General features: G+C 40.5%; 8 protein-coding genes across 15 annotated transcripts; 6 read left to right on the forward strand and 2 right to left on the reverse strand.

Moving 5' to 3' along the window:
• The first annotated feature begins 128,545 nt into the window (after positions 1-128,545).
• On the forward strand, positions 128,546-308,709 carry Grin3a (glutamate ionotropic receptor NMDA type subunit 3A). The gene is made up of 9 exons (XM_057791100.1): positions 128,546-129,832; positions 184,147-184,751; positions 208,862-209,909; positions 252,863-253,008; positions 257,381-257,496; positions 268,055-268,206; positions 300,046-300,210; positions 301,553-301,629; positions 305,222-308,709. Exons 1-9 carry the CDS (start codon positions 129,134-129,136, stop codon positions 305,559-305,561), a joined length of 3,348 nt encoding a protein of 1,115 aa, XP_057647083.1. The 5' UTR covers positions 128,546-129,133; the 3' UTR covers positions 305,562-308,709.
• On the forward strand, positions 290,307-290,819 carry Ppp3r2 (protein phosphatase 3 regulatory subunit B, beta). Its single transcript, XM_057791101.1, has one exon. The coding sequence runs from the start codon at positions 290,307-290,309 to the stop codon at positions 290,817-290,819; it is 513 nt and encodes a 170-aa protein (XP_057647084.1).
• Positions 308,710-310,764: 2,055 nt separating the features above from the next.
• Positions 310,765-334,961, reverse strand: Rnf20 (ring finger protein 20). 2 transcript variants are annotated; one of them, XM_057790564.1, is made up of 21 exons: positions 334,778-334,961; positions 334,467-334,619; positions 333,656-333,810; positions 330,264-330,431; positions 330,003-330,150; positions 329,541-329,723; positions 326,722-326,840; positions 324,134-324,280; positions 323,296-323,373; positions 323,011-323,130; positions 320,671-320,850; positions 319,712-319,847; positions 319,271-319,392; positions 318,785-319,152; positions 317,712-317,829; positions 316,490-316,639; positions 315,871-316,083; positions 315,094-315,219; positions 314,809-314,949; positions 314,111-314,212; positions 310,765-313,816 (listed from the first exon to the last, which is right to left on the reverse strand). In XM_057790564.1, the coding sequence occupies exons 3-21, from the start codon at positions 333,782-333,784 to the stop codon at positions 313,640-313,642; spliced, it is 2,925 nt and encodes a 974-aa protein (XP_057646547.1). In that variant the 5' UTR covers positions 333,785-333,810; positions 334,467-334,619; positions 334,778-334,961; the 3' UTR covers positions 310,765-313,639. The 2 variants fall into 2 exon arrangements, with proteins under 2 accessions (XP_057646547.1, XP_057646549.1); XM_057790566.1 differs by lacking the exons at positions 334,467-334,619; positions 334,778-334,961 and adding an exon at positions 334,306-334,459.
• A 20,115-nt stretch (positions 334,962-355,076) lies between these two features.
• Aldob (aldolase, fructose-bisphosphate B) lies at positions 355,077-413,304 on the forward strand. Of its 5 annotated transcripts, none has more exons than XM_057790788.1 (10): positions 355,588-355,639; positions 391,014-391,163; positions 405,394-405,515; positions 406,391-406,602; positions 407,345-407,399; positions 408,908-409,068; positions 410,120-410,203; positions 410,842-411,016; positions 411,401-411,600; positions 412,835-413,304. In XM_057790788.1, the coding sequence occupies exons 2-10, from the start codon at positions 391,039-391,041 to the stop codon at positions 412,928-412,930; spliced, it is 1,230 nt and encodes a 409-aa protein (XP_057646771.1). In that variant the 5' UTR covers positions 355,588-355,639; positions 391,014-391,038; the 3' UTR covers positions 412,931-413,304. The 5 variants fall into 5 exon arrangements, with proteins under 5 accessions (XP_057646772.1, XP_057646774.1, XP_057646771.1 ...); XM_057790787.1 differs by having other exon boundaries at positions 355,613-355,680; XM_057790789.1 differs by lacking the exons at positions 355,588-355,639; positions 391,014-391,163 and adding an exon at positions 355,077-355,210.
• On the forward strand, positions 355,084-369,018 carry Pgap4 (post-GPI attachment to proteins GalNAc transferase 4). 2 transcript variants are annotated; one of them, XM_057790793.1, is made up of 2 exons: positions 355,084-355,210; positions 367,155-369,018. In XM_057790793.1, exon 2 carries the CDS (start codon positions 367,211-367,213, stop codon positions 368,438-368,440), a length of 1,230 nt encoding a protein of 409 aa, XP_057646776.1. In that variant the 5' UTR covers positions 355,084-355,210; positions 367,155-367,210; the 3' UTR covers positions 368,441-369,018. The 2 variants fall into 2 exon arrangements, with proteins under 2 accessions (XP_057646776.1, XP_057646775.1); XM_057790792.1 differs by lacking the exon at positions 355,084-355,210 and adding an exon at positions 355,501-355,639.
• A 7,010-nt stretch (positions 413,305-420,314) lies between the features above and the next one.
• On the reverse strand, positions 420,315-429,523 carry Znf189 (zinc finger protein 189). Of its 2 annotated transcripts, none has more exons than XM_057791216.1 (3): positions 429,227-429,523; positions 428,398-428,479; positions 420,315-422,957 (listed from the first exon to the last, which is right to left on the reverse strand). In XM_057791216.1, the coding sequence occupies exons 1-3, from the start codon at positions 429,257-429,259 to the stop codon at positions 421,249-421,251; spliced, it is 1,824 nt and encodes a 607-aa protein (XP_057647199.1). In that variant the 5' UTR covers positions 429,260-429,523; the 3' UTR covers positions 420,315-421,248. The 2 variants fall into 2 exon arrangements, with proteins under 2 accessions (XP_057647199.1, XP_057647198.1); XM_057791215.1 differs by having other exon boundaries at positions 428,398-428,482.
• Positions 429,524-429,734: 211 nt separating this feature from the next.
• Mrpl50 (mitochondrial ribosomal protein L50) lies at positions 429,735-437,312 on the forward strand. Its single transcript, XM_057790235.1, has 2 exons — positions 429,735-429,839; positions 433,467-437,312. Exons 1-2 carry the CDS (start codon positions 429,748-429,750, stop codon positions 433,855-433,857), a joined length of 483 nt encoding a protein of 160 aa, XP_057646218.1. The 5' UTR covers positions 429,735-429,747; the 3' UTR covers positions 433,858-437,312.
• A 3,706-nt stretch (positions 437,313-441,018) lies between these two features.
• Positions 441,019-448,104, forward strand: LOC130888202 (bile acid-CoA:amino acid N-acyltransferase-like). Its single transcript, XM_057791123.1, has 4 exons — positions 441,019-441,067; positions 443,584-444,096; positions 445,956-446,158; positions 447,511-448,104. The coding sequence occupies exons 2-4, from the start codon at positions 443,634-443,636 to the stop codon at positions 448,102-448,104; spliced, it is 1,260 nt and encodes a 419-aa protein (XP_057647106.1). The 5' UTR covers positions 441,019-441,067; positions 443,584-443,633.
• The last annotated feature ends 12,709 nt before the right edge of the window (positions 448,105-460,813 follow it).

The following is a 460,813-nucleotide window of genomic DNA, read 5'->3' on the forward strand; positions in this document are numbered from 1 at the left end:
TCCTTGCCTTTGAAAAGCCAGAGCTCATTTGGCCACATTGATTTCATTTATTCAAGTCAAACTTTGTTGGGGGAAGGGTCGCTTGTTCTTCCCAGCCGCCCAGTCATGAAATAACCACTCAGAAAACCATATTATTTACAATACTGTTTGGCCAATAGCTTAAGCATATTTTTTGGCTAAACTCATATTCCAAACTAACCCATCTCTATTATTCTGTATATTGCCATGGCTTGCCAGCTAAAGTTCTAAGCAGCGTCTGTCTCCAGCAGTTCCGTGGTATCTCTCTGACTCCGCCCTTCCTTCTCCCAGCATACAGCCTAGCTTTCCCTGCCTACCTAACTTCTGCCTTGCTATAGGTCCAAAGCAATTTCTTTATTCATTAATGGTAATCACAGCACACAGAGGGGACTCTCACATCAATACATGACAAGTGCTGTTCCAGGGCTGGCATCTCAGATACAAAAAACAGATCACTAGAGAGTTACATCTCCAGTAGATATGACAAGCAAGGACACAGTCACAAAATAGTCTGCCACGACAAAGGAGGCACAATGCTCCAGGGATCATAGACAGGACACATACTATATTCAGCAGACCAGGGAAGGCTGCCTGGTGAGGTGATGCTGGAGCGGAAACTCAGAAAAGAAAAAGGGACTCCTTAGGAAATGACATTAAAAATACTCCGTGTGTGGAGGCAGCACCGGCACCACATAAGGACAGGGAAGCAGAAGACAGTGTGTCTCATTAGGGGACCTGCCAAGCTACTTGGTGTGGCTACCCAGTACATCATGTGCACTGCTCCATCCCTCATCCTCCCGAGGAGCTTTGATTTGAGCTTGATTTCCCACAGCTGCGAGCAAAGGTTTAAAAAGACAGGCAGAAATGAAGAGGGTCGTACGGAATGAGAAACCCGTGGGTGGATACTTTCAGGAGATGAAAGCGGAGAGATGTTATAATATTCTGTAAAAGAATATGGTTTTGCTCCTGAAGACATCAGGCTCCTCTTGGTTTCAAACAGCAGAATAATTGGCTATTGTTACTGGTCTCTTTCTTCTTTTTCTCGGATTTTTGAAAAAAATATTCTCTACCAATTAGTGAGTGGTGGAGAATGGTAAATAATACAGGAAGGTTCCAGCATTCATAAATGTCACATGAACAAGGCAGTCTGCCTAAAGAGTGCATTGTTCAAACTATAGAATAATTGGGAAAGAATATTATTGAATATTTTGGCTATGGCACACTATCTGTCTTTGTTCCTACTTCTACATAAATGAGGATTCTTTAAATTGTGCACATTGCATATTTATTTAGACCAAGGACAAATGGATAATATAAACTAGGTAAAATTATTCCAGCACAGGAAAGTACTCTCAATATAACAGAAAAAGAAAATACGTTCAGAAGATGATAAAGCAATGAATGCTCCATATATTGCTAAGATAAAATACCTTGGAAATCATGCTGTTTCAACCTGTGTTCTAAGGAGGGGATGAGGCTTGCATCCCGACAAATGTTCATGAAGGTCACTAGAACTTTTCCTGCCCACTATAATTGGGAGAAAATATTTAGATGGAAAAATGAGCAAATTAATTTTAAAATATATCAAATATAATAATTAGGGAAACTATGCCTGTGGCATGTAAAAAAATAATTTGAAATATTGTTTCTTTTATTCCTATAATACCTGTTCCTCTATTTTAGAAAAAAAAAAGTCTACCCTTTTCCCTTAATATGCTAGTCAACACATTTCTTTTCACATAGATTGAACGTGTATTATTTATTCTTCATGTGAAGATATAATTAGGTGTGCTCCCCTTCAGTTATCAAGTCCACAAGAGAGAGGTGGAGGATGGCATGGGGACCAACTAGAGGAAATGTGGAAGAAGGTAACTCTACCTACTAAAGCCCAATGGGATTATTGTAAACCCAAAGGTCAAGCACAGAATAGACAGTGTTACTAAGGGTTTGGAGGGACTGGTGCCAAGAGTTCTATAGACACTGGGGGACTTAGAAATCTGTCTTGCAAAGCTTTATATACAGAAGAAAAAGTGTGAAGACACACGGGCTGGATCCAGGAATAACTAGCCATTACTGGAGCTTAGGTAGCCAGAGGACCATTTTCAGCTCAGAACAATATCTGACATAAGATCATTTTTTGATGCAGACTGAGAGTCCAAAGCATCATTTCTGGGAAAAGGCAAAAATATAAAAGACAAACTCAGTATGTCTTTTAAAACATTGGCAGTAAAGTTCATCATATACAAGATTGCGTACTCACAAATTCTGGTACCTGTTATGCAAACCATTCACATTTCAGATCCATTGTCTCCATGCTTGATATGGAATTCATTCCCAGAAAATAATTAGGACAATCAAAGAACATAATGAAGCTTCTCATCCCTTCTCCATGAAAAATACATATATTCCAGTTACACCTATCTGACATTAATATAGGACATTAGATACAATAGTAAAGAATGCATGAAGAGAAGTGTTTTCATTAAAGCTTTCTAATGAGAAGGCAAGACTTCTCCTCATCCAATCAGAAAACTTATGTGGAAGCCCATTCTATGGGCAGTGAGGAAGACACATTCAAAGAGAATAAAGAGGCAGCTGCTGAACTCACATCCATACTTTGGGTGTGGCTTTAGTATCCTGAATGGGTCCACGTCTGATCTTGTAGGCATCACATACCCCATCTCTAATTGCTCCATCAGTGCTTCTCCCTTCAAAAAATAAGGTTTGCAGGTGGTTAGACTTAGTTTTAAAGATATTTAGATGTCATATTGACATACAATATTTTTAAGAAAAAATTATTTGAAAACTTCACTTGCACTTGACAGGGAAGGAGTTTGCTCCACAGAGAAGCATAGAGAAGAGAACTGGTGAGGCAGCATAAGGTCCTCATCTATTCTACTTTGCTTTCTGTTGCCATGATAGATGCCATAGTCAAGAGCATATTGGGAAGGAAAGTCCTTGTTTGACTTAGGCTACAGTCCATAAGAGAAGGAAGCCAAAACAGAAAGTCAAGAAGCAGTAACCATGGAGAACCTGTTGCCTGCTGACTTGCTACCAGGCTTATATTCAGTTACCTTCCTTATACAGCCCAGGCCCACCTGCTTAGAAACAGTACTGCTCTCACGGTAGGGGTTTCCTACATCAATTAGCAAACAAGAAAATCCTTCACAGTCATGACCATTGGTCAATCCAATGGAGACAATAGCCCAGTTAAGGTTCCTTCTGCTTATGTGTATCAAGTTGATACTGAAGCTATCCATTGCATCATCTGATTTCTGAGCTTGCTAGAGCTCTGTTTAGAGGAGTAATAAACCCGCCTATGTAACATTTTGTTCATAAAGGAAATTAGAGTAGAATCAGGCTCATTCATTCAAATGAGACACTTCCTCACATGGACAGCCGTTTTGTTCATCCTTGGAGTCAAAGAGAACCTTCTTCATCAGTGTTCATGAATTCGAACAAGTATGGCTCCTTGAGAATTGGAAATCTGAAGAACAGCTAACGTCAGTGCCCTAAGCAAGCTCAATGGGGCTGCCAGGGATGCCAGTGACAATATGTCTCTGACCCAAATGACCCAGAGAATGAAAGCTGAAGGCAAATGGCACACAGAACAGAGGACAGACAATGCATCGTTGGGAAGGTGACTTTACCTGCAAACACTACAGGCACAGCAAAGTCCCCTTCTGTAACTGTCAGAAATAATTTTTCCAGGAAGTAACCTTGTGTGCAAGAACTTCAATTTTGTTTCTGCTCAGTCCCTGGTGTCTGGCACTCCATTAGTGTTCCATAAACACTCGTGGAATAAGTTCCGGATGTCTTTAGAGGGACTAATTACCCACAACTCGGAGAGTACTTGAGCTTCTGCAATGTGATCATTAAAATATTTGTGCTACAACTTTGCAGAAGCAGATGAAATGGGTTGTTTCTGTTTTTTAGGCAGCTCAATTTAATTTTTGCTACTCTAGAGGAATGAAGATAAAGTCTGTGTGAGTGGGGGCTGGGCATCATTTCTGGTGTGGGCAATCCAGAGACCTGTAGAGGGCTTTTGATTCTTTGTTGTGGGGGTAGAGGCTGTTTCTTCCAACTTCTCAACCTCACTAATCAAATGAAGTGTGGCTTTGGGCAGTCTGAGATCTCTCCAAAGTTCCGTTTCTCTCTGTGAGATGCTTAAATACCAAGGCTCAGTAACTTTAGCAATGCCCAAAGCCTCCTTTGAATCAAAAACTCCTTACACGGCTCTATACTAAAGCTCTGATATTCTTCATCAGACAAGTCCTCAGTATAAGGTGCCTATTTAAAATGCAAATATATTGCCTTGAAGGGGTGACATATTAATCCATTACCAGCTATTAATACTATAACACAAATTACATTATCAGTCAGTCACTGAGCAGACTTTGCCTCAGGAAATGATGCATAGGACAGATTTTCTCAACTTTTTGCCTAGCTCAGATTATGATTTATTATAAAAACAAAAATAAATTTTAACAGCAACAACAAAAGCTAAAGAAAGCACTAAATCCCCACCCCATTATCCTATGACAATTAACTTCAATCTGATATTCATGTGGATACCTTTCAGTTTCTATCAAAGATTCAAATCAGTTTCAATTCCAATGTTTCCTCTTTGTTCTGAACAATAGTGGCTTATTCTTATTAATAACTTAGTACATACCAGGTTCCAACCCAGAAATCCTTCAAGAAGAGAAATTGTATCATTTTCACAGCAGCTAAAGAAGTAGGTATTGTTTTTAATCCTCATTTGACAGATATTGGAACTGAGATCTCAAGAAGTTAAATAGTTTGTCAAGCCAGAAAATATTTAATTCAAAACCAAGCATTTGGCTCTGACACCAATCTTCCAATCCCTGGAACATTCCATGTACCAGTCAGAAAAATGAGGCTTCCTTGGTTCATTAACGTGTTTTCAGTTCTACAGTGTATTGCAGTTTGAGCAGCTGGCTTGTGTCCTCTTAATTGAATACTATTAATGACAGACACACTCTCCTAGCTGACACAGTCTAACTTTGGTGTTGTTATGCTTGGTTTATAATGTTGATATTCAAGAAGACAGTTTATTCAAATCCACATCGTAAAGGATGAATGCATGTTATGAATCCAGATCTTCCGACTCCAAATTCAGCATGTTTGCTTACGTTTGTATCTCATTCTTGAGAAAATTTCTCCATATAGTTTAAATAAACCATATCATTCGAATACTGCTGTATTTGATAAAACATGCATGAATACTTTGTCCTATTCCTAGGTAATTCTCATAATTATCTCTACTCTGGCAGGCCAATAAAACCCTGGGACAATATAACATAATATACTTAAGCTCTCTGGTAAAATCCATTGTTTCCATTTAGTTTGCTGCTGTATGAATGTCAGAATAAAGAAATGAGTGCGGCATGATTCTTCTACTACAGTATTTATGAGTCAGAGTCATTCACATACAGAGCTCCATCCCCTTGCAAACAGCCCCAGGCACTGGCCAGCAGCCCTTCCATGGAAGCTGTACTTCTTTAGTAGCCTCCAGCAGAAGGACTGCGCTGCTCAATCTCTGAAAGACCACTCATTAGCTGGAACACATTATTCTGCTTTCTAGCAATGCTATCCTTGTGGCTCTTGAACCCCAAGGACTGAGCCCGAATCTCCAGAACAGTTGTCAAGGTTGGGCTTTCGGTTGTTGCCACCTGTCTAGGAATTGAAGTGTGATTACTCAATTGCCACTCCTGCGCACCTGCATTAATTGTGCCTCTCAATGGGCCTAATGAGTACAAATGCCTAGTAATTAGCTGGGCATATCTCTTGGTATTGTCTCCATGACAAATAAATTCCTATGATTCTCGACCTTGTCAGGTCTCTAGATATAAATCCCTTAACAGCAGAAGCCAGGCCTTTGTTGGGCCTTGGTGTGGCTCCTGTACCCAATTGATCTTCATTTAATTGATGACTTCATTTGTTGACGGGAAGGGTAGACTTTCTGCTTGTTAGTCAGTTAGAACGATCATTTTCACTACTATGAAAAATTGATGGATGTCTTGTATTTTGGGTTAAATTCCAGAAGTTAATTATTTATGCTGACCATAATGGATTATTGCATTACATTTTTCTTGGATGAAATATTTTTATTCTCAAAAGGTCACTTCAGGGGTAACAGGGAGTTAATGCAATTTGCTTCTGGTCACTCTAGTTCCACTACAGTAATAGGCTGGAGAAAAGACCAAAGTTGGAAATGTTTATTGTACACGCTTATCACCCTATTGAAGTGCACATATTTAGAAAGAATATAAAGCCCTCTTACCATCTTCTTTTGAAACAGATTATCAAGCATAAAAACATTTGGAGTTGGGCTTGCAAGATGGCTCAGTGAGAAGAGAAGCCTCCTGTCAGTCTGGCAACCTGAATTTTATCTTCAGGACCCATGCGGTCATACCATGGTATGGGAGTGTGTGTGTGTGTGTGTGTGTGTGTGTGTGTGTGTGTGTGTGTGTACACACTCACATACATATATGTGTAAAATAAGTGAATATACATAATAAAAGTATTTGCAATTAAGAACCAATGCTTGCATGAAGGTAGATTTCACCTAGCTGAACTATATCCAAGAATCCATCATGAGGTAAGAAATATGAGCTGCACCCTTAAGACATTATTTGGAGCCATTTATGTAATTTTTACTTGAAGCAGTCCCAATACTTGAAGACAAACTTTCAGTTTTCTTGTGTCAGAATTTTACTCTTTCCAACCGATATCTAAAAGTTTACTTTAACCAGCTGGGAGGTGAGAGGAAGAAATAAACTGTTGCAACCTTGAGAGATAAAAGGAATATTACTTAAATGTTTACAGTCAATAAAAAAGAGTTACAAGACACTAAAAATTACCGTTACATAATTTTTCTGAGCTATTCAGTTGTTATATTGAACAAAGTAACTGAATATAGATGCTATACTGTAGCCATAAAATTCTATTTTATAGAAAATAATAATACATGGAACAAACCAGACATTTGCTGTAATCTAACTATAAAATTCTATTTTATAGAAAAGAGAAATGAAATGTCGGACCCTGGAAATACTAACATCACTTGAGTTGTATCTCTTAAACACAAATACATGAAATTTTCTGCTTTTCTCCAGTTCCATGGTAGGATAGTCTTCCCTGAAAGGCCGTATAGACTTTAAATAGCTAACTGCTCATGCAGTGCAATGGTGTTCAGACTATGCTGTGTGTCTGTGAGTTACTTGTCATTTCCTGCAATAGAACAATCCCCAAACGCAGCTTCCCATCTCCTTCGACCAGAGTGTTGCCAGTCAACTTCAAAGACAGACTTCCCTCTGAAAGCTCCTTTAGGGGGCAAAGGAGTTTCGTAAAAATTAGTGCTATAGTTTCTTGAAAATATGATGGAGTAATAGAGTCAGGCACATTCTCTTGTTCATTTCCCTTGGCATTATGGGAAAAAAAACAAAAACAAAAACAAAGAACACAAACAAACAAACAAACAAAAAAAACACTTTACTGTAGTGATAACCTGAATCAAAAATCTGAAAGAGGGGGTAACATAGAACAAGAGAACAGTATGTGCGTGTTTAAATGATCCAAGATACTAAGAAATACAGTGGTAGAGATGCTAATAAAATGTTAATGAAATCAGAAAGAACATAAGCACAAGAATAGAGAAGAAAAAGCCAACATATACCTCCTCTTTAGGCTCTGGTTCAGATACTTAACATGGAAAATGTTATATTTCTCAACATTGATTTTAATTCATCACAACCCAGGGTGTTCATAGATCTTGTTCAACTGGGATTATAAACTAAAATAATAAAGTAAGAGGCTAAGCCAAGAAATGAGACTCAAAGGAGCATGGAGTGTAATATAGCACAAAGCTTCTCAAGGAACCCAAAGATTTCCTCTGTTTATTAGAGTGTTCGAATTACTAGTTCAACACATTATTCCTTCAACAACTATTTATTGAGGGTGTACAATGGGCCAAGCAATTCTAGCTCTGCTCTCTCATGATAAATGGCTCTGTTGTCTTCATTAGAGATGGAGAAAGCTATATAGCTAGAAACTTTGCACTTTCATCTCTTGTTTTTCTGGGTTACTATATTACTTTCTCATTTTCAATAGTATTTAAAACATATATTTTTCAGCATAGCTTCTTTGAATATATTATTTCCAAAACTAGTCTACAAACACATTAATATACGAACCCGTCTCCTTGGGAATATAGAGGAGCAGGTGTTCAATATGTGTTTGGTGAACAAAATGTTCAAAAGCCCTAAAGATAAAAACCACTAAAACTTTCATAAAACATTCTTTCCATTTTGAACTTTCACCTCTGCTCAAAACTATACTAGAACATGCTTAGAATTCTGTTTTTCTTTAGGAACTGTGACATATTTTATTTATTTTCACCAGAGGCCTAAGGGATGTGTAAAGACAAATGGTATTGACTCTAAATATACAATAGTTGGAGGACTAAAACCTATCCCTTATAGTACAAAAATTTAGGTCAAGACTATTCCTCTCATATTTCAGCTTTTTAAATTCCCATCATCTAATATGCAGCCAGTGTACTTGATCAGTCTCTGTCTCCATTAACTATCTAAGTTGATTATGCAAGAGTACAAAAAAAAAAAAACCCACTTGGCTCTTCACACTACTAGGTGTCTACTCAAATATCTGCTCAGATCATCAAATTTACATGGTGCTTTATGGGGGTAAAAATAACAACCAAGTAAACCTCACTAGCAAATATAATTGTTGAATGTAAAATTTGGTGAAATAATTAGCAATGTAGTGTTATGATAGAGAACAGGACAGGGGAGGAAGTTGTTAAAGGGAGATTTAGATCCTCATGTTATGTTTATAAGGAGAGAAGCAGGCACCCAAGTGAAAGGCCATGGGCATTCCTTATAGGTTCTCAAAGGAGTAAAATTCTGGGAAAGCAAGTAAAAAGTAGTATGACCAGAGCATAGTGAGAAAGCTAGGTGTTGGAACTCTAGGCAAAAGAAAGGGTCGTTCTATAGAAGGTTTTCAAAGCCAATATAGACGGCTTGGGTTTAGTTCTAAGTGCAGTGAATATATGCTGAAATGACTTTAAATAGGGAAATAGAAAGATCTGACTTTCAAAGTCATTCTGGATGCTACAGGAGAAAGACAGTATATGAAGCAGAGCGATGAGGTGGGGCTGAACATCCAGGAGACTATGGACTCCTTCCAAGCACTAAGTGATGTGAACAGAGTGTTGGCGATTTATGTAGAGGGTAGCAAAGTATTATTGTATTTAATTTAGGGGAAAAATGAATGACTTACTAATCAGTTGGAAGTAAAGGGATTGGAACAAAAGGTACAAGTTACTCCCTCTTTGGGTTTCTTCATAAAATAACTGGGAAACCATGTTCTTTTCTTATGGGAAAATGATTGTGAGTGGAACAAGATTTGGGAGACCAATGTTATTTCCGGTATCATGAACATCCAAATGAAAGTGTCAAATGAGCAGCTGGATGCTCAAAATAGGAAACCCAGGAAAAAGCAGGACTCAAAAAGGTAAATTGAAATTCACCAGTGTATAGATGTTTAAATCTCTAAGAGCACATGAGACCTGCTATAAAAACAAGCCTTTCAAGAAACAAATGAAAAGCCTATGACCAAACACTGAAGAACTCATACACCAGGAGGACTGTTAAGAGCAAATGCCAGCACTACAGACTGAAGAGAATATGTCAAATAGTCAGCCGAGACAAATGGCCAGATTAAAACAGTTTTATAGGAAGACGTTCAGAGCTGAGTGAGTGAGCAAAATCATAGAAGCACACACTGAACTTGCCAGCATGAACATTTTTGAGATCTTAATAAGAATAATCCCCAGAAATTGCTAGCAAAATGAGGCACATGGAATCAAGGCTGGCAAATGAACAGTTGACACATTGTGTTTGGAGAACACTTCAGCAAATTGTGTCTGTGGAAGAACCATCAATTCATTTGATTTATTTATTCATATTTGTGATCCAATTTATTAACCAACAATATTTAACAATATCGAAGCATCTTGATGACCCCTTCAACATACATAAGTTACAAAATATACTAGCCAATAGTGAAAAGGACTGATACAATAAAGAGAATTCCTGATTGCTAGCCAAACAATTGTTAAAAGAATAAATCTCCAAATAATGGTAATTTTTTGCTTTTTAAAGATGATTACAATTCATGTTTCTGCCTTTATTTAAAAGGCAGGACTATTTGTCTACCGGGGCAATTCTAATCAAATACAACTGCAATCTTGTCAGGAGACATTTCTTATTCAGCTCATCAACATACAGAAACTAGACAATTAGAGGTTGATTGGGGTCATTGAAGAATACTGGGAATTTTATTTTAAAATTTTATTCTCAATATGTTTAATTTAAGAAAAAAGCATCTTTAAATTATAAATCATAAGCATAAATTATAAAATGAGAAAAGTTGTGCTAACTTGAGGAAGCATGAAGTATGAGTCCCTTATGTGTTTCTATCAATCTATAAGCTAAAAATCATTTCTGCATATGAGTTTTTAATATAAGTCCCTGGCAAATCTATAACACAGAGCAAGATGAGTAAGACAACCAAGTCACGGGGCCAGAAAAAGAATGTGGGTTTGGTGATGAAACCCCACTTTCTTATATAATTATGTGATTTTCCTGGGGAAAAAAAATGGTGTACCCCTGGTCTCCTTATAAAAAATGCATCCACTCCAACTTCATGATGCTACATAGCTGTGAAAAGCTCCAATATCCAACATCCAAAGTCTCTTTTGAGAAGTCAAACATACACTTAACTGTGAGCTCTTGTAAAATCAAACATCAAGTTACATTCTTCCAGTGCACACAGAGTACACATTCCCATTCTAAATGTCAGGTTACAAAAGAAATACCAAACCAAAGCAAGACCAAATCCCATACGGCAAATATACATCCTATAACTACACATCTGGATTCTATGGGGTGAGTGTGTGTGTGTGTGTGTGTGTGTGTGTGTGTGTGTGTGTGTAATTAAAATAGTTTCCATGTGATTATTTTGGGTCAGGGAGCTGGAAAACAAGCATCCTCCACCTACAAGATATCTGAAAGAAAAAAGCTAAGGAAAGAAAGATTTCGTCTCACAGTTCCAGGGAATTTCAGTCTGACATGAGGAAGGCATGGTGTGAAAGAGACTCTGTCCCTGGAGGCAGGGATATAAGGTTGTCACTCTTTGTAACATGAACAGATAGGAAGTGGATAGTTCTGGTTAAGACCAGAAGGCAGTATAAGCCTTCAACTCTGCTCATAGTGACCATGTGTCAGGTAGGCTACAGTCCTTACAACTTACCTAAACAGTGTCTCCAGTCAGGAACTCAGTATTCAAATTCATGAACTTAAGGGGGCATTTAACATTCAAATCAGAAGAAACCCAACTCTCAAAGCACTATACTATGCTTCTTCCAATGCCATTCCTAACTCCAGAGTATAACAATAAAATTTACTATATTTCCAGAATCAAATACAACTTTCTTTTCAATGGAAATATCAATGCTGCTCTTTCTTCAAAGTCCTAGTAATAATATCTTCCTTATAATATATTGGCTATGTTTGGGTTATATGCCTGTCTGAAAATGAATTACTGTGGCTGAGAAGATGAAATATATCAATATGCTTAAGACAACTTGGACTCCACTAAGAATGAGGAAAAAGTGTTTTCTCAATGTAAAGAGGGGATCTTTCTCCTCAATGTAGGAGAAAAAAAACTTGAACAGCAAACATCAATCCAGTACCCTCATAGGTTTACTCTTCTACTTTTCAAATTGCTGAAAGAAAAACTCAAACTTGTATCCTCTTTTTTTTATATTCAAGCAAGACAAGGAAAAAAATAATCTAGCTCTGTTTGGTTCCAATATAACTATTTACCACCTGCAAAACAAACAGTAGAAAAAGTTGAAACCATCATGATGGATACATCAGTTGTCTATGCCAGAGGAAGAACAGGAGGCTGTGTTTTATTAAAACCACTTTGGAGTCTTGGAATACCTTTATCAATAGAAACAAATACTAGTCATTAGTTAATAACTGTTCAAATTTGAATACCCCTTAGCTAATAGGTTTGGGACTTGAAAGATTTTGGATCATTTTTAGATTTATGAATATTTACACAAACACAGTGAGCTTTCTTGGGACTGTTCACCAGCTCCAAACATGCAATTTATGTTCCATATACATATGGCTTTAAGATAACTATATAACAACATTTTAATCCATCCTGTATTTTTAATATAGCCCACAGCATGAAGTTGCATATGAATTTTCCACCTTTAATGTTGTGTTGATAGAAAGTTTGGGATTTAAAAATATTTGAGGTTTTTAGTATTTGTACTAAAGTTGCTTTGACATGTGCCATATTCTCTCAGTTAATAAAAAGAACTCTCGGCAACACTCATGAAGCATCCTTTGTGAGCCAGCTGTTTGTAACTTATTCTATCCATGAGATAATCTTCCTTAGTCCCTGATCCTCTTGCTCACTTCAGTGGGACTGAGGAAGAGAAGCTCCCACATGGGCATGTAACATTGAGCTGCTTATTTTTTGCTGCTGCTAGAATAAATCCTGAGGATTCCCTGTGGTGTTAAGTAATAAATAATCACTTTAAAATTAGACTCGGAGTTTATTTAGTGATAAAAAATGCTAAAAATTTTATTTCAAACATTTAAGGTCTAGAAATTCCCCTGAACGAATTAACCAAGTCCAGAGATAAGTTGAGCCTTTGTCTAGATCCTCCTGTGCAAATACAGCCTACCTATCTCAGGTCTCTGCCTTTTTCCTAAGCTCAGGCAAATGGGCTCTATCTTGACATAGGGGAGTCCCAAACAATTGGCTGAGATGAAAGGCATTAGTTCCCATCTACTATCTTTAGACTAAATCTCAGGAACACAGTAGTTGGTAACATATAGGTACCAATTAGAATAATTATAGGCTTTATCCCAATACCACATAAATTAACCCATTTTCGTGATCTACAATTTGGGACTATTATCATTTTTGAGACTTTAGCAAACCAAGATGTAGAAAAGTTCTAAGACCTTCCCAAGGTCACTCTGCTAGTAAATAACCAAGCTAGGATCCTAAGTGAGGATGTTTGTGTCTAGAGCTTACACTCATCCTGTTCCCATGCTCACCAAGAAAACAATGACTTCTCTATCTCGGGAGTGTTTGGAGTAGCCAAAAAATCAGGGTTTTCCTACACCCTAAGTTTTCTCCCAGGTTCCCTCCCATCTGCCTCCTGGTAGTTTTCCCTTATTAACCTGGGTTTCAGACTGCAGCCTGTACAAACTTTTTTTTTCTTTGTGTCTTCAGACAAACCCGATTCTTGCTGAGCCTAGTACTTGCCTTAGGGAGCCCTATTTAAATAAATGGATGAATCTTTCCAATATTCTTTAATTTTATACTTAGATTCCCTAAAGCTATCATCTGTTTGTCACATCTGCTAATTGTTGGAACAATTCTATGAAAATTTAGCGTGTTCGGTTACCCCAGGATTGGCTACTCATTTTTCTTTGTTCCTTTTATTCATATTTAATGTAATCAACTTCATACACATAAGTCAATCATTTGGAACTCATTTGTGATAAATCCTATCTTAGCAACTGATGTGAAACCCACTTCGATGGGCTTAATATTAAATGAAATGCGCAAGTTTCTAAGTTCAGAATAATTTCTAGTTTCAGAAATGACAGAGTACAACCCAAATACATCATTAGAGATTTAACTTCCTTTCATCTTCTCCTGGCTTTTTCGATGTTGATAACATCCCTAATATCCACAGGATGATCTTCATTTCCTTCAGTGGTAGTGCTTCAGTATAGTAAAATGACTTCAGAAGCTATAGATTTCACAGCCCCACACTGCTCCATCCAGAGACCTTGAGAAAGCAGCCTTCTCATGCAAGGGACGTGACTGCCTGGATACATGGTTTCTACTTGAAATATTGATCAGGTCACTGGAAGAGACTGTGTCCAATGACAATTGACTGAAGTCATTAAGCATCCATCATGGAACCAGGGGCAGGGGCAAAAACCTACTGCCCCCTCCCCTAAATCACAAGATGAAAATAAGACACGGACTTTTTCCAAATGAACTCCCTAAAAGGCAGAAAGTGAATCTAAATCGCAAGTCAATTGCAGTCACACTGGGTCAAAGCCACAGTATTGACTAACCCTTCTAAAACCTTGCATGAGTTGTAGCTGCCAAAGGAAGTAAAAACTAAAATCTCAACAGAGTGGTATGCTGCAAGTCTAAGGTGCTTTATCTAGGCCCATTGTTTTGGGAAAACCGGGGTTAAATTTTATTTTTCCTCATTTATTTTATATATTTTGACTCAGTAAAGTGACTTCTCATCTCATTAAGAGCAGTGAGATTTAAATGGCTCTACCTAAAGAAATTTTATGATGCATAAACAAGTTTGATACATGAAATGTTGACCTACATGTTTAGAATTAATCACCATGTGTAGGAATTTCTAACAAAAAACTAATTATAACTATTTTCTGACCTTTCCTTTCTACATAAGCAGTGGATTACCTATTCATTAGCATGCATGAACTGTGATCTTTTAGTCTTCCTACTAGTAAAGATAAATTTCCTAAATCCATGTTATTTCAAGTGGAATACAAGATAAATTATGTTTTCACTTTTATCTACTTCAAGGAAACAAAACTTTGTCAGACTATTATATTATTTATAACTTAAGATGAAAAGGAAAAAGCTTATGTGCATGGGGGATGATATCGGTGTGTGTGTGTGTGTATGTGTGTGTGTGTCTGTATAAAACATCGTTTTAACCAGAAAATTCTATCTCCAGAGGTTTTTGAACTAAATAATAAATGAACAGAACACAGTGACTTTTAGAATTTACCATTTCTGAGTTTTAACCCTTGAAGTGATATTGAAATTTTCAAATTAGTTTGAATAACTTTAGTTTTTGACAGATGTCAAAATGAAGTAAAAAATTTAATAATTATGTTTTATAAATGTATTTAGCATTATTTACACATTCTAATTAAATGCAATTGAATCATTCTCTTCCTAGTGTGTGTGTGTGTGTGTGTGTGTTGTTGGGGGAGAGCTTGCACTTACCACAGCTCACCTGTAGAGCTCAGAGAGGACACTTTGTAGAGTCAATTCTTTCCCTCCACCTTTATGTGATTTCCAGGAACTGATCTCAGGTTACCAGGTGTCTTCTGGTTTCTGTTGCTGAGAAGGGATGCTATGGGCACAAAAACTCTTAAAACAGAAAACATTTAACTGGGGCACCTTACAGTTTCAGAGGTTTAGTCCATTATTATCATGGTGAGACATGGCGGCATGCAGGCAGACATAGCCCTAGAGAAGGAGCTGAGAGTTCTGTATCTTGACCTGAAGACAATAGGAAGAGAATTGCGTTGTTGGGTGAAGCTTGGTCATAGGAAAATTCAAAGCCTACCCTGGCAGTGACTCTTCTTCCTAGAAGACTACACCTACTTCAACAAAGCTACACCTCCTAATAGTGTCATTCTCTTTTGGGGACCATTGTCTTTGAAACCCCAACACCAGGCTTACCTATCACATGCATCTATATGTGGTACCATCTTTGCAACTTAATAGCTATGTTTGAAAGAGTGTTTACAGGATGTGTAATCTCTGCACTGAAAATGCATTTTTTGAGCCCTGTCAAATATTCTAAGTATCCTGGCATAATTTTTTTTACGTTTGAGATATGCATACCCCAGCATCAGTGCAAATCCTTCCAATTCAGAGTATTCTCAACCTTTAGAGATCTGTTTGACAAGATCAGGCCGAGAATAAACTTATCAGGCAGAATTAGAATACCTGTAAGTAATTTTCAATATGGCAGGATTACTAAAGGGCTAACAGAAGCTTTGTTGGTTTTGTTTTTCCAGTTTGAGGGATGGAAAGCTAGAACAGGATGCCCCATAAAGTACATAAAAATAATCCATTTTTTGGATCATGGAAAATTGATTCAAAGTTTAGACGGAGAGTGGACTCCATAAATACGGCGACCATCAGAGGCAGAAGTCTTCCATAAGAACACAGGGAAAGTGTTGTTGGCCAGGGAATGTGAGTAACTCAGTGGTAGAGGTCTGCCTGGCATCAGGAAGGGACAGGAGAGAGGCAGGGCAACAAAAACACCCTGAGAAAGTTTCCCAGAATGACGATAAAGCAATGTATGGGTGCTTTCTTTGTACAATGTCAGCAAAGCCACATGAGTCTTGGTCATTACAGATTTTTATAGACTTTTCAAAGCCATTTTAAGAGCAAGTCTGTTACAACTTCTGTTCAGCCCTAGTGATCTTAGAGTAGCTGTGGCCCAGACTAATGGGCCATTCAATTGGTATAGCATTTAACTCATCTGCTAATGATAATTAGATATATTAATACTAATTTTCATAAATGTGGTGATTCCACAATATGTGCACAATGTAACCAATGAGAAGTGGAAAGCTACTAGAAACTTCCAACATCGTTGGTTAAAACAAAAGCACAGAATTGTGCTTCTAGTCAGAGCAGAATAACAGGATTCAACCTTTTTTTAAAAAACAGCCATATTACTGAACAAAATATATGAAATAACCGCTTTAAGGCATAAGGCTATGACAGGACTGTGTTTCTCAAAAGTGAGAAAGCACAGTTTCACGTTTGCCTTGGCTTTCTCCCAGGGAGTAGTTTCCCTGCCATGAAGCCTCAGCAAAGAGCAATAACCCAATTGATCAGAGAAAGAAGACATTGGACTTCAGGGTGCTGAGACAGCTGAGTTTCTTGAGTGAGACTCATAAAGAAGCAACATAAAGAAGCTGGCAGATTGTTTCCTCATGGGTCTTTGGAGGCTGCTAGGCTGCATTTGTGCATGGTAAAATTCTGAAAGACCTTGGAGAATCCAGTGACTCAGCAGTCAAGCTCGAAACTGAGGTGTGTGGTCCCTTGCAATACTGGGAGACTCAGACAGGGTAAAGACCTTGTCTGGAAGCGTGATAACTTACTTTGAAAACCCAGAAACATGATATAAGACAAAGTCTCAAACAATCAAGGAAATGTTTGTACCTGGCCTCCAACTACATGAGTATTAAACAAAAGGTTTCAAAGCAAAATATCAGAATATCTCAGGGACTTGGTAGAGCTCTGAGACAGAGATTCTTTAGAAGCTTGGAGTCTTTATGGGTCTGAAAGTCAGAGTTTAGCTATCAGATGGTAGTTTAAGATGGGGCTTCTAAAACAACGCATCTTGCTGCCTGAAGAACATGACAGATTATCAGAACAAACCTAGTTATCAAATCAGAATCCAGGTAAGACAATTTAGGTGGATGGGAGGGTGAGATGAAGGGCAACTGGGATAGTGCTGGAGACAGAATTCCTTTATTATTTCTCAATCCAATCAGATTTCACGCTAGGACTTATGGGCAGGACAGATACTGAAGTTTGGAAGCTAAATGGCCCCAATTATAAAGGTCTGGAGAGGAGGGAAGAGGGGAAGCCATGCAATCAATGAAAGGACAAAGGGTGAATGTAAGTCCAGGTCCAGAGAAAACAACAGAGCCATAACTTTACAGCTGACATCAGTGCAAAGATATGGGTAGAAAAAAACATGATACAAAGCCAGGGGTGCAGAGGCTGTGGGAACCTCTGATCACGGACAGCAGACTAGAACAAAGACAGCAACATGCCTCTGCAGGTGAGTCACCTTGGAGATTAGCCTGACTTTGGTCCCTTTGTTTTAAATGTACAGCCTGGTCCCTGGTTCATGTCATTCCCAGACCAGAGTAATAGTAACCATTATATGTTTCTCAAATCATGAACAAGGATGGATATAAAAGAATAGCCCTGCATTCCCAATGCCAATACATGGCGCTGACATTGTAGGTTGACATTATTAATACAGGTCATAGAAGCAATTAAGAATCAAAGGGAATAATTTTTTTTCGACACACAGAGTGGTCTACAAATGGACTGCCTCTAAATGCCTTTAAAGTCTTAGGAAATCAAGCCTTAGAAATCTTCTAAGCATTCCTTTGAACAGAAAGAGCTTTACCAGTAGCAATTATAACAGACTGGCCCCAACAACAAAGGAAAAGAGGGAGCCTGGGATGGTCACAAAGAGGCCTGTTCTGCAGGGCTCACTCCTCTATTCTCACAGATCCAGCATAGCTGTGTGCTTGTTTCTGAAGGACCAGAGAAATGAGCAGCAGAGTTATGAAAGAACAGCACACTCCGAGTGTGGGGATGCCGGGCTGTAATTCAAGCTCTGGGAAGACTGAGGCAGGAGGACTGTGAAATCAAAGCCAGTCGACTTAATGAATCCCTGTCCCAAAATGATGAGTAGGAAAGGAAGGCTAGGGATGTAGTTCAGTGGTGAAGAACAAGACACCAGGTTCAGTCTCCAGTACAACAAACAAAACAAATCAAACAATAAACCTAGTACTGTGCAGAATAGACGTAAGTCATGAACAACTAAAGGATGAAATGGTGGTATGCTTTAATAACAAAGCTAATCTGACAAGACTAAGATTTTCTTAACTGAATGCAAATTCAATGCTGATTTAACATTTATGCTTCCGGTTTTACCCACTTCCTGTTCCCATTGTCTGAACTAAACTTTTATACCCAGACATTTATTGCATTTTAATAATTTATATTATTAATCTTGTTAGAATTTGTTTTGAGATTTACATTTTGGTTATTATTGTAATCATTATATTAATTAGTTGAATTTTTCATTTGACTGGTCTTATGACTCATTATTAAAGCTTCTGTAATACAGATTTATGATTGCCAAAGGATTATTTCGCTTTACGAATTCAAGTCTTCACCAGAGCATATCTCTGAGTAACATAATTGAGGATGAAGCTTGTGTGATTCAGCCTATGATTAATGGATGTTATGGATTTTTGTTGACTTTGTACAAGAAAGGCAACATGCCTGCATGTGGGCCCTTCATTCATAATATTGGCACTGCCTCAACATGTCAAATACTGCTGCTAGCTTTGCCATCCGGTACTGGAGACATCATAGACTGACTGCATTTATTTTCTACACAAATAACCTCAGTTTTCTTACTTGAATGCTTTCAGAACATTTTATTTTCTCCTTTGAAATTCGGAGCCCTCAGCAGGGTACGTCTAAATATTGGCTTCATTTCATTAATGCTGCATGCTTCCCAGTGAGACCCTTCATTCTGCGAGCTCAACACTTTCTCCAGTGTGGAAAGTTTTCCACAGACACAGCTTTGATGGCTGATTCTTCCCCTATTTATTCTGATCTGCATTCATATAGCTGTGGTGTGGACACTCCTTATCTTTCATTTTTCATCTTCACTGTTCACCTCTTCTCATCTTAATCCTTCTGCTCTGTATCCTAGGCATCCTCCCTAAGTGTGCCTCACATCACTGACTTCCTTCGTTTCTATGGTGTCAGGGTTTCATCATTACAACTGTATCTTATAAAACATACGTAACATTATACAGACTAAGCAGGTTATATGTAGAAACATAGATGTATATCTAGAAAATATTTGCATGTAACTGTTTCAAAGTAAGCCACCAGAGAACACCACATAGGCACTCTTAAAGACACAAAGGAAATCTTTATTGCCACCAGAGGCTGCATGAGGTACTTATCCAAATAATGCAGACCTGAGCCTTACAGTCGTTTGTCTTTTACGCATAAGAACCACATTCTGGTTAACATACACATGCAATACACACACACACACACACACACACACTTCAGTTAGCAAAAGCAGAACTACAGAAACAACCAAATAAAAAAAGCAAGGCTAGTACATTTGGGGACCTTCCTGTAACTGTGAACTAGCTGGTTGATGGATGAGATGGATAAGGTCTTTGTTCCCATTTTGCCAAGTGTTTGGGAGCCTACATGCTGGGTTTTAAGGTCAGAATGATGCCGCTAACATCAGTTGTGCTAAGGTCTTGGGGTTTGTTCCTTTTTCTACTGGTTCTATGGCATAAGTAAAATCGTGGAGTCATCTTGTGGCAGGTGGTTATACCTTCCCCTAAGCACTAACAATTTAACTTTGCTTTACATAGTTAAGTAGGGAGGTGAGCAAGCAAGGTCCTATAGCAAGAGCTAGGAGCAAAAGGATTAATGGATTAGCCATGACCATAACATCAGTTAATGGGAAAAGAGGCCATGGTTTTGAAAAAGAACAAGGTGGGTTAGGTGGAAGGACTTGGAGAGAAGAAAGGGAAAGGAAAAATTATATAATTATGTCATAAACCTCAAAAATAAAATTTTTAAATACTTTTTGACAGTTTGACTTTTAACAGACTATCAATTATTGAATCTGCAGACTCTGGACTCGCTTGCTTAGTTATGCTGGCTCATATCCTCTGAATCGTAAGCCACATCTGACACATACCTCTTCACTCGAAGACCTACCTGCTTTACCAACTGCTCTCATATACAACCAAAAGCAGGCTTCATTTAGAGAAATCACTACGTCCCTTTGTTCCTCCCTACCTCAATTTCCTTCCTAATGACTCCTTGACCTATTCTCATTCAATCTCAGTCCCGCCCCAGCTTCATCACCTTGTTATTTTCTTGCTATATTTGTAATAGTTGAATTACTATATATTTAACTTCAGATATTGGGCCAGCATTTACCTGAGTGGGATTATTGGGTAGCAAAAGTTGGCGGAGCTGTCACAATTATACTTCATCATGCTTAAGCCTCTTGTTGGTTAAATATTGTGCTAGGCACAGGTGTCGAAGTGGTCAGTAAGTCTTGCTCCTCTTGGCCTTCTGTGGTCATTTACCATAGTGATTTAGTGTGAAGTTCACCCGGGTAGCTATTCAGGGTAATAAAGCATTGTCCTCTGGAAGCTTCACTAATTCCTACCTGCTTATGCGTGCTCCCATGCTGGGGACTGAAATGCAATCATTCTCCATCAGAAAACTGCACCTCCACTTGTGGTGAAGTAGTTTTTTTATGGATATAACAGAAAATAAATGAACATTCCTTGTAGGCAGATTTGTAGAGCAATTATCTTAAAATATTCCCTAAACACACTTCTAGATAACCAGTTGTTTCTGGATGTACTTGAACTATTGAACTCTGTAGTGTTGCTATATCCATGGTAAGTTGAACATGGGAATTTTCCCTTTGTGTAAAGAGTGGAACTCAGTATACTTAGAGTAGCAAGTCAGGATTTAACATACTCAAATAAATCACACACACACACACACACACACACTGCTCTAGATAGAACATTTTAAACTCTGTATTTAGCCTTCTCCTGTGTATCTGTATCTAAAGCCACCAGTCACTGGGAACTTGTCATATTTCATGACAAGGAGAGAATTCAAACGGTTGTTATGCAAAGGTAAAAACAGAAAGACATCATGTGCAACCTCATTTCGAAGTATTTTGTAAGTCAGTTGGTCATCCTTCAGTGATGAGATAAATGACCTGTGACACATTTGCAAGTGGGGAATTATGGAGTCTCTTCTATAACTATGTCTCAATGCCTTTCATTGCCATATTTTGCATCTTCAAAGACAATGCAACAGTTTAGATTTTAGGGTATTTTCATTTTCACCCAGCACTTAGTATGCACCCTTCGAAGACATTCTACAATTACAGTTTGATCTCATCCCAACCTCCAACAAAGTTTGACCAGTCAGTCCCCAGATTTGCAGACTTAGAACTGGTGAAAAGCTCTGTATAAGTAGAAACAAAGTCATGCATCTGACCACATGTCTAACAATGACCAAGAACCCATCATCTTTTCACATATCAGCCTGAGCCCTGGGAAGGAACCATGCTTGCCTATACCCTGGGACACCCCTGGCTACCAGAATCAGAGACAGAAAATTAACAAACTCAGTTAGCCCTAGATGACTACTCTGGTATGTCTACTAAGTATCTCCCTGTTTCATAGAAAATATTGGGTCTTGCCATTTGATTTTCAATGATGAGAAAGAAGAAGTGGTATTTAACAGTAGCACACAGGGGAACATGCTCACTCACTAAAAATATTTGGGAAGATAATCCATGTTTTCTTTCCACATTTTTATATGTTGGGTCATTTACAAGATGATAAATCACAAATTTAAAATCAAGAATTATTATAGCTTCATTTCTTTTCTTCATAAAACTTTTAAGAAAAAATGGTTTGATATGTGAGAGTTTAATTTTTGGTGATTTAGATTCAGGCAGTATGGTATAATAGCTTTTTTGTGATAAAACTGATTCAAGCATCTGGGTCTAAATGTTGTTAGAGCCTATCCAATAATTTAGTGACTTCATCAAACTTTCTGTTCTCAGGTTCCCCTTCCTATAGGAGAAAATGTTACCTACTATCCATTAGGGTTGTTAATTTTAATGAAAATGATGAAGCTACTTGTAGGAAGAAAAAATTTGAGGTGCACCCAGAAAGGATTCAGAGATTAGATCATATGCAAATTCCTGATTTGGAAATTTTGAAGATAAAATTTGGTTACTTGAATTAGTTTTCTGTATGCTTTGTAATGAATGAATAGTGTGTTCATTCACCTTCTGTGTATGTAGAGTATAAGTAAAGTATAATATTATTAAAGTATAATAATCTAAAGAAAATAACAAAACAATAACATTGCAATAGAAGTCTCAAAATATAAAGAAGATAACTTAAATGTCTTCTTCTTAATTTAACCATGGGATAAAGTGCAATTTAACAGTGGATATGCAAATCTGGGTAGCAAAAGAGGATTAAAAAAAATCATTGCTAGATAAGGTGAAAAGTTTTAGTAAATGCTCAAGTGGTAAGTGTTTCAAAATGAATGAAAAATAAAAATAAATAGCTCAGGGGATCATAAAGAAAAGGAGAGACCAGATGCTTGAGGCTTATTAGGTAAATAGAGATGCAGAATTTGTCAATTACATATTTACCTCTCTAGTTCATTTCTTCACTAATTCAAGTATGAATTTACATTATAACATTACATAAGAGACAAAAAAAAAAAAAACATTGTCTTCCACAGAATCCGTGTCATAATCTTCGGAACCAGTGAATGCGTGGCTTTACTTGGCAAAGGTTTTGCAGATGTGATTAACTTTAGCATTCTAACATGAAAGACTATCCTGGATTATTGCTGGACCATTGCAAGGGACCTTACATAAGAGGGAGGAGGGTAAACTCTGATGTGATGATGAAACAGGTTCACATGAAAAAAAAATCAATGTTTCCCTGCTCATTTGGAAGATGGGAGAAAGGGGTTGCTAGCCAAAGGACATAGGTAGCCTCTAAAAGATTGAAAGATAAGAAAACAGGTTCTCCCCAGAGTCTCGAGGAACTACACAGCTCTGTCTACACCTTCATTTCGGTCCAGTAATATCCATACTTTTGACCTCCAGGACTATAAGGTACAGAAATAGATGTGTTAAACTAGCACCTGTGTGGGGACTTGTTAAACAAATAATTTGTTATAACAAACTAACAAGCACACTGTGTTCTGCCACTCACTCATCCATGCCTGCCTCTGATTTATCTTCTTCACAGTAACAAATTGGCCTCCCTAAAAAAGTCATTTTTATAGTGACACTTATTCAAAACTTTCAGTGGTCCCCCAACACTCAAGTAAAGGTCTGTCCAGAGCTAGAAGCTATAGCTTTTTTATCTCTTTGAAGTTTTAAGTTTGAGGAACTCATCACACAGATCCTAATTCCAAGTAGATCAGGACTTCAGTTCACTGGTTTTGCTTCTATTTCTTCCTTGAAGTCTATTAACCCCTGTATGTCTATTTACAATAAAAATCCCAAAACAAGAGAGAGCTTTAAACTGTATTTTTGAAAATGAAAATGGGCAGGTTTGCATATTAAAAATATTCAATTGAACAGTATCTAAAAATAATCTGGGAAAGATGAGACAAACATAACAGAAGAATATTTCCACCTACTGATACTAATGACAAAAAATGGATGACACTAGGAAGTGAGCAAAATATTGAAAATGTCATTGGATGTGAAATTTCAGGAAAAAATGAATATTCAACTGAATAGCCTTCACTTAAATTAAAATGATCTGTAAAGTAGTAAATGTTAAAACATGGTAGTGCCAAGTGTATACACATACACATTCTCTAACAATGTCTTTAAATAATAAAAACCATTTACTCTACCAGGAAACCCACAGGCATGGAGGACAGATGCAGCCCTCACCTGGGGAAGGCAGAGATCCAGCTTGAGTCCACCTGGCAGCACAGGGACATATCCCCACAATAGTCATGCCATCCAAAGAGGCCTGAGCTACCACCTGGGTCCATGGCGGTGATGTCTGGGCTGGGTTTTGGGTCCATGACACTGCACCAGCTGGGTTTTGGGTGATGTCAATTGCTCCTGTTACCATGGAGGGACATACAGAGACCCACAGTCTGAGTCTACATCTGAGGCCTTGATAGTGTTTGAGGGTCATGTAGCCTTTAGGGCCATACAGATCTGGGACCCATGTTCTACCCCCTGGAGCCATAGTGACTTCTGGATTTAAACCGCAGTTAAAGGCTATGTCTGGGTCCACGGTCCGGTTGCAGCTTCAATTTGTGTTGATGTCCATGGTTCCTGTTATCACTAAAGACAACGAGGATAGAGCTGCACGGAGCTGGCTCTGCCCCTCACTGGCTGCAGCACTAGAGAGAACTGGCCCTCCCTCCATCACCATCAACTGCCACACTTGGAAGAGCAGACCCTGGACTTCACCTGGGCAGCAGAGTGGAACTGATCCCATTGGTAGGGGTGCGCGGGAGAGCCGGCCCAGAAGGCATAGGACTGGAAGAGTTGGCCTCACTATCTGCCTGTCTGAGCGGGGAAGAGATGTCCGCTTTGCCCCTCGATACCTGCTGAAAGCGGGAAAACTGATCCCTAGGCCACTAAAGTGGGAGAGCTGACCCTAACCTCCCCAGCTGCAGCGTTCACGAGAGCCATTCTGCACCTAGCCTGGCTAGCAGAATAGAGCTGACCCTGTTGGCAGAAGCAATCGTGGCCCGCTCCTCCTTTGCCATAACGGTGGAGTGGGTGAGGGAGAGATGCCCTCCCCCATTCCTGCCCCTTGCCACCTGTGGTGGGTGGGAGCGTTGATCTTGAGACCAGGAGAGTGGAAGAACTGGCCCTGACCCTCACCAGCTGCAGAACTTAGAACAGGCCCTGTACCTCACCTGAACAGCGTAGTGGAGTTGACCCTGTTGGTGAGGATGCAGAGGAGCCAGCGACATGAGAGCAGGAAAACTGACCCTGCCCGCCCCCTTGTCCATCGTGCAATGGCCCCCACTCCCCCACATACCCCTTGCCACTTGCAGCAGGCCTCAGGTTCACTGGCCTCGGGAGAATACGAGCAGGAGAACAGCAGGCCCTGCACCAACTAACTGCAGCACTCAAGAAAGCAGGCCCTGGACCTTGCTGGGGCAAAATAGCAGAGTTGGCCCTGGTGATGTGAGTGCAGGTGAGCCAGAGAACTGGCCCCACTCCTGACTGCCTAGTGCAGTGGGTGAGCTAGCAGGGACGATGCTGAAGAGCTCACTCTGATTGTGTCGATGAAGGAAAGCTGACAGACAGACCAACCTCTTACCACCCAGGACCAGAACTCAGGTGCTGTGAGTTGGCCCACCCCAACGTCCACTTCATCTCTGAACTACTGGAGCATGTGAAGGAGCCGGGCCTGCAGATCCAAAGGTACAGGATCTCCACAGCACAGGGCGCAACAGGATATTCAACAAGAGTCCCACTGAGGGCCTATTATCAATAGCGCAGCAGGAGCCAGAGGCCTTGAACCCGACCAATGATTCATTGCAATGAATATACACTTGAAAGTAAAGATTATGGACTATTGTGTGACTCACTATGCCTCACTACAGCTTCCATGCCAAGACTTTTTTTTTTTTAAGTTAGTTTGGTTGCTTTGGTTTTCTGTTTTGTTTTGTTTTGTTTTGTTTTTCTTTTGGGTTCTGTTATGTTTTGTGTGGAGGGGAGGTTGCAAGGGTAGAGGGAAGATATGAGGGGGCAGGGAGATGGGTGGAATTGGCATTAGAATATGAAACCCACAAAGAATCAATTTTAAAAATGTACAATATATTTGGTGCTACATATTAGAGTTGTTGGCTCCTATTTGATTAATCTGTCCCTAAAACTTCAGATAAATTTTTACAAAGTTCAAATCGTAGGAGTAAGAATGAATTAAATGAATTATGGAACATGTCTTTTGTGGAATGTATATAAATATTCTATAATTTTTAATGATTTTGTTAAACTAAATTTATTGTCATATATAAGACAATATCCAACATACATAAGTGTTGTGCATGGTGATCAAAACATAATGACATCATTGTTCCTACATTTCAGAAATGCTTTCTGAGCCCTTATTTATCTTGATTAAAAGTCACTTGTTAAATAGAACAAAGGACTTTAGAGGCAGCGGTCAGTCCAGAAAGGGAGCTGCACGGAACTGATTGTTCACAATTCCCTTCAAGGACGAGGTGATCAGAATGAAAGGAAGGGTCTCAAGGTCATGATCAGACCTCTAGGTCATGATCAGACCTCAAGGAGGAAGGCAGAAGATTAAACAGAAACCATGTAGTGAATGGCTGTCTAAGCACAGTGGAGCCTTACAGGAAAGGAGAGGCAAAGTCTGGAGAGAAAGCTTCATACAGTGATTAATGAGAAAGACAGATGTAGGAAAAGAGAGCCGAGAGACAGGGATGCCACGGGAGGCCAGAGGAGTCTCTTCAGAGAGCAGCCTTCAGGGTTCCTCCCTGAAGAAACCCCTGAGGAGAATCTCTCAAGCAGACACTCGTAAACAGGGGAGCAATCAGACATTTTGACCTTTTATGGGGACAGGCAGTTTTCACAGCATGTGATTTGGTTAAGTGTGGTATGCATAACAGCAAGCATGGAGAAGCCAGGCACTGGCCAGGACCATAAATCAGGGACAGTGTTAGACCACAGCACATGCAGCTTCTTAACTCTCTGTCTCAAAGCTGCAGGGACCTGTGGTCTGATAGAGGCTGTGGGGTCTGTTTTATAGGTGCAAGCCCCTGTTTTAACAACTGTATTTTCTGGAAGTCATTCTTTTTTAATTTCCCCCCAGTGCTGGGGACTGAACTCTGGCCATTAGACATGTTAGTCAACACTCTACCACTTAGTTCTATCTAAGCACTAAAACTGACCTCTGTTTTATTGGGGGAGAAAATTACCCACCTTACCTTAACTCTGATCTTCCCTTTTATTTATTTATTTAATTTAATTTTATTTTTTTTTTTGCTGTGTTTATTTATTTTGTTTCAAACAGACTCCCACAGTAGCAGTGTTTCCTCAAATCCCAAATTCTGCATGACAATCCTCAGGGATCTTTTACCCAGGAGAAGCCTTGCCCCCTTCAAATGCCCATGGTAAGCCCTTAGCATCAACTCTGATGTCAAGCAGGTTTTCATAGAGCAATCACAGTCCTGTCATACACGTCTCTCCCTCTAGCTTCACTAGCTACTCGGTGACTTAAAACCCCAACTTTGGAAGCTGCCCAGATGGGCATTACATCATAAGTTCCCCCAGAACTTTGTTGTGGATAATCCCCCTTCCTCTGCGTTGAGTGATTTCTGAGGTCACTTGCTGAAACTAAAGACCACCTCTATTGAAACCCCTGACCCATTGCTCGGCATTGCATATGTCTAGTGGTCAACTGGATCAGGGGGAAAGACAGAGCCTGTACGTTCATATTCAAGCTGTCCCCTTTTCAATCTTAACCTCCTGCTCAGCTCTGCATGTTGAACAACTGAGAAGTTTTGTCTGGAAATATCATAGAGGGATAACATGACTCTGACTTTTCTCACTGCTCTTCAAGGTTAAAGATTCCTGACAGCCACAGTTACTGGAAAACCAGACAATTAAGTGTAGAAAGAGGTGATACCTGAGGTCTGGAAGATCTCCACCTGCTCCTGGGAAATTACACAAATATTCTTCCCCTTTATTAGGCTATTTCTCTCCCTTGTCATTTCTCTCCTATGCCTATAACCTCTCAGTCCCCCTACAATTGAGAAGCTGATGTGTAAACACAGTTCCTTTTCTCTATTCTTTTGCTGTGAAATATAATCTTTGTCCCAGTCAACTATCCCTCATACACTGTTTATATGGATTGAGCTTCCAACTGAGATCTACCAACAGAACTAAAAACATGCTATTTTTTTCAGTTATTTATGAGCAAATTGAAAGCATGGGGACCTTGGGAGAGACTTGAAGTGGGGAGGGGAGAAGCAGGGAGGGGAGCAGAGAAAAATGTAGAGCTCAATAAAAATAAAAAACAAAGAAAAGGAGAAGGTCATATACACTCTCCATAGAACAATTTTACTCTATTGTAACATATTAATGTAATTTGTACAGGAGGTTATTATAGGGTTCAGTATAATTAGCACGCTTATACGAGGGCATGATGATAAAATCAGTGTAGTAAGGGCTGTTGAGATGGATCAGCTGGTAAGGACAATTGACTCTAATATTAATGACCTGATTGTGCTCCCTCAGACTTACATGGCAGAGGTAGAGAACTGACTTCTACTATTTGACCACCACACAAATACCATGGCACATGCTTACTCATGCACACACACGCACACACGTACACACAGACATACATGTGTGCACAAATAGAAATTAAAATTAAAAATTCAGTGAACTGAACTTCTGAATGTCCTCATGATTCTATCATATCTATGTGTGCTGCTTTTAACCTCTCCTAGCAACCTTGAAATATGTCAGATTGTTGGAGGCATCTCTATCCTACTGTGCCGTAGAAAAACAGAACTAATTTCTTCTCTCTAGCTGTGTTTAGTGCCTTTTGCATAATCTCTTTCCATTCCTCAACTCTCCTGCCTTCCCACAGTGGCCACTATTCTACTCCATTATTCTGTGAAACTAGATTTTAGTTTATACAAATTAATAAGGACATATTGTGTTTATATTCCTGAGTCTGGCTTATTTCCCTTAACATAATAACCTCCAATTTTGCCCAGGTTACTGCAAATACAAGAGTTCATTCCATTTATGAATTAATAATATCTCACTATGCATAAACACTCTTTTTTAACCATTCACCCATTGATGAAGAATCTTGATGATTCCATGCATTGTCTATTAAGAACAAGGCTGCACAAACATGAAAAGCAGATACTTATTTGATATAATGATTTTATTTCCTTTATATATGTACACAGTGGCAGGATTGCTGGGTCATATGGAAATTTTTATTTGATTTTATAGACTCTTCATGCTGCTTTATATAATATAGATGGTAATTTACGATGTCAAAAATGGTGTCTGAGACTTCCTGTTTCTCTGCAGGCTCACCAGGATTTGTTACTTGTATTTTTATTAACACCAACTCTAGCTGCCGTAGATGACATCTCATTCGTTCTTCCGTTTGCACTGTTCTGATGACTAGTGACAGTGAACGTATTTCATGTATTTCCTAGTCATGTACATGTCTTCTTTTGAGAAATGACTATTCAGACATTTTGAGAAATGCCTATACCATTCAGCTCATTTATTTTTCTCTTTGACAGCTTCATACATGTCTGTAATGAATTTTAGTTGTTTATATCATTTCCCATTATCCTCTCCATTCTGCCCCTTCTTCCCTGGACCCCTTTGCACCATAATAATTTGTCCTCCTATTTTCATGTTTTTCTGTGTGTATATGTGGCCCCCTGTGTCTAGTTAGAGTTGTGTGCATAAGCATAGGTGGAAAGCTATTTACTAGACCGTGCACAACATATCAGTGGCTACACCACTGAAGAGAGTGACAGCAGTCATTGGCTAGCAGCAATGCTTCTCTAGGAGGGCAGGACTTCATGAGTTGTTCTTCCAAGACAAAGCATCCAGGGTCCAGTATTGTAGAGAACTTGTGTGTCATCGTGTGCCTAGCTGTGGTGTGTTCATGTATGCAGCAGTCATACTATGTCCAGTAATGTCTTTGTGCGGCATACCATTTCATCTTCTGCTTCTTAAACTCTTTCTCCCACCATCTTGCATTTTATTCCCTGAGCTTTGACGGGGATGACACATCCTGTTTAGGACATACTCAACCACCATCACTTCTCGGCACTTTGTCAAGTTACAAGTCTGCACTAACTGCTCCACTGCAATAAGAAACCTAAGGATGGCTGACACCATCCGTAATCTATGGATATAAACATGTGTATTTAAAAAGTAGCTTGATGCCACATCTACTTAGCAAAACAATAGTAGAACTTCCTCTGCAGCCTGGAATGCCCATCCCTAATACTTATGATCTTCCCAGCCATAAACACTTTTTTATGCATAGTCTTTTATTGAATTATTGAGCTATACATTTTTCTTTCCTCCCCTCCCTTCCTCTCCCCTCTTCTTCAACCCTTTCCTATAGTCTTCATGTTCCAAAATTACTCAGGAGATCTTGTCTTTTTCTACTTCCCATGTAGATTAGATCCATGTATGTCTCTCTTAGGGTTCTCATTGTTGTCTAGGTTCTCTGGGATTGTGAGTTGTAGGCTGGTTTTCTTTGTTTTAGGACTAAAAGCCACTTATGAGTGAGCACATATGATATTTGTTTTTCTGGTTTTGGGTTACCTCACTCAATATGAGGTTTTCTAGATCCATCCATTTGCCTGCAAATCTCATGATGTTTGTTGTTGGTATGATGATGATGATGATGATGATGATGATGATGATGATAATGATGATGCTAATTAGTAATCCATTGTGTAAAGGTACCACATTTTTCTTATCTTTTCTTTGTTCGAGGGGCATTTAGGTTGTTTCCAGGTTCTGGCTATGATAAACAATGCTGCTGTGAACATAATTGAGCACATGTCCTTGTGATATGATTGAGAATCCTTTGAGTATATACCCAAAAGTGGTATTGCTGGAACTTGAGAAAGGTTGTTTCCTACTTTTCTGAGAAATCGCTATACTGATATCCAAAGGGGCTGTACCAATTTGCATTCCCACCAGCAATGTAGGAGTGTTCCCTTTGTCCCATATCCTCTCCAGCATAAGTTGTCGTCGGTGTTTTTGATGCTGCCATTCTAACAGGTGTAAGATGGAATCTCAGAGTTGTTTTGATTTGCATTTCTCTGATGACTAAGGATGTTGAGCATTTCCTTAAGTGTCTTTCAGCCATTTTAGATTCCTCTGTTGAGAGTTCTCTGTTTAGGTCTGTACTCCATTTTTTATTGGATTATTTGTTCTTTTCATGACCAATTTTTTGAGTTCTTTGTATATTTTGAAGATCAGTCCTTTGTCTGATGTGGGGTTAGTGAAGATCTTTTCCCATTCTGTAGGTTGCCATTTCATCTCGTTGACCATGTCCTTTGATTTACAGAAGCTTTTCAGTTTCAGGAGGTCCCAATTATTAATTGTTTCTCTCAGTGTCTGCGCTACTGGGGTTATATTTAGGAAGTGATCTCCTGGGCCAATGAGTTCAAGTGTACTTCCCACTTTCTCTTCTATGAGGTTCAGTGTGGTTGGCTTTATGTTGAGTCTTTGATCCATTCAGACTTGAGTTTGCTGATGTTATGATAGTTTACATAAGCAAACCCAAAAATTCTACCAAGGAACTTCTACAACTCATAAATACTTTCAGTAATGTAGCATGATACAAGATAAACTCAAAAATTCAGTAGCCCTCCTTTACACAGATGATAAATGGTCTGAGAAAAAAATTAAAGACACATCATCTTTCACAGTAGCCACAAATAGCATAAAATATCTTGGAGTAATGCTAACCAAACAAGTGGAAGACCTGTGGACAAGAACTTTAAATCTTTGAAGAAAGAAGTTAAAGAAGTCACCAGAAAATGGAAAGATCTCCATGCTCTTGGGTAGGTAGAATTAACAAAGAAAATCTTACCAAAAGCAATCCCAATCAAAATCCCAGCAAAATTCTTCACAGGCCTCAAAAGAACAGTACTAACTTCATACGGAAAATCAAAAAACCCAGAATAGCCAAAACAATCATGTACAAGAAAGAAACTTCTGGAGGTATCACAATCCCTGACCTTAAACTCTACTACAGAGTTACAGTACTGAAGACAGTTTAGTATTGCATAAAAACAGACACAGGAGGACCAATGGAACCAAATCAAAGACCCAGATATTAATCCACACATCTATGAACATCTGAATTTTGACAAAGAAGCAAAAACTATAAAATGGAAAAAAGAAAGCATATTAAATAAATGGTGCTGGCATAACTGGATATCAACATATAGAAGAATGAAAATAAATCCAGCCATAGACTCTTGACAACGTTTGTAATACCAGGTATAAGTTCTCTCTTCTGGAGTGGGCCTGAAATCTCATCACAAAGCAGTTGGTTAACCCCATTGCAACCATGCCATTATTGCATTTTATTGTATTTCATAACGTTTACAGTTAAAGTGAAAACACTGATGATTTTCTTCCAGGAACCTGCACAGCACCTTCTGGCACTGTGAAATCCAGCCAACAAAGAAAGTTTGTAGCTCAGTGCTGAAGTAATTTCTCTACATCCTGTAACTAAAGTATTTATTGTTTTCAAGTTCTTGCCATCAAGTTCTGATTGTAAGTCTACCTAAATTGAAGTACTTGTTTTACTGATATATATCTATATACCAATATATATATGAACTGGATACTTATATGTTGTCAGATGAATGCTTTGCAAATATTTTTGTCATTCTGTGGGCTGTCTCTTTAATTTTTTGACTTTTTTGTTGGCTCTGCAAAAATCTTAGTTTGTTATCATATTTATCTATTTTTACTTTTATTTTGCCTTTTCATAATGCACTTTTAGGATTCTATCCAAAATATTTCTGCCTACATCAATGTCTTAAATAGTTTTTCCTATGGTTTAATTTGTAATGTTACAGTTTCAGGTCTTGCATTTATGTATGTGACCTATTTTGAATTGAATTTTGTGTATGGTGAGCTATAGGGAACTAAGCTCATTCTTTTGCATATATAAACCCAGTTCATTAGCACCATTTCTGGTCATTAGTGTCATTTCTCCATATGTGTTATTGGGAGCACTATCTACCCTCATTTGGCTGCACAGAGACTAATGTCTAGATTGACTATGTTGTTTTGCTGAACTGTGTGTCAGTTTTATTGACCATGTTGCTTTAAGCCATGCCTTGAAGTCAGGTAATACTGTTTTTTACTGTTTTTCATCTCCTCCTGTATTTTTTGTTTGTTATTTTTTAATTGTTTTGGGTATTCCATATGAGGTATATTTAATTCCATGTGAATTTTATGATTATTTTTATATTTCTGTGAAGTAAATCATTGGTTTTAGGACCACAAACATAAAAGTTATAGATCAATTGATGTGTTGTATTTCACTTTAAGAATAATAATTTCTACAATACATGATAATAGAAATACTTATCACTTTTTCTAATAGTAAAATTTCTTCCATCAATAGTTATACTTTTCAGTGTAAGGCTACTTAATGCTCTCAGGTAAATTAATATTTAATTCAGTATTGTGAACAAAGTTTCTTGACTCATTTTTGGTTTTATATAAAATACTACTGTTTTGCAAGGTTTAGGTTCATCTACTTTGCTTAATTAATTTATCAATTCCAACAGCTTTTTTCAAATGTATATGGTGATTCACTGTATAAAATCATCTGCACATATGGATGGCTTGAATTCTTTCTTTCCAATTAGATATTCTTTATTTCCTTACTGTTTTAATAGTTGCTATGAAGATTTTAAAGTGTATTTGATAAGAATGATAAAACCGAACATCCTTGTCTTATTGTAGACCGTAGATGAAACATGTCATTTTTTCCTATTTTAGTGAGGTGCTGATTGCAGGTTTTTTATATAAAAGCTGGCAGAATTTTGAAATATGTCTTTCTACACCTAAATTGTTGAATATTTTTATCACAAAAAGATTTTGAATCTTACAAAGTATTGTTTTCTACATCTATTAAGATGATCATGTGACTGTGTTGTTCTCTGTTCTGTTGGTAAGGTGCATTGTGCCTATTGATTTTATACATTAAAGCATCCTTGTGCCTCTGAGAATAATTCCATTTGATTATGGTGTATGATGTTTCATACATTACTGAATTTTTGCTAGTATTTTATTTTTTAAAAAACCTTCTCTATTCAACATAGATGTTGTCCTGTAGTTTCTCTTGTTGTACTATAGTCTGGTTTTGACACCAGTAATAATGACCTCCTCCAGTATTAATAATGTCACGAAAGGTCATGATCTAATAAAATGACTTTCTTTTAGGAGGTCCTTATTACTGTTTTATTATTATGTTGGAATCTGACTCGATTTTTTTTGTCCAAGGCCATCAAGTATTAGAATTTTATTTGATAAGATATTGTTAAATTATTGTTAAAGTTTAATAACTATTACTGATATGTTAAGAAAAATATAAATTTAGCAATAATAAAAATGTATTTCAGATAAGTAGTAGTGGCATATGCCTATCATTCCATCACTTGGGAGACAGAAGCAAGTGGATCTCTGTGAGTTCAAGACCAGCCAAGTCTTTAGAATGAGATTCAGAATAGCCTGGACTACTCAAAACACCCTATCTCAAAATAACAAAAACAAAAACCAACAAAAAAGTATTTCAAATACCAATCAAAACTAAATAACTAATTCAAGGGTGTAAATTATAAGAATTTATTCATTGCCCCTAGGTTTTCAAATTTTAATTGAAATTGCTTGTAGTAGATTCTTATCACCATTTGTATTTCTGTAAATTCAGTTATAATGTCTCCAATTTAATCTTTAATTGTACTTATTTGAGCATTCTTTCATTTTTTATTAATCTAATTACAGAATTGTTAATTTTACTCATCTTTTCTAAGAAGTACCTAATTGTTTCATTGCTTTTGTTTGCTTTTGGTTTTGGTTTGGTTTTTGGTTTTTCAGGACAGAGTTTCTCTGGGTGTAGTCCTGGTTGTACTGAAACTCTCTCTTTGGCCTTGAAATCACATAGATCTGTCTGCCTCTGCTTCCTGGGTGCTGGAGTAATGGTGAGTGCCACTACTGTCTGTCTTACTTTCCTTTTTTACTTAGATTTTATTTCTTCTTTCATCTTTATTAGTTCTTTCCATCCACTAATGTAGGACTGGAATTGTTCCTGCCTTTTCTGAGAGAATGAGGTAAATCCTTAGGTTTGTTGTTTTAAACCCTTCAATTTTTAATATGAGCATTGATTACTATAAACTCCCCTACTTAATTCTGTTTTTTGTCCTATCCCACAGATTTTTAATATGTTGTGCTTTCTTTTTCATTTTGTCTCAAGAAATTCTGGCATTATATTTGAATTTTTCCAGTGACCTACTTGTTCAGAAGCATGTTGATCAATTTCTGAATATTGGATTATTTTTTCTTTGTTCTTCATGATTTGTTTATTTTTTTAATTGCCAAGTTTCACCAATTTTATTCCTTATAGTACTGAAGTTCTAGCCAAAACTTCTAGACAGAACAAGAAATAAACATCAAACTGGAAAATAAGCTGTCAGTTTCTCGTTGTTTTCAGGTGACATGATAGTATACACAGAAAACCTCAAATATTCTGCCAGAAAACTATGAGAATAAATGAATTCGGCAAACCTCCAACATGTACATGGGACAGGGGCTACTCATGAGACCCCACTCTTCACTGAGATGCTGCTGGTAGATTACAGATGTTAAAAGAAGGAAAGTTCATTTTCTAGTCAGTTCAGAATCAAAGTTTTCAATAGGCTTTGTTGTCTCATACCTAATAGAGTCACTCAATCTCTAATTGTTGAGCTTTGTAATATTTCTCCATAGACAGGAAGCAAGAATGTCCCACCATAAATCTCTCAGCCTCAAGGCTTGATCCTTCTCCTTTATCAGGCCACCAGATTAATCTTCCCTTGTCAGCATTTAAAAAAAAATCATAACTGACTGAATTTGGAAATCATTCACAATGGAACCTATCATATACTCCAAAGGATATAAGTACAAACTCTAAATTATGTGACAATTTCGCAAACCTTTTTGCATGTTGTCATTGAGCTAATTGATTAGCTCATGGGTTAGCCCTAGATTAAGTGAATATTCCTGGCCCAATACAAATGGTTGCCTTTCCTTTTCCAGGAACAAATGTTACAAAAGTGCCTGAAAATATCCTAAGAACTGTCCTATTACCAGTACATCCTATGAGAAGGTAGAGGACAAGTCATATATGTACCAGTTTCCTGATTGAGTATAAAGCCCATAAGCCCTACAACATCAATTACATAAACGTATTCATTTAGAGAATGGAAATTAGCTAATCCTGAACAGTCACTCTACATGAAAAGGCAAGGGTAAAATTAACCAAGATTTGGATCTTCTTAATTAAATATACCTTCAATGGGAAATAGAAAGCCTCAGCCTAATGAATTCTTAAGAATGTGATGTGGTGTAAGGCCTAAAACTAAAGTTCAGTACTATGTGGTGCCCTGATATCTGCCAAAATCAGAAAGGCCGTAAAGGATCAAAATGTCATGTTTGTTTTCAGTCCTAGCCCTACAGATAAGTTCTTCTAGCCAAACAACCCTCCTTATCAAAGGCACCAGGCCCAATTCCTGTATCCAAGAATGGAGTTTCAATTTCCTGCCAGCCTACAGAGTTATTCAAAGCCTATCACAGCCTCTCACAGGAACTAAGTGATGCTTCACTCTCTGGACATTACAAAGCCTTCCTCCTGCAGACTCTGGCTGTTTACTCTGAGTCCAACCTTTACGTTACCTTGCATGACATCTGAGGACAGCCTCTCTCAAGTTATGAGTATCGGTTGCTGCTGACTTTTGTTCTTTCAGTATCATATGCCTTATGTCCAGCAATCCAATAACCCTACGGGGAGCATCCCTCCTCACCAACAGAGTGACTAGGAAAAGATAAGAACACTTCAGTCAGGGGCCTTCTTGAAAAAAATATGACATACTTTAATGTCTGAATTGGTCCTGGCCACTTTTCCTTCCCACACTATATATCTTGTAAGAATATGATTTCTATTCATAAATCCTTTAGAAGTGAGTGTAACTATATCAATGGCTTCAGCTCAATAACTCTGTGTATACTTAGTCCCACTTCCAGTTTAGTTCTCTTACAAACACCAAACATGTTTAAGAATATCCAGAAGTTATCATCCCTTCCCCCTTCCATGCCAATCCTGAAAAACACACACTAAAGATTTTATTACTGCAATTGTGTCAAGTTCAGGTCGAGAAGCTCTGAGGGAGAAGGAGTGTTGTGTATATAATGTGTAGAAGACTGATGGAAGCAAGTTGCTTTGCATCTGTGGTTTCAAAACTTCATAAACTCAAACCTAAATATGTTTGGACAAAAACTGAAATGGGTATTCCATATATTTCTTTATTCTTTATGCATTTTATACCATCCTTAAGAAAACGTGAGGATTAATCATAGTGTTTAATGGTAGTGCTAATGTTATCTGCAACATTCAGGCTTTAGCTACCCCCTGAATGATGAGCTGGAGACTTCAGATGCTAGCCAATGGACCATATTGGTCTTCAATGTCCCTTGATTTCTAGTCCAACATGGAACTGTACCTAAGTGCTAAGCTAAGAAACATATTTCTATGGTGGATTACATTAATTCATTATAGAGGAAGATATCACTTTTCTTTCCTCTACATTCATCCTTCTTGGTATTTAAAACATAACATGATTTAGAGGGTTTTAGAAGTTATTTTGAGTCATTAACAGAATATCAATAATACCAGAATATCAAAAAAAAATGGGCTTGTATTATGAAGACCTAACCATCTAACAGGCCATTGTTCTTGCACTAGACTACCTATTTCCAGTCTCTTACCTGTTTGAGTGGTTGTCCCAAACCAAGAAACCATACTAAAAACATAACATACATACAAGCAACACTAAGAAAATTCAGCAAGTTGTAGTCATATATTCACGTGTGTATATAATATATATATAAACAAAATATATATTAAAACAAAAATACTTAAAGAAAAAGGAGGCCATGAATTTGAGTGGGATATAAGAGGGAATTAGAGGGGTTGGAAAGAAAAACAAAAGGAAAATTCTATAAGTATATTTTAATTAAATTAAAACAACAAGCAAGAAAATAGTGGACTAGCTTGCTGAAGCTACCTATTGTTATAACTGAACTTCAATCCAATGCTTAGTACTACTGTCCAACCAGTTTACAACAATACCCCTGGCCTTGCTGAAAGATGAAATCTCTCACATAAGCTACTAAAATAAACTCTACCTAATGATTTTGCATAAAGGAAGACATCGACATCAACAAAGACAGGAAAGCTGAGCCTGTGAAACTTGCTAATTCGGGTGTGGATAGCTCTTGATGTCTGCTAAGTAGATCAAAGGACTTGCAGCTACTATGGCAATGGCACTTCAGGCCAGCTACTCTTTCTGAGCAGCACAAGGGCAACATGGCAAGGAGATGGTAGCAGCAGTGGCACCAGTCATAACATAACATCATTGGCTGAGCTGCAAGCTTACCAGATATGATCACGGAAGAGGACAGCCAGCCAAACATGTCAATGCAAAGGTGCTAAGAACCTGTCTTTCTTTAGTTTAAAGAAGTCACTGGAGAGGCTTTCTGTCTGTAGCATTGGATCATAAATGTGGCAGGAGCAATGTACTCAGTTATCTTCATGATGCACAAAAGATCATGCTGCTGTCTTCTTAACAACTCATCCATTGATTTGAAATATGTTCTTTTGAAGAAATGGCTTGGTGGCTCAGCAATTAAGAGTACTTTCCGCCGGGCGGTGGTGGCGCACGCCTTTAATCCCAGCACTCGGGAGGCAGAGGCAGGCAGATCTCTGTGAGTTCGAGACCAGCCTGGTCTACAAGAGCTAGTTGCTAGTTCCAGGACAGGCTCCAAAACCACAGAGAAACCCTGTCTCGGGGAAAAAAAAAAAAAAAAAAGTACTTTCCACAGGACCCAAGTTCTGTTCCAAGAATCATTGCTAGGTGGCTCACAATAGCTTTTTTTTTTTTTTTTTTTTTTTTTTTTTTTTTTTTTTTTTTTTTTTTTTTTTTTTCTTTTATTTATTTTTTTATTCTTTTTTAATTAAAATTTCCACCTGCTCCCCGTTTCCCATTTCCCTCCCCTCCTCCCAAATATTGCCCCCTCCCCCCACTCCCCTCCCCCTATCCCCACTCCTCTTCTCCTCCCCCCACACCATTCCCCCTCCCTCTCGATACTGAAGAGCAGTCCAAATTCTCTGCCCTGCGGGAAGACGAAGGTCTTCTATCTACGTCCAGGAAGGTGAGCTTCTAAACAGGCTAAGCTCCCACAAAGCCAGTTCATGTATTAGGATTGAAACCTAGTGCCATTGTCCTTGGCTTCTCATCAGTCTTCATTGACCGTCATGCTCAGAGAGTCCGGAATCAACCCATGCTTATTCAGTCCCAGACCAGCTGGCCTTGGTGGGCTCCTAATAAATCAGTTCCACTGTCACAGTGGGTGGGTGCATCCCTCGTGGTCCTGATTTTTTGCTCTTGTTCTCCCTCCTTCTGCTCCTCATTTGGACCTTAAGAGCTCAGACCGTTGCTCCAAATTGAGAATCTGTCTCTACCTCGATCCATCGCCAGATGAAGGTTCTAAGGTGATATGCAAGAAATTCATCAGTATAGGATAGGGTCATTTCAGGTTCCCTCTCCTTAGTTGCCCAAGGTACCAGCTGGGGACATATTCCTGGACACCTGCGAACCCCTCTAGAGTCAAGTCTCTTGCCAGCCCTAAGATGGCTCCCTTAGATAGGATATATACTTCGCTGCTCCCGTATCCATCCTTCCTATATCCCAACCATCCCAATCCCCCGAGCTCCTCCCATCCTCCCCTTCTCATATTTCTCATCCCATTTCCCCTTTGCCCCATGCCACCTCACCCGCAAGTTCCCAGTTTTTGCCCTGCAATCTTGTCTACTTCCCCCTCTCCATGCGGATGACTATAGGATTTTCTTTGGGTTCACTTTCTTATTTAACTTCTATAGGATCACACATTATATGCTTAATGTCTTTTATTTATGGCTAAAAACCGATTATGAGTGAGTACATCCCATGTTCCTCTTTTTGGGTCTGGGATACCTCACTCAGGATAGTGTTTTCTATTTCCATCCATTTGCACGCAAAATTCGAGAAGTCATTGTTTTTTACTGCTGAGTAGTACTCTAATATGTATATATTCCACACTTTCTTTATCCATTCCTCCATTGAAGGGCATCTAGGTTGTTTCCAGGTTTTGGCTATTACAAACAATGCTGCTATGAACATAGTTGAACAGATACTTTTGTCATTTGATGTGGCATCTCTTGGGTATATTCCCAATAGTGGTATTACTGGATCTTGGGGTAGGTTGATCCCAAATTTCCTGAGAAATCGCCACACTGATTTCCAAAGTGGTTGCACAAGTTTGCATTCCCACCAGCAATGAATGAGTGTGCCTCGTTCTCCACAACCTCTCCAGCAAAGGCTATCATTGGTGTTCTTGATTTTAGCCATTCTGACAGGTGTAAGATGGTATCTCAAAGTTGTTTTAATTTGCATTTCCCTTATCGCTAAGGAGGTTGAGCATGACCTTAGGTGTCTTTTGGCCATTTGAATTTCTTCTGTTGAGAATTCTCTGTTCAGATCAGTGCCCCATTTTTTTATTGGGTTCATTAGCATTTTAAAGTTTAGTTTCTTGAGTTCTTTATATATTTTGGTGATCAGACCTTTGTCTGTTGCAGGGTTGGTGAAGATCTTCTCCCAGTCAGTGGGTTGCCTTTTTGTCTTAGTGACAGTGTCCTTTGCTTTACAGAAGCTACTCAGTTTCAGGAGGTCCCATTTATTCAATGTTGCCCTTTAACCCCAGCTCCTGGGCATCTGGTGATCACTTCTGGCACCTGCATAAACATGGTATACACTCACACAGACACACATAAACAAAATAATAAAATATTTTAATGTATTACATTGAATTAACAATTCATAGCCAGGCAGTGGTGGTACACACCTTTAATCCCAGCACTCAGGAGGCAGAGGCAGGAGGATCTCTGTGAGTTTGAGACTAGTCTACAAGAGCTAGTTCCAAGGCTACAGAGAAACTGTATCTTGAGAAAGCAAAATAATGATGATGATGATGATAATAATAACAATAATAATTTATACTACTGCTAGGCAAGGTAAGGTATGCTTATTTTCCCAGGACTTGGGAGGGAGAGAGAAAAATCAGGGATCCATGACCATTCTTGACTATATCCAAATAGAAGGACAACCCGAGCTATATCAAACACTGTATTTTTTTAAAAAAAGAAATTACAATAAAATAATTATTATTATTTATGGCAGCAGGAAAGCAACTGACTATAATATTTGTATTCTTACACACATATTATTATTATTCAGGGAATAAAATTATTTTTATTCATTCATTAATGAATTCACAAATTTATTGATTTATATCATTTCTACTGTTTTGTCTTTTTCCCTGTTAATCATACACAGATAGAAGCAAGTCTCAAGTAATAATTTAAGTTAAGAAAGGTTTCTTTTATTATTTTCTATTAAGAATATCAGGTTCTTAACTACATTCTACTTAAGCTTGCCTGTCAATAAAAAGAGCAGAGGTATAAGAAATTGGGAAAGCATCACAGTTTTAAAAAGAAGATATTCATGACAAAATGATACTTCAACACTAAACAAATTAAACTTATACAATAAGAAAAGATATATAAAAATTATAACTGAAACAAAATAAGCAAAAATTCTAAATCACAGGGCAACTTAAAAGAACCTTCAAGCCATTACCTTGTCAAAACAATCTAGAACAACAATCTAGTTGGATATCGGGACTCTCTAAGACCTGATAAGAGAATGCCTTTCCTTAAGTTCTATAGACTATTTCATTTCCATAATGATACCCTCATCCTCTTATTCCAAGTTTCAAAGCCTGAAAAATTTGGAAGTTGTTCAGCTTCTTGTACCAAAGACTTTAATAATAAATTACAGAGGATTCTCTGCTGCCTCCAATTGCTCTTTTGTCAAACTGAGTTAAATATAGAGCCTTTGTCAACTGCATCTTGCAAGATTTCTCTCTATCTCAATTATGATCTGCATAATTGTTATCCTATTACTGTGTAGTGCTTCTTAAACATCAACCCTTTGGTCTTGTGCCTCAGACTCTCTTGGAGAAATTGCTAAAATTCCAGATTTCCAAGCTAATAAAGCACTTCAATTATAAGCATAGTTAGCAAAACTTCAATATCCTAAATCAAAAACACATTCAGATTTGTGAAATGTATTTTTAAAAAAAATAATTTTGCTATCACTGGGAGCTGGAGTAATGACTCGTGCCTCTCCTGTCCAAATTGTGTGGAATCTTCCTTTTCATTGCATACTAAGTTGGTAATGAAAAACAGTTTAAAACTGTTTCCAGGTCTGGAGGAGTCCCTGTCCCTAGGCCTTTAATAAACATAAGTTTTTTGTAGCTTTTCCTTGGAACTTAGCTTCCAGATGGAAGTCATGCATGCTGTCAAACATGCTTATGTGAAAAGTGCGATAATCTGATCATAGAAGGAAAAGTTTCTCTCTTTAGTGTTTTTATCTCCTATCAGGATTTCAGCATGAGGTCACAATCATAAAAATCTTATGCCTAATTTTAATAAATAGATGCATTCTTTAGCATTCACATGACACATGAGACAGAATTATTTTTGATCCTTCTGAACAAAAGATCATCTCATAATTCCCATGGTTCCAACAATTTTGTGTTTCCTTGTGTATTTCAAAATCTTAGGTTTCTAACTTATGTTACCCTGGAAACATTCATGAGGTATTAACACAACTATAAAATAATCAAACTAAGGTGTTGGGGATTGATCTAGGGAAACAGATTCAAACATTCAGACAGAAATGTAAATTCAGGAATCCAATAAGTTCTACAAACTGAGAACCTTAAAACAGGAATTTAAGATCAGGAGAGAACAGGAAATGGATGAGCCTGTGTTCTTAGACAAAGCTGAATAGATGGAAGGATTCTCAGAGGTCAGGAAAGAACAGAACCCAGTAGCTTAAAGAATCTAAAGCAGTACTATCTACAAGAAGAAACAACACAGAAATCCTAATCCTAAGGCAACACACTATTTCCCTACTCCCCTTTTTATGATTTACATTTTTATTACTTCTCTTAATTTTGAGATGATAATATAATCACATTTCTCCTTTCCTTTTTCTCCTTCCAAGTCCTCCCATATACCACTTCCTACTCTCTTTCAAATTCATTGCCTCATTTCTGTTAATCGTTTTTACGTACATTTATATATACCTGTATACACATATATTCCTAAATACATAAACACAACCTGCTCAGTCTATATAATGCTACTAATACATATGTTTTCAGGGATGATCATTTGGTATTGGTAACTAATTGGTGTGCTTTTCCCTGTGGGAAATTTTTCTCCTACTCTCCCTTTTCCTCTGTTTTATGTAGTTCTTTGTGAAGAGTTGAAAGCTTGTGGGCTTCCCCTTGTCCACTTTAGTATTATTATTATTATTATTATTATTATTATTATTATTATTATCTGTCCTTGTTCAAATCATGTTTAGGTAGTCATATTAATGAGACTTCATAGATACAGTTTTAGACATTTGAGCAAGACACTCACAGCAAACTCCCCGATCCTTTGGCACCTACAACCTTGTACCCTCTTCTTCACAGTGTTTCATGAGCCTTAGGTAAACAAGTTGTTTTTTAGATATAACGATTAGGACTGGGCTTCACGGCTCTGAATTTTGATTAGTTGTTTGTTTTTGGTAATGGTTTTCATCTGTTGCAAAACAGAAGTTTCTTTGATGAGGGGTGAGGGCTACAACTATCTCTGGATATAAAGACAAAATAATGTAGCTAGGGATTATGTTTGTTTGTAAAATTGGCTAGGTTTCCAATGCCAGGTATAATTTCTTCTTGTTGAGTGAATCTTAAGTTCAAGTAGAGAAAAGCTGGTTACTTACAAGGTGTTCTTACCACTTAGATCACCACCCTTAGGGTTATGCCACACTGGCTGTCATTGTGGTTCATAGGCATGATACATAGGTTTATTGGCTTCTTCTGTTTCTGTAAAAGCTAGTCCTCATGGAGAATGCATTCAGGTCAGTTCTTACACAGGGTCCTCTGGATCCCCTGTCTGAAGAGAGTGGAATATTAGGGACTTGCCTTCCACCTCTGGAAAGAAGCCAGGAATATAGCCACAGCCGATAATGTTTGAGGAGTTTCTTGGGTATTCCTAACTAATAATTCAAAAGAGGGCTTCTTTGGACGGTTTTGTTATATGGTCCTTGGCTCTTGGAGAGAATGCTGTCAATGCTAATGAGAAATTTTCATTTAAACTTGTACGCGTATTTCTTCACTATTCTCTCCTTTAAAAATCCTGATGGAAAAAATGTGGCCTTGACACCAAGGTTATGTAATCACGAAGAGCACTAACAGAATGATGAGAGTCTAAAAAGATTCTGTGTGTCAAACTGGAGTACAGACAGAAGTGTGAAAATTTCTGAAAGCCTATAATCATTCCATAAAACTAGCAAGCAATTCATTCCTCTGTGTTTTATAATCCCTCGCTTGTACCTCACAAGTGTTCATGCTATGTTTGTTGTACAAAGGACCTGGGGAAATCTTTCTCCTTGAGTCTGTTAAGTACACTAATTTCCCATAAACTTTCAGAAATAACAATGCAGTGGATCAAACTCTGCCCTGTTGCTGTATAAGTAGAAACAACGGAACAGAACCCGTGGAAGCTCTTCTCCATACCACTCCTGAACTCCCTACCTGAATAACAAGATAAAGCAGTGAATGAGAAACATGGAGCAATTGGATCCACAATTAAAGATTTACAAAGAACCTTCTGCTGTGACCTTGAGCAAGTAATTTAACAACTCTTGGTCTTAGCAACATTGACTGTAAAATCAAGAGGACCACACTTGGCCAGAATATTTCCTGTGACCAAGCCCAAGTGAGCTAACAGACAAGAAAAATACTTAAGAATTACTAAAAACTGAAACAGATGTGGTGGGGGCAGGCCTGGAAAGTCATCTTTAAGGAGGCTGAAGCAGGTTAGAAAAAGAGTCTAGGAAAGGAGCATGTCATTCCTGGCTGAATGTTCTTTCGCACTCCAACAGAGAATGCTATATATACAACGTGCCCTTATGATAAACCTCTTCTGGGAACCAAAATGGACCAGAAGGATTTGTTGATTTTTGCACACCAATTCAAATTCAAAAATCCATGTTCTTACCTCTCAATTGCAAGTGATAATGAAAAATGTATTAAAGAATATAAAAAGAATTTCTAGCTGTGTCTTGATTATAACTGCCTTGGTCTACATACTACATGCATTCAATGCTTTCTCAAGCACGAATGTAGCTTGTGTGTAAAGAAGAATTATATTGGGAAATGACAGCTAAAATGTTCAAACTTTAGTCCTTTGAAAGCGGTACATATAAAATTATTGTCCACTAGAATATCTCAAATTGATAATAGTTGATGATACTGTGAACAAACCTATTCTGGGGATGCAGCTCAGTTACATCGCTGGGTGTTTTACATAAGCAAACATATGCAAGACCCAATATCAATCCTAAGCATTACGAATAGGTCAATAATCCAATGATGACATAGAAATATGTTCTGCTCTAAAAGTAGTGAAGAAAACCAGAAAAGGTCTCTGATTTTAACTAAATCAAGTTATAAAGATTCTGCAACCAACGCATTACAGGGGCACCATTGTAAGCAGAGACTGCTCATTTATTTCCCAGCCGCCCAGACCCAAATAATGACACAGAAACTATATTAATTGTAAAAATGTTTGGCCAATGGCTCAAGCATATTTCTATCTAACTCTTACATCCAAAGTTAACTTACTGTGTATCTGCATGAGGCTGTGGCTTACTGGTAAGTTTCCAAAGAGTCTGTCTCCTTCACCAGCTACATGTGGTCTCTCTGAATCTGCCTACTTTCTCTCAATATCTCTGTTAAGATTTCCTGCCTGGCTTTACTCTACTGACTCATTGGCCAAAATAGCTTCTTTAATAATCAATGGTAATAAACATATTCAGACCATACAGAGGGGAATCCCACATCACATCTTGTTCAATATTTCTCTCTCTTTTTTTTTATCATTTCAGGACACTGTAAGATCACATTCTCCTACAGAATCAAGTCCAAGCTGGCATAAGTTGAATTAACCACTGAAATATGAGCAGAAATACTGGAAACAGTGCTGCAATGGCTGGCCACATTCCACATGGCTTTGTGTGTGGATTAATGGGGCACAGATCCCAACTGGCCCTATTGAAAATGTGTTGTAAACATAAAGTCCTATTAGCCTGACCTGAATGAAGTGATACTGCCACTTTAAAAGAAAAAGAGAGTCAAACTGAAACTATAGAGTTTCTGCATAAGAACACTGTATTTCAGAAGCTATGAAGACATATTTGAAGACATGGACTATTTAAGTCCTCATTTATAAAGTGTTGCCATTAATATGACCAACAACTCTGTCCTTTAGACTCCTTTCTCCAAGTTTCAGAGATTTTTCAAAAATTAAAATCCAGTAGACCCAGTCGGTCTCAATTATTTGTATAAAACTATGAGAGTCAACAATATAGACACACTTACTGAGTTTTGGAGACCCTTCAGTGCACTCTGAAGCCACTTTGAGAGGAGAGCAAGTGAAATTTTAGCATATTTCCCTCCTAGACCATCTGCTGCTTATGACTCAACTTCATGGAGATTGGACTCCATTAGCAGTGAGGCCAAGATGTGGTTTCTGGATAAAAATCTCTCTATCTCAGTGGACTTCACTGAGAATGAACTTGGCATCATCTATACATGGCAGGTGGGCAGTACTACCAATTGAATAGGAAAATAAATACCATGCCATGAAACGTAGACTCTATAAGAATTACCAAGTGTTCTAAACTGAGAGTCTAAACCTTGATCACATTTTATTATTATGTTAATTTTATGTGAACATTCTTAGTAAGAATAAGAACATGTTTCTTAGATTTTTTTTAAATATTTATTTATTATGTATACAATATTCTGTGTGTGTATGCCTGCAGGCCAGAGAAGGCACCAGAACCCATTACAGATGGTTGTGAGCCACCATGTGGTTGCTGGGAATTGAACTCAGGACCTTTGGAAGAGCAGGCAATGCTCTTAACCTCTGAGCCATCTCTTTTCGAGACAGGGTTTCTCTGTGGTTTTGGAGCCTGTCCTGGAACTAGCTCTTGTAGACCAGGCTGGTCTCGAACTCACAGAGATCCGCCTGTCTCTGCCTCCCAAGTGCTGGGATTAAAGGTGTGCGCCACCACCGCCCGGCTATGTTTCTTAGAATATGTCAACAGTAGTCATGGTTTTCTGTCTTTATTTTGACGTTTTTAATGCTCTAATTCTTAGATCCATGCCAAATGTGTAAAGTGGGTTCTTCTTTTTTTATTCTCTCCATCGAAACAGAACTTTCATCCAGCTGTACTCTTGCATTGATAAGAAAGATCAAATAATTTTTCTCTTTTGAATTCAGCTTGCAGAAACTGAATCCTTATTGTAAAAGGAGCTGTGGATGCAGTTAAACCCTCTTCAGTGTAAGAGTAGGAAAAGAATATCCAGATGGCCATGCTGGAACTCCCTTCTCTCTTCTGGATCTACTCACGGATGGATTTCTGATCAGTCGAATGCAACTGGACTCCTTTCAAGGCATTAAATGTAATTAGCTGTTAATCGTAACTGCTAAAGGACTTTGCTGAATGGCTATCATGGCACCATATGGATAGCTCCTCATATGCTCTGGGGAGAACCTGCAATCCCCATTCACACAAGAGTATATGTCTTCCAGACATAACACTTGTCAAAATCATTGCATCCCATGGGAAACTCATCACAGATGGTTGAAATTAAAGACAGAAATGCTCTTTTTGTGGGTCAATCTTCAGCTTTATAGTGTTTGAGCCTCTTTGTAATGTTTGGGTTTTAGTGAGCATAAAAATGCTATGTTTTCATATATTTTAAACACATTTCTATCATAGAAGAAGCTGATTGCAAACAGCAGGAAATGACATATATTATCTGAAGCCAAAATGAAAGAGAACATATTGAAGTGACATTGGATGGCTGAAGGAGCAGTTTGGAAACACAGCAGATACCAAGCAAACTCTGCAGGGCTCCTCAGAACACAGCAAAGGAATGGCGTACACTTCCAAATTCCTTATTGCCATAACACAATACAAAATCCTATAGAATTCTTGTTGATCTCACTTATATCATGATTTGATTACCTCATTCTCCTGGGCAGAAGGGAAAGAGTTATCATGTCTCTGTTTTCTTGCTCTCCTATGTGATGCCACTGTCTTCAAGTAAGGGTTCCCCAAGTTAAGGTGAGGGTGTTACTTTGAAGCAGAGTTGAGATTTTGTAGCATAAAACTCTAAGAATTAACTATCTGACTTCACTGTAAATCGTTTGAAATATGGAACAAAAAATTGGAGCGAGAGCAACCACTGGAGGCCATTGCCACATTCAGAACAAAGCACCAATGTGAAGAGAGTAACGCTTGGAATATCTAGGAACAGGAAATACAAGGTCAACAAGCCTCTCTTCCTCCTTTAACCTCCTGAATTTTTTCTACTTACCCATGGCAATTGCGCAACAGTAAATGGGAGACGGGAAGTATAACTTTCTGGCTCCTGAACACAAGACTACGCAGCTGGGGCTGCGAAATAACCACTTCATACTAAATGAGCATAAGGGACACAGTGCCTGAAATATCGAGACTAGTTTTTAGACTAAGAAATCTAGAGGGTGAAGGCAAAGCAACAGGGCAGCACCTCTCAGCTTCTTTTTAGATTTCATGAATTTTAACTTCAATCTCAAAGACATTATCTGCCACTGACTTTCAAGCTGGTTTGCTAATAGAACAAGAAAAACCCTTTATAGATAACAACTCATTCCAAATCATCTCTCTAGCCGCCATAATTTCTGCTCCAGCTTAAAAAATGTTTTAAGAGCACAAATATTCCTTAAATTCCCATAGATAAGACTGCCCTGATCCTGCCCCTAGACTTAGGAACACTTTTAGAAGTAGCTTAGTCTCTAAAACATATACCTTACTTTATGAATCATAAAAAAAATTATCACATGCTGCAATGAATGCTGAACTCCAACAAGACATCCATGAAGTAGCCATCCTATTCTGTTTTCAGATATGTATATCAACCTGGTTGTTATTGTCATTGTTAATTTCGGAAAGCCTTTTCAGAATATTATTAGACAATACAGACAAAAACAAATGGCAGAATTTCTGTTGCTAGAGTTTAGGAGGTCAGATCGTGGGTTCTAAAAGCCTCAAATTGGGTTTAGCCACCCATCCCTAAATGCCAATTAAAGAGGCAATTAATAGTGAAAATTAGAAATAGATTTATTCAAAGTGGCCACGGTTAAAAGAAGCACAAACAGGTCCAGTAATGCCTCCTGTGTTTTGGGGAGCAGAGAGAGGACTGGCATGAGGTTTGGACTTAAAAAGGGGACAAAACATGTGCAGAATTAAATAGTCCTACTGGAGGTGTGGTTCTACCCATCACTGATCCTTTATTGCCTCAGCTCCAGATTGCTTTGCAGCACGATCCAGTAAATTCTCAGAATGGCATGAAATCTCATTCTTTGTGGCAAGTCCCCTCTGTGACTGACACCAGGATTTTTTTTCTTTTCCTCCCCTTAAAGTGTAATTCCTGACCAACCAGTGGTGGCGCACGCCTTTAATCCCAGCACTCAGGAGGCAGAGGCAGGAAGATCTCTGTGAGTTCAAGAGAGCCTTGTCTACAGAGCAAGTTCCAGGACAAGTTCCAAATTTACAGAGAAACCCTGTCTCAATATATATATATATATATATATATATATATATATATATATATATATATATATATATATACTCAATATACATATACACTCCTGAGAATTTTTCAGAAAGGAGCATGAGTGTCTCTTTCTAGAATATCTCCTCTTCTGCCTGGTGAGAATCTCTCCCTGTGAGTTTCATAAGGTTGTGCTCCTGCTCAACCCTGAGAAGAGTTTTGTCAATGAAGTAATGATGAATGGTTTTTGCCATATATAAACACAATGCTGAGTTTCAGTCAACACTGTGTGACCCTTCTAAAGTCTGTCTGACAGTGCCATCCTGTAGCCTTAAGCTGTCTTGTCTTTATGGGCTATCAGATTTGCTAAGAGATCCCCGGAAAGCTGAATCCTCAGCTCCTGCAGCTTAGTGGCTCATATTACAGAAAGCATTCTTTCCTTACTTTGAATCTACTAAAGCAATTCCCCCGCCCCGACTTTTAAAGCTAGCGCCTACTTGCTCAGCCAACCATGTCTGCAATGAAGGAGTAACGTGGACTGCTTAGAGCAAAACACTGGCCATAAGGAAGAAATTGGTTTCATTCTCTTTCAATTTGAGAGAAATGTCTTCCACACTTCCTCAACTATTGAGCAAGAAAAAGAAATCATTGTCTGAGTCAATAAATTAACATTAATAGTAATGACTGAAAGAACTAGGTTAGATATACTAAACCAAACAGGTTTAAAAATCAAAAATTTTGGACCAGAAGGATGGCTCAGTGGTTAAGAATACGTTATTGCTCTTGGCAGAAGCCTTGGGTTCGAGTCTCAGCACCCACATGATGGCTTACAGCTGTCTGTAACTCCAATTCTAGGGGATCACGTGCCCTTTTCTAACCTCCAAGGGAAACAAAGAAACACACAGGTGTTTCACATACATGCATAATACATACATACGTTCACAGAAAACACATATAAAATAAAATAATTAAAATTATAAAACTCAAAATTCTTGACATACTTAGGAAATGTCACAGTTAAATTTTTTAATTTAATAGTTTTATTTGAATATGAAGACATGGAGGTTTTTGTCCTTACCCCTTGATATTGTACAATCACTTCAATAAACAGAAATGGGACAGAAGTGACATTCAAAGCTGGAGATGTAGATCAACCAAAATGGCAGGTGTTGTGAAGAAAGCCAAGCCGCCCTGTGGAAATAGCATGGGAGAAAAACTGTCGTCCTGCTGCAAACCAGACAACAGGCAGCATGCATATCCAGTCAAGTGAGTGAGTGGTCTTAAATGGGATTCCCAGTGGAGCCTCATGGTTGACCTACAAAATTAGGAGCGATCAGAAACTGCCGTTTAGGGCATTACATTTTAGCAACAGGAACTGAGTATAAAAGGCTAGATCACCTCATACAAGATACTTAGAGAATTAGTCAAGCTCCCTACATGCCATTATTTTTTCATCCAGCACATACACGCATTTCCCTTCTTTGACTACTGTAATCTTTGAACAGGAAACACTGCATTGCGATAGAAAGTTCGAGGCACCGTTTCCTGTCATTCACTGTGGTATAAGCCTCTATGTCAGAAAGTGGACCAGTAAGCATTGCTCTCTATTTCCCTCTCATCCTTCCCCATTTCTGCCTTAGGATCTTCTGCATGCCTCTGTATTTTCCCTGCATTCCCACCTTGCTTCTATTTTTTATCTCAACAAATCCTGAGTGCAAACTGTGGCCTTATAAAGGGCAAATGAAAACGGAGATGAAATGTCAAACTACCAAAAATATTCCTACATGGCATTGCTTTTCTGAATCTCTGCTCACAACTCCAGGCCCATTTCTTCAGCCCCAGCAGTGAAACTCAACAAGTTAAAATTGCAGTCCATACCTCTTCCCTGACTTGCTTTTCTTTCTAACACTTACTGCGGATTTTGTGCTACATATCTACCTTCCTGTCTCTATCTTCTTTTCTGAGGACACAGGCACTCTGCTGTGTTCCCTAGCATATCATTGTCCCCTAAGGCAGAGTCTAGACCATGAAGGATAGCAAAATTGCTCACTAAGTTTTTGTTGGTAATTGAACCTTTGTATCTCATCCTCAGAACATATTTTCATGGCAACTGGGGGAGTATACTTCCAAATTCAAAGGACCCATTTCAAAAATTAAGTTATGGAGTATAGTTTACACTGAAATACACAATTAATTTTTTTTATTTATGTTGGCAGCATCCATTTTTTTATATTTCAGCATTGCAAAAATTCCATAAATTAATGCCAAATTATGTCAAATTTATCATTTTCTACAGTTATAGCTTTGAGCTATCCATATTATTACTAACTTTCTAAGGAAAATAATCTGGTTGGCTTGAAAATATGTTTGCATTTAAAGGATATAAGTAAACATGATCTGGTGAACTTTTTCCATACCTAGTTTTAAGCATTGGCTTTTTTCCCCTCTACATTACTTTTATTTTAATTTTTAGTAATCACTTATAAATTATAATAAAATCTAAACCATTTAAATAAAACAGATTCACAAGTTAGTATATGTGTATATGTGTTAGTGTATCAAATAAGTGTGTGTGTCTGTGTGTGTAAACAGTAAAATAAACATAAGACAATTTGGACAAGTCAATAGATGCAAGAAATAACTAAAATCAACATCTTGAGATGATTTTGTACCCTCAGTTGCTATAGCCCATTGATCCTATGGAACTCTAAAGCCGTATTTGTGCAGTAATTTACATTTCCAAAATATATTATGATGATCTCTAGAGGAACAATGAAGTATTTTGTCAGTTATCTAGCACTCTATAATAAAGCAATAAAAGTCCTGAAGGGTATAATGCAAGAATCACGCATATTTGCTCCTGTGTTGATACATAGGGTGCAACAGTTGTTGAGTTCAGCAGGGTTCTTCATAAATCTGAGCTCATAGGCAGATTACAGGGCACTTTTGTTTACCTTAACTGAGCTCTTTCATGTAGCTTTGGCCTGGGCTGGAAAACTGAATTTCTGCACTGTGTTCCATATGCTTCATCTCCTGGTCTGTGTGTTTTCTTAAGGAAGAGAGAAGAGTAAAGGAAACAGCAGGCACTTTTTCAAGTCCCAGATTCCCTCTGATTTGCTACTGTTTATTCCTTGGCCAACACTGGAGTTTCAGTGTGAGAGGAAAGACGCTGGTGATGGAGATCACATTCATTATGGTCCCTATGGCAACCAGTCTAACACAGGAATGGGCTGTTGTTTTCATTATTTTGAAGATAAAGAGACAAAACTTAAAGCTAACTTCCCTAAAGTGCATCTATTATGGGAATGAACCAGAAACTCTTCTGGTCAAAATGTATTTTTCTCTCTATTCATTTTTGATGATTTCTTTATATTCACAATGATTTCATCTACTATGATAACTCAGAAACCCTAAAAGCAAAAAACTGGAACCTCAATCAGATTACTTAACTTTTTCTACATTCGGTAAAGGTAAAACCAGGTGAAATATATCTCCATGTATAAATATGTCACAGTAACCCTAATGTTTTTCATTACTAATTTGCTTGGCAGCACACTGTATGTCTGACCAGAGAAACTGCCACATCCTTCCAAACAGAAGTCCTATGCATCCTTGAGTATGTGGTACAGCACTACACAAATACTAGATATACTGCTAGACTTATAAAACTAGAAAATGACACCAAGTTGACAAAGTTTCCTGCAGATCAGTGAGAATTAAAATAGCAATTAGAAATGACTTTGAAGAACATGACCTTGAACTTAAAAGACCTGTTTACATAGGAAAAAAAAAAAGCATGGTTTTGATGTGTCTCTAAGCTTAATGCCAGCTGATAACTATGGATATTTCCCTTTTGTTGATTTGCTTTAAACCATAAAACTCAGGGTTTAAAATCAACCGAGGTGAGCTGCCAAGAGTCTACCATGAATTAATTCTTTTATTCTGTGCATTAAGCAGCACAAATGCTGGGTTCAATGAGGTACTCACTTTTCCATTATAAAAATCGAACCAGGTTTTCTTTATTTGAATCTGAGAGATAGCTAGATTAATATCACCCTCCACACATCATAGCATTTCATTCAATAACCTTATTGTGCCTAGAAGTAAAGAATTAAAGAAATATGAAACTTTGTCAAATATTTGTATTTATGGTTAACTCAAGGGCACTTTTAACTGTCTCCAGTTCCCACCAAGACTAGAAGGAGGCAATATACTAACCACTACTACCACCACCACCACAACAACAACAATACTACTACTAATAATAATTTACTGTGAAAACCATAACTAAGCTGTGTTATTTTTAGTGTGCACTTTGTCCCATGATGAGACTTTTTGTAGGAAGGGTAATGGAAAAATTCCACAATACTAAAAGATACGGTCGGCAATTTCCTCATTTCAGTGGAAGCAATTTCTTTCTTTAATGTTTAATCTTCACTTGGAGAAGACTCAAAGCCAAGTCAATGTATGCTGCTATCTCTAAATCCGTGAAAAAGAGACTTTGTCTTTGGACATAAGACTCTTAAAGGATCCAATTCATAGCCAAGGCTAATCTCACCATTAAAACAACAATTAAGTGACTATAAATGTGAAGAATGCTTCTCGTCACTTATAAATAGATGGATTCCTGACACATATTGCAATGACATCTACAGAGAATGCTCCTTCCTTATGGCTTAGAATGACATTGGCTGAATTGTTGCAGATATGGATACACTGATGGATAGTGACAGATCAACCAAATTGCTACACAATGTTGATATAATAGTTGCCTTTAGCAATTTTTCAACAATAGGACAATGCACACACTAGAGTCAGCCTCAGTTAATGGCAATCGAAAACAAAAACATAATAATCAATAAAAAATATCCCTTCCAATGTGCAATTTGAAAATAAAAATCTGGTCCTCTCTACCATAATACCCACAAGAAATGCCCTGAGGATGTTGCCTCAGTGTGGAATTAATAAGATGAGAAAAATCATACATACAGCTGAAATGATGTCTTGAAGACCTTTTGTAAATTGTAAAAAAAAAAGGATATGGGAAATGGAAATTATAAAAGTATAGGGGAAATAAGATTTTCTATAAGGTGTTATTAAATATATAATGCAAAACTATTTCTTTTTTCTCTTTTTTTGGAGGGGGAATAGATGTTTATTTCCCTTATATGTAGGATGGTTCATAAACACAATACCAGAATTTCATCACTGTGTGGGACTGGAACATGCCTGGCCTCCTAGGGTAAGTGGATCTTGGCCTTAGTGTACACTGAGAAGGGAAAGGATGGCGATTTCACTCTCCTGCCCTTGATAGGGCCTGAAGGGACAGAGTCAGTTCCACCCCTTCCACCTCTCAGCCAGGAAATCACCTTGGTGACATATTTCATTCTAACCATTGAGGTAAGTGGTAAAGAAGTTGGTCTAGTCCTAACCATTACAAGGAGGTATAAAAAGTTCATGAAGATGCCGTGCGGATAAGACCACAAGATGCATACCCCCAGGCACTTCTTCCCATTCATCTTCCAGTTGCCCCCCAAGAAGTTCCTGGAAGGTTCCTTTCCATAGGGACTGACTTGCTGAAGGCAGTGTGTGATTGCAATTCACTGTCATGAGAACTGCATCATGGTAATGATGTTGAGGTTGACAGCCATGCTCAAACATGGCGGGAAAAAGATTACAACCAATGTGACTTAACAAAATGTTTTAAGAATTAAAGTCAAAGGAACTGGGTGTTTTATCCCTGAGTGTTACCAAGGACCCGGGAACATCGTGACAAACTCCCTGGCCCTGATTATCTTCCCAGTACCGTGAGTGATTGGATAACACTGTTGTCAATCTGCTGCCATTGAGATTCGCTGACCTTTTCTCTGTGAGATTTGGAAAACCATGAAGCCAGCCTTGTCACTAAATTGTCATCATTCACCGTGCATTAATTTTTCTCCTTTCTAATTCTCATATAACATTTAGTATCGGAGAATAACATCTACTATTTGACCCACAATGGGGTTCTAAGTCTCTGGTCTTCATTTTAACTGCTTAAAAAGAAGAGAAATAGACAAAGGTCATTTTGTGCTTCAAGTACTATGACAAAGTTATTGTGATTCTTTTATAAATTCATAGTTTTTATAAAGATCATTCACCCTTGCTAATAAGGAAATATTAAAATATTCTTAGCTGGTATTTTATTGCTGAAGATTATATAACCAAAGTTGTAACTTCATCAGTTGTTAATGAATGATACAGATTGGTTCGAGCCTAGTGGAATGAAATTTCATAGTCTGAGGAAGAGTGAGGAAAATGTCTAATGCTTCACTTTAGTGTGGGCCGTATAACTCAAGCAATTTGGTGCTACAGAAATAAGCGACTTCGAGTTGAAATCTCAATTATTGTGTCATATTTTTTAATGTGTTGAGAAGACAGAAATGAGATCAGCAGGAAAGTGAAAACCTGCCACTGTGCTTCACAGCTGTTAAAAGATAAATTAAAAAAAAAATACAATGCTTCCCACAGTTTTAGATGTACAAGCTTGAGAAATATTTTTTGGGTTTGTTTTACCATTATCTTCAAAATAGACATCACTGTCCTTGAAGACTAGCTCCAGAAGTAGGAAACAAGGGAGGATCAAGAATAAATCAGCACATGGAAAAGAATATCCACCATTGTCTCCATCGGAGGAAATGAAATGCCAGTTGTTCTGGGCAAGGAGGTAAAAAGTAGGCTAAGCTAAGCAACGGTGTATAAACGATGCAGTATGTGTACGTCATGGCTTGAAAGTGAACGAACGACCCCACTATGTTCATATATTTGAATGCTTTATTCCCAGTTGGTGAACTCTTTGGAAAGGATTGGGAGGTATGGCTAGTTCAAGAGGGTGTGGCCTTGTTTGAGGAGGTGTGACACAGGGGAGATTCTTTCAGATTTCAAAAGCCCAAGTCAGGCCCAGTCATGCTATCTTTGCACACAAGTTAAGCCCTCACCTGATAGCCCAGTCCCATGCCTGCCTGCCTGTCCCCATATTCCCCACCATGACAATCGCAGAGTGACCCTCTGAAACCATAAGTAAGCCACCAATTAGGTGCTTTCTTCTATAAGCTGCCTTGGTTATGGTGTCTCCACAGAACAGTAACTAAGACAGTATATGTTCAAGTTCTTAAGTTTTCATCTTCCAGTAGGTTTATTGGGATATAATTATATTGTAAGTCACGTGAAAATTTGTATACATAATCACATATGTAATAGACATGTGTGTACATATCTATTCGAGAACATTTCAAGGTAGTACCACAATTGAAAGTAATTTCCTATCAGTACCACAAATGTTGAAAAAGCAGTACCACATGGGACTATTTTCCACTAAGAAATCAATCACAGTAGCCAGATATGGTGATGCATGCCTGTAGTCTAAGGAAAAACACAGAAGCGGGAGAATCACAAATTTGATCACAATTTGGAAACTGAGTGTAATGGCTGTGACAAGGCAGCATTCTCTGAAAGAAGCCATGCAGTCAGCCTCGTGCTATGATTCCCTTGAGGATGAAATCACCAGAGCATCACAGCATAAACCAGACAGTCAACTAGTCTACATGTAGAGTAGAAAAATTAACTTCTACTCTTGTTTTTTTCAAACAAGAATTACTCTTTGATAAATCTTATACTCTGGTAAACTTCCATCCTTACTTTTGAAGACAGTCAAAAAGAATATTTGACTACTCTATAAGTATGGTATACAACCAACACCATTTTTATTCTTCGAAGTATAGTCTCCTTTAATTATATGTCTCTAATATGCTTTCTAAATATCTCCAGTTTTTAACAGCTGTGCAGCTTGTGCCCTGCGTAAACGAAGTGAGCCAAGGACAGAAAAATTAATCATGTCTTTCTACATATGGGAGGTAGGGTAGAAAGTATTCCTTCCATGACACATGTGTCAGATGACAAGTTGAAATGTGGGCCCATGGGATCCAACTCAGTCGTTAGCCTTGGCAGCAAGTGCCTTAACCATCTGAGCCATCTCACCAGTCCAACAGATCCCATTCTTTTGACTAATAATCAGGGTCCTACAATCATCTCTTGCCTTTAAAAGCTGCCAATTAGGAGTAAAGGGCCCATTTCCAATGGACCTCCAACCCTACAGTATCTAAGCAGCCTAGCACTACCGTTGGCTCTGTGCTTACCTCCTGCACTGATGAGCTGCTCTCCTCCTCCTTTCCTCCTCTACCTACCTCCAAAGTCCTCTTCTATTCTGAGACACACTCTGTGTTATCACTCATTCTCTTACTTGGCCCCTGTTGATCCATTTCCTCAGGTTCTTTGTTGATCATTACTTTCATATGTGCAAATCTCATTGTTTCTGCATCTGCCTTTCCAGCTACTTCCATGGTGACATGACAAATTAATGTTAGTTCTTATGAGAACAGGACTCCACCCTGCCTGCTCCGAAAGACAGCACATAGAGCAGGTGTAAGACTGCAGCCTACAGGCAGTAGCCAAGGCTAATGATGACAGGTACGAACAGCTGCTGTGTTCACACAGGTGTACATTCCTAAAATGCAACATTCCATCATGACCAATGGAAAACTGAGAATGCAACACCTCCAGAAATTTCTCAGAATAGTTGCAGAAAACCTTAAGAATGGAAGGCTAATATGTAAATGAAAGCTTTGGAGTAATATGATTTCCTTGGGGCCTGTTGTGACAATTAGCCATCATAAAGCAGAGGTTACTTTGGATCATAACTTTAGTTATTTAGATGAAGTAAGTAGAGCAATATCTATCAGTAGTTTTACGGAGATGGGGTGATTTGTACTCCATGTTAGAAGGACCTTACCTGGGATTCTTGGCATTTTCTCCATACTACCCTGAAAAGCATGTGTTCTGAGGGGTACAAGTGCGTGAAGGGGTAGTAGATTAATTGAAGCTGGGATTTCATGTTGCACTTTCCTGATTATCAACCATTATCAGAGGTTCCTTTTCAATGATATCACTGTTTAGGGACTCATCCACACTTATGTAAGTTATCCATTCTCCTGTAAATCCAAGAAACTTACTGGTTCACCAATTAGGCCTCAGGCAGAAGCTTAATTTTGATCTGTTGCCAGTACCCTACCCCAAGAAAACACAAACTGTATGACCTCATTGGGGAATCTAGTTTGATGCTTAGATTGATGCTACTCCGAGCATGTCATTTGTGGTTTTATATAATGATACAGTGATTTATACAGTAGAATCTTCTAAAAGACTGCGGTCAAAACCCTTACATACCCACCTCATGAAACACTGGTCAGTGAGAGAACCAGACCAAGTGTATAGAATCTGAACTGTTGAATTTATATTTGATATAATTTTAAAAGTTTAAAATATATAACATAGAGTTATAAAAACTAGTAGCCTAAGATAGAGATGGATTATTATTTATGCACAATCAGAGAAGGGCATTAGAAGTCTACAGAACAATAGTGAGCCATTGTCTGTCCTCTAGGGAGAAAGACTGTTTTCTGTGGTCTTAATTTAGGCTTACCTTAATTTAAGAGAGACACTCCCTAAAATTAAAATATATACATATACCTATGTTCGTTAGATGAGTTTTCTGATTAAATGTTATAAACTTCGTAAATTGCCTACAGGGAAAGAATATGCTGATCTGCTGATAGCAGTAATTTAGTCCTAGCTACGGTTATATTTCTCATTACAAGAGAGTAAATTGATATTCTAGTTTATATATCTCTTCATTCATTGAAATGAAGCGATTTCCCAGGGCCTAATTTTCTGAGATCTGATAGGACCACATTCTTAGCCCTGCAAGGATGAGGACCAGACTCTGAAATACACTGACTAAATTACTGGTTATGTCCCTAAGTGGTCATAGTAATCTATAGTCAAGATCCCCGGGGATAATTCCAGTACCACAAAACTAAAAGGAAAAGAAAACTTTGCTATCTAATTGTCACATGTTTGTTTTATTGATATTTTAGTCTATGTACTTACTGAAAAATAGTTATCATTTCAAGAATGAAGAGTCACATATAATTAATAAGCAATTAAAATATTCAAAAAAGACTAATGTGCGCCCTGAAAATTTTAGGATAAATGCCAAATATTTCCCAGATTGATTGAATGAAATAAGAAGGAACATGAAGCCAACAATTTTGCACCATATGCAAAATGTTTTCTGCTACTTAACCTGAACATCATTTTTACTTAATCAGAAGTTGTCTCAGCATGTAAGATCTTGCCGCACCACTATAGATGAAAGAGAAAGCACCCTAAATCAAAGGTAGCCACAGCATGACATTCTCAAAGTCTGCATCAAAGGAAAATTAAACACCTCAATTTTTAATTTAAAAAGCAAATGAGTTAGATAAAGAATTGATGAGAGCTACACTCAAAACCTTGTAGTTAGGGAAGTCACAGCTAAAGACTGAACATTCTCTGCAATTAGTACAATATTAAAGATCTAATTATTCACAGAGTCCCATCTAAAAGTGTGTCTATGTCCAGTTAGACCAGAACATCTTATGTTAAGTAGGTGGATAAGTAGATGTCCAGTTTTACAGTTTTCATATGCATAGACACAGCATATCATAGAGAGAAAAGTACAATCAGAGGCAAGTATTTTCCTTTTGCCTTGTTTCATTGGGGATATTATTATATTCTCAGATATGAAATTAAAAACATTGAGTCAAATGATCCAAGGTTCCTTCATTTTCTTTCTGTCCAGGATTTTCTAAGACCTCCCAAAGATGAAGTTTTAGACGGTTAGTTAAATAATAACTATAGGGTTCTCAAAACAAAATCCCCTTATTGGAAAATCATTGTATAACTGTCATCAGTAAGATTCTTAATTCATAATTTATCACCAAGTAATAGTCTCTGCTCAAATTCATCTTTCAATGGCTGGTAGGTTCTTTAGAATACAATAAACATTTAGGTTGTTTCCAGGTTCTGGCTATGACCAACAATGCTGTTATGAACATAGTTGAGCACATGTCCTTGTGGTACGATTCAGCATCCTTTGGATATATACCCAAAAGTGGTACTAATGGGTCTTGAGGAAGGCTGTTTCCTAATTTTCTGAGAAATCACCACAATGACAAAAATGTGGTACATTTACAAAATGGAGTACTACACAGCAGAAAAAAATAGCAATATCTTGAATGTTACAGGAAAATGGATGGAGCTAGAAAACATTGTTTTTAGTTAGATAACCCAGACACATAAAGACAATTATCACATGTACTCACTCATAGGTGATTTTTAAACATAAAGCAAAGAAAACCAGCCTACAAACCACAATCCCAGAGAACTTAGACAACAATGAGGACACTAAGAGAGACATACATACATAGATCTAATCAACATGAAAAGTGGAAAAAGACAAGATCTCCTGAGTAAATTGGGAGCTTGGGGACCTTGGGGGAGGGCTAAAGAGGGGAGGGAAGAGGCAGGGAGGAGAGCAGAATAGAGCTCAATAAAAAAAATCAATAAAAAATGTAAAAATAAAAAAAGATCTAAAGTAAAAAAAAGAATACAATCAACAGTGAAACAAGAAGCAAATTGTTTCAAAATATCTTCATGAAAATCCTAATTATCTCATGTAACTTGTGTGAAGCCTAGTTCTATCCAACATGCATATGACCACTTCCTATTTACACTGCTTTATTAAAATTGGAAGTTAAAGAGAAACAATGCTAACCATCTCTCAAATGTGTCCTGCAAAAATCAAAGATAGTCACAAATAATATCGTTTTAAATGTAGTCTTTAAAAGTAGTAGATACTTTCCCTTCCAAATCAAACAGTCAGTAAATATTCTACCATGACCTCTGTTTCTCAATAGCATTGTGTTAACAGTTAAATACATCACTGGACATTATCATTAAGCTTTATTTTATAACAAACTTTACTAACTGGATGTTTATATTTCAACATTATTAATAATGCCTGTGTGGAAAGTCTTGACCATGAATTCTGCAGCTGAGCCCTTAAAATGACCCAAGGATATATTCCTAAGGGAGAAATTACACAGTCAAAGTTACAAGAAGATTTTTAAGGCTCTTATAACAAGTAGTATTGCAAAACTTCCCTCTAGAATATCAATAATGTAAGCTTGCTTAAATTATATATCACCATTTTTTCAAGAATGGAAATTTGAAAGTTTATAACTGGTAAGTGTTTATATTTATTACACTTTGATAAGTGCTGGGGTTGAATATATTTTCCTGTTTTATTGACTAGTTTCATTTTTGTGAATTAGTTGCTCATATTCTTAGTTTATTTTCCTCTTAGAGTATTTGTCTTTCTTGTATTGATTCTTCACACTTGGTTTATGTTAAGGATACTAAACTCTCTTCCACAAAATGCTATAGGAGAATAATAAGGATGTATTTTATTGTTTGGTTATTTTTAGTAAAATGTCATTACTTACTTATATTTATATTACTTCCAAAAATTTCTCAATCATTCAAATAGTAATGAGTCCACTCATTTGAATGCTAAGAACCTGTCTCTTCAACAGGTGTGTTGGGAGTAACTGTCAATTCTCCCTTTATCCTTGCTAAGTCTTCTGGCTAACAGTACTTAGAATTTTCTTTTTCAATCACAAACAACAGTTACACACTCTATGGTCTGACTGCTTTCTTTGTTTTATTAACATATGGCCATCAAGCAAATAGCATAATTTTTAACTATTTTAACTTGACATCTACTTAAAGACATTTTTTTAAAGTTATTTTATGAGTCTTTAGTTATCCGTTGATTTTAATTCTGCCCAATACTTACTGACAATGCTTTCTCAAAATTCCCCACACATGTGTAGAGGTTGTTTAGGGAGATTACACAAATTTTATAGTTTCAAAATTTAGCTCATTTAGGTCAAATAATATGTTCTTACAATTCTTGTCTTGGAAAAGTTAAATGAAATTTTTGTAACTTAATACAGAACAATTTCCATAGAAACTGAAAATTTTATGGAAATCGAAATTGAAAATAAATTCTCTATGCTCACAAAGTTTGCTGTCTGTGGAACTATGGAGATGACTCAGCAAACAAACTGGTTGCTTAGTAATCATGAAGACCATGTAATAGTTGGGCAAAGCAACACATGCTGTGGACACTGAGACAAGAATATCCCTCGAGATTGCAGGTCAGCTAGGCTAGCCAAACTGGGGAGACCCAAATTCAGTTAGGACCCTGTGGGGAGCAAATGAAGAAGACACCACTCTTGACATCTGACCTACACCACACACACACACACACAGACACACTGATGTGCAGACACACATGAACCCGTACATACACAAAATGTTCATTGTTTATTAAATCAGTCCATGCATTTTCTTTAGTGTTTTTCAAATAAGTATATGCTTAAGTTATTTCCTTCCACAGGTGATTGTTAAAGTCTGCAAGGCACTAAGCTAGATGTAAGTGGAAGCTAAAATGGTCACATCTTCAAACACTAAAACGGGGAACTATTCATGATCATCGCAATAATTTGTGCTTTCTGATTCCATTTTGAACTTCATTGATTTTTCTCTTCATCTAATACCTCTAATTCGTTTTCAATGCCTTAATTACATGAGTGTGCATGTGTCTGTGTGTGGGGGTGTGCTCATGAGTACAGGTGCCCAGAGAGGCTAGAAGAAAGGGTCAGACCCTGGAGTTGGGGTTGCAGTCATTGGGAAGCTACCAGATGTGGGTGCTAGGACCTGAACTAGGGTCATGGGTAGAAGCAGTGTTTACTCTTAACCACAGAGATAAGAATAAGGTCAGAAATTCATATAGATAAAACAGAAAAAAAATAAAACAGTCATTTAGTCTTTATGTCCATTAAACAATACAATATTAACAGGAAAAAGCAAAAGTAACAACATAAAAACTTCAGTGGTAGGAGGGTAAACTTAAAACTTTCCCTGGAATGTGTGGGAGAACCAATTAAAATCATTCTAAGCTGGGGCAAATGACATGTCTCTTTCTGAAACCATTTGGGAAATATCAAAGCCTGTTACCTACAGTGGAAGTTCTAAGAAATGCACCCACCTTTTCTCTCAGTCGTCAGGCAGTTTGCCCTGTCTCCTGTTCAGCTTTAATCAGTCGTACACTGACTTTTTTCTCTCTAGTCATATTTGAACAAGATAATATTAGTGAAGTTCAGTTCTTGACACTAGGAAAGTTCGTATTCTTTGTAATTCATGAAAAATTTATTTTAAGACACTCTGAAGTGACAAATTCAAAATCACATGATGCTAAGATTCCTGTGTGTGAGAGCATGTATGTGAATGTGGGCATATCTGTGAAGGCACACTTATGATCAATAAACCTTCAGTTGCTTCTGTGTTCACTTATTGTGCTAGTCAGTTTTCCATTTTTTTTCTGATTCATGACTCAGAGGTTCAAATCCATGCTTCTTCATTCTCGTCATTTTGAGCAAATGATAACGCAACTCAATATAAAGGAAAGATGCAGCAGAAGTCTGTTTACCCTACCATGACCAAAAAATAGCAGGGGAAGGCACAGGGTCCCATCATACAAGGACAGACTCTCGATAACTTAACTCCCCCACTATACCACATACTAAAGACTATACCACCTCCTAAGAGCTCCAGAAGCTGGGGCCACACCATCAACATTACAGACTTTTGGAGAGCAATAAAAATCTCACCTGTAACAAACGGGCATCTATGTTTTAGCTACTGAACAAAATTATTGTGTTAGTCAAAATCCTTTTTATAAATAGTTAAAGGGGTAGAAATTTCAACTACCCCGATTTGACCATTATGCAGTGAATGTATTGAATTAACACACTTTCCCATAAGTTTTCACAATTTAAATATATCTGAGAAAAGACAGTAGTGAATGGAGAGTCAGAGAGGTGGCTATCAGACACAAATGGCTCCAGGAAATAAAGTAACTTCAGCAATGACTAAACATGAAATATGAGAAGAGGAAGTGTTAAAAAAAAATAATTTAAATCGCACCATTTACACAGTCAGATGAGAGGGCGAATTGTCTCTTTACTGCGGCGGCACACCCTGGAGAGCATCTGGGCTCTGCACTGTGTCCTGGGCTCTACTCTCCATACTCACGGCTACATTACTCCCAATAGTTTACGGAAAATTATTACAAACTTAGTGACTGAAACCAGTGCCCATTTATCTTCGTGAGTCCTTTGCAAACAGGGCTTCGGCAAGACAGGAGCTCACTTGAAGGGTTGACTATGAAGAACTCCCTCCAAACTTTTTCAGGTTATTAATAGAACTCATTTTCCTTTGACTAGGGAAGCTTCTTAGATGCTTTATTCAAAATTAGAAGGGAAGAAAGGTGAAAGAACAAGCCAATTAGTAGAGCCTTACACAGCAACATACTCACAGCTATGGCATTATATGCCTGCTGCCATATTCTGTGAGAAAGAGGCCAGTCATGTCATGGGCATCCTACAATGCTCAAGAGAGGATGGCTGTACATGCTCACAAACTGAATGCTCTACCTTAAGGACGTAGGATAAAAAAAAAAGCTGTGTTAATATTGTGAATGGATTATAATTATTAAAATAAATAGTGCTATAAACAGTTGACATAAGTAAGGAAAGTTAATTATTTAAAGCATGCCTTCTTTGTGTATGTGTGTGTGTTCACATGTGTATGTGAGAGTGTCTGTGTAGGTACACAAGGCACACGTGTGTGCATTAACCTAGAAGCCCGATCGTCAGGTGTCATTCATCACGTGTCATCTACCTTAACTTTGAAAACAGGATCTCTCACTTGCCGAAGGAGCACTAATTAGGACTAAGCTGGCTTGCCAGAGAGCCCCAAGAATTCTCCCCTCTCTGTCTTGCTAGTACCTCTGTCACAAGGGTACACCACCACAACCAGGTTTTAACCAGTTCTGGGGTTCAAACTCAAGCCCTCCTGTCTGAACAGCAGCTCTTTCTTGACCAAGCCATATTTTCAGCCCTAAATCATGTCTTCTTAATAAATATTAGTTATCACACATGTTTAATTGACAATTCTGACAAAATGTAATGGCAACCTTCAGGGCAGCTTCAGCAAACTGAAAGTGTTTGTAGCAACAACTCCGTGTTGTACCCATATTCGGCAATGAAGAACATGACTATCTTCATGACTGCATCATTTCATCTCCATTTGACTGACAAGTGGTAAATAAATTATCTGTGATGGGATGTTAAGCTGTAAATGGGCAAACTACTGAAAACTGCAGACTCCGCAAGCTCTTTATGAATGAGCTATTGTGGCTCCTAAAAGTTCTGTATCCAGCAAATATTTATTGTCCATTTACTCTGTGCCAGATGTTATTTAGTTAGTAAAGATACAAAGAGAATCCGGAGTCACTTTCAGATCTGCTTTTGTCTTTAAGTCTTCGTCTAAGAACTTAATTTCAATGCGCTCACACAGCCAAGGTCTAGTCTTAAAATCATACTCTCTTCTTGTTTTGTGGCTTAGCAAGATCTTCATAATTCTAACCAGTCATACATGCTGTTGTGTTTTTTTTTCATTTTGACAAATGATGGATTCATTTTAAAAATCACTGAGTTCAAATTCTTCATTTCTTTGAGTAATAAAATCAAACTATAGATAGGAACTATAAAAGTCATTTCAGTAACTCTTTAACAGTCTTGATATCCCTGACACAACATCATAGCTAACTGTAAGTTCAGTGAACATTAAACATCCTCCTTGATGTGCAACTCCCTCCCTTTTAGGACAGCCCATATTTTCCCACTTGTTAAACTCCCACAACAAACAAAATGTGATGGTACCTGTCCAGTATACAATAGAGAACAAAACATATGTGGTCCTTCCAGTCAAGGTGAGTCAGATTGAAACTTTTTTTTGTTTTGTTTTGTTTTTGTTTTTCGAGACAGGGTTTCTCTGTGGTTTTGGAGCCTGTCCTGGAACTAGCTCTGTAGACCAGGCTGGTCTCGAACTCACAGAGATCCACCTGCCTCTGCCTCCCAAGTGCTGGGATTAAAGGCGTGTGCCACCACCGCCCGGCTTGAAACTTTTTTTTATAAGCTCATAATTCTAAATGCTAATGAGTCTGCTACAGCAAATGATAGAGAAGAACAAAAGACTAACTAAAAAAAGGGGAGGAGATTCTTACAAAATGGCAGTGAAGTCAAATCCTGAGGGATGACAAGAATCCAACCATGTTTACCATGATGCTCCAGGCGACAGCATGCTTGAGGACATACAAGGGGGGTAATGTGTCTAGGGTAGAATGGACGAGTAGGGAAAAATCCCAGAACAAGACTAACGAGCCACTCTTGCTGTTCCCACCAGTCAGTAGTAATTCTCACTTTAGTCCAATAGGGAGAGACATAATCCTGCAGCTTTTGCTCTCCTAAGTTTGATTGTCCTTCCAGGACACCCGTTTAGCATCAGTCTAAACCTTTGACATTAAAAAAAAAAAAAAAAAAGTGGAAATTTAGCTTGAGTAAAGAAGGCCCTTGGAGCAAAGACAGCAATAATCACAAATTAGCTCCTCTCCAAAGACCAAATGTCCAACTAACAATTTTCCAATTCCCACTTCATTCTTTCATGTTATTGTCCTAGTTTTCCTTGAACATTATATTTAGACTTTAGAATTGCCAAGCTCTCTCTTAACTAAACCTCCACACCATCTTAGTCTGGCTTCTTTTAAGAGTACTACCTTGCCCTTGGTGCTCCAAATTCTCATTCTCAACTGGGATCTTCTTGCATTGACTCACTCACTGTACCATGGCAAATCATCTCCAGCCAGTGACCCTCTGCTGCCCTCTTTTGGCCATGATCAGTGTGAGTTACTGACAAGTAACTCAACCCTCCTGCTCCATTCATCTAGCTGACATGGAGGGAAGAAAATTCCACCTTAGTGCAGAACAACTCAGGCACAGAACAATTCCACAAACAGAGAGGAACAATATTTGCACTATATTCCAAATCACCCTGACATTTCAGTTTTTCAAAAAATACAAGTGTGTGCATACACATGCTCGTGTCTGTCTGTGTTACGGATGGAAACATTTCAGTTACAGTACCAATTATTGAAAAAGCATCAGCAGATAAGAAAAATGTATAGTGTTTAAGTAGTACAGCTCAGTCGTGGTTGTATCTACATAAATTTGCAACAATATATTTGAAAATGTGCTTTGATTGAGACATTCTATGATATTTGAGGGGATCACTTAGCTATGACTCAAAGGATAAAGAAAGCTTCAGACCTTGAGTTGTGCTAGGAAAATTGATAGGGGAAGTGTTAGATGGAGTGCAAATGCTGGCATATAGAACTCAACATCGCAAGATCATCCTGCAGAAAATGAGGCAACTTATGTATCTCATGCAATCAGTCCAAACGTAGGGCCTTGTATTATCACATATAGATTATACTGATATCTCAAAGAGCAGGATTCTTTTGGCCAAAGATAACACCCAAAAACCCACAGTAATTCCATCTATAAACAGGCTGAAGCCAAAGTTGAGTGGTAACTTTATCTCATTAAGCTCACAGCATCCAAGGAAAGTATTTCTGATTTGCTATTATTCCCTTTATTACCATCATGTTCTTTCCACTTTGCATACCTTCCCGTTGCTTCTACCCTTTTCCTTTCCACTGTTCCAGCCCCTCAGTTATAAAATTCTTCTCTATCCTTACTCTTTTAAGAAGGTGAAGTCCTTCATGAATATACTAAATCTAGCTGTCTATCGACTTGATTATATTCTTAGGTGAGTGCTTTTTCCCTGAGACCTACAAGCTCAAACTGGAAACAAGGATTTGTGTTTTACTCCTTATTCTTCAGTTTCTCTGCACATCAACTTCAAAGCAACCTCTTCAATTTTCCTTTTATATTTACCAATTATCTAATTCAGACCATCCTCATTCATTTCCAGATATAACCCCTCCAATGGACTCTTCATGTTGAACCTATAGTGACTGTCAAAACATACATCTGACCACATCACCTCCTTGATGTAAAAAAAAGTGACATTTTTAACACTTCTCATTATAAACTCAGCATAAAATTCTACCAAACCAATGAAATTTAAGATATTCTACCAACATGACTCTTCAGTAACTCCAAATGTATCTCCCATTCTCCTCAAGCTTGGGATTTATAGCCATGATAAGCCACTGTATGATACAATTCAAAAGCATAGTGACATATTGTTCTACCCACAGATCAGTGCATTGCTTAGCTCTCATTGGAGAAAGTTCTCCTGGCTGTAGATGTTAATTAACTCAGAGACCCACATCTAGACAATGTGCAGAGAGTGAGAGCCTTGGAGTCCTAAGCTCTAAATGAGATGTCTTTATTAAATTCCTCCCCTCACGGCCCAGGACCCTATGTGGAAGAGGAGGAAGAAAGACTGAAAGAGGCAAAGATGGTGGGCAACATCAAGGAAACAGAGTTTTCCAGACATAACAGGACTGATGCATATACAAAAATCATAGAGGCTGTAAAAACACAGAAGAGCTGCACAAATCTCAGCACAGTAAAGAGAGTGGACACACAGCGCCATCCGTAACCAAGAAGCTATTTGCAATTGATATCTGCTGCGAGAGGGAAAATCAGCTTTCAGCAATGGAGTGGCACTGCGTACAGCAACAACACTCCTGATCAGGCCCCATGTCCAGAAATAGATGACCAACACAAAACAGACTCCATGGTCCTTTTGTGTTCTTTTTGAAGGGCAGAGAAGTCTTTTGGTTTTATTTTTCTTGTTTGTTTAAGGGAGAAAGAACATGAAGTTGGGTAGGGGAAAGTTCGGGGAGTAGTTGGGGGAGAGGTAAGATTATTATCAAAATAAATTATCTGGATTTTTTTAATTAAAAACACAGGATGATGAAAACGAGGCTTTTAATACATGTAGCTAAGACTACAGGAAGTATTTAAGACCACAAAAAGTCTTCCTTATGTATCTGATACAGTCTGACAATATAGCAAGAATGTTTCCAAAATCTAAAACATGTCTTTGAACTCTAGCTGTGTGTGAAAGACAAAACGTCACATCTACATTCAATTTCAGTAGTGAACTCTTTAATTGTAGATGGGGCCACTGGAGAAAAGGGGGGAGAAAATCATTATTAACCAGGCAATCGTGGTTTCACCAGCCCCTCTTTAAATTATGGCAACACTTACACATGATTGGCCCAGAATTTAGGCTGCAATGAAGCATTTCTAATGGCTCAATTCCAAGGCTAATAGAGCCAAGCAACTCCTTGAGGATCTGTGTCCTCCCACTTATAAATCCCCAGATGCTGGAAAGTAACCATTGCTTAACAATATGCCAAGGACTCAGCAGATTCTATCAGCGGATTTCCAACCTGTGGGTTGCCACCCACACAGGAGTCGCATATTAGATACCCTGCATATCAGATATTTACATTATGATTCATAACAGTAGCAGAATTGCAGATATGAAGTAGCAATGAAATAGTTTTATGACTGGGGGTCACCACAACATAAGGAACTGTATTTAAAAGTTGCAACATTAAGAAGGTTAAGAACTGCCATAGAAGGATGAACCCCTGATGCCCAAATTTCCTATAACAATCTGATTTCAAATATTCTTTGTTAAATTATGAAAACCTTCCATAAATTAAAACTTTGACAAAATAGTAATGGAGAGAAGCAAGTGTAAGAGCAATTTTTAAAAAATGGTATGGGCCAGATCCAGAGAAAGGGAAAATTCAGAGGCCATGACATCAAGATATATCATACTCTAACATACCTTTCTATGTGAATAACCTTGAGTGTGTATAACATGTGACTCTCTAAGACAAAATCAATCAGGTTAGATACTACTCTTCAAGAAGGCCGCTTCCTGATGCTCACATCTGAGTACCAGAACTGAAACAAAGAGTCTAGATAGAAACTCCCTTATTGTTCGAAACTTGCTTTAACTTTGAGAGAATGTTGTTTAACTCTTTGGCTTAATGAAAAAAAAAACAATCAAAAAAACAAAAGAGTGAATGATTTACATTTTACAAATAAAGTCATAACAACTTGGGCTATTTTGACCACAGTAAGATGTCTTAAGAAACTGTCACGAATTCACACATTTAACACATACTGAATACCTTGCAATATGTTGAATATAACTTTAGGTGCCGGGGAATATAAATCTAATGAACAAAATACATGACTTTCTTTAAGAAATTTGTATTCCTATAATAGACAGGCAGCACCGATATGCTTGCAAATCAGTACCGTCTAATAATAAACGGCACGCTGAAGATTATTCTTTTCACAGGAAGTCTGCCTGGCTTCTAAGACGGCTGAGCAGGTTCTTCTGTCTACTTCTCGTTCTTCTTTCAAGTAGCACCTTGAAACGTAACCTAGTGATAAACAAAATGCAGTCTGGGACACAGTGGGTGAAAAGGCTGCAAAAGGCAGCTGGGTAGAGCCCATGCCACTATTATCAGCTATTTTTGGAAAGGTGGGAGAATTACCCAGATATCTGGCTCAAGCCAGAAGAAGCAGCTGGAGTAAACACGATAGACTGGCAGGACCTCTCACAGCTATGACGTCACATTTGTCTTCTGGTTAATTTATTAATCTGTCTTCTCCCTTAGTAATCTCCAAAGAAGTCAGAGTAATGTGGGCTTTGCTCTATTTTCCTCCCATGTTTTCGATTCCAGGGAGACCCACTTAGGTGTTGAATGTGAACAAATAAAGGAGATTAGAATGTATGCATGCCGTCCCCAGTTTACCAGGAAAACTCTTCCCCTGACTTGATATTTCCTGTTTCAGTCTATCCTAGTTTTGCTCTTCAATTCACCTGGCTGACTCTAGTCCTTGTGTCTTCCCCATTTCTGGTTCATGCCAGTGTGCAGCAGAATGTTTCCTTGCCTCAGGTTACCTATCACCAACTTCAGGAGGTCTTCGTCCTGGTTTGCTTCTCAATAGACTTAATTACAAGAGCATCTATAAACCTCCCAGGGCCGTCTAATAGACGGCATGCTACAGATTACTCTGTTCACAGGAAGTCTGCCTGGCTTCTTCTAATACGGGCTGACCAGGTTCGGCTGCCTAATTCTCAGTCTTTGGCTGACTGCCTGAGCTCTGCAGAACACCAGCATTGGGCACTGCTGTATGATAGACAGGGGGTTATCCCACTTCTATTTGGCAGGAAGAGGAGCTTCAAGTTTGGCTCTGAATTGAAAATGGATACATTGAGAAGAAACAAGGTCACCACTATTCTCCAGTGTAAAGAGCGATTAAACATTTTCTGTGCATGATTTAGCTCAGGAGTTTGGGTTCTTAACTCTTTAGATCCCAGGACCATATGTGATAATAAAGCTGTGATTTGTTGATAAATAAATCTCTGTGAATTTCACAATTGAGCAGCTATGGTTCCATTTTCATTGTTCATATCTGTGTAAAAGTATGTTTTAAGATAATTTATTGTTTCATATCCTAAATAAAATAAAATAAATAATAGAGAAGAGAAATCATTCAAGAGAGTAAATAAAAAATGCTTTTTATTTTATTTTATTGGTTTTTAGTTTTTTGCTTTTCAAGACAGGGTTTCTCTGAGTAGCCCTGACTGTCCTGGAACTTGTCTATAGACCAGGCTGGACTCAACTCGTGGAAATCTGCCTGCCTTTGCCTCCCGAGTGTTTATATTAAAGGTGTGTGCCTAGGTGAAAGAAATGCAGTTTTAAATAATATGACTATTGACTCAAAACATTTGAGGCTACAAAGTTATAATGGAAATAGTTTGGAGAATATCTGCCATCTTCAGAGACTAAACAATGAAGTAGAATCAGAATATGCCTGTTCATAACAGTCACAAAATAAATACACAATAGTTATATCACCATCCGTCCACCTTAATGCTGCACATAGCCACCATGGGCTAAATATAAAATAATATGAAAGTGAAGATAAGAGAATGTGACCTAACCTGACAGCTGTAAACTAAGAAGCACTGTATATATCAATGTGGCTACATAGAGATTCAGTGAAGAGAATATACTAGATATGTATGCAATTATCAAAATTAAGAGGCAATTCTATACTGCAACATCTACGTTTATCACCTAGACACGTTAAGAGCACTTTGAACACAGGCAGCCAGCCACCTTATGTGCCCATCTCAGTTCAATCACTTAATAAATTGTGTGACCATGTGAAACTTATCTCTCTGAGCCCTGATTTTTACTTAGTTAGCTAATGCCTAGGTGTGATCACGTGATCATTAATTCTTTATTACACTTACTATGGTGTCATGTTTGTGTGTGCATTCTGAGGAAACTAATAAATACACTTACCTTCATTAGAATGTGAAAATATTTCTGAAATTTGTTTGATATTAACACAGCTAAGACAGCTATTCAGTTTCTTTGTGAATATTATTACCTTGTTTCTAAAATTTCTAGCCTCTTATTTTTAAATTGTTTGTGTCATTAAGTTTAAAGTACATCATATTTGTACAGTATATTCTTGGTTGTTTTTTTAACCAATCTGCCAATTCCTGCCTTTAGTTGGCATTTAAAACATTCTTCTACTTAGCCTCATATTTACATATGCTATAATTTTTCTCCTACCTAAAGGATTTGTTTTTCTGTTCTTGGAATACAAAGATCCTTATTTCATAATTGATTTTCAAATACATATATACAAGGTTGGTGATTTTCTTCTCCCAGAACATGCATTATTCTGCTCTCGTCTTAAATGCAGCACTTCCAATAAGGAACTTGTGGCTGTCTTTCTGTCCATCAGTCAGCTCCATCCGTAATGCAACTTTTTCTCTGTTAGAGTCTTTTTCCTCTGACAGATCTTTATTGCTGGTTTTGAGATATTTGTTTATGATATGCTTTGTTGCATCGTGTGTGTGTGTGTGGGTGTGTGTGTTTGAACGTCATTGAATTTCTTGGACTCGTTGGTTTATATGATTCAGAAAGTGTTCAGTCATTATTTCTTCAAATGTTTTCCTGTTTTTCTCCTTTCAGAAACTCCAAACACTCACAGTAGATCACTTGAAATAATTATATAGCTCACCAAAGCCTTACTTAGTCATCATTATTATTGTGTATCAGTGTGTCTTTTCCCATTTCCTTGTTTTCAAATTCAGTAGCATTTTCATCTACAATGTCTAAAATGTCACTTCTCCTATCCAATGCACATTCATGATCAAAGGGACACCTCTGCTGAACTGGATTCTCTAGGCAACTCTCTCCTCTCTGGTACTCTGCCCTATGAACCTTGGAGTTACTATTCAACTTGAACATTTCGACTGAAAAAGAAGCTTTGTGTGTACAATGGGACTCCTCTCATCCTGATGTGAATATTCCCTCAGTAAATTAGGAATGTGCTAGGACTCGCCTCGACAATCTTACTTTTCTTCCAATGGATTCTAATGATGGAAGTGGGTCTTATATCTATCCGTTGCTTTCATTGGTTAATTAATAAAGAAACTGTTTGGCCTTTAATAGGACAGAAAATTAGGTAGGTGGAGTAAACAGAACAGAATGCTGGGAGAAAGAAGCCGAGTCAGGCAGTCGCCATGATTCTCCCATCCGACACACGCAGGTTAAGATCATTCCTGGTAAGCCAGCTCGTGGTGCTACACAGAATATTAGAAATGGGTTAGATCAATATGTAAGAGCTAGCCAATAAGAGATTAAAACTAATGGGTCAAACAGTGTTTAAAAGAATACAATTTCCGTGTAATTATTTCTGGTAAAGCTAGCCAGGTGGCGGGATGCAGCCCAGCCCGCTGTTCCTATTACAACATTCTAATACAATATCATGAAATCTATTCTTTGTGTATTATTTCCAGGGTTTTTTTTTTTGTGGATTTTTGAGACAGGGTTTCTCCGTAGCTTTTTTGGTTGCTGTCCTGGAACTAGCTCTTGTAGACCAGGCTGGCCTCAAACTCACAGAGATCTGCCTGCCTCTGCCTCCCGAGTGCTGGGATTAAAGGCATGCGCCACCACTGCCCAGCTATTTCCAGATTTTGTTATTGTCTTGTTTCATTATTTTAGAGAGAAAAGTCTCCCTTTATCCATCTTGATCAGAAGTCCAATATTGTGCAAAATCAAATAATGAACTGAAAAAAGGTACTTGGAAATAACACAATGACTTGAGTCTACTATTGTGATGAACAGTGAGGTCTGGGTTATTTATATCGTACTTTGAACAAATCTCCTCACTTTGTGAACTAAGTTTTCATAACTATAAGGAAAGTGTGTGGGGATGAAAATATTAACAGACAACAATAATTGAGTATAAGTGCTTTAAATTAATTGCCCAGTTAACTTCAGTTCAACACTATAAAGTATGATAATATTTGCATTTTTAGATGAGGAAATCTGAGGATCAGAGATATTAAATAAATTGTTCAAGGTTAAGTAGCTCCTAAGTGGTAGATAGAGAATGGAGCCAAGGTCATTCTACCTCTAAAGCCACATCTCTTAACCTTCATCCATCACTGCCAAACCACTCACTCTTTAGCCACTGTGAAAAACATCTCTGCCTGATAGAACTAAAAGGAATGGAATAAAACTGTGCTTTAGTGTTCTTGTGGGTTTTCCAGCTATGCTTCTCAGAAGCCCATGCCTACAAATGTGTATGAAGGTATTGTTTTTCACCTAGTGTTCTGGAGCTTGAGGTCCTACCAGAGGAGGAAAACAAGTTTAATAAGGGTGTTTACTCCCCTCAGAGTCACGCAGATTCAATGATCAGACTGTTAGCTTGTCTACGGGTAGGAAGGTGCCAGCTTTGTTACTGGCAACAAGAATGGTTTCCTGGAGGTTTTCACTTCATTGCAACTGAATGAGGCTAAGACAAAAGGACCAGTATCACAGCTGATATCACTGCACTAAGTAACTCACCAGATATTTCTCCATTTGATATTGCAACTATTGTCAAAATATCCCATCTCGTCCACAGGTATAACATAACAAAAATCTATGAAATTTTATGACTTCAGGCAGATTCGATTATATACAAATGAAAGATTTCTAAAGGTTATTTGAGTATAGTCACACAATATGTTATAAGATCATGCCAATTAGTTATTTTAACAAAAAATAGAGGCTAAACAGTGTCTCAGAATTATCCTGTCTTGTTGATTTAAAGAAACAATGAAATCACCCATGGTCATAAAACTTTTTCAAAGAATAAAGTTAAGTTCAAAACCCTTAGGCATTTTGTACTCTTCCCTTCCCCAAAATTATAAGCTTTCAATTTCATTTCAATTTCAATGATCGAACATAGAACCTGTCCTGAATTGTAACTAATTTCATACCTACTATTCTCTTTTTTTTTTTTTTTTTTTTTTTTTTCATTTTTTTTTTTATTATATATTTTTTTTTTATTCTTTTTTTAATTAAAATTTCCAACTGCTCCCCGTTTCCCATTTCCCTCCCCTCCTCCCACACATTGCCCCCTCCCCCCTCTCCCCTCCCCTAACCCCACTCCTCTTCTCCTCCCCCCAGTCCATTCCCCCTCCCTCTCGCTACTGAAGAGCAGTCCAAATTCCCTGCCCTACAGGAAGACCAAGGTCCTCCCACTTCCATCCAGAGCTCACCAAGGTCAGCTGGACTGCTACTGAAAAAAACATGGGATAAAACCGGACTCTCGGAATGTGGCGGACAATGAGAGCTGACGAGAGGCCAAGGAGAATGGCACAGGAACTTTCATCTGGCGATGGATCGAGAGAGAGACAGAGACCCAATTTGGATCAACCGTCTGAGCTCTTAAGGTCCAAATGAAGAGCAGAAGGAGGGAGAACATGAGCAAGGAAATCAGGACCACGAGGCGTGCACCCACCCACAGTGACAGTGGAACTGATCTATTGGGAGCTCTCCAAGGCCAGCTGGACTGGGACTGAATAAGCATGGGTTGAAACTGGACTCTCTGAACATGGCGGACAATGAAGGCTGATGAGAAGCCAAGGACAATGGCACTAGGTTTCGATCCTAATACATGAACTGGCTTTGTGGGAGCTTAGCCTGTTTTGATGCTCACCTTCCTACTATTCTCTTTTTGAGAACCCAGAAACACTTAGTGAGTTATGATAGTTATGATTAGCTTCCTTTCATGCTTAAGCAAAGAAATAAAGCTATTTAGATAAAGGGATACAAAAAATTTCTTCTTAAATTTTAGTGAAATATTTACATTATTTTAAAAACATTTTAAAGATATTATGTCATCATATACATTCTGGTTGCTAAGACTAATTTAATTTATTCTAGTTATTTTCCATGGCATTACTTTTAAAATGAACAAACATAATATAATAGCCCCAAAGCCAAGTACCTATGTGTAGTAGTTTAAATGTAATTGGCCCCCATAATCTCACAGGGAGTGGCACTATTAGGAGATATGACTTTGTCGGAGTGGAGATGGCCTTGTTAGAGGAAATTATCACTTTTGGAGGAGGCTTTGTTGTTTCCTATGCTCAGGATACCACTCTGTGCCTCAGTCAACTTCCTGTGGCCTACAAGATGTAGGACTCTGAGCTACCTCTACAGCACCATGTCTGCCTGCATGTCAATGCTCCGAAACTGTAAGCGAGCCAGGCCAATTAAATGTTTTCCTTATAAGATTTGTCATGGTTGTGGTGTCTCTTTACAGCAGTAAAAACCCTATGACACTGTGTTTAGGTCAAAATCTAGAGTCTTCTGCGAAAAGTGAGAGAATCGAGGATGCTTATGACTTAGTGGTAGTCATTTAAATTCATAACTATTAAGAAAGCCCAGGAAATGTTCAGGGTCAAAGACAAAGCTTTCATTGTTTGGGTCATCAGATTGAAATGAAGTTTATCACATAAACTGCAATGGGATCAAACAGAAGGTGATGGCATCATTGAACTCTTTCTGTTTGCTTTCTTTCAGTTCTTTTTCTATGTGTAGTTTCTGGAAAATTACTCTTCTTTAGGATTTATTTGCAGAAATATTTGACTGTATTACCTTTTCTTTTATGATATGCATTTCATGAACTATATCATTAAATATAGTCATGATGAAATATGATTGCTTGAGAATTTTCTCTCTCTTGATGCAATATCTTAATTTATTCTCGAGACTTGGACTAATTTGATCACCAATATTGACCCATCAGAACTAATTTTTTCTCATACAGAAATTGAAAAATAGTAGACCCATGATTGAACATAGAACCTGTTCTGAATTGTAATTAATTTCACACCTACTATTCTCTTTTTGAGAACCCAGAAACACTTAGTGGGAAAAAATTGAAAATGAAGAGATTTTAAGTTCTTTCTGCCTTCCTCAAGAATAATTATAATAATACTGATCTGGAGGATTTTCAGCGAATATAATACAAAATTTCAGTCAAGAAAATAGACTACAGAAAATTCAGTATAATATTATTTGGAGTCTGTGATGGATTAAGGCATAAAATTTGGAAATACCTTTAATTCCCATACTTATTTCAGCTTTTCTCTATTTAACAACCTTTAATTATTAGCAAGAAGACATCTAGAAGAATATCTGTATATGTTAAAAGGGGCTAAAAAATGCTCCTCTGCTAAGCAAACAGCCATCTCATTGTCAGGCTTCAAATCCTGACCTTGTGATTTAGCGTTTGTCTTTGGAAAACTTATATAATTCTTATAAGTCTTGGTTTCCTCAAGTATAGGAAAATGATAATAGTACTATCTTATGCAGCTATTGTAAGGATTAAATAAGAGAATATGTAATCGTCACTTTGTGCAAACAAAGAAGATAGAAATCTAATATTACTTGTATGTCAACTAAGCCAGATGTTAGTTATTAATCTCCTGAGCTTAATTCCTGATTCTTATATGCAGGGGCCTGAAGCTCCAAGTGGATAACAGATCCAAGAGTACATAGCTAGCATTTTGGGGAATAAGGATTCAGACCCAAGTCTTTTTGACTTGGAAGTTTTCTCCCTACTCCATTAAAGTATATTCTAAACATGGCAAACTACTTACGGATGTTAACTTGGTTTAATAAACAGTAATAGCCATTCTCAGGTTACTTGTGGAGATTTATAAAATATAGAACAAAAAAGACTATTTAAACAGTACTTGACACACAGAAAGCATCCACCATCATCTTCATTTTTGTTACAATGTTTCATTATATATTATGGAGTATGAAGGTCTGTCTTTCACATCTATATTAATCATTCTCTGCTAAGATTTCTTTTTAAAATATATCAAAGTTCATCTTTTGACCCACAGGATACACAAGTTAGAATTCTCATTCTATTTTTATGCCATGCACCATATCAGAAATAAAACAAAATTCGTGAGTTGATCTTAATATTTCATTTATTTTACCAAATATACCATGCTACATCAAACAATTCAAGTCTAAGGGGATGAGAGACTCAGACATTTTTCACTCTGACATGGAAGAGATTATCCTCTTTGCACTGAAGAGCAGTAAATGAAGAGATTTATGGATGCTTGAGTTGGTGAGAGTAAGTGAGGGGTGTGTGCTCACCCTAATGAGACTATCTATACCAAACCCCTAAGTCTCAGGGAACATCACCAAAGAGGGAATGGAAAGAGGTTGGGTCTCTAGAGTCACAGAACTTACAGAATGAATCTATGTATGTATGTATGTATGTATGTATGTAGATAGATGATAGATAGATAATAGATAGATGATAGATAGATAGATAGATAGATAGATAGATAGATAGATAGATAGATAGATAGATAGATAGATAGAAATTTATTGGAATGACTTATAGGCTGCAGTCCAACAATGACTATCTGTGATTATAAAGTCCAAGAATCTAGTCACTGCTAGTCCCATGAGACGGGTGTCTCAGCTATTCTTCTGTATATGCTGGAGTACCAAAGTACACCCCAGTGACAGTGAAAAGATGGATGTGTTGACAAGGTGAGGGCAAACAAGTGAAGAATGAATGAGAGACTCTTCCTTCTTTCGTTGTCCTTATATAGGCTTCCAGGAGAAGGTGTGGCCCAGATCTGGATTAAGGCCTGTGTCTTTCTGCTTCAAGATCCAGATCACAAGCATGACCTCCATTTCTGGATTGTAGTTCATTCCAGATATAGCCAAGTTGACAACCAAGAACAGCCATTAGAGAGTGTAAGATATGGAAGATAAGGAGAAGGTCTATGGAAATGATACATAATCATTGCAAATGTGATCTCAACATAGGCTTGTGATATATAAGACCCTTTTGGTCAATGACTCAACAACTTGAAAAACTTCCCTAGTGATGTGGGATTTCCCCCTCTGTATGCTATGAATATGTTTTATTACTATTGGTTATTAAAGAAGCTATTTTGGCCAATCGCTTAGTAGAGTAAAGCCAGGTAGGACATCTGAACACAGAGAAAGTAGGCAGAGTCAAAGAGACACCGTGTAGCTGCCAAAGGAGAAAGGCATCAGTCACCAGCCAGAACCTTACTGGTAGGTCACAGCCTCGTGGAAATACACAGATTAATAGAAATGGGTTAATTTAAGATATAAGAGTTAGCTAGAAATATGCCTAAGCTATTGGCCAAACAATGCTGTAATTAATATAATTTGTATTATTTTTCAGGTCTGAGCGGCCAGGAAATGAATGAGCAGTCTCTGCCTATACACTAGCACATGATAGTTTTATTTTGTGGCATAAGATGTTCAATCTAGGCATTGTTTCAACAATGTATGTTTATTCTATTTAAATTTATTTTATACATGTATATATTTTAGTACAGAAGTTCCCATATAGCTTTTTTAAAGGCCTTTGTTTGGTGTTAACTGTCCCTTCCTATATTCCTTTCTTCACTTTAACCTCTCATTCCCCTCCCCCACTAAATCCTTCTATTCTAATCTTTCCTTCATTTCTTTATAACATTTTTGTATCCATTGGTGCACAGGGCAATGCCAAGAACAGAGAATACATGTCCCAAATATCATTATCTATGTATTTGAGGTTCTGAATCTAATCAGTACTTCCTGATTCTGGTTGAACTTCAGAATTACATGGAAAACATTTTTAAATGCCAGTGTTTGAAAACAACCAGTCCTAAAATTTTAGACTATGTAACCTGGACTACGCTCTGGTCTGTGCTTGAACAAAAATTTACATACACACAGAGTTACACTTCCCTAGTTGATTCTAATGTACTGTGCATTGAGGGTTGTGGACCATTGCTTTAAATGAAGCTAACTTGTATACAAGGTGGCCAAATGGCTAAGGAAATGAACTGTTAAATAAAGCCAACTAGTTTAATAAAGAAATTGAAAAGATGACTGCAATTAGAAGAAATTCTCACTACACCTTTACCTTTAAAAAAAATAAAAGATTCCATTGTACCAAGAAAGGGTCTAACTATACCAAGAAAGGGCCTAACTTTTCCTAGAGATTCTATTATATTTCATTTTTATCATAATTTTCTAAAAACAATGTTCTGCCTAAATCAGACAGACTCAAAAAAAAATCAGAAAACTGAACCCCACCCTCATACAAAATATCTCACATCTGACAATCCCAGAGAAACATCCTTTACTCATAATCCAGTGAAGATCCACAGGTTAAGATTTAGGGGTTTTGCTGTTGTTTGTTTTAATCTTCTTATATGGATCTGTGATGTTCCTCAGCTTTCTGCAAAAGTCACCCCACCCTTGATTCTTGTAACATAGACCTACTGGTGAACTACCCACCCCCTGACCCATCCATGAAATGAACTTTTTCAACTAACTTTTCTCACAAGATCCTAAATCAAAGTGCACAGAAAGGTGTGGTCCTCATTAATCAACAGGAGCTCAGAAGTCCCCGAGTCTTGCCACAGCAGCAGAAGAACTTGTCAAGTTACCACTGTTACAGTTTAGTGGAAAAGCCAAAATGTAAGAGACAAGAAGTTTTTTAACTTTTCTAATTGGACTTTCTCCACACAAATTGACTTAGGAATCTCATTGGGCTAAGTGAGAGTAAAAACAACATCCCATAGGATATCATCCGGGGCACATTTGCAAATGGGTTAATGATGGAGAATGCCATGCAGTGATGGTGCAGGGTGTCCCACCCTTAATAACACTTTGTCATCAGCTGCTGGATATTCACTTTGGGCTAGATAAGAAAAGCTATTGTAAGATATTTGAGAAAACTTCCAGATACAATGGAAACTGCATTTACATATGTTTGTTTCAGACTTCACTTCCTTCTCATCCCATGTGCTTCTGCCAGGAAGCGAAAAACTCTCCCAACACAGAATTAAAACACTTTCTGGTTTTGTTTGTGTGTGTTTTAAGGCAAACATAAATAGGAGTCACATGTAGTGTTAGACATTTCAGGATTGTGTAGGTTTTGATGCAGCAAAGTTATCTCAGTAACACAAATTGAGGGGAAGCACAGTTTAAAATCATGGCTTTGTAGAATGAAATATTGATCACCACTGCCAAAAAGAGACCAAAGAGGGTTGGAGCAGGAAAAATAAAAACCCATGCTTCTGAATTACAAGGGTGATACCCTGCTCAGAGCAATGTTCTCTTGCCAGTCCCTAATGGGCAATCCTGGAAGATGTTGTTGCAAGATAGATGTCTTTGCAAGAAAGGCCAAATAGTCAACATTTTGAGTTTTTTGGTGGAGCACACTGCCTTTGTTGCGTCAACATATAATTCTACCAAAATGTCATCAAAACAGTCATAGACATGTCAGGAAATGAGCTGGATGCATTTTAGTAGAACTTTGAATGTGGTCAAGTAAAACATTATGAATGCTGAACTATGAATTCCACATAATTCTCACACTGCAAAATGTTATTATTCCTTGATTTTGTTGTTGTTGTTGTTGTTGTTACCTTTTAAAATGTTAAAATTTGTTAAAATATGCATGCATGGATACACACTTGTTCACACACAACTACATGCAAGCTTATACACACAAATATAAATGCTTAGACATGCACACCCAATCCACATATGCATCACACATATGCAAATACACAGACACACTAACACACACATGCCAACATATATGCACCCACATGTCCTCAAACATGCTCATATATGCACACACAAATGTAACTAGCAGTATTCAATTTCTGTGGGCCAATAAATAAAAGTCCAACAGTTCAACCTCAAAAAAAAAAAATAAAATAAAATGTTGAAATTCTCTTGGTTCACAGGCCACACAAAAAGGAGCTGTAAACTCAGTTTGGCCCATGGACCTGCTTTGCTACTCTCTGCCTAAAATTCTTTTTTATTATTGAATGTTTGGCAATTGGGCATTATAGAAATGCTAAGTATGTTCTGTACCTGAGGTGTTTTAAATGACAACTGCCTATCATAGTCTCGGGCAATTAAATACTTAGTCCCCTGTTGGTGGTACTCTTTGGGTAGGTTTAGGAGCTGTATTCTTGCAGCAGTAAGTATGCCATTGAATACTGATTTGAGAATTTAAAGACTGGTGTCATCTTTAGTTAATGCTCTTCACTTTGTCCTTGTGGTTCTAGATGTAATCTCTTGGCTTGCTATTACCAGCCCTTTCCCTGCCGTGGTGAATGTTATTGCTCTGGATCCTTAAGACCAAGTAAAATCTTTGTTCTGTATGTTGCCTTGGTCATAGCAATTGTCACAGCAATAGAAAAATTGTGCTACAGCCCGTAACACCAAAAAAAAAAAAATGTTTGCTAAAATTTAAAGGGGGTGGAACAGGATTCTTAACAATGTAACTACCCTATACAAAAACATGGGGAAAATGAAGAAAGTTGGGAATGAAGTGAAAAACTGAGTCATGGAAGTAAGAGGTATTAAAGACACTCAGAAACGCTGGAGAAAAGCAAGTGCTTGGATGTCTAGCACTTTAAAATAGGAAGGATTCTAACTACCATGCTTCAGAATTACACACAAGCTAGAAGTGTGAGTCAAATAATGCAAGGTCATAACAAGTGCTAGAGAAAACAGGAACAAAAAAAATGCAGGCCAAGACACTCAAGGCCTCTATATAAAGACACTCGCTTCTGGCCCAGGTTGTGTAGATATTAGTTTGGGAATAGGCTGCTTTGAGTCACAAATAGAGATAATATGAGGATTATAAAAGTTGCAAGATAATAACTGCAGTTTTCAAATTAGGTAATTGGCAGAGGCCAGTACAAGTCTTCCTGCATCTGTCGCATTCCCACACATAGATTTCCTAAAGATAGGTAAAAGGATAATAATTTTTCACAATAAAATAATTCACCAAATAAATTAAGGCATGTGAGCAAAAAAAGATACTTTCTACACATAATTATCAGATAATAAAAGATAAGTAGAGTTATTAGGATCAAAGAAAAGACAAGGAATTACACAGATAAATCAGTGCTAAGCCCTCAAAAATAACCAAGAAGTTACACACAAGCGTACACACATAGAGAGAGAAGAATTTTAAGAGGGCTAAAGACACGATTCTGTATTAAGAGCATGTACTGTTCTTGCAGAGTTTCCAAGATTGGTTTCCAGGACTCCCTTGCTCCTCATCTCAGTTCTCACCCCCTGTTCCTGATAAGTATCTCACGTCCACCAGTAACTCCAACTCCAGGTGGGGACTTGATATTTCGGGCCTCAATAGCCACCTGCTCACATGTGTGTGTAAACTCACAAATCCATATAATTAAAAATAAATAAATAAGCCTTCAGAGAAGTTAAACTAGCGTTTTTAGTAACTTAGCATTTCAGACTTGATGAACAGAGCAGCAGAGAGGCTGGGGAGGTGACTCTGTCAGGAAAGTGCTTGTTTTGCAAGCATGAGGAAGGTTTTGATCTCCAGAACTTAAACATACCAAAAAAAAAAAAAAAAAAAAAAAAAAACAGAAGCAAATAGACAAAATAGACCTGGTGGAACATACCTGTTATGCTGGTATCAAGAAGGCAGAAAGAGATGAACCCCTGGGGTGTGCTGGGCAGCCATCCCACCCTTTTTGGTAATCTTGAGAGACGCCCATCTCAAAAAATGAAAAAGGTTGCTGGCACCTGAAAAACACTTGAGAGTGTACTCTGGCCTTGACACAAGCAAGGTGAATGCCCCTTCTCACCCTTTCATAAGTAATAATGTAAAAAATGTTAATTAAATAAAATAATAGTATTTGTCTCTTTGTAACAGAATGTAAGCATATGAGAGACTCAAGGACCATTCACCAGCCTGTGTCTAGCATTTGTAACTGCACTAAGCCTGTGTTGGACCATATGAGATAACTCACGTCTTAACATTGTGGTGTTAAATTTTTTCACATAGCAAAGGTAGAATTTTCCATGTTTCTCCATAGTTCATTTCACTTATTTCATTCTCTCTTTTTTTGGAAACAAAACACTAAGGACTGTTATCACTACAGGGGGTATGGATGAGGAAGGAGAGTGAATTCATCTCCTGGAAGTCAAATATCACCATGAATTAAGTGGAGTACTATGAGCAAGATTGGTCCCCTTCTCCACTACTTATTTCAATCACTTATTTGTGTCAATCTGCACCCATATACACACATTTTATAATTTGGCCATTTATACAAAGCTGCATAATTGTTGTTAGTTTTCTTGGCCATTTGAAGTATTTTCTTCTTGCTCCTCAAAGTGAGATGAATGATTCTATACACACATACATACTTCCACACACACTCATACACAACCACAACTACAATTCATACACAGAAATTCTAATCCCCAATGTATCAGCAAGTGGTATAAATGGGAGGAGATTTAAAGAATTAGTTCTCTTATAAAACAGGTACTCAAGGACACCCTCATCATCTTCAATATTTGAGAGACCAGTGAGAAAATGACATCTGTAAACCAAGAAATAGGTCCTCCCAGACATGGGATATTCTGTCAGATTGGCTTTGAACTCTTGATTTCCAAAACTGTGAGGAATAAATTATTGTTTCTGCGCATTTTGGTCCTTTGTTGCCTCAGCAGCAACCATGTCATGTTGACTTTGCTTTATGTTTTTTCCAGCATCTTTCTACTATCTTGTACTTTTTTATGTTCTGGGGTCATGCTACAGTTTCCTGGGTTATCCCAAGAATTAGCTATACCTCCAACCATAGTAGTAAAGTTCATAATCTCTCTCAATAATTAGTAAGAATAAAATAATCAGTCAGTATATAGAAGATAAGAAAAATAAAACAAAAGAACTTGATCTAATGGACTTTTCTATAGAACATCACATTACAGCCTTAAGATATTCAAAAGCACAGAAGAAATATTTTCAAAATTTGGCCCACAACTGATGGATAAACAGCCTCTGAGGAATTCAGACAATTACATCCAATGTGGACCACATTTGCTAAATACAATTCGATAAATTAGAAAATTTGTCAAAAATGTGACTAGGCAATCAAATACAGTCATGGAAATTTAAAAACATTCCTCTAAATGACTCATAGTTCAAGAAAGAAATACTAATGAAAATCTCAAAGCATTTATTATAATTGAGCAATGATGATAATATGGCACATTACAACTTGTTGAATAACACTGAATTAGTATTTAGAAATATAGAGACTTAATCATTTTAATTAGGAGAAATACTGAAGGGTACTGATTTAAGCATACAAAGTAGGGTAGTGGAAAAATGGAATCAGGATAAAGTCCAGGAAAGCGGGTGGGAACAAAAGGATAAGATCGAAAATAATGAACTCACAACAAAATATGGAATGAAGAAAGCTTCAAATGAAAATAATGATTTGGGGTAAGAATGGTTGAAATAGAGAAACAAGATTCCTCAGAGAAAGTAGGAACCTATAAAAAGAAAACACACGGGCATACTAGGAAGAAGTTGGGTAATATACTATACTAATATTGTAGGAGAGACCAATTACTTTAAAAACAGATAAGATGAGCATTTCTATGTAACTTACAAAAGCTGATTTAGGATGAAAGAGAGCTTCCTAACATTGCTATAGTCAGTAAGAGATTGAGCCCGCTCAAACCTTTCACCCAACAAAACAAGATGCTCAGACAGCTCCTAACAAATATTCAGAGACTGGTGCACCATTCTTATGCTTCATGTCCAGAGGTCAGAAAACTCCCCAAATCACTTGAAGAGGTTAACCCGAAAACCTAATGAAGATACTATAAGGAAATAAAATAAAATAAAAATTTCGCCATGAACAAATACAGAAAAATAACTTTAAATAATAAGCTAAACCAGGGGCTAGAGAGATGGTTCCATGGTAAAGAGCACTGCTTGTTCTTCCAGAGGTCCTGAGTTCAATTCCCAGCAACCACAAGGTGGTTCACACCTTCTGTAATTAGATTTAGTGCCCTTTTCTGACCTGAAGGCCTACATGCAGACAGAACACTAAACATACTAATACTAATACTAATACGTTACACCAAAGAAAGGTTTTGAAACATTAATTAATCATTGCCTAATTGGTTTATCTCAGAATTACAGGCTGCCTTAAAGTCAGAAATCTGATATCACAATGTACCATGAATTGATTACACCAGGAAAAAAAATATGATCATCTCAGTAGATGAGAAAATTATTTTTATATTTTCATTGTTCTCTAATGATATCACAAAAAAACATGAGACAGGGCTAAAAGTAATTTATTAACTTTATCCAGCATTTTTATCAAGAAACTGCCAGAAACCTCTCTTAGTAATTGTCAAAATGTGGAATCATTGCCTGCACTGTGAAATAAGAAACCCAATTCTATGCGTTCCTTTATCTGAAGTTCTAAAGTGTAGAGTTGGGAGAAAGTAAAGGAAGGTCATCATGATGAGAAATGAATAACCTAAAAGGTTGGTAGCTTTGGATGCTGTAAGTGACTTCATATCAAACCAAGAAAGAACTGACAAACAAATTTTTAGAAAAACATAGATTTTAACAATGTTACTGAATATAAAATCAATACAGTAAGATCAATCACATTTCTGAACACCAGAAGCAGTTGGAAATATAGCTTTAAAAAAGCAACCATTTATTGTGGCCACAAAAATACAAGGTGTCTCGGAATCAATCTGACAAAGTATGTGTAGAAGCTATATAGATAGAACTATAAAACTTTGTTAAGAGCTATTAAAGGCAACCCAAACAAATGGGGTAATAAACCATGTTCTTGGATAAAAAGACTTGAAATCGTAAAAACGTCGATTCCCTCCAGTTGATCTATAGATTCAATGCACTTCCAATCGGATCAGTGGAATTTTTATTTTTCATGGGGTTTAGCCAGCTACTTCTAAAATTCATATGCCAGAACAAGGAGCCAAAATTACACAGGTGAAAAAACGGGACTAGAGAATTTGCTCAATGGGCCCCCAGCACTTCACTGTGAAGCACATGATAATACATCATATGATGATAAAGCATATGAGCTTTAGAAGAAACACAGAGATATCCCAGTAGAATAGAGAATCCCAACAGAGGCACATGAACGTGATGTGTAGCTCCTCAGCATTCCAAAACGCTAAAGGAAGGACGAGGGACTGAAAATATTACTAAAGCAACTGCTTACCCACACCAAAAGATGAGAGATTAATCTGCTACATAAAAATTATGTGGCATAAAAAGTCATACGTATGAAAATAACTCCTGAAGGACTAACCATAAATGTGAAGATAAAGGCATAATATTTCAAAAGCTATAGAAGAGTATTATGAATAAATGACAAGAAGGTGATACATGAAATAGTGAAAAGCACAAACCACAATGAAAAGACCGATAAACAGGACCGCATTAAAGTTAAATTTAAGAATTAGTGTCACTACAGTAGAAAATACATGTATCTTCATATGCACACATAAATAATAGGAAATAGCACACATATAGAGCAAAGGTCTTCAAATCATTGCAAAATCAATTAGTAGAAAAATATCAAATGTCATTTCTAAAAAAAACAGAAAGAAAGAATGAGAACCCAAAATATAAACATAAAAAAAAAAGTTCTACTTCATTGAGAATAAAGAGATGCAAGTTAAAAAAAAAAACACACACAATTTTAAACTTTATAGTTTATGTGATTTTGGACATGCATGACGGCACTCCAAGTTTTTGGGGGAACATCTTGCTGGTATAAAGAATTGATTGGAAGAGGGTGAAATCAATAAACTGAGATTAGCGTTACTATGAGCAAAGAGGAAAGAATGATAATGATCTTCACAATACTGGTGAGAGAAAAAGAAGGCCACTCCCATGGGCAACAGGAAAGAAGGAAGAACCTATTTTTGCCATCACCATTAGCCTAGAGAAATCGCAAGCATGGAGATTTAGTGCATATTTGTTTACTTTGATGACTGATAAAATGCAAGAAATGAAGTGCTCAAAGGAACTAATAATAATTATCTATTTATTTTTTATTTTGTTTCCTTTACGAACATAAGATATTTCTGCATATTGTGTTTGAAAACTCTCTGCCTGGAAGAACAGCAAGGGTGAACACTCTTCCATATGTCTGAGAGCTAATGAGGTAGAAATCATCCATATGTTTGTTTATAGCTTTATCTCTTTATGACTAATTTCTTTATGTCTTCTTCCAATTTCTTTGTCACCTTTTAAAATATCTTGTGGAATAGTCTGATAAAAATTCTTTGTCTTTCCTTTTATACAAATATTACAACAAATTTGTTGACTTTCATTTTGCTTAAATCTAGTAAGCGTTTAAAGCATTGATTTAGTTGAATCTTTGAGGACACCTACATCAAGATAAAGGTCCAGGTCTTTCTGAAGTAGAGTGCCATAGATCAAATGGCCTATTGAACATTTATTCTAGATGTTCTATGAGGACTCGAGGATAACACAACCAGAGACAAATCATTTCTCCCTCCTTTTTGTTCCTTTACACTCCTTCTTCTGTGGATAACACCTTTGCCTCAGTAGCAGAAGAGAAAGTAAACCCAGGGTAGATTCCTCCTGCTTTGTTACAAACATCTAGGAAATCACAGTTTAATTTCTTCTCTCTAACTGCCTTTCAAGACTTAGAAATAAAACAGCAATATTTATTGATCTCTAAGTCAATAAAATGTGCAAATAGCTTCAAAATCTTCTCATTGAATTCTTACAGAAAGTTCTGCTGTGGGTGGTATATCTTTCCAAGTCACAAATGAAAGAAAAATTGAGTGAGTCACTTCCTGTCCCCAAGGAGCAATTATTAACTCAGAGCCAGTAAGAGATCAATGAAAACACACCAGTGAGAGAAAGTGTGTGGGGAGGGGTGTCAGAGTGGACTGAGAGAGGCTTTAAACTAAGCAGCAGGTCTCCTTCTTGTAAGGTACCGGGAAGAAGCAGAGGTTGAGGATCAGTTCCTAAAATGCAGTGAAGCCCCAAGAAAGTTTAGAAAACTGAGTCAGGGCCAGCTCCCCCTGAAAAGCCTCCGCCATGGTATCCAGGCCATGCTCAGCCATTGGGCACAAATGTAGCCATGGGGGGGATATAATAGGGAATTTCAGATCACAGTAGCCGGGCCATAACACCCCTGAAGTCAAAGATTCAAGAATTAAAAATTTCATCACCTCCATAGAAAATGTACATAATTTGTCATGACATGAAAAATACGCACATGAAAAATATGAAGCTGTGGTTTAAATCCTCACAGTGTGACTCCAGAGATCACTCATGCGTATCTCCTCTGTCACCCTGCTCCAAAGGGTGAAACACGGATCTAAGTTACCTTCCCACTGGCAGCCCAGATCCCCCATCCGGACCACTACGTGGAAGGTAAATAACATTTTAAACAAATATGAATGCTGCTTTTCTCAAGCTGACACAATACCTTCCACACTCTTTCAGAATAGAATCTGAAGTCCTTAACATGGCATGCATTTTTTATCAAGACTATAACTTCCTTTGAATATTTTATGACACCTCTATTTCTCAGCTTTATAAAGGTATTTCTTTGCCCCGTCATTCTTCCCTTCTTTACTCAATAAGCAATTGTTCAGCATCAACAACATGTGCCTAATCTATCCTAATGAGAAAAAATTATCTTAACCTAGATGATGCCCCAATTTTTATTGTTCTTAAAGTATCTTCAGTGAAAGAATAAATAAAAAGTATTTTAATACATTCAGAAAAGAATAAAATGAATAAATCAAACAATCTTTGAGGAGTTCCAAGACTGAGAAGGTGGTCAGGGTAGGTCTGAAATATCAAACACTGAAAATATAAGGGAAGAATTTTCCTAGAAAAAAAGAAGGGTAGAAGAAAAAAATCATAATGAGGCTAGCAGATTGAAGGAACAGAAAAGCCTGTCTGAAAGGCACTGATCAGGAAATAAAATAAACCAGGATAGAGCTCCATTTTGTCATTGTGTATCCTAGAAAATATGTGAAGCAGAGTAACGACAGAGTCAGAGGCTGATGGTTCAAAGGAAGTACCTCTGATACCGGGTAAATCATGAATTCTAAGGAACAAACGAAGGAGCTGATTTTCAGGTTGCTAGGTATCGCATGTCTGCTCATACAGTCTTGTTATGTCCTCCACAAACACCTGCTCAGTCTTCAGAGCTATTTCTCACCACCCCGGACATTCTTCTCTCAGTTGTCCAAAGTCGGCCAGTGCTTCCTCTTCCGGAATCCATGAAATCAGAGGGGATCAGAGCAAACATCTGCAGCGAGCAAAAACCGATGCAGACTTCCGGGGCTTGTGTGGTTTTGCTCCATGTACTAGAAGACTCTCTCATCCCCACTGAACCCACTGCCACCCTCACTCAGCTAACCCTAGTTCCTCAAGGTCTAGGAGAATGAAAGGACCATTCGGCCTTTGGAAGGGATCATAAATATTTCTAAATAAAATTGATATGTTAGAATAAGTGTACCCTAAAACTTAGCACATACAAGTAGAAGACAATGAAAAACTCCGAAGTGGTGAGTAGGTTGCCCATGTACTAGCTGGTCCTGTCTCGCTGCTTGCATTTAGCACTGAACTGAGATGCTAATATCTACAAATGTAACTGAACCTTCCCACTATCCTGAGAAACAAGACTAGCACAATAGTCATTACCAAATTTATTTCTTTCAACTACATCATAATTAACATATTTATAAATGCATGCTTTCCAACTCTCAATTCAATCTTCGGCAAGAAGTGAAGTTCATTTCTGGTGGCTCTTTGTGGTAGAAATGTATTTTTCCCCTTGATTTTTCTAAACAACATTTTGTCCTGTCTCGTTTGTCCTCAGACTACACCCTTGTGGGTTCTTTCATCTAGTCCTGGTCCAGCCCTAATCCTTCTTACAGCCATCTCTATACCCAGATGCCAAATTACACACAAAAAGCAATTTCTGCCTGAAGTTTCATGATGGGAATCACAGTGGACTTACAAGAACCCATGTTGGGAAGTATTATGGAAACCCACACGACATCAAGCCCTTTCCTCCCAGCCTGCAGAATGTCTAAAAGCAAATCAACACATGGTGAGTACCTAAATGCCTACCTGCAAGCTTGTTTCTCTGGTGTTCAAGGGATTCTCCAACCCCTCTCCTCCCTAAGATCCAAGAGAAAAGCTGCACTGAAACTCATCCTAATTCAGGAATGCATGCCTGTCATTCACGCGAACTCCTCCTTCACGGCTTCCTAATGAATGAGCCATCGCTGGATTGCAGAATCCAATCAGTGTGACTTTTACTTGCCACCAACGAGGTCGTGCCTGCACAAAGCTCCCTACATAGGAAAAACAGCACAGACTTGCAGTGTCACTCGGAGCTGTCAAATCATAGATGAAAGGACTGAATTTTAGGAATTCGCAAAGCAGATGAGGAAAACGCTTTTAATGTGCTGTCAAGGTGTAGCTGTCCTTGAAGAAATGGCTTCCTGACAGCTGCCGGTACCTTCCTTCCTGCCAATGTTTAATTTCTCACAGAGAGTCGGGGCTTTAATTAGGTTCCTAGGGCAGCTAGCTCTGGATCTTTGACCTTATCAAGGATGCAGGGTTTTCAGAGTTCAGGATTAGCTAGGTTGCCTTTCATTACTGATAAAAAGTCTAGCCAGGAACACTCCAGGGTTCTGACTTCAGTGTCTGGGAAACCAAAGCTGCCTCTTCGTGCTATCTCCTGAAAGGCAGGCTTACACCAACAACCTGCCGTTGCCAAACTCTGCAAGGGAAAAGGAAGAAGGAAATTTGCAGGAGAGAGAAATCAGGTGCAGCCCATGCCAGAACATTCTCACATCTGAATCTATCTATCCCCATCATTGTGAAAGCCCCGCACTGTGGAAGGAGGCTTATATCTGGAAATAGGGCTGGCTTCAAATGGGTAAAATTCTGAATCAATACACCAGACACACACACACACACACACACACTACTGTAATTGAATGCTAATAATTACTCTCAATCTGCTTAAAAGTGTACGATTTCTCCAACAGGACAGATGTTGAATTTTAATAATAGAATTCCTTGGCATGTCAAGTGAGGCATGAAGCATCTGTTTCTGCAATGCCAACATCTGTTTCTTTGACATCTCTGCCTTCCCTTATGCTAGATCAAACTGTGACTGTGGTATCGAACCTGCTATGGGAAGAATTGTTCTTGGCATGTTGGACTTGACAGGGCCATCGGAAACAAAGCTGTCAGGATTAGACTCTTCTCTTATGTGGATAAAAACCTCAGCATCTCCCCAGGCTGCAACACTCCAACTTCCTATGGAAATCAACAAATGGGAGATTTCTCCAGAAAGGTGTGATGGCATTTACAAGTGACAGTGGCTTTGGAACGCTTTTTGAAGCATCGTTTAAAAAGCAGCAATTTAAGACTGTCATTAACAGCGTTATTCACTGTCTGCTACTCACAGAACACCAGGAAGATTCGCCCAAGAAGAGGAAATTTCTTCATAATAAGCATTTTAAAAGACATTCATAGAGACTAGAATCACAGAAAATGGAATATACTTAGGAAGAAAGAATAAAATATCATTAGATAACAATAATGACCTTGTATTGAAGGAAAACAAACACCGGGCTCAATAATAAGCACCTTCTCTCACATTTTTTTTTAATCCCTGTGTGTTTGTTTATTGCTCATCAACTATTATTAAAATGAAGTCTGTACCAGCAAGGCTAATGTGAGGGAAATAAAGGTTACTGAAACAAAACTTACTCCCTGAATGTAGAGTCTAATGGAGAAAAGATACATTCAGCACTTCAATACGCAAGTAAATATAGGACTTCTGATCCTGTTAAAGATTCTGAGAGAAAAAGCACAGCATTCTGAAGCCAAAGAAAGGGAACATGTGGTGGTTAATTCTGATGATCAACTTTATTAGATTGAAGAAATGCCCACAGGATGAGTTCAGGTGTCTGTGATGCTGTTTCCAGAGTTCTGACATGATGCATGGATTGCTCCTTTGATGACTTATGGGGAGGGAGAGAGGGGCAGAAGGGAGGTGGCAGGGGCATTTCACTGGAGGCCATTTCTTGCCTTGACTTTTTCTCTTTGTTGCCTATCTGCCATGAAATAAACACTTTGCAACAAATGTTCCTGAAGTTATGGTGTTCTTCCTAAGTACATGGTGCCAATGATCACAAACTAAACTCTCTGAAACTGTGAGCCAAATCAAAGCCTTCTTCCCTTAAATTAATTATGCCAGGTGTCAGTAATCTCCAGAGATAAAATGGAACAGGCTCAGTTTGTCCAGGTTCACTTTGGAAGGTAGGTCCCCAGTATGGTAATGACAAGAGTTGACAACCATTGAGAGGTGGTGGGACCTGACAGGTGGTCCTTAGTTCACTGCAGAGTTGCCCCAAATAGGATCAAGCAGTATTTATAGGACAAATGAGTTGTTTCTCAAAACAGTAAGGATTTTTCTCATTGTTTTCTATTTTTGTTTTCATTTTGTTTACAAAAATCTGGTCATAATGCTCGGGTCACATTTGGGCTTCTTTTGTGTCAATGTTAAATCCTATCATTGTGAGCATTTCCACCATGCTGTCATTTGCCCTGTATACCAGAGGAACACTTGCCATAGCCAGTGCTATGTCATCTGGACTTTTCTGCTTCCGAAGTCAGGAGGTTAAAATAAATCCTCTTTTCTTCATAAAATACCCATCTTCAGGGATTTTCTTATAAAAATATGAGTGGATTAATATAACATGGTTATAAATGAGGCCTTTTGAAATTTCTTAAGAAAGTTAAAAGTCATATACTCTAAAGTTCAGGTATTATTGCAATATTAAATCAATAATGATAATATTACTCTAAAACAAGATATAACAACAGAAATCTTTATCATATCATAATAAAAATGGTACTACCTGTGACTTTTGTCTCTATTTTCAATACTATTTCTCTTTTTTGTTCGTGTGTCACTTATGTTTATATATTTTCTCAACTAGATCACTCACTTGGCAAATATTTATTATTGAGCCAGGCACTGTGCTAGCAATTTGACTGACTAGAGTAGGAAATGGATGGTCTTTGGACTCGAGGGATGTATTGAAGAGCCAGAAAGACAGACAACCTAAATCCACACTCTTCCACAGTGAGGAGCGTAGCTAGCATGTACCTCCTCCCCACAGACGGCACCTGTTCGTGGAATTCAGTGACTACTTGCCATTGTTGTCATCACCCCTTCCGATACATGTCACAGTCCATCCATCCACTACAGGATAAATACATGTTCAATAATTCAGCTTTCTAAAACCTAGCCAGGAAAAAAAATATAATCCAGTCTGGAATTTAGAGGAAATATCTCAGAAAAGCCTTTATCGAGTAAGAAGCTATCACACCACAAAAAGTCGACGATTGAGACTGACATCTGTTTTCAGTGGATGGCCATTTTAGAAACATCAAACAGAAAGGCCACAGAAGTGGATAAACAAAACAGCTGCAAGGCTGAGTGGGTTCAAGACGCTCTGATACCACACACATGAGGAAAAACTTTTCTGTAACTGAGAGTAACTAGCGCATAGTAACCACTTCATAAATGTGACCAGACATTGTCATCGTTCCCTGCTCTGCACAACAAGTGTGACGCAAAGTGATGAATGAGTTGAGGCCTTTAGAGGCTTTCACATTAAAGAAAGACAGCTGCAAGAGGGGCAAGACGGCTCCATGGCTAGAGGCATGTGTCACCAAGCCTAAATGTCTGAGTTCCATCCCTAGGACTCACATGGTAGAGAGAGAATGGACTCCCACAAGTTACCTGCTGACCATGGCATCGCACGCACGTGCGTGCGCACACACACACACACACACACACGCACACAAAATAACTAAATAAATGAAAATAATTTAAATTTAAAAAGAAAGACACAACATAACCTAGGTACAAAGAGCAAATCCCTTGACACATTATAACGGAATCCGAGTTAAAATGAGACGTCTCCTAAAGGAGACCACAAAATCATTTTTATTCCCAAGGTTGCCTCTAAACTGATCCTGTAAATAAATGATGGGAACAATTAAGATAAAGGGGAGTGACCAAGCGTGTTGTATTTTATAAGAGCAATGTCTGTTGTTTGCTTTTGTTTTCAGGACCATAATGCAATGCAAGGCTGACCCTCGGCAGTCACAGCATTCCATCTTCTTTGAGTTGTTGCTGCTTCTTTTCATTATCTCTAGAGCACAAATAATATGTTGATTTTCGAGCTGTAAACGTTTTCTTTCTAATCAAGTTCTTGCCATTATGGAGCTAAGTTCAAGAGTTGTTATTACTAAAAATCTGTCTTAACAACACAAATCACTAGGGTTTCTAAGCACTTGACTTTGTCTAAATCATGTTAACGTGTGCGTCAAGAGACTTTAGTGTTAGGCCAATCTTATGAATCTAAATTGGAAAGAAAACAAAGTTCAATGATTGTAGTTTTAAAAAGAAAATCAAATGTTGTTCGTGCCCTGATTTGAAACACTGTGAGTTTTTTTTAAAAAATAATTAAATAGGTTGAAGATATTTTACACATAATTATTTTCAAATTACAGGTCCAAAATGTACAGAGACTGTCTTCATTGGATCTTTTGGCATCTGTCCTTATTTTCAGAAATTTATTTATAAAAATAAGCTTTTCTAGTTAAGGAAGAATTTATGAGAATAAACTTGTGCTTCTACTGAATGTGGTGGCTTAAAGAACATTTAGTGTAATTGCATAGTCAATTAAATAATTAGCCATAGGTTCCCTACCCAAGTTAATGGTAGATTGTCATTTACATTGACTTTCCAAAACATTCAAAGTATTTACCACTGTATTTCATAATGCCATATACTTGCCTAACATGGAGCTCGCAATAATCCTAAATCCTGGGATTACCTGATTCAATGTATCTTCATTCCTCTTGTTCCTGAACTACTTTATAACACCTTATTTTAAAAACATTCTTCATCTGGTGTGCTCCAGTAATGAGGAAATAACTTCAGGTGAAGGTCTGAATATATTTTTTTAAACAGAAGCCAGAATTTCCAAAGTTAATGTCTGGAAAAAGAAGACCCAGCAGTTTCAACTAGGTTCTCCTTAAATCCTACCCGGTCCTCTTGAGCTTTGTAACTGGCTTCCTATGGTCACCTTTGTCAACTCTTGATAAGTCCTCTCCTTATTTATAAAGACTCATGCTTGGGAGTGGAAGACAAGCCTTCTTCTCTTCAGGCTCTTTTGGAGTGTCAAACATTGTGATGATTTCAAACTTTTAAGTGCACATAATAAAGTCAAAGGTTATAGGCTGGCTCTTGTCTCTTACAGTCAAAGCACTTCCTGTGATTTTTGATCCAAGCACAGGAATAAGATGCAATCACCTTGCTTCTTTACTTCATAATACTAAGTCCCCAGAAACACAGGCACAGACTTCAGTGTTCAACCCTGGTATCACTAAAGCCTCGATCATTGTACTGAGGTAGAGGACAAAGAAAAGACTCCTTGATGAAAAGTTAATGGAACAGCAATAGATGGGTCTAGACAATGCCGAGGTAACGGGGGCCATGACAACACTTGACCTAGAAAGTATATACAGCCTTTATATCAGAAATGATAATTCACCATGGCCCACAGCCTTGCTTTGAATTACTGCTGCTATGTTCCATCACTCAGGTCTCTGGTATTGCCTTTACCTGTTCAGAGTTTCTTCCCAAAGAATATTCTTATGTAGCATCTCTAGGATCATGAACTATAGGTTCAATGTTCTTTGTTTATGGCTAGAATCCACTTATGAGTGAGTACATACCATATTACTCTTTTTAGGTCTGGGTTATCTCACTTAGTAAAGTGTTTTCTATTTCCATCCATTTGCATGCAAAATTCAAGATGTCATTGTTTTTTACCGCTGAGTAGAACTCTAAAGTATATATGTGCCACACCTTCTTTATCCATTCTTCTACTGAGGGGTACCTAGGTTGTTTCCAGGTTCTAGCTATTACAAATAGTGCTGCTATGAACATAGTTGAGCAAATGCTTTTGTAGTATGATTGGGCATCTCTTGAGTATATTCCAAGAATGGAATTGCTGGATCGTGAGATAGGTTGACTCCCAGTTTCCTGAGAAACTGCCACACTGATTTCCAAAGTGGTTGCACAAGTTTGCATTCCCACCAACAATGGATAAGTGTTCCCCTTACTCCACAACCTCTCCAGCATAGGCTATCATTGGTGTTTTTGATTTTAGCCATTCTGACAGATGTAAGAAACCCAAAGAAAAACATTAGTTATCCTCCTGGATATTGGAAGTTGACAAGATCACTGGGCAAAAGTTGGGAGCAGAGGGGTGGGGTTTATTGGGGGGAAGGGGAGATGGGGAGAGAGAAGGGAGAAGAGGAGGATTGGGGAGAGCTTGGGGGAATGGGATAATTGAAATGGAGGAAGGGTGGATATGGGAGCAGGGAAGAAGTTATCCTAACCAAAGGAGCCATTTTAGGGTTGGCTAGAGTCTTGGCTGTGGAGGGGTTCTCAGGTGTCCAACGGGACTTCCCTAACTGTCCATGGGCAGCAGAGGAGAGGGTGCCTGAAATGGCCTTCTCCCATAGACACACTGATGAATATCTTGCATATCATCATAAATCCTTCATCTGGCGATGGATAGAGATAGAGACAGAGATCCACATTGGAGCACTGGACTGAGCTCCCAAAGCCCAGATGTAAAGCAGAAGGAGGGAGAATATGAACAAGAAAGTCAGGACTGCGAGGGGTGCGTCCACCCATGGAGACAGTGGGAATGATCTAATGGGAGCTCACCAAGGCCAGCTGGACTGGGTCTGAACGAGCATGTGATCAAACCAGACTCTCTGAATGTGGCTGACAATTAGGGTGGACTGAGAAGCCAATGATAATGACACTGGAATTTGATTCTACTGCAGGTACTGGCTTTTTGGGTGACTGGTCTGTTTGGATGCACACCTTCCTAGACCTAGATGAAGGGGGGGCCTTGGACTTCCCACAAGGCAGGGCACTCTGACCTCTCTTAGGACTGGAGAGCGAGGGGGAGAGGGAGTGGAGGGAGTGGGAGGGAAAAGGGAGGATGGGAGGAGGTGGAACTGTTAAAAAAATTTTAAAAAATAAAATTTAAAAAATATTCTCATGTATAACCTAAGAAGCACATTCTGCATCTCAAGATTTGGTTACTGGAATCAGAACCAACATAAAGTACACTGATTTATTTGCATATGTTGGTCTCGGATACTTCTAAATTTCAGTTCACTAATAATCCCTTGTCCAAGTAGCCAAGGTGTCCCTAGTAGTTTTGTAGTATGTAGCTATTTATAAATAGCTTATAAGGCTTTCTGTTTCATCTGAAGATTGAGATTTTATTCTGAGGTCCCAAATGCAGTTGCATGGACAACTGGAATGTTTCATGAGTATTTAATTAGTAGTGGCACTTAGAACCATTAAAGAGATGATTGAAACATCCAAAGTCCAAGAACTAAGCAGATCTGACATTAAAGTGACAAGGTCAGAAGAAGAGCAAGGAGCCCACATTTACGTGTTGAAATCAGGCAATATTGGTCAAATGAATATATAGATGAGAGTTTGGGGGAGTGAATTGATGTAAGTTAATGATTGTTGCTATCTTTGTTTGAGTTCACCTTACCTTGAATTTGATATAAACACCAGGAAGCCCTTCCCACAATTTGTCTTTAGATATGAGACAGCATCTCCTATATGGATAGAAGACAAAAAAAGAATGGCTCCCTTCCATAATCTTCCTAAGAACACAAAGCAGAAACTAAAAGCAGAAAGTACTCTTTACAAAAAGAGATAATTGATTTCTTAATTTTACTCACAGAATAAGGCCATAAATGTACTTTATATGAATTTATAAAAACTTCAGACAATATCATCTCCCCAGTAAGCAGCTTCCCTGATTTATATGCACATAGCATAGATATCCATAATTGTATAGTGTCATGTTTCTTTACCAGTAAATTCATTCTTTTATTCTTCTAAGACTAGCACTTTCAAATTCTATCTTGGAGCTTTCAAATGTCAGAATCTTATTGTCTGCATTGCAGAGTACATGTACCATAAAACATATTGTAGATGTTGCTTTTTACAATATGCTTTCCATATTATTCTGCAAAAGAGTGGACTTTGAGAGTGGAAATGAGACTTTTAACACAAAAATCAGTTCAAGAGAAGGAAAGAAACAAATGTCCAGTACTGCTAATCAATGTTCCCACTTAGAGGTAAGCAGAGTTGGTGTCATCTATCATGGAGCTGATTTTATATTTAATATGACTAGAGAATTGGGAAGGTTGTATTGTTTGTATAATTGTTTAGAGCTGATTTCACACCTCTATAGCTCAATTATTTCATCTATAAAATGGAGACAAGATAACCTTCCTGATGGGGTTGTTTTGATTTATAATGCATTTGATGGTCTGATGAGTTTGGAATAGCACCCATTACAGTTAAATATAGAAGGTCCCATGGACTCCTGTTTTGAATGCTTTATCCCCACGTTGTGCTGCTATTTGGGGATGCTGTAGACACAATAAGACATAGGGCCTAGCTGGAGAACTGGGCAATTGAGGACAAGTAGTTGAAGTATAATCCCTGAGCCTCCTATCACACTCTTTGCTTCTGGTCCACAGGAGTGAACATCTCTTCTCTGACACATCTCTTGCTACCGTGATGTTCTTCCCATGCACAAAGAATAAAGCCATCATGGACCAAATTCTGTGGAACCATAAACCAATATTAATTTGTCCTCTCTTAAAGTTTCATGTCAGATACTTAGCCCATCAGCCAAGCACAGCATCAGCATCAAAGAAATGGGGCTGCTACTAAGACTTAACCCAGAACTCACAGTACTTAGACCTTTGGAACTAGTTCAATGGGGAATTTTGAGGAGTGTGGAGAAGCAAGCTAGAGAAGCCTTGGTGTGCTGTGATGCATCTCCGTGAGTTACTCCAGTGGAGCACTAAGACCAAATGCCACATGAAGTTGGACAGTGACTGACGGGACTAGGAGTGTTCAGATGTGCATGGGTACCGTTTTGGAAAGTGGATGAGAGGCTGTTCCTGTTACAATCTAGCAAAGAATTTGTCAACATTTTGAACATGTCCTGAAACTTTATGAAAGATTAAGTTTAATGATTGTCCACCCACTAGTTTAAGGGGAAATTTCAAGATAGTATAGCATTCAAGATATCATACAGTTGCTGCCACATTGATTTTAGCAGCATTTGTTATGAGAATCTGGAACAAAATGAACACCCAAATGATGTGAGAAGTGTGCAGGCTAGCCCAGGAAGAACAGACTGGAACCTGCCAAGAAGTACTACTTCATTCTTAAAGAACTTCCAGCCATCAAAAAAAAAAGGCAAGCACTTTGAGAAAAGCCTGGAGGGCATCTCAAGAATTCTACACACACCATCCATCACAGGCTACATGGTATAAAATTACAAAGTTATTTCAAAGACTTTCTTCTGAGAACAGAAACCATAGTCGGTTTGAACAAAGCTACCCAGGAGAGCGTTTTCCTGGGTTCAGTTGTCCAAGCACTCACAGGCCCCTACAACATAGTGTGATGGGACCCGGATATTGCTCCAGCTGGCAGCAGATATTATCTTGACGCATCTTGTGCTGCTTTCACAGGAATATAGGAACAAGAGTTACAGAATGGGAATGTTTACTCTCTGCCAATGTATGCTGGGTGTGTGTAACTTGTTTTTTAATTTTAACCAAGAGCTCACAGCTAAAAATTTGTCTCCTATGGGATTTTGAATTTGTACTTTTTAACAATGTTGGAATAAATAAGGTTTTATGAAGTCTTGAAAATGAACTAAATTTATTTTGCATAATAGTTAAGACCATAAGCCTTCAGGGAACAAGGGCAGAGTGTTAGAGTTGGATTACAAAGTCCCCATCCCTGGCACTTATTTTGGATGCATGACCCCCAGATGACAGTGTTATTTTGGAGAGTTCTGAAAATTGTAGAAGGTGTGCTCTAGCTTCAGGAATTGTCAAAGCAGTGAATAGCTGGGGAACATTATCCATGGCCCTGGTCTGTCATATTCTCTGCTTCCTGTCTATCAAGAATCAAAGACTATCCCGTGGTCTCCTGCAGATAATCTCAAAATATAAAAGGAAAAAAAGAAATAAATGAAATTTAAGGGTTGATGAGATGGCTCAGTGAGTTGCTGCTGTTCCTGACAACCTGAACTCAGTAATCACAATATGCATGGTAGGAAAATAACTTGCTCTGATAAGTTGTCCTGTGACCTCCAAACATATGTGGCTCATTGTGGCACACATGATTCACACAAACACACACAAACACACACACATTAAATTGAATTAAATATGTCTTTAAAAACAATGGAAGTTTTAAAAACTCAATTCTTTAGCAAATTTGAAATCTACATTATTTTTAACTTTGGTCACCTGCATTCAGTGAAATGCTGAAGCAGCCTCCAAATTCAACTGCCACTTTGTATTCTGTGATCAACATCTAATGTCACCTCACTCTTCCCTCCCCCTCACACCCACATGGGGTAACCATTGTTTCTGTGAGTGACTTATTTTTTGCACAAAAATATGGAGATGTAGATTAATGCTAATTGGTTTCATTAAATCCCCGTACAGTGTAATAAAAATCAAAACATCATATTTTGCTTCATAATTACAATTATCATTTTTCAGTTAAAATGTTTTAACTTTTTTAAAATAAAATAAAAAACAATTCAAAGATAGAAGAATAATTATTATATGTATCTAGATTCATGAACCTATCTGTGCATAAAAAAATACAGTACCAAGCAATGATAATGAACTTTATAAAATAACAAATATCGATGAAGTTATCTTGGTGCCACAAATCAGTGCTTTGTGGCTGTATTTATAGTCCTGGTTTACATTTAGACCAGTTAGCACCACAAAAGGGTATTAATGGTCTGGAGAGGTCATAATACATCCACGCCCAAATGCTGAGAATGCCTTGGAAGCAAGCATCTACTCAGCGTGAGGTGAAGAGCAAGAGGTCTCAGTCAAATGCCAGAAATTAAAGAATTCCATCTGAATGGGATCAGGCTGGAGAAAAGGAAGCAGAGCCATTGCAGTAATATTGCTAAAACAGCAAACTTTGCTTCTATTGATCAGGCATTTAGGAAGGCTCACATAAGCCTTCCCTAAGCCAAGTGAAGAAAGAATTGCCACAACCTACATGGGCGAGATGAAATCCTCTGCTACCTTGAATTTACATATTTTCCCTCTGAATAAAAGACGCAATATATAGCAAGCTCTGTTAAACTGGACTCTGGTGCTTCTGAGTGTGAGGTAAAACAATCCCACACCCGTTTGGAATTATTAGTAATAAAAGGGTTATTTATTTAAGGGGAAAAACGTACAGATCACTGTCCTAGACAACAGCCCTCGGTGCGACCAGGAACAGGGTCTAGCAGCTAGAAGCAGAAGCCAGAAGCAAGAAAGTGAGAGCACAGCTATCTGCTGCATTTTAAAGCAAAAAAGACCACGCCCACGTGGGCTGGTATCTTAAAGGCTATTGGCTGAAGGAGCAGAATGTGCTCCCACAGCAACACTTTTTCATCACACTGAAGTCTGGGCTCAGAGACATAGACCACTGTTACTAGATATCTAAGCTGTGGACAGCCTGCCAATATGTTTCTTCTATTCAAGGCAACTCTTCACTCTCCATTGATAACTTTAAGCATTATAATGATTTTAAAGATGTAGATAATAAGAAATGCTGGACACTATGAAGAAAAGCTGATATTGATGAAAACACAGGGGATTTCTTTCTTTCCCTTGGTGATAAAATTCAATGACTGTGAGGTCGATCTAAGTGAAAAAAAATCACAACAAAAGGGTTAATTTGTGTCCTTCTGTTGCTTGTAAGCTATGCTCTGTGTCTGTAGAAGGCTTCCTTGCCTTGCCTTTCAGTGTTGTCTTGCTGTTGAGGCTTACCATGTCTTCTGGATTTTCCCCTTGATCTGCTGTGACCACGCCGAGTACAACATATCTGTTTGTAACCACAGGGCTTTCCATGAGTTTAATTTTGAGCAGTAAGTACCTGCAATTATAAAATTGCACAGCAGCTTAAATTGTAACAGTATATTTTCCAGGAAGGAAAGGATCTAGGCAGTAATTTAGACCCGAGAGATCTGTGATAAGACAATAAACATCACAGACCAGTTACAATTCACTACACATCCTTTCTTACAGTTATAAAATGAACAACGGAGGAAAATTGAAGTACTGAGTGTTTGAAACTTTCCCATAGCTAACATTTGTGTAGTAGTTTGTTTTTTACTCTTTTGGCCTTTTGAGGGTCTGTCACCCAGCTCCAAATTAAATTACACACACACACACACACACAGGGGCTTATTATTACTCACAAATGCTTGACCTTAGCTTGGTTTGTTTCTAACCAGTTTTCCTTAACTTAAATTATCCCATCTACCTTTTGCCTCTGGGTTTTTTCCTTTTCTTACTTCTGTATATCTTACTTTCCCTCTTCATGGCTGGCTCTGTGACTGGGGGGGGGCTGCCCCCTAGCATCCTCCTTTCCCCATTCTCTTGTTCCTTCTTGATTTCTCCTATTTATTCTTTCTGCCTTCCAGCCCTGCCTATGCTTTCTCCTGCCTAACTACTGGCCATTCAGTTCTTTATTAGACCATCAGGTGTTTTAGACCTAAGCAAAATAACACAGCTTCACAGAGTTAAACAAATGCAACATAAAAAAATGCAACACATCTTTGCACCATTAAAATAAATGTAACACAGCATAAACACATGTAATACATCTTAAAATAATATTCTACATCACACTTGGAGTGCCCCTAAATGCTAAAAATTCAGAGTTTACTCCATAAGTCACTTCATTTAATCCTCATAATAACCCTACAAAATTATTATTTTCACATTACAAATGAATAGTTTGAGAGATTAAGTGTCTAAAGATACCAGTTTGTTTCTTATATTGAGTAAGGTTTCAAGCCCAGAATGATCTGTGATACTAAACTTAATGGATGTGTTAAATTAATATGTTATTAATATTTTTAAATGTTATACAATGTATTTTGTTAGTACATCTTCATCCCGGATCTACTCCCTCCCACCTCTTTACCTATTCAGCCCCCCCCTTTCTAAATCTATCACATCCGATATATGTTGCCCAACTACTCTTGAGTGTGGGAGTCTACCATGGGGTGTGGTTGACCTATCCCATCAGCTATCCAATGTCAGTAGCTCCTTAGCTAATAGTGCTCAATGAAGAAGGCAGAGAGGGGCCAGCAAGATTGCAAGAGCTGGAGGTGGTGGAAGACTTCCAGGGAGTGTTTTCCAGACACCACAGGGAAGTTGCACATATGAGGTCACCAGCATGCACAGGACCTGTGGACACTCAAGCCATAACAACTGTCTTATGTACTGTTATACATATGCTTTTCTAATATGTCGGTATAAAATGTTTTCCAACTGCATTACTTCCCTGCCTTTGTGAACTTCTAAGTTGGGCAAGGATTTTTCTTAACACCATTTATTGCTCAGTGAAATGCAGAACTGTTGAGTGTTGCAGGTATTTTCAGTTAATCTTCCTGATAGTATTATGACACTATCCACATTTTACACAGGACTAAAATAAGGCACAGAGAATTGAATTCCCCAATATCATACAGCTATTTATGAGGCAACATTGATTCAAACTCAAGTTTGCCTGGATCCAGCACCCATTCATATAAGGATAAAACCATACTTAGTCAGATCTCATTTGGAGGATATTTTAATGCTACAATATTTGAAAAACTGAATTTAATAAAAAAAATACCACTTAATCTCTCTTTCATCACAGATCAGGTGTCATACATGATTCTATCCTGCACTACATTGGAGCTCAATAAATTCAAGACCAGAGATCATTTCTCTAGGGTAGAAACGGATTTCTATTTCCCCAACATACTGAATAAGAGCCTATGTTTTTGAAAGATAGGTACCTTGAGTATAAGAATCACCCCCAGCTCAATCAAGTGTTCGTTTTATAAGAATTAAATGGAAACTGAAGTCAAATGACTGAATCTAATGGTTCTGGTTTCATGTTCTCTCTAAGGCTCACAGTTTGGGGATGAAATTCTGATATGGGATGTCCCATTATCATTGGCTAATAAAGAAGCTGAATTGGCCAATAGCCAAGCAAAATAGAGTCAAGCAGGAAATACAAGCAAGGAAAAGGAAGGCAGAGTCTGACAGATGACAGCAGAACCAGAAAAACAAGGTGTGAGATAACAAGCCACAAGCATCATGATAAAATAGAAAATAAGATAATGGGTTAATTTAAGTTATAATAGCCAGTTAATTATAAGCATGTGTTAACTAGCAAAACAATTTATCATTAATATTAAGCCTCAGAGTGGTTATTCAGGAGGGTGGAAGAGAAACCTCTAGTTACAGTTCTTTACCTGTATTGCCAATTTCAATTACTTAGAGCTCATATTATGTATTCCAACTTGCTATGGACTTCACATAGTAGAGTTTCCTTACCAGAACAGCAGTTTTAGCTGCAATAAATGGGGACTTAAGTATTAACTGAGACTTACACTCGCTTCACACAGATTCTCTTTCATTTTACGTAAAATGTTTCACTTTTTTTTATTTAATCAGAAACCAAGACATGTGAGGGCAATACTGTCCTGTTGACCAGTTTTGTATATAGTAGCTCAGATCAAAAGATTTTTATTAATAGAGAATGTAAAAACAGAAGCTGCAGAGATGGCTGAAAAATTAAGAGCACCCACTGCTTTTCTGGACAATTCAAATTGAGATATCTGCACGTATGTCAGGCAACTCACAACCAGTTGTTATTCCAGCTTCCGGGAACCCAGCACACTCTTGGCTACCAAGAGCACCTGTATAGAGGTATACAGGCATAAATAAATAAAAATAATTTTTAAATAATAGTATATGATATTTAACACAGAGAGTCCCAAGATGGTTAATGAGCAAAGAGTGAAGAGACCTTGGAGCACTCAGTCCTAAATGGAATGTCTTTACAAAGCCAGGGACTCAAAGAACAGGGATCTAGGCAGAAGAGGAAGCTGAAAGACTTTAAGAGGTGAAGATGGCACATGACTCCAAAGAGACAATGTCTTCCAGACATAAATAGGCTGATATACAAATGAACTCACAGACACCATGGCCAGGCCTGCACAAGTTCATACCAGACAAAAATCACAGCTATAAGAAGAGAAGGAGGAAGCTGTTTGCAGTCAGTATGTGCTGGGAAAGGAAAAGTAAAAAAAAAAAAAAAATGTTTTGTTTAATTCAGTGTCCCTGGGAACATCAACCATACTCCAGAAAAAGTCAATGTTCAGAAATAACTGACCAACACAAAACAAACTCCATGTTTGGTTTGTTTGTGTGTATGTGTGTGCACAATTTGTTTTCTTTTAAAATTTTTGCCTTTGGCTTTGTTTGTTTTTATATTCTGTATTTATGCTTGGTTTTAATTTATTTTTATTAATTTTTTATTCAATAATTTTGATATTTATTTCACCTTCCCTAACTCTTACCAGATCTTTCCCACCTAACTACCCACCCAAATTCATGTTCTTTCTCTTTCTCTGTCTCTCAAAAACAAAAACAAAAAAGCAAACAAATGAAAAACCAAATAAGCAAAAAATAGATTAATGTCCCTGCTTGCCTAATTTAGGTAGTCAAGTAGAGATCAACTCATCCCTATTTCCACTTTTTTGTTTAAAACAGAAAATACTCTCACATATTGCAGAGAACAATCCCTTCACTCACGCAGCCAGTTCAGTACCAATCTCTGATGAACACACGGACACACACATGTACACACACACACATACATTTAGAAAGAACATTTGGTCAAATGACTAGATACCTAATTATACAGTCAACTTACCACAGGAATTAGCCATCACACAGCTATCCAAGAGTATTAATGGCTGACTCTCTGAGAATATACTCTGACAAAAGTAATAACTTTACGCATGTAATGGAGGAAGGTCATTGGTTAATAAAGAAACTGCTTGGCCTGATAGGTTAAAACATAGGTGGGTGGAGTAAACAGAACAGAATGCTGGGAGGAAGAGGAAGTGAGGCAGATGCCATGCCACTCCTCTCCAGGGCAGACACTATGAAGCAAGCCGCCAGGTCAGACATGCTGAATCTTTCCCAGTAAGACTGGTGCTACACAGATTACTGAATATGGGTTAGGCAAGATGTGAGAATTAGCCATTAAGAGGCTAGAGGTAATGGGCTAAGCAGTGTTTAAAAGAATATAGTTTCCATGTAATTATTTCGGGGTATAAGCTAGCCAGGCGGCCGGGAGCCAGGCAGTAGGAGCACTGCCCACTGCTCCCTACTACACCCATGGTTTATATGTTTTTGATTGAGGCATCCATTCAGTGTTTGATAGGAAGATGGGGGAGTGGAATCAAAGGTTCTGTCTCTCTTTGCCTCAATTTGAGAGACTTCTGAAAGGCTACCTCTGCTCTGAAACTCCTGGAGAAAAGACTGTTAAGGCAACTGTTGGGTCTGCATGGTCTTTTCCTGTATCCCAACCCTACCTGGCTACCACCATCACCCCTGGGATCCCAGCACAGCAATGGCTGGGGCTCCCAGAACCTCCCTTCACACATCCAAACTCTCAAATGAAATTTTGTGTCTACAGAGCCCAGTCTATAAAAGATCAGGAAGCGCTGTACAGCTTCCTGAAACCATGATATGTTCTGTGCACTCACGGTTTCTCACAGAATTCTGTTCCAGATCTCTTACAGACAGACCAAGAAGAGTATAACTCTTCCAGGATAAACTCACACTGTTTGACATCATCATTCCTTGTCACATTTCCCAAACTCCTAAGTTGACTTCTCTACCCTCCAATTTTTGTGTTGGTTCAATTATAATATTTAATTGAAAGGTTGCTACTAAAGGTATATAGAACAATTTAACAATCGAAATATTAGTCTATCTACTATAATGAAATAAGAATATTAAAACATGCCACTATTATAGCCTTAGGGAAATCTAAAATTTCATCCAATTTTAAAAGACCTTATGTTTGTTGTTGTTGTTGTTTTAATTTTGTTGTCTAAATTGTAATATCACTATCATCCTCAAAGCAATCCTGATGAGACTGTATACAAAGATCAATCCCACATAAATAAATCAAAATTCAGTTTATTAACACAAAGTCAATGAATTTTGTAACTAAACTATACATTCAAAGGTCTTTAAAATTATTCCCTCATGAATTCTAACTAAGGCTACAGTTTTAAACCCTCTGGGCTGGTTGAGTTGAGCTTCTTTGATCCTTGCCTAGCAGTCTACGACCCATATATTAATAGTGTTAACCACGAGAAAAATGCATATTCCGCAATGTCTAAAAGTGAAAACATTGTGATTCGAGTTGTGCCTGGGATTTATGTGGGTCAGCCGATACTTTGGTGGGCAATAATATCTCACTGACCATCAATCAATTCTGACTGGAATATGAGCTTCTGTGTGATCATGCATTGATAGTACGTTGTAAAATAAAATAAAATAAAAAAAAAAACCCTGCTCAGTCACTCACATTTGTCCAGCCCTGTAATCAAATACTGAGCAAAACAGTTTAAGGGATACCAGATTTATTTTGGCTGCCTGTTCCAGGGTACTCAGTCCACCCTTAGTTGGCCCCGTGTGCTTGGGAAGACATGGTTGCTGAAGCACATTGAGAAGGTTCTTCACCTCACGGGAAACAAAGCAGAGAGGAAGAAGAGAATGAACCTGGAGCCTTTAGAGACCTGCCCTCAATGAAAACTTCCTCACACTAGACCCCATCATTAACTATGGGACAGGCTTTCAACATATGAGCCTGTGGGCGCTTTTCATATAGATACTATGACACCTGGATATTTTATCTGTATCTGAATACACATAATGGTAAAATTTTTACACTCATTTATTAGTTGTACACATGATATGATGAGCCATACTAACAAAGCACAGTCACAAAGGTAAGAAAAGAACACACACAAAACATTATTTCAAAATACAACCACATGACTTCTAACCAGGAAGTGTCCCTCAGTGAATTTCGTAAAGCTGTATAAATTTAAATTGGAGGCCTCTGGAATGTTTTACAGAAGGCTTCTCACACATGTTCTCTCTTCTTGTAAGAACAAACAGATAGTTCTCTGAAGAATGAGCTTACGTCTGGAGCAATGCCTCCTTCCACTGCCTGCTCTGAGAACAGGAACATTAGAGTCCTTCACACATCACTCAAGGTGTTCCATAATGAAATGAAACCTCCCTGGAGGCAGAGGTTCACTGCATCAGGTACTGGGTGTTCGGAAGGACAGGATTCTACCACGCCAGCCAACAGGGCACACTTCTCTTAACGCGGTCCAGCAAACCCAGCTGTGATGACAGCCCATTTGTACACAGAACCAAACAGAATCAGCAGTTTTAGTTTCATTGGCAGCTACTTTTATGATTCTGATGTCCCCCATTCCATCTTCTCAGTTAGGCTTTCCAGAGCTTCAAAAATGATCTTTCCATATTGTCTACAACTTGGCAAAGTAAGTAATTGAAAACACCTTGTGTTTCTGATGGTTCTTGTAGCTATGAGGATGCACAGACGCTTGCAGGAAGGAGTGTGCATCAGGAGCCTAAGGTTTTAGACTAACTACACTTTGGCTTCAGACTCAAATTCATATAATAATAAAAACAAATGGCTTTATTTTTTCAAAAATGTAAATCGCAGAAAAGGTGCAACTAGACATTATTCTAACTCACTAGCATGTAGGTAAATACAAATTATTCACAGGAAGAAGTGTTTCAAAGAGCCTATTCTGGTTTCCTTATTAGAAAACTGAAAAAAAAAAAAAAAAAAAAAAACACTAGCCAAAAGTCCTTGGAAGGAAAAGGTTTATTTGATGTACTGCTTGAGTTGACAGAAACTTGGAGGCAGGAACGGAAGCAGAGACCACAGAGGAAAGCTGCTTTCTGGCTTGGTCCCATAGCTTGTTCAGCCTGCTTTATTAAACAAACCTGGATCACCTGCACAGAGGTGGCACCACCCACAGTGGGCTAGCTCCTCCTTCATCAGTCATTAGTCATGAAAATGCCCCGACAGTCTTCCCTACAGGCCAATATGAGAAAGGCAAGTTCTCAACTGAAGACTGTTCTTTCCAGGTGACTCTAGATTATGTCAGGTTGACAGAAACTAATCAGTCCAGAACTGTAAGAATTTTTATGTATAAATAATGGAGAAATAAAGCCATCCAAGTACTGTTCTAACATTCATAACTTTTAATGAATCTGTTCATTGGTAAGTTTGTGGATGTATATAATGCATTCTGATAACTCCCAACCACTGGTTTCCAATCCACGCCTATCAATCCTTCTTCTCCCTGCAGGACCCATTCTTAAATGTGTTGTTCTGTTTTTGTTTCCAAGTGAGCTACTCAGTTTAACCAGGGCAATCTCTGTAACCCTGGGTTTGGAACTATCCTATGGACCCTGATGAGTTCAACAGTAAACACAGCTTAAGAGAAGGACTGCCCTTCCTCTAGAATCCATTAGTATCCAACAGGTCAATAAAAAAGAGTAAGGCCTCATAATCCCTTCCTTGATCCATGACTGAAAGTCCTGTGAAAGCAACTATGGCTGCTATGGGGTTATGATTGCTTATAGCTGTGCTTTGCCTAATTTAAATTGTCTTATATGTTTTAATGTAATTATCATCACTGGACAACATTCTGTCAATGCAAAATATAGCTCTCACCTCAAAGGGAATGAGTTGGTTTGTTCTAAAGTCAAACTCAAGTGATCAGGCCCTGGAAGCAGAATCAACTCACTGCAAAACATCATGTTCCAACATAGAAATAATTTTATGGATTTTTTTTAGTAACAGAAAAAATAAGGTAATAAATCAAAGGTTTTTTTCAAATACATTGGTAGAAGTATCGTGTTTACAGTGGGGTACAGTAAAGCAAGGGAATGTTCACTGTAGGTCTCAGAAACCATGAGAGACTATTCTTAGCTTTGGGTTTGCTGGAAGCTAGTGTTCTGTTAATTGAATACATTCCAGATAACTTTCCTTGATAGTCACAGAATCTTAGGTCAAGACATAGACGTGGGCAATGAGTGGTCATTACAGGGACTTAATGTAACAGTGTAAACGCTTCTCCATCTTGTCTCAGCAGAAGCCATCTTTGGTTTCTACTCCCTGACTTGATAAGTCTCAACCCTGTTCTAGAAACTGGGGGTCTAAATGACCCAGCTAACAGCATGTTCTTGGCTCTTATTTAACTGCTTGCTGGTTTTCCCTTGCAACTGCCAACCAGGATGGAGTTTTTCTGTGTTCTTTGTCCTTAAAAGTTTCCTGTAAAATATGCATTCGGGGTTGCTCTGTGAGAAGTGTCTCTCTCCAGGTAGTCTCTTTCCAGCTTAGTACACACTCTCAAGTCAAACTTTCATCATCCAAGTGGTCTCTGGGTTTTTATCCCATAACACTTAATATCACCTGAGATAATTTGGCTTTGGATCTGCTACATTCCAACATTCTACCACTCCGAAGTTCTCTTCGGTCAATCAGTCTTACAAAATCTTCAACACAAGTTTGACAAATATTCAGTGAAAATCATTTCATAATTTTCATCTTAAGTGATCCTGATTTTAACATACATATTTATCACAAGCTATAAAATGTCTTAATTATTTGTTAAATTCTACAAGGTCTTCAGGAGATATCAGCAAGAAGGGAAAAGATCAGAGAACAGAGGCGCACATGAATGACTTCAACCTGCTGGCCTTTTCAGACTACTGCTTTGTATTTCATCTGAGAATCTCCCTTATCAAATTAATAAATTGAGACAGATACACAATGTGTAATTTGTATATTTCTTTCCCCATTCAAACTACACAGAATAGGGTAAAATTGATTTATTGATTGACTAAATTTAGATTTATGGGTTGAAGAGATGGCGCAGCAGTAAAAAGCACTTGCTGTTCTTGCAAAGAAACCAAATTCAATTCCCAGTGCTCACACGGTGGCTCACAATTGCCTGTAACCATTTCCGAGGGATCTGATGGCTTCTCCTGGACTGCTCATACACCTGGCATGGATGTGATACACATATGTACATGCAAGCACAACAGTCCCACACAGAAAATAAAGCTAAATAAATCTATATCTTTTTTAAAAATTTCGGGTGTGAGGCAATAAGCAGAAAAGAAAAAGGTTGAAACAGATCATATAGAGATGCAAATTACAAAATCACGAAATCAATACAGAAAAATACAAACATACTCAACATACTTTCATTATAGAAATTTCCAAGTTGCATTGAGCTTCCCAGTAAAGACAATGAAAGGGATAATTAGGGCCAATTACAGTTCTCATTTCAATAAAGGAGGGATTTTCAGTTCTGAGGGGAAAGCTGTATTTTTCTGTAAATTCCTTCTAAAACTATTGTTTGGAGCAAATCTCATGCAAGGGTGAAATTAGATGGCTGAGAGAAATCTTTAACTCTATTTCCATAAATGACGTAGCCAATCTGATTGTAGCAACTCGACTAAAAGACAAGTGCCTGACACTAGCTATAATTCGTGATGTGACAATAAGTGACTGCAGTGGTGAGTTGTCTTGAGGGGCTTCAGTCTAATTGACAGAGATGATGAGTTGCCCTCTGCCCTCTCTGTACTCAGCTGAGACGCAGCAAAGCCCCAGAAGACTTTTGAGTCACATGACACCATTAGAATTGGTTCATGTTTAGCACATGCTGAGGGCTATGAAAGCCTCAGCCTTGCTTGGTCCTAGGCCTTGGTACAGTGGAAGTATGCAATTTTGTTTTTAATTCATAGAGAGTCACAGTTAAGAGCGTGCCTTGAATCCCAGGAGAGACGTTTTCAGTATATTAGGATTTATGCTCAGCTGTAAAAAACACTTGCTGCACTTGCAGAAGACCTAAATTCAGTACCCAGCACCCTACAGTGCCTCACAACTGCCTGTAACACCAATTCCAATGCATCTGGTGCCCTCTTCTGAACTTGTAAAGTTACTTTTTAATAGATATTTTGAACAGTCTTGGGAGTATTACAGACTATAAAGTGAGGTAAAGCTGAATGAATGAATTCTACACCATGAGGCAACATCGAGCTAGTTAATGGGTACTAGGAGCAAATTGTTGTTGTTTGCTTGTGAAATCTCTTCCGTGGACTCTTTGATCCCCAGCAAGTGGTGTTATTTGGGAAGGTTGTAGAGGTAGGGCCTCACTAAAGAAATCCCGTCCCTGGAGGTGACCTTGAGATTTTACAGCCAGGTCTACTTCCTCTTCACTCTCAGCTTCCTTACTGAGGAAGCATTGTGACCAGGTCTTGACTTGATTCCTCCCCTCTATGATGGAGTATACCCCTCAAACTGCGAATGAAAATGAAGCCTTCCTCCCTTGAGTTATTCTTTGACAGATATTTTGCCACAGATATGAAAAAGAGCAACTGGGAGATTCAGAAGTTGGACTTCTTTGTCTCCTACTGCATCACGGGTTTAGTGCTGACCTTTGACCCACTCTTGTCTCACAAACCCATGTGTTAACTTTCATTTCTAATTGTTTTTCAAAAGTTCTAGAAACACTTATCACCCTAGAGCAAAAAAAAATTATGTATTAATGTTCCTATGCTTTATGTAACATAAATTATATATTAATCTTTCTAGGATGTCTCACTGTTTGTGGCTCCATATCTGTCTGGTCACCATCATCAGCTTTTCAGTTGTCACAAAAGGACAGACAAAGACATTCATTTTGGAAAGACTGTCTGTAACTAACGGTCCTGATTCCAGAAGCTTCTGTCAGTGGATCTCTGTCAGTTGTTGGCAGGTGTTTTATTGTTTTGATAACAGACTTTCATCTTCTTGCAGATCAAGGGTTGAAGGTAGAAATGAGGACCAGGACTTGAAATCCTGGCTACATATATCCATATATCAGTTCTAGGATATGATACCTCTATTCTAACAACTATAAAACATGGAAAATGTAGCACATTCAGCTAGTACCTAGTTTTCTGGGGAGTAAAGAAGTGCCCACTCCCTGTTACACTTCTCTTTGCTATTATAAACAGATTCGAGGAGACATATGCCTCATATAGCATCCAAGAAAGATGATGTCCATTGTCTCCTTAAATGCAACATCAGATCCATTTTCCTACTTTCAAAGGCCCACACCATAAAACAGATATTAGAAATGCAGAGGAAGGCATCTGAGGTGAGAAACCCTGAAGGACAGTTAGTATGTATACCTGTGTGTGTTGAAAAACAATCAACAGCACGTAGATTATTTCCCTATGCAGTCTTTCTGTGGGACTCTGTTAGCCTAGAAAACACCAATCAATCTGGCTAAAATCACCTTAGAAAACATTCAGTCTTTGTAAAATCAAAATATCAAATGAAAAGAAAACGTAGGACACCTCACACTCGTTCCAAAGGAGCGCCACAGACCCAGCCTTCCAGAGATCACAAAAGCTTTCTCTTAGGAAAGAAATGCTTTGATGTCCATTTTTGCAGCTTTTTCTTCTTTCTAAAGTTCACAGTATAAAGCAATGCCAAGTAGAATTCTAGATATTAACACCAATTAAGCTGTTTGGAATTGAACATGGCCACTTAGATATAACAATTTCAACTTACGTTAATTTTTATTTTATGGTTGGAATGGGACCCGTGACTACTGAGTTTAAGTTATTTGGGCTTACATTTTTATACACATTCAATATTCATTAAGATATCACATTGGCGCAACTTTTCAAACCTCAAAGGTTTTCTGTTCATCAAATGAAGCAATATGTGTATATAACAAAATACCCAGGACTAAGCAACTATATAAAAAAGAAACCTGTCTAAAGTTCACAGTTCTAGATGTTGGCAGAAACGGCATCATTTCTCAAGTACTTATGGTGAATGGCATCATAATCACAGAAGCACTTGGGAGACTAGAGATAGCATTACCAAACAGGAAACCAACGACCAAGCAGAAGGAGTCAATCTTGCAACCTCCCACACCTCCCACACAGCCCTGCCACTGAAAGGTCCCATTGCTGCTTGTCAATGCCTCATGCACACAAAGTTCCTGACCCATGACTAAACTGAATGCTGGAAGAAAGAAGGTAGAGTCAGGAGAAGCCATGGAGGCACTGTAGAAGATAGATGCCTCCACCAGAGTCCACCAAAATTTTGCTGGTAGGCCACGACCTTGTGGTGATTCACAGAATAATAGAGATGGGTTAGTTTAGGATATAAGAGCTAGCTAAAAATACGCTTAAGCTATTGGCCAATTAGTATTGCAAATAATATAGTTTCTGTGTGATTATTTTGAACCCAGGCGATCAGGGAACAAACAAGCACCCTCCCCCCAACATGTTTCTTAGGGTTTCTATTACTGTAAAGAGACACCATGACCATGGCAACTCTTATAAAGGAAAACATTTAATTGGGGCGGCTTATATTTTCAGAGGTTTAGTCCATTATCATCAGGGTGCACTACATTTGCATGCAGGAAGTCATGGTGCTGGAAAAGCAACTGAGGGTCCTACATTTGACTCAAAGGTAGCAGGAAGTGGTCACCTCACCTTGAACATAGGAGCCCATCCCCATAAGGGCACACTTCTTCCAACAATGCCACAGCTACTCCAAAAGAGCCACACCTCCTAATGGGATTAGTGCCACCCCAAATGAACTAATGGGGGTCAATTACATTCCTAGTGCAGCAGTATCCTTCTGTCAACACTCCCTGCCCTCTCACTCCTTAGCAAATCCTATTCCATGCTATACATATGTAAATGGTAATGGGGCCAGCCACTGAAGCATGGAAAAGAAAACAATGGCAATACTCTCATAAAAGAACAACTGACTGTCCTCCCTCAGCAGCTATCACCAGTCACTAGCTCCTCAGAAAGGTCTAGAAAATGCCTTGCCTATTTATGCTAGAGTTTTAGCTGGCTTGATCTTGTATAGGTAACCATGGCTACTGAGTTCATAAAAACAACAGCTGTGTCATATCCAGAAGATAACATTTCCCCATCCTCCAGCTCTCACATTATTCCAGCCTCCTCTTCCATAATGTTCCATTATAGGCTGAAAAAAATTTAGTTATTTGTTATCAACATCAATGGAAAGATAATAGAAGGTTGACATCCGTGTGAGAGAAAGAGATTAATTACGTGAATACGCAAATAGCTGACAAGGATATTCTAGCAGAAGGAACTTTGTATAGCACATCTTATAATAGCCTATTAGACTGGGAACCATGGGAAAGGCCTCAAGTTTGAAATCATAGTATGAATTCAAACAGCTAAGAGTAGTGTCTAGACAGAGACCTCAGGTAGACTCCTCCGTTCCCACCCAGCTAAGGTGTACCAAGGGGAGAGTCTGAGAAGGAGGTTTTCATTTCTCCCTAAAAGACACAGACAAATGTGACTCACAGGGCCAATGACGTGAAGGAACTTGGAGGACTTAGACCTTAAGGCTTGAACAGAAGATGCAAATCAGCTTCAGAAGCTGTCAGTGGAGGTCACAAAAAAGGCATGTGCCCCCAAAGATTCCTTCTCTCTCTCTCATTCCAGGATAACTTACAAGGGCACAGCATGGAAAAGGAAAATGAGAGTGAAAGAATTCTACAACACTATGCTCAACTAATCAAAGTAGAGACTATAAAAGAGCCTATTCAAGATTTTACTATTAGTGAAAAATAGAAAATGGAAAAATTAATTCAATTTTAGTTACAGAGAAGCAAAATAACATTTCTACAATTCAGAAACCATGATATTTACTTGAGAAAACTTACATATTTTTATGGATGTGTATATATTAATATTCTATTTGGCCTCTGTCTTATCAGACTGTCATCCCATTTCCTGATTTCAAGCAGAAATTCTATTCTGTAACCTAACATTTTCCTATTGGTCCCCTATATTTAAATACATGTAAAAACTCGATTGCTATAGATGAGTTTTTTTTTTTCATTTCAAATACTCCTATACGTCTTTAATCTGCTTTGTTGAGGCAATAACACTTCCCAAAACTCATGAGATTTCATGTATTCATTAATTTATTTACTTATTTATTTAATTCTTGAGACAGAGTGTCACACTGTAGCTGAAGCTGATCTTAAACTCACTATGCAGTTTAGGCTGACCTCAAACAGCATTGCCCATGTTTCAACCGCTAGAGCTCGGGGACTACAGGTCTGACCCCCACACTTAGTTTCAGCTACGTATTTCTGCATTATATGCAAAGTGTCTGTCATGACTCTAACACAGAGTAAATTTGCTTTCTACAAGTGCATGTCAGCAGTTATTAAGTTATAAGCTTCCCAGCCCTTCTCTACTCAGGGTAGGACCTGTCTACAATAAATAAATAAATAAATAAATAAATAAATAAATAAATAAATAAAAGTCAGATTTGAGGTCATTATTCTCTTGCCAGTTTTCTTGTATCTGTTCTCTGAGGGCTCATGACAGAGAATCCAGAAGAAAGGTAACTGTAAAAATGTTAAAGCCACAGGCTGTGGCTGGGAAATCTTTAAACAGGAAACAGGCTTAAGATTTTTAGGACAATTCAGGAATAGAAAGGATATGGAAGCAGGTACAATGAATAAGAAAATGAATGAGGAAGATATTTAAAAATTTATCTTTATTGCTACTTTCTGAGACAAGAACAAGTGAAATATCTGTGACTTCAACAATGCTTTGAATTTATTTTAAACATAATTTTATTGATTCTGGGCATTGTATAAGTCCACAGGTTTGTTTGTGATACAATGCAATGAACAATTTTATTTCCTGGTGGTTTATGATTTCCATTACACTGAATTGTACAGAAATTAACCCAAACTACCTCACTTGTTTTGAAATATTTTCTCTAAAAGTGGACAGGACGCATCCCGTGAAAGGCTGTGCACAGCTTCATCCACAAGCATTGCTCGCTTTGTCCCGTAATACAGAATTGCAAACTCTTAGAAAGATATAATGCAAAATCAGTCTCTCTCTCTCTCTCTCTCTCTCTCTCTCTCTCTCTCTCTCTCTCTCTCTCTCTCTCCCTCTCCCTCTCCCTCTCCCTCTCCCTCTCCCTCTCCATACTGTTAACTACTTGGATCAGTTGAACTTGTCTGCTACAGTTGAAATTATACTTTTTAAAATTCTTTTTATGGTGATTGAAATGGCAAAAATTCTAAGAAGAGTTTCCATTGGGGAAAAAAGACAGAAGTTCTAAAAAGCCTATCTACTGCACGTACATTTCAAGTCCTTGTTTGCCTTACGTCCACTAAAATCCATTGATCCAAGCCTTGAGTTGGCTGGCTAAGTGTTGTGTAAGAATGTCCTCTAAAATTGAAATCTTCCTTCTCAAAAGGAAGCTCATTAAGACAAGATGTTAAAGGAGGGTGGGTTAAACCATCAAGGTGTTCTCAGAGGAGGTGAAAACATTCCATCCTGCAGGAAACGTTTAAAGCTCATGAAGAAAACAATGCAGAGTCCTCAAACAGTCCCTAAAATTGACCAGATATAATAGTCCCCACCCTCTCCAAGAATATTTAAGTAGTAAGGACTACTGAGAGACACTCTCAGACCGATCAAGCCATATGAAGGAGACAAAGACCTACCCTGATGCTTAGAAGATTCTCAGACACGCTGAGCCACCTGGAAGTGATAGCCCAGCCAAGCTTCCTGGAAGAGGCTCAGACCACCTGAGTTGCCTGAAAGAGATACTCTCCAGCCTGTCAAGCTGTCTGAAGGTTGGGTCGTGAGCTCTAGGTTTCCAGCTGTCCCTAAGCTATCACACATGCTGGGCTAGGCTTTGGGATGCAGCTGTCTTTGAGTTATTTCCACTCCTACAAAGAACCCCTCACCCTTGCTTCCATAAGTAACCACGATAAAACGCAGTCATTCATCAACTTGGATTTTGGAGGCATTCTTACTTTTGATCTGACATTGGTGTCACATCTCCTCAGAAAGAGTATCAACAGCACTAAATCCCAAGTCAAATGCTGTAGACACACCTACATCATAGCATAAAGCTATTTTACTACAGGGAAGAATGAAAAACCAGGACTCGTGATTTAATCTAACATACTGCTAAATTGCATTTTTATTATATTTGTTGTATCAGTCACTGTTCTGTTGCTGTAAAGAGACACCATGACCAAGGCACCATGTATAAAAGAAAGCATTCAGTTGAGGGCTTGTTTACAGTTTCAGAGGTTTAGTCCATTGCCGTCATGGTGGGAAGCTTGGTAGCATGCAGGCAGACACTGGAGTAGTAACTGAGAGTGCTACATTCTGATCTAGGCAGAGAAATAGAGAAACTCTGGGCTTGGTCTTGACTTTCAAAACCACAAAGCCAACCCCCAGTAACACACTTCCTTCAGCAAAGCTACACTCCCAAATCCTTTTAATCCTTTCAAATAGTACTACTCTCTGGTGATGAAGTATTCAAATATATGGGAACCATTCTTCTTCAAACCATCATACCTGTATTGAATTTTATATTTTTATGCATCAGTGCACATAAAGGGTTTCCTAATAAATTCATAGTGTAACTTATTATTATCATGATTTCCAGCCATGTGAAAAATATAGTCAAAATATATACTGGTTAATTTTATTTCTTTAAAACATAGGCCTTGCTATGAACACACACAAGCCATGATAACATTTCTAAATGAATGTTACAAATACACGGATTTGCCAGTCATTTAAGAACTGAATGCAAACGTCTGTAGCCATTATTCTTTGTCTGGTGTGCCACATACTTATCTACACTGCACCACTAATTTATATAACACCTTGTATCTATTCTTAGCTACCAACTTCTGGTATTAAGAGAATATGTTTTGATACTGGGAAAGATACCAGATTGGAGGAAAACACAATAGCAAATTTAAACCCTATGATGGAGAGGCTGATAAACCAGGAAAATCACAGCTTGGTTTTCAAAAACAGCAGGGAGTTAGTGAAGAGACTTAAAGAAGAAGATTGAATAGCTGGTAAAATAGAAAAGGAAGATTGCTTTGCCAGAGACCATTTTCCAGACTCCACAGAAACATGACAGTCTACCCATTAGAAGATGGAAGGCTTTCAAAAGAAACTTTACCAAGGCCAGAGGAATCTGCAAGTCTTCCATTTAAAACACACACACATGGGAATAGTTAAGGCAGAGATGACTATTTTAAACAAATCAATGGTGAATAAAAAAAGAAAAGAAAAGTTCAACCGTCATCTTAACAGCATTAACATCAGAACAAAGTTGAAGTCTTGCAGGTAAGAGAAAACGCATCAACCTGGGCGAGCCTCGCTCCTCCATTGGTGATAGAAGTAGCAATGTTGCCCGCATGTTTTCACTGCTATGAAAGAAGCATGCTTTTAGTTCAGTATCTGCTGTTGGCTATGGAATTCTAGTCTACCACTTCCTGACTGCCTCAGGCATCAGCTACTCATAACTAATTTAGAACTAAATACATTCGTATGTCTGCTCTCTTCTTTCCTTAGAGACAATGTGGCTGGGAGTGAGGGCAATCTGCAAAATAACCCTTCAAGCTCTTCTAAAGAAAGTTATCATTCTATTTCAGAACTCTACAATTACTGTTGTTTACATTCTTCCTCATGGAAATCAGTCTATTTAGACAGACACACATTCTTACTGGGTGATGATATTTTCCCATTGAGCTCTTGGTAGAGTTCCACGTGGCCAAAAGCAATTAGCTATTGACTACTATTACTGCAGTCTGGCTGTCTCCTCTCCACCGTGGGTACTGCAGTGATAGACCTGTTGTATGTGTGGTGAGGGCAGATTAAGTTTTAACCCCCAACGATAGCACCCTAAAATGAAAATGTGCAGTGCTGCAAACTCAGGAAGAATTCATTCACATTTTACAACAAGTTCTAGAAAACTAACCTTTATTTCAAAGAGTGTTTCAGCCCTCCGAAGACTAGACATACTGATGATTTCCTTCTGCCTGCGTCAATTGTAGCATCAGGAAAAGGCATGAGGGACAGCTCTACACAGCCAAACTGCATTCATCACAGGCAGCGAGCCTGATTTGCTAGTGCCTATTTGTGTAGTGTTGAGCAGTAAAGAAACTATTCCCAGTATCTCCTTACATTTCAAAAGTGTTCAAGCATTTTTTTGTCGTGTTCCGATAAACAATGGCTCTATAGTCGTATCTATCTCAGTATTCCAGCCAGATGAGGGTTCCACCATTAGCCTGTCTGAACCTTCTTATCACCGTCCATGTTGAAAGTGGAGATGTAATAAGCAGGGGATTAGAAGCAGGAGGCTCTAATCTGGGTTTGCAAGCAATTCTTAGCAATGACTCAGGTTCACCAACCCTCAGTCTCAGAGTATGGACAATAAGAATAATGGTGTGTTCGTGGAATGGGGATATCATGTATGTAAAACACTCAGCAGGCATGCCACTCGAGATTTCTAAAAATATATAAAACTACGAAGATTTCATAATTTTTGTATCATTTTCTGAAAGCCTTCCCTAAAGTCTCTTGCTAATGAAAGGAAATCAATTTTTCGTACTTGAAATGCTTCACAGGTGCAAAGAATGAGACCCACGAAGGTGAATTTCTTGGAGAAGAAGCCCCGAACTTTGGCTGCAATTAAAAACCTTGTGATACAAACTGAACCTAGGAAGTCCTTTAAAAATGTGGTACCATGTGATGGGCCAAGTGTTATTCCATAAGTCACTTGGATAAGCACTGAATTGGAGTGATCATTGCTGAGAGAGAGAGATCAGGAGAGACTGCCACATTAGCCTCCCGAAGCCACACTCGAGTCCCCTGTAGTGGGGTTTAGGAAAGGAACTGGAAAATCCAAACACTCAGCTAATAATCCTGGTATGTGTCAAAAATATCACCCTCTTCTAACAAATGATACTACACCCTCACCCCTGACAGCTAAAATGCGGGCCCTACAACATCGTCGCCCACAGGCAAAGCATTACTGGTCCCTCCTGATATACCAATAGGAAACAGTTTGGCTTCCTGTGGATAGACAACCATGTGTTCCTAGGAAGACATTTTCCTCCATGGTCTGCAGCACAAGGAAGATGCCTAGACATGATTTTTCAACTGTGCAAGATGAATTATTTCTGCTTCCCTTTCTTTACCTTAGGGTCCAATTTGCTTTTTCTCCTATTTCCAATCCCTCAGGCTGCTTGAAACTCCTTTAGCAAGATCCTACTTTGATCATCTATGGAATATTCCAGGCATGTAGAAGTCACTCAGACTGAAAACCTCTAAAATAATGATGATTTCACAATTCCTGAAATCTTCTGAAAATCTCCCCTAACATCTCTCCTATCCCTAATTCCTTTATAATGTATGATGAACTCTTTGCCTTCTCTTCCTATCCGCACATTCCTGATAAGATACCAGACTTATAATAACTGTGATATAAGGCTTATGTTAATGTATGGTGGGCTGATAGCCCCATAATCAAGAAAGTTACTTACATTTTAAATAAGAATAATTATTGTCAAGAATAGGACAGTGCTATAAGATATTAATGGGACAAGGTATTATATAGATTTTTTTTTTAATTGATAAAATAAGAAAAGAACAATTAAGATCTTGAGTGATGAGTCCTCTGGGTCTCTTTCTCTAAACTGATCTGATTTTTTTTTTCTGGATTCAGTCTTTTCTAAAATTCTGTTATTCTCTTCTCTACAGTATCTCCTTGTTGGCTGTTATTGTTGTTTGCTGGTTTTATGATGAAAGATTCCCACAAATAAACCTCAGTGATTGGCAATGGAGAGGCTGTGGTGGAAGAAGGCAGCGTAGGTGCTATACATTAGCAATGGATAGGCATAGGTTTTCATCCAGATAGTAAGACGTGATTGTTCTTTTTAGCTATGATACAGCCAAGATAAACTTAGGATGTTGAAGCCACGCTGCCTCTCACCCTCACGATATGATGACTTGAGCAGTATTTCTCATTTGATTCCCCATTCCTTGGCATGAACGAGGCAGCAAGAGCGTTTCCTCTCTCACATGTAACTGCCCCATCTGATCTGGCCTCTGCTCTTTCTTCTCAACCTAGCTACAAGAGAAACCAAGATTCCTATGAGCTTCACTCTCTTCCATGTCCTCATTGCCTGACTGCCCTGAGTTGCCATGGCCCTCTCTGCCTTGGTCAGTTGGCTCCAGATACTCCAGACTCGTTACTATTATTCAACTACTCCTGCCCCACTAAAAAGAAGCCTGCAAGTCAGTATTTTATAAAAGGTAGACCTATAATTGGAGGCGCATCACTTAAGATAAATGCCATTTATTTAAAACAAGGCCATCACAACCAAAACTATGTGTAGAAGAGACACCTTGAAATTTTTCAGTGCATAAGGGGTGAGGAAAGAATAGTTTAACAAATCATTACAATGTGCCAATATACCTCCCATTTCCGTGGAACTTTAGGCTTGCAGGAATTTGTGTGCTGCTGTTTCTACACAGACAACTGTCAAGAGCTGTCACCACAACCATCTTGAAGAGGAGGAAACTCCAGCTTTGGGATGCTACATGTCATACCCATAGGGAAATACCGCAGAGAAGAGATCCAATTCCAAATCTCCACAGCATCCTTCACTGGGACCTTTCCTGGGCTACATCCAGAACATCATAGCTCTCAGTACAGCCATTACTGGCACCAGAGAGCACAGATGTGCACAGAACACATTTTAAAACTGAGTATTTGGATTTGTTTTGTTTTGTTTGACTTTTGACATGGGTTCTTAGGTCAGTAGTTCTCATTCTGAATAAGATAATAAACAAAGCTCTGTCTTCTCTGGGTAAGCCAAATTTGAAATTTGACTTACTACCAACCCCACAGCTGAGAAGAATCTCCAATACCGAAGCTACATTGCCCCTCACAGAGTGATATTTGTTAATAACTCGGGATTTCTTAAAGTTAATTCCCTGATGTTATAAGGGGAATGATCGTATTAGCCAGATCAGATTGTTAGACTTAGCAAGATGGTTGTCTCTCAGGTGCATCACTGCAACTGCCTCGTATCTGAGATCCTGGTTTCTACTTTTGCCTACCTTCCATACACTACGAAAAGAGCATCTAGGGGAATTCTGTTACATTAGTCCTGGTCATCATTGAGTCATGTGATTGTCATCTGAGGTTGGGAGGTAAGGCAAGAGGATTGACTTAATTTGAGGCCAGCCTGGGCTACCTAAGAAGATGTTATCTCAAAAGAAAGCAAAAGTTAGTCCTGCCACTCTTTGGCTCAGTTTTTTGACTTCACACCTCTGAAGCCAAAGTTCCTAGCTGGTTGCTGTTCTCTGCCACCTTCTTGTAGCCTTTCTGCTCCTACCGCCCACCACTGTGGCTGATGTGAGTCATTTGGCTCTGGTCACTTGGGGCCCATCACTCTTAATTCAAATACTCCAGAAACACTGCTGCCTAAGGACCCTTTCCATTGCTGTTTCCTCCACTTGTGAATTCTTGTCACATACATCCACACAAATCACCCCCTTACCTCTCTCTATCTCTTTATTCAAAAGTTATTTTTGTAGGGTTCTCCCCTGGGTTTCCTGTCTAAAATCAATTCACCCACATCCCAACACTTCATTTTTATTCCTTTGGTATTTTTTTTAATCTCCTGAACACTAAACAACATGTCCTATGTGTAATTAATTGTGTACTTTATTTTCTATCTCTCCCACTAGCTCAGAAACTCCGTGCTAGCACTTTGTTGAAAAATTAACTATCTTAGTTTGAGAAGGGAGAGAAGAATTCATTTATCCTGAGGTTTAATCATCTAATCCCACGATGGCCTTATGGTCATGTCTGCATGATGAAAGAGTTTTGACAATGATGATCCTTTAGGTATAAAAAAGGAGAGAGGAGAAGAAGAAGAAGAAGAAGAAGAAGAAGAAGAAGAAGAAGAAGAAGAAGAAGAAGAAGAAGAAGAAGAAGAAGAAGAAGAAGAAGAAGAAGAAGAAGAAGAGAATAATGATGTCAGGGCTTCTCTGCAGTGACAAGAGGAGAGAACCAGGTGGCAAAAGGGAGACAGAGAAAAAGAACAGCCCAGAGCCTGGGGGAGGGGGAACTCATCAGTAACGTTTTTGTCACTGAGCCTAAGGATTTGAATTAAACCAACTAAAAAGAAAAAATATCAGGCACCGAATTGTGGCTTACACCTTTAATACCAATGCTAGGAAAGAGAGACAGGTGAATATGGGGACTCTCGATGGCCATCGACCTAGCCTAATCATTGAGTTCCTGATCTCAGTGAGAGGCTGTTCCAAAGGACAAACTAGACTGTTCCTGAGGGACAAAGCCAGAGGATGGCGTCTGAACTCTACCCGCATACACACACACACACATGAATGACTCATCACTGGAAGGAACTGGAAATACACAGAAGGAAACACAGAAGGAAGCACTCTTCTTCCCCTTTGCTCAGTATTCACGAGCTTCCACCGCGGCTCCTTCAGGAGCTGCCGAGGTATTAACCTCAGAAATTTGCTGATCATCTGTTCTTCTCTGAATAACCAGGTCAGCCAACCTCTCAGGGTCATGGTGAATTTGTGTGAGTGGTCTGATGCCAGAAGGGAATCCACCATAAATCTCACAGTCAGGCCAGGCTAACCTCCATCCACACCGACTCTCGTAGGAACCCCATCTGTACGGCCTGCCAATGTCATGTCCTAAGGATTGCTGCTCTGAGCCACAGTCATAAAGGACCAGATTCTTCAGGGTACCCATACTCCAACACAGACAAGTACATCTCCTAACTGCACAGAAGAGATCCTCATCTGTCTGCCATGCAAGGACTGTACATTCTAAAATGTATTTTATATCTCAAACACTAGAGTCCTCTGGAACAAAAGGGGATTGTTGACAGACCTCAGGTGGGGCAGGGCCTTTCTCTTCTGATTGAGCCCCTATTATGATTTTATTTCTCAATTACGGAGGCCCTTTTATTTCTGTAGCAACTAAGTCTTGCAAAACTTACTTTGTGCTGGAGGACAGTCTTTACATTGCAAGTTTCCCAAAATTTTTCATTTTTTTTCTAGAGTTTCATCATCCCAAAATTTAAAGCATGATAGAAGCTTTAGCTCAAGAATCCAAACAACTTTTTATAGCTAAAAACTTGATACATTTTTCAGAATTTAGCAGACCCAAATAACTGGGCAAGGGCAGGTCAAATAAATTGCCGAGGTCATGCTTCTTCAGAGGTAGTATTGGATTCAGAATTGTTGATCATCAATGCTGTTTGCCATGTAGTTATCTCTCTTACTGCCTTTGTAAATGATCCTGGAATGTAAAATAAAGTCAATTTACCATTTGGGGATCCTCTGCAAGTCTTCCCATAACCCGTTCATTGTCTTCTAATGTCAGATTATCCAACGGAGAGGAAGTTTAGGTAATAGACTCATTGAGATCTGTATTGCTGTACAAAAGAAATAACTCGTAAGAAACTACTACCTGGATACCCTCACTCTGTACGAATGACTGGTGAATGTGTTTCAGAATTTGAAAGTATTTTTTTTTATATTTTGTTTATTTCGTGTCCGGGAAAGGTGTGAGCAGGGGAACCATGGAAGGCATGTGCAGGTTGGAAAACAACTTGCGGGAGTCATTTCTCTCTTTCCACCATGTAGAACCTGGGGATCGAACTCCTATTCTCAGGCTTGGCTGCAAGCGCCTTTACCCCTGGCTCTGGTTCCGACTTTGATTTCCTCAATTGCTTTGAATTCACTCTATTTTTATAGAGAGAGAGAGAGAGAGAGAGAGAGAGAGAGAGAGAGAGAGAGAGAGAGAGAGAGAGAGGAGAGAGAGAATAATTCTTGTTTTAATACCCTGGAGTACAAAAAAGAAAAAGAAGAACCCCTTAACCCCTTAGAGAGGTGTCTCCAAGGGAAGCTCCTTAAAATCGGTGTCTTTAAGCCGGTCCCTGTGACCCACTGGGTTTCATTTAGGTTTCAGATCTCTCCGGAGTGACTCTGATTCAAAATTCTCCTGGGCTCGGTCTTTGCGCTCATCCGCCACAGGGAATTGTGCCAGCTACCAACTCGCTGCGTTTGAGGGGCGAGGACTTTGCAGGGGCGCGGGGCTGTGCGGCAGGAGAATCTCACCATCAGTGGGCGTTTAGCGCAGCCAAGCGACAGGCTGGCGCCAGGGCTTAGGCTACAGGGAGGCGCCGGTTGAGGCGGGGAGAACTTTGGCGCTCTGAGCAGAACCACCCTTCGCTGGCCAGTTGTGTCGCTCCTCCGAGGAAGCCGCGGAGGTGGCGCCTAGGAGAAAAGCCCGGCAGAGAAAGGAAGAGAGGAAGTAGAGAGGGAAGAGAGAAAATGAAGCAGGCGCTGGGGGAGCCCGAGATAGTGTGGCCGGCGGGGAAGAGAAGCAGGTTCGGCTGCTGCTTTCCTGCACTCCGGGCGTGAACGCCCTCTTCTCCGTCACCCCAGTAAATAAGGGGGTGTCGCCTGAACTGAACATCAAGAGAAAAGAAGCCAGCCAAGTGAGAGCGCGGATCCTCTGTCACTGCCGCCCCCTTGTAAAAACCCGGAGACTTATTGCGGGGCCAGACGCTGCGCCCCAGGCGCCCTGCAGATGGGGTGGGCAGGGACCCGGAGTCCAAGCCGCGAGTGACCCGCGCTGGTCCGCCGGCCTGCCGCGCGTGAGGAGGATGCTAGGCGGAGGAGCCCGAGAACCGCATCCGACACAGCCGGGCGTCCGTTAGGCTGCAACTTGGAATGCCTAGGGATCAGTCTGGCTCTTGCCACCGCTTCTCTGTGTCTAGGGGAGCTACGCACAGGACTTGAAGGCGGAGACCTCAGGCGGCGGAGACCTCCGGCGGCGGCTGCAGAGGGGTGAGCCGGGCGCAGGAGGGGGCGCGCTTTCTCCCTGCGGGTCTCAGTAATGAGGAGACTGAGTTTGTGGTGGCTGCTGAGCAGGGTCTGTCTGCTGCTGCCGCCGCCCTGCGCACTAGTGCTGGCCGGGGTGCCCAGCTCCTCCTCGCACCCGCAACCCTGCCAGATCCTCAAGCGCATCGGACACGCGGTGAGGGTGGGCGCGGTGCACTTGCAGCCCTGGACCACGGCCCCACGGTCAACCAACCGCGCTCAGGACAGCGGCAGGGCGGGTGCCCAGAGGGATGAGCCAGAGTCGGGGACGTGGCGGCCACCGGCGCCCTCGCAAGGCGCACGCTGGTTGGGGAGCGCCCTGCATGGCCGGGGTCCGCCTGGCTCCCGGAAGCTCGGGGAGGGCGCCGGGGTCGAGACCCTGTGGCCACGGGATGCCCTCCTGTTCGCTGTGGACAACCTGAACCGTGTGGAAGGACTACTACCCTACAACCTGTCTTTGGAAGTAGTGATGGCCATCGAGGCGGGCCTGGGCGATCTGCCACTTATGCCCTTCTCTTCCCCAAGCTCACCGTGGAGCAGTGACCCTTTCTCCTTTCTGCAAAGCGTCTGCCACACCGTAGTGGTACAAGGGGTTTCGGCGCTGCTGGCCTTCCCCCAGAGCCAGGGCGAGATGATGGAGCTAGACTTGGTCAGCTCTGTCCTGCACATCCCAGTGCTCAGCATAGTGCGCCACGAGTTTCCGCGGGAGAGTCAGGTGAGACGAGTCTGGCGCGTGGAGTGATGTGCGCTGCCGGGAGTCGGGACCAGAGTGGGGGGAAGAGAGTGGGTGAAGCAGGGGGCTTTTTAACTTTGATAACCTTTAGGGCTTGGACTATGTCCCTAGGTGGTAGGTTGGAGGACTTCAGTCGAAATAGAATAAAACGCAGACGGAAATAAAATGCCAAGTTAGAGGGGTCGTGGATGGAAGGAAGAATGTAGAGATAATATGAGCACAGGGCGGGGGGGGGGCGGTTGTTTGGGGAAGCTGAGAGAAATCTAATGGATTCCAGAAGCCAAAAGTTGAGGTTCAGAACCGTGGACAGCAGTCGAGGGTTCCAGACCAGAGTAAGGGATGGGGGTGGGGCCCCAGGCTGCCACTGTCTTAAACTCCCGCGAGGAAGTCAGAAAGCCTGTAACAAAAACAGCAGCTGTTGGCAATTCTCTACTTCCTCCAGAGGCGTGCCAGGGCTTTGTCGTGAGGAAAAGCACATCCCTTTGACTTCCTTTCAGTACATTTAAAAGTGCAGCTAGTAAAGAAGCCACGGGGCGAGAACAGGGGCTGGCAGTCTTGATACTGGAGACTACTGGAATTATTCAGAGCCTAAGAGAAGGTGGAGGGACCCGTCTGTGGATTCTTTGTCCCTATCTTCCTTCTATGTTGTGGGCTCAGCAGCTGGACATGTGATTGCTGTGTTAAGCCCAATCCTGCTGTCTTTATTTAAGGGTAAACAAGTGATGGTTTAGCTTTTTTTTTTAAATGGGTTTGAAAAAAATCTAAGCCTATATCCAACAAAGAAACTGTGGTCTTAAGTGTTGACAAGGAACAATGAAGATGTTTGATAGTCAAGGAGACAGGGTCTTTAGACCAACAGAGGCTCTCGGCATTTTGTAGACGGCTTTTATCATAGCAACTTGTGTCACCTTCTACAAGACATTTGAGGGACCAGTGAATGAAAATGGTCCCATTTTAAAGACCGAGAAACTGAGAAAAGTTCTGGGATTGGATGAACACTGGGCTAGTAGGAGTCTAGACACTGGCAGGTCTGTAATTCAGCATCATTTTTGCTCTGTCCTTTGATTGGCAAGATATTACTAATGTTCCTCAAATGTTTGGTGTACATGCAGAGATAAAGACTGAACTGAGCAAGGGAATGTACAATTGAAAAGTTTGATTAAAAAATCTTTGTCTAAAATATTCGAGGAATGCTAACATTTTCTTTTGTTAGGAAAGAAAATAAATCTTGGATTTTCAGTCTTTTTAAGAAGGACAAGAACAAACTCCTTTCAGTAGTTACCCAGGCAATTCCCCTTTAGTGACGAACTATGGAGATCTGACCTGCAGAATGCAGGCTAATGAACTGCTATCTGAACTATTTCTGCTACCTGAATCTGAATGGCTGTGAGCAGCAGAGGAGAAGGCCCGGGAAAGGGGCGTACAACATTGCCAGTGGCCAAAGTGTGAAAAACACAGAATTGCATTCCCAGGCCACACCATTATTAATACATATGCAGAAGCAGACCTAATGAAATGCAGGAGTCAGCAGGCTGGCTGCTCTTCACTGCTTCTTTATTACCTAATCCTTCAGAAGTTGCCAATAACAGTCACAGTCACCAAACTCCTTCCCATTTGCAGATTGTTTGGCAGGACTCTTAAGTAGCTAGAAATTTCTCCCCAAATTAGTGTCGTCTTAGTTGGAAGGGAAAGTGGGTTTCATGACGGATGCATGCAGCACAGCGCTCACTGAAATGAGACGGGGGAGGAGGGGTGACATGACATAAAGCAGTGTCTAGAATCAGTGAGCTTCCAAGTTTTAAGGCCACTCTGAGAATGAAGTCCTCCAGGGAGGCACTTACAACCTGGCTATAAAGTAAATACTCAGCCATGCGCATTTACTTCTGTGCCTTAAATCACTGTCCTCATGATGTTTCCATGGTACACATCCTGGAAGGCAAAGATTATTTGTGTGACTCAGACCTAGCTTGTCCCACTGAGGATTTTCCTTCCATCTCCCCTTGCTTTTTAAGTTCACACATATCTGACTTCCCTTATCTTACTTTCAATATATCACTTAAGTGTCGCTCTGCAATATTCTACATTTAAAATGTTCCTGCTCAGTGCCAAGTCACTGTAACGTGCAGTGTTGGGATAGGAGCACATTTTTGCTGTCAGCAAAAATAATAGCTGTTCTTCCTCTGGCTCCTCCTGGAAAGTGGGCCTTTCTCTAATATACTGATGTAATATTTTTAAAAGACCTTCTAGATATAAAAAGATGTCAAAGTCATTTCACACATTAAATAAAACCAGCTTAATTTAGGCATTGTCTTTGGAGCCTCCTGAACAATGACCTCATTTGTTGATTGTAGGAGGCCTGAATAAAGTATTCTAGAAGAAAGGAAACTTACCCACACAGCCAAGGAAAGCAAAAGTGTACCATGTGCTCCACAGAGTTCCCAACTGCTTCCAGCGCAGGAGCAGCAGCAGCTAGCCCTCTCACTTCTCCTTGGGTTGCTGATTTTTTTCCCATGGGAATATTTTATTTCATGAGTGATGGCTTTTTATAATATCATACCTGAAAGGAAGGAGATACCAATAAGATGGTCCAAACTCAAGTTTTATTTTAAAGTTCTACTGATTTGAAAACAGGATCACAGGTCTGTGAAGATGGCTGAGTGGCTAGGAGCACTGGCTGCTCTTATAGAGGACCCAGGTTAAATTCCCAGCACCCACATGGAGTCTCACAACCATCTGTAACTCCAGTCCCAGGGGTTCTGATGCCCTCTTCTGGCTTCTGCAGGTGCCAAGCATGCATGTGATACACAGACAAACATGCAAGCAAAACATTCATATACACTAAATACATAAAAAAGTTCAAATTTCACAAAAAAAATGTTAAAACAAAATACAACTTAAGTAGAGAACATTGGTCTTCAGCTAGGAAGGGACTATTTTCCTTCAAGGAAGAACCCTCCAGAAACGAGTCAGCTATCCACTTTGGAAAACATGCTTATTATCCTTATGTAATTAAAGATTAATACTTCACCATTATATTCAAACTCCTGCACAAGGCTGAGCAATTTTATTTAGAGGATCAGTTTGTTCTGAATTACATTGCCATAACACTCAAATCATGATGTTGCCACGAACCAAGTTCCATTCACATCTAAGTTGTTATGAGTTTTGAAAGTTTGGTCTTTCTTTCTTTGGGTATTTTTTCTTCTAGGGATTTTGCATAGCTTCTTCAGAGCTAACCTTTTTAGGTAGTGACACCTTTTAGGTAGTAACACCTTTTAGGTAGTGACAGATGCACATTCTTCGCTAAAATACATGTCTAATGTTAAAACACCACAGTAGTTTGCATTAGCCAGAACTAAGGGAGTAAGATAATTGACTTAGATCTAAGTAAATTAGCTTCAGATACTACTCTACTATGTCCAGCTGTGTATGTGTGCATAGACATGTGTACATGTATAAACACCCATGAACATTAAACACACACATGTATGTATGTGCAGGTGTATGTAGAGGTCCAAGGTATGTTTTCTCAGATACGACTAGCATCATTTATGTATGTATGTATGTATGTATATATATGTATCATTTATAAACATTTGAGCCAAAAGCCCTCACTGGCCTAGACCTCATCTAAAAGAAGCTAACCAATAAGTCCTAGGGAATCTGTATGTCTTCACTCTCCTATACTACCACACCTGGCTTTTCAAAACAGTAGTTCTGGGACCAAACTCCTTCATGATTGCAGACAAGCACTTTATAATGAAATTCTCTCACATCCCCTAATGTTTCTAACTCTCGTTGAGTGAACCAACTACCAGTTTGTCTCCTGAGTCATAGATGCTAATTACTTCGGTTATTTTATGTACACGTGAGTACTTTGGACGATCCATTTACTCTGACAATACTAAGCTAAGGATTTAAGGCTGCTTATTTTTGCTTTCATTTTGTTTTGGGTTTTTAGGATCTGCTAATACAGCAGTGCTTTTGCATGGCAGCAAGGACAAAACATGATTCATTGTTTAACAAGTGCCTCAGGAGGACCAGTAAAGGGCATCAATTTTTAAAAGACCAGCTCTAAGTTGCGTTGGTTTTCTTTGACTTGCTCATGACAAGCTGTGGGTCATGACCCCTTGGGCAAACCTCTATCTTCAAAACTTTTTACATGGCAAAAACAGTAGCAAATTCATAACAGTAGCAAAATTATAGTTATTAAGTAGGAACAAAAATAATTTTATGGTTGAGGGTCAGCACAACATGAGGAGCTGTGTTAAAAGGTCACAGCATTAGAATGATTGAGAACACTTGCTCTGTGTGAAGCACGACACTCGCTCTCTCCACACTCTCAGGAAGGTGTGTTTTCCTATGGTTCTTAACAAATGCCTGCTAGAAGCATCTAACCGTTGCCAAGATAAGAGACTTCACATTAAATGTCAAGTGATGCAAACTTTTTACCTAGTAGTGATCTTTTCTGATTCTTCATCAAAATCAGACACCTGGGATTAAATTGGAAGATGTTTTATTAATCTGATAAAATGCTTTCTTAATTCTATAACTGTTTTCTCTAAGTAGTGCAGAAGAGAGTAGCAGACCCCATTCACTGAGGAACTAGTTTGTCTTACTTTTCTTTGTTTTTACACCAACATCAGCTAGTCTATGAAGAATATATTTGGTCTTGATCTGATTTGACTATGGTATCTTAGACTTAATTTATGATTTAACCTACAGTTGAATACCAGTTTCAATAACTTGATGCTTGGTGCTTTGTATCTCTGCTGCTGAGGAGGCTGTTAGGTTTTGTTTCATGAATACTTCAGTCAAATCCCTACCACTTTAGAAAAAATGGCCAAAGCTATAATGACCAAAATATCTCTACTCCACCTCTGTCTCTTCTTGGTCATCATCATACTTGGCAATTCACTCTATCTCTGAGCATCTATTCTCATCAATCAAAAGTGTTTCTTAGCATTCTGATTTGTTTCATAAACCAAATAAGAAAATGAAAAGTACTATGGATAAGTCTATCGTGTTAGCCATATAACTCCCAGGGAAGAGTTGGTCAATGAATAGAGAAGAAGCAATAAATCTGCTGGGAGCCGTGGCCCACATAGGTGACTCTGCTACTTAGGAAGATGAGGACGAGGAGTGGGTTCAAAGCCAACCTAGACTACATGGTGAGACGATGTTTCAAAAAAAAATATATGTCTTCATCTTCTTACTTCATTAATCAAAATAAGTCCCCATTTCTCTCCACCCACTTTTTCATTTTTTAAGAACTAGCACACCTGGGAACCCACAGATCTGTTTCTATTCCAACGGCAATTTTACTTTTGCCACACCTAACAATATCTAGAACTCTAGACACTGCCATAGAGACTGCAATAGGAAATACACAAAATTTGTGAGACTCCTGGGCCCTTCACATCCACCACAAGTTGTTTTTTGTTGTTGTTGTTGTTGTTGCTTTGTTTTGCTTTGTTTTTGACAAATTTTTCACTCAGAGTCTATGGACACAAAGTATGCCCCACCCTCGTGTTGTGTGCAACTTGACTTATTTAACGTATTTTGTACAGAAAATGTTTCTTAATGAGGAACTCAGTGTGTTGGTTCAGGCTGGCACAGGTACCTCATTTCTTAATGGACTGATAACAATTTGCAAAGCAGCTATTCTGAGTGTCATTTCCCCAAGGAACTATGCAGGGTTCTCACAGCCTGATATTGCTCATTTTAGCAGCAACACTTGCTATAGAGATGAGAATTCCGCTTGTCTTTTCTCCTGCCTGTTCTAACTACTATCACACAGAGAGAAAAATATAGCACAAGAAATGTGTCCAAAAACTCAGCAAGGAAAATATTATTGTGTAGCATGTAGTGTGCATTGCTTTTCAAATGGATGCATGAATAACAAACTGATGGGAATCTTGAAAACGCCCAGTTGACCTTCTGATCCTTTCTTTATAGGATGGGAGGGCAGAGATTTAGCAGAAGAAAAGCCAACTAGGACAATTTTTGTCCTTTCCTTCAACTTCTCTCGTCTTCCATTGCTGCTGCTTTGTTTTGGTTTTAATTTGGTTTTTTGTTTTCTCTGTATGCAGGGCCCTTGAGCCTTGAGAAGAGCTTTTCAGGTTGTGTTGGACCTCCTGCATTGGGGAGGTATCTGACCTGGGCTGGCTTGACAGCAGAAGGAAAGCCTTTCTCTGATTGGGCAGGGTTGATTTGTGCTGAAGATGAGGCTTCGGGGTCTTAAAGTGAAGCGGGACAGCTCCCCTTGTCGATTAGGATTCTTTGCACACCTTTGTAACTTACTGAAACATTAACCTAAGAAAGATTTTATCATACGCCTTATCAGTGTCTGTGCTTTTCAAGGCTTTATCGTGAGTGCAGTGATATTATCCGCTTGAGTCCAGTAAGGTAGACAATAATGCATGAACATACAGAGATGTGGGTGTATCCATCTTCTAGGAAGTGAGAAGTTCTCAAGGAGAAGAATAAATGAGTAACTCCCTCTACAGTTAGCGTGATTGTTAGCCACCTCCAATGGAACAAACTGGAAATTGTCATGGTGTGTGTAACACCTGGGGGACCAGAGTGAAAAGCAGAGGTTTGTCTAATTCCAGCTTTGGCTGTTCAAAACATCTTAGCCATAACATTTTCAACCATAGGAATTTAGTAGAATCATGGCATGGATAACTGTGCAGTCATTCGAAATGAGAATATACTTATGGACATAAAGAAGTAGGAAAAAAATACTACAAAAGCATACACAAAATATGACATTTTTCTGAAAAAAATGTAGTCTGAAATTTCATTCATAAAAATGTTTATAGCATAAGGGGTCAACCCTAATCACATGCAAATAATAGCAACACAAATTGGACTGAACATGATATAATGTGAATGTGTTTTATATATATGAGCATGGATATCATCAGGGCCTATAGGAGGAGCTAGATGGGGTAGAAAGAAAGTAAATATAGTGTAATCAAATAAAAAATGCTCAAATAAAACCATTTTCACCAAGCAAAATACAGCCTTGTAAAGCTGAACATCCCCCACACCAAGATACAGCTGCAAACCAACTCCCACACATAGGGTTCAGGGACCATTGTGTAAGAAGACATGGAAAGACAGTAGGAACTAGAGGATAGGAAGTTTGCTGTGGGATCATGTTTCCTACGAATATCAGAAGCGACACCCATGAAGTCTCCCAGAAAACTACTTATCTATATATGAGTTAAATAAGAACAACCGTAGACATACTAAAGTATACAGGAAAGCCCAGGGGGTCTCAGTCATTCACAAAGAACTACAGGCATCTAAGGAATACTAAGAGCTAGAGAAATAGTCTCAACCAGGGAAGACAGCACCAATGGTTTTCCAATGCCAAATGATCATCCCTGAGTAGATACAAGTAACCCTATACAGACTGAATAGGCTGTGTTTATTTTATTAGAGATATATTTGTATATACATTTGTGTGTGTGTGTGTGTGTGTGTGTAACAATGACTAATGAAAAAAGAGGCCTTGATTTTAAAAGAGTGTAAGGAGGGTTATATGGAGGGTTTAGATAGAGAAAGAGGAAGGAGAAAAATATATGATTATGTTATAACCTCAAAAAATAAAAGAAATTTTTAAAAAAATGTAGAAATGTCAAAAGTAAAAGCATTCTTTAAAATATTAGCAGAAATTGTAAATACAGAGTAGAAGACCATATTTTCCTCCATACATGCACATATGCACACACAAATATGTATATATGTATATTAGTCATATATAATAGTGGTATATATATATATATAATGAAAAAAACATGGTTTTGAAAGAGAGTAAGCATCCATGTTTCTCAGTATTTCAATTGGAAGGATTAAAGGAAAAATAAATCACAGAGTGCATTTACATAAATCAAAAATCTTTCCTTTATCCTCATCCTTTCTTTATGGAGTATATAAGACAAATATTCTTGTCTTATAATGCAACAAGAAAAATAATAACATGTGGAGACAATGCAATGCAGTAAATAAGAGGCTACAGTTGAACGTGATGACTCATACCTGTACTCTCAGCACTGGGAGGCTGAGGCAGGAGAACTACTATTTGTGTGATGAGAGGAAAAGAGACTCGAGTTCGTAGCTGTGTTTGAATCTTAGCCTGACAACTTCCTGGACATATTATTTGCAAAACATGCCTGATCTCACCATGCTTCAATTTACTGAATCATAGGTTTTGATCTTTTCATAAGTTTATTGTGTGTGCTAACATCATGGATGCAAAAAGTAGTACCTAGAACATAGGATGTTCTGATGGTGATGACGGTGATGATGACGATACTGTTGAAGATGATGACGTCAGTGCTGCCGATGTTGATGCTGCTGATGACAATGATTGCACTTGCTACTATTCTTGATTTTTTTTTTCTACAGCAAACTGCTCCTTTGTACACTTTCAGCACGTTTGTAACTAGGCTTAGGACTTCCTCCTTTATCGAACCAAGACAGAGAAAAAAGAATAAATAAAGAAACCTGCTGTTTTAAAATCCTTCCAAGAGCTGTGGTCTCCTAAACCACACCAACAATTAAAGTGATGTAGTCATCAGTGAAGTGAACTGTGAGGTTTTGTTGCAGCTCATTGCTTCTTGATATGGCTCCAGGGTGGTTGGATTTCCGGAGCAGTTACAATGGTTAAAAGTTATATTGTGATGTTTCTAGTGAAGAATTCTCAAACCTGTCCTTATCTGCTACCCTGGCTTTTCACAGAAGACTTAGGAACAAAACACAGGGGACGTAGATGGGAAATGACACTTCATCAGCAAGTGTGTCAGTGCTCAGAAAAACATTTGGTTGAATGTGTGACTTGAACTTGGGATTTGTGGTACATTTCTTTTTCAGTGTATTTTTAATATTTGACACATGAATATAATGTGTTTTGATGAAACCTATCCCCGTTCTTTCCCTCCAATTCTTCTCCTACCCATACGATTTTCCTCCCAATGATGGCTCTCTCTCATTTTTCCTCCTTCTCTTCCTCCTTCTCCCCGCTGAATCCATTCAGTGATTGAATATTCCTATAATAGCATCTTCCAGCTCCCATCTGGGCTAATAAAGAAGGGTGTGTCAGAGAGGACAGATAAGTAGTGTGTGTCTGTGCAAGTGCTCAGTTACTATTATCTGCCAGGCTAAATAATGATCTCCCAAATATGTTCATGCCCAAATTCTCAGAACCTACAAAGATGTGACTAAGTGTCCATTGGAGGAAGGCAGAGGTCGCTTATTGGTTCCAGGCTGTCCATCTAGCTTAGACTCAAAATAATTACACAAAAACTGTATTAATTAAATTACTATTTAGCCCATTAGCTCTAGCTTCTTACTGGCTAACTCTTACATATTAATTTAACCCATTTCTATTAATCTGTGTATTGCCTCATGGCAGTGGCTTACCAGCAAAGTTTTAGCATGTCTGACCCTGGAGGCAGCTCCATTGCTTCTCCCTGCCTCTGCCCTTCTTCCTCCAGCATTTAGCTCAGTTTTTCCACCTACCAAACTTCTGCCCTGCTATAAGTTCAAAGCATTTTCTTTATTCATTAACCAATAAAAGCAACACGTGGACAGAAGGATTTCTCACACCAAGTATCACGAGGTGGAGAGGTTATGTTAGTATATCCACGTGGACTCAGTGTAATCACAGGTTCTGGGTGAGGGTGATGCTGGAAGAAGCCAGATTTTGGTAATGCAGTGATAAGAACAGATTGGTTTGGATTTCTGGAAGAGGCCATACAAGACATGGAGAGAAGAGACATAAGCCAAGGAATATGGGAAGCCAGTAGAAATGGCTAAGGGAAGGGAAGAGAGCCTTTATACAGCTGCCTTGTACTGTGCATGCTGCCCTGCACTGTGCATGCTGCCCTGCACTGTGCATGCTGCCCTGCACTGTGCATGCTGCCCTGCACTGTGCATGCTGCCCTGCACTCAGCTCAACTTCAGACCTATGAAACAGAAGAAGACCCAGACATGAAGTGTTCTCCTAAATCTTTAAGTTTCTGGCATTTGTTACAGTTACCATCAAAAATCAAATTCACATGCCCACCCAAACTTTCCCAAAAAGGAGAAAAAGAAAAGGTAGAAAGAAGTTTCCTGGCCTTCCTCACTGTGGGAAGGCAACTTTCCGTTCAATTTTGGAGCATTTTGGACCTGGAGGAAAAGTTGGAGAAATCAAGTGCAGGCTCGTCTTGTGCAACACAGTGGTTCTCTGCCAACCAACAACAAGAGTCAATTGATGCTTTCAGCTTTTTGTTAAGAGTGGTAAAAGTCGCCTCCACACAGCCTGAAGGTTCAGAAATTTTTTCTTTTCTCTAAAGCTTCACCAAGGTGACAATGACTTGCTGTGTTGGCTCATATCAGCTCACAGTCTAAGGGACAATAAGTAGTGTGCTGTTTGCAAAGGCTTCAGGATAAGAAGTACTAAAGATCTCTCTCTCTCTCCCTTCCCCCTCATGCTCTCCCTGTCTCTCTGTTAATATGTGTGTGTGCTGTCTCTGTCGATCAATGTTTCTATCTCTCTCCCTGTCTGTGTGTGAATCTGTGTGTGTGTGTGTGTAAAGTACAGACACATGTTGCCACAGCACACATATGAAAGTCAGAAGACAACCATGTGTGTCAGCCTTTGCCTTCCACATTGTGGGAAATATAATCTCTTTGTTTTTTACTGCCGTGTATGTCAGGCTAGCTGACTGGCAAGCTCTTGACCCCACTTTTCATATTGCCAAAAGAGCAATGGGGTCAGAAATGTGCAGTACCTCTGGGAAGGTGAACTCAGGTCCCCATGAGTGCCTGTCAAGTGCTTTACCCATTTAGCAACTCCACAGCTACACATGATGTAAATCCCTTTTGTTTTAGTTTAAGCTGAGCGTCTCAAGGCTGGGTGCATACAACTTTAAGGGACTTTTCTGTTTACAAAAGCAATGTCTGTGCATATCTGTCCACTCTTCCAGAGGTAACCCAGCTTGGCATCAGGGAATGAAGAAAGAACAGAGAAATACACAAAAAAAGCTGGGGTCAGGGAGGCTGTATTCATTCTGCTGAACCATAGTACCATAAGAAACAACCAAGGAAGCTCACCTTATTTATTCCTTACAACACAGGAGGAAGAGTTAGCTCATCCTGGTAGGAGGTCTTACTATGCGGCCAGCCTCAAACTGTAACTATCCCAGAGAATGTTGCAGTTGCTAGTTTTTGCACACTAATCATCGTCTGAAAACACTCATACTTGCACACACAAACAACTTTTGCACCCAGACCAATGGAAAGCTTTGCCACCCCTGTGGGCATCCCCTTTGGTATTTCTATGAATTTTATTTTTCTCAGGAAAGGAAGGTCCTACCTCTCATATCATTACTCAAATTGAGATTGGCATCAAAGAAAGGGATAAAAGAATGCTGGTTTTTTGTTTGGTTTGGTTTGGTTTTTCAAAAAATTTAGACAACATTGCTGCTGAGACTTAGTCATGCTAAGTTGATGGAATTCCCATATTATAAAGATGAGATGTTTCTGTGTATTTGGAATCCATTTTTGTGTTTTTCAGGGCTGTATGTGGCTGGTTCTGCACAATTCCAATCAATGCCTCCACCTGTGTATTTCCATGGCTCTGTCTGTATATTTCAGAGTTCTCCCCAGGAACAACTTAGAAATGGACTGTCAATACCATCTTCTCAGATAGGGCTGATCCTTAGCAGAATGTTCTTAACAATATTGCAGCACCAAGCTCTCCGATGACTGTATGCAACACACGGATTTTTTGTCGGTTTGGATTTTGTTTCTTTGTTGTTTTTTATAAAAGGCTCCAATTAGCATTCAGACAGAAACTGGATTAGTACACACAAAATTAAAAAATAACATTTGTTTCCATGAACAAATTTTTAAATTATTTTATTATTTTTTGTGCTTTACTGCTTGCCTATATGTATATATGTGCACAATGTGCTTAACTGGTACCTGCTGAAGTCAGGAAACGGGGCATTAGATTCCTTGGGATTAGAGTTACAGAAAGTTGCGAGCTGCCATATGGGTGCTAGAAATTGACCCCTGGTTCTCTCTGCAAGAGCAATAAGGGCTCCTAAATGTTGATCTAACTCTCCAGCCCCCAATGAACAAAAATTTTGGTATGTTTTTATTAAGTAGAATCATGGTCTGATTTAGCTAGTTCTAGAAAGTTCTATTCAAATCAGAGAGATAGCGTTAAACCATTTGCTTCTGGGAACTGTGGATTAATGGGGGCAAGCATGCACCTAGACTCTTATACGCAAAGGCTAATATACTGGTGTTATACAAAGGGTTAGATCTTGTCACACATTGAGTTCAACACATAAGGAAATCCTTTAAGTCAGGAGAGATGGCTCGGATGTTAAAGGGTAATCTCATAATCAAAAAATAAGAAATGCTTTCATGTGCCTAAAGAGAAATGATAAATCCATACCTGAACAACTCCAGCTTTCACCTGGTGGCAAGTGTAGAGCGCCATCTAGTGTTCTCTAAAACAGGGCTGTAAACCCAAGCATCCAGAGAATCCACAGGGTGTCAAAGGATGCCCAACTGCTGGTCCCTGGACTGTGAAGAGTGCATTAAAGGGACAGCTTCTCCTACTTTATACTATGAAGGTGCAAAGACCTCTGCTATTCTGTGAATGTCTCGATAGCGCAGCTAGAAACCACAAAGTAATATGTCTCTAGTGTCTGTCCACAGGGTTTGGGAAAAAAATAGGAAGACTTGCAGACTTTGAAAATGAATACTGGTAACATTTTAGTAACGGTATTTTCTACAACTTATTGAGTGGAACATGCCATTCATCTCACTCTCTCTTCTCTCCCAACCAAGACAACATCCTTGCAAATATTTCCGACAATTAGTAAAATGTCAGCTGTAAAATGAGAATCACCCACAGTCTACCAAAGATGTAGACGCATATATGTGCTGAACAATTGGGATCAAGCTGTGTTGTGAATGCCCTTTTCAGCTTCTCCACATACTGGAAACACCATCCCAAGTCACTAATATTTTCCTTGAATGGCTTATTTCGTGACTAGTTTGCCTCACCCCTGCTGTTGTAACTCGGTTTTCCATTAAAAAATAGATGACTGCAATTGATGGGACTTTACAAGGCCAATCGCCCTTCACATTTGTGCCGCTATGAAATACTTCATATTCCTGATGCTATGGAAGACTCCCTGCTCAAGTTCTATGACATCATTATGTTTTTTCTTCTTTTCCTCGTATTTCTCTATTGCTTGCTGACTATGCTTCTGTCTTTGACCCTTTCTAATAAAAGTGCTGCTACACTGTTCAGTATGATGCCATCTATTCAAATACAGATGTTAAATTTAATTAATCAAACTGATATACATTTTGGCAAAGATTGTTCACGCACACAAACCACTTCTCAAGAGACCAGAGGGCACAGATGGGTGCTGGCTGCTATATTGGACAGCTGACACGGAATAGCTCCATTTTCAGAGTGTGTTCCTTTGAGCAATGCCATCAAGAGGAAGACACAGAAGCAGACTAGGCATGGCCAGGTTGCACCAGTAGAGAATAACGTGGATTGTGCTCTCCTTTACCCTACTCTGGAGCGCCTTGATTTCATCTTATATCCCCTCCACCTGCCTCTCTGGATACCAGTTTTGTCCCCTACTTGCTGTAACCTGTTCATGGATGTGGCTGTCGGCCCAGGAAACTCTGGAGTCCATCCAACATGGTGGCTCTAGGGGGCTGGAGAGATGGCTCAGCAGTTAAGAGCACTGACTGCTCTTCCAGAGGACCAGGGTTCAATTCCCAGCACCCACATGGCAGCTCACAACTGTCTGAAAATACAGTTCCAGGGAATCTGACATCTTCACACCAATGCACATAAAATAAAGATAAACAATAAAATTAAAAAATACTATAAAAAACATGGCAGCTCTAACAAATTATCTGACGATATTTCTTGCATCTCTCAGTCCACATTCTCCAGCCCCTCTTGGAGTCTCAATCTGCACACAATTGTACTCTCCATCCCAAGTTACTGTGCACCTCCCACTCAGCAGTGGCCATATTCTTGAATGAAAAACTCAGTATAAGCCTTCCAAGCCAGCAGTGAAGCAACACTCCCCTCCAGTCTGAGAAGCCACATTCTAGCTGGGGCGACAGAAAAAAAAGGTACGTGACCAGATAATTACAGGACGTGATGCTATTAGGTAAAGACAAGCAGAAGAAAAGCAAAGCCGCATAAAGGATTGAGAGCTGCTGTTGTGATCAAGTGAGGGCTGTCTGAGGAGTGACGCCAGTGCAGAGACTGAAGTAGGGAGTGAGCCACACAACTTCGGGTGGGAATGCACTGCAATTCAGCTGAGCACAAGGTACAAAGACCCCAAGGCAGGCATGAGCACAGGAGTGTTAAATGAGAAAACAGATGGACTCTCTATTGAACCACCCACAATGCCGTCTATACATGGGGACAATCCATACAAGAAGCTGTAAATGCTGAAGCATTGGCCACATCTGGTGTACCACATGCTGTGACACCAGGAACTTCTGACTGGCATCTCAAATGTATCTCCAGTTCTTCCCCTAAGCTCAGAAGACTTAGCGATGCCCTAAGGTGTCCACCCTCATCTACATGGATTTTCATGTCCCATACTTCTCCCTCTACACCAAATTTTTCCTCACTGAATATTTTCTGTATCCCCATCCTTCCTTATTTTCACCCTTACTGACATTTTTAAACAGCTATTAAACCTCCAAGTTCCTTCTATCAGCCCATGCCCACACCTGCTGCTAGATAAACCATCCCAAAGCAACATTCATCGGTCCACCCACCCATGCATTCAGTACCTATTGTAGCTCAATGCGCCGAGTTTCGTACCACCCTTCTGCTTAAAAAAAAAAAAAACACCTTATTATGCAATAGTCTTTCTTCATGCTCTAACACTCCAGTGGAATGCAGCACGTGCCTTAAAAACAATCAGTCCCTACTAGAGTATTTCACATAATTTGAGTGCGGTGCACAGTCCGTCAGGGAATGTATTCAAGAATACGTGTTTTATGAGTACTTGTAGTTAAAAAGGCATTCCTTCCCCTGCTGGAATGCAAGGATTTTGACACATCTTTGCTAAAGCTGGAGGAAAGCAAGTCAATAATTGTGAGCAAATTTACAGACCTGCTCCGCAAGGCCTTCCAACAACTTGCATAATAAACCCTCTGTCATTCTGTTGAGAAATAGGTACTCAGAATGAACAAGATCTCTAGGAATTACAGTATGTTTATAAATTTAAATCAGCCCATGTAAGAAGAGGCCCTTTTTTATTATATATCTATATGGAAAGACAGCAATACACCCAAGCTGTCATAACCTGTCGATGAATTATGCTCAATTCGAGATTGATTTTGCCATTGAAACGGCATCATCCATGGCTTTTAAGACCTTAGGCAAGGCTGCCAAAGCCTGCTTGACCCATCAAGCAATAGAACAGTGCTCTTAACAGCCCTGGAGTTGCTAAACATCATCTGTAGCAGAGGCTTTCTCTCTGAGACCCAGAAGATAATGGAACAGGAATGAGAATCAAATATGTGGCTTAACACTCTAGATTAAAACCATACCAACCAGCAACCAACCAGTATTAATTTGACAATAAGAACATCCCAGTCTTTTTTTTCACCTCATGTAATGGACCAGAGTCTCTCTCTCTCTCTCTCTCTCTCTCTCTCTCTCTCTCTCTCTCTCTCTCTCTCTGTGTGTGTGTGTGGTGTGTGTGTGTGTGTGCATACGCATGTGTGTATTCATATATTCATGTACACAAGTGCACACACATTTGTCCTTGCCTGCATATGAATGCCAAAGTTTTATGATTGGTGTCTTCCTCAGTCATTCTCCACCTTATTATTTGAGACAAATCCACTGAGCTCACCAATTTGGCTAGACTGATTGGCAGCAAAACAGAGATTCTTCTATCTCTGTGCCCTCTCTGCCCCCAGCACCAGGCTGATGCATGCTACCACATCTGGCTTTGTTACATGAAAGATGGAGATCCAACTCAGTTCCTCATGCCCACACAGCACGCGTTCTTTCTCCTAAGTCATCTCCCCAGCTCTCAGAGTGTTTTTCTATGTTGTCAACAACAGCCAAAAACAAACAAAAAAGAGACTAGAAGAAAGAGAAGGCAGGTTTCATGCTTCCCTGACAGAACCTTGAAAATGTAGCAAGAATCTCTTGTAATCTCAAAGGAAAATCAGAACACTCAGCCACTCAGCCCTCAGCTGCCCATACAGACATAAGGAAAGGAAAATTGGAGTTAAGAAGCAAACATGATGAACAGATGACAGCCAAGACATAGGTTAGAAAAGCGAACATTTGGAAAATCAAATAATCAAGTTATGATTATCACAAAAATTCATTAGATCCATTCAAGACGGCACTAGCTTTTCATGGCACTCCATAGTAGGAAATGTTCGGACCCCATACTTTCCAATAATGCTGCCATTAACTCTTGCAGGGCAGGAGGGTACTTAAATACCTTTGCATTTCAAACTTTCAAATCACCTGATGATTTCCCTCTGAGCACAGCTCAGAAAACCATTCAGATGCCCTTTGATGAAGTGGGAAAAGAAGCAATACTACAGAAGATCATGAGCCAGTGTCTGTCTCCACTCATACAATTCTAGTGACTCCTAACAGGCTTCTCTGCTTCTTCTCTTGTTCCTTCCATTACCTGCCATCCAAGTTACTGAGAGCAGATCAAGAGCTCTCATAATCTTTTCCCAGTCCCTCTAACCTGACAGCAGTGTGTGCCCAGACTTTAAGCATTTGTGAACCGCCTTCATCATTTTCATTCTCTCTGCAGCATCAATTATTAATATATATTTAGTTAACCTTGTGCTTTTAACACATTTACTTAAGAAATGTTTTCATGGCATTAGTGGAAGAGATGAACCGCCTGTCGTAATAAACATTAACTACAAACACGCACACAATGAAAAGAAGATAATTCTCCCCAGATATCCCTGCCTGGTCTGAACTTGAGCTGCCTTTTCAAAGGGAATTTCCAGGTGCTGGAATAGTGTGAGGCATACTGACACCAAATGGAAGCTTTCTCCTTGGCTAAACAGCTGGGTTAAATGCTAATTGAAAAGGGATTAAGTTTCTCACTTTGTGATTCAGTGTTATTTAATGTCAGGTCCCTGAACAACAGCAAATCATCCCAGGAGCCGCCTACACTCTGTCAAACACTAACCTATAGGATGAATTCCAAGCAGCTCCGGGTCAAATTGGAGACCCTTTGGCGCCTCCTTCTTGCTCAACTCTCTGCTCATTTCTTCAACTCTCTCTTTGTTCTCCAGTGCTTTCTATAGGTGCTCCATGGCTCAGTGTTCTCTCAATGCTGGTGCATCATTTCCTATGCATCTGCTGAAACTCCTGTGCTTCTTTCCAACTTCTCACATGCCACCGCCTCTGTGCAGGGAGCCTGGCCCACCCTCTCTTTTCCTCAGTGAATCCCAATGTCACCCCTATGTGATGTATAAATTCTTTTCCTTTATGCTGCACACTAATGTAATAATTCTCTCTCCTTCACTATACTGAGCCTTGGCAAAGTTTGTGGCTCATGATACATGCTCCATGACTATTAATTGCGTAAGTCAGTGACCCTCTTCTAGTGCAAAAACCTGATGCAATAGTCATGGAAACTATCATGTCCCAACTGAACCTGTGAATATGTTCTGTATTACAAAAGAAGATTCTTGCTCCCTGTGGTGAACAGAGTTCAAGACCATAGGAAATGGATGCTCAGAAGTCAGAACAAAAGTAGGCTGCGGTCTTGGAAAAACTGATGTCAGAGAAAATAGTGAAGCTTTTCCTGTGGAATGTTTTGTGCTGCCTTCATTTTCTCCCACGTTACTTTTTAAACTTCCCTTAGACCATAAGTAATAGGGAAGTGGTGTTTTCTCATGACTTTTAGCCAGTGCTTTCCTGAACCCTCATTCCCTCCATTAAACCAAATTTGTGTAACCAATGATTCCTGGCCTTCAAATTAGAGAAAGTCAAGTGGATAAACAGCAAAAATTACTATAAATAACGATCAGTGGGAAGACAAAGGCTGGCACTCTGTTGTGACCTGCCATCTACTGTCAAGCAAACCAGACAAGAGTTCAAATTTGGCCTATATTAGCCAATGCCACTCCTAGCTTATCATCCTCCTGCTCGCTGCTTGTCTGTCACTATGTATGACACCTCTATAAGAGGTGACAATCTGTACGTGAACCGTGTTCAGATAACTTCAAATCCGGCCTCCTGTACTCAGCATATCCATACCCCCAGGTTAAAGCCCCAAAATCATCTACAACACAAACAGCTTCACAGGAGACTGTGTCCACAGGTGATTCGGTGTGTCACCCTTTGGACCGACATTATTCTAAGAGTCTAATCTACAGTGATTTACTGGAGGTGTCTGGAAATCAGTTGAAATGAAACCGCACGTGGTTATTTTTAACACATAGATTTTCTGTCTCGCTGGGTTCTACCGAGTGATATGCTATGACCTCACACCTGCATTTCTAAAATAAAAATTCCCCCAGGTGATTCATATATGCACAATAAAGTTTGAGAACTAATGGCCCAGGAAAGAGCTCTCACATTCAGATGTCTTTTAGGGGCCAAGACGGTCATGGAAATGTGAAAAACAGTTCCAAATCATACAGAAGGGAAGACTAAAAGTTTTAAGTAGCAGAAGAAAGCCTGACCTTTGTACATCAGGCCCCAGCACTCAGCTGGCAACCAGCTGATATTCATAAGGCCACATATTCTGACTTCTCGAGGAAAGACAGGCTGAATTTGTCTTCTTTTTCCACCCTTTATTGAAAATAGATTTATAATATATTCTGATTACGGTTTCCCCATCCTCTACCTTTTCCAGCTCCTCCCCACCTCCCCACTCATCTGGATCCACTCCCTTTCTGCCTTTCATTAGAAAATGGAAGGCTTCTAAGGGATAATAAAATATGATACAACGAAAGCACATTGGAATTAGACAAAACAAGCAAAGAGAAAGGGAAGAGCCCAAGAAAAGGCACAAGAAACAGAGACCTACTTGTTTGCACAGAATCACCTAAAAACACTAAGCTGGAAGCCATACTGTATATGCAGAGGACCTGGTATAGACCTATGCAGGCCCTATGCATACTGCTTCATTGTCTATGAGTTCAGATATGCTTCGACTGGGCTGATTTATGGAGCCTTGTTTACTTGGTGTCCTCTGTCCCCTCTGGCTCTTACACTCTTTCTGCTTCCTCTTCCATGGTGATCCCTAAACCCTGAGGGGAGTAAGCTGATGGAGACATCCCTTTAGAGACTGGGTGTTCCAAAGTCTCTCAATCTCTGCATAATGCCTAGCTGTGTATCTGTGCATTTGTTCTTATCTGTTGTGGGAGGAAGCTTCTCTGATTATGGCAGAGTAGGGACTGATCTATGAGTAAAAAGGAATGTCATTAGGAGCCATTTTATTGCTAAATTATTTAGAACAGTAGTACTTGGTTTTACCCAGATCCGTGAGCTATCTAGTCTCGGGTTCTTGGTCACCCAAGCAGTGTCGAGTATGGGTTCTGTCTCGTAGAGTGGGACTTAAGTCAAATCAGTTATTTGCAGGTTACTTCCACAAACTTTGAGCCACCATTGTACTGGCATATCTTGCAGGCAGAACATCATTATCAGGGACTTGTGGCAGAGTTGTTCTGCTTCTCTTTTGGTAGCATGTAGAGTATCTGTGCCAAAGATGCAAGAACGTAGGGGTGAAAGCTCTAGGTAGGCGCCGATTTTGCTTTTCCACGTTCATTGAGCTGTGTAGGTATTGTATTCAGCAATGGGGCCTTACTGTCATTTTGTGGAGAGTAACCTATAGTCTTCGCAACAGCCTGAGTTGTTAGAGGATACCCATGGAACACCTTTGGCCAACGGTCGATTATATGTAACCAAATCCTGGGACTAGATGCTTCATTTGATAACAACAGATGGTCAGATGGAGCTCTGTCTCCCCCATGATTCGGTGATTTCAGTTAGATCACCTTCATAGATGTATATATTTTAAGCTTCTACTGAATTAAGTTTCCATACTACTTCTCAAAATACACTTAACTTCAGGTGTCTCTCCCCATATTCTCTCCCTTGTCTCCCTCTTTCTACTCCCTCCCCACTTGATCCTGCTACTCCACCCCCATGCATTCATAACTTTCTATCTATTCTATTTCCCTTTCTAGGGAGATCTATCTGTGCCTCTTAGTCCCTTACTCTATACCTAACCTGTGTGGTTCTATGGATTGTAGCTTGGTTATCATTGACCCAACAGCAAATATCGACATATAAATGAATATATACCACATTTCTCTTTCTGGGATACCTCATTTAGGATGATTTTCATAGTTTCATAAATTTGCCTAAGAATTTCATGATTTCATTTTTTTAAATGGTTAAGCAACACTCCACATTTTCTTTATTCATTTTTCTGCTAAGGGATGTTTGGATTGTTTCCAATTTCTGACTATTATGAATAAAACAGCAATCAACTAGACTATCTCTGTGGTGGATGAAGCTTTCTTTGGGTATATCAGGCTGATGTTTTCAATTAAAAAAAACTCCTTAAATGTTGACAACATCCATATCTTTTTAAAATATACTTTTAAAGGTTACGTTTTCGTAGCATATGTTAATTATATATGATAATGGGCTTCATTATGTCATTTTCATATACGTGTATAACATATCACACTCTTTTACATACATATTTTCAAGATAGGGAGCAGGATAAAATATTGACTTTCAGGCATAACATGACCTTAGCACTCTTGAATTTACAGCAGTTACAATGGAATAAAGAGAGATGTTTTCTTCAAAGGTACAACAACCAGTAAGGTGAATAAGCCTATGTAAACCAACCCTAATAATATCAAATCACACACACACACACATACACACACAATGAAGTAGAATAGAAGAGGGCCTACTTGGGGACAGGAAGGGGATTAATGGGAGTTGAAGGAAAACATCTTTTTTTTTTAACAAACGTTAGATCTGCTGGACATTGTAGGCCACTAATTTAGCGTGTCTGGTCTACAAAATACCAAGACATGTGTAGCAGACAAGTATAATGCCTCACTGCCTACTCACATAGTAAGAGATAATATGGACATGCAGTCATTATAAATACTGTATCTTATGAAACAAGAAAGAGCTAGAAATAAATATTGGGAAGGAGAGGCAGACACCTTCCTTTGGAAGGGTACTAAAGGATACTGAATGAAGGTAGTCTACTCCAGCTATACCCACAACTGAATCTTAAAAATGTTACTAATGAAATAAATGAGTTGGTGTCTCATTGTATTTGAAGTATGATTGAATAGTTTTTATCAAGTGGATTAATGACACCATCAGACTTGTAGCATGGATTCAATATTTTTAATTTTAGGTACAGGTGTAGGAGTGTAACTCAGGGATACAGTGTTCGCCTAGCATGCATGACCCTTTTCTCAGTCCAGGACCACAATAAATAAATACATAAATATATACGTAAATAAATAAACTGAATATTTTATTTTCCCCTTTGTTGAGCCTTGCACTAAAACTCAACAGGCCCAACAGAAAAGCAAGTTCTTGACAAAAAACTGACAAACACTCTTGATTATCGCGGTGGTGTTTTGTTTTGAGAACAGTTAACATTTCTTGCATGAGATAATTCACATGACGGTTCTTCATACCCTTTGCAGAAAAGTAATTTCGGTCTACATGAATGTCCGTGGCCTTCATCACTGATTTTCTTTCCTCTACAGCTCAGTAATTTCAAATCCTGTACAAAGGATGTCTAGAAATCTGGCAGATAATTGTGAGGCCCCAGTGATCTGGGAAGGCACCTCAACTATGGCATATCTTGAACTAAGAAAACATTTGCTATAGAAACAACAGTGTTATAAAAGGTATAGAGGACTAACGAGGTAGCCTGGTAAGTTAAAGCCCTTGCCCCACAAGTATGAAGACCTGAGCAACCACGTAAAGCTGGGTGCGGCAGCACACACTGGAAATTACAGTGCTCCTATAGACATGGGGGAAGAGACAGAGGAATCTCCAGAAGCTCCCAAGCTGTCTAACCTGGTGTAGTGTCAGTGAACAAGAGAAAGACCCCATCTCAAACAAGGTGGAAGGTGAGGACCAACACCCAAGGCTTCTCTCTCTCTCTCTCTCTCTCTCTCTCACACACACACACACACACACACACACACACACACTTTTTAAATAAGTATTTAAATTTGGGTTCTGAAGAGATGACTCAACTGTTAAAAACACCGGATGCTCTTCCAGAGAACCCAGGTTAAATTCCCAGCCCCACCATGGTGGTTCACAACCATGTGACTTCAATTCCAGGGGATCCAACTTCATCTTCTGTCTTGTGCAAACACATGACATCTATATGCATAAAATAAAACTTAAAAGTTTTTAAAACTGAAATATATTTAAATTTTAACCAACTAATAATTTCACCACTGTAGCACACATTTCTTTCCCACTTTTGTCCTGTATGCATTTTTAATCTCTGCAAAGCCGCCATTTCCTACTGTACTTGACCTTATAATCTAGGGAGCTGTATTAGTTCTCTGTGAAGAATAGTCACTCAAATATTTGTCTCAGGAATGATGAATGAATGAATGAACTTCTGAAATTAAGTTGCTGAGTAAGTTTGCTTGTATTTTGCTCGTTCCATTGTATGATAAAACTGTTGTAAGTGCCCAGCAACTGCAAATAAATCACACGTATTTACGCATTTTGAAAATTGTTTTCTGGTTACAAAATCAGTAAAATGTGAAAGCTTAGGGGACAAGTTTTTAATCCCAAGATAAAAGAAAACCTTTCTTAGGTAGCTGAGTTTTTCTTACAGCATCTATTCTGTAGAACATCCTCAAGCATAGGCAATTTCTCTTCAGATACTTAGATAGATCTTCATTGTCTCATGTAGTTAGAAAAGCCCACTGTTACTACTAGTCTATTAACAGCCAGTATCCCCATCTATGGACCACGCCGGGAATGCTGTCTCTCAGTTCTTTGTTTTGTTTTGTTTTTTATCTTCTGAATGTGTTCAGCAATCATGGCCTTTGCTCAGAGCATTTTGTGCACTTTTGCAGATTAATTGTTTACTGTAACTTCCTGAAATGGGAAATAAATACTGGCTAATTGGAATATTTCCAAGGATGCTTTGCAAGATAAGGAGAGTCTATGAGTAGCATGTTTTCAGCATCCTTATGTGTCCCAGTGTGTCTTTGCTATTTTTCTTACAAATAAAAGACAGATTGACAGGGCATAAAATTCTTTTCCAAACAAACTCAGTCAGTCAGATAGTGCTTTCCTGTCATTGTGTATTTAATGCAGCAGAAATGAGAAGCCCTTGGTTTTCATATTTATCTTGTTGAAGGTTACCTTTTTAATTTTCTTTCTTCCTGGATGCTCAACAAACTTTTTTATTAAAAGACTTAGCCATAATCTGGGTGTAGTTGACTATTAAGAGTTTTGTCAAGAATAATATTTCTATCAAGTGGAGATTTTTAAGCCTCGATTTTTTTTCTTTAGCTATAACACTGATTTGTGCTTTAATTTCGGGTATTCCCCTGACTCTCAGTGCTTTCTTCCTACCACATATCAGTAAGCACATCCAACCCAGAATCATTTTGAAAGAGAAAAGAGGAAGGTTTTGATATAGTGACACCTTACAGGCATAGGAAAAGAAATTGGGTGCTAAGACAGACAGCCTCCCTCCCCTGCTTATCTTGATATTCATCATTGCTGATCCTTTTATTCTGTGTCCTGGAGAGTCTCTAGGTTTTGTCTTCTGTTTCTCTAGTCCTAGGTTTTGCAATGGTTTGCACACAGTTAACATCCCAAGCATGGTTTGAGATCTATTATTGGGTTTTTATCTTTTCTGAATCTTTCCTTCACCACTATTCCTTTTCAGTCTACCCCACTATTATTGCCTACTGCAGCAAGTGCCCTTGTAAATTTTTAATGTTTCATAAAAGTCAAATTAGCCTGTTTGCTTATAAATGCCAGGTTCTTCGGTTTTCTTTTGGTTTCTGAAAGAAGTTCTCTTCATAATGCAACCTCCCTTCTCCTTGATTTTTTTCCTGTATCATTTGCATATGTTGGTTTAGTATTTATAGGGGAGGGATGAAAAAAGGATTTTTTTTTTCTGGTAACAGTAAGAAGTCTATGCATGTCCTCTATTTGTCCATAAGTGGTTGCTAATTGCCTTATTGCGGATTCATTATGCACTGGTTGAATCCTCTTCTAAGAAGAACAGGTGGGCTCTAAGTTGCTACTCAGCATCAACTAAACCCAGCTACACTCATCAGAATTGTGCTGGGCCCTCAGATCCAGCTGACACCTGTGTTACTGATACTTCAAGCTGCTGTCCATGATCAGGAGTTCTAATCAACTTTGCACAGTACACACTTAGACCTTGTCCTAGGCCTCCTGGCTCAGGATTTAGAGGATTAAGTATGCAAAGCCATCTCTTAGATGTTTCTGACATGCCCTCTTGGCTGGAAATCATGGATCAGAATCAATAAAGTGCAATTTCTAAACACTGGTAACCAGCTTTGAATTTCATTCTCCTGGCAAGGTCTCTGTGACTGCTGCCTCCTGTCCTGATTTTCCTATTCTGGTTAGACCTCACATACGCATTCTTCCTGGAGATGACAGTTCTGTCTAGATTAAGGAATAAAGGGGCTAGGCAGAAAGCAGAAGTGATTTAAAAAAAAAAAAAGCATTGAAGGCTTCCTCATAAGATACAGGCAGTACAGTAAGTCCCCAGCTGAATGATGGAAGGGACAGAGATAGCGTCACCGAAGGCATTAAAAGCCAGATGAGTCAGGTTAGCTTGGCTTGAATCCCATCCTCCTCAGTTACCAACCAAGTGCAACACAGTGAGTCATTAACCCATCTATTCCTCAGCTTTCCTCAATTTTACCAATATTAGGGCCAATCTCTTCAAGTTTTAAGACATGGTAAGTGAAATGGTCAATAGAAAACACTGAGAGTTGCCTGTTTCGTATTGTAGTCAAGAACATTACCTGTTAATCACTTTTCAAAGATGATATCTGCTTTACAGTTTCTTTATTCTAACTCCACGAACTACTAGCTCAGGCAGCACCCTCCCAAGGTACCAATGAGTTGATCTCTCATGTCTCTCAACGACATGTTTTAGATTTGATATTTTAGTAGGCAGCTGAGGAAGCTAGGTCCTACCAGTAGCTTACATGCTGATAAATCTTCTTTTTTTATTTTATTTTTTTTATTCTTTTTTAATTAAAATTTCCACCTGCTCCCCGTTTCCCATTTCCCTCCCCTCCTCCCAAATATTTCCCCCTCCCCCCACTTCCCTCCCCCTATCCCCACTCCTCTTCTCCTCCCCCCACTCCATTCCCCCTCCCTCTCGATACTGAAGAGCAGTCCAAATTCCCTGCCCTGCGGGAAGACCAAGGTCCTTCTATCTACGTCCAGAAAGGTGAGCGTCCAAACAGGCTAAGCTCCCACAAAGCCAGTTCATGTATTAGGATCGAAACCTAGTGCCATTGTCCTTGGCTTCTCATCAGTCTTCATTGACCGCCATGCTCAGAGAGTCCGGAATCAACCCATGCTTATTCAGTCCCAGACCAGCTGGCCTTGGTGGGCTCCCAATAAATCAGTTCCACTGTCACAGTGGGTGGGTGCATCCCTCGTGGTCCTGATTTTTTGCTCATGTTCTCCCTCCTTCTGCTCCTCATTTGGACCTTAAGAGCTCAGACCGTTGCTCCAAATTGAGACTCTGTCTCTACCTCGATCCATCGCCAGATGAAGGTTCTAAGGTGATATGCAAGATATTCATCAGTATAGGATAGGGTCATTTCAGGTTCCCTCTCCTTAGTTGCCCAAGGTACCAGCTGGGGACATATTCCTGGACACCTGCGAACCCCTCAAGAGTCAAGTCTCTTGCCAACCCTAAGATGGTTCCCTTAGATAGGATATATACTTCGCTGCTCCCGTATCCATCCTTCCTATATCCCAACCATCCCAATCCCCCGGGCTCCTCCCATCTTCCCCTTCTCATATTTCTCATCCCATTTCCCCTTTGCCCCATGAGCAGCACAGACATTAAGGGCAACATTGAATAAATGGGACCTCCTGAAACTGAGTAGCTTCTGTAAAGCAAAGGACACTGTCACTAAGACAAAAAGGCAACCCACTGACTGGGAGAAGATCTTCACCAACCCTGCAACAGACAAAGGTCTGATCACCAAAATATATAAAGAACTCAAGAAACTAAACTTTAAAATGCTAATGAACCCAATAAAAAATGGGGCACTGATCTGAACAGAGAATTCTCAACAGAAGAAATTCAAATGGCCAAAAGACACCTAAGGTCATGCTCAACCTTCTTAGCGATAAAGGAAATGCAAATTAAAACAACTTTTAGATACCATCTTACACCTGTCAGAATGGCTAAAATCAAAAACACCAATGATAGCCTTTGCTGGAGAGGTTGTGGAGAAAGAGGCACACTCATTCATTGCTGGTGGGAATGCAAACTTGTGCAACCACTTTGGAAATCAGTGTGGCGATTTCTCAGGAAATTTGGGATCAACCTACCCCAAGATCCAGTAATACCACTATTGGGAATATACCCAAGAGATGCCACATCAAATGACAAAAGTATCTGTTCAACTATGTTCATAGCAGCATTGTTTGTAATAGCCAAAACCTGGAAACAACCTAGATGCCCTTCAATGGAGGAATGGATGAAGAAAGTGTGGAATATATACATATTAGAGTACTACTCAGCAGTAAAAAACAATGACTTCTCGAATTTTGCGTGCAAATGGATGGAAATAGAAAACACTATCCTGAGTGAGGTATCCCAGACCCAAAAAGAGGAACATGGTATGTACTCACTCATAATCGGTTTCTAGCCATAAATAAAAGACATTAAGCATATAATGTGTGATCCTATAGAAGTTAAATAAGAAAGTGAACCCAAAGAAAATCATATAGTCATCCGCATGGAGAGGGGGAAGTAGACATGATAAATCTTCTTAAACAGCTCCTATTTTCAGTTTTCAGCCAATTAGTGAAAACAATAGAGATTATCTAGTTTAGAGTTTTCCAAGTCACAGGAGGAATCCCCATGGAATTGAGCTCAATTTTTAGAGTGCGAACACCTCTACTCAGCTCTGCCCTACACTGGGTGATGGGTGATACTGACGTGACTGGATCTTCTGACACGAAGATGTGTTTGTATGTAATTGAGCCCTCTTTGCTTAAAATGACTTGCTTTTGCTTTTATGCTCAATAAAATGATCATTTCGCGATATTAGGTGTAGCACATTACACATTCACATAACTACTTAGAGATGTTAAGATCGTGTAGTTTCCAGTTCAACTGAAATCAGACAAACCAGGCTATAAAAATATATTAATGTGAATTATTTGCTTTGAGTATTTATTGTGTCTTTTAGGTTGACTGAAACCGTTTCAAATGACTTTGTGTCAGGAAATGCCCTGGTAGTTCATTAGCAAGGACCTTCCCCAGGGAAGGGATTTCTAGAAGTTGACTTCCCCTATCGCCCCCATCATAGAACAGCAGCCATCTGACTGTACAATTTGACATAAGCAGACCTGAGTTAGAGCATGAATCTGTAGGGCAGAGTGGGAACTGGAATGTGTGGTCTTACTACAACTCTCTAGACATGTAGAGATCTCTGCCTAGAAGAGCAATTTGTTGTTTTTAATATAGACTTTGGGCATCAATTTTCTGGCAAATCCCAACATCCTTTTATGTCTGCAAACAATTACCAATATTTGCATATACTTGGCATTCTCCCTACATCAGTAAACAGTGTTTAAAATTAATTTATATTCATGCTTGAGACAATAATAAAAAATTTGAGATAGAAAAAATTATTACAATACAAAATTTTATCATCTGTCATTTAAGTTATTTTGTTGTTATTTTGGAGACTTAAAGCCTTAATTTTCTCAGCACCATGGTATCCATTCACTTCCGCAATTATCATTTAGCTTTATAAATAAATACCTGTCCAGTTGTTAAAGCCTGGACTGACAGTGCCAGTATTTTAAACTTAATCTCTTTATATTTCCTTCTTTTAGACTCAAATTACTGGGAGAGATTTAGAGTTCTCCAAAACTAAGGATTTCCATACAAACCAATTTAGAAAACAATAAAGGAGATCAATTATATGTAGAGTAGGTTTGTGTTGGAGGTGTGTAAATTATACTTGTTGAAAGGCCCATTATGCTATTCTATTGATAGATCATAAAATGTCATTTCTGTTTTTCCTAGTATATTCTTCTATAACTGAAATAATAATGCAACTTGAAGTTAAGAGAATGTTTTACTCCCTGGGGGGTGGGGTCCTGTGGACTTGAATAATAATGTGAACTTTCCTGTTTCCAAAGAACCATTAGTCACAAAACCTCAAGCTATCAACTTCTGCCTCCATCCATTCTCTATTGCAATAACAAAACACTCAGACCTGGCTCGTTCACATAGAAAACAAGAGGGTTTTTGCCTCATGGTTTTGGAGGATGGGCAAGTCTAAGATGAGGCATACCCAGGTGCTTAGCTTCTCACAAGGTCTTGTACTGTATCAATTCACGGCAAGAAGTAAAGAGGGAAGCCAAAACCTACAGAAGAGACAGACATTGCTTTATTACAGCCTGCTCTTGCTATCATTAACAAAGTTCTTGGGAGAAACAGACGGTCATCTATTTATGAAGGCTCTAGCCAAGAGGACACCCCTTCTCCTAGGTTCTACCTTTCAACATGGCCACACCAGAGCCCAAGCCTCTCCATGTATGCTGATGGAAGTAAACCATATTCAAACCACCACTCCCTCCCAAAATTCCGAAGAGGTGACTTGGCCTGCGGTAGCCTATTTAACCAGTAAGATTTAAAAGGGACTTCACTGGCTTCAAGTCTAGTCCTGTCCTGAAATCACCACGGATTCTGAGCCTTTCCCTTTGAGAGCTTAGGAAGCAGCCAACTTCAGAACTCAGAGGACCTGTGACTTTGACCAAGATGCTCTTCCGCCCCAATGAAACAAAAGGTATTCTAGCAGACATCCCACGAGGCAGAGCTGCATTGTTTTAATAAATGCTTTAGCCTTTAAAGCTCCTTAAAATGTGAAGTGGGAAAGTAATTCATCTCGTTTCTTGCTGGAAAGGATGCTTTGAGTTCTCTGAGACTGTTTGACCTTTAAGAAATATTAACATATTTACTTTTAGCTTACCTTGCTCATGTCCAGACTCTGGAAGTGTTAAGAAACATACATTCCCAGGTGAAAAAAATCAATTTAAAAGAGAAAAATATAACGAATGGGAATACAGGTTATGGCCAAGAAATGTGAGCATGCTGCTAAGAGGGAGATTCCATTGCCAAAGGTCAGGGGAGCATCTCAAATTGCCTGTGTGTTATGAGCATTTCCTTTGCAAAGGTTTCTCAAAACATTCGCAACAGTTAAAAATTCAATCTTGAGCCTTCCACCATTATGTGAGATTCATAAAATGTGTTCTGTGACACATTCATACAGTAGAGATTTACTGCAAGATTTTATATGGAAGTTTGCAACGTTACTCCGAGGACTTTTAATAAACGTCTGGGACATGTTAATGTGGCCCTCATAAGGTGAGGGCTGGATGCTCATTCGTCTGGTATAAAAACGTCAGGTTCACCGTAGAAAAGCATAAGACAAAATCATTGCTCTGTTATTTATGAAGATTTTTGCTTTTAAACAGAAGGATGATGAATGTAATTCTATATATGTAAGTCAAAATATCCATTATTAGCTATAATATGGAGAAACACTTGCCCTGGTAGATATCATACACAGGTTTTCTAGGACTCATTAACATCCATGACTTCTAACTGATTTGGAGGCTGACATCACAAAACCCTGTATCCATTTCCTTCCAGAGATTCCCATTCCCACTGCAGCTGAGAAACGCCCCAAGTGCTCTTAGAGACAATGGGGAAAATGTGTTTAAATTGGCTTTATTTAAAAGACTATCACGAACAGCATCATATTGTGATATAATTATATTATAATCTCAAAAATAAAAGAAATAATAAAAAAATTTTAGGAAGCCACACTCACCAACACTGAAAAACATGTGGCCCAGGATAAAGGATTTTAAATCTCTGAAAACCATAAAATATAATCTGCTCTTGAATCTTAAACTGAGATGCATTAGTTACTCAGTGGTCCACTGGCAGCGCCACCAGTCTCTCGACGTGTGGCCTGAGGATCTTCAAGAATGGAAAAATCCTTCATTCTCAGCTAATTCATTCAACAGGCCTCTGACAAATGGCGGTGCTGTTTTCCCGATCCCATCATTTTCCTTGCACACATTCACCGTCTCTACACACTGCTCCCTGCAACTTTGACCTCCTAGAACTAATGTTTTCCCCATCTACTGATCAACACAGCGAATAGGATAAAATCCTGGCAGAGAGCTATCAAAGAGACGGGAGCTCCTTCCCACTCCCCTCCCCAGCAGACATAAGCTACATGAAGCCTTACAGAAAAGGGCCTCTTTGCAGAGGCTTCCAAGAGGGAATACAGTTGTCCCTTTATATCTGTGTTTCTGCATCTGTGAATTCAGCCAGCTGCAGACCAAAAAGAATTTGAAGAAAAAAAAAAGTGTCTTTACAGATCATGTACCAGCCTTAAAAATCCTTATTCCCTTAATAACACTGTATAATATGCATTTACGTAGCATTTACATGTACTAGGTATTGTAAGTAATCAAAACATCCTGAAAAGATACAGACTGATGCTTTCAGGTTACAAGCAAATATTTCACCATTTCATACATAGGATTTCAGAATCCATTAAAAGATTTTGGAACTAACAACATGAGACTCTGAAAGAAATCCCCCACAGAAACGGAAGGGCAACTATATTCCATGAAGCAAAACTTCACCACCTACAAATCCTAAATTCTAAGGATGCTTTATATATCTCTTTGGTTGATGGTGACAACAATTATCTGGATATTTTCTCAAAATTCTAGGCACATACACAGAGTCAGAACTATCTGTCATTTCTGAAAATACAAAAGCTAACACAAAACAGAAACCAAACTTAAAATATAGACAGAAATCTATTTCGAATACTTTTTTAAATAACAGGATTCTCATCGGTACACACGTCTTGCATCCAAGAGATGTCTGTTGGGAACATTGTAAAAGGCACAGGAAGATGGCATCACCAGGTCAATGCCACATTCTCTTGACTATGCCAAAGATAGTCAGAGTGAGGACAATAAAGCAGCCACAAAAAAAAAGAGTTGTCCAGTACGGGCATCAAAGAGCTTATTTTCAATTCCATCATTTAGCCTTATTAGACATACATAGCAATTGGTGATAATGAATTAAGGTGACTATTGTGTCTCCAGTTTGGTTCATTACACAATTACAATAGACAGGGAAGCAAGGGTATTTCTGCTGATGTAGCTACAAGCCTGGGGCTACTTATGGACTATTGTGTGTAATGCCATCCTCCAGAAGACAAAATATACTGCTGGGAAATTTCGCTCTGCATTTTTAACCTGCTAGATCCACATCTGACATTTCGCCATCAGTGTTGTTTACTCTCCTGGGAGACCCTGGCATCTTTTGCAAATCTTAGCTGCTGTTGAATAATTGCTATTGGGATGTTTCTTGTGTCTCATTTGATGCTTTAGTCTCACGACTTCATTAAAAGTCTGCGATTTTGTCTCTGAATTTGTGAGCTCCATCTGCAAGGGAGAGGAAAGGAAAGGAGATCAAGCTACTTGGACCTGGGAGGCTATAAAACTTAGTTATTTGGCAATACATTTCTCTCTCTCTCTCTCTCTCTCTCTCTCTCTCTCTCTCTCTCTCTCTCTCTCTCCCTTGTATGTGACAGTCTACATTTTTAGAAAAGCGCTGGGATGGAGAATGAAATCTATGTCCAAAAAACAAATTGAGGTTTCCTGCCCTATCTGGAAATTAAATGAGTTGTAACTTTGCAAGAATCTGTGGTAGCCTTCTCAGTCAGCACATCCCAATGCCAAGCCACATTCACAGGGAGGTGGTTTCAGAGGAGAGACATGACTTCCCTGAAATGGTTTCTCTCCTAAGTGTCACTGGTTTTAATGCAATCATGTCAGAGTTTTCGGTGCCCCAATTGCATGATCTGATTATGATGTCCTTAAACAATTTTAATTGCTTTCCAAATGGTGGCTTCTTCTACAAAGGGGCTAGAAGAGGTCAGGAAATAATCGGGGTTAATATTGTTCACAACTTAGCATTACTATCATAGGTATCAGAAATTCACATTCATGCTGAAGGCAGACCGTGGCCACCCACACAGTTGTTTACGGGCATCTAATCCATAGCCATTTGTTCTGACTTCACGTTGAGTTGAGCGACAGCGAAGACTGATGAAATAGCAGGTAGTGGAAAGGTCAGAACGATCCATTAATTACCAAGTTCTCAATGAGGAGCCTCTCCATATTTTTCAAAGAGGGTTTACGCAATATGAGATTGGACAGAGCAAAGCTAAGGAAATAAAGCTCAAATAAATTAAAGCAGCCCCAGATGTAACACCTAAGGAATGCTTCTCTGGTTTTTCAGACTCTGGCATGTGTGCCCTTTAAATCCTTACCACAAAGCCCAAGAACTTGTGGTGATAAGTTTACATGAAATAGTTCTTGCCGCTTATTTTTCCTGGTGTTTAGTAAAAATATATTGATTAAAAATATGGCTGTTAGAGTCAGAATTTCAATCTCATATTTATTTCTTCTCAATTGTGTGGCCTTAGCTGCTGCATCTGTGAAATGGAACTATTCCTGATTTCTCCATCATAGAGCTGGCGTGTGGCTAAATGAACGAACCATTGTAAAGAATATGAACCAGTGCCTGGCATACCATAAATCCTAATATACATCAGCTCTTGGTTTAATATTATCTAATTAGTGAATGTTTCCCTATGGAATCTGTGAAGTTAGGAGGCATGTCAATTTGCTGACTTACTTGCATATCACAATATATGTTACGATACTGAAATATGATATGATATGATACGATGCATAAACAATACATGATACGACACATAATATGATTTCAATAAATCTAAAATGTATCACTTAGAAACATAGTTACTCTGGAAGTAAACATGACCTCCAAGGTCAGAGAATTAAGCTGTATCTCTGTATATAACATGACAAAAGATACGGAAGGACTGGCTTCATTCTGCTCTGAAATTCAATGAGAGACTATTATAGAAAGCATGATTGGATCCACAGGAGACCCAATTTGCTGCAAAGAGCTATACCGTAGTGATGTTTTTTTCCAAAAATAATAATCACTAAAATGTCTCATATTTTTAAGACATTAGCCAAAGCAGCAAGCTGTTGCATATGATGGTAATGGTTTCTAACGCTCTGTAAATACAGTTGCTCGCCATTACTCTGCTCATTTAAAGAGGACCTTAGCCTTGTGTTGAAACAAGAGACAAAGATAGAAATAGAATCACAGCAGAAGTAAATGTTTAGACAGAGAGGTTAAGAGACCTAGAGAGAGATCCAATGCAAGATGGAGGTATAGGAATGGAGGCAGAGGGAATGCCAAGCAGAAGGGATGGACAGACTTCTATAAGCTGACCAAAAATAACTACTAGCAAACCCCCAAGTGATAATAACAGTGAACTCAGTTCTATTGAGATATTTTCTAAGAGATGCTTTTTTTCCCAATCTAGGCATGTTTGGGAAGTTTGCAAGAAAAGATAAGTGTTAATGGACGCTGAGTATCCACCAAATGCTTTGGGACATTGTTGGAGGCCCTGGGGAGACCTAAGGATCCACTGTTTGGAACATCTACAATCTTATATTTTATTAGCAAGAAATCATTTAGCAAACACATATAGAACAAAGGAAGATAACTTCAGTTAGCGGCCAGTGTTCTGAGGAAGTTAAAACTACAGCATATGAAGAACATATTAGGTTTGATGGTGAGTGGTCAAGAGGGAATCTACTCATCATATTAGGATGGACGGGTCTGAAATTTGGGAATATCAACCATGAAGCAGTCTGAGAGAAAAATTTCTCAGTAAGGAACTGTAATCAAAAAAAATACTAAAACAGAAGGAAGCTTGAGGCCCGTGGTTTTCAGACCAGTTCAGGGTGGAATGAGTGATGTTAGAGCAATTGCTGGGACCAGGTCACTGTAGACAAAGTTTTTCTGTGTGTGTGTGTGTGTGTGTGTGTGTGTGTGTGTGTGTGTGAAGCAAAGGTACCACCTTGTGTATGTGGGGCAAGCACTTTATCACTGATCTATCTCCAGTACAAACTTGAAAAGTAATATTTTACTCTAGCAGTGGTAGAGAAAGAGTGACTAGTCTATCGTCATCTTAGTCCGGGCGACAGATCATAAAGTCTTATTCTAGAGGCAATAAGATGAGACATAAACTCAAGATATATTTTGGAGTAGATGGAACTTATTGGTGAATTAGGGAGTAATATGATGAAAGGAAACTATAAAGCTGATTTCTAAATTTTTGGCTGAACTATTTGTGAACTTTCTCAGTTTCAGAAGGCTAATGACAACTCAATGGAGAGACCACAAAGGTAGAGACCTCAATGAGACAAAACAAAGGCAGAGAAATATTCAAGTTTTCAGCTGGAGGACAAAAAGATGTTTGTGTGTAAAATTTAGTCGGTCTGAGGTGTCAAAGACAGAGTCCTGTGTACACAGAATATCTAGAAAAATGACAGACTCGGGAGAATCAACTTGTCAGATAAGAAAACAAGGCCTTAGAATTAAGAGGACTGGAGGATGAAGGCACTGAAGGACTGGAAGATGGAAATGGCCTTTCTCAAGATTCAACCATTGGTTTCTTTCATAAAAGTTGTTTTATGATAAATCTGAAATTCTTATTGGCAAGAAAAATCTAATTTGTGGAAGTAGGAATTATATGTGCATCTAGATAAATCACAAAGGTATGCACTAAAAAATACAAGGAATGGAATATGGAAGAGTGGCCAAAGAGGTAAATAGATAGTATTTATAACACCTATAAGCTGAAGGGAGGTCCTAGGGAAGAAAGAAGCTGCGGAAGCAGACTACAGAGTGAAGCTGTGGAGGAGGCCACACAGGAATGAGTATGACAAAACCTTGCCATGCACTTTTGAAGGTGATTATGGACCCTAGTCATTTTGATCCTTAAATCTGAACTTTGCTCCCTTGTAAAACAATTAGCATCTTGTACATCTCCAGAAGATGCACCAAGAGGGAAATTAGACTAGTGAGAGCTAGGAGAAAGGATGATTTGCAGTATAGTTGTCCTTTGCTACCCTCTCCTCATCTTCATGCCAGGTATGAGTGTGACTCTAAATTCAACAGAAACCTAACTTCTGGAGAGTAATTAGTAATAGTGATAATAACATGCATATTATAACTTTTAAAATTTTGATGAAACTTCTGATAATTTCCTTTGTTCTCTCTCTCTCTCTCTCTCTCTCTCTCTCTCTCTCTCTCTCTCTCTCTGTGTGTGTGTGTGTGTGTGTGTGTGTCTGTGTGTGTGTGTGTGTTCTTATGCACATGCAGGTAGAAACAAGAGGTTGCCATTGGATGTATTCTACAATAGCTTTCATCTTAGTTTTGAGATAGGATCTCTCACCGAGTCTGGAGCTTGCTAATTCAGCCAGCCTGGACAGCATGTCCTAGCTATCTATCTCCTGTGTCCACTGCTCCTCCACAATTGGGATTACCATTTGTGCTGGCCTGTTTTGTAGAAGTGCTGGGAACCACACTTAGGTGCTCAGACTTCCATAGTGAAGTCTGAACTCTCTCTCCGAAGACAGTCTTCCTTCTCTTAATGTTGTCTTACTGTAATTCACATTTTTCTTTCTCTGGTACCTTGTTCTTCGCTGGTCACTGAAATTTCAAGGTCATGTCTCCAGTTCAAGTACACTGAACTTATTTAACAGATAAATAATTGAAAGGTTGACACAATATTGATACCTTTGTATACTGAGTCATGTCTTGAAAATATCAGTGCTGAGGATTTAAGCGAATTCAATTATGAATAATTTATAAGCATAATAAATATTTTTCCTGCAGCCTTCTTTAGTGCAAAGAAAATGACTGACACACATTGAGTTTGTGCAGATCATAACTCACTTGTATTTTTAATGAGTGTCTCAGACTCATGTGCACTTGAGCAATTCTGTCAATCTCCTGCATTCGGGTGCCACGTTTCTGATTGACAAGAGAGAAGATTTGTGTCATCCGAAGGATACAGTTTTATGGGAAAGCAGATAATAGTTGTTCTTGCTTCTTGAGAGAAATGGTATTAGTCCAACAGGAAGAAAAAATGACTCATAAAATCATCACCCTCATCAGCCAAAGTCACCCTCCTCAATCTAAATCTAAACTCCACGTCACCGCTTTCTCATTCATCCATTCAACCTATAAATTTTCACACCAAGTAATTGGTTTTCCAAACAGTGTTATTCATGAATTTCTTCTCAAACAAACAAACAAACAAACAAAAAAGCATCTCCAGTTCCAAATAGTTCCAAGAAATGCAGAGATGAGAAAACCAAATAGTGCAGATGCCCAAAACTGTGGGGGAACAGCAGATGAATGAGACAGATCGGGGGTGCTTAAATGGAGATGAGCAACCAGAACATAGGTTCACATACAAGGAAAGAGGTTGAGGGCAGCCTGCGAGCAATATTCTCTTCCCTTGAAAGTAAAGGAAACACCATGGGGCATCTAGAGAATTCTTGACTTTGGATACAAGCTTCCTAGGTGATTAAAAGCTAATAAATATTTACACAATTGGATAAAAAGGACAAAGAGATGCCACAGTTCTGTTTCAAAGGAACTAAGCCTGTAAGGGCTAAAATATGAAGCAATGGGTCTTCTGGGGAGTCTTGAATAATCTGTGAAGGGAGGCAAGAGATCCTGAGCACAGACATTACCCAGAACTCAAGCAAGAAATTATTTTTTAAAAGAATCACATCATGAAGTTAGCATTTGAGCTGCTGTATTGGTATATAAAGATTAGATGTGGGTCATCCTGCCCCTTTTCCTAGGCCCTTCCCGCTCTCCTTTCCTCCCCCAATCCCTGTTCTATCCTTCTCTTTCCCTCCCCCTTCTTGGAATAAATTTCTTTCAATGTCCTCAGTCTTGGTTTGTGACTGCACCCCCTGGACTGGTTTGGGAAACACAGTAATGATCTTAAGAGGTTCTTCACATTTTAAAGCCAAAAACTTTTGGCATAACGTGCAAGAATGTCATACAAAATCAGGCCAAGAGAGACTAAATAATGCTAAAACTGAATCTATAAACAGTAAGTGATTCCAGAGTCCTACAGTAGAGCATTTGCAAGTCTGTAACATGCATTGCATATTATTTATTAATCTTTTTTCATTAGATATATTAATATTTAATATTTCTGTTCTCACAAGATATGATGTGATTGTATATATTTGTCACCTTGGAGACAAAAATAATAAATTCATCATACAAAAAGGAGCTAAAGTATGCAAGTTGTGGCTGAGCCTGAATATTTTCTTCAAAATTCAGAAGGCAAAATTTAAACAGAAGTACACACACACATACACACACACACACACACTCACACACCTTTATATTTGGATATAAGGTCATATCCAAAGAAGACTATAATAGGTCTGACCACCTCAATGAAACATATTTTTAACCTTTATAATAAGAGAAAAATTGCTCTTCTACCTCTTAATTTGTGGCACTCTATATATTTGAAACAGATGAAGTTTTCCCTTTAAAAGCAAATGATAAAACTAAACAGTCTTTAGCTAAACAGCCTTTAAGCTTAGCACTTCCATTCCATCTGATTATATGGGACCTTGATTGCCCAACTGAGTTCACAAAGATACACTAAAGAATCTGTAAAGGAGACACTCCTGCCTTGTCATTGCATATTCTGAACAGATTCACATGGGCCTTCCTGAAAATACAACCCCCTGTTCACGAAGGACTTGTCATGCTGGCCCTGAAGTTGCCAGACTGCTAAAAGACCCTTTGAGTTTGATCACTAAACTGCCTCTGTGACCAGACTTTCAATTTGCCATTCTCAGTGCTCCTTACTGTGAACAAGGATTTGAGAAGTACAAAGAATTAATTGCATTAATGTTCTCCTAGCAATTCGAGTGAAATAAAATGTCATTACAGCAAAGATTAATCACAGTTAGTATATCACAAATTTCAAAATAAGATCTGAAACAGAAATGTATAGAGATTCTGTTTAAAGATATGCTAACCCCATTTCTAATGTTAGAGGGGTCAATTTTAGGCAACAAGTAATGAGCAGAAGCATATTAGTTTTTTTTTAATGCCCAATAAAATCTGTTGTGCAATTAAACTGAATTAATAATATTTAAATATATATTGATAATCTTAGAATAAATGAAAGGCATATTAAGGACTGGAGAGATGATTTATCATTTAAGAGCAATTGCTGCTCTCCAAAAGAACCCAAATTCGGTTTTCAGCATCCACATCACATGGGTCTAAACTGCCTGTAACTCCACCTCTGGGATTTTTGATGCCCTCTTCTGGACTCTGAGGGAACTGCATACTTGTGATGCACCTACAGACAAGCCTACCCACACACACATGCACATTGCACATGAACATAAATACAATTTATAAGATTCTTTAAAAACATTTATATTAAAACTAACTGAATCATATTCTAAATGTGTAAAACATACTTGTACCAATGTACAGAACTGTGTCAAATGATAGAACTGAGAAATAAAGTTTGTGTCAACCATAGTGGCCATTCCAGCAGGTGCTTAAAACATAAATAGTCAGCATTTAGCTGAGTGTTCATTTTTAGTGCAATGAGAAAATTAGCATGTGACATAAGCCATCTCTTAATAACAGTTCCAGGCTGCAGTGACAGAAAGTAATCAGATTTCAGTAGGAAATTTAACTTGCACATCCGACAGTCTAATTATCTGGTACACGTTTCAGTAGTTCCAGTTTTAAGAGAATATGTCTACATTTTTCACCAAGGATCGTGACAAACTATTGTCTATACCGGTAGTTTCATTTGATAAATTTTAATTCTCTAAAACAGACTGAGAAAGAAATCAGGGAAACAACACCCTTTATAATGGCCTCAAATAATATAAAAATATCTTGAGGTAACTGTAACCAAGCAAGTGGAAGAATTGTATAATGAAAACTTCAAGCCTTTGAAGAAAGAGATTAGAGAAGATATCAAGATTTCAGAAGATGGAAAGTTTTCCCATGCTCATAGACTCATAGGATTAACGTAGTCAAAATGACCATCCTACCAAAAGTCATCTGCAGACTTGATGGAATTCCCTTCAAAATTCCAACACAATTCTTTACAGACTTTGAAAGGATATTTTTCAGTTTTATATGGAAAAACACAAAACCCAGGATAGCTAAAACAATCCTGAACAACTGGATGTATCACCATCCCAGTTTCAAATTGTACTACAGAGCTACAGCAATTAAAAAAAAAAAAGAAAAGAAAAGAAAAAAAAACACATATGGTATTAGCATGAAAAGAGACAGGTTGATAAATTAAATCAAATCAAAGATCCAGACATAAATCCACACACCTATGAACTCTTGTTTTTTTATTATTATTATGAAGCCAGAAATATACACTGGGTAAAAGAAAGCATTTTCAACGATGTTGCTGGTCTAACCGGATATCTGCATGTAGAAGAATGATGATATGCCTATAATTATCACTTTGCACAAAACTCAAATCCAAGTGGACCAAAAACTTCAAAATAACATCAAACACACTGACCCTAATAGAAGAAAAAGTAAGGAATAGTCTTGAGTGCACTGGCATATGAATCAACTTTCTGAAGAGAACACTGATGGCACAGGCACCAAGATCAACAATGAATAAATAGAACCTCATGAAACTAAGAAGCTTCTGTAAGGCAAAGGACACCACCAATCACGCAAAGCATCAGCCTACAGAATGGGAAAATATTTTACCCACTCCACATCTGACAGGAGTCTAATATCCAAAATATATAAATAGCTCAATAAACTAGATATCAACAAATAAAACAATCCAGAAGAGAAACTGAGTACAGATATAAACAGAGAATTATCAATAGAGGAATCTCAAATGACTGAGAAACACTTTAAAAAAATGTTCAACATCCTTAATCATCAAGGGAAATACAAACCAAAACTGCTTTGTGATTCCATCAAAATCACATCTTATATCCCAGAAAACTGGGAATTGATCTACCTCAAGACCCAGCTATACTACTTTTGGGCATAATCCCAAAGGATGCTTCATCCTTCCACAAAGACATTTGCTTAGTTTTGTCATAACAACATTTTATTTATTTTATTTATTTTTATTTGTAATAACCAGGACCTGAAAACAACCTAGGTGTACCTCAACCAAAGAAGAGATTTTTTTAAAATGTGGTACATTTATACAATGAAGTATTTATTACTCTACTGTTAAAAAAAATGACATCTTGAAATTTGCAGGCAGAGAGATGCAACTAGAAAAAAAATAAACCTGAGTGAGGAAACCCAGACAGAGAAAGACAGTCATTTTTCACTTATAAGTAATAATTTTTACTTATAAGTGGATAGATAGTAGATGCTAAATAAATGATTATCAAACTATAATCCACAGATCCAGAGTGGTTAGTTAAAGAGGAGGGCTCTAGGGGTCACCTGGGTCTTCCTAGGGAGGCAAAACAGAATAGATTTTGCTGGTGGACTGGGGACTGATGGGGATGGGAGTAGGAGTTGGAGGGATAAGATGGTAGGGAAGAGGTGGAGGGAGAGAGTGCAGGGAGTGATGTCTGGAATTGGGGAGCATTTGGGGCAGTGCAGAAAACTATTGCAGTGGAAACTTCCTAGAATCTATGAGGCTGACCCTAGTAAGAACTCATAGTAGTGAAGGATAGAGTCTGAACTTGCTTGGCCATTTTTAGTAGCCACGCAAGGCTTCCAGTGGTGGGACTGTGTTGTATTTGGTTGAGCTGTTGGTCAAGCGGTTCCATGGAGATCCCTAATCCTGGGCTGATTGTTCTCTGACCCCATTGCTGAGGACAGCATTCACAGGACTCATTGAGTATAGAGAGATCAAGCTGATGCCTGCATGGAGCCCTCACATCTGTGTTCTAGGCTCTTTGGTCTAGAAAGGAGCTCTGCTGTAGGAGTCCCTGCAGTGGAATACAGAGAAGCAAACTCCACAGAGAGATAAGAACGAAAACTCAGTCCAGATTTACTTTGCCAGCCTGTATCAGACTTTGTTGAGACTAATGACAGGCAATTTGTTCCGAATGTATTTAAGTGCAATACAATTTGAAAAGAAAAAGTTTCCTGATATAATACAAACCCTGGTGCACAAGAAAGCATAATTACATTGTTACTCAACTCAGTGTACATGTCATTCCCTCCAAGGAGATGGGTTCTAGAGATAGGCTACCTGTAGTAGCTTAAGGGCCTAAGGGTCTGCCCTGGTGTCAGTCATCCAGATAGCATGGAGGTAATGCGGGTTACTAGCCACCTTTGGTTCCAGTTGTGGGTGTTTGGGACGGCCTCTGGCTATCAGGGTCATTTAGATTGCTAACCACCTCCGGTCTTGGTATTAAGAGCTTGATATGGCCTGGCTGAATGAATAACACAAATCACCAGATTATTATTAATCACTTTCAACTTTCTGGATGGAAGAACAGGTTTTTCATCTTTTCCACTGGAAAGATAACCCTGTGTGCTTAACATTTCTGGTTTCTCTGGAGATTGGTGGGTACAAGGACCTTCATGTTATTGCTCCAAACACTCTGAAGGCTATGTGAAGAGAACCCTGGACACCAAACCAGCCATAAAATCCATGACCGACAATCTGTTCTGCCTGCAAGAAGTGTTTGGGCAACGGTGGCACAAAAAGGTGCCAACAAATGTCTGGTTTAATTTGAGGCCCACTCCATGAGAGGAAGGCTGTGCCTAACAGTGCTCGGATGGCCAGGCATTGGAGACTGGATAGCCCAGAGACCTAACATAGAATATATTCAACTAGTCCCAGAAAATAAGAAAAAAGAAAAAGAAATGATTCCTAATGATGTTTTGCTATACTCATAGATCAGTGCCTTGTCCAATCATCGTCAGAGAAACTTCCTCTGGCAGTAAATGGGAGCTTGTGCAAGGACCCACAACCAGACGTTATGCAAAAAGAGACTCTAAATTGATGGTCTCTGTCGATTCCTTCCCTTTGGAGCTGGGGGAACCCAGTGGGAGTCAGAGGGGATGGAGCACACCGGGAGAACATGGTCCACTGGATCAACTAAGCAGAGCTCATATGGCTTCACAGAAACTGAAGAGGCAATCATGGGGCCACATGGGTCTGTACCAGGTCTGCTGTGTTTATATTATGACTGTAAGCTTGTTGGTCTTGTGGGACTCCTAACAATGAGAGTGAATGCATCTCTAACTCTTTTGCCCACTCTCAAGACTCTTTTCATCCTGTTGGGTTGCCTTGTCAGGACTTGATATGAGAACTTTTCCCTTGTTTTATTGTATCTTGTTTTGTTATATTTGGTTGTTGTCTCTTGATGGGGGAGTGATCTCTTTCTAATCTGTTGCTTTCATTGGTTAATTAATAAAAAAAAAACTGTCTGGGCCCATTTGATAGGCCAACCCTTAGGTGGGTGGAGTAAACAGAACAGAATGCTGGGAGAAAGAAGCCGAGTCAGTGAGTCGCCATGATTCTCCCACTCCAGACTGACACAGGTTAATATCTTTCCTGGTAAGCCAACTCGTGGTGCTACACAGAATATTAAAAATGGGTTAGATCAATATATAAGAGCTAGCCAATAAGGGGTTAAAACTAATGGGCCAGGCAGTGATTAAAAGAATACAATTTCTGTGTAATTATTTCGGGCATAAGCTAGCCATGCGGGTGGCCAGGTGCCGGGGACGCAGCCCGCCGCTCCTTCAACAGTCTCTTGGAGGCCTGTCCTTTTCTGAAGAGATAGGAAGAGGAAGTAGATCTAGGGAGAAGGGAGGTGGGAGGCATAGAAGAAGGGAAAACTATGGTCAGTAAGTATAATATGGGAGAGAGATATATTTTCAATAAAAAATTAATTATTTAATAAATTGTCTATTGACACATATAAATATGTGTATTTCTTCAAATACTGTTTAACCAAACCAGAAACCAAATCAGTCTTGAAGTAATATTTTCATTCCAGAAATTCTTAATAACAAATAATCCTGCCATCTGTGAAGTAAAAGTTTCAAAGTTGTCAGACAATGGGAAAAATTACACCCAGCTTTAATAACATACTGTGAAATGGCCTGCTGTGCCCCCAGTGGGATATTGGGTCTACTATCCCTTGTATCCAGGAAAGGGACTTTGTCCTCTGTTTTTATACTGTCTCCCACCTCATTACCACTTCTATTTATTTAACATAATGTGGTCCTGAATTACTTAGTGGACAACATTATTCTTTCTGGACAGTAGCCAAAATGGAAATCTGAAATTCCCTGACTCAAATTCCATCCTTGACCTTCACAGTGATAATAAGCCTGACCCATGCTTGCTACAGAATCCTCTTTGATATATTTGAGAAAAAAATGTCACATGCCAGTCGTGCCTTTTTTTTTTCTTTTTCTTTTTCTTTCTTTTTTTTTTTTTTTGCAAAGCATACTGACAGACATTGGAAGGGCTTGTTGAAGCTAGGCACCTTGAAAATCAAAAAGATACATGACACTGGTCAGGATAAAAGGAAATGCATTCTCTAAACCAGCCCCATTTGGTTTTGTAAACACAGAAGTCAAGTGGGGCACAAATAATCTGCACACATCCTCTTCCCACCACTGGTGGTGAAGTACAAACATGATGAGAAATTGAGAAAGGATTGATTATAGCAGTGTGAGAAAGTGTGTTAGCTGTTACTCTTGGTAAAGGTGAGGTTGATGGTCACCAAGCACTTACTGCAACTCAGCAAAAGGCCTCTTTAATTGTCGTTCTTCCTCCTTCCAACCTTCACCTTTCTTCTGACTCATCTTTCAATCCTTGATCCCTTCTGGATGACACAGCATTTCTCTAGTACTCAAGGCTGGTACAAATGGCAGATAGGAAAGCTGTGAAGTCATCTGCCTCATGATTAAAACTCAAAACTGTAGTCAGTATTCCCGTCACCCTACCCAAGACTCTGGGCTCTGTTTCTTGTTTACCGCCTAATTCCTAAACTATGCTTCAAAAATTTTTTTTCTGGTATTGATAATATCACCTACATTAAAATCCTAGTGGAAAAGATATTAATATCTTCTTTAATATTGATACTATTCACACTGTAGTTGCAGCAATTAGTACCTAACACCAGGAACAAAATAGATGCTGGACCATTCTAGCTGGGTCTTACACAGCAGCCCCTAGTGTAACACTGCTAACCTCACCAGCATCACTGCTGTCATTATACATTACAGGACCACTTACTTCAATGTATGATGTACTGATGCTTTGTATGAGTGATGTTATTTGATCCTTACAAACTTTGTAAGATGTCTGGGAAATTTGCACACTGTGTGAAGGTGTAGTGCTGTGATTGGTGCAATAAAAAGCTGAATGGCCAATAGCTAGGCAGGAGGTATAGGTGACATTTCCAGGCAGGGAGAGAGGAAGGAGGAGGTGAATTAGGTGGAAAGAGGCCATGGAGGTGGGGAATAAGTCAAATACACAAAATGGATGAGTGGTAAAAGCAACGTTGTAGAAAGTAGATGAAAAATATGGGTTAATTTAAGCTATAAGAGATAGTTAGGAACAAGTCTAAGTCATAGGTCAAGCTTTTATAATTAATAAGAAGTCTTCATGTCATTGGGAGCTGGCTGGTGGGACAGAAAGACTCATTACAGTAAAGTAGAAACTATTAATTTGATTCCACAAAGGGAAAATTAAACTCTAAGATTTAAGGATAGCCACAAAATTTCCCCTACACAACTGACCTAATTCAAAGTTCTGAATAATGCTAAATGAAGAATTATATTCTCTTCTTTTCCTTCCTGGAAACTATGGTGAATTCTGAACAAAAAAAAAAAAAAAACATGGTTTTGTTTTGGTTTTCAGATTAGTTTTTTTTTTTTTTTGCTTTCATATAAGTATACTACACTCATGAAGTGCCTGAGGAGTTCAGAGTCAGAAGAGAGCATCAGTTCCCCCAGAACTGAAGTTACAGATGATTGTGAGCTACCATGTAGTACTAGGAACTAAACCAAGGTCCTCAGCAAGAGCATGAAGGGGCCTTCACTGCTGAGCCATCTATCTAGATCCTCAACAGATTTTGAGCTTTGTTTTTTGCTAGTGTTCTTTGCCGATGGCTGACATCCTCATTTCCTCTATAATCTTTCTCTGTGGTGAGCCACCTTCTTTAAACTGTCTTCTCTCCCTAGACACCACAACTATTATGTTCTATAGGCACCGTCTTGACAAAAGCCTTCCCATGCCCAAGTATGAGGTCTACTTGTAGGCACATGGGGTCACTTCTAGATGAGGTATATATTACACGTATGGCCCTGAAAAATAAGGAACACAGAATAAGTCACAGCCAAAGGCTTTCCTGATTACCAAAGGTCAGGTAACAGAAAAAAAAACCATAATCCTCCAGCACAAAAAGGCAAAAGTGGGGTGGAATATAAATGAACAATTTTAGTATCAACAACTAGACTTAGAATCGCAAATTATATATGAAAGCTTGTGTGGTTGTCACAAACCAACTTGTTTTGTACAGCTTGAATGCTTTTGCTATTTCTTCTGCCCCCAAAATGCATCTCTCTGGCTATGGCCTAAAATATATTGGGTTTTCTTCTCAGCTTTTGTTGGTTGTCTTTGAAGGTAATTCTGCTATACATGACAACATTTCATCATAAGTAGACAACATGACTCCTAGTCTTTTCTAGTCCAAGAAGTTGACTCCATCCTGCAGCCCTGTCTTAGTTAGGGCTTTTATTGCTGTGAAAAGATTTCATGACCATGGCAACTCTTATATAAAGGAAAATATTTAATGGGGGCTGGCTTACAGTTCAGATGTTTAGTCCATTATCACATTGGCAGGAAGCATGGTGACATGCAGACAGACATGGTGCTGGAGAATGCACTGAGACTTCTACATCTTGACCCACAAGCAGCAGGATGTGAATGTCACACTAGACCTGGCTTGAGAATTTGAGACTTCAAAGCCCGCCACCTTTGTGATGCACTTCCTGCAACAAAGCCACACCTACTCCGAGGCCACACCTTCTAATAGTGCCACTACTTATTTACCTATAGGGACCGCTTTTACTCAAACTCCTATGATCCCCATCTTTCAGCCTTTCCCAACCCTTAGCAGCCACCTACTGTGAAACATCCCTCACTCAGCATTATTAAAAACCTGCAGCAGGCTGGGAAGTCCATAGTCCTATCCTTGAAACATTCATTATATACACTAAGTAACTGGTGTCTTATATTAAAAATTGTGAAGGATATAATATCCTAAGACCTTTGTTAATATCGTCATACTTCGCAGTTGAAATGTCCCTATAGACTATAAGTTTAAACACAAAACTCAAATATAAATGAAAATTTGAGGTAAGCTTTTTCAAATGTTCTTATGCTATCACACACACAAAGCCAGTTTCATTAATTATGTAACTGTCTTTTTTCTTTAAATTGTTGCCATATCTCCTCAAGAGTTGTTGCATTAGAAAGATGAGCGAAGAAAATGAATGAAGGCCATGTGCACCCTGAGAAGCAGATAGGACCCGCCAAGGACACAAAGAACCTCATTTTAAGGCATGCTATGACTCACCTTAAAAATTACTCCATCTGTGGGCTCTTAGAGTCACCTGCAGATGGTTGTAACTGTGAAGATTAAATTCACTAATGTTAAGGGTCTGCTTTCTGTGTTGTTTTTATCAACTGGAACGGGACAGAATATCAGTTAAAAGCACAGACTACCAATCCAACAAGCTGAGGTTTGGAGTTATTTGTGTCACCTTAAAAGAAATACTGACTCTTTCTGAATCTGACTTTATGATCTGTTAAAGGAGACTGATTGCCATAGTCACTGCATGGGGCTATTATGAGGATAAAGCAAGACACTCAGCATTGTAACATGAGGTCCTGCTTGTTGGGGTTTCTGTCCTGCCCAGTCCCCCAGCCATTTAGTCCTGAAGAAAATCACCCAGTCTAAATTAGATATAAACTGATTGGCCCATTAGTTCAAGCTTCATATTAGCTCTTGTAGCTTATATTAACTCATTATTCTTATCTATGTTAGCCACATGGCTCAGTACCTTTTTCAGCCAGGCAGGTCACATTCTGCTTCATATGTGGTCTGGGCAGGACTGGGAGGAATTGGCTTCCTCCTTCCTAGAATTCTCCTGTTCTCATTGGTTGACCCACCTATACTTCCTTCCTGGCCAATCAGTATTTATTTAGAGCATGATTGACAGAATACAAACAATTCTCCCACATCACAGCATAACATATTGGAGATAGCAGTAGTCATTATTTTTTTAAAAAAAAATTGTAATTATTATTGGATTCTGGTTTCAGGACAGAAACTGTGCCTTGTGTTTGCCTTACTTCTTAATGCTACTATAAAACAGAATTTATTTAAAAGCTTGGGCTAAAGAAATAAACTTTCATTTTCAGAACAAAAAAAAAAGCTTTCTGCATAATTGTGGTCTCTGAGGTGGGGGAGTATGAGTAAGAGAAAACCTGCTGGGGCCTCTTCAGTGAAGGAGAAGTAGTCACAGCATGGGAACCCTATTCTGAGCTTCTCCAGTGTGTCTTAGCAGCAGCAGACTCATGGAAGAGAGTAGATGTCCTCTCTGTGCAAATGCAAGGCAGCTCCAAGCTCACTGGAACCCTCCTAGCTTCAACCTCCTTATCCGGATCTGCTGGCCCAGGAAAACCCTGAAAGAATGGCATCGTTGCTTTAGTCTTTTCTGTTGGGGAATATCCTCAAGTCCTGGGTCAAACTTAATTATAGGCAATCATGGTTTTGAAAACTTGTATCAATCCAGAAAAGATTCAAATCTGTTTTTCCCAGAACAAAGATTTCTGTTTGGAACTCTAGAAGTTGGTTCCAAAATTCCTTATTTCATGACGGAGGATGGAACCTCTTACCTGAGAAAGAGTATGGGAAAGGGGAAACTATTGAGAACACCCATCTCCAAATAAACAGCCTCTCCGGTAGTGGTAGGTGCCTTTAATCCCAGCACTCAAGGGCAGAGGTTGGTGGATTCCTGAGAGTTCAAGGCCAACCTAGTCTACAGAGCAAGTTCCAAAGCTACACACAGAGAAACCCTGTCTCAAAAAAAAAAAAAAAATCAGTACTAAGATTGCTCTCTGCTCAAAATGTATCTTTGAGACTATCAGCATACTTTTGCTGGAGAGATGGTTCAGTGGTTAAGAGCACGGACTGCTCTTCCAGAGGGCCCTATTTCAATTCCCAGCACCCACAGGGCAGCTCACAGCTGTTTGTAACTCCAGTACCAGGGGACCTGACACCCATGTCAAAACATCAATGTACATAAAATAAAATAAGTTTAGAAACACACACACACACACACACACTTGTGAGATGAAGCCTTTATTTTCCTGTAAAATGTTTGGTATAATTGATTTCTGTAAAAGATGTCTTATTGCCAAGACCACTGTGTGCAAACAAACGAAATTTGGGAGACTCATAGCAATAAAATCATCACTTACAAGCACTTCCAGATCAAGGTCTACATTCTATAAGTAAATTTCCACTGGTACCACTTCCTAGGTACTCCTTCTGGGCCATACATGTTCCGTGCATTACCATGTTCCCACGTTTAATGTCATGAGATAGGAGATGGTACTGAGGTCATTTTGGAGATAGGAATCTATGACTCAGAGGTGTTAAATTGCGGGCAGGTGGCCGCATGACTTGTAATTGATAGAGACATAACTTCTACGTAGCTCACCCCAGCTTCTAAGCCCTAATACCACATAGCAGAAGAGAAGAGAAAAATTTAGATAGCTCAAGAGAGCAGTGACGCCACAAGCAAGGAGAGCTAGGGTGGGACCTAAGTGAGAACACTGTAGACACTACTAAAAGGATGCTACACAATCACACTAAAGGAATACAGCAGCATAATATACAGTCGTTGTTATTCCAGAGCAAGAAAGATAATAATATTGTTGGAGAACGATCAGCAGAAGCAGACCTTTAGCAAAATAAAGTCAATAACTAATTGCTTATGTTCTTACAGTAAACCATGTTATGCCCATGTCATGAGTCCCCCAAAGACCATCAGGAGTCCAAGTTTGTATGCAAAAAAGCAAATGACCTTTATTGCAAGCCCAAGCTGGGATCTCTGTCTGCTCCAACACAGTGGCTGGATCAGGGAGAGCACTGAGCTCAGCTGTGGAAGGGGTTTTAAGGAGTAATGGATGGGGGTGGGTAGGAGAATCTGGAGTCAGATGGGAGTTGAACTCTTGATTGGGTAGGAATGAGGCAATAGAAGTCTTTTCAAACAGGGATTGGTACTGGCGTTGCTGCAACCTATTCACAAGTTAATCAAGCTATTCTTTTTTTCAGATTTAATATAAATGTTTATTAAAATTATAGCAAAACTTTTTACAGAACTCGAAAGAACAATCCTTAACTTTATAAGAAAGAAATAAAAACTCAGGATAGCCTAAACAATTTTAAAAATCCTCTGAATGTATCACAGTCTTTGATTTTAAAACTTTTCTACAGAACCACAGTACTGAAATTAATCTACCTTAGATATAAATTTATATGCCTACAAACTAAAGATTTTTGACCAAGAAGCAAAATTTTAGAATGGAAAAGAAGCACATTTATCTCTCAAGCTATTCTTAATGTTCTGGGGCATCTAGTACTTTTGTTTGTCTCAATGCTGAATGGCCCCTCGCAGGGTATAGTCCATGACTTTTCCTGGTTATTGTAATGGTGAGGCCGAGCCTCAGTGTTGTTAGTTTGCAGCCTCTTCAGCCACTGTTTATGTTTACCCATATAGTTATCATCTGCTTTCAGATACATCTCTTTGCTCTTCTCAGATTCAATTAGAGAATGCCGTACAACACAGGTATCTGCATTCCTCCCACTTCTGCTGTCCTTTTCCTAGACTAGGCCTCCCTTCTTCCTAGCCCTGCCATACTGTATTGTTTGATTTATTGCTACCGCCAAGATTTATAATGATATGAAATGCCTATCTTTCCAGCTACTTAGATGTTTTCCCTCTCTTACCCAGTGCATGTGGAGAGAGCACTTCTCACAGTAGAAGGTCACAATTAAAAAATAAATAAAAAGGAGAAAAAGGTTAAAATTGCCTTTCTGGATTAAATGAGTGTTCAGTAAAGCATTCTGTGCTCTTGTTGACTAGGAGATGTTACTGATTTATTGGGAACACAAGCGCTTTTTCTATCACTGTTGCTGCAAATGTTCTTGGTATTTCACGTTCCTTCACTTTTTGTTTTAATAGATTATTTAATGCCAAAAATATCCTGAGAAATCGCCACACTGATTTCCAAAGTGGTTGCACAAGTTTGCATTCCCACCAGCAATGAATGAGTGTGCCTCTTTCTCCACAACCTCGCCAGCAAAGGCTATCATTGGTGTTTTTGATTTTAGCCATTCTGACAGGTGTAAGATGGTATCTCAAAGTTGTTTTAATTTGCATTTCCCTTATCACTAAGGAGGTTGAGCATGACCTTAAGTGTCTTTTGGCCATTTGAATTTCTTCTGTTGAGAATTCTCTGTTCAGATCAGTGCCCCATTTTTTTATTGGGTTCATTAGCATTTTAAAGTTTAGTTTCTTGAGTTCTTTATATATTTTGGTGATCAGACCTTTGTCTGTTGCAGGGTTGGTGAAGATCTTCTCCCAGTCAGAATAGATTATAGTATTCAGTTTAATGAATCCTGAATTCTCACATATTCACATAATTGGTCTATTTTTAATAATTTGATATTATTTTATGCTATTAGTAGATAGAAATTTATTTGTTTGCTTATTTGTTAGTTTGTTTGTCTGAGACAGGGTTTCTTTGTGTAATTTTGACCATCCTGGAACTCACTCTATAGACCAGACGGGCCTCAAATTTAGAGATTCACTTGCCTCTGCCTTCTGAGTGCTGGGATTAAAGAAGTGTGCCACCACTGCACAGCAAGAATTTATTTTTATAAAGCAAAATTAGGAATTTAAGTTGTACCATTTATCTAAATGTTTTGTTTTTCTCAACTCTTAATCTTGTATTTCTTTCCATTTTGCTTTATATTTCATGTATAATATAACTCAATATATTTAATTGCTGTTCTTTGTGTATGTTAACTTCTGTTCTATTTACTTCTTAACCCTTTTTAGAATTTCTGTTTGTAAACTATTCTTGCCTTACAAAAATTGAATTTCCAATGTTTTAATATAGGCTAAGGCAAGACCCTTCTATTGTCTTCTTTTTAAAATTTTCTCTATTTGGATTCAATATGTATTTTTAACTTTTTGCTAATGATTTTAACAAAATTTGTGAGACTAGAAGTTGTTAATCACTTGAATCTGTACAGGGTGTGTGTGTGGGTGTGTGTGTGCATGGGAGCATGTGTGTGCTCGTGCACATACAAGTGCATGATGGGGAAAGGATAGCATCACTTTGGCATCACAAGAAAAACTGAGATGCTACATGTGAAGCTACTAGATAAGTGTCATTAGATGCTTCTAAACTATCACTTAGTAAGTATTTATTTGAAGAATTACATCCCTTAAGACTGTGAAAGAATTAACTTCAACATCTGGAGTTCCTCAGTAGAACTGATTATAGGAACAAACCTGATTAAATGGATTAATTATTATCTGGTGGTGAAAAAAAGGGCCTCTTTAGTTAATTCCCATGTTGCTTCTCCTTGCCAAATTCTTTATGTCTCCATCTAGTGCTGAATAATAAATATGATCAGCTTATTTTATGCTCATTCTTGCTTTCATACAAACCTGTTCTTCAACGCTCCTCTAGTGAATTCCTCTGTGGGAAGTATTTGAACAAACCTTGGTTACAATTCAGGCAAAATGGTGGGTCTTGAAAGAGTGGTGGGCATGGTTTTCTCCCCAGTCTTTTGATTCTTAGTCCCTCAGATCATGATCAAAGTCCAGGAATTGGAGTGAGTGAAAGAATTATTCAGGTTGACATATACCATCTTTGGCTCAGTCTGCCAAAAGAGAGGTCAATGGGACAATTTCAGTCTATTGTCTGATATAAGCACTATGGTGCATGCAAGGCAATCTGTAGTGGAGACATGAACAACCTAAGATGTGCATTATTTTACAGCTATGAGAAATAATAAAATAAAAATGCATGTCACCACACCAAGAAATCAATAAGACAAATACATTGCAAATGCACATACTTATAAACAAATGAACAAAAACAATTCTAAAAAGCAAAAAACAAAAACAAAACAACAGCTAAACCACTTCTACAGCCAAAGAAATAGTTTATTCTGAGCCAAATATGGTTGATGATAAGCAGAGAACACAACAGCTAGTAATTCTACATGATGTGGGCCTGCCCCTTTCTGAGGAGTGGGGGGGGGTAGAAGGGAAGTGGGGGAAGGAATGAGGGAGAGGAGGGAAGGGAAACTGTGGTTGGTATGCTAAATAATGAAAATTTTAATTAAAAAAAATTAGACCAAAAAATCTAATTTATACATCAATAAATACATTCAACAAATACTTTCTCTGGGACACTAGATAGACAGGCTGTAGCAAAGCAAGGAAATCATTTCTACAAATTTCAGATGATATCACATTTTATGTTTTAGAACTGATTCAGCCTAGAGGCCTGCTAAGCTTAGAAGTTAACCTAATACTCATGAAACTGTCAGGTCAAAAACAGAAGTTAAGGTAAATGATGTTTTTGTTGTTGTTTTTTTTTAATTTTAGATAGCCTGATAATTATAGTTCTTAACCTACAAACTATTTTGTCTATAATCATATTGTTCTAGCCAGCCAAGGTCAGTCTACAGAATCTTTAATATAGATTCAGCTTCAGCAAATTTTGGTTAACAACAATCTAAAAGACCTTTTAGAAATATGGATGAAACACTTAGTTTGGGAAAATGAATGTAAATGCAAGCAGTCCTATTTATAGGTGAAAAGAAGGTTTGCATAAAAATGTTTGCCCTGGTTCAGGAAAAAACTAATTACCCAGTGTGGCTTGGTGTGTGTTGCAGAAAAAGGAAACTATCACAGACTAGGATTTTGGCAAATTCTCAGAAACAGTTCTATAGTTCCCAACTGGAAGATAGTTAATTCAATTTGATCGATACTTGTTTTGCAGCCAGCGTTTATAAAGCTTTGTTCTAAACTCAGAAAAGCATTGTTAAAGGGTAAATGTGTCAAGTGTCTTGCTGATGGGAAGAATAAATGATAAATTTATTAACGTTCCAAGGCTACCTTTCAACTATGTAATTTATAATTTGTCACTGCTGAATTAATAAACTCTTCCTTAATTGCACTGACAAATTCCATGAGTAGAGAAAATAATCATTTAAGTTTCACAAAATACATCCAGTGGCACATTTTTGAAAGCAAGAGTTCAAGATCAAGGCATATAGAAATGTAATCAGGTCTTAATATTGGACCCATACACTTAATCATGATGTGTGTACCCTAAAATATTTTGTATGTTTTAGAAGAGCCTTGCCCAAGGACCCAGAGACATATTCATCTTCTCTATTTTCTCATACAAGACTTGCACTGTAAAAGATGTGTATGATACTCATTTCATAGAAAGCAAGGCAATTTCTTTCAATTATTTCTTCTGAATGGATAATCGAACAAATGAGTTATTAAACATGGTATAAGAAATATGATGCATTAGGGGGACTAACTGTAAGGAAGAAAACCTCCATAAGAATCTATAACCGAATATGTGATTATTTCTCACATTTGCACTAAGAGCTATCTGCTCTCTGGTATTCTTGACAAAAATCATCAGGAAATTGGGGTAAAGAGTTGATTTTCATTAGACAACAAACAATGTTTTTTCTAATAGAATTTTATCCCAGGGGAAATATCACAGGGGAAAATAATGACTTTAGGCTCGCCGAAAAGCAAAAGTACCCTGTTATGGTCTTTGAGCAATACTTTCTAATTCTTCTTTTTCATTATCTTTAAATACAGAATCCCCTGCATCTACAACTGAGTTTAGAAAACTCATTAAGTTCTGATGCTGATGTCACTGTCTCAATCCTGGCCATGAACAACTGGTACAATTTTAGCTTGTTGCTATGCCAGGAAGACTGGAATATCACCGAGTTCCTCCTCCTTACCGAGAATAACTCCAAGTTCAACCTTGGATCTATCATCAACATCACTGCTAACCTGTCCTCCACCAAGGACCTCCTAAGTTTCCTGCAGGTCCAACTGGAGAGCATTAAGAACAGCACACCCACGATGGTAATGTTTGGCTGCGACATGGAGAGTGTCCGGCAGATTTTTGAAATTTCCAACCAGTTTGGTCTATCACCTCCTGAGCTCCACTGGGTTCTAGGAGACTCCCAGAATGTGGAGGAACTAAGGACAGAAGGCCTGCCTTTAGGGCTCATTGCTCATGGAAAAACAACACAGTCCATCTTTGAGTACTATGTTCAGGATGCCATGGAGTTGGTTGCAAGAGCTGTAGCCACAGCCACCATGATCCAGCCAGAACTTGCTCTCCTTCCCAGTACGATGAACTGCATGGATGTGAAAACCACAAATCTGACTTCTGGACAATATTTATCAAGGTAGGATGCAAAAACTGGATTACATTCTCACCCAAGGAACTTGTCTTGGATATAGGCCAATAGTTCTGAGATGGTCAATAGAAGAAGAATGGTATCTCATGATCTGTTATCTGTAATTTGATTCATAGTCTTTGCCCTATATTGTAGAGACAGCACTCACCTCTGGCTATCTCTTCTTTCACTATTGAGTTCTTGACAGATTATTTAAAAACTTTGAGCCTCAATGTTCTAACAAGTAAATTGGGATAACATGGGATAGCTTAATATAGTATACTAAATAGGCTGTGAACTTGTATGAAAATAATTAACCCATGTTCAACTCATAGTAGATAAAAGCAAGGTGGAATGTTTGTGATAGATGACAGAGAAAATAGAAGATACAAGATGTGTGGATGATAAGTAAATAGGTGATATGCAGAGAACAGATAGATAGATAGATAGATAGATAGATAGATAGATAGATAGATAGATAGATAGATAGATAGGATATATAAAAGTAAGAATTCCATAAGGATGTTTATTATTTTACACATAATTGCATGTGTGTATATTATAATTTGGTACCTTTATTGTTTAGTAGCTCACTTGATTCAGAAGATGGAATGGAAAATTCCATCTAAAATAAAAGATGATCTCTCGTATAGAAATAGCCTTAGAATTACTGAAGAAAGGGGAATGAATGTCCTTAATGATAATTTCAAGCTACTTTAATTTTATCTGGAAAAAAATGATCTATGGTTAGAGAGACAAGGTCAGAGAATGATGCTGTTTCAGAGGTGAATCGTCCCAGTAGACTGAGATATAGTTTAAGACAATACTCTTAAAGAAGTGGCATTTGAACGTACAAAATATAAGGAAATTTTATAGAAAACACTAATATTTAATAGAAGACCAGAATGTCATCATAATTTCACACATGATTGTGATAAGCTCTTATGATACACAAACAATCTGCTAACAGCCAAGTGTGACAGAAGCGAAGATAAAGCGCCGCCTAGTGTTGTTGACAAAGATGTAAAGTGGGTATTGGGCACACACCTCTAATTGCAGCATTTGGGAGGCAAAGCCAGGAGGGCCTTTGTGAGTTCAAAACCAGTCTGGGTTGCATAGTGAGTTCCAGGCCAGCAAGGAAACACAGCAGGACCTTGTTTCAAAAGAAAAATAATTAAAGTAATTCAAATTAAATTTTAAAAATCTATTAATGATAAAATTGGATATTATATCATCCTAACTTTCCCTTTTCCATGTAGCATTTTAATCTACATAAGATCAAGCTTGTTGGATATTTTACTTTGCAGCGTCTGCACAGAGTTAACCCGTTTGTACATAATACTGAGTTACACAACCCTAGTACATAACTGAGGTTCAAGGTTCTATTTAGGAAAAGAAAGCTTCTCCTTTCTCAACACCATGAACAGAGCTCCAATTTAAAATCCCGAACAGTGTTTCTTAGGAGGACAGTCATAGCGGTAGACAGGAGAAACCGCAGCTGAAAATCATATCGTGTCATCTAGCATCCACTTGTCTCATGTTAAATGAACAACCCAAGAAAAATATCTGTTTAGGTTTTAAAAACATTTAGAAAAAATGAGTAAGAGTATTTGTTGATTTGAGTTATATATACCCCAGGCATTTATTTTATCAACGTCGAATGATCCTTCTGGCTTTCCAAGGTTTAATTTACAGTAAAATCCCATTTCTTAGGCTGGCAAGGTTGCTCAATGGGGAAATCAAGACTAAGATTTGAGTTACATAGTAGAAGGAGAGAACTGGCTTCTGGATATTGTCTTTTGACCTCCATACTTGCACAGTATCACATATATACACTCTCTCTCTCTCTCTCTCTCACACACACACACACATACACAGACACACACTAAATATAATTTAAAAAATTTAAAATCTTCCTCCACAAGGATCCTATGGCACCTTTTATATTGAATTCTACAGCAGTCCTTAGCCTGCTCTACCCTGACTTGTCTGCTTTCTGAAGAGAATACATATTCCATTAGGTGCAAACACTATTTTTCAGCCTAGGACAAAGCCTAGCATCTAGCATGCTTAATAGATAGCTACTGAAATCTATTTAAGGAGAAAGGAAACTTTCTATCGTATTTGTGTCGTCCACTCTCATTCACTGTGAAGGGAATGGAGAGCTGGTGAGCAAAGACTTGCAAACTCGCAATTTGCCTAGCTACGTGCGCTCTTTCCTGTGATTTCTTTCACTTTTGTCTCTGTGGTGAAAGAGTCTATCCTTATGACTGTTTCCCCATATTTTATTCCACAAAGTTTGAAAGTTATAAGAGTGTAGGATTTGGCACCCAGGGGCAGTTCACAATGCATAGAGGTCAGCGACAATATTTTCATCCCCGTTGGGGAGGTATGAGAAATAAGCTCAAAGTACTTCAGAAAAATATGCCTAGGACTTTTTTTTTTTTTTAACTCCCAGAGGAATACAGTCAAAGAAAAAAAAATTCAAAGTGTCAGGACGGGGTCAGGGACAGTGAGCAAATCCCCGGAAGGTGTCTTTATAATGAATAACTTAAAGGTTGCCTTAATCCAGAAAACAGCTGCAGATTTTCCATCATCCTTATTTATTTTGTTTAACTCAGCCTTTTAGAAAGTTAGTTATTCTCAGTCCATAAGTCACATCTGCATACAGTAATTTTCTTAATTGTCCCTAAATTCTGTACGGCTGACCCCAATCCCTCGCTGCATAATAAAAGCCAGGGGGATAATGAGCTGTGACGAGATGGTGCCAGAGTTATGCAAGCTTTCATTTCTCACACAGCCATTTTCGGTTTGGGCTGACAAAATTGTTAACATTTTAAAATGTTAATGAAATCGCCCCAAACATGGCATTTCCAGCACAGGCTTTTAGAGTAGGAAAATAATTTCTTGTGGCAGACTACACAGACATAATTACAGGTATAAGGGATTTAATTCTTCTCAGTTGCCCATAGCCAGAGCAAATGTCCATCACGACTCAGTGTAGACAAAAGCGCTGGAGGACCAAGGTCATTATGTTATCTTTAACAATGTATTACAAAGTTGTTTTACTAAGTGTTAATTGTTTGGGGCAACTGTAGATGGTACATTATTTTGACAACGCCTCCATGAATGCACGTCTCTGCTTTTCTAACCTATCAATGACTATTTCTTCAACTAGACAGAAGTAGATATAATGAATACTTGAGTTTCTCATTTTAGAACTGACAGCATAATACATAAAGGGAAACTATAAAATTCTTGGATACGTGTTTTTTTTCCCCATGAGAGAAAAGGGTCTGCCCTTTAACTTTCAATCTTCTTATCTTGGGTATCCCATGCGCTGGGATCACAGGACTGGATCTCTATGCCTAGATGGATATGCACTTTTTCAAATACACAAAAAAATAAAATCATTAACATACTCATAGATTTGGTGGTATGTTTTAATAAATGAATAAAAGTTTTCATGTTTGATGTAGATGGAACTTTCTCTGGGCAGCCAACTAGCTCCCAAATAAAGACACAGAAACTTATCATTAATATGAATGCACCTCGCTAGCTTAGGCTTGCCCTATTAGCTCTCTTAATATAACCTGTTTCAATTCATCTACATTTTGCCTTGAGACTTTTTACCTTTCTTTCATTCTGCATGTCCTACTTTCTTGCTTCCCCAGAAATGTCTGGCTGGCTGGTCCCTGTCATCTTCCTGGCATCTCTTTTTTCTTCTTCTCTTGAGCCTAAATTTTTCCTCCCACTTTCTCTTCCTACCTGGAAGTCCAATCTATACTTTCTTCCTCACTATTGGCTAGTCAGTTTTTTATTAGACCATTCAGGTAGGTACCTTAGGCAGGCAAGGTAAAATAGCAACACATTTTTACATAGTTAAACAAATGCTCTGCAATATAAACAAATCCAACACATCTTTACATAATTAAGCAAATATTCCACAACATCAATGCAACACACCTTTACATAGCTAAACAAATGCAATACAACTTTGCATAGTTAAACAAATATTCTTCAACATTTCCTCTTTGTGTCTAAATAAAAGTTTTAGCTTTAACATAGTAAGACTACATACAATAAGAACAATTATCATGTAAGAATTAAATTTACAATATCCAGTCCACTTGGCAAATTCAGAGAAAATATTTCACTGTCTATCCTATAATGGTGGGTCCAAAGTTATATACCTGGTTCACTTTCTATCCAAACTTGTATTACCAACCCAAAAGTATCTTTTTAGACCTCAAAACATGTTCTTAAATGATTTAAGCATTTATGTTTCTTGGCCTTATAAACTTTACATCTCTTATGTAAGTTCCTTTTCTCAATTTGGTAACATGGCAAACTATAGCTACCTTGTTTTCAACTCCATCAGAGACCTAAGAAGAATATAATATTACCTAAGTAAACAGGAAATACAGAGCAAACAGCTTCCCAAACTATACACATGTGGCCATAGCAAAGATATATGGCTGCCTGGACAGTCACCCAAGGTTCCTCTAAAACTTTAAGGCATCCATCTTTGACCTACAAGCCTAGAATATCTGACAGACTCTGTGAAGCAAGATTTTTGAAGAACTATCCTAAGTTGTATTGACAAAGTTTGGCAGTTGCTTTCTTTTGTGTTCTACTTGTCCAGTTTGTATAATATGCTGTCAGCATCAAAGCAAAGGCAGTTTCTTGCCAAAATGGCTCACTTTGCCGCAGTGAAAGCAAAGGTTCTTCAATGCCCATTATCCTTTTATTAAGTAGATAGGTATTGCAAGGAGTAGACATGCCTCATTATCATAAAAAGCTTTAGGATAATTGTGAATGCCCAAAAATATGAACTTATTTATGTGTTGACCTGTTGTAGGAGGCCACTTGTTTTATTCCTGGCTGCGCAGACCCAAAAGAGTCACTATATTAATTAAATCACTGCTTGGCACATTAGCTCTAGCTTCTTATTGGCTAACTCTTACATCATAATTTAACACATTTCTATTAATCTGTGTATCACCACATGGCTGTGGCTTACTAGGTAAAGTTCCATCTGGCGTCTGTCTCTGGCAGGGCTACATGGCTTCTTCTTGACTCTGCTTTCTTTCTCCAAGCATTCAGTTTAGTTTTCCCTACCCAAGTCTGTTCAGCCCTGCTGTGCTATAGGCTCAAAGAAGTTTCTTTATTAACCAATAGTATTCACAACATACAGGGGAGGATCCCACAGTGCCTCCTTTTTTTCTGTTTAAATAAAAAGGAAGGTTTTTAACTTTAACATATCAAAATTACGTATACCAAAACAGGTGTCAAGTAAGAATTGCAGTTACAGCATTTATATCTACTTTATCTTTTATCATAACAAGGGAAAATATAATTATAACTATATATTCTCCATTAATCTGTGTCTCACCATGAGGCTGTGGCTTACTGGGTAAAGTTGCAAAATCTGTCCCCAGCAGGGCAACATGGCTTCTCCTGACTCCACCTTCTTTCTCCCAGCATTCATTTTAGTTTTCCCCACCTAGATAAGTTCTGCCTTGCTATAGGCCAAAGCAGTTTCTTTATTCATTAACCAATAAAAGTAACACATAGACAGAAGGACCTCCCACATCATTTCCCCTTTTCTATTTAAATAAAAAGGAAGGTTTAACATTCACATAGTAAAATTACATATAATAAAACAGGTATCAAACAATAATTACAGTTACAATATTTTTTAAAAATATTTATTTATTTATTATGTATACAATATTCTGTCTGTGTATGCCTGCAGGCCAGAAGAGGGCACCAGACCTCATTACAGATGGTTGTGAGCCACCATGTGGTTGCTGGGGATTGAACTCAGGACCCTTGGAAGAGCAGGCCATGCTCTTAACCTCTGAGCCATCTCTCCAGCCTCCAGTTACAATATTTTTATCTACTGTATCTTTTATCATAACTCAGGAAAACTATAACTATCACTATCTAGTCATCAGCTCTATCAAAGAATCCAGAAGGATATGATGCTACCTACGTAAACAGGAAGTATATTGTAATCAACTTCCAAAACTCTATAATTGACAGAGACATCTCACTGCCTATACAGTCACCCAAAGTTCTTCTGTACCATTGGGGCATCCATCTTCAGGCCCAGAGTATCCAGGAGACTTTGCTATGAAGCAGGCAATTTCAGAGGCAGTTCTGCCTATATTGGCAGTTTGTCAGTCACGTTTTTCTGTGTCCTGCAGAATATCTGGCAGACTCTTCCATGAAGTAGGAACCCATAAGGATTGTCCCACCTTTAGGCAAGTTCAGCAGTTATTTCTTTTTGGGTCCTGAATGTCCAGCTCATACATCATAGCATCAAGCAGACTAGGCAAGAGCAGTTTCTTGCCCTAATGGCTAGCAAACTTCATAAAAAGTTTCTTCAATATCCATCTTCCTCTTGAAGTAACTGTTGCTACCAGGAGCAGATATGTTTCACTGTCATGAAAAGTGAAATTTTTTAAGTTTTTGTTGTTATTGTTTGTTTGTTGTTTGTTTTTGCAGTACTGTCTCACTGTCATGAAAAGTTTTAGAATAATCGTGGAGGCCCAAAAATATGAGCTTATTTCCATGTTGGCCAAAAGTCAGAGAGTTGGAACTTACCTCTATTCCTTCAAGGTTATTGTGTTTCTACCTCAAACAAAGGTCCCACCTAGAGTTAGCTCAAAGAGTTCTGCTCTCTCAAGGTTATTTTCAACAGGTGTAGCTAATATCGAGACCTCATATTTCAGGAATAGAGAAGTAAATATGTTTCAAATTCAAACAAAGTCTGAGGATCTAACTAAGTTCCAGTTCCTTTGTGGAGATAACATTGGATTCCACCCAAGGAGTGGTTTGCCGACAGAATGTTTTGGTCTAGGGTGTAAGCAGTATCCTGTCTGCATGTCTGCCTGCAGGCCAGAAGAGGGCACCAGATCTCATTACAGATGGTTTTGAGCCACCATGTGGTTGCTGGGAATTGAACTCAGGACCATTGCAGGAGCAGGCAGTGCTCTTAACCACTGAGCCATCTCTCCAGCCCCCTAATAGTAATTCTTTAATCGTTGATTCTGCACATATTATTAAGAATTTATTATATGCCAGGCATGAAGAGATACTAGTAAATTCTAGGGGGAAATGCTAAAGGACATGCTACACACAAAAATATATCTCTTTAAATTGGTGATGGTCCCATGTCCATGTTTATTCCTGAACACTAGAAAATTAAAAAGACACTTGGGGTTTCATGATATTCATGATCTAATTCTAATTTTGGATATTTCTATCTATTAGCACTATTATGCAGTAGCATTTCAAGCTAATCAAAGGTATGTAAACTGTATAACCTTTAAATTTATTGTTAAACCACTTTACCTTACCCGCATTCTAGGGCACTTTCATGATTAATATAAATCTTCCTTAATTAGGACTTTATGACTTTGCAGTTTAGATTTTCAGTCATAGGCTATTTAAAATTAAGAGGCAAAAATTGCCAATGGTGAATAATCTCCTAAGTACCTACCCCCAGATGGCTAGTTAGCATGCAAGTTGCTACATGAACTTTAAGAGAAATACAGCTGCACTAAACATGGAAACCCCCTGCTAGATGCTACTGCTCGGCACCAACTCTCTAGTGCCCCCAGGAAAACACATTGCTTATGGGTGACCTTTTCTGTCTGGCTGTGACCCTCTTAGCTTAACTTTCTCTGCTGGAACACTTGGGTAGTTGATACTTACAGAAGAAGATACACGCTGTAGAGTTTTATATGTGTCTTTTAGGAGCCCTTGTCACTGTACCAGTTGACTGAACCCCTATGGTCATTCTTCTCCTTCTGGGTCACTTAAAGAATGACATAAATTGAGTCTAAAATCTATTGTTCTAAGTCATGAGGACCTCAGATAAAGAACACTGGAAAATGCACCTTACCTTGGGACCTTCTTTTGATGAATGCAGGAGGATTCAGGGTCCAGCAGGTTTTAACCTGGAGACTCTCTCCACATTAGGAGAGCTTCCAAGTTGTTGTTTGCCGGAAAGGGAATTGTATTCTTTGTTCACATTTTCACTTCATATGCTTCTATTATAAAATTTGGAGATAGACCAAAAACTCTGAATCTGTGGAGAACAATGTTACAGCTCTACTCTGAATTCTAGATCTCTCTCAGGACTGCTCTCGTCTCCACACTCTGTAACGTTACAGAGGGATGTCTGGCTGGACAGTATTCTGTAGTGTTCCATTTCCAGAACCATGCCTCAGCAATACAGGAAGAGAAATCAGCACCAGCACTAGTATTCACGACAGATCTAAAGAACCAGCATGAAAGTTAGGACAATACACAAAACAGCCAGGGATAGTCAACGGGTGGTCACAAACCACAATTATGAAGAACCAAAGTTCATAACAAATCCCAGGGAATAAAGAAAATGACCAGGATGTGAAACAAATCTCTTCTGTGTGGTACATGGGGAAAAACAAAACAAAACATATCAAAAAGGGTGCCTGCTTGCCCCTTACAGCACATCAAAGCAAGAAAAAGATAGTACCTTAGCCATGCGTCAGGTTTCTATCTGCAGCCTTCTCTTCCCACACACCAATAAAGCACTGCACAAAATGTATTGCATTATGACTCATATTTTTTAGTAATTTTCTCCTCCCTTGGCAAAATTCAAGAATGTCAGCAACTCTCCTTCCACTGTGAATTTTTACTTATAGCTGAATATTGCAAAGATTGGCCAAACACAAACTCAGAGGATTCATACATGTGTGTATATATTTATTGTTAAATCTATTTTGTCCATTTACTGATGGAAGTGTTTTTTAAAAACATGAACCTGTATGTTGTTTTAAAATACAACGATATCAATGATTATACTATATCAGCACCCGGTGCCCAGAGCATCAAAGCTTAGCAATTTCTAGCTCCTATTGAGTTCCTTATCATCAGAGAGCTTCCCTATTGAACTAATTTCTATTTTTGTATCTTATCCATTATTCAGAAGGAAACATATTAGAATCTTAATGTTTTGAACACTCTATAAACTAAAAATGCAAAAGCTTCCTGGCTGAGTGAGCCCATTCTTTTGGCAAAGCAGGGAATGCTTTAGGGTACTTGTCTGTTCTAAGATGTGTATTTAATGGCATTTGCCACACAGATATTATGGAGAGGCTCCTCTGGCCAAACACTGAAGTTTCCCAGGATTCAAAGCTGACTCCTTGTGACAGATGACTGTGGGTGTCTTCAGCTTGACAACCTGTGTGGTGACGCTGACCAGCAAAGGCAGGGTCATTCGTTCCTAATGGCAGTGCTTTGACACTACTGCTTTCTCCATGTAAAATATGTCGAGACCCATGCTTCCGGGGATCCTGCTGTCTAAGAAGTCAACGATGAGGTTAATCAACTGACACTTCAAGAATACTTACATTTCAAGCTATAAGAAGGACTAGGGATACAGAGTTCCTTTGCATAAAGGTTAATATGAATAACCTAGAAATAACATAGAGCTGATGTCTAACTTGGAGACTTGTCTCATAGATGGAGAACTAAAATCAAAGCAACATGCTCGGATAGGGTTGACAATAGGTGCGTTCAACAAAAGCGAAATGTGTTTTCAGGTTAGCTCTCTGAATAAAAATGTTTACACTCTTATTAACGTACAAGGAAGAAGATACAGGGGTCTACATCTGTAAAACAGGCCACAAATGCCAGCCAAGCAAGAAACAGACATGTGAATGGAGAAAGTCCTCCAGGTATGCAAGAGCAGGGTAAAATAATGAAAGAGAGCTTTAAGAAAAAAAAGGGGGGGAAATAAAGGTCATAAAGAGCTGGATTTCACAGAGTACTTGTATTCAGGGGACTGGAGAAGTAACAGGGAAGCAATAATAAACCAAGTAAAATGGTTCAGTAGGTAAAGGTACTTGCTAATAGGGGTGACAGACTCCATGTTCTTACTGTGATGCACCCAAAGTCCACATGCCAAATCTCATGCAAAACAAATAATATAAATGAAAAACACTTTTGATCAAAGAAGTAGTGGGTCTGAGGCTGAATAAAATCAGAGCAAGAATTAAATAATCAGGCTGAGTATGGAAGAATAAATAAATCTGACAAGTGAGCCCAAGAAATTTAACTTGAAATATGGTTAATAGTTCTAGTTATGGTTATGGTACTGGTACACTGAGAGTTAGCAAGGATGACACCAGTAAAAATAAATAGAGTTAAAGATTTCTAAGCAGTGCTAGGCATAGTGGAGTGTGCCTGTAAGTCCAGCATTTGGACTAGGAGGGGATTGGGAGTTCAAGGTCATCCTCAGCCACAGAGGGAATTCAAGGCTAGCTTGGGCTACAGAAAACCTTGCCTCCAGAAGAGAAGGAAAAGAAAGAAAGAGAGAGAGAGAGAGAGAGAGAGAGAGAGAGAGAGAGAGAGAGAGAGAGAGAAAGGGAGGAAGAAAGAGGGGAGAGGAAGGAAGGGAGGGAGGGAGGGAGGAAGGGAGGGAGGGAGGGAGGGAGGGAGGGAGGGAGGGAGGGAGGGAGGGAGGGAGGGAGGAAGGAAGGAAGGAAGGAAGGAAGGAAGGAAGGAAGAAAGAAAGAAAGAAAGAAAGAAAGAAAGAAAGAAAGAAAGAAAGAAAGAAAGAAAGGATACACTGTAACTGAGCAAAGACAAAAGGTCAAAATTAATCCTCACAGGCAAGATTATTAATAGAGCTTTATAGAGGAGGAACAGATCTCCCATTTATCAGAGGAAAAATATTAATTTAATGAGATGATCATGAGCGGGGAAAGCCAGCTCATTTGTCAAGGTGTGAGAGAATGAGGATGCGGATTTTGTTAATGAACTAAGGAATATCCCAAGGGGAAAATGAATGCTACGGTTTTGCAGAGAAGATAGATGTCCCCATGTATAGATATGATGAGTGGGCTACCATAGTGGCAGAGGGGGGGCAAAGAAAATAGAGCAACATGGAAGAAACAGAAAACAAGTGAGAACACTTGAAGAGTTCGTGAGCAAAGGAAGACCAGGGTGAAAGCAAGCAGTCGCCCCGTGAATAGCTGGGTAGGAAAGAAGACAGGCAAGGATGGCGAAGCTCGTAGGCAGCATGGTAAAAACTGGAAACAATTGGATGTGGACACAACTATTTTAAAGGCCAGAAAAAACCCACAAATTTCTCATACACATATTTTTAAAACTCCACATGCCAAATCAGACAAAATAATTATTTTTTGTTTTTGCTTTGAAAATTCATAAAATATTTTCTCATCGCAAATTCCCTCCCATATCCTCCCCACCTCCCCACCCTTCTAACTTCATGCCTTCTTTTCCTTTCTCTTTAAAAAATAAACAAGCACATTTAAAAAAAAAGAAAATGTAAAAACAAATGAATAAAACTGAAAAAACATAAGAAACACAGACCCAAAATAGACCATAAAAACACAAAATCAGAAGCCACAAAATACAAGCAAAAGATTGGACTCTGGGAAAGGGGAGGATCTCCCAAGAACGGCAAGATATAATACATAATTATGGAGATAAGGGACAGACTGGAGCAGAAGGATTGAGCAGGAAGTGGGAGAGAAGAGGGTGGTAAAGAAAAGAACACAGAAAGGGGCAGCTAATACTAAGGGCCTTATGGGGGATCATATAGAGACCCACTACAGTAGAAGCTTTTAAAAATACAGTCTATATTAAATAGATCTAAATAGAGTCACTAAATAACAGGGAAAACAATGCCCAAGAGGATATCTGCACCACCAAGTGAAAGTTCCAGGCTAGGAATGGCTTACATCTAATGGAACTGTTGACCATTGTTGATTCCTTGGGATCCCATGAAATCGCTAAACAATTCAGGCTATTGCCAATGTTATCTGTTGATTGCTTTTCACAAACTGTTGGTAAAGCCCTATGCTAAAATGTATATAAAAATATATATTCATTTATTTATAGTGCTATTTATTTATTTTAATATTAAATTATATTGATTCAATATTAAATATCTAATGTAATTTATAATAATGTTTAATATACATATAAAATATATATGAATATATATATATTTATCATTGAACTCAGAGAAGTTAAGCTAGCTTATAAATGGAGACTCAATTTAAAATTTTTAAGAAAATAGTATTATTTGTGGTAGGTGACACTTTAAAATTTAATTTTAGAAAATTTTACAGCAAGTTAAAATGTAAAATGAATAATGTGACTTATTCAGATAATGTGATTTATTCAGATAATGTGACTTATTCAGATAAATTACATTAGGTAAAATATGAATAATGAAACTCATTAAAAATTAAGATAAACACAGCAATTACCATCCCATAGAAAATGTATGCTGACTTTCTCTAATTTGTACCTGGAATGTTTACCTGCTTAAAATAGCCTATTAAATTAGGAAGCAGATTTTCATTTGTGAAAGTACAATAAACAAAAGCTCAAACCTTTTCAGTAATACAGCTATTAGCCATCTTGAAAGCAAAAGCTGAAACTACTAGAGTAGTTTGTATATGACCAAAGTAATAAGTACAGTTAGGCAGATGGATCTCAACGATCCAGTCCTAAAATTATGTAGAAAACGTGAGTGAAAAAAGAAATTTTACGATTAGTCAAAATTAGAAGACACAAGCCATGTCGTGTGATAAAGCAACAAGATGACGGAATCAAATAAATTCAAGGGCTTTTATTTACCTTTTTCTTACCGTTATTCATTTGTTCTGTGGCTTTGTTTGCAGTGTTGAGGACTGAGTTCAGCCTCCCATGCATGAGGAAAGCTCTGTATCTCCAGCCTGCAAAGAGTGGTTGTTTGGAGATGTATTCTCACCAAGTTCCTTAGCCTGGCCTAGCTTACTCTGTTGTCAGAGCAGGCCTTGAACTTGTGAACCTCCTTCCTGGGCCTCCTGAATGATGATGGAACTGTAGGCGTGGATGATCAGGCCCAGCCAAGCTTCTTTAAAATAAATAATTAAAATATGCAAAGCTCTTAAAGTCATACTTGCAAAACCCTAATTGGCAATTAGGAAGTAAGCATAACATACTAAAGTAGATTTTTCTTCTTAAAGAACAGAATGCAAGTAAATTCGGCACCATTAGAAATATCAAGAGGTAGTTCTTGTTAAAAAAAAAAATACAAAGTACTAAAATTGTGTAGTAGAAAATTTGAAGAAATCATAAGTGTAATCATATAGATGTGACCAAATTGCCTACCACCACACAGATATTGTACAAAATAGATCGTATCTCCAAAAATGTACCTCAGCTAGATGATTCATCTGGTCTTCCAAATCTTTAAAACATGGACAGTTCTATTGATACAAAGAAAAAAATTATAGGTGACCTGATGCAATTCCAAAGTGTACTTCTTCCATAAATTAAGGTTAGCTATTTTAAAAGTAGTTCCTCCTACTGCATATCAAATATTTGTTCTAAACACCGTGCCAAGAACCTTCTATACATTGTCACAATTAATTTGAGTGCTACGAACACCTTGAACAGTGCCACACACTTAAATGCCAGTAATGCATGAATAGGAAGACAAATAGGAAGATATGTGGCACACGTGCATGTGTGCCCACATGTGGGGATGGGATATGGTCCTGCCATGGCCCCCAAAACTTAGACCATTCTAGCCCCAGCTGACAGCTGTCTTTCAGGAATAGAAATCCATTATTAAGAGAAGCTCTCTTTCATTTTGTTCAAAACATTATGGCTATGTGATCCACTAACTTCCAGATGTTAAAAATATTCAATATACTGCCTAAAATCCCTATAAATTACAAAGCTGCAGTAACTATTTGCATAATTTTGATATAAAACCAATGAAATAATTTCTGGTGATACAGATCTATTCAATTTGACTGTATTAAAAAGCATACAGAAGGAAAGAACAGGATAATATTTTCTAACGTAAGTCATAAACTACACTAAATAAAAGTGCATCAATTAATATGCCAGCTAAAGTTTTATAAATATAAATAACAGAGAAAATAATTTAAGCACACATACAAAATGAGATGTTTGCGTGTATTGTTCATCAGATCTCCTAAGAAACAAGTGAAGAACATAGATCTCTTAAAATACAGTTAACAAGCTTTATTTTATAAGTGAAGCTAAAACTAATAAATATTTTCTTTTCCATTGAACATTTATAGAAATGAATTAAACATTTCTTCCACAAAAGAAAAACAACTCCCCTTTCTATAATACAAAAGAAAATAAACATACTATATTTGATGCCATATTTATATCTTAAATGTCTACTATAGAAAAAATTATGATCACAAATGTGCCTACACTAACATAAAATAAAAAAGGGAAAGACAGAAAAGCCTAGAAATTAAATAGAATTAACAAAATAAAAGCACGATCAATTGAGAAGAAATTAAGGAAGAACCTTAGCCTATGTAATATTTCATACAGCTCAATAAATAGCTATGAATTCCCAGAATAAAATCATTTGCCAAAGTTGACCCAGAAAGGGGGAAAGCTTAACTGAGAAGCTGGAAATGTCATTAAAGAATTACATACTTTTCTTCTGACTGGGGTTGAAAGCAGCAGGAATCTATGAATATAAACATAAATATTCATAGGACAGCTTGACATCATGACCATTTAGCAAAACAATACCACTGATTTCTGATCCAGGGACCATTATTTCCTTAACCATGGTTTTTGACCATGTTTGTATTACCAGGCATGAATTTCTTCCTATAGAACAAGCTTCAAAACCAATCCAGAGAGTGATTGGTTACCCCCACCCCATAAACAGTCCTGTCCCTATTACATAATCAGCACATCTTACCTGATAGGTAGTATTGTAGCATGCTGGGACCTCTTAGGAAGACTTAATCCCCTTCCTCTGCTGGCAGTCTGAGTAGCACTTTTGAGCTCTATGAAAACCAGCCAACAAAGAGAGTTTTCTGACCAGTTCTAGATTGATTTCTCAATATCCTGAAACCTTTGTGTGTGGTATCTCTGCAATAAGGCCTTACCATCTTGCTCGGTTGGACAGCCAAGAGTAATGATAATAGCCTATATTGTTTTGGATACTTCTGTGGCCTCCCTGACCATTAACTCATAGAGAGGCAATCCGTTCCTGGTACTAGGATTTTCATTTAATAACTCACGTTGTGTGGGAACAGCATTGTTTACTCAGGCAGGTTACTGTCCAAACTTTATTTTTTGTTACTGTTGATATATATGTTTAATTAGCTCACAAGCTAGTGGGGTTTCTTTTTATTTATTATTTATTTATTAAAGATTTCTGCCTCCTCCCTGCCTCCGCCTCCCCATGGGAATATACCCAAGAGATGCCCTATCATACAACAAAAGTATATGCTCAACTATGTTCATAGCAGCATTGTTTGTAATAGCTAGTGGACTTTCTTAAGGCCTCCCCATAAATCTTTCATTTGTTAATCCACTTGCTATTCCAACTTTCTCCCACTCTGTACCCCAACTCCATATAAACCTTTAGCTCCTAGTATTGCCCCTCTATTATTTCATACCATGTGTGTTCTACTATCTACTCTTATTTTATTTCTTACTTGGGTTTCAAGATCAGACTCCCATACAGCTTCCTCATACATAGTTCACTTTAGTTAGCCCTTCCCTTGCCCCCTCGTTTCCTATTCCCATCACTCTGCTACCTGCTTGAACCTTTCTGTTCTCAATATTCCCCCTCTCTATTTTTATTCTACCTATATTCTAATAACCCCCTCTGTCTAAATGCACAAAACTCCTTTCAAGTTCCCCGGGTTACACCTGCACCCCAGGTTAGATTCTTATTGCAGTGGAGATGAAATTTTCAAAAAACAAAAACAGAAAAAAATTGTAATTGGAAAAAAAGGCAGTCCCAGGTAGTTCAAACCGGAGTGCAAAATCTCAGGGGTAGAACACTGATCCACTAAAATTTATTTTCATCTTTTCTTAGGAAAGTTTTTCACTTTCTGTCTCTTAAAAATACCTTTCTACCTCATCCCAAAAATACAATAAAATTTCTCTCACTAAATTAGAAAAGGATCTAATTGGATCTCTGACTTATCTTTTTAGTTTTTAAAATTATTTTTAGATTTATTTATTTTATTTTGTGTACGAATATTTTTCCTGCATATGTGTCTGGGTACCATGTGCATGCTTGGTGCCTGTGGAAGGCAGAACTGTCATATACCCTGAAACCAGTCATGGCTGTGAGCTACCACGTGTGTTCTGGGAACTGAACTCAGGTCCTCTGCAAGAGCAGGGAATGCTCTTAAGCATGGAGTCATTTCTCCTACCCTCTATAATTTAGCTTTAAATTTATCCTAAATGCATTTATTTAGCCAGTCAGTAGACCTCACACAAACTTCCTGATGACATCTACCCAATGTCTTCTTGTCTCCCTGCTCCCCCCTTATAATCTCCCTGGCTTCAGTCTCTTGTCAAAGGAAAAAAATGTATCATTTCCCCACATGTGTCTTACGTGCAGCTGCAGCTCTTGTGTTCTTGAGAGTGTCATATGGGAAATTTCTTTGCATCTTTTCCTCTATCAACACATTTTCTGTTTCTGCTGAATCATTCAAATTAGCCTAAAGGCCAGTGTATCTACACCACCAAGATGTACATGCGCATGTGTGAAGGAGTTACACACTATATACACATGAAGAAAACACTCATGTAATGTTTCCTTTGATTTTCATTCCCCATCGCTATTCATTGCTCTTGTTTTCACAGTACAGCCCTCTGAGAAAGAATTATATCTCTCTTTGCCTTCAACACTGAGGTATTGTGCTGAAAACCATCACAGATTGTGGCGCACCGTGCCCATCTTCACTCGATGCCCCGCCATACCGTTCGCAAACCAGGCAAGGGGCTGGAGATTGAAACACACAAAGACTCACAGAGACAGCACAGACAGAGACACACCTCTAGTCACTGGTAAAAGAAGCCCCTTATTGAATAGCACCATGGAGGCTTATATACCCAACACAGTCAAATGAGCCAACAGGTGAAAACCTTATCCCCTGATCCTCAATCAAGACCAAGGCAACATGTGCTCAGGAAGCAGAGCTGTACACAGCTTTCAGTAGCTTAAATCAGAAGGCCAAGCAAAGGTCACTAGCAGGGGAGAGCAGCTGGAGGCCAGGACTCCAAAACGTCCCAACAACAGATACTCTACAGAGGTCACCAGCAAGCCACACACTTCTAAATCAACGGTTCCCTTTAAGCCCTTTTCAGTTTGTGAGAAGCATTTGAGACCCTTCATAATCTTTTCACTCAGTGTCAAGAGAGAAGCATATACCATTTTCCTATGTCTGTCTCCTTCTTCTCATTCCCCTTTCTGTGTCTTCCTTACCTGTGCTACCCCACCTATTTGAGTGCTCGCATGTTTCCCTTGGACAATATTCTACAATATTCACCATGATCTCATTGGCTCTTCTTAACAACCATGTATAGGCGCTTGATACCCAAATTTGTGTCTCCTGCATAGACTTTATTTATTAACTCCAGATGATCCAATTAGCTACTTTATATCTACATTTGGATGTTGATAAATTATCTCAAGCTTAAAATTCACAAAATTGAACTCCAGTAGAACTCCAGATTATTATATACCTTGTTCAGCCTTGATGTGGGGGATGAGAAAAGAGGAGGGAGGGGGAACTGGGCTTAGTGTGTAAAATAAAAAATAAATTTTAAATAAAGAAAACGTTAGAATTTTGAAATTGTTATATTAACATTAACATGATATCTTGGGGACAAATGAGAAAGGAAAGATTCTGTTTGAGTGCTGATACATTTGTGTGTCCAGTTGACAAGGGGTCAGCTGTGCTGACTTATTTTACGCCAACTTGACACAGCGAGAGTCATTTGGCAAAAAGGAGCCTTCATTGAAAAAAACGCCTGCCACCAGATTGGCCTATTGACAAGTTTGTGGGGTATTTATTTTGATTGGTGATTGATGTAGGATGTAAGAGGGCCCAGCTTACAGCAGGTAGTGAAACCCCTGGGCTGGTGGTTCTGAGCACTATAAGAAAGCAGTATGAGCAAGCCATAAAGACCCAAGCCATTAATCTGTAATCATTCTTGGCCTCTGCTTCAGTTCCTGCCTCCTGGTTCTTACCTTAAGTTCCTGTCCTGACTCCCTTAGATGATGGACCATGATATGGGATAAACCATTTCATCCACAAATTGCTTATGGTAACAATGCTGTACCGCAGCAATAGAAAATTTAATGAAAGCACCAACTTTCGAGTTGTCAAAGGCAACACTTTATTTAGCGACATCCTTGAGTCTCCTTTTTCTCAGAAACAATGTCTACATAATCAGAAAATCTGTCCATTCCAGCATAAGAACATATAGAGATCTAAGACTGCACCTACTACAGTTACCCCTCAGCCCACACCATCTTTTGTCTGTAGAATTTGGCTCCTAAATGCTATTGTTTCTGCTCTGGGCATTTTTTTTTTTGAAAAAAAAATTTTTTCTGCCTCCTCCCCGCCTCCCATTTCCCTCCCCCTCCTCCCGCCCCTGTCCCCCTCCCCCACCCCCCCACTCCTCTTCTCCTCCCTCTCCAGTCCCAGGAGCGGTCAGGGTTCCCTGCCCTGTGGAAAGTCCAAGGTCCTCCCCGCTCCATCCAGATCTAGGAAGTTGAACATCCAAACTGTCTAGGCTCCCACAAAGCCAGAACCTGAAGTAGGATCAACACCCCGTGCCATTGTCCTTGGCCTCTTGTCAGCTCTCATTGTCCGCCATGTTCAGAGAGTCCGGTTTTATCCCATGCTTTTTCCGTCACAGTCCAGCTGGCCTTGGTGAGCTCCCAATAGATCGGTCCGACTGTCTCAGTGTGTGGGTGCACCCCTCGTGGTCTTGACTTCGTTGTACATGTTCTCCCTCCTTCTGCTCCTCATTAGGACCTTGGGAGCTCAGTCCGGTGCTCCAGTGTGGGTCTCTGTTTCTATCTCCATCCATCGCTAGATGAAGGTTCTATGGTGATATGCAAGATATTCATCAGTATGGCTATAGGATAGGTTCAATTCAGGTTCCCTATCCTCAGGTGCCCAAGGAACTAACTGGGGACATTGCCCTGGGCATCTGGTAGCCACCCCAAGTTCAAGTCTCTTGCCAACCCTTAGGTGGTTCCCCTAACTAAGATATGAGTTTCCCTGCTCCCCTATCCAACCTTCCTATATCCCCAATCATCCCGTTTCCCCAAGTTCCCCTCATCCTCTCCTTCACACTTTTCTTTCTCCATCTCCCCTTACCCCCATCCCACCCTACCCCCAAGATTCCAATTTTTTGCCCAGCACTCTTGTCTACTTACCATGCTCTGGGCATTTTAATTATCATTTAGCAACATGGCAATCCTATCAGGACAGAAGGCAACTCATCGCACTTTTATGTTCAAACTACTCTAAGCTTTGTGAATCTCGCATAAAGACAAAATAAAGTCCTTGTAATGACCTGAAACAACTAATTTTTTGCAAAATAGATTTTCTCTGATTTCCTCTTCAACTACCTGCCCTCACACACCCGCATCAGTGATGCGGGACTTGATTTTTAATGAGCTGTCACCTTCTCAGAAAGAAGTCGTTGCCAATTTTACTTTCCCTTTTGCAACAAGTACTTTAAAGCATCCCACATCTTACTACTTTCCTGAAATGCTTGATTCTTTCTTTTTCTGTAGAGTCAAAGTACATAACTATTATGTCTCCTATGCACCAAGCATCTGAACTAGAACAGTGCCTCACCTATAGTGACTATTAGTGACTAAGTAAATGCTTGAACGACTGATGTATCATCTTTTAAAGCATATCTCTTCATTTGTTTAGTGAATAAGAATGTCTTTTACTTAACATATCAAGATTTTGTAGGCAAATATGGCTTCTAAAATAGAGCATAGATATATTAAACGCTGATCTGGTATATAATGTGAGCTGTCTCAAAGATAGTTTAGTGTAACTTTCAAAGTGCACACTTTCTTTATGTTGCCTTACAAATCAACACTTATTCCTTTTTCTTTTCTTTTTTTCCTTTTTGGTTTTCAAGACTGTTTCTCTGTTGTTTTTGGAGCCTGTCCTTGATCTAGTTCTTGTAGACGAGGCTGGCCTTGAACTCACTGAAATCTGCCCGTCTCTGCCTCCCAAGTGCTGTGATTAAAGGTGTGCACCACTACCACCTGACTTGAACTTCTTTCCTAAAAAAACAGATGTGCAAATCACAGAGCTAAACTATGTTCTTGCTTCTACAGTGAGATTCAAGAGACATGAATCTGTTTACCCAACAAAATCAAATACATTGTAATATTCTTCCACATGGTCTTGGGGTCATCGTCAATTCTTTCTTGTACACATTTTACTTGTTTCCAAGTCAATATAACTATCAAAGGCCTCTGGCTATGTCATTAAACTGCTCAGATGCCTCTGAGGCTCTTGTTTTATTATTAAAATAAAATTCAATCTTACAGAGCAGGTGTGTGAACCTCTGTATTCTACATACCACCTGTTTCCCTACATTAAATTTTAATGTTTTCTACTCCACATGCCAATCAGATTTTTGTGTTTACTACTCCCTCTTATATTTTCTACCTCTTTTGTTTGTAACACTTTTGAATCTGGAAGGTGTGAAGAGAGTGCTGATCGAGGTTGAAGCAGTTGATGAATAAACACAGAAAATCGTGATGCTGTTACTGCTTTGGATGCAAGCTCTCAATTCTATGGAACAACCTTAAGATTATGTTTGCCTGGTGTTTATAGACATAAGGTTCTCCAGGATTGTGATGCACTTCTAGTCAGCTACAAGTTTTCTCTATATGACCTCTGGTCGGACTGAGTTCTGTGTATTCTAACTATGGTTTATAAACTAAATGGAACCCTGTGCACTTGTCCTCTTAAAATCTTCTCTATGAAGATGAAAGATCTCTCACCTCTTTGCATCTGCTACTTATAGAAAAACAGAGGGGGGATAATAAGATTGGAGGAAAAGAAGGAAAAACCATCTTTCTTCACATAGAAATTTTGGTCATCTTCTTCATCCATCCAAAACACCACCCATATACCTGGCAAAGGAAAAGAATCACGTCTCTGCCAAACAACATCCCCTCAGTGGGCCTTTACTGAGGCCTCAGAGCTGACACAATATGTTTTCCACCATTTGTCTCTGGGCTTTCTTCTTACCACTGTGTCTCATGACTTGCACCCTTGTTTCTAGATTTTGTTCATGTGCCTCACCCTGATAACTGTGCCATTTCTCAGCTTCTCTTCCTGGAAAAGCATAATTTCTCCTTCCAGTTTCAACCCTGCTCTTATTCCTTCAAGATTCCTTCCTTGGTACCCTGGATCAGAAGATCCAAGGTTAGGGAACCCCTCGCAGATTATAGGACTTTGAATCACTCACTCATTTTCTTTCCCCTACATCTACTCCTTGAGCTTTTTAAGCCAATGAGGAGGCTTTCATCTCAGCAGCCATAAGTGCCAAGCACGGTGCCAGGTGTTCGTATTCATTCATCTTGCCAACAAAATGATTCCCCACTATCTTTTTCTTTCTTGTTCATCCAAGAAGAGTCCAGGACACGTACATAAGAGTTTGGCAGAATTCGATTTAAGCAAAAATGAGATTTCAGCCTTTTAATCTTTCAGGTAATAGGGTGAAAATCCAGACTCAGCTACCCTTTGTCATTCTTTCACAAAGAATACATGGGGAGGATGACCGTAACTGAAAGCTATTGATGAGATGGTTTTCATTTATCCTCACTATAAAATGAAAAAATAGACACAAATGATCTGTCATGAGTACGAATTCTCTAAGAGAACTTCTCCATGACAGTTTTGCAGTAAAATGTACACTGGTCTTTCTGGAGAACAGTGGTTGGAGATATTAGAATCCTGAGTGATTTGCGCTTTTTTTGACAAATGCCTTCTGCAGAGCCACTAGGCATTGTCCTTCAGCCATGGCCATGTTAAATGTTCACACTGATAATGAAGAATAGCTTTACCAGAATGTAGACACCATGCGATCTACGAAAGATTTCTACAGACTTCTAATGCCTTTGACTGAAAGGATTCACATACCTATTTAGTCAGAGAAATCTATCCTGGGTCCTTCCAGTTAAAACTCTATCACAATTAACCCCCAAATACTCTCAAACTAGTGAAAAGTTCTTTCTATTCTTTCTACAACTTTCATTTGATGTTTCTGTGATCACGAAATTGGCAAAATGAGCTTGCCCATTTACTGTCAGCCTTCTCATGCCCTGAGTTCAGCCACCAGGCCATGTGTGTGCACGTTTTAAGAAATCTAAAGGTAGATACCTCATTAGATGCACCAATATACTTGTTCTTCTTTTACGGCACCGAGGGAATTGTCAATTGATTAACTTATATATGATTTTAATGATTTGGGTCCCTGCTTCTCTGAAGTAGAAAACTGCTTTACAGTCTAAGATAGCTAAGACTTCATTACTTGCTGCGAAATAGAATTTATTTAAGTAACAGAGCCCACTGGGGCGCATTAACATGAGTGATTGCCATTACATGCAATCTACCACAACAAATCCTTCGTTGCCTTCTGTGACAGTAGCATCTTCAAATGTGATTCTCACTTATCACTAAGGAAAATTAGGACATATTTCACACTTTCCGATTTCTCTATATCCCCTCTGCAGCAGCACGACTTCTTAGCAGGATTTCTTTTGCCTTTGTAAATTATGGAATAATACATGTGACAGGCAATTCATGAATGTGTTTCTCTGGACAGCTAGACCTGTGTCACTGGGTTCCTCAAAACACCTACTATGAAACACCCACATTTTAATTTAATTCCTTTTCATTTCAACTATGCTGAAGTCACTGCTAAGGGTTTATGTTAAGGCGGGGTTTGATCTCCAGCCAATAACATTTCTACATTGGAAGGTATGTTGTATATTACATGCACTGTTTGAAAACCTTGTGATGCAACAAAGATTAGTTTACCTGTTTTTTTTTTCCCCCTAAGGATGAAATTAAATCTTTGAGTCAAGTAGCATGCCCAGGGTCACTACTGTTGGATAACTGGATGAAGATTTGATTGCAGCTCCATCTGACACCAAAGCCTGAGCTTTTATTCTGAAACAAGTATATGTGTTAGCTCTTATCTCTTCTTCCTGCTCAAGAAAAACAGATGCTGTGACCAAGCATTTTTCCTGTCTTGTCAGTGTCAAAATGGAAAGCGCTCAAGTTCACAGGGCGAGAAATCATGTAACATTTACTCATTTTCTTTGCTTTGACTTCTAGGAGGTTCTTGCTCTAGAGTCAGGGCCAGCTGTTTTTATCTAATGATGAGGGAGGGTAGCCTAAGGCTGTCCTGGGAACAGAAAGTTTATTTATCATCCTTTTCTTTGTTCTGTGCATAATAACCAGCATGCACCTCTGATTGGCCTCATGAGGAGAGAGATGCTAATTTTCTATTCTACAAGGAAAAACATTATACAAAAGATGGCTATTCCCTAATGTTATGAATGCAATTTTAAGCAATTAGGAAAGAAAATACATAATTATTAAAACTCATTTCTATACCAAAAATTTCATCAAACAGATTTCATCACAATCAAAAAAAAATTGTAAACAGTAGAACTGAATGCCGATGATGTCCAGAACCTCCATAAGTTGGAAACCTATGAAAATATATAATAGCAAGAGTGCTACTTTTAACAATCAACTGAAATATTTGTAGTAAAATCAGTTGTTAAGTACCTTCCAAAAATAGAGTCTGAAGGTGAGGTCTTATTTGTTCAATGAAATAGAGCACTTCCAGAAAGTCTTTATCATTCTTGAGAAAGCTTTAAAAGTAGACTCCCCAGAGAAGAGTACACCAATTAGTTTTCTAATATCAAATGGTCAGACCTGAAAACATACATAGGAATAACAGTATACAGAGTGAGCAAGTTATTATTCAGACAACAATTAATGAAAAAAAGGTTATGAATTTTAAAGAGAGTATAAAATAAGGTTTGGAGGGAAAAAAGGAAAGACGAAAGTGATGTAATTATATTAAAGTCTAAAAATTACAATAAATATTTTAATAGAACTTCTCTTTGTTAAGACAGAGAAGCAAGGATCAGCACTTGTTCTCGACTGTGGCATTGCCTTGCTTTCTTACTTTTTATCTTTGATCCTCTTTACCAGGTTTTTAGCCAACACCACTTTCAGAGGTCTCAGTGGTTCCATCAAAGTAAAAGGGTCTACCATCATCAGCTCGGAAAACAATTTTTTCATCTGGACTTTGCAGCATGACCCTATGGAAAAGCCAATGTGGACTCGCCTGGGCAGCTGGCAAGGGGGAAGGATTGTCATGGACTCTGGAATATGGCCAGAGCAGGCCCAGAGGCACAAAACCCACTACCAGCACCAAAATAAGCTACACTTGAGAGTGGTGACCTTGATTGAACACCCATTCGTCTTCACAAGAGAAGTAGATGATGAAGGCTTATGCCCTGCAGGACAACTCTGTCTAGACCCTATGACTAATGATTCTTCCATATTGGACAGCCTGTTTAGCAGCCTCCATAGCAGTAACGACACTGTGCCCATCGAATTCAAGAAGTGCTGCTATGGGTATTGCATTGATCTGCTGGAACAGCTAGCAGAGGACATGAACTTTGACTTTGACCTCTACATTGTAGGGGATGGAAAGTACGGAGCTTGGAAAAATGGTCATTGGACTGGGTTGGTTGGCGATCTCCTGAGTGGAACGGCCAACATGGCGGTCACTTCTTTCAGCATCAATACTGCACGAAGCCAGGTGATAGATTTCACCAGCCCTTTCTTCTCAACCAGTTTGGGAATCTTAGTGAGGACTCGAGACACGGCAGCTCCAATTGGAGCCTTCATGTGGCCACTGCACTGGACCATGTGGCTGGGGATTTTCGTAGCTCTGCATATCACTGCCATCTTTCTCACGTTGTATGAATGGAAGAGCCCCTTCGGTATGACCCCTAAGGGGCGGAATAGAAACAAAGTCTTCTCCTTCTCTTCTGCCTTGAATGTCTGCTATGCCCTTCTGTTTGGCAGAACAGCAGCCATCAAACCCCCCAAATGCTGGACTGGAAGATTTCTGATGAATCTTTGGGCCATTTTCTGTATGTTTTGCCTTTCCACATACACGGCGAACTTGGCTGCTGTCATGGTAGGTGAGAAGATCTATGAAGAGCTTTCTGGGATTCATGACCCTAAGGTAATTGTTTCCTTTGTTCCAGCTTTCCTTGCTGTGCCTTGATAACTCCATATGCTTCGTCTACTTCTGTGGTGTATCTGTCTTCTTCATCTGATTCAAGAATATTCTCTAAGTCAGTGGAGATAGGAAAGTAAGTGTAACCAAAGATGAGGACCTGAGCTTTATGTACAGAGCTCACATAAAAAGCTTAGAGGGGAGGGTTGACTTCTGCTTCGAATCCCAGGGCTGCAGAGGTGGAGACATGTAGATTTTTGGCCAGTGGATTCAGTGATGCAAGCTAGTGAGAGACCTGTATCTAAACACAAGACTACTGTCATCCTGAGCAGTAACCTTCAAGGTCGACGGCTTGCATCCACATGTATACACACACAGATGCACACACACACACACACACAGAAATTCACCTACATACATGTATACACTTGAATTGGCACACACAAATTTCTATGCCAATTGCATAGGTCAGTCAAAAGGTTTTACCTAGTTAAACTAAATAGATTATGATTGTTGTTGTTGTCATTTGTATTTATTTTTATTAAATGAAACAAAATAGGGAACATTATTTGTTATTTGGTATTTGTTTTAGAGATAACATTTCTTGTGCAAACATCTGTTAGTGTAGTTTTTCTTGGTTGTTTAACCATCTGACAGAATGGCTACTGGGGAGAAACTCTGCAGCACGACAATAATTCATAGAACTTTACCCACAGAAATCCTAACAACCTGATTAATTACTTTTGGGGGAAAATTAACAGAAATGAATAAGAATGATATTTTAAATAGCTAGCCATTTGTTTTATTGTTAAAATGCCCGAAGTAATGGAAAGAACTGTCAGGTTATCATAAGCACACTGAGGTCAACTGTGAGGAACCTCACGAGAATCTGAAGAAGGAATTCTACACTGAGGTAGAAAGATTGGATAAGGGTGGGGTGTCTTTACAGAATAAGGAAAACTGTATGTTCAGCCACCTTTGGTAAAGAAATGGCCCTTACAGTGTAATTAGAATGTCCACAGGCATTTAGAAAAAAGTTATCTTCGGTGCCTCAGACATTCAACTATGCGGGTAGAAGGAATTGGGAGGGGAAGACACACACAAATCAAGATGCAATGATTAATTATTTTCAACTTTACTGGACCTGGAATGATCTAGGGTGTGTGATTGTAGACAGGAACCACTGAGGAGGGAGGACCTACCCTGAATGTGGGGAGCACCATCCCATGGTCTGCAGACCGAAAATGAGTGCAAATGCAAAAACAGATGCCAGATGAGCATTAACATCCGTATCTCTCTGTCTCCTGACTGCAGGCATAAGAGCCCCTGCCTTCTATGCATGTCACCATGGCTTCTTGGCAATTGTCTGTACCACCTCAACATAAAACAAAATAATCTCTTCTTGAATTGATTTGCTCTTGTCAGATATGGGGCTATAGCACTAAGAAAGACAATTAGTACAGTAATACATGTGAAATGCTCAGGCAAGGTTAGCCGTATATATCTTCTCTCTGGATTAAAATGCGATCCCTTTCAATGGCTAAATAGACAGAGACTCCAGTCTAACTAATATGAACAGGGCCAGGGAAGCCCAAGAGTTTACTGAAGCCCTGATAGAGATACAAATCCTAAGCAGAGAGAATCCAAATATATGGGAAACAGCTGGTATAGATGGGAAACACTAAGAACACTCCATGATCAAAGCAAGCTGAGCTAAGTCATCTTTCAAATGGTGCAGCCATCATCATGACGTCCGACGTCATGTTCCAGTGTCATGTCAGCACTCTGGTTTCAAGGTACTGATCCATATGTTATATATATGAATAATTTTAATTCTTTTCATAAAATGTCAGAAAATTGGAAATCTACCTCAGCAACTGATGGGGTTTCCCAGAGGACTGGTGACATGACCAGAGAATTCTCATGAACAGTTGTAATGAAGACATGAGGTCTATGCCCCAACCAAAAGACCCTGAGAAATTCCACCTATAGGCAACTGCAAACATCCTAATGTATGAAATGAGTCCACAAGAAGGGATTGAGCTAAAAATGCTTCACTAACTAGGAAAAGAATTGTGTTGCTTCTTAATGAGCACTCAGAGCTTTGTGTTATGAGATGGAATCCAGCCGAATGCAAATAAGTCCTTAAGAATAAACAAATGCATCACCCCAAAGAGAGACTTTGGTGATGCGACAGCGTTCACACTCTAGAGCAATATCAGCATCTGCCGTTTATCATTTCCCCCAGGAGTCCTGTAGATCTCTTGAAGATTCGCTCTTGCTAGACTTAGGTAGACTTTGTGCAAGAATCTTAACGATATGACTTTGAAATTAAAAACTGCAGATGGAAACCATTCATCCCACTCCAGTGCAAATACAGTCTAATCCTTGCCTGTTGTGCAGATTCCAGAGGATTATCGTATGGAAAAGGATGAGCACAAAACTACCTCAAGCATCACTCGTCAGAAGTAGGTTGGCCAAAATTAAATCATGGATGCCATACATGAAAAACCTGAAGCTGTAGCTAGTCAGAAGATTAGGAAGAAAATCAGAAACAGCAGAATAACTTCTAAGAAAAAGAAATAGTTATGGTGCTAAGGAGTTGGTTCAGTTACTAAAGGGTTTGCTGTGCAAGCATGAGGACCTGAGTTCGAATCCCAACTACCCATTTTATTTTTTTTAATTTTTTATTGATTTTATTGAGATATACACTTTTCTCTGTCCCCCTCCGTGCCTCTCCCCTCCCCTTCAACCCTCTTCCATAGTCCCCACGCTCACAATTTACTCAGGAGATCTTGCCTTTTTCTACTTCCCATGTAGATTAGATCCATGTATGTCTCTCTTAGGGTCCTCATTGTTATCTAGGCTCTCTGGGATTGTGATTTGCAGGCAGGTTTTCTCTGCTTTATGTTTAAAAACCACTTATGAGTGAGTAATATTATAATTGTCTTTCTGGATCTGGGTTACCTAACTCAATATGATGTTTTCTAGATCCATCCATTTGCCTGCATATTTTAAGATGTCATTATTTTTTCTGCTGTGTAGTACTCCATTGAATAAATATACTACATTTCCTTACCCACTCTTCAGTCCAGGGGCATTTAGGCTGTTTCCAGGTTCTGGCTATGACAAACAATGCTGCTATGAATATAGTTGAGCACATGTCCTTGTGGCACAATTGAGTATGACAGAAGTTTTCAGATTTTATTCAAACACGTGGTATGATGTGGGTTATGTAATTATACACAGCGAAGTAAGATAAGAAAAATTTCAAGCTCCTTGGTCACTCAGTGTTCATTCGTAAGCGTAACATAGCTATACAAAAGCTCTAATGGTGTAAGAGACGCCCAAGAAAGAAGGTAGTAGGGAGAAAGTTACTGTTTGAAGAAAATCAGCAGTAATAAGACTGGATGTGATGGCGGATGAGATTTTTAGAGAGATGAGTGGAGGGAAAAGGAGAGGAGATTCCCTGTATCAGAGCTCACAAGACCCTGGCTGCCTTTCTGTAGATTGATTTCAAATGTTTAAAGTTGGTATTTTCTACAGTGCTTAGCTTCTAAGTGCTTATCACAGAGGACAATAAAGCCAGAAGGGTTAGAAATTGTGAGCTGGGGAGCATGTTCTGTGTGTCTGTCTGTCTGTATGTATGTATGTATGTATGTCAAAATATTTCTGCATGTGTGTTTTCTTCTGCGAAACCTAAATCCTACAGGCTGTAAGATGGCTCAGCACAGAAAGCTGACGGCCTTAGCTCCATCTCTGGGACTTTCACATCCTGATTTGCTTTCTGGTGTTCCAGTTGACACCATGACCAAAGGCTGCATGGAGAGGCAAGGGTTTATTTCATCTTTCACTTCCAGGTCACAGTCCATCATTAAGGGAAGTCAGGGCAGGAATTCGAACAAGAGCCGTTTAGAACAAAACCTGCTAACTGGCTTCTTCCTTGTGGCTCTTGCTTAGTTTTCCTATACAACCTAGGCCTACATTCCCAAGAGCACACTGCACACCAGGCACTGGACCACCCCCCCCCCCATATCAATCAGCAACCCAGAAAATGCTCCTCAGGCATGCTCATGGGCCAGTCTGGTGAAGGCAATTGTCCAGTTGAGATGCCTTCCATTCTGGCCTGTGTAAATGTGGCAGCTCATGCTCACTAGACACATATAAAGGCTGGAGAAATCAGAATCCACAAACTGTCCCTCCCCCATGCCATGCATGCACATACACTAATATCAAGTAAAATTTTAAAAAGAAAGTAGGTTTATGATGGGGTTTTTCAAATGTTTTTAAATTCAATTTTCATTGCTTTTAAGTTATTTTTAGTTGAGAATTTTGTACAGTATATTTTGATAACATTCATCTTCCCTCCTCCAATTCTTCCCAGAGTCGTTCTTTCCTCTCTTCCCACCCAACTTGATGCCCTTTCCCCATCAAGACCAATTTGTGCTCCCCAAGAGCACAGATTAGGTGTGTGGCCTTTCGCTGGAGCATGGTCAATTTATTGCGGGCTGCAGTTTTAGAAAAAAATAAAAATTGACTCTTCCTTTCCCAGAAGTTAAAGGATGGAACTGCATACTCACCTCCCCTCTCCATGCTGAGAATTTTCTGGCTTGGGCTTTTGCATAGGGCTTATGCATCCTGCCACTAGATATGACATCACTCACTACTGTGAGTTCACGTGTTCAGCTACCCTGTTGTGTCCTTGCAGTCACCTACTGCCTCTGGCACTTTGCACTTTTACTGCCCTCACTTCTGCAATGACCCCTGGGCCTTCGGAGAAGGTGGAATCAGTATATATATCCCACTGAGGGCTGGCCATCCTGCAGTCCCTTATTCTCTGCACTTTAGTCATTTGTAGACCTCTGTGTGGATCATCACTGACTGCAAATAGAATCTGTTTTGATGAGCATTGGTAAGTGCTGGAATCTATGGGTGTAATGATTGACCATTAGGTGCTGTTTTAACTATGCCATTCAGCAGAATACTAGCAGTAGGCTCTCTCCCTGGGTCTAAAATCTGTGTAGTCACAGGTTCTTGGCACAATGACGGTGCCAGGTACAGGTTTTATCTTAGGGAGCAAGACATTCAACCAGAAGGTAGTTGGTTGCTCCCACAGCATTTGTCCACTGTTGCAACAGTGGACATGTCTTGCCAATCCGGATGTTTGTATAGCTCATAGGAGCCACACCTGGATACGTGATGATTACGTTTCTCCTCCAGTAATGAGCGTAACACTTCCAGAACTACACAAGCTAGTCTGTAAAGATGAAGTTTACAGGTCGATACCAGTTTAACTTCTCCATGTTCCATGGCTCAAGTGTATGGTGTTTTCAGCAATAGGGATCTTCCCATCAAGTTCTGGGAAATGATGAAGAGCATTGGCAGTAGCGCAAAATGCTTGGGTCCTCACCATCCAACAACTCCAAAAGAAGTAACCCATTCACGTTATGAGCTTTTTATCTGTGAGTCTCTGGTGCCTAGTAGACGGATTATTGTCCCCTTGTACAATAACTGTTTTTCAGCTCTTTTTACATATACGTATAGGTATATTTTAGGATGTTTCTGTAGTAGGGTTTGTACATGACATTTTAAAAAGTATTTAGTGTTATTTATCCCTCCCAGTTTCCTCTTTTCACCAGCTTGATCCTTCTTTACCCCCAATGTATCACTTCCTGTTCTTATAATTCCATTTTAACACTTTATACTAATCTTCTTCCCTTAAAAGCCTCTCCCCAGGAGCCTTTAGAAATTTCCTGACATCCATGAATATTCCAAATAAAAAAACACATATCTGAAGATTCAAAACTAACATTCATAATGAGAGAAAACATGTGTCATTCATTGTTCTAGGACTGGGTTACCATACTACGTCTTCATTACACATTCACTTGTTGATGGACAGCTACATTTTACAGAATGGGAATCTTTCTTGTTTTTTTTAACCAGCTTTACATCAACAGAGGGTTAGTATCTATAACTTCTAAAAAATACATTAAGAAAACAATGGAATGTCAAAAGGTGGCACTGAATTAATCAGAAAGTTCTCAAAAGATGAAATACAAATAGCTAGAAAAAATCTTATGTATATTCAGTAACATAGACCTTCAGGGAAATACAGATTAAAATAACTAAGGTTTTTTTTTCTTGCCCCAGTTAGAATGACTAAATTTAAAAAAGAAAGAAAGAAAATGAAAAGATAGGTTTCTGTCCTGACCTGTCTTGTATCCCTGCCATCCACACAAAACACACAGAGGTTTATATTAATTATAAACTGGTTGGCCTATTAGCTTAGGCTTATTATTAACTAGCACTTACAACTTAAATTAACTCATAATTCTTATCTATGTTTAACCATTGGCTTGGAAGTAGAAGCAGCATAAATGCCCATCCAGTTTTATTTTTAAATTCACTTTGTAACACTTCAGTTCTAATACAGCAGAACTTATTCCTTTATTTATACAGAACCACAGATTTCCTCCAGTTTTTCATCTGCTTTTCTGCTATAGAGGAGAATCCCCAAAATCTGAGTTAGATGATGGAGGTGGGTCATCTTTCTGTTGTTTCATTGGTTAAGTAATAAAGAAACTGCCTAGGCCCATTTGATAGACCATCCCTTAGGTGGGTGGAGTAGACAGAACAGAATGCTGGGAGAAAGAAGCCGAGTCAGGGAGTCGCCATGATTCTCCCATTCCAGACAGACGCAGGTTAAGATCTTTCCTGGTAAGCCAGCTCGTGGTACTACACAGAATATTAGAAATGGGTTAGATCAATATGTAAGAGCTAGCCAATAAGAGGCTGGAACTAATGGGCCAGGCAGTGATTAAAAGAATACAGTTTCCGTGTAATTATTTTGGTTCATAAGCTAGCCATGCGGGCGGCTGGGTGCCAGAGACGCAGCCCTGCCGCTCATATTACAACAGTTAGAGGTGAATTGTTATGTGAAACATCCATCACACCCAGAGAACTTCCCCTCTGACTCACTGTCTCATTTCACTACATAGCTCTTCATCCCAGTAAAGAAAATGACTGTATTAGCCTCCTAAGCATACTAAATCTGACCAAGGGGTTCCAAACCCTTTGTTTAAAACTGCTTTTCTATTTAATATAATACATTAAAGCATAATACTGACATTTTCTTAGTTTTTATAGTTTGTATTTCAAGCCCAAATTTTTGTCTATAATCTCTCTCTCTCTCTCTCTCTCTCTCTGTGTGTGTGTGTGTGTGTGTGTGTGTGTGTGTGTGTGTGAGAGAGAGAGAGAGAGAGAGAGAGAGAGAGAGAGAGAGAGAGAGATACATGTGAACATGAGAGTGGGCTCACCCACACTTGGAAGTTGGAAGGCAGAGTTTAGCATCAGGTGCCTTCCTCTATTGCTCTCTATCTTGTTATTTGAAATATGGTCTCTGGCTCATCTTGGAGCATACCAATTGATAGCCCTGCTGACCAACAAGAGCCCAGGATCTGCCTTTCTCTATCAGCCCCACCAATCACAAAGTCACAGACATGTGCCTCTTTCCCAGATTTTAAATGATAGAGATCCAAACTCAAGTCTTCATGTTCACGTGTCCACGCTTTACTCACTCATCTCCCAGCACCTGGCATTTATTTTATATAATCTCTCTTGGTTTTGCTAAATATAAGTCTTAGAAATATAAAGTATACTTGAACAACAATGAAAAAGTAAAAAAATAAAAAACATTGACTTACTTATACAGAGTCAGCCTAAAAATTGAGTCTTAGTAGTGAAAGTGTCCATAATTCTGATGACAGACAACTAAGAGTGAATGAAACACCTACGTTTTTTCCTTGAATATAATTGTTTAGCACGCAAGATGTTCATTTACACAATTAATAAAGCTGCTAAGAATTAAGAGGGTAAACATTATATCACTGCTTTGGTGTTAAGATTCATTGGCATCAACCAACAATGTGAATCAGAAATAAAATTAAAAGGCTGTGTGAGACAGGCCAATTTACAATTGGTTGACTGTTGCAGCAGGTAATGGATGCTGGAAATCACCTGAATTCCCTGGCAGTGGTAGTCCTTACCTTACCTACATACAAGCAACCCCAAGAGAGATGGGCTAGCCTGCTGTGCAAAGAAGTTCAAGTGAATGGTTCTGTCTTTACCTGGTTTTTTCATAGTAATTTATGCCACACTTACAGGGATAAATGAGCTTCACACAGATTCTTAGCGCCCTTCCTGGAAGCAAGTTCCATGTTTCACAGTAGGAGTGCTCCTGAAATACGAGGCCATGGATGCAAGGCTTATGAGTGATATATTTAATAGAATATATGTGGATATTCTCCTAACACTAAATTGGCAATGTAGGCCATGCATAAAACATAACAGACAGAACTGAATACCTGAAGTCACTTCCTTGTAGCGCTAACACTGGATCATTTCATTGCTAACCATCATTGGTTTTTAGCAAAAGATGAGGGTATGGACCTTCTTAGAAAATTCTATCACTAGCATCTATCACTGTACTAAGATATAAGACAGGATGAGAAAATTACTTCACAAATACCCAAGTACAATGATGATAAAATAAAGCCCCACCTCCTGCCACAGAGCTGAATAAGCCCTGTTAAAGCACACAGGAGGACTCAAAATGAGCTATTTGCTGATTTTAATAGACTTTCTAGTATTTTTCTCTCAGCTTGTCACGTAAAATGCTGCCTGAAGCCTGAGTCTCTAACAAAAAGAAGAAAAAGGCAGCTCTGTAGAGCAGACAGGAGGTTACTTTCCTTGTTCAGGGGCACAATAGTTCTGCTTTAAAAAAATCCCAGTGAACAGCCACATAAACGTAAAAGATGAATTAGACCTTCCATGAGAGCAAGAGCAAATTTAGCCAGAAATGTTATTGCAAAGGAAACTGGCCCAGCCCGATAGAAAATGAGCGTCCCAAACTAATAAAACAATACCTTCTTGGTTTATCTTCATATAATAGCAAGATACTGGCCAATAAAATATATGAGTTCATATCATAAATGCGAGCTATGAAGAAAGAAGGATTACCACAACTCCAATAAAAGAAGACACTAAAAAGGGAGCTTGAGGAGGAATCAAAGAAAACTATACCAAATCGTTTCTTCCTACTTTAATTTAGCCTTCTATTTTAAGCACCTTGTTGTGTGGCTGGCAAATTGCTAATAAGCTGCACAGACACTGCCTTTGTAAATTGGATTTATTAAAAAAGAAAAAAAAACATTCATCTAAGGAACTGTGAATCATCAAATGGTTTAAACTGAATCATTGCTGTTACAACATGGCTGATGCCTTGTAGGATGAAGAGTCAGAAAAGACCCCAAAGGAGGTCAAACAGCTAGAGAGCAGTTGAGTGGGAGGGTTAGAGGAGAGCTCTTCCGGGTGATGGGGCAGTATATGCAGAAATGATGCTCTACTCTACTGAAGCCTGGGGATCCCTTACGAAGAGGAGTTGGTAGAAAGAGGCCATTAAGCATGAACCTCTGCATGTCATCCAGCCTCTAGCTCCTGCCAGTGCTCTTTGCTTCCTGTTCCTCCATGATATGAAGAGCACCACCTTCTTTTCCTGCCACCACAGACTGAACCTCTGTCACAGACTCCAGTGCCATGATTTCCCTGCTATAAAGAACTGAAATCTATCTGAAACCCTGAGCCAAAATAAATCTGTCTTTCCACATGTTGCTTCTTCTAAGTATTTTATCACAATGCTGTAAAAGTAACTAATACAGCCCGGCGGTGGTGGCGCACGCCTTTAATCCCAACACTCGGTAGGCAGAGGCAGGTGGATCTCTGTAAGTTCGAGGCCAGCCTGGTCTACAAGAGCTAGTTCCAGGACAGGAACCAAAAGCTACAGAGAAACCCTGTCTAGAAAAATAAAAAAAAAAGTAACTAATACAGTAATTATATATTAAACTATCATAATTTAACATTGATTAGTATACTATATAATCAAAGTATTAAGGATTTAACATATGTCTTAATCTTTAAAAGTGATTTCGGAACTTCCAACGTGTTGAAATCTTTAATAGTAGTAATAGCAATGATAAAAGATGTAATAGGAATAACAAGAATAGTGATAATAATAGCAACAAAAAAGAAAAACTAGTGTTCACTAATCATTCCTCATGTGTCAGGGACTGGGGGATCTGGACCTTTAGGGAAGGACCTCATGACTGAGTCTCACAAGTTCCGTGTTTCCCTAAGCTTCCAGAGTCTGATGAGCCCTCTCCTTCCCTCAGGAGGGAATTTTTCAATCCATACATAATAGCAAGGAAACATTTACTAACATTTTATTACTGCCTTAGTATTGTTCTATTGCTGTGAAAAGATACCTGGACCAAGGCAACATTTAATAAAGTAAGCATTTAATTAGGGTTTGCTTACAGTCCCTCATTATCATGGTAGGGATCATAGTGGCATGCAGGCAGGCACTGCAGCAGTTGCTGCGAGCTACATCCTGATCCACAAGCAGAGAGAGAAAAATTGGGCCTGGCATGGGCATCTGAACTCTCAACGTCCACCCTCGATGACACTTTCTCCAGCAAGGGTACAACTCCTAATTCTTGTCATCTTTTCAAATAGTTTCAAAGTTCAAGTTTCAATATCTCTTCTGTCTTCTGAGACTTATGGCAATCTCTTTACATGTAAATCCATGTAAAATCAAAGACATAAAGCAGATCACGATCTTCCAACATACAGTACACATCACCGTTACAAAAGGGAGGAAAGGGAGAAAAGTGAGGAAATATGAGACCAAAGGAAGACAGAAAAACAGCTGTACAAACTCAAATTCTGCATCTCCATATCTCATGCCAAAGTGCTCTTCAGATATCCAGCTTTGTTTTAATCTCCAACTCAGTTTTGTTGACTACAACAAACTTCTCTATCTTGGGTTGGTACCATGTGTGGTCTGCAGCTTCTTTTTTCTTTTCTTTTTCTTTTTCTTTTTGGCAGGTATCATCATGATGCTGATAAATACTAATAGTAATTATATTTCTTTTTATTATTTTTTATTATTATTTTTATTCTCTCTCACACACACAACGCATGCGCGTACGCGTGCGCACAAACTGCCAACATCAGCCAATAAAGGACAACATTCTCCCTTTGAGCCAAGTCCCAAGCAGAAGCTAAGAGGCAAGGTTTTGCCCAGCAGTATCAGATTTATAAAATCATGCTCTGACTCTACACATCCTTTCTGGCTTCATGCTGTTTCTTTTTTTTTTTTTTTCTTTTTTAGCTCACCCATTTTTAAGATGTAAGTTTATATTTTCTATGACCTTTAAATATCTTCAAGTCTGGCCAGGCGGTGGTGGCGCACGCCTTTAATCCCAGCACTTGGGAGGCAGAGGCAGGCGGATCTCTGGGAGTTCGAGGCCAGCCTGGTCTACAAGAGCTAGTTCCAGGACAGGCACCAAAGCTACAGAGAAACCCTGTCTCGAAAAACCAAAAAAAAAAAAAAAAAAAAACTTAAAAAAAAAAATCTTCAAGTCTTTTGGTGAATGAATCAAAGTATATATTATATACTATTAAAGTATATAAATGTTAATAATGACATCAATCTAGAAAACACAATTAACTAATGTACAATTTTTAAATGAAGTACTAATTAAAACAATAAGGTTATATTATACTTTAAAACCAAGAATTTTTATTAATCGATTTTGGTGAAATCAGTAGGACGTCTGTTTTGTAGTATTATTTAGAGAGTAGAGTTATTATGTATCTATAGATCAACTTGACCACTTGCTACTAAGAGTCTTAAAGTCCTTTCACTTTTGACCTCTATTTTATGGATCTGACAGAAGATAATTTAATGTGTGGATAGTAATTTGTTGTTAAAAGTCACTGCAGTGTCAGTCAAAACAGCAAATACTTGGAAGCCACATAAATATTTAATAGCAGTATAACTAATGAATTATAACGTTTCTGTGTGCTAATTAAACTAGTATAGATGGCTTTGGGGATGTTAAAAATGAAATGCAGTAAATGAAAATTCAGGCTACAAAGTTCTATAACAGTGCCGTATATAAAATTTCTAATTTTAACATACATATGTAAACAGAGAAGTGACTTGAAGTAGCCAGTAATTCATACAACACTGTGAATATATAATATCACAGCGCAGACTTTGGGCTACTGCCATTGTAGGAAACACTTATTGGGCTATTTCACCTCCATGCTTTCTGCAATATTCCAGTAGATACATGAAGTGAGAAAGTACTTAACCGAGCATGATAATAACTCAGACTGGGAAACAGTCTTTCTATGATGGCTACGTGTGAGCTGCTGCTGGCTGTAGCCTTAAAGTTCTATAGAGGATGATGACTTCTCCAATATACAGTCTTCCCACAGCAAAATATCCTCACATTAAACATACATAGATTATCCACAGAGAATTTGAGGAGCAAAATTTCATACTCATTTAGGTTATGCTTTACCTAGGATTTAGCACAACCTAAGATGGTCACATTATCTGTATGTCTGTTAATCATGCATCTGTCTAATTTTCCACTTTTTTATTATTATAACCTAGCATACTGTTAGGTGAACAGTAAATGCTCCATTAAAAATGACAGCATCGTCAATAAAGGTATTTTGCATTTTGCAGTGATCATTTTGAAATCAATGCTTTTAGTGTGGCTTTCTGAAATCAATCTCATACCAGAGGCTAGAAACAAAGAGCAAGGAAGGCTCACTAAAAAGGACACTGTAATATGATGCACAGGGCACAGTTCTATCGGAGGAGACATCTGAATGATGCTTATGTCAACCGCATATTGACTTCGTATTGTTTGGCAAGTTGCAGAACCTCTCATTGCTCAGGATTAGGGATCCTGGGTGGGAAATATCCAGTTGACATTATCACGTCATCCACACTCGATGATAAACTTTGTGGCAGTAGAAGCCAAATCTGTCTTAGGCAACTGTAACTCTGGGGCCCAGGCCAATGGTAATCAATCACTTAAATGTGTCAGTTTAAAAATAATAGCTATGACTGTGAGACCAGGCAAAGATGGTCACCAGAAATCCATAGGACAGAAGTTAAGAGAGTAAGCTGCAAAAGGCATCCAACAGAAGTCTGCAGTGTGTGAGTCTGGAGACTAGACATGAACAAACCATCAAAAAACAAAACAAACAAAACAACTAAGACAAACCTAAGACCATACTCTGCAAAGTGAAGTGAAGGGTCAGATGTAAGATCCTTAAGAAGGCCTCCTGATGGAACATGAGACAGATAATGCTTCCCCAGCTGAGTTGTTGAGTCCCTGGTAGGAGAGCTGGGTCTCAGGTATTTAGTGTTCCAGTGAAGATTAGGCCGACTGTGCAGGGCAACCAGTAGGAGCTAGAAGCCTTGGTGATTCCCTCCCATCCCCACAGGTTCTCAATCAAGGCCCTGTAGAAAATCCATCATGTCCTTGCTAATTCTGGTTGAGAGATGGAAACCAGAATGAAGGAGCGTGTCATTTATTGATTTGCTCACCTACTCCTAAAATAATTTTCAGGTGGCATCTTTACAGAATTTTTAATAACTACAGGTTTATTACTTTCAAATAGATACATTAATTCATACTAAATGCAGAAAAGTATTTTCAATTAGACACCCTGCTGAGCTTGCTTTAATGAATGTGTAAGATCATTTCCTCTGTTTGAATACAAACAGGGAGAGTGCCAACATTTTGAAAACCCTTCTCCTAAATTAGAGGGAAATTGGTTTATAACTTTGTTTGCATTATTAACCTACTTAGCAGACACTATGCACATAAATACTTTCTATATGAATCATGAATGTAGGAGCTCTGTAAATGTTCACATAACATATAATTAGAAAACTGCTATCAGCAGGCATGTATGTTGACTCTGCTCCTATAGTATATTACAGAGACATGACTTATAGCTCAGTGATAGGGCACTTCCCGTAATACTGCAAGAAAAAGAGAACTCCATGAATTCAAAGCCAGCCTGGTCTTCACAGCAAGTTCTAGGTCATCCAGGGCTATATAGCAAGACCTTGTCTCAAAAGAAAAAAAAATAGTTAAGATATTTAGAATTCAGGAAAAATAAGTTAATGGTCATTTGCCCTGTGACGAATCTTATTGTCCTCCTCAGTAAGTATCTAAATATATGAAGACATTGAAGGCAGGCAGTCTCCTAAAGGGGCTCTTTTAAACCAAAAATACATTTTTCAGCCCCACAAAAAAATAGCCAAACGTTGGATTTCTCTGATTTAACACATATTTGATCCTTAAACAGATCAGGAGCCAGTGTGATACTACCATTGGTGTATTCTGAAGCCACATCTTTTTCGAGACAGGCTTTCTCTGTAGCTTTTGGAGCCTATCCTGGAACTAGCTCTTGTAGACCAGGCTGGCCTTGAACTCACAAAGATCCACCTGTTTCTGCCTCCTGAGTGCTGGGATTAAAGGCGTGCACCACCATCGCCCAGCCAAAGCCACAATTTTAATTGAGTTCAACTCTATTGTGAGATCAGTTTGAGAAATGGGGACAGTTAGGGTTTATTGTTTCTTAACGGCAATAATCTACAACAAGATCACTCAGGCCTATTGCATATATATGCATAGTGCTGAACCATATTTTATCAGAACCCATTAATATTTTTTCAGAGTGAAGAAGTCCTCTCACCGCAGCACTTTATCAGAAGTTGCTCCCTAAAATAATGTCAAATGAAAGAAAATGTAGCCAAACAGCTGTTCCAGTTTGCTTTCTATTGCTGTAATAAAGCACTCTGAGAAGGAAAGTGTTTATTTGGGTTCCATTCCAAGATCATAACCCAACACTGAAGGAAGTCAGGACAGGAACTCAGTGCAGGAACCCAGAGGGAGGAAAAACAGGACAATGCTGCTTCCTGGCCCACTCACTGACCAGTGCTCAGCCAACTTTCTAACACAGGTCTAACTGCCTAGGGATGCTGCTGCCCACAGTGGCATCAAGACTATCTCCTATGGACATGGCCACATGCCCTGCTGATCAAGGCTCGGCATGTGGCCATGTCCATGGGAGATAGGGGCTCACTCTGCCCAGATGACTCTAGGCTGTGCCAAGTTAAATTTAAAAATTAAACAAGACAGTAACCAAAACAGAGAACATCAATGTTTCTTCCTTGAATTATAGTCCAAGTAGTGATTTTTTTGTTTTGTCATATATGATTCAAAGACAATATTTTAATGCAGTTGAATATGTTGAAAAATATGAATATAGTAACACAAATGTGTATCTTCTATAATTCATATACTACTAATAATAACCAGCCATTAACCTAAAGGTCAAAGATAATGACTATAGTGTCATAATGAGACTACAGATATATAATATTTGAGATAGGGACTAAAAATATCAATAATAATAATAATATTAGGTATCTATGTTCTAGTTACTATGTGATCTGATCTAAAGGAACATTTTTCATGCAAACTTTAGTGCATCCATCCAGTGAAGGAAACTGAGCTAAAAAAAATAAAACATGTAACTTGTACAAGGCCATACAACCAAAAAATGGCTGAATATTTTTGTGCAGCAATATCTGACTATGAATTATTTCTACTGAGTATTTAATTTACATACACAGTAAGACCGTCCTCCTCAACTTGATTTATTCCAGCCAGTCCATTACCCACCTCTGGGCTTAAGCTGGGGAAGCTGCTTGCTTGCACCACGAAGAACAATCAAGGGCAAATGCTGCTGATGCTGAGACAGTTGATTTTGTGCGCATGGGATGAAGAAGGCAGAAAGTCGGGCCCAGGGGGATTGGTTTCCATCTCCACCCATCACCATCACTCCGCAAACACCGTGTAAACCAGCTCAAATATTAGGCTTTTATTGAACTGCCACTCATATAAAGGGTGCTCAATACTGCAACACAAAGATAGCAAAAGCACCTTAAAATTCTCTTCCCACCCCAGACTCTAGGAATCCCCTTAACGGCCATTGCTTTGTATTAAGAACCATCCTCTCAGAAGGTCCCGACTTACACCGTACAAGTCTCAAGATAAGACAAATGGCCCCTGAAAGAGGTGAGAATTCTGTTGGTTTCCTATGCAGGTCATTAATTTAGGCTAGAGGGTTCCGCTTTTACTCTGAGAGTGAAAGACTGTGCTGCCGAACATTGTAATGAATTTTATGGGGACACAAACCAGTGGTTTTGTTGAAAGTGACCAAAGTAGAAGGCAGGCAGCACAGCTTCCTGCAAGCCTCAGCTCCCTGTCACTCTCTGGGTCTCGTGGCAGAGGCTTCTTTTCCCTCGTGTTCAGATGCTGCCCATCACCTTTTCTCCACTTCCCCCGCCCCCAGGCTCAGATTCTGTTCTTATTCATAAAGCTTTATATAGATCCTTTCTTCTCAGAAGTGTGTACCAAAGGATCAGCAGTTTCCTACCTCCAGGACCAAACGCAGTGTTGCAGACTCTCTGGTCCTAATCTAGATCTGTTGAAACAGAATGTGCGTTTTAAACAAGATGCCTGGGTATGTTGTTTAGACTACACCATAGCAGGAATGATGTTGTTGATCAGCTCCCACATGGTTGACCTGTGTTTCTGCTTGCTGCTGGCTTCGTTCCCATCCTTTACCCTTGAATCCATGACATGAGCTAGTACGAAGCTCTATCTTGCTACCTTTGAATTGGTTCTCTTTATAGCAAGCTCACTGCTCCAGCGACTTCAATTATGTGGTGCTGCTTAGCTCTAGCCATTCCCCAGCATGTGGGGCCTACCTTGTCAGCTACAATATTAGCTCAGCTTCTTGACATTGCGGACAATAGAGCCACGCAATTCTCCTTTTCATTGTTTGTGCAGAGCTCCCCAATCGCACTGCCCACCCAATCCAGTCTTCTTTCTGTGCCTAAAAGCTGGCCCATCTTCTAAAAGAACCTCAGAAAATAGCCCCTTTGTAAGCTGTTTTACTCTTGTCTTCTCCTTTGTAGAGACAGTAACTGGCTTCATCAGGTTTATTGTTGAACCATCATTAACCCTTTCTCGCCCTGTTTTTCCCAACATATACATCAGTTAACAAACCTCTCTTTCCAGCTATCCTGAAGAAATGAAAGTTACTACCCTACACTCCCTAATTTTACCATTAGCACCCTTTGACGCTGCTTCTTGTCTGTGGTTGAATGGAAAACAATGAAAAGCATTACGTATGAGAAATGCCACTTTCCACCTCAACCCAATGAGTTCCTTCTCATTCTTACGTGCTCTCGGTGAAAGGATGCTTTTGCTTCACTAATGATACCTATCATTAGAAACGACACAATCCATTGTGAAGCTCTTCATGGCTCCCTTCTCTCCAGGACCTCAGCTGATTAGCGACATCCTCGTGGGGCTGTAAATGTATTTAAAGTGGAGGAGACTGAGGTTCAGAGGAATCAAGTGATTTTTTTTTTCAAGGTTCAAGCTGATAATAGCATCGAGGTTTTCTAACTGCAGATCCATCACAATTTCCAGTACATTGTTCTGATTTCTTGTGAAATAATTTCCAAGAAAATATTAAGCAAACAACAGAATGGATGCCCACAGCTCCCAAAGCTTCTCTCGGCATTTAAAAAGCACTGTCTGAGGGAAACAATTACCATAACAAATAATAACTTTATAATATATTATAATTATGTAATCTGATTATTGCTCAGTGTATATCTAGTGTTGGTGAGTTACAGATTTTTAGGTGGTTTGAGTTTCAGGATGCCGATTGCTTTAAATCAAGTATGAATTCAAGCAGTCAGTATACCAAGAGCCAAACTGAAGCCCAAGAATGCAGAATGTATTTTGCTTTGTGTCATGTACCAATTGACTAATAGGCAGTGAGGGCTCTCAGGGTTATAATTTCTGCTCAAGGTTCTGGTAACTACATGAAATCTTTGAGTGGTTTATGATATCATAAGGTGAAATTATAGCTTCCCATGGGCAAAAGTTGTTGAAAGGCTTTCAGCCATTGAGTACCATAACTAGCATGTCCTCCATAGCAATTATAGAAAAAAAACTTTATTAAATGCCTAGTCATATTGAGTAATGACTTTAAACATAGAAATTATTTTTCAAAATGAGACTGGCAGGCAATTCATTCATTCATTCAGTCCATAAATATGTATAGGCTGCCAGATGTCTGGCTCTTAGATAAAGGCAAGAACAGACAAGTCAGATCTCTACTCCACTTTTCAAGAACCTCTTTTTTCGCAAAGGAATTTCAAATGAAATTTTATAACCAGATGATGAGTGCCCTGACCATCATTAGAATGCCCTTCCAAGTGTCTTGGCAGCATCTGACCTACAGGGGATGAGGGGTGAGAAGGCTTCTTGGTGGAAGTTAACACAGAACTGACCTGGAATGATGACTCTAAATCTTTTATTCCTGGAGGATTTCACGTTTGTATACAATGAACTATGATCACATTCATCCCTCATTCTCCCCCTTCACCTCTCCCTCAACATGTCTCCTTCCCAACTTCACATCCTTCTCTTTTCTTTGCTTTAAAAATGAAAACAATTAGCCAAGTCCAATAAATGTTATCCACGTGTGCATGAGTGTGGGGCCATCCACTGATGCATGGGCAACCTCCCAATGGCCACACTTACAAACAACGATGGGAATCTGAATCTTAAAGAAAACCAGAGATGCACATTCTTAGTCAGCAGGTAAAGAAATTAAAAAGAAATAGTGAAGAGACTATGGAGGAAGACACAAGTACAGCCTCCCTTCAGTTGATGAGAAGAGCTAGAGAGATATGGGAGAAAGAGGACTGGTAAAGAATGAGAACTATCATGTATAATAATGGAACCAAGGCAACTAAGATATGGGTAAACTGGCATAGGTAGGGCTCTTCTGTAATCTCAAAAAGAGAGGGAAGTGGAGGCAGGAGGATTATGAGTTGAAGGTCAGCTTGAAGTATGTTAAGTGACCCTGTTTTGAGAATCAAAGGAGGAAGAAAAGAGGGCAGAAATAAAAAGATAGAGAGAATCAAAATAAATGACTATGAACATTTCTCATTACATATACACATACAATACATGCACATATTCCAAGTGCATTATACATCTCAGGTTTGTCACATATGTGTATATTATATATGCATATCATAGATACATATTGGGCTATGTGACGAAACATGGAAACTACTTATAATATAGGTTATAATGTGTACATATTTTATGTGTTTGTGTGTGCGTACCAGACTTACATTTTCAGTGACAAAGGCCATTTGTGTGAAATGCCCCCTTTATGGTCTCACAGGAAAAGAATTGAAGATTCCAACTGTAGAGATAATAGTCAAAGACTAACTAGGGTGACAAAAATCAGATAAGATCATAAAATTCTGTGCTGAAGAGAACAACAGGTTGAGGATTCTCAAAGAGACTAAGAGGTTATTCAGTGTGCAACCCTCACCCGGGGGGGAGGGGGACAGTGGAATCCATTTCGGAGGAGAATACAAAGATGGTCACCAAATAGAAAAATCTCCGAGTGAGTAACCACACAAGTCATCTCTCAAGAAAAATTCAGCGCCATTTAAACAATCAAATTGTATTATTCCACTAGCGACAGCACAGTTTTCATTTTATCAACACTTCTTGCATTTCTCAGTTGAGTGACCTATATAAACTAACAGTATAGCTTTAACATTCTTGGATATAAATAAATCATCCACAGGCAAACACAGGAAATGAAAAAAAACAGACACAGGCAAGATTATGTTTCAGATCACAAAACTATGTCAATAGTAGGTGAAGGAGAATGCAAATTAAGAATATAAAACAATAGATCAAAGCCCTTACTTAAATATGTGCTTCGAGGATCGAAACAGAGATCCTCGCCTAAACCAAAAGTTGCTTTTAAGTATTTTCAATTGTCTCCCAAAAGTTGGCTTCGAATAAAAAAAGCAACATTTTCATTAAAGACCTCAGCAATATGCCATTTACAATAAACACATTTAACAGAGACCTCACTTATAAAAAGTTAAAAGCTTGATTATTATTATGTAAAAAAAGAAAATATTTTAAAGTGTACTTCCCAAATTCAAAATCTAAAATCAACCTAAATATTTATTTCCCCCTTTGAAAACCTGTGCCTTAAGCAAACATGACAATCAAGTCGTAAAAATACTAGACCACTTCAGCCATTGTTATTCTAAACAGCCTGACATAATTATAAAAAGAAAGTGCCTTGCCCCTGGTAATTGTAATCCTTTCAAAATATTAGTTGGGCATTGTCCCTTGGAGAAGCATTTGAGGGCCAGCTTTTATAGCCTTTCATTCTAGGAGCGTTTACGCATTAATATTTAGAGTGAAAATGAACAGCGTTTTCCAAAGACAATAATAAATGGAGATATTTGTACGAATGTTTCATTTTTTTTTTTAATATCACCTTGGGCTGAGTCAAGCCATGGAAAAATTTTAGCTCAAAGGAAAATTCTTCCTCCTTGCTCCACCCCCTACCAAGAAAAATCACAAGGGTGTGAAAAGAGAGGATTATAATGGAAATTGCCTTGCACCATTAACTGCAGTGTGCGTTCCCCTAAAAGCCATAATTCATGGCTGCTCTACAGCCCTTTCCTTTCAGCAATTATGTATATTAGAGGAAAGTTTGAATACATAAAAACTAAATGCTGATAGAAAGTCAAGCCTCATAAAAGACAAGTTTATTCCACCAGTTTTCCCTGAAGGCAGATATGAAAACTAACTAGCTTGTCCATCCCAAAGTGTCCCAGATCCAGAGATGTCCAAAATATTATGCAACTTCATCTGCAGGGCACTGTGCAGGACTTAATGTTCCCTGGGAACCCTGTTGATCCATCACTAAGGGATCAATGTTGATGGGGGGATGAGGACAGGACCCACTAGCTCTCCTGGGAACTCAGTATAGATTTTGCTCTTCTGTAGACACAGATCAGTATGCGGAATTCCTAAAGTCAAGTTCACTTTCTTTGCTTTTCTCCCTCTCTTTCTAAGAAGTTCATTGGGTTTTACAGAACATTCCTAAGGAGAACTACTCCGAGCCTTTCAGACCACATTTTCTATGTCCAGAGCAATACAGAACATCACACTTGTCAAATAATTGTTTCAGAGGTAGGGAAGACGGTGCAGTGGTTAAGAGCAGTTGCTGTTTCTCCAGAGGACCAGACTTCAGTTTGCAAAACCCACATAGGACATCTCAGAACCACCTGTAATTCCACCCTCAGCAGATCAAATGCTCTCTTCTGGTCTCCACAAATATGCACAACACACAAACACACACGCTTGCGCACGCACGCACATGCACATACACACCAAAACTTTTAAAAATTCTTAAAAAATAAAAATAAAGAAGCAATTACTTGGCTTAAGTTTAAAAATTAAAGAAAAAGAAGATCTTGAATTCCAGTTTGAAGCCAGAACTCCTGAGTTTAGATTGTGTCTCCACTGTATAACTAAACTTTGAGAGTCTAAAGAAATCATTTGAGCTCTGGGCCTTAGAATTACCTCCGCTCTATTTATTAAATCTAAATCCCCATTTCTTATAATCTCAGAGTGATAGCATCCAAATAAGTGAGGAATAATTTATTTTGAATATAGGAGCTAAAGGTTAAGTCCAGTTCTTTGTTGCTTTTTTTAACTAAGTTTCTATTTTATGTACATGGTGCTCTATCTACATGTACACCTGCGTTCCAGAAGAGAGAATCAGATCCCATTACCAATGGCTGTGAATCACCATGTGGTTGCTAGGAATTGAACTCAGGACCTCTGGAAGAGCAGCCAGTGCTCTTAACCCCTGAGCCATCTCTCCAGGCCCAGTCCAGTTCTTTGTTATGTTATGTCTTAAATACATCAAGATCAAGTGCATCCTTTACTTCTCTGGGAAGAATAAGGGCCAACATTCACAGCATTCAGGATTTATGCTTGGGCATTTATCTTCAGAAAAAAACTGACATTATCAGAATGCTCAGAAGAATTCTAGAGGTATTGTAGAGAAATGTGAAATTATAGACTTACATAACTCTCCAAAAAAGTGACATAAATTTTTGAATCTGAAAAATAAGACATACATACACAAGCATTCATACACACACACACACTCAAAATGAACTTTTTGTGTTCCTCATTATTAGATTAATCAAAATCAACCAAGATACTTTATGTGTGGAGTCTACAGGAGAGAGAAAATGCATAGTGAAGTTAAAAGTATGCTGTACAACTAGAAAGGAAAAGGTTTAGTTCTGAATAGCTGATAATACTTCAGTGTTAGTAGTATAGAGGTGAACAGAGAAACCACCCAATAAGTGTGTCTGTGTTCATTCTTTCTATCAAAACTGACTTTCCAGCAGCCTTGCTTTCATCTCATATCATTGTCCTGTGTGTGTGATCTATGTGTGTAATACATGTGTAAATATACATACATGTGTGCACTGAATTGTGTACCTGAACATATCACACAATCCTATCTAAGGTGACAAGTAAGAATTGTAAGAAATATGCTAGAAATTTTTCAAGAAAGCGTTCATTTATTTGCCCATAGTCTTTCTAATAATAAAATTCCAAAACAATAGTGAAGCCCTGTAATAAATTCTAAAAGACTTATGAGAAGCATATTTTATAGCAAATTACAATACAAATAAACAACTAACAGTACCACATTGCAGTTGCAAAAATTATGAATATGTTCCTGTCACCCATGAGAGGATCATATTCTTGACAGGATCAGAGAAAAATACAGAATCTAATTGCATCTTAAAGGAAGCTTAACATTTAGTTAGGGACCAAATAAAGAGTAAAATTCCTTTAGAAGGTTAACAGGGCCTGCAGATGCTAAAAGGCAAGGCAGTGAGAAAAGGTGAGCCCCGTGAGTAGCCGGCAGAGTTACTGAATCTTGGTTCCAGTTCTGAGTCCTTACTTGGAGTTATTACGCTGTATTGGTGACCCGTTTCTACAACAATTTACTATTGCAAACAACCCCAAAATACCAGGGACATACAACAGAAAGTATCTATGGGGTTCACAAGTTACCAGGTTCAGCTGACCCAGACCAGACAGAAAATTGGAGAGTCAGATGATTTTTGAATGATACCTGGTGGCTTCAGAGATTTGCTGAACTCAGGCTCTGCTGGTCTGCAGGTGTCATCCTCCAGTAGGCTAAGCCAGGAACATCCTTCTCATGGTGGTTACGGGGACTTTTCCACACGCAGAAAGGCACAGACATTTCCCCAAGACTATGCTGATGTCATGTCTGCTAACTTTCCAATGACTGAAAGGGCCCCACAGTGGCGTAGAGGGAGGACATCCATAGTGGCAGGCAAGAAAAATGCATCGAAAAGGAGGTAGAAGCCGATGCAGTGGTGGCGCGCAACTTTAATCCCAGCACTCAGGAGGCAGAGGCAGGAGGATCTCTGTGAGTTTGAGGCCAACCTGGGCTGAAAGAACTAGTTTCCAGGACAGGCTCCAAAGCCACAGAGAAACCCTGCCTTGGAAAACCATAAAAAGGAGGGAAGGATCTGGATCAGAGCCATTAATAAATCAATCCACCACAGCTGCATCATCTTCTGAATTTCCCTTTATTATACGTGGAGAATGGACTGATTCCTCCCTCTTGGATCGGGGTTGCTGTGAAAAAGCATGTGGAAGTTGTTTTTGAAGCTGAAAATTAATAGGCAACAAATTATTTTCATAGAAATGTAAGACCAGGGTGTCTTTGTGGTTTGTGCACCAACTAGTCACGTGTTCAAAGTTAAACTGCCATTTTGGCCTCCCAAGACTGTAAAGGCTAGTACATTTCCCAAGCATCAGTAAAACCTGACACTGAAACACAAAACCATCCCACACAGAATGGAGGATGAACACAGAGAGTGAGATAAACTCTGGAATCCTCCTGAATCCTGGATTGCACAACCATCTGAGAGGGAAAAGCATCCTTGTGACACACACTTCCATCTGAGCTACACTGTGGGGACAAACTCACATGATACCTGTGGCATTATGTAAATGCATGATGAATATACTTTGAAGTATTTTTATGAAGTAAAACTCACCTAAACAGTCCAGCGTGGTTCCACGGACTCAGGGCACTCTCTGTTTACATTTCACTCCTTGCTTGTCTGTATGTTCACACTTGACTGGCACACACATGACTCATGAACTCACTTCTAGTCCCAATGTTGTCTTGATCAAGTCTTTGCCTTTGAACAAGTCACTCAAACATGATTTAGGATGGTTTGTTCATCTGTAAGGTGTAACCTCAGTTTTAGTCAAATATTCCATGATTCTGGAAATAAATGATCTATTTATAAATGAACCAATTTTTTCCTCAAAATTATCAGAATAAAATAACAAAGGGTTGACTCAACTGAGAATTTGTTTGGCTCAACGGAGATTTCTTAGTTAATAACTAAGCAAATCTATAAAGACCAAATGTATTCATTGACTGTGACATATAAAAACCGATTACAAGATGTACAACTTGACATTTTGGTGTATTGTAGACACTGGGGCATAATGACCACAATTAACACATCTATAACCTCATATAATTAGCTTGAAAGTGCTTTTTAGGGTAAGCAGAGGATAACAGCACTTAAAATCTATTCTCAGGAAAACTTGCATATACCATGGAGTTATCAACTACAATTGCTATGTTGTACACTAAGCTCCCAAAATTATTCAACTTATCAACCACAGACTGTAACTTCTGATGCACAGTTCCTCACTCCCCAACCTAGCAGCTACCCTTACATACTAATTCCATCTATTTGTTATTGCTGGGTTTTTCCTTTTTAGATTTAATAGATGTGAATTCATACTGAATTTGTCTTTCCATGTCTGGATTACCTAATGCAGTATATTTTATGCTGAGCCAGGTTATTTCAAAAATGGCAGCATTTCCCTCCTTGATAGACTGTGTGTGTTCAGATAAATGTGTATATACACACATATATATTCATATATTTATATATGTATATATAATATTATATAATATATTATATGTATATGGTAGTATATAGAAATAGATTCCCTCCTTGGTAAAGTATTCCTTCCATAATAGGGTTAAATAATAACACACACACACACTCATGGGCACTATATTTTCTTTATCCGGCTATCTCTTACCATTTTCCAACAGAAAGTTGAGTTACTTATCATGTCTTAGGTTTAGGGAATAATGCTGAAATGAATTTTGAAATGCCATAATTCTTCAAGCTACTGATTTCAGTTCCTTTGGATATGTGCTCAGAAGTTTCTTGATTATGAGACACTTCTGTTTTACTTATGTTTTGAGTCATTTTGTTTGTCTGGTTGATGGTTTTAGGAAACTCAATAGCTAAACCATTGCTCAAGGTTTTCTTTGTCCTCCCCAACGTTTGCTCCTCGGCTTTTTTACAATGTATTCTACCAGGTATAAGCTAACACTTCCTTGTGGGATTGACATGTTGTACAAAGCAATCAGTGATTTTTGAGCACTTTTTCATAAACTTAATAACATTTTATGTATCTCTTTTGGAAAAGCATCTATTTGATGCCTTCCATCTTGTTGCTTTATTGGTTTGTTGTACAGAAACTCCTGAGTTTGATACAATCCCTAGTGTTAACTTTTGCTTTGTTTGCCCAACACTGAGAATTATATTCAAAAGTACATGGTCAAGATCAATGCCAAGAAGCTATTTCCCTGTGCTTTCTTCTATGAAATAATATAATTTCAGCTGACGTTTAAGTCCACAATCCATTTTAGTTGGGTTTTGTGCATGATATAAGATAAGGACCAAATTCCATTGTTGCATGTGAATGCCATTTTCTCCATTATTTGTTGAAGAGATTCTTCCTTCCCTGTTGTGTATTATTGGCATCTTTTTCAAAAACTAGTTAATCATATATGTATGGGTTTATTTCTAAATTCTTTGTTCAGTTCTATTGGTCTGCAAGTCTGTTTTTAATGACAATGCCATCCTGTTTTGATTGCTATAGATCTGTAGCATGTTTTTAAGTCAGGAAGATGATACCTCTAGTTTTTTTTTTGTTTTTTTGTTTTTGTTTTTGTTTTTTTTTTTGTCTTTCCCGACTACTTTAGCTATTTGTAAACTTTCTGTGTTCCAAAAGAATTCTTACTGAAAAATTTTGTTATTTTTAATGAACACTCATGCAATAGGTAATGATTTTTAAATGACTCAATAATTACCACTTTACAATTACTTTTTTATTATTTTTGTTTTTGGAGCTGGGAATGAATCCAGGACCTCATATGCACCCTATCCCTGAGCTGCGCTGTCATCCCCACAATCGCATTTTTAAATTAGTGAAAGACATTTAATTTATATAATTGTATAAATCAAATCACATCATGAGTCTGAGTCATCTTCCCATTTCTTCTCTCTCTCTACGCTATGACCATTTTCGTTCAAGTAACACTTACCAGCTCTCCTATTCCTCTCTGGCTGGGGAGAGATCTCACAGCTCTCCTGCTAGTCTAGTGTTCACTTAGCCTGTCTCTGCACAGAACTTAAGAACTCTTCATTTTACACTCTCAGTTTATGTGCAGAGAGGCTTCGTGCAAGCGCAAATGTTAAGTGTATACACGACAAGGCTCCCCTCCATGGTCCAACCTTAAGGAAATTGCTTACTCCTCATTCCCCTTCCCCAACTGCAAACATTATGAATCACTGCAACTTTTTATTATACATGAACATTTACTCAGACTTGCAGAAGCAGGGGAAAGCCAATGCCATTTAATTCAACTGGCTGCTGCCCTCTGATGCTTGACTCACAAAGCAAAATGCTACTTGTACGGCTCTTGTGATTCATTTAGCTGAGGCAAATGTGCTGAAGAGAAAAGCTAAGCAAACACTAGGCCAGTCATAAACTGCAAGGTAGCCTCCAGTGAAAACACTGGCAAGACCCTGACTGGCAGGCTGTTCTGAGGAGGAAGGGGAAAGAGGAGCAGGCGTTCCCTCCTAAATTCCTTCTTTCAGAGCAGATGCCTGAGTCTTTGAGAGTCCCTCCATCATAGTAATTCCACTGCTAACTCCATGGGCCGAGACTTTTCAGTCATGGAAAATGAAATTATGGGATTCAGTCTCTCACTCTAGGGGCTACCCTAGGAGAGGAATGGAGTACAAGCAAATCCATCTCTTCTAACCATTGCCCAGCATTTCGTCTTTCTGTCTGACTGAAGTTCGACTGAAGCAGCCTTGCTCCCAGGCTGATTTCCTAGGGTCTCTGCTGAGGGATTTGCTGAACTTCTATTGGTTATTTTACATCCAACCCACCTTGAATGAAGGCCAAATTGGACATGCTTTGATATTTAATTCTTCTGAGCTATATAATGAAATAAAAACCATAAGGATGTGGGTAGACTTGTGCCAAAAGACTTACATCATGAGACTCGGGGTAAATTTATAGCTGCTTCCATTCATTTGCATTTAATCAGCCCAGAATTGCTGACTCTAGGTTCAGCAAGGACCTCCCTGCCTGCTCAGGCCACAGGCTACAGTACACCGATGGTGACGGGCAATGACTCAAGCTTGAGTACCACAGCCCACAGGTCATTTTTCACCTTGAAATTTGGCTGTACTGTCAGCCACTTACGTAAACAAAAAGCTAGGGTTATTCTGGCACCTGAAGCTTAAAGACATCTCCCTGTGGGAGCTCTCTAACTTCAGAGCCTTGTCTCTGGGCCCACTTTACCTGACACACAACTCAATTCTTCCATTTACCCTAGAATCCCATGTTTAAAGGATTTATGACTCTCTAGTGATTGCGTTATGGTTATATTATCTTTGAAAATACCAAGTATGACATCATCTCATATGATAGTTGGGGCTTGGAACCAGCTTAAATGTGTGTGTATGGTCACTTGAGTATATGGGCCAAAGTGTCTGGAAAGTTATTTCACATCTCTGAGCTTCATTTTGGCCATCACTGAACTCACGTTATTCACAAAACTGAGCTGACAGGGTCATGTCAGGCTGAAGTGAGATTTTATTGGGCAGGGAGATAGAGTAAAGAAACTACAGACCTGATCACTCCAGATAAGCTCTCAGTGATATGGTGAAAAGGAAGGTTTTTATTGAGAGAGTGAGAGAGAGGGGCAGGGGGAAACAGAACCAGAATATCCAGAGGCATCCGGAAGAGTCCAGAGCAGAGAGAGAAAGAAGACTGAGCATGGTCAGCAGACTGGATACGGCCAGGATTCTCTGTGGGAGGAGGGGGATGGCAGTGATAGAGAAGAGAAAGCAGAGTGAGAATCGTGCAGAGGGGCGGGGTGTAAAGAAGAGTGGGTAACTGGGGAGAGGGAAGGGTCAGAAGACTGGAATGGGGGCCTTGAAACTTACAACAAGTACTTGTGATACTGAAGGGGCCTGGGGTCTAGCATGTGCTGATAGGCAACCACAGTTACATGTCCATGAAGAGCCATGTGTCCTTCTGCCTGTAATAATGGAAACGACTCCTTTTGGCAGATAGGAACCTGTCTCCCAAGCTCCTGAGGGACGCTGGCTTTCATCTAACCAGAAATCTTCCTATAGTACAGGTTGAGCTCATTTCTAGATATACGGACTGCCTTTTGGACAATTCCTTTGGGGAACTGGAGTTTCCTCTGAACCTGAGAGGGATAATAAGTGAAGGGCCAAGCACGCAATCAGCACAAGAAATGGTAGCTGCTAGTACCACCTGGTTGTTAGGGGCTGATTAAGATTCCACAGTGGGCCATTGGCTACAAGTGTATTGGCCAAACTCCTTTAATTAGCCAGTTTACAGATAATGTGGAATCAGCCTAAGTGTCGTCACTGGGTAGATGAGTGAGAATGTGTGACACTCAGGCTGACTCCACATGATGATTTCATTTTCTTTGGATATGTACTTGGTAGTGGGATTGTTTGATTACATGGTAGCTCTTAGTTCTTTGAGGAGGCTCCAAACTGTTTTCCATATTCAGTTTCATTTCTGTCAAAGTATAGACGGGTTCTCTTCATGCCACATTCTCTCCGGCACTTTTTACTCTTTTGCCTATTTGATATCAGCCATGCTAACAGCAGTGAAGTCATACCTCATTGTGATTTTTGACTTACACTTCCCTGATTATTAATGATATTGAATATTCTTCTTGTGCCTCTTGGCCATTTGTATGTCTCTTTTGATAAATGTCCTTTACAGTCTTTGTGATCATTTTAACAATAGCATTGATTTTCTGACTGTTTCGTTAATTCTTCCTATCAAATTTTATACATCAACCTCTTATGATGTATGGCTGCAAATGTTTCCTCCCCACCTGTAATTTCTCCTACTGTTGGTTCTTCCCTTCCTGTATTTAGTTTACCATAACCCCATCTTTGGTTTTACTGCTTTTTTTTTTTTTATTAAAGATTTCTGCCTTCTCCCCGCCACCCATTTCCCTCCCCCTCCCCCATCAAGTCCCCCTCCCTCATCATCCCTAAGAGTAATCCGGGTTTTACTGCTTTTGCCTGTACATTTTATTAATGTTTTTGTTTATTCCTGAACTTGTAGTTTAATTATAATGTTTCTCTCTTACTTTCCTCTCTCAAAATCCTCCTATTTGCCCCCCTCCCTTTTGTACTTCAAATGTATGGCCTCTCTTTTTATTGTTATTGGATATGTATATGTATGTGTATATATGTATATTCTCCTAAATATAATCTGTTAAGTACATATAATGTTGTTTGTGTGTGTGTTTTCAGGGCTGACAGGCACTGGATAACCAGTGGGTGTACTTTTCCCTGGAGAGGGCCTCAGCTCCTACACCCTGCTCAGCCGCCTATAGTTCTTTGTGTGGAACTGAGGATTGTGGGATTTTCCCCCTGCAGTTTGACATGTTTGTTGTTGTCCTCCCTGTTCAGCTCACTCAAGTTTGGGCAGTCATGTTGGTAAGGCTTTATGGGTGTAGCTTCTGATATTGCTAGGAGACACAGTCAAACAGCAGAGTTCCTGATCCTCTGGCTCTTACAACCCCCAAGCCGTCTTCCACAAGACTGTCTGAGCTTTAGATATAGGAGTATATTATAGATGTATCCCTTGGGACTAGGTTCTGCAGTTTGATTGGTTGTGGTTTTCTGTAGCGGCCACTGTCTGTTGCAAAGAGAAGTTTCCTTAATGAAAGGTGAAGACTACACAGATCTGTAGATATACGGGCAAATGTTTATAGATCGTTGTTAGAGTTTATGCTGGTTTAGTAAATTAGTGCCAGAAGGTTCTCCTCCAATAACCATGGCATCACTAGTACTGAGTAGTTATTTAGGTTTCCAGTATTAGACATGGTATCCCTCTTGTCAAGCACACCTTAAGTCCAGAGAGAAAGCTGTTACGTCCCAGAGGTCAAAGGGACTTACGCTTCAGAAAGAAAGCCCAGAGACTCCTGAACTGGAACTGACTTGAACACTCCCACCCTGAGGACTAGTTTTCTTGGGACCAGAAGATACACACAAGCTTCCAAAGGAGAAAAGCAATCAACAATCCTACCCAGCTGTGATGCCCACAAACCACAACAATGACCAGCATGGCACTATAACCCTATGGATGTGATAGTGGCACATATACCTTAGTGGTTGCCTGTACTTTGGAGGTTCTATGTTTAAGAATCATTGGGGCCGGAGATAGTTCGGCAGTTAAGAGTACTAACTTCTCTTCCAGAGGACTCATATTCAATTCCCAACACCCACATGGTATAACAACCACCTGTAACTCCAATCTTAGGGGCTCCAACACCCACTTCTGGCCTCTCTGAGTACTGCACGCATGTCATGCATAGTACAGTAAAGCAAATACTTGTACATGTAAAATATTTTTTAAAAAAAACAAATAAAAATCCTAAAAATATCATTAACTGAGTGAGTGTTAAATAGCATGTCCTCTATATTTTCTTGTAGTACACTCATAGTTTGAAGAGTTACATTTTTAAGTATTTCATCCATGTAGAGATAATTTTGTATGCAATGAAATACTAATCTAATTTCAGTCTTCTGCATATACATATACCCCGCCTCCCCAACCCCATTTATTAAGGAGATTGTCCTTTTCCCTATTGTGCATCCCTGGCACCTTTGTTGAAAACTGATTGGCTGTAATCCATGGATTTATTTCTGGGCTCTTTATTCTGTTCCTTTGGTCTATATGCCAGTTTTAAGTGCAGTTTGAGGGAGATTTTTTCAGTAAGACAATAGAAAGAGGCTCATTGGACTGAAAAAGATAGGCTGTGTCAGATGAACAGAAGAGGAGGTGTTGGAGCCAGGAACAGAGAAGAGGGAAAGCAGAGTGTCTTGCATGACAGAAGGGTGGCAAACAAAGAAGTGCAGAAGTACTGTAGCAGAATAGCAATGATTGCTCTGCAGAAATCCTGCAGCGCTCTGGCTTCTCTCTGAGGTGTCTAAACGCACATATGTAAGTTGGAGACCATGACAATATATGAGCTTCACTATTGCATTGCTATTAATGAAACAGAAAGGCACTAAGACCTCTAGAAGCTCTGTAAATGGGTCCCACTGTGGTATTCTGTAGTAGTTGCTCAGCAACTTTAATTCAGGAAATTATTCCTTAGAGGATGGAATAAAGACCAGAAATTTGTAGTCTCATAAACAGCAGATGAGGATATGTGGTTGTATAAAGAATGGTTATTTTATCAGCCATATTGACATGGGGAGATGACATAATATTGGAATCAGAGTCGGGGCTATTTTCTGGTTTCTTCTGCATTACTTGTATGTCATGAAGGAACTCACTTTTGATTTTCTCATTATGGGCCTAAATGTGCCTAGATGAAGAAGTAGTACAGTACAATGTGCAGACTGAGAGCCTCTGGAATCAGACGAAGTTTAAAATTTAAGCTTATTGAGTGACTTCTATTGGGAGTATTGTTTAGACTAAAACCTTGGTCTATCGTGTGAAAGCTGAAGATGATAACAGGTATTTTGTATTTACAGTTGCTGCTCTGTGCTTTCAATTACATAACCCACATTTAGGCATTATCAGTTTGCTTAATACACGTAGAGTGCTAAATCAGTAGACGGCACATGCATTGTCATCAATAAAAATAAGTAAACAGGTTAAATGATCTCTAACATGTCAGCTTCTCATCTTCCCATTAGCCTGGACTTCTTACTGTTACAGTTAAGAAACTTTAACATCTTCCTTCTAACTGATTTCTAGCTTTCACCCATATGTAAAGCAAGTAGAACAAATAAATAAATAAGTGTTAAGATGCCCAGTACAGCAATAGAAATGTGTGTGAAAACGTGTAGTGCAAGGATTAGGAAATTTGTTTCTAAGGATATAAGTGATGTGTTCAGTTCTACATGTCCTGCCAAGACTGTTGGGTATTGAACACATGTCTTTGAACATCACAGGACCCACGATGAATATCTTAGGAGGCTTGGAGGATCTATCTATCTTTTATGATCAGAACACTGGTACCATAAGGTTTCTTGTGTCTCATGAATGGATAATATGCACAGTTGCCTTTTGTAAGTAGCACACTCGAGATATTGCCGTTGCTGCTATATCTGTGATAAACATCTTATTTGAGCGTTCCAAGGGTATCAGCACTTTGTCTTGTTCTTGTAAGCTGCCACTAGTACTTGGCTGAAACTGATCATTATGTTTGTGGAGTGTGTACCTTATCTATAGCTTCTCCGAGGAATCTCTCTAAAAGAAACCATGTCCTAAAGAAAAATAGGAAATAATACACTGGCAATAATATGTACCAGAGATAAAGGAACAAGAGATGGATAGTGCAAGTTCTTGGGTTCCTGGGTTCATTTCCTTGATCTGATGTTTTCTGGATGTATGGCCTTGGTCAAACTGTTTAAGCATGCAATGCTTCAGATGCTAAGATGCTTCCTTCCTCTTTAAAATAGGGGCAATGACTATATGCATTATAAGGGTTAAACAAAGTGATGAATTTAAGATCTTGGATCATTGCTGGAATGAAATATCAAATAATCATTAGCTATTATTATTGTTAAAATAACAGAAATAATAAGTAACTCCAGCATATATGAGATAAAAGACATACGGCCAAAAGACTAAGGAACAGAGGGAAATCAAAAGAAAGATAAAATGAACAAATACCCAGCTTGTGTAAGGAGGTGTGTCACTGGCCTCTTCCCATAAACTCAGACCTGTGGTGGCTGTCCCCAACACACCTGCCCATGGGGTAGGATGCAAATTTTCCTGCCCTGTTGCTTCAGCTTCAAATTCTATAATTGTGCCGTAACTGGCCATAGGAAGAAACAAAGGACTGTAGTCATGGAGACCTTGACCTGGAAGATCAGTACCCACAATGAGAGTATGATCCCATCACACAAAGCCCACATACATTAGTAGTGCATAGAAGCCTGCCGTGGTTCATCACACCTATCTCTGCTCACTGCCCTGAAACTGTGGTTCTCTCTAAGTGGCTACTGAGATTTGGGAACAGACTGGAGGAAAGTTGGAAACATGTGAGTGAGAGAGTCAGACTTCACAGTGTCTCCTTGGAGGGGCAGATAGTAAAGATCTCAGGATTTATGGTCAGCAGGTCTACTTCATACCTTCTTGGCTCTAATGTCATAACACAGAAGCAGCTGTAGATGGTCTGTAAATGAATGGGCTTTCTGTGATGCAATAAACCTTTTTTTTTAATTGGATGATTTATGAAAACAGGTGGTAGACCAGATGTGGCCCCATGGGCCACAGTTTGCTCCCCTTTAGTCTAGTCATGGACCTGATGCAATAACTCAAGTTGTCAGAAGGACCTGAGCTAAGACTCATTAAAATTAAATGTGATGTCATGCCAAAGAATGTTGGTGTCTAGAGGTAAGTTGACCTAACCAAAGGGGCTTTGGACTGAAGGTGAAGGGAGAGACAGTGACAGATTACCTCTAAATGGAGAAAACAGCTTTTGTGAAGAAAATACAAACAATACATAAAAGAAAACGGGATAATAAGAAGCATTTGCATTTGCATTAGGAAAGCACTAAAAAGGGCTCAGAAACAATACTTTTTGCCTCATTTTTCTGTATTCTAGTTCAGACCATGTAGCAGGAATGAATATGCATCCTGATTTGTCAGAAACAGCCTTAGTGTGTTCCTGTACCTGCGTAATTATCACCAGGGCCCTGCTTAGTAGACAGCTGCCCTTCATTTGAAATGTATGTCATAAAACCAAAACCATAAAAAAACACATGATTTTAAAATTGTAGCACAAGCCGGGCGGTGGTGGCGCACGCCTTTAATCCCAGCACTTGGGAGGCAGAGGCAGGCAGATCTCTGTGAGTTCGAGACTAGCCTGCTATACAAGAGCTAGTTCCAGGACAGGCTCAAAAACCACAAAGAAACCCTGTCTCAAAAAACCAAAAAAAAAAAAAAATTGTAGCACAATTAGTTATGTGTCATTTCACTTTTCACAAAAAAAAAAAAAAAAACTTGAGCACTAATACACACGTAAACACAGACAGGCGCCTACATAAGGGCAAATATGAGCTCCAAATCAGAGCTGGAGTCAAATCCAGCCTTATTCCCTTGAGCAAGTCTTAGGTACTGTGCTAAATTTGCCTGCATCTCAACTACTCAGACACAATAATAAATCATGAAAATAGCAATCTCTGCCCCCTGTAGTCCATCAATGCCTGAGGCAGGTAAGAGCAGAAGAGTTGTCCCTGTCCCCCGTCAGCTACAGGTGTCAGGAGAACAGGCCCTGCATCTCACCTGAGCAGCACAATAGAGCCAAACTTGTTGGCAAAAGTATGGGTGAGTCAGCCCCAAAGTTGTAAGGGAGAGCTGCCCCCATTATTCACCTGTCTTGTGGCTACATGGATGGGGGTTAAATACCCCCACCCATCCACACCTGAGGCAGGTTGGAGAACTGGCCCTGCACCTCACCTAGGAAGCACAAAAGAGACAAACGGTGTGGGTGAACTAGCCCCAAAGTTGTGAGCACGGGAGAGTCATCTCCACTACTCATCTGTCATGTGGTGGTGTAGGTGGGGGAGAGATGTACCACCTTACCTATCACCCCTTACTGTCTATGACAAATGAGTGAGCTGGCCTTCTCCCTTGCCAGCTGCAGCACTCAGGGAGAGTAGACTGTACCTCACCTGGGTGGCACAGTAGAGATGACCCTATTTGTGGAGGTGGAGGTGAGCCTCCACAAGCTGTTCACAAGCTGTGAACATGAGAGAGCTGTCCCATTACTCATGTGGCATCATGGGTGGAGGAAAGATGCCCTCCCCAGCTTGCCCATCAATGCCTGAGGCAAGTGGAAGAGTTAGCTCTGAGGTCCTAGGAGTGGGAGAGCTGTTCCTGCCCCTCATCAGCTGCAGCAGTAGGGAGAGTGCCTCTACTCCTCACCTGGACATAGTACAGCTAGCCCTGAAAGTATAGGTTTAGGAGAACCAACCTTGAGGGCATGAAAGCAGGACAACTGGCCCAGCTCCTTGCTCATCTCTCTCCAAGGGGTAAGCTAGTCAAGGTAATGCTAGAGAGATCACCCTGATGGTGAACACAGGGGAGAGCTACCAGATTGACCAACCCAGTAACTACCCTGGCTCAGCCCAGCACAACATCCTTCCCATCTCTGAAATTCTGGAGCATGGGATGGGAGTGGTGTCTGTCCTGCGGATCCAGGGCTACAGGATCTCCAGGACAAAGAGCAGCAACAGAACGTCCAGGAAGAGTCCTAGCGAGGGTTCAGCATGGATGATGTGGCAGAGATCAGGAACTTTGGACCAGACCAATGATTCTTTATGATGAACACATACTCCCTGTGTCACGCTGCAGCTTCCATGATGAGATTTTCCTTTTCTCCATCTTTTTTTCCTTTTTTCTTTAAATTTTCTTTTTGTTTTTATTCTGAGTGGGGGAATGGATGGCCTCGGGAGGCATGATGTGAAAGACACAAAGAATAAATACAAAAAAGTTTAAAAGAAAATAAGGAGTCCTTAGGGGAAATTCTGAGGATGGGGTAGCTGGGTCATGTGCTGCTTCTATTTTACTCTACACTGATTGTACATGGCTGGAATAGCTTATATCACCACAAACACTGTCTACAGGAACCTTTCCCATCCTTGTTAGTATTTATTCTCTCTTGATGGTTGGGGTGAGATTAAAAAAAATTTGATTTTATTTGTAGTTCTCTGATGGCCAATGATGTTAGTAAAGTTTGCCAAGTACCAAAAACAAAAAGAAAAGAAAACAGTAATCTTGATACATATGTTGTTTTATTTCTGTCATTTTATATATAAATAGGATAATTGACCGGATGGGGATGCAAAGTCACACTTCATATGCAAAAGATATGACTAAAAGAGACTTCCTTGTCACTGAAGAAATTTAAACTAATACAACATCATTCTGTAGCGATGTTGGAAGTAAATTATTGCTCTTCCAAGACTTGTCTGTGAAGTTGTTGATAGAAAAAAATCACAGATTCTAATCTAAACCTAATGAATTGCATAAAAATCTTCATTTTTAAGAAACGGCAGTGGATACAATCTCTATAATGAGTTTAGGCATTTGTGGATAATAAAAGTATGTAGATCAGCTGGGTGGTGGTAGCACTCTGGAGGCAGAGGCAGGCAGAGTTCAAAGCCAACCTGGTTTACAAGAGCTAGTTCAAGGACAGGCTCCAAAGCTAAAGAGAAATCCTGTCTCAAAAAACCAACAAAAAAAATCATACCTAGTATCCCTCCTTTACATAGATAATAAATGGGCTGAGAAAGAAATCAGAGAAACATCATCCTTCACAGTAGCCACAAATAGCATAAAATATCTCATAATAAACCTAACCAAACAAGTGGAGGACTTGTATGACAAGAATTTTAAATCTTTGAAGAAAGAAAGTGAAGAAGACACCAGGAAGTGGAAATATCTCCCATGCTTTTGGGTAGATAGAATTAACATAGCAAAAATGGAAATCTTACCAAAAGCAATCTACAGATTCAATGCAATGCCCAGCAAAATTCATCACAGACCTTGAAAGAACAATACTCAACTTTATATGGAAAAACAAAAAACCCAGGATATCCCAAACAATGCTTTACAATAAAGGAATGTCTAGAGGCATCACCATTCCTGACTTCAAACTCTACTATAGAACTAAAGTAATGAAAACAGCCTGATATTGGCATAAAAGCAGACAGGAGGACCAGTGGAACCAAATCGAAGACCTGGATATTAATCCACACACGTTCAAACACACGATTTTTGACAAAGAAAAATCTTTTCAAATGGAAAAAAGAAAGCATATTTAACAAATGGTGCTGGCATAACTGAATATCAACATGTAGAAGAATGAAAATAGATTCATATCTATCACCATGCACAAAACTCACGTCCAAATGGATCAAAAACTTCAACATAAAGCCAGCCACACTGAACCTCATAGAAGAGAAAGTGGGAAGTACATTTGAATGCATTGGCAGAGGAGATCACTTCCTAGATATAACCCCAGTAGCACAGACACTGAGAGAAACAATTAATAAATGGGACCTCCTGAAATTGAAAAGCTTCTGTGAAGCAAAGGACACGGTCAACAAGACAAAACAGGAGCCTACAAAATGGGAAAAGATCTTTACCAAGCCCACATCAGACAGAGATTTGATCTCCAAAATATACAAAGAACTCAAGAAATGGGTCATCAAAAGAACAATAATGTAATAAAAAAAATATGTAGTACAGACCTAAACAGAGAACTCTGAACAGGAGAATATAAAGTGACTGAAAGACACTTAAGGAAATGCTCAACATCCTTAGTCATCAGAGAAATGTAAATCAAAACAACTCTGAGATTCCATCTTATACCTGTAAAAATGGCGAAGACCATAAACATCGATGACAACTTATGCTGGAGAGGTTGAGGGGTAAACACTCCTGCATTGCTGGTGGGAGTTCAAGTTGGTACAGACCCTTTGGATATCAGTATGCCAATTTCTCAGAAAATTAGAAAACAACCTTCCTCAAGACCCAGCAGTACCACTTTGGGGTATATATTCAAAGGATGGTTAGTCATATCACAAGGACATGTGCTCAGCTATGTTCATAGCAGCATTGTTGTCATAGCCAGAATCTGGAAACAACCTAAATGCCCCTCGACCAAAGAATGGATAAAGAAAATATGGTACATTTACACAATGGAGTACCACACAGTAGAGAAAATTAATTACATCTTGAAATTTGTGGGCAAATGAATGGAGCTAGAAAACATCATATTGAGTGAGGTAACCCAGTCCCAGAAAGACAATTATCTTATTAGTCACTCATAAGTGGTTTTTAAACAAAAAGCAAAGAAAAACCAGCCTACAAATCACAATCCCAGAGAACCTATACAACAATGAGGACCTTAAGAGAGATATACATAGATCTAATCTACATGGGAAGTAGTAAAAGACAAGATCTCCTGAGTAAATTGGGAACATGGGGACCATGGAGTGTTAAACGGGAGGAGAGAGGCAGGGAGGAAAGCAGAGGAAAATGTATAGCTCAGTAAAATCATAAAAAAGAGTGTTTGGATCATACAGAATCTCCTCTGAACCAATTCAATATTATAGAATCCTTCAAGTTTAAGTGTATAAAATAATGTCATATGGGAAGAGCTAGAAAATTTAGCAAACATCATTCATTTGGGAAAGTTAAAAATGGCCCTTTCCCCCAGAGTTGAAGGTGCTGTACCAAGCCCAGTGCTACCTCCCTTTCAGAATCTTAAGTACTGCTCTCAGGTGGGTGCACATAGACTGTAGGGACCACTCTTCATTGCGATTGCTTTTAAACTGAAGCCTCATACTCACCTTGGACACAGACGCTCATTCCCTGAGCCTATTCGCATTTGTTTTGAGACATTTCTCTCCTTCCTGGGAAATGTCTGCCTGGCGCTGGCTCTGTGTGCTGCAGGTAGAGTTTAGTATTCCATTAACACTGAACAACTCACACACAAATAGATAGTTTAACCTTAGATTATTTCCCCAAGGCCAGAAGAGGTTGGTACAATAGAAACAGAATTGGGTGAGCTGGTGGAGTATTTAGTGGAATCTTAAAAGAAATGTTTGTCTCTCTGGGCCTGCCTGGTGGTGGCTGGAATGCAGCTCAAATGCTGTACTCTTTGTAAATCTTTATCCTCTGTCCCTGACTCAAGTTTCCTCAATCCCTGGCTGTCTGAATTATGCACAGGACGGACTACACTGACCCACGGGGAGGCATCAATCGCTTCTTAGATCTCATTTATACCTCTATTATTCTATAGCTGCTGAGAAGCCCACTGTAATTTTCCATTAGAGTATCACACAGGAAAACAGGATGCCTTGTTTTGAAAGCATGAAGGCAACAATGAAAGGAAACGGATTTTAAAGAAAAGCAAATGACAAAAGTTTGAAACTTGTCATGCACAAAACCCGAGAGGATTCCCTGTTGATAACGATGCTTCTCTTATTATCCCTAAACCTTCCAACACCCCCTCTGTACCAAGCAGTGTGTTTTTAGATGATGGTGGTAATGACAACATTGACAGCAATTAATGTCTGTTAAAGACTCAAATCCATGAATAGGAAAGACTCCGGTTCTGCTCTCATGGGCATGGACATGTAGTAGGAAGTTGTAACAAACAGTTTTAACTATTATCAGAACTACTTTAAACTTTAGGTATACTAGGAGGTTCTTACAGCAGGCTTCCTTGAGGATGTGACATGCAGGAATAATCTAGACAAAGGAGGTATGGGAATAGGAGACGTCCTTCCATGCAAAGGGAAGCCTATGTTCAGGAGCTACCATAAAGCAGGAAGTCGATGGTTTTGAGTCAAAGAGAAAAGGGAAAGAGAAATTTTAAATTGAAGAAACTGCTGAAGCATCAATTGCTTGAGTGGGAAGATGAGTCTAGAAGCAAGAGTCTAGGAACAAACTTATGCTCAACCAGGTAGGCACTGGGCTTTACCCTAAGAGCGTGAGGAGTCACGGATGAGCATTAAGGGAGAGAGTAGCATGACAAGATTTGAGTTCTATGATGACCATGAGTGCTTTGGAAGGAGACAGAGATCATGGCTACTTGGACTAGAGAAGTGGATGTTACCGTGAAATCTAAGTTAGTCTGGCTAACTTAGATGTTATTAGCCAGACTAACTTAGATTTCACGGAAACATCCACATAAGTAATTTTCCATTTTCAAAACCTCAAATCTACTGCTTTTCCAGGGTCACATGAAGCCAATGTAAGTGCTGATGAGAAGTGGCAGTAGATAGGGAAAGAAAAAACTCCAAAGGCTCAACATAGAGAATCTTGATCTGGGCCTTAAAAAATGAACAGGTATAACATAGAGAAAAGGTTGATACACCTTTGCTCAAGTTGTGGGGCAGCAGAAGCTATTGTGAGGATTGGCCTGGGATTGCACACTCAAGAAAATACAAAGAAAAAGCTGCCAAGGAGCTGAGACAGTGTTTGCCTCATAAGCATGAGCACCTGAATTTAGATCCTCCAAGCAAGAAATCAAGAAGAGTGCCGAATATTTGCAGTGCCAGAACTGGGATACAAAGACCGGAGGATCTGTAGGGCTCACTGACGATTCAAATGAGTGTACTCAATGAGCTTCAGGCACAGTGAGAGATTATGTCTCGGAAGCTAAGATGAAGAGTGATTAAGGAAGACATTCAATGTTGACCTCTAGCCTCATGCACACCCTCACACACATACATGCACATGAACACACACACAGAGACGGGGGAGATGGGAGGGCTATTGGGTTGCTCCAGGTGAACTTTCAGTTGTTCACAGGAGCTGGAAGGCAGAGTGATGTGGTAAATAACAGCATCAGCCTTGAAATCAGACAGACCTGGGTTCTAACCCATCCCTGTCCATTCCCTCCGAGTTGTTTTATACTGGTTACTTCCCTGAGCTTCGGCACACTGGTCATCTAAATAAAGGAGAAATAGTGCTCCTGCCCACAGAGCCATGAGCAGTAAACAGTAAAAGCCTATGAAGGACTCAGTTCCGTGTAGGTACAGCATAAACCCTCAGTGGTAGTTGCTGCTCTTGTCTGTGCTTCATTAAGGTTATATTGACAGAAAATGTTAGAGCTTGTTCAGTGTGCGGGTTAACTATGGTGGACACAAGGGTCTGTCATCCTGTCATACTCAACAGCAGAGCATCCAAAGAAATAGTGTTAATAGCCAGGTGATGTAGAGTTCAGGTTACAGATATGACTTTGAGAGTTGTACATTATAGGGACTCAGCAAACCATGACTAAATAAATTATACTACTGAGAAATGATAGTATTTAAACAAATACAAACACAGGTAATTTGGGTCAAGCCCCATAAATGTTCTATTTCTGTGAGAGCACCTGTTTTATTAAATACATCTCACAAACAAAATTTATACATTGGGTAACATTGCATAAAAATGTGACATATAGGTTATTTAGCTGTTGTAATGATTAGATTTTTTAAGTATGGGTCAAAATTAACTCATCTCCAAATATATCAAATTTTCCTATAGTCAGCGAGTTCTTAGTGTGTGAGATATAAATACCTTAAAAGCCTGATTATTTTTCTTTAAAAAGAATTCTGTGTTGTTGTCTTCCATAGAAGACAATTTCAAAGCATTTTTTTCTTTTGGCTTTTTGAGAGAGGATTTCTCTGTAGCTTTGAAGCCTGTCCTAGAACTAGCTCTTGTAGACCCTGCTGGCCTCAAACTAACAGAGATTCACCTGCCTCTGCTTCCCGAGTGCTGGGATTAAAGACATGCGCCACCACCACCTGGCTCCAAATGCATATTTATATGCAGTGTTGTTTAAAATTTCAAGAGGTTTAGAAAGTCCACACAGTCCATTCATGACCCCATCTCCAGGACTTCAGATCATTATCAGTAAAGAAAATATGTCAATATGAAGCAGAACACAGACGCTGAAAGGTCTTACAGGAACAGTTGAGGAGAGGAACCACCTCTATACTACTGCTGACACAGGAACATGTTTATAATATGACACAATCCCAGCTCTTTCTTCTATTTGGCAGAATATATGTTTTATGTCCCACATCAGTGTGTCTCTGCAATTGACTGAGGAAGATGCCATGTCATGCTGTGCCATATCTTTATTTTCCTCAGTGAAGACTGTCTCAGCAGGGGGCTCGGTGCGCTGTCCCCTCCATGTGAGGTCTTGAATCCTGGAAACCTAGGACATTCCTGGTTCTACTCTGCTGTCCCTTCCTCCCTTGTGCCTGCCTCAGGCACTGTTCCATTTGACAAAATACACAGCAAGACTCAGCGCTGCACTCTGCAACTACTTAAAAAACAAAGAATAATGCACAGCAACACCAGAAGTAAGCTCAGTATATTTAACATGGAATACAGCGTCAGGATTAGTAACATGAAATCAAAGTATTCACAGCATTGGGCAAGGAATAGTCTCATCCCAGGATACCTTGAACTTACCTTTTGTACAGTTTTAACTACTGAATTTTAATCACAAAGATATGTTTTAGTATTTGATTCTCACTATGGTATTGTTTGCACATGCCTATTTGGGCATTGCCTCAAGAATTCTATCTATTAGGGAACCACCAAGATAACTAAAATAAAGGTGATTGCCACCAAGATGATGAATTGAGTTCAAGTCCCAGGACCCACCCAGTGAAAGGAAACTTGTGACTCCTACAAGTTGTCTCCTGATCGCCACGTGTACATCATGGCCAATGTGCTCCCCAACCACCCACTCATACACACACACACACACACAATGTAACTATAGTAACATTCTTGGAAAAAAAGAGGAAAAGGTACTAGGTTCTCAATATAGGGCAAAATAGCTGTTCTGTACACTCGGTTTGTCATTCCTATGTATTTCCTTCTGAGGGCAGAACAGGCTTGAGTACAACCAAGCATATGCCAATGTCTGTGTGTGCGCACTTTGTTTGCATGCTAGTGCCTTTAGATGTTTAAAATGGGCTCCATCATTGAATTCTAACTCATAATGGCAAATGGAAATGTTTTAGACAAGTAAGTTAATGAATGCAGCCTGTTAGAGCCCTTTCTTTCTCTCCCTGGTAGCTCCATCATCCTTCTCAAGGCTTCCGTTTTGGAACTGTCCGGGAAAGCAGTGCTGAGGACTACGTGCGGCAGAGCTTCCCAGAGATGCATGAGTACATGAGAAGGTACAACGTACCCGCCACCCCTGACGGAGTGCAGTATCTGAAGTGAGTGTCAGCCTCCTGGGGCCTAAAAGTTCCGATGAGAGAGAAATCATTGGGTTTTTTTTTTTTTTCAATATGGTAGACAAAAATCCCTAGTTCTGTGTTCAGAAATAATGCATTCAGGGTCTGTACAGGTGACTCCGTCAATAAAATGCTTGCTGTACAAGCATGAGGAACCGGATTTGGATCCCCAGCAACTGTGTAAGACTCAAGACACAAACACTCCCAGTGATGAGTGAGTAAAGCCAAGAGGATTCCAGGGTCCTGTTGGTCAGTTCATCTAGCCAAGTTAAGGAACTGCAGGTTCGGCGAGAGACCTTGTCTCCAAAGCTAAGGAAAGCATGATTGTTGAAGACAGCGCATGTCAGCTTCTTCCAGCCTATACAAGCAGACACACAAACCTACAAACACATACCACATAAGCACACAAAAACACAACCTACATTACCTAGACATAGATTACCAGTTACCTGCACAGCCTGTAGTTTGCGATACATTTGGTCAAGAGCTGGTAGGGTCATTAGTGGATGGCAAGGGAAGAAAATGTTGGCTTGAACAACAATGCTAAGATGATTAAACACACAGGAAATGTGGCCAAAGGATAAAGTGTCCCAAAGCCACCCTTCCCTTCAAAGTGGATCCCTGAGCCCGTGGAATGCCTCATTTTTTTGCCACAAGAAAATGGAAATTTATCTCGGAGATTTCCTGTGGGAAAGAAGTAAGATGGAAGGCAGTGACTCCTATGCCTGCATCCTTCCCATCAGAATTTATGAGAAGCAATCAAAGGCAATCATGTTGCCATGACAGATTATCAGAGCCTGTAATTCATTAGAGTCAAATGCCAAGCAGCGCAATGATGAGTCTGCTGGTCTGGTCTGCCTGCGAGAAGGGGCTGAACGGCTTTCAGCTTCTGCAAGAGAGGTGCTCTCTCTCCTACCTGATGGCATCCAACCTCCTAATAATCCCCACCTCAGTTTACCATTATCATCGGGAAACCAGTTTCTCCATCTTAATGTTAGAGCTTTCCCAGTGAATAGTAAGTCACCTCAACTCATTTTTCTAAAAGAAAAGATAGCAAAAAAAGAACAAAAAACAAAACAACAACAACAAACCAAACAAAAAACAACTTTCATATATAAGGGCTTTGTGTTCCTTGAGAGATCTAGTAAAAGCCCCTTTAGCAATTTTATGGATTTTTAAAACTAGAACTCAGAAAGGCAGAAAGCTGTGTGCTCTTAGGTTCACAGAATTATTTATGACGCTTAAGTGCTACAAAATGACACTTAATTTTCAAAAACATCAAAACATTAGAGTCCCTTTCTGACACACTTTAGAGCCCCATTGCCTCCCAGACTCTCTTCAGTTTTCTCTCCAGACAATTGCCCAGTTGTGAGAGAGAGGATGGGCTGTCAGACAGATAGCCAGGGCTCCCAGCTAGCTGTCAGCGGTTGGCAAACAGGACTCTACCAACCATGCGGCAGGATGAGGCGATACTTTCTGGAGTGCCCAGCAGCTTCCCTGCACTCAGAGCTTCTATTTCTCCCAGGGACTCTACCTGAGAAGGCCTTCATCTGATGCCCCATGTCACAAAGGTAGGACATTTCCTAAAGTGATAAGGCTAACAGGTGGCAGAATAAATACAAAAGCTAGGATTCTAGCTTCATGCTGTTTCAGAAACCATAATGAAAGAATCTTCGATGACTTAAGAATAATCCAAGGTCCAACTGCACCCATTTTGTAGTTGGTAGGAGGGAGCCAGACAGAAGTACAGAATCTTGAGCCCTGTCCCAATCCAAACTTCCCAGGTGACTCCTTGATTGACATGAAACAGGAAGACAGGCAGAGTTTACTGACAGTGTCTCCTCCCTTCTTTCTGGGTCTATCACCACCTTTGGCTTAGTCATTGCAGATGCTCTTAGGCAACACTCCAAGCAACCACAATTTTCATGCTATCTCACGCCCCCAGCATTCTAGCGTTCTGACCTACAACATTCAGGGTCATCTACGTAGGATGCTCATTTATTTTATTATGTTAGTGCATGACTGATTTTGTAGTATGTACAATGTAGTTTTCAATGAATGCCTTGAAGACATGATTCTACCACAGAATAAGTCAAAGGCTTTGCCAACCACAAAAATGATTTAGCCAGCCTAGAACTACTAATGACTGGATCATACCAGTTCACCTCCTCCCCAGTGACTCAGGTCCTCCGGAAGTCTGTGAGTTCACTGCTTCTGGCCTTTTTATGGCATAGAAATCAATCAAGGCCAACTAACCTCACTATGCAGTTCAAAACCATAAGTACTTATACAAGGATATCAGTGACGCAGGGCCTCAGGAATTACTGGTTTCAAAACGTGTGTATGAACCTCAAGGTTTTTTTTTTTTTTCCTATTTGCCCTAGTTTTAGCAGAGACGTTTATGGACTATTGGCATGTTACTATGAAGTCCTTTTCAAGGTGCATTCTCTTCCTGTGGCAATGAAATTTTGATTAAGGAAACATCTTCAGACTAGATCTTGACTTTATTACCTGGATTCAATTAAGATACCTCATCGACAACTCCTAGGAAATAATTCATGCTCCCCGATGAATTCATGAACTTCCTCTTGCTAGGGATCTGTGTAGTGTTTCCATTTTAGATGATGTTAAACATGTCAAAACTAAGTTATTGTAACTTAAGTAAAATAGTCCTGAAAAGAGAGATGCGTTCTTCAGTATCTGTTCCACTTCCCGGAAGAATGGGAAAACCATTCGGCGACAATGCATGCCAAAGATAGCCATGCATTATGTATTTGTGTTACAATTGCACAGCCTCACTCTAGTTTTAGGAGTGGAAAGACTGAGGCTACATTAAATAAAGAGGTGTTGTTTTGCAAAGCTGCTTAAACAATTCTAATGGTAGCAAAGTCTTTGGGAAACTATTTTAGGGGGAATGAGATAGTGAGAGGAAAGAGGGAAGAAGGAGAGAGAGGACATGATTAGTAAAGGGAAACTCTTAAGCAGATTGGGGAGAGAAAACAGCAAAGGGTAAGAGAAAGAGAATATGGTTAAACTATTACATGCATGAATAAAAATACCAGAATGAATGAAAGAGGCGGCTCAAGTCTGAACTCGACATATCACAAGATGGAGGCAAAAGTGAGGATGTTTGAAGTCAGCCTAGAATATGTGGTAAGACTGTCTGAAACAGAGAGGGAAGGGAGGAAAGTAAGGAAGAAATCAAGGGAGGTAAGAAGGTTAAGAGGGAGGGGGTAGGAGAGAGAGTGGAGGAAAGAAATTTTACAATGAAACCCATTATTCTTTATAGTTAATATACATTAATAAAAAGAGAATAAAAAGCTTAATTGTATAAATTCTATCCTTCAATGAAAGGGATTTTAGATGGCTAAAAACAAAGAAGTTGCCTAGCTGGCTTCCTTTCAAACTCTGCATTCCCTGAAAGGGTTGTCCAGCCTGTAACTAAACATAGTTTTCTGCTAGGCCATATCTACACCCATGTTCAAAACAACAGAGAATTCTCATGAAGACACCTAAGACATTTAATAGCAGCTTAAGCCGATTGTCAATTAACTAGTCCAAGCCTAGTGGACCTATCTTAAATTATTCTGAACTACCTATGAAGTGGTTAAAAAAAAAAAAAAAACAGGGCTCTCTGGAGACAGATTATTAAATTGAACCACTAAGATTTGTTGCATAAGCTTCACCTTCAATTTATTTGATGTTATGCCATGGACTTAAAGAGACCACAAATTTCTTTTCTCCAAGAACACTAGATTTTTTTCTAAGTATTTCTTTGGTATCTGTTCCCAAATATAAAATTATAGTCAATTTCTGAATAACAAAATGGTGATTGTGACAGGAAAAAAACAAGTTTCACATGTGATTCACAAGAATACTTGTCTCCAACACTTAACCAGGTGTGTGGCCCAAATCAAAACACTTCAGATTTCTGAGCCTCATCCCCATCCTCATTCCAGTCCTGATGAATAATGAAATGTATGTAGCACACTGAATGCAGAACTTACCGCAAATTACTTTGATAAATAGTAGAAATCAGCCTTCGCTGTGCGCCTTCCTGTGCAATTAAGAGTTACAGCTGTCTTTGATGTTGGCCTTAGTAGTCAGAAAAGAAGTTGGTAGATAAACCCATGGGGAAGAACTTCTGCACACTAGAAAGAATAGAAAGAATGCCTATACCCCTGGTACCTACTCTACAAGTGAATGAGATGCCAACAAGGGCCAGCAGCTGGCAAGTATGTGCTGCCCTTGGTATCCAAGTTTCTGTTCCCAAATCAAAGCCAACCGTCAGGCTACTCCTTCCTACCCAGTAATGAACCCCTTTTGTTCTTCTTCCCATTGGTTCTCACTATAGGAACGATCCAGAGAAACTAGATGCCTTCATCATGGACAAAGCCCTTCTGGATTATGAAGTGTCAATAGATGCCGACTGCAAGCTTCTGACTGTGGGGAAGCCATTTGCCATCGAAGGTATCAATCATTCTTAGTTCCCTTTTGCTGAGGATGTGCTGTTTGCTAAGCTAGCAAGTGCCAGAAGCGGAGAGTGATTCATTGTCCCTTGTTCTCATTTTTGACTCATAAGCATTCAGCTACTAAGTTTGTTGACAGTAAAGATTTGTTTTCCATCAACTCAACAAAATTTTACTTGCAAGACTGCTAGAGCAAAAAAAATAATAGTTTCCAAAACGACGATGTCAGTTCAGGTATCAGGGAGTGATAGTCACAAGGATTCAAACACTATTTGATGTGAACCTGTGTTTGTGTTTGTTTTGTTTTCTGTGATGGTAAGGACCAAGCCTTGGGCTTTATAGTTACTAGGCAACTACTGTACCACGGATCTGCATCTGTTCCAACCTCTATCTAATGAATATTTTTGATGAAGGGTCAAATACCATAATGAATCTAATTTTTTAAAAAAATAGAAATATGACAGGACTCTGCTTATCTTATATATACCCCAGACAATGTCAACCATGTATGGACTTACAGGTCCTGTTTGATGATGAATCTCATAGGCAGCTGAAGATAGCATTCTCTTCACATTTTAACGAGCCTTATCTGAGCTCTCCTGTGAGTTTGGACTTGAAACAATCTCATGGGGAAGCCGAAGTTGTATTTCTAGAAATCTGTGCTTGCTGTGATAATTAAAGCCTATGAAAAGAGTCCCAATGTTGATGAACTTGAGTCTACCCATTTTATGCACGAAAAGACCAAGAACTAATATTATATCATATTTTCATACTCATATAAATTAGATGACAATAGTGGAATTATGATCCAAATCTTGTATTACCTAACAAAAGCTATCTGCCAATCTGGAAATAAATAGAAAACACCAGATTCTGAGATTTAGTACCCTTTGGGAAAAAATAAATAAAACCTTTGTCTGAGACCCAGGACTGATTTTTTCCCCACTGGCAACAAGTTTTGCTTCTGAATATATCAACCCATCAATCAAACTTCAGAATCCAAAAGCATTGTCAGTATTTTCTCTTACTCTGAACAACACTTGATATGTGGCCTGCATAATTTGAACTAGCAAATTCCGTACCTCCCAGTTCCTGGTTTCCCCTCCCTGATGGTACAAGATGGTGCTCATACACACTTGTCAGAAAACATGTTGGCTTAAAACAATTTCACGGAGTACCAAAGTTTTGACTTCAGAAATCTGTGCTTCTTGTGTGTTGGATGTGATTTTTGTGTGTTTGAGGGGTTATAAGACTATAGTGGTTTCAATCTCACAACCGTGGTTGGTCTCTGTCTCCCCTGAACTTATCAATGGATTGTTTTCTTCAGTCTTTCTTTTTAATGAATGGGAATTAAACAGCTGCTGCCATTTTTTTCCAGCCTTTTCGTAGGAACTATAAGTCTCATCTCCAGGCAAGACGACAGCGATGAAACCCAGGATGTCAGGATGAGAGATAGTTGGTAGTAGCACTGTTCTGTTAAAACTAGATTATTAATATATATCATATATACATATAACATATATGTGTGTATATCATATATATGTGTATGTGTGCATAGTGTGGATATGAGAGGGAGGGAGAGAGAGAGAGAACTAGAAAACTCAGTAGCCCATTTAATGTAACAATGGAAAAAAATCCATTTTTGAAGCATCTGGGGACACAGGGAGACATTTTATTTATGTCCTAGATGTGTGGGGTAATTGAGGTTCCTTCTACCATTAGTGGTTGCTAACAACACATCATTTGTAGGGGACATAAGAATAAGGGGCTCTATTTTCTACCTTTGTCTCCAGGGAGCAAGCCCATCTTGTCAAAAAGTAGTGGTAAGATGGCTTGTTTGCCTCTGCTGGACCTCAGTGCCAGATGCCACACAATTAACTCCCCACTGGTTTCCTGTTTACACTTCCATCTGTGCTCCTGAGACTGTCTTGTAGTTCTGATCATTCTAGACACTGCTCTGTTCTCAAAGAGAACAAATACAAAATGAGACACTCAAAGAGCAAAAGGAGCAAAGATTTGAGAAGAGCAAGCATGACCGTCACTATTGGTCTCCTCTCTGAATGAACGAGATGTGTGATGGTCACTGTTATCAACTTGACAGTGCCTAGAATCACAGAGATGACCCTCTGGGCATACTTGTGAGGGATTATTTAGATTGGCTTAAGTGAGATTGAGAGACCCATCCTGACTGTACACAACACCTTTCCATGAGCTGGAGCCCAAGACTGCTCTAAGTTCCTGCTGCCTTGACTTTCCCACTATGTTGGACTAGAGCCTCAAACTGTGAGCCAAAACTAACCCTTCTTCCTTAAGTAGCTCTCTTGTCTGCTATTAAGTCACAACAACAGGAAAAATAACTAGTACAGAATGCAAATGAGAAAATTTAATAAATACTGCCCCCATGGATGAGTTCACAATCTATACTCAAAACATGTCAATCAGTTCTCCATCACTGTTACAGACTATTTCAAATGATTTTGGGGGCTCATGGTTCTAAGAGTTCAGGACATTATTGCTTGGTTGTTGTTCCTGGGCCTGAACATTATGGCAAAGAGAACATGGTCCAACAAACCTGCTCACTTTATGGTGACCAAAAAACAGAGATCAAGAGAGGAAAGAGCAGAGCAAGGTACAAAATCGTCCCTTCAAAGACTATGGACCATGGCCTACTTCCTTCAACACAGGAACAGAACTCAATCACTCAGTAACTCAGAACCTTCATGTTCCAAGTGCCTGCCCTCTGAACAAGGCTGCATTGAGAGCTAAACCTTCAACTCAAAAACTCTCTCCAGGAACATTTTAGGTTCAAACCATAGCACAAAACTTAAACAATACAAAGGGGTGCTATTTATAAGTTAAACACAAAGGTGGGGGAGACTAGTGAAGAAAGTCAAAGATCTGGGAGTATAGTTCAGTGGCGAGTGTCTGCTTATCATGCAGAAAGCCTCAAGGATAATCCCAGGCATTGCAAAGAGCAAAAAAGACCTAATAGTTTTTTTCTTCTGAATTTTTGAGACAGGGCTTATCTGTGTAGCCCTGGCTGTCCCGGAACTTGCTCTGTAAACCAGTTTGGTCTCAAACTCATAGAGATATGACTGTCTCTGCCTCCTGAGTGCCAGAATTTGCTTATCATGCAGAAAGCCTCAAGGATAATCCCAGGCATTACAAAGAGCAAAACAGACCTAATAGTTTTTTCTTCTGAATTTCTGAGACAGGGCTTATCTGTGTAGCCCTGGCTGTCCCGGAACTTGCTCTGTAAACCAGTTTGGTCTCAAACTCATAGAGATATGACTGTCTCTGCCTCCTGTGTGCCAGAATTAAAGGTGTGCACCACCACCACCCAGCAAACCTAATAATTTTTAGTGCTGTTTTCTGTTCCTGATTTTTTTTTTGAGTTTAGAGTCTTATATAACACAAGATAGCCTCAAATCTCATATGTAGGTAGTAGCTAGTCTTGAATTCTTGCTCTTCTTTCTTCACTTCCTTTCTGCTGAGAGTTCAGGCAATGCCATGTCTGGCTTTGTATTCTTTTTTTTTTTTTTCATTGTTAATCTCAAGGATCTCTTAGAGAAATGTTTCCAATGTTACCTTCATTTTTCATGAAACTTAAATCATTATGTCTTTCTTGGCAAAATATGGAGTTTTTGAATTTATAAAATATGAGAGTGATTGTTAGACTGTTCTGCATGCATATAAAAAAATCATTCCTGACCAACAATTGCCCAATTGCCACAGAGGAACATCATAGGTGCCTATCTACAGCAATCCATTGGATCTGGAGCAATACTAGTGTGTACTAATTGTTAAAATTAATGATGTATTTCCAATGATGTAACTCGGCAGTTTAAATTCAAACAAGTGCCTAGTTCACATGTTAGAGCAATGATGCAAATGCACACTGAAAGTTTGCACACACTTTCCCAAGTGTGTAAATCCTTTCAGGAACTTAGGTGGGAAAACAGGGTCTACTGATTCCTCCATGCTGATTATCCATCAGATCAATGCAGTACTGAGCACAGACTGAGGAGTGGGCCTGCTGTCTTCTAGACTCTAGAATCTAGAGGTGGTGGCCACACAGAATTCACAGGAAACCTAATCCTCACCGCAGTGGTGAAGTGAACAGACAGAGTGAGTTGGTAGCTCATGAGGAGTCTAACTGGAAGGAAACAGCAGTAGTACCCATGTAAAACGGGCCCACGGGAGCTCTTCAGCTCATGAAAACACAGCTAGATATGCCATCTACGAACCAGGAAGATCTTCACGAGACTCTGAATCTGCCCGTGAAGGCTCTTGGACTTCCCAGAACAAGGGTTATAAAAAAATAAATATCTTTTACTGTATGTGAGCTACCCTGTCTCCGAAATTTGCTGTTAGCTCAAGCAAGCTAAAATCATTAGTAAACACTCCCCAAACTCACCCTTCTGCTCTTAAGTTTCAAAGTGAGGCCTATGAGAGGCAGCTGTGCCACCTTGAGCTTGGAGCCCTTCCATGGGTCAATCTTCTTTGCTGCAAAAGAGCTCAGAGCCAGAGGATGTGGAGGAGGGCTGGGAAATGATGTCTTCTGGACATGCCATTGCTGTAGCACACATTCATTCACTGTAGCTAAGGTTTCCTGTACAAGATGGATTCAGTCAGCATTCAGTATGGCTAGGGAAGGAACTTTCAAAGCTCCGTTGCCTGTGGAAAAGCTCTTGGCAGTTGACTGCTACTAAAGTGGGGGAGAAAGTTATCTTCCTTTATGGGTGGGCCCACTGGCAGGTTACCTCTGCCCCAGTGGATGGCATCATACATGAACATACAGGCAACACTTTCTGAACTCTGAATTATTAGGAAAAGGAAAGTAGTGGCATGAAATGGGAGAGAGATGTGTTGGAGGTGGCCTGAAGGTGTTGGAAATGGGAATTAAGGGTGGATATGTCTAAGATATGCTACATACATGTATGAAATTTTCAAAGAATAAACAAAAATATGATTTTTTTTTCTAAAACAAATCTATTATCAGTTCAAGGACATGCAGGAAGTATTTGGTTAAATTAAGTGCTGTGCATCAGAGGCACAACGACATATTATGTTCTTGAGACTTAAAGGGAAAGTGTTAAGATAAATGAACACATGCCCCAGATTTATGCCTTGGCGTTAGCAGACAATAAAGGTCAAGCAGAGAGAAAGAGTAATGTAACTGCACAGCGATGATCTGTGACCTTTCAGCAAAGGCCGTTGCCTGTTTCTGAGCTGTTCTTCCACTGGCTTTCCAATAATTATTTAACGCAGTGCTTAGAGCACTGGCTCCGGAGTCTGGCCCTTGGATTAAAATAGAATTGCTGTCACTCACTGGCAAACATCTTCATTCGTCCTTTCAGCTCCTCATCTGCATAATGAAGACATGAAGTGAACACCTAGCATAAGGTTGTCATGAAAGTTAAGTAAAATAGTGCATATAAAGCGTGTGGAAACATGCCCACTAGACAAGATGTACTCAGTAAGTTATTAAGATTCAGGATATTCATTTAGTTGAGAACCATGCACCAAAAAAAATTCTCCCAAGATATCCTTCATGGATCTCAACTCCTCCAAGAAACTTCCCTTCCCAACTTGATATTCTGGAGGTAAGGAAACCCATTTTTAAGTACCTCTTTCAAATTGGAACTATGATAATATGCTTTCAACCATTATCTCGGAGTAACTAAACATGGTAAATTCAAGGGCATATGCAAAATCAAATGACTCTTGTACTTGGGTTTGTTTTTTTTTTTTTTTCAAATACCAGCTTTTCCGTCACACATTGGGAAAACTCTTTCTAGTGATGAGTTTCTAACTGTAAATTTGCTAGTCAAACTATATTTTTACCAGTCTTAACTGAGGAAAGCTGACTTATCCATGCGGGAAAGATCAGGATTCTATTTGGGAAACCATTCTCTTGGGCTATTAAGTTGTATCCACTTTCCAGGGTGCCTGATGCCTTCATCTTTAGGCTTGAAGAATTCCATTTTGCTTCATCCATCAACCACAAGTCAGTCAGACCTGTTGGTACTGAAAAACCAAGTTACTAATGATAATTTAGGCAACTCTAGCTAAGTCAAGTCAGCAATTTAAAAATAAAAACTCTTTGACTAGTGAACACAATCAACTTTGAAAAGCAACTGATAAAACAAAGTGATAGAAGTGAAACTTTCGAAATTTAACTTTTTATGTTTCTGAATAAAATGGATTTTTATGTGTAGTAGTAAATTCCCCTCTCATAGACAGATAATTTTTCCTATCCTTCCCTTGTTTTAATTAGTTAATAATTATTATTAATGCTAGAAATCATTGAAACATCAATGTCCAATATAGGAAAATAAAAAATTAAAAGGATGTCGACCTATTTTTAGCTGTCCATTGTGAATTAATCTAGGCATGATGGAGTAGAATGATTTAATATTCATTATTTTCTGTGTAGCTACTTTTTATAAATGTCTTTGTAACTTCAACATTGCTTTCCCTTGGGGACTCTTAGTGCTGCTGTCGTAGTACCAAAACTATATTCCTAGAATATGCAGGTTTAATCTTAAGCTGCAATCTCAAACTTTTTTAAGCTTTCTTATTTATTTTGGTCTCCTCTGCTTAACAAAGACAAGGCACTATCAAAAATCAGTCTAAGATGTTCTGTTTTCCTTCCCTTCAGAAGCAATTTCTCATCCCACAGAATGTCCTCGCTCTCTCCATTGTGTCCCGGTTGTTATATGCAATCTCTATTGAGTTTATGCCTCACCTATATTATGCAAGAAAAGCCATGCAACTGGCCACCATGCTGGGCAGCCGCTGTCTCTGCCTCCACTCCACATGCCACTCAACTGCTGTGTCTGATTTAACTCAGACGCCTCCATAACATTACCCACATCCTGTGGGACTTATGAACAATTAAATACAGTATTTTCCAAATAAGAAAACTATCCTGGTGTTACTACAGTCACGTGGGTTGAAATTATTAGCTTTATAGGGATCTTTATGAGAAATATTGTAATTAGTAAGGGCCCTTCCTAGTTAGTTTTCTGACATGCAATAGGGCTATTCTCTACAGAACTTATTTCTAAGTTTATAGACCAAATCTACCCATGGACAAGAGTTTTGACTAATGAAAACTTACTTTTGAAGACAAGGATTATTTTTCATCTCTAGGGTTGTGAACCGTAGGCTGGTTTTACTTTGCTTTATGTCTAAAAGCCACTTATGAGTGAGTAGATATGATATTTGTCTTTCTGAGTCTGGGTTACCTCACTCAGGATGGTCTTTTCTAGATCCATCCATTTACCTGCAAATTTTAAGATGTCATTATTTTTACAGTTGTATAGTACTTCACTGTGTAAATATGCAGTTTTTATGGACAATTTCTTTATCCATTCTTCAGTTGAGGGGCATCTAGGTTGATTTCAGGTTCTTGCTATTACAAATAATGCTGCTATGAACACAGTTAAACACATGTCCTTGTAGTATGATTGAGCATACTTTCAAAAGTGGTATTGTTGGGTCTTCAGGAAGGTTGTTTCATAATTTTCTGAGAAATTACCATACTGATTTTCAAAGTGGCTGTACAAGTTTGCATTCCCACCAGCAATGGAAGAATGTTCCCCTTACCCCACATCCTCTCCAGCATAAGCTGTCATCAGTGTTTTTGATTTTGGCCATTCTGACAGGTGTAAGATGGAACCTCAGAGTTGTTTTGATTTGTATTTCCTTGATGGCTAAGGACGTTGAGCATTTCCTTAAGTGTTTTTCAGCCATTTGAGATTCTTCTGTTGAGAGTTCTCTGTCTAGATCTGTACTCCATTTTTTTATTGGGTTATTTGTTCTTTTGATGTTAAGTTTCTTGGGTTCTTTGTATATTTTGGAGATGAGCCCTCTGTCTGATGTGATGAATGGTAGCCAGTCTGTAGGCTACCATTTTGTCTTGTTGACCTTGTCCTTTGTTTTACAGAAGCATCTCATTTTCAGAAAGTCCCATTTATTAATTGTTGTTCTCAGTGTTTGTGCTACTGGTGTTATATTTAGGAAGTGATCTCCTGTGCCAATGTGTTCAAGTATTCTTCCCACTTTCTCGTCTATGAGGTTCAGTGTGGTTGGTATTATATTGAGGTCTTTGATCCATTTGGACTTGAGTTTTGTGCATGGCAATAGATATGAATCTATTTATATTCTTCTATATATCAATATCCAGCTATGCCAACACCATTTGTTTAAATATGCTTCCTTTTTCCATTTTATAATTTTAGTTCTTTGTCAAAAATCAGGTATTTGTAGTTGTGTGAATTGATATCTGGGTCTTTGATTCTATCCCATTTGTCCTCCTGTCTGTTTTTATGCCAATACCAGGCTTGCTGCTTTCATTACTTTAGCTCTGTAATAGACTTTAAAGTCAGGAATGGTGATACCTCCAGAAGTTCCTTTATTGTACAGATTGTTTTGAGTATCCTGGGTTCTTTGTTTTTCCATATGAAGTTGAGTATTGTTCTTTCAAGGTCTGTGAAGAATTGTGCTGGGATTTTTATGGTAGATTGCTTTTGGTAAGATTTTTTTTTTTATTCTTTAAAAAAGCATAGTTACAACTACATAAAGTGTTACTTAATGAAAATGCCAGTGACTCATTCAAGTCCTATTTCCATCAGTCTGGCCTTTCAAATGAAAACCACCAGTCACAAGGAGGCCCTCTTAGTAACTGCTTGAATAGAAAGTCCACATTATATGCTTGACTTTGTCACCATTTTCATGATTCTGCATTCTGAAGAAACAAACAAAATTATCACAAAACAAACATACAATGCTTTAAAACTCAAAAACTGCTTGGTATTCCATATTTCTACTCCACACCACTGACCTTGTATTCTTCAAATGGGTTGTGTATCTGCATTAAAAAAAAAAACAAAAACAAAAGCTAATATCTTTGGAATTGAGTTGTAAAGTAAAATAATCAGAGCAGGTATTTGACTCATTAAGTATCTTGTAATCTTTGACAGCCTTTTAGTCTTTATCTGTGAAAAGGGAACTAACTGCATTTTTAATTTGTCTTCCTCAATCATCTTGAGGGCAAAAAGAAAAATCTTTCTTTTTGACTGTGAGAGCTAATAACCAAAACAAGATGTAGTTAATTAGCCTCTTTCAAATGGCTCCTCAAAGAGATTAGCAGTGTGTTAACAGTTAGGAAAGCCATGGAGCCAGGCAGTGTGAGAATACAGAGTCTAGGCTGCTTTATAAAACTCTGATAATACACCCATCTTTGTTCTTTTTGCCAATCCCCTCTCCTGCTTCCTTTGCTTTGCATAATCTGCCATCTTGAATCTCTAAGTTATCATAGCCTTGATTTTTTTCTAAATGTAATTTTGTCCTCCCATATGTATTCTTAAAACATTTATTAAATTATCATGATTATTTTTACATGAACAAAACAAATTCATGCTGCAGGTTTGGGGAGAATGGTATTTTCCTCAATAGTCTACATGTCTCTGTTATGAATATTCCAATCATGAAAGTATTACACAATTTATTTGCTCATGGTTTTATCAAAGAGCATTTGGGAGTCTTTCTAAGTTTTGTGGTTATGAACAGTATTCTTAACCACATCTCCTTGTGTACTTGTGGAGAAGTTGTTTAGAAATGTGCTTAGGTCTAAATATAAGTGTTTAACTATAATGAGATATTCCCAAATTGTTTTCCAAAGTCAATACATCAATATTGCATTCTTATTCTCCATATGTTCTTCAACATTTGGCATCACCAGTTTTTGAGAATTGAAGTTAGTTATTACTTCCTGTGGTATATTTTTTGTTCTTGTGGTATTATAGTTTGGATATGTAATGTCTCCTACCAGTTTTTATGTTAAGTACCTGGTTGCCAGTTGGTGGGCTTTGGAGAAGTGATTGACTCCTGAGAGTTCTGACCTAATCAATAGATAATCCCTTGATGGATTAATAATATGACAATATTGTTGAAAGGTGTATATATGATGGTTATATTTTATCCTCTCCTGCCCTTCTGTTCCCTGACTGTCAAAACAAACTCCTCTTCTATTTCTTCTCCATGTTAATGGATTGAAAACTCTGAAATCATGAACTGAAATAAACAACTTCTCCATCAATTATTTTTCTCTAGAACTATCTTCACAAACATAACTAGTGTGTACTTTCCTAATCTTCTAGGCACTTCTCAATCTAATCAAGCTGACAATTAAGATTAATCATCCCACGAAGTTTTATTGGGAAAGATGGCTAAGAAAGCCCAGACCTGGTAAAGATCTTAAAGACTGCTTCTAAAAACATGGGAAAGAGATGGGCAGAAGGTCATAAAATGTTTTACAAATATGTCTTACACTTATCTACTTTCCCCAGACTCAGACTCACTGCATCTTCTCAAAGATACAACTGACCCAAGGGTGATCATTTTTAAGTGTATCCTGAGCCCTTTAAGAAAAATGTAGTACAGACTCACCATGCCCCTGTTACCAGATCCTCTGGCAATATTACGCAAGAATGGTGGCCCCCCTCTCAGAAAAGTATGAGGACCTCATGTGAGATTGTATTTTCTTCTAGGATACGGCATTGGTCTCCCTCCCAACTCTCCACTGACGTCTAACATATCTGAGCTCATCAGTCAATACAAGTCTCACGGGTTTATGGATGTGCTACACGACAAGTGGTACAAGGTGGTTCCCTGCGGGAAAAGAAGTTTTGCTGTCACTGAGGTATGGCGAGAATGCTGCTGATGCTGATGCTTTGTATAGCTTTCCTTTGAAAACCATAAGGACTTCAAGTTAGTTGTGCCTCCTGACCAATAATGTACCAGGATACTCCATGACATGTAGAGCACCTGGATTTGCTTGAAAACTGCTCATTCCTACAGTAATGTTCAATGAGACATGCTTGTTTTCTATTTAAGTGTGATCTTATTCCAATGGCTAAAAATCAGAATTCTACTTCTGTTCCACAAACTATCCTAAAAAAAAAATCTGTCAATATAGAAGAAATATTTCTAAATGGTAGCAGGAATATTTGGGACTAATATGAATAGTGTTTGTTTTACCCATGAATTGCTGGGTCTGATGTAGATTTCACAACATCCCTTAAAAATCTCACTCAGAACATTGCTAAGTCCCCAGTGGTGAAAGGTGAGTAATAAGGCCTTTATTGGTTTAAAAATCTAGACACACCTTAACTAATAATTGTCAGATTATAGTGTGACAATTTTTCGAAACTGAAAACAACCAGTACTTCTTTTATAGTTAAGGAACTAATAGCAAGAGATACTATGTGACTGGGCCAAGGCACACAAATAGTCAAAATTTCTTCTTTCTGTTGAAATGCTATGTCTTTACAGCATAATTAAAAAGAAGTTTGCAAAATAAAGCACAATTCAGGTGATTAAAATAGGGGACTGAAAACTGTTACCAGTACCACAGTCCAAATACTCTAAAGAGAAGAGCCGAATAAACAAGTCCAAGGCCATCCTGACATTAAAGAGAGAAGAAGAAAACACAGCTCAAGCCAATAATTGTTCAAATAGCCTCTATTTGGCAATAATTCCCAACAGAGTGCATCTCTGCCTTCCTGCATGACATCTTCTCTTGAATACCCTGCAGGCATCTCAAATTTCACTTGTCACAGCCTCAGCCTTACTGCTCCCTCTTCACTCTGCTTTTCCTCCTGGGCTTTGCATCTTGGTGGTGGTACGCCTGTGCACCCGGTCATTCGTTCCACATATTAGCATGGATGCTTCCTACTGCTCATGTCCACCTTTTCCATCTAGCAACAAGCCATAGCTCCGAGAAAATAGCTCTCAAATACGCCCATCCATTGCCAGCTCTGGTGTCATCCCTCTGCCCGCGCTGTCATCCCTTACCTCGCTCACTAAAGATGCCTGCTAGCGGGTTTGCTTTGCACCTATCTCCCTTCAGTTGTCTTCCACACAGCAATTCATTCTTCTGTTTGACAGCCATGCTCTCTGGAACAAAATCTGAAATGCTGGCATGCCCTGCGGTGCCTGCCCTTGCTCTCTTCTCAGCCCTTCCCTGTGCCACTTTCTGGTTCATTTTTAAAGAAGATAAATCCATGGCTTCCCTGACTTGGATTCCCTAAACCTGCTGTTGCCTCTCCCCCCTCAAATGTTTTTCCCCATTGACATTTGCTCAGCTAATGCCTTCATATAACAAGATCCCAGCTAAGGGATTGCAGATGTACTTCAATGATAGGGTACCTGCCTAGCATGTCCAAGGCCTTTGATTTTATCCCAATGTTACAAAAAATAAATAAACAGAAGATCCAACCCACAGCTCTAACAACTCACAGAGAATAAACTCACAGCTAGCATCTCTCTTCTCCAACAGAGACTGACAAATATAAATCATACCTCCCTTTATTGTCTCGTGTATCTCGTATCATTGAACAGAGCTCAATCATTACTATGACTGCTTTAAATAAATATTCTGCTTTAAACATAATTATAATAAGAGGAATGTCTTATATTTTCAGTGCCTTCAAATAAAGTAGATACTTTATTAGGGGTCAAGTAAATAAACCATAGAAACTAAATTAGCATACCTGAAAAAGAAATAAGGGTCAGCAGGAACTCATAGAGAATATGGCAGCATGCACAGGACTAGCACAGGTTCGAGCCAGACGGGGTCCCAGTGCTGAGAGTGGTGAACAGAGACAAGCTCTCATCCTTAACCAAAAAGTTATCTCTAATCGATAACAGCTTGCAAAGAAAAAATATTTCTCTCCAAGTATTTTTTCCACTGGGTATATAAACCACACTTAAGGATAGGCCCCATGTGCAACATTAGATGATGGTGATGATGATGGTGATGATGATGATGAGAGAGAGAGAGCACTCAATAATATTTTTGTAGACATTTTTGTCTCCTAGTGCTTGTTTGGGTACTTTTTATCTTACTGGTCCTTTGCTTGTGTGTTACAGTTTCCACACCAAACCCCACACCTATGATCTTTTCTGGGAGCCATGATGAAAATAAATACAAGTTGAACTAAAGTCAAATATAAGAGTACATACCTGTAACACAGAGGTGGGGATGCTGAGGCAAGAAGCAAGTTCAAAACCAGTTTAGGCTATATAGCAAGACTTTGCCTGGGGTCAGGGGATAGAAGAGGTGAAAGCATTGGAAAACTTTATAATCAGAAAAACAAAGTCGTAGCCAGGTGGTGGTGGCGCACGCCTTTAATCCCAGCACTTGGGAGGCAGAGGCAGGTGAATCTCTGTGAGTTCGAGACCAGCCTGGTCTACAAGAGCTAGTTCCAGGACAGGCTCCAAAGCCACAGAGAAACCCTGTCTCGAAAAACCAAAAAAAAGAAAAAAAAAAGAAAAAGAAAAAGAAAAACAAAGTCTGACTTTAAAGTTTTAAAATAATTCTTTTCAAAACTGACAGTATCAGAGTTAACAGTGTTTTTGAAAGAAAAATCTATCTCTTGTCTGGGTAATTGATGGCATTTTATCTTTGTTAGTGAGTATTAATGTTGTTTTTCCTAAAGTAAATAAGCCTGGACTTTTATCAGTCAGCAAGTTCAGCCAAAAAGGAAAGAAAGTCAGTTGCTTATGTTGAGCTAAATAACAATCACTTGGAGTTCTCTGCAGAGTCTGTCGGCGACTTAAATCAAAATCTCCAAATGATTAAAATTTGACAGGAAGGCATTAGCCCTAAGGAAACTCTCAGCCATATTCACCAGCCAGCATTACTGAATAAATATCACATCCTGGCCACGTGTAAACATCCAGGCTACTGCCATTTCAGAGTGTCATCAGACAAACCAAGCCTGTTGCCACTTATGGCTTTGAGGACTTAGAACCTAGGCCCACTTGAGTACAATACTGAAGACTGAGCCAGATAAGTACTCAAAAATACCCTGCCAAATGTATTCTGCTGTGAATGCACCTAGCATAAAGCATGATGTATCTGAAACTATGTATGTCTGGGCTTGAATGCCGATTCCGTCAAGGATAGATGGTTAACTACTCTTGCGTCCCCGTGCGGGAAAGGGTGTGATAAAATGTGCCATTTCTTCCCTAAGAATAAAAGATCATTTGTGGAAGCATCTAGCAAAAAACCTGGTACAGTAACTAGTAAATAACAGAAATACTATTTCTTCTCCCTCTCGTTAGAGGGAACATCTGACTATTCATAGAAAAACATACAGAGAGGCCCACAACTAAATTTCTTCGTGGTTTGTTGCTAAAAAAAAATGTATCTGCCCGTGTCTAAAACAATCACTGGTGAGATAATGTGATCACCATAATGGATTAGGCCAATAAGAAATCTGGGACCAGTAATGATGCAAACTACCTTATAGAACATAGAAAAGGGTGAAGTGTGTTAAGGGGCCCACTTGTTTGTTCCCAAAATAACCACAGAGAAACTGTATTAATTGAATCGTTGCTTGGCCCATTAGCTCTAGCTTCTTGGCTATCTCTTACATCTGAATTTAACCCATTTCTAATAATCTGTGTATTGCCATGTAGTTGTGGCTTACCAGGTAAAGTTCCAGCGTCTTTCTCTGGTGGGGCTACATGGCTTCCTTTGACTCAGCCTTCTTTCTACCAGCATTCAGTTTAGTTTTCCCTGCCTAGTTAAGTTCTGCCCTGCTATTATAGGTCCAAAGCAATTTCTTTATTAATCAATGGTAATCACAGTATACAGAGGGGAATCCCACATCAGTGAAGACCTGAACAAGGGTCACCTTGAGACAGAGGAGGCAACAGAATGAATATATGATAGCCAACAGACTCCTCTTCATACATCCTGGAGATTCTGGAAAGTTACCAGCTATACTATGACTATATGATAGCCAACAGACTCCTCTGCATACATCCTGGAGATTCTGGAAAGTTACCATCTATACTATGAAATATTTTAAATTTTCCATCGGTACAGGCTCTGTCAAAGTGACCCCAGTGTCACTTAAAATCCTCCTGAAATACAAATGTCCAATATTCTGTATGGTGTAAATGGTAGAAAGCATCATCTGTAGAGGCATCCAAGATTTAAACCCCAGTTCTACCAACTGTGAAATACAGGGTCTGATCCTTCACCACTCTGAGACTCCTCTTCTGCAAACTGACCAAAAGTAATACATACTTAATAGAGTATAGTAAAACCAAGTCAATTGAGGCGTCTAAATTCTGAGCAGAGGTTAGAGAGAGGGCTCTGGAGTTAATATCGCTTGCTACTTTTCCAGGGGACCTGGGCTCAGTTCCAGGTACCCACATACTGTTTTATAACCAAACCATATAACTCCAATCCCAGGGAATCTTATGCTCTCTTCTGACCTCCAAAGACAGCAGACATACATTGTAATGTAATGTAATACACAGATATATGTGCAGGTAAACACTCAAAACATAAGGCAAATATATCTAAAAAGAAAATGAAAATGCTGAGAGTATTATCCAGACATAATAATAAAGGTTATGAGTTTTTACCATAAATTGTTCCATGAATATAGAGATTTATCAGGATTTTCAAATGAAGCCAAAGTAATAGTATATAAGAATACAGACTTCAAAAATAAGAATAAACATCTACACATAAATAGATGTAAAATACACCAACATTTCAATAAAAATATTTCAATTTTTTTCTATACTTCTTTGTTTACTTTGTTGCATGCATGAGTTTGCACGCATGGACCCTCATCATGTATGGCAGGGTATGTGTGTGTGTAGAGGTCAAAAACAACTTGCTAGGCCTGTTCTCTTGTTCCACCATACAGGTTCCAGTGATGGAACAGGTAGTCAGTCTTGACAACAGCACTTTTTACCTCTTGAGTCATCTCAACAGCCCTTAATCAAGACTCTTAACAAACCAGATTGGGAGAGAGATCTAGAAATCTTTGGTGTAGTCAGCTGGATGTGTTGGCGTAGAGGCCATTCTCAGATCAAACTGTGTTTGTTAAGACAACCTGGACTCACTTCCCAGACTGACTGAATTTGGAAAGTAGAAGGAAGTAGAAATAAAAAGAATGGAGAAAAGATGTGCCCTTAACCGAGTCTACAGACACAGAAGAGAAAGGTAATTCTGGTAACATCAGTATTTAGAGAGAAAGGGCAATGTCCATCAGCATGAATGGAACTATCATTCCTTCTAAGGCAGTGGTTCTCAACCTTCTAATACCGCAACCCTTTAATACAGTTCCTCATATTGTGGTGAACTCCAAACCATGAAATTATTTTCCTTGATACTTCATAACTGCAATTTTGCTACTGTTCTGAAGTGTAATTATCTGACATGCAGGATGTCTGATAATGCGACCCCTGTCGTTGACCTCCAAAGGGTTCGTGACCCGCAGGTTGACAACCCCTGTTCTAAGGGATGATGAAATACTATGAAATATCCTTGTTTATGCAATTACAAACAAAGCTATAAGATTTTCACCATATGCATTTAAATGGTAATGCATTCCACCCTTGGGAACAGACTGGCATATTTGTCTTGAAGATCCTGAAACAGGACCTGACGATCACCCTCCCATAACCTACAGATCCTGTGTAACCACAGCAAGCAGTCCTGTGTTCACTGGCTACACTGTATCTCCTCCGTAAAGGCTCCCTGTTTTCTTTATTCTATACACAGTTCTCCACCTCTTGGATTGGCTGTTCTGTTCTGTCTTGTAATGCTTTCCCAGAACACAAAATTCCGTAGAAGCAAAGTGGCTATTAGCACTTCTCCTGCCCATTCTTTTCATCAAATGCCCGGCACTGCAACAGTGGGCTTGTGCAGAGAAACAAGGATCTTAAGAAAGTCATTTCGTCCAGATCACTCAGCTCCGCCTCCCTTAGGTTCCTGTGAATCATAAATGAAAGGGTGGTTTTAATGCACAGGGCCTCTCCCTCCCCCTTCTCCCCCACCGTCACAGGAGAGGGGCAAAGGACACAGCATCACAGAAGTAGGCATGCTTTTGACTGCTCCTCTCCAGAAGGTGCTCTTGACCTTAGAAGAAAGCATTCCTCGGTTTGTTTCTGTCCTCACACTCTATTGTTCCACTCAGTGTCTGTTCGCACAGAGCAATTAAACACCCTCCTTCAATCTGAAAAATGTCTGAGTTTGGACGATGATTTATGTGCTCACCTGGTACGAAATCATGAAAGATACTTTCGCCCCTCCATTTCTGGCAGTTAACTATTCGCCTCAAGTGGGAACCTTAATCTAGTCACCTCCCATCTCTTCACAAACTGGAGCCATTGAGCTACAGTTTCTCTGGAAGATAAATTTATTTAAAAAAAAATCCAAGGTTTTATCTGCTCCCTAGAGTCACCCAGGATATTGTAAGTCTGGCTCTGCAGAGCAGACTCTGCCAGCTTCCAGAGAGGAATTTGAAATTGACCTCAGACGTGTCCCCACAGTCCTCATAGCCCAGCTGCGTCCTACCACAGCCGACTCGCCGCTGATCAGTTCTGCTGGGGAAAACATATGGCAGGGTATAAATTCCCTTCATCTTCCTTTGACTCAGCAGAAAAACCCAATGCCATTTTTTTAAGTCCCAGAGTGAATTTAAGAACTCCACAGCAACAGTCCTTTGAAACCTGTTTTGATGAACCAGGGAAGGGAGGCAGCTGATTACAGTTTAACAAGTTGCCCAAATTCAAATGTGTCAAGGCGTTACTCAGATGGATGACAAGGCCTCTCTTTGCAAGTGTCCTTGAAACAATGTTTTGAATAATTGCACCTTTTAACTAAAAGAGACTGAAAGGAAGAGGAAATTTTGGTCTTGGCAGAGAGCAGAAAGCATCCTCACAGGCAGAGGGAAGTTTTAAGATTAAAAGCTCCTTGAGATCATGTTGTTTGAAGAAGTCAGCACAACTCCAAGACTGGATAAAGAGATGCCACCATTACCATCCCCAGGCTGTAGGGAGAAAATGGGGAGAGCCATTCTCAGAATCAAGGCAAGTAATGGGATTGGGTTTTCTCAGAAATTGGTCATTTGGTTCGTGGCATTTGATATAAATTTGGTGGAGAGCTTGCCAACATGCCCAAATCCCTAGGTTCAGTCACCAGTACCACAAAGAAGGAAAAGAGAGAGGAGATGGTCATTTAGTAAGGGCTTAGCCACCCCCTTAGCCTCACTGTAAGAGAGCGAGGGAACAAATACCCTTTCTCCATCTCCCCCACTCTCAGATCTTTTACCTCTGTCTTGGGGTAAAAAGCCTATCTATGTGGTCACTTGAAGTCAATTCCAAAACATGAAGAAGATGAAGAAAAATATAAATCAGTTGGAAAGGAAAAGGACATCTAGCGCATCCCTTTGTGGTAGAAAAGAAAGGGATGGGCCAGTGAAGCATCCCTGACCTGGCCTTCTGAGCTCTGCTGCATAGACATTAGAAGGTCCAGCCTGTTGGGTAAAAGATGCAGCTATCCTTAGTCAGGATGGAGAGAGAAGTGGAAGCCAAGATCACTGGAGATCACCCTGGTTCTACTACCACAGTAAGGAGGTAGCTCCAAATGCTTGGGGAATCTACTTGATCTATCCAAAGCTTCAGGCTGTTGACTATCTTGTTGCTACATGGGCTTTTGGATTGAATATAAGGGTTGCTACTGAGAACTAAAGAAAAAAGCAGATAGTAATCAAGAAGTTCAGTGTTGTAGAGACAGTTCTATCCTGGGATTGGGGAAAATAAGTATATTTAAAAACATTGCAAAAGTAAATCATTAAGTTTCTCAGTGTATCTTTTTTAAGTCATTTATTTTTCTTTCATTACTTAAATTGTTCCCATAGGATGTACTTTGATCCTGATTGCACTGCTCTCACTTCCTCCCAGTTCCTCCCCACTGCCTGCCCCTCCAACTTCCTGTTATCCAGCAAAATATTCATCTGGAATCTCTGCATATTCCTGAACTGACCTCTTCCCGACCACTAGCCCTAACATAGCTTTTCATCCTCTCATTGGCTTGGCCTTCCCAAACCTTAAACACTGTCCCCTATGGTGTGGGTCTTCAAGGCAGGGATGAAGTGAGAGTCTGTCAAGCTCACTGTGAGGCAATCTTAAAAGCTGAGGTTTAAATGGCTCGTTCCTTAGGAGCATTGTATGGGGAGGTACAGAAGTCATAAGAAATGACCATGGTCAAAAAGGGCACAGTAAGATGTCACAAACGCAAATTATCTACCTCTCTGAGTGGCTTCCCTTTGAAAATGGAGATGCCATTTCGTGCTCCTGGCTTGGAAGGAGATAGAATACGTGAACTTCTCGACCCATGGGTGCTGAATACGGATGGCCCTTTTCAGATTTGTCTGGATTGTGCTGTGAGGCAGCTGTGTGACCTCTGCAGATCAGTTCACTTCTCCGCACAGGTTCCTTGTCTTAAATAAAAGATGTATGTAGCATAGCCGGCAGAGAACGTGGTGGTTTCCAATGAGAACTGTTAGAGGAATCCTGACCTAGCCAGCTGAAGATTGGGGAACACAGAACACAGAGAGGATACTGAAATGTCTAGCCTCAACTCTGTCTTTCCCATCATGAGCCAGACTGACTCCCCAAAGCCACCAAATTATGTACCTGTTTATGCCAACAACTGTTCAAATATTAGTATTTGCTCACTGAGAAACACAAAATTAAGGGCTAGTTTTCCTGTAGTAGATTCATTTTCCTTCTGTCAGTTTTTAGAGAAAGAAAAAGGAAGAGTTAGTCAATCAGAATATTATCCCGATGGGCTCCAGAGTTTGTACACTGGGTCTTCAGCCGGGGGCACTATATTGGAAAGTGATAAAGCCTTGAAGAGGTGGACACTTTCTGGAAGAAGCAAGCTCTTAGGAATAGGCCCTGGGGATGTTGTGCTCTGGCTTCACTTACAATCTGCCTCTACTTTCCAACCACAGATGCAGTGGGAATGGATGTCTCTGTCCCCTGCCTTCATGCCTTCTCCACCATAGCAGATTATATCCCTCCAACTGAGGCCAAACAAACCCTTTCTGCATTAAGTTGCTTCAGGTACTTAATGACAACAGTGAGAAAAGGAACCAGCACAGTCCACCACACTGTGGAAGTCAAAGGGGATCCCGCAAATCCCATCTAGAAGCTTCCATGCCAGCTTCCCATCAGTTAATCTTTAATATATTAACAACCCGAAAGCGGTGGTTAAGACAGTGGCAGGGGGTAGATTTCAGTGCAGCATTTTCTGCTCGTAACAGGGACGACACATCTCAGCACCTTTCTGTCCCCCTCATCTCTACCTCCTTCCATTTCAATTTTAAATATCTGTCTGCTGTTCAGCCTGCTGGAAGCTATAGTGAGGCAGAGAGTTAATGACTGTAGGTTGCTTTAAACTGAAAAGTCGTGCATGTAGGAAGCCATCTTGAAAGCTGAGCATGTCCCTTGGAATAGCCTAAGTAATCAAGTTTAATATTTAAGCCAAGCATAAGGTCGGGTAGAACCTAACCAGGTAGCACTTTCTAGAATCCCAAAGAAGCTCAAAGCTGTCCCTGTGCCCTTTCATATATGATGCTAACAGGGCACGAAGAAAGCAATCTGAGAAAGCCTCACCTCCATCGAGGTGGCTTCCAGAACAACCCAGAAATTCACTCACGCATCCACAAGTCTATCTTTCCATCAGCACACATGTGTAGAACCCAGGTATTTCAGGTTCTGTGGATGCAGCCAGTATAGAAATGAATATAGAGCTCACAGGCAAGGAGACAGAAAGAAAAGGGGGTGGGGAGAGACCATGAACAAATTCCCTGTTCTGCATGGTCACAGAGGCAGAGAAAGACAAGTGGAAACAGTGACAAAAGCAAGGTCATGACTCACAGACCAAGAAAGAATCAAAGCTGGTGTCTCAAAGGAGGTGATACCTACAGGGATAAAAACAAACAAACAAACAAAAACAAACAAACAAACAAAAAAAAAAAACTACCCAGGCAAGATGGAAGTGAGACATTGGAGGCAAAGTATACCTGCCCCTGAAAACAGTTCCCAATTGTGCATGCCTCAGGGATTCTAAAATTGCAGGGGCATTCTTTCCCCTATCCACGTGGTAGATACACACAGCTAAATTCACAAGCCAATTGTAGGCCTTTAATTTTTCCTATATTCTGCTTTGTGGAATCCTTATCACCTCCTCAAGGCAGGAACATTGTTCTAGGCTTCATATAGGGCACAGCCTGGTACAACGAAGAATTTAGTTCTAAAACAGACAGCAACAAGGACTCACAGCTCACCAATGTGTGCTTATGTAAGCCAGACAGCTTCTAAAATTTCAGACCAAGAAGCCACCAAGATTGTAAGGGGTAGCAGCATTTGTTGTTGGATAAACTGAGGGTTTTGGTGCCAGGTGTATAAAGACATGACTGCTCTAAGGTATGTTGAGGGGGAGGTTTTTATTGTAGACATGCAGGAGAATATAGCCAGAGCCATCTGAAAGAGTCCCAAGCAGAGAGAGAAAGCAATACACGGAACATGGCCAGTAGACTAAACTGGGCCTTAAGAGGAGAAATAGTATGGGGGGGGGGGGGTAGTAGGAAGAAGGGAGGGAGAGAAAAGGAGACAACCAAGAGAGAGAGAAATGGGGAGGCAAGAAAGAGGGGTCCAAGAGGGGAAGATAAAACAGAGCACATGGCTGAAATGACAGGGTTCTGTGGGATTGAGAAGCTGGGGGAGGGAGGGAAGCCCATGAGCTGGAGAGGTTTAAGATTGGGGCTGAGAAGAGCTCAGAAGAGCACTGGTAGTTGGGATACTGCAGGAGCCTGGAGGCCATCATGCACTTCGGTATGCTAATCAGAATCGCAGGAAGCCATTTGTCCCTAGTTCACTTTGGACCTGACAGCTGCCAAGCCTGATGAGCTGAGTTCCCTATGATGAAGGGAGAGAGCACACTAGCATGGGTTGTCCTGTGACCTCCACATGTATGCTCTGGCATGAGTGCATTCCACATACACACCCACAGAGAGATAAATGAATAAGTACAGTAGATTCTGTAAATGATTAAAACTTCAGATCTTTCCCTTCGAAGGCCTGCCTCAAAGTGGGAAGTCCGTTTAATGAAGCTGTCAGTGGAAATGTCTGGTAAATGAGTGTTCTTTCTCTTTCCCTGAGTAAGATCTATGTCCAAACCAAGCATGGTGGCACAGGCCTATAACCCCAGCAATCAGGAACTGAGTCAGGGGCACCATGAGATTGAAGCCAGTCTACACTACACAGAAAGAACCCATCTACAAGTTAAAAAATAAATAAATAAAAGAAGAAAGAAAGAAAAGAAAGACAGAAAAAAATAAAAGTAAAGCAAAGCAACGACAAATAAAAACTAAAAATAAAAATAAACATTACCAAATTATGGGGAAAGAAGAAAACAGCTTGGTAAATTAAAAAAAAAAAAAAAAAACTACCCCCATCAGGCTTTGCATTTGTCTCATCCTAACTCTTGGAATCATCTGCACCCACCTCCAAAACAGAGACACGTCTGTCACCAGCATCTTACAATTCCTGGCTGGCTAGTTATTACCTCCCTGTGGAACTGGAGACCTCCTGATGCAGGGAGAGAAATCCCTGATTCTGCACCTTCTCCCGGTCTGTATACTGACTGCTCTAGCTTTTGGAGCGTGGTGCTATTGTTTGCTTTCCTTTCTTCTGGCGCTGCATCTAGGTTTCCATGGAAAACATCATAAGGAAAGGGCTAGACAAACCATTAGGCAGCACTGAAATACATCCGGAGAAACAGTAACAACTACAGCCCACACTGCTCTGGGGGCAGGCCCGCAGCCGCTGCGCTGGGCTTTGCTTCCCCCTCACCCTGCCACATCAGCAGTCTGTTACTTTCTGGTTTGTGTAGTTTGAACCGTGTTACCAGGAAAGGCAACCCAGAAAGTGTCCCCTTCAACCGTGGTAACGAGCAAATAAACAGATCTTGTGGAATAAGGGTCTCCTCTTCAGCATTCCAGAGAGGCCCAGACATAAATCACACCCAAGACCACATACTGTTAGTCGTTCCTGCTTTTCTCCTAAATTCCTCGAACTAATGAATATTTATGAAACGTCATTTACTATGCAACGCGAAGGCCTGAACAGCGCTCGCACTGATTAGGGCTGTTGAGAGAGACAGGTTTCTTCCCATTTTCCCAGATTTCCGAGCCCTGAAGCCTAAGGGGCATCTCACAAATGAGGACTCCTCCCTCATCTACTTTCTGCACACCAAGTCCTGGCCTCCAGGCTCGGGAGAGTCCAGCTTGACGAAAACAAGAACTGGAGGTGGGAAGAGACTGCCATCTAGTGGCTCTGAATTCAGTGACGGGTTGCAGAATAGAAAAATGATGCTTTGCCTCTCAGAAAATAATGTTTTGCATGGACGAGTGGAAGAGTTGCTCAGCCCATTAGGTTCTTAGGACACTTCTTTCCCGTGTGAACAGCTAGAGTAGGTGGAATCTGCGGGACTTATTAGACAAGGAAGCGGCAATTTGAGGAGCCCCGGAGCCGAGCCCTTAAAGGGATGTCTGCCTGCAACATCTAAGCAAGAAGGTCATGATAAAACTGGAAGTTTCTCTCCCATCCACCAGTTCCAGAATAATCACTCTGAGACTTAATATTAATTACAAACTGTTTGACCGATGGCTCAGGCTTCTTACTGGATACCTCTACATATAAATTAAGCCATTTAATTGGTCTATACCACAAGGCTCATGGCTTGTCACCTCACATCTTGTTTTTCCAGCGGCTGCTGGCATCTCTCAGACTCTGCCTTCGTTTCCCTTTATCTTTGCTTGGATTTCCCACCTGACTCTACTCTGCCTGGCTATTGGCCAAATCAGCTTCTTTATTGACCAATGGTAATACAACATATTCACAGCATAAGAAGAGCTTCCCACACGACCAGGGCCTTCCCATTTAGAGCATCATCATTGCTTCCTGCCCCTATCCTTTCAGAAAACTGAACTCCAGGCCTTGAGTTTTCTCCAATGGGAAGCTGCCTTCCCGGGGCTCAACCACAGTGCCTCAGAAATGTGATCTGGTTTGTACATAGGACACAGTCAGTGCATGGAAAGGACCTTGATGTTCAGTCACACTATAGAAAGATGGGCCCCAAACACAATATGACTCGCATCCTTATTAGAAGACAGCTACCATGTGAAATGGCGACTCCTCGGGAGAATACCATATGATGAAGGTGTGATTGGGTTTAAGTGACTGCAAGCCAGACCAGTCAGCTTTCCATTACTATCACAACATAGCTGAGGTGACCATTTTGTTAAAGGAAAAACCTCACTTGAACTTACAGCTTGGGAGTTTTTAGTCCATCATAAGTTAGTCCTAATGCTTTGGAGTCTCTGGTATGGTGGCACATTATGATAGAAAACCGGTCTGTCTGCTTCACGCTGGGATACAAGTAGGATAGGGACTGCGATCTCACTGTCCCCTTTAAGAGCAAGACTGGCAGCGATAGTACAGAAGAGGCTGAACTGGCCATCTTCTGTAACTAGATTGGTACCTACCCTAATTGTCATCAGAGAGCCTTCATTCAGTAGCTAATGGAAACAGATGCAGAGACCCGGAGCCAAGCATGGAGCCGAGCTCTGGGAATCCTGTTGAAGAGAGAGAGGAAGAATTGTACAAGCCAGGAGGATCAGGGAACCCACAGAAACAACTAACCAGGGCTCATATCAGCTTACAGACTCTGGACGAATAGCTAACGATCCTGCATGGGACTGACCTAGGCCCTCTCCATATGTGTGACAATTGTGTAGCTTGATCTATTTGTAGGACTCGAAGCAGTGGGATCGGGGTCTGTCCCTAATGCTTGAACTGCCTCTTGGGAACCTGTTCCTCATACTTGGTTGATTCACCCAGCCTTAATACAAAGTAGGGGAGCTCAGTCCTGCTTCAACTTGATATGCCAAGCTCTGTTGGCACCCATGGGAGGCTTGCCCCTTTCTGAACAGAAACAGAGAAGGAGTAAGGAGTGGAAGAGGAATGGAGGGGAGAGGGTGGAGAACGGAAGAAGAGATAACCGCAGTTGGGATGTAAACTGAATGAAAAAATAATTAATAAAAATTCTTCATCAAAAAAAGAGCGAGATTGGGGTCTTACTACCCCCTTTAAGAGCTCAGTCCTCAATAAACAGAAAGCCTCCCACTGGGCCCTACTTCTGGAAGCTTCCACTGGGTCTCAGTAGTGGGGCCTCTAGAGTACAGTTCAGATTCCACTGAAAACCAAATAATGGCACTGAGAAAGGCCAAGTCACAGGAACAAGGGAAGGCAGAGAAGAATGGTCCTGCGGGTTTCTGAGGGGGCATGATCCTGCCACTTTCTTTATTTGGGATGGCAGGTCCCAGAATAAAAGGCAACTGCCCTGAAGGTACCTGGATGACATCTACAGCTGTGGCACTTGTCTACCTTGGGTCTAGAGGAACCGAGTATTTCTTCAAAAAAAAAAAAAAAAGCCTCTGTTTACTGCCAGAAAAAGAACGTTTCACTTCTTTGATGGCATCTTTCTTCTTATATTTTCTCTTTCAATTTATTACAACTCTCTTGGAGCAGATTCTAATTGGTCTTAATAATAGAAACCCAGAGTCAGATATTAGGGGATGAAAACTGAGAGATCGAAGAAGCAGAGCAGCCAGTCACTATTTCTTACCTCTACAAAATCCTCAGGCAAAACTGTCTCTACAAGTCCTCAGACTGAATGCTGTCTCTAAGAAATCTCAGGCTGAATTCTAAGCTTCTGCCTCCTCCTGCCTTATAGTCCTCCCTCTGCCCAGCCCAGCCATATCTCTTCCTGCCTCCACCTCCCTAGTGCTGGGATTAAAAGTGTGAGCTACCACCATTTGGCTCTGTTTCTCTTTAAGACTAATTCAATCTTGTGTAGCCCAGTGTGGCCTTGAACTCACAGAGGTACGTCTGCCTCTGTCTCCCAAGTCCTGAGATTAAAGGTGTGTGCCACTACTGTCTGGCCTCTGTGGCTAACTAGTGTAGCTAGCTCCACACTCTGATCTTCAGGCAGGCTTTATTTAAGAACAAACAAAATATTACCACATAGGAGTCCGTCATCAGAGGCAGGGATAGCCTCTGAAAGTCCACAGAACTTTGTATGTCAACATATGATTGGTGAGCCCATAAGAAATAACTGAATACACAATGCCTTTTCTCCAGAGCCTGGGGCATGGACAAGTCTCGTTCCACCTCACGTAATGTGACTGCTGTCCCTTGACTTCTCTGCTCTAGCCTCACAGCTCTTCTTTAGGTTGCTGCCGTCCTTTTTGTTCCCCTTGCTCTAATGTTTTTGCACAAGGGGTTTCTTCCATTTGGAATGCCTACCTCTTCCAAAACCTTCTAGTTAACCTCTTCTACTCCTGAGATTTCACTTCCTGTTGAATGAACGCTTGGATACCCCGTATCTCTCATTCATGCTACATAGCACAGAGGCTCCATTATATGTCAGAATGTGATTTTTTTGTTTTGTTTTGTTTTTCAAGACAGGGTTTCTCTGTGGCTTTGGACCCAGCTGGTCTCGAACTCACAGAGATCCGCCTGCCTCTGCCTCTCGAGTGCTGGGATTAAAGGCGTGCGCCACCATCACCCAGCTGTGATGATTTTCTTAATATCCATCTTCTGCGTCTACTCTTTAGGCAACTTTTCACCCAGTAGCTATGCAATAACTACTTGCATCCATAGAATTACATATATATTCACCTAGTTATTGGTATTCTAAACAGCCTATTAGAACATTAAGTTAAGTCTACAGCAGGCAAAAATTGCTGCTTCTGCCAATTCTGTCCTTGGCATTGAACCTGGTCTTCACATCCTATCTTAGTCTTAGAAATGAGTCTATGAGTTAGCAATCATTGTCTCATTTTTCCAAATGAATAGTGATTTGGATAATTAATTCACAGAATTGTTAAATATCAAAACTTTAATTTAAAACTATATGTGTCAAAACTCATATTAAAAACTATCCCAGAATGACAAAAGAAATACAAATACATTATGATCTCTAATCCTTTTGAATATACATGATAAACATAAAAGAATGAATAAACAATGTTATACAATGAATAAACAATGTTATACCCTTAAATCCATGCCCATTGAACTAGACTTCTCAGTGGCAGATCTCAGTTACTCCAGGGACTGTGCCACCCAGCCTCACCACAGGAAAGCCCACCATATAGGATATGTTCAGTAAAATCTGTTGAATGGACTTAAGCTTGAAGCAATGTTTCTGACCTTTAAATAAAATAAAAGGAATGTAGTCAGAGCAAGCAAATAAATAGGAAAATGGCGCAAGAGATGACTCAGTGGTTAGGAGCATGCCTGGTACTCCCGAGAACACAGGTTCATTCCCAGCATCTACACAGTAATAGAAAGAAAAGGAAAGAGAGAAAAAGAAGGAGGAGGAGGAAGAGGAGGATAAAGAAAAGGGAAGGAAGAAAGGAAGGAAGGAGAGGGAGGGCAGGAGGGAAAGGGAGAAAAAACTTTACAAAAAAGAAATAGGAAGGAGACAGGATAGACAAATATATCAAGTGCCCTTGGTGTGTCATAGCCGATTAGATGCGTTTTAAATAGTTTCACTTTGGGTGGTGTCGTCTATATATCAAAGCACCTGCAATAACCCTGTGGCTTCATTCTTTGCTTCCTGCTTTGCTGATGAGAACCTGATACTCAGAAACAGTGTGAGCTCAGGGCCTAGGCTACAACTTAAGCCGTTCTTCACACTGCACTGTGACTCACACCCAATACAGTTGTGTTGAGTGTGGCTCTGAGTAACACCATAGAAGCCCTTCCAGGAGAGGTTTGGGGTTCTGCCTGTGTCACCTTGCTCAGAAACCCACTCTCCTGACTGACAAGGAGAAGGGAGTGGAAGACAAACCACACATCCCACTGCTTCCAATTTTGTTGTCAGTTATTCGCGCATGCGACTGTTTTCTGGCTCTTAATCTGAAAGACATTGAGGGAAAAAATCAGACTGAGGGGAAATGCTGTGTGAAAACAGGTGTGCAGTCAGGCTTCGGGTTTCTTCCAAATCCATCAACCCTTTTCATTCACTGCAGTCCGCATACTCTGCAGTGATACACGGAGCAAGTAACACACGGTACTTTCCAAGGAAATGACTGCAAATAACGGATGGCTAGAGAAAACAGAAACAATGGCTGGGGTCCCCTTATGATGCCAAACTACAAGGCTGATGAAATGCAGAACAACAGCAGACACAACCTCACATTGACTGACTACTCCAACTTTCAAGATGGTGTCGAACTCTCTACAGTGCAGAGACTGAAAGGAATCTTTCTGTATGTTGGAGACATTTTAAATGAAGTAGCACCATCTCCCCAGTAGTGTCTGTCCAATCATTAGATCAGTAATTCTTGGGACGACTTTTCTCCTCATGAAAGATTTCTCTGTCTACTACCTAATCTACCCATCACAATCATCACGTGAGTAGGTGTGTTCATGCGTCCGGAGGTTCACATGGGTGCATGTGTGTATACTGTTCGAGATCAGAAGTCAACCTTGGGTGTCATTCCTCAAGCACCATCTACCTTGCTTTTCCAACACCGCATCTATTACTGGCCTGGAGCTCACCTAGAAGGTTAGGCTGGCGGTCAAGCAAGCCCCAGGAACACTCTTATCCTGCCTTCCTGGCTCTGGCATTATAAGCACATATCCATTTCTGCCTCCTGGTAACATACGTGGAGTCCAGGTTGCTGATGGCTCCTTTACAGCAGTAAACATCAAATAACTATCAAAAAAAAAAAAAACTGTAAGGAATCTGTGAATGCCTGGTGGCCATTACTGAGATCCAGAAGCCTGCAATGAGAAGTCTTCAGAGGCTGAACCGAAGCGCCAAAGGTGATAATGGCAAGTACTTAGAGCAGTGTGTGGCAGCAGAATGCAATCAACATCTTTTTTTTAATTAATTTATTTATTTATTTATTTATTTATTTATTATGTATACAATATTCTGTCTGTGTGTATGCCTGCAGGCCAGAAGAGGGCACCAGACCTCATTACAGATGGTTGTGAGCCACCATGTGGTTGCTGGGAATTGAACTCAGGACCTTTGGAAGAGCAGGCAATGCTCTTAACCGCTGAGCCATCTCTGCAGCTCCCTGCAATCAACATCTTAAAAGGCCATCTGTCCATCCTTCCATCCCTTTCTTTCTTTTCCTTCTTTTTTTCAACATGTTCTAGTTCACAGCCAGTTTTTAATGAAATACAATCATTTTTAACGAAATGAAACTGTCTTGGTTCTTTAGGTCTGTCATGCTTGGCAGAGGTTGTGAAAGGGTCAGGCCTGGCTGCCTGACGGATCAAAGAGCCACACCAAAGAAGTGGGTGATAAGAGCCAATTGTCAGCCGCTGTTAGTGACTGAAACTTGCTGCCTTCCATCTTGTTGTATTAGTGACATTTTCCTATGGCTGTAATAAAACGCCATGTCCAGTGCAAATTACAAAAGAATACGTCAGTTTGGGTTTATGCTTCCAGGTTAGAGTCCATGATGGTGGAGCAAAGACAAGGCAGGCTGCAGGAACAGCTGAAAGCTCACATCTTGATCCACAAGGAGACAGAGAGCACAATGGGAATGGCATGAGCCTTTCGAAACCTAAAGCTTGCCTCCAGTGACACCTCTTCCAACACCCCCTAATTAAACAGTTCCACCAACTGGGGACCTTTGGGAGTCATTACCACCCAGACCACCACACTTGCCCAGGTCCCTCGTGTCTCTCTCATCAGCTGCCTGGTTCTACAAGTAGACACAGTGGGTCATGTGACTGTCTGTCCCCTTTGTCCAAGTGAGAGATTGCAGGTGGTGCCAGGTAAAGCTGATGTCTTCCTCTGCCTTGCCTACATTTGAACCTCAGGGGATAGCCTTTAGCCTGGCTTCTACTTCCTTTCCATTAGAAGGCCTTCCCATTCTGTACCCCTCAATGTCAAGCACCCAACCTTGTGCTCCCCATCCCTGCTGAATACAGAAGAAAGCTTAGGTATATGTGTTCTGATAGACTGTCAGCTCCAGCTGTAGCACAACCCCCCCCCCAGTTCTCCCCTGCACCCACACACACTTATTAATCTTACTTGTGTGCCTTGGCCCCCAGCTCTATACTCCTTCACTAAGACCCCTTGGGCTTCATGTCTGCCTTTGGTGACGTGTAGCATAGGATTTGAGAGTAGGGCAGGTAGGGTGGCCATGGGTCTGGTCCCTTGACTGGGTCCTCAAGGAACCTTGTCTGAAATTCTCTGGTAGAGGTCTGTCCACTGAGGTGGGTTTATTTTCTCTGGGCCTAGCCTTCTTAGTAGCATGGAGTTCTCTTGATACCCTGGGGAAAGTTTGTGCTGCCCCCATACTGCTGCTAAAATCGGAAGTTGTTTTCATTGCAGTGCAGCAGGCTCCACCAGACGATTCACCTGGTTATCCACTAAAGCCTGCGGATGTGACTTAGTATCTGTGGTGGCTCTTTTCCAGCAAATGCTTGTCAAACATACATATACACAAACATGCCCTGGACTGCCAGACAGTCTGCCTTTAAGATGTTGACTATACTAGCACAGAACATAAAAATAAAAATAAAATTAGTTACAAATAGTGGCAATGATCATGTTGGCCAACTTCAGTACAAAGCCACATGAGCCTATACAGAGTATTATCAGCCCAACAGTTCTCTCTTCAGATAAGAAAGCTAACATCAGGCACCCTCAGGACTTGCCTATCTCCCACCCCCAATCTAGAAAAATTGAGGCACTCTAGAAAGGACAGAGAGCAGAGCGAGGGGGAGAGTGGCATTCAGAGACTGGCACTGATGTCAAGAATCTTACATTACAATTTAAGGTCATCTCTACCCACTCCCTTTTGAGATAGTCACACTATGTAGCCACAGTGAGTTAGAACTCCTGAGCCTCCTGCCTCAGTCTTCCCAGTGCAGAGATTACAGATACATGGAACCTTAACAGCGTGGTGATTCCCTTTAACATTGCAAGTTCAAAAAGGTTTTACAGAAACTATGCCTTGTTCATTTCTCTGGGTAACTGGAAAGCAAGCAAATAAGACAAAACATGTCTGCAGTAAAACAGCACAGCATGAGTTGTAAAGGGTATTTAAAATAAAAATAATAATAATAAAGCCAATGGAAGGACTCCAGAGACAGCTCAACCGTCAGTGCGTCAGTGCGTGTACTGCTCCTGCAGAGGACCTGAGCTTGATTCGCAGCACCACATCAACTGGCTCACCATTGCCCCTAACTCCAGCTCCAGGGAATCTGATGCCCTCCTCTCCCCTCCAGACACCTTCATTCATATGCACACACCTCCATACAGACATGCACTTATCAAAAACAAAAACAAGTCTTTAAAAAAAAAAACAATAAATTATTCCTTACTTTTCTATTCCTGAGATAAACATCACGACAAATGCAACTGGCAGAAGAAAGGGCTTACTTGGGGGCTTTTGCTTCCAGAGATGTATGAGTCCATCACCATCACCCTGGAGGCAGGTGTAGCAGCTGGAGCTGGAAGCTAAAAGCCAAGAGCCAAACAAAAAGCGAAGAGCAAACTAAAGATGGTGCAAGTCTCTTAAACCTGAAACCCTTCCCCAGGGATAGACTTCCTGAAGAAAGGCCACACCTCCTAGACCTCCTTAAACAATGCTACCAAGTAGGAACCAAATATTCAAATGCCAATGCCTGTGGTGGGGACATTCTTATTCAAACCACCGCAATTATCATCTTTTTACAGAGAATATTAAAATGGCCCAGTGGCTCACCGCACCAATTTCCCATGGACCTTCCAGCTAATCTTCCTTTGAACTAAAGAGCATAGACATGATATGCACTGGTTTTAGGGAGTGAGGGGATGCTTGCCTCCCTCAGTTTGGTTTAGCAGCCTGAAGTTCCCCCAAGTCCCTTTGAGCTAGATTGTTTTTGAACTACATGTATTTTTTTCAACGTTGAGAGAATTGGAGCGGCTACTCCAAAGGAAAGCGAGATTAATTCTGGCTGAAAGAACAAACCTAGCGGGATGGAAGGGGGAAGATGAGAAACGTAAGCTGCCACTCTCGGCACACACAGACCTTCCCTGAACACTCTCCAAAGGCTCCAACATGTTCTGTGGGACAGCCAGCCCTCGCACAGGCATGGAGACAAATCACAGGGCAACAGAGGCCTTGTTCTTGGGAACAGTGGGTTTTGTTTATTTTTTACTTTTTGAAAGTGCTCTGAATTAAGAAGTTTTTGTAATTCTCGAGAGTATTTGGTGTCTGTAAATCTGAATAAGAAATTCCTTTTCTTGGGAATCTTCTGAGCCTCAGTTCCTGACAGAGGTCCATGTCAGTCTGGCTGCCCCCAGGGAAAATTATGGGGAATTCACTTTATATCAATGCTTGGACCATCATTACACCAGGCCTGCAAAGGAAGCAGCAGTCTGATGCTACCCTTAGTCAGTGGTTTAACATATGTCTGATATGTCATATAATATCTGTCAAGCTAAGTAGTTTTTGCTGGGGATAACACAGTGAATTATCTAAATATTTCCCTAGCTCCCTTAGGGCTCACGTTTCTTAGGAAAGAGAGATGAAAGAGAAAATAATTTCCAGGAGAGATAGAAATTTTAGGAGAGACCTGCATTAGAAAGGAGGCTGGCCCAATGGCAGCTATCTCTCTCCTGGGTAGTCGTCCCAGTTCGTTCTTCCGGCCCCTCCAGCCTCTATCCCCCGCCCCCTTGATGTCCTCACCAAGTTTCACCTTCCCTCCCTGCTGCCCACCTCTGATTTCCGCGCATGCTCTCTCGCGAGCTGCACAGGCCAACGGCAGCACTCTCTGCCTTGCGGTCTCCTCCCTCCTCCTGGCTTTACCAGCCCTCCTGCCCCGGCCATGGGAAACGAGGCCAGCTATCATTCCGAGATGGGCAACAACTTCGACCACGATGAAATTAGAAGGCTGTGGAAAAGCTTCAGGAAGATGGACTTGGACAAATCGGGGTCCCTGAGCACAGAAGAGTTTATGTCGCTGCCTGAGCTGCAGCAGAACCCTCTGGTGGGTCGAGTGATCGACATCTTCGACACGGATGGCAACGGGGAAGTAGACTTCCACGAGTTCATCGTGGGCACCTCGCAGTTCAGCGTCAAGGGCGACGAAGAGCAGAAGCTAAGGTTCGCCTTCCAAATCTATGACATGGACAAAGATGGCTACATCTCCAACGGGGAACTCTTCCAGGTGCTGAAGATGATGGTGGGTAACAACCTCAAGGACTGGCAGCTGCAGCAGCTTGTGGACAAAACCATCTTGGTCCATGATCAGGACGGTGATGGCCGGATCTCCTTTCCGGAGTTCTGTGATGTGGTCAGAAATATGGAGATACACAAGAAGTTGGTCGTGTTTGTGTGAGTTTTGTGGGTTTTTTTTTTTTTTTCAATTGTCCGGTTTGGTTTGGTTTCTTAAAGGGCTCCACTAAACGTATTTAGCTTTCTTCTCTTTCAAGATCTCTTCAAGATATCTAGCTACTATCTCTCTGGTTAACCCGGAAGTGTTTCTCTCTGCCTCTACCATCCATGCAGTGTTAATAATTCAACTCTTGATGACTACAGACGAAGGGGGAGCAGGGAGGAAAAATTGGAAATTCAAATGATTCTCATAAGTGCTTTTTTTCTTTGTTTTAGAGAACACGGTCAAGAAAACTAAAAGCTTAAACGTAAGAAAATGTACATCTTTGCCTTTCTCCCTCATGGCTGTGTATATGGGAGAAGACTGCGTCTTTCATGGCGTGTTAGGAACTCTTTCCATTTACTTGTGGCATTCAGACTTTTGGCAAATTGTTAACTTCCTGTTGTAACCAGCAAAAAAATATATTTATCTTTGCTTAGCATCCTTTAGTCACTCTCTGGGCACAAACACTTCCCTAACAGGATGCACCTGACTCTCCACGATCATTCAGAAATCCCTGAGCATGTTTGAGGGCTAGGAGTCTGAATGGGAAGATTCCATCTCAGTGCTTCAGCCTGCCAGAAAGCAGTCTTGAGTTCACCAGAGAACAGCTAAGCCTGGACCAAATGGCCAGCCCACCAGTCTCAGAACAACAGATTTTCAACCTTGTAGGTTCAAAAAAAAGGAGGAATCTGGTCAGATAAGGCAACATCCTCCCCAGCAAGAGCCCTTTCATCCCACCTCACCCAGTTGAGGAGAATGAGACAGAGCCCATTTTCCTCCAGGGCAGAATCTACAGATTCAAGCTGAGGTGATCTTTCCCTGGATGCTGAAATGTTTTTGTTCTGTGTGAGGAGAAATGCAGAGATTGGCAAACATAATGAAAGCTGGCAACACTGGATTGGCTTGCTTTTGAGAATCTGATCTGGTTCCTGCCAGAGAATCAAAAGCTGTCGTGTCTCAGGAAGGTTTCCCGCACTGTCACATTCAACTCCGAGCTCCTCGTGCCCGAATACTTAGACTAGGATCCAAGGATGCGCTGACACTTGATTCTAGACAAGGTCCAATGGTCTGCACCTTTCTCCGCAATTCACATAGGTCCTGTTGGGGGCCTGAGTCAGCAATGGTAGATAGTACCTAGTGGAAAAGAACAAGCCCTGTTCTGTTTTGGAGTTGGTTTAACACTACTGTTTGTCCCCATAAATGTCACTAGCTCCCTGAAACCTCTTATATTATTGTCATTTCATAGAGTACAAGGTGTCCTTGGAAGGGCAGGTGTAGCCCGTACCCCAGCATCTGCCACTTCACAGATTGCTCCCTATAATGAGTTGCCTGATACTCAGAATACCGTAACAATGAAATAAATCTCACTGCACTTACTCAGTCGAGAGACACCCCTTAACCATTTTAGATTTACTGTTATGTTTTAAAGAAGTTGCCAATTAGTCTCAGGAGGTAGGGATCCACAGATTTCATGGCTGGCATACTGCAACACTTTTCCTATTATTCTTGGGAACCACAGGGTTAGGAATTGCTCACTCTATAACTCCTTTTCCATCATAAAATATATGTTTGGGTTGTGCAAATAATGCCATCCCTGTGGCATTGGAGTCAAACCCATTTCACAATAGTTAAGAGAGTTTGAGACCCAAACACCCCAAGGTATGGATTCAGTTAGAACAGTGTCACCCTGACCACTTATTAACTGGGTGAATAATAAAGACAAGTTAGCTTCTGGGTCTTTCCATCCACATTAACCCTGAAGGTTCAAAAAGATGAAACCTGTAAAGTGCTCACTCTGCTAACTTCCTTCCCTGGCTGTAAGATGGGTGTAGAAAAGAGACTGGGACTTTCGCATCCTCAAGTCTTGACACCTTGCCACAACCACTCTAAACCTAGCTGGACATCCATGTAATTTTGGCCCAGAAAGGAAATAATAGGAACAGATACCAAGGCCCTCCTCACCATGCATGTGCAGATCACACCACAGATTTCCCAACTTGAGGTCTAGAAAACACTTCAAAGAGAGCCTTTCATCCTAGCCTGACATATTTGACTTTGAGAGGAAATTTTAGTGAGAATATTGAGCATAACCCAAGCAGATCTTCTGATGACAGATGTTATCACTCTGGAAATGCACAATTTCAAATAGAAAAAAAATGAAATTATGACTGAGGATTTTATTCAGTTAACTGTTCATATTTAACAGTTTTTTTGGAGTAGCTGGATTAAGTTAGTTGTTCAACCATCTACATATCATAGCTGCCCAACGCTTTGTGGCAATAACCTCGAACTGACTGCTTGTTTCTGGTGTTAGAAGAGGAAAGGTCTGGCTAGATGTCTGGGGAAAAGGACCATATTTACCTCCAAGCAAGAATGTTCCTTCTCTCAGTTAACTGCCAATTTCTCCAAAACAGTTCCATGTATCTCGTAGGAGTGACAGTAACAGTTACTGTGGATGGGGTAATGAGCACCTAACTCTCATTACATCATCTGATCAGCACCAAGGTGGTGCCATCATCTCAGCCCGACGAATGACATGGGCAATCTAGTCCAAGGATACAAAGCTGGAAAAAGACTACATACAAAGACCAAGGTTCCTTTCTCCGGTATTAAATCCCTCTTGTTCTTATGGTTACTATGTTCATTTGTGTCAAATTATTCTTAATAATGTTATCAATGTAGGCTGGCCAATCCAGTTTTCACAAGAGGAGAGGCCAAGAACTAACAAACTAACTGCCTGTCAAGGAGCAAGAGAATCAGACCTCTTCAGGTTTATGCATTGCAAAGAAACAGACATATTTTTAAAAATGTATGTGTGTGTGTGTGTGTGCAAGTGTGTATATACATGCATGTGCAATTGTACAAGCACAGGTGTGCGCATATATGTGAGGACAAGAGGTCCACCCTGGGTGTTATTCCTCAGGAAACATCTACCTTATGTTTTAAGAGAGTATCTCACTGGGACCTGGGGTCACTACTGTGATTAGACTGGCTGGTCAGTGAGCTCCAAGACCCTGTCTCCATCTTCTCCATTCTGGGATTACAAGTGTGTACCGCCATGCCTGGCGATTTAACATGAGTTTCAAAAATTGAATTCAGGTCAATTACTAAAGTATCACCCCAGCTCCTGGGGACAGTTTTATTTTTATTTTTTTTTTTTTTGTTTTTTTTTGTTTTTCGAGACAGGGTTTCTCTGTAGCTTTGGAGCCTGTCCTGGAACTCCCTTTGTAGACCAGGCTGGCCTCGAACTCACAGAGATCCGCCTGCCTCTGCCTCCCGAGTGCTGGGATTAAAGGCGTGCGCCACCACCGCCCGGCGATAATGGAAGTTTTAAAACAAGGTTTTGCCATTGTTTTTTTAAAGCCCAACAATTGCCTGGCATGGTGGTGCATGCCTTTGATCCCAGCAGATAAAAAAACACACACAATCCAAGGATTTTAATTGAAATTGAAATTTATTAAAAGAATGTAGGCCATCCTACAATGGAAGTGACCTTCCAGGGTATAAGCCTCTGAAGTAGTGGGACAAATTGAAAGTCCTGAAGAAATCTTAACGCAGCGCTCTCATTCCTTAGCATAAAAAACTCAAGATGTTCGAGACCAGCCTGGTCTACAAGAGCTAGTTCCAGGACAGGCTCCAAAACCAAAAAAAAAAAAAAAAAAAACCTCAAGATGTACTGAAGGCAGGCTTTCCCCCAAATCACCACTGAGCACAAAACATTTTCCTCAGGGCAACCGAAACAACAGAAGAATTTAGGGTTGGCAAAATACGTGCAGTCAATTTCAAACTTCCATGGACTAAATACAATAATAATAATAATAATAATAATAATATATACTATAGTAAAATTTAAAGTGGAAAAACATAAAAGTCAATAGCTTTTTAAAGTCTCCTGTCTAAAATGCATAAAATATGGAAAATGCAAACATGATTTACAGAAAAGTCAGGAAAAATAAGCATGGAAAAATATCCAACCATCTAAAAAGCAGTAATTGCAATAATTAAATCAAACTGGACTAGGGGTGTGGCCAGTGGTAGTGTTTGTACAGCACACAGGTGGTGCTGGTTCTGATGTTAACACCAGAAAGAAAAAAAACCAAAACAGGAAAAACTAATTACACAGCAAGATTGGTGAAGCTATGCAGATCTGGAGCTTTGCAGCATCATGGACCTTTGGTGGCACTGAGATGGTTTCTGCCAGTTTTTAAGGGTCATTTCAGACACCAATCACCAAAATAGTTATAGCCGTTGACCTGGCAACCACACCCATGGCAGCGTTTACCGCAATGATACAAAAATGATCCGTTTCTGAAAGGGTTTTATTTTACTGCGGCAATATTTATCATATATAATGAAGTATAATCATAAAACAACTAACAGTTTGGGAGTAGTAAAGTATAATAAAAGAGGCAATAGATTTAATCTGTTGAAGTTAATAAATAGATTTTAGAAATTAATATTAAAGGTATGTTTTGGGGTTTTTTTTTGTTTTTTGTTTTTTGTTTTTTCAAGACAGGGTTTCTCTATGTAGCCCAGGCCATCCTGGAACTTGCTCTGTGGACCAGGCTGGTCTCAGACCGACAGATATCTGACTGCCTCTACCTCCTGATTGCTGGGATTAAAGGAAGGTGTGAACCAGCACTTCCTGGGGGAAAGTATTATTTTAGAAAAGACTTGTTTAAGAAAAAAAACACAGTGTGTACTTGCTTACCACTTAGAAAATATATGTGCCAATGTTCTTAGTTCAAATGAGAAAAGAGAATTTTAAAGTAATTGTATGGGACCAATCCTGGTAGCTCATACCTATAATTTCAACACTCAGGAGACTGAGGCAGAAGGATTTCCATGAGTTCACTGCCAGTTTGAACTACACAATGGGTTCCAAGCCAGCCTATGCTACAAAACTATTTCAAAAATAAAGTATTTGTTTTCTATTAAAAGGATATAGTAATCTCAAATCAAACTGCTTATAGCTCCTCAGATGGGGGTGGGGCCCCGTGTGTTCTTCACTTATCCATGACGGAATGTTGATGGGCTCGGTCTTATACAGGTTACCATCACTGCCGCGCCGTGTGCAGACACAGACTTTCATAGCACTCCTCTCCACTCTGGGGCCCTTACGTTGTTTTCCATTTCCCCCTTTGTTATGTTTTAAGAGGTCTGAGAGGGTGATAAAGATATCCCAGTTAGAGCTGAACACTCAGTGTTCTTAGCACATTGACCAATTTTGGTTCTGTATTAACCAGCACCTACTACAAGCAGAAACTTCCTTGACCAAAGCTGAAAATCAAAAATATAAATATTAAGATGACAGTTTATCAACATGACCACTTAGCAAAACAGCACCACTAGATGGCCCCTTATGATTTACAACAACTCAGTCACAGACTTTTGGCCAGGTTTACAGTACCAAACGTTATTCTTGTGCAGACAGCTTCAAGTCCACTTAGAAAACAGTTACTCCCATAATGGTCATGCCATTGTTGCACCAATGGGCACATCTTACCTAGCAGGTCAGTATTATAGCATTCAGGCTCTAGTCCTTCCTCTCTCTCAGTGGCCTGCATAGCACCTTCTAGAACTATCGAAGCTAGCCAGCAAGGAGTAAGCTTCCAGTTCAGCTTTGATTTGATTCCTCTATATCCTGAAACCAAAGTGTGTGGTGTATTTGACAATAAGGTCTTATCACCTAGTTCTGATGAGCAACCAAGAGCAATGGCAATAACCTGTATTTTCGGGGAGGACGTTATGGTTTCCCTTACCAACAACTCAAAGGGATGGATCCCACTCCTGACAATGGGGTTTTTATTTCCAAGCTTATCGCTTCTGATAACAGCATTATCCATGTAGGGTACCTCTATTCAAGGAAGTTTGCTTTTAATGTGTTCAGTGTATATTTGGGGATACCCGGATAGTCTGAGTAGGGAATTGAAGAATGAAGTCCTTAACTCTTGGTGGTCATTTGTATATCATTGGCATTTGAAGCCATAAATCTGGATGAAAAAAAAAATAAGAATAGCAAAGAATGGAAACCGTGCTATAAATTATAGTCAGAAAGATGAAGATTCACAATGGGGACTGAAGAGGAAGCAAGGGAGGGAAGTACCCCCAAAACTAAGTGAAAAAAAAATCAAAACAGATAACAAATAAGGTGACTCACAGTGACTGAAGCAGCTGGACTATAAACTGACTAGAGTGGGTCCCTGTCAGAATGAGGGGAGAACAACCGGGAACAGTGGATACCGACAACTCTAGAGAAGGAGAAGGATGAGCCAGGGTGCTCACTGTGTGCTGAAGAGAGCCTGTGCATGGGAAGGATTAATTAGTTGCATGGAAGCGCCATTAACATACAAGGTTCGAATGATGAGTGAAATATTTTCATCGCGTTCCTTGCTAGAGGCTTGGAAATTACTTATTTATCCAACCATTCGCCAGCTGTTCCAAGTCTCTTCATATAAACAAGATTCAAAGCAGAGTTTGGGCTCCAACAAAATCAGTGGTCTTGGTCTCTGCATTTCCTGGAAGCACCAATGGTCTGGGCAGACAGCACACATTTGGTGATTACAAGCATCTCTCTCTATCTGGATCAGTTTGTTCTTAGAAATGTGAGGACCTGTGTTTGCAAATGGTGGCAGCCTTTGCATTAATCTCATAGGAAAACACAAACTATATTCCCGCTTAATTCAAAAGAAGAATTGCATCTCTTAACTATCATGAAGATACTATTGGGCATCTATGCTTGTACATCCCTAACACACAATGTGTGGGTTGTGGTATCACAATCCACCAAGGACGGCTGCATGACCTGAAGCTTTAACATCAGCTATTTCTGTATTGCTTTATTTTTCATCTTGTGCACTAAAGATTGAACCCAGGGAGTTATATATGGTAAACAGGTGCTCTACCGCGGGGGTGCAGGTGTGAAACAAATGCATAGCATGTTTAAAAGAACATGACTGATCTCGTTTGCTTTTCATCGCTGTGACCAAAACCAAATTAGGGGAGAACAGGGTTTATTTCGTAGCACTGAGGGAAGTCCGAGCAGGAACTCACACAGGAGCAGAGGCAGAGAAAACACAGCGAAGTTGCTCATTGGTCTGTTCTCCATGGCTTGCTCAGCTCACTTTCTTACACAACCCACACGCCCAGCTGGAGCACCACGCATAGTCAATCATTAATTAAGAGAGGCCTCCATAGACTTGCCCACAGGCCAAGGTAGTGGAGGCAATTCCTCAATGGAGCTTCTGTCAAGTTCTTCTACTTTGTATCAGATTGACAAAAGCTAACAAGCACAATGGCCCCAAGAGAAAGGGGCTGAATTACAGTTTCAGCCTTAGGTCTTATCACTCAGACACAATGTTCCGGTTGACGCTCATAGGCAAACTATAGTGGGTTTTCAATTCCAGTGCTAGGGTTTTTTTTTAATAAAAAATTTGGCAGGTTGCTATAGAGAATGCATGGTGAGAAATCAGATACCAGAGGATTCCTGCAAGGGAGATTAACAAAAAGCACAGATGTCACCCTGTATCCGCAGCCTGGTTCCCCCACATATTGGTGTGTTAGATTTGGGGAGACATAATTAATCTCTAGGCACCTCAACTGTGAAATGGAGGTAATTAATACTTAAAAGGGTATTAAAGATCATCATATCAATATACACAAATAGGCACTAGCTTGCCTATTAAATCTAGTTTGAAAATGAATAAAAAGGACAGCCAAAGCTCCACAGTGAAACTCTGTCCCGAAAAACAAAAAAAAAGTAAGTAAATAAATAAAATAAATATACCGAGCTGGAAAGGTGGCTTTAGTAGTTAAGAAGAAGTGTTGTTCTTCCAGAGGACCCAGGTTCAAGTCCCAACAGCTATGTGGAAGTGAACAACTGTCTTTAACTCCATTCCAGGGGATCCAACACCCTCTTCTGGTTTCCATGGACACTTGCATGTGTCGTACAGGCATACATGCAGGCAAAACGCTCACATACATAAAATCACATAAGATCAAATAAAAAATCTTTTGTTAGCATAGTATTGTGTAGGTATAAAGGAAGTTTAAATAAAGAAATGCATAAGCTCAACACAGCTTATTAATTATTGGGATAATATGGGAAAAATGAGATTTTGCCCATGTGTTTAATGGAAAGGAGACCCAATGTGAATTACATTTTTTTCCTTATCTTGACAGTCCCTTATTTTAAAAGTATGGCTCATTTAGAGTTTCTGCTGAACATTTGATGACGTGAATGTTGAAATCCAACAGCAAGCCTCCCTGTTGGCTCTCTCTCTATCTATAGCAGTAATACATTGCACTAACTAATTATCAATGATAACAACACACCAGCCAAGATTTTAACATGTCACAAAAGAACTTTCCATGGCACGTATCCTCATAAAGCCGCAAAACTCCTCACAAAAAGCCAGCAAGCGAGGCTCCTTGTCCTTCTTCTCCACAGCTGTCCCATTTGGGGGCCTGGTGCAACCGTCAATACCTTACTGGTTTATTTTTACAACTATTAGATTAAGGCATTGAACTGCAGGGTCCCGACATTCCCTGCCAGATCAAACTTCTAGGATTATTCAGTTCATGAGCTTTTCTCCTTAAATCTATTCCTCCTCAGCTCCTGAAAGAGGTTCTCTCTTTCTTTTTTTATTTATTTAAGATTTCTGCCTCCTCCCCGCCACCGCCTCCCATTTCCCTTCCCCTCCCCCAATAAAGCCCCCCTCCCTCGTCAGCCCGAAGAGCAATCAGGGTTCCCTGCCCTGTGGGAAGTCCAAGGACCCCCCCCACCTCCATCCAGGTCTATTAAGGTGAGCATCCAAACTGCCTAGGCTCCCACCAAGCCAGTACGTGCAGTAGGATCAAAAACCCATTGTTCTTTCTTTCTGTGAACAGTGAACTGCTTCACATATCCAACTGTTATACTTCTTTATTTCTCCACCTCTAAGAAAGGGAATAGTCCAGACGCAAAGCCTCTGTACGACTCCAGGGAGGGACGCACAGGGAGGTCCATGTGTGACGACTGTGCTTAGCAGCAGCCTGAAGTCACTCGGGGTGTGTCCTTCGTGGGAGGGTAGAGTGGTGTTCACCCAGGGAGGAAAAGGTACCCAGCTAAAGTAAAACTGAATCCAAAAGAGCTGCCGGACTACCTGGCTGCAGGTATCATGACACGGCTTCTCCTGTCTTACCACAGACTTTGCAAATGGGCATCAAGCATTTCTCGGGCCTCTTCGTGCTGCTCTGCATCGGATTTGGTCTCTCCATCTTGACAACCATCGGTGAACACATAGTGTACAGACTGCTGCTACCACGAATCAAAAACAAATCTAAACTGCAATACTGGCTGCACACCAGTCAGGTGAGTTCTGCAGGAACCTTGTGCTGGTGCTCCTGTAAGTACGGATTCCCGGATTCCCGGAGAGGTAAAGACCCAGGGGAGTTTGTCAACTGAAAAATGTGAGAAACCAAGAGAGGTATGGTCAGGCACTCAGGGTCCTAATGCCCTTTATCCCACTAACCCACCTACCCATAAACTGAGGACTAGTGGTGTCTCTTCCTTTCCTGAAACACTAGCGCTGCCCACAGAAGACACAATGTAACTGCTTCAAACCCAGTTTCACTTAACAAAGATCATCTGAGAGACAATATGAAAAGTTCATTCCCCACAGATTCGTCTCAGATTCCTGAGAGCTAGCAAGAGTCTCAAGTTCCCATTTCCCTGATCTGTTTTTCCGTCAGCAGTTCTGAGGCTTGCTTGTGTGAGGCCATGTCTCACAGAAGTAAAGTCTTCTTTTATAAGGTAGACACCAACAGCTAATTTACAAAGATAATTAAAGACCATGTGGACACACACATCTGCACAACTCGGCCAGTGTGAAACAAGTATGTATATCCATGCTGCAGTCAGAACATGCAATCAGGATGGAGGGACCCCACCTCCCCAGTGTGGGGTCCCTTCTGCATTCTGCATCCTGGTACTCCATGACTTTTGCCTCACCTTTCCTCACCTCTTGAAGGTGAGGCTGAATGTGTTCTGATTTTGCCATTCGCCCATTCTGTTACTCATTACTCAATGCCTTGTTCTCTCTCTCTCTCTCTGTGTGTGTGTGTGTGTGTGTGTGTGTGTGTGTGTGTGTGTGTGTGTTTGGTCATTTCATTTTTGTGTCTGTTTTCTAGACAGATAATTTTCTCACAGTTGAACCCCATTCTTCGGAAATCGTTGGTCTCCTTGGAGCCTGCAGACAAGTGATCTTCTCTGTTGTATGCTAATACTGTTAAACTCCCAGGAGGCCCGCTTTCCTTCCTTGGATTGGTCGCTTTTGACTCAACTCTGACAACTGTGCAAGACTTTGTACCACACAGGAGTTGTCGGTTGTCACTTCTTTGTATAACATAGCCTTTTACCAACCAAAGCACTTCTCTTCCTTCTAGAAACGATAACCTGTAATTTAGAATCCTTGTTACCACATACCATTTCAGCATCCAGAGCACTTCTCCTCCTTCTAGAAATAACGAGCTATAACTTAGAATCCTTGTGACCTTGTGATGTGCTACCAAATGTTGGCCTAATTTCATGCATGCCTGAAATTTGGGTTAAAGAAGCCATGGTTTGTAGTCACCAGGTATGGTCTGTCAGGGATTTTTTTTTCCCCTGATACACACTTTCCAAATGATCTCTATGAATCTGTTTTTTCTACCAGAGATTGCACAGGGCATTAAACACATCATTTGTAGAAGAAAAGCAGCCACGTTTCAAGACAAAGCGTGTGGAAAAGAGGTAAGAGGTCAAAGCTAAAGCCCTTGGTAAAATAAGAGTTTAGACATGTGATCATGTGACGATACCCCATATTCAGGAAGTTACCTCTAAATAAGTATTCAGACCAAGTTGGAGAAATCTGTTGATAAACAAAATCAATATAAGTTATGGATTTTCAGCTATAATCAAACAAAACAGAAAATAAATCAATGCACATAGACATAGATATACAGTGAAATGCAACCTAGGCAAAATATCGGCAAGTTTAACAATGCAGGTAGGGACTACAGAGCCTGGCATCTGAGTACAGTCCCATCTTCAACATTTAACAATACATGTTATTGTGCCTCAGACTCCTCATCTGTGAAACAGGTGAAAAGGTATCCACTCCCTGGAGTTGTTATAAGCTATAAAGGAGATAGTAAGCTCAGTCCCGAAATCAAAGCAAATGTCAAATAAATACTAGCAAGCAGCATGTACCAAATGCATGGAACCCTTCATGCGTGGGTGCAACAGGCATTCATTTTTTCCCCAACCTGGAATGCCTTCTAGGTGTGTTTCAATTTCTCACCTCTACAGCACTCCTGGAAAAATGCAAAACATGCTACAGAGATGCCCTACTAAGTCCACTTTCCGACACTCTCATGACTCCTTAGATGAGGTGTTCACTAATAGGAAAAGAAATTAAATGCCTCAGAGGTCCACACCTTCACTACAGCCAGCCCATGGATGGCTGTGTCCTCATTCAAGGTGACTGAAGATGTCAGAAGCACTTAGGGTCCGCTACTTATTGGCCTCAGCTGCAGCTGCCCGGGGCTGCCCTCCTGGATCGCCCGCATTCCCCGGGACCTCAGAGAGGGCATTGGCTTTGAGAACTGGTGGCGCATCATTAGCTCAAAGCTGGGATTTCTGGGTAGTTTCAAATCTGACACTAGCACCTCTCATTTGTCCAGAAGGAAAATGGTATACAGCAGGATGCTCGTCTAGCTTGGCTCTCCTCTGTGACTCCTCTAGTCCCTGCGCTCTGGGTTGTATCTAACTTGTCAGAATCATTCACGGTCACAGAATCCCATCATCTGGCTGTCAGTATGGGAGCCCCTGACAGTGCAAGTCTGCTGGTGACATGCTACAGACTAGTCAGGTCACAGCTACTCTCTCCATCACCTTAGAGAGGCTTAAAAAACGGAGCAGACAACTCGACTCTTAGTGGTTCCCCACAGTCAGTCATTCTGTAGTACTAGAGTTAGGCTTCTTGACTTGGAAACAGCCTTTCTTTCCATTCTAGAAAGAAAATGCAAACGTCCATGCCATTTTAATGACATCCTGCTCTGTTCTCTGTATTTATTGCATGAATTGGGAGGGCCAGGTGAATGAAAGACTAACATCAGACTGGTGGCTTGGTGAAATCCTAGGTCATGGTATCGAGTCAAATTTTAATGCACGTTAATGGATATTTCAAGAGAGTTTTCATCTGTGATTCATGATTTACTTAATGGGAAAACTTAAAGGTCAGAAGGAAGCATCTGTCTAATCATATCATTTCTAATAGTCTAAGGTCAGGGAAGTGGCTGTAGGTAGAATTACTGTAGCACTTTACCCCGGACCACAACACAGGAAAAGTGAGCTCAAGGGCTTTCTAGAGCTTCAACAAGGTAAGGAATGAGCAGGAAGTTTGCAGTGCCTGTGTTAATGCCCTGGGCAAGTTTTAGTCAGCTTCTGCTGTGTGAGCAGTTACCCCAATACTTACTACCAACAGTGAATTTCTTACTCATCTATAGATCAACTGGCTCAAGCATATATTGGTAGCCAGGATGGGGAACTGGGGGAGGGAAAGAAGCAGCTAAGGGCTGTCTGATCAATTGTCCTTTGCCGGGCCAACTAGGAAGCCTGTGAACCTTCTCCATGTCTGCCACCCATCAACAGGTCAATGAGGATTCACACGGTATCTGCAGGGATTTGAGAGTGACAATGTGCAGGGTCCTTAGAAGTATAGTCTTGAAACCTCTCAACCTTCTTAGTACCCAAACCAAATAATGAGACCAGAGCCAAGGGGGTGGCTTTTGACTGTAGATTCCAGCACTTGGGAGATGGAGGCAAATGAATTACTATTGACTCAAGACTAATGTGAAGTATATAATGAGTTCCAGGCCAGCCTGGGCTACAGAGTGAGACCTTGCTTCAAACACAATCTTACAAGCTAGACCTCATAGACCAAGGAAAGGGGCCATAGAATGAAGGATTAAACCACCTTGGCAACCTACTTCTGAGCAAAGCAGCACAGAACCATCCTATTAAGTCTTTGTGTTTTGTTCTCAACTATGTAACTACCTCCAGAATTCATTTCCTCTCCCCTTGTCTTTCCAACTCCAGGGCCTCAGCTCTGACTCTCCCAGGCAATTAGGAGTTCAGGAATAAAGTTGACTCAGTTTTATGGGAACAAAACACAGGGTTTTAATAGGGGTTTCCTATTGTGCTGTACCACATGGTCATAATCTTCCTCCTCCTCCTCCAGAGTGAAAGGAATTGGCAGTCACACTGCTTTGCTTAGACTAAGCTATTCTTACAGCAAGATACTCTTCTCATTGCGCCCAGCTGTCAAGGCGTATTTAGAAACTTGCCCAGCTCCCTCCCATATCCATCCAGCATCCTACAGCCATGTGTCCATGATAGTGGCAAGTGATATATGTAAGCATGAAGGAACTGTAAATCCATTCAGGTCATGGCCACCTCAGCAAGGATCAAGGGTGTTCTTATTTCTGTTTGTTTTCAAGCATCAGACTTGTCATTCTCCATCTGCACAAAACCACCCCTGTAGTGAGAAACACTAATACACGCCTTTATTCTCCCCCAAAGCCCAGTACAGCCTAGAAGGGATAAAAGTCAGCCATAAAATAACAAACCAGGGCTCAGAGTACTCCATCTGAACAAAGATTTCTCACTTTTATTAATCTCTAAAGCCATAGGACATCTATCTCCAGGCAGTACTGCTTTCTGCTCTCTGAGCACTGCTTGAAGGTAGAGTATGAAAATGTACCCAGGTGTGGGAAAGATGGCTCCGCAAGTTGCAAGCAAGAGGACCTGGTTGAATCCCCATCACCCAAGTTAAAGCTCAACATGACTACATGTGCCTGTAACCCGAGCATTGGGGGATGGGACAGGCAGATTCTGAGATCTTGTTGGCTAGCCAGCCTAGCTAGAATGATAAGTTTGTGGACCCTGTCTAAAGCAATAATACAGTAAAAGGTGGTAGAGGGAAAGACAGGATATCTTGTTATGGCCTCAACATGTGTTTATCCTTGCAATGAACCTGTCCACCTACATATTCGTATCTCTCTCTAGCTCCCTCTCTCATGCAAGCATGTGCACGTACACACACACACACACACACAGAGATACTTTAAATAATTCATAAGACAATGCACCATTTCTCATTTCACCAGAAGACATCAATTGCTGTGTCAAAGTAACATAAGGCCTGGTGAGACTCAATTCAGTTCATGGCTTGGGTGACTTCATTTCTACAAACACAACTAGTTCTCTGTTGTTCACATAGGAGATGGAAAAGATGGGGTTGCGGGACAGAAAGGGACTCTGAATTGTCTCTGTTTCCTAGGTCCAACATGGGACCCCAGCAGCTCATGGTGTGGAATACTTCTAATCTGAGTCACGACAACCAACGGAAATACACCTTTAGTGACGAGGAAGGACAAAACCAGATGGGAACCCAGACCCACCAGGACATCCCTCTCCCTCCAAGGAGAAGAGAGCTCCCTGCCTCACTGACCACCAACGGGAAAGCAGACTCCCTCAATGTCGCTCGGAACTCGGTGATGCAGGAACTCTCCGAGTTGGAGAAGCAGATCCAAGTGATCCGCCAGGAGCTGCAGTTGGCTGTAAGCAGGAAAACAGAGCTGGAGGAGTACCAAAGGACAAACCGGACTTGCGAATCCTAGGCAGTACCACTGCTAGCGTTTTCTCAGCCCTTGGTTTTCGGAAGCCCTCAAGGCACTTTGTAAAGCTCTTTTGTATGGACTGACAACGGTGTGGGGTCTGGTAATGGGTTCTCGGCCTCACATGCCCCCCAGGTCTCCAGGGTAGGAATCTTTTCCATAGTAGGAACCTAGAGTTAGTCAGGGCTAAAGTCTGTACCCGGGATCGGTGAGCAGCCAGAGAACTCTGGCTCCTGTCAGCCTTTTCACCTGGTGCCACAGTAATCTTTCCGGTTTTTAGCCCTCTCTCTGAACTTCAACAAGAGATAAAAATTGTTGCGCATACCTGTGTCTTACTGGGTTGGTTTTTGATATTATTACAAAATAGAATTGCCCAGGTTTGCAGGTTTGATACAACTTCTCAATCTAGATTTGATTTACCTTCTGAAAAAGCAAGTTAGGAGCCAGGAAAACTGGGGCAGAGCAGATACATTAATTTAAAAAAAAAATTGAACAGAGCTCAGAATTACAAGCAAGGGATGACTGGCTAAGGTAGCACCACGTGCTCGAGCAGTTCTGGATCTCTGAGCCCATGACAGCTAACATTTAGTAGAAACATGTTGACACACCGCTCTGAAAGAGAAAGGGAAGCAGGGAGTGGGAGCAGGGGGCAGGCAGATGGGGAATTAACAATGCCCAAGGTGTGTTTAAAATAAAGCTCTGGGCCAGAAGGGCAATTTGGCTAAAGAATGTGTTGCACTATACTTCTAACGTAACTAAGCATCCCCACTATAGTGTGTGCCTTTTATAAAGGAGAGAGAAGCAGAGCAAGGCTATATCCTTAACAGGAACCTGTGCTACCCCCTAGTTAAAGCCTGTGACAGGGTCCGGGAGCCTTCACTCTTAAAGGAAATATTCTGCACACCACATGGGAAGCTGTTTTCAGATCAGTGGTCACCTCTCTTAGCCTGAGGAACTCCAGAAGCCACAAGGGGTTTGTGAACATCACAAAAGCCAAATACTGGAGTCTGCTCTGATTCAGCATCTCCCATCCTTACACTTTCTGGTCTCTTGTGAACTAAGGTCAGTTTGAGTCCAATTATCCTCCTGCCTCCATATAATGCCCTCACGAGTGGATATAATTAACCTAGCATCCCCTCTGCTTAGGCATCACTTTTTAGTCAGATGCTTGCTTGGCATGCAGAAAGCGAAGAACCATGAGATCTCTAGACTTCCTATCCGTTCCCAAATGGTAGCCAGGCAATCATCTAAGGCTCATCAGACTGCCAATTGCCAGGAGTTACGTTGGGAGGGTGTACGGGTGGGCCAGTGCCCCAGAACACAGTCCTAAAGCTCCTCTCAGAGAATCACTGCTCCGGAAGCGTGGCTACCTCTAGCACACGAGAAGGAAGAGCCTGTCTCTTTTTCTTTTACTTACTGATGGTTTCCACATTCCCATCTTAACACCAGGCTTCTATTTAGAAGTAGACTTTCCTGTTGGTCAGTGCTGCTTCATCGTCTCTGGACTTGCTTGCTCAGTTAAAGTCTACAATGAATGCACAATATTGTGCCAAAAAAGTGTTCAGATCCTTAAATGGGGCTTCCGTCATAAAACTTCTCCCACTTTGGGACACAATGCCTGTGCTCCACCAAGAGCTACATAGATCCCTAGATGAAGATAGTGCCCTATGTTGTAATCAGAACACACCTGAGCAATGAACTCAATGGCTAGGTAAACCCAGGAGTGCAAGGAAGCTCAGATATTCAAGAGGCAGGGGCGCTGTAAAAGCAGATGGTAGCCTCGAAGATTAAACATTCCAAATGAGGGGGAAATATGCCCGGAAACAGAAGAGGACAACATGCTTTACAATGCCCTCATTCCCTCCTGTACTCTCCCCCCAGCAGGCCTCAGCTGTTTGGCAGGTTCCATCCCTCAGCCATTCCCACCTGTTAATGCCCTGGGGCCACTGCTCTGAGCATCCCTGATACTTGCTCAGCCTGCAAGGCTGATGCACAGTGTACCTCAGTTCACATGACAACCATGCTCCTGTGGTACACAGACATTTGTGCAGAACTCATATTCTGACTGTATTTGAGAGGTTGGCTATGTAAGGGAACACAGAGGTGAATTCTTTTGTAAAGAATCCTTTTGTAATGCAACCAATTCTCCCTTAATGTATCTGTTTTGTAAGTTTGGATTTTTGTATATCTGCTTTCTCTTACGCTTCTCTACTGAGGCATTCTGAGTAGTGGTGATCGCATTGCAGAGCATCCTGCCTGCCCACAGAGCAGAGAACCAGTGCACTTGGCCAGGAACGTGGCCAGGATGCAACAAGGAGCAACAAGAGTAAAGGAGGCTTACTGCTGTCAGCACTGCTTAAAATGCTTTCGATGTCCTGGGTGAAGAAAACACATAATTGCTTGTGAAGCAGTTTTCATGATAAATAGCAAAATTTTTAATGGTAGTAATTTGAAGTGTTTTGCAATCTGTGAAACAGTGCTGTGTTTTGTACAAAGATTTCACGAAAGGGAGAGTCCTTCCAAACCTTCCTTCTGCTCTGCCTCCCTCAGTTCCCTCACCTACTCCTGGGGCTCACAGAGGAAAGCTTTCAGGGGCACGGCTGTTGGAATGAGCTGGGGGCTTCAGCCTTGCCTCCTGAACTCCCATGTCATGAGATCAGGAGATCCTCTTTTCCCATCCAGGCTCTTGAACTGGAAAACCTGGAATATGGTCAACTGCCCCACATTTCAAGGGGTTGTTGCCCATTCTCCAAGGTGGCCTGGCACACTAAGCATGACTGGCTATAAGCTGGTTTGTTTGACTAAGGGTTCCACAGTGCATCTGCCACAAGAGAGTGCTCCTCCAACAATGAAAACAAGTTAGAGCAGCTGGGACAGCCAAGGAGACAGCCACACAAACCTAAGAAGGTAGGGTCTGTAGTGTACCAGGATTTCCTATTATACATAAGATCTGCACAAACCCTATTCAGGAATGGCTGCTTCCCTTCCTGCTGAGAAATGGTACGTGGAGCCATGCAGACCAGAAATGCATCATTGGGATAACTCCTCTCTTTGGTGTTGGATCTGCTAGAGCCTTGGGGCATAGCTGAGCACCCCTTTGCGTGGACCAAGAAAGGAAAAGAAGCTACTTTACAGTTTCTTCTCCTCTCGTCTTTGGAAAGGCAACCCTGAAAATCCACTCAGTCTTCAGCAGAAATTGCTTTTCTAGTCATTAAAACCACTAAACCACCTGCATTGTTTTGTTCTGCCTTTCCCCCACCCCACTCTCCCACTCCTGTCAAACACATCCTATCTGGGAACTCCCACACTCTTTCATTTCGTTGCCAATCATTTTATGAAAATGAAGTGCTTCTAAGTATTTCCTAAGGTCTGTGAAGAGTATTTGCTCTGCGTCTTCATTACAGTGTGTGTGCAACCGCTCGGCTCCAAGAACTGAAATGCTGTCTTGTGAGCATGACGTCAACAGGCTGTTTTGCTCCAGCCACTTTTCTTGTACAACCATGGGGATGGACCAGATGTCCTCGGGTCTTTTCCATCTTCAGTTTCTATAACTGTGGAATAAATGTTCAGATAGAAACTTCACTTTTGGTCGTGTTGCTGGCATTTGGGCAAGATTCAAAGACTGTTAAGACACCAGTCCCTTTTCACAGGAGCCCCACTAATGCAAGACTTAGGTGACGTATGCATGTTTCTTTGGTCTAGTCCATAGCAGCACAATATATGCTGAGAGAATGCAGAGCCTGGGCATTAGAAAGCAGAAACATCTTCATATGAGAAAGACAATACAGGGAAAATTTAAAGAAACAAATTAATTAAAAAAAAAACATACTTTTCAAGATCTCTAAAAACTGCCCTATCATCTTCCTTTAGTAACTCAACAAACACGGCTAAAACACAACGGGAAGAGCAGGTATGGTCTTAGCCTTGAGGGACCTTCTCTCGATTGATCTTTCCAGGACTTATAAGACATGGGCTCATTTAATCATGTGATCAGCTTATAATCATCTGATACTAGATACTTCCGATGTAGTGTAGAATAATTAAATACTACTTTACAGGTGGGAAAAAACAAGTCAGAGAGACTTTGCCATCAGACCGGGTCACACAGCTAGCAACAGCAGCAGAGGTGAGCGTGCACACAGCACAACCACAGTGCAGCACTGTCAGCACTTTGGTCGGTGCCTGTGGCTCCCTCCTCAGTGCCCCTAATCTGTCTTACTCTGACCCAAGCCTCGGCCTGACCACCAGCTCTATAGATCAGAGGGAAGCGGAAATGACAACTGCACTTGCACTGGTCCAGCAGACTCAAGACTGTAGCCGCCCAAGCCTCACAAAAATAGTCCATCTGCATTTGCTCTGCTTTCTAAGGCCTGCCAAGCATTGGGACCAACAGTTTCAAACCACTCAGCAGCCCTACAGGCATGCAGGCAGTTTCTGGCAGTCCAAGCCATCTCAGCAGCTTGCAAACTTGCCTTCATGAATCTTCTACCCGAACATGGCCTCTACATACATTCTTTTGAAATATAACCAAATCGAATATCATAAAGTATAAGCTTACCATAACACAATAAAACTGCCAACTTCCCCAAGATGTTTTGCATCATTCATCCGTTCATTCTGGGGCCCAAGTATGGGGACAAGCTGTTGGTAACAGCAAGGTAACGGGAGATTCTTAACTCAGGGACCCCATAGGGCTCAATCTAGTTGTGTATGAGAGCTACAATCTAGCAACACAATGTGCTATGTATTTTGATAAAGGAATGCACATCAGGGCCAGAGATGAGGTACTGGGTAAAGTGACTGAGGTGTGTGCATGAGAATCTGAGTTCAGATCCCCAGAAGAGATGTAAACACCAGATAGAGTTGCAGGGATCCATAATCCCAATTCTCCTACGGCAAGATGGAAGGCAGACACAGGAGACTCTCGGGGAGCTAATATGCCAGCGAGCCTTGCAAACAAGACCTGTCTCAAACAAGGTGGAAGGCCAGAACTGACCCCTGCTGCCCTCTAACCTCCACATACATGCAGTGTCAAACACACACATACGTACACATGCACTCATCATACACATATTTACACAAAGTAAATTCTAAATGCACATCAAGTCTTACAGCAGCAAAGATGACACCTGGTGCACATGCACGTCATAAACTTTCCAATATAAATATTCGAAATTTACAGAGTTTATTCTAATATATAAAGAAAAGCACTTTGAAAGAGAGAGAAAATAAGGCTTCAATTCACACATGTGTACAATAAGAGACTTTTGAACAGCTGGCAGAAAAGCAAAAGAGCTGAATTGTTCAGACAACTTTACTGAGCACCTTGTGCCTCTGCTACATGTTGGGGATTAAGGTGTTAAGACACTGCCCTTTCTAAATCCAAATCTCAATAATAAATGTGAAACAGGTTATAAGACCTTAACAGCTAATGTCAGGAAGGGACCAAAGCTGAACAGAAATCCTTGGAAGGTAAAGCTAAGCTTTATTTATCATGGGACAATTAGTATTCCAAACATTTAAGATCTAAATATTTTTTCCACAGCAAGGATTTCTTCACTGTGTAAATCCAATTCAACATACAAAAACCAACAGTTTCTTTGGTTCCTACTTACACGAGTCAATTATTTTTTTTATTTTGAATTTTTTATTCATTTTACATACCAACCATGGTTCCCCCTCCCTATCCTCCTTCCAAACCCTCAGCCCACCCTCTAGCCACTCCTCCTAATGGGGTAAGGCCTCCCATGGGGAATCAACAAGGCCTTGTGCAATCAGCAATCGGCTGAGGCAGAACAAGCCCCTCCCCCAACCCCTGCATCAAGGCTGAGCATAACATCCCACTGCAGGGAACTGGCTCCAAAAGGCAGGCTTAAGCACCAGGGACAGACCCCGGTCCCACTGCCGGGCCCACAAGCAGACCAAGTCACACAACTGTCACCCGCATGCGGCTCCCTAGCTGTTCATCTGCAGCCCGTGAGTCCCCAGGAGCTCGTTAGCTGTCTCTGTGGATTTCCTTGTCATCATCTTGACCTCCCGTTGTTCATATAATCCCTACTACATAATGGTGGGATTCATGAAGACCTAATGACGACAGCTGCTGGACAGACAGAGAACATGCCCTTGACCATTATCTAGGCCAGGTATTGATTAAAAAGGATCCACTTTATATAACCCCTTCATCAGGCAGAGAAAACTTCTGCTTTGCTAGTTTCTAAAAAACTCAAAGTTCATACCCCAAAGCCCACTAGGAGAAAACTACGTCTTACCTCCACAGTGAGCTGGAGGAAACCTATGTAGTCTCTCCTGTTGGGGGACATTTGATCACACCATGCACCCCGAGTTAGCATTTGCACTAATTAAATAAAATAAACCTTGGGTCAGGAGGCTGAGTGAACAACTAGCTGACAGAAAGTAATCAGAGTCTCAGAGGGCATGTGGGAGAGACGGAGAGATGCTCTGAAGTAGTGGGAGGGTTTGAGTGGCGTGTCTTTTGTATTTTGCTGACTGGAACAATGGGCCCTCTTGGGAGACGCCAATAAGGAGAGTTAAGGTAGGTGCTACTCAGCCTCTCTGAGCTAGCAGGTTTTCACCCCAGACTTTTAATCTCAAGTCTTACTTATATTTAGAATAAGAGAGATTTCGCTTTAGCTAAATCTTTAGTGGCAGTGACAGAGCAGGTGTCCATGGGAACGGAATTTCCACCAGACTGTCCCCTGAGCACCCTTGCCACAGAAAACTGTGGAGTCATAATTGCTGGCTGAAATAGCAGTAGATTAAAACACAGCCGAGGTGCTGAAGACAAAGCAACATGCTCCCTTTTAGGTAGTATGATTCCAAACAACTAAGAAGACAGAAAACTAACTCAATTAATCAAAAAAATAAATACTGGGAACACAGCCAGTCTCTTAATTTTATTAGTTCTGTTCAAAAGAATCCATCTCACTGGGGCATGGTGGTACATATCCCTAATCTTAGCTCCAGCAAGGCTGAGGAAGGGCAATGGCTGTGATTCAAGGTCAGTCTAGGTTACATAGCAAGAGACCTTATCTTAAAAAATTCAGTTTTGGAACAACAGGTATAATAAAATCAACAATTTGTAACAAACAAAAAACAAAAAAAAACACACAAACACAAAAACAAACTGAGTCCTGCTTTAATTGTAGTATGTGGAATATATTAAAATCCTATAGAAACATTACTGAGAATCTTCTGGAAAACAGGGATGGTGCAATCCCTCTTGAGAGAAGGATGAGAGTAATTCATAGCTCACCAACACCTCCCTGGGTCACATTCCCAGACTACCCAGATCTCTTCATAATCTCATTTCAGATGCTTCTTAGATTCTGATTCCAGTAAAAAACATAGGGGCTATCAGTTTGAAATTATTCTCGCCTTAAGAAATTAAAAAAGCTATTAACTATCTAAATAGTTAAAACATAAATAACTTTAGCAAGAAATCCAAGTGACCCTAAAAGTCACTTTGGTAGAAGTGGGAAATGGATTGAATTATCCTGGATATAATTTCATTAAGGCTTCAAAACCTTCCAGGAGAGATTATCATAATTATACCGTTTTATAACCAAAGTTAGGTTAAGAAAAGGCTTACTACACAAATCAAGAAGTCTGGGCCCATAGAAAGCTTATTTCTAAAAGCTCTCTCCTCCATAATAGCATGTTCACACTACCTGTATCCCCTCCCTCAATGTCAAAACTATCAGCCTGTCTTCTTCAGGAAGAATGGGCAATCCAAGTTAATAGGAGAGTCCCAAGAAGATAACGCTGAAAAATCTGAAGAGTACACAAACAACGCTGGTAGGGAAGACAAAGAGCAGTAGCTTCTAGTTCATTCTACAACCTTGAGGTCTTTTTCACTAATGTTCTCTATTTCCTGAAGAGGAGAGCCTGGACAAAGTCTGAGAAGCCAGGGAGCTGGCCAACTGTCAAGGAGAGAAGAGGTGGAGGCCTGGACAAAGTCTGAGAAGCCAGGGAGCTGGCCAACTGTCAAGGAAAGAAGAGGTGGAGGCCTGGTGGTTAATGAGTAAGTGCTTGCCTAGCCAGCTCCTCCTTCTTGACTGTCATCAGCCAATGTAGATGCGATGGAAATCATTGGCACCAAAAGCAGCATTACATTTGGGACACTTGCGCTGGCGAGTGTCATAGCGAGTCTTCACACACTCAAAGCAGAAAACATGGAAACATTTGGTAAGCACTGCATCCTTTTTACGCATGTTACAGCAGGGGCAGGTCAGCCGCGCCTGAAAAAGAAAAAAATCAGAATCTGAGGAACCATAAAGTTCATGTCCCAAATGGCTATAATAAAAGCAAAAAACAAGACTGCTGAGCTTTAGGAAAACAGCACTGTTTTCCCCTAAAAGAATAAACCATTCTCTGCTTGCCTTCATATGAAAGGTGTCTACTACTCTCTCAGTGCTCCAGTAGACCCATCCCTTTCTGCCTTTGTATAAAGTCAGCGTGTACTCTCTCAGTACATTAGACACCACTTCAGACCCTGACAAACACAAAGATGCCACCAAGTCAGTTGTTCTAACCTTGTAGTCCTTTATCTCCTCCATCAGAATCTCATCACACTTGGGCACATTGTCTGGCTTCTTGGTGGTCTCCAGCTTCCTTCGAAGCCTAGATATGTCCTCCTGCAGCAAGACAGTAAACACAGTAGACACATTTCCCAGACATATCAGGGTTTTTTTTGTTTTTGTTTTTGCAGAAATAATTTCTGCAACTTGGCCTTTCTATTATAGAAACAAAGAACTTTCTGTCCTTTCATGTCCAATTATCTTTAGGAATGTAGGAACTTGCAAATGCCTGTTTCAGAACAGACAACACCATTCCTATCCACAACTTAGAACTGCACCAATGACGGCACATTCAGTCAGGTGAAAACATAACCCGAACTCATGAGAGCAAGCTGCCTCATTTCGTGGTAATAAATTTTAGGGTGAAGGCAGACCTGAGGAAAAGGACAGGAGCCATCCTAAGAAACAGCTGGCATGAGGAAACTGGAAGAGTGAGATCTGAACCTCCTCCTGAAGCTGCACTGCTACTTCACAGCTCACCACTTTACAGATCTTATAGCTACTGTTTCACATCTAGAGAACACGGCAGAGGCAAACAATGCCAGGCCTTTCCCACAAGGCCCTTCAGCCTAGCCGTTCATGGTGTTCAACACTCACCACAGCCTTCAGAAAGCACTGAAAAGGTAAATACAATCAAAACCAACTGCTCTTGCCTGTGCTCGTTTGAAATTGAACAAATCCTTTTCTTTGGTGACACTGTTTTCCACAATTTCATCCTGAAAATCATGGAGCTTCTTCTGAGCCAGTTCCAGCTGGGCTTTGAGGTCATCTGCAAGCTGAGCTGCCTCCATTGCCTACGTGGAATGCAGAAACATCATCTTATCATCCCTTCTTCTAGGGAGGGAATGGCATCCAGAGTGAACTTAAATTCTGCAGGCAGGTTCTGCTTCCTTGCCCCTGGAGCCCACCCATCATGCAGGTTACAGAGGCCAGCATACCTTGCGCTTATTCATCTCCAAGGCCTGAGTCCTAAGGCCCAGCTCCTTCTCCCCTGTGCCGATGTTACTCTGAAGCAGATGCTCCTTCTCTTCGAGTTTCCTTACTACCTGTAACTGGGCATCCACCTGTGAAGGAAAAAGCTCAGATTTTAATATAACCAGGTAGGAAAATAAAATCAGTTATGTTTTATTTATCCATACTACCTCAAAAATTACAATATATCAGAAATGTCAAGCTATTGTTGACTTTTTCCATGAACTTTTCAAAAATATATCCAAGGAAATTATTGGCTTCAAGTTTTTACGTTAAATAGTTCATGAATATTCAGAGTTTGGGAGCCTAAATTGCCAAGAATAGAAAACCATATTTACATATATTCAACTTCTGTAGCTATACTAATCCGCAAAACATGGTCAATCAACCAGAACATAAATACTTAACTCAAATCACATTTAACTCTATTTCTTTAGAACAGCTAGAGGTTCTGAAGTAGACTTTTTCTTGAAATCAACCACAAAGTAGAGTCAAACAATCCCAACAGACAGAAAGTAAAATCATCACACATCCACTTCCGGCCTCTCACTCTCACAAGCTTTCACCCCAAGACCCAAAAGCAAGCAGGTCAGCAGAAGACATCACGTGAGACTTTAACATACACTTTAATTTGCAGCATTTCTATCACACAAAGAGAAGCCATGATGATCAGTTTTGCAGGTGTCTTCATGCAGAAACCTCCCCACTTCAACAGAACGAAGAACTCGACTCAACCCAATTACCTGAGTCTTCAGCGTCAAAACCTGGTCAGCCAACTCCTCCTTTTCCTCTTTAAGTAACTTATGGATCTGATTGGATTTGATTCGCTCTGACATTAGCTTGAAGTTTGCATCATCCTTCTCCCGCAACTGCTGCATCAAACGGATGTTCTGCTCCTGCATGTCCTCAAAGGCCTGTCCTGTGACATCCATCTCAGAGAGGAGAGCTTCTTCCTCCTAAAATGAGGGCCCAATTAGCAAATCTGCCAAATGCCAAAAGATGAGCAGAGGAAAGTAGGCCTTCCCTCTGTTCACCTGCATTAGTTTTACATCTACAATCATAAAGGATAAAAACTGTCATTTTTCTAATCACTATATCCCTCAGCGCCAGCCAGCAGAGAAAAGAGATGTCCTCAGTAAGCAGTGTCTGAAGCAACAGCTTGTCCACTGGAGGTAAAAATAAATTCTCTACCACCAAATACACAAAAGAAAATAAGGGCAGAATGACAGACAAGAATTTCAATGTAATAACAAAGAAAATGATAAAAAAATTATGAACAAAGAGGAGTAGGATTAAAGTCAAACTTCACTGACAGTAATACCTTTCAGATTTCTACTTACGTGTTAATAGAAACATGCCCACCTGCTTGGCCATGGCCAGCTTCTTCTGAAGGTATTCAATCTGCTCCTCCACTGCCCGGATCTTCCTCAAGGCATCCTCATCAGCCATTTTCTTGTTTTCTTTCTTCTCCTTATCCTCCAGCTCCTTGAGTCTTTGCCTGAGATCCTCCAACTACAGGAGGAAAAGGATCATGTGAAAAACTAAGAGAAGTCATCAAACACTTCCAGAAATCATTGAACATTATACACACATGGAGGGCCCACATAACCAAACAGTAATGGGGAACAGGATAAATGATGAACTGAGAGTGACTCGATTCAGCACACCACTCAACATCATTCCTGCAGTTCATGCAGCTATAGGCAGAGGCTTTGGAAGTGTTCAAACTGTCTTCTCCTTAGGCCTCAAATTTTCAAGAATAAAAACATTTCTCTTAAGATGGACATGGCAGGGCACTCAAGAAGAAGAGTCAGGTAGATCCCTGAGAGTTTGAGGCCAGCGTAGCCTATATCAGGAGTTGTAGGACAGCCAGGACTACATGTCTCAAAAAGTCAAAAACAAACAAAAAACATTGCTCTTAGGGCTGAGTGGTTAAAAACACTGGCTGATCTTCCTGAAGACCCAGGTTCAATTCCTGGTACCCACATGGCAACTCACAACCATCTTCTAACTCCAGTTCTAGGTGTCCTCTTCTGGTCTCCATTGATACCAGGCACACATGATGCACAGATATATAATATATATATATATATGCACGGAAAACACACTTACGCACAAAATAATAACAAAGAATTTAAGAGGAAAAAATTCCTCTTAAATGCAACCAGAAAGAGGACTTCTATAATAATAACAAAGATAATCTGGTATTAATTTCTCAGAACCAACTAAGGAATGAAAAAAATTTTAAAACCTACTCCATGTTCTTATAATTCTGACATATTTTATTACCTTGTAGGGAATTTTAAAAGCCTGACTTTAGACAGTCTTTGTTGTTGTTGTTGTTGTTTGAGACGGGGTTTCTCTGTGTACCCCCAACTGTCCTGGAATTCATTCTATAACTCAGAGAGCCACCTGCTTCTGCCTCCAGAGTGTTGGGATTAAAGGTGAACGCTACCAATAGACAGTCTTTGAATAGGTGGGCAAAGTTGCTAAGTTAACACCAGCTTTAAAGATGGAAAATCAAAGGACAACCCCACAAATGAAGATTGTCACCAGGATGACAGATGACAGAAGGCTCGGTTACCTCAGCTTTCGACTTCTTCTCAGCCGCCATTAGCTGCACTTTGTCTCTCTGCTCCTTGGGGGCAGAGCGATACATATCTAGCAGCAGCTTCATCTCCTTCTGGCTCTCTTGTGCTTTCCTATGACAGGGTGGGAGGGCAGAAGGAACAACACTGAGAAAAAAAGGCCATCAGAGTAAGAACGTACTATTTTATATCAATTCCTCCACTCTACATCATACAGCAAAGACATAGTTTCATAGGTTACCAACAGACTTCTGGGACATACTCAGAGAGCACGGAAAAAAAACCACACATATGAATCATTTCTCTGTTCAACCCTGCAACATCAAGTACAAGGTAAGTAACTGGCACTTGTGACACAGGCACATCTAAGAGGTGTTATTCAGAAACTGAGTGCGTAGACAGATCTGGGATGTATTTAGTCAAATCATTCACATGATTTTTTTACAGGGGGAAATGAGTTTTTACTTAAGCTAAACTGCATGAGAGATCAAGCACTTTGAACACAGTGAACCCTTCAATTCGAAGTGTGAATCACGAAAAACAGAGTCAGAAGAGCCAGTTCCAGCAGACACTATGTTTATGTAGGAGGAACTAGGACAACGTGTTATGTCGGGACAGAGGTAACGCTGAACTGAGTTAAAGCTATCCTTCTGCCTGAATTCTGTAGAAAGAAACTGCCAAGGAATTCTTGGTTTAAGCTGGCATACCTCCCAACCAGTCAACTGCGAATAAATTAGAGACATAGGATAATTTAAAATACAAGTAATGCCAGCAAATTACCCAAACCAAAAAGCAGTAGTCAATTTTCAGTATTTCTAGTGTGCTATTTTAATGTGGTATCTGTTCTCTTAATATGAACTCATGGGAAGTAAATGCCATGAGAAGTAACCACTCAGCAACACTGTATAGTAGCCAGGTAGACCATCTGGCTACATATCCAATTGAAAGTCGAGACCACATTCACTGTACATTAACCTACATCTAAAATACTATATAATGACTGGATGAGTCATACCATAAACACTTCATTCTTAGGTTCAGGCTCTGTGTCATTATAAACATCACTTACTTGAGTTCAATCTTCAGCTGCTTGATAACTTCTGCTTCTTTTTTCCTTCCATCATCATGCTTCCCTTTCTCTTTATCCTTAGCAGAGTCTCTTTCTTTTTCTGACTCTTTCAGTTTCTGTTTCTCTCGTTCTCTCTCCTTTTCCTTTTCTCGTTCTCGTTCTCGCTCTCTTTCTTTCTCCCTCCTTTCTCGTTCTCTTTCTTCTTCATCCCGTTTGGATTTAACTTCATTGGCATCCTCCTGAGATGCCTTCGATGCTGGATGAGTGGACAGGTCCTCAGAATCTTGCTTTAGCTCTGTGGGTTCATCCTTGGCGTCCTCAGTACTAGACTGAGACTGCAGGAGGGCACTGCCACTGCGCAGACGCGTCTAGGAGACAAGGCAAGAAAAGACACACATCACCTCGGGAGCATAATGCTTCCCCCACTCCTAATGCCCTTCCACCACCATGGCAAACAATGCTTATCCACTGTTCCAGGCAGGATACCTTGTTCAGGTCGGACTGTGCCTCTCTCAGCTTCCGCTTATACCTCAGGACTTCCCCCTTCAGCTGGTGGTTGTGATTCTGGAGGCTGCTAATCAGGTGGCGCATTTCCCGGTTTATGGGACCTAAAAAAAAGCAGCACAGCAATATTAAGATTCCTGAAGAAAGCAAAGGCTCAAAGGCTCAAAGGCTCAGAGCAAATCGGGAACTTGTGAATAGCAAGGAAAGGTACCAGAAGAAATGCTTTCTCCAAAGATGAAAATCAAATTGCTTGAGTGAATTAAAACAAGCACCCAGGTTTTAGGTCAAATGAATTACAGGATTTGGTTCCAGGTACTCCAGGCCTTCTGAGTTTAAGATAGAATTAACAAATCCCCAAAATCCTGTTTTATTTCAAAGAAAGAATTTACAACAGAACATAGGGTAGAGCAAGAGTGATTTGACCTGCTTGTTCGTTGGCGGCAAGGGTTTGCTCAAATTCTATCCTCAGCATTTCATACTCCTTGCGGACCTGGGCCAAGGTATCCTCCAGCTGAATTACTTCAGTTCTCAGCTTCTTATGCAGACTAACCTCATCTCGCTGCAGATAAAGAACCAATAAAACACTCATATAACTTTAATATGTCTCCTAAATTCAATCTGTAACAGTCAAAAAAAAAAAAAAATCCGCTATGAAAAGAATGCTAACTCTGAAAATCTCCACTTCGATGCTTAAGAAGCACCAGATGTGATTTAGAAACATGACTTTAGAACCTGGCAGAACAATGAATAGAGGAAATGGCATCTAGCTCTGAGATTACAAGTCAATTGGAGAACTAACCATAAACTGTCTGGAAGTAAATAGAAACCAGCATTCAATTTATTTAGCCAACATTCATAAAAACTTCAACTACTTTAAACATTACCTTAGGGACTACAAAAGACACAAAAGTGAATATAAAAATCAAAGTTCTATGTTCAAAATACTTTACCTAAATGTGTATTAAATGCCACAAAGGCACAAAGCCTACGTGTTCTCCCTATATGTATGAACTGTAGCCACTGTTCCATGAAGGCTGGTCACAGGGCACACTTCTACTTCTAACTACCAACAGACTTTTCATGCTTATCAAACACTTCCTCATCAGAAAAACCTCACAGTCAAATCAGATGCTCTGTCTGCCCCATACATCTTTAGATAAATACCACTGAATCATGCTGTAACCTAATGAGACTCATTCTCCCAATGGACTGTAAGATCCATGAGAGCAGGAATTCTATTGTCTTACATACCCACTGGATGAATGGGATAGTAACTATACATGGGAGTAAAACCATACAATTTATTGACACAGCAGGAGAGGGAATGGCTGGCTCTGGTGGAGGGCTGGATCCCATACCCACAAAGAAAAGCTCACTGTTACCTCAATGAGCTCAACCTGGCGCTGGTGAGTTCCCCGGGTGCCATGAAGCAGGGTCCGAGCCTCATCCAAGTGGGCTTTCAACTGTAGACTCTCATTGTACAGAACAGAGAACTGGGACTGCATGCAGCGATATTCTGGGGTTTCCTTAACCACTTCTTCCACTGCACTCCGCAACTCCACCTTAGGAAGGCCCAAGGAAAAGGCAAGTCAGAGTCAGAGGGAAGCCAAGTATGTTCCCAAGTCACACATGGGAAAAAATATCTTAAACTCACTAATGCTCCATACACTTGAAATCATTACTCAGAAAGTTATGAAATCTAAACTACCACTCTGCGTAAACTCGGTCCTGCATAAACTAGGGCGATTTTGATGCGTGTTTCACATTTTTTCAACCCCAATCCAAAGAAGCTGAAGAGCTGCTGGAAGAGTGACATAAAACTGACCTGACCAGCACATTTGCTCTAAAGACAGCTGCAGACGCCAGCCACTAGCTGTTCCTTATTAACTATCACAGAGAACATTTTCTGACTGGTAGTAAAAACAGTCATGCTTTTCCTAAGCAAGCATCTGCTTTAATTTCCAAGAATTTTCAGTCTTCACTTTCAGTTCAAATGTCTTTATTATTTATTAATCTAGAAATAAACTATAAGTGACAGACTATGGATGAAAGGAGGATAAGGAAGACTTCCAGAAGAACCTTCTTTTTTCCCCTAAGACTCTGCAAGGGAAAACGCTAACAGGTAGGAATGAACACCAACAGATCACTAAGCCTGCATCTACAAGAAACTGCGTAGCCAAATCTATGGCCCATTGTTGGCAATAAAAACCACGTGACCAGCACACGCCCACAGCATGCACATTTTCCTGCCAGCTGCCTAGAAACAATCACCCTGATAACACTCATTTTTTCACAAATTCTAAATCAAAGGACCTTGATTTAATCTAGGAATCTTTACTGGCTACTCTAAGCCTGTTTCAGAACAAGACTTGTACAGACAGTAAGAGCAAAAGCAAGGACATACACAGCACACCAACAAGAGCCACATTTCTCCCTTTCTACTAGGAATTGAGAGAACTATACACAGTCAGATATACAGCATGGTGTTCTTTTACACAAGCTCTGTGTGAAATAAATACCATTTCAAATGCCGTGTGCTAGGTCTTGTATACTGAAAACAGTTAAGATCTGCTTTCCAGCCGGGCGGTGGTGGCACACGCCTTTAATCCCAGCACTTGAGAGGCAGAGGCAGGCAGATCTCTGTGAGTTCAAGACCAGGCTGGTCTACAAGAGCTAGTTCCAGAACAGGCTCCAAAACCACAGAGAAACCCTATCTCAAAAAACCAAAAAAAAAAAAAAAAAAAAGAAAAAACAACAACAACAACAAAAAAAAAAGACCTGCTTTCCAAGCATATTTTACGTACACAATACAGAATTATCACATTCCAGTCACCATACTGCAACTGAAACTTTGGACCATTTAGTCAGTACCTCTCCGAGGCCCTTTCCACCATTCTATTCTCTGCTTCTTTTTTTTTTTTTTTTTTTTTTTTTTGGGTTTTTCGAGACAGGGTTTCTCTGTGGTTTTGGAGCCTGTCCTGGAACTAGCTCTTGTAGACCAGGCTGGTCTCGAACTCACAGAGATCCGCCTGCCTCTGCCTCCCGAGTGCTGGGATTAAAGGCGTGCGCCACCACGGCCCGGCTATTCTCTGCTTCTTAAGAAATCCACTTTCCTAGCACCCATATATTTCAAGCAGTATTTGTTCATCTGGGTTTGCCTTATTTCACTTAGCTTAATGTCCCCTAGGTTTATCAATGCCAACTCAAATGACTAAACTTCCTTTTTCAAGGCTGAATAACATTCCATTGTACATCTATACTATTTTTAATGTTCCTATAAAATGAGATCATTTCCATAGTCTGCTGGTGGTGATTTTATAGTCGGCAACTTTACTGAACTCATCTCTAGCTCTCAAGAACCTCTCTAGTCCGTGTATGTAAGGCCACCACACCAGCAGACTGAGACAGTTTTACTTCTTCCTCTCCAATCTTTCCAATCTGGAGCCCTTTTCTCATTCTTGCCCCTTTCTTGTGGTTGTATGATACTGATACAAGAGTGGACATCCTAAACCTTGCAACTCTTCATAGGGTATGTAAGCGGTGCACAGGTCACAAACGGCCTTTGCTGTGTTAGGGTACATTTCTCCACACCTAATTTGTTGAGCTGTATCACGGAAGAGGCTGAATTGTCCAGTTTCCTTGTCCCTCATAAAGCCTGCAGGCTCACATGCTGAAGAACAAAACGCTTGCTTTCTCTCACTCGTCAGAGTCACAACTCCTACCTTCAACTTTTCATTCTGTGTGGTGACCTCTTCAAAGTCTTGACGAAGCTTCTCTAGCTCACAGTGTCGGTTCTGAGCCAACTCTTTGTTCTCCTCCAGCTCTGCATTCATTTCCTCAAACTGGAAAGGATCAGAAAAACACCAGGTGAGGCTGGAGAGAAAGGGCTCCCCAGACATCCCATTTCCATTCCTGCAAATGCCACTGTGCTGCTTGGAACCAATCCCAGTCTAGGCACAAGGCCTATTTCCAATGAAACACCATGTCCCACGTGAGGCAGACTTTACCTTCCGGGCATTGATGGTGATTGTACCGCCATAGAGACTGCTCCCTGCTCCATATACCTTATAGCCTTTTGAATTCACCTACAGAGAAAAGAGAGATGGGAACATTTCAGTTGAATGAGAAAGATGAGTCCTCGAAAAGATGCTTGTGTTTGATAGTTACTACAGATATACAACTGATCAAAATCCTAAGAACAAGTGATAATCAAGAGCTTAGTACGTGTGCGTGCGTGCGCACGTGCACGCACACACACATACACACATACACACACACACACACACACACACACGGCCTGCACAAGATCAAACTAATCAACACACTAGCGTGGAAGGAGAAAGCGTTCACCTTACCCCTAGCTGAAGAGCTACTGGCATTTGATAGCTGCCACTGGAAGGAAAGCTGTTTTTCTTTAGGATTGTGGCCCCAGGTATGTTGCCCACCCATGAGCAGATAGATAACGGTCCTAATAGGAGAGAAGTTCTAGAAGATTTTGATGGAGGATGGGTAGCATCAAATACATTGTATACATGTATAAAAGTCTCAAAGAAATAAAGACTATTATATTGGGGGGGAGCTAGAGGCTGGAGAGATAACAGTTAAGCAGTTAAAAACAGTAGCTGTTCTTACAGAAGAGCCAACATGGGAAGCTCCCTGCACCCACACTTGGAGACTCAACCCCACGTCACACCAGCTCCAGGGGCTCCAATACAGGCTTCTGGCCTCCACAGTCACTTGCACCCATATGGCACATATTCCCTTTCTCTCACATACACATTCATACATATAAATAAGAAATATATTTGTAAATAATTTTAATAGCCTTTATAAAACAATACTGACCCGTTCTAGGACTTCAGCCAAATGTCGGTTGAGACGCTGTTCTCTTTTTCGAATTTTGTCAATATCCCACTGCAGGTCATCAATCATAGACTCCAAGACAGATACTCGTGATTCAGCTGTCTCTACTTTACCTTGCAGCTTACAGAACTACATCCCAAAGACAGGGATTCAAAAACAAGAAAAGATCAAGTCAAAAAAGTTCCAAATTCCACAAAATTAGCCCTAGGTCATTTATAGAAAATGCTACAATTATAGAAAAAAATTATTCAACACACAAGTATAATAATAAAGTCATAGATTCAGTTCTTAAGATTGCTACAATCACAAAAACAGGCAGCTGCTAAGAACTTTCACATAAGAACAAGACCAGTTAAAATTCACTAATCTCTCTACCCATGAAAAGCATCTTTTCCCTAGGCAGAACACGAAGTCGTCAGAAGATAAAGATTTTTTTTAAAAAAGAAAGAAAACATCAAGTATCAAATATTTTGGGAAACATGAATTCAAACTAGTAACATCTCTTACTACCAACTTTCTCTCTATATCCACCCAGCAATGATAATTCTCATAGAACAAAAATGGAAACTCCTAGTGTTTTTTTCTTTGTTTTTTAAGCTGACACTTGGGTAGTTTACAATCAGGTTGTATGCGAGTGTGAATGTGTGAATGTGTGTATATATCCAGGCATACATGTGCCACAGCTTGTTATATGGAGATGAGCCACGTCAGATAGAAATCCTTGCCTTCCATCTTGTTTGAGACAGGATTTCTTGTCATATGTCACTTTCAGACATCTCTAGTTTCCACCTCCCATTTCACCTTAGGGAGACAAATATGAGGATTCTGGATCCAAACTACTACATTCAACTTTATGCAGATTCTGGGGATCTCAATTTCTCATGAAAAGTGCTGTATCCACTGAGCCATCTACCCAGACCAATGCTGTTAAGGAAAAACTGCCCCATGTTCCCATTACAGTCCTCCCAGTAAGAGAAATTTGCTCTTCCCCTGGAACCTAGACTTTAGTAGTCAGCAAAAATAATACTATGTAACTCTGAGACTATGCAGAGAGATCATGCAAGGTCTGCTTTGTTTCTTAGAGCACTCAACGTAGGAGGTCAGCTGCGATGTAAGAAACCTGCAGGTCCTGGTCCTCTAGTTGTCAACTAAGGTACACTCCCAGCTGATAGGCAGCATCAAGAATCAGCAATGAGAGCTGGTTCTACACAGGAAACCAGGGAGCAAAGGAAAGCTGTACCTGTTTACTATTGCTGAGATTTGGGAAGTGATTCAAAAGGAGACCTTTCCATCTTGGTAGCACCTAGTTAATACCTTAAATATGACACTCCCATTATTGTAAATGCTGCTAAACTATAAGCACTTTGATGGGTCATGAGCATCCAAGTCTTAAAAACTTCCCAAATAGTGCTCTGACAGCCAGCAGTGTTCTGGGAGTCCCCTCTGTATGCTGTGAATACCATGGTTAATAAAGAAACTGCTCTGAGCCTATAGCAGAGCAGGGCAGAACAAAGCTAGGCAGGGAAAACTAAACTGAATGCTGGGAGAAAGAAGGCGGAGTCAGGGAGACAGACACCAGTAAACCACAGCCTCGTGGAGATACACAGATTAATGGAGATAGGTTAATTTATTATGAGTGAGCTAGAAATACTCTAGAGTCATTGGCCAAGCAGTGTTTTAAATAATATAGTTTCTGTGTGATTATTTCGGGTCTGAACTGCCGGGTGGCCGGGAAACGAACAAGTGGCCTCTTACAACACAGCAGAGTAAAGAAGTAACACTAGAGCTTAGGAAACAATGCAGGAAAACAGGGCTCTGAGATTAAGCAGATTCATGAGCAAATCACATTTTCTAATCATTTGATCTTTTTGTTCACTAATTTTTCACTTGTCTCCTCACCAGCAAAACAGGAGGTATTTTATTTACTATTAGTAGTAATATCCATAAAGTGCTTAAAATGTTGGACACCATGTGAACAGCAACTATTAAGTGACTAATTAGCATGAAAGTTCAGTAGCCAAACTAAGGTAGGTCAAATTTCAGCACACAATCAATCATTTGAGCTAACAAAATAATTAGAAGCATGAGAAGAATCATCCAAACCTTTATTACTTTCTCATAAGCCTTTTATGGAGATAATTGCCCAAATCCTGCCATGTGTTATTCATGGAACTGGTCTAGAGTAAAAACACACATCCCCCAAGTTCCTATGGCATCACCAACGCAGAAGAATTCCCTTACCCCACTCTCTGCTGAACTTTCACCTAGCTATTCCTCAGTACCACTGTTCAGAGCCTTTTATATTTAGGGCAGCGAATTATTTAGGGATTTACAATATTTGTTGTGTTAGGACATTTCTTCCCAATGACGATGATCCCTAACTATCCATTAAACAGAGGCATGAGAAATATTCAGATGTTGATCTCAGAGTTGACTGTTATTGCCTCGTGCTCTCTTCAACATCAAAGCATGCTTTCTAGAATAAAGGGACCTCTCAAAGTTCTCGTCATTTTCACTTGAGGTCAGTCAGAGCTACTAAGAATGGCTGTCACTCCTTTTTGGTCAAGTACCTCCTGAGACATGGTGTGGTGCTTCTCCTGAAGGAGGTCTGTCAGCTCCTGGAGCCTCACATTCTCTTGCGCAAGGAAGGAGTTCAGCTCCTGCACTGCTTCCTCCACTATCAGGTTATCTGAGGAAGAAGGACTGCACTTTAGTTTTGCATTGACAGTCTAAGTTTTAAAACTGTCTAGTGCACCAAAGCATTGACCTCCCAGCTCACCTCACTGCCCTCAGAACATCAGAAAGCAACCTAGTGCTTATTGGCTTACATATAGTTAATTGGTTAAATAAATGTGTCAACATGCAAACATCACCTATCCTCACCTCTTTCTGTTAAGACAAATGCCTTGAGCAAATAAATGAATGCTATATAAATTTATAGAATTTCCATCACCAAAAATGGAGACTTTAGAATTTAGAATAGACAAGATTTCTAAGCAGTGTCAAAATTAAAGCAATACAATTTAAAGGCAATCACAAATACCTATTATTGTCTAATATCAACATGAAGCATCTATTGAGATGAGACAGGAAGCAAAATTTTTATATTTAAATCATCACATATAAAATCATGAGGAACAAAGATACAGCGCAGGAGTCACTTATCACAATAATTAAGTGTAACTCTAAAGCTCAAAATGAAAAATGTACAGAATATTTATAGATGCACAAGTTACATCTTTAGAGTTTATTATGCTGAATTCATGCATTTAAAATTAGTCATAACTATTACAGTTCAATCTAAAGCACCAAAAATGGAAACAATTATTCTCAGGATACAATGTACACATTATCTATAAAGTTACAGTTTACATCTTTAGAATTTATTACTCCAATTCATGTGTTCAAAATTAGATTCACAACTATTACAGCTCAATCCCAGAGTTATAACTAGAACTGATTATTCTCAGGACATGCATCATCCTTTAGAGCTGTGGATGGGAATCTGTTTCCACACCACCTGAAGCCTTTGCTCTCAGAAACCATGAAGATGAGATAAGTCAAGTTGTAGGTTCCCAGTTTCCATCTAGGACTGCCCACCAAAATCAAGTGTGGAACTTTCAAGAAAGACAATTCCCTGGGACCCATTCCAAGCTTACTAACTAAGAATCTCCATGGGTATGGGAAATACATACATAAATAAACGATGACTCTGAGCCAACCTGAACTAAGAACTAGTACCTACATTTTCATTCTTTCCATACCTTAAATTCTGTAGACAGGTTCTAAACTACAATAAATACCCAGCAAGTGTTTATTAAATTAATAAATAAGTCATAAATCTAACTCCTTTAAACAAGAACCAAACCCATGGGTGAAAATGAATTTCTAAATAATACTCAGGATTATAATTTATAACATATGTACCTTTACCTTTTTAAAACACAGATTACTTCTGGGTCAGAAACAGCTTAACTATTTAGAATTTATATATAATAACATTTTTTTAAAAACTTAAACCTGATCTTAAAATACATTATCAAAACCTTTTTTCTCTGTACGTGCATGTGTGTGCCCTATGTGTGCAGGCATGTATGTGCATGTGAAGGTCAAAGAATAACAAGAACTAATTTTCTCCTGCCACCATGTGGAATCCAGAAATTGAACTCTAGTTGGCAGGTCTAAATGCAAGCACCTTCAATGCTAAGCAATCTTGCAGACCCAGAACTCCAAAATATTTCTTAGTACTGCTTAATATACTATTCAGGTTAATTTTTTTACAAATAGAGCAAATAATGTACTTGATATTCACTTAAAATACCAAATTTAACATCAAAATAACCTCTGCACACGGTGTATTCCCCACATTACTATGATTTAACAATACCCTCCAGATAAGCAACTAGAACCAAGGGAGACAGAAGTATCATACAGTTTGTTCTATAGTAATCGGAAAAGAGTAATTACACCCATTCACTCCCCACTGTGGTATCCTAACTAATAATAAAACACAAACATATTAATTACTACAGTAACCAAAAAAAAAGCAAAACTTAAAAACTTCCTTGAAAAATAAAACTAAACTATAGAACAATTTATTTCTTACTTGCTCACCCAATGAATAAGCCATCTTATACCTAACTAATTTATTTTGGAGACAAAGTTAAATATCTTGATGATAATCAGAACTGCTAAAATACTACAACCAGAGGGCTAGAGCGATGTCTCAATGGTTAAGAGGGTGGTTCAGTTCCCAGCAATCCACCAGGTCCAGGAGACTCTAACGCCGTCTTCTGGTCTCCTCAGTTAACTGCACTCAAATGTATATACAACCAACCACATACATACACACAGTACATCTTTTATTAAAAGATACTATAATTAGACCATGGCTATTATTGAAAACTTAAAATCAAGGTATTTTATTTGCATTAGTAAAGATCTTTGGGCATTTTAGTACACTTTCTATACTGTCGGGACATAATTTATATAAACTCAGTAATAGTATGATAATTTTAAGACTTTTCCATCCCTTCACACACGGGAGTTATATTTTACTACCTCATCTAATACCCTTTAAAAACATCAACAAATAGAAGAGCACATTAAAACCCACCTTTTGAAGTCAGAGCAGTTAAAACTAATTCTGCTGTTTATAAAAGTTTATAGACAGCATGGTCATGCTCAGCACACTGAGAGTCACAAGGTTTAAACCTCCAAGAAATTTAATTAAACTGGGTTCTCTTCTTTTCTGCTTTTTGGTGCTGCGAATAGAAGCTAGGGCCCAGTGCATATCTAAGCACATTCTACCACTCGGCTGTACCCTGAGCCTCACAGGGCTGAGATCTTCCCCTCCCCAAGGCTCCCAGCCTCCAGCTTCTCTCCTCACCTCCACTGTTCAGCTTCCGGGATAAGAGGTCCACTTTTTCTTGCAGTTTATCATAGACAGTCACAATCTGGGACACAGCACGGCGAGAGGACTCCACCCGCTCCTGAAGCTGTGATTCCATCTCTTCACTGGAACTGCTGGCCAAGGTAGCAAGGAAAGAGAAAGCTGGCTCTTGCCCTTCCCCTGAGGATAAAATGAGAAAAAGAAGCCCCTCAAAATTATAATACTGGAAATAGCAAATTATTCTTCAAATGGAGAGCCTCAAAGCAAAGTTCAACTTCAAAAACTTAGTTAAGTAAGGCAGTTACAAAATAGTCCCCCAAAGACACACAGAGAGAAAAAGAAATCCCCAAAGTATAAAGCTAGAAATAGCAAAACCCACTGCCCCCCTCAACTGGAGGGCAAAGCTCAAACTCAGCACCTGGGTAACCCACGCAGTAAAAGAACTCCTCGTCAACTTGCCTCTCTCACGGTCATCTTTGCGCTCCTGATTGCTATCAGAGTCGGGTTCTGGCTCTGGCACAACCAGGGCTTTCCTTTCTGTGAGTAGGTCTCCCAAACCCTGGTCCAGATCATAACGTTTAAGGATGATACGAATGTTTTCATCGAACTAGAGGAGAATAGGGACAGTTAACAAAAAGAAAAGGCAAAGGCTGGGGAACTAAGAGAGCACTAAGGATGAAAACACTGATATGAATCTGGGTGAACATACAAAGTGGCTACCTGGCTCCAGTACCGGTTCACAATCAACAGTGAGGCATCGTCAGTTGCCTGGCGTCGCTCGAGTTTTTCAATGTGTTCCCGAAGTTCATCTTCAATGGCCTGTCTCTGATCTAGCATTTCTGCTAGTTTACGGTTTTTGGATTGCAGTGTTCGAATGTCTAACTCCTCCTGCCCCAGGAAACCAGAATTAGTCTCAACAATTTAGACAAATAAGCTGTTAAACTCAACAAGCTCACAATAGTTCATTAGCTATTTTCTATAAATAAACAAATCTGAACTCAGCTGTTAAGGACTTATCACACAAACATGAACACCTAAGTTTGATCCCCAGGGCCTACTTCTAAGAAAGCCAGGCATAATGGAACATGCTGTAAACCCAGCACAGGGAAGGTAGAGACAGCTAGATCCCTGAGGATGGCTGTATAGCCAGCCTAGCCTAATTGGTGAGTTCTAGGCCAAATAAGATAACTTGTCTAAAAAAAAAAACAAAACAAAACAAAAAAAAAACCCAACATCAATGGTAACTGACAAAGACCATTTGGCCTCCATATAAACAGACACATACCCAGATACATACATACACAAAGAAATCTTACAACTAATAATTGGGCAGGAAATGGAAGCAGAAGAATTAAAGGAACAGGCCTAAGATCACAAGGAATAAGATCATAAGGAACAGCAAATGTTAGCCTCTCAAGCTCACCATCTCACTGCTCTATGTTTATGAACCTCCACAAAGCACCACAGCGCTGAGGCTCTACCCACGCAGCTAGGTCACTGTCTAACCTCCTAGGCGCCATTCTCCATTCACTCGAGATCTGGCACACAGGATGTTCTCTAGTCCAATACCTGTGCATATTATAGGTGACTTAAACATAGACATAGATGAACCATCTAATGCCCTAGCACCCAGTTTGTCAGTATTTTGAACACTTTAATGCCAAAAGACTGTCACGACCACTGGACTTCTGGGATGCCTTTTATTCCAAAATGTACATTGTAAGAATCATCCAGAACTCTGCTCTACTCCAGCTTCCCATCTCCCGAATAAAACATGTCTCTCCAGGTGCCCCATGTCTCTACAATAGGCCTTTCACCTCATTTAGGGCTTCAGAATTCTAAACTCACCTTCTCCCAGTCTATCTCATTTCTATTACTTTCTACTTCGCTTATACACTACAATATAATCCTTCAACACTTGCCTATTGTTCTCCTATGTCCTTAATCCATTATTCTATCTTCGTGAACAAATGTCAACCTAAATTAATCCAGACAGCTGACAATTCTATCCCTGTACCTCATATAACAAGATTTCTACAGAAACACCAGAAACCAAGAAAACCAATGACTTTACGAAATGAATTCCTAATATTAACAAGTGAGCATCCATTCTCCATTAAACCAGTGTAAAATTCTCCAGAGTCTACCTTTTACACAATACTCAAGAGATGGCTTTGTTCCTTATTTAGTAAGAAATATAACTCACCAGATGGGAAACTATTAATTCCCCCAACTCTCTGACCCAATCCAATTCACCAGCCTATGTACTTTTCTTTTCTTTCTTTTTTAATTTGAGACCAAGGCTCATGTAGGCCAAGCATAACCATGTAAGGGAATATTGGACCATTGGCCTATATCTCCACAATATGTACACATTCTTAAAACTTCCAACTTCTACTCAGGCTCCTTTCCCTTCAGCAAACACCTCATTCTCCAAGTAGTCATAATGGTGCAGGCATGAAAGGAAGAGGCAGGAGGACCTTGGGTTCAACACCACCCTGGCCTACAAAGAAAGATCCTGTCTCAAAAGCAAAGCAAACAAAATACTCCCACCATCAGCAATTCCCCAGGCCTGAGTATCTTTAGACTTTCTCTGCTTTCTGCTCTTGGAGAAGCTGGGGAAAGCAGGGGTTAAGAGTGAGAGGGAAACAATCACAGATCATAAAATAGCAGGTGGAAAGGCTGACACTAACTTTTTGGTTTTTCTTCTTAAACAAAAGTTTATCAAAAAGAAGCAGAGTAAACTCAGATGGGAGAGCAGACTGATCTGCAAAAAAGTCAGCTAAAAAGCTAGCAGTCTTGCTTTATCAAGAAATTGGTGAAATTGAGATTTTTAAAGCAAGAACTGGTTAAGGAGGTTTTTATTTTCAGTGAGAACATCTGGCAAGTCAGAGTAGTGACTAGAAGTCCTGTACCAGCTTACTGCACTATTAGCAAAGTGTCAGAACACAGTCCAAGAATGGAGTCGTGTGAGGATTTTGAGTGCTTGTGAGAAAACTCCAGGAAAAGAAGACAGGACTCTTGTCACCTCAGTTTCTTCAAAACACAGCACTGTTCTTTCTTGGAATGTGTTTTCATGCTCCTTCCTCTATGGAAGAAACTGTTCTTGCCACAGGTAGCCTGACCTTGTGACCCAACACCTTTCAAAGCACTATCTCTACCCAATCTCCTAATCCTCTCAAGTTCTTAAGCTCACTGCAATCAGCCTCACCACTATCTCAGCACAGGTCTGCAGCCGCCAGGGAACTACCTGTTGCTCAATGCAACATCGCCCTTCACTCCAATTAAAACGTTCATTTGGCTTCTCCAACTCAGACTTGTCTCCATGGTCAAAGTTACTATACCCAACTCCCTATCCACTCCAATATGGTGTCTTAATATTCAAAACCAAACAGGCTGGTTCACTCTCCACAGCTCCTAAACACAGTCCTCCCATACGCATCTCTAGCCCAGTAAGAAAGACCTTACTCTGCAAAGCGCACACACTGATCTTCCGTTTCGTGTGCTTTATCCAGTCTGTCAGGATTTCTATCTATGCTACCAGCTTGATCCACTTCTCAGGGATCTCTCATTCAGACAACTCCTTCTGTTTGTAGCAAATATTTCTGAACTGTTTTGTCAGACAGCCAGGCTCGAGCAGCTGGAGTGGACAGTTCCATTCATACTGCCAGAGTTTACAACTCAAGGGTACATTGGATTCTCACTTTCCCTGTCTCCAACCCTCAGCTGGCTCACTATAAAAACCTCAAAAGCACATGAAAGGAGTCCTTGCCTTCAAAAGAGGCAGCTCAGAGATAAGGCTGAGAGCAACCCCTAGGGCTCTGATGTGACTCTCTCTCAGCGCCAGCGCTCTCAAGGGCTCTGCCAGAGTGTAAACGAAAAGTGCTAATTGACGATAACAAAGACTAGTGCAGCCACCAGACTCACAGGAGCACCTCGCCAACAGAGCTCAAACACCAACACCCCTCGCTTCAAGAACTGACCACCACAGCATGTCAACCACTTCCCTTTTCTTTTCTAACACGTCCCCCATCCAAAGCAACCCTAATTTTTCACTTTCAGGTGAGAGCTGACAGAAGCCAAGCAGGCTTTCGCTGCATCATTTCTCATACCGTTGAGGAGACACCCCCGAGCTTAATTGTTTCCACAGTGGTCCCGGAGTCCTCCACAGCTGTCTTCTTCTCTGGAGGCACAGATGTGCCTGGCTCTCCTGCAGCTCTTTTGCTTCCGATGCCCGACATCTCGGCATATGACGGCGGTCGCTTTCCTGAAAGGAAAAAAACAAAAAACATGAACTGAAGTAAGATAAGCAAAGTAAGCCACAATATAGAGCACCGAGGTAAAAAAAAAACTAGCAAGTTATTCCACATCTAGCAGCACCAATCCTAAATGGAGAAGGGGGCGTGTCTGTGAGAAACGGGAGCTGGACTGACAGGATAGTAGGTTTATACACAAAATGTTAATAGTCATAGAATAAAGAGACTGAATAAATTTTAGGACTCTTCACTTTGAGACACAAAAACAAAAATAGAAAAGGACAGTTTATTTATGACAGAAATTAACGTTAAAGTGTTCGTTCAGAGACTCGGAGCTGAAAGAGATGTAGGAAATGTTTGCGAAGTCATTAATCATATACAAAGTCAGTTATCTCTGAACCTGCTTCCCACACCAAGAATAACAGTATGCTTGCTAGACTTAACTGTAACGGGCATATGACATAATTAGAAAAATAACTTAACGAATGTCAGATAACACCACGCACCTAAGAAACTCAGGCGTTCTCTTTACTATTAAATGCACTCTTGGGAACTCTGGAAACGTCAGGTCTAGGGGAGCACCCGGGCGCCTTAAGAGACCGCCTTTGCCAACAATTCCCGTTTCTTCATCTGTACAAACGAGGTGCACTTTTAGTATCTCGCCCACCTGACTCTGGTTCCGAGGCTCGACCGGGGCGGAACGGATGCTAAGGTCCTTTCGCGAGAAACCCGGCCATCACCAAACTACACCCGGCTGGCTCCCGACTCGAGCTCCAGGACGAGACATGGACGGCAAGCGGCGATGTGAGTCGGACCTCGCCTGCAAAGAGAGGAGGTAGGGACTGAGCAGGGAGCCCAACTTGACTAGAAAGCGGCCAACGAACTCAGCAGCCTCCAGGCCTGTAAGAGGGGACCCGGGAAGTTCCCTGACGAACTCCCCGCTATCCCAGCCCGGGAGCGCCCGACGCCACAGCCGACCTGGGCTCCCGCAGCTCACGCCCCGGGGCGCGTGGGTCCGGGCGGTTATTCACGTAGACCTCGGCGGGACTCTCATCCCTCACTTCGGACCTGCTGCGGAGAGGGAAGGAGCTTCACGGAGGCGGAGGCAGGGAGAGGAAGTAGGGAAAGAGAAAAGGAACTTGCTTCAACCCGGCCCGCTGCACTATAAGCAGGAGCGGGCGGAAGTGACGTGTGGTGGGCGCCTGGCGGAACTGACGCGTGAGGAGGGCGCGCGGAGAGGTCTGAGTAGGCGCGGCCTTCTTGGTGACGTCCGAGAGGGGCGGGACCTGATCTAGGTTTAATACCCGAAGTGGCCAGTTCGAGGCCAGTCAGGGAGCATATGACTTAGAAGCCCGTTGCTATTGCTGCTGGAAAGCGTTTTGCTATGCTCTCTGTTGCTATGTCTAACGTAACTCATCCAAACTGTCAGTCTCTGAACGGGCTAGCGCCAGCATCTGAAACAACTTTTTTTTTTTTTTTTTTTTTTTTTTTAAGGTGATGAAGAGTTCTGCAGAGAAACCAAGGGACTTGACAGGTTTCAGGTCTTGTATGATGTCCTTAAGGGGAAATTCTAGCGGGACCGTGATGGTGCACGCCTTTAATCCTAGCACCTTAATCCATTCATCTCTCTGCAGGCAGAAGCAGGCGGATCTCTTTGAGATCAAGATCAGCCTGGTCTACAGAGCAGCTCCAGGACAGCCAGGGCTGCACAGAGAAACCTTCAGAAAACCAAAAATAAGTAAATAAGCACATATATAAATGGGGGGGGGGCAGATTTCATTCACCCGGAGGGTTTTAGCCCTTTGTGGGATTAAAAAAATACCCTTATCCCATCCAGTCTCCGTCCCATGGATTATCCCACAGGTTTGAAGACTACTGCTTTTGTGTTTAGGGGGGATAAAATACTGATGAGGACCCCAGAAAAAAGGAAAAGAAACCAATTAGTCGGGCGATGGTGGCGCGCGCCTTTAATCCCAGCACTCGGGAGGCAGAGACAGGCCGATCTCTGTGAGTTCGAGGCCAGCCTGGTCTACAGAGCTAGATCCAGGACAGGCTCCAAAGCTACAGAGAAACCCTCTCTCAAAAAACAAACAAAAAGGAACCAATTAGTACTGTGTAATTTCAGTACCAGTCAAGACATAATGTTTCGATTAATGTATTTGTGCATAATTAGTGTATGTGTTTGAGTGCCCATATGAAGATGTCAGAGGACAACTTTTGGGAGTGGGTGGTACTTCCATGGCATGGGTCCCAAGGAGTGAACTCAGGTCAGCAAGTGCCTTTACCCTCTGAGACATCTTGCCAGACCAGTACCATCTGTTTTAAAATAATTAACCATTGATTTTTCTGAGTTAGTAATAAATGATTCAATTATACTAAATGCATTTTAATTAGAGAAATATAATCAATCTAACCTGCTCACGAAAAACTATACAGCTTCCAAAACCGTAGCAAATTACCCAGTGCCATCAGGTAAAGGTCCAGGAATGGAAGAATGACTGCGCTACCTTTGAAAAACAATACATGTGGGCATGTCTGGAGAAAAACCTAATCCACACTGAGTTTCTGGTAGTGTGGCGAATGTCCCTGTACTTGATTGGTCTCACCTATGCACGAGATAAGAAGGTCTTACCAACCACGGTCGCACTTCTCTTGGCTACAGCACCTTACCTGGTCCAGATGAAATTGTCTGTAAATGAACTCCCCACTCCCCTTTGTTGAAGCATAAGGCTGAAGATTGTCCCCTTGGCCTACCTGTTGAAAAGACCCTGGAAGGGCAAGCAATGGCTTCCACTGGGAAATAGATAAAAGCCATCTTCAGCATGAAGAGAAAGAGCCCAGTTCCAAAGCTGTTAGACACGAGGGATTAAGGTCTGCCCTGGAGCTGCGGTTCCCACCCTCACGTACAGACTCCATGCAGCAGTGCTCATTAGGACGACATGAGAAACAGGAGTTCCCCTCTGCCATCCCTAGCCAGAGAATTAAGGACTGCTGCTTCAGGTCCCTGCGCCGAGATGCTTGTCCTGTTTCTGTCTCCTCTTGTCATCAGTGTCCTCCCGCGGCTCTTGTGTGAGGACTGAACTAGCCTGTCATTCTTCAGAGTGAAGCCAGCTGGGGGTGTAATAATGTAGAGACTCTAGGAAAATGGAAACAGATGAGCGGAGTCACCTTAACTTTAAGTCTAGAGTGCCACAGAAAATACTGAGATGAGAGCAAACCTGTCTTGAAATTTTAAATTCTCACCATATGAGTGACCTTCCCCCCGCCCAGCTACTGGTGAAGTTATCATTTTTAAAAATTCTAGTAAGTCACCTGCCACCTTCACACATGCCAGCGTTTTCTTCAAGATCACACACACACAGACACACACACACAGTTGTGACGACGGAGAAAGGCCAGCTTGAGGGATTGGCTCATGAGATTATGGGATGGGTTTTGGTTAGTTCAAATTTTGCAGAGCCAGGAAATGGCTGTAATGGGAGTCTAAAGGCAGTCCACTGGCAGAATTCTTTCCCACTAGAAAAGGAAAAGGGATCCACCAGTCTTTTTCCTTAACATTAAGGGCTTTGCCTGATTGGATGATGCTTAATAACTTTTTTTTTTTACTTGATGCTTAATAACTTAATGGAAGATAATTGTTAGACAACCAATCTAAATGTTAGCCTCATATGATTCCACTTGTATATGTCTCATCATTTTTCTTAATATTATAATTTAAATAAAATAATAATAGTTTTATTTACTGGGGGAATTGTTTGTTTAATTTTGATACAGAGCCTCACAGGGGACCCTAGACTGGAGTAAAATTCACCATGTATCCTCAAAGACCCTGAGACTGTCCTCAACCTTATGTATTAACCTCCTGAGTAATAGGGTCATTGGCATGAGTCCAGCTGTCTGTCTGTCTTTCTGCCGAAAGTTTCACCATGTGTTTCAGCATGACTACACAACAGTCTTGAACTTGTGGATTTTCTCCCTCCGCTTCAGAAGTGCTGGAATTACAAATATGTGCCACGGTTCCTAACTTGATTCTTTTGTAAGGGGGAAGTGGGTTGAACTTCACATAGTTTTCCCAAGCTATAGAATTTGTTGACTTCAAACCAGTCTTCATTAGTGACATAATTCTGCCACAAGGTGGCAGCAGGTTATGTTTCGTCGGGTCCCCACTTGATTGCTTTGGTGACAAAGTCCAATTCTCATTTCTGTCATCTCATACCCTGGAAAACCTGGACAACTATTTACTTATAGGACAAATTTTAAATCTGTTTTAAAATAATTTTCAAGAAATTATGGTAAGTCCATAATAAATGTGTGTGTAGTAACCAAAACTGTTAAGGAGCTATATTTCTTGACACTGAAATGTTCTTCCAGCGTATTGCCGAAAGGGTTAAGGAGGCTGCAGGAATGTAGAAATCCTATTCATTTCTATACAAAAATAACTTTAAAACATTAAGTCAACATATTATTAGTTCAGGATTTACACAAATAATCTCTACTCGTAATCTCTATCGCTTTATCTTCTAAACGAATTGTGTTATTTATCGTTTAAATTCAACCATGCTGGACTCAGTGGTCCACACCTGTAGCCCTAGAACTTCAGAGGAGGGAACAAGGGAATCACTTGAGTGCAAAGGTTCAAAGTCAGCCTCGGCAACATAGTCCGGCTCACATCTCATTAAATAGTTTAGCCCATGAACTCAGGACTGTCGCCACTGCTAAAAGCCACCCGTCTCCTTAGAACAGTGAGGCTGATCAGTCTGGTCCCAGATTCCAGGGAAGCTGGATGAAGCCACAAGTGAGGGGTGGGCATACAGGTTACAGCAGCACTGGGGTTGGATCCCACAGCCCCCAAACAGAAGCTGGAAGTTCCACAACACTCTGTGGCTATCGCTGTCTCCCCATCTGCCGTCACCTCTTGCCACTTGGCAGTCATTGCTCTGGATCATGAGTTCATCACTCCTTTGATTTTTCTTTTTACTTGTGTAATTTACTGTGTGGTTTTTCTTATATCTGAGTGTGTACCTCAAAACAGCACACAAGCTGGGCGGTGGTGGCGCACGCCTTTAATCCCAGCACTCGGGAGGCAGAGGCAGGCGGATCTCTGTGAGTTCGAGGCCAGCCTGGTCTACAAGAGCTAGTTCCAGGACAAGAACCAATAAAAAGCTATGGAGAAACCCTGTCTCGAAAATCAAACAAACAAACAAACAAACAAACAAACAAACAAAAACACACAATTTAGTTACTTTACTGCTGTTTTGTTTGCAGGGCAATAAGTTAACTGTCTTTGCCTGCTTTCTTTCTCCCCTCTCCCTTCCCTCACACTGGATTCTTATCTCAAAACACTAAAGTCTATGTCACATTTCTCAAAGGGATGTTCTCTATTTTTATTTCTATATTTTATATCTTGATTTTATTTCTTCTAAACAAAGAATTTTTTATCACCTCTATTTTACAAACTTCTATTTTTTTTAAGATTTAATTTGTGTGTATAGGTGTCTTCTGACAAGCAAACTTCCCCCTTCACAAATTTCTTACAACACATCTTTTTTTTTCCCTTTCCTTTCTTATGTAAGTAATTCTGCTAGTGTTCTTTTTTGTGTGGGTCCATGGAAACCGAGAGCCATTCTAGGATGAGTTTAGGCTTAGCAGCAGCAATGGAGACAACTTCTGTGAACTGACTGCCCCCAAAAGCTTTTCATTATCACCCAATTTACACCCTTAGCGAGCAATTTCAAAAACATATCAAAGCCTCTTATCTGGAGTTATTTAAAGGAACCATTTCCTCAAGCAATTACCAGCCATGAGACCTCTTGGTTTTCCAGGTTCTCTCCTAACTAAATTTTACAAAGGCTCTCTCATTCCTTCAGGAAGAGCTCAGATAAGAATCAAACACTTTAAACAAAAGGTAACCATCACACAAGGTAGTTCAAAGCCTAGGTGCTAAAACTGCGAAATTCAAGTCAGAGGCAATGTCTCCATGGGATCTCTGGCCACATAATTCTCCAATCTACCCTCCTGTGGGCTTTGGTGTGGGAATTTGTAAGATCTTATGCACAAGCAGTTGGCATTTTGCACAGTTTTAATGCGGCAGTTTCAGTTGCCACAACTTAGTTAAATAAGCCCTGAACTCAACGGCTGTGGTTCAGCTTCAGTTACCGAATGAAGTGTCTGTGACTACACAAAATGCAAGCGCCGTGGCTTCTCCATCGTCCGCAAATCACCATACAGATAACATAGTTATGATGAGAAGAGACAAATCACTTTACTGCTTTCCAAGTCTCCTGGTCAGTGGTCACTGCACTTGGTATTCCAAGCACAAATGACAGAAGAGGTAGGCTGGGGTGATCCTTTGTCTTTCAGCGATCAGTTCCCACGGTATTTCACAAAACCACAAGAGAGAATTAGCTGATCAAGTTGAATTTACAGAAGAAATGAAAATGCTACAAAGACAAAATTGTGTGGAATTATAAGAATTAAAAATATCAACAGCAGGCCGGGCGGTGGTGGCGCACGCCTTTAATCCCAGCACTTGGGAGGCAGAGGCAAGCGGATCTCTGGGAGTTCGAGACCAGCCTGGTCTACAAGAGCTAGTTCCAGGACAGGCTCCAAAAACCACAGAGAAACCCTGTCTCGAAAAACAAAACAAAACAATATATATATATATATATATATCAACAGCAAAGAAAAGACAAGGAGTATACTTGCACAAAACAGTAATATAATACATATAATATATTATGTAATGAAAGTGAGTGATAAGCATAAACATGAATCATGCCAACTGCCGAAAGTCCAGTAGGCCACCCACCCACGAACCCCCTCACTCTCTCAGTGCCCCTCCTTCCCAATCTCCCCACCCATCCTCATCACAAAGTCCCAACCTGATCAGAGGCCACACCTGCCACCAGAAGTCCAGCCCACAACTTGGGTGGAAATCCCCTGCTCAACCACAGACACACTGGCCAGAAGACCAGAGGGAAAACAGAAACAAAAATACCCTTCCAACAAAGACAAACTCAGAAATCGGCATCTAAACCAATGTCTTGGGGTTTCTATTCCTGGGAAGAGACATCATGACAGTGGCAATTCTTAAAAAGGAAAACATGTAATTGAGGTGTTGGCTTACGGTTTCAGAGGTTTAGTCCACTATCATCATGGCAGGGAGCATGGCGGCTGGGCGTATGGTAGTGTGCAAGCAGTGTGCAGCTGGAGAGGTCGCTGAGAGGTCTACATCCTGCACAGGCAGCAGAGTGTGAACTGTCTCACTGGGTGGTACCCTGAGGATATAGGAGACCTGAAAGCCTCCCTCCACAGAGACACACTTCCTCCAACAAGACCACACCTACTTCAACCAGGCCACACCCACTTCAACCAGGCCACACCCACTTCAACCAGGCCACACCTCTCATTAGTGCCACTCCCTTTGGGGGCCATTTTCTTTCAAACCGTCATAACCTATAGTCATCCCAACTTCAGATGCCTACTAAATACCAGCATAAATCACAACAACATTCAAGATAATATGCCAACACCCAAGTCCAGCTACCGTACTACAGCAGCCCTGGATATTCCAACTAAACTGAAACACAAGACTTTAAAACCAAAATTATGAAGATGATAAGAGGTCCTTAAACAGGAAGTGAATAAATCACTTAAAGAAAAAGAGGGAAAAGCTGTGCAGTGGTTGTACGCGCCTTAATCCCAGCATTCAGAAGGCAGAGGCAGGTAGATCTTTTTGAGTTTGTGGTCAGCCTCGTCTACAAAGGGAAATAGGCTCTGCCAACACCTTGGGTAAATCTTATTTTGGAATTCTGACCCCAATAATTATGAGAAAATTGTTACTAACGGGCACAGATGTGCAAGAAATCAAAATGGCCGTGAAAATAAATGTGTGACTCTGTCACCTGGTGAAGTATTCTGGTCTTCAGTCTCTGATACATACCAATTCCTTGCCCTTGCCTTAAGTAATTAATGTGTGAGTGTGAACACGGGTGTGTGTTTGTGTGTACAAGTACGAGCACATGCCAAGATGTGGGTGGCAAGATCAGAAGACTACTTTTGGAAGTTAGTTCTCTCCTTTCACCACCTAGGTTCCAGGGATTGAACTCAGGCCGTTAGGCTTGGTAGCACTGCCCTAAAATGAGCCATCTTTTTTTTTCTTTTTTTTTATTAATTAATTAATTTAATTATTAAAGATTTCTCCTCTTCCCCGCCACCACCTCCCATTCCCCCCCTCCCCTAATCAAGTCTTCCTCCCTCCTCAGCCCAAAGAGCAAGCAGGTTTCCCTGCCCTGTGGGAGGTCCAAGGACCACCCACCTCCATCCAGGTCTATTAAGGTGAGCATCCAAACTACCTGGGCTCCCACAAAGCCATTACGTGCAATAGGCTCAAGAACCCATTGCCATTGTTCTTCAGTTCTCAGTAGTCCTCATTGTCCGTTATGTTCAGCAATACCGGTTTTGTCCCATGCTTTTTCAGACCCCGGCCAGCTGGCCTTGGTGAGTTCCTGATAGAACATCCCCATTGCCTCAGTGTGTGGGTGCACCCCTCGCGGTCCTGAGTTCCTTGCTCGTGCTCTCTCTCCTTCTGCTCCTCCTTTGGATCGTGAGACTTCAGTCCAGTGCTCCAGTGTTGGTCTCTGTCTCTGTAAACTGAGCCATCTTGACAGCCTCTTTCACACAAACTCGAACTTCATTTTTTGGAGGGGGGCAAAGTAGATTCCTTTCATTTGGTGACTTTTCAATCTTGGAAAGATAACTTTTAGTCATGGACCAAAGTAGATTAAAGTAAGTATGGAATAGGAATACTTCCATTTAATTTATAAAAATCTCTCTGTCTGTAAAATGTCTTAGAAAATCTGGCAGTTATCCCTATGTAAGTTGAAGGATACAGGACAATGTGACGGGGTAGAAACTGCACTGGACATTGGTGAGACTCAGAGACACCCTCCCATTGACTTTGCAAAACATGGATGTAAATTATGTGGTTCCTCTCTCTCCTCCTCCTCTTCCTTCTCCTCCTCCTCCTCCCTCACATTCTCTTTATTTATTTATTTTTGAGATTTATGGCATAGAAATATTTTTTAATTAATTAGAATAGAAATATTTTTAAATTAAGGCAATTTAGCTTTCCTATGAAATCACAAAGACATAAAGTATTCATCATAAATACGTGAATTCTCAAGATGTATGTGGATAGTAGCTCATTTGTCATTTATCATGATGAGTTTTATGTAAATCTAATATAAAATGCAGGCAGATTTTCTCTGTGTCCTGCTGGTCACTTCCAAATAGCCACACAGAGAATTAATTATAAATGTTCAGCCAATATCTCAGGCTTGTTACTAGCTAATTATTAATTGTTTTAAAAATAAACCCATAGTTTTAAATTAGCCTACATTTCTTATCTATCCTATGCCATGTGACTGTAACTTCTGTCAACACAACACGTTTATCTTGCTTCTCTCTGCATCTCTTGACACTCCAGAGTCTCCTCTCTTCTTTCCAGCATCCTCTGCTTTCTGTTGTCCTGTCCAATCTTTTCCTGCCCAGCTATAGGCCAACCAGTCTCTCGACACTCCAGAGTCTCCGCTCTTCTTCTTTCCAGCATCCTCTGCTTTCCGTTGTCCTGCCCAATCTCTTTCTGCCTAGCAATAGGCCAATAAGTTATTTTATTAAACCAATCAGAAGGTGCCTTGGCAAAGACACCTCTTCACGGTGTACAAAAAATGTTATCCTATAACATTAAAAGTTAAAATTATCAAAACTTATGCAATAGATACCTGAAGATTATATACATGGTGCCACTTTCAGTAGCAAGAATGATGAACAAATGCAGATATGTCATATGAGATCTTATAGTTAAGTGTGGCAGATAACTTAGTGGCATAACATTATCACACCTAGGTCCTGATACTCCTGCAGAGAAGTCTAAAATCGTACCTAGTTATTGAGGCAGATGGGCACCTCACCCTGAATTGTTAGAGTCTGCAGTGTACACAAATATATTGTACATCTAAGTGTTGTTTAAATGCTTACTAAGGATTTGAGTCAATTATTAGGTGCTGAAAAGAAATAAGATATAAAATACATTTAAATATCTAAATGGAATTTAAATTGATTTAAAAACTGAAATTGTTGTTTTGTATATAAAATTGGCTTATAAATAGAAAAGCAAATATAACAATCAAGCTTAAGAAAAGATATGATTTACTCCAACATTAATATACTAACTACTAATTTTTTTTATGTTGAGGTAGGCAAGAAATTAGGAACTGTGAAAGAGACAGACTCTCAAGGCAGCAGCTTAGAACCTCAATCTATTTTCCACTAAGTGTTGGAAAATTCCCAATCTGTTTGTACCCTTTTCCAAGTACTTCTATTCCCATGAGTGATCAAAAGTCAGACAGCCCAGGGCAGCTTGTAGCTGATCCATGGTGAACTGAGAAGAGTAAATGCCATTGGGGATTTCCTCCTATCTAAAGCACACATTCAAGTTTCAGGCTGACACCAACCTTAAGTGACACCACAGAGTTATAACCAACAATGCCAGAATGTGGCTAATTGTTTCTTCTGCTGCTGGTTCAAGATTTTGGGGCGGTTTCACCCCAGTCCAGTGTTTGCATAATCCTGGAGAGAGCAGTTTTCACATCCGCTTCTAAAACTACAACCAGTTCAAAGTCTTGGACCAGCATGCCTTTGTTCTTTTCTGCTTTGCTTTGGCCCTGTCTCTCCTTGCAAAGTCCAACGTCTTCCTTTGATTCTAGTTTCATTAAAAGTTTCCTAAACCTTCGTTCTGGTCTCCTTTGGTTCTTTCTGAAAAGTACTGTAAGGGAGGAATCTCGAAGACAAGCACCTCACCCAAAGACTCAGGTGTTTCTCCAGTTCCTAAGTGAAAAATCCACATGCCTGAAAATAGTCCTGCAAAACACAAAAACCATCCCTGCCAACAGGAAAAGAACAAAACAAGCCATTGTCACACCCAAATTATTAGAACAATAAGTGAGAAATCAAAATCACCTTTGAAAAGATGTGATAACATGCCCTGTATTTAATTAAGCTGTCTGTGGGGTGTGTGACATGCATGTGGAGGTCAGAGGACAACTCTCAGGAGAGGGATCCCCCCTTCACTATATGAAAAGCCATAGTCATTGGAAGCAAAGCCCCCTCATCTGTTGAGTTGGTTAAGACTTGACTCCTGTGTCTCCCAGCAGCCTATGTAGCACCTTTTAGCACTGTGAAATCCAGCCAGCAAGATTAAGTTTCCAGCTTGGATCCAAATTGTTTTCTGTTTTTTTTTTTTTTTTTTTGGTTTTTCGAGACAGGGTTTCTCTGTGGCTTTGGAGTCTGTCCTGGAACTAGCTCTTGTAGACCAGGCTGGCCTCGAATTCACAGAGATCCGCCTGCCTCTGCCTCCCGAGTGCTGGGATTAAAGGCGTGCGCCACCATCCCGCCCGGCAAGAGTCCATATTTTAATGTTTTTAAATTAGCTTACCAAATACTGAACTTCCTTATGACACTTTCATACATGTGCGTCATTACACTTGTCATACGCAGGCCTTGTTAACCTTTTGTGTCAGTATTCATCCCTCCAACTGGGCTTCTTTCTTTCCCCATGCATCACTCTTACCTGATAATGTCTTATGTGTAATTTTAAAGATCTAGATTCTTTATATGAATGCAAACATGACTACCTTTCTTTCCCCCATAACCTCTATTGTTACTTCGCCCTCCCTGTAGACTCTCTCTTCCCTCTAAAGAGTTCCCTTTCGGCAGAGGCAGGCGGATCTCTGTGAGTTCGAGGCCAGCCTGGTCTACAAAGGGAGTTCCAGGACAGGCTCCAAAGCTACAGAGAAACCCTGTCTCGAAAAACCAAAAAAAAAAAAAAAAAAAGAGTTCCCTTTCTACTTTGATGTCATAAATGTAGATTCCACATATAACAGAAAGCAAACAGTATTTGTCTTCCTGACTCTTATTTTTCTTAACATAATTATTTCTATTTCTATCCACTTTTTAACTGTATAGTTTTAGTTTCTATTCATACCATATACCTGATACACAAATATTGGTTAATATTGAAAACTAAAACTTCATTTATCCACACCATCACTCTCCCTATGTTCACACTTCCATTCTTTATGAAGATAAGGAAGTTAGGGCTTTGGCAAATGAAAAAAGAGGCAAGATGTTGTAGATGTTCCTCTCTGGACAATCAGACAGAACCAGGATTGATGGTCCTCCAGTCTCTTGACATACAGGATGCTATTTGGTGCAGTAGGACCCTGAGAAGCAGCGCAATTAGAAAAAGGAAAAGGCAAAATCCATCTTTACATCAAGAAATGTAAAGACAGAACTTATTCTCAGCACTCATCATAGCTTCCTGATCCTCTCCTGTAAAGCTATATCTGTGTGGTATCGAAACGGTAGGGGTGACTCTGGTTTTATAGTGGAATTCACAGTGTGTAGTCTCATTCTGTAATCTGAAGCCATTGGAAGTCCTTTTTGTGAGGAGAGAAGAGTCTCCTCTCTGGGACCACAGGAAACAGTTACTATTTTAAATGGCATAGTATTTTAAGATTGTTTCCACTTGACATCAGCCGTTTATGATTTTCATAATTTGGACCTTCTCAGATATTGTACCAAACTGAAAAGAATATTCCACTGCGGGTAGTGGGATTCACTTAACAAGTATTTCAATACTGGACCTGGGTTGAAATTTTAGGCTCGGCTCCCTTGTTCTCTTGAGAAATTAAAGATTAATATTAATGATAGAATATTTAAGATTTAGCAAGGAGAATACCTCTAAACCAAATATTAATGTTTAAATGTTTTCCCAAATTTAAGTGATAGAAACTTAATCCCCAGTGCAAGAGCAATAAGAGGCAGGACACTTAAGAGATGGTTAAACTCAGGGTTCTTTATGGAGAAAACACACTGTAGAGTGATGTACTGGTTGCTTTTTTCATCTTGACACAAGCCTCCTGAGAGAAGGAAACTGCAATTGGGAAAATCAGGCACCAGAATGGCCTGTGGACAAATCTAGAGGGAATTTGATTTATTAATGATTGATGTGGGAGAGCCCAGCCCTAGTGTGGTCAGGGCCCTCCTTGGGCAGCTTGTCCTGGGCTATGACAGCACACTGAACAAGCCATGGAAAGCAAGCAGTGAGCAGTGTTCCTCCATGGCCCCTGTTCCAGTTTCTGCCTCTTTGTTCCTGCCTTGAGTTCCCACTCCGACTTTCCTTGAGGATGAACTGTAACCTACAAGGTGAAATAAATTCTGTTCTCCCCAAGTTCTTTTTGGTCAGTATTTTGTCACAGGAATACAGAACTAGAACGTGTGAATTTCTGATAAAGAACAGAGTTTGCTCCAGCCCTACCTTTCCCCTCGGCTTTCCTTCATGAGCTAACACAGCCAGAAGACCATGGCCAGACGCAGGTCTTTCATGTTAGACTTCCCAGCCTCCAGAACTGGAAGAAAGAAATCTCTACTCTCCATAAATTGTTGACTCCCCAGTGTCCTGCTAGAATAGTACAAAACGTACCAACTGGGATTCATCTGGGGAACTGAGGATTTCACCTACATGAGGGATCACAAGAAACGGGAGATTTTTGAGATATATTGGATTTTTTTTTTAAAGAAGGCAATTGTGAGAGAGACATATGGTGAAGAGAAAGGGAGGAGGGAACAGAACATTGCATCATCTGTGTGGGTGTCTTGTGGTAAGATCCAAGATGAATAATGCTCTTGCCCACCTAGGTGCTGCAAACTGTGTGGAGATTTGAGCTCACTTCTCCTTCTGTGTGCCTCTTACTCAGCCTCCTTGATGGGTGTCAGTTCCAATGGTTCTGCTATTATTCAGCCATCAGGTCCAGCTCAGCTCAGATTCCAAACCTTTGCTAATTCTAAGAGTCTATTTTCTCTGTCATTGCTCCAACATCACTATGGTAACGGTAATGGCACAGACTGTGAAGCCCTTAGCAGAACTAAAGCACATCCTGTGAACCAAGGAGAACATCAGATGTGCTCGTGATACTTGGACGTGTGATCATAATTGCTTCCTGCTGGCCAGTCTGGAGAAACGAAAAGTGACTTTCTTTCTGAGCTTCACTCAGCTTCACATACAGCCAACCAATTGCTTTCTGTGTAAAGAATTGTGGCAGAAACGCTGAGGTTTATCTCCTTGCAGAGACGATATGCTGCATATATTCTTTGAAAGGAAGTAAACAATACATTAGAATTTAGGGAAGAAGAATTCGCTTTTTATCAACTGTCTCCTAGCAAAGGCGTCAAGCTTTTCTGCTATACTTAAACACTTAAAAGAAGGTCTAGCCGGGCGGTGGTGGCGCACGCCTTTAATCCCAGCACTCGGGAGGCAGAGGCAGGTGGATCTCTGTGAGTTCGAGATCAGCCTGGTCTACAAGAGCTAGTTCCAGGACAGGCTCCAAAACCACAGAGAAACCCTGTCTCAAAAAACCAAAAAAAAAAAAAAAAAAAGAAGGTCCAGAAGACACCTGTTATCTTCTTTTTGTGAAGAAGGATACCCAGACATTAAGCAACTTGCTAAACCAGAAATCCAAATTAGCAGCCAGGGGCTCTTTGTCACCTTTCTCTCTTAAGCCTCTTAAGACTTCCTACTCACTACCCGTCTACCTGTCTGTCTCCGTTTCCCTCTGCCTTCTTCTCAACAGGACTTAAGGTGACTTTGAGAAACATCCTAGATAATGAACACTGTGGTGGGTTGACTAATCCCCTGGCCCATCCATTGCCTAATCCCCACCGAGCTCTGCACACTTCAGCTCCTACAGTAATGTGATTACACTGAAGACCTTGAGAAGAAGATGATCCCGGATCATCCACGCAGGCCAGTTTGATCACTACAGTGCTGGTATATAGGAGGCAAGAAAGCCAGAGTTCTAACAGAGGGAAGTACGGGGTTAAAGCAAAGCAAGAAAGGTGGTTAGCCAACAAAGAACATAAGTAGGCTCTGAAAACTTGAAATTGAAAAGGGTGAGGAAACGGATTCTCTTTCAAGAACCTCCAGAGAAAAAAACAGTCTCACCAATATCTTCTTGACTTTGACTACTGAGAATAAATCTGGACTTTTAACCTTCAGATCTTGAGGTAATAAATGTGGTTTTTATATTTATTTATTTTATTTGGAGTGCGTGTGCTTATGGCAGAGAATAACTTGTGCTTTTCTCCTTCCACCATGGGAGCCCTGGGTATCGAACACAGACCTTCAGGCTTGGCAGCAAAATGCCTTTGCCCTTTTGCCCACTGAGTCATCTGTGTTCTGCAGATATTAAAATTATGATAATTTTTTATGGCTGAAGTAGGAACAAGATGCAAGGAAGGACACTGATTAAGCAAAATTCAAGAGATAAAACAAAGAAACAAAATATGATTCTGAATTTGTTCCTGAAGTAGACTATTTTTCTTTTGTTTTTATACTAAAAAGGACATTAATAGGACAACGAAGGGGATTTAAACACAAGCTATGAATTAGATGCATAGCTTTTCAAATTTATTTTCTAATTTTGAGACTTGTACTGGGGTTGTGCAGGCTGCCTTTGTGTTTATAGAATAGACACGGAAGGATTTAGGGAGAAGGGCAGATCTCCACGTTAATCTCAGGTAGGCACCCTTCCATACAGAAACATTAATAAAATATGTAAGTAGAGATAGCTTGATAATACCAACAGGGTAAGTTTTCTCCTTTAGACAGATTGGGCCATGTACATCATACACATATATGTATTTTCTTAATCTGAAATTATTTTTAAAAAATAGTTATTTATGTACTGAAATATAGATCTCCTCACAAGCCATGTTGTTTCAAATCAGTATCGAATTCCACTCAGTCTAACGGTTTTACCAGAATATGATTGCAACCCAACTGTGATTTGGCAAACTTTCCTAAGAAATGGTGAATAAGTTGCTGAGAGACCATCTTAGATCTGCATTCGGCTCTTCAAATCCCATCCAACACTCCCGTCCCCCGACAGCCTCCTCTGCTCAACACCCTTCAGCATGGGATAATGGTTCTCTTGTTCCCATCAGACCAGCCACGCAGTCTGTAAAGGCAGCTGCTTCTCATCCGACTCTGACGAGAAGGAGCATCAGGTGATTCCGACTTGAAGGTCGCAGTCTTTGTTTAGAAATGATGGCTCAGAACATTCTCGTGGCTCAAGTCTTTTCTAGGACCATCAACCAGAATCGGTGAGACTTGTCATCATTTTAGAATCTTATATCAAAGAGTGTAGCATTCAGATAACTGTCCCTTCATTGTATTTTAAAAGTCATGAGGAAAATTTACATTGAATGGGTTTTTCTTTGCCCTCCCCATTTATGTGGAATTTAAATAACTACCATATTGTTTTCAGAAATAGTAGAAAAGTCAAGTATAGAGGCTCACTCCTGCAATCCCAGCATACAGAGCCTGAGCGAGGAGGATGGCTGGGAGTCAGGGTCCAGCCTGAGCCATCTGTCTTTGGAGCTCCAGTCCAGCTACAGCTGCAAAGGCAGGACTCTGTCTCAGAGAAACAAACACATTGGAGAAAATTAGGAATGAAGGAGATTATAATCTAAACTGGTTTATTAATTTGCCATGTGATGCACACGGAATTTAACTCTGCCCTAGTCCCATCATCACTCTGTACGTTTTGTTTCCCAGGCATTGACAGTTCTGTATATTTCAGATGTCCACACTCCCTGCCAGTTGATTCATTGGTGGACTAACTTTTTCAGGGTGATGCTACGAGGTTCTGTATATCCACTGTCATGGAACCAAAGTTTAAGCCTTTTAAAAAAATATTCCTTTATGATGTGCATGTGTATAATAAAAAGTAAATCATGCCGGGCGGTGGTGGCGCACACCTTTAATCCCAGTCTCTGTGAGTTCGAGACCAACCTGGTCTACAAGAGCTAGTTCCAGGACAGGCTCCAAAACCACAGAGAAACCCTGTCTCGAAAAACCAAAAAAAAAAAAAAAAAAAAAAAGTAAATCATGTACTTTGGAAAACTCTCAGTTTGTGGGATAATAAGGGAAGTAGAGACAAAACAGCAGTTAACCATGTGTGGTTTTATCTGCTATTAAATATGCCTAAATATGCAACTGAGCATCACTATCTGCCTATTCTTCTGTCTGCATGATACATGAATAAAACAGATGCGCTAACCAGGCATGGTGTTGCACACCTTTAATGCCAGCACTCGGGAGGCAGAGGCAGGAGGATCCTTGCGAGTTCATTGCCAGTCTGGTCTACATAAGGAGTTCTAGGCCAGTCAGCACTAAAAAAAAAAAAAAGTTCCTGGGTAGGAGTTGGGTGGTTGGGTGGATTCATGCATTAAACTCTCTGCAGATGTCTCTTATAAAATCCAGCCAATGTAAAAGTAAACCAAAAAGCAGTTTGAAGGAGGCAGCTACTTGATAAACTGTGGACTAGTTGACTCTCTCCACACTGTGACAGAATGACAGACATAAACCACTTAAGAAAAACAAGGGAGGGACTTGGGACCAGGTATAACTTTCAAAGGCCAGATCCTGGCTATCTAACTCCTTCAAATAGGCCCCACATTCTGCAGTTTTCAGAACCTGTCCACCCATTGTCACCAGATAGGGACCAGGCATTCAATGCTGTGTCTACGAGGACTTTTCAGATTCAACCCATAATAAACTGTGACAGATTCTGCCTGTGCTTTTGCTCTGGCTGGTTTCCTATTTTCTTTTTTCAAATCTTCACCGCTATTGAAGCAGAAGAAGAGGTTAACAAGTATGAGATGGCGGAAGACACAGCTCACTGCTAGAAGAGAGCTGAGAAATTATGGCAGGATGCTAGAAGCCAGAGAGCAACAGAGCTGAGATTCGCAATTGTAGTGTAAACTGTGGCCACCTCCCCTGCTGACCACTGAACTACTACTCACTATGGGCAATGCCCCGGGCTAGATGGCCAACAACTAAACAGTACCCCGGACACACATCAGAGAGGGTCTATGTTTGAAAGACAAGACCGCCTGGGGTGAGAGTCACACCTCTGCTTTGGTGTGTGTGTGCAAGCGGGCATGGTTCAAACAGTTGCAAGCTGAAGCCTTACTTAATCCGGACATCAGCTGAAGTGGAAGAGCAGCTAGAAATTTAGATAGGGAACTGTAAAATCAAGAAAACAGAGAAACAAACTAAATCTCCAAAACTGGATTTAGTTTGTGCTCAAATTCTCAGGTGGTCACAAATCTACTCAAATACAGGAAAGACGCCCTGGGAGAGTCAGGGAGCTTATGTAGAAATAACAGAAGCTGGATGGAGGGAGGGTAAAAGGAGAAAAGTATCATCAGAGATATCAGCTATTGCATAAGACACACAATGTAAAATTTAACATGTGAGTCCAGGCAAGTAAATTGTCTACAAGAACAAAACCCAATCGTCATCGGAGAAAACAGTAGAATTCAGAGTTGCTGCAACGGAGTACCAATAACGGCCAGTTTCCACTGTAATTCATTAGATACATCTAGAAAAAGGAACAGAAGAAAGCTGGAATGACTGGTTTAGTATCATGCTTTATAAAATTATCACCAAAAGCAGAGTCACTTTAATAAGGGTAAAAAAATAGAACCATCATGAGCGTTCATATGCCAAATTACAGAGCAATAAAAGAGTTGAAACAAAACCTTGAGCAGCTAAAGGAAGAAGTAGATAAAAGCACAGACCTTGATCTTGACAGTTTCCCCTAGGTGACAGAACTAAACAACCAGTACCAAAGAAGAAATTGGAACTAGTACTATGTCTAACAGAGATACAGCTGATGGTTTAAAATACGAAGCCACCACAAAACCAAACAGCTGCAGTACGAACCATCTCTTCCAGACCACATGGAACACTCATGGTGGGCTTTATTCCAGTCTGTTAAAGAAAAATTCTTCACAGATTCAGACAGGTGAGCTTTCTGATCTCAGAAGAACTGGAAATAAAATATGGAGAGAAACACTATCAAGAAAGTTAACAAATACATGCCTAAACATATAAGCGAGACAAGAACAAATAAGTTCAATCTAAACCAGGTAGACAACCTTTCTTGTAGATGGTTGGCTTCCTCTGTGCTCACCTCAAGGCTTCTTCAGTGGATACTTCTGCAAAGAGCCATGCCCCCAGGGACACCGGTTCTGAACGGTTTCACTAATGGGAACTTGTCTCAAAAAGTCTGGTCTCACTACAGCCCATATTAAGGGTACAGGCCATCAGCAGCAACTGTTAAATTTTAGTTCCCCGGTAAACTGCATTTCTTAGGAGACTAACCAGCCAGCTGGTGACATTCTATTGTACATCTAATATCATGGAGGAAGTAACCATTCAGCTGGCAGAATAGGCCATATTCTGGGTCTGTATTTTCCATCCTGACCCAAAGTTCCTTTTTTTTTTTTTTTTTTGGTTTTTCGAGACAGGGTTTCTCTGTGGTTTTGAAGCCTGTCCTGGAACTAGCTCTTGTAGACCAGGCTGGACTTGAACTCACAGAGATTTGCCTGCCTCTGCCTCCCGAGTGCTGGGATTAAAGGCGTGCGCCACCAACGCCCGGCCTGACCCAAAGTTCTTTTGTGGGTACTGCCATTATTTATAGATGGAAACAATGACTAATAGATTGTTTTGTTCTCCCACATAGTACCTTTGCCTAGAAGATCAAATTTAAATCAAAGGAAGTATGAAAGTTAACTATAACGTAGAATTCAGTGGTTTTTAACACAAGATTTCATTGCCCCGGAGTCACTGACGGTACTGAGTGTTCTGCAGAAGACCCAAGTATGATGAGAGACAACAGTAAGAGCTAGTGAAAGACTACAGAACAATGGTTCTCACACTTCCTGATGCTGTGACCCTTCAATACAGTTCTTCATGCTATGGTGACTTCCAACCATAAAATTATTTCATTGTTACCTCATAACTGCAATTTTGCTACTGTTATGAATCATAATGTAAATATCTGATGTGCAGGATACCTGGTATGTGACCCCCAGAGACGCTGCTAAAGAATCTAGGATATTCCTTAAAATAGCATTCATTGTATTGTGCCCTCTGCCTATGGCTAAAATTCAGACGCCCAGTATGCTGGTGTTTTGAAAATACCTTCATCGGATTGGCCTGTAGGCAAGTCTGTAGGGTATTTCCTTAATTATGATTGATGTGGGTAGGTCCAGGCCACTCTGTGGGCAGTGCCACCCCTCCGCAGGTGGTCCTGGGTTGTGTAAGAATGCAGGTTAGCAAACCTCGGAAGGCAGCTAGTAGCATGCCTCCATGGTCTCTGTCTGCTTTGCTCAGTTCCTGCCTCGAGTACCTGCCTGGCTTCCCTTCCTGATAGACAAAGCGGTAAGATGAAATAAACCCTATTCTCCCCAAGCTGCCCTTGGTCATAACTGTTTACTTCTGTAGTAGAAAGCAACTAGAACACCCAGGAACATGACGATGATCTTCTCATTATTACATCAAATTAATAACGTAAGGAACTTCCTCCTTCTAGACCTATAAATTGGTACCCAGTTACAGAAAGTGTAGATATTACTGCATAATTTCTAGGGGTGTCTCCTATTATGCAAATTGTTTGCACCCTGAGTATTTAAATGATAATTATCAGACAATACAACTTTACAATCACCAAAATTCAAATTTCATATTATATGCACACCTCAAAATATTCATTTAAATCCTGACCGAGACAGGCAAACTGGCGGAATTGGAAGTAATGAAAAGGGCCATAGAAAATGCCTTGTGGTGAGAGTCCTGGTGAAGCCAGGGTGCAAAGCTGGCTATCACCTTCTCTTAGACACACACACATTTTTTTCCTTTCTTGAGTCATTACCTATGTTGTACCAGTGTCGCACTTCAGAGATTATTCTATCCCAGTGTCCATATTTTTCTCCCATCTCCAGTTACATCTCCCAGGGGCTTTTGCATTTAAATAGAAAGCATTTGGAAAATTGAAGCCCATTTAGAAACAGAGAACTAGCTTTCTACGCAAACGCTTCCGCGAAAGGCAAGATGTTTCACTAAAATACATTCCCTCCGTGTGCCCACCTGATGGAATAAAACCTTGGCTTGTATTTCCCTCACAGAAGAGACAGTCCTCCTGTTCTCCTGACTTGGGGGCGACCCTGCTTTTCCCTCGCTGCCCATCAGTTGGCGCCTTTTGCCTCTCACCCCCCCCCAACCCCCACCCCAGATCCATCTTTGGGGGCTGCAGTCGCTCCGCAGCCCGCAGGTCACATGGCCTGGTAGAGCTAGGGGAGCCCTGCGCCGGAGCGGCTACGGGAGGAGGCGAGGCTTCCGCTGCTTTGGCCGGGCAGGATTCTGCGAAGGCGCTTCCACCGAGATCTGCCAGCCTGGGCTTCGGCGACGGTGGCCGTGGCAAGCCAGGACGCCTCCACCGGGTAGGTTTCCTGTCCGGCTGGTGTCGCGGAGACGCGCTCCAGCGAGGGGAGGCGGTGTGGGAACAGCGGCAGGCGCGGGGAGCGGTGCCCAGGAGGCCTGCGTCCCCCGCCGTGCGCTCGGCAGGCTGGCTCGGCCGCGGCCCCGCCCTCGGTGCGTCTGCGGCACCGAGAGGGTGCGGCTCGCTCTCCTGCGGTCGCCCGCCCGGGCCAGGCTGTCACCAGGCCGAGGGATGCAGCCCCGGAGCCCCGCACAGTCGGCCCGCGTGGGCAACCCGAGCCTTGCCGCCTAATGGCTGCCCGGGAGAGGGGGCCCCTCCGCGCGTCCTCGGTGGGGCGCGTCCTCCCGCGAAGGTGACCCGAGTTCCAGCTCCCGGAAACGCCCGCGCTTGGAACGCCACTGCGATGGACTCGGGCAGTCTCGGCCTGCAGGTGGGGAAACTGAGGCCGGAGGGCAGCGGGGACTTCCCAAGGTCAGCGGCAACCACTAGGTGCTAGGCTTCGGGTTCTCCTTTAATCATCTTTTTCCCCCAAAGTGATCGGATGGATGGGTGTGTCTCAGCCCTCGCGCTGGCTCTCGTGCCCAGGCGTCGCCGGTGCCGCACTGTGCTCCGGGAGGTGTCGCGGGGCCCGAACCCCCGCAGGTCGCTGTGATCTGGCATGTCAGCCTTCGTCCTTGGTCTCTCCCCTAGGGACCACGGCGCGGCTTCAAAGATGATCTCACTATGCGGACTATCAGCAAAATCTGCAGGTGTGTGCGCCCTGGAGCGCACGCCTGTTTCCGCAAGAGAAACCGTGTAAAGGAAATAGTTCTTTGAGGGAGCCTTTCTAAAGGCCCCAACAGGTCAGAAGAGGTCAGAAGACAGAAGAGCAAGCAATGGGTGTCTTTAGCTTAACATGAGAATCAGGAAAAAAATGGAAATGATAATCATGAAGCAAAAAAGAAAATTAGCAAAATAAAAATAAAACTGCATCTTCTAAATTGATGAGATTCTGTTTATTTTAATTTTTTACATTTAAAGTTTTATGTTAATAATGTAGAATAATGGCATATAATTTTAATGTTGCTTTATCCCTAGAAATCAATGCTTAATTTCCAGTGTATTAGTCTTTTGTGTTTATATGAATGGAATATTCATTCTTTTCCCCATATTTTAATTGAAGTACATTTATTATGGTTTTCCTAGTTATAATTCTAAACACTCTTTAATATACTTTCATCAATTTTTTTAAAAATTGTGATGTTAGTTATCTAACTATGAATTTGTCAAAACTTTAAAATATACAATTAAATGGTACATTTTGTTTCAGTAAAGTGTGCCTCAATAAAGCTGCTTTTTAGACAAGATCAGAGGCATTCAGGGTGGTATGACTGTAGACTAAAGTTGTTTGTAAAAGCCAGGAGAATTATGCTGGGTGATAAAAATGCTTAATTAATAAAATATGTTATAAAATCTCAGTAATTAAAATAACAGAGCCATGGCACCAAAATACATAAAAATGCAAACAGCTAGGCATGGCGGCACAGGTTTGCAATCCCTATATTGAGGAGTTTGAGAATCTCAAGTTTCAGGCTAGTCTGGGCTTCATAGCAAGGCCCTGTCTCAACATAATATGTAAGAATTAATGTAACAATATTAAAAATCCACAAACATAGAAATATAAGATAATCTGTCATAAATGTAACCATTTAAATTAGGGATTAAAAGAGGATTTAGGTTTCTTTGCTGCCCTGCTCAGTGTCCGTGTGCTTGGCACAAGACTCAGTGTTGAGTGAAATGTTGAGCATAGGTCATTGACATCATACATGTTCTTTGTAGGCATGTAAAAGCCAGCAGGAAACCTCCTTCTCCCATGGCTCTCTTATCACTTTCATTTAATTGTATTCCCTATAAAAATAAAATGGTCACCTATGTGCATTTTCTTCAACATTGTCCATCCCTTCCAATTATTCCCCCCCACACACCCATACACTTTTTTTTTTTTTTTTTTTTTTTTTTTTGGTTTTTCGAGACAGGGTTTCTCTGTGGCTTTGGAGCCTGTCCTGGAACTAGCTCCGTAGACCAGGCTGGTCTCGAACTCACAGAGATCCGCCTGCCTCGGCCTCCCGAGTGCTGGGATTAAAGGCGTGCGCCACCATCGCCCGGCCCCCATACACTTTTATTACAAATAGAATTTAAGTGAAAAATACTTAATGATTTTAAGTAGCACAGCTCATCATTTCTGCTAGGTGTACTCCTTGAAGGAGAATTGCTAACCCCTTGTCAAAGGGGACACCCGGGTATTATCTGCTAAGATTGCACTAATCTACATGCAAATGTGCATTTGCTGAACCATATTGCTTCTTCTTGGAGTAAATTGAATTGAGATTGTGTTATCAAGGTTAGTTTTGGAAAAAAGGACCATCTTTCTATTACCAAGTCTTTCCGGTAGAAATGTGTGCTATTTATGCATTTAGTAATGACTTTTTTCTGTTTGTTTGTTTGTTTTGTTTTTTGAGACAAGGTTTCTCTGTAGCTTTTGGAACCTGTCCTGGAACTAGCTCTTGTAGACCAGGCTGGCCTCGAACTCACAGAGATCCACCTGCCTCCTTTTGTATAACTTTATATGCAAGCTCTGCCCATTTTATTTTTTTAATTTTAATTTTAAATTATTTGTAGGTATTCCATCTTTATTCCAAATATATTCCTTTTCCATTTTCCCAGAGTTTTTTAAAATTATATTAATGAAGTTTGCCTGATGAGATGAAGTCATTTATTTTATTTATTTTATAAATGTGCACTGTGTACATCTTTTCAGAAGTAACCAGTAGTACCATTTACACACATGTGTGTGCACACTCACATACACACATACACACACACACACACATACACCATGTATTATTTTATGTTGTTACCTACCGCATCCTAAAAGGTTTTTGCTTGTTTCTCTGGTTTTTTGTTTGGCTGTTTCGGATGGTTTTTCGTCTGATTTTCTAGGACCTAGAAGCAGTAGTAGATGTTGGGTGAGAGCAAGGATCCTGGATTTACTTTTTACTACCGCAGTCCAGAATCTTTTTAACCACAGCAAATTTACTGTGCCTTAGCTTGTCCCACTTCAAAGCGGACTTAATAACTATCATAGGCTCTTTACACAGATCCACTCAATGCTTAGAAGAGTGCCCGGAGCATAAGTGCCAGGCAAGGTTAGAAATAAGTTCTTCTCTGCCCTGTGTGTGATTGGGCTCTGTGCTATGTCCAGTTTTATAGTCAAGGAATTATGAGCCGTGGAGGCCAGAAGATTTAATGGGATCTTTTATTTGCTCAACAGTCATTAAATCTCTTCTCTGGTAGAGGGCTATGCTGGGCCTGGGATGCAGATTGAAGATAAATCACAGCGAGTGTAGTAAGAAGGGACTTGAAGGCCTGTTGCTCAACGTGTTGTGTTGTGGGTAAAGCCACGAATGACATCGGGCATCGTGGACAGTGTGTGGGCTTTGAGTTTCCTGCTTACAATTTGCTAGAATCTATTTTTCCATCGAAACGGGATTGATTGTACTGCTATTTGAAAGCTGCCTATTTGGTCTAACAAACTGGATTCAAGGGTCTAGCACCCCCTGGAATATGCAGCGAGAACTGAACAAATACCTACAAATAGATACTCTGCTCTGTATCTCAGGGTCCACATCCGTGGATTCAACTCACTGCAGACCGAAAATATTTTTAAAAACTGAACATGTATGTATTTATCTTTATTGTCATTATTTCCTAAATGATACAACACAGTTACTATTTAGAAAACATTGGCCTTCAGATAGGTATTAGAGCTAATTTAATGTATTTAAGGAGTGCGTAGCTTGTATGTAAATGCTGGCATTTTATTTATTCATTTATTTTAATTTATTTATTAGAAATTTCCACATCCTCCCATTTCCCTACCCTTCCTCCCTTTCCCTCGCTCTCCAGTCCTAAGAGAAGTCAGGGTGCCCTGCCCTGTGGGAAGTCCAAGGCCCTCCCCCCTCCATCCAGGTCTAGGAAGGTGTGCATTCAAACAGACTAGACTCCCAAAAAGCCAGTACATGCAGTAGAATCAAAACCCGGTGTCATTATCATTGGCTTCTCAATCAATCAGAGCAGCTTCAGTTTTTGGTTTTGGTGTCCTGAGTGGTGGGGAGTCCTGGAATCAACCCCCCTTGGGTACTAAGGTAGAAAATGACAAATAAATGCTGTGGGGGAAAATTCATGGAACGCGTCTTAATGCGTGTAAGGAAAGACACTTAGATCAGGTTGGGGAAATCGGGTTGACCCTTGGAAGGGATGTGTACCTCTTGACCTGATTTTTCCTGATTGAGTTGGTGTGTGTGTAGAAAGGGTACGGTTGGAAAGGTTGCTAGAGCTGAACTCTGAGGGATCTTGGCAAAGCGTTAGGACTTTCTTCTGCAGACACGGGGCATTATTATCGACCAGCTTTATAGAAAAGAGTGCTCTTCTGACCCCTGCATTCAGAGAATGGTAACGGAAGCTATTACCGTCGGCTGCAGCATCCCATCCAGTGCTGACGAAGGACGTCCTCAGGCAGGCTCCTTTCATCTAAGTGATGTCTACATAGTGAGATACTTCCATTGTTCTGTTTTTTAAATCTAGCATGCACAGCACAGGTCTAGTTGTGGAACTGGCAGAACACTTTGTTCTTTCTTGTCTTTAGACTCCATCACCTGACCTTCCGTTCACCCTTGGCTGCTCTCCTTCCTCTCCCCAGACCCCTCTCTTTTCACATGATTTATATTCCATTACCCTATTTTTCCCCTTCCCCTTCAGATATCTACTCCTTTTGAGGTCCCCTTTGTAGTTTTATAACTAATCTGCCATGTTAATGCACACATGCGCGTGTGCGCGCGCGCACACACACACACACACAAAGTATAGGATCTGCATACAAGAGAAAACATGGCATCTGTCTTTCTGAATCTGGCCTAGTTGGCTTAATGTAATGATGTCCAGTTCAGTCTATTTTCCTGCCAGATGTCATTATTTCTCTTTTCTTCATGGCTGAAAAAAAAATTCTACTGTGTTCTGTGTACTACGTTTTCTTTATCATTTCATCTGTTGATGAACATGTAGTGTGCTTCCATTTCCTGCCTGTTGGGAACACTACAGGGAGGCTAGAGGTGTACAAGTATCCAAGTATCTCCATGGCATGTTGACTTACAGTCCTCTGGGTTTGTACTCAAGAGTGATACAGTTGAGTCATATGATTATGTTCTCTCTCTCTCTCTCTCTCTGTGTGTGTGTGTGTGTGTGTTTTAAGAAACCACCATACTGGTTTCTGTAATGGCTGCATGAGTTCACACTCCTACCAGCGGTAATTAATGGTTCCCCCTTCTCCACATCCTTTCCACATCCTTGCCAGCATTGCTGTCAATTTTTCTTGATGTTAGCCGTTCTGATTAGAGTGTAATAGAATCACTAAGTTTTGTTCAAGGTTAGTTAAATATTATTTTATATGTATGACTGTTTTGCCTACACCTGTGCATGTCTGATGCCCACAGAAGCCGCTAGAGGCGTCACATCACCTGATTCTGAAGTTATGGCTGGTTTTAACAAGCTGCCATATGGATGCTGGGAAATGAACCTGTATCCTCTGCAAAAGCAGCAAGTGCTTTTAACCCCAGGCCTCTCTCCGCAGCTCTTAAAGCAGTTTTAATTTTCCTAATGGCTAAGGATATTGAATGGTTTTCATATATATTTTGGCCATTTGCATTTCTTCTTTTGAGAATGGTCTGTTCAATTTATTAGCCCATCGACATTTTAAATTTTTGTTTTTGAGGCTATAATTACAGCATTTCCCCCTTCCCTTTCCTTCCTTCAAGCCTTCCCATATACTCTTTCTCACTCTCTTTCAAATTCATGGCCTTCTTTTCTTTAATTGCTATCACATGCAAATATATGTCTCTCTTTATAGACATGTATGTTCCTAAATATAGCCTGATCAATCTGTATAATGTTATATCTATGTTTTCAGGACTGATATTGATATTGATACACAACTGATATCAATATCCATCTGAGAGTGGATAATCAGTCACTGTGCTCTTCCCTGGGGAAGATTGTTTCTCCTGCTATTTGCATTGTGTTGTTGCCTGTAGTTCTTTCTGTGAGCTTGAGTCCTCAAGGACTTCCCCTTGTCTGTGCTGGCATGTCTGTTGTTGTTCTTGTTCAGCTCTTCTTAGGTAATCTTGTTAGGAGACTTTATGGCTGTAACTTCTCATGCTTCTTGGAAACACAATCTCACAGCAAAGTTCCTGATCATCTGACTCTGAAGTTTTTTCTGGTCCCTCTTCTACAATGTTCACCGGGCCGTAGGTGTGGGAATTGTTTTGTATATATCCAGTGTGTCTGGGCTCAACAACTTTGCATTTTAATTGTTTGTGGTTTTCTATAATGGTCTCATTCTGTTGCAAAGAGAAGTTTTCTTGATGAGGGGGAGGTAAGACTTTTTTGTGGGTGTAAGGGTAAATATTTAGCATGTAGTTAGTGTTACATTGATTTAGTAAAGTGGTGCTTGTAGGATCCTACCCGATATCCATGACTTCACTAGTTATTATACCTTCCTTCTACAACTTATCTCCCTCCCCCTCCCAAAATAGAGCCGCCCGTTTACCCAATTAGACCTTGTGTACCTTGCTATTACCCTCCCTATTGTTCCTCCATATCCCTACCCCACCTATCGTCCCTTTTTGCTTTCTTGGCTTCTGCAGAAACCTATATGCACTCACATCTGAAGATTTGGAACTAGGAGCCTCCAATGAGAGAGAAAATAATATGTTTGTCTTTCTGGGTCTGGGTTACCTCTCTTCATATTACCCTTTCTACTTCCATCCGTTTACCTGTAAAGTTCATGATTTTATTTTTATTTACAGCTAAATAGTATTCCATAGGGTATATTCCATAGTATTCCAAACTCCATTGTCATTATCTGTTGATTGAAGAACATTTAGTTTGTTTGTTTTTGTTTTTCTATTTCCTAGCCATTGTGAACAGAGCGGCAGTGAACATGTGTAGTCCTTTGGGCACATGCCAAGCAGTGGTACAGCTGGCTCATATAATAGATTTCCTTTTAGCTTTTTGACTGTTCTCCTCGTAGATTTCCACAGTACCTGTACCAGTCTGCAACCCCACCAGCAGTGAATGAGGGTTCCTGTTCCCATGCCCTCTCCAATATTTGTTGTTGCTTGTTTTTTTTTTTTTATTCTGAATGGAATAAGATGAAAATCAAAAAGTTGTTTTGATTTGCAGTTCCCTCTTTGCTATGGATGATGAACATGTTTTGAGAAATTTCCTAGCCATTTTCCCCTTCTTTCTCTGTTCAGGTCCCAGGCCCTGGAATTGGGAGGGGCCTAGAAGGAATAGAGAAATCAGAACCTGCTAGGCTCTTATACTCTGGTGTGTGGGTACGTGGTGATAATCTGTCATGAAGGAAGGTGGACTTGGGAAAAATAGACAGTTTCCAAGTACTTACTTTCTGACACAGAGTGTGGTGTTCTATCTCTCAGATCCCCATGGCTCCTTCAGTTTAATTTTTACAAGATTTACACTAAAACGCAGTGTCTACTACCACACTGTGTACTTACTCAGACAAATTCTAAATTGTGCTTCTTTCTCGGTGTCATTATCCTTTATTGTATTTTCTAAGTCCCATACCCTTGGTGTGATGTTAGGTGGAATCCAGTTTAGGGAATGGCTGCACCTTAAGGTGCAATAATTTCAGGACATAAATAAGAACTTACCACTGTGGAACTGAAGCAATTGCTACCGACCTGACTCAGAAAAACCTGTCAGACTACAATGTTAATGACATATGGGCCTAGGAAGGTAATCTTATGGGTGACTAAGGACTTCTGGGAATAAAAAGTGTCAGAGTAATCACCTAGACACACCTTCCCTTCACCTGCTTCTAGTTATATAATCGCCGCTCATCTCTGCCTGCATTCATAGGATGGGAGAGAACTGTGATTGGTTCAGTTCCTTGAGGTCATTTATGTTAAACTGTATCTGGAGAGTGCAGTAAACAGTGGGTGTCAGTGGACAGCACACCCCACTATGCCCCCCCCAAACAGCCAGAACATAATCTTGAATACCTATGTAAGTCAGGGATTTTTGCCAAGCCACTCATCTGATCATCAAATGAGGGTGTAATCCCATTTTTATGGCCCACAATGAGTATGCTAATTTGCAGCATTTAAATATTCAACAGTATTTTCTTCTTCTCCTTGAGGGGATGATCTGTATCTCCCTGACCACAGACTTCAGGCTTTTCTTTCTTTCTTTTCTTTTCTTTTTTTTTTTTTGATTTATTTATATTGTATGTATACAGTGTTCTGTCTGCATGTATGCCACCAGACCAGAAGAGTGCACCAAATCTCATTACAGATGGCTGTGAGTCACCGTGTGGTTGCTGGGAATTGAACTCAGGACCTCTGGAAGAGCAGGCAGTGCTCTTAACCTCTGAGCCATCTCTCCAGCCCCTAATTCAGGCTTTTCATACCCTCTTTCTGCTTCAGGCTTTTACTAGCCTCTTTCTGTTTCTGTGCCTGGTCTGTTGAATTGGAAAACTAAGTTCTTCCAAACCACTGAACTTGGAGATTATTTCAGAAGCCTTCTCTGACTCCAGTTCGCCAGGGTTGGGGGACAGAGCTTATGCCCTGTGAGGGTTTGGGGCTTTCTTGGAGCACCTAGATCCTTTCTTTTCTCGTGGGAGTCTAGGGATCATCCGGCAGCCCTTTGTTTCTGATTGTCAGCTTCCTGCTTCCCTAGCTCTGCAGGAGAGCTTCCTTCCCCTGGTGCTGTGGCTGGTGGATGGAATGGGTGGATTTGATCTCTGGCATACCAGCAAGGATGCAAATTTGACTCAGTCTTAGAGCAGCCCTGGTAGCCATTTCCTCTGCACTGTGATCGATAAGGAGAATCGCATTGGCTGCCTGCTTCTAATCTACTTCTGTCCCTGAATCTAGCAGGACAACCAGCATCAACAGATCTGTGTGCAAGAGTGCTGGGCATTGTCGTAAATCATAAAGGCTTGTGGCTGTTTGTCACTCCAGTGGGAGCTGATCCCTGCAAGCAGAGATCCTCGGCACTTCTGATGAGTTCCTCTGCTTCCCTGATCACCTATAAAACTGCAGCCTGCAGTAACCGACTGCGAGATGTTTGTGGTTTGATCTCCGCCTGTGAAGAAAGCTCCTGGGATCAAAGGTCCTCTTTATGTTGACACGGGCACTCCTGTTTCTGTCCCACCTGCCATATCATTGTAATCCATAGCATTTATTGTGCACTTGGCATTTTCCAAGCTGACTTCTTCATCTTGGTGCCTTTGTATGCAAGCCCTTCTTCTAGATGATCTAGCTCCCTTGAATAATAACCAAGGCAGGGAGAATAGTGGGGGCAAGAAGCCTCCCAAATGATCCTGTCCCCAGAGCTGCCACACTAGAGGCGTGGGATTGCCCCAGTTCCAATATTGGGTGTCCAGTAGTCGTTATGGGGAACTAATTAGGTCAGGTGATGTACAAGTCTGTGATGTACTAACTCTGTGAAGTTAAGCAGATCGGAGGGAGAAAGAACCGGTCTATAGTACACTGATACTCCCAAACCAGCAAGCCTACGGTCATGTGCTGCCAAAAGCTTCTTGCTTCTTTCTCTCTGGCTGCTCTCCAGATCTCTTGACAGTACTAAAATATAAAATAGTTTGACTCACATCTGGATTCCCAGGACCATTGTCTTTTGTCGCAGTCTTGTCTCTACTTCCTCGAAATGTATCACAACTCTGTAGAGAGATGTGGGGTGTTCTACAGGACTGTGGAAGGCAGGTGAGAATAACTATTCTGAAGAACAAGCCCCCAAATCATTACTGGGTGATACCCTGGGCTACATGTAGCTCACAACACTAACCAGTAGAGATGTCGGAGGAGGAGGTGAGCTGTTGGGACAGAACTTCTTCTAGACCCATAGAGACTCTCCTTTCAGCTCACATATTACTGCTGCCAAGCCCTAGTCATATGACCCTGAAGAAGGCATGCTAGGAAATGAAGTTCAGTGTGTGGTTGCTAAAGGTAGCTGGCAGGTAGGGAGTGCTGGCAGACAGAACAACTGCAACCTCATGAGACACAGACAGCCCTCCCCTCCATCGTTCAAAAGCTGGACCGCTTTCTTTGAAATGCTTGCAAATACCATGCTTCTGAAGAAAGAGTATGCTTTTGATACTGTAGCTATCAGTCTTGCATTAAGCCTACTACTCTCAGACTAGCTTCATTGTCTTAAATTTTGTTGTTTGGTTTTCTATCCGAAACATTAGGAATTCTGGCTTTTCAAATATTACTTGAATATGAGCATCAATTTTAGTTTTCCAATTGTGCACGCACACCCCCACACACGTACACGTACACACCTACACAGACGCATATTCGCGTGCACACACACATATGAGTGCAGTTTGTACGGGAGCATGTGGATAGTGCATGTGCATGTGGAAGCTAAGAACATTTCTCAAGTAAGACCACCTTGCTCTCTTTCTCTTTTTCATGTGAACATGTGTGTTTGCATGTTCATGTATGTGAATGTGCCGTGGTGAGTTGCACAGGTCAGAAGACAAACCTTCAGTATCCATCCTTCCCTCCCACCTTCTTTGAGATGATCTCACAGCTGTCTACACCAGACTCGCTGGCTCCCAGGAATCCGGTTTGCTACCTCAGCTAGCTTTTCTGTGGGGTCTGGGGATTTGAACTTGTGTTCTTATGCTTGCACGGCAGGCACTTTTCTCACTAAGCCATCTTTCCAGCCTCTCACTTTGTTTTTAATCTAGGGTCTCTGTCCTGACAGGAAGTTTGACAAGTAGGCTAAGCTGGCTAGCTAGTGAGTGCAGGGACCTGTCTGCTGGTCTCTCCCTCCCCAGTGGGAGGATTGGAAGGATACCCTTCCACGTACAGTTTTTTGGAGGGGTTAGTTTTAGGGTTCAGACTCGGGTCCTTTGTTTGAATGGTCAGTGCTTTACTGATTTAGTCATCTTCTCCAGCTCCATGAGGCATATTTTAATGACATTTTAATTCTGTTTAATTTTCCTCTCTAACATGTTTAGTATCCATCATAAACCCACGAGACTGTGATTATTTCTGAGAACTGAGGAATCCAGGATATAGAGAGGTGAAGTGGCTTCCCGCCAACCGAATGGCAGATCTGAGGTTCGTACCTCACACTTGTGCTCTGAGGCATGTGTCCCAAGGCATCCCTTTCTGAATCACACTGTTTCTTCCTCTACTTACCCCACTCATCTTACTGAAAAGCCCCGTTGTAGATTCTCCAGTGAGATGATCCCCCCAAAGTCTACAGTTTGATTGTGTAAGGAAAATGTCTCCTCCCAAATATAGTCCTATGCAAATAAATTAGGGGGACAATCAGAATTAAATGATTAGATTAAATGAGACTAAAGGAATCAAAAATGGCATTAAATAGCAAGGCCCACCAAGTATTTCTTTTCATTGGAATATGCAGAAAAGGGTTTCGGGAATTACACAGCCAAGTGTTATGCATTGATGCCTCTCTAACTATGTGTATTTCTTCTGTGTCAGGCTTTGTCCCTCGTGTGCCTGTGGTAACACCCATGTCTTTTGTAGCTAGTGAATGAAAATAATTTTCCCAGCCACAGGTGATCTTCTGATACACTGTTTCGCTAACATCACATTTTTAGACACAGGGAGTTGGTTGAATGCACAGGGTATGTCTGACCATAAACAATGAGAGCATCTCAAGGCTCACTGTCCGATAGAACCCAAGAAAACTGTCACTGTGGAAAGTCCTTTTGAGTCTCTAGCCGCTACACAACCTTGAACTACAATTTCTGATTTGATGTGTGCTGGACTGCATTGTTGGGATATTTTTTTTTTTAAGTTTTGGTTTCTGATTCTATTTTCTGTCTTTAGGTTTGACTTAATGATTTTGGCCTGAGATCTAGGATGGTTTGTTCTTGGGACCAGACATGACCAAAAGTTGCCTCATGACCACGTCCACCTCTCCAGCTGCCATGCTTCTCCGGAGGCTTCGGCGACTCTCCTGGGGCAGCACTGCTGTCCAGCTCTTCATCCTAACTGTGGTGACATTTGGCTTACTGGCCCCGCTGGCCTGCCACCGTCTCCTGCACTCCTATTTCTATCTGCGCCATTGGCATCTAAACCAGATGAGCCAGGAGTTCCTGCAGCAAAGCCTGAAGGAAGGAGAGGCTGCGCTTCACTACTTTGAAGAGCTGCCCTCTGCCAATGGTTCTGTGCCCATCGTGTGGCAGGCCACCCCGCGGCCCTGGCTGGTGATCACCATTATCACCGTGGACAGGCAGCCTGGCTTCCACTATGTCTTACAAGTAGTGTCCCAGTTCCATCGGCTTCTGCAGCAGTGCGGCCCCCAGTGTGAGGGGCACCAGCTCTTTCTGTGTAATGTGGAACGGAGTGTGAGCCATTTTGATGCTAAGCTGCTGTCTAAGTACGTCCCTGTGGCCAACCGCTACGAGGGCACCGAGGATGATTATGGCGATGACCCTTCCACTAACTCGTTTGAGAAAGAGAAGCAAGACTATGTCTATTGCCTGGAGTCAACCCTGCAGACCTACAATCCAGACTATGTCTTGATGGTGGAGGATGACGCCATACCAGAAGAACAGATCTTCCCAGTATTGGAGCACCTTCTGCGGGCTCGCTTCTCCGAGCCACACCTCCAAGACGCCCTGTATCTGAAGCTCTATCACCCGGAGAGGCTCCAGCACTACATCAACCCCGAGCCTATGCGGATCCTGGAGTGGGTTGGCGTGGGCATGCTGCTGGGGCCTGTGCTAACCTGGATATACATGAAGTTCGCCTGCCGCCCGGGCTTCAGTTGGCCCGTCATGCTTTTCTTCTCCCTGTACAGCATGGGGCTGGTGGAACTGGTGGGCCGACACTATTTCCTGGAACTGCGGCGCCTGAGCCCCTCCTTGTACAGTGTGGTTCCCGCCTCTCAGTGCTGCACCCCAGCTATGCTCTTCCCCGCCCCCGCAGCCCGCAGGACCCTCACCTACCTGTCCCAGGTGTACTGCCACAAGGGCTTTGGCAAGGACATGGCACTGTACTCTCTGTTAAGAGCCAAGGGGGAGCGGGCCTACGTGGTGGAGCCCAACCTTGTGAAACACATCGGGCTCTTCTCCAGCCTCCGGTACAATTTTCATCCCAGTCTGCTCTAGGAGTGCTAAGAAATGTCTTCCTGTACTTGGCGACTTCCTGGAGAGACACACGCTGAGCTCTTTCTTTAAACATCGTTGCTTGCAGATATTCCGTTGTTTAGTGTCTCTAGGTGTAAAGGCACTGGGACATCGGAGGAATGCATCGAAGTTAAGAGCCTCGACTGGTCATTGTGCAGCTGGAGCCGCAGCTTGCCACGCGTCTGGATCTCCGTCCCTCCACACAGCCACACTGCCTCATGCGGTTTGTCCCGCTCAATGAGGACGAATGTTCATGACAGTTCCCTTCTCCCATCGTCTGTAAGCTCTGCCTCACGACAGAGCTTGTGACTGCCAAAAATCTTGTGCACAGTGGTGTAAGACTTGTGTTAGGATTTTAAGGGTAGAATGTGGTGGGCAGTCAAATGCTTTCGAATGGATTCCTTTCTCGCAGGTATGAGAACGGATGCGTGCTTAGAACATGTGCCCAAAGAGGCAGGCTCATGTGGTCATATTCTCCTCGCTTTCCTCAACCTGGTGTAATAAACATGTAAAAGTTGTGCTGTGCCTGTTGTCTCCAGGGCAGCGATCTGGCTCTTGGGCGATACCGTGGCTTCTTTCCTGTATGCCTGTAGTGTACTCAGAGTCAGTGCTGTCGGTAAGAGCTTTAAGTCACAGCCAAGTCTGGAAGCGCTTTCTGATTACCTGGGTTCAGTTGCTTCCATTCAATACTAAGTTAATATTCAATATTTCTGTCATGGTCGGATTCCTTGGCAGGCGGACATTTCAGAAGGGTCCAGAGGAGTGACCTCTATACAAGGAGCATAGCCTTCTCCCTACCTTTGCAGCCTAAAGGTTGATACTCATTTCATTTTTTTCTACTGATAGCATTATAGTGCAGAAGAGAAAGTATGGTCTACCATGCGAAATGATCTACAGTTTGCATGTTTATGAGACAGAACACATGCAGATGGATGCATGCCTCTGTGTGTGTGTGAAGACTTTAAATTTAAAATTTTATTTTTATTTATTTATTTATTTATTTATTTATTTATTTATTTATTTATTCTTATCCTCTCATATATTGCATCCTGACCGCAGTTTCCCCACTGATCCTCTCAGTTCCCTGTCCTACCTCCTCTCTTCCCCAGATCTGCTCTTCCTCCTTTCCCTTCAGAAAGTGGCTGGCCTCCCAGGGATATCAACCAAACATAGCATACCAAGTTGCTATAAGGCTAGGTATTTCCCCTCATATTAAGACTGGACAAGGCAACCCAGTAGGAAGCAAAGTCTCCTAAAAGCAGGCCAAAGAGTCAGAGAAACCCCTGATCCTGCTGTTAGGGGTCCAACAAGAACACCAAGCTGCACGGCCATGACACATGTTCAGAGGACCTAGACTCTTACAGGCTCCCTAATGTTGGTTGGTTCAGTTTCTCTTAGCCACTATTAGCGCTGGCTGGTTGATTCTGTGGGTTTTCCTGTGGTGTCCTTGACCCCTCTGGCTCATACAATCTTTCCTCACCCTCTTCAGGATTCGCTGTGGGTCTCTGCATCTGTCCCTATCAGTTGCTGCCTGAAGCCTCCCTGATGAAGATTATGCTAGGCTGTGGTCTACAGGTGTAATAGAGTATAATTAGTAATCATTTCATTAGCTTGTTTCCCGGTTGGTGTTATGTTCTATCCCAATCTCTGGGCCATCCAGCTCTGGTTCCAGGCCCTCCAGTCAGTGTTGAGTGTGGGCTTCCTCTTGTGGCATGGGTTCCAAGCTGGACCAGTCATTCACTGGTTACTTCCACCACAATTTCTGTTCCACCTTTACCCCAGCACATCCTGTAGAGAGGACCAATTATAGACAGCTTCCTGTACAGTACACCAAGTAGGCAGGCACTGACAGAACACCAAGTAGGCAGGCACTGAGATCAACAATTAATAAATGGGACCTCATGAAACTGAAAAGCTTCAGTAAGACAAAGGACACCATCAATAGGACAGAACAGCAGCCCACAGAATGGGAAAAGATGATCACCAACTCCACATCCAACAGAGGACTAATACCCAAAATTTATAAAGAACTCAAGAAGCCAGGCGGTGGTGGTGCACGCCTTTAATCCCAGCACTTGGGAGGCAGAGGCAGGCGGATCTGTGAGTTCGAGACCAGCCTGGTCTACAAGAGCTAGTTCCAGGACAGGCTCCAAAACCCACAGAGAAACCCTGTCTTGAAAAACCAAAAAAAAAAAAAAAAAAAAAAAAAAAACTAGACATTTAAAAATTTTAAGTTGTATGTTGTTGAAGGGGATGTTACGTGTGTGAAAACATGTTCAGGTGTGTGTACACAGATGAAGATAGCCACAGGCTGGTATCAATTGTCCTCCTCAGTTCTCTACTGTAGTTTTGGAGACAGGCTCTCTCACTGAACAGAAAACTCCAGTTTGGCTAGGCTGGCTGGGCAGCAAGCTCCTGGCATCCTGCATCTGCTTCCCCTCGAAGGGTATTTCAGAAGTGTGCCGTTCTGCCCGATTTTGCTGTGGGTGTTGGGAAACAACCTCAGATCCTCATGCATCTGTGGTAGCCCCATATCAAGTGAGCCATGTACCTAAGCCACACCGGTAGATTCTGAGGAAAGATATTTGCTAGATTGTATAGTGGGGACACGGGGCATGTGACTGACACCGGCACAGTAGCTGTTTGAACCCAGCGACTGCTAGAAATACAGACTGGCTTTTCATTGCGGCAACTAAGGATCAGTTTACATCTGACCCCACCTCCAATCAAACAAAAACCAATTGTTCATTCTGGAAATTAACTGAGATTCATGTTGAACTTGTTCCAGGATGAATGTCTGAACCTTCCTTCTTTTAAATCTCACACACAAATGTCCCTGGATAATACTTATTAAGCTAGCAGCCAGCCACTGTCCTCATGGGGATGAATAATTATTTTAGGATTTAAGCTGTTGCCCAGATTGGATGTCACATTGTATTGGCTTCTGAATTTCCATAGTGTTCTTCTATCTTGACATCTGCCCATAAGCAGTGAGGAAGAATGTGAGAGCAGATCTCCCTTGCCCTCCAAGGAACAAGTTCAGACCCTGAGAGGTGGAAAAGGTGGCTAACAGCTTTTATGTCAGTGCTGAAGTCTCATTGAAACCCTGAGCAAGGGGCTGTAGGAGAACTGAGGCATTCTCCCCTGTGAGGGGACATGGGTTATCAGGAGGGTGAAGAATTTAAATTTATCATTGTCAGGCTGGAGAAGCCACTGAGTGTATCTGTACCAAAAGCACTGGTTCCGCTGAGGCTTCCCCCGAAGAGAATTCTGTCATCTTTTTTCCCCTCGATTTTTAAAATTTTTATACAGGGTCTTGACATGTTGTTCATGCTTTAAATTTATGAACCTGCTGCCTCTACCTCCTAAGTGCTGGGATTACACACACACACACTATGCTTAGCTTACCATTCTCTTTTTAAACTTTTTAAAGACGTACTTGTTTTTAAATGTATGTGCACACACACATATTCATTGAGGTCAGGCGCTTTGAAGCTTAGCAGATCCCATGGAGCTGGGGTTACAGGTCCCTGTGAACTGCCTGATCTGGTTCTGGAATCAAACTCAGATCTCTCTGAGCCGACTCCCCTGTCCTATAATTCTTTTTATGTATGGATTTTTTTCCTAACATGTCAAACAGCCTTCCTACCACATTACTGTAAACTCACACATACATCATATGGCATCCGAACAGTCTGGACAACACCTTGCTGACTGTATAAGCAACCCTAGTCATGGGTAATTGAATGCCAGAACTGACACTTGTTTTGGATAAAGATAAATTGGGGCCACTGGCCATTTCAACTGTCATTGATATAAACTTTATTCAGTGCAGTGATCATTCCTTCACTCATTCATTACTTGTCCTGGTCCCCTAAGCAGGCTGTGGAACCCCCAAGGGACAGTTTTTGTAGGTGTTTCTCGTTGAAGCCCTAGGAAGTTGGAGTGACACCTACAACCCAAGAAAGAACCCTTGGGGACAGATGCCGTCAACACGCTGAAGACAACCCGTAACAGCACGATGACTGCTGTGCATGAAAGGCCCCGTTGCACATCTCCCTCTACATATGTAAACTTTACACAAAGGTACTTACCACAGCCAGTTCCCACACGCCTGACTTTGTTTGCTGTTTTTTCCTCTCCCTGATTTTATTTCTTAATCCCACTTTGTGAAATCTATCCCCTCCCCCAAGTAGTTCCATTGTGGGTTCCTTTACTCATTATTGGTTTATTTGTTCATTTCTTTCCTAGCTAAACCAAAACCATGAGTAAAGCACAGAAATCCCTCTTATGTGCACTTTATGCTCTGTCGAAGAAGATGGGGGCAGAAAACAAAATCACAAATAAGAGAATTTCAGGCAGGGACGAAGAGACATGCAGGAAATGGGTTATGTGATAGATTGACAAGGAAGTGAGGCGGTGGGTTTAAATTGAACTTATGTGAAATAAACCGGAAGATGGTAGCCAAGGAGAAAGTATTCTAGGCAATGCAATGGCCTTGAGATAGCCACTAGTGTCGACTTTCCAAGGACCTGAAAGAAAGCCAGCTCACTAGAATTTGTGGACGGCTGTACATGAAGCCAGTGTTTGCACGGATCAGATCAGGTCTGGGAAGTCTGGACATGGGTGGATTTGATTCCAGTTACAGTGGGAAGCCAGGAGCTAGCAAGTTAATAAAATATTTTTGTAGTGCATCGACATTCCTTTGCATTCTCTACTCTGAGTCTCTGGAGTTCGTGGCAGTGGGCATGCAGAAGAGACTTACTATCTAAGAATGTGTGTAAGACAAACAGATACTGCCTCACGCAATGAGGTCTTTGTCTTCTTTCCCTTATTTTCTGACAGTTCAAAGCTATTCTGTTTCCTAATTACTTATGCCAACTGTTCCTTGGCTCTTTTGATGAATTCATAATTTAACTTTTGGATTTTCAAGTATTTCTCCAAAGAAGCTTTTGTTGGGAATCATTTTTCTATAATGTTTTGTAGGTTACGAGTAATAATATTGAAGAATTAGACAGTCATGATCCACACTAATTCTGCAGTCCAGTTAGTAGGATGACATCTGTTATGTGCAGAGTTTTCCCAAGGACACACACACATTAACCCCAGAAGTGGAACCCACAGCAAACCAAAGTGATTGCACTTAGTGAAAGAACAAGTTTTTCCTGGAGTCTCTAACAGGAGTAGAGGTGATGAGCTGCCTGCTTGAGTAAGAATGACTCAGAAGCAGCTACATCCCAGAAGTCACCCTACAGGATGATTACCCAGGGAAACTGCATCCCTGGAACTCCACACAGCTTGCAGGTGTGAGAGATCTCCTCTCAGCAGCTCTGCTGGTCAGGCTCCTCCCCCGGGCGGTGTTTAGTGGTTCCATAAGCTGAAGAGTGGTCCTTCTGAATCTTGCCAGTCTCAGCTTCCCCAGACAGGGAACTGTGTTTATCTCCTGAGCCTCATGACTCCGCCCCCACCTTCAGCACCCCCCCCCCTTTGAGGAAATATTTCAGTTTGGGGAAAACTGCTGTACAAGACCCCACCTCTTCTGGCTCTTACGTTCCTTCCAACCTCCTCTTTCACAGCATTCTCAGCAGAGGGGATGACACAGATGTCAAAATATGGCATGGAGGGAATGATTTGATGTTGAAATATGACTACGCATTGGGCCACTGTGCCTCAACAGTCACTGGTCCTTGGGAACTTCAACAGAGGTTATGAATTTGTATGATCCATTTATTGCAAAAGCAAGCTTCCTTCCATGACTGATTGCAGCTGACGGCAGCAGCGCTCTATGGGTGTAAGCATAATGTTTGGAAGGCAGTTTGATAGGCATATCATGTCCATTCAGCAAAACAGTAGCTGTCACTTCTCCCACGGGGCCGGTGACCTCTCCAGACACAGGTTTGCTCCTGGCTTACAACAACAGTGAACTCCCTCCAGTGCAGTTGGCCTTGAACGCATTTGTAAAGCTGTGAACTGTACTCTCAGCAGCTTGCCACTGTTGTAAACATGGGCACGTTCTGCATGCCAGCATGCAAGGGCCACAGCCAAGCAAGAAGGTTGGTGACAGTTCTCCCTAGGCAGCCTGTATACACTGTGACACCATGAAAACTAACCAGTAAGGAAGGAGCTTCCAGCTCACTCCCAGCTTTATTTTCCATGCTCCGAAACCAAAGAATGTGGTGTCTTCAGAACGGGGCTTTACTGTTGAGATCGGGAATGCCACCAGCCATGGTACAATAGCCTCTATAAGGCTTGTGGGACATCAGGGGCATCTCTAGCCAACAATTCATAGAAAGGTAGCCCGTTTCTGGTACTAGGGTTTTCATTTGACATGTTAATAGCCTTTGGGAGAACCTGTTTCCATTCATTCAGTGTGCCTCTGGACCCTAAACTCTTGAACTGTTGAGTAACCCTATTTTTTAAAAAAAAACTAGCTCAGACCCAGAAGGTTGTAAGGTGCATAGCTTCAGCTCAGTTCTGTACATCAGTATTGTGAAATGACTACCTCTGTCGCTGTAAATTCTCTGAGTGCCCATTCATCACTGAGTTGGGTGAGACCCTTGGCAATAGCTTCATCTGTTACTAGCTCGCATGGAAATGCTTGTAAGAGGCCCACCAGGTGAAGGCATATCTGCATCCCTCACTGACAGGCATGGGCCCTATATAATCCATGTGTTATCCCCTTATTGGGCAAGTTGACTTATGTGTGTGTGTCATCCACGTATGTTGTCCTCACTAAGGCAATGGGAGGTTTCAGTCCCACAAAGATCCTAGCCTATTCAAAAGCCTCGTGAGCTTTACTGTCCCAACCCCACACGGCATTCCTCTTATAAGGTTAAACAAGGGACAGACAACTTGAACAGGGTGATGTATAAAAAATACATCAATATCTCAGGAACCCCAAGTGTATCTGCAGTAGGCACAGGGTGTGGTAGAATTCTCTCAATAATGTCAGGCATCCTACAGTTATCAGACCATAATATTCTTAGGAATTTTACAGCTGTGCCTTGTCCTGGCACCTTGTGTGGATTGATCTGTTGTCATTCCTTTTGGTGCATGTATTAGCTGGGGCTCCTAGAGAAGCAGAGCTGACAGGCTGAATATATATTGAAGACTGTTAAATCATCTTAAGTTAAAATAGCAATGACAGATGTCTCAAACCCAAGAAGTTGGGAAGTGAATAGTTCCTTGGTCGCTGAGCCAAGGTACTCTAGCTGTCAGAGCAGTCCCATGATTATTGTCCCACACTGGAGAGGCTGGCAATCAATAGTGGCTAGATCCACAAGGGTGGGTACCTCAGCAGTCCTAATATGGCCCTTAAAACCTGGAGATGTGCCCAGCGGTGATGGCTCATGCCTTTAATCCCGGCACTCAGGAGGCAGAGGCAAGCGCATCTCTGTGAGCTTGAGGCCAGCCTGGTCTACAGAGTGAGTTTCTGAACAGCCAGAGCTGTTACACAGAAAAATCCTGCTTTGAAAACAAACAAAGACAACCAAAAGCCAACAACAACAACAACAAAAAACTTGAGATGTTTCTGGAAAACTGCTGATCCTTAGGAAGGATTTCTCTGGGAGACAGAACACACAGACACATAAGGTGCCACCCACAGGTCACACTCACTTGGGGGTGGGTCTTCCCATATCAATCAAGGGAACCGGGGCAAGTCTTTAGGTAAGGTTCCCTACCCAGGTGATTCTAATTTGTGGTATGTTGCCATTAAAACTAAACATTCCTATGCTCCTGTATATTGTTTAGATGCTTTTCTCAATCTGTGAAACCCTCAAGGGTTAGTTTTATGTAATGGAATCTTTTTACAGAGGTTAAGTAGGATCAACGAACAACCAAGGCTCTGGGTCACTAGTCACTAGCCCCTGGCAAATAGTGAGAGTGTGGAGGTAATCTTTGTAGGGCTACTCTGGAGGTCCATGGTTGACATTTTAAGTGAATTGGTCTTCGGATCTAACAGCTAAGAGAACACTAAAATCTTTAGTAAAACTGAACACAGCAGAGCTGGAGAGAGATGACTCAATGTTAAGAGCACTGACTACTCTTCCAGAGGACCCAAGTTCAATTCCCAACACCCACATGATTGCTCACAACTGTCAGTAACTCCAACATCTGACACCCTCACACAGACGTACATGCGGGAATAATGCCAATACACATAAAAAAAACTAACAATACTCAAAGGTTTCATAACTTCTACCCATTGTCTGCTTTCTCATCCTGGGTCACCTTTGTGCGTTTTCTTTCTGCATGAACTTGGTGGGATCAGCTCAAGCTGTTTGGTTTAGTTGATGCCAAGGGAGATGGCTGTACCTGTAGGGCTAGCTGTACCCCATCCAGAGTCTGGTAGACTCTTGGACTGGACCATGGCTAAGCTACTCCTCTTCTCTCTCCCTCAGTCATACCTGGTTTCTGTGATACCCCTAATATAGTACTTTGTAGGAATGTATAAAATGTACATGGGTTACTCCGAGGGTATTTTATCCTACCCATAGGACAACCCTGGTTCTTTCTATAGTCACTATTTTATCTCTGTATCCATCCATTGTTGCCCATTGTCTCCAGTGCCTTTGGAGTTTGCCATAAGAACTTTTCTTTGGGAGACAGAACACGAAGAACATCTACTCAGATGAAAGCCTTTGTGAGCCAATGACTTTTTCTCAGGGCTGCTAACAGAAATCGGGGTGATGAGTTGCTCACAGGAGCGAGGATGACTCAAAAGAGTCTACGTCACAAAAAGGCCTGACCCAACACCAGTGATGAAATCTACCTCCCTGGGGAGCGCTGTACTAACTCCAGGCAGCTCAACAAGCAAGGAGACCTCCTTTTACCACTGGGCTAACCAGAGTCCCCTCTGCCAGCAGCTCTTTACTGTCCCCCTAAAGCTGGGAAGGGATGATCTGAAATCTCGCGCAGTTCACCTTCCTCAGACATGTGTAGTTTGTTTACCTCCTGAGATTCTTCTCTTTCCCCTCCTGTATGGAATGCTACAATTGTGATGAAATTGCTGTACCACAGCCTACCAACCACAGTATATTGTCACCACTGTGTTCTAATCCATTAAGAACCTTTATTCTCTAGTTATATCACACTTCCAATTATCGTTGACACCACTCGAAAGGTCTTACGACCTGAAAATTATTCCCTTTAATAAGAAGTTCTCAGCAAATTTTGTGATATTGGTGATAGAGACACCTAAATGGTTCACACAGCTTAAAATTGCCCAACTTTACAGCGTGAGGTGCTCGCTGTAACTCACAGTGCAGTCTAGTGAATACAAAAGCAGTTATCAAATTCAATTAAAATGAATCCTCTCAATAAGATTATGCTACCGACTAAATAAACCTTTCTGAAGGAGGAGAACATCTAAGGTAAGTTAGATAGGCCCTGCAGAATCTGTTTCTCTGGCAAAATACATAAAATCAAGATTTTCCTGGAAGCATCTTACTTACAGAAATGGTACCCTTTTTTTTCTAGTTCTACTCCAATCTGGGGAAAAAAATTACTGTTAAAAAAAAATGGCAAGTCAGTCAGTATATGAAGATTCCTCTGTAACAAAGTACTACAATTCTTCTTTTCCAGTGAAATATGTCTGTGGTCCAAATATGTTGAAAATGCACAGCCATCAGACTTTGCAAAATCTTAGCTTCTTCTAGGCTTCCTCTCCTTTGATGAAAGAAGCTGACGTCTGGCTCCTCTCTGGCACAAACGTGTGGAGCCCTCCCTCTTTTGAACAAGAAAAGGATAAGGCAGCTTTCCTTCTCTGGGACAAGATACTTGATACAATAAACTTTAGGAGACAAACGTTTATTTAGGCTCACGGTTTCAGAGGGTTGAGTTTCTGAATGGTCAGCTCTGTTGCCTTCTGCCTGTGGTATTATAGCATAAAATAGTCTGCTTACCAGATAGTAACCAGAAGAGTAATAGCACCGTGGGTCCCACTAGCCCTTTAAAGAGCACACTTTCAGTTGCCTAAATAGCCCCCAAGGCCAATTTCCTAAAAGTACCTATAGGGCAAAAGGTCTGAGTCCACTTCCAGGTTTGAAAACTCACCAAAACCCATGAATCCTTGAGCTTGAAACACTACCAGTCCTTGGGCTTGGCTTGAAATCCCACCAATCCCCACCCTGGAAATCCGCCACCCCTGGAAAACTCTTCCTCCCAAGAAACCCTATATAAAGCCTGCCTCCTGCTCAGTTCTTTGCCGCTTCTCACTCGAGCAGAGGCAGCCACCTTCCTGTGTCTTCTCCAATAAATCTCTTGAGTGGTTTGTTGTGTGGTGTGACTTTGTGGTATTCCTTGGCTTCTGTCATCCAGGATACCTTTCTCTTCGGAGCTGAAACACTTCCAATGGAGAAGCCTTTTCCCTCAGAACTGTAACGCTTCCAGTCGCCCCAGCCCTAGTGTCACAGGCTGGCAGCCAAGCTTCTAATACTTAGACTTGGGGTAGACATTTAGGATCCTAACCATACCAACATTTAAATTTTTAAAGTTATAGAAATAAAAAATATCATCTACATATCATATTGAAGATTATAGATTATATATTACTTTTCAAGGAAATACATAAAACAACCACAGGTGAATTTTGGTTTAGTAGTTTATTTTCATCTTAATGAATTTTTTTTTGCTCTTTATTTATTTATTTATTTTTATGTATACAATGTTCTGTCTGTCTGTATGCCTGCAGGCCAAAAGAGGGCACCAGACCTCATTACAGATGGTTCTGAACCACTATGTGGTTGCTGGGAATTGAACTCAGGACCTTTGGAAGAGCAGGTGATGCTCTTAACTGCTGAGCCGTCTCTCCAGCCCATCTTAATGAATTCTTACATAATTTAGAACATTCATTCAGATGATTCAAGCTTCCTTGCTTCTTCTTTTCTTCCTTCCTTCCTTCCTTCCTTCCTTCCTTCCTTCCTTCCTTCCTTTCTTCCTTTCTTCCTTTCTTCCTTTATTTTATCTTGTTGAACTGTTAACCAGAATGTTCCAGTCTGCAGGAATACACTCCAGTCTTTGAAACAGAAAGGCCTTGGAAAAATTAAATGATATTAATTGTTCATTTTACCAAATAACACCAAATTTCTATTACCACACTAAAAACATTTATCTTCATACTAATGCATCCACACATCAAAATTCAGAATCCTTAACCCTTTAGGACAGGTTTATTTCTAACCTGTGAAAGGCACTTGGTTGGTCTTGCCTCACATCCATTTATGTTTACTGAATATTTATGTGGTAACAGATGCTGATGGAGACACACGTGAGTAAGGACATGTGGTTTTCTTTCTCTCAGAGCCCTGGTGTCTGAAGAGGCCAGTTAATACAGTGAGGTACATTTTGAGACATCAGGATCTCAAGGTTCAACTATAAATTGCCTCAGATTACCAAAATAGTAGGTGATTTTAAGTCCCTCAACTCTGCTACATTTTTTTTTATTTGTTTGTATGCTCTGTAGATCAGGCTGGCTTTGAATTCATAGAGATCCACCCGCATCTGCCACCAAAGTGCTGGGATTAAAGGTGTGTGCCACCACCATCTAGCTCTTCATTTATTTTTGAGGTTCTATTTTAATTAATTTTTTTCTTCCCTGTCCTTCCTCCAAACTTTTCCATATTCTTGGCCTATTTTTCATCAATGTTAATCATATATATATACATACATACATACATATATACATATATATACACACACATATGTATGTATATATTTTTTTCAACATAACCTGTTGAATCCTTATAATGTTATTTGTATGTATGCTTTCAGGGCTGTTTGGCACTGGACAACCAATTGGTGTAGTCTTCTTGGGAAGGAACACCATCTGCAATTCTTTGTGTAAGGCTGAGGTCTTCTGGGCTTTTCTGGTGCAGTGTGACATGTTCATTGGTATCCTTTGTCAACTCACATTTGGGCAGTCACGTTGGTGAGTTTTACAGGTGCAACCTATGATGTTACTAGGACACACAATCTAACAGAAGACTCCCTGATCCTTTGTCTCATACAGTCTTTCTGGCCCTCCTTCCACAATGTTCCCTGAGCCTTAGGTGTGGGAGTGTTTTGTAGATGTATCCACGGCTACTGGGTTCCACAATTCTGGATATTGATTGGGGTTTTGTGTAGTAGTCTCCATCTGTTGCAAAGAGAAGTTTCCTTGAGGAAGAGGAAAGACTACACTTACTTGTGGGTATGAGGACAAATGTCTGCGAATTGGTGTTAGGGATTATGCTGGTTTAGGAGATTAGTGGTTGTAGACTTTCCTCCCCAAACCACGATTTCTCCAACACTAAGTAGTTAGCTTGGTTTCCAGTACCAGGCATGGTATTCCTCTGGCTGAGTGACTCTTAAGTCCAATTAGAGAGCTGTTGGTTACCACCAAAGCATGTCTGCTACTACTGCATCTTTAAGTTGTCGCATCATGCTCGTTCTACAACTCTCCCGTTGCTAAGGGTAACATGGCTCACTGAACTCTTCCATTAACAGGGGAAAGGTTTGGCATATTTTATTTTCTAAGAAAGCAGACCACCAAATAACTTTATTGTTTTGAAGATAACTTACTTTAGGAAGAATCCAAAGCTCCCAAAACTTGCTCAAATATTTCTGGAGTCCAAAGGAACAAAAGCACTACATCTTTAGACTCACAAAGAAGCTTCCTAGCTGTGATCATTACACAACAGCTAGCTTCTATATCCATATCTTGCTCTAGCTCCCCACTCTGCATGCCAAGCAATCCTGCAGGGCCCCTTTCTTGCTTCAGTTTATGGTTGCCACATCTTAGTACGTATATCAAGGTGACAGTCCTTTCAGTTCTTCCTCAGCAACCAGTTCTACGGGCCAACATAAACTACAGTGTGCTGTGGCCAGATGCCAACATCTCAGTGGTTCCAGAGCAAAGCTTGTTTCTAACTTCCCTGCAAATCTAATATGGATCTGGGAGACTTTACGGCAGACATTTTCCTTGTACCAGCCATTGCTTTAGGCTGAGGGATGTTCCTTCTGCTACGTTCCAGCTGTCTTATTAGGAACATGAAGACTTCATGGTCAATTAATTAGGTCTAAAAGAGATAAACAGATCTTTGTTTCAGACTGTACATGGCCAGAACTAAACACCTAGCCTTGCTTGACTGCCAGAGGACCGTTGCCAGAGGTTTTCTATGGGGAAGGGAACAAGCATTTCTTTTTCACAGAAGGACAGATTTGGGGCATGGGGAGAAAGAAGAAAGGCTTTAGAACTCAATAGAGTGGTTGATTTCTGATGCACACTGGTTATCACATTTTATGGCTGCAGGATTTATTTGTCTGTATACAATCACTTACCTGAAGTTGCTTTTTTTTCTCTTTTTTTTTTTTTTGAGATAGGTTTTCTCCATGTAGCCCTGGCTATCCTATAACTCAGTCTGTAAATCAGGCTAGCCTCAAACTTAGAGATCTGCCTGTCTCTGCCTCCGTAGCGCTGGGATTAAAGGCATGGGCTACCACTGCAGAGTTTTGATGTTGTTTTCAATTATAAAAGTCTTACTATGGTCCTGGCTTTCCTTGACAGCTTTAGATGGGGACAAAATAAATGGAAATGTATTAAAAATACATCCATTGCAGGATACATTCCAATTAAAAATATGTTCAAAAGTTATTTTCTAGGTCATTTTCTTCTGCTTCATCTATATTGGGATATTCAAGTCTTGCTGTTGTAGAGCCACTAGTTTTTCTTGGTGTCGTGTTGTTCTTTGTGGTGTTGAGTGTTTTCTCACCTTGTCTACCCATCTTTTCCTCTGATCAGTATAGCTGGGACTGCCGCGCACCGCGGACCTGTCTGCGCACTCTATGTGCTAGAACCCAGTTTGCGAGCTTCGGGCAAAGGGCTGGAAGTTAAGGAAACACACGCAGAGACAAACCAACACACAGACCTTCCAACACTGGTACCAAAAAGCCCCTCTTTAATAGCACCATGGAGGCTCAAATACACCGCAGTCAATGGCCAACAGATGAAAACCCCATCCTCTGATCCTGTAAGCTAGGCACAGCTTCTAGTAACTTCAATTGGAAGTCTCTAGACAGGGAAGAGCACTGAAAGCCAGGACTCAATTAGTCCCAACAGGGACTATATCCCTGGTGATCAAACTTCCAGGTGTCAGTAGATCCAAGGCTCAGATAGTTGCTTCTCATGTTGCTGACAGGGCCATAGTTCCAGTCACCCCAGAGGTGACTACGTGTTCCCAAAGGTTGTTCGGCACTCCTGGGTGTCACTCTGTTAAACATGGATGTCATTCAGACCTGTTCCCATGGAGGTCACTCACTTTAGCTGCTCCTGCTGAGGTTGCTGACTTGGACCTGCTCTGACAGAGGTCACTGGCTCGGGCCTGCTCCAGCAGAGGAAGCTGGCTTGCACCTGTTTTTGTGGAGGCCCTTGGCTCAGACCTGGTCCCACAGAGGTCTCTGACTCAGGCCTTATCCCTTGGCAGTACTGCTCCTTTGGAGGTCACTTCCTGGGGCCTCTTCTGGTGAAGGGCATTGGCTCAGGCCTTCTCTGGCAGAAGTTGTTGGCTCCAGCCTGTTCCTGCAGATGTTCCTGGCTCAGGATTGTACCCACAGAGATCCCTAGCTTGGACCCGGTCCCACAGACAACTCTGGCTCAGGCCTGCTCCCTCAGCAGTTGCGCCCCTGTACCTGCTCTTGTGAAGGTCACTGCCCTGGGCCTGCTCCGGCAAAGTTCACTGGCTCAGACCTGCTTTCACAAATGCCCCTGGCTTGGGGCTGGTCATACAGAGGTCTCTGGCTCAGACCTGTTCCCTTGGGGCTGGTCATACAGAGGTCTCTGGCTCAGACCTGTTCCCTTGGTGGTTGTTCCCTTGTCTCCCTTCCCCCTTTATAAGAGAGAGATTGACTTACCATTTAACCATTTATAATCAATTCCTTTTAAATGAAAACAAACATTTATAAGTAATCACTTTGGGAATTTGGGTGTAGTTTTCTCCAAACTGCTTCCTGCTGTTTGTTTGGGGAAGTATTTTTAGGGTTCATGGACACCTTTGGGGGCAGTCTTTTTTTTTCATCAAATCACATTAGCCTGGAAGGAATCCACAGGTTCTCATCTTCTGTGGAAATAAAAGAAAAACTTCTTTTCTAAAGCAAAATATCCTTAGACCCAAATTTTAAAGTCAAGATACCTTTATGTTGGTCTAACTTAGCTGTCCTTAGAAAAAAGTCTCTCTGCAGTCAGAAAATTCAAAGAAAACACGATAATATATATAATACAGACTCTCTGTGTATATTACATTTACTTGGCGTATTTTCTTTACTCCTTTAATCTATGACTAGGTATGTACTCTTTTAAATTAGTTTGCTGTCTCTTTAAAGACTTTACTTCTTTTTGTAACTGTCTATATTCTTTTTCCTCTCTCTCCCAAGCCTACATACATTTTTTTTTCATCATACTATGTCTCATTTAGAGGTCTTTCATGTTTGAATCTGAATCTGAAATTCTTTTCTGATAGGGAACATTTTAAAATGGTAAGCAGTGTGGTTGTAGCAGCTCTGGATGCTGGCTCCATCTCTCTTGGCCTTTCGATATGGCGGCGGTACGTTTACTGCCAGCTCTGGGACTGCTGTGTGGGAGCTGTGCTCACCACCTCAACTCTGGGAAGCACCATGCAGCACATAAACCCTTTTTGTCTGATTAAAATGAAATCTGCCATGCAGCACGGTGTGCAGCCTGGAAATGTCTCCATGTATGGCAGTAGAAATCCACCATGCTTTCCTGCCTGTGCATGCCTAGCAGACCCCAATACAGCAGCTTGCCTAGGCAGGGATATTGATCAGCAAGCATGTTCTCAACTGCTTTCCTCCTAACCCTGAGTGGGCATACAAACATCTAGACCCAAAGTATGTGCCTGCTCACGCAGGTTAGCCCCAAATGTATGGGATGTCATTTTGTCAGCGGAGACTGCTCATTCATCCCCAGTTGCCCAGAAACTATATTATTTAAAATGCTGCTTGACTAATAGCTTAGGTATATTTCTAGCTAGCTCTTATATCTTAAATTAACCCATTTCTATTATTTTGTATTTATTACTGTGAGGGTCGTGGTTTGTTACTCTTGCTTCTTGGGCAGCTACATGGGGTCTTTCTTCTTTGGCAGTTAAATGGCTTCTCCTTGACTCTCTGCCTACTCTCTGTCTATATCTCTTCCAGTCTTTCTATATTCTTACTTGCCATAGGTTAAAGCACTTTTAGTCATTAACCAATAAAAGCTACATATATACAGAAGGGACACCCACATCAAAGAAGATTAAGGTCAGGGAGACTAGAGTACAACAAAAACGGAAAGTAATCAGACAGGGTAGGTGGTGCAAGTGCTTTTAGGCCCTTTATGGAGTTGGTATTAGATTCTAAGTGTGATGGAAGCGTTTTAGGAAGGTGGAAATGTTCTGAGACCCGAGCGAGCCTTGACAGGAAATATCTGCTGAAGTTGATACCAACATTCGCATCTAGTCCTTTCTATGCAAGCATCCAGACTTTCTCAGTCACAAGCATAGACTATAGAAGTAGAGAGAAAACCACACTTCTACTAGAAATCTAGGTAAGAGGTCAATTGCTTGCTTTGGGCTCATGGAAATTTCTGCAAGATATAATGTTAATTGCAAAAAACAATTAAGAAGAGACCTGAACTTCAGCATAGCTAAGCTACTTACTTAGGGGCTTGGATGAGAATGGAGAAAGAGACGGTCTAGGAGTATATCAGATCACCATCAATTGCTCTGGGACAGTTTGTCTCAAACAGCAATTCATATAAAGCAGGGTTGTTGTTGTTGTTGTTTTTTAAATTTCCGTCAGTCTGATTGTCAAATATCCAAGGCACTAACTACCTTGTCTAGTTGTATGAATGCAGCTTGACATGACTGGAACCATTTTAGATCATAACACTGCCTTTGCTTCTGTAACCATAGTCAGTTTTTTCCTACATAGTTTCCCAGAAAAACTATTGTCTGTCTGTCTATCTATTATCTATCTATCTATCTATCTATCTATCTATCTATCTATCTATCTATCTATCTATCTATCATCTATCTATCCTATTCTGATAGCATTACATATGGCCTCGCACCAGGAATGCTCCTGTCTCGTTGATATTAGCTAAGATAAAGCGAGAACATCAGGACTAGGATGAAGTTACCTCTGTACTAACCAGTAAATAAATCTTCCTTATCCAAATTGTAGAGGTCCACCTGATCATTCTGCTTCCTCGAACTACGCCCCTGATAGTAAAACCACACTTCTGGTTCTTACTTTTTCTAAGGGGGACAGCAACATTGTCAAGGAGAGGGAAGTAACCAGAGTATCAGGGGAATGTACCAGTAACGTGTGCCAGCTACGTGTGCCGGTTGCATGTGCCAGCTACATGGGAACAGAGTGGAGAGCAAGAGCAAACATCTGAAAGAAGAGATTCCCCCAAACCAGGAGTCTCAGAGTGTTAAGCCAGTTCTGTCACTGAAACTACAAATTCCTTCCAGATGTTCAGAGTTGAGAAAGCCTTGAGCTCCCCCTAGAGGACAGAGCACATCACAACGTTTGTGTGATGCTGTGCCTGTCCCTCAGAGGAGGTTCTGGATGCAATCTCTTTGCAGCCTCTGGCACACTCGGCTCACACCACTTACCACATCATGTCAGGTGTTACAACCCATCACTCTGTTACGTGCGTGAGTCCCTTGAAGTCAACAAGACTGTCTCTGTGTGTCCTCATCCATTACAATGGCATCGGTTACTTGAAGGGCCTTGTTTCTTGTTTTGTCTTTCAATCCTCTTGTTTCTTCTCCTATTCTTCCTCTTCATCTATATTATGACCAACAACTTATAACGTCTTTATATGCTAGTCCTAACAATTCTATAGGGGCAGATGTCTGTGCCTGCATTTCCTAGAGGAAGAACTGATGTTTAAAGAGATGAGTTTAGCTAGTTGCTCAAAGGCACGCATCCCGGCGCTAAGAGACAGCAGAAGTAAACCCAGGTTTCCGTGATCTAGACTTTCACGATCAGCTAGGCCACCCTGTCTTTCTCTTTGGATGTTTTCTTAGCCCCACCTTCAGTTTGTTTGCACCAACCTGTGTAGACTCATGGTGCGCATTGCACCATGAATTATCAAAATCAAAATTATTTTCTCTCTCTCATCCTTCCTGTCTTATACACAAAAAAAAAAAACAGTGCATGTAAAATCAAGCTAAGCAACACTGATTCTCAAATTAGATGTCATATTATAAACATCTGGGGAATTTAAAGAAGTTTTAGTATCTGAGCCTCACCCAAAACAGCTCTGATTAAAGATTTAAAGTGTGTGTGTGTGTGTGTGCTTGTGCATGTAAGATGTCTGTGGAGATCAAAGGAATCAGTTACCCGTTTAGATGTAGAATTACAGGCAGTGGGAACTGAACTTGGGTCCTCTACAAGAGAAGTATGTGTTCTTAGCCACCGGGCCATTTCTCCCACCTCAGTGCTTCAAATTTTTAGTAGATTTAAACTCATCCTCCAAAGTGAGAACCATTGTAGCATAGAAACGGTCAAGAAAGGTTTTTAAAGTCTCCAACAGCACCCCGCAGAAACAGGCATCATGGTTAAAGTTTTGGAGAACTTCTGTTTACTCACATCTAGGACAACAACATATCTCACAAATTGTTTGGTCATTTAATTTTACTACCTGACCCCTCCAGGCTTGTAGTTTGAAGATTTGGCTGTAAGTTGAGGGCTTGGGGGAAGTGGTTGGAGCCTCAGGACTCTAACCACATCATCTATCGAGCCAAATACATGCATATTGTTACAAAAGTTTTTTTTTTTATTTTTTATTTATTTATTTATTTTTTTTGATTTTTCGAGGCAGGGTTTCTCTGTAGCTTTTTTGGTTCCCATCCTGGAACTATTTTTTTTTTTTTTTTTTTTTTTTTTTTTTTTTTTGGTTTTTCGAGACAGGGTTTCTCTGTGGTTTTGGAGCCTGTCCTGGAACTAGCTCTTGTAGACCAGGCTGGCCTCGAACTCACAGAGATCCACCTGCCTCTGCCTCCCGGGTGCTGGGATTAAAGGTGTGCGCCACCACCGCCCAGCTACAAAAGTTTTTATAAGTATGTAACAATAATAACTAAAGATAGAATCCAGAAATTTAGGAGGGAGGGGTGTAGGATAAGTTGAAGAGAAGGAAATGATATAATTATATCTTAATTAAAAATAAAATAAATAGGAGCTAGAAAGAGGCCTCAGAGGACCTGTACCCAAATGATAGTTCACAACTGTCTGTAATTGACATAGGGTATTTATAGTGCCCTCTTCTGGGCTCTGTGAGCAACAGGTGCATAAGTGATATAGAAACAAACATGCTGGCAAAAACCCATGCATACAAAATAAAAATAAAATTAACTTTCTTTCTTTTGCTCTTCTTCTTTTTTGCTGTGTGGATAGGCATTAGGTGCGCATCCTTTCAATGCCCATGTGATGCCCAGAAGACGGCGTTTCATAGCATTCTTCCACACACCCTGGCTCTTGAGAGTCTTTCCACCCCCTGTTCCGCGATGGTCACGAGTGGAGGCTGTAGCTGTTTCACTTAGGGCTGAACGCCCAGCAGTCCTGCGTTCTCAGCGCTTTGAACAGTTACACTGATGGTCACCCACTCCCCAAAGAGCATCCTCTAAGGCTTAGAGCTGTACCAGTCTGAGTACAAACACACATCTTCAGAAGGGGGTTTAACTGTGGGTCCACTCAGCAAAACATCACTGGTAGTTCCCCCATAGGGTTGAACTCCCTAATCACAGGAGTTTGACCAGGTATACTGTACCAGGCATGGATTCTCTCCCTGAACTTGAATCTGAACCTCAGATTGAGTTAGGAAGCAGTTGCTTACCCTTGTTATTTTTTTCTGTTTTGTTTGTTTGTTTGTTTGTTTAAGCTGGAATATGTAGTAAGCAGTACTTTCTAGTCAGGATCACCAGCTCACAAATAATAAGAGACTTATTAAATATGACTGTTCAGCCTTAGCTTAGGCTTGCTCTTAACTAGTTCTTATAACTTAAAATAACCCATATATTTATTTTATTTATTTTTTAATTTTTAAATTCATCTTATATTACCAATCACAATTCCCTCTCTCTCCCCTCCTCCTTTCCCACCCTATCCCCTACCCAGAGGGGGTAACGCCTTCCATGGGGAGTCAACAAAGTCTGGCGAATCTGTTGAGGCAGGACCAAGTCCTTACCTCATCAAGGCTGAGCATGGTATACCACCGTATTTTTCATCTATATTCTCACACGTGGTCCATTACCTCATCTACGCAAGTCTATCCTGATTCTTCTCTGTATGGCTGGCAACTCCACCTTTCTTCTGCCCAGAGTTCTCTCTCTGCCCAAAAGTCCCGCCTATACCTCCTGGCTTGCTTTTTATTACACCCGTGACAGCAATACGTCTTCACACCGGGTACAAATATCCTGTAACAGGTGTAATCGCCCTACGCAGAAAGGTTCAGTGTTTGGCTGAATGTTTCGCTGTTGGCATTTTGAAAATCTAAACATTTTATATTTGAATTTGTGTAGAGAAAAGAGTAGACAGCAAGAAATAATCAAACTGAGAGCTGAAATCAACAAAACAGAAATAGAGAATAATAAAATGAATCAATAAAACTAAGAGTTGGTTCTTCGAAAAAAAACCAACAAGATAGACAAATCCTTATTCAAATTAGCTAAAAAGCAGAGACAGAATATCCAATTTAACAAAATTAGAAATGAAAAAAGTAGCATAAAAACAGACACTGAGAGCCGGGCGGTGGTGGCGCACACCTTTAATCCCAGCACTCGGGAGGCAGAGGCAGGCAGATCTCTGTGAGTTCGAGGCTAGCCTGGTCTACAAGAGCTAGTTCCAGGACAGGAACCAAAAGCTACAGAGAAACCATGTCTCGAAAATCCAAAAACAAAACAAAACAAAACAAACAAACAAACAAACAAAAAAAAAAAACCCCAGACACTGAGGACATCCAAACAATCATTAGCTCATACTTAAAAAATGGAAAACATAACTAGGTGGAGGTAGTGCACATCTTTAATCTTAGCACTCAGGAGACAGAGGCAGGTGGATCTCTGTGAGTCTGAGGTCAGCTTGGTCTACAGAGCGAGTTCCTAGGAAGCTAGGGTTGTTACACAGACAAACCCTGTCTTGAAAGATCAAAGGAGAAAAATTGGAAAATTCAAAAAAATGAACAAATTTTTTGATAGATACCATATACCAAAATTCTATCAAGATCAGATAAGCAATGTAAATAGACCTATAACCCCCTAAGGAAATAGATGCAGTCACTGAAAGTCTCCCAGCCAAAACCAGCCCAGAGCCAGATGGTTTCACCTCAGAATTCTACCACACTTTCAAAGAAGAGTTAATACCAGTACTCCTCAAATTATTCCATGAAATAGAAACAGAAAGAATAATGTGAAATTTTTTTATGAGGCCACAGTCACCCAGTTACCCAAACCATACAAAGACTCAACAAAGAAGAGAATTACAGATCAACTTCCTTCATAAACATTGATGCAGAAATACTCAGTACAATTCTGGCACACAAATTCAAGAATACACCAAGAAGAGCATCCAGCAATTAAAACAATCCTGTACAATAAAAGGTCATCCAGGGGTATCATCATGCCTGATTTCAGAGCTATAGTAATAAAAACTTCATGGTATTGATAGAAAACAGACAGGTGGATCAATGGAGATGTAAATCTACACACCTATGGACCCCTGATTTTTGACAAAAAAAAAAAAAAGCCAAAATTATACAATAGAAAAAATATCTGGTTCCAAAGACTTTTTGTGTGCTGAGAGGCCCCGGAGCACCTGTCTCTCTTGATAAAATGGGGCGGGATGAGAGGGGGTCGTGGTAAAGGAGATCTCGTCAAGGCCTCTAGAAATGTGGGAATCTTTTTGGAATAAAAATCAGTAGCGTTGCCAGGCGGTGGTGGTGCACGCCTTTAATCCCAGCACTTGGGAGACAGAGGCAGGCGGATCTCTGTGAGTTCGAGACCAGCCTAGTTCCAGGACAGGCTCCAAAACCACAGAGAAACCCTGTCTCGAAAAACAAAACAAAACAAAACAAAACAAAACAAAAAAAAATCAGTAGCGTGGAAGAGAGAAGTCACCCATGGACCAAAGCCAGCCTATATTCCAGCAGTCCTGAGTCCAGTTTGTATCTTCATTTTATACAGTAAAACGACAAGTTGAGGTGGGCAAGCAAGCAAGATTTTACAAAAATGTTAGCGGCAACAATCGGTTGTTTCATCTGTTTCTTCAGGTCACTCGGTTTCAGGTAGCAAGTGAAGTCATGTTTGACAAATAGATACGCAAGCAGTACTTTAAGTAGATCACTAAATAAATTAACATCTAACAATCGGTCTTTTATACCTTCACTTCTTCCAGCAGGGTTATACTTCTTGAACTTCCCTAAGTAGCCACCAACTGGTTCCAATGCAGGAGCCTATGAGGAAGATTCTCATTCAGCCCACCATGTTCCGCTCTAGAACTTACTTCTGCTTTCCAGGAAGAAAGAAACAGCACCAAGGAAGATGAACACCAAGGAGCCCTACCACATCCTGTCTCTTTGTACCGCTTTCCGGAGTTGGCCAGCCGATCAACTTGACAACGATAGTGGGGAATCAGAGAGTGTAAACGGACTGTGTGCTGCCGAGAGGTGACGTGGCAAAACCAAGTTCATGTTCTAAAGTGTTTCTAACTCTTCTTAGGAGAAGGAAAAATCACATTTATGAACTATGAAGTAAATTGCATAACTTTTATGACTTCATGCAGAAGTTAAATGTCCTTACATTCATGATATAAATCAGAGTGAGTGGCGAGATTCATACTAATAATTTAATATTTAAGCTTTCTCTACTTAGAATAACAGTATAAGCAATTTAAAACACTTTGAGAAACCAATGGTATTTTATAGAAAGATTGAACTTTATATTTTACTATATGGTATGTGCATGGGTGAGCATTTCTGTGGGTATGGAAGCACATGGAAGGTTAGAGGTCAATCCTGGGTGTCATTATTTAGACACCATCCTGTTTCATTTGTGATTGGCCTAGAGATCGTCAAGTAGGCTGGGCTGGCTGGGCAGCCTCAAGGATCTATTTGTCTCTGCTTCTCAGTGCTGCAATTGGTTATGAACCAAGTCAACCACACCCAGCTTGTTTTTATTGTTTGTTTGTTTTCATTCCAAATTTGACTTTTTTCCATTTTTAATTGAAAATGGATTTCTTCATATAGTATATTCTTATTGCAAATTTATTTCCCTCAACTCCTCCCAAATCCTTTCCTCCTACCCAAACCCATACCCTTTCTTTCTCTTTATCATTAGAAAACAAGCGGGCATCTAAGAGACAATAATACATCCAACTTTTTAGATGAGTTCTTGGGACTGAGCTCAGTTTCTCATGTAGGGTGGTGGGCACTTTACAACTGAGTCATCTCCCTAGCCTTATTTTATTGTCCTTAATGTCACCCTTTTATTCTGTTTTGAATGAGCCCCACTTATTTTTTACAAGCCCCCCACCCCCCACAATGTAGTCTCTCAGCTTCAGTAACCTTTACTCTATGACATTGGCCACATTTAGCTCAAGAGAATGAATTTATACCATCAGAGTGCAAAGATGCTGGTCCCTTGTTGATCTTCCCTCAAGTGTCTAACCCCGCTCCATGCCCATAGTCACAGGGGAAGGGGGGAACAGAGCGAGGGAAAGACTGTTCTTCATCTTATCTCAACATGTAACCCCCCTTCCTTCCATCACACACACACACTCACACGCATGCATGCACATTCACACTTTATGCTTTCAACTCTGCTCACAGCACCGACGGTCTTATTCTTCCCCACTATCTCAGAAACTGATCACCTTTTACTGAGCTCACTGTCAAAGCTTTCCGTGTCTCTCTTGGGGCTCCCCTCCTGCAACTGCCGTGCAGACTAAAGCGAGAAACTAATATTTCTCTGTAATACCTCTGGGCCTATGAAGGAGGCCACCCTTCTGGCCACGGGAAATCCCTAGGCTTCTGAGAATGGCGTGTTGCTGGCAGAGCAGGTGGCCCTGGCCTGCAGCTCAGTAACTTGTTTGAAAGGGCAAAGTTTGTTTGAAGGTGCAAAGTGTGTGTGTGCATCACACACAGAGAGACACTCACGTGCGTGCACACTGGGAACCTCCCTAAACCTGAGGGAATGCCCTGCTCCTTCTGGAGGTTCACGGAATAGAAGTCTGAACCAGTTCTCTCTGGATCTAAACTGGACAGGAGTACCCTGCTGAGTTTTGAGCTCCGAGCTCCGTCTGCATCTCTGGTGTGGCTTTCTCTCCCTATTAGACCCATGTATGAGGAACTTTTGCTGAAGCCCCACAGGCAGCGGCAGCGGTCCTAGCTTCCCTGAGTGCAGGGAGGGTGGGGTGGATGTTTGGAGGAGAGGCTGAGGGCACTGGGGAAATGACTGGCATGTTTGCCTTTACACGGAATTAGCAATAGCTCGTGAGATAGCTGCTTGCTTCCTCTGACTGGGATACTCCAGAACATAATGATCTTGTCGTCTAAGTGTCTGAGTTTTTTAGTTTCCACACTTTCTAAAATGACAGCTTTAACATTCCTCCATGGGATCCAACGGACTAAATTCTCTCCTGGCGAGCAACTCCAAAACGAGCTACCTAGGAGTAGCAAAGTGGGCAGACGGGTTCCGCCACAAGACTGGGGTGGAAAACAGATTGATTAAAAAAGGCTGACTTCTCCCCTCTCTCCCACACCAGGTGCTCCTGGAGCAAGGGCATGGCCTCCAGGTCACAGTCATTCCACGTGCTTCTCCAGCTGGGTGCCGTGTGGGAAGTAAAAGCTTCCTGGCTCCCTGCCACAGAGACAACGTGTTCCAACTTCATATTACACCCCATCAGGCAGGGCAGCAGGGACACTGAGCCGGCCTGCAATAATCTGTGTCCACGCAGTCTGGCTGCGCTCTCCCAGTGACGTGGTGCAGGGCTGCTGCGGAAGTCAGTCTGCCTGCCTGGCAGGGTGGCAGGATTCTGGGGTGGCCCTTCTGTTCCTCAGTCATCTTATGACTCAGAAGCACACGCGAAAGGCCTTAATTCATGGTCATCTCTCCTTCCCCATTCCCTTCGCACTCTGCACAGTTAATATGGTCATTTCTTCATTCACCTCAAACCTGCTTCTCCCTCTTCTGCCGCCTTCGGTTGGTTCATATTCGTGTGTGGAGAAGAGAGGGCTATCTTTAGTTACAGTTCCTCACCATCCTTGAAGGTACATCTTTGGGGGTGTGGCTATGCAGCTTCGGACTGGATTCAGACCCAGCTTAAATTTTGTACAATGCACATGGAAAAGATCGTGGAAAGGTTGTAGTCAGATGGAGGGATTCTGAAGAAAGGGCACCAGACATAATGATGTTGGGCCCCAGAGAAAGCTTTTAGAAGTAACTCATTCTTGGAGAGGGTACTTTGGAGCCTGTGGAGGGGGCAAAGGAGCTGTGCTGAGTGCAGGGGCCACACCTGCCATTCCGATACCGCTGGCTACTGTGACCTGGAATTCAAAAAAAGCTCCACCTGATGTTACTATTCAAATTCTTCTTAAAATAGGGAAATTTGTGGTTTTAATTCTTTTTAATGATTTTTCTCCTTCCTTCTCCTCCTTCCAACCACTCTTATGTCCCGCTGCCCTCTCTCAAATTCATGGCCTCTTTTTCTTTTTTATTGTTTTATAGTAGATATGAATAAATATATCAATGCCACCTGTCAGTCCATTTAGTATTATATATATATACACACACATTGGCTTGGCAAGAGAAATTGTGGCTGATTCTTAAAACGACAGAGAAATGATTTGGTAGATAACTGGAAAAGTTATCAGAGACGGGTGGATGTGTTCTTCACTCTGTGGGTGTGAAGGTGGCCTTGTGGTGAGCGAATGACTGTGGGTCACCTGCCCCTGAACAGTCTGAGACTTTGGCCTTCAGGGAAGTGTATCCTAGGTCAGGTCAGAGTAACATTCATTATTCCTAAGAGCACTGAGACAGGGCGAGGTAATCATAAAGTGAGAGGGGGAGAGAGAGAGAGAGAGGTAGAACCACCCTGCTTCTCCCACCCATGCCAGCTCTTTGAAGATTCCCAGTAGGAGTCAATGCAGACTCCATGTCAGCTGTATTTTCAGAAGGTATTGTCTAGTCTAAGATGGCCTAAGTGGTTTCTGTCATGCAGTGGTTCTCAACTTGCAGCTCACGATCCCTTTGGGGGTCACATATCAGATAGCCTGCATATGATTCATAACAGCAGAAAATTATAGCTATGAAATAGCAGCTAAAATAATTTTATAGTTGGGGGGGAGGTCAGAACAACATGGGGAGTTGCATTAAAGGGTTACAGCATTAGGAAGGTTGAGAACCATTGTGTTGTCCTAAACCATTTCTTATGTTCTAGGACAACTGTGTATTTCAAAACCACGCAATTTGGAGTAACATATTATCGAATACCACAGAACAAGGGAACCTTTTCTTCAAAGAGCTTTAGCATCTTGAACTTGCATTTCAGGCTTTGCTTACTACTGGATAAGATTCCTACCCCAGTACTGATGGATGGAACTGAATGCTGCTTTCTGTGCCTTGTTGAGAGAAGTTCTTGTGAGGAGTGTGTGCCCAACAAGGATTCATACTCTCCTGCGAATAATGTCATCTAGCTACCAGAAGCAGAGTTAAGGAGAAAGGGATGTTTTCTGATTCTTAAGCTTGTGTGTGTGTGTGTGTGTGTGTGTGTGTGTGTGTGTGTGTGTGAGTGAGTGAGTGAGTGCCTGTGGACACCACAATGCCTGCTCTGGTGAGGGAGATTAAGGACTTGATCATTTTCAGAATTCGCATTTAAACGACATCGTTTGAGCAAGGCAACAGCCCAGTAAAGTGGATAGGGTGTGATTTCCAGGTCCATTTCACACACTGGGGAGATGGCAGCTGGGATACAGTGACCCTGCTCAGTCTTGTGGCTAGTCAGTGGCAGAGCTGGCCCCCAGACCCAGGCTTCATGCTTCTTCATCTGGATGCCTTGCTTCTGGCCCGCAGTGTCCTTCCATCTGAAGGCCAAAAGTTTTACTAAGAGATAAAGTCAGAGAAAGGAGTGTTAGGTTGAAATTCATAAATGACATCAATAGCCAACTGCCAGATTAGATAGTGAGGAAAGTGTTGGACTTTGAGATGATTGAGCAAAAGGCAAAGAGAAAACACAGACATGGTGGTAAATAGCACAGCATGAGGGGGCGTGGCGACAGAGCTTGGTGGGCTCTGAGAACCAGTCTCTAAGTCTCCCTGGTAAGTCGATTTGGTTCCTTAGTAACTCTGAAGTTCTTTCCTAGCTGGTCTATCTCTGCCACAACTTAACTGATGGGACACATTTCCTCAGATAAGAAAAACAAACAAACAAAAAAACCTCTAATTGTCAATGAACAATTACTGCTTATTTCAAAGTCTTAAAAACTCACCAGCACAGGTTCCAATAAGAAAATCCATTTAACGAAGACTAGAGGAGATATATTTCAATTCCAGCCGAGATTCTTCCAGCTGAACCATGCAGATGTGGCCACTTTTAGGGAAATTTCTTCGTCCCTTCAGGGCTCAGTTTTAGTCTTCAGCGTCTAGGGAAGTGGGGATTTGATTCCTAGACTAGAGACTCTTCAACTCACTGGCCTCAGATGGTTCAGCCCACATAGGCACTCTGGTCTTCACAGAACGAACAGTTCTGATTGCTTAGCAATGGAGAATGTCAAAACATTGCCATGAAGACATGGAAAGTAAAACCCTTTTGCTCTAATGCTGGTCCCTGAGCCTCCTTATGGTACTGTAAAGCTCTTATACCTTCCCATTCTGAGCTTTTAAAAACAACCACCTGGGGGGACAGAGAGATGGCTTAGTGATTAAGACCATTAGCTGCCCTTATAGAGGACCCAGATTGTTTCCAGAACCCCTAGGTGGCTCATAGTTTTCTGTAACTCCAATTCCAAGAGATCTGACACTTTCTTCTGGTCTCCATGAGCACTACACATTTTGTGCACATACATACATGCAGGTAAAACACGCACATACACAAAATAAAAATAAGTAAACTCTAACCTCCAGTTCCAGGGTCTCTGATGTGTTCTGGAAAACAGGCAGCACACGGTTCAGATACATACATGCCGCCAAGTACTCACACATATAAAATAAAATAAACCTGTTTTGATATGGTAAACTGAATAATCTATGATCTTAAGTCAATAAAGCTGAAAGATTAAGAACAGAAAGGAATTGAAATTAATATGTTTAAATTTTTTCAGCAATTATTAGTTGCAAAAAATAACAGTTTTTTTTGTGACATTTTTCTCCTGGGTGTTTGTTATATACTTTGATCATATTCATCCCCATAACATCCTCTTTTTACCCCTCCTCCAAGTCTCTTCCTCGTCATTCATCGTCTGCCTTCTATTTTTATGTAGTTTATGTATTTGTCTCTCCCTAGATTCCACATAGCAGAGAAAGTGTGCAAACGTATCCTTCAAAGTCTGACTTATTTCAGAAAGCAGGTCTTATCCTAGGTCCAGGAGATCAAGCCTGGGGTTTTTCCACATACTAGCCACACAAGACATTTCAAGATTATTTCTCTAATTTTATGGGTCTTGTGTGTCTGTCTACCATTTTTGTTGGTGCCCTTGGATACCAGCAGTGGGTATCAAGTTCACTAGAGCTGGAATTACAGATGGTAGTGAGCCACCCTGCTTATATACTGAGCTCCAAACCCGAATCTTCTGGAATAACAAAAAAATAAATAAATAAAATGCTCTTGCCTGCTGAGTCATCTCTCCACACACTCTTTATACATTTGGGTTGATGGCAACATTATCTACAATATCCAAAGGGGGGAAAAAAAACCTCCAAGGATTCATTTACTGGTAAACAGAAGAATAAAATATGACACACTAATGCAGCAGAATATTACACAGCCTCGAGAGGAGAGACAGTGCGTGCCAGAAGCAAACTATCTAGTGAGGCAGGATGGAGTAGGAGCTACAGTAGGAATGAAACTTCAGTATATTGTGCAAAGTGAAACACGACCGGCTACGACACAACTATAGGACCCCATGATGTGAAACAGCTGCGAAAGTCTAACTTGTAGCGTGGAAAACAGAGTGGTGGTTGCCAGATTCTGGGGAGAGGGTGAAATGGAGAGTCATTTAAGAGACAGAGTTTCAGTTTTGTGCAAGTTATAGAACTTTGTTGCCTGACATTGTATTCTTGATGATACTGGACTGGACACTTAAAGTGATTAAGTTGGCAAACTGTATATGTCATATGTAGTCAATCAGTATATTGTTTTAGAAGTAAGGGGACCAAGGATTCTTGTCTGACCTGACAGGAGAGCTGCAGCCCAGCTTCCTGTGATTCTGCAAATAAATCATAAAAGAACTTTCAAAACCTAGAGTGGTGATGGCCATATTCTACTTGTCAGGTATTTATTTCAAAGATCACAAGGATTAAAATGTTAAGCTGGTTGCTCTAGACATTTTGAGATTTGTCTGAGTGATTCATGCTCATATTAACACTTGTATTCAACAAATATGCATTAGGTACCTCGTGTATTCCAGACACGGCGCTAGATGCTGGAGACAGTGGTGAAGCATCCCTGTCCCATGCCTTCTGGGTCTAACAGGCAGCCTGAAACTGTTGGCATCAAGTACTAATTGGCCATGCATAAAACTGCAGCATTCATACCTTTCTTAGATCTCTTTCTTCATGTTACTTCACAGAGTCATTCATGGGCACTGCCGTGGTAACCCTTTCCGCACCGCAATCCATCCCAACTGCCATCATTACTATCACCACCATCACCACCACCCCACCACCACCACATCTAACACATCACCATCGCAACGTGTTAGTACATTTTTGTACTCAGTTTGATTTGATTTGTGACCTTAAACCTTTCCTACCTCTGAGGCTACAAGCTCCTTAAGATTAGATCGATGTTTCTCTTCCTGTGCTCGCACAGTATCCTCTCTCCAAACTGTCCACACAGCTAACCAAAGGCCAGATACAGAATGTTAGGAAAGACGGTGTAAACTGTGCTGGTAACGCTATCCCCACCTCCTCGGCTAAAGCAATGACAGTCTTGAGCCATCCTCGTCTCAAGAGCAGACAGTGAAACAATAAGAAAATACCTCTGTCAATGTTGAAAATGACATTTTTAAAAGTCCGTTCCTGATTCTTCCAGTTGCCCCATGTGGGTGACTTTCCTCTTTCTTGAGTCCTTTCCCCTCAGCATCCCTAAGACCGCAGTGGTCCATGCTTACAGCTGCTAGTTTCTGTGTGACTCATACCTCATGCTGTATATGAACACATCTGGCTTGTTTAGCATATTCAAACCACGAGTATTCAGCGTGGGGCAGCAAGTGGATAATAAAGGGAGCATTGTCGAAGGCATTGCCGGGAAGGCGCATGAGTAATATTATATTGCCTCTTGAAATAATCTGCAATTGGACACCTCTCATTCAGAGTTCGGCACATACATCAGAACTTTAGTGAGAATCCAGCTCTCTGCTAGACCTCTGCTCGTGTCGTTTAATTCACGCTTGACAATCAGTTCTTGGTGTTTTGTTGTTCGGTTCATGGGTTTGTTTTTTGCGGTAATGGAGACTGAATTTTGGGCCTTACAGCGGCCAGGCAAGCTCTTTTCCACCAAATCGCACCCTCGGTCCCCATAACTAATTTCTGCTGGAGGCCTTGCCATCTCATTGCACATGTGATGAAAATATGCATCCGTAAGATCGGGACAGTCCCCCAGTGTTCTGCAGCCCCCACGTCCATTAGTCTTCCTACACATCCTAGCTTAACTTTGAACAGTTTACAGTGAGGAGATTTTTATAGGCAACAGCAGTTCTCCCAGCTGAAAAGGATCCAAAGGAAAAAAAGCCCTCAATGACAACACAAAAGATAAACAAAAACCAACCAACCAATCAGCAATCAAATAATCCTGCAGCTAATCTCTTGAGTCAGCAGCTGGGTTTTTCCTAAGGTTCGGAGAGTGTTAGCTTTGCTCTCGTGAACCCTGAGTTTCAGCCACACTGCACTGCAAGCCCCAGGGGTGGGCATGCTGATGACACAGGGGCAGCATCCAGTGGTACTGCTCAGGGGCCAGGGTACTCCTGCTCCTCTGACATGCCCGGCCAGGCAGCTGTTCACGTGAAACCATGCCCAGCTTAAGCAGGAATGCCTACCTAGGTCTGCCGACGCAAGTCATTTCTCTCTGATTAATGCAGGTTTAATGTCCAAGGTCGTAAACCGCCTAGAAGGGAACAAGAATGAGCTAATCCATGCTGTCTCTGGCCATCAAAATGTGGTTGGGTCTGCTTCAGACCATGCCTTGAAGCAACTGATTCTCCCTGTGTCTGCCTTGTGAGTCTGGACCAATTCCTTATTCTTGGAACCAGAGTTTCTTTGTGCATAAAATAGGGATAATAAACCTTTGATCAGAAGGGGCAGCAATTACAGATCATGTAAGAAAAGAGCATAGTGTATCAGAAAGTCTTGAAAAACAAATGATAGGTGATATTACTGTTATATTTATAATAACCCTCATAATACTTTTGTCAGTTCTTCCTTGAGTTTCTCTTTTTGCATGCTCGTGCATGTTGGGCATGTGCTCTACCACTGAGCTGCACCTCCAGTTCCCTCCGATCTATTTCAATGCCATCATGTATGTTGACCTGCACAGGTCATCTTGGGCTAATAAATTAAGAATGTAGTACTTAGATGAGTGCCTGGTGGAGATATGGGAATCAGAACATGTGACATCAAAGCAACATGTTTCAAAGAACATTTATTTTCCTGTCATGACAATTCCACCATGTTTAGATTTATGCCTCCTCCATCATTTGCCCCAGGAGGGATGTTCATTTTTATTTGTTTTTATAACATTATATTTGGATCTAATACTCAGTAGAGAAAGCTATAAAATGAACCCACAAAGTGTCATATTTGGGATGTTCTGATGGCTCAGGTCAACAACATTAAGCTCAATTTAATTTTTTTTTTAACCTGTCCTGGAACTTGCTCTGAAGACCAGGCTGGCCTTGAACTCACAGAGATCTGCCTGCCTCTGCCTCCTGAGTGTTGGGATTAAAGGTGTACGCCACCATGCCCGGCTTCAATTCAAACTTTACTGACTTTGAAGACAAAAGTAGAAGGGTTGATATGGGCGACCTGTGTACAGCTGTCTATATTCCCCACTTTAACCACTCTTTGTTAACTACTTCCCACCACAAGAAAGAAGGTCCTCTGACCAAGGTTGAGAACCACACTAATCTATGGGCAAAAATATAAATATCTCAAAGGCAATTTGATGATAGGAAAATAATAGTAGGTTGCCCCTAGAGCCTGTGATCTTCCCAGTCATAAGCTTTCACCTGGGTTTTCAGTACCAGCATAAAATCTCTCCTGTGGATTCCACTCAAATTGGGTAGTTGTTGGCTACTCTTCTAAACATCCACACCATTTTATATCAATGGACGCATTTTGACAGCAGATCAGTGAAATGCTAAGATCTCTGCCATCTTTTCTCCCCCAGCATCCTATTACACCCTTCTCGACTGGCCCAGCACTCAGTCTACCCCTCCTTGTGTGGTCTGGGGCAAGTTCCACAATCCACAGAGTTTCAATCTCCTCACCTGTACACTGTCAGGCCTGGAGTGGGAACTGTGTAATCTAAAGACTCCCTCATAGCTCTGACATTGTATGAGCTTGAGGTGAGGAGTCTGGGAGCCTGGTTACAAAGATTGGCTGTTCATGGGCCAATCAGCGCTATTGAATAAACACCTCCCTACTGGGGCGTGGTAAGAGGGGGAGGGCAAAAGTTAAAAACAATCCAACAGGCTTTGCTGAGAGGGCTATAAAAACCAGTGCTCCCTGAGCAGATCCATCTGATCTGGCAGCTGCCACCTCACCAGCTTCTGCTGTCTCAGAGGACTCTTCTGTTTCACTGTGTAAGTAAAAGGACTTCCTCTCAATACCTTGGTTGGACCAGCAAGCTGCGTTAATAATAGCACTGTGTTTGCCTGGGGGTGTCTAAAACCTTGATGGATCTGCTGCATTTACTATTTCTCTCTCTCTCTCTCTCTCTCTCTCTCTCTCTCTCTCTCTCTCTCTCTCTCTCTCTCTCTCTGTGCAAATACTCATTCATACCTTTCCTGAAGGTGACAAAAATGTTCCAGATGAATGGCCAGTTACTGCCTGCCCATGTGACGCACCTCTAAGTCTTTTGCGTTGAAAAAAAAATACTGTAAACAGTTTTATTTGTAGAATTCTAATCAGGTTAGATTCCTCTGATTCTATTCTCTTTTCCTAACAACTACTTGTTGTGACATTCTGTGTCTGTGTCTACTGCCTCGTGTCATTTTCTGGGTTCTTCTCCCACACCTACTGGTACTAGTGATGGAGGTTTTCATCCCACAAATGGACCCTTGGGGCCTTTGCCCTTTGTCTTCTCCTGGGCTAGACACTTCAGAGTGATCATCTTCAATTATGAATCCCACAGCCTTCCAACACACGATGTTTCCCTATCATTTTCTACTTGATGATGAAAGGTAAAATGAAGTGGAAGGCAAAGAATCGTGTAAGAGTGGCTTTGTCAACTGAGAATCCTCAGTAGACCCTGTGAGAGACATACAGCTTCAGACACTAGGAATGAAATCCTGCTGACTTACCCTGATATACTTTCTCTACTATCTTAGAAACAGTCGCACTGTGAGAATATGTTATCTTTTTTATAAACCCCTCTTCAAGCAATTACGTCAGACTCCAGAGATCAGCTTGACTCTGCTGCTGTAGTATTGCTACTTTAGGTGACGTGTATGTGGGGAGCACACAGGTCCAGGCTAGAATTTGAGGGGATAGGATAGGAAATGGAGTGTGGCTGCTAAGAACCTAACAATCCCTGTGGTTTAGGTCTCAGATTGGGGGAAAGAGCACCAGAACTCAGGCAAAGGTAGCCCTAAGCCATCCTGTCATGTGTGTCTCTGTGGCAACAGGGTGGGTAACAAAGCTACCTTCATGCTCCCATACATGTGTGTGCTGTGGACACAGCTTAGTAATCACAGACTTCCCATGAAGTACAGCCTCCCCGTGTGGTTGCCCCGAGCATAGAAAAACCAATGGACTCTGCTCTTACGTTTCTCCATGAGTTAAATATCCATACCTTACAAATGACTGACTTCGGAACCTCTTCAAGGAAGGCAGAAAGAACCACACTTCAAGATTCAATCCACCCTTTTGCAGAAAGACTATAAATAGGGTTCTAAGTCAGAAGCCGTTAAGATGTGACTCACAGTCGCAGAACCTAACTTAGGTCTTTTGGGCCTCAGGTTCCTCATCTTTAAGATGGTAGGTTTGATAGAAATATTTCTGAGGCCAACTGAGCTCTGCCTCAATTCTGACTGTCTCCTCATGTATGTTAATATACACTGCCTTCCCCATGCTTTATATATGTAGCTGTTTAACATGCACACACAGACACACACATGCACGCGCGCACACACACACTCACGCACTCAAACAAACATTGCAAAGAATGAATGCAACAAAATACAAGGTCTCCCCACTCTGCAGAGGTAACGTAGAGTTACTCTGTTTAGAAAGACTAACAAATAGTATATTGCTATCATTTCTTTTGTTGTTTTTAAAATAGGGCAGTAGTATGCATTGTATATTTTTCTGGGATTTTTTACCTAATAATTAAGGTAAATTATTTCCTATTACACTTTTAAAAATAAAACTATTTGGAATCTCAGAAATCAGAAGTTGGGGGTATAAAATTCTTTATCTGTCTTTATCTACTCTGGGCTGGCATTCTGTCTCCTGGTTGTGAACATTGACCAGTAACCGTTTTATGATTAACTGGGGGGCAAAATTTGTGCTGATGTGGTACAGACCTTTAGTCTCTTTGTAGAAGTTTAACTTGCTGTAAACAGGATGAGGTGGACTTGACTTTCCCCCGTAATATTTGTTGAGTAAGCAGACTCGGAACAGAGACAATAGCCTGACAGTAAGAGAAACAGGAGTGCCTTTTGGATGAATACTTTTCTTTCAAACGTTAAAAAAAAAACACAAATTTCTTCTGTTTTCCTATTATCTATAAATATCTTCATACCACCATACACACATACACCAAGTACACGCACACACACGCATGCACGCCACACACGAACACACACATATACACCACAAAACAGAAAAATTGTCTTCATATTTATCATACAGTTAGCAAGTTACATTTTGAGCAACCACAGTTCTCAGAGGTTGCATATGAGTCACCTATAGTCAGACAACCAGAGCGGATATTAGTGTCAGTTAATTAATATTAAAATAAAACCCAGGAACTTTTGATGACCTGCCCACAGTTCTAACTAGGGAGGCAGAGCTGGTCCTTGAGAAAACTCTCTCTAATGACCTGGCAGCAAATCTCCATGTGACTGTCAGATGTTTGTGAACTGGCAATGTCATGGTGGGCTAACTCTTAGCCCAAGCTACACTAGGCTGTCATTAGGGCTTTAGGAATCGTCTCTGATCAGTTCCTTCCACCAAACCTACGCTCCCCTTTGAATAAAGAGGAGCACCAACCTTCACCCTAAATTTGTACATTATTACAACAAATAAATTAGATTACCATCTACTCCTTCCTAATCTAATGATAGGAAGTGTTTTAGCAACTTATCTATTGTCATGACAAAGCTTCATAACCAAAGCAATTTATAAAAGAAAACATTGAATCTGGGGCTCACAGTTCCAGAGAGTTTAGAGTCCATGACTATCACAGCAAGGAGTATGGCAGCTGGCAGGCAAACATGATTCTCCATCAGTACCGGAGAGCTCACATCTTGAGACACAACCATGAGGCAGAGAGAACTAACTGGGAGTGACAAGGGCTTTTGAAGCCCCAAAGCCAGCCCCCAGTGAGACATCTCCAACAATGCCACACATCCTAATCTTTCCTAAATAATTCCAACAACTGAGGCCTGAGTACTCAAATATATGAGCCTATGGGGGCCATTCTCATTCAAAACACCATAGAGAGAAACAGACTTGAACTGCTCTCCAGCATTAGTGTGAGGAATAAATTGCATGGTCAATGCATACCAAGCAATTGGCAGCAGGCTTGACAATAGAAAATAATGTGTTATTATTATTGGGTCAGTTTTCCCTTTGTTTTATTAAGGCATGTTTTTGGTAACTGTCGTCTTATTTGTGCCAATACCTAAACTGAGAAGGGGATTTTTGTACCTTTTGTACCACTCTGGTTGGCCTTTGCCAATCTGAAGATAGCAACAGCGAGACTGGCAGTTACACCTTCTTATGAATTAGTTTAGCAAGCATTGATTCCTTATACCAAGGGTCAGAGTCCCAAGAGCTTCCCCCAAAGGTGTCAGAGACTGGGAAGAATGGCTAAAAGATCAAGCTGGGTTATAAGTTAGGCTTTTTGCAGTTTGGAGCTTGGCCTACTCCTGAGAAGGCTACGTGGTATGTAGAGCTATCTCTCTGTGCTTAGCAGTGAAGCTAGGATCGGCTGTAGCAAGGACCACCATGGGACTTCAGCAAAAGCCAGAACCTCTAGTCCAGAGGCTCTTGGGAAGTTTTCTCAGTGGTGTAACACAAGTAATCTTTCCTTCATCTTGAACATCTGACATCTTATACTCATCCATTGTGAATGACTACACCTACTCAGGCAAAGGGGACCCATCAGGGCTCATTGGAAATGAACCAGAAGTGTCAATGGAACCCACATAGAATATCTGCACATTTTAACCATTCTGATCACTAATTCATTGGAAACACCCACAGTTCTGTGAACAGTTGTCCTATCTTCTTTTCTAGACCTGTAACCATGGCCCACCGATTTCCAGCCCTCACCACAGAGCAGAAGAAGGAGCTCTCAGACATTGCCCAGCGTATTGTTGCCAATGGGAAGGGCATCCTGGCTGCGGATGAATCTGTAGGTGAGTGTAAGAAAGTCATACCACGTGACAGCATACCCGTGCTTCTACACCCAGAACAGGCAACATGATAATCACTGTTCTTCCTCTCAGAGGAAGTAAAGGTTTATGTACTCATAGTCGGTGAGCATAGATCTTTAGAGCCCTAGAGTTTTAATAAGAAGATTCTAGATTACCAATGGAAGAAACTCAAGCCCTCCATATTAGGAATTAGTCTGTAGGAAGTCAGAAACTCAATAGCCAAGGAGAAGTCAGTAGCCATCAATTCTTTATAACTGTACATCATGGAGAAGGTATTGAGAACTGCCCTGAAGGGAAACAGAAAATAAGATAGATTTGGCTTGCAACACAGAACTGGGTAGTGATATCTGCCTTACCCCAGCTTGAACTTGCTACTAATGGGAAGTCTGTTTCGACTAAGCCAGCCTAGTGAGGGAGTAACCCGGACTAGAGCAGGGTTTGTGCCTGAGGAAATCACAGGATGGCACAGGGCAGAGCTAGAACAATCTTGCATAGTCTCCCCTAAAATAATAAAAGCTAAAGTTAAGAGCTTGTCCCATCCCTCCTTCCATTGCATAGATATCCAATGAGATGTAGAACTGGAAAGGAGAGGGCTAAAGGGCCTTCCATGTCCCAAAGATCTTGCATATCCACCAGACCCTGCGTGGTAGCCTGTGAATTTCTCATTAGTCTTAGAGCAACTAGTGTGTCCTTCTTTGAAGACCAAAATCCAGGCAGTAACTTTGAAGATATGGGTTCAAAAGGAAGGAGAAGGGATCCTTGCTGCTTTTCAGCCTGATGAGGAATATTGAGCATGGGAGAGACAATCGGACAGCACTGGCTTCTTCCTCCTCATGCTGCATTTGGTACATCTCTAGGCACCATGGGAAACCGCCTACAGAGGATAAAGGTGGAAAACACCGAAGAGAACCGCAGGCAGTTCCGAGAAATCCTCTTTTCTGTTGACAATTCCATCAACCAGAGCATCGGGGGAGTGATCCTTTTCCACGAGACGCTTTACCAGAAGGACAGCCAGGGCAAGCTGTTCAGAAACATCCTCAAGGAGAAGGGGATTGTGGTGGGCATCAAGGTGAATATTCTCATCCCTGTTTCACCCTGCTTTCCCCTATGCACACTCCCGGGCAGCACACGGCCTGATCTCAACCCTTTCCCATTCTCCTTCCCTGAGGGAGACTACATCCTCTCCCAGACTGCTGTTCCAGGGCTCTCTTCAGGAAATTGGTGTCTCTGCATCCCTATTTCCTCATTTCTTGAGACTATCAGTACCCACTTTGTGCCTGATATAAGGATGAAACAAAGTTTTTTAAAAAGCAGATCTTGTCCTGTAGCTTTTCAGTCAAGAGCAGTTATTTGTATTAAAGCGCCTGTTCTCCAGTGATAAGCAGCATTCATTGAGTGCACACAACTGCAAGCACTACTTAATCCTCCAGACAAAATTCTAAGGAATTTAGTTCCTGTCCTTATTTTACAGAGCAGGAATGAAACCGACGCCCCTGGGGTGCTGTAACTTGTTCCCACACAGGCTACCTGCTCTCTGTTACTTTGAGCGGAGTAGCATCCTTAATCTCTTTACCCCCTATCTGAACACAGTGCCTAGAGGAGCAGATGCTCAATAAATGTCAGAACTGATACCGTGTTCCCAGCATGTTAGAGCCCTTCTGCTGTGAGCTGAACTCTGCCCTCTAACGACTCATATGCCTTCCTGATTTGCTTGCTTGTGAAAGATGAGAAGGGCACCAGGAGCTTTGCTGTCTCAGTCCTGTTTGACATTTGCCAACCTGTGCCAACCTGTTCACTGTTCTTATCCACAGCTGGACCAAGGAGGTGCTCCCCTGGCAGGAACAAACAAAGAAACCACCATTCAAGGTAAGACGCTTGCGTACTGGTGAGACAAAGAATGTCATGTGGGCTAGAACTGAAGACAAGGGAAGGAAGAAAAGGGAAGACATGTGACTATTAGACCTAATGCCAGTGAATACCCTGCATGACTGTTCTCTTGTTTTTTTCCCTTACCCCAACACTCCCTGGTGCTGGAGATGGAACCCAGGGGTTTTCAAATATCACTAGGCCAAAGCTCTGCCACTGAGCTATATAACCAGTCCAAGCTGCCTTCTTTCCTCCCTCCCTTCCTTCCTCCCTTTTTTTCTCTCCCTCACTTCCTCCTCTCCTTCCTCCTTTCCTCCCTTCCTCCTTTCCATTCTTCCTTCTTTTCTTTCTTTCTTCCCTTCTCCCCTGCACCCACTACAGTTTGAATCTGGGACCTTAAGTTTACTAGGCAATCACTCCACAACTAAATTATAACCTTATAACCCTAATAACTTTTTTCTTTTTTTATTGTGTAGTGAGTGTGTGTGCATGTGTACACAAGTACCTGTACCATACTGTATGTGTGGAGGTCAGAACAAAACTTAGGGGAATTAGTTCTTCTCTTCCAGTATATAAGTTCTGGTGCTCAAACTCAGGCCACCATTGGCAGCAAGCATCTTTATTTAACTGAACCATGTGGTCAATCTTGTTTTTGGTTTTTGTGATAAGAGTCTCGCTCTATAGTCCAGAGTAACCTGGAACTCACATCACCACCACCACCACTCCTATCTCGGTCTACAGAGTGCTGCATTATGGGAATAAGCTAGAATGTCCAGCTTTGTGTGGTACGGAATATTGAACCCAAGACCTCACACATGCAGGGCAAGCACCCAACCCCTGAGCTGCATCTCCAACACATCATTCCCACTGCTACTTAATAACTATGTGGCCTTGGGCCAGTCTTTAGTTCTGGCCCAACTAAATGGGTGGCAGTACCCACTTTGCAGAATAGTTAGAGGGACTACGTTAGACAATGGACGCATAGTGTTCACCTCAGTATGTTGCCTAGAGCTGACATATTGCACCTGGAACCATGATTTTTACAGAAAATTCCAGAAGCAGTAGAGAGGAAAGGCCTCTGGTTTGGGGGCCAGTTTGGATTCTTGTTCCACAATATGCTATACAGATTTTTGTGAAAGTCATTCACTGTTGAAGAAGTTAGCCGCACCATCAGGTTAGCTCAGCAGAATTTGAATCTCAGCCGTCACTTTTTACATGTTCAAAATTTATGGTCAAAACATTTAAACACCACCAGCATCAATTTCTACATTTATGAGGATTGTTTCTGACTATGAGTGCCCTAGGTTTTTCTTAGAGTTTATCAAATATGTATATCAAAACCGAGGTTATTAAATCTAGGCCTTCTGGCTCCATATTCTGGGCAATGTTTATTTGCTTGGGTAGTCTCAGTTCTCAAAGATAAACCATTCCTTCACTTTTTCAGGAGCCTCGCAAACCAGGTACAGGGTACAAAGCCTTTTTTTGTTGTTCCCTTTTGTGACTTGCAGGGCTTGATGGCCTCTCTGAACGCTGTGCTCAGTACAAGAAAGATGGTGTTGACTTTGGGAAGTGGCGTGCTGTGCTGAGGATTGCTGACCAGTGTCCATCCAGCCTTGCTATCCAAGAAAATGCCAATGCTCTGGCTCGCTATGCCAGCATCTGCCAGCAGGTGCCCTCCTCTCACCTGAGCTGAAAACTGGGCTGATTCTTCCTTTCTTCAGAGCCGCACTTCCTATTTCATTATAATCAACCCAAATCGCTCTTCTTCCCTTCGTAAGAGATAAATATATTAGTATAGTGTACATGTCATATTTTATTACTCTAACCATAGTCACATGTATAGGAGGAACTCTGGTTCCACAAGCCAGGAGGAGTCCTATTAAACTATGACTTCAGGAACAATGCCCTCTATGGTTGCCCTCTGCTATTGGTCCAGAAGCCAAATCTTAAAAATAATCAGGCTCTAGAGCAGTGGCACTTGGCCTTCTTAGTGCTGTGACCCTTTAATACAGTTCCTCAGGTTGTGGTGATCCCCAACCATAAAATTATTTCACTGATACTTCCTAACTGTTATTTTGCTACTGTTACAAGTTGTTATGTAAATATAGAATATGAACCCCCACAGGGGTCATGACCCACAGGTTGACCCACTGCTCTAGAGGCAGGGACTCTGCCTGTTTATACTCCCATAATGCCCAAGCAATGATCATCATAAATCCCTAGCTACAAAGTGGTAGCTTGGACAGAGTCTCAATTCAACTTGCCTCTTATAGGCTGATGACTGGGTGCTAACATTTCCAACCACATGTGCTGAAGGATCTCTGCTTAGAGATCAATCTGATTTGTAACTGTGGGTAACTCTACTTGAATTCCTTAAATAGTACTAGAAAGCATCTCTTACTATTAAACTTAAAAGGACGACCTCTGGTTTCTTATTCAGCTAAAATGGTCTGTAGTTAGAATAACATAAAAATTAAAGGTCTACATTTTAAAAACCCATGCCAGAAAAGCTTCTCTTTGCCTTCATTGTTGTGTGGCGATGCTTAAGCCACAATACTCACTAGATACTCCATGTTCCTTTCAACTGCCTTCAACTAAATTGCATAGCATTTCTCCCTAATACCTTCCTTTTCTTTCAGCCACGTCTGCTGGTTGCTTCCTAGCAGAGGGCCACAGTGAGCATCACGTCATCTTTGTGCCCCTTCCATTTTCTTTTTCAGAACGGGCTGGTACCCATTGTTGAGCCAGAAGTAATCCCTGATGGAGACCATGACTTGGAACACTGCCAGTATGTCTCTGAGAAGGTAGGTTTGAAACAGAAAGTTCTCTATTCCAGTTGAAAAATTTTACTTTAAGATCAAGCTTTTACTGAAACATAGCTGAATTTCAGAAATAGCCTTTAGTTTAGTATCATTTTATAGCATGGGAAAGGCAAATAGGTGCTTATCAGCCCTTCACATTTTAGTGTATAGATCTTGTAGTAACATAATTTTGAAATCTACAATGGTTTTGCCTGAATTTCTCCACTTATAAAAATAATGATGTAGTCTGAAAGAACATGTGAGAGAACTGTTTCTAAAATGTATGCTATAATTATCATTAGGATTCCACAGAAAAGTGGAGGATAGTTTAGATATCCCAAACTACAGAATCGAGGCAGTCTCAGATGGCATTGACCAAGGAGATGGGAAGAATGAGGATTCTCTAAGAAACAGAGCCATGACAGTAGTTCATGCAGAGGAACAGCTAGTGGTAGAGATGGTCCAATGTGGTTAGGTTCAATGACACAGTGTGCAAATCCATGACCCAGAGGAGACCTGAAGGAGACCAAGAGACACATGGAGATAACTTTCTCTTGCACCCTTGTAATGCAGAAGTGCCAGGCTCATGTGATTCTAGAACTTATTCTAAAGTTCACCTATTTGGTCTCCTTGCTTTTCAGGTCCTGGCTGCTGTCTACAAGGCCCTCAATGATCATCATGTTTACCTAGAGGGCACCCTCCTAAAACCAAACATGGTGACTGCTGGCCATGCCTGCACCAAGAAGTATACACCAGAGCAAGTGGCCCTGGCCACCGTCACCGCTCTCCACCGCACTGTTCCTGCAGCTGTTCCTGGTAATGCCGTCTTTCTCCTCAGCCTGACAGTCTTAGCTCTTGTTCTTTGGAAGGGAGCCACAAACGTGTATCTGTGTGGTGCCTGTTTGTATCCTTGGAACACGAGATCATCTTCTTCCTCGCAGGCATCTGATATTTCATCTCCTACTGTGTGATGCCTGATGACAAGTATCTTCAGTCTATCAAAAAGCTCACACGTGTATTTCCTCAACATTTCACTGCCCTCCTTATTTGAAGCCCTTCTCTTCTTAGTCTAACTAGCCTCAGCCCTAGTCCCATGCAAATCCAATAGAAGATAAAGACATTATATTTCTTTTTGGTCTATTGCTTCTTTTTTTCCTTCCAGCTGGAACTAATCTAGTAGAATGATTTCTCTTGTTCCAGGTATCTGCTTTTTGTCTGGAGGCATGAGTGAGGAGGATGCTACCCTCAACCTGAATGCTATCAACCGTTGCCCTCTGCCAAAGCCCTGGAAACTAAGCTTCTCATACGGAAGAGCCCTGCAGGCTAGTGCACTGGCCGCCTGGGGTGGCAAGGCCGAAAACAAGAAGGCAACCCAGGAAGCTTTCATGAAGCGGGCCCTGGTAAGAAGCTGCTCACTTTTATCTTCTTCATGGAGCTGACATGTGGGGCCCAATAGTCTTGTTTGGAGAAACATTATTCTCTACAGTCCATGCACACCCCTACAGATAGTGTATTAGGTATTCAAAATATGATATAACAGCTAAGTAGGAAGATTAGGGTTAGAAAGGGTTTTGAATTTTCTATCCTAGCCAGACAGTTGGTTATAGAAGATAGAAAGGCATTCTCAATCAAGGCACTTCAAAGGGAAGATTAGAGGATCGAGGCCTGAACTTGAGATGTCTTTCATTTGGAAACACGAACAAGAAAGGATATGGTGAAACCGGTAATGATACAGCAGGATGAACCAAGGATTCTAGGAACAAGTAGAAGAGTTCCGAGGAGTCGATCTCACATACTACTGAGAAATTAAAAGCAAAGGTCCTGAGATTAGCACTGAGGAGCATACCCACGATCCTCAGCAAAGTTCCAACAAAGAAAGGTTCCCATTTAAGAATTTTGTTAGGAATTTTAGCATGCAGCACTAATTGGACTCAGTGGGTTTCTAACAAAAACTAAAAGGGACAGGACATGAAGTACAGAGGTGAAGTGTTGGGGATTCCTGGAGGAAGTGGGAAAGAGAAGTTGAGGTGTCACATATATGTGTGTTACATATATACGCATTGTTTATGTGTATGAAATTATCAAAAAATAAATAAAATATATTCTATTTAAAAAAAAGAATATTGTTGGGAAAAGAACCCAGAAGGGTGTTCAGGAGAAAGAAGAACCAAATGAGTTTTTAGTCTACTAGAACATATCAGGTTTCATGTATGCTCGATGAGACAAGTGCCGGGGTGATCAAAGCAGACACGGGCACTGTCCTCAGGGAGTCTGGAGTTTAAAGACTAGGGGACAGGATGGATGGAATTAATATAAAGTAAAAGGAGCTTGAGACAACAGTGAGATTAGGGAATGAGGGTCACTGAAGGTAGAAGGACCAAGAGAGGACACCGATTATAAGAGACTGTTAATGGCCTTGGAAAGACACGAAGGAGGGAAGCGATGGGCAAGAACCTCAAAGGATAACAAGGAATAAAACATAGAATGAGGTGGTACCAACGGCAATATTCAGCAGCATTATCACAAAGAGTTAAAATAATCAAGTAGAAGTGTAGGTGGTTTCAAATGAGCAGTAGAGAGTATCAAGTCAAAGGCTGGGTTCCTTAATTCAATATCTTCTCTTATGTTTTTTAGGCCAACTGCCAGGCAGCCCAAGGACAGTACGTTCACACGGGTTCTTCCGGTTCTGCTGCCACCCAGTCACTCTTTACTGCCGCCTACACATACTAGATCCTGTCACCCACCAGCCAGGCCCCAGTTCTCCTAAGTATTAGGTTGGAGAGCTAAAAGGCTTCAGTCAACCCTGGGGACTAGATAAAATTTGATTGAAGTGCTTAAAACACAATAGATGTGAATCACAGACATAGAAGAAAAGCTCAGTCAGCTGTTGAAACACGAGTGTGAGCAGGCCACACTAGAGTCTCTGAATACCTCCAGTCCTGATGTTCCAGAACACACACCTGAGAAAGAACAGGCATTCAAGGAAAGCCGGTCTTCCAAATGCTGAGGAAAGCTCCTCAGAGCTTGGGGGATGGAGAAGGGCATTTTAATAAACATACTTACCCAGGGTTGCTTATGAAGAATGCACAGCAACAGAAAAAGAAATAAAGCATGTACAAACCTTCAGTTGGTACTGTTCGCCTTTCTACTCCTGTTAACATGCTCTGCGTTTTACCGTCTTTGACTGTGATAGATATGACTGGGATTGACAGTTAGGATCCTCAGCTCTGGATAGTCATTGAAGACAAATGGCTCACGTTTCCTATTTGCTGAATGACACTAGAAACTCTAAGAGATCAGATAGAAATTCTTTTAGTGGTCCCAGTGTGCAGCCATGGGTGAGAACAGCCAGTCTAGACTTCTGGTTTGAGGATATTTGAAAGGACTAAGCTGCCGCAGAGAATCATCTCTGTGGTGTGCAAGACATGACTCAACGCACTTTATGACTTGGTGCGTTCCTCTTCAAGGACCCAGGCTTCGTGACACAGAACTGTATTTTCCTCTCCAAGTCACGCTTGTTCCCTGGGTGTGCAATAAACAATAGTCACACAATTTTAGCTTTTGGCTGCCAATGTTCAGACCTAATTTTCAAAAAAAAAAGTTTAAAGAAATCACAATCACAAGAGAATTTGAATACTGAAACTTTGGAAGATACAGAAAGAAGGGTTCTCCTGATAGGAGTTGGGTTATATGATGAGTGGGGAAGGGAAAAAGCAGAGGGAATTAGAAATATTGCCTACCACAAACGTGTTGAGAAGTAATGTCTTAGATGATGAAGAAACCAGACACAGTTAAAAATACATACCTATAATTAAATTATAGGAGGTGGCTAACTAAATTTCTTGAATAATATAAAGACAAATGGTGTTACAATAAGTGAATAAAGAAACAAAGACATAAACATATGATTCGGAGGATTAAGAGAATTCATCCCAGAGGAGTTCTTCTAAGAAGTCCTGGAAATGAGGCATAGGAAAGTGACCTTTACTTATTATGTGTCATCTACATTTGAATATTTGCTCCCATACTTGTCAGTACCTCCCTAGAAACTAATCTATTTATCAAAGTAATTCAAAACTGACCTTAATTATAGATCTAGATCATTTAGCAAAGGGCTTCTATTTTGCAGATAAAGCCTAGAGCATTTATATTACTTGCCAACGGTTGACCAGGCAATACAATGCTGAGAAGTTAGGCATCAGATCTATATGAATACAGAGCCAGGAAGGGAGGTCACTGGAAAATTGCTGTCAGCGTTCAATAACTCTTCCATTGATGTAGACTCTTCCATCGGTGTGGATCAGCTTTTCTTACTGCATTCATTTTAGGCAGCAAGCAAAGCCTTATGCTCTGTATCATGAAGATTTGAGACAAAGCCTACAGTTTCTTCAGCCCTGGCCTTGAATAAACTTCTCTTTCAGTTTATCTCAGTAGAGCAGGTGAGGAGCACAGACCTCAGAGTCTAGACTTTTTTCAATCTGGGAAAACACAGTAGGTTCTTAGTGACGTTCTAGGCGTACAGAGGCATGACTCACTGGAGGATATCAGGACGGCACACTGACAAATGACACTACAGTGGTATCCAGATAAAGATCCAGGGAATAAAGAGGCAGAAAGAAAATTCAAACAAGTAGCTGAGGTGTTATCAAATCTGTGACAAAGCATGACAAAGAGGGATTAAATGGTAGGGCGGGGGAGTCACATTGGTAGACTGTTTGAATTTGGATTTACATTCCAGGAACTGGGTATTTTTTTTTTTTTTTTAGAAGGGACTACTTTCCATTCAACTTCTTTGCATTAGAATTTTCAAATGTTTCCGTTGTCCTTCTCAGATTAGAATTTGCCAGTTGGAACATTACAATAGTGCTGGTTTTAATGAAATAAAAAGGAACTTCAGTACTCCCATATGCCACTGCCCTCAAAGCTTGTAGGTGGCACCTTGTGCGACAGATCTCTTCTTGCCTAAAAACTGCCTGGATCTATGCTAGAAACAAACCTTTTAGATGCTGTTAATGGCTAAGGATGAACTTATTATAATCAGGCTTTTCTCTTTGGTCAAGATCAGTTTACATTTTCCTGGGAGAGAGGATTTTTATACAGTACTTTGCCTAGCTGCTGTCTGATACACCTTTGTACTGAAGGGCTATACTTCTCATTGAAATCTTTTTTGCGTTCATTTCCTGAATTCTGAAGGGAACTATTACATGACTTTCAACTTCAGTTCCTACTCTCTCCCTGATCACCAAATAAATATATTAATAGATACTGAAATAAAATCTGACAATAAACAAAGTAATTAAGAGAAAGTATGTGTTAAGGGAAAATGATACCCTCAGGTCAAACAAGTCTATGCTGTAAAAAAAAGCTCAGAAGCCACTGACTGGGGCATAGTCAGTGGGGAGGAGAGGCCAGCTAGGTACTTGGTATAATACAGGAGGTGGTAGCATTTAAGTGAGGTACAGAAGCTGTAATTATGGGAAAGAAACTGAAAAATTTTCAACCATTAGCAATCTAAGGACCCTTTTCTTCTTGTGAGAGAAAACTATTTCAAATATGAGCCTACAGTATGCTTTTCAAAAACAAGATACTGAGATGATTTTTAACAATCATACTCTGTGTGACAAAGAGAATAAAAGTTTTCAAAACTTTACAGATATCAAAGGGGAAGGCATTAAGCCAGGCCAAAAATGGACTGCAGGTTCACCTGATTTAGCTCTGAGGGGTCTCACAGCAAGAGGAGCAAGCTGAGTTTCAGTGCCCTAATAAACCATCCAAAGTCTCAAATCCAGCTAGGGAGACTTGGGCTACTATAGTTTGAAAACTCCTCTTTGAAGGGAGCACAGATTTTGAATTTAGTGTGCAGGCTATTTTATGTCAACTTGGCCTGAACTAGAATCATTTGGGAAGAGGGAACCTCAATTGAGAAAACGACTCCATCAGATTGGCCTGTAGGCAAGTCTGTGGGGCATTTTCTTAATTAGTGATTGATGTGGGAGGCCCCAACTCACTATGGGCAGTACCACCCCCTGGGCAGGTGGTCCTAGGTGCTAAAAACAGGCTGAGCAAGCTATGGGGGAGCAAGTCCATATGCTGGATTCCTCTATGGCGTCTGTTTCAGTTCCTGATTCCAGGTCCCTGCTTGAGTTCTTGTCCTGACTTCCTGTCATGATGATGTGTAAGTTGTAACATAAAAGGAACCTTTTCCTGCCCAGGTTGTTTAGGGTCACACTGTTTTAGCACAGCAACAGACACCCTCGCATTCAAAGGCTGGCTTTCCCCTAACTATGGGCCCATGGACATGGCTTGTTTTCGTGTGTGTGTGTGTGTCAGTGTCTGTGTGTGTGTGTAATGTTTTCATCTATGTGTGCGTATTGTTGAGAGAATAAACATGTCAACAGGCCTGAGGCTGTCTGTGATCATTGGTGCAATAAAGATATTAATGTGTATGAGCATGGTGCTAACATTACATTTTCTCCATAAAATCTGAAAAGATCTGACTTTGGAAACACATGGTCTCAAGGAATTAGGATAAAGAATTGTGGACTTGTCCCCAGAACAGATTAGTTTATCTAAGCTTTAGTGAAACCATACTTGGTTAAGAGCTAGTTCCAGGACAGGCTCCAGAGTTACAGAGAAACCCTGTCTCAAAATAAATAAATAAATAAATATTAAAAAATTAGGAGTTCTAAGGAGCCTCATCGTTAGTTGAGATCTTGCCCTAGGAACCATTGGTATAAAATAAACTGAAAAGGTGTAGGGCAGGTGTAGCTTTGTAGAACTTTCAGCTGAGGCCTCTCAGCAGTAGTGCCCCCCCCCGCTGGGAACCAAGGATCTAACAACTACACATGCACGTACTAAAATGTTGGGAACTTTCCATCTCCCTGAGTCCTTGTGAGTGTTCTCCAAACAGAGCTCCGTTCCTGAAATTAGGACAAGATAACCCACAGATGTCCACAGATGTTTTGACTCAGTCCCTGGGAAAGAGACAAAGTAACCCTCAAATGTTTCCTCTTACCTCATCTGATCTGGCAACCACTCTCCAGCCAATTATTGGTAATAGTCCTTTGAATAAGCCAATCATAATAGTTGAAGAACTCCCCAGGCTCCCTCCTTGTTTCTGTGGTTTTTTACTTTAAAAGTAGCCTGTACCAGCCATTTGGGGTCTTTCTGGCTTCTCGAATGCTGAAAGACCCTGTCATGACAGAATTAATAAAATCCTCATGCTTTTACATCAACTGTGGTGTGAGAGATGGTTTCTTGGGGCAACTCCTCCTGATAGTTGGACTTCAGGGTTCAACAGCTTAATGAGTAGGGTGGTTTTAAAAATTACTAATTACTAATAAAAATTTAAAAATTACCTAATTCCTTGAGACCATGTGTTTGAGATTGTGTGGCTGCCATGTGGAAATGTGGAAGTCAGAGGACAAAATGCAGTCATTCTCTCAGTACATCAGGAAATCATGTCTTGGGAGCAAAGACCTTTATCTGCTAAGGCATCTGACATGCTGAATTTTTTTTACATAGTTTTACAAAAATAGTTTCAAAATTTATAACTGTAAAGTGACAATATAACAACAGAATGTACAGAAAATAGAATGTACAGGTATATTACCACATATATACAGTCTCAACACTTATGTAAACACGCAATATTTGTATATATAAGTCTCAACATGAACACATACAGTTTGAGGCTAGAAGGATGCTTGAGAATGAATTTTAGGATGTGTGGTTTTGATGGCTATTTTTGGTTGTCAATTTGACAATATCTGGAATAAACTGCAATCCAGAAATGGAGGGCACACTTGTTATCTGGCTCTTAAAGCAGGAAGACAACATGCCTTTGATTCAATCTTGAGGCTGGAAGACAGGGTCCTTGAGGTGGAAGGCACAGGCCTTTAATCTGGTTCTTCTGGTTCTTAAGGTGGGGAGGCACACTTTTAATCTGGGCCACACCTTCGGCTGGAAGCCTATCTAAAGATGACGACAGGAAGTGTTTGTGCATTCTTCACCTGCTTGCTGCTTGTCCTCACCTTGTCAGCCTATCCATTCCGTCACTGGCATCAAAGCCTACTTCCTTGGGATTCCAGCATTTACAGAAGACCAGCTGAGACACCCAACCTCATAGGACTGAGAAAGTACTAGATTGTAGAACTTTCCAGGCACAGCTAGCCATTGGACTGCAGCCTGTAAGTCATATATATATATATATATATATATATATATATATATATATATACTCTTCATGTAGAGAGAATCATTCCATAATTTCTGTGACTCCAGAGAATCCTAATAGAGATTTTAGTACCAAATGTGGGGTTATTTATCTATGAGAGACCTGACCACTTTGGAGAGTAATGTGGAAAGATTTTGGAACTTTAGGCTAGAAGGACCATTGGGTGTGAAGTGGGATGTTCTTTAGGAGCTTGGAAGATAAAGAATATTGAGAGCAGTGTAGCGGATGGAGGACTGGCTTGCGAAGTTTCAGTGGGAAGTTTAAAGACTCTATCAGGGCCATTTGTTATTTTGAATTAAAATTATGTGGTTCTGGTTAGCTGGGGCTGAAGAATCAGCTCTGATACCAGAACTACTGAAGCAAAGCTTTGCTTTGCTGGAATGCTCGATGTTGGCCAGCTGGAGCTGAGAAATTAGCAGTAATTAAGAAGAGACAAACATCAAGGTGGAATCTTCTGGGAAGTGTTTCCTGAGAATGCAGAGAAGCCATGTTCCAGAAGCAGCCAAGGTTGTACCTTGTGTTGGCAGCAGCACTTTGGTAATGTATAAGCATCACCCAGGTGGTGCTGGTTTTGAAGGCATGAAGGGGTCATGACGAGCAGCTGAGGCTTGGCACTATGAGAGAACAGGAAAGGCCACTGGTGAAGGTGCAGCTTCAGTAGCAGTTGAAGGCCCAGGACTGAAGGGGTCAGGCAAAGGAAGTGGAGGGCTGGCACCATGAAAAAAGCATTTGAGAGGCTATTGGTGAAAGTGCAGCCCAGTTGTAGCAAGGGACCCCAATATTTGGGAAAGCCAGTACCAAGGAAAGACCAGTAAGAACAGCAGCAGTAGTGTGGGGTCAGCTGAAGCCTAAAAGACAAGCTGTGTGTGTTGCAAAGGGCAGAGCCGGAGAAGTGACCCAATACCTGTGAAGGAGTTTAGAAGATCGGGAGTGAATCCCAGATAACTGGACATTGAACTATTTATACTACTGGAGTTTGGTTTTGCTTAGTTCAGATTGTGACTGTGCCCTCATTTTTCCCTCTTGCATGAATGTATTTTACTGGAGCCTACAGTTGAGAGAGTTTGAATTTTTTAAGAGATTGGATATTTTAAAGGGATGAAATTTTAATGTATTTGAATTTGTAAAGACTGTGGGACTTTGAAAGTTATTTGTCTTGTTTATGCGAGATCTTGGGGGTGAATAAGAAAGGAAGAATTGTTGCTTAATAGTGATGTGCTTGTGTGTCAAGTTGACAAGGGATCAGTTGTACTGGCTGGCTTTGTGTGTCAACTCCACACAAGCTTGTGTCATCAAAGAGGAAGAAGCTTCAGTTCAAGAAGTGCCGTCAATGAGTAAGGCATTTCTCACTTAATGATCAATGGGGGAGGGCCCAGCCCATTGTGGGTGGTGCTATCCCTGGGCTGGTGGCCCTGGGTTCTATATAAAAGCAGGCTGAGCAAGCCATAGGCAGCAAATCAGTATGGAGGACACTTCCATGGCCTCTGCATCAGCTCCCGCCTGCAGGATCCTGCCCTGTTTGAGTTCTTGTCCTGACTTCCTTCAGTGATAAACAGCAATGTGGAAATGTAGACCAAATAAACCCTTTCTTCCCCAACTTGCTTTCTGGTCATGGTGTTTTGTGGCAGCAAACAGAAACCCTAATTAAGACAGTGGTATGTAGAAAAACATTTGCTCAAATTACCAGCGTTAGGGTCAAGGTTCTGATGCTCAGGTATTGAAGTACCCAGATTTAATCTTATGTTAAAGTACTCAGAAAAATGCTAATGCATCACAGAGAGAACAATAGGAATTTTCTTCAAACCTTCCACTCTGATTTTCAAAACATGGAAGTCTACTAGGGCTGATATTACCCTAAAGCAACTGAAAACACAAAGCCAAAACCCAAACAGGTTTTAATGATTAAGATATATAAATTAATAAGCATATAAGTTTTAACTAAAAAAAGACCTAGAATCAAGAACAAAGATTTAAAACTTGGATGCAAATCTACCATAAAACCTAAAAAAATACCAAAATATCTAAACTTTTTAGCATATACTTTAGGTCTTTTTTATGTCCAATTCTTGGTAATCAAAATATGTACACTTTCACATGTTCCTGATTATGCAGGAATAAATTTATATTGATATAATATTACAAACAGGTTTCACAGATGGCACAACACAAAATAAACCAGTAATCTATCTTTTGGAGCCCATTTTGGGGGTCAGGGGAAGACTCCCAAATACTCCTTATAACAACTTTATTGGTTTAATTGCCTACAAAGACCTTTACAACTTGATCCACTCATTTTATCACCCAGGGAAGCAGGGGAGTTTCCACCTTTCACAACTAATTTTCCACACAACTTTTTTAGACAGCGATAAAGAGTGTATGGTGACTTTGAACATATCTGGACTTTCCCAAATTACATTTGCTTACTCACTGAGGTTTGACTTGTAGAACTGAAGGGTAACTCTAGGAGATGGGAACACAAGACTTCCTGAATTATTTCCACTTTCTATCAGTTGTTCCTAGTTCCCTTGCATTAATTCACTTGGTCCTTTAGAACATTTATGATTTGTCCAGTCAACTCCCCTAAAAGGTTAGGTTTAGACAGACCAACAAATCTCTGTGGGTACAAAAACCAAGAGTAATCGTTAAGTCAGTTTTCCACAGGCACTGCCCACTATTTATAGGATCTTTTGAAACTATTTGCACAAGGCCAAGGAAAAATTGCTTTATCACTATATCTGACCCACACTGGAGCCATACTAAAACTGCACTTCGGTAGCTAGTCTCAAGTTTGGGCACACAAGTGTCTCTAATTTTACTGCATCCACAGAATATGCAACTTTTGATGCTGAATTAGAGACAGCTGACAATGAAAGGCTTCACCACAAGCGTCACACTCGTAGACTTCCTGGGCTCTCAGCTCTCTGTGGATCTTCTGGTGGTTGACGAGGCTGCGCTGTTGACTAAAACTTTTGTCACACTGCTCACACCTGTAAGGTTTCTCTCCTGTATGGATTCTCTGGTGCTGAATGAGACCCGAGTTCCTGCTAAAGGCTTTCCCACATTCCTCACATTTATGGGGTTTATTACCGGTGTGAACACCCTGATGTCGGATAAGATTACAAAGCTGACTGAAACTTTTGCCACACTGCCTGCACAAGTAAGGTCTCTCACCAGTGTGGATTCTCTGATGCTCAATGAGGAACGAGCTCCGACTAAAGCTTTTCCCACAGACAGTACACAGGTAGGGCTTCTCACCCGTGTGGATCCTTTGATGCTGTACAAGATGCGCACTGACACTGAAGGTTTTCCCACACTCCTCACATTTGTAAGATTTTTCCTTGGGGTAGGCGTCCTGCTGTGCATCAAGACTGCCATTAGGATCAAAACTTTCCTTAGCCTCACTGTATGGAGAAGCCTTTTCCCTGACGTGTATTCTCTGATGCTGAATTAGTCCTGAGCTTCTGCTGAAGGCTTTTCCACATTCTTCACACTTGTGGGGTTTATCTCCTGTGTGGATTCTCTGATGACGAGTAAGGTTGCAAAGCTGACTGAAGCTCTTCCCGCACTCTTTGCATTGATAAGGACGCTCACCAGTATGGATTCTCTGATGTTCAATAAGAAATGAGCTCCGACTGAAACTTTTCCCACATTCAATACAAAGAAAAGGCTTCTCCCCAGTGTGTATTTTTTGGTGTTGTATAAGGTATGTACTTAATCTAAAAGCTTTCCCGCAGTCAGCACACTTATGAGGCCGTTCTCCAGTATGGATTCTCTGGTGTTCCACGAGCAGTGAGTTTCGGCTGAAACTTTTCTTGCATTTGGTACAGTGATAGGGTTTCTCTCCAGTGTGTGTTCTCTGGTGCTCAATAAGGTGTGATTTCCAACTGAAGGCTTTTCCACAGTCACTGCATTTATGGGGTTTCTCGCCTGTGTGGATCCTCTGATGTTTAACAAGGCTCCTTCTCTGGCTGAAGCTCTGTTTACACTGACTACACTGGTAAGGCCTCTCTCCAGTGTGGATTCTCTGGTGTCTGATAAGAGTGGAGCTGACGCTAAAGGTTTTCCCACAGTAACTGCACTCATAGGGCCTTTCCCCCGTGTGGATTCTCTGGTGTTCGATAACAAAGGAGCTCCGACTGAAGCTCTTCCCACACTCGGTGCACTGGAAAGGCTTCTCACCAGTATGGACCCTCTGATGCTGAATGAAATGCGCCTTGCGGACAAAACCCTTTCCACACTCTTCACATTTATGACACTTCTCTTCCGAGTTTGGTCTCTTTCGAACATTAGCGTGTCCTCTGAACTTTTTCTGTTCCTGGGTCAGAGATTCAGGTGGTATTTCCCATAAGAAGATCCCTCTTTGTTTATCTAGCCTACCAACAAGTTCAAACGTTTCTCCACCTGTAGGATCCTGGTCAATTTCACTTTTGATTCTTGTTACTATTACACCTGCTGGTTCTATGCCTTCCTCAATTTCTTCTTTCACAGCTGGCTCTTCATCTTTATTTCTGTTTAAAACATCTGAAATATTTGTAAATAAAAAATATGATTATCAGGCAAGCTCTTTCATGGCAAAGAGAAATTATTAGAAAAACAAGGTCACAAAGATAAACCAACCTACTAATTAGTAAACATACTAAATAATGTGTGTTTTATCTTTTACTATTTCAGTTTTTGGGTTTTTGTTTGTTTGTTTTTCGAAACAGGTTTCTCTGTGTAACAGCCCTAGCTGTCCTAGAACTAGCTCTGTATACCAGGCTGACCTCAAACTCACAGAAATCTACCTGCCTCTGCCTCCCACTTGGATTAAAGGCTTGCCACTACCCAGTCCACTACTTCAGTTTTAAAATTAATTCATAATACATATTTATCAAACAATCTTACAAAGAGGCAAGATATATTGTCTAGACTGGCCTTGAAATCTTGGGCTCATGAGATTCTATTTCAGCATTCTTTGTAGATGGGACTATAGACGTGTGTCACTATTCTTGGTTTAGTATTAGTTAACATTAGTTATCTGATTAATTTACTGTTGTTTAGTTTTTATAGCAGTGTGACTATCAAAGAAATAATACCATGGCAAGAAGACAGCAAGTTCAGGAAACCTAGGATGGGAAAGCGTTATTGGGATATGAACAGACAAACGGCTGAGAGGAAAGAACACGTAAGAGGGTCCTAGGAGGGATGAAGGACAAAGAGCCTGAGAGTCTACAGTTAATTTATTAACCAGAATTTACCGACCATCTATCTAAATATTAAGTTCTGAGCTAGGATTCATAGATCAGACACAAAATACTACCAAATGAAATGACGTTAAGTGAAACTGGAGAGAAAATACTAATAATGATTACAAGTTATTAAGTAAATAGCAGCACCTAGAATAAAGAATTGGGATATCTATTCATAAGAATGAAATAAACTATATTCATAGTTGGTGGAAAAAAATGAAAAAATGTAGTCTATGCTAGATGCTAGTAAATACTATAGAAAAGTGAAAGATGGATCTTTAGAGTAGTAGCAAAATAATAAACTTAGGAAAAAATGTAATTAAAAAGGTACAAGATTAGAAAAAGGAATAGCAGCATGCTCCTATAATCCTAACACTCAAAGAGACTGAAGCAGGAAAACTACTGTAGTTTGAGGCCACCTGTGCTGATGAGATTATATGTCATGCCTCTACGTCTTCCCATCCTGTGCTCACAATTAAATTATCTCCAACAGGCAAGCTGACTCAAAGTGGGTCTCTCTAGAAACCCAGAAATGGAAAAACTAGTTAAAATGAATACAACTAGAATGTGAACACAGTGGTTAAAAAGAACAGAAACATGTGGACAGAGGAAGAAAGACTAGTTGGCCAAGGAAAAGATATGGCAAAAAAGTTACATGGACTGAATGTTGTACCCTCTCTGTTGCAATCCTAAACCCCAATGTGTTAATGTGTTAAGATTTGGAAGGGGGTTCTCTCTCTTTCTCTCTGTCTCTCATATGAAAATATAATCTTTATTTATAGAAATAAAAGTGAATGTAATCTTAGTACCAAGGTACACACACACATATACACACACAAAGACAAAAAAATTACTGTGATGATTTTGGAATCTGCCTACAATGTAAACACCAAAACCATTATTAGAACATATATTAATGTAAATGTGGCCTATAAACAATTTTATGTACTTTGAAGTCTTAAATTTTTATGTATTTATTTTTTAATTTCATTTTATATTCCACCACAGTTCTCTTTCCCATCTCCACCACCCCTTATCCCCCTCACATCCCTGCCAGCCTACCTCCTGACCACTCCTCCCAGAGGGTAAGGCCTCTCATGGGAAATCAACAAAGCCTGGCAGATTAAGTTGAGGTAGGACCACCCCCCACCCCCGCATTAAGGCGGAGTATGGTATCCCACCACCATAGGGAACTGGCTCTGAAAAGCTAGCTCATGCACCAGGGATAGATCTTGGTCCCACCATAGGGAATTGGCTCTGAAAAGCTAGCTCATGCACCAGGGATAGATCTCGGTCCCACTGCCAGCAGCCAGAACGGGGTTCTCTTAAAAAAGAAATCAGGTTTAGATGAGATCAGGAAGTGGGGTCTTCAGGATAGAATCCAGAGTCCTTGTGAGAACAAAGACAAACGTCCTCCTCCCCAGGTCACACGAGGACAAAGGAGGCAGTCCTTTTCACTGCAGAGGGTCTCCATCAGAACTCAGTGTATCCGCACCTTGAGCTTCAACTTCCTAGTCTACAGAACTAGATAAATAGAGGCTGGAGAGATGATGGCTCAGTGGTTAAGAGCACTGACTTCTCTTCCAGAGGACCCAGGTTCAAATCCTAGCACCCACATGGTAGCTCACAATTGTCTGTAGCTCTAGTTCCAGGGAATCTGACACCCATGGCAAAACACCTATAAACATGAAAATAAAAAACAAAAATAAGAAGAAAAACTTGCTTAGGTTGCTTGACATGAAGGGCATACAGAGTAGCATGAAACAGCTCTCATTAAAAAAAAGAGAAAAACCCTGTCTCAAAAACAAAAAACAAAAAACAAAAAAAAAGAAAGGAAAGGAAAGAAAAAAAAGAGATAGATTAAATAACAGTGTTTACACCATCCAGGCTACAGTCTTTTGTTATAGTACAATTCCTTACTTTTTGAAACTGAGTCAACTTCACTTTTCAGTACTATTCTGATCAGCTATAATGATGCCTATATATTCTATCATAGATATGTCCCTATTTAAAAAAATCTCCTTCCTGGATTAGACTAGCATGGATAAGATCTTTAAATAAGGCTAATGATATAATAGCTGAGAAAATATCTGCCGAGGGTAACATGAAAGTGAATCGACTTTAGACCTGTAGTTGTGACAGTTTTCAGTAAAGGACCAAACATTCTAGCTAAATGGTTCCTGCCACTGCAGCTCAAAAGTATTAAAGACATTACATCGAGGAATGGTTTATCTCTTTCAATAAAAATTGATTTATGAAAACAGGCTGTGGGACAGATTTGATCTGTTGGCCATAGTTGATAACTTTACTATCTAAAAAAATTATAAAACGGTCAGTTTTCTTGGCTAACAAAATGGGAAAATGGCGAAGAACTGGAATTTGTAGGCCTAGTGCAGTGTTTAATAACTGTTAACTGAATGAATACATGAACTGGGGAGAGAACATGGCTGGGGGGGACACGGTCAGAGTTCAAGGTTTTGTAGGCTCAACGATTCTCAGTTCTGACAAGATGCAATGAGTCAATAGAATAAAAGCCAAAAACAAAGTGATTAGCTATCAGCTGTATCATCAATGTAGTTATTAAGATTTTAAAGAAAAACCAGCATGAAAAAGTTGATCTAAAGGAGGAAAGCGCTGTTTGGGAAGACAGATGGAATGGAGGAGAACCCTGCATTGGACCAGTAGGGTAACAGCAGTCTCTGGGTAAGGGAGCACCAGTCAAGGGGACGGAAGTGGGGTCTGTTGAAGAGCATGAAGAGACTGTGGCAGGAGAGAATATGAACAGTGAAATATTTAAGAGTAAATAAAGAAGAAAGCAAGATCACCAAAGGACTCGCTGCTCTACCTTTGCCAGTGTGTGTATTTCCATATATGAGATGCAGGGAGGCCGGGCACTGCCCTGTTCTGTCAGCCAGGTACCCTTCCCATACCCTCCATGGAGCTCAGCTAGCAGTGAGCCAGGCACACCAGCAAGAGAAAATCACTGGTTCACTTAAATTTCTTTTTCCCCAAACTGGGCAGACCATGATGCAAGCCTATCATAAGAACAGAGGTTACGCAGGGCGACACACTGGGGATGCACCTCGCTGGCAGAAAGGCTGCTTAGCATAAACAAGGCCCTAGACTTGACCCCCAAAAACATCCTCCCAATTTCTTTAAGTAGCAGGAACCAAGAACTGAGGCTACCTCTCTGTTTCTGGTGAAAAGATGGAAGCTGTTTTAAGGGTGTGTAGACGAGGGGCACAGGAGCTAAGAATTCATGTCACTGAACTCTATTTTGTCTGTGAAATAGAAGGTGAAGCCCACAGAGTGATGGGGAAATTTTAAGTTTTGAAATTGCAACTAAAATTAATAGGAAAAGAAGCTTATCACATACAAAAAAGTTGTTGCGATATAAACCCAATGTAAATTAGGAGACACACATGCACACTATGGTGGGTATGATGGTGAATGCCTTTAATCCCTTAGAAATTCCCATCACACAAGAAGCAGAGGTGGGTGGAGCTCCGTGACCTTCAGGCCAGCCTTGTCTATAAAGTGAGTTCCAGATCAACCAGAGCTACACAGTGAGATCCTGTCTCAAAACAAACATGCCATCCTCATTTATAGGACGCTGATTCTTTAGTGAGAAAAATTTTCCTGCGGTGCTTGGGTATTAGGTAGAAGGGGGCAAAAGGGACAGATCTTCTAATATATACAAGATTTGAAATTTGCATAATAAACATAGCATAATATCAAAATGGCCAGACAACATGCTGCTGATTATAAGAGACCTTCCCAAGTCAGGAAGGGGCCGAAACCACAGGGAAGACACAAACACACCCAGAGGCAGGAAGGACATCAAGAATGAATAGGTGTAAGTGGAAAGGGGAAGGAGAGATGGCAAGGCAAGCTACAGTTAAGCTCCACCGGGGCAGGAAGCAAGCCTGTTTCACCTCTTTATTTAGTTATCGTCAACAACTGTTATTGATATAAGGAGTCAGAGAACAGAAAAGTGTGTTTTCAGACTTACTTGCTATAACAAAATTATGACCAGGATCAACGCTGTGAACACTTACTAAGCATGGAAAGCAGGATGCCTGGACTCTACGTGACTGAGATCCACTGGGGCTCACTTACTGACTGGGTTCAGCAAAGACTAAAAGACTCCCCCTCCCCACCAACCCCTCCAAGAAAAACCAGTTAACAGATGATGATAGTAAGAAACAGAATGGGTAGCGTAAGACTGGTGACGCAGGGGACGTGATCGGGAGGCCAGAGACACTTCGGGAGCGGCACTGAAGAGCTGGGAGAACAATCAACTTTGGTCTTCCAGCCTTGAGACAAAGCAACAGGAAGGACCAACGAGCAGCCCCCACTCGAGGCCTGCCAGAGAAGTGTTGTCCTTGGGGCTGGGCCAGGTTTCAGCGTAGGCCAGGAGGGGTAAGGAACACTGTGTGAGGAAACGCAGGCTCCAGAAGGCAGTGAAAAGGGGTGGGAGGAAAGCAGTGGGAAGACGGACCAGGAAGAAATGCACACAGCAATATCGGTGTGAGATTAGGAAGCTAGGAAACCTTGCATTTTGGTTACAAAGAAGCTAGGGATAAGAGAGTCATGGAAATAATTAAGGGCTGAGAAAGCTGCATCAGAATTTTGGAACGAAACAGTATTGACATTAGTAATGCCGGTTGAAGCGTTCTGACCATGAGTGTTAGCAACTTGTTAGATGTGTTAGAGAAACAACACAGTCTTACCGAGCGAGAGCAGGTTTCCGTAACTGTCCATCACGACATCTCTATACAGGCTCCTCCGCGCTGGATCCAGATAATCCCACTCCTCCTGGGTGAAGAAACATAGCCACACCCTCAAATGTCAGCGACTGCCTAAACAGTGATTTCGGTAGTCAGTTCCGGTTGTCTCAGGGCCAATACTACCAATGCAAGTGGTAGAAGCTATCACTTACCATGGTCCCATTCACTAGGAGGAACAAAGCACGCAATAGCATCAAAAGGTGACAATTCTTAGAACTGACTGGTACAGCCATGCACCCTCAGACTGGAAAGGAACTGATCTGAACCCGTGCCTTCCAAACTGAAGGCCCTTTCGGGTTTAGATATTACACAGTAATGGCACTACTATTTTAATTTTGGTTAACAGCCTCGAGACCTCACCAAACTCTCTCACCTCACAGTCCCTCTCTAATGGTCTACCCACACCAGCTCAAGTCCATTAAGTCCCTAAGCATCCACCTTGAGTTCGGACATCATGCCAGCTGCAGAAGACAGGAGGGCAAAAAAAAAAGTGCCTCGCCTGGGAAATTCACAAATGAGAACTAACTTGGGGCAGTCTTAATTTTCTCCAGCCGATTTATCAAATTGCTCTTGGAAGAAAAATTAAAAAGAGCCCGTGGACAGTTTGCAAGTGAACTAACTGCACCCTGAAGGAAGGGGTACACGGGCGGTTGGCTGGGGTTCTCCCTTAGAGCTGGCTGCCAGCAGATGGGGACTGGGGACGAGATGATGCGCGGCCTGGTCATCTTCGGGAGCGGCGAAATAACGGAGAGCTCTGGAAGGCGCAGCTCACCTTTGGCTCCAGCAGTGGGCTCGGGGTCGCCATCTCCTCGTTCCGGAACAGCAGCCACACAGCAATGGTGGCCTAGCCGACTGCTGGAAATTAGGCCCCGCCAAGACGAGGCTCATTCGATGTGTCCGGTGAGGTCCTGCATCGGTCTCGGAGCGGTCACGTTCCCAGGGGCATATCAGACATTGCGCCTGGCTGACCCCCAACTCCGAGCCACGTCTCCTGCCCGACTGTACAGTCTTTCAGGCCTCATGTAGTCTCCTTGTTGCCAATTTCTCCACCTCACAGTCTACAGTGCTACAACAGACCACCCCCTGAACCAGAAGGCGTTACCCGGAACGGTCACGGAACCTCTCCAACTACAACTCCCAATATGCATCGACAGCGCGCCACCTCCTTCTTCCGCAAATGGCAACTGGACTACATTTCCCGGTGTGCACCGGAATAGGCCACCACGGGGACCGCTGCAGTAAGCTCGCATCTGATTAGCTGATCAGGTGTGTCAGGGAGGACTCCTGTCGAAGATGGCGGCGCTGTGTGTGTGCCGGTTTGCTAGCAGAGGCTGGCTGTGGAACGGTGCCTTGGCTGCACGTAGGGACTTTTGGTCTCGATCCAGGTAAAGCTGGGGGTTTCTCAATGGGATCCGTCCCACGAAAGTCGCCAGAAGCTGAGGGACGAGCTCAGAGGGTTAAGATGGGTCGCTGGTCCCTAGCCTGCAGAAGTCAGCGTGGAGGAGAGGTCCGAGCGCAAAGCTTCGGCCTGCGTTTCCCCGGCTGGCAGAGCCTCTCCGTAATGGCTGCACTTTTCCCTCGCTTCTTCCTTTTCTTAGTAAGCAGCATCAACCACGTGTAAAAGGCACACTGGACGGATCAACCTAACATGTGAACCTAGGTGCTCAGTAAGCCACGCTCCTTCGCGGGGGGTGTGTTTAGCAAAATCAGAAATAAAGGCTCCCGCACAACGTTGTGTGTCTCTCCCCCACCACCGTGCTCGCTAGCGGTCCCTACCCCTACCCCCCCCCCCCATTTCATCGATGCATACAACAAGTAGTTTGTAAACGCCTTCCATTTCTCTTAAGTGTGTACAGTGCTCCAAGTCTCTTTCACGCAGCAGCACTGTGACTCGCGAAGGACCTGAGGACCACCGAAGGGATGCACACGCACGGTGCCTGTAGAATCCCTATTTACCTATAGTTTACCCACTGCATCATGTGGGGTCCATCTCTCTGATCTAGCTAATATTTAGGGCATGGAAACTTAACCGCTGGGACCTCAGGGACAACAAATATCGGAGGTTCGGATTTTGAGACATCACCTCGTGTCTTTAATAGCTCTCCTTTGGTTAGTGTCAAATGTCCCCAGTTCATGTTTCTGTTATTCACTCAGCAAATATTTTAGTGTCTGCTATATGGTAGATATTAAAGGTGTAGTGGTTAATTAGATCAAATCTTTGATCTCGTAAGAGGGGAGCCGTTGATGTTATGTTCATTTTTTAGTTACCTGTTCTGTAAGGTGTAAATAGATGTATTGATGTATATACGCATAGAGAAGAGATTTCTGCAGTCAGGCTAATTCCATCTCTCTGTAGCCTTTTTTTTTTTTTTTTAAGTGAAAACACAAAGATCATTGCTGTTTATTTATTGTCAGACACCATAGTTCTGGGATAGAATTTTAAACCGTAAGGTATGATTTCTTCCAGGATGTTCATACTCAAGATTGCTACAGCTATTCATGATTTAAGGTTGCTCAATATGGCTTTGAAAAATGTCATTTGATTTTTTTTTTAGAAATTGGGTTCAATATGTTAAGTAGTGCAGACATATTAACAATATTAACAATATTGATAAAATAGTATAAAAAACTGATTCTTCAGTCCACGAACATGGGATGTCTTTTCATTTATGTGTGTTTTCTGTTTCTTTCATCCGTGTTTTACAGTTTCTGGTGTATAGATTTTTAACCAACTTGGGTTATTTTTTTTCCTAAATATTTTCTTTTTTCCTGCTATTGTAAACAAACTTAATTTCTTGATTTTCTTTTGGAATAATTTATTATTTCTCTAAAGAAACTTGATTTTATTTATGTATATATGTGTATATATGAATCATACCCTTTGAGGCCAGAAGAGGGCATCAGATTCCCTGAGATTGGAGTTACAGGTAGCTGTGAGCTAGCAAGCTGGTGTGGATGCTGGGAACTGAACTCTGGAAGAGAAGCAGCAGCAAATTCTTATAGCGCTGAGCCATCTCTCTAGCCCCAAAGTACTGACTTTTTTTAAATGTTAATTTTGTATCCTGCAACTTTACTGGGTTGGTTTATTAGTTCTAGCAATTTCTTGTATGTGTTGCACAGTCTGAGGTTTTCTTCTGAGAGACTTTTGTCATCTGCAGAGACAAATTTATTTCTTTGTAACTTGGTTGCCTTATATTTCTTTTTCTTTTCTCGAGGCTCTTATGTCTTCTAGTATGATGCTATAGTGTTTGCAGAGGTTGAAGCAGAAGAATGATGAGTTCAAGGCCAGTGTACATAGGAAGGACTCCTCCAAAAATGTCTGAGACTGAGCACCCCTGCTTGTACCTCAGAAAACTGTTTTGTTAATAGTTCTCCCTCTCCCATTATGATTTTATCTTTGGGCTTCTAAATTATATTTATCTGATTGTGGTAGACTCTACCTATTTTGTTTAGAGCTTTGATCATGGATGAAGGTTAGGCTTTCTATCAGACACCTTTTCTGCTTCTTTGGAGATGATTATTTGATTTTGTTACTGTGGCATATATTATTGATTTGTGTATATTGAACAGACTTTGCAGTACAAGCAAGTGTCCTATTTAGTCAGTGTAGTCTTCTTTTAGGTGTTACTGAATTTGGTTTGCTTCTATTTTATTGAAGATTATTGCATCTCTGTTCATCAGAGAGATTGACTTGTAGTTTTCTTGTGCTGTCTTTGTCTGGCTTTAGTATCCTGGTTTTATACAATGAATTTGAAAGTATTTCTTCCCATTTTAGGGAGACCTAATGTCAGAGGGCTGGCATTAGTTCTTTTTTGAATGTGTTATCACATGAAGATACTGGATTCCAATCTTTATTTGGGATTTTTTGCTGTTTTGTTTTTCTTCAGTCCCTTATTTGCTGTTGACTGGCTTTTGCTTTCTACTCTTTCTTGATTAGAGCTACATGTCCCTAGGATCGTAACTGTTTAGTAGAATGGCCCCCTCACACACAGCAAGGAACTGTCCAATAAAAAAATGAGAAAATGTTTGGGACTGAGAAGTTCTGATCTTGTAAGTGAGGCAGTGTATAATCAAAATTGAAACTTGTATAGGATGGGATACAGTGGGCAGTGTAGACTGCTGTGAAGATCAAGGGAACTTAACATTTGATTAGAGTATCAGGTTAAAGTTCTTAGGACTTACAGGGTAAGCATAATTTCCGTAAGTAAAGATATATCAAAAGGATATATAACCTCAGCTAACAAGTCTCAGGAAAGTGGAAGTGTGTTTGGAAAACAGGATATAGTTTAGTTTGTACAGGCCTGTAATGTATATAAGAAATTGGTGGGAGGTAAATTTAGGGATAGCTCTTGGAGGATATGTTGACTAGTTTTATGTCAGATTGATATAAGTTTTAGAGTCATTTGAAAGAAGGAGCCTCAAGTGAGAAAATGTCTCTACCAGATTAGCCTGTGGTACATTTTCTTGCCGGAAAATTGTGGGAGGTGCCACCCGTGGGCAGGTAGTTCTGGGTGAACCATGGGAGCAGTGCAGTAATCAGCAGCCCTTCGGGGCCTCTGCATCAGTTCTTGCCTCCAGGTTCCTACTTTGAGTTCCTGCCCTGACGCCCCTCAGTGATGAACTGTGATCTGGAACTGTAAGATAAACCCTTCCCTCTGCAAGTGTCTTTTCGTCATGGTGTTTTATCACAGCAGTAGAAACCAAACTGAGACAGAGGATTAAGGCTCCTAGATAGAACAGTTTGCTTTATCTTTGTTGTTTACTTATTTTTAGAATTCTTACACGTATGTAAAATGTATGCTAAACTTTCGTTTTCTCTTCTAAACATTGATTCAACTGTATGTGTTTGAAGGATAGGTGAGCATTCTATCTTTTCTGCTCTCCACTCTGCTCAGAAAGTCTCAAGTACAGAGTATTTGATTTTGATTGCAAGGCAAGATTCAGTCCAATGTTTATTAGCTTCATTAAGATAATCAGCCAAAGATTCACATGTTTGCTTTTGATCATTCCAGAAAGGAGAAGGAGCCAGTGGTGGCTGAGGCAGTGGAAGAAGTGAAGACAGAACCTGTTTTGGTGTGTCCGCCCTTACGAAGCCGAGCGTACACACCTCCTGACGATCTCCAGAGTCGCTTGGAATCCTGTCTTAAAGAAGTTCTTGGTTCATCTCTTCCTAGTAATTGGCAAGACATCTCCCTGGATGATGGTCATGTGAAGTTCAGACTCTTGGCACATCTAGCTGATGACTTGGGCCATGCAGTGCCTAACTCCAGGCTTCACCAGATGTGCAGGGTCAGAGATGTTCTTGACTTCTATAATGTTCCATCAGTTCAAGACAGATCTAAGTTTGATGAACTCGTTGCCGGTAATTTGCCTCCCAATTTGAAAATCAGTTGGGGTTACTGAGCAGGTCAGCAGTTGACTGCATTGAGATGTTTGTACTCTCCTCACTGAGGTGGCCAACAAACCTTGTGAAGTGCTACCCTTCAGAACTCTTCTCAAACCTCCCTCCCTTTACTTTTTTGTTTTTTCCTATAGAAGAATATATCTTTTTTTTTTTTCTCATGGAGAATCAACAAAGAAAACATTTTCATATTTGCTAAAGCTATCCCGCCAGCCCCCAATAAAATCAAGTTTTGGTAATTTATGTAATGTTCTTATTCTGATGCTTATAGTCAGGGCTCTTGAGAGGAACAGGAGTGACAGGATGAATATGTATGTAAAGGGTTCATCAGATTAGCTTGCATTAGGATCTAGGTAGTCCATCAGTGGCTGTTCCATACTGGACAGGCTGAGAACCCAGGGTTGCTCAGTCCACGAGGCTGACTGTCTCAGCCAGCCTGCTGCTGAGGGCCTGGAGGATTCTTTGGAGAACTGCTCATCTCCAGACCATGCTGGCAGCCTGATGGAGCTGGTTCTCAGAGAAGCAGTGCAGCTATGGCAGGAACAGGATAGGTGCACTTGCCAGTGGGGTGAAGACAAGCAGGCAGAAAGCCAAACCTTCCTTCTGCATGGGTTCTGCCCACATGTGTGGTACATTTCCTTCTTGAGATATTTGTTCAAGAAAATCCCTCAGTAGAGTGGCAAGCTGCTTCTCTTAGTTGACTCCAGATCAGTCAGGTTGACAACCAGGATTACCTATCACACAAAAATGCTAATGAACTTGGATTTAAGATAGGAGGGCATCTCAAGTTCAGATGTTTCTTTGTCCGTTATATGGATAAAGTAGTAGTTGCAATAAAATATTCCAATCTTATTAAAGCTCATAGGTGAGGGATTGTTATAGATACATACGCAAATGAGGAAATGTATTAGATAGTTAACTGTGAATGTCTGCTATACATAAGACGTTTCACTGTGTTTAGTTCGTGATTAAAAATGAAAGAAAGTACACTGTATTCTGGGTTCATCTCTTGGATTAGAGCAGATTCATTAAAGTCTGTTGTCTTTACTTCTTGAAATTTACTTCATTGTATCTATTATTTTCTTAAAATGAGTGGTAGAATTGAAAAAAAGACTATTAAGTTTTAAAGAGTTATTACCACATTCTATTTTGCATAGTCTCAAAACGAAGCATATCTCAAACCATCTTTTCTATAACCTTGAAGGTGGCCTTAGGGTACCTATAATTAGTTATTAGATTGGCACATCTTTGTACTTTGATGTACTTAGTTTGTAGAGATTGTTTAAATAGATTGCCAGATAGATCTGAATGTCAAAATTAGTAATTATATAAAATATTGTTATAGGAAGATTTTAAGCATAGGAAATTGTTTATTCTCTTTCATTTGGGAACTTCCTTGAAGAAAAAATAATCATCATGATTAATTGCATATATAAATTTCAGCAGATTCACTGGGAAAAAGTAGTTGAGGTGGCGGAGATGGCTTGACCTGTAAGCCTGAAGACCTAGGTTTAAATCCCGGTTCCTATGCAAAAAGCTCAACATGGTTACAAGTGCCTGTACTTCCCAGTTAGAGAGTGGAGACAGGTGAATACCTAGAGCTGGGTGGCCCACTAGTCAAAAAAGTGAGGTTCTCATTTAGTAAGATACCTTACCTCAAGGCAATTAGGTGGAGAACAGAGAAAGGCAGGTCCTGCTCTGGCCTGCTCTGCACACGGGTGCATACCCTGACACATGACAGTGTCTAAAAGTGTCACAGCCTTTAATAATTACTAGGTACACAGCAATGGCATTACGTCATGAATTACTTTCAAAGTATTGGTGACTGGAGCCCTGAAGTTTAGACATAACAGCTCCTGTTTTCTGAGAACGAGATTCAGCATGGAAACGTTTGGGTTTGACGTTACAGAATTTGATTATCATGTTTCCCATACAATAATACTGGAAGTAAAGAGGTGGGAAGTCAGTTTGGAAACACTCATGGCTGCGACTGTGACGTACACTTCATGTGACTGTTAAGATAGACGCTGCTCCTCCACACCCCAGAGCAGTGCTGGTCATAGTGCCTAAGTGAATGGGTCACTTGGGGATCATGTTGCTGTCTGGAGTGATTGAAAGCTTCCTCATCTCTACAGTGCTCAGAAGTAGCATGGTCTCAGGGTCATGAAATGACGTTAAGCTGGCAGTGAAGCACCTTTCTGTAGAACAATTCTGCATATCTGTCAGTAGCTCTGGAGGGCGTCGTTGGTTTACACGTAGCTCATTACAGGGTTTCGGAATAGTGACCTTACGGTTCCGAAGGGAACAGGTTGGTTTGTTTACTGAGATAGCCAGACATACACGAAAGCTTTCTATTTTAAAAAACTTAGGATATGCAAAGGGTATAAGGTAACCAGTTTTACTTAGTTGGATGTGTGTTTGCATAAAACCCAATAAAATCATTAGCAATTCAACATAAGTGGTCTTACATAAACTACATGTTTAAAGTTTCAAGAAACATGAGACTCCCTCTCTTGCCGAGTTTTGTTTTAACATGGAAATTGTATGATTTCTGCAGTAACCACGCTTTAGAAAATAGAAAATACATCAAAAATGAGAAGAAAAAACTCACACCAGTATACAAATAATGTAATATTCTAATATACTACCAATAGAAAAATTGTATTTTCTGTATTTTTGTGTTTATTCTATGTGTTTGTGTTCATATATGTAGGTGTACTTGCACATATGTATAGGAATCCAAACCACAATCTTCCTGATTGCACAGCAAACACGCAACCAGTCTCTCTCCATCCCATAATTGACTTTTACTACTTTAGTTTTGTAGTATTGAACTCAGGGCTGGAAAAAAATGTTTTACGAGATCACAGTTCTGCAGTAGCTGCATTGACATTTTGTTTTTAAAGTAGTGGTCAGATAAGATCAAATAGTGGCAGAGGAGTTTTAAACAAACAAGAGATCAGGAAGATGGTTCAGCAGGTAACAGCACTTGTCACCAAGCCTGAGAACCTTAGGTCATTGTCCTCTGAACTTATGCAAACCCTGGTGCATGTGCAGCTGTCATGTACAACCATATATGTATGCACATGGATATATTGTGTATAATATGTTTTACATGAAACATACACATCTAAAAACAAAACTCCCAAAACAACGCAGAAAGGAAGGAGGGAAAGGGGGCTAGGTTCCCTACAACTACATGAATAGGTAACCAGATAAGGAGCGGGAGCAGGGGTTAAGCTGATGCCCTTTGCTCTCTGACCCAATGTAAACTGTAATGTCAAAAACATTTGGGGCTCTGGTCTTGGGCAATTGGGATTGTGCCCTTTTCCTTTACTCCTAGAAGTGGGAAAAGGAACATTGGTTGATTTGTAATCAATGCTGTTTTGAGTTGTTTGGAAATATGTTAAAAATCTCAACTAAATTAAAAATAAAAACCAGATTTTTTTTCCCTCCAGTGTTTGACATTTAGTGGTTTCCAAGATCAAATCCTCCTTTTGCTCCTTCCATAGTCTTGGAGAGCTCCGAAGTTCCCAGAGATGCTGGTAGTGCAGTGCTTTTTCAGATTTGCTTAGAAAGGGTGTCATCTGGGACCCATGATCTCTGGATATTTTTGAGGGACATGAAAGACTATCAGCAGTCATTTCATTCCCCTTTATGCTATCTGAATCTCCATGAGTAATTCTCCCTCTTTTTTAACACATTTCTAGAATGTACGTGCGTGCGTGCGTGTGTGTGTGTGTGTATAATTTTTTTCTAGAAAAAATTCTAGTCTGGAACACTAAACTATGCTGTTAATGCTTTATTTAATCTCGGTGAGTTCAGAACCAGACTGGTCTACAAAATGAGTCCCAGGACAGCTAGGGCTACACAGAGAAAACCTGTTTCAAGAAACCGAGAGGAGAGGGTGGGGGAGGAAAGATTTTCTTTTAAGATTAGGTTGATAATGTGTTAGAATTATACTGAAAACACTCGAAGTGGAAACCTCATGAATGACTATGCAACTTGGGAATGCTTTCTGCTAGTGGACTATAGTCAGCCATCATTAGAATAAAAATAAATATTTTAAAAAACAAGTAAAAACGGAATTAAAATGAACCAGTTTCTCCTGCTTGGATACAATGGCTGACAAGTGAAATATGAGAGAAGACAAGTGGACGGTGCTAATGCAGAGAAGTAATTCTACATTAGGACTGTACCTAATATTCCAGCCACTCACTGGGAAATGTCTTATTGATCAGTCTGGCATGGTTGGAGGTATGGATTCTCTTCCTGACTACATTCTTCAATCCTATATGATCTTAAGTATTTAAATTCTGGGATACTGTTTATCCACAGGGATAAACACAGGGTTTATTCACACCTCTCTGCCCCCCTGCTATGCATGTGTAATCACCCTTAGTCAACCATTCATTGTAGAGAGACATTTCTCTCCCGCCAACCAGTTCCCTGATAGTCACTATTATTAACTAGCTCTTAAATTAGCCCACATTTCTTATTTATACTCTGCCACGTGGCAGTACCTTTATTAGCATGGCACGTTCATCTCCTGCTCCCTCGGCTCCCTCTCCATCTGGCTCACATCTCTCTGACCCCACCCTTATTCCTCCCAGAATTCTGTGTCAGGATGTCTCGCTCAATCTCTTCCTGACCAGCTATTGGCCAATCAACTTTTTATTAGCAATGAATGTAATGCATATTTATAGTATACAAAGATCGTTCCACAGCAGTTCATTGCTTAACCCCTCAAAATAAATTAATAACTGTTGAGTTGTGTTAAATCAAAATGAGCTTTTGGAGAATGCCCAGGTAAGACACAAATCAAACTCCCCTCCAATATTAGGCAGAGTAACAGAATATATATATATTATATATTCCATATATATATGTGTATATATATATATATGGAATTTATTGGAATGACTTACATGCTGCAGTCCAGTTAATTCAACAATGAATGGCTGTGAATGGAAAGTCTTTGAATCCAGTAGTTTCTTAGTCCACAAGGCTGTAACGTCTCAGCTGGTCTTCAATATGAGCTGGAATCCTGAAGAAGTGAGCTCTAACAACAGTGAAAGAATGGATGTTTTATCAAGGTTAAGAGCTAGCAGGCAAAGAGCAAAGGCTTCCTTCTATGTTGCTACATAGACTTCCAGTAGAAGGTATGACCCAGAGTAAAGGTGTGTCTTCCCACCTCAAAATTTGAATTATAGGTGTGTGTCTTTCTGCCTCAAGATCCTGATCAAAGGTATGTGACGCCTATCTCAAAGGTCCAGAGTAGAAGTGGATTTAACCACTTCAAACCAAGCCAAAAAAAAAAAAAAATATTTCACAGGTGTACCCTCTATTCCTGGATTATAGTTTATTCCAGATGTAGTCAAGTTGACAACCAAGAAGAGCCATCACACCTACCTTCAACCACCCTATTTTTCTCATTTTGTTTTTATTTTATGTGTATGGGTGTTTGCCTGCATGTGCGCCTGTGCACCAATTGTGTCCCTGGTGCTGCAGATGCCAGAAAGGGCATCAGATTCTCTGGAACTGGAGCAACAGAGAGTTGGGAGTCATCGTGTGAGTGCTTAGACTCTTTCCCTGGAAGAACAGCCAATGTTCCTGACCATGAACTCATCTCTTCAGCCCCATAATGCAATTTTAAATATAATTGTGTTGAAACTTCCCATCTTGGTCACTGTTTTCCATTCATCTGATTTATCATTTGCTCCCTTGTTCCTCTGTTCCTGCTGTGGCAAATTTTATTCCCAAAGAATTGCAGAAGTGTTATGGAATATTACTTTAACTATGTAAAAGTGTGTTTGTTTGTGCTGCATTTGTTTACCTCTGCAAAGATTGTTGCTATTTCATCTTGCTTGCCTAAGGCACCTGATTGCTCTAATTAAAAACTGAACAGCCAGTAGCTAGGCAGAGGAGAGATAGGCGGGGCTGGCAGGCAGAGAGAATAAGGAGGAGGAGGAATCTAGGTTTGAGAGAAGAGAATGAGAGAGAAAGAGAGGGAGATGCCCAGGGCCAGCTAGCCAGGCTCCTGCTAGCCAGACAAGGAGGAAGCAGGAAAGTAGGGCATATAGAATGAAAGAAAGGTAAAAAGCTTTGAGGCAAAACAGGTGAAGAGCCAGGCAGTGGTGGCACTCGCCTTTAATCTCAGCACTCAGGAGGCGGAGACAGGTGGATATCTGTGAGTTCAAGGCCAGCCTGGTCTACAAGAGCTAGCTCCGGGACAGGCTCCAAAGCTACAGAGAAATCCTGCTCGCAAAACAAAACAAAACAGGTGAAGAGAAGCAGGCTAACGTGAGTTACAAGAGCTAGTAGGAGAAGCCTAAACTAAGGCCGAGCATTTATAACTAGTAAGTCTCCATGTCATGGGGACCGACAGTCTAAGAAAGCTCGCTACACAAAAGTGCCTACGCATATTCCATCCCTTCCTCCTTTCCCCCTATTGATATTTACTTTACTCTCAAAAAAGTCTCTGTTCTCCCCACTTGAATTCTAATGGAGGCTTATGCCTTCTCTGACAGAAATGAAACGACTGAGATTATAGCTTCCAGCTGCTTCTATCTCTCGCCCTTCCAGCTGTGATTTGAGGAAACACAAACAGACTCCGGAAGCGGTGTCTCCAGCTCTGTACCGACTCCGGGACACACGCAAGAGTGAATCTCAGATGATTATATTCCCTTGCCTCCGAGACTTCCATTTGAAATAACACACCATCCTACAGAGACCATTTCCTTTTGTTGTTGTTTTTCTGAGACAGGATCTCCCTATGTAGCCCAGGTTGCCTTTAACTTCACTCCTGCCTCAGTCTCCCTAGTGCTGGCTGCCTGGGAGCTCGCCACCACATCCCAGCAAAGGAGATGGTTTCAGAGGACAGGTGCCATGCAAGTCAAGCTTGTCGGGGCCTTTTCCACAGTAGCGGCCCTGCCGCTTTTATTTTTAGGCGTCTTTATCTCAGGCATTTATCCAAAGTTCAAGTTCCAAGGTCTTCTTAGGCACCTCTCTCTTTTCAGCCAATTTAGGCCTGGTTGAGGAGTGAGTTATAAAGACACGTTCCCCAGCTCTGACTGGATAGGCTGCATTGGTTAAACTCCTACGTTATCCTTAAAGTTGTTGGAGCTTTGGATTGAGAGCCGGTGGGAAGGCCTGTGCATCTGTGCTGACCCTGAACGCCTCTCCATTTCAGCTCATTGCTGCTTCCCCACTGTAAGTGATTTACTGCCTGTACCCTTCTCTATGTCACTGTTCCTTAAGTAAATCACTCTGGTGTCTGGCAGCTCTCATATCTATTCTCTCCTAGCTCCTGGGCTCTTGATAAGTACTATAAGTTATCATTATCTCTCTGCAGAAAAGCCTATATTATTTGAAGCACAGTGATATAAGAAACATACTTATCATATTTCTACCTATTTGCCATATTTCTTATATAAACTTCATAAAACAGTTACTATTTTGAACAGCTAATAGATTTTTAACTACTTTAAGTTCTCTCTCTCTCTCTCACACACACACATACACACACACACACATAAAATTAAGTGATGACATTTTGAAAAGGGCTTTTATATTTACCCAGATAATAAAGCATTCTTGCTCCTCATTTCTCAGAGGCATTAAGTTGTCTGCCTGGAATAACATCCCTTACATAGTGCATTTCTTGAAATATAATTTACCACAGGTGTACTTTCTCCTTTTCACTCTGGAAATGTCTGTCTTTTGCCTTCATGTTTAATCTGTATATTTGTTAGGTGAGGGGTTTAGATATTTTTCTTTCTTTATTTCTCTTTCCTTTTGAGCACTGAGTGTGTATTGTCTCCTGATTGTTAGTTTCTGTTTGTCCCTGTCCTCTGTAACATTGCCACTTTTCTCTGGCTATATTAACACTTGCTGTGTGTGTTACCAGTTTGACCACAATGACAGCTTTTGCTGGTTTCATCCCTGTATTTATTACATTTCTTGTGACTGCGCCATGGTGCTTTTCAATGAACTGAGGGAATTTCAGTCCTAGTTGTTGTGAGCATTCCTCCCTGTGCCTATCTCTAATATGTCTTTCTAAGGTGCCAATTATTAGAGAATTTATACTGTATATTAAGCCATATATATTAAAATGTATCCATGTCTCAAGTGCTCTAATCTTTCATCTTGATTTTTCTCTGCATAGTTTAGTTTGAGCTGTTCTTATGTCTGTGGGCTCCTTTCTATTTGCTGTCTGATGAGTCCAACATCTGACTACTTCTCTTTCTATAATAGTGATTCTTCCCTCTTGTAATCATGAGGTTTTAAACATTTATGTATAATAATAAAAAATGGGTCCTGAATAAAAATAATATCTAAAAAAAAAAAGAGGACCAGTGATGCTGCTCAGTGGGTAAAATCACCTGCTGCCAAGACTGCCAAGCTGAGCTTCATCTCTGGGGCCCACATGGTGGAAGAAGAGAGTCAGCTCCCATCAGTTCTCTCTCTGTCTCTGTCTCTCTCTCTCACACACACACACACACACATACACACATGCATGCACACACACACAATTAATAAATATAATAAAAGAGCTTGGCTGTGTTCTGTTGGGATTTGGGTCTGATCACTCTGATCTGAGTCAAGTGTGTGTTGGCTCTGGGACCTGTGACAAACTTACTGAGTTAAGTGCACACACTGACGTGACCAATTTTTGATGGTGGGTTGAAGACTTTTCTCATCAGAAGAGCCTGGATTCTCAGTGTTCATGAACTCCTTGTGAGGATCTTTGACTTTAACAGTCATTTGGTAGCCTTTTAAAACAAAACCTTTCGATTTAGAGGTCTGGAAGAAGGGTCACTAGGACTTGCGTGGCTCTGTGGTAATACTTCCTCGGCATAGGGACCTTTGCTCCTCTGTGGACATGGGTGAGTGGAGACATGCTCTGAAGGGGGAGTTTCTCAGAGTTCCATCATCGAAAGTACACCCCCTTTTCTCTTATCCTCATTTCTCTCTGCGGGGTTCCTCTTTGTCGTTTTATCCTAAATGAATAGCAGAGTAGGAGGGACATTTTCTCGCCTCCTAGGAGTAGCTATTTTGTCACATGCTGGATCTGATTCATTCAGATCGGTGGCATTCTCAGCAAAATGAGTTCAAATGAAAACAACAGAACAACCAAGGAAATAGATAAAAATCTGATGAGAGTTTTGGTTCTTGGGAAGAGTGGTCACTCTTGTGTCAACACTTAAGGGCAAGCAGATAAACATTTCAGCAAGACTTCTGGACACTTGAAGGTCTTATATGCTTCTAATTTTGTTTTAGGACTGTCTAAGTCCCCAAATCAAAGTGACAGTTGTGTCTTTTTTCTCTTAGACAGAACACACATGGTCCCATGGAAGAGATTAGGAATAGATTACCTATTCTGCACAGGAAGCTGTTCAGTCAATCAGCGTTTTTTTTTTTGACCTCACATCTCAATCCTGCTTTTCCCAGACTTGTGTACAATGAGATTGAGATATCCTCCTTCATGTCCCGATATTCATGCAAAGTTGGAGTGCTGCTTGAACTTCTAGCACCTTCCCACATGCTCTCTAACTTCTAGAAATCTGTCGAAATCTCTCTTCCAGAAAGCTGTTGATTACAAAATTATCACAGTGTATTTGCCACAAATCAATGCTGGGTTAAAACTGAATCCTAAGAGATCTGCCTCTTGCTCCTTTCTGTCATCCATTAACCTGTGTTTCATTTCTGTCTCTTTCTGTTTTGAGGTTTTGGTGAAGATATTCCTGAAGAATTGTTCGAGGTTGCCACTGCAAAAATGGCCAAGCTGATAGCCGCTCCTCTTAGTGCACTTGTTGATGAGCCTGTGCACATCCAAGTCACAGGCCTGGCACCCTTTCAGGTGGTGTGCCTCCAGGCATCCCTGAAAGACGAGAAGGGGAATATGTTTGGTTCGAAGGCCTACTACAAGGCCAGTGAAACGGGAGAGGTGGACCTGGAGCGTGATCCCTCACTTGGAGGAGACTATATGGGTGTCCACCCCATGGGTCTGTTTTGGTCCCTGAAACCCGAAAAGCTGTTGAGTCGCCTGGCGAAAAAAGATGTGAATATCCCCTACCAGGTTCACATAGAACTTTCTGAGCCACACTTTCCAATAAAAGGTATAGTTGTCAGTCCACCGATGGATAGCCTGACTTTGGAAAGATGGTACGTGGCACCTGGTGTCACAAGGATCCCAGTGAAGGAAGGCCGCCTCCGGGGAGCCCTCTTTCTGCCCCCAGGTGAGTAGAGTCACTCTGGCTGTTGTCCTTGTTTCCCTTTCGGGATGCCTCGTGCCTCTAGAAATTTAGCTTGGAGAAGGGTGTTATACAACTCTCACCATCCTACCTGAGAATCGGGTTAATTTTGGCTCAGAATAGAATTGGGTGGTATTCCGCTCTAATTCAAGTTTCATCTCCACCATTCTGAAGCTTGTTTGAGATTATGACTGTATATTGTGGAGTCCTAGCATTGGGAGGTTTCTGATTGGTTGAATGTAGGTTAAGTGTAGTTCATTAGAGCCTGGCTGACTGACGATTCCCACACAGCAGGTTTCAGGGGCTATATCACGTTAACATTCAGTTTAAGTATAGTATTAATGTTTTACTATAACAAGCTTGTTTAGATACCTTAAATAGTTTTATGCCCAGGAATAAAAATGTATACCATCCCATAGTACGTAGGGCCAAGGAACTAGCACTAAATTTTGATTCTTTAGTATCGTACTTCTGTTTAAAATCTGTACACACACACACACACACACACACACACACACATTTAGGTCTAGTCCTTTTGCCTCGAGCTAGTGTGCTGGCACCCAGCGTGTCATTTGCTATCTTCTGGGATACTGGATATGTAGAGTCTCTTGCATTACATGATCTGCTGGGGCACAAAGGAGTGATGAGATATGTTTGATCACAAAGAGGTTGAATTAGGTGTGGAAAGATTTCAAGTCCTTCATTGTTCCCTTCCTTCCCACTCATCACAAGACGCAAATTGGTCTTTATTAGTGGACTTGCATGGTCATTTCTAAGCCAAGGTATTTGTGTTGTCTCATTTCTCACACTAAAGGAAGCACAGCCATTTAAAAACTTACCAGTGCCCCTTCACGTGATGCCAGGTTTTAAATGAACGTGGCCAGTCTTCCTTTTCAGAAGTCAAGTTTCACGGCAGGGACAGTTTATGATAACCACTGTGGGTGGGCTCTGGCTCACTGTAGAAGCGCTCTGTCAACACAGAGTGACCATAGACTGACGGCCTGACATCCCTCTTCTTTCTCTGTATGCTAGGCTACACGCAGTAGAAATTAATATAAAAAGAAAGAGCTCCGCATGTCCCTCGATGTCATGGGAGGTTTTATCAACTCTTTCGTCAGTTACTGGTTAGCAGATTGTAACCGAGTAGGGTGTTTACCATCTTTTGCTTCCTAGTGCTTGGGATGAGCCCTGAGACTTAGACAAGTTAAAGGCAAATGCCCGGGGGACTGAGCTACTGAGCTGCAGCTCTTACAAGACATGTCAGCCAGTGCAACCATTAAAGGCATCACTGTACACCACTTACAAAGAGAATCTTTGTCTAACTAGACCTTGTGAGGGCTCAACTTCAAGGACATGAAGCTCTCCAAGTGGCTCCCATTCTTAAAGGTTCTACCTCTCCCAGGTAGTCTTTGGAGATAGCGTTCACCAACCTGGAGCATTTCTCACAGGAAAACACATATAAACAGCGTATTTCACATCTACGTTTAGCACTTTCATAGATTTCCTAAAGCTCATTTGTGAAACCTTGTTTGGTTAAGAAGTCTTGGCACATTTTATTCCCCTGATTTTCTTTACTCAAAGACGATGGGAATAGCCCCTCCTCTAGGCTTCAGGAATTAAATATGTTAGTGCACATAGTTTATAATAAAATCCCCAGAAATTATGTTTCATTATATATTAAGAAGACCTTACTTTTGCCCCAGATACAAGGCTGAACATTTGAATGTTCTATTTGAGAATTTCTGTATTAATTCCAAGACTCATTTCTGCCTGTTGGCTTTGTATGCATGTTGTCTTTCCCCCTTATTTTCATATGTGACCTGTTTTATGTTGTTATTTTCCAGGCGAAGGCCCTTTCCCGGGGATTATTGATTTATTTGGGAGCACTGGTGGACTGATCGAATTCCGGGCCAGTCTTCTGGCCAGTCACGGCTTTGCGGCCTTGGCTCTGGCTTACTGGGGCTATGATGACCTGCCCTCTTACCTGGAGAAGATAGATCTAGAGTATTTTGAAGAAGGTGTAGAGTTTCTCCTGAGACATCCTAAGGTAATTTTAGGCTCATTGTGTGAATACATCCCGGTGTTAGGTTAACTGCAATGCTGTATGACTTGCCTTGACTTTGAAACGGAGTCTACTGAGGCTGTCTTCTTTGCTACAAAGAAGAGTTGTCTTTTACTCTTTCTGGTTTGTACGTTCCATTTGTAACTAGTGACTAGGATTCCCCTCCCACACTCTGTGTGTCTATAAATGTATATTTATATATTTGTATATACATAGATATATGTGCATATACTAGAGAAGGATATTTGTGTACAGGTTTCTGTATTGGGGAGGGTGTGATTGCTCATGTGTGTGTGTGTTGGTGTGTGTGTGTTGGTGTGTGTGTGTGTGTGTGTGTGTACATGTTTGTGGTGGACAAAGGTCAGCCTTAGGCATTGCTCTTCAGGAGCTGCTGAGGGAGGGGGAGTTGATTGGGGGAGGGGGAGGGAAATGAGAGGCTGTGGCAGGGAGGAGGCAGAAATCTTTAATAAACAAATAAATAAAATAAAAAAGTAATAAAATAAATAAATAAAAAAGTTGTGAAGAGATGTCTTTTATGGTTAGCTAGCACGCTTGAATCACTCAGCATATTACTCTTTATTGCCTCTGTTTTAAATGTGTGAACATTCAATTTACAGCCCATTTCTTCTGAGACTCTTTGATCCTGCTGATCTGTTTGTATACATTGTTAGAGAATGTGTGATATTCTAATAATCTAGGTCTCTCCATGGACCTCGTCTCCTGTCTTTTCATTGCCTTATACAACATTACTCCTTTGCTGGGCGTGTTTGATTATTGACAATAGAAAGTGTGTTGAGACAAGCTTTTCTGAAATCTCCTTCTGAGATCAATGCTTTCCAGTCAAGCTCCATGTGCTGCCCTAACTTCCTTTCACTCTTTCCTCTTTCTGGAGGAAACTCAACTCCTCTGTAAGTTGTAAGGAAACTCACTCATTGCCTGTTCCCTGACCAACGCTATTTACAATAATACATTCACTTTGCTTGTTTTCCTGACTACACCGGTTTTGTTATTTTTGTTTGTTTGCCCTGTGGTGACTACTGCATGCTAGGGAAGGGCTCTGCCACAGACCTATATTTCTAGTACTGGCATAATATTTCTTGAAGATATTTTAAACTCAGAACAAGGCATAATGTTGAATCCAATATATCTGTAGTAAAGCTCAATTAAATAAACAAACTGTGTTCCAGAACTCCAGCTACTTGGCATGTACACAGCTGGGTGGATTCTTTAACTTTTTTTTGAACTTGCCTGTTACTATTTTTTGTTGAAGCTCTTGATTATTTCCTAATGAAAGAATAGCATCTCATTTTTTGTTTTGTTTTGTTTTTGTTTTTTAGATCTTGGGCCCAGGTGTTGGCGTCGTCTCTGTATGCAAAGGAGCAGAAATTGGACTCTCTATGGCTATTAACCTAAAACAAATAAAAGCCACTGTACTTATCAATGGGCCTAACTTTGTTACTTCTGATCCACACGTATATCACGGTCAGGTCAACCATCCCGTACCATGCAATATAGAATTTGTCACCACCAATGCCTTCGGATTTGCGGAGTTTTATCGGGCCTATGAGGAAACTGCAGATAAGGAGAGCAAATACTGTTTTCCCATTGAAAAGGCGCAGGGACATTTCCTTTTTGTGGTGGGAGAAGATGATAAAAATCTCAACAGCAAAGTCCATGCTCATCAAGCCACGGCCCAGCTGATGAAAAGTGGGAAGAAGAATTGGACCCTGCTGTCCTACCCTGGGGCAGGCCACCTGATCGAGCCTCCCTATGCCCCCTTGTGCTCCGCCTCAAGGATCCCCTTTGTGATTCCAAACATCTACTGGGGAGGAGAGGTTGTCCAACACGCGGCTGCACAGGAGCATGCTTGGAAGGAGATACAGAAATTTCTCAGGGAACATCTCCTTTCAGATGTGAGCAGCCAGCTCTGAGTGGACTCGATGGAATTCCTGGGACGTAGAGCTGTTCATCTTCTGACCAGCGCTTCTCGGTTTCCCTAGGATCTCTCCCTGGATGACAAAGGAAGGTACCACAAGAAAATGCAGGTGGGCTGAGAGTGATATTATCTTGACTTTGGACGGGAAAAAAATATTTCCCATGTAATGAAATGCCATGAAGTGAGAGTCCTACATCTGTATAAATAAAGTCTTAGACCCAACTCTCCTAAAATTTTCATCACCATAGCAATTTTCTATAATGATAATTATGAAGGATAAGCCGCAGAATACTATGCTTTATAAAAGAACCATTAAAATAATTATTGTTATTCAGTAATTTCTTAAAACTCACACTATATATACTTAGATCATCCTTATTGATACTGGAAATCAAGAGACAGGTGTTTTTTAATGCATTGTGAATGACTGAATGTATACAGGCGCAATGAATCGATTTACAAACAATTTTAACAAATGTTAATACATTACTGTTACCTCCAAACCTTTGCAACATTTCCACACCCCCTGTAACAAGAAGGGAGCAATCTGAGATCGACTTCTATGCCAATAAGAGAAGCAAGCATGATGAGGACTTCAGCCTCTAGAGTAGGGGGTCAATATCTTTGTTTTGTTTCTGTAAAGGACTATGCTGTGAATAATATCAACTTTTTCATCTATGTCTTCTGTCTGTCATTATGTGCATCCTCCTGTGATAATAAGGAACATATGTAATGAAGATGATGTCTGAATGCCAATTAAACTTTTAATCCTGCACATTAAAATTTACGTTTAATAGTTTTGTGTCGAAAATAGTAATTTTATCTAAAGCTTTTCAAGTATTGCACATAGAAATCACTGTTAATCCATGGGCAGAGCAAAAATAGCTGCAGGCTCACAGGGCATAATTTCTAGAGTATTCCAAATGACCATTAGGCGTCTCTAGAAGACGAACCACAGCACAAATATTCCTGAGCTACTAAATTGCAATGGATGGGAGTGGAAGGTTATTAACTGGTGGCTAATAGGGTGAAGATAAATATGTACAATTACACTTCGGATCATTTTTGAAGCATGGTGGGGAACCAGTGAAGAATTAGCATCGCAGAAAGGTGAGGACACTTCTCGTGCATCTGCCTGAATTCTTTTATTTCTGTCTGCCTTGGGATGCTTTCTCCTGTTTAGATAAAAAAACAAAAAATATATTATCTATTTCGGGTGGAACAAATTGCCCCCTCCTCTCTCACTTTTCACACAGGTGGTCAATCAGAATACCTCAACTTGATTCTAATAACCCGGTAACTGCAATGATGGATACTTCCAACAGCATGGTGTGTAAGACCTCCATGGCAGGTGAAGTTTTCTTACTCCCAGTTTGGGGTTATAAGGATGAAGTCTCTGCTTATAATGTATAATGTTGGCATTTTTTTTCTGGTGTGTATACCCCTAAATTATATTCTACGAGATTTCTCTTAAATAAATTATAATTAGTTTTCTTCTTTCATAATTACTAGAATGTAATGTGGTAGCCCTCTGGATAACAAGATATGGTCCCCACTAGTATCAATTGTTCATTTTTATTTTCTCTCCTTGTTCAGGTTTGTACTTAATGTTCGTCAGATGAACTCAAATGTGACAGGATAACTCAACAAACAAGAGATAGAGAACAGATATATTTGGCTCACAATTCCAGAGATTTTAATTTATGGTCACTGGTCCCTGTGTCATTGGATCATTTGGTGGCTCAATAGAATATGATGCCCAGTTACATGTGATAGAGTCAGCTGGCTCACGTCCTTGCAGACAGGAGACAGAAGTGGCCAGGAACACAATGTCCCTTTGAAATTCAAAGGGACCTACTTTCTTCAACAAGGCTGTTTCTCTTAATAGCTCATTGAGTATAAACTCATCAATGGATTAATTTTTTGATGAGATTCACATTCCCATGATCAAGTCAGCTGTTAACAGTGCTGACAGTTTGGGCCCAAGCTTTCAACACATGAGTTTTCGATGCACGCCTGTCTTAGTTAGGGTTTCTATTCCATTCAAACAACCATATTCCACTGCCTGACCCCCATAAGCCTGTAACAATAACATAATGCAAAATGCAATCTCTGTAATCCACTATAATATAAAAATTAAAAAAACAGATCACATACTTCCAAGATATAATGGCACAGAATGGTTATACATTGAGATGGGAGAAGGACAGAGAGGGAGAACAAGGAAAGAGATGTCTTGATTGAGGAAGTCATTATGAGGCTAGCGAGAAACCTGGCGGTAGGGAAATTTTCAGGAATACATTTACCATTCTGGCTTGGCAAACCCTAGATTCTACATCTCCATGTCTGATGTCAAAACACTTTTCAGATCTCCAATTCCTTTCAGCTTTGTTGACACCAACACACTTCTTTGTTTTGGGCTGGTTCCACTTCCTGATAGCAGCTCTCCTAAGCAGGTATCTTACGATTCTACTAGCATCTCCAACACGGGGTCTAAACGACAACCCAGGCTTAAGTCACACAGCTTCATACAACTGTTTCTCTGGTCCTCCATTCAGGGACACCTGACACAGGCTTTGCCTCAGCAGCTTTCATTAGTCATGGAGGAATATTCTTTAAGTCCTTTCTTCTATCCTTGACTCCAAAGCCAGAACTATGTTGCTGAAGTTGCGAAGTTACGCTGCTTGCTGGGGGTGGAACATGGTCTCTTCATTCAATTACATCTTCTCCAGTTTTCTGTTTTCAATGGTTTTTGTCACTGCCTAAGCTTGACTGTTCTGGAACTTGCTCTGTAGACCAAGTTGGCACTTGCACTGGGATTAAAGGTACACACCACTACACCTGGCTCTAAACTTTCTTTAGTTCCTTTTCACAAGTTGGAAATTTAGCTGGGTGGAATCTTGCCCGGAGGTCACTACTCCCCTTATTCCTTAATGGAATCTCCTTGAATATAGGATTTAGCTCCATTCCACTTTCTGGTGTTCCTTTTCTCTTCAAATATTTTTCCTTGCTCAGATTGCTCCTTTTCATTGTAAATCTTCATTAGAGTGGCCACTAATAACCACGTGATAGAGTCTATACTAGGCTGTTTCAAGATTTCCTCTGCTGGTAACCCAGACCAGAAAGACAAACATGATATGTACTCACTCATAAGTCTATATTAGATATAAAGCAAAGAATAACCAGCCTGTGGTCCACAACCCCAGAGAAGCTAGGTAACAAGGAGAACCCTAAGAGACATACATGGATGGATCCCCCTGGGAAGGGGAAATAGACAAGATCTCCTGAGAAAATTGGGAGCATGTGGGGAGAAGGGAGGCCAGAAGATGAGGGGGGAGAATATGAGGGAATGGAATGGTTGAGATGGGGGAAGGACAGAGAGGGAGAGCAAGGAAAGAGATATCTTGATTGAGGGAGCCATTATGAGGCTAGTGAGAAACCTGGCACCAGGGAAATTTCCAGGAATCCACAAGGATGACCCCAGCTAAGAATCTAAGCAATAGTGGAGAGGGTGCCTGAATTAGCCTTCCCCTGTGATCAGATTAATGACTACCTTAACTGTCATCATAGAACCAACATCCAGCAACTGATGGAAGCAGATGCAGAGATCCACAGCTAGCACCAGGTTGAGTTCCCAGAGTCCAGTCCAAGAGAGGGTGAAGTGATAATATGGGCAAAGGGGTCAAGACCATGATGGGGATACCCACAGACACAGCTGACCTGAGCCAGTGGGAACTCACTGGCTCTGGACTGACAGCTAGGAAACCTGCATAACATCAAACTAGGCCCTCTGAATGTGGGTGACAGTTGTGTGCCCAGGGCAGACTGTGGGGCCACTGGCAGTGGGGCCAGGATTTAATTAGTGCTTGAACTGGTGTTTTGGAGTCCATTCTCTTTGGGGGTTACCTTCCTCAGCCTAGATATAGGAGGAGGGCTTTGGTCCTGCCTCAAAGTGATGTGTCCGCCTTACCCTCTTCTGAGGAGTGATTGGTGGTGGTAGTGGGGGGAAGGTGGGGGGAGCTGGAGGAGGCAAGGGAGTAGGAACAGGGATTGGTATATAAAATGAGAAAGATTGTTGCTGGGCGATGGTGGCGCACGCCTTTAATCCCAGCACTCGGGAGGCAGAGGCAGGCAGATCTCTGTGAGTTCGAGACCAGCCTGGTCTACAGAGCTAGTTCCAGGACAGGCTCCAAAGCCACAGAGAAACCCTGTCTCGAAAAACCAAAAAAAAAAAAAAAAAAAAAAAAAAGAGAAAGATTGTTTAAGAAAATGATTTAAAAAAAATCTCAAAATACCTAATTAAAAAAAAAGATTTCCTCTGCCAATGTAATTAATTTAACACTTTTCACTTTAACCATAGTCAGACTTTTTGAACAAAGGCAAAAAGGCAGCCACATTCTTCACCAAAACATCACAAGGATGATCTCTAGGCTACACATTAATGCTCTTCTCCTCTGAAACCTCTTGAGCAAGGCCCTCATAGCTCATCAAACCATACTCAGCACCATGCCTTCCATGTTCCTACTAGGGTGGCCCATTAAGCAGCACTTAAAGCACTCAACTGCTTTCTATTCTACACTCCCCAGGTCTGTATTCCTTCAGGCACAGGCATGGTCAGACATATTACAGCAATACCCCAGTCCCTGGTACCAGCTTCTGTCTTAGGTTTCTGTTGCTGTAAAGAGACACCATGACTAAGCATTTGGTTGGGTGACTTAGAGCTTCAAAGGTTTAGTCTATTGTTACCATGCCAGGACATGGCTATGTTCAGGCAGACATGGAACGGAGAGTGGAGAGGGAGCTCCATCTTTATCCCACAAGGAACAGGAAGTGATCTGATTAGCACACTGAGAGAAGCTAGAGCAAGGGAGACCTCAAAACCCATCCCCACAGTGACACACTTCTTCCAACAAGGCTACACATACTTCAATAAAGCCACACCTCATTGCAATGCCACTCCCTATGAACTCACGAGGGCCAATTACATTCAGACTACCACAATCCAAACCACATCTTTTCTGAAATGTTATGGGCAAGACTTCCATAGTATGCATTTGTCAATCTGGCCTTCCAAAAAATCCCACCAGACAGTTCAGTTTCTAAACTCTACTACATTCCTCCTGCTAGTGAGTTCCAAAAGCCACACGGTCATACTTCAAGGTCATTTTGTTAGAGTAATGGCCCCACAACTCAACACCAGTTTTCTGTATGGGCTACCTTTTCATTACCATGACAAAATATTTGACAAAGCAACTTAATTTTGATTTGATCTTGACTCATGGTTTAAGGATGCAGTCTAGCAAGGTGGGAGTCACAGGCTCAGGAGCTAGAAGAACAGGTCATGATATGTCTATAGTCAGGAAGCAGAGGGAGATGAATGCTGGTGCTCTGCTTGTTTTCTGGTTTTCATCCGGGCCCCGAGTCCAGTCCATAGAAGGGGCCACCCCCAGTAGGGTGGGTCTGTCTGTTTCAACCCAGTCTATGAACTCTATCACAGACATGGCCAGGGGTTTGTTTCCTAGATAATTTTAGTTCATATCAAGTTGATAATATTAACATCACAGCTGACAATCAAGCCTCCAGCACATGAACCTTCAGGAAGCATTTCAGCTTCAAGCTTCACACTGACCAGGTAAAAATCCCCAGTTACCGTCTCTACAGAAGAAAAATCTGCTCCCCTGCCACCACAGCACAGTGTGCTGCCCACACGTGTCCACCTGCCTCATTCACCGTGCAAAGTGGCAGAATTGAAGACACTATGTGTTTACTGGATTTTGCCCTTAAGACAGTAAAGATGTTAATGTAAATTTTTAAAAATCTAAACTTATTTTCAGTGTTCTTGAAGAAGTGATCATTTAAAGCATTTAAATAAAGTTGATCTTTTTCACTGTACTGCTCCAAATGATTTCAAGGCTAACAGAACAGTAATGACAATTTTATGTGGGAATCAGGCTAATGAGAGAAAACAACCAGTACACTATTCTGATAAACTTTTGGAAGGTGAGAGGGGGCAGCAAGAGTGGGCTTTTCAGTAAGTGATTAAATCACGAAGACTGTGTGGACACGGTACAATTAGTGTCCGTACAAATTACAAAAGGAGCCGCTTTGTGCCATCTGTGTCGGTAGCGGAGAGGCTTCCTCTCCAGCCGCTGGATCTGCCAGCACCGCGGTCTTGGACTTCTTAGTCTTCACAACCAGGAGCTGTACGTTGGCATTGTTGATAAATGCTCTTTTCCAGGGCATTGTATTCCAGGAGCCAAACCAGGGATAGAAACTGGAACCTCTTCAGTCGGAAAGAATACCAGAACTAAACCGGAAGAAGAAAAAGTAGCTGGAACCGCACAAAGTTTAAAGACTGGAAGAATTTTCGAGACCAGCTGTCATAACAAAGACATTCAAAGTGATGCTAGTGAGGGGTGACAATAGAGCACTGTGGGGACAGCTTTAAGAAATGACCTTTCTCGGTGGCCAGAATGTTGGTAGAATGATGCCTGTAAACGTTATTTTGATGAGGATGCAGTGACAAGATGCTACTTATGGAGCAGAAAGCCCGCCTCTATCAGATGCCTCAAGTGCCCTTACTGGTCTTGGACTTCTGAGATTCCAGAATGGTGAAAAATAATTTTCTATTACTTACACATTACCCTTTCAAAGGTATTTTGTTAGACCTTTGGGGTCTGGTAGCCCCAAAGGACCAAGGCACCGTTGACACAGATTCTTGGTTACCTTGCTCTACACAGCTGCAAGGCAGTCTGGGAAATGTAATGTTGCCTCAAAGGAACATAAAATGAACATATTTGTGGGAAACTCCATGGCTAGTATATAATCCTAATACAGAAGAAACTTAAATAACTTTCAAAGCGCCATGTTCTTAAAGCAGTTGCTATTGGAAACTATGCAAGTTACTTTCCTAGATCTGTAAGCTGTGAACTTGGAGGAATTTGTCATGCTCTGCTATAGTGTATCGTAAATTTTCCAGGGCCTGAGCCCAGACCAGCCAAGTCATAGCTTGCAGGTGTGGGCCCTAGCAGTGATTTTAAGAAACACACTCCTCATATAAACCTTTTTTTCTCTGTCTTGTACCACTGCAAAGATGGAAAGGGGAAATCCTGCTTACGAGATTATTGCCATAGAAGAGAAAAATCAAAAACAAAAGCAAAAAGGCCAGCACCAGGAGATGAGAGGAGGAGCCAAGAAAAAAAGGTTTGAAATATCAACGTCCATCCTGGAACACCTCAGTTGAAAGGCAGCCAAGAAGAGAAGCTCAGCTTTGACTCTGTGGTGGCTCCTGCTGCAGCTTTGACTCTGGGGACCTGACAAATGGGAGCTGCTGATGTCTTCCCTGGAGACATCTGTGACCTTCACCAACAAGTTGCAGTGCTCTGAAGGATAGACATTTGCAAGCTCCAGGTATCTCTGCAGGGCTCCTGAGTTGTTCCTGAAGGACAAGCCATTGTGCCCAACGCTGTGCATCTGAACTCACTGGGCCTGCTGGGAGGACAGGTTTGTCTGTTTGGTTGTTTTCTAGTAGGAGACATCTCTATACAGGGAGCCAGAAAAGCTGGATGACGTTCTGCTAAGTGTGTTTCTCTAATTACACCTGGCAACAGATTCTCTGAGGATCTAGATAGAAATCACCATAGTAGGTGATTTGTTAGTCAGAAACGCAGAGTTAAGTTTTTAGTAACATCCATGAGGCAAAATGCACAACTTGAAGGCAAGAGTCAGAGTGTAATAAATACAAATGCATGATTGTGAATTGACTTTTTTAGAGATTTTTTTTATCCTGGAATTTAGTGGGCGAGTGCTGGGGAAATGCGCCGGGGTGGCAATGCTCTTGGAGTGAAGAATGGCGTGTTCTCAGTGAAGAAGAAACAGCAAGAAACTGCTGTTGAGAACAGAAAGCCAGAGAAATGGTTTCTGATTGGGAACTTTATTTGCAGTCGGAGATGTTCTGTTTTCTTTCATTCTTTGTTAAATCTTGGCTGTATTTCCTATCGAGTAACAGTGGCCCCAATACTAGAGAGGGTGCCTTAATTGCCCTTCCCCCTGTAATCAGATTGATTACTACCTTAATTGTCATCATAGAACCTTCATTCAGTAACTAATGGAAGCAGATACAGAGATTCACAGCTAAAGACTGGAATCAAGTCGAAGAGAGGGAGCAGCAATAATATGAGCAAAAGGGTCAAGGCCATGATGGGGACACCCACAGAAATAGCTGACCTGAGCTACTGGGAGCTCACTGACTCTGGACTGACAACTGGGGAGCATGCACATGACCAAACAAGGACTTCTGTGGTGGGTGACAGTTGTGTGGCTTGGGTAGTTTGTGGGGTCCCTGGCAGTGGAACCACTATTTATCCCTACTGCAAGAACTGACTTTGTGGATCCCATTCCCTATGGAGAGTTGCCTTGCTCAGTCTAGATACAGGGAAGAGGGCCTTGGTCCTACTTCAATGTGAAGTGACAGACTTTGTTGACTCCCCATGGGGGGGTCTCACCCTCTCTGAGGAGAAGTTGAGGGGTGAAGTGAGGGAAAGGTGGGGGAAGCAGAAGGAGGGGAGGGAGAGAGAACTGGGATTGGTATGTAAATAAAAAAATGGTCTTCCTTCCTTCCTTCCTTCCTTCCTTCCTTCCTTCCTTCCTTCCTTCCTTCCTTCCTTCCTTTCTTTCTTTCTTTCTTTCTTTCTTTCTTTCTTTCTTTCTTTCTTTCTTTCTTTCTTTCTTTCTTTTTTAAAGCAACAGTGGTCCCAAATTACAGACTTTAGCCTCTTAACCTTGGGAGCCTGGGCTTTCACCTTGAGATTAGGGATCAGTTCCACACTCAGGCTTTCATGTTTGGCTTCAAATTCTTCTGCGTCCATGCAGTGGAAGGCTTTTCCCCAGCCACTTCAGGGTTAATCCTGGGCAAGGCAGGGGAGGTTACTACTGCATATTCTTTAACCTCTCTGTCCATTTTTTTGTTGCTACAATGAAAGACCCATACCTGCCTTCTGGGGCAAATAATTCAGAACACTTAGAAAATTGATCCCATCTTCAGAAGCATCATATAAAAATTCTGTTTGTCTCTTTATAAAATCATATATTCTCTTTGAGAAATTTTCCTTCTTTTTAATATTCATTCTTCAATGTGATCCATTAAACATTGTTCCAAGCACTGGGCTAGGAATGGATGCAATGCTAAATAAGGCATAATTTCTACACTTGAGGCATTTATAAACTCTAGAGCAGTGCTGTCCAATGGAGAAGTCCATGATGACAGAAATGTCTTTGTTTACATTGCCTAATATAGTAATCACTAAACTATATTTGTTATTGAGCAGTTAAAAGGGGGTAACTCAATTGAGGAACTAAGTTTTAATTTCATATGTTTTTAATGAATTAATATTGTATTCAGAACATAAAAAGTAGAAACAGATAAAGATATATATTTTTACTTTATTATTAATAGATAAGGATTTATATTTATTCTATTGCATGGTTAAGTCTGTAATGAGATGGTTGGTTAAAGTGTTAAGTACCCTAGGTTAGTTGTAAATTTCAAGGTATTAATATAGATAATTCATATTTACATACGTATATAAATTAGGCAGGATCTCATTGAAAATCAGATTATGAAAATCGAATATAGGAAAATTCATACAGATTAATCAAAGATGTCAGAAGGAGAAAGTTTCGAGGCTTTTTATTTGAAAGAGTAACGTCAACTTCCGTGTAACACTAATGTTGTTAATGGTCTTGACTGTCCACCCTCAAATTTTAGTATTTGCAATTTTCTTTCTTGCCCAGGGAAGCTAATCTATGTCTGCTGCCTCAGACAAATATGACATGCCAGAAAGAGGAAAGCGAAACCTTTCCCCAGCTTTTGAGTTACAGGAAACTTCGTGGGGGAATATGCATTGTTGAAAACACATGTGGGCATATATTGTTGGTTGATACTTGGCTGTTTGATGCTGAGCCTCACTAGCTGCTTGAGCTAGCTACCCACAAACTCTTGGGTTAGTGTGATCCTTCTCTTCTGTCTCCAGAGCTGCTGAAACTACAGGTGTGCACCTGCATGCTTAGTGGCGTTTTTGTTGTTCGTTTATTTTCTTTTCTTTTTTTTTATTCTCTTTTAATTAAAATTTCCACCTGTCCCCATTTCCCATTTCCCTCCCCCTCCTCCCAAATATTGCCCCCTCCCCCCTCTCCCCTTTCCCTATCCCCACTCCTCTCCTCCTCCCCCCACTCTATTCCCCCTCCCTCTCGATACTGAAGCGCAGTACAAATTCCCTGGCCTGCGGGAAGACCAAGGTCCTCCCACTTCTATCTAGGTCCAGGAAGGTGATCGTCCAAACAGGCTAAGCTCCCACAAAGCCAGTTCATATATTAGGATCGAAACCTAGTGCCATTGTCCTTGGCTTCTCATCAGCCTTCATTGTCTGCCATGTTCAGAGAGTCCAGTTTCAACCCATGCTTATTCAGTCCCAGTCCAGCGTTCATTTATTTTCTTAACACAGTGTATGTAAATGCCGTTATACCGGACAGGCAGCTTTTAGTTCACACAGTTCTTGTATTCCATCCAGCCCTGGACTTTATTTACAGACTTATATTACATGAATGTCTCCCTGGTATCTCAACTCAGCATATTTGCAAAACAGGCTTAGAAGAAAGCATCACGTTATATGGGTAAGGTTTCCCTAGCACTGGGGAAGTCATAGGAAACTTCCTTAGGGTCCAAGAAAAAACAAAAGTACTCAAATTTCTTTTCCTGTTTGGGGAAAATGAAGTCACTGCATCAGGTCAAATGGCACGAGTTAAGATGTCAGTTTTCTAATTCATAAAACCATGCTTTCTTTGAAAATTTGTTATAGTCTTAGAACTGTTTAATAGACTATCCAAAATGGGATAGGACAAATTACATGACAGCTACTGCAGTGCCAAGAAGTGGGTTCTTTGTAAGGACAGAATTTTAGAAGTGCGGCATCATGAGAAGTATCTAAGCTTGTAGTAATTCCTTATCAACAATTTTAAGAGAATTGACCCTGATTTATACACTTCTCTTTCACATTAAATTCATCTTCAACATTACCTTATTGATCAGTTTAAAAAATACAAATACCACAAGATATGATATTAAAAAGCTCAATAAATACTAGTCAAAACATCCTGACCTTTTGTTAGGTTAGTGACAGCCTGTCTGAAAGTTGACGTGACCCTTCTCAGGTGTGGCCTATGTCTTGATAGCTTGGTTGTCACACCATGTAGAAATATGGGCCCACACTCACCTGCATACAACAGTACATAAAAGCACAATGTTCAGTTGATTGAGTCCATTCTTATTTTGCACGCAAGATAGATGCTTTTGATGGTTAGTGAGCACTATATGTACAAAGAGACACCAGGTGGGAAAATTTTGCCTTTCCCTCTCTATTCACTTCCAGTAAATTTTTCTCTGTGGAGTGAACTAAGGGACTGAACCAACTTTATTTGTATAACTGAAAATTAGGGAGAAATTTGCATTCTTGAAATGACTTTTTATGCACTGTCAATTAGTTGTACACTGGCACTTTCTATTGCTATAAACACTGAAATTTTAAATCACGTTTTAAAAAAAGCATTGTATTAAGAAATTATCACTGAGATTGAGGAGCCACGTGTGCACAGTAGCTAGCTGAATCTAACCCAATGCAGGTAAAGGGCAAACAGGAGACAGAGTAAGTTTAGAGAACAAATTTAACCTCACACAGTCAGTAGCTCAGAGTCAGTTAATAGAACAGAGGAGAGGATTCAGGAATTCTCTGAATTTTATATTTTCAAGTTAAAATAAAAAAGATAGTTAAAAATCTGCTCGCCAGAGCTTAAAATGGCAGGCTAGGGAGACAGAGAGAGACTGTGCCCTACCCCCTGCCGTGCGGCGCAGCTTTAACTGGAAGCTGAAAGATGGGTTTAAAGTACCATAGCCTCTGAGACCTGCAGCTTCAGGTCAATTAAAAGTAAATAAAAAGGCTAAATATGTTTCTTTTCCATTTCACAATTTTGCTTCTTTGTCAAAAATCTGCTGTTTGTAGGCATGTGATATTGTAGCCAAGGTGAATTGATTTCGGTACTGTGGTTCTGTAGCAAAGTTTTAAAGTTGGAGACTGTAATTCATTCAGAAGTTCCTTGATTATTTAGGCTACCCTGAGTTTTTAATTTTTTCTTATAAAGTTGTGGGTTGTTCTTTCAAGGTCTGTGAAAAATTTTGTTATAATTTTAATGGGCATTTGCATTGAATCTATAGATTGCTTTCAGTGAGACTTGCTATGTTGGCTCTATAGGAGAGCTTTCCATTTTCTGATGGCTTAAATTTCTTTCTTCAAAGATTTAAAGTTCTTATCATACAGGTTTTTCCATTTGTGTGATTAGAGTTACTCAAAGATATTTTATGGTACTTATGGCTATTGTATAGAATGATATATCTCATTTATCATATGTGTAGAAGAGGTGTATTTTGGGTTGTTTTCAGATTCTGGCTATGATAAAGTAATTCTGCCGTGAACATGGTTGAGCACGTGTCCTTATGGTATGGTGGAGTATCTTTCGTATATAGGCCCAAAAGGGTATTGCTGAGTTTTAAAGTAGTTTGTTGCCTGATTCTGAGAATTCACCATACTTGTGTTCAAAGTAGCTATGCCAGTTTACACTTCCACCAGCAGTTGGAGCAATTTTTTTTTACTTTT

The sequence above is a fragment of the Chionomys nivalis genome, chromosome 16, assembly GCF_950005125.1.
Source record: "Chionomys nivalis chromosome 16, mChiNiv1.1, whole genome shotgun sequence".
Classification (NCBI taxonomy): domain Eukaryota; kingdom Metazoa; phylum Chordata; class Mammalia; order Rodentia; family Cricetidae; genus Chionomys; species Chionomys nivalis.

Bases quoted from the DNA above. Each gene is read 5' to 3' on its own strand.
- Aldob (XM_057790787.1), top strand. From the start codon at position 355,613: ATGGACTCGGGCAGTCTCGGCCTGCAGGTGGGGAAACTGAGGCCGGAG. The intron at 407,400-408,907 runs GTAAGACGCTTG...TGTGACTTGCAG, and splicing joins CAAAGAAACCACCATTCAAG to GGCTTGATGGCCTCTCTGAA. The intron at 409,069-410,119 runs GTGCCCTCCTCT...TTTCTTTTTCAG, and splicing joins ATGCCAGCATCTGCCAGCAG to AACGGGCTGGTACCCATTGT.
- Rnf20 (XM_057790564.1), bottom strand. From the start codon at position 333,784: ATGTCGGGCATCGGAAGCAAAAGAGCTGCAGGAGAGCCAGGCACATCT. The intron at 326,841-329,540 runs GTGAGGAGAGAA...CTTCTTCCTCAG, and splicing joins CCGGAAGCTGAACAGTGGAG to ATAACCTGATAGTGGAGGAA. The intron at 314,213-314,808 runs GCAAGAGCAGTT...GTCTTGCTGCAG, and splicing joins TCAATTTCAAACGAGCACAG to GAGGACATATCTAGGCTTCG.
- Znf189 (XM_057791215.1), bottom strand. From the start codon at position 429,259: ATGGCGACCCCGAGCCCACTGCTGGAGCCAAAG. The intron at 428,483-429,226 runs GTGAGCTGCGCC...TTCTTCACCCAG, and splicing joins GCCCACTGCTGGAGCCAAAG to GAGGAGTGGGATTATCTGGA. The intron at 422,958-428,397 runs GTAAGACTGTGT...CAAATATTTCAG, and splicing joins CGGAAACCTGCTCTCGCTCG to ATGTTTTAAACAGAAATAAA.
- Pgap4 (XM_057790793.1), top strand. From the start codon at position 367,211: ATGACCAAAAGTTGCCTCATGACCACGTCCACCTCTCCAGCTGCCATG.
- LOC130888202 (XM_057791123.1), top strand. From the start codon at position 443,634: ATGGCCAAGCTGATAGCCGCTCCTCTTAGTGCACTTGTTGATGAGCCT. The intron at 444,097-445,955 runs GTGAGTAGAGTC...GTTATTTTCCAG, and splicing joins AGCCCTCTTTCTGCCCCCAG to GCGAAGGCCCTTTCCCGGGG. The intron at 446,159-447,510 runs GTAATTTTAGGC...TTTGTTTTTTAG, and splicing joins TTCTCCTGAGACATCCTAAG to ATCTTGGGCCCAGGTGTTGG.
- Ppp3r2 (XM_057791101.1), top strand. From the start codon at position 290,307: ATGGGAAACGAGGCCAGCTATCATTCCGAGATGGGCAACAACTTCGAC.
- Mrpl50 (XM_057790235.1), top strand. From the start codon at position 429,748: ATGGCGGCGCTGTGTGTGTGCCGGTTTGCTAGCAGAGGCTGGCTGTGG. The intron at 429,840-433,466 runs GTAAAGCTGGGG...TGATCATTCCAG, and splicing joins GACTTTTGGTCTCGATCCAG to AAAGGAGAAGGAGCCAGTGG.
- Grin3a (XM_057791100.1), top strand. From the start codon at position 129,134: ATGAGGAGACTGAGTTTGTGGTGGCTGCTGAGCAGGGTCTGTCTGCTG. The intron at 184,752-208,861 runs GTAGGATGCAAA...CCTCTTTACCAG, and splicing joins TCTGGACAATATTTATCAAG to GTTTTTAGCCAACACCACTT. The intron at 301,630-305,221 runs GTAAGAGGTCAA...TCTGTTTCCTAG, and splicing joins ACAAAGCGTGTGGAAAAGAG to GTCCAACATGGGACCCCAGC.